At 37.5% G+C, this 469,104-nt stretch overlaps 1 protein-coding gene and 4 pseudogenes across 10 annotated transcripts; 1 reads left to right on the forward strand and 4 right to left on the reverse strand.

Moving 5' to 3' along the window:
- Window positions 1-1,168: 1,168 nt before the first annotated feature.
- Window positions 1,169-414,605, reverse strand: EDA (ectodysplasin A). Of its 10 annotated transcripts, XM_021680205.1 has the most exons (13): window positions 414,190-414,605; window positions 375,349-375,368; window positions 319,695-319,705; window positions 318,741-318,753; window positions 315,988-315,997; window positions 239,561-239,574; window positions 101,248-101,278; window positions 17,848-17,871; window positions 9,161-9,340; window positions 7,677-7,711; window positions 6,748-6,799; window positions 3,237-3,367; window positions 1,169-1,420 (listed from the first exon to the last, which is right to left on the reverse strand). In XM_021680205.1, exons 1-13 carry the CDS (start codon window positions 414,584-414,586, stop codon window positions 1,169-1,171), a joined length of 1,170 nt encoding a protein of 389 aa, XP_021535880.1. In that variant the 5' UTR covers window positions 414,587-414,605. The 10 variants fall into 10 exon arrangements, with proteins under 10 accessions (XP_021535880.1, XP_021535864.1, XP_021535854.1 ...); XM_021680189.1 differs by lacking the exons at window positions 101,248-101,278; window positions 239,561-239,574; window positions 318,741-318,753; window positions 319,695-319,705; window positions 375,349-375,368 and adding exons at window positions 125,327-125,382; window positions 221,421-221,430; window positions 337,276-337,289; window positions 361,532-361,544 and having other exon boundaries at window positions 3,243-3,358; window positions 414,194-414,605; XM_021680179.1 differs by lacking the exons at window positions 101,248-101,278; window positions 239,561-239,574; window positions 318,741-318,753; window positions 319,695-319,705; window positions 375,349-375,368 and adding exons at window positions 125,327-125,382; window positions 221,421-221,430; window positions 337,276-337,289; window positions 361,532-361,544 and having other exon boundaries at window positions 3,243-3,367; window positions 414,194-414,605.
- Window positions 90,022-91,288, reverse strand: LOC110571519 (annotated as a pseudogene).
- LOC110571511 lies at window positions 281,321-282,138 on the reverse strand (annotated as a pseudogene).
- Window positions 312,606-313,777, reverse strand: LOC110571504 (annotated as a pseudogene).
- A 46,000-nt stretch (window positions 414,606-460,605) lies between the features above and the next one.
- Window positions 460,606-461,520, forward strand: LOC110571589 (annotated as a pseudogene).
- Window positions 461,521-469,104: the final 7,584 nt, after the last annotated feature.

Consider the following 469,104-nt stretch of genomic DNA (forward strand, 5'->3'; position numbering starts at 1 on the left):
TTTGCCCTCTTGGGGTCAGGCAGAAAAGTTCTGCCTTGCTAATGCCCCGGGGGCAGGCTGGGGTTTGGGAATATTCGTAGGCTCTCCTGGAAGCTGCCTAAATATTCGAATTTGAAGGGACTCCCGGAGGTCATCCAGTCCAACCCTTTGCCCCCAGACACAACTCGACTAGATGAATATTTGTGTTGCTTAATAAACGGAAAAGTCTCTTTGCGCCCAGGTCATCGAACGAGTATCCCAGACTCACATAAGCACAGGTCCCAGGTAAGGCGCCTGTCTTAGACAGAGGTAGGCTCTGTGGCGAAAGAAGACAGGAGTTCTGGTCAGGCTGGGAAAGGGGGCAATTGGAAGGGGACCCAGAGATTCTTCTGAGTGTGGAACATGGCTGTAAACAAAGTGAAAGGCACATGGCCCCAAGTATGCCTTCAGGTTCTTGGGCAGGCGGAGGCGTGGCCATTCCCTGCCACTGCTCTGAGAAGGGCAAACCTCCTGTCCCCCAAAGCCCAGCAAGCTGCCGCGAGGTGGCTCTCAGCCCCAGGGGGAAGAGCACCCCCCGGCCCCGACCCTCCGGCAGGCTGCAGTGCAGGGCAGCAAGAAGCCTTCCACTACCGAGGATGCCTGCTTGGCAGGTTTCTCCCTGGGTCTCTGCCACCAGCACCCGCCTTTCCCCTCCCCGCCCCTCTGCGTAGGCTTCACCACTCCCCTGCCGCCCCACCCTTCCCCCCCAGCCCTACCCAAGAGAGGAACGGCAGCCCCTAAGGGTCAGAGGCTTGCCCCCATGGTCTGGAGTCCACCTTTGCTTTCTCTTGCCTGCTGCCCCGGAAACCCCACGTTAGTGCAAGAAACAATCACTCTGACAACAGGGACCTTGAGGTTGAAGAGCTGAGCCATAAGCCAGTCGACACACGGAGCCAAGGAAGAAGGTCCTGCTTCCTGCAAACTCTGGGGCTCCATCCAACGTCCTGTGAACTCAAGGTCATTCTGGAAAGTCAAGCGGGCCTCATCATCCTGGAGTCCCCGGGGAATAAATAGCCCTGGGGTATTGATCTCTGTGGCTGCGACACCCATAACACCTCACTCCACAGCAGCACTGAGAGGTTCTGGGAGTCCCGGCTCCCAACCCTGGGGCAGGGGCGCGGGCAGGGACAGAAACGGGGCGGGGGGGAATCTAGGATGCAGGGGCCTCGCCCAGCCTGATGGCCCCAAAGAAGGTGGTGTGCTTGCTCATATTGATAGAGATGTCGGCATGCACCATCTTCACGGCAATCTTCTGCCGGGCTTTGAGCAGGCAGACCCCCGCGGTGTAGCAAGTGTTGTAGTTGGTCTTGCCCGTCTCGATGCTGCGGGTACACTGCAGGAAGGGCTTCTCGTCCACCACCACCTCATAGCTGGCAAAGTCGGTGAAGTTGATGTAATAGACCTGGGGTGAGAGGCAACAAGAAGGGATTGGGGGAGAGAGGAAGGGGAGGGTGGGGCCCTTCCCTGCGGCAGACAGACAGGACCTTCTCAGACGAGCTGCCCGCACACCTTGTGAAGGGGGGCAGTGCCACCTGAGGGCGTGTGAGTTGGTCAACAGGAAAGGCAAGATGATGGGCTGATCCGCTGCGCTTCCCCCACTCCGTGGGGCTTAGGGGGCTGAGCAAATCTCTTTCCAATAGCACGCCAGTTGTCAGCTCTGTGAGGGCAGGAACCAGGCCTTTCTCCCTCTGGTAGCTCTCCCAGCCCCTCCCTTGCCTTCCGCCCCACTCGGCCCGGCCCCCCGCAAGAGGCATGGTGCTCTGCACACAGTAGGGGCTCAATCAGTGCTACAGACAAATGGATACTTCCCGTGCCATGCCCCAAGGACTATTTGTGGCTGACCTTGGAAGTTGCTGCTTCCCCAGAGAGGGCACAGTAACAACTTGCCATTTCTTCAGCTCTTTAGGGCTGGCCACTCAGCTTGCAGCTTGCCCTCCCCTGTGACTCAATTTCTCTCCCTGATTTTTACGGTGCCCCTTGGCCCTCTGATGATTAAGGAAACAGATCTGGAGAGACGGAGTGCTATCCACCAGAGATAAGCTAAAGAATTTGGAAGGACAAAACCCAGGCCCCTGACTTTGTGGCCAGAGGGAAGTGCCAACCCATATTCAGTGGCCTGGTTTCAAGGGGGATTTTCCCAGTTTTCACGGTGTTCAAGGCCTGAGGCCACTTCCAATCTATTCTGGGCCCAGAAAATACCCCACCCCAAGGTTTGATTCCCTACTCCCCCCTCCCCAAAAAAAGGACCTTAGGAGAAATGGTCTATAGGACAATGGGATTATACCCATGTCCCCCACCCCCCCATAGGTCATCCTAAATCACTTTATGAAAGGTTGCTCCTCCATAGGCTTTTCGGGAGGGAGTGGTGTATTCAGGTGCCATATGATTTCTTGCGTCAGGACCCAAGCTGTGCCAGGATGCCTGGTGGGCTGAGTGAATGCTTGTTAATCCACCTTCTCTGGCCACTCTCCCGTGAGACCCTTCTGTTGGCTACGCAGTCCTTCTGTCCATCTGCCTGCTTGCTGCCCACCCCACAGAAGCCCCAACCTCAGGGCTTGTCTAACCTCTAGCTCTGAGGAGCCACCCCAGTGGAGGCAAACAACAGGGGCGGGAGTGGATGGGCAGACCTGGGGAGCAGGCGCGGGGGCAGGACAAGGACAGAAACCCAGGGCCAAAAGGGCTGGGAGCATGGTGGCAGGATGGAGGAGGGAATGACAGAGACACAGAAAGGTGGACAAGCAAACAGGAGAAAGAGGAAGGAAAGACCGTCAAAAATGGTTTTGAGGTGGAGAGAAAGCCTGCAGGAGCACTATTTAGCGTGAAGCTAGCGGTGTGGGGGGAAGGGGTGCTCAGCAGCCCTGCAACCGACCCTCCAAGGATATATACTGACACAGAGATGGAGTTTGGCAGTAGAACCAAACAACTCATTGGGGAAACAGGGGCCTGGGGCCCAGCAGGAGGATATCAGATGGCAGGGTGTGGGAGGGGCCCCTTTGCCGTTTTTCAAGGATAACTGGCTGTGGGGGGGGGGACTCCAACCCAAATAGGCCCTTCTCTCTTTCCTCCTTTCAACTCCCTCCCAGCGTAGTGCCCCCACCCCAGTCCCCCTAGAAAGCGAGAAATTAGCAGGTCTTGGCTGGCTCCACAGTGCCCCTATGTGGCCTGCACCGGACCTGCATTCTGGATATAAGAAGAGTTAGGCCTGAGACCGTACTCACTTCTACCTGACTATAGATGAAGTAGGTGCCGTCCACCAGTACCTCCAGCTCCCCGCTGCGGGGATGTAGCTTAAACACCTTGGGGTTCATGGTGATGCGAGACCAGTCATTGAGCACTCCACCTGAAAGATCTCAGTATGAGAGAAGGGCAGTCACTCAGTACATGTCAGAATAATCTGGGCAATAGAAACAAGAGACATCGAGCAGCATCCCCTCCACCCCATCCCTATCCCAGTGCGAAGTGGAGAGCCCCAGAGGCCAAGCTTTAAGAACAGCATTTGGGAGCAGAGAAAGCGTTCTGTGTGTCGAGCAGTTGCCAGGCCTGCCTCAGGCCCCTGGGGTCCACTTGTCTGTCTCCCTCTCTCCTTTCCTGACCCCTCCATCTGGTAGGGTCTTTAACCAACACCTTCTAGCTGGAGTTGGGGGTGAGGGCAAGAAGAGAGTGGGCATGCTGCCCTATTTTCATTGTTGTTCTGGGGCTTGCGCAGGCATAATTCAGACACTGAGTGGCAGGCTAGGTCTTATTATTCCATTCTATCTCTCTAGCCATAGCTCTTGAATCCCTCCCCCGTGTCTCAGGTTCATGGGTTTTGTCCTTCTTCTTTCAAGATTCCTTTTTACAGTTCCTTCATGCCCACTCCTTTCTGGAAGGCTTCCCTGCCTCCCCCCCGTCCCCCTAGGAAACCACTCAGCCCAAGGAATCGTCTACCCGGAGAACCTTAGGGATCAGGGGTGAGTCAGACTTCACGGCAGCTGGAATGAGTGGCCACCAGGACTAAGGCCCCATAGGAGAGGGGGATCTTTACGAGAGTGAGGGATAGACCACCAAGCAGAACTGGAGCCAGCCCAGGGGCTGGCAAGGGTGTCTGGGGGCCGAGGCACCTCTGGTAAAGCACCTGTCAGCCCAACCCCATTGGGGGCACAGGGGGAGTCCTACCACCTTTGCTGGACAGTGAGAGCCAGTATGTGAAGGTGGAGGAAAAGCTTCCCTTTCAATCCTGCAGAAAGAGGGATATTCCTTCCTACCACTGGAGGAGAGAGTCCAAGCCCTGGGGGCCTTCTCCCCTCAAAACCCTCCATGCTCCACCCAAGAAATTATGTTGTGAATGTCCATCTTTGGCTAGTCTCAGGAGGCCTGCCTCTCGGAGGTGTGAGGAAACTGGCCTTCTGGAATAGGTGGTCATCATCCCTTGAGGTGATAGTGGGTGGGGACAGGAGTTAGGAAGAGATGCCCTGGCTCAGCCCCTCCAAGTGACTGCTCTGTCCCCCTCCCTTCTGTGTTTGGTGCAACTAAAGATCAGCATAAACTACTCTTGGAGATCGGTCCCGAGGGGTTGGAACCAGTCTTATTGTGTGGTAGTGGGAGCAAAATCCGTAGCTTCAAGCATAGACTAAGCATGGAGGCCACACGTCCATCCAGACAAATCTATTTCCTGCCTGTCTCACTGCTCCCTGGACAGAGGGTGATTATGGCCCATCCAGGGCCCCAGGGCCCAAGGCACCTGGTCCCAGCAGGACGCCTTGGGTTTTTTTCTACTATTCTGTTCTGACTTCTACTTTGGAGGCGATTACATTTCAGGCATCCAGGTGGCAGTCCAGGATGTGGCTAAGCTCAATCATTAGGGCAGCTCAGCACAGCCATTTCGGGACGGACTGGGCTCTTAGGAGCTGTCCCCATGCATCAGGTTTCTTAACCTTCATCTACTGTTTCTGCACTCAGACCCCCTCCCTTCCACTCCACGCTCCGTAAGTGTCTGGCATCTTGGCTGGCTTGCTGCTTCCCGAGGCTCCTGGGGGTTCAGGCGTTTTAGGCTGTGTGCACCCTGGGGACTGGACATTATTTCAAAGTGCTGTTCTTTAATGAATGTTCATGTCTCTTTAGGGGAGAAAATGAACCTAATCATTCAGTGGAGTGTACGCACATCACTGAAGTAGCCCAGTGCCGTGGAAAGAATCAGACAGACATAGCTTTGAATCCCAGCTCCTGCACTTTACTGAACTCTTGGGCCAGTTAATTTAACTTCTCTGAGCTTCAGTTTCTGTCTCTGCAAAAAGGAACTAATAGCTATATCATAGGGTTGTTGTGAGGATCACATGAAATGAAAGACAAGGGGTGCTTGGGTGGTTCAGTCGGTTAAGCGTCTGCCTTCGGCTCGGGTCATGATCCCAGGGTCCTGGGATCGAGTCCCGCATCGGGCTCCCTGCTCAGCAGAGAGCCTGCTTCTCCCTCTCCCTCTGCCCCTCCCCCCTGCTCATGCTCTCTCTCTCTCTCAAATAAATAAAATCTTTAAAAAAGAAAGACAGGGGGCGCCTGGGTGGCTCAGTTCGTTAAGCGTCTGCCTTCGGCTCAGGTCATGATCCCAGGGTCCTGGGATCGAGCCCCACATCGGGCTCCCTGCTCCACGGGAGGCCTGCTTCTCCCTCTCCCACTCCCCCTGCTTGTGTTCCCTCTCTCGCTGTGTCTTTCTCTGTCAAATAAATAAAATCTTTAAAAAAAAATAAAAAAAAATAAAAAAGAAAGACAAAAGAACGCATGTTGAAAACTCCAAAGGACAGTCCAAATATAAGGCAGTATGATTTCTTATGGTATTATCCATTCTTGCTGGGACTCTGGTTCCCCATCTTTTAAATGCAGGGATTACATTAAGTCAGTTTTCTTTTTAAAAAAATTTTTTTTATGGTTTTGTCTTGTTTCATTTATTCCTCTCTTCCCCTATGATCCTCTGCCTTGTTTCTCAAATTCCACATATCAGTGAGATCATATAATTGTCTTTCTCTAATTGTTAAGTCAGTTTTCTTAACCCCCTTAAACCTGTTTCCCCCTCCCTTTTTTTTAAAAAGATTTTATTTATTTGACAGAGAGAGACACAGCGAGAGAGGGAACACAAGCAGGGGGAGTGGGAGAGGGAGAAGCAGGCTTCCCTCGGAGCAGGGAGCCCGATGCGGGGCTCGATCCCAGGACCCTGGGATCATGACCTGAGCCGAAGGCAGATGCTTAACGACTGAGCCATCCAGGCGCCCCCCCTTCTTATAGATATTAGCATCTCATACTCCCTGGAGAGTCTGACATGCATCCTCCTCCTCCCCCCACCCCCGAAATGCTTCCTCCACCCGTTTATTGCGGAGACCCATCAGACAAGAATTTAATTTTCTGTAGTTTTACCTTCTCTAGCTTGTATTGTGAAATTGTTGATCAAACTACACATATCCCCTTGGTGACTCTGATACAACCTCCACCTGCCAAGAAATCCCTAATTCCATTATGTCTCAAGTCCTTTTTGGCTTCCTCATCAGTGATTCTACATGCAATTTGTGTGTAGCGACCGGTCTAGGTGCAAGCAATTACCCAGGACAGCCAGTAGAGGGCAGACGGCGCAGCGAATGGCCCCCTAGCGCCCATGGTACTCCAAGGGGCCTGGGAGGAGCTAGGCTGCTGATTCCATGAAGGCTGCCACCGGCAAGGAAGATGGAGAAGCTCCTCTTAGGGGAGAGAACCTACTTTGACTCTTACCATTCTTGACTTGAATTGCTGACCCTTGGCCCTGCAGATGCACCACAGCTGGCTGGGAGGATGAGAAGGATAGAGAGTAGTCACTGAGAGAAATGGCTGCCCGCTCAGCCACCAGTTACCATGTTCCCACCTCTGACTTCCAGTCTGCTTTCATTTCCCAATTCGGATCCCTTTCTCCTGTCCTGGGATGCCAGGGACCACGTCTCTGCAGGTGGCTAATGTGATTTACAGCTCCGCCACTTCCTGGCTACGTGACCTCAGCGGAGCTTCATTTCCCTGACTGTGAAATGGGGATTTTAAGAATCTCTGGCCATCTCTTACAGGGGTGTTTGAAGATCAAATGAGGTGATGGATGTAAAATTCCCTGCAAGCCATCGAGCACTGTGCAGCTGTGTAGATTTATGACTGTGGCCAAACAGCTGTAGTGAGGGAGGGAGGCTGAGATGAGAGAAGGCCAGGCCGCAGAACTTGCCAGATTAGGAGGCTCAAAGACAGGGAGGAGCCCATCAGGCTCTGAAGGCAGAAGCCCAGGCTGGGTTTGGCCTGGAGCTGGTTGGCTGATTTTCAAGCTCCTGATCCCAGGCGGTCTGAGTGCCGACAAGGTATCTGGTGTGGTTGCGAAGTCGGAGGCTCAGGTGGATAGGCCTGACTGGCAGCTCATTTCAGGGGACGACTGAGCTTGGATATGGTGACCTTCTGTTTTCCGTGCAATGGGGAAAAAATGGAAAAATGGCTGTGGCAAGACTGAGTTAAAGGCAGGCCCTGAGGCAAAGCTTTTCTATTCCTAGAGATGGGAGGGAGCAACTTTGGGACCTCTAGGGCACCCTCACAAAACAAAGCCTCAGCAAATTTAATCGGGAGCCACTAGAAGGTGGTTCTAGCCTTGTGGCCTTCCCTCCTCCCCAGGAAGAGAGCAATTCCCAGCCAACCTGGTTTTCTCGAGGTCCAGCTTTATCAGCAGCACCTGCAAAATAGGACAGGGCAATCAGAGGGCATGCTCCTTCTTCCCTTTCTCTCCTCACCTAGGCAGCGAGTGGCAGTGAGCCTGGCTCTGGGCAGCCAAGCCCTGGGAGGATGGGAGAGGATACTACTTCCCTTCTCTGACTCCTCCCTGTCCTGCCTCTTCAGTGGGCCCAGCGTCCAGCAGGGACAGTGGCCTCTCACTAACGCGGGCCCCAAGGCGAGCCTCACCGAGCCCCCCGTAGAGATAGAGGAGAGTGCGTTCCTGCCACTATGGGATCCTGAGACGGTGCTGTTTGCTTCTTTAGTCTTTCGCTCCCTTTCTTTCATGGTCTTCGTAGACAGCATTGCCATTTGTAAATATCTTGCTTCTTTGATCATCTCTCTCCTCCCCTGGGACACAAACTCCATGAGAACAGGGGCCACTTATCGATATACTCTTGCACACAGAAAGTGCTCAGTATCTGTGGAAAGATTGGGATACAAAAAAAAAAAAAAAAAAAAAAAAACAAAAAACCAAAAAAACCCACCCTCTAACTCCATCTCTTGTGCTCACAGTAATGCTGATTAGCCCCATTTGAACTATGAGTCAAAGGATCTGAGTCCAGCTACAGAATTTTTGGACCTAGAGAAATCAGCTGTGTAAAGAGTCCATTTCCTTGAAGCCCCAAGATCCAAGAAGGGAGCAGGAAGAGGAAATAACAACAGACCTAAGCTCTGGCAGGCTGACTCCTGTCAATTCCAATCAGGCAGGTTTGGATTGGCATCTGTACCTTTTGGATGCCCTCCTCGACCCAAGAGGAATGATGCAAACAGATTCAGCGCTATTTGAATGCGCAATGTGGTGGCATGAGGCACTTGACTCCTCAGTCTTAGCGACCGCATTTGCTTCTTCCCCAGTCCCGGTGACTTGTAAGTTTCCAACTCTCTGGTCACCAGCGACTATTTGTCTACCTCTACGGGAAAGGCACTTCAGAGTTCATGGGATGAGACTGTTCTAGGGCTTGTCATTTCTCCCAGTCCCCAGCCTTCCTCTCCACAGCCTGTTTCCAATCAGACATAAACATGCGGTGCTAGATGCTGGAAATCAGTGCAAACCAAATCCATCCCCCACTGGAAATCTAGTATAAACCCTCCGGGGCCTCTGGCTCTGGCTCATGGGAGTTTACTGGCTCACTACAGGGAGGCCTAGAGTCGGGCAGGGCTTTCTGATGGAAAGGTCAAGAGCAGGTGGCCTGTCCTTGACAGGTTGGTATACACAAGAAGTTAGAGTAGGTCAGGCCCTACTGGCTTGTTCAAGTTCTAGCTCTCCACTGAGCTAGGAGATCTGCTTTTCTTATTGCTCACCAAAGCCATGACCGCCATCGGAAACTGCTCTCAGGATCACCCACACCTGCTCTTGTCAAGTACTTGCAAGGAGCCTAGGGGCAGGTGGAGAGACAGAGGAACTCACCGGAAGGTCCCTGTAGGCCAGGGGGTCCCTGAGGACCAGGGGGACCTGGAGGGCCAGGTGGTCCCATCACAGTTGTTCCTGGAATTCCAGGAATTCCTGGAATCCCTGGGGGTCCCTGGGGTCCTGGGGGTCCTGGAGGTCCCGGAGGGCCGTTGGGCCCAGGAGGTCCTGCCTTCTTTCCTGAAAGACAAGATTCAGTGTTACATTTGTAGTCATTGACTGATAACATATTGTCAGGAGTTCTCCAGATTTCCAAGGACACCAAGTCAGCCCTTTGAGAGTTCCTGCTATTAAAGAGGTGAACGCCTTTATTATACAACACAAACACACACACACACAAACAAACACAAACACACACACTCTCCCTATCCCCTTTCATGAATAATTACTTCCAGAGCTGGTTTGAAGATATAGAAATAAATGACCCTCAAGGAGCTCAGTCTACTGGGGAAACAGACACAGTCACAGGAGAGTCTAAGTGCCATATGAGTAGTAGGGACAAAATGCTTAAGAGGTCAGAGAAGGTTTCAAAAAGGAGGTTACCTTTCAGCCAAGTCCAAAAAACTAGAATTACTGGAACTGTGGGTCACTTTTTTGAATTGAGCATTGGGCTATTGTTGAAGAGTGTGGCTTTCATGTTTACCACCCAGTTTGGAGGACTTGATGCAGATGAGAAGAGGGAGCTAGGAGGACAGCCTGACCTTGGGCATAATATCAACACCAGGAAGGTTTCCTATAGAAGTCAGGATGAGGGGCGCCTGGGTGGCTCAGTCGTTGAGCGTCTGCCTTCAGCTCAGGTCAAGATCCCAGGATCCTGGGATCGAGCCCCGCATCGGGCTCCCTGCTCGGCGGGAAGCCTGCTTCTCCCTCTCCCACTCCCCCTGCTTGTGTTCCCTCTCTTATTGTGCTCTCCGTGTGTCAAATAAATAAATAAAAAATAATTAAAAAAAAAAGAAGTCGGGATGTATAGGAACTAGGGGTTGGTATAGAGGTGGTGGTAGCCGGGAATGAAGAATGGAAGGAATTTGGGAGATGAGAGGTGGGGGGCATGGGGGGGGGAGAGGGAGGCAGGGAGGGGGAGAGAGAGAGGGAGAGAGATTGAAGGAAAGAAGGGGAGGTGGAGAGTAGAAAAAGCTGAGGAGGCAGTTGGCAGGTTTTTGCTTTCTCAGCTGACCTCTCTAAACCCTATTTTTAAAGATCTCTGGGAAAGGCAATTCTGTAAACTCCCTTGGTAACATGTTCCTGTGTTTATCACCCCCTCACTGTTAGGAAGATCTTCCGTATATTTAGCTGAAATCCCTCCTGTGGCAATTTAAGCTTCTATTCTATTCTTTGTGAAGCTAGAGAAGAATAGTTACCATCATACACATAATAACCCTCATATGCTCATAGACATTAAGTCACCTACCAACCTCCATTTTTTTTTTTTTTTTTTTTTTTTTTAAAGATTTTATTTATTTGACAGAGAGAGACACAGCGAGAGAGGGGAACACAAGCAGGGGGAGTGGGAGAGGGAGAAGCAGGCTCCTGGCCGAGCAGGGAGCCCGATGCGGGGCTCGATCCCAGGACCCTGGAATCATGACCTGAGCCGAAGGCAGACGCTTAACGACTGAGCCACCCAGGCGCCCCTCAACCTCCATTTTTATAGGCTGAATAATCCGGCTTCCCAGAATCTTTCCTCTGAGGCCCTATTCTTCAATGTATTATTAATTAAGCCCACCAACTCCTCCCCTTTTTTTGTTCACTATCCTTTCAGAACAATCCTGGCCCTTCTATTCCATATTCCAGTCCTTCCAACATTCTCACCAGGATGTAGCTATTTGACTGAGTCATAACTGTGGTCTTGTACCAAAACCCACAGCTCCTGCTTACTTCCTCTGCTCTGTGCAGCCCAATTCACGCACTGCAGGTGGCCACAGGGAGGCGGGTGTCTTCTTCCCTTCACTACTTTCTCACAATCTTTGGAAATCCCAGGTATAGAAGGCTTCGACCAGACTCCACGACAGTATCTCCACCCACGGTACTGTCTTAGTTTTACATGTAACCCTTTTAAGTCTCACTTAAATACCCCCTTAACAACTCTGACTCCTTGCTCCCCAGCCTCTTAGGCAGGAAAATCCTGACCTGATTTATCAGGCCCTCCTTTACAAATAATGCCTCATGTTCCAGAAACTCAATCCCCATGGCAATGTCATTCAAAAGGCCAGTTGTCCATGTCTAACCACATCTGTGTTTGGTATGAAACAGTGGGGTCATTGTGGGGCTCCTGCCCTGGGGATACTCCCTGTAGCCTTAAAGACCTAGAGGCAGGAAGGAACGTTAGCATTTTCCCTGTGCATAGCAGCAGCAAAAGATTGGATCTGCCCAGTTTCTAGATTAGCCAATTTCAAGATGCTGAACAGGAAAGCCATCTCCCTTCAGATTTGGGCAGCTTCCAAGTCAGGCTTATTCAGTGCCCAAGTTTCAATTCCAGCTAGAGCAGTGGAAAGAACACAAAATCTGTAGTCAGGAGATAAGGCTGTAAGCCCCAGCTCTGCCATGGATGCACTCTGGGCAAATCCCTTTCTCTCCCTGAGCCTTTGTTTCTCCATTGGTGAAATGAGGAGTTTGGCCTTGATGATTTCCCTGTTTCCTCCCAAGCTTGAGGTTCCATAAGGAAGACTGACTTACCCCTGGCAGTCAGGAAAATTCCCTAGGCTGGCTGTGAGTTTTGCTTCTCCCTCATCGTTCTCCCTCATTGTTCTCTATTCTCCCTCATCTTCCTCTGTGTCTACTGCCATAGACTGTTCTATGTCCCAGAATTTCCAGGCCTCACTGATTTTGAAGCTAGAGGGTGTTCCGTGGGTAGTACAAACTTCAGTGTCAAGACTGTGACTCTCTTGTGATTGCTAATGTAATTTTGGAAGAATTACAGCCAGAAACTCCTCTAGTCAAAGAGAATAATGGTTGCAGCGGAAACAGAGGATGTTCACTTACAAAAATGTTAGAAGGCATTTGGGAAAAAGCTCCTGCTGTGCTCTAGTTCTGCAGCTGGTCCTCTTTGCTCCTCTGTAACTAGGTTTAGGCCAAGTGTGCTTACAGAAAGTTGGCCCAGAGAGGAACATGTACAAAATAACCCCTGGACAAGAGGATGACTTTAGAGGATTGAATTCCTTCTCCAGATTTCCTTACTTTAACAGAACACTTCATGATACAAAAGCCCGGAGACTTCTCTGCTTAGAAAATTATCTGGTGCAGTCTTAGATGACAGAATGTTCACATTCTTTTCAAAGCTAAACTTTGTGAAAGGGGCATTTCCCTAACCTTTTAGTGAAGGCCAAACTCTTGGTAGAACAAATAAAAACAAGCGAATGAAAGTGGGGGCGGGGGGGATGGAGAGGGAGGGAGAGAGAGGGAGAGAGAGGGAATGAACATGAGCAAGTTAGTTGTAGGAGGGGAAAATTCTATTAAAGATGGAAATTAAATGAACAACTCAATTTACCTCTTCAGGCATGTGCCTATTCACTGTGTCCAAGGAAATCTGTATTAAATGGCTTCTAAATCACTTAGAGTCAAAGTAAATGTTTAAGGCCTATGTGCATCCTCCTTCTAATAATGGCTCATATACAAGGTAGCAGTGCTGGGCAGTGATCCGAGTCCCTGCCAGAGGCACTGGATTCTCTGAATTGTAATCATAGGGCTTCTAGCCTAGACCATTGTCTTCTATCATCACTAGCAAGTATGTTCTCTGTGCTCACTCATTGGATAACACTACAACTGGGTGCCATTCCCCACCACACAGATGACCCACACTTTGGTACATCACTAGCCTACTTGCTGTTCCCCCAAACAGGCCATGTTCTTTCATGCTTCTGAGGGATTTGAGTATGCTGTTCCCTTTGCTGGAATGTCCTTCCCCCTCCTTTCCCCCCTGCCCCCCCACCGCCCATCCTTCAAAGCCCAGGTTAAATACTGTGTTTTTCTTTTTTCCTCCTGAGATGAGGTTCCTCATTCCTCCAGGGAGAACTACTTGCTCTTTCTTTGTGCTCCCACAGCATGCTGTTCATGCTTCTGTGATAGCATTTTTGATGCTGTACTGTAATGATCTGTGTGTACTTCCATGATTCCAGCTACACTGGGATCATGGGAAAAAAAGATAAAGAAAAGTGGTGCTTTTCTTTATCTCGGTATCTCTATTCCTGACAAATATAAGATACTTATTCACTGTCTAGTGACTGAGTGAAAAAAAAAAAAAACTAGTCACTGTAATTAGAAAGTGTTCCCAAGTCTATCTATTAAGAAGGGAAGTCACCTGTGGACTTGTTTAGGAGCAGAGGGTGTCCTTGTCAAAGCCAGGTGAGCTTTCTAGGTTTATTACAATTTCCATTTTAAAGGGGATGTGATAAAAGTTAAAAATAACATGCTTGATAGAGTAATCAAAACAGGATGGTACCAGCACAAAAATAGACACATAGATCAATAGAACAGAATAGAAAACCCAGAAATGAATCCATAATTATATGGTCAACTAATCTTTGACAAAGCAGGAAAAAAATATCCAATCAGAAAAAGACAGTCTCTTCAACAAATGGTGTTGGGAAAACTGGACAGCTACATGCATAAGAATGAAACTGGACCACTTTCTTACACCATACACAAAAATAAATTAAAAATGGATTAAAGACTTAAATATGAGACCTGAAACCATAAAAATCCTAGAAGAGAACACAGGCAGTAACTTCCTTGACATTGGCCATAGCAACATCTCTCTAGATATGTCTCCTGAGGCAAGGGAAACAAAAAATACACTATTGGAACTACTTCATAATAAGAATCTTCTGCAAAGCAAAGGAAATTATCAACAAAACTAAAAGGCAACCTACAGAATGGGAGAAGATATTTGTAAATGACAAATCTGATAAAGGGTTAGTATCCAAAAATCTATAAAGAACTTTTCAATGACAATACCCTCAAAACAAATAGTCCAATTAAAAAATGGGCAGAAGATATGAATAGACACTTTTCCAAAGAAGACCTACAGATGGCCAACAGACACATGAAAAGATGTTCAACACCACTTATCATCAGGAAATGCAAATCAAAACAATGAGATATCACCTCACACCTGTCAGAATGGCTAACATCAACAACACAAGAAACAACAGGTATTGGCAAGAATGTGGAGAAAGGGGAACCCTCTTGCCCTGTTGGTGGGAATGCAAATTGGTACAGCCACTCTGCAAAACAGTACAGAGGTTCCTCAAAAAGTTAAAAATAGAACTGTCCTGCAATCCAGCAATTGTACTACTAGATATTTACTAAAGGATACAAAAATGCTAATTCAAAGGACTACATGCACCCTGATGTTTATAGCAGCAGTATCTACACTAGCCAAATTATGGAAATAGGCCACGTGGCCATTGGCTGATGAACTGAGAAATAAGATGTGGCATATATATACAATGGAATATTGCTCAGCCATAAAAATGCATCCATTGCAATGACATGGATGGAAGTAGAGAGTATTATGCTAAGTGAAATAAGTCAGTCAGAGAAAGACAAATACCATATGATTTCACTCATATGTGGAATTTAAGAAAAAAAAAAGTGAGCAAATGAGAAGAGAGGAGAGAGAGAGAGGGAGAGAGAGAGAGAGAGACCAAGAAACAGACTCTTAACTATAGTCAACGAACTGATGGTTACCAGAGGGGAGGAAATGGGAGGATGGGTGAAATAGGTGATGGGGATTAAGCAGTATACTTGTCATGATGAGCACTGGGTGATGTGTGGAATTATTTATTTTTTAAAAGATTTTATTTATTCTTCAGAGACAGAGAGAGAGAGAGAGAGAGAGAAAGAGAAGCAGAGGGAGAAGCAGGCTCCCCGCTGAGCAGGGAGCCCGATGCGGGACTCGATCCCAGGACCCTGGGATCGTGACCTGAGCCGAAGGCAGAGGCTTAACCATCTGAGCCACCCAGGCGCCCAGATGTGTGGAATTATTGAAGCACTATATTGTACATCTGAAACTAATATAACACTGTATGTTAACTGGAATTAAAATGCAAACTTAAAAAAAAGAAATGATCTATCAAGCCATGAAAAGACATGGAGGAACTTAAATGTCTATTACTCAGTGAAAGAAGCCAATCTCAAAAGGCTACATACTGACATTTGGGAAAAGGCAAAACTAAAAAGACAATAGGAAGATCAGTGGTGGGGGACACCTGGGTGGCTCAGCTTGTTAACTGGCTGCCTTCGGCTCAGGTCATGATCCTAAGGTCCTGGGATCGAGTCCTGCATCCGGCTCCTTGCTCAGTGAGGAGCTTGCTTCTCCCTCTGCTTGCCACTCCCCCTGCTTGTGTTCTCTCTCCTTTCTGTCTCTGATGAATAAATAAATTAAAAAAAAAATTTTTTTTAAAGAAAGATCAGTGGTGGGATGCCTGGGTGGCTCAGTCAGTTAAGTGTCTGTCTTCAGCTCAAGTGAAGATCCCAGGGTCCTGGGATTGAGTCCCACATCAGGCTCCTTGCTCAGTGAGGAGCTGATTCTCCTTCTGCTTGCCACTCCCCCTGCTTGTGCTCTCTTTCTCTCTCTGACAAATAAATAAAGTCTTAAAAAAGAGAAAGATCAGTGGTTGCCAGGGGCTAGGGGGAGGCAATAAGGAATAGGCAAAGTAGAGAGGATTTTTAGGGCAGTGAAACTATTTTGTAAATACTGTAATCTATGGGAATCTATGTCACTATACATTTGTCAAAACCCATAGACTGTACAGCACCAAGATGAAGCCTAATGTTAACTATGTACTTTGAGTGATAGTGATATATCAATGGAGGTTCATCAGTTGTAACAAATGTACTACTCTGGTTCGAGATGTTGATGGTGGGGGAAGCTGTCCATGTGTGGGGCAGGGAATATATGGGAACACTCTGTACTTTCCCCTCAATTTTGTTGTGAACCTAAAACTGCTCTAAAAAACAAACTATTAGAAAAAAACCGACATGCTTAAAAATCAAATTTACTTTCTTAAATACATAATATTTTGGTGAATGCCCAGGCCCAGTGGAGAAAGTTTTCCTCATTGACCCCAGCTTTCTGGCTGTTTTCCAACTTTGCTCAGATCAGGTCCCAGGGTGCCAGGCCATTCCTCAGCTTCTTTACAACAGGGACATAAGTTTTCCATGTGGGCCATGGTACTGCAAGCCACCAGACTACCCTAGTGCTCAGAGAAGTGGCAGGCCGCAGCTGAAGCCAGTCTCTTTGGTCTACCCTGGGATTGATAATCTACTCTATAAAGCTCCAGAAATCTTAACAGAATCATTTTACTTAAAGCATTTTATTTTTTAAAAGATTTTCTTTACTTATTTGAGAGAGAAAGAGAGAGAGAGAGAGAGAGAGAGAGCAGGAGCATGGGGGAGGGGCAGAGGGAGAGGAAGAAGCAGACTCCCTGATGAGCAGGGAGCCAGTTGCTGTGTTTGATCCCAGGACCCCAGGATCATGACCCAAGCTGGGGGCAGACACTTAACTGATGGAGCCCCCCAGGCACCCCTACTTAAAGCATTTTAATGAAAAATCATTAATTTCACTTTATTTTCTTTCTTTCTTTTTTTTTTTTTAAAGATTTTATTTATTTATTTGACAGAGAGAGACACAGCGAGAGAGGGAACACAAGCAGGGGGAGCGGGAGAGGGAGAAGCAGGCTTCCCGCCGAGCAGGGAGCTCGATGTGGGGCTCGATCCCAGGACCCTGGGATCATGACCTGAGCCGAAGGCAGATGCTTAACGACTGAGCCACCCAGGCGCCCCTCACTTTATTTTCTTTACAGGTCAGAGCACAGAAACAAATAGTTACTTAAACTGGTTTTGTAGTTGGCTTCTTTTTTTTAGTCCTATGGAGTGGACCATATTGCCTAATTCTGTCTTTTGGAACTTGTTCTAGTTTTGGGTTCTCCTCTTCAAGTATGCAAGTGCTTGTACAAGTTCTTGGGCCAGTCCTGTTGCAAGTATATCAAAAACATAATGACCCAACAATGGCACAATGGATCTGCTCAACCAGAAGCTTCTTTGAAAGGACCAAAAGATCAGGGTATTCCTTCAGCTTTCTTTTTCCATCACAGAGAAAATGATATTGCAACCCCAAAGTAAGAAATACCCTCCCTGACTAAGGCATAGGATAGGGATAGCTTTAAGGCCAAGAATAGGGTACTGACATCTCTCAGGAGGTAGTATACCTAGTCCCCACAAGCTGTCTTAGGACTTAATTTATACATGATCAGTGATTTGATAAAGGAGGGCAAAGAAAGGAAAAAGGAGAAGGACAGGGGAAAGAGTAAGGAAGGAAAGAGATGTAAAATTTTTTTTATTATGTTAATCACCATACATTACATCATTAGTTTTTGATGTAGTGTTCCATGATTCATTATTTGCAAAAAGAGATGTAAATTTAATTGTACAAAAGAGGGAGCAAGAAAGAAAAATAAAAACAACTTTCATATGCAGCTAGAGAAGCACTTTCATGGATCATCACTGAAAAACAAATCTCTATTTCTTGTTTCATGGAAGCTACCATACTCAAGGAGGTCACAGGCGATTGAATAAAACAATGGACAACCAACATTGAAAGAATATATAAAAATCCTACTCTCTTGGTTTTTTTCCTTCTAATTTTAGAAAAGACATGAGAACAATTTTATAAAATCAGGAGCTTAACTTACCTTTTTTCTTGTTTTTAACTGGACCTGTTAAAAAAGAAAAGGGAAAATTAAGTCACTGGAAATTAACAGAAAGTGTTTATTCTCCAAGACAGTCATAGGAGAAACTCCTAAGACACTGCAGGTTTTGAGGGAGGCCCACACCAAGGGTCAGGTCATTGGCAAGGTATCTCCCAACTATCAGACCTCTCCAGTCTGTTTCTATTTTTTGAGTGTTGTAACAAGAACGTCACAAGAAGGATGCTTCCTTAGAAAACTCTTTCAGTCTCAGTCTTTGCAGTGAGAGAATGGTTACTTCTTCATAGAGATGAAATGCCCATAAACGCAGAACTCAACAACCTTAGGACGGCATTCCATTAATTCTGCGAGTCCTGAGATTGAAGAGTCATGCATTCAGGTGAAGAACCGATATGAAGTCTCCTGCATTGAAGCTAAATGGAAAAGAGGGTCATTTTCATGGAAGGAGCAGAAGTAGCAGTAGGTGACTTTTTAGTCACTTACTGTGATTTAAATTGTTAGTTATTAAAACAGTGTGACCATAATACATTCATGTGGGTACCACATGCACTCCCATTGTAATTGACTATAAGTTAACAGACACTTTTAAAAGAAGTGCCAACAGTTTCACCGACAATGAAATCACAGGCATTTTCTTGGAAATTCCTTCTAAAAAAACCAATTCTAATCGATTGAGGACACTCAGAAAACCCAAGGCTTTTGTTATATGGTTAGGTGACAACCACTCCCCAGACACACACAATTTAGGTATCTCCCACGCATGTTTTCCCCTCCTGGAGACCCAATTCTCTTCATTCTGTAGGTGGATTTGATTTTCTTTAGATACAGGTGTTTAAAATCTGTTCCAAACTCCCACAAAGACACTATTGGACATTAAACCATTGTCAGTGTCCTCAGGAACTTAAGAACACCAAGCATTGTATATTGTTTTATAACCCATAAAACCTACTTATTTCCATTTATCATCTTGTTTTATCCTTACAACAAGCCTAGAATGATCTTTACCTATAAGAGCAGGCTCTATCTGAGGCAGGCTCAATCTGAAGTCAACAGCCTCTCACCTGGAGGACTGCCAGTGTGGCCGTCAGAGCTTGCATAGGTCCCTTGAAAATCAATGTCTGTGTAGACTTCCCTTGCAAAATAATTTCATTTTCATAATTTGCCTGCTAAATTTCATGGGTAACAGTAGGTATTATTATAGGCATGGGATGTTTTAGGTTGGGTTCAGCAACCTGCCACACTTAAGGTCATAAGTCCCCATTCTTTTATCCTCGTTTTCCATCCTTTTTCTTCCTCTCAGTCCTTTGTCTGCTTCCTTTGCTGCTTATCCTTTATGCTTTTAATGGCATTGAGAGTTCTTGATAATGTGCATGGAGGTTCTGGCAACGAAACACAGCTGCACAAATACTACAAAGAGGGAGCAACTCAACATGAGAAGGGCCACCTCTTTGACCAAAAAAAAAAAAAAAAAGCTATTTGAGGAAGGGTTTACCCAGAAAGGCCCAGGCCCATCAGCCAGCTACCAGCCAGCGAGTCAGCCACCTCTGCCTGGCAGAGCAGTGGGGTGGTAGCCGGTGCAGCAAGTTGTGCTAGCCCTCGGTAAGTTTCTGATCATTTCCGCTGCCTAAAGGGTTAGCACTGTTACAGCACACTTCACAGCAGGTTTTGAGGAAATGAGACCATCACAAGTAACCAGTCTTCACCAAACATGTCTATGGAAGGCAGCAAGGTAAATAATGAAACACAACTCTATCCTAAAAGAACTTGCCGTTGGATACAAAAATATGAAAGAGGGGAGACAAGGAATTATATTGGCTATTTGAGAAAAAGCAAACAAACCCAAACTTCCTGGAGAAAGCTTGACTTACATCAACAACTGAAAAGAGGGAAAGGGAAGTTAAAATTTTAACTTCTATTGTGTTTATACCAGGAACCAACTCATTGTACATATATAAATGCATGCATACATACATACATATATAAAAAGGGGAAGCAAAAAGGAAAAATTTAATTTTTTAAACAAAACTATTTTTATTTCATTCTTTTTTTTCAGTGATTCTTATTTTTAATTGAAGTGTAGTTGACACACAATGTTGTTACATTAGTTTCAGGTGTATAACATAGTGATTCAACAACTCTATGTCTATATTATGTGTACACAAGTGTAGTTACCATCTGTCTTCATACAATGCTATTACAATAACATTGACTATGTTCCCCATGCTGTATCTTTTACCCCCATGACTTATTCATTTCATAAAGGAGGCCTGTATCTCCCACTCCCCTTCATCCATACTGCCCATCTCCCTACCCCTTTCCCCTCTGGCAACTCTCACCTTGTTTTCTGTATTTATAGCTCTGATTCAGCTTTTTATTTGTTTATTCATTTGTTTTACTTTTAAGATTCCACATGTAAGTGAAATCATATGGTATTTATCTTTCTTTGTCTGACTTATTTCACTTAGCTTTTATAACTTCTAGGTCCATCAATGTTGTCACAAATTGCAGGATCTCATTTTTTTCCTGGCTGAGTAATAATATTCCATTGTGTGTGTGTATGTGTGTGTGTGTGTGTGTGTGTGTATATATATATATATATATATTCTTTACCCAATATTATTTATTGATGGACACTTGGGCTGCTTCCATATCTTGGCTACTGTAAATAATGCTGCAATAAACATAGGAGTTTTTGAATTTGTGTGTTCATTTACTTTGGGTAAATATCCAGTAATAGAATTACTGGATTATATGTTATTTCTATTTTTAATTTTCCGAGGAAACTCTTTACTGTTTTCCATAGTGGCTGCATCAATTTACATTCCCACCGACAGAGTATAGGTCTCTCACCTCTTTCCCAGCACCATTTGTTGAAGAGATTTTTCTTGCAGCTTAAAAATTTTTTTCTTTGTCACCATATTTTGCCATTTGAATTATAATATGTCTTGGGTAGATCTGCTTTTGTTGATTTTGTCGGGGTTCTCTGTGCCTCCTAGATCTGGATATCTGTTTACGTCCCCAGATTAGGGAAGTTTTCAGCTATTATCTCTTCAAATATATTTTCTGCCCTCCTTTCTCTCTCTTCTTCTGGGACTCCTATGATGCAAATGTTATTATGTTTGGTGGAGTCACTGAGTTCCTCAAGTCTATTCTTGTAATTCATAATTTTCTCTTTTTTTCAGCTTGATTACTTTCCATTACTCTGTCTTCTAGGTCATTAGTTCATTCCTCTGCTTCTTTGAGCCTGCTGTTCATTCCATCAAGTGTGTTTCTCATTTTGTTTATTGAGCCCTTTATCTCTGCTATGTTATCCCTTATCTCTGTGTTGGGAGTCTAACTCATGTCTTTCACTCTTTTCTCAAGTCCAGAGAGTATCCTTATATGTTCATTGCTTTAAATTCTCTATCAGGCATGTTACTTGTATCTGTTTCACTTAGATCTCTGGCCATGGCCTTGTCCTGTTCTTTCATTTGGGACAAATTCCTCTCTCTTCTCATTTTGTCTAAGTCTCTGTGCCTGCTTCTCTGTGTTAGGAAAGTCAGCTACTTTTCCTGTTGTTGACAGTAATGGCCTTATTAAGAAGAGGACTTGTACCCTGCAGTGTAGTGTCTCCTGTTCCCCAGGGCTTGGCACAACAGGGAGTGTCTCCAATATGTGCTTCGTGTGCTCAGCAGTTGTGCCTTGGCTGCTTTACCCTTCAGGGCAGTCATCTGCAGAGGATGTCCTTGCCTTTTGTGGGCAACGTTTGGTCCCTGGCCTGAATGTGGTGGGTCTTAACTAGGTAGGCTTGGTCTACTTGTGAAATGAGACCTGTCACTATTGCTGCTAGAACTGAGGTCCTGCAAAACTCCTGGGTCAGGAGACATGGTGTGGGCAGGGGTTTGGGCTGGTCTATCTGGCGGAGGGGGCTCTCCATGCTGGGACTGAGGCAAGCATGACTAAGAAGGGTGTTCCACCAGAGCACGAGGGTTGGGTCTTGGTGTAAGCAACTTAGGTAATGAGTGTCCATTCTGCCCTGGTTCCTGCAAGCAGGTCTGTGTTTATGCTGAGGGGTGTGGGAGGGAAATGGTGCCTGCCAGGTCCTTTGTTCCTGGAGGGGTATCTCCATTAATGCTACCTCTCTGGGACATGATCTGAGATGAGCAAATAACCTCCCCACTGTTTGCCCTAGGTATTTTTCAGATTGCTGTTTCCACACTGTATGTCTGCAGGCTGTTTGCTCTGCCTTCTCTCCAAGAGCAACTCCAATGCCTCTGGGCTCTCCCTCAGCAAGCCCAATGACCTTTAGAACTCCAGGCTTTAAGCCCCACTGGTTGCAAGAACTCACAAAATTTGGCCCCTCTCACTTCCCAAGCCAATTGTTATAGGGATTCATTTTCTCCTTGCATTCCCCTGTATGTTAGTTTGTCCCTTGCCATTCTTCGCAATTGTGACTCCCTCCCCACTGCAGCAGCCATGATCTGTTTCTCTCTTAAACCATGTCTCTGCACTTCCTACCTTCTTCAGTGTGGCCTCTTCTCTACCTTTAGTTGTGGAGTTTGTTCTTTCAGTCTTCAGGTTGATTTCTGGGGTATTTAGGATGATTTGATAGTTATCTAGCTGTATTCACAGGATGAAGTGAGCCTAGGGTCATCCTACTCTGCTGCCATCTTCTTGGACTCCCAAGTTGTAGATATTAATTCCTTATCGGATATGTAATTTGCAAATATCTTCACTAGGTTGCCTTTTTAAAATTTTATTTGCTATGCAAAATTTTTTATTTTCATGTAGTCATTTACTTTTGCTTTCATTTCCCTTGCCTGAGGAGACATAGCCATAAATATGTTGCTAAGGCTGATGTCCAAAAATGTACTGCTTACATTTTCCTTTAGGAGTTCTATGGTTTCCAGCTTCACATTTAGGTCTTTAATCCATTTTGAGTTTGTTTTTGTGTTTGGTGTAAGAAAGAGGTCCAGTTTCATTCTTTTGCATGCAGCTATCTAGTTTTTCCAACATCATTTATTGAAAAGACTGTCTTTCCTCCATTGTATATTCTTGCTTTCTTTATGTAGCATAGGTTTATTTCTGGGCTTTCTATCCTGTTCCATTGATCTGTGTATCTATTTTTGTGCCAGTACCATACTGTTTTGATTACTGTAGTTTTGTAATATATCTTGAAATCTGGGATTGTGATACCTCCAGTTTTGTTCTTCTTTCTCAAGATTGCTTTGGCTCTTTGAGGTCTTTTGTGGTTCCATAGAAGTTTTAGGATTTTTTTGTTCTATTTCTATGAAAAATGCTATTGGTATTTTGATAGGGATTGCATTAAATCTGTAGGTAGTTTGGGTAGTATTGACATTTTAACGATATTAATTCTTCCAATCCATGAGCATGCTGTATCTTTCCATTTGTTTGTGTTATCTTCAATTTCTTTCATCACTGTCTTAGAGTTTTCAGAATGTAGGTCTTTCACTTCCTTGGTTAAATGTATTCCTAGTAGCTGATTCTTTTTTGATGTAAATGTAAGTGTTTTCTTAATGTCTCTTTGTACTATTTCATTATTAGTGCATAGAAACACAACTGATTTCTGTATATTAATTTTGTATCCTGCAACTTTATGGAATTCACTTATTAGTTCTAACAGTTTTTTGGTGGAGTCTTTAGGACTCCATATAGTATCATTTCATCTGCAAATAGTGAAAGTTTTACTTCTTCCTTGCTGTTTTGGATACCTTTTATTTCTTTTCCTTTTCTGATTGCTGCAGCCAGTACTTCCAGTAGTATCTTGAATAAAACTGGTGAGAGTGGACATTCTTGTTTTTTTTCCTGATCTTAGAGAAAAAGCTTTCAGTTTTTCACCATTGAGTATGATGTTAGCTGTGCATCTTTTAATATATGGCTGCTATTATGTTTAAGTATGTTCCCTCTTAATCTATTTTGTTGAGAGTTTTTAATCATGAATGTCTATTGTATTTTGTCAAATGCTTTTACTACATCTACTGATGATCATATGGTTTGTATTCTTCTTTTTCTTAATGTGATTTATCACATTGATTGATTTGCAAATATTGGACCACTCTTTGTATCCTGGGAATAAATCCCACTTGAATGTGGTGGATGATTTTTTAAATGTACTGTTGAATTTGGTTTACTAATATTTTTTTGAGCATTTTTGCATCTGTGGTCATCAGAAATAATTGGCTTGTTGTTTTTTTCTTTTCTTTTTTTTTGTAATGTCTTTGTATGGTTTTGGTATCAGGGTAATGGTGGCTTAATAGAAGGAATTTTGAAGTTTTCCTTCTTTTTCTATTTTAAAATAGTTTGAGAAGAATAGGTATTAACTCTTCTTTAAATGTTTCATAGAATTCACCTGTGAATCCATCTGATCCTGGACTTTTGTTTGTTGGGAGTTTTTTGATTATTGATTCAATTTCATTACTAGTAGTCTGTTCAAATTTTCTATTTTTTCCTATTCAGTTTTGGAAGATTATATATTTTTAGGAATTTATCCATTCCTTCTAGGTTGTCCAAATTTTTGGCATATAACTTTTCATAATATTGTCTTATAATTCTTTCTATTTCTGTAGTGTTGGTTTTTATTTCTCTCCTTCATTTTTGATTTTATTTATTTGAATTCTCTTTTTTTCTTGATGAGTCTGACTAAAGGTATATCAATTTTATCTTTTCAAAGAACCAGCTCCTGGTTTCACTCTTCTTTTCTACTGTTTTAAGTCTTTATTCCATTTATTTCTGCTCTAATATTTATTTCCTTTTTTCTACTAGCTTTGGGTTTTGTTTGTTCTTCTTTTTCTAGTTCCTTTAGGTGTAAGGTTAGATTGTTTAACATTTTTCTTGTTTCTTGAGGTAGGCCTGTATTATAAAGTTCTCTTTTAGAACTCCTTTTGCTGTCTCCCAAGGATTCTAGACTGTTGTGTTGTGTTTTCATTTTCATTTGCTTCCAGGTGTTTTTTATTTCCTCTTTGATTTCTTCATTGACCCATTTGTTGTTTAGCCTCCATGTGTTTGTGTTTTTTTCTAGTAATTGATTTCTAGTTTTATACCATTGTGGTCTGAAAGGATGCTTGATGTGATTTCTGTCTCTTAAAGTTATTGAGACCTGTTTTGTGGGAAAACATGTGATTTATTCTAGAGAAAGTTCCATGTGCACTTGAGAAGAATTTGTATTCTACTGGTTTTGGATGGAATATTCTGCATATATCTGTTAGGTCCATCTGGTCTAATATGTCATTCAAAGCCACTATTTCCTTGTTGATTTCCTTTCTGGATGATCTATCCATTGATGTAAGTGTGTGTTAAAGTCCCCTACTATCATTGTATTGCTGTCAAATTCCTTTATGTCTGTTAATATTTGCTTTATGTATTTTAGAGGCTCCTATGTTTGGTGAATAGATATTCACAATTGTTATAGCCTCTTCAATCCTCTTGTTGGATTGATCCCTTTATCCTTATGTAGTGCCCTTCTTTGCCTCTTGCTACAGTCTTTGTTTTAAAGTCTATTTTGTCTGATGTAAGCATTGTTACCCTGGCTTTTTTTTTTTTTTGCTTCCATTTGCATGGTATTTTTTTCCCATCCATTCACTTCCAGTCTATATGTGTCTTTAGGTCTGAAGTGAGTCTCTTGTGGGCAGCATATAGTTGCATCTTGTTTGAAAAAACAGCTTATTAAACTACCCACAAATAACCAGTATTAATATTTTAATGCATATCTAGAAATTTTTAAGGCATATGTATATATATTTTTGCAAAATAGGATCAAATAAAAATGTTGTTTGGAAACTTTTTTCTATGTAACTAATATTTCTACATTATCATTTTTAATATGGATACATCAGCATTGTAAAGGTAATTCTTCATATTTTTCTAGTTATTTTATGGTTTTATTTTTATGTTTAAATCTTTAATTAATTTGGTATAGATTTTAGTATACAGTGGGAGATAAAGAGCTAATTAAAATTTTTATTTTCCAAAATGACCATGAGATAGAGTACTGAGAGCAACAGGGCTTAAAGCCAGTCCTTTCTCTACTTCAACTTGTGTCACAGAAGGGCTATCAGAGAGCTTCTACTCAGTGGACATTTGGCATATCCCTAGGAAAAAAATGAGGATGAAAAGTTATAGACAAGATTGTCACTAGACTATATTACATTTCTCACAAATGCTAGTGAGTACATCATCTTTCTTTCTTGTTCTAATATAGCTCACCACAGCTAGTAAATAATTCTTAAGAGTTTTAACATGGACCTCAAAGCCCTGGCTCTATAGCTACCATACCCATTTCTTTCACTTGAGACCATTGTAGTTTTCCAGCTTCTAGAGAGAAAATGCCAGGGAGCTAGAACTATCCTATGTTAGATATGGGCATCTTGACCCAGAACAAAAGCAGCAACTTCTGTTGAGTTCTATATCCTCTTAGATATATTGATTTATTTTCTCTATGTACTTCAGAACATTTTTCATACCTACTCAGAGCACTACCACTGTCACATGTCTGTTTCTGTGGTAACAGGCTATATTTCTATATCACTCCAATTCCCTCTATTTGTAACCATCATGCTTTTTCTAGGCAAAACCCACAAATGCATCAGAGTGGAACAGACAGCTGTCCAGTCCAAGAAGGCTTTGATAGGAGTAAAATTTGACAGGTTTTGATCAATGTGAACACAGAATTTGCTATCTGACATTAAGAAGAGGGGGTCTTGTAACAGCATCAGGGCCATGGAGGCCAGCAGCAGTCCTAGCCAGATTCTGATCCTGACTGAACCACAAACTGATGATAGGGCAAGTGACACTTTTCTTCTGATTCTTCATCTTCTAAGTTAGGGAACATTTTGTATACTTTGTCTTTATTCAAGGCCTAGGATTCTGATGAAGATAAATAATGTAATAACTACGACTAACATTTATTGAATATATATGAGCCTTGCACTGCGGTAGTTACTTTAGATATCTCATTTAGGTCTTACATAATCTAGCAAAGTAGTCTTTATTATTATTATTTTATAGATAAAGAGATGTATTAAATAAATTGCACAAGGTCACACAACCTGTAGATATTTTAAGATAAGCTGAAACTTCACAATGGTTCACATTATTCTAGATGTGTTTTGAAAACTTAAAAATAAATATATATTTCCCATTTCTGGTTTGACATGTCAATAGCTTGAAAGTCATCACTCCCATATTCCCAACAAGAAAAGAGCTGAACAAACTTAAAATCAACTCTTAGATCCATCAAAGAATTGAGGTCACAAGGCAAACTGCAGGTATGATGGGTACAGAAAATCACAGTTTATGAGGAGTAGAAGCCTGGAGCTGGAGCCAGTATCAGTAAGAACACTTTAAAACTGTAATTGACAGATTGCTACAGGATCAGTGTGAACTAGCTTAAAAGCTAAAAACCTCAAGGGAGTACAGTCTTAGGTGGGCCCCCACACTTTCATGAGTTTTACCTTCAAGAGACCTACCAGGTTCTCACTGTGAAGATTAGAGAAAATTTCCCTTGTGTTTATGGCAAGAGGAGAGGAAAAGTAGCCATTTAAAAATGTACCCAGATTTCTCTATTCTCCTTAACAAGGACTGCCCTGAAGGAAAATTATTGTACCAGAGCCTAACTGACTGGGTTTTATCAGAGCCTAACTGACCTGGGGAACAGGAAATACCAATCTCAGGCACATTAAAAGATTGGGACCTAATCATAGGACTACAGAATGCTTCCCCTCCACTTACATTTTACCACCACATCAAAAAGGCTTCTATATAGTAACAGCGGATTATAACTTAAAAACACTGCAAGTTTCAGACTGTACTTAAGGAGTTTCTAGGGACACCCAAAGACAACAAGAGGAGACTAAAACAAAAAAATAAAAGAGGAAATTTTAGCCTCTGACACCACAACTACAGCAAACAGTAAACACACCCTAACTCCTAGTCAGATAAACATTAAATATTACATTACAGGCCTATGTACCTCTATTACTTTTACCCAGTACATTATGTCTGGCTTTCAGTCAAAATTTAAAAGGCATACCAGAAGGTAAAAAATATAGTCTGAAGAGACAAACCAAGCATTAGAACCAGACTCAGATATGGCAGAGACTTTGGAATTATTGGACCTGGAATTTAAAATAACTATGATTAATGTGCTAAGGGTGTTAATGAAAAACTGGACAACATGCAAGAACAAATGGGTAATGTAAGCAGAGAGATGAAAACTCTAAGAAAAAGTAAAAAGGAAATGCTAACCCACATAAATGTAGTCAACCAATCTTTGACAAGGAACAAAGACAATATAGTAGGGTAAAGAAGTGTTTTCAATAAAATAGCTGGAACAACTGGACATTGACATACAAAAAAGTGAATATAGACACAGACCTTACACTATTCACAAAAATTAACTCAAAATGGATCACAGACGTAATTTAAAGTGCAAAACTATAAAACTCCTAGAAGATAATATAAGAGAAAATCTAGATGACCTTGGGTATTATGATGACTTTTTCAATACAGGACCATGATCCATGAAAGAAATAATTGATAAACTGGAATTAATTAAAATTAAAAACTTCTGCTCTCTGAAAGACAATGTCAAGAGAATGTCAAGAAGACAAGCCACAGGCTGGGAGAAAATATTTATGGAAGAAACACCTGGTAAAAGACTGTTATCCAAAATATACAAAGAGCTCTTAAGTCTCCACAATAAGAAAACAAACAACACAATATTTAAAAATGGGTCAAAGACCTTAAAAGACATCTCACCAAAGAAGATGTGCAGATGGCAAGAAAGCATATGAAAAGATACTTCACATCATTTGTCATTAGGGGAATACAAATTAAAACAACAATGAGATAAAACTACACACCTATTAGAATGGCCAAAATCTGGAACACTGACAATACCAAATGCTGCTGAGGATGTGGTGCAGCAAGAACCCTCACTAAGTGCTGGTGGGAATGAAAAATGGTGCAGCCACTTTGGAAGAGTTTGGTGGTTTCTTACAAAACTAAACATACTCTAACTATACAACATAGCAGTAGGGATCAGTGGTTTCTAGAAATTGCGGGTGAGGAATAAATAGGTGGAGCACAGGATCTTCAGGTCAGAATGATATTATAATGATGGATACATGTCATTATACATTTTCCCAAACTCATAGAATGTACAACAGGAGTGTAAACTATGAACTGGGTGATTATGATGTGTCAGTGTAGGTTCAGCAATTGTAACAAGTGTACCACTCTGGTGGAGGATTGTTGATAATGGGGGGAAGAAGGCTTCTCATGGGTGGGGGCAAGTATATATGGGAAATCTCTCTACTTTCCCTTCAATCTTGCTGTGAACATAAAACTGCTCTAAAAAAAGTAGACATAAGTAAGAAAAAAACATTAACAATAAGAAACACTGAAACTAAGAGCTGGTTCTTTGAAAAGATAAATTGACAAACCTTTAGCAAAACTCACCAAGAAGAGATAACTTAAATAAATAAAATCAGAAAAGAAAGGAGAATGTTACAACTGATACCACAGAAATACAAAGGATCATAAAATACTACTATGAACAATTATATGCCAACAATTTGGATAACCTAGGAGAAGTGGATAAATTCCTAAAAACATATAACTTACCAAGACTGAATCAGGATGAAATAGAAAATCTGAGCAGACTAATTACTAGTAAGGAGATTGAATCCATAATAAAAAACCTTCCAACAAACAAAAGTCCAGGATCAGATGGCTTCACTGGTGAATTCTACCAAATACTCAAAGAATTAATATCAATCCTCAAATTCTTCCAAAAAATAGAAGAGGAGGGAACTCTTCCAAACTTATTTTATGAAGTCAGTATTACCCTGATTCTAAAACCAGTCAAGGGTACCAAAGAAAAGAAAATTATGTGACAATATCCTTGATGAACATAGATGCAGAGATCTTCAACAAAATATAAGCAAACCAAATTCAACAATACATTAAAAGGATCATACAGCACAATCAAGTGGGATTTATTTCAGGGATGTAGGGATGGTTCAACATCTACAGATCAGTCAATGTGATACACCACATTAACAATGAAGGATGAAAATCATAAGATCATCTCAATAGATGCTGAAAAAACATTTGACAAAATTCAACATCGATTTATGATAAAAACTCTGAACAAATTGAATATAAAGGGAATGTACCTCAACATAATAAAGGCCATATATGACAAGTCCACAGTTGAAAGTTTTTCTTCTAAGATCAGGAACAATACAAAGATGCCCACTCTCACCACTTTTATTCAACAGAGTATTAGAAGCCCTAGTTAGAGCAATTATGCAAGAAAAAGAAAAAAAAGGCATCTAAATTGGGAAGAAAGAAGTAAAACTGTCACTATTTGCAGTTGAAATGATATTATATATGACAACCCTAAAAATTAAAAAAATTTAGAATTAATAAATTCAGTAAAGTTGCAGGATACAAAATCAATACACAAATCTGTTGCATTTGTATACACTAATTATGATTTATCTGAAAGAGAAATTAAGAAAACAATTTACAAGTGCACCAAAACCCATAAGATACCTAGGAATAAACCTAACCAAAGAGGTAAAAGACCTGTATATTGAAAGCTAGAAGACATTAATGAAAGAAATGGAAAAAGACACACACACAAAAAAGGAAAGATATCCCATGTTCATGTATTGGAAGAATTAATATTGTTAAAATGTTCATACTATCCAAGTAATATATAGTTTCAATGAAATCCTTATAAAAATTCCAATGGCATTTTACACAGAAATAGAACAAACAATCCTAAAATTTGTATGAAACCATAAAAGACCCTGAATAGCAAAAGCAATCTTGAGAAAGAAGAACAAAGCTTGAGGTATCACGTTCCCTGATTTCAAACTATATTACAAAGCTTTAGTAATTAAAATGGTATGATATCAGCATAAAGGAAGACATATAGATAAATGGAACAGAATAAAGAGCCAAGAAATAAATCCATGCATATATAGTCAAATAATTTACAACAAAAGAGTGAAGAATATACAATGGGGAAAGGACAGTTTCTTCAATAAATAAAATTTGGATATCCATATGCAAAAGAATGAAACTGGACCACTATCTTACACCATATTCAAAAACTAATTCAAAATGGATTAAAGACTTGAATGTAGACCTGAAACCAGAAAACTTCTAGAAGAAAAGATAGGTGGTAGTCTCCTTGAAAAAGGTCTTGGCAAAGATTTTTTGAATCTGACATCAAAAGCAAAAGCAAAAAAGTAACATATAAGTGGGACTACATCAAACTAAAAATCTGCACAACAAAGGAAACCACTGACAAAATGAAAAGGCAACCTATCGAATGGGTGAAAATATTTGCAAATCATTTATCTGATAAGGGGTTAATACTTAAAAAATATAAAGAACTTTTACAACTCAATAGCAAAAAAGGCCCCCAAAAAATCCAATTAAAAAATGGGCAGAAGATCTGAATAGACACTTTTCCAAAGACATACAGATGGCCAACAGACATACAGATGGCCAAGATGCAAAGCATCTTTACATCATTAATCATCAGTGAAATGCAAATCAAAATCAGAATGGGCTATTACCTCACACATGTTAAAATGGTCATTATCAAAAAGACAAAAAATTGGGAGTGCTTGGGTGGCTCCATTGGTTAAGCATCTGACTCTTGATTTTGGGTCAGGTCATGATCTCAGAGTCATGAGACTGAGCCCCGTGCTGGGCTCTGCACTGGGTGTGGAGCCTGCTTCAGATTCTCTCTTTCCCCTCTCCCGCTGGCCACCCCCCATGCTTGTGCTCTCTCTCTTAAAAAAAATTAGTAAGTATTGGCAAGAATATGGGGAAAAGGGAACCCTGGTGCATTGTTGGTGGGAATGTAAATTGATGTAATCCCTATGAAAAACAGTATGGAGGTTCCTCAAAAGTTTAAAAATAGGACTACCATGTGATCCAGCAATTCCACTCTTGGGTATTTATCTGAAGAAAATGAAAACATTGAATCAAAAAGATATATGCACCCCCATGTTCATTGAAGCATTATTTATTTACAATAGCCAAGATATGGAAACAACCTAAGTGTCCATTGATGAGTGAGTGGTTAAAGAAGATGTGGTGTGTGTGTGTGTGTGTGTGTGTGTGTGTATAAAATAGATTATTTGGTCATAAAAAATAATATATTGCCATTTGTGACAAGATGGATAGACTTCCAGGGTTTTGTGCTAAGTGAAATAAGCCAGAGAATGTCAAGTACCATATGATCTCTTTTATATGTGGAACCTAAAAAATAAAAAAAAAAAAACACCCTAAGCTCATAAATACAGACACAGATTGGTGGTTGCCAGAACGGGGGGGGGGGGGGTAGGGCAGGGGGAGAAGTGAATAAACTAATTTTTGTTTTTGTTTTCAGTTTAAAAAAGTAAATTAAAAAATAATTTTGGCTATCAAAAAATCATTATAAAATAATTCATTATAAAATAATTCATTTAATGGTAAAGAATCAGGGAACTTGAAGATATGTTAATAGGAACCTCCTAAATAAAATGCAAAGAGAAAGGAAGAATAAAAATGGTGGAACAGGATATCTAATGATTGTGGGATAATTACAAATGGTGTAACATATACATAATGGGAATACTAGGAGGAGAAAAAAGAGGAAGAAACAGAAGAATTATTTGATGTAATATTGAATGAAAATTTACTAAAAGTAATTATAGACACCAAATTTCAGATCCAGAAAGTTCAGAGAACAGCAAGTAGGATAAATACCAAAGGGCTGACCCCAGACATATCATATTCAAACTACAGAAAAACAAAGACAAAGAGACAATCTTCAGAGAAGTGAGGAGTAGTGGGGGACACCTTACCTATAAAAGAACAAAGATAAAAATTACTTTGGCTTCTCTTCAAAAACCATTTAAGCAAGAAGACAGCACAGTGAAATATTTAAATTGTTAAAAGAAAAACCTGCCAAGCTAGATTCTATACCCAGCAAAATTATCCTTCAAAAAATGAAGGAGATGGGGCGCCTGGGTGGCTCAGTCTGTTAAGCGGCTGCTTTCGGCTCAGGTCATGATCCTGGGGTCTTGGGATCGAGCCCCACATCCAGCTCCCTGCTCAGCGGAGAGCCTGTTTCTCCCTCTCCATCTGCCTGTCACTCTGCCTACTTGTGCTCTCTCTCTGTCAAATAAATAAATAAAATCTTTAAAAAAAAAACAAAAAAGAAGGAGAAATAAAGACTTTCTCAGACAAAAATTGATGGAAATTGTTGTTAGTAGGACTGCCTTGTAAGAAATGTGAAAAGAAGTTCTTTGGAGAAAGGAAATGAATAAGTCAGAAACTTGGATCTATGTAAAGACATGAAGAGTGTTAGAGAAGGAATAAATAAAAGTAAAATAAAATCTTATTTTACTTATTCTTAAATGATTTAACAGATAATAGTTTGCTCAAAATTATAATAGCAATAATGTAGTCAGTGATTATAATTTATGGATAAGTGAAACAAATGGCAGCAGTGTTATAAGGAATGGGGAGGAATTGGGAATAATCAGCTATAAGGTAGTTGCACTACCTGTAAAGTGGCATAGTGTTATTTGAATGTGGATTTGGATAAGTCATAAATGTATATTTCTTTTTTTTTAAAAGATTTATTTATTTACTTTAGGGAGAGAGTGAGTGAGAGTGGGGAGGAGGGGCAGAGGGAGAGGGAGAGAGAAACTCCAAGTAGACTCCATGCTGAGCATAGAGCCTGATGCAGGGCTTGATCTCATGACCCTGAGATCATGACCTGAGCTGAAACCAAGAGCTGGACACTTAACTGACTGTGCTGCCCCCAACGTGCCCTATAAATGTATATTTCAAACTTTAGGGCAACCACTAAATTTTTTTAAAAGAAGTATAACTGATATGCTAAAAGAGGAGAGAAAATGGAATCAATAAAATGCTTAATTAAAATCAGAAAAGTCAGTAAAGGAGAAGACAAAAAAAGAAACAAAGAAAAAGGGCAGTAGGAGTGGGGGGATAGATGGTGGAGGAGTAGGGGACCCTATTCCAACCGGTCCTGGAATTGAGCTGGATATCTACCAGACCACTCTGAACAACCATGAAATCAGCCTGAGATGTAAGAAGATAGATCTGGATCTCTACAAACAGAATATTGCAGGTGGTTGGTTTCGAGGTACAAAGTGGGGAGCCATGATTCTGCAGGCAGATATGGTAGGATAAATGGAAGGGGGAGGGAGCTGAGTTGTGGGGATCCTACACCGCCAGTGAGCAATACCCTCCCGTGCTGGGGACTGGGCAGACTCGCAGACCAGTAGCAACGGGGAAAGGACTTTAGGGCAACCCCTGGACTGAAACTGCGGCGGTGGGGCCATGCTTGTGAACTGGGGGCAGCTGGGGGTTTTAGAAACATAAAGGGCAGAGATGTGCCCCAACCTGTAGGCAAGGACTGGGAATGCTGCTGAGGGGCGCACAATCCAGGATGCTGCAGTTTATAGCAACACAGACAGAAACGGAGATAGTGTGGCCTGGAGAGCTCACTGAGGAACAGATTGTGATCTCTCTGCTCTGAGGCAGAGTGTTGGAAACGGTCTCTTCTGCTCTGACTCTCGGAAGAGATGTGGAAAGCCACCAGAGAACAAAAGCCCCCCAAAAACCTGTTTTCACTGAGTCCATCCCCCGCCACAGGGGGCAAGGCAACTCTGCCTGCACAGGGTTGCCTGAGTAACAGCACGGCAGGCAACTCCCCCAGAAGACAGGCAGGGAAAACAAGAGGCCAGCAACCCTAAGGTCCCTATAAAACAGGTGCATTTACCTTGGGTTGTGGTCAATAATTTGGACTTTATACATTCCCTCAACTACCCCTCAACAGAATGACTAGGAGGAGGAACCCCAAAATATGAAAGAATCAGAGACTTTGACTTATGCCACAGATGGATTCAGATATAACCAAGATGTCAGAGATGGAATTCAGGCTAACAATTGTGAAGACAATAGCTAGAATGGAGAAATTGATTAATGGCAACATAGAGTCTCTAAGGGCGGAAATGAAAGCTGAATTGGCAGACCTTAAAAATGCTATCAGTGAGATCCAATCTAATCTAGAAAATCTAACAGCAGAAGAATGAATTAGTGACCTAGAAGACCAATTAATATATAAAAAGGGAAAAAAGGAGGCCAGGGAAAAACAACTCAGAATCCAGGAAAATAGAATCAGAGAAATAACTGACACCATGAAACGTTCCAATGTCAGAATTATTGGAATCCCTGAGGGGGTGGAGAGAGAGAGAGGAGTAGAAGATATATTTGAGCAAATCATAGCTTAGAACTTCCCTAATCTGGGGAATGAAACAAACATTCGTGTCCTAGAGGCAGAGAGGACCCCTCCCAAGATCAAGGAAAACAGGCCAACACCCCGGCAGGTAATAGTAAAACTCACAGATCTTAGAACCAAGGAAACCATCTTAAGGGCAGTTAGGGGGAAGAGATTCCTTACTTACAGAGGGAGGAATATCAGAATAATGTCAGACCTATCCACAGAGACCTGGCAAGCCAGAAGGGGCTGGGAAGACATATTCAGGGTACTAAATGAGAAGAACATGCAGCCAAGAATACTTTATCCAGCAAGGCTGTCATTTAGAATGGATGGAGAGATGCAGAACATCCAAGACTGGCAGAAACTGAAAGAATATGTGACCACTAAACCGGCCCTGCAAGAATTATTAAGGGGGGTTCTATAAAAGGAGAAAGACCCCAAGAGTGATATAGAAAAGAAATTTACAGGGACAATCTATAAAAACAAGGTCTTCACAGGCAACATGATGACAATTAATTCATATCTTTCAATAATCACTCTCAACGTGAATGGCCTAAACGCTCCCATAAAACAGCACAGGGTTGCAGATTGGATAAAAAGACAGGACCCATCCATATGCTGTCTACAAGAGACTCATTTGGAACCTAAAGATACATCCAGACTGAAAGTGAAGGGATGGAGATCTATCTTCCATGCCAGCGGACCTCAAAAGAAAGCTGGGGTAGCAATTCTTATATCACACAAATTAGATTTTACACTAAAGTCTGTAATAAGAGACACAGAAGGACACTATATCATTCTTAAAGGGTCTATCCAACAAGAAGATCTACCAATTGTAAATATCTATGCCCCCAACATGGGAGCAGCCATCTACATAAGCCAACTGTTAACCAAAATAAAGAGTCATATTGATAACAATACGTTAATTGTAGGAGACCTCAATACTCCACTCTCAGCAATGGACAGATCATCTAAGTAGAAAATCAACAAGGAAACAACAGCTTTGAATGATACATTGGACCAGATGGACCTCATAGATATTTACAGAACATTCCACCCTAAAACAACAGAATACTCATTCTTCTCGAGCGCACATGGAACTTTCTCCAGAATAGACCATATACTGGGTCACAAATCAGGTCTCCACCGATACCAAAAGACTGAAATTATTCCCTGCATATTCTCAGACCACAATGCTCTAAAACTGGAACTCAATCACAAGAAAAAATTTGGCAGAAATTCAAACACTTGGAAGCTAAAGACCACTCTTCTCAAGAATGTTTGGGTCAACCAAGAAATCAAAGAAGAACTTAAACAATTCATGGAAACCAATGAGAATGAAAACACATCAGTCCAAAACCTATGGGATACTGCAAAGGCGGTCCTAAGGGGGAAATACACAGCCAGCCAAGCCTCACTCAAAAAAATAGAAAAATCCCGAATTCACCATCTAACTCTACACCTTAAAGAATTAGAGAAAAAGCAACAAACGATGCCTAAGCCATGCATTAGAAGAGAAATAATTAAGATTAGAGCATAGATCAATGAATTAGAAACCAGAAACACAGTAGATCAGATCACTGAAACTAGAAGCTGGTTCTTTGAAAGAATTAATAAGATCGATAAACCAGACTTATCCAAAAGGGAAAGGACCCAAATTAATAAAATTATGAATGAAAGGGGAGAGATCACGACTAACACCAAGGAAATAGAAACAATTATTAGAAATTATTATCAACAACTCTATGCCAATAAACTGAGCAACCTGGATGATATGGATGCCTTCCTGGAAACCTATAAACTGCCAAGACTGAAACAGGAAGAAATTGACAACCTGAATAGGCCAATAACCAGTAACGAGATTGAAGCAGTGATCAAAAACCTCCCAAAAAACAACAGTCCGGGGCCTGATGGATTCCCTGGGGAGTTCTAGCAAACATTCAAAGAAGAAATAATACCTATTCTCCTGAAGCTGTTCCAAAAAATAGAAACAGAAGGAAAGCTTCCAGACTCATTCTATGAGGCCAGCATTACCTTAATCCCCTAACCAGGCAAAGACCCCATCAGAAAGGAGAATTTCAGGCCAATATCCCTGATGAATATGGATTCCAAAATTCTCAACAAAATCCTAGCTAATAGGATCCAACAATACATTAAAAGGATCATCCACCACGACCAGTGGGATTTATCCCCAGATGCAAGGGTGGTTCAACATTCACAAATCAATCAATGTGATAGAACATATTAATAATGGAGAAAGAAGAATCATATGGTCCTCTCAATTGATGCAGAAAAAGCATTTGACAAAATACAGCATCCTTTCCTGATTAAAACTCTTCAGAGTATAGGAATAGAGGGAACATTCCTCAAGTTCATAAAATCCACCTATGAAAAACCCACAGTGAATATCATCCTCCATGGGGAAAAGCTGAGAGCCGTTCCCTTAAGATCAGGAACACATCAAGGATGCCCACTCTCTCCACAACATAGTACTAGAAGTCCTACAACAGCAATCAGACAACAAAAAGAAATAAAAGGTATTCAAATTGGCAAAGAAGAAGTCAAACTCTCTCTTTTTGCAGATGACATGATACTTTATGTGGAAAACCGAAAAGACTCCATCTCCAAATTATTAGAACTCATACAGTAATTCAGTAATGTGGCAGAATACAAAATCAATGCACAGAAATCAGTTGCTTTCTTATACACTAACAATGCAACTGTAGAAAGAGAAATTAGAGAAATGATTCCATTTACAATAACACCAAAAACCATAAGATACCTTGGAATAAACCTAACCAAAGAGGTAAAGGATCTATACTCTAGGAACTACAGAACACTCATGAAAGAAATTGAAGACACAAAAAGATGGAAAAACATTCCATGCTCATAGATCAGAAGAATAAACATTGTTAAAATGTCTATGCTACCCAGAGCAATCTATACCTTCAATGTCATCCCGATCAAAATTCCAATGACATTTTTCAATGTGCTGGAACAAACAATCTTAAAATTTGTATGGAATCAGAAAAGACCCCAAATTGCCAAGGAAATGTTGAAAAAGAAAAACAAAGCTGGGGGCATCACATTGCCCAATTTCAAGCTATATTACAAAGCAGTGATCACCAAGACAGCATGGTACTGGCACAAAAACAGACATATAGACCAATGGAACAGAAAGGAGAGTCCAGATGTGGACCCTCAACTCTATGGCCAAATAATCTTCAACAAAGCAGGAAACATATGCAATGGGAAAAAGACAGTCTTCAATACATGGTGCTGGGAAAATTGGACAGCTATATAAGGAAGAATGAAACTTGACCATTCTCTAACACCATACACAAAGATAAACTCAAAATGGATGAAAGACTTCACTGTGAGACAGGAATCCATCAAAATCCTAGAAGAGAACATAGGCAGTAACCTCTTCAACATCGGCCACAGCAACTTCTTTCAAGATACATCTCCAAAGGCTAGTGAAACAAAAGCGAAAATGAACTTTTGGGACTTCACCAAGATAAAAAGCTTCTGCACAGCAAAGGAAACAGTCACCAAAACAAAGAGGCAACCCACAGAATGGGAGAAGATATTTGCAAATGACACTACAGATAAAGGGCTGGTATCCAAGATCTATAAAGAACTTCTCAAACTCAACACCCAAAAAAACAATCAAGTCAAAAAATGGGCAGAAGACATGAACAGACATACAAATGGCTAACAGACATACAATGGCTAACAGACACATGAAAAAATGTTCATCATCATTAGCCACCAGGGAAATTCAAATCAAAACCACATTGAGATACCACCTTACACCAGTTAGAATGGCAAAAATTGACCAGGCAAGAAACAACAAATGTTGGAGAGGTTGTGGAGAAAGGGGAACCCTCTTACACTGTTGGTGGGAATGTAAGTTGGTACAGCCACTTTGGAAAACAGTGTGGAGGTTCCTCAAAAAATTAAAAATAGAGCTACCTTATGACCCGGCAATTGCACTACTGGGTATTTATCACCAAGACACAGATGTAGTGAAAAGAAGGGCCATATGAACCCCAATGTTCATAGCAGCAACATCCGCAATAGCCAAACTGTGGAAAGAGCTGAGATGCCCTTCAACAGATGAGTGGATAAAGATGTGGTCCATATATACAATGGAATATTACTCAGCCATCAGAAAGGATGAATACCCAACTTTTACATCAACACGGATGGGACTGGAGGAGATTATGCTAAGTGAAATAAGTCAAGCAGAGAAAGTCAATTATCATATGGTTTCACTTATTTGTGGAACATAAGGAGTAGCATGGAGGACATTAGGAGAAGGAAGGGAAAAATGAAGGGGGGGGAATCGGAAGGAGAGATGAACCATGAGAGACTATGGACTCTGAGAAACAAACTGAGGGTTTTAGAGGGGAGGGGGGTGGGGGTATGTTTTAGCCCAGTGATGGGTATTAAGGAGGCATGTACTGCATGGAACAGTGGGTGTTGTAGGAAAACAATGAATCGTGGATCACTGCATCGAAAACTGATGATGTATTGTATGGTGACTAACATAACATAGTAAAATAAAATAAAATAAAGAAAAAGGGCAGTGAATAGTAAACAAGTATAGTAGATATTTACAAATACAGTTACAAATGTAGAAATTAATTCAACTATATCAATAATCACTTTAAATGTGAATGTTCTAAACATACCAGTTAAAAGATAGAAACTGTCACAGTAGATAAAAAAGACCCCAAGAAACAACTACATGTCATTATAAGAAACACACTTTAAATATAAAGACTCAGGTAGATTAAAAGTAAAGGGATGGGGAAAGATATATCATGGTAATGATAATCGAAAGAAAGCTAAATATATATAAAAATAAATTTCAGACAAAGCTGACTTTAGAACAAGGAAAATGATCAGGGATAAAGAAGGGAATTACATAATGATAAAGGGACCAATTCTCCAAGAAGACATAGCAATCCTTAATGTGTATATCCCTAACAACAGAGTGTCAAAAATATGAGGCAAAAACTGATGAATCCACTATTATAGTAGACTTCAACATCCCTCAATTAATAATTGAAAATCCAACAGGCAGAAAATCAGTAAGGATACAGTTGAGCTGAACAGAACCATAATCAACGAGATCTCATTGACAGTTATAGAATACTTGATCCAACAATACACAGTCTTCTCAAGTTCAAATGGAACTTTCACTAAGATAAACACTCTGTGTCATAAAACACACCTTAAAAAATTTAAAAGCATAGATATCATAAAAACTATGTTCTCACATGACAATGGAATTAAACTAGAAATCAATAACAGAAAGATAGTTGGAAAATAATATATTAGAAAAAGAGAAAGAGCTAAATGGTTTTGGAGAATATCTAATCTAAGCTTCTACCTTGGGGAGCTAGAAAAAGAAGTGCAAATTAAATCCAAAGTAAGTTGAAGAAGAAATAATAAAAATAAGAGCAAAAATAAATGAAATTGAAAACAGGAAAGCAATAGAAAAAAATCAAAGAAACCAAAACATGGTTCTTTGTAAAGATCAATAAAATTGATAAACCTCTACCCAGGCTAACTATGAAAGGGAGAGATAAGACACAAATTACTAATATTAGAAATAATACTAATACTCTATGCCCACAAATTTTATAACTTAGATGAAATTGGCTAATTTAGTGTAAGACACAACCTATTAAAACTCACACAAAATATATAATTTGAATAGATAATAATATAGATAATGATTATCTATCTATCTATCTATCTATCTTATATAAAAGAAATTGCATCAACAATTAATAATGTTCTAAAACAGAAGGAACCAGGCTCAGATGGTTTCACTGGTGAATTTTACCAAAAAGTTAAGGGAAAAATTACATCAATTCTCTGCAACCTGCTCCAGAAAATAGAAGCAGATGGAATACTTCCTAACTCATTACATGAGGTTAGCATTACCCTAATACCAAAACCAAAGACATAACAAGAAAACATTACTGGGGAAAATATTTAAAATTTTTGAATAATAGTTCATGGTACGATTATACCACAATTTGTTTATCCATTCTCCTCTTTTTTAAAATTTAAATTCAAGTTAGTTAACATATAGTGTGGTATTGGTTTCAAGAGTAGAATTTAGTGATTCATCAAGTGCCCTCCTTAATGCCCATCACCCATTTAGCCTAGCCCCCCACTCACCTCCCCTCCAGTAACCCTTAGTTTGTTCTCTTAACTATAGAGTTTCTTATGGTTTGCCTCCCTCTCTGTTTTTATCTTAGTTTATTTTTCCTTCCCTTCCCCTATGTTCATCTGTTTTGTTTCTTAAATTCCCCATATGAGTGAAATCATATGATATTTGTCTTTCTCTGAATGACTTATTTTGCTTAGCATAATACAGTCTAGTTCCATCACAATGGAGTAACATCTCTTTTGAAAACAGATGTAAAATTCCACAACAAAATATTAGCAAGTCAGATCCAACAATGTATTAAAAGATTTATACACCACAACATGTCCCAACCAAATGGGATTTACTCCTGGTATGCAAGGCTGATTCAACATTCAAAAATGAATTAACTTAATCCATCACACATCAACAGGGTAAAGAAAATCAAATGATCATATCAACAGATGCAGAAAAATCATTTGACAAAATCCAACATCCATTCATGCTAAGAAGTTTCATCAAATTAGGAACAGAGGGAAACTTCTTTGACAAAGGAGCAAAGGCAATCCAATGGAAACTCACAAAACTGAACTCAAAATAGATCAGCAACTCTAAAGCTCCTAGAAGATAACATAGGAGAAAATCTAGGTGACATTGGGTTTGGCAATGGGTTTCTAGGTAGCACTCTAAAAACCCAAACCATGAAAGAAAAAAATGGATAAGTCAGATTAAAATTAAAAACTTCTGCATTGAGGACACTGTTAAGTGAATCAAAAGACAAGCCGCAGAATGGGAGAAAATATCTGCAAAACACATATCTGATAAAGGACTTGTATCAAAAATAAAGAACTCATAAAACTCAACAATCAGAAAACAAAAAAATCCAGTTAAGAAATGGGAAAAAGGGGGCACCTGGGTGGATCAGGTGGTTGAGCAGCTGACTCCTGATTTCAGCTCAGGTCTTTTTTTTAAAGATTTTATTTATTTATTTGACAGAGAGAGAGAGAGAGAGAGAGAGAGATATCACAGGTAGGCAGAGTGGCAGGCAGAGGGAGAGGGAGAAACAGGCTCCCCACTGAGGAAGGAGCCCAATGTGGGGCTTGATCCCAGGACCCTGGGATCATGACCTGAGCAGAAGGCAGATGCTAAACCAACTGAGCCAACCAGGCACCTCTCAGCTCAGGTCTTGATCTCAGGGTTGTGAGTTCAAGCCATGCATTAAGTAGGCTCCAACATGGAGATGGAAAAAAAAAAAGAAATGGGAAAAAGATCTAAACAGATACGTCAGCAAAGAACATATTTAGATTGTAAATAAGTACATGATGTTCAACATCATATGTCTTTAGGGAAATGCAAATTAAGACAATAAGATAACACTACATACCTATTAGAATGGCTAAAGTCCAAAATAGTGACAACATTAATTCTGACAAGAATGTGGAGTAGCAGGAATGCTCATTTATTGTTGGTGGGAATGCAAAATAGTACAGCCACTTTGGAAGACAGTTTCGCAGTTTCTTTTTTTTTAATTTAAATTCAATTAGCCAACATATAGTACATCATTAGTTTCAGATGTAGAGTTCAATAATTCATCAGTTGCATATAACACCCAGTGTTCATCATATCACGTGCCCTCCTTAATGCCCATCACCCAATTACCCTATCACCCCATCCACCTCTCCTCTAGCAACCCTCAGTTTGTTTCCTATAGTTAAGAGTCTCTCTTACCACACAACCCAGCAATTGCAGTCCTGGGTATTTACCCAAATTTGTTGAAAACTTATGCTCAAACAAAAACCAACATATGAAAGTTTATAGTAGCTTTATTCATAATTGCCAAAAATTGGAAGAAACTAAGTTATCATTCAATAGTAAATGCATAAACAAACTGTGGTTCATCCATACAATTGAATATTATTCAGTGATAAAAAGAAATGAGCTTGAGAGAGAGGGAAGATGGCAATGGAGTAGGAGGACCTTAGACTCATCTCACCCCACAAACACAACTAGATAACTGTCAGATCATCCTAAAAACCCCAGAAATCGACCTAAAGACTGACAGAACAAATTCCACAACTAAAGGGAGAGAAGAGGTTACATTGAAGAAGGTAGAAGTGTGGAGACATGGTTTAGGGGAGAAATGGATTGCAGGTAATGTAGAGGAAGGGAGCCATGATCATGGAGAAGGGCGATAGAGGAACACACAGGGGAATGCACAAGGAGAAGTTTTCCCCAAAGCTAATGGCTTGGAAAATGAGAGGGGCTCAATTTCACAGAATTCTTGCAACTAGCGGGGCTTAAGGACTAGAGTTTTAAAGGTCAGCAGGCTTGGCTGGGATAGAGCCTGGAGGTAACTACCCTGCTCCTGGAGAGAAGGCAAGCAAAAAATCCAGGGCCAAAAAGCATGGAAACAGTTATCTAAAAAATACCTGGGGCACACAGGCAGGAGATTATTTGCTCTTCTCAGAGCTCTTCCCTGAGAGGCAGCATTCATGGAGACACCTCTCCAGAAACAAAGGAGCTGGCGGGTACCATTTCCCTCCCCTGCCCCTCAGCATAAACCTGTGGGAAGCAGTGCAGTACTGACACTGGCTGCCTACCTTGCTTACACCAAGCCCCACCCCCTGTGCTCTGGTGGGTCTGCCCCTCTCAGTCAAGCTTGCCTCAGTCTCAGTACAGTGGGCCCTCCCCTAGAAGATGAGCACAAACCCCTGCCCACACCACGTCTCCTGACCAGAGAGGTCTGCAGGGCTTCAGTTCTTGTGGAAGTGATATTAAGTCTCATTTCACAAGCAGACCAGAGCACACCTAGTTAAAACTCACCACATTCAGGTCAGGGACCAAACACTGCCCACAGCAGACAATGAGAGCCTCTGCAGATGACTGGCCTGAAGGATAGAGCAGACAAAACACAACGGCAGACTGCAAGTATCACACACCAGTACACACCCAAAAATGCCAGACCCTGGACACTATATGACCTCTTCTTCATAAAGTCATTATTTTCAGGAGCAGGAAACATAACTGGCTTTTCTAAGACAGAAGATGAAGGCAGAGTAGACAAAATGCAATTTATCCCAAATGAAAGAACAAGATAAGTAAGACCATGGTCAGAGATCTAAGTGAAACAGATATAAATAATATGCCTGATGGAGAATTTAAAGCCACAATCATAAGGATACTCACCGGCCTTGAGAAAAGAATAGAAGACATCAGGCAGTCCCTTACCACCGAGATAAAAGAGTTAAAAAAAAAACAATCAGAGAGGAAGAATGCAATAAATGAGATTAGAAACAGACCTGATGCCGTGAACAGCAGGCTGGAAGAGGCAGAGGAACAAATTAGTGACATAGAAGAAAAAACAAAGGAAAATAATGAACCTGAACAAAAGAGAGAAAGAAGAATTATGCAGTGTGAGAATAGACTTAGGGAACTCAGTGACTCCATGAACCGTAATAACATTCATATTATAGGAGTCCCAGAAGAAGAATGAGAAAAGGGGGGCAGACAACTTTTTTAGAAAATAGTACCTGAAAACTTCCCTAATCTGGGGCAGGGAAGAGACATCCAGATCCAGGAGGCACAGAGACTCCAATCAAAATCAACAGAGCATGGGGCACCTGGATGGCTCAGTTGGTTAAGCATCTGACTCTTGATTTCTGTTCAAGTCATGCATGATCTCAGGGTTGTGAGACTGAGCCCCACAACGGGCTCTGCACTGGGTGTGGAGCCTACTTAAGATTCTCTCTCTCCCTCTGCCCCTCCCCCTCCCTCTCTAAAAAAATCAACAAAATCATGCCAACACCGAGACATATTGTAACTAAATTTGTAAAACATAGTGATAAAGGAAAAAATCTAAAAAGCAGCAAGACAAAAGAAGTCCTTAACTTACAAGGGAAGACCCATAAGGCTAGCAGGAAATTTCTCAACAGAAACTTGGCAAGCCAGATGGGAGTGGCATGATATATTCAAAGTGCTGAATGGGAACAGTCTGCAGCCAAGAATACTCTATCCAGCAAGGCTATCATTCAGAATAGAAGGAGAGATAAAGAGTTTCCCAAGAGTTTGCAACTAAACCAGCTCTACAAGAAATATTAAAGGGGACTCTTTGAGTGGAAAGGGTGAACCAAAAGTGACAAAAGATAAGAAAGGATCTGAGAAAATCTTCAGGAACAATGATAAAACAAGTAATAAAATGGCAATAAATACTTATCCATCAATAATTACTTTGAATGTAAATGGACTAAATGATCCAATCAAAACACATAGGATGTCAGAATGGATAAAAAAACCAAGACCCATCTATATGCTGCCTACAGTAGACTCATTTTAGACCTAAAGACACCTGTGGATTGGCAGTGAGGTGATGGAGAAATATTTTTCATGCAAGTGGATGTCAAAAGAAAGAGGGAGTAGCAATACTTATATTGGACAACCTAGACTTTAAAACAAAGACTGTAACAAGAGATAAAGAGGAACACAATATCATAATAAAGGGGACAATCCAACAAGAGATATAACATTGGAAGTATTTAGCACCCAACAAGGGAGCATGCATATATATATATAAAACAATTAATCACAAACATAAAGAAACTAATTGATAATCATACAATAATAGTAGGGGATTTTAACACTCCACTTACATCAATAGACAGATCATCTAAACAAAAAATCAACAAAGAAACAATGGTTTTGAATGACACACTGGACCAGATGGACTTAACAGATATATTCAGAACATTCCATCTTAAAACAGCAGAAGACACATTCTTTTCAAGGGCACATGGGACATTCCTAGGATGGATCATATATTAGGTCACAAATCAGGCCTCAAGAAATACAAAATGATTGAAATCATATCATGCACCTTCCCTGACCGCAACACTATGAAATTAGAAATCAACCACAAGAAACAATTTGGAAAGACCACAAATACAAGGAGGTTAAAAAACATGCTACTAAGGAATGAATGGGTCAACCAGGAAATCAAAGAAGAAATAAAAAATATATGGAAACAAATGAAAATGAAAACACAATGGTCCAAAACCTTTGGGATGCAGCAATAGCAGTCCAAAGAAAGAAGTATATAGCAATACAGGCCTACCTCAAGAAGCAAGAAAAATATCAAATAAACAACCTAAACTTATACCTAAAGGAGCTAGAAAAAGAACAACAAATGAAGCCAGCAGAAGGAGGGAAATCATAAACATCTGAGCAGAAATAAATGACATACAAACTAAAAAAAACAATGGAACAGATCAATGAAACCAGGAGCTGGTTCTCTGAAAATATTAAAAAATTGATAAGCCCCTAGCAGACTTACCACAAAGAAAAGAGAAAGGACCCAAATAAATAAAATCACAAATAAGAGAGGAGAAATAACCAACACCACAGAAATACAAACAATTCTAAGAGAATATTATGAAAAACTATATGCCAACAATTTGGACAACCTGGAAGGAATGGATAAATTCCTAGAAATATAAATTACCAAAACTGAAAATGGAAGAAATAGAAAACATGAACAGACTGATAACCAGCAAAGAAAAAAACAAAAATCCTCCCAACAAGCAGAAGTCCAGGACCAGATGGCAAATTCTACCAAACATTTAAGCAGAGTTGATACCTAAATTCTACCAAACATTTAAAGTAGAGTTGATACCTATTCTCAAACTATTCCAAAAAATAGTAGAGGAAGGAAAACTTTCAAATTCATTTTCTGAGGCCAGAATAATTACCCTGATAAAGACTCCACTAAAAAAGAGAACTACAGGACAATATCCTTGATGAACATGGATGCAAAAATTCTCAATAAAATACTAGAAAATTGAATCCATTAAAAAAAATCATTCATCTTGATCATGTGGAACTTATTTCTGGGTTGCAAGGTAGTTTAATATTCATAAATCAACCAAGGTGATACACCATATTAATAAAAGAAAGGATAAGAACCATATGATCATTTCAATAGATGCAGAAAAAGCATTTGACAAAGTACAGCATCCTTTCTTGATAAAAACCCTCAACAAAGTAGGTTTAGAGGGAACATACTTCAACATAATAAAGGACATACATGAAAAACCCACAGCTAATAGCATCCTCAGTGGGGAAAAACTGAGAGCTTTTCCTCTATGGTCAGGAACAAGACAAAGATATCCAATCTCACCACTTTTCTTCAACAAGGTACTGGAAGTCCTAGCCACAGCAATCAGATAACAAAAAGAAATAAAAGGCATCCAAATTGATAAGGAAGAAGTAAAACTTTCACTATTTGCAGATGACATGATACTCTCTATAGAAAACTTGAAAGACCACCAAAAAATTTGCTAGAACTGATAAAGAAATTCGGTAAAGTTGTGGGATACAAAATCAATGTACAGAAATCTGTTGCACTTCTATATACCAATAATGAAGCAGCAGACAGAGAAATTAAGGAATCAGTCCCATTTACAATTGCACCCCAAACAATAGATACCTAGAGATGAACTTAACCAAAGAGGTGAGAGTCCTGTACTCTGAAAACTATAAAACACTGATGAAAGAAATCGAAGAGGACATAAAGAAATGGAAATATATTCCATGCTCATGTATTGGAAGAAAAATATTGTTGAAATGTCTATATCACCCAAAGCAATCTACAGATCTAATGCAATCCCTATCAAAATACCACCAGCATTTTTCACAGAGCTAGAATAATCCTAAAATCGGTATGGAACCACTAAAGACCCTGAATAGCCAAAGTAAACTTGAAAAAGAAAAGCAAGCTGGAGGCATCACAGTTCCAGACTTCAAGGTATATTACAAAGCTGTAGTGATCAAAACAGGATGGTACTGGCACAAAAATAGACACACATATCAGTAGAACAGAATAGAAAACCCAGAAATGAACTATATGGTCATTTAATCTTTGACAAAGTAGGAAACAATGTCCAATGTGGGAAAAAAAAAAGTTTCTTTAACAAATGGTGTTGGGCAAACTGGACAGCAACTTACAAAAGAATGAAACTGGACCACTTTCTTACACCATACACAAAAATCAATTCGAAATGGATGGGAGACTGAAATGTAAGACACGAAATCATAAAAATTCTCAGGAAGAACACAGACAGTAACCTCTTTGACATCCACTGTAACAACTTCTTTCTAGATATGTCTCTGGGGGTAAGGGAAACTCAAACAAAAATAAACTGTTGGAAATTCATCAAAATAAAAAGCTTCTGCACAGTGAAGGAAATAATCAAAAAAAGTGAAAGGCAAACTTTGGAATGGGAGAAGATATTTGCAAATCTGATAAAGGCTTAGTATCTAAAATCTATAAAGAACTTATCAAACTCAACACCCCAAAAAACAAAAAATCCAGTTAAGAAATGGGCAGAAGACATGAATAAACATTTTTCCAAAGAAGACATATAGATGGCCAACAGACACATGAGATGATGTTCAACATCATTCATCATCAGGGAAATACAAATCAAAACTATGATGAGATATCACCTTACACCTGTCAGAATGGTTAAAATCAGCAACACAAGAAACAACAGGTGTTGGTGAGGATGTAGCAAAAGGGGAACCCACTTGTACTGTTGGTGGGAATGCCAACTGGTTTGGCCACTGTGGGAAACAGTATGGAGGTTTCTCAAAAAGTTAAAAATAGAACTGCCCTATAATCTAGCAATCCCAGTGGTATTTACCCAAAGGATACAAAAATACTAATTCAAAGTGATACATGCACCCCAAGGTTTATAGCAGCATTATCTACAATAACCACATTATGGAAGCAGCCCAAGTGTCCATTGACTGATGAATGGATAAAGAGGATGTGGTATATATACACAATAGAATATTACTCAGCCATAAAAAAGAACAAAATCTTGCCATTTGCAATGATATGTGTGGAGCTAGTATTATGCTAAGCAAAATCAGTCAGTCAGAAAAAGACAAATAGGGGCACCTGGGTGGTGGAGGTAGTTAAGTGTCTGCCTTCGGCTCAGGTCATGATCTCCAGGTCCTGGGATTGAGCCCCATGTCCAGCTCCCAGCTTAGCAGGGAGTCTGCTTCTCCCTTTCCCTCTGCCTCTCCCCCTGCTTGTGCTCTCTCTGTCTCTCTCAAATGAATAAATAAAATCTTTTAAAAAAATTAAAAAAGAGAAAGACAAATACCATACAATTTCACTCATATGTGGAAGTTAAGAAACAAAGCAAATGAGCAAAGGCGAAAGAGAGAGAGAGAGAGAGAGTGAGAGGCAAACCAAGAAAGAAACTCTTAACTATAGAAAACAAACTGATGGTTACCAGAGGGGACGGAGGTGGGGGGTTGGGTTAAATAGGTGATGGGGATTAAGGAGTGATGTATGTACATGATGAATCACTATATTGTACACCTGAAACTAATATTACACTGTACGTTAACTAACTGGAATTTAAATAAAAACTTAAAAAGAAAGAAATGAGCTATCGAACCACAAAAAGACATGGAGGAAAGTTAAATGCATGTAGCTAAAGAAGCCAGTCTGAAAGGCAACATACCGTATGATTCTAATCATATCTTATTCTGGAAAAGGCAAAACTATGGAGATAGTAAAAACATCAGTGGTTGCCAACAGTGGAGGGAGAGAGACTATATGGGAACTCCCTGTTTCTACTCAATTTTCTTATAAACCTAAAACTGCTCTAAAACATAGGCTATTAATTATGAAAATAAAGTCATAAAACATCCACTGGTTTAAAAACAACAATGAATGTCTGTAGTTGAACACAGACCTCTAAGCCCTGGCTCTATATCCACCACACTCCCCTTCCACACACCTCTTAGAGCCTTTGTTCCTTTCTTTATTCCATTCCCTTTGCCTGAAGTGCTCTTCTGTGCATCTTTCAAGGCCTACTTATCCTTTAAGACAGTTCAGGCTACAGTTTTCCCGTGTTCCCATAATAAACTGTTGCACTTATCAAATTGTAATTTTCTGATTAAGTGATTGCTCCATTTACTAGAATGTTAACTCCTTGAGGGCAAGGGCTTTGCTTTATTCATCTGTGTATCTCCAGCACCTAAAGCATTTAATTTATAATAGGTGCTCAATACAATTTTTGCTGAATGGATACATGAATGACTAAAGGAAGTGGTAAACTTAGAATATGAATGAAGATTGTGTTTTTTTTAGTGAGGGAGAGAGAATGAGAGAGAGGGGGTGGGGGAGGGTTAAGAGGAGGGGGGAAAGAATCTTAAGCAGATACCATGCCCAGCATGGAGCCTGATGGGGCACCCAGGCACCCCAGAATGAAGATTCTTCTGACGCCAAGTTCATTGTACCTTTTTAAAAATCATAGTCATGCTAAAAATACCAATAATAGCATCAAAAATTGTCAATTTGAAAAGTGAGCATAATTCTGTCACTTTATAGAGTTGTTTTGCAGTCTAAAGGAGTAAAAGTGATGTGCTTATAGTAGGTACTCAATTAATGTTTATTTAATTTCATTTGTTCTTTGATTATAAAGGTAGTAGCTCCCTGCTTTCATGCTTTCCTTCCTTGATATAGAGAGCTACACCAGAGAACTGGACATAGTCAACATTTCTTCAGGACCATAGTGAAGCAATAAGGAGGAAAATAGGGACAATGGCTGGCAGATGAGGAGATATAGGACTGGAATTTTTTATTTAAAAAAAAAAACCAATGAATCATGGCTCAATACATCAAAAACTAATGATGTATTGTATGATGACTAACATAACATAATAAAATAAAATAAAAAAAAGCAATCTTCACCATAGTCCGCATTTTCAAATCTTGTAACCTTGAGTTTATCTCATGTTCTGTCTCACACTGTTAGAATTGTAAACAGAACGCACAAATACATGTGGCATGTTCAATACATTTGAAGAAGATGGAAGCCATTAGTTTCAAAGAAGAGTGAGAATTTTGAATGAGAACCACATGGAATGCCCATATTCAGAGCCCAGATTACATTTCCAACATCTGCTCTAAGCATGACACAGAAAGGCAAGAAAAGGTAAGGCTGTGTATGTTGATTCCCACCCCACCCCACCCCACCCCATCCCATCCCATCCCAATCTCTGAAGTATTTCCAATATGAGAAGACTTGCCTCCTTCATCCAAGGATTTCTCTCTAGCCCTTGCAGCAGGGGCTCATGCCTGGGGCTTCAGGCTCCACAAGCGTGACTTAAAGTTATGATCAGGGGTGAAACTTTTCTGGCTCAGTTCTGGCTTGGTTTGGGAAAGACTCAAAAATATAAAAAGTCTTACTGTGATTCAGGCAACACTATAACAGTACCTCTAACTGCTGGCATTTCAGAAGCTTAATGATCTCTCAAAGTTCCATGAGGTATAGGTTTCTTCATGTTCCCAGAGATGTTCCCAAAGTGACAGGTATGTGTTTTTACTAAGGAAATATTTTGCAACACCGAGTCTTTGGTTACTTTAGTGGTTAGGATGAAAAAGCCAGGCCTAAGAGAAGCAATTTCAGAAGAAGATTAGAAAGATAAATGGAATGGATTGTGTGGTCTCCTGCAGTGTTTTTCATACCATGCTCCAGGAAACACTGAGGTCCTTTGTGATGTTAACAGTTGTTTTTAGGAAAAGGATTCCTTAGTCAAAAAGAGTTTGGAAACACAGGGTTAAGGAAAAATAAACAGATTTCTTCACTGAAGACTTCTCAGATCTTTTAATACACGAATGGGAAATGTGACTCTCCAAAATAGAACATGAAATGCAGCATTTCCTAGTCTGATTTGACCACAGAACCTTTTATGAGAAATACCTGTCTCTTGTTGAATTAATGCTCTGGATTATGCTGTTTGGAAAATACTGAGATTATGGAAAAAGCATGAGATTTGTTATTCTTTCAGAACTGGATTTGAATTCTAGATCTAACATTCAACAGCTATGTGACCTTGGGCAAGTTATTTCACTTCTCTAAATCAGTTTGTTCATTTATGAAAATTGGGACAATAATATCTATCTCAAAAGGGATGTCAGGAGGATTAAATGCGATAATTCACAGTACTCAGCCCAATGCCTGGTGCATATAGGTACTCAGTAAATACTAGCTATAATCATCACATTTATTTTTCATCACTATTATTATCAAGCCACATGCCTACCTGACAGGATTGCCAAAACAGCTTCAAAATAGGTCTAGCCTGAGGTCTCAAATGGCTATATTTCTCACTATGTTGGGAACTGAGTATAGGAAGAAGAGAACTGGACTAGTTGTTCAGAGATACAGCTCTATGACTTATTATTTGCTGTCTGACCTTGGACGAATCACTTCACTTGTCTGCATTTCTCTTTCCTTCTGCCAAATATAGGTATGGACTATGCGACTTCTTACTCTAAAATTTTATGAACCTCAGCTCTAAAATGCTATATAAGAGATTTATAAATTTATTGTTGAAGAAATCTGTGGTACAGGTTAAATCCAATCATAAAGGATGGTCCTGTATAACAAAGCTATTTTTATGATCCAGCAGATGGTTGGCAGAAACAGTGCTTTGCCAATCTGGTTACAATGAACTCTGTATAGTGAGTAGTTCTGTATAACAATAGCTTTCTCTGGTCCTTGACCCCATAATTGTCACTCTCTAATATTGCTCTAATCAACTAAAGAACTTGATTATGTGTTGTTTTCATTGTAGACACAGAATGAGGAGCTGAGTTAAGCTAAGCTATAGAATTTCTAGCTGAGACGTTTATGTCCAATTTCATTATTTTACAGCTGGGGAAACAGAAGAGGTTAAGTAACTTGTCAGAGGTCATACAGATAGTAAGTGACAGAGCTTTGAATGAGTGTGTGGATTAAATGGTTTGTCATCTATGAGCTTAGAGATTTCACTAGAAGCTCACACTTAGACCATATATAAAAATGTTAAATGAAACCAAAACCAGCTATTACAGAAACTCTACTGTTTATGCTTCCCAACCTAGCAAGATATACATTGATCACTACCCTTTATCCCCGCATTCAAGCCCTCTTCATATGATGCATGGTGACACAACTTAAAGCATAATAACCTTTGCTGCAGTACTTTAATGAAAGGTTTTTTTAGTGTCTAAATAAATCATACCCATTGATCCCTTTAGATACATGTAGTTTCTTCTACAAAGGCTTCTATTAGTCATTTTTTTAAAATTATGAAACATGTGGCTTTTTTTTAAAAAAAAGCTAGGTTATGGAGCACTGGGTGTTATGCACAAACAATGAATCATGGAACACTACATCTAAAACTAATGATGTAATGTATGGGGATTAACATAACAATAAAAAATTAAAAAAAAAAGCTAGGTTAACAGAAATCTTAACACTAGGAATATCAAAGGTTAGCCTTCAGGCCCTTCCTTTTCTCGATTTCTATATTTATCTCTATTTGCATACTCTCTCACAAGTATATTTCTTTCCAGGGCTTCAATCCTTGTGGAGAATCCCAGTCCCTAAATCACAACCAATGTCTCCAACTACTACGTGACATCACCACTTGAATGCATTCCTGTTACCTGGAAAACACAAACTTCAGATCGAACTCATCTTTTAAGTTAGTGGTTCTTAAATCTGGCTATCCATTGAAATTACGTGGGTAGCTTCAAAAACTTAATGCCTGGAGATTCTGATGCAATTGTTCTGGAGCTAGGCATGGACATGAGAATTTTTTAAAGCTCCCCAGGTGATTCTAATGTGTGGCCAAGGTTGAGAACTACTGTTCCAGGTCAATCTGTAAGTGCCAGTTCCTTCATTTCTGTTAATGGTTGCACCATTCTCCTCTTCCCTTGGGCTTGAAATCAGGGGTATTCAATATTTAGTTCTGGGGATCAATGAGATAACAGAAACAAAATCAAATTTTGGAAAGTGTGAAATTTTAGGAAAATGCAAGGAATTACTTTATGCACAAGAATTAAGTAGATTGCTTTAGTAGTTGAGATGTGTTAACTCATTAAACTAATGTTAAAGGTTACAGTGACAATTTTATCATCTTAACCTTTTTGTTGAGCAGAGGAGGAGTCAGAGAGAATCTACTTTTGGGATATGACATAAATCTTCAGAGATACACTATCCTTCTTTGGGCAGATCAACCCCATCATGGCATGCGGCACCCACAGGTGCCATGTGCTGTTCCCAGAAGCAATTCTGTCAGCCTTGCTAAAGGTGGGTAGGTGGTCCTCTGGCTCCCCTTTACTGGGGAGGAGTGCAGCCACAACAGCTGGCCAGCCAAAACACAAACAGCAGTTACATTGAGAACTACACATTTGCAACATGGCTCTAAGCTGGTTCCCAGAATAATGATAGTTTATATAATTCTCCAATAGTTATGACTTCTATTTCAGTTTCTTGCCTCATTGCATTGGCTAGAACTTCAAGAATAATGTTAAATATCAGCAATTATAATGGGCATCTTGGTCTTATTACTGGTTTTGACAGGAATGCCTCTGATATATTTATCATTAAGAACTATGCTACTTATTAGGCTAAGAAATTCTTATCATATTAAATAATATCCTTTTACTCCTGGTTTACTAAGAATTATCAGTAAAGGTGATTAAATTTTTATCAAACCTGAGCTGACCATATAACTCATAATCTTTGAGCTGATGATGTAATGTGATATTAAGAATTCCTATTATTGAACCATCTTTGCTTTCCTAGGACAAACCCTACTTGGTTATATACTTTAACTATTTTGCAGGGTTTGATTTGCTAGTAGTTTAGGATTTTTATGTGAGACATCTTTAGTTTCCTTTTTGATGCTGTTTTTGGAAGGGTTTGTTATCAGGTCATACCAATTTCATAAAATAAGCTGGGAAACATTCCTTCTCTTTCTATGCTTTGCAATGGTTACTAGAACATGGGAAATATTTGTTCTGTAATATCTTGATTTGGGCTTAACTCCTTTCTCTCTTAGGATATCATTGGGTGGTTTTTATTACTGATAGAAAAAAATGTACAGTAGCCTTCATTTAAAAAATTTACTGCTATTTCTAGTTTGTAGCACTTTCTTGAGGGACAATTGATATATGACCTCAGTTTTTTAAACAGTTTTCCCAGCCATGCTAACTTTTAAAAAAGTATATTTATCTCTTATCTGTTTCCTGTGTACTTTCATTTTAGGTACCAATGTCATTGTCTCCAGAGGAATCAGATGTAGAAGGGATGAAAATGAGGTGTGGAAGGAGAGGAGAGGATGGATGGCCTCAAGGAGCATGAGAAATGAAGTCTGGGATATTTGCTCTGGAAAGATTTGCTTTATGGTAGATTTGCTTAATGTACAAGATATTACAGAACAAATATTTCCCATGTTCTAGTAACCATTGCAAAGCATAGAAAGAGAAGGAATGTTTCCCAGCTTATTTTATGAAATTGGTATGACCTGATAACAAACCCTTCCAAAAACAGCATCAAAAAGGAAACTAAAGATGTCTCACATAAAAATCCTAAACTACTAGCAAATCAAACCCTGCAAAATAGTTAAAGTATATAACCAAGTAGGGTTTGTCCTAGGAAAGCAAAGATGGTTCAATAATAGGAATTCTTAATATCACATTACATCATCAGCTCAAAGATTATGAGTTATATGGTCAGCTCAGGCTTAAATTATTCTTTGAAGGATGACTAGTTGCCAGCTAAGGCAACTAATGAAGGAGTTGGAGAAGGAAATGTCATTTCAGTATTTATCACCATCAATTAATATTTACAGCATTAGTGACATTTCTTCATTTTTTAATGTACAATACTGTAATGGAAACAAATCTCTTATGGGAATGTAGTGTTTAAACCTACAAATTGCAGGTGCTGAGCTCAGATGGTAAGTACCTTATATTTCCTTGTGATGCTGTTTGTGGAAAGGTCTTTCCTTTTTTCTTTAGGAAATTAGCTCTTCGGACCTTTTCTTTCTTAGGGTGCTCACTTTCTGCATAGACACAAACAAAAGTGAGGAGCACACTAGGACATGTGGGCTGTGACTGAAAGGCCTGGTTATAGGATGTCAGAGAGTGCAGAAAGTCATAAATTTTGGCTATTCCTAATGATTTGAGAAGTTAGTGCTCAGGAACTGCCCTACATCTGGAACAGGAATAGCCATCTTCCTGAGCAAGTTTGGATGGGCTTCAAACTGCATCTTTCTAATCCGTCCACTCTTTCCCCCTATCTTTTCCTTCTCTAGCAATGTTCCCATTTGCCTAATTGCTGAGAGCATCTGGGTCAGTAACTTTCCTTGGGCACTTGAATTTATATCCGTTGAGCTCCAGGCCTGTTAGAAAATGCTTGTTGAAATCTAGGCTATGATTCAGTGGGGTCTGATATAGAGCCTAGATTTAGCATCTGGAAAATCCCAAGTTTTACCCTTTTATACCCAAATCTGTCACTCACTCTGTCTTTGACAAACAATTGGATGGAAGTGACTGTGCTCTGTGAGGATTCTGTTCCTTCTGGCCTAGTGGTTGCCCCTTCTGGAATTGAGAAGTGAGGTTAACAACAAAAAAAAAGCCACTAGATTTGCCTTTTAATAGAAATTTATAAAAAAGTTGAACAAATTATTTAAGAAAACTATTTTTAAACAAAGCCCTCCCCCCCGCCACCACATTACCCCAACAGTCTACTGCTGGCTCTTGCCATTCCAAGGAATGAGGTCATGCTTTATGGGAGACATCTGCTTCTGAGGATATTACTGCCCTGAGCACAGAACATGACTTCATTAGATGGAACAGTGGACCAGAGAGATTCAATAGGAGACTTGCATACGTGACAGCAAGAATAAAAAGAGATTCTTCTCAAGTCTCTAGCCTTTAGGATAGACCAAAGATCTGTTGATTTCATTCTCATATGACTTGTTTTTGCTTTAAAATCATGAACTATGTATGAAAACTTCCTGAAAACTGTAACTCATAGCAACACCACCTGTATTTGTAAATAGAGAAGTTGTCTTTTCTCAAGGGATTGGATGGATTATATTCTGGGAAGAGACCAGGTGTTTGAAACTTTGGGGTTGCTACTGAATGTACACCCACACAGAGTAAGCTCTGTTTCAAAGAAGCATTGTTTCAAACAGTGCTGCAGATGTATACGATGTCATTGTTCAGTTCTGAAAAGCAAATTCAGAACATTAGCAGGGATTCTGGCTTTCCAGGAAGATGATTTCCAGAGCAGTTTTTATAGGATTTTTAACATATGTTGTTTATAACCTTAATTTTTAAAATGAGCAAGTCCAATAAATCTGTTACCTACTAACCAAGCTCTGGTCTAGTTGCATCTGTTCCCATTTTATTTGATACTGTAAAGAATTTTCAATAGACAGCTAAATATTTTGGTGTTATTCATAGTCTTATGCTCCTATTGACTAAGACTTTTCAAAGAAAACCCTTAAAATCACTAGCATTTTAAAAGGCAATAATTGCTGGTTTAATTTACCAGGCTTTGCTTCTAAAGACCCATGATATAGCTGGAATCACAGAAGTGGAAGAGAATGTAAAGAGATCATGTAGCCAGATCCCCTTTGACCTGGGAAGGGTAGGAGTTTGGAACATGAAAGGCTGATTTGCAATCTCTTACTGTGACAGGCTTTAACCCTGAATCCCACCAAGTATCAAGAAATTCTTCCTAGTATATAATGGAAATTGCTCTTGTTACCATTTAAGTTCATTGCCTGTCGTTTAGTTTACTGCACAAATGGAGAAAAATTTGTTCGAGTCTTCAAAATAATCCACTGTGCTATAGAAAACAGCGATGAACTGTCCCCCATCTTTGGTCTCATATGCTCTAGCTCCTTTCTCCCCTCCTCTCAAGAACCAGCTTTCTATCCTTTTAGTCATATAGATTGCTCTTTTTCAGAATTTCCTTAATTTATCGACCATTTTCTGACTGTCTGCTATGTGTAAGGTATAGTGCTAAGTGTTTAAGGCAAAGTGTGTCCCATATCTGGCTGTGTTTAAAGAACTATCTGGAGATAATTTTTAAAATACAGATTTCTGGGTCTCATCTCATATCTGCTAAGTAAAATATGGGGGTCAATCCAGAGAATCTGTATTTCAAAAGCAAGCCCTAGGTGATTCTTATGTAGTCAGCCTGGTACCAGTTCAATGATTAGAGTTTTAAAACAAGGGTATTAGTGTTGGTGCACTAAGGTTATCTAGTAGGGTGCTGGTGGTACAGATAGATATGACAAAAACAGAAATGATTATAGAGAACAATAGATGAGTAAGAAAAGTGCCACCTCCCTTTGTATATCATTTCACAGAGTGAATTTACAATTATTTTAATTTAATTCTTACATTAGTTCTGTGGGTGGGTGGTAGTGTGTCAATTTTACAAGGAATAAAACTGAAGCTCAAGGAAGAGAAGATCACTTGTTTAGGATCTCTCAGCCAAAGGCAGAGTCTAGGCTCAAACTCAGGTTATTTGATGCCAAACCTCTCATTTTTTGCCACCTATTACATCTTTCTTCATAAGTCTCAGAAAGCAAGGGACATTGAGTTCAAAAAAGGGAAAAATGATAGGTCAATAAGAAACCAACATCCAGTAGTGGTAATATGATAAAATCATACAAGGGCTGATATAACATTAGCATTACATTAGGTACTTTTAGTATATGAAATCCATTCCTTTTCAAAATGTCTCTTGGTGCTACACTATGTGGCAAAAGATGAACCAGGCTCAAGGATTCCTCTACCTCCACAGAGTGGCAAAGACCTATATAGAGCCTGTGTTACTTGGCAGAAGGCAACCCAGTTAGGTGATTTCTTCCTCTGCAGGCACCAGTAGTGATGGAGCGGAGATCCTTCCAGCATTGGATGGCCAGAGAATAGGCAAGGGAAAATACTCTCTGTCCCATAGTTCTGGTATTCCTGACCTTCTACCTTATGACACTGGGTGGCCCATGGAAGCACCTTCTGCACCCACAGGTGGCACCAGCAGAGACTAAGCAGGAGCTCAAGTAGTGCTAGGGAATGAAACAGACCAGAGTAGCATTGTAAGGACTCAGAAAAGTAAATTGTCATTGGAATTCTGGCTTATAAAAGTAGGCCAGAACTTATAAACTACACCTAACCAGGCTTGCTGCTTGCTAAAGTAGAAGATTTAAATAGAATTAAGAATATCCTAATATAATATCCAAGGATACAGTAAAATAACTAATCATACCAAGAACCAGGAAAATCACAATGTGAATGAGAAAAGAAAATCAACTGATGCAATGCTGAGATAGATAAGATTGTTGTAACCATCTGACACAGGTTTTAAAGCAGCCACTATAAAGTTGCTTCAATAATTAATTACAAATTCCCTTGAAACAAATGAAAAAAATAGAAAACCTCAGAAAAGAAGTTATAAAAAATGAAATGGAAATTCTAGAACTAAAAATCAAAATAATTAAAATATAAAATTCTCTAAAGAGACTCAATAGTAGAGTAGAGATAACAGAAGATAGAAATAAGGAACTTGAGGACAGATGAATAGAGTTTATTCAATCTGAACAACAGATAAACAAATACTGGTAAGAGTGAAGAAGGAAACTTAGGGACCTGTGGAACAATAACAAGATAGTTAACATTAATATCACAGGAGGCCCAGACAGAAGAGAAAGAGTGGAACTAAAAACATACTCAAAGAATTAATGGCTGATAGCAAAAGACATAAACCTACTGATTCAATGAACTGAATGAACATCAAATAAGGTAAACCCAGGACACCCACACCAATAAACATCATAATTAAACCCTGAAAACTAAAGACATAGAAATGATCTTAATAGCAACTAGAGAGAAATGGTGTACTACCAATAAAAAAAATCAATTTGAATTGGAAGTTACAAGGAAGTGGCATAATATTATTCATATACTAAAAGAAAAAACTGTCAACCACAGGTTCTCTATCCAGCAAACCTATCATTCAGGAAGAAATTAAAGAGATTCTCAAGGTAAACTAGAGGAAAATCTTGCTAGCAGATATGTCCTTTAAAATAGCTAAGGGAAGCTCTCTACACAAAAAGGAAAGGATAACAAAAGGCTCAGAGTTCAGAAAGAAAAGAACAATGGAATGGGTAAAAATAAATAATATAATAAACTATCCTAATTCTCATGAATTTCCCAAATTATATTTGATGGTTGAAGTAAAAATTATAACATTGTTTGTTATAGTGCTCAATGTATGTAGAGAAAATACTTGACACAATTATATTTAAAAAGTAGGAAGTAAATGTTCCTAAATATAGCAAGATTTCAATACTTCAAAATGGTAAATTGTTGAGATGTATAGACTGTGATAAGTTATATATACACACAAACACAAATATCTAGAGCAACCACTAAGAAAATTATACTAAGTAATAGACTAAAAACTGTAATAATAGTGTGCAAGAAACCCATAGGAAGGCAAGCCAAAAAAAAAAAAAAAGGGAAACAAAAATAAATAAATAAATGGCATACATAAGCCCTAACATATCAATAATTACCTCAAACATAGTCTAAATATATCAATTAAAAGACAGAGATTGGCAGAGTATATTTAAAAAATATGATCCAGTTATATGCTGTTAACAAAAACTCACTGCAAACACAATAATATAGGTTAGAAACAGAAGGATGGAAAAAGATATATCACACTGTCAAAAAATGAAAATCATTATCATTATTATGAGTTAAGATTTTAGAGAAAAGAAAATTACCAGAGACAGATAGGGTCATCACAAAATGTTAAAAGGATAGATATACTGAGAAGACATAGCACTCTTAAATGTGTATTCACTAAACAACAGGGCTTCAAAATACATGAAACCAAAACCAAATCAAAAAGATAGATAGACAAATCCAAAATTATAGTTAGGGACTTTAACACCCCACTCACAGCAATTGATAGAGCTCCTAGACAGAAAATTAGACAAGATATAGAACAACTGAACACAACAATCATTCAAGAGGGCCTAATTTACATTTTTATAACACTCTCAACAACAGAAGAATACATTTTTTTCAAACACCCATGAAACATTCACCAAGACAGATTATATCCTGGGTCAAAAAACAAACTTCAACAAATTTAGAAGCATTGAAAGAATGCTCACAGAGTAAAAAGGAATCAGTGACACACAGAAAATAGGAAAACCTACAAACACTTGAAAACGTAAAAAACACACTTTACACAACCCATGAATCAAAGAGAAGTCTAAAAGGAAAAACACAGAACTTAATGAAAATAAAAACACAACATATCAAAATTTATGGATGCAACTAAAGCAGTGCTGACAGGGAAATTTATAGCACTAGATGCTTACATTTAGAAAAGGGGAAAGGCCTCAAAGAAATTTAAATTCCTACCTCAGGGAACTAAAAAAAGAAGAGCATAATATACCCAAAATAATCAGAAGGAAAAAATTAATAAAGACAAGAGAAGAAATAAATGAAATTGAAAACAGGAAGACAAAGAGAAAATCAGTGAAATAAAAATCTGGTTCTTTGGAAAAAATCAATAACATTGATAAATCTCTAACAAGACTGACAAAAGTAAAAAGTAGAATAGGCACAAATCACCAATATAAGGAATAAAACAGGGGATCACTATAGATCCTGTAGCCATTAAATGGATAATAAGTTTCCTGAAGTAAGCATACTCTTCCTTATTCCTCTCACTAAGTACAACAAAAAATTCTGGACATTATACAATAAAACAAATAGAAGAAGACTCAGAAAGGTGGAGAGAAGAAGGCAAACTGTCTAGGAAATTTGGAACCCAAGGATGACAGAATGATAAGTTTTCCAGATTTTCTTTGTGCTTCATATACCCCAAACTTGGAACTGAAGAAGACAGCAGCCCAGAAATACCAACAGGAGCAGACAAAAAAAAAAAAAAAAAAAAGCCCTAAAAAAATCCTCTTTGAGCTAAAGAACCAGAAAAGGAGTAATCTGGCATGAGAGAAAATTTTTAGACAATAACCACTCTACTCCAGGCAACACTACAGCAAAACACCTGTGGCTCCATCCCACCCATGCCAGCAAAGGCCAAATGTGAACCCTAAAATTCCACCCTCATGAAGTGATAACAAGGTGTCTCAACCCCTGCTGATGTGGTGTCAGAGAAGGCCAAATAAGGAGCTGGGACTTTCATCCCCACCAGCAAGTAACTAGACTCCCTCACCTGCAATGTCAGAAGAGACTGACCATGTGGTGAGTTGGAACTCTCACCCCTATGCAGCAGTAATGAGGAGCCCCTTCTCCCTCAGGTGTCAAAGAAGACCAAGTGTGGAATCTGTACTTCTATCTCTACCTGGCAATAATGAGGTGGCAAATCCCTCTTTCCTCTGGCAGAGCAGTGTCATGAAAAGCCAGTTAAAACAGAAGGTTTAAGTAAGATCCAGAGCCTTAAAATAAAATGTAAAATGTTGAGGTTTTGATAAAAAACCACTTGTCATACCAAGAACCAAGAATATCTCAAACTGAATGAAAAAAGATAAGAACCAGCAGTGAGATAATAGAGACAATAGGATTTTATGACAATGTTGCCATCATAAGAATGCTTCAATGAGTAATCATGAACACTCTTGAAATAAATTAAAAAAAAATTAAAGCCTCACAAAGAAATAGAAAGTCTCAGCAAAAAAATGGAAGATATAAAGAGGAACCAAATGGAAATATTAGAATTGAAAAAGAAAAACTGAAATAAAAAGCTTAGTTCATGGGCTCTAATAGCAGTCACATCAAATTAAACTTCTGAAAACTAAAGACAGAGAGAAAACCTTTGCAGCTGGAGAAAGTTGAAACTTTACCTTTTGGGGAAAAACAATTCAAATGGCAGTGAATTTCTTATAAGAAACCAGGAAGGCCAGAAGAAAGTGGCACATTTTTCAAATGCTGAAAGAAAAGAACTGTCAAACACTGAATCTTATACCCACTGAAAATATTGTTCAGGAATTAAAGGGAAATCAAGACATCTCAGATATTGGCAAACTAACAAAATTTGTCACCAGCAGACCTCACCTAAAATAATGGCTAAAGGAAGTTCTGGAAGAGAAAGGAAATTATAAAAGAAGGAATCTTGGAATATCAGGAAGAAAGAAAGCAAAAAAAGAGCAAAAATAAGGTTAATACACTAGACTTTCTTCTCTTGACTTTCTGAATTGCATTTGACAATTAAATCAAGTTATAACATTGTCTTAAGTGTTTCACAATATATGTGGAATAATATTTAAGACAATTATATTATAAATGGAGGAGGGGGAGAATAAAGGGACTTAAAGAGAGGTAAGTTTTCTAAATTTTACTCAAACTGGTTAAATGTCAATACCAGTAGACTGATAAATTATGTACACACAATGTAATACCAAAAGCAAACACTAAACAACACAAAGAGAAATATTCAAAAGTGCTACTAAAATGGAGTTCCTTTTTAAAAAGATTTTATTTATTATTTATTTGAGAGAGAGAGAGAGAGTGGGCACATGTGTGAGCAGGGGGAGGAACAGCGGGGGAGGGGAGGGAAGGGCAAAGAATCCAAACAGACTCCACGCTGAGTGTGGAGCCTGATGCAGGGGCTCAATCCCATGGCCCTGAGATCATGACATGACCAGAACGAAGAAGAGCTGGATTCCCAACTGACTAAGCCATCAAGGTGCCCCTAAATTCTTTTTTTTTTAAATGGAATTCTTAAAAACTGTTCAAGTACCTCACAGGAAAGCAGGAAAAGAAAAAAAAAGAATAAAGGAAAGAAAAAAAAAGAATAAAGGAAAGAAAAAATTTGGCGGATTAAAACCCTAACATATCAATAATTAGCTTAAATGTAAATGGTCTAAACAGTATTTCTTCTTTCTAATCAGTATGCAAAGCACTTCCAGGACTGTGTTGATTAAGAATGGTGAGAACAGGGGCACCTGGGTGGCTCAGTCAGTTAAGCATCTGCCTTCAGTTCAGGTCATGATCTCAGGGTCCTAGGATCGAGCCCCACACTGGGCTCCTTGCTCAGCGGGGAGCCTGCTTCTCTCTCTCCCTCTGCTGCCCCTGTACTTGTGCTCTCTATCTCTCTCTGTCAAATAAATAAGTAAGATCTTAAAAAAAAAGAATGGTGAGAACATATATTCTTGCCTTGTTTCAATCTTAGGAACAAAGTATTCAGCTTTTTACCATAGAGCATTATGTTAGATGTCATTGCTTGTAGATGCTTTTGATCAATTTGAGGAAGTTTATATTCCTAGTTTGCTGAAGGTTTGAATCATGAATGGGTGTTGGATTTTGTCAAGTGCTTTTTCAGCATTAATTGATATGATCATATAATTTTTCTTCTTTAGCCTACTGATATGTGGGGCTAAACTTATTAATTTCTTACATAAAGCCTGGAATAAATCCCACTTAGTCATGATATATAATTGTTTTATATATTGTGGCATTTGATTTGCTGATATTTTGAGGATTTTTGCATTTAATTTGATGAGAGATATTGGCCCTTAGATTTCCTTTTTAGTACCGTTTTGTCTCATTTTATCAGGGTGATACAAACTATAAGGAGCCCCTTCTCCCTTAGGTGTCAAAGAAGACCAAGTGTGGAATCTGTACTTCTATCTCATAAAAGGAGTTGGGAAATGTTCCCTTTCCTTCTACTCTCTGGAGCAGATGGTGTAAAATTGGTGCTACTTCTTAAAATATTTGGTAGAGTTATTCCATGAAATAATCTGGGCTTGGAGATTCCTTTTAAAGGAGATTTTAATTACATTCAGCTCTATGTATATTATAACTTGATTTGAGACTTCCTCTTAGACCCATGGATTATTTTGAGGAATGTTATTTAATTTCTAAGTCTTCAGAGATTTTCCTGTTGTTCTTCTCTTAATCCATTATGATCAGAGAACTTACTCTTTAATTACAATTCTCAAATTTGATGAGGTTTGTTCTAAAGCCCAGGATATATGTTTTACCTTGATAAATGAAAGTTCCATGGTGCTTAAAAAAAATGTGTAGTTTGGGGGCGCCTGGGTGGCTCAGTTGGTTAAGCGACTGCCTTCGGCTCAGGTCATGATCCTGGAGTCCCAGGATCGAGTCCTGCATCGGGCTCCCTGCTCGGCAGGGAGTCTGCTTCTCCCTTTGCCCCTCCCTCCTCTCATGTGCTCTCTCTCATTCTCTCTCTCTGAAATAAATAAATAAAATCTTTAAAAAAAATGTGTAGTTTGGTGTTGTTGGGAGTAGTGTTTTATGTTTGTCAATTAGATTTTGTGGGTTCATTGTGTTGTTCAGTTCTTCCCTATCTTTGTTGGTTTTATGTCCAGTAGTTCTATGAATTGTTATGTTGTTGATATCCCAATTATATTTGTGGATTTGTCTATTTTTGTTTTATGTATTTTGAGGATCTGTTGTTTGGTGTGTACACATTTATGACTGTTACATTATCCCAATGGATTGATCCTTTTATCATATTAATGTCTCTCTTGTCTCTTTTTCTTTGCTTGGAATTACACTTTATCATATTACACTTTATTCATATAACCACTCCTGCTTTTTTTCATTAATTTTTGCATGATATACCTTTTTCCCCCATTTTTACTTTCAATCTACCTATTTGGTTATATTCAAAATTATTTTATTTCATTTTATTATTTTTTAAAGATTTTATTTATTTATTTGACAGAGAGACACAGTGAGAGAGGGAACACAAGCAGGGGGAGTGGGAGAGAGAGAAGCAGGCTTCCCGCCAAGCAGGGAGCCCGATGCGGGGCTCGATCCCAGGACCCTGGGATCATGACCTGAGCCGAAGGCAGACACTTAATGACTGAGCCACCCAGGTGCCCCCCAAATTATTTTATTGTAGACAACATATAGTTGGGTAATATTTTATAATCCATTCTGCTAATCTCTGTCTTTTAATTAGTATGTTTAGATCATTTACATTTAATGTAATTATTGATCTGTTAGCACTTACATCTGCCATTTTATATTTTGTTTTCTGTTTGTTTCCTGTTTATAATTCCTGTTTTCTCTTTACTGCCTTCTTGTGGGTCATTTGAACATCTTTTTTTTTTAACATCTTTTAAGGATTGCATTTTTATTTATAATGTTTTTGAGTATTCCACTCAATATAGTTTTTGTGGTTGCTCTAGGTATTATGATACATACATAGCTTATGACAGTCTACTGGTATTGATGATTTAGTACTTCAGTGAAGCACAGAAACCTTACTCCTATTTAGGTCAATTTACACTCTGCATTTTAAATTTTTTAAAACATTTTTAAATTTAAATTCAATTAATTAACATATAATGTATTATTGGTTTCAGGGTACAGGCCTGTGATTCATCAGTCTTATATAATACCCAGTGCTCATTACATCACATGCCCTCTTTAATGTCCATCACCCAGTTACCCCATCCTTCCACCTCCCTCCCCTCCAGCAACCCTCAGTTTGTTTCCTATGCTTAAGAGTCTCTTATGGTTTGTCTCCCTCTCTGGTTTTGTCTTGTTTTATTCTTTGTGCATTTTCATTTTTGATAATAGCTCTAAGAAGATGCAATTGACACATACAATTCATCCTTTTAACATGTACAATTTAATGGTTTTCAGAGATGTGCAAACCTCACCACAATTAATAGAACATTTTTGTCATCCCCAAAAGAAACCCTATAACCCTTAGTAGTCACCCTCATTTCTGTCCAACTTCCCCCACCCCCAAGGAACCACTAATTTACCCTATGTTCGTATGGATTTGCCTCTTCTGGGCATTTCATATAAATGGAATCATAGACTATATTACTGGCTTCTTTCACTTAGTGTAATGTTTTCAAGATTCATCCATGTCATACCATACATCAGTATTGTTGTCAAATAATGTTCCATTGCATGAATATACCACAATTTATTTATCCATCTCTCAGTTGATGGATATTTGGGCTGTTTCTAGTTTCTGGCTATTATAAATAATGCTGCTATGAACACTGATGTATAAGTATTTGAATATCTGTTTCAATATTTGGTTATACTTGGGAATGGGTGTTGGATCATATGCTAACTGTATGTTTAGCATTTTGAGAAACTGCCACACTGTTCTTTCCAAAAGGGTTGCATCATTTTACATTCCCACCAGCAGTTTATGATAGTTCCAATTTCTCCATGTCCTTGCCAACTCTTGTTATAATATCTTTTTGATTATAGCCACCCTAGTGGGTATGAAGTTGTATCTCACTATGTTTCTGAGTTACATTTCCCTAATGGCTAATGATGTTGAGTACTCTCCTCACTTTTTCAATATAAATATATCTTAATTGTCTTAAGTATTTCCTCTACATACATTTGGCTACATCATATGGTATTATAATTTTTGCTTCAACCATCAGAAATGATTTAAGAAACTCAGAAGAACTAGCATAGTCTATTCTGTTTACTCCTATTTTCACCATTAAGGTGTACTTCTTTCTTTTCTGAAGTTCTGAGCCTTATTCTGTTAACATTTCTGTTGATAGAACTTCTTTTAGCCAATCTTTAAGTATAGGTTTGCTAGCAACAAATATTCTTCTTCATCTGAAAATTCCTTTATTTTCTCTTAATTCCTGAAGGGATTTTTCTTGATACAGATCTGTAGTTGACAGTTTTCTTTCAGCATTTGAAAAATATTGTACCATTTCCTTCTGGCCTCTATGCTTTTAAATAAAAAAATCTGTTGACAGGGATGCCAGAGTGGCTCAGTCAGTTAAGCGTCTGCCTTTGGCTCGGGTCATGATCCCAGGGTCCTGGGATCGAGTCCCGCATTGGGCTCCTTGCTCAGCGGGGAGCCTGCTTCTCCCTCTGCTTCTGCCTGCCCCTCCCCCTGCTTGTGCTTGCTTGCTCTCTGTCTCTCTCTCTGACAAATAAAAAAAAAAATCTGTTGACAGTCTAACTCATGTTCCCTTATAAGTAATGCATCATTTTTTTTTCCCCTGGCTGCTCTCAAAATTTAAAAAATATCATTAGTTTTCAGAAGTTTAATTATGATGTGTCTTAGCATGGATTTATTTGAGTTTATTATATTTGGATTTCATTTATCTTCTTGAATATGTATTTTGCCAATTTTAGGTTTTTAGCCATTATTACTTTTTAAAAAATTCTTTAAAAATTTAATTGTGATAAAATACACATAACATAAAATTTACCATCTTAACCATTTTAAGTGTATAGTTCAGTAGTGTTAATTACCTCCACACTGTTGTACACTCAATCTCCAAAACTCTTTTAATATTGCAAAACTAAAACCCTATGCCCATGAAATAACTCTTCACTCCCCTCTACCCCCAGGCCCTGTCAGTAATCATCCAATTCTCTCTGATTTTGACTACTCTGGGTACCTCATGAAATATTTGTCTTTTTGCGACTGGCTATTTTCATGTAGTATAATGTCCTTATGATTCATCCATGTTTTAGCATGTCAGAGTTTCTATCCTTTTTAAGTCACCCCTTTCTTCAAGTCCTCTCTCAGTACTTCTTTTTCTCTCCTCTCCTTTGGGACACTGATGATATGAATGCTGGATCTTTTGTTATTATCCCACAGATTCCCTGAGGCTTTGTTCATTTTTTTCCAGTCTAGTTTCTCTTTGTTGTTCAGACTGAGTAAATTCTACTGCTCTGACCTCAAGTCCACTGATTCTATCATCTGTTATCTCCACTCTACTATTGAGCCCATTCACTGAGTTCATTTCATTTATTTTTTTAGTTCTATATTTTTGGTTTGCTTCTTTTAAAAAAATAATTTCAATTTATTTGCTGAGATTTTGTATGTTTTTTTTTTTCAAAAAATTTGTAATAACTTATTGGATCATTTTTATTATGGATGCTTTATAATCCTTGTCAGATAAAATCTGTTTCAACTGGGTGTTGGTGCCTGTTCTCATTCATGAGTTATTTTTTTAAACTGGGAGGTTTTTGGATACTGTATTATTAGACAAATTTATATTTAATTTTCTTTTTAGGGAGGTGGTGTTGAGGTATAATGTGAAAGTTGAGTATGTGTGCATGTTCCCGCTGCATCTCACTGACATGACCTTGGCAAAAGTGGGGCACTGACTCATACTTCCTTGTTGCAAATGGGTGGAGTGAAAGTTCAGCTACCTCTTTGGCTCTGCTGGCACTATCCCAGTGAAAGTGGGGCACTGATCCACAGGGCTTCTGGGTTTTGTTATCTTTTTTTCTGGCTTTTGTTATCTTTGAATGGAAGTATAGGCTCAGCTCCCTAGTGGGACCTGCTGACACCAGGGGAAGGGAAAGAAAAGTCCCAACTAGTTCTACCTTTACCACCTCGTTAATGTAAGACTCATTGATGCTGACTGGGGATAAAGGCTCAGCTCTCCATTAGACCCCACTGAAATGGGGGTACAGTGGGGGATAGGAGTGCTGACTAACCCAGCTTCACACTGCTTCTTTCAGTCTCACTGCTGCCAGATGGGTGTACAGGTGCAGCTTCCCACTGGGTGTCCCTGACAACAGGGGTGGGGGAAAAGCAGTGTTTATTAGCCTTGATATGCATCCCTTTATTCAGTCTCTTTGATGCAAAGGGGGTAGAAGCTCAGCCTCCCCATTGGGCCCCACTAACATGGAGATGGTGTTGGAGTTCAGTGGTGACTAGCCCTGCTTTGCACCTAGTTGTTAACTCTTTTTGCTTCTGGGTGTGAATGAGGCAACTTAGCTTGACATTGGACTGGGATGACAATACTGGAATGAGAATAGGAGCACTATCTACTTCTGCCAAATAGGGGATTAGAAGGACTGTCTGCCCAATTCTGCCAACACCACCTCAACAGTGGGATAGGAGCATACTGCCTACCTTTTTTTTTTTTTAAGATTTTATTTATTTGACAGAGAGAGACACAGCAAGAGAGGGAACACAAGCAGGGGGAGTGGGGGAGGGAGAAAAGCAGGCTTCCCACTGAGCAGGGATCCCGACGTGGGACTCGATCCCAGGATCCTGAGATCATGACCTGAGCCGAAGGCAGACGCCCAATGACTGAGCCATCCAGGTGCCCTACTGCCTGCTTTTTTTGTGGGAAGGAGTGGAGTGAAATATTACTTCCTATTAGGCTCCATTGAAACAGGGGGGCAGTGGGGAGGGTGTGATTTTTCTGTTGGTGTTTGGCTACAATAGAGCTGGTATTGCCAAAAAGTTTTCTGTTATTAGGCAACCCTTTCCTCCTTTCCTTTAGATATGGGGATCAGGCTTTTCTTAGAGATGTCTTTGTCTGTGTCTGTTGGCAGTTGTGGACTGGAGGCTTCTGTAGTGACCTGTCTGGGATATATGGGAGGCAAAAAGGAAACCCAGGGAGTGTACCACTGTATTGTTTCTCAAGTTCTGAGTCAGTCTGCCTGATGTTTCCACTTTTCAGTCTTGTTTGTATGTCTTATGCCCAGGGGATGTTAGTGTAAGAGGGAAGACTTAGAAGGAATGAGGTTTCTTCATCTTGGCAGAGACATAAATCCTTCTATTTTCTTTTTAAGAAAAAAATCAGCAGAGCATAAAACATTCTCAAAAATGTATTTTTTTTTTTACATCTAAGGGGATTTCTGACAGTAATAATGATTTAAGGAATAAACCATAGTGAAAGAGTGTCTAGGAAAACTTAAAGAGATGGAAATTTACTAGGTTTATGAAAAGCAGTGCAAAATACCTTTCCTAATTTCAAGGGAAATTTGTGGAATGTTAAACTGATCACTCTTGGTGTGTCCCAAGTTCTCTTTCTATATAATGCTCCTTTGTGTGTTTATAAAGCTTTTTGTTTCTTGGGGGAAAGATGTAAGTGGCAGGGAAATTTTGGCTCCTTGTACATAAAACAAGATTTGACATTCACAGTTACTGTTGAGTAAAAGTAAGACTGGTGGAAGTAGGTTCTCCTGGGGGTTTGTCATAGCAGCTGCTTTAAGTCAAAAGCAATAGCAGAACATTTTCCCATACACACGTTCTCAACTCAAAGTAATAGTGACTTTTACTTGTTGGGATTCTTGGTGTAAACTATATAATTCAAATTCATTGTTTCAGGAAAGGACGATATCTTTACTTTACAACCCCTGTCTTAGATGCCATTTTCTGGTCCTTAAACTCTCTCCTCCTCCTCAAGCCAGTATGCTTCAGATTTTGCTGCATTACTAGTACCAGACTGATTATAGCACTGAATATTACAAGGAAAAAACAAGTGTCTGACCATGCTAAGTCATTTTGGAGTCAAAAAGACCTTGGATTAATTATTGAAACTAGTTGTGTGGCTTTGGGCAAATTACTTAATTTTTCTAAGCCAGGGTTTGCTCATCTGTAAAATGAGAACAATAATATTGACTTTACAGGATTGTTATGGGAATTCAATGACATAAAGCACATAAAGTAAGGGCCCAAATTTCGTGCTCAACAACTCTGAAAAAACTTCTATAGGACACGACTAACCTCTGACAGTTATGTCTATATTCATCCAGTATTTCTCCCACTTGACCATGTAATGACGGTTTCCTGCTTCTCCCATGCCTTAAATTCAATCTCTGTACTTATGCATGTTACAGCTTATGGGACAAAGAGCCCATCATTCATCTGGAACAGGAAACGATTGAAATACTCACTTTATCCTGATATTTATAATTAGTTACTACCCCCAGTCTTCAGAATAGAAGCCCAAGATGTTCAAAGAAAGGAAAAAACATTTAAAAATTTTTGCAATGCAACTGAAATATTTCTTGCTCAATTCTCTTATATTTTATAGTACAGGTTTGTTTCTGTAGTAAAAGATTGCTTTTATGGTGTAGAAATGGGGAAATTGAACCTAAATTTTGAGTTGTAATAGTGTATTAATGATACTGTATACCACTAGTAATAATGTCTAAGGCCTTATCCCATCATCTCTTTAATGGTAAAGAGAGATGAACATCACCAAGACAGTAGTTTGGAGATGGGTGTATGTCTTGTGGCTTTAGTAAGATTTTAAACTTTCATTCAAAAAATTCACTTTTATGATGTATGGAACTGTTGAATCACTATACTGTACACCTGAAACTAATATTACACTGTACATTAACTGGAATTTAAATAAAAACTTAAAAAATTCACTTTTAGCTTTTTCCACCTAGAGACACTAAAGCAAGTTCATGCCCTGCAACCCCATTGGAATGCTTATGGCTGGAAAAAGTTTCCAGTCAAAAATCTCTAAAAAAAAAGCCCAGGGTACCCAATACTCAGGCAAGAACAGGTCAACATGAACATTTTAAGGTTAAGATTAGGTCTGGAAGCATCAAAAGGCAAAATGAACACCTGCCAAGAGGAGCATACTAAGACAGGAAGACTTTATTTTTGTTCTTATCTTTTCTCACCACCTGCACCCTCTGCTCAAATTACTTAACATTTATGAGGTTGATATTCTGTTAGTATGTAAAGTAAGAATAACCTCCATTTAATGTGCAGGAATAATGTGAGGATTAGAATGCTTAGCACAATGTCCAGATCATAGTATGAATACAATAGATGAAAGTAATTTTGAGAACTGAGCCTGAGGTCTATATCACAGCACTTGGTTTATTTAGTCCATAATAAATGAATTAGATATGTTAAATAATTTTATGAAACAATTTTAAGTTGGCCAAAAATGAATATAATTTCATAGCTGAAAGAAACACTAGAGGTCATCTAAGGTTTTTGATTTAAATGTGTAAGAGTTTTGTTCTGGCAGAAATTTGATCTCATGTAGTAATCAGCTCAGACAAATTCTTTTGCTGACATATTCTATAAGTTATTCAGAAAAAACATGCGTTATTAGAGCCTAACAGTTAACATCATAGTTAAATGTTACAGCATACTTACTATAGTAGGTCTTTGTAGGCAAAATTCAATCAATTTAATAAAGAGACCAAGTATACTGGTTAGATGTTAAAATACAGATATATCAATATGATTATAATCACACTCCATTTCTGCCAACTGAAAGACAGGAAGGAACGGTCCTTACAAAAGGGTGAGGGAGAGGAAGTATTGACTTCCTGTTTCCCAGTTTAGGCCACTCAATTCTGTAGGGAAATTAATGTGGCAAAGATAGACTACCATTGTCAAAGAAACTATGGAGACCTGAAATCATAGTAAAATCAGAGCCATTTGAATTGTGACTGAACATCAAATCAGGTGGGGAGTAAAAAACATACCTTGGATTTTTCTTTTTTAAGTTATAATAGAAGCAATAAAAATAATGATGAACACAAGTGATAAAAGAAAAAATAGATACAGTGGATTTCATCAAAATTAAAAACTTATGTGCTGTAAATGATAACAATGAGAAAGTAAAAAGACTACCTACAGAATGGGAGGGAATATTTACAAATCATATATCTTACAAGAATTAAAATCAGAATATATATAGAACTCAAAAATAAAAAGATGGGGCACCTGGATGGTGCAGTCAGTTAAGTGTCAACTCTTGGTTTTAGCTCAGGTCATGATTTCAGGGTCATGAGATCAAGCCCTGCATCGGGCTCCACACTCAGTGTGGACTCTGCTTGAGGTTCGATCTCCCTTTTCCTTTGTCCCTCCCACTCATACTCTATCTCTCTCAAATAAATACATCATTAAAAAAAGGACTCAATAATAAAAAGAAAAATAATTCACTTGAAAAATGGGCAAAAGATCTGAATAGACATTTCTCTGAAGATTATATACAAAGAGACAATAAGCACATAAAAAGATGCTCAACATTATTAATCATCAGGGAAATCTAAAGCAAAACCACAGTGACAGACCACTTCACACCCACTAGATGGCTATAATAAAAAAGACAGATAATAACAAGTGTTGGTGAGGATATGGAGAAATTGTAATCCTCATACACTACTAGTGGGGTTGTAAAATGGTGTAGCCGCTTTGGAAAGCAGTCTGGAAGTTCCTCAAAAGATAGAACATAGAGTTACTATTTGATCCTGAAATTCTACTCCTGGATATATACCTAAGAGACATGAAAACATATTTTCATTAAAATGTATATATGGAAGTTCACAGTATTATTCATAACAGCCCAAAGTGGGAACAACTCAAACGTCCATCAACTAATGAATGGATAAAATATGGTATATCCCTACAATATTATTCATCCCTAAAAAGAATTAAGTACTGATACATACTTCAATATGTATGAACCTTACAACATAATGCTAATTAAAATAAGCCAGACACAAGGAGGAGCAAGATGGCGAAGGAGTAGGAGACCTGCATTTCATCTGGTCCCAGGAATTCAGCTGGATAGGGATCAAACCATTCTGAACACCTACAAACTCAACAGGAGATTGAAGAAAAGAATAGCAACAACTCTCTGAATAGAAAAGCGACCATTTTCTGGAAGTCGGGCCACTGCTCTTCCAGCAGGGACTCAACAAGCGGCAGATCCAGGGAGAACCCCCTTCTTCCCCCTGGGGAGGAGCAGTGTGGGAGTGCACCATAGGGATCTGCTGGGTTTGGAGATTCCACATGGGGTTGGCTGCCAGAGATAGAAATGCTCGATCACTGGCTGGGTGAGCACTGAGTGCGGCTGGAGACCCGGGAGATGGGAGTGACTGACTGCTTTTCTCTGGAGGCTCACTGAGGAGTGGGGCCCCTGAGTTCTTGGCTCCTCCAGGACGGAGATTGGGAGGCCACCATTTCACTGTTGTCCTCCAAAGCTATAGGGAAAGCTTGCAGGGAACAAAAGCTCCTGAGAGCAACCCGAGCCGATTACTTAGCCCAGACCCGGCAAGGGTGGAGGAATTCCGCCTCCAGCAAAGACATTTGGGAACCACGGCAACAGGCCCCTCCCCAGAAGATCAGCAAGAACAGCCAGCCAAGAGCAAGTTTACTGATCAATGAGAATGGCAGAACTCCAGCGCTAGGGGAATACTGTACATAGAATTCATGGCTTTTCCCCCATGATTCTTTAGTCTTTCAAAGTTAATTTTTTTTAAATTTTTAAAAAAATTTTTCTTTTTCCCTTTTTCAAACAACATCTTATCAATTCCTTTAAAAATTTTTTTTTATTTTTCATTTTTAGAGTCATATTCTATCCCTTCATAGTAGTTACCCATATTTTTTTGTATATATATATTTTTGTATATATATATATATATATATATATATATATATATATATATATATATACCCATATTTTTTGGTATATATATATTTTTGGTATATATATATGTTGTTCTCTCTTCAAAATTTTGGGATACAGTTTCTTCTAACAGATCAAAATATGCCCTAAATCTCTAGTGTATGGCTTTGTTCTAGTCTCCTGCCTGATCACATTCTCTCCCCCCGCCTTTTTTTTTAAATCCTTTTCTTTCTTTTTTCAACCAACTTCTTATCTTATCAATTCCTTTTATAAAATCTTTCCTAATTTTCATCTTTACAGTCATATTCCATATCTTCATCATATTAACCCTCATTTTTATACATATATAAGTTTTTGTTTCTTTAAAATTTTGGGAGGCACTTTCTTCTAACAGACCAAAATACGCCCAAAATCTAGTGAGTGGCACTGATCTATGCACCAGCCTGATCATATTTGATCATATTCTGTTTTGTTTTGGTTTGGTTTGTTTTTATCTTTTTCTTTTTTTTTTTCTTTCTTTCCCTTTCTTTCCCCCCAGTTTCAGGTCTCTTCTGATTTGTTTAGTGTATCTTTTCTGGGGGCATGGTTACCCTGTTAGCATTTTGTTCTCTCATTCATCCATTATCCTCTGGACAAAATGACCAGACAGAAAAAATCACCTAAACAAAAAGAAGAAGAGGCAGTACCGACTGCCAGGGACCTAATCAATACGGACATTAGTAAGATGTCAGAACTAGAGTTCAGAATGATGATTTTAAAGATACTAGCTGGGCTTGAAAAAAGTGTGAAAGTTATTAGAGAAACCCTTTCTGGAGAAATAAAAGAACTAAAATCTAACCAAGTTGAAATCAAAAAGGCTATTAATGAGGTGCAATCAAAAATGGAGGCTCTAACTGCTAGGATAAATGAGGCAGAACAGAGAATTAGTGATATAGAAGACCAAATGATGGAAAATAAAGAAGCTGAGAAAAAGAGAGATAAACAACTACTGGATGACAAGGGAAGAATTCGAGAGATAAGTGATACCATAAGACAAAACAATATTAGAATAATTGGGATCCCAGAAGAAGAAGAGAGAGAGAGGGGGGCAGAAGGTATATTGGAGCAAATTATAGCAGAGAACTTCCCTAATTTGGGGAAGGCAACAGGCATCAAAATCCAGGAGGCACAGAGAACCCCCGTCAAAATCGATAAAAATAGGTCAACACCCTGACATCTAATAGTAAAGCTTATGAGTCTCAGACACAAAGAGAAAATCCTGAAAGCAGCTCAGGACAAGAGATCTGTAACCTACAATGGTAGAAACATTAGATTGGCAACAGACCTATCCACAGAGACCTGGCAGGTCAGAAAGGACTGGCATGATATATTCAGAGCACTAAATGAGAAAAATATGCAGCCAAGAATACTATATCCTGCTAGGCTGTCATTGAAAATAGAAGGAGAGATAAAAAGCTTCCAGGACAAACAAAAACTAAAGGAATTTGCAAACACAAAACCAGCCCTACAAGAAATATTGAAAGGGGTCCTCTAAGCAAAGAGAGAGCCTAAAAGCAACATAGACCAGAAAGGAACACAGACAATATACAGTAACAGTCACCTTACAGGCAATACAATGGCACTAAATTCATAACGTTCAATAGTTACCCTGAATGTAAATGGGCCAAATGCCCCAATCAAAAGACACAGGGTATCAGATTAGATAAAAAAAAAAAAAACAAGACCCATTGATATGCTGTTTGCAAGAGACTCATTTTAGACCCAAAGACACCTCCAGATTGAAAGTGAGGGGGTGGAAAACCATTTACCATGCTAATGGACACCAAAAGAAAGCTGGGGTGGCAATCCTTATATCAGACAAATTAGATTTTAAACCAAAGACTGTAATAAGAGATGAGGAAGGACACTATATCTTACTTAAAGGGTCTATCCAACAAGAAGATCTAACAATTGTAAATATCTATGCCCCTAATGTGGGAGCAGCCAATTACATAAGCCAATTAATAACAAAAGCAAAGAAACACATTGACAGCAATACAATAATAGTGGGGGACTTTAACACCTCCCTCACTGAAATGGACAGATCATCTAAGCAAAAGATCAACAAGGAAATAAAGACTTTTAATGACACACTGGACCAAATGGACTTCACAGATATATTCAGAACATTCCATCCCAAAGCAACAGAATCCACATTCTTCTCTAGTGCCCATGGAACATTCTCCAGAATAGATCACATCCTAGGTCACAAATCAGGTCTCAACTGGTACCAAAAGATTGGGATCATTCCCTGCATATTTTCAGACCACTGTGCTTTGAAACTATAACTCAATCACAAGAGGAAAGTCAGAAAGAACTCAAATACATGGAGGCTAAAGAGCATCCTACTAAAGAATGAATGGGTCAACCAGGAAATCAAAGAAGAATTTAAAAAATCATGGAAACCAATGAAAATGAAAACACAACTTTTCAAAATCTTTGGGATGCAGCAAAGGCAGTCCTAAGAGGAAAGTATATAGCAATACAAGCCTTTCTCAAGAAACAAGGAAGTTCTAAAATACACAACCTAACCCTACACCTGAAGGAACTGGAGAAAGAACAGCAAATAAAGCCTAAACCCAGCAGGAGAAGAGAAATAAGAAAGATCAGAGCAGAAATCAATGAAATAGAAACCAAAAGAATAGTAGAACAGATCAACGAAACTAGGAGCTGGTTCTTTGAAAGAATTAACAAGATTGATAAACCCCTGGCCAGACTTATCAAAAAGAAAAGAGAAATGACCCAAATAAACAAAATCATGAATCAAAGAGGAGAGATCACAATCAACACCAAAGAAATACAAACAACTATAAGAACATATTATGAGCAAGTATATGCCAGCAAATTAGATAACCTGGAAGAAATGGATGCATTCCTAGAGATGTACCAACTACCAAAACTGAACCAGGAAGAAACAGAAAGCCTGAACAGACCTATAACCACTGAGGAAATTGAAGCAGTCATCAAAAATCTCCCAACAAACAAAAGCCCAGGGCCAGATGGCTTCCCAGGGAATTCTCCCAAACATTTAAGGAAGAATTAATACCTATTCTTCTGAAACTGTTCCAAAAAATACAAATGGAAGGAAAACTTCCAAACTCATTTTATGAGGCCACCATTACCTTGATCCCAAAACCAGACAAAGACTCCATCAAAAAGGAGAATTACAGACCAATATCCTTGATGAACATGGATGCAAAAATTCTCACCAAGATACTAGCCAATAGGATCCAACAGGACATTAAAAGGATTATTCACCACAAGCAAGTGGGATTTATCCCTGGGCTGCAAGGTTGGTTCAACATCTGCAAATCAATCATTGTGCTACAATACATTACTACAAGAAAGAACAAGACCATATGATCCTCTCAATAGATGCAGAAAAAGCATTTGACAAAGTACAGCATCCTTTCTTTTCTTTTCTTTTTTTTTAAAGATTTTCATTTATTTATTCATGAGAGACAGAGAGAGAGAGGCAGAGGGAGAAGCAGGCTCCCAAGGAGCAGAGAGCCCGATGCAGGACTTGATCCCAAGACCCTGGGATCATGACCCGAGCCGAAGGCAGACACCCAACCATCTGAGCCACCCAGGCGCCCACAGCATCCTTTCTTGATCAAAACTCTTCAGAGTATAGGCATAGAGGGTACATACCTCAATATCACAAAAGCCATCTATGAAAAACCCACAGCGAATATCATTCTCAATGGGGAAAAACAGAGCTTTCCCCCTAAGGTCAGGAACATAGCAGGGATGGCCACTATCACCGCTGCTATTCAACATAGTATTAGAAGTCCTAGCCACAGCAATTAGACAACAAAAAGAAATAAAAGGCATCCAAATTGGCAAAGAAGAAGTCAAACTCTCACTCTTTGCAGATGACATGATACTTTATGTGGAAAACCCAAAAGAGTCCACCCTAAAGCTGCTAGAACTCATACAGGAATTCAGTAAAGTGGCAGGATATAAAATCAATGCACAGAAATTAGTGGCATTCCTATACACCAACAACAAGACAGAAGAAAGAGAAATTAAGGAGTTGATCCCATTTATAACTGCACCCAAACCATAAGATACCCAGGAATAAATCTAACCAAAGAGGCCAAGAATCTGTGTTCAGAAAACTATAAAAGACTCATGAAAGAAACTGAGGAAGACGCAAAGAAATGAAAAAGTGTTCCATGCTCATGGATTGAAAGAACAAATATTGTGAAGATGTCAATGCTACCTAGAGCAATCTACACATTCAGTGCAATCCATATCAAAATACCATCAACTTTTTTCAAAGAAATGGAACAAATAATCCTAAAATTTGTATGGAACCAGAAAAGACCCCGAATAGCCAGAGGAATGTTGAAAAAGAAAAGCAAAGCTGGTGGCATCATAATTCCAGACTTCCAGCTCTATTACAAAGCGGTCATCATCAAGACGGTATGGTACTGGCACAAAAACAGACACATAGATCAATGGAACAGAATAGAGAGCCCAGAAATGGACCCTGAACTCTATGGTCAACTAATCTTCGACAAAGCAGGAAAGAATGTCCAATGGAAAAAAGACAGTCTCTTCAACAAATGGTGTTGGGAAAATTGGACAGCCACATGCAGAAGAATGAAACTGGACCCTTTCCTTACACCACACACAAAAATAGACTCAAAATGGTTGAAAGACTTAAATGTGAGACAGGAGTCCATCAACATCCTAAAGGAGAACATAGGCAGCAACCTCTTCGACCTCAGCCGCAGCAACTTCTTCCTAGAATCATCACCAAAGGCAAGGGAAGCAAGCGCAAAAATGAACTACTGGGACTTCATCAAGATAAAAAGCTTTTGCACAGCAAAAGAAACAGTCAACAAAACCAGAAGACAACTGACAGAATGGGAGAAGATATTTGCAAATGACATATCAGATAAAGGGCTAGTATCCAAAATCTATGAAGAACTTCTTAAACTCAACACCCAAAGAACAAATGATCCAATCAAGAGATGGGCAGAAGACATGAAGAGACATTTTTCCAAAGACATCCAAATGGGCAACAGACACATGAAAAAGTGCTCAACAGCGCTCAGCATCAGGGAAATCCAAATCAAAACCTCAATGAGATACCACCTCACACCAGTCAGAATGGCTAAAATTAACAAGTCAGGAAACGACAGATGTTGGTGGGGATGAGGAGATAGGGGAACCCTCTTACACTGTTGGTGGGAATGCAAGCTGGTGCAGCCACTCTGGGAAACAGTATGGAGGTTCCTCAAAAAGTTGAAAATAGAGCTACCATATGATCCAGCAATTGCACTCTTGGGTATTTACCCCAAAGATACAAATGTAGGGATCCAAAGGGGTACACGCAGCCCAATGTTTATAGTGGCAATGTCCACAATAGCCAAACTGTGGAAAGAGCCAAGATGTCCATCGACAGATGAATGGATAACGAAGATGTGGTATATATATACAATGGAATATTATGCAGCCATCAAATGAATGAAATCTTGCCATTTGCAATGACATAGTTGGAACTGGAGGGTATTATGCTGAGCGAAATAAGTCAATCAGAGAAAGACATGTATCATATGATCTCACTGATATGAGGAATTCTTAATCTCAGGAAACAAACTGAGGGTTGCTGGAGTGGTGGGGGGTGGGAGGGATGGGGTGGCTGGGTAATAGACATTGGGAAGGGTATGTGCTATGGTGAGCGCTGTGAATTGTGTAAGACTGTTGAATCACAGACCTGTACTTCTGAAACAAATAATACATTATATGTTAAAAAAAAAAAAAGAAGAAGAAGAAGGGGTGCCTGGTGGCTCAGTGGTTAAGTGTCTGCCTCCGGCTCAGGTCATGATCCTGGGGTCCTGGGACCGAGCCCTGCGTCAGACTCCCTGCTCTGCAGGAGGCCTGCTTCTCCCTCTCCCACTCACCCTGCTTGTGTTTCCTCTCTTGCTGTGTCTCTCTCTGTCAAATAAATAAAATCTTTAAAAAAAAAAAAAAGAGGAAGATAGCAGGAGGGGAAAATTGAAGGGGGGGAAATCAGAGGGGGAGACAAACCATGAGAGACAATGGACTCTGAAAAACAAACTGAGGGTTCTAAAGGGGAGGGGGTGGGGGGATGGATTAGCCTGGTGATGGGTATTAAAGAGGGCACATTCTGCATGGAGCACTGGGTGTTATACACAAACAATGAATCATGGAACACTACATCAAAAACTAATGAGGGGCGCCTGGGTGGCTCAGTTGTTAAGCGTCTGCCTTCGGCTCAGGTCATGGTCCCAGCGTCCTGGGATTGAGCCCCACATCGGGCTCCCTGCTCCGTGGGAAGCCTGCTTCTCCCTCTCCCACTCCCCCTGCTTGTGTTCCCTCTCTGTGTCTCTCTCTGTCAAATAAATAAAAAAATCTTTAAAACAAACAAACAAACAAACAAAAACTAATGATGTAATGTATGGTGATTAGCATAGCATAATAATAATAAAAAAAACTATAAAAAAATGAGCCAGACACAAAAGGACAAATATTGTATGATTTTACATTTATATGTATATATATATTCTATATACATATATATAGAATGTATATATATATTCTAGGTATCTTTATATGAGGTACCTAGAATAGGCAAAGTCATAGAGACAGAAATTAGAAGAGTGGTTACCAGTAGTTGGTGGGAGTGGGGAAAGGGGAGCTATAGTTTAATGGATAGAGAGTTTCTCTTTGGGAGGATAAAAAAGTTTTGGAAATGGAGAGTAGTGACAGTTGCAAAACACTGTGAATGTAATTCATACCACTGAATTGTATCCTTAAAAATGGTTAAATGGTGGGGTGCCTGGGTGGCTCAGTTGTTAAGCGTCTGCCTTCAGCTCAGGTCATGATCCCAGGGTCTTGGGAATGAGCCCCGCATTGGGCTCCCTGCTCGGCAGAAGCCTGCTTCTCCCTCTCCCACTCCCCCTGCTTGTGTTCCCTCTCTCGCTGTGTCTCTCTCTGTCAAATAAATAAATAAAATCTTTAAAAAAAATGGTTAAATGGTGAATTTTATGTTATATATATTTTACCACAAAAAAGGAACGAAATATCGATATATGGTACAAAATGGATGAACCTTGAAACCATTATGCTAAGAGAAAGAAGTCAGAAACAAAAGACCATTGTATGAGTCCATTAACATGAAATGTCCAGAATAGGCAAATCTATTGAGACAGAAAATGTATTAGTGTTTGCCTAGGGCTGGGGGAGAGAATGGAGGAGAGATGATCAGGTACTTTGTTGGAGATCAATACATTGAAACAGTGATTCTTAATTCTGGTTTTACAATATTCCATTGGCTCTCTGATTTTTTCCAGGAAAATTAGGAAATTCTTGAAAAATTAATTTCAGTTCACTTTAGCTTTTAGTATAAATATATGCCAAATGGCATTTCTTTTGGGGAGGAGAAGAGTCTTGGCCAGGGAAAGAAATCCAAAATCCAGCTAACATGGGAGGTAGGAATCACTGATTTAGTTCTTGCTTGGCACAAAACCAAGCTATGAACTTCCATTGCTTCTCTGGCACAGAGAATGCTTGAAAGGAGAGGGATAACTCATGCTCAGGTTCTAAAATCTTAAAAGCACACATACCTAGAAAGCTACTTAATTGTTAATAGTGGCTATGTCTGGAAACTGAGGTTGTGGTGTTACTTTCCTGTGTTAAATCAAATTTCTCTAATGCTTAACTTTTTTTTAAGAGGGAGCATGCATTGCTTTCCTATTTATTAAAACTTTCATTTGGGTGGCTCACTCGGTTAAGCATCTGACTCTTGGTTTTGGCTCAGGTCATGATCTCAGGATCTTGAGATTGAGCCCAGCATCGGGCTCCCTGCTCAGTGGGGATTCTGCTTCCCCTTTCCCTCTACTCCTTCCCCTGCTCATGCCCTCTCTCTCTCTCTAAAATAAATAAATATTTATTTATTTTTTTACTTAGGATGATTTTTATTTACAAAACAGGTTCTTCTGTTTTACAAAAATTACAAAAAATGACTCTGAAAAATAGAAATAGCATCTCAGACTCTTGGGAACTACTTTTAAGCAACCAAGGAGTTGGAACTCAGAAGGTTTTCTTCTTTCTAAGAGTTGTAATGGCAACATTAAAATAAATCTTTAAAAAAACCCTTTCAGTTGAGATTTCAGAAGCCAAAAATAAAATAAATTAGAATTATTAATCCTAAAAAGACAAACTAAATAGCTAGTCTGAAAACAGCTGGCTATAAATATAAAGACTAGTGCTGTAGAATTCTTACACCACCACTGTCAAACAGATATATAATGTAAGCCACAAGTTTGAGCCACACATGTAATTTTAAATTTTCTATTAGCCATATTAAAAAGTAAAAAAGTAAAATTAATTTTAATATTAAATTTTAGCTCAACATATCCAAAATATAATTTCAACATGTAATCAATGTAAATATATATTAACAAGATGTTTTACATTGCTCTTTGTGGTACAAAGTCTTTGAAATCTGGTATGTATTTTACACTTACAGCATATCTTAATTCACACTAGTTTATGTGTAATTCACTTTATTTATTTAGTTTTTTAATTAGTTTCAGAGGTAGGATGTAGTGATTCATCAGCTGCAAATAACACCCAGTGCTCATTATATCTAGTGTCCTCCTTAATTCCCATCATCCAATTATCCCTTCCCCTGACTCACCTCCCCTCTAGCAACCCTTAGTTTGTTTCCTAGAGTTCAGCATCTCTTATGGTTTGCCTTCCTCTCAATTTTCATCTTATTTTATTTTTCCTTTCCTTCCCCTATTTAGTTAGTTTTAAAAAACAGTGTAACAAGCACCTGGGAACGAATCACTCAAAACAAAAACTAGGACTTTATAAAAACTTACATTCAATCACGCAGTTCCTTCTCACTCTCATCTCCCTATCTCTCCCCCACCAAAGGTAAACTATCCTGAATCCAGTGGTCATCATTTTTTCAACTTCCTATTCATATAATTGTATCACATTTATATGTATTCCTAAAAAGCTTTTTTTTTTTAAAAAAAAAACTCTTAGTTGTTTGTAACTATATAATGGTTATTATGCTATATTTAATATTTTGGGAATTACTTTTTTCAGCATTCAAATAGGTTTTTCATTATGATAGGTCCAAGGTGATTTGTTTCTTAAATGCATTTAATACATACATATTGTTTTTATTTTATTTTTCTGGTTTTATTAAGATATAATTGACATATAACATTAGTTTATGGTGTACAAGATTACGATTTGATATATGTATATATTGTGACATGATTACCACAATAATTTTAGTTAATATCCATCACTACACATAGTTACAAATATTTTTTCTTATGATAAGAACTTTTAAGATCTATTCTCTTAGCAACTTTCAAATATACAATGCAGAATTGTTAATTATAGTTGCCAAGCTGTACATTGTATCCCCAGGACTTATTAATCTTATAACAGGGTATTTGTACCTCTAGACCATCTTCACCCATTTCCCCAATCTCTCACCCTCTGCCTCTGGCAACCAATATATTCTGTTTCTACCTGAGCTGAAGGTAGGCACTTAACCGACTGAGCCACTCAGATGCCCCTTATTTATTTATTTTAGAGAGAGAGAGAGTGGGAGTGGGCGTAGGGGCAGAGGGAAAGAGAGGGAGAGAAGCAGACTCCCCACTGAGCATGGAGCCTGCCGTGGAGCTTGATCTCAAGACCCTGAGTTCATGACCTGAGCCGAAATCAAGAGTGGGATGTTTAACCGACTGAGCCACCCAGGTGCCCCAAGTCTCTGTGATTTCAAATTTGAAATCAGGTATATGTGGCTTTAAATTCTATGTTTTTTCTTTACCTCAAGCTGTCTGAGAGAGAAATTAAGGGTTAGAAAGATTGCTTATTAATATCAACTGAATTTTTCTTTCTTGTAGGTATATTTTATCCATGCACTGGGAGCTTTACTGTACTAAATTTGGGCCTTATTTCTGATAGCTTCTGGATTTTTGCATACTATGCTAGGGGATGGGAATAAGATTAGATTCAAAATTCTGAACTGAAACTTGAAAACAACCTCTGAGTTAATATATTTGTATCACAAATATACCCTTCTCCTTTAAATAGGTTATAGTGTAAACCTATGTTTATAAAGAGCTTTGGAGATGACTTGTAAAGATAATGCACTATACAAACCAATGACTTTGTGACTCATGCAAGAAGTTTTTTTCTTTTGAACAAAACAGAGATTTAAATGTGTGACCTGAAATATAAAATTTCATTTTTGAAAGCATGCAAATCATACTTTAAAATTTGATCATTTCAATGTAGTTTATTTTTTAAAGAGATGAAATATATCTGAAATTTGAGGAGAGAATCAAATTGCTGTATTTACAATAACTGAACATCCTCTCAGGAGATACTGTGAAGCTATCATGAGAAACACATTCTTTTTCCATTTCCTTTTTAAGAAATCATATTTCTAAACAGATTAGGATCAAAATATAGTGATTTACCAAGTCAATCTTCTTCCCTCTCTTCTGGCACAATGTAAGATAATGATGCACTGAATTTCATCTATAAAGATGACACTACTAACTTTCTGGCAGCAGGCCAGGCCCATGAGTTTTTTTGCTATAGGGAGAAGAGATCTGCACAAAGCCACCTTCTATCTAGTTCACCATTTGCTAAATAGCATACATTGGTTAGAACCCTGGCCTGGAGTATATAGAACCTAAGTTAGGCTAGACTCTAAAGAACTGACCTAAAGTACCACAGTACTAGATTCATTCAAGGGGCTGTATACTGGAAGCAGTACTAAAATGCAGCTAAGACTCAAGTCTATAGCAAAACATCCTTGGCACTTAATTATTTCAAAAATAGCTCTCTCTACATTGTTAATGGCATAACGAACATGTTAATGGCATAGGATCTATGTCTTCTAAGTCAGCTTAGAGTCCTAAACAAGAAAGTAGGATCAATCATTGATTCTAAATTATATTGAGGTTCTAAATGTATTTTGCTACCTTGCACCAGAGATTCATAAATAGAGTATCAGGGAAATTAAAACTGCTACCAAAGTTAAAAACCGTTACACATGGCTTATATGTCTTGTATTTAGTAAAAAGCAAGAGTTGTGTTGGCCTTACTAATATTTCTTTCTCAAGTGTATGGAGGGTAGAAGAAAGATACAGTGAGGTGGGGAAGATGCCAAGATAATTTGGGATTAAAATGCCATTTATCATATGCCTAAGTGGGCATTTGAAACCTTCTCAAGCAGTTCTGGGCTCTTGTCTCATTTTCTCTGCCCAACAGTTGCAGCTTCCCTCAGTACTTCTCCAAACTCCTATGTTACATACCAGTTTTTTTTTTTTTTAAGCCATAAGGAGAGCCAACAAACCTAGGGGATTTGGTTAGCCTTTGCACTTACTGTTACCTTTGTCAGAAATGCACTTTCTACTTGTCTTCATCAAAGTCTTATTCATCCTCCAAAATCCAGTTCAAATGTCACCTTATCCATTCATGTATTCACACCTAGTATGTGCCAGCCATTATGCACTTCTTGGAGATGTATTTAATGTATTTGATTGACCATTCTGTGGCTCCCTCCTCTATGCTTCCACTACAATCTTACACCTGCATATAATTACTTATCACCTCTGGGAATTATTTATAAGATTCTCTTTTTTTATGAAGATCATGGGCTTCCAGAACTAAGGAACTTTATCTTACTCATTTTTGTATCCCTGCATGTAATGTAGCACAGTGCCTTGCACATAGTAGATGGTTAATAAATCTCTATTACTCTGTTGTCTCCCTCCCTTTCATTTATATTTGCTATTTTCTACTTATTCATCTAACTTGACTCTCAATCTTTCTGTCCCTATTACTCTACTAAAATTGCTCTCACCAATGTTGTCAACAATATCCTTCCTATTGATTTCAGTAGATGGGTGAAACACACTCTTTCCATTGGTTTTGCTAAGTTGGATAATTTTAAGCTAGAGCTGCTAGTAGCTATTTTTGCCACTTTATAGGGAGAACCTGCCTGAAGAATGAGGCTAATACAAAGGAAAGCAGAGCTGAGAGAGTCCTGATGACATCATTTGATCTCCAAGGTTCAGCTATATCGTAAGCCAGCTTCATCAAGGACTTTACAGTTAAATGAGCCAATAAATCCCATGCCCTCTTCTTTAAAAAAATTTAATCCAGGTTAGGCCAGCTGTTTCTTGCAACTGAGAGAGTCCTAACCTAGCTAATGATCTCCATTTCTATATTTCCAGCCCAGATATTTTTCCTGAGCTTCAGGTGCATATCCCCAACTGCTTACAAGATTTCTCGTCTTGAATTTCTCACAGGTACCTGAAACTCAAAACCTATTTAAAACCACACATCTTCCTTTTCTGATCATTATCTTTGTGAATAGTATAGCACTTTGCCAGAAACCTGGGTGGCTTCCTTTACTCCCCTTTTTCTCCCTTCAATCAAATCACCAAGTCCTAACTTTTTTTCTACCCGCTAAGTAAATCTGTCTACTTCTGATTCCATTGATGCTACTCTAATATTACACCATCATTTCTTATGTATATCATTACACCAGCCTCCCAACTGCCTTCTTTGTCTCCCTTATGCCCCTTCTAGTCTATTTTTCTCTCCATTTTCTCCACTTTTTCTTCACTATACTTTTAATAAATTATAGTAACATACTTATTGTAACAAATCAAACAGTACAGAACTATATAAAGAACCACTTAAGAGTTATCCCTTTCCCATCCAACCTCTTTCCACCTGATGTAATCAATAATTCAGAATTTGGTGCTTCTGCTTCCCACATCTGTTTCTATGTTTATATCCATATATCTATATTTATAAACATTTCTAGGGAGTTAAAATCTTTCTCTTTTAAAAATATTTTCTTTATTTATTTGAGAGAGAGAAAGAGAGTGAGCAAGCAGGGGGAGGGGCAAAGGGGGCGGGAGAGAGAATCCTGAGCAGACTTTGCCCAGAGTGCAGAGCACAGTGTGGGGCTTGACCTCAGGACCCTGAGATCATGACCTGAGCCAAAATCAAGAGTTGGATGCTTAACCGACTGCACCACCCAGGCACCCCCAAATCTTTCTTTTTTTTATAAATATGGGATTATATTTTACACATTACTCTGAAACTTAATTTTTATTACCTAGCAAAGGAATATGGCTATTCTTTAAGTCCATATATGAAACTGCAACATATTCATTTTAATAGCTGCATAGTATTCAATAGTATGGTTATGTCATAATTTATTCAACCATTTCCTTGTTTATAGATACTAGGGTTATCCCTCTTTTTGCCACTGAAACAGTCCTATAATAAATATCCTTGTATATATGACTTATGTGCCAGTGTTCTTATTTCTGTATGATAGATTCCCCAAACTGTAAATGCTGGATTATAAAGGTATCTGAATGTTTAATTTGACTAGAGAGTTATATTAATATCCAAAATGGGTGTAATAATTTATATTCTCAAATATGGTATACTACATTAACAGAATGAAGGATAAAAATCATATGATCATCTCAATAGATTCAGAAGAGCATTTGACAAAATTCAACATTCTTTCATGATAAAAACTCTTCACAGATTAGGTATAGAAGGAATGTATTTCAATATAAGAAAGGCTATATATGACAAGCCCACAGCTAACATCACACTTAACAGTAAAAAGCTGAAAGCTTTTCCTCTAAGATCAGGAAAAAGACAAGGATACCCATTCTTGCCACTTCTTTCAACATAGTACCTGAAATCCTTTAGCCAGAGCAATTAGGCAAGAAAAATAAATAAAAGGCATCCAAAATGGAAAGGAAAAAGTAAAATTGTCTCTGCTGATGATATATTTTCTATATTTCATATAGAAAACTCTAGGCTCCACAAAAAAATTGTTAGAAATAATAAATGAATTCAGTAAAGATACAGGATACAAAGTGAACATACAAAAATCAGTTTTGTTTCTATACAATAACAATGAACTATTAAAAAAAGAAATTAAGAAAAAGATCCCATTTACAATAGCATCAAAAAGAACAAAATAGTTAGGAATAAATTTAACCAAGGAAGTAAAAGATCACTACACTGTAAACTATAAAATGCTGATGACAGAAATTGAAAAAGATACACAAAAAAGTAGAAAGATACCCTGTGTTCTTGGACTGGAAAAATTGATATTGTTAAAATGTTCATATTACTCAAAGCCATCTATAGATTTCATGCTCTATCAAAATTCCAATGACTTTTTTTTTCACAGAAATAGAAAAAATGATCCTAAAATTCATATGGATCCACAAAAAGATCCCAGATAGTCCAAGCAACCTTAAGCAAAAAGAACAAAGCTGAAGGCATTACATTACCTGTTTTCTAAATATATTACAAAGATATGGTAATCAAAACAGTATGGTACTGGCATAAAAACAGTCATATAGATGAATGGAACAGAATAGAGAGCCCAGAAATAAATCTATGCATTTACAGGCTACCAATCTTCAACAAGGATGCCAAGAGCACACCATGGGGAGAGGATAGTCTTTTCAATAAATGGTGCTGGGAAAACTGGACATCCATATGCACAAAAATGAAACTGGATGAAATTGGACACTTATCTCACAACATATACAAAAATCAACTCAAAATGGATTAGAGTTAAACACAGACCTGAAATTGTAAAACTACTAGAAGAAAACATAGGGAAAAATTTTTTTTTGACCTCTGACTTTTTATTGGCCTCCTGCTCCCGAAAGAGTACAGGCTGCTTCAAAGCCTCAAAATTGATGTCATTGGTCTCAGACACCCCTTTGCCCTCCATAATCCTGTAGGTGGTGGTCTTTTGGATGGTTTGCATGGAGTTGTTGCTGTCTAGGGTGTCACCAAGATTGAAGCCCTCTCTCTGTCTTCCAGCAGGTAACAGTAGGTGGTGATTTCAGCCTCCAACTTGGCCTTGATCTCCAAGGACTGAGCCATATGTGTCAGTTCCATGAACATCATCTCAGCTGCTCCTATCTCATTGGTCTGTGAGGTTATCACTACGGTGCTTTCCTCAATCTGTTGAGGCCAGCCTGGTACTTGTTCAGCTCCTTTTAGTTCTTCTCAGCCAGCTTGTCATACTGGGCCTGGATGTCCACCATGATCTTGCTGAGGTTCTGAGACTGGGGGCATCCAACTCCATCGTCAACCTAGAGTTGGCAATCTCGGTCTGCAGACCCTTTACTTCTTCCTCATGGTTTTTTTTCATGAAGAACAGTTCCTCCTTGAGAGTCAATTTCCATCTCCAGCTGCAACTGAGTGACATTGACGTCTTCAATGACCTTGCAGAGCCCATGGATGTCACTGTCCACAGACTGGTGCATGGCCAGCTCTGTTTCATACTTGACTCTGAAGTCATCAGTAGCAAGAGAGGCATTGTCAATTTTCAGAACAATGCAGACACAGTCCACAGAACCTGCAAAGATCTGAGCTCTCAACTCCTTGATGGTCCTAAAGTAATGCCCCTGGTCTCTGACCTGTGGTCCCTTCTTTTCCAGGTGTTTTCAGATTTTGATCTCCAGTCTCTGATCATCAGCCTCCAGGCTCCTTACCCTCTCCAGGTAGGAGGATGGGTGGTCATTCAGGTCTTTCATGGTTTTCTTCTCACCCTCGATATCCCCTATGCCCACCAGACCCCCAGTCATCCCTGTGGTCAGGCACCCAGACCTCCAGCCACCCAGGAAGCTGGTGGAGCATGACAGAGAGATCCAGGAGCCTGAGCCCCTAGCTCCTGCATAAGTGTTAGCCACACTGCTGACAGGCCAGACCTGATGGCTGGGCGAATGCATAGAGCCCAGGGACCAATAGTTGGAGGAGAAGGTGGAGTGAGTAGTAAAGCTCATCTGTTCAGGGAGGAAGTCAAGAGGCCAGGGCTCAGGCTCAGGCTGCCAGGAAAAAGCCTCTTGACATTGGTCAGGGCAATAATTTTTTGGATATGATCTCAAAAGTACAGGTGGCAAAAGCAAAAAAAGACAAGCAGAATTGCATCAAACTAAAAAGCTTCTGCACAGCAAAGGAAATAATCAACAGACTGAAGAGACAACCTAAGAAATGGGGGAAATATACATCTGTTTAGGGGTTAGTATCCAAAATATGTAAGGAATTCAAACAACTCAATAGCAAATAATAATAATAAATAGCATAAATAATAATAACCTGATTTAAAAATGGGCAAAGGACCTGAATAGACAGTTTTCCAAAGAAGACATAAAATTGGCCAACAGATATATAAGAAGATGCTCAACATCACTCATCATCAGGGAAATGCAAATCAAAACCAAAATGAGATGTTACCTCACACCTGTTAGGATGACTATCATCAAAAAGATAAGAGACAACACGTGTTGGTTAGGATGTAGAGAAAAGGGAACCCTTGTGCACTGTTGGTAGGAATGTAAAGCAGTACAGCCATTATGGAAAAGAGGCTCCTCAAAAATTGAAAGTAGAAATACCACATGATTCAGCAACCTCACTTCTGGGTGTATATACAAAGAAAATGAAATCAGTATCTTGAAGAGATATCTGCATTCTTATGTTTGTTGTAGCATTAGTCATAACAGCCAAGATATGGAAACAACCTAAGTGTCAAATGAATGGAAAAAGAAAATTTGATCACACACACGTGATGAAATATTATTCAGATTAAAAAAAAGAGGGAAATCCTGCCATTTACAACAACACAGATAAACCTGGAAGACATTACCCTAAATGAGATAAGCTAGATACAGGAAGACAAATACTGCATGATATTGCTTATATGTAGAATATAAAAAAATTAAACTCATAGAAGCAGAGCAGAATGGTGGTTGCTAGGAGCTGGGTGTTAGGGGAAATGAGGAAGTATTGGTCAAAGGGTACAAAGTTTCAGTTATGCAAGATGAATAAGTTCTAGAGATCTAATGCATAGCATGGTGACTATGGTTACTATTACTGTGTTGTATGCTTGAAATTTGCTGAGAGTAAGTCTTAAGTGTTCTCACCACGAAAAAGAGGGAACTAGGTGAGGTGATGGAAATGTTAATTAGCTTGATTTTGGTAATCATTTCACAGTGTATATCAAAATATCACATTGTATACCTTAAATATATACAACTTTTGTCAGTTATACCTCAGTAAAGCTGGAAAAAATCCAATTTATATTCTTTCCACAAATATATGGGTTTTCCCACCTCCTAATTAACTTGGGATGTTATTATATTATAAAATTATTGTTAATATATCTGGGTGATGGGTAGAAAAATGACATATCATGCATATTTTATTTTAAAAATTAAATTTTCTTATTTTAAATTAGTAGTACATATATTTTAAAACTTCAAAAGATACAGAAATATGAAAATTAAGTTAACTCTCCCCCTACCACAACCTTAAACAGTTTTCTTCCCCCAAGCAACCAGTTACCATTATAGATTTATCATAATTTAATCATTTCCTAAATAATGGACATTTATGTTATTTCCAATATTCTGCTATTTCACATAGTACAGCAAAGAATATCACTGTTGATAAATGATTTCCTATATATGAGAATGTCTAGAAGTAAAAGTGGAATTGCTGGATCAGAGTATATGCATTTAGCATTTGAAAATATTTTCTATAAAATCTATTCTTGACATTGATCCTGTGCTTCCCCATTGCCTTTAGGATAATTTCTATGCTCTATAAAATGGATTCCAAGTCCCTATATGATTTGTCCCCTGCTAGTCAGCTCATTTATCACTTCCCCTTTAGGATTCTATATTAACCATACAAACTTGTTTCGGTTCCTCAAATAAATCAAGCTCCTCTTACTTTAAGCCTTCTAACATGTATGTTCTCTCTGCCTGGTTTACCCTTCCCTCAAATCTTCACATGGCTAACTCTTTAGCGTCTGTCAGGTTGCAGCTCAGGAGACTATTAGGAGACCTTCCCGAACCTCCCAGGTGTAGATCAGGTGCTGCTGTGTCCCATAGCACCCTGTGCTTACCTAATTATATCACTATAATGTGTTGAGACTATCCACCTGTGAGATTGATGAGGGTTGGGTCTTACCTTGTTCAACTCTGTGTCCCTAGTGGTGCAAACAGAGATCAATAAACATTTATTCAACAACTAGTTGGTACTTAATAAACATTTATTTGAATGAATGAATGGAAAAAAAAAGGAAACCCTAGTAGCTCTTCACGTGTGAGACAAAAGAGGACCTACAGGTTTAGGAGTAGAATCTAGAGTAAGGCAGGGTTGCATAAGTAATCCACTATAGATCCAATAGGAGCCATCTGCCTGCATATCTACATCTTCCTGTGGCATTTTGAGGAGCCATACAAAAGGGAGCTGACAGTTTACCACTTGGCCAACAGGTTAAACTTCTCATAGCCTTCACTTCTTAAAACCATATGCATGTTCTTAATCCTTACTGAGCCTCTTTATGGATGTTAATGAAAAGGCTCATTTGACCATCCAACCTGAAATCCTGAGTATTTAATCATCCAGACATCATCTAATTGGCTAAGACTACCCTAGCTATTATATTATAGAAATCAGGAACAGTTAGGAGAAAATTATAAGAGAATTAGAATGAAATAATTAGATCATCTATTCTAGTAGTTCAACATTTTTTTCTTACCCTTATATATCGGACGGATATGATATAATCTCATCAGTAAGAGTACTATCTCACTATAAATTTCTTAATGGGGCAGAGTGCTCAGAATTTCCAGGGGTGTGTATACCTTGAAAAAACCGCCTTATATGATTTTCAGTATCTTACACCAAAGTTGAGAGTCACTGATTCTAGTTTAACCTTTAGAAAAAACTAAGATCAGAGAAGTAAAGATTTACCCAAGATCCCAATGCTAGTGTAACTACTAATGGCAGAGCTGGGACTATAATCTGGGCCTCCTGGCTTAGAGCTCATCATTTTTCATAATATTTAGAAACAAATAACTAGAAGGAATTTAAGATGGTGAGACAGACGAGAAATACCTTCAGAGAACCTCAGGTCAAGTGGGCTTCTGACCTCTTTCAGGCAAGTAAGAGATTCCTCAAAGATATCTTACCTTTATAGCACTTTCTAATGGGAGGAAGGCATGTTCGTATTTTACCTTACATGATGCTGTATTGCTTATGTTTGTTATAATGAGTATGTATTATTTTTATAATTAAAAAATTACACAAATATTTTTAAGCAGCCTAATTTTAACTAACTTTTACACCCAGTTCACTTTAGGACTTAGGTACTGAGGACAGGAATTTGGTAGCTCTACCAACTGCAGAGCCTGGTACAATGTCTTACAAGTAGTTGGTATTCTAAAAATGTTTGTTAATCAAGCATCAGTGGTGAAAGCTTGTTGAAATCACCTACTGCAGAGCTAGTTCAATCAATGAAAATACAGCTTTAAAGGGCATTTTGGAGTATGAGCAAACTTAGACATTTTAGCTTACCTAATGTCTTATTTGATATAAAGACATTTTCCAGAGGGTTCTGCTGTGGGCACTTATGCTGTTGGCTTCCATGACCAGTAGACAACCTTGGGGACTCTACATCTGAATACAACAATCCTTTTCAAGTCTACACACATGGTAAACCCTCAAAAGCTTTAATTTAGTCTTATGAACAAACCCCTGTAAGCTCTCAAAATGATTTTAGTCTTTCTCATTTGATAATAGCACAGTGATGGCTCACTGAAAAGCAATCAATGTAAGAGCAATACTAGAATGAGGGCACTTATTAATTCTAGCTAACATGTGTATAGGTAGAAAGTCTGTTTCTTTGAGGCCATAGTCTTTCATGTTCATCTGTATCAACTTAATGGTAGCTATGCCCTATTTCATTATTATTTTTAAGAAACAAAGGACAAAGGGTATATTTCAATCTTGTTTCTCCACTTTACTCTTTTATAATAGCAAAAAAGAATACTTGTTTGATCTGTCCAAAAGTAAAGAAAACTACAAAGAGATACCGACAAAAAAGGGACACATATATACAGACAGACAGTAAACGAGTGACACAGAACTATACAGATGTGATAATTTGTTGTTATGAGGTAGGCCATAGTTTGAGGCTTGGAGTCTTCTTCCTATGGACTTGGATACTATCAGTGACCACAAAAAGGACAATCTGGTTGAAAGAGAGTATCTTTGCAAAAATTATAATGGGTTATCTATAAATTAATGAATATGAGTACCTAAAATGCCTGGGAGACCATGCTATTATATTTGTTTTCCAGAGAGAATACAGTCATAGCAGTTAATAATTTCTGAAACATTTTTGCATGCATTAACACTTTTGATCATTACAACAGCATGAGGTAAACAAGGCTAATTTCTCCCCATTTTAAAGCTAAGGAAACTGAAGCTCAGAGGGATGTCATTCCTCCAAGGTCACATGGCTGCTATGGTGGCAGAGACATCAGGATTGGGATCCAGAAATTGCAATTCAGTCTAGTACCCCATCTATTACACCATGCTGCACTTTAATTTTTATTCTTTTACAAGGACAGAAATATGGGATGAGGGCAGGTTTGGAGAGATATTAATAATCTGATTGATTCCTGAAAATGATCCATATACAGGAAGAGAACAGATGATTTTCAAATAATATTTATAAAATATAGAAAACACCTCCATGGGAATTGTGAATTCATATTATCTGATTCTAAGACCTCATGACAGTCTGAATGTACCCTACATTTCATTCCAATTAAAAAAATAAAGGTTTACAGATTTCTGGAGAACCCTGCAAAAGATGACGAAGCAAGTCACCTAGAGCTATTACTACTATTATCACTTCAGAAACACATCACAAGGATGGGTCTCAGCAGGAAATCCTGGCACAGATTTCTGGAACTGCTGTGACTCCAACACCTACAATGAAGGGATCATGCTTTCCTCACAAAACAACACAGCTAAAAGATCTCATAAAATTAGCAAAAATTAGCTGAAAACCTTTATCAAATGCTTCTGGCCAACTCAAAACAGGAGTAGTAAATTTAAGGTAGAGATGTAGTAAAGAAAAAGACCTCACTCATTTTCTGAGACTTGAAGATATATAGCACCAAGATTTACACACTGGAGGAGAACTAACCCTGTGTTGTTCTCCTCCAGTGACTGGAGGAGACTCCTGCTTCCTATTCAGTGCCTCCATTTATAGAATAATCCAAATGGAGAAACTGAGATGCATCCGAGAATTTCTTGAATGGTGGGTCAGAAAGATTGGATATGTGCTGGATATGGTCACTGACATTTTTAAAGGCAAGTTATACTATACCTATGTTATGCCTCTAATCAACTAGTTTAGTAGTCCAGTGAAAAGAAGGAAAAAGATTTCTGTAGCTTGATTTATTCTTGGTGAACTTATGCAGGCTCCTGAGGATCACTATATCCCTTTCTTTTCTTAAAATGTGAATGAACTATTTGTCAAATTTTTTTCTCCTACAGGGATTACTGAAGATCATCAAACTTAATTTCTATAGTTTCCAAATAGAAAATCTAGACTCCTTCCCTTCCCCATTTGCTTTTCGAGTCATTCATTTAACAAACGTTTGAGTGTCTTCTATGTACTGGTACTGTGTAAGGTAAACTCCAGGACCTGCTTCATTTTTACCTATTGCCTATAAATCTATATGCTTCCTCATTAAAGTGTAAGCTTTTCAGAGGGTCTTATTTATCTTTATACTCTTTCTGGTAGTGCCTGGAGGCTTGTTAAATAATAATAACATAAAGTTTTGGAATTTAACTCAAGTTAAAGGATAGTAACAGATCAAAAAATTTATAAAGGAACCAGAATGAATTTTCCTACTCTTTTTAAACTTAATCCCTATTTTTGACCTTTGAAAAATGTTTTCTTCTTGAAATCTGTCATATTATTAAATGTTCAAAGTAAATGACTTTTTTTGAAACTTGTGATGCAAACTTGAGCTGGATAGCTAATTTTTTTTAAAATTTCATTTTATTATGTTATGCTAGTCACCATACAATACATCATTAGTTTTTGATGTGGTGACCAATGATTCATTGTTTTTGTATAATACCCAGTGCTCCCCGCAGTATGTGCCCTCCTTAATACCCATCACTGGGCTAACCCATCCACCCAACCCTCTCCCCTCTAAAACCCTAGTTTGTTTCTCAGAGTCTATAGTCTCTCATGGTTCATCTCTCCCTCTGATTTCCCCCCCTTCATTTTTCCCTTCCTTCTCCTAATGTGCTCATGTTCCACAAATAAGTGAAACCATATGATAATTGACTTTCTCTGCTTGACTTATTTCACTTAGCATAATCTCCTCCAGTCCCATCCATGTTGATGTAAAAGTTGGGTATTCATCCTTTCTGATGGCTGAGTCATATTCCATTGTATATATGGACCACATCTTTTTTATCCACTCATCTGTTGAAGGGCATCTCGGCTCTTTCCACAGTTTGGCTATTGCGGATGTTGCTGCTATGAACATTGGGGTTCATATGACCCTTCTTTTCACTACATTTGTGTCTTGGAGATAAATACCCAGTAGTGCAATTGCTGGGTCATAGGGTAGCTCTATTTTTAATTTTTTGAGGCACCTCCACACTGTTTTCCAAAGTGGCTGTACCAACTTGCATTCCCACCAACAGTGTAAGAGGGTTCCCCTTTCTCCACAACCTCTCCAACATTTGTTGTTTCTTGCCTTGTCAATTTTTGCCATTCTAACTGGTGTAAGGTGGTATCTCAATGTGGTTTTAATTTGAATTTCCCTGATGGCTAATGATGATGAACATTTTTTCATGTGTCTATTAGCCATTTGTATGTCTTCTTTGGAGAAGTGTCTGTTCATGTCTTCTGCCCATTTTTTGACTCGATTATTTGTTTTTTGGGTGTTGAGCTTGAGAAGTTCTTTATAGATTTTGGATACCAGCCCTTTATCTGTAGTGTCATTTGAAAAATATCTCCTCCCATTCTGTGGGTTGCCTCTTTGTTTTCTTGACTGTTTCCTTTGCTGTGCAGAAGCTTTTTATCTTGATGAAGCCCCAAAAGTTCATTTTTCCTTTTGTTTCACTAGCTTCTGGAGATGTATCTTGAAAGAAGTTGCTGTGACTGATGTCAAAGAGGTTACTGCCTATGTTCTCCTCTAGGATTTTGATGGATTCCTGTCTCACATTGAGGTCTTTCATCCATTTTGAGTTTATCTTTGTGTATGGTGTTAGAGAATGGTCAATTCTTCTGCATGTGGCTGTCCAATTTTCCCAGCACCATTTATTGAGGAGACTTTTTTTCCATTGCATATTTTTTCCTGCTTTGTTGAAGATTATTTGACCATAGAGTTGAGGGTCCATATCTGGGCTCTCTAATCTGTTTCATTGGTCTATATGTCTGTTTTTGTGCCAGTACCATGCTGTCTTGGTGATCACTGCTTTGCAGTATAGCTTGAAATCGGGCAACATGATGCCCCCAGCTTTGTTTTTCTTTTTCAACATTTCCTTGGCGATTCGGGGTCTTTTCTGATTCCATACAAATTTTAGGATTGTTTGTTCCAGCACTAAATTTTTATTATATCAGTAACTTCTGGATTTAGAACCAACATCTGCTAGTTTTTTTTTTTTTGCATTAACAAAACCTCTCTGATTTACTTAACCCATCCTACCTCTTCCTCTGTTCAGATGGTATATAGATTCACTTTTTCAAAGAGAAGTTATTTATTTTTATAAAACCATCAGCTTATTGTCTGAGACATGGTGATATACAGTGTATACTTATATATACAGCTGCCTCCTTAACATATATACTTGGTTGTATAATACAAACCTCAAACATAGTATGCCTAACTGAAATTTTTTTTAGTTTCAAGTTTTATTTAAATTTCAGTTAACATTCAGTGTAATATTAGTTTCAGGTGTAGAATTTAGAGATTCATCACTTACATAAAACACCCAGTGCCCATCACAAGTGCCCTCCTTAATACCCATCATGCATTTAACCCATCCTACTACCCATCTCCCCTCCAGCAATCCTCAGTTTGTTCTCTTAATTAAGAATCTCTTTTCTTGTTAGCTTCTCCCTCCCCCCACCATGTTCATCTGTTTTGTTTCTTAAATTCCACAGATGAGTGCAATCATGTGGTATTTGTAGTTCTCTGACTTATTTCGCTTAGTATAATACACTCAAGGTCTATCCATGTCATTGCAAATGGCAAGATTTCATTCTTTTTTTAGGACTAATATTCCATTCTGTGTGTACATATATATACACACACGCCACAGCTTCTTTAACCATTCATCAGTTGATGGACATTTGGGCTCTTTCCATAATTTGGCTATTGTTGATAATGCTGCTATAAACATCAGGATGCATGTATCCCTTGGAATCATTATTTTTGTATTCTTTGGGTAAATACATAGTAGTGCAATTGTTGGATTGTAAGGTAGTTCTATTTTTAACTTTTTGAGGAACCTCTATACTGTTTTCCACAGTGGCTGGACCAGTTTGCATTCCCATCAACACTGTAAGAGGGTTCCCCTTTCTCTGTAACCTTGCCAACACCTGTTCTTTCCTGTGTTGTTAATTTTAGCCATTCTGACAGGTGTGAGTTTTGATTTGTATTTCCCTGATGATGAGTGATATTGAGCATCTTTTCATGCATTTGTTAGGTATCTGTATGTCTTCTTTGGAATAATGTCTATTCATGTCTTCTGCCCATTTCTTAACTGGATTATTTGTTTTCTGGATGTTAAGTTTGATAAGTGCTTTATAATTTTGGATACAAAACCTTTATCAAATATGTCATTTGCAAGTATCATCTCACATTCCGGAGGTTGTCTTTTAGTTTTGTTGATTGTTTCCTTTGTTGTGCAGAAGTTTTCTATTTTGATGAAATCCCAATAGTTCATTTTTGATTTTGGTTCTCTTGCCTCCAGAGATGTGTCCAATAAGAAGTTGTTACGGTTGATATCAAAGAGGTTACTGCCTGTGTTCTCTGCCAGCATTTTGATGGTTTCCTGTCTTACATTTAGGTCTTTCATCCATTTTGAATTTATTTTTGTATATGGTGTAAGAAAGTTGCCCAGTTTCATTCTTTGAGTTGCTGTCCAGTTTTCCCAACACAATTAGTTGAAGAGACTAGTTGGGCGTCCATTTTGGGGTTTCCTACTCTGTTCCATTGATGCACCTGTTTTTGTGCCAGTACCATCCTGTTTTGACAACTACAGCTTTGTAATATAACTTGAAATCTGGAATTGTGATGCCTCCATTTTTGCTTTTCTTTTCAAGATTGCTTTGCTATTTGGGGTCTTTTGTGGTTCCATACAAATTTTAGGATCATTTGTTCTAACTCTGTGAAAAATGTTGGTGGTATTTTGATAGGTATTGTATCAAATGTGTGGATTGCTTTGGGTAGTATAGAAATTTTAACAATATTTGTTCTTCCATTCCATGAACATGGAATGTTTTTCCACTTCTTTGTGTCATCTTCAATTTCTTTCATCACTGTTTTATAGTTTTCAGAGTACAGATCTTTTACCACTTTGGTTAGGTTGATTCCTAGGTATCCTACGGTTTTAGGTGCAATTGTAAATGGGATCAAATCCTTGATTTCTCTTTCTGGTGCTTCACTATCGGTGTAGAGAAATGCAACAAATTTCTGTACATTGATTTTGTATCTTGCGACATCACTGAATTTGTGTAACAATCTACGAATTTTTTAAAAAATTTTATTACGTTATATTAATCACCATACATTACATCATTAGTTTTTGATATAGTGTTCCATGATTCATTGTTTGCGTATAACACCCAGTGCTCCATTCAGTATGTGCCCTCTTTAATACCCATCACCAGGCTAATCCATCCCCCCACCCCCCTCCCCTTTAGAACCCTCAGTTTGTTTCTCAGAGTCCATAGTCTCTCATGGTTCTACCAATTTTTTGGTGGAGTCTTTTGGGTTTTTTACATAGAGTATCATAACATCTGCAAATAGTGAAAGTTTGACTTGTTCCTTGCTGATCTGGATGCCTTTTATTTCTTTTTGTTGTCTGATTGCTGAGACTAGGACTGCCAGTACTATGTGAAATAACAGTGGTAAGAGTGGACATCCCTGTCTTGTTCCTAACCTTAGAGGAAAAGTTTTCAGTTTTTCCCCATTGAAAATGATATTAGCTGTGGGTTTTTCATATATGACCTTTATTATGTTGAAGTAGGCTCTCTCTATCCCTATTTTTTTTTTTTATCAAGAATGGATGCTGTATTTTGTCAAATGCTCTTTCTGTATATATTGAGAGGATCATATGGTTCTTATCTTTTCTTTTATTAATGTGGTGTGTCATGTTGATTGACTTGTGAATATTGAATCACCATTGCAGCCCAGGAATAAATTTCACTTGATCATGGCAGATGATTCTTTTAATGTACTGATGGACTTCATTTGCTAGTATTTTGTTGAGAATTTTTGCATACATGTTTATCAGGGATATTGGCCTGTAGTAATGTTGTAGTGGGGTCTTTGTCTGGTTTTAGAATCAGGGTAATGGTGGTCTCATAGAATGAGTATGGAAGTTTTCATTCCATTTCTATTTTTTGGAGTAGTTTGAGAAGAATAGGTATTAAGTCTTCTTTAAATGTTTCGTTGACTTTGACAAGAGCAAGATGGAGGAGGAGTAGGAGACCTAAATTTCGTCTCCCAGGAATTCAGCTAGATAGGGATCAAACCTTTCTGAACAACTACCAACTCAACAGGAGATCAAAGAAAAGAATAGCAGCAACTCTCTGAACAGAAAAGTGACCAATTTCTGGAAGGTAGGACAGGCTGAGAAGTGAATCCGAGGTGATATTTGGGAAGATAGACGGTGGGGGAGGGGGCCTCCGTCAGCCACTACTGGCAAGTGATAGAACAGCAGAGCACAAAATTGGAACTTTTAGAAGTCCACTCCACTGAGGGACGTTGCTCCAATGGCTAAGTGGGGGGTGGAACCCTCCCTGGGACAGTGTGGCCTCAGGACCCTCAGGGTCACAGAAAGACGGGGGGTGCCTGAGTGTGGCAGAGCTCCCAGGTATCAGAGCAGGAAAGCTGGCTACAGAGACGGAGCTGAGGAGTGGGCTCTCAGCTCAGGGTTGCCATAAACCATGATCCGCAGCACAGTCGGGCCACTGCTCTTCCAGCAGGGACCCAACAAGCAGCAGATCTGGGGAGACTCCCCTTCCTCCCCCGGGAGGAGCAGTGCGTGAGTGCAATGCAGGAATCTGCTGGGTTTGGAGACTCCAAACAGGGTTCTGTGCCAGAGAGAGAAATGCTCGGTCACCGGCCGGGTGAAAAAGGAGTGTGGCTGGAGACCGGGGAGACGGGAGTGAGTGATGGCTTTTCTCTGGAGGCTCACTGAGGAGTGGGGCCCCGAGTTCTCGGCCCTCCAGGGCAGAGATTGGGAGGCTGCCATTTTCACTCTCATCCTCCAAAGCTGTACGGAAAGCTTGCAGGGAAGAAAAGCTCCCGAGAGCAAACCTGAGCAGATTACTTAGCCTGGCCCCCGCAAGGGCGGGGCAATTCCGCCTCCAGCAAAGACATTTGACAACCACTGCAACAGGCCCCTCCCCCAGAAGATCAGCAAGAACAGCCAGCCAAGATCAAGTTTAGCGATCAATGAGAATGGCAGAACTCCAGCGCTAGGAGAATACTGCACATAGAATTCATGGCTTTTTTGCCCATGATTCTTTAATCTTTCAAAGTTAATTTTTTTAATTTTCTTTTTCTTTTTTTTTTTTAAAATTTTTCTTTTTCCCTTTACAGCCAACATCTTATCAATCCCTTTTTTAAAAAATCTTTTTTATTTTTCATTTTTAGCGTCATACTCTATCCCTTCATAGTAGTTACTCTTATTTTTGAGATATATATATATAAGTTGTTCTTTCTTTAAAATTTTGGGATACAATTTCTTCTAACAGACCCAAATATACCCTAAATCTCTAGTGTATGGCTTTGTTCTAGTCTCCTGCCTGATCGCATTCTCTCTCTCTCTCTTTTTTAAATCCTCTTCTTTCTTTTTTCAACCAACTTCTTATCTTATCAATTCCTTTTATAAAATCCTTTCTACTTTTCATCTTTACAGTCATATTCCATATCTTCATCGATTTAACCCTTATTTTTGTACATATATAAGTTTTTCTTTCTTTAAAATTTTGGGAGGCACTTTCTTCTCACAGACCAAAATATGCCCCAAATCTAGTGAGTGGCACTGATCTATGCACCAGCCTGATCATCTTTGATCATATTCTTTTTTTTTAAATCGTTTTCTTTTTTATTTCTTTCCCTTTATTTTCCCCTGGTTTCAGGTCTCTTCTGATTTGTTTAGCGTATATTTTTCTGGGGTCATTGTTATGCTGTTAGCATTTTGTTCTCTCATTCATCTATTCTCCTGTGGACAAAATGACAAGACAGAAAAGATCACCTCAAAAGAAAGAACAAGAGGCAGTACTGACTGCCAGGGACCTAATCAATACGGACATTAGTAAGATGTTGGAACTGGAGTTCAGAATGACGATTTTAAAGATACAAGCTGGGCTTGAAAAAAGCATAGAATATATTAGAGAAACCCTTTCTAGAGAAATAAAAGAACTAAAATCTAACCAAGTTGAAATCAAAAAGGCTATTAATGAGATGCAATAAAAAATGGAGGCTCTAACTGCTAGGATAAATGAGGCAGAACAGAGAATTAGTGATATAGAAGACCAAATGATGGAAAATAAAGAAGCTGAGAAAAAGAGAGATAAACAACTACTGGATCACGAGGGCAGAATTTGAGAGATAAGTGATATGATAAGATGAAACAATATTAGAATAATTGGGATCCAGAAGAAGAAAGAGAGGGGCAGAAGGTATATTGGAGCAAATTATAGCACAGAACTTCCCTAATTTGGGGAAGGAAACAGGCATCAAAATCCAGGAGGCACAGAGAACCCCTCTCAAAATCAATAAAAATAGGTCAACACCCTGACATCTAATAGTAAAGCTTATGAGTCTCAGACACAAAGAGAAAATCCTGAAAGCAGCTTGGGACAAGAGATCTGTAACCTACAATGGTAGAAACATTAGATTGGCAACAGACCTATCCACAGAGACCTGGCAGGCCAGAAAGGACTGGCATGATATATTCAGAGCACTAAATGAGAAAAATATGAAGCCAAGAATAGTATATCCAGCTAGGCGGTCATTGAAAATAAAAGGAGAGATAAAAACCATCCAGGACAAACAAAAACTAAAGGAATTTGCAAACACAAAACCAGCCCTACAAGAAATATTGAAAGGGGTCCTCTAAGCAAAGAGAGAGCCTAAAAGCAACATAGACCAGAAAGGAACATAGACGATACAGAGTAACAGTCACCTTATAGGCAATACAATGGTACTAAATTCGTATCTTTCAATAGTTACCCTGAATGTAAAAGGGCTAAATGCCCCAATCAAAAGACACAGGGTATCAGATTGGATAAAAAAACAAGACCCATCAATATGCTGTTTGCAAGAGACTCATTTTAGACCCAAAGACACCTCCAGATTGAAAGTGAGGGGGTGGAAAACCATTTACCATGCTAATGGACACCAAAAGTAAGCTGGGGTGGCAATCCTTATATCAGACAAATTAGATTTTAAACCAAAGACTATAATAAGAGATGAGGAAGGACACTATATCCTACTTAAAGGGTCTATCCAACAAGATCTAACAATTGTAAATATCTATGCCCCTAACGTGGGAGCAGCCAATTATATAAGCCAGTTAATAACAAAAGCAAAGAAACACATTGACAGCAATACAGTAATAGTGGGGGACTTTAACACCTCCCTCACTGTAATGGACAGATCATCTAAGCAAAAGATCAACAAGGAAATAAAGACTTTTAATGACACACTGGACCAAATGGACTTCACAGATATATTCAGAACATTCCATCCCAAAGCAACAGAATCCACATTCTTCTCTAGTGCCCATGGAACATTCTCCAGAATAGATCACATCCTAGGTCACAAATCAGGTCTCAACCGGTACCAAAAGATTGGGATCATTCCCTGCATATTTTTAGACCACTGTGCTTTGAAACTATAACTCAATCACAAGAGGAAAGTCGGAAAGAACTCAAATACATGGAGGCTAAAGAGCATCCTACTAAAGAATGAATGGGTCAACCAGGAAATCAAAGAAGAATTTAAAAAATCATGGAAACCAATGAAAATGAAAACACAACTTTTCAAAATCTTTGGGATGCAGCAAAGGCAGTCCTAAAAGGAAAGTATATAGCAATACAAGCCTTTCTCAAGAAACAAGGAAGTTCTAAAATACACAACCTAACCCTACACCTGAAGGAACTGGAGAAAGAACAGCAAATAAAGCCTAAACCCAGCAGGAGAAGAGAAATAAGAAAGATCAGAGCAGAAATCAATGAAATAGAAACCAAAAGAATAGTAGAACAGATCAACGAAACTAGGAGCTGGTTCTTTGAAAGAATTAACAAGATTGATAAACCCCTGGCCAGACTTATCAAAAAGAAAAAGAGAAATGACCCAAATAAACAAAATCATAAATCAAAGAGGAGAGATCACAATCAACACCAAAGAAATACAAACAACTATAAGAACATATTATGAGCAAGTATATGCCAGCAAATTAGATAACCTGGAAGAAATGGATGCATTCCTAGAGATGTACCAACTACCAAAACTGAACCAGGAAGAAACAGAAAGCCTGAACAGACCTATAACCACTGAGGAAATTGAAGCAGTCATCAAAAATCTCCCAACAAACAAAAGCCCAGGGCCAGATGGCTTCCCAGGGAATTCTCCCAAACATTTAAAGAAGGATTAATATCTATTCTTCTGAAACTGTTCCAAAAAATAGAAATGGAAGGAAAATGGGGCACCTGGGTGGCTCAGTCATTAAGCATCTGCCTTCAGCTCAGGTCATGGTCCCAGGGTCCTGGGATCGAGCCCCACATCGGGCTCTGCTCCGTGGGAAGTCTGCTTCTCCCCCTCCCACTCTCCCTGCTTGTGTTCCTTCTCTCGCTGTATCTCTCTCTGTCAAATAAAAAAAACTTTAAAAAAAAAAAAAGAAATGGAAGGAAAACTTCCAAACTCATTTTATGAGGCCACCATTACCTTGATCCCAAAACCAGACAAAGACCCCATCAAAAAGGAGAATTACAGACCAATATCCTTGATGAACATGGATGCAAAAATTCTCACCAAGATACTAGCCAATAGGATCCAACAGGACATTAAAAGGATTATTCACCACGAGCAAGTGGGATTTATCCCTGGGCTGCAAGGTTGGTTCAACATCTGCAAATCAATCATTGTGCTACAATACATTACTACAAGAAAGAACAAGACCATATGATCCTCTCAATAGATGCAGAAAAAGCATTTGACAAAGTACAGCATCCTTTCTTTTCTTTTCTTTTTTTTTAAAGATTTTCATTTATTTATTCATGAGAGACAGAGAGAGAGAGGCAGAGGGAGAAGCAGGCTCCCAAGGAGCAGAGAGCCCGATGCAGGACTTGATCCCAAGACCCTGGGATCATGACCCGAGCCGAAGGCAGACACCCAACCATCTGAGCCACCCAGGCGCCCACAGCATCCTTTCTTGATCAAAACTCTTCAGAGTATAGGCATAGAGGGTACATACCTCAATATCACAAAAGCCATCTATGAAAAACCCACAGCGAATATCATTCTCAATGGGGAAAAACAGAGCTTTCCCCCTAAGGTCAGGAACATAGCAGGGATGGCCACTATCACCGCTGCTATTCAACATAGTATTAGAAGTCCTAGCCACAGCAATTAGACAACAAAAAGAAATAAAAGGCATCCAAATTGGCAAAGAAGAAGTCAAACTCTCACTCTTTGCAGATGACATGATACTTTATGTGGAAAACCCAAAAGAGTCCACCCTAAAGCTGCTAGAACTCATACAGGAATTCAGTAAAGTGGCAGGATATAAAATCAATGCACAGAAATTAGTGGCATTCCTATACACCAACAACAAGACAGAAGAAAGAGAAATTAAGGAGTTGATCCCATTTATAACTGCACCCAAACCATAAGATACCCAGGAATAAATCTAACCAAAGAGGCCAAGAATCTGTGTTCAGAAAACTATAAAAGACTCATGAAAGAAACTGAGGAAGACGCAAAGAAATGAAAAAGTGTTCCATGCTCATGGATTGAAAGAACAAATATTGTGAAGATGTCAATGCTACCTAGAGCAATCTACACATTCAGTGCAATCCATATCAAAATACCATCAACTTTTTTCAAAGAAATGGAACAAATAATCCTAAAATTTGTATGGAACCAGAAAAGACCCCGAATAGCCAGAGGAATGTTGAAAAAGAAAAGCAAAGCTGGTGGCATCATAATTCCAGACTTCCAGCTCTATTACAAAGCGGTCATCATCAAGACGGTATGGTACTGGCACAAAAACAGACACATAGATCAATGGAACAGAATAGAGAGCCCAGAAATGGACCCTGAACTCTATGGTCAACTAATCTTCGACAAAGCAGGAAAGAATGTCCAATGGAAAAAAGACAGTCTCTTCAACAAATGGTGCTGGGAAAATTGGACAGCCACATGCAGAAGAATGAAACTGGACCCTTTCCTTACACCACACACAAAAATAGACTCAAAATGGTTGAAAGACTTAAATGTGAGACAGGAGTCCATCAACATCCTAAAGGAGAACATAGGCAGCAACCTCTTCGACCTCAGCCGCAGCAACTTCTTCCTAGAAATATCGCCAAAGGCAAGGGAAGCAAGCACAAAAATGAACTACTGGGACTTCATCAAGATAAAAAGCTTTTGCACAGCAAAAGAAACAGTCAACAAAACCAGAAGACAACCGACAGAATGGGAGAAGATAATTGCAAATGACATATCAGATAAAGGGCTAGTATCCAAAATCTATGAAGAACTTCTTAAACTCAACACCCAAAGAACAAATGATCCAATCAAGAAATGGGCAGAAGACATGAACAGACATTTTTCCAAAGAAGACATCCAAATGGGCAACAGACACATGAAAAAGTGCTCAACATCGCTCGGCATCAGGGAAATCCAAATCAAAACCTCAATGAGATACCACCTCACACCAGTCAGAATGGCTAAAATCAACAAGTCAGGAAATGAGAGATGTTGGCAGGGATGTGGAGAAAGGGGAACCTTCCTACACTGTTGGTGGGAATGCAAGCTGGTGCAGCCACTCTGGGAAACAGTATGAAGGTTCCTCAAAAAGTTGAAAATAGAGCTACCATACGACCCAGCAATTGCACTCTTGGGTATTTACCCCTAAGATACAAATGTAGGGATCCGAAGGGGTACATGCACCCCGATGTTTATAGCAGCAATGTCCACAATAGCCAAACTATGGAAAGAGCCAAGACATCCATCGATAGATAAATGGATAAAGAAGATGTGGTATATATATATATAGGAATATTATGCAGCCATCAAAAGGAATGAAATCTTACCACTTGCAACAACGTGGATGGAACTGAAGGGTATTATGCTGAGTGAAATAAGTCAGAGAAAAACATGTATGATATGATCTCACTGATATGAGGAATTCTTAATTTCAGGAAACAAACTGAGGATTGCTGGAGTGGTGGGGGGTGAGAGGGATGGGGTGGCTGGGTGATAGACACTGGGGAGCGTGTGTGCTATGGCGAGTGCTATGAATTGTGTAAGAATGTTGAATCCCATTCCTGTACCTCTGAAAAAAACAATACATTATATGTTAAAGAAAAAAGAGAAGAAGAAGAAAGCAGGAGGGGAAAAATGAAGGGGGTGAAATTGGAGGGGGAGACAAACCATGAGAGACGACGGACTCTGAAAAACAAACTGAGGGTTCTAGAGGGGAGGGGGGTGGGAGGATGGGTTAGCCTGGTGATGGGTGTTAAAGAGGGCACGTACTGAATGGAGCACTGGGCGTTATATGCAAACAATGAATCATCAAAACTAATGATGTTTTGTATGGTGATTAACATAACATAATAAAAAAAAATGTTTGGTCGAATTCCCTGTGAAGCCATCTGGCCCTGGACTTCTGTTTCTTGGCAGTTTTCTGATTACTGATTCAATTTCTTTGCTCATTATCAGTCTATTCAAGTTTTCTATTTCTTCCTGTTTCACTTTTGGTGGTTTATGTGTTTCTAGGAATTTATCTATTTCTTCCAGCTTGCCCAATTTTTTGGCATATAATTTTTTATAATATTTTTTTAGAATTGTTTGTATTTCTGTGGTATTGGTTATGATTTCTCCTCTCTCACTCGTTATCTCATTTATTTGTGATCTTTCTCTTTTCTTTTTGATAAGTCTGGCTAGTGCTTCATCAACTTTATTATTTTTTTTCAACAAACTAGCTCCTGGTTTCATCTGCTCTACTGTTTTTTTTGTTGTTGTTGTTGCTGTTGTTTGTTTGTTTCCATATCATTTATTTCTGTTCTAATCTTTATTATTTTCCTTCTTCTGCTGGCTTTAGGCTTCATTTGTTATTCTTTTTCTAGCTCTATTAGGTGTAAGGTTAGGTTGTGTATTTGAGATTTTTCTTGCTTCTTGAGGTAGGCCTGTATTCTTATATACTTCCCTCTTATGAACACTTCTGCTGCAACCCAAACATTTTGGACCATCATGTTTTCATTTTCATTTGTTTCCATGTATTTTTATTTCTTCTTTAATTTATTGGTTGACACAGTCATTTTTAGTAGGATGTTCTTTAGTCTCCATGTATTTGTGGTCTTTCCAAATTTTTTTCTTGTGATTGACTTCAAGTGTCACAGTGTTGTGGTTGAAAATATGTATGGTATGATCTCAATCTTTTTGTACTTGTTGAGGCCTGATTTGTGACCTTGTATCTGATCTATTCTGGAGAATGTCCCATGTGCACTTGAAAAGAATGTGTATTCTGCTGCTTTAGGATGGAATGTTCTGAATATATCTGTTAAGTCCATCTGGTCCAATGTGCCATTTAAAGCCATTTTTTCCTTGTTGATTTTCTGCTTAGATGATCTGTTCTTTGCTGTAAGTGGGGTGTTAAAGTCCTCTATTATTATGTATTATGATTCATGAGTTTGTTATTGTTTTATATATTTGGGTGCTCTCAAGTTGGGGGTATAAATATTTACAATTGTTAGATCTTCTTGTTGGATAGAACCCTTTATTATGATATATTGCCCTTCTTCATCTATTGTTACAGCCTTTGGTTTATTTTATTTTTTTAAGATTTTATTTTTAAGTAATCTCTACACCCAACTTGGGGGTCAAACTCACAACACTGAGATGAAGAGTTGCATGCTCAACTGACTGAGGCACCCCTTCTTGGTTTAAAATATTGTTTGATATAAGTATTGCTATTCTGGCTGTCTTTTGATGTCCATTAGCATGGTAAATGTTTCTCCATCTCTTCACTTTCAATCTGCATATGTCTCTTTAGGTTTAAAATGAGTTTTTTGTTGGCAGCATATAGATGGGCCTTGTTTTTTTTTTTATCCATTTTGACACCCTATGTCTTCTGACTGAAGCATTTAGTCCATTTACATTCTCAGTGATTATTGATAGATATGAATTTAGTGCCATGTTATTACGTGTTTTGTCATTGTTTCTGGACATTTTCTCTGTTCCTTTCTAGTCTTTGTTGTATTTGGTCTTTGTTTCCCACTCAAAGAGTCCCTTTTAGAATTTCCTGAAGGGCTGGTTTAGTGGTCATGAATTCCTTTACTTTTTGTTTGTCTTGGAAATTTTTCTTAAGATTTTATTTATTTGAGAGAGAGAGAGCTGAGCCAGGGGGACAGAGAGAGAGGGTGAAGCAGACCCCCTGCTGAGCAGAGAGCCTGACATAGGGCTTAATCCCAGGTCCCTGAGATCATGACCTGAGCCCAAAGCAGCCACTTAACCAACTGAGCCACCCAGACACCAGTGTTTGTCTTGGAAATTCTTTATCTGTCCTTTTATTCTGAATGATGGCCTTGCTGGGTAGAATATTCTTGGGTACAGATTTTTCCTATTCTGCACATTGAATATATCATGCCACTCTCCTCTGGCCTGCCAGGTTTCTGTGTAAAGATTTGCTGCTAACCTTATTTGTTTTACCTTATAAGTTAGGGACTTCTTTTGTCTTGCTGCTTTTAGGATTTTTCTTTATCTCTATATTTTGCAAATTTAACTAACATGTCTTAGTGTTGGCCTGCTTTCGTCGATTTTGATGGGAGTTCTCTGTGCCTTCTGGATTTGGATATCTGTTTCCTTCCCCAGATTAGGAAAGTTTTCAGCTATAATTACCTCAAATAAATCTTCTGTCCCCTTTTCTCTCTCTTCTTCTAGGACTCCAAAGATACAAATGTTATTATGCTTTATGGATTCGCTGAGTTCACAAAATCTAACTCTCGTGGCTTCCCACAAAGAACACTTTGTGATCTAATATTTTTCTTTCTCTCTTCTTTTAAGCTTCACCATTTTCATAATTTTACCTTCCTTTTTAAGGATTTTATTTATTTATTAGAGAGACAGAGGGAGAGAGAGAGGTGGGGCAGCAGAGAGGAAGAGAGAATATCTTAAGCAGGCTCCACACCCAGTGTGGAGCCCATCGTATGCCTCAATCTCATGACCCTGAGGTCATGACCTGAGCTGAAAGCAAGAGTCGAATGCTTAACTGACTGAGCCATCCAGGCACCCCATAATTTTACCTTCTATATCACTTATTCATTCCCCTGATTCTTCCATCCTTGTGGTCATTACACCCAGTGGGTTTTGAATCTCAGTTATTACATTTTTCATTTTGGCCTGACTAGTTTTTAGGTCTTTTATCTCTGCAGTAAGGGACACCCTGCTGTATTCTATGCTTTCCTCAAGCCCAGTTAGTATCCTTATGATTGTTCCTTTAAATTCTAGCTCAGGCATATTACTTATATCTGTTTCAATTGGATCCCTGGCCATGACCTTTTCTGGTTATTTCTTTAGGGATGAATTCCTCCATCTTGGCACTTGGTCTAGGTCTATCTTCTTGTGTGTGTTAGGAAATCCTGTTATGTTTCCTGCTCCTGAGAATAATGGCTTTATAAAGAAGAAGTCATATACTGTATAGGGCCTGGTGCTTCAGAATGTGTCTGTGGTGTATGCAGTGTGCACTCTGCTGCTGTGTTTTGGCTACACTTCCCCTCAGGTAAGTCCTCTGCAGTGTTTCTCCTCGCCTTCAGTGGGAAGTGTTTGGACCTTGGCCAGAGTGTGGCAAGTTTTAACTAGGTGTGGTCTGGTTTGCTTGTTAAGAGACCTGATGCTATTTCCACTAGAACTGAAGCTTTGCAGAACTCTGTGGTCAGTAGATGTGGTGTGTGCATGGGGGTAGCTGTGCTGGTCTTCTGGGGGAGAGGCCTGCTGTGCAGGTTCTCAGGCACATTTGCGCCAGAAAAGCAGCACCAGCAGAGTGCAGGGGAGTGAAGCTTGGTGTAAGCAGTTTAGCCCATGAGTGTTAGCATTGTGCTGCTTGCTGAAGTTAGTTTATGCTGAATGGCAGGGGAGAGAAATGGGGCCAACCAGCTCCCTAGTCTCCAGAGAGGGAGTGTTTGCACACTCTGCTGTCCAGGAAGCCCTCCCAGAAGAGCAAAGAATCTCCCTTCCTGCGTCTCAGTCATCCCTCAGATTGCTGCCTTCACCCTAACTGTGTCCAGGCTGTCTGCCTGCCCAGCAGCACAGTATACCTTGGGCTCTATCCTAGGCAGGTAGTCTGAGTTTAAAAAATCCAAACTGTAGGGACCTGGCATGGCAGGTACCTGCACTGGTCCTCTGGGGGAGGGTCTTGCTGTCCTGGGACTGATGCAGGTTTATCCCAGAAGGGCAGTCACACCAAAGTGCAGAGGCATGGAGTTTGGAGTGAAGTGCAGCAAAGAGCCACTGTCCAGGTTAGCTGCCCTCAGGAGGTGTCTTTGTACCTATGCTGAGAGACAGGGGAGGGAAATGGTGCCTGCCGGCTCTTTTATCCCTGGAGAGGCAATGCCACCTCTCCCAGATGCACTCCAATATGGGGAAACTGCCTCCCACTATGTCCCAGAGGATCCTCAGACTGTGCCCTTTGCTCCCAGGCTATCTGCTCTCCTTCTCCACATGAGCACTGCAGTGCCCTCAGGGTTCCACATGGGCCACACTGCGACCTTCTAAAACTCTTGTCTTTGAGCCCAGGTCGTTGTAAAAACTCATGAAAATCAGCCCCTCTTGTTTTCCCAGTCAATGACTTTGGGGAAGTTTTCCTTTTGTGATCTCCTGTGTATTACTCTCTCTCTCTTTCATGAGCCTCTCTCTGAGACTAGGGGTCCCTCCCCTCTACAGCACCTGCGATCTCTTTCTCCTTCAAACCATGTCTCTCCACACCTCCTACCTTCAATGATGTGGCCTCATCTCTCCCTTTAGTTGTGCAGTTTGTTCTGTAGGTCCTCAGATTGATTTCTTGGGTATTAAGAATAATTTGATATTTATCTAGCTGTGTTCAAGGGATGAGGCAAGACTAGGGTCCTCTTAATACTCCATCTTCTGAATTCCTATTTTTATTCAAGTATAATTAATATATAGAGTTATAATAGTATAAGGTGTACAATATAATGTTTCAACAATTCTATACATTTCTCAGTGTTCATCAAGATAAGTGTACTCTTGGAGACAGGAAGATGGCGCTGAAGGAGGAGGACCCTAGGCTCACCCTGTCACATTAATACAACTAGATAATTACCAAACCATCAGAAATACCCCAGAAATCAACCTGAAGGCTGAAGGAACAAATTCCACAACTAAAGAGAAAGAAGAAGCCACATCAAAAAATGTAGGAAGTGCAGAGATGTGGTTTAAGGGAGAAACAGATCCTGGCTGCAGCAGAGGGGAGGGAGCCAGCGTTGTGGAGAAGGGTGAGAGAGAGAGGAGCATATAGGGGAATGAACAAAGAGAATGTTTCCCTAAAGCCACTGGCTTGGAAAACAAGAGGGGTTGAATTTTGTGAGTTCTTGCAACCAGTGGGGCTTAAAGCCTGGAGTTTTAAAGGTGAGCAGGCTATACTGGGATAGTGCCTGGAGGGCACTGCAATGCTCTTGGAGGAAGGCAGACAAACAACCCAGGTGCATACAGCATTGAAAGAGTGATCTGAAGAGTGCCTAGGACACAGTGGGGAGATTATTTTCTCTTCTCAGAGCAGTACCGTGAGAGGCAGCATTCATGGAGACACCACTCCAAATACAAATACAAAGGAAATGGCCAGCACCATTTCCCTCCTCCACCCCTTAGTATAAACACAGAACCACCTGTGGGAAGCAGCACAGTGTAGACACTGGCTGCCCAACTTGCTTACATTAAGCCTCCTCACCCCCCGGTGCTATGGTGGAAAGGCCCATCTCAGTCACATTTACCTCTGTCCCCATGTGGCAGACCCCTCCCCCAGAAGACCAGCACAGACCCCAGCCCATACCACATATCCCAACCAGAGAGTTTTTCAGGGCCCTAATTCTGGTGAAGGTGGTGACAGGTCTCATTTCAGAAGCAGACCAGAGCATATCTAATTAAAACTCACCACATTCAGGTGAGGGACCAAACACTGCCCACAGCAGGCAAGGAGAGCCTTTGCAGATGACTGGCCTGAAAGATAGAGCAACCAGAACACAACAGCAGAGAACACACAGCACACAGTGGAGACATTCCCGTAAATGCCAAGCCACAGGCACTACATGACCTCTTCTTCCTAAGGACATTACATTTAGGAGGTGGAGAGATAACTGGTTTTTCTAAAAAAAAAAAAAAAAAAGTAGCAGGCAGAGATGTAGAAAAAAATCAGAAGACAGAGGAATTCATCCCAAATGAAAGAATAAAGCCATGGCCAGAGATCTAAGTAAAACAGATATAAGCAACATGCCTGATAGAGAATTTAAAGCAATGATCATAAGGATACTCACTGGGCTTGAAAAAAGAACTGAAGACATTAGTGAGACACTTACCACAGAGATAAAAGAGTTAAAAAAGAATTAATCAGAGATGAAGTGTGTAATAAACAAGATTAGAAACATGCTTAATGCGATGAAAAACAGGCTGGAACAAGCAGAAGAATGAATCAATGACCTAGAAGACAATGTAATGGAGACAATGAAGCTGAAAAAAAGAAAGAAGAATTAAGTAAAATGAGAATAGACTTAGAAAACCCTGTTGACTCCATCAAATGTAATAACATATGTATTACAGGAGTCCCATAAGCAGGAGAGAGAGAAAAGGGGGCAGAAAATTTGAAGAAATAATAGGTGAAAACATCACTAATTTGGGGAAGGAAATAGACATCCAGATCCCAGAGGCAGAGAACTTTCAGCAAAATCAACAAAAGCAGACTCACACCAAAACATAATAATTAAATTTGCAAAACATAATGATAAAGAAAAAAATTTTAATGCAGCAAGACAAAAGAAGTAAGCAACTTACAAGGGGAAAACCATAAGGCTAGCAGATTTTTCAACAAAAACTTTGCATGTCAGAAGAGAGTGGCATGATTTATTCAAAGTTTTGAATGGGAAAAATGTGCAGCCAAGAATACTCTATCCAGCAAGGCTATCATTCAGAATAGAAGGAGACATAGATTCCCAGACAAAAACTAAGAGTTTTTGACCACTAACCCAGTCCTGCAAGAAATATTAAAGGGGACTCTGAGTGGAAAGAAGAGACCAAAAGTGAGAGTATGAAGGTAGGAAACACAAAAGTAGTAAAATGAGTATTTCTGTAAAAATCAATCAAGGAACTCACACACAAAAAAGGATATAAAATATAATAACATAAACCCAAAATGTGCAGATGAGAGAAGAAAAGAGTGGGTTCAAACATAAATGACCATCAACTTAATATAGACTGCTGTATGCAGAACAGGTTATATATAAACCTAATGGAAACCATATATCAAAAAACCACTAATAAACATGCAAATAATAAAGACAAAGAAATTCAAATATATCATAAAAGAAAATCAGCAAATCATGAGAGAAAGACAAGAAAAAATCAGAGAAAATCTCCTCAAACCACAAAACAAGTGATAAAATGACAATAAATATATATCTATCAATAATTACTGTGAATGTAAATGGACTAAATGCTCCAATCAAAAGACATAGGGTGTCAAAATGGATAAGAAAACAAGTCCCATCTGTATGCTGCCTACAAGAGACTCATTTTAGACCTAAAGACACCAGCAGATTGGAAGTGAGGGGATGGAGAAACATCTATCATGCAAATGGATGTCAAAAACAAACAAACCAACCAACCCAGAGTAGCAATACTTATATTGGACAAACTGACTTTCAAACAAAGACTGTAACAAGAGACAAAGAAGGGATCTATATAATAATAAAAGGGAAAATCCAATAAGAAGATATGTCAATTGTAAATATTTATTCACCCAACATGGGAGTACCCAAATACATAAAACAATAACAAACATAAAAGAACTAACTGATAATGACATAATAATAGTAGGGGACTTTAACACCCTACTTACAAGAATGGACAGATTATCTAAACAGAAGATCAACAAGGTAACAATGGCTTTGAATGACACACTGGACCAGATGGACTTAACAGATATATTCAGAACATTCCATCCTAAAACAGCACAATACACATTCTTTTCAAGTGCACATGGAACATTCTCCAGAATAGATCACATATTAGGGCACAAAACAGGCCTCAACAAATTCAAGAATGGAACTGCACCATGCACCTTTTCTGACCACAACACTATGAAACTAGAAATCAACCAGGAAAAAAAAAAATCTGGAATGACCACAAATACATGGAAGTTATATAACCTGCTACTAAACAATGAATGGGTCAACCAGAAATTAAAAGATACATGAAAAAGACACATACACAAAAAGAAAGTAAAAAATACATGAAAACAAATGAAAATGAAAACACTACAGTCCAAAACACTTGTGATGCAGCAAAAGTGGTTCTAAGAGGGAAGTTTATACCAATACAGGCCAACCTTAAGGAGCAAGAAAAAGCTCAAATAAACAACCTTCCACCTAAAGGAGCTAGAAAAAGAACAACACATAAAACCTAAAACCAACAGAATGAAGGAAATAATAATGATTATAGAAGAAATAAATGATATAGAAACTAAGAAATAATAGAACAGATAAAATGAAACCAGAAGCTGGTTCTTTGAAAAGATCAACATAGTTGATAAACCTCTAGCCAGAGTTATCAAAAAGAAAAGAAAAAGGACCCAAATAAATAAAATCACAAATGAGAGAGGAGAAATAATAATCAACACCACAGAAATATAAACAATTCTAAGAGAAAATTATGAAAAACTATACTCCAACAAATTGGACAACCTGGAAGAAATGGATAAATTCCTAGAAACATACAAATTACCAAACTGAAACAGGAAAAAATAGAAAATTTGAACAGACAGATTACCAGCAAAGAAGTGGAATCAGTAATCAAAATACCCCAACAAACAAAAGTCCAGGACCAGATGGCTTCACAGGCAAATTCTACCAAATATTAGAATTAATAGCTATTCCTCTTAAACTATTCCAAAAAATAGAAAAGGAAGGAAAACTTCCAAAATCATTGTATTAGCAAGCATTATCCTGATACCAAAACCAGATAAAGACCCTGGTAAAACAAACACACAAACAAACTACAATATGCCTGAACATAGATACAAAAATCCTCAGTAAATACTAGCTACCAAATCCAAAAATACACTAAAAAAACATTCTCCACAATCAAGTGGGGTTTTTTCCTGGGTTGCAAAGGTGGTTTAATATTCATGAATCAATCAATTTGATACATCACATTAAGAAAAGAAAGGAGAAGAGCCATATGATTCTTTCAATAGATGCAGAAAAACATTTTGGCAAAGTTACCACATCCATTCATGATAAAAACCCTCAACAAAGTAGCTTTACAGGGAACATACCTCAACATAATAAACACTGTATATGAAAAACCCACGGCTAGCATCATCCTTAATGGAGAAAACTGGAAAGCCTTTTCACTAAGCTCAGGAAAAAGACTAGGATATCCACTCTCACTGCCTTTAGTGAACATAGTGCTGGAAGTCCTAGCTACAGCAATCAGACAACAAAAAGAAATAAAAGGCATCCAAATCAGCAAGGAAGAAATAAAACTTTCACTATTTGCAGATGATATAATACTCTATATAGAAAACCTGAAAGACTTCACCAAAAAACTGTTAGAATTGATCAACAAACTCAATAATTCACAGGATACAAAAATCAACGTACAGAAATCAGTTGCATTTCTATACACCAATAATGAAGCACCAGAAAGAGAAATTAAGAAATCAATCCCATTTACAATTGCACCCAAAATTGTAAGAAACCTAGGAGTAAACCTAACGATAGAAGTGAAAGACCTGTACTCTGAAAGATATAAAACACTGATAAAAGATATTGAAGATGAGACAAAGAAATGGAAAGATATTTCATGTTCATGGATTGGAAGAACAAGTATTGTTAAAATGTCTATGGTACCCAAGGCAATCTACACATTTAAGGCCATACCTATCAAAATACCAACAGCATTTTTCACAGAGCTAGAACAAACAACCCTAAAATTTGTATGGAACCATGAAAAAACCCTGAATAGCCAAAGCAACCTTGAAAAAGTAAAGCAAAGCTGGAGGCATCACAATTCTGGATTTCAAGTTGTATGACAAAGCTGTAGCGATTAAAACAGGATGGTAGTGGCACAAAACTAGATACATAGATCAATAGAGCAGAATTGAAAATCCAGAAAGGAACCCACAACTCTGGTCAATTACTCTTTAACAAAGCAGGAAAGAATATCCAATGGGAAAAAAGTAAGTCTCTTCAAAAATGGTGTTAGGAAAACTGGACAGCTACATGCAAAGGAAAGAAACTGGACCACTTTCTTACACCATACACAAAAATAAACTCAAAATTGATGAAAGACCTAAATGTGAGTCATGAAACCATGAAAATCCTAGTAGAGAACACAGGCAGTAACCTCTTTGATATTGGCCATAGCAACTTTTTTCTAGTTATGTCTCCTGAGGGAAGGGTAACAAAAGCAAAAATGAACTATTGGGACTGCATCAAAATCGATAGCTTCTTGCACAGCAAAGGCAACAATCAATAAAACTAAAAGGCAACCTATGTAATGGGAGAAAGTATTTGCAAATAACATATCTAATGAAGGGTTAGTATCCAAGATATACAAACAACTTATAAAACTCAGCACCCAAAAAACAAATAATCCAGTTAAAAAATGGGCAGAAGACATGAATAGACATTTTCCCAAAGAAGACATACAGATGGCCAACAGACAGTTGCTCCTCATCACTGATTATCAGGGAAATTCACATCAAAACTAGAATGAGATATCACCTCTCATCTGTCAGAATAGCTAAAATCAACAAAAAGCAACAGGTGTTGGTGAGGATGTGGAGAAAGGGGAACCCTCTTGCACTGTTGCTGGGAATGCAAACTGATGCACCCACTCTGGAAAACAGTATGGAGGTTCCTCAAAAAAGTTAAAAATGAACTAAGCTATGATGCAGCAAACCCACTAATAGTTATTTGCTCAAAGAATACAAAAATCCTAATCCAAAGGGACACATGCACCCCAACGTTTATAGCAGCATTGTGTATAATAGCTAAATTATGGAAACAGCCCAAGTGTCCATTGACTGATGAATGGATAAAGAAGACAGGTGATACTGGGTGTTATATGCAACTGATGAATCACGAATTCTACCTCTGAAACTAATACCACACTACATGTTAATTAACTGAATTTAAATAATACAAAATTTTAAAAATTACTCAAAAAAAGAAGATAGGTGATACATAGGTGATAGGGATTAAGGAGTGAACTTGTTATGAACACCAGGTGATGTATGTTAAGTGTTGAATCACTATATTGTACACCTGAAACTAATATTACACTGTATGTTAACTAACTGGAATTCAAATAAAAATGTAAAAAAAGTTAAGTGTACTCTTAATCCCCTTTATCTGTTTCACCCATCCCCCAACCACCTCCCCTCCACCAACCACCTGTTTGCTCTCTATATTTAAGCATCTTTTTTTGTCTCTTTCCTTTGTACAGTTTTTTGTTTCTTAAATTCCACCTGGGTAAAATCATATGGTATTTGTCTTTCTCCGACTTATTTTGCTTAGTATTATACCCTCTAGATCCATCCATGTTGTTACAAAAGGCAAGATATCATTATTTTTGTGGCTGGGTAATATTCCACTGAGTGTGTGTGTGTGTATATATATACCACATCTTTTTATCTATTCATCTATTGATGGACACTTGGGCTGCTTCCATAATTTGGCTATTGTAAGTAATGCTGCAATAAACACAGGGGTGTATATATATTTTTGAATTAGGGTTTTCATTTGCTTTGGGTAAATACCCAGCAGTGGAATTACTGGATCATACTGTAATTCTAGTTTTAATTTTTTGAGGAATATACATACTATTTTCCACAATGGTTGCACCAATTTGCATTCCCTCCAACAGTGTAGAAGATTTCCTTTTTCTCCATATCCTTGGCAACACTTGTTATTTTTTTGTGTTTTTTATTTTAGCTATTCTGACAAGTATAAAATGATCTTTATTGTAGTTTTAATTTGCAATACCCTGATGATTAGTGATGTTGAGCATCTTTGCATGTGTGTTGGCCATCTGTATGTCTTCTTTGAAAAATGTTTAATCAGCTCCTCTGCTCATTTAAAATTGGATTATTTTTTGATGTTGAATTGTATAAGGTCTTCATACATTTTAGATATTAACCCTTTATTGGACATATTGTTTGCAAATATCTACTCTCATTCAGTACATTCCCTTTTTGTTTTGTTGATGGTTTCCTTCACTATGCAAAAGCTTTTAATTTTGGTATAGTCCTAATATTTTAATTTAGCTTTTGTTTCCCTTGTCAGAGGAGACATATCCAGAAAATGTTTCCATAGCAGAAAATGTTTCATTGGCAGAAATTACTGCCTATGTTTTCTTCTAGGAATTTTATAATTTCATGTCTCATATTTAGATCTTTAATCCATTTTCAGGGTTTTTTTTTGTGTGTGTGTATGGTATAGGAAAGTGGTCCAGTTTTATTCTTTTGCATTTAGCTGTCCAGTTTTCCCAACACAATTTGTTGAAGAAACTGCCTTTCCCCCACTGTATATTCTTGCCTCCTTTGTTGTAGAATAATAGACCAGAAAAGCTTGGGTTTATTTCTGGACTCTCTATTCTGTTTCACTGACTTGTGTGTCTATTTTTGTACCAGTACCATACTGTTTTGATTATTACAGCTATGTAGTATATCTTGAAATCTGGGATTGTGATATCTCCAGCTTTGTTCTTTTTTAAGACTGTTTCAGTTATTTGAGGTCTTTTGTGATTCCAGACAAATTTTAGGATTATTTGCTCTGGTTCTGTGAAAAATGTTGTTAGTATTTTGATAGGGATTGTACTGAATCTCTAGATAACTTTGGGCAGCATGGACATTTTAACAATTTTGTTCTTCCAATCCATGAGCATGGAATATATTTCCATTTGGGTCATCCTCAATTTTTTTCACCAATGTTTTATAGTTTTTGGAGTATAGGTTTTTCATCTCCTTGGTTAAGTTTATTCCTAGGTACTTTACTATTTTTGGTGCAATTACAAATGGGATTGTTTTCTTAATTTCTCTACTATTTCATTGTTAGTGTATAGAAATGCAACAGATTTCTGTACATTGATTTTGTACCCTGCAACTTCGCTGAGTTCACTTATCAGTTGTGGCAAGTTTTTGGTGGAGTCTTTCAGGTTTTCTATATATAGTATCATGTTATCCTCAAATAGCAAAAGTTTTACTTGGCTGATTTGGATACCTTTTATTTCTTTTTGTTGTCTGACTGCTGTGGCTAGGACTTCCAGTACTATGTTGAAGAAAAGTGGTGAGAGTGGACATACTTGTTTTCTTCCTAATCTTAGAGGAAAAGCTCAGTTTTTCCCCATTGAGAATGATATTAGCTGTGGGTTTTTATATGTGGCCTTCATTATGTTGAGGTATGTTCCCTCTAAACCTACTTTGTTGAGAGTTTTTAATCATGAATGGGTGTTGTACTTTGTCAAAAGCTTTTTCTGCATTGATTTTGATTTTTTCTTTTCTGTTGTTAATGTGATGTATCACGTTGATTGATTTAGGAATATTGAACCACACTTGCATCCCTGGAATAAATCCCATTTGATTATGATGGATGAGTTTTTGGATGTGTTATTTTATTTAATTTGCTAATATTTTGAAGATTTTTGTGTCTGTGTTCATCAGAGTATTGGTCTGTAGTTTTCTTTTTTTGTTGTGCCTTTTTCTGGTTTGGGTATCAGGATAATGCTGGCCTCATACAATTAATTTGGAAGCTATCCTTTCTCTTCTATTTTTTGGGAATAATTTAAGAAGGATAGGTACTAACTCTTCTTTAAATGTTTGGTAGAATTTACCTGTGAAACCCTTTGGTCCTGGACTTTTGTTTGTTGGGAGTTTTTTTTTTTTTTTAATTACTGACTCAATTTTGTTGCTAGTAATCAGTCTATCCAAATTTTGTAACTCTTCCTGTTTCAGTTTTTGAAGGTTATATGTTTCTAGGAATTTGTCCTAGAAATTTCTTCTAGGTTGTTCAATTTGTTGGCATATAATTTTTCATAATATTCTCTTATAATTGTTTGTATTGTTCTGGTGCTGGTTGTTATTTGTCCTTCATTTCTGATTTTATTTATTTAAGTCATTTCTCTCTCTTTGATTAGTTTGGCTAAAGGTTTATCAATTTTGTTTATCTTTTTTTTATTATATTCACTTAGCCAACATATAGTACACCATTAGTTTTTGATGCAGTGTTCAACAGTTCATTAGTTGCATATAACACCCAGTGCTCATCACAACACATGCCCTCCTTAATACCCATCATCTGGTTACCCATCCCCCCCATTCCCCTCCCTTCTGTAACCCGCAGTTTGTTTCCCGGAATCCAGAGTCTCTCATGGTTTGTCTCTCTCTCTGATTTCTTCCCATTCAGTTCTCCCTCCCTTTTCCTCTGTTCCTCCTGCTATTCCTTATGTTCCACATATGAATGAAACCATATAATAATTGTCTTTCTCTGATTGACTTATTTCACTTAGCATAAGCTCTTCCAGTTCCATGTTATCTTTTCGGAGAATGAGCTCCTAGTTTCAGTAATCTGTTCTATTATTTCTTCAGCCTCTATTTCATTTATTTCTGCTCTAATCTTTATTATTTCCATCCTTCTACTGACTTTGGGCTTTATTTGTTTTTATTTTTCTAGCTCCTTTAGGTTAAAGGTTAGGTTGTTTATTTGAGATTTTTCTTGCTTCTTGATGTAGGCCTGTATTCCTATAATCTTCCCTCTTAGAGTAGCTTTTGCTGCATCCCAACGATTTTGAATCATTGTTTTTTCATTTTCATATGTCTTTATGTGTTTTTGATTTCCTTTTTGATTTCTTGCTTAAAGAAATCATTCATTGTTTAGAAGCATGTTATTTAACCTCCATGTATTTGTGTTCTTTCTATATTTTTTTCTTATGATTGATTTCTGGTTTCATACCATTGTAGTCAAAAAAGATGCATGACATGATTTCAATATTTTAAAACTTATTGAGACTTGTTTTGTGGCCTAACATGTGATCTATTCTGGAGAATGTTCCATGTGCATTTGTAAAGAATGTGTATTCTGCTGTTTTAGGATGGGATGTTCTAAATATATTTGTTAGGTCCATTTGGTCCAGTGTGTCATTGAAAGCCACTGTTTCCTCATTGATTTTCTGTTTGGATGATCTATCCATAGTTGTAAGTGGGTGTTAAAGTCCTCTATTATTATTGTATTACTGTCAGTTTCTTTTTTTATATCTGTTAATAATTACCTTTGTATTCAGGTAGTCCTATATTGGGTCCATAAATATTTACAATTGTTATATCCTCTTGATGGATTGTTCCCTTTATCATTATGTAGTGTCCTTCATTTTTTTAACAAGGCTTTTCTTCTTTCTTTCCTTTCTTTCTTCTTTCTTTCTTGATTATTCCCTTTATCATTATGTAGTGTCCTTCTTTTTTTTAACAAGGCTTTTCTTTTCTTTTCTTTTTCCTTCCTTCCTTCCTTCCTCCCTCCCTCCCTGTCCTTTTCTCTCTTTCTCTCTTTCCCTTCCTTCCTTCCGAATTATTTATTTATTTGAGAGAGAGAGAGCGAGGGAGCACACAGAGATGTTAAGGGAGAAGCAGACTCCCCACCGAGCAGGCAGCCCAATGTAGGGCTCGATCCCAGGACCCTGGAATCATGACCTGAGCTGAAGGCAGATGCTTAAATGATTGAGCCACCCAGGTGCCCCATGTAGTGTCCTTCTATGTCTCTTGTTAAAATCTTGGTCTTTAAGTGATTTATCTGATAGAACTACTGCTACCTCAGTTTCCTTTTTGCTTCCATTTGCATGACAAATGTTTTTCCATCCCTCCACTTTCAATTTGCATGAGTCTTTAGGTCTGAAATTTGTCTCTTGTAGGCAGCATTGCTTTTTTATCCATTCAGTCACCTATGTCTTAAGATTGGAGCATTTAGTTCACTTACATTCAAAGTAATTATAAATAGGTATATACTTAGTACCATTTTGTTACTTGTTTTATGTGTTTTTTTTAGTTCTTTTATTTAATTAATTTATTTTTAAAAAAGATTTTATTTATTTATTTGAGAGACAGAGAGAGCAAAAGCAAGTGCAGGAGTGGGGGGAGGGGCAGAGGGACAAGCAGACTCCCCACTGAGCGGGGAGCCTGACATAGTGCTGGATCCCAGGACCCGGAGATCATGCCCTGAATAGAAGTAGATGCTTAACTGACTGTGCCACCCAGGTGCCCCTCTTCTTTAGTTCTTTTCTTTTCCTTTCTTCTCTTGCTCTCTTCCCTTGTGGTGTGATGGCTTTATTTAGTGATATGCTTGGATTCCTTTCTCTTTATTTTTTGTGTCTATTATAGGTTTTTGATTTGTGGTTACCAGTAGGTTCATATAAAATGTGTTATGCATATAGCAGTCTATATTCACTTGATAGTCACTTAAGTTTAGACCCATTCTGAACCTCCTGCTCTTCCATTTTCACCTGACTAAATTCTTCCTTCTTTCTCTGTACCACTTTACCCTGTACCTCCCCTGTTCTTTTCTTATCTCAGAAATGGCAATTCTACTAGTCTAGTACCTTAAGTCCAAAACTGTGAGGTTAGCCTTGGCTCTTCTCTGTCTTTCATACTACTTATCTAATCAATCTGACAATCCTGTCAGGTATTCTTTTGAAATCTATCCAGAATCTAATCACTATCTCACCACTCACATTGTCCCCACCCTGGTCTAAACCAACCTCATCTTTTCCCTGGATTATTTGTATACTCCCTTAATAGGTCATCCTGCTTCTGTTCTTTCTCCCTGCATCTATTTTCTCATTTATTTAATTTTTATTAATATTTTTATTTTAATTCCAGTATAGTTAACATACACTGTTCTATTAGTTTCAGGTATACAATATAGTGATCAGTAATTCCATACATCACCTGGTGCTTATCATGGCAAATGCCCTCCTTAATCCCCATTTCCTCAGGCACCTCCCCTCTGTTAACCATCACTTTGTTCTCTATAGTCTGTTTCTTGCTTTGTCTCTCTTATTTTTCCTTTGCTCATTTGTTTTGTTTCTTGAATTTCACATGAGTGAAATCATACAGCATTTTTCTTTCTCTGACTTATTTCACTTAGTATTATACTCTCTAGCTCCATCCATGTCATTGCAAATGGCAAAAGTTCATCATTTTTTATGTCTGAATAAAATTCCACTGTGTGTGTGTGTGTGTATCTCATATCTTTCTTTATCCATTCATCAACTGATGGACACTTGGGCTGCTGCCGTATCTTGGCTGTTGTGAATAATGCTGCTATAAACATAAGTGTTCTTGTATTTTTTTGAATTAGTGTGCTTGCATTCTTTGGGAAAATACCCAGTAGTGGGATTGCTGGATCATAGGGTAATTCTATTTTTAACTTTCTAAGGAATCTCCATACTGTTTTCCAGAGTGGCTACACGAGTTTGCATTCCCACCAACACTGCTTACAGCTATTTTCAATTCAGCAGAAAGAGGGATTCTGTTAAAACAGAGGCCAGATCATGTTGAATCTCTGCTCAAAATCCTCCAAATGGTCCCCATCTTACACAGTATAAATGTCAGAGTCCTTACCTTGTCCTACAAGGGTCTATATTTGACTTTGCCCACTGATCTCATCTCCTTCCCTCTCTTTCTTGCTCACTCTGTTCCTAGCCACACTGATCTTTCTAGAACATACCAAGAAATTTTCTGCTACAGAGCATCTTTATTTACTATTTCTTCTCTCTCTCCTCTTCCTCCCCAAAATATATGCAGGACCTATACCTTCATTTCATTCAGATCTCTTCTCAAATGTTCCCTTATTAGAGGGGCCTTCCCTGATAACTTTCCAGCGCACATCACTTTCTCTCCTTTTTTCCCTGTTATATTTCTTTCCACAACATTTATTGTCCATTTTTTTTTACAGTGTAAGTTAAGCTCGTTGAGGGCAGAAAGAAACATCTATTGAGGGTCTCCTATAAGCCAGGTCCTTTTCTAGGCCATGGGGATATAAAAGTGAACAAAACTGATAATACCACTATCCTTCTGGCATTTCCATTATAGAATTATAATAAGCTGCTATATTTTCTCAGTAAATATTTGATGAATGCATTGAATAAATATAGCATACACTGAATAGAGTAATAGAAATTGTTCAAATTTAAAGAATATTTGGATTGGCTCCTCACTCTTTAACTCACTGAATCTCCCACCCCATCTAAAAAATGGTTCTGTAGCTTCCCAGGTGAAAGGCTAGAAATTTATTTGAATCCCAGGACCTCTAGACATTCTATACTCCTACCTCTAAGGGCTCTTGGGTTCCTCCTAAGTATACTGTTTAAAGAAAAATATCTGAAAGGCATCCAGATGGGCAAGGAAGAAGTCAAACGTTCACTCTTTGCAGAAGACATGATACTCTATGTAGAAAACCCAAAAGACTCCACCAAAAATTTGATAGAAAGGGTTCATGCATTCAGCAAAGTGTCAGGATATAAAATCAACATACCAAAATCTGTTGCATTTCTATACACCAATAATGAAGCACCAGAACGAGGAATCAAGGAGTAGATCCCATTTACCATTGTATCTAAAATCATAAGACACCTTGGAATAAACCTAACCAAAGTGGTAAAAGATCTGTACTCTGAAAACCATAAAACACTGATGAAAGAAACCAAAGATGACACAAAGAAGTGGAACAACATTCCATGCTCATGGATTGGAAGAAAAAATATTGTTAAAATGTCTATACTACCCAAAGCAATCTACACATTCTGTGCCATCCCTATCAAAATACCACCAGCATTTTTCACAGAGCTAGAACAAACAATCCTAAACTTTGTATGGAACCACAAAAGATCCCAAATAGCCAAAGTAATGTTGAAAAAGAAAATCAAAGCTGGAGGCATCACAGTCCCAGACTTCAAGCTGTATTACAAAGCTGTAATCATCAACACAGTATGGTCCTGGCACAAAAATGGACACACAGATCAATGGAACAGAACAGAGGACCCACAACTATATGGTCAACTAATCTTCAACAAAGCAGGAAAGAATATCCAATGGAAAAAAGACAGTCTCTTCAACAAAGGGTGTTGGGAAAACTGGACAGCAACACACAGAAGAATGAAACTGGACCACTTTCTTTCACCCATACACAAAAATAAATTCAAAATGGATGAAAGACCTAAATGTAGGGCGCCTGGGTGGCTCAGTTGGTTGAGCGGCTGCCTTCGGCTCAGGTCATGATCCTGGAGTCCCTGGATCGAGTCCCGCATCGGGCTCCCTGCTCGGCGGGGAGTCTGCTTCTCCCTCTGACCCTCCCCCCTCTCATGTACTCCCTCTCTCTCATTCTCTCTCTCTCAAATAAAAATAAATAAAATCTTTAAAAAAAAAAAAAGAAAAGAAAGACCTAAATGTAAGACAGGGAACCACCAAAATCCTAGAGGAGAAAACAGGCAGCAAACCTTTGACCTTGGCCGCAGCAAATTCTTACTAGACACGTCTCTGGAGGCAAGAGAAACAAAAGCAAAAATGAACTATTGGGACCTCATCAAGATAAAATGCTTCTGCACAGCAAAGGAAACAATCAATAAAACTAAAAGGCAACCAATGGAATGGGAGAAGATATTTGCAAATGACATATCTGATAAGGGGCTAGTATCCAAAACCTATAAAGAACTTATCAAACTCAATACCCCCCAAAATAAGAAAATCCAGTCAAGAAATGGGCAGAAGACAGGAACAGACATTTCTCCAAAGAAGACATCCAGATAGCTAACAGACACATGAAAAGATGCTCAACATCACTCATCATCAGGGAAATACAAATCAAAACCACAATGAGATACCACCTCACACCTGTTCTGAGTGGCTAAAATTAACAGCATAGGAAACAACAGATGTTGATGAGGATGCAGAGAAAGGGGAACCCTTTTGCACAGTTTGTGGGAATGCAAACTGGTGCAGCCACTCTGGAAAACAGTATGGCGGTTCCTCAAAAAGTTAAAAATAGAACTACCCTACCACCCAGCAATTGTACTACTAGGTATTTATCCAAAGGATACAAAAGTGCTGATTCGAAGGGGCACATGCACCCTGTGCTTTAGCAGTGTTTATAGCAGCACTATCAACAATAGCCAGTTTATGGAAAGAGTCCAAATATCCATTGACTGATGAATGGATAAAGAAGATATGGTATATATATTCAATGAAATATTACTCAGCAATCAAAAAGAATGAAATCTTGCCATTTGCAACAATGTGGATGGAACTAGAGTGTATTATGCTGAGCGAAATAAGACAAATATCATATGATTGCACTCATATGTGGAATTTAAGAATCAAAACAGATGAACATAGGGGAAGGGAAGGAAAAATAAAATAAGATAAAAACAGAGAGGGAAGCAAACCACAAGAGACTCTTAACTATAGAGAACAGACTGAGGGTTGCTGGAGGGGAGGTCAGTGGGGGGAGGATGGGCTAAATGGGTGGTGGGCATTAAAGAGGGAACTTGTTGGGATGAACACTGGGTATTATATGTAAGTGATGAATCACTAAATTCTTCTCCTGAGACCAATATTACAGTATGTGTTAAAAATAATAATAATAATTAATGGCAAAGATGGCACATGCATATCATGAAATATAATGTAGCCATAAACATAAAGACAGATCTATTTGGACCATAGATAATATATTTTTGAATGAAGAAAACAAGCTATAAGCAGTATAAAACCAAATGAAAATAATCTCACTTATATAAAAAATATATGTATAGAAATATAATGGTGGTTATCTAGGAGAGATGAGATTTTTGTGATTTTTATTTTATTCATATTTTTATATTATTTAAAGTTTCACAATAAAAATAAAGCTAAGTTATGCTCCAAAAAATTAAATGTATTTGTACAGTGGAGAAGATGGGCTTAGGTTTTAGGCACACTGATTTCAGGTGAAGCTAGACTGTCTACAGAAAGCCAGTTTTTTTATGTTGGCTATGGTTGACTGGGGTCACTCTTTGACTCATCTGCTTTTTATTTTTATAGATGGCCCTTCTGAATTTCTTCTTCCCTGAAGAAAAATCATACTCTGAAGAGGAAAGTAGGCGTGTTCGCCGCAATAAAAGAAGCAAAAGCAGTGAAGGTGCGGATGGTAAGTCTGTTTGGGTGATCTTTTATCACATGTTATGATAAATGAGAAGTATCCTTTTGAGAACTGCCTTCTCAAGTATGCTTCACTATCTCACATATCATCCATAAACCAAAGGTCAGAGAAGTTTTTTTCCAGCCTAATCTATGAATCAGTCCATAAAGCTGATTATACAAGGATCCTCTCTCCTCCAACCCCAGATATTTTCATTCCTTGCACAGTATATCTGAGAGCAATGGTAGCATTTATATCTCTCATGATTACACTGCATGAGGACCTCATCTCTCCTGGGGACACCCCATATCTACTAAGGCCACCAAGAGGATTCAGTCCTATTCTTGGAATTGACAGTGTCATGGTGACACATGATGTGTTAATCCCAATGGTAATCATATCAATATTGGTATCAGCTACCATGCTCAAACATGAATTAGAGCTTTTAGAACTCATGTATAAGCTCCTTGAGGGTAGGGGATCATTTATCTTTATATAACTCTAGAATCTAGCCCAGTACCTGGCAAATTGTTGGTGTTTGTAATGTAAGTTGATGATGTTCATTTCCCCTTCAGCAAGGTTATGATGTGCCATTAAAGCCCTCCTTACTGAGGATGAGACAGTTTTGAGTTAACTAGCTATGCATTTTGTGGGGCATAACAAAATGTCACGCTAGCTCCTGGGCAGGGTCTTTGAATGCTGTTTCAACATCACTCTGTCAAATGACAGAATGTATGTCCTTGGCACAGGAATTTGTAGAATGCAGAGCTCTGGACTGCTGCAAAGCCATCTGGATTTAAAGACAGCATGTGTCTGGCTACATCTGCCTAAGATATATGTTGGGTGGGGGTTACAAAACAATATGACTATATAAAGATGAAAATCAGATTTTTAACCTGATATTTGTCAATAGGAGTAAGGGCCAGTGATGGAAGCAGTTCCAGAAGGCATGAGCTACTGAAGAAATGGAGCCAGGAATTTGTCAGTAGGAGCAAGAAGTAGAACTAAATGAAGTGTGAAAAGGGCTCACAACAAGGATTGTAATAAAAAAGGACAGTTAGAGAAATAAGATAAGTGGGATGTTCTAGTCTCTAGAGGTGGTGCATTATTGAGCCCTTGAATGGACAACTGGACCAGTGGGGCCATTCTTAAGAGCAGTCACTTTACATATAATTGGTGACCAAGTTCAAGCCTAGGAAATGTGGAAATGTGGTCCACGAAGTAAAAGGCACCCATTATTCATATACTGCTTGCAGCCAGTTCCCTGAAGTCTTCAGAAGGCTATGGTGAAGCTGAGAACTGAGAATCATTGTCCCTTTCTTCTCCTAATCATCTCACCCTTTGATACATATAGGTTTTCCTATCTTCAACTCTTCCCCTGAGGCTACTTCTAGAACCACCAAATCTTTCATATTCCCTGGTTGCTAAAGAGGAGAGGGGAGAGGTGCTAAGAGCAATATCACCTTCTGCTGTGGGCATGGTCTGCAGTGGGAAGTCTAATAGATTCTAAAGTTTACCACTTCATCTGGCCTCCCAAGTTTTCTCTTAAGGAACGAAGCTTCTTCCTCTCTCCCAAACCACTTTATCTGGATCTCTGCCACTGATCTTCTTTACAGTGTTTATTCTGTTTTGATATGAAGTATTTTTTCTTTCTGGACAAGGCAGAAGCTTCCCTTATTAATTTGTACCACTCCTTATCTCATTTCCTCCTGGGCTGATAGTCACTAGATTTCGTCACTATGTGTTCATCCCCAATTTCTAATGGAATACTAGATATTTTTCTTTTTGTTAATTTAAATTCAAGTTGGTTAACATATATTGTGGTATTGGTCTCAGGAGAAGAATTTAGTGATTCATCACTTACATATAATACCCAGTGTTCATCCCAATAAGTTCCCTCTTTAATGCCCACCACCCATTTAGCCCATCCTCCCCCCCACTGACCTCCCCTCCAGCAACCCTCAGTCTGTTCTCTATAGTTAAGAGTCTCTTGTGGTTTGCTTCCCTCTCTGTTTTTATCTTATTTTATTTTTCCTTCCCTTCCCCTATGTTCATCTGTTTTGATTCTTAAATTCCACATATGAGTGCAATCATATGATATTTGTCTTATTTCGCTCAGCATAATACACTCTAGTTCCATCCACATTGTTGCAAATGGCAAGATTTCATTCTTTTTGATTGCTGAGTAATATTTCATTGAATATATATACCATATCTTCTTTATCCATTCATCAGTCAATGGATATTTGGACTCTTTCCATAAACTGGCTATTGTTGATAGTGCTGCTATAAACACTGCTAAAGCACAGGGTGCATGTGCCCCTTCGAATCAGCACTTTTGTATCCTTTGGATAAATACCTAGTAGTACAATTGCTGGGTGGTAGGGTAGTTCTATTTTTAACTTTTTGAGGAACCGCCATACTGTTTTCCAGAGTGGCTGCACCAGTTTGCATTCCCACAAACTGTGCAAAAGGGTTCCCCTTTCTCTGCATCCTCATCAACATCTGTTGTTTCCTATGCTGTTAATTTTAGCCACTCAGAACAGGTGTGAGGTGGTATCTCATTGTGGTTTTGATTTGTATTTCCCTGATGATGAGTGATGTTGAGCATCTTTTCATGTGTCTGTTAGCTATCTGGATGTCTTCTTTGGAGAAATGTCTGTTCCTGTCTTCTGCCCATTTCTTGACTGGATTTTCTTATTTTGGGGGGTATTGAGTTTGATAAGTTCTTTATAGGTTTTGGATACTAGCCCCTTATCAGATATGTCATTTGCAAATATCTTCTCCCATTCCATTGGTTGCCTTTTAGTTTTATTGATTGTTTCCTTTGCTGTGCAGAAGCATTTTATCTTGATGAGGTCCCAATAGTTCATTTTTGCTTTTGTTTCTCTTGCCTCCAGAGACGTGTCTAGTAAGAATTTGCTGCGGCCAAGGTCAAAGGTTTGCTGCCTGTTTTCTCCTCTAGGATTTTGGTGGTTCCCTGTCTTACATTTAGGTCTTTCTTTTCTTTTTTTTTTTTTAAAGATTTTATTTATTTTTATTTGAGAGAGAGAGAATGAGAGAGAGGGAGTACATGAGAGGGGGGAGGGTCAGAGGGAGAAGCAGACTCCCCGCCGAGCAGGGAGCCCGATGCGGGACTCGATCCAGGGACTCCAGGATCATGACCTGAGCCGAAGGCAGCCGCTCAACCAACTGAGCCACCCAGGCGCCCTACATTTAGGTCTTTCATCCATTTTGAATTTATTTTTGTGTATGGGTGAAAGAAAGTGGTCCAGTTTCATTCTTCTGTGTGTTGCTGTCCAGTTTTCCCAACACCCTTTGTTGAAGAGACTGTCTTTTTTCCATTGGATATTCTTTCCTGCTTTGTTGAAGATTAGTTGACCATATAGTTGTGGGTCCTCTGTTCTGTTCCATTGATCTGTGTGTCCATTTTTGTGCCAGGACCATACTGTGTTGATGATTACAGCTTTGTAATACAGCTTGAAGTCTGGGACTGTGATGCCTCCAGCTTTGATTTTCTTTTTCAACATTACTTTGGCTATTTGGGATCTTTTGTGGTTCCATACAAAGTTTAGGATTGTTTGTTCTAGCTCTGTGAAAAATGCTGGTGGTATTTTGATAGGGATGGCACAGAATGTGTAGATTGCTTTGGGTAGTATAGACATTTTAACAATATTTTTTCTTCCAATCCATGAGCATGGAATGTTGTTCCACTTCTTTGTGTCATCTTTGGTTTCTTTCATCAGTGTTTTATGGTTTTCAGAGTACAGATCTTTTACCACTTTGGTTAGGTTTATTCCAAGGTGTCTTATGATTTTAGATACAATGGTAAATGGGATCTACTCCTTGATTCCTCGTTCTGGTGCTTCATTATTGGTGTATAGAAATGCAACAGATTTTGGTATGTTGATTTTATATCCTGACACTTTGCTGAATGCATGAACCCTTTCTATCAAATTTTTGGTGGAGTCTTTTGGGTTTTCTACATAGAGTATCATGTCTTCTGCAAAGAGTGAACGTTTGACTTCTTCCTTGCCCATTCGGATGCCTTTTATTTATTTTTGTTGTTGTTTTTTGATTGATGAGGCTAGGACTTCCAGTACTATGTTGAACAACAGTGATGGGAGTGGGCATCCCTGTTGTATTCTTCACCTTAGGGGAAAAGCTCTCAGTTTTTTCCCCATTGAGGATCAAATTAGCTGTAGGTCTTTCATATATGGTCTTTATTATGTTGAGTTATGTTCCGTCTATACCTACTTTCTTGAGGGATTTTATCAAGAAAGTATGCTGTACCTTGTCAAATGCTTTCTCTGCATCTATTGAGGGGATCATATAGTTCCTGTCCTTTATTAATGTAGTGCTTTGCATTGATTGATTTGTGGATATTCAACCACTGTTGAAGTCCAAGGATAGAACCCATTTGGTCATGGTGAATAATCCTTTTAATGTACTGTTGGATCCTATTGGCTAGTATCATGTTGAGAATTTTTGCATCCATGTTCATCAGGGATATTGGTCTGTAATCCTCCTTTTCAGTGGGGTCTTCATCTGGTTTTGGGACCAAGGTAATGCTGCCCTCCAAGAGTGAGTTTGGAAGTTTTCCTTCCCTTTCTATTTTTTGGAACAGTGTCAGAAAAATAGGTATCAATTAGTCTTTAAATATTTGGTAGAATTCCCCTGGGAAGCCATCTGGACTCTTGTTTTTTGGGAGATTTTTGATTACTGATTCAATTTCTTCACTACTTATGGGTCTGTTCAAATTTTCTATTTCTTCCTTTTTCAGTTTTGGTAGTTTATATGTTTCTAGGAATTTATCCATTTTTTCCAGATTGTCCAATTTGTTGGCATATATTTGCTCATAATATTCTCATAATTTTTTTGTATTTCTATGGTGTTTGTTCTGATCTCTCTTCTTTCATTTGTGATTTTATTCATGTGGGTCTTTTCTCTTTTTGATAATCTGGCTAGGGTGTTATCAATTTTGTTAATTCTTTCAAAGAACCAGCTCTTAGTTTCATTGATCTGTTCTGCTGGGGTTTTTTTAATTTCTAGATCATTTATTTCTGTTCTGATCTTAGTTATTTCCCTTCTTCTTCTGGTTTTGGGCTTTATTTGCTGTTCTTTTCCCAGCTCTTTTAGTTGTAAGGTTAGATTGTGTATTTGAGACTTTTTTTTGCTTCTTTAGGAAGGCTATATTGCTATATATTTCCCTCTTAGGACCACCTTTGCTGTATCCCAAAGGTTTGGGAGTGTTGTGTTTTCATATTCATTTGCTTCCATGTATTGTTTTATTTCTTCTTTAATTTCCTGGTTAGCCCATTCATTCTTTAGTAGAGTGTTCTTTAACCTCCATGTATTTATGGTCTTTCCAATTTTTTTGTGTGGTTGACTTCAAATTTCATAGTGGTGTGATCACAGTATTTTTGTACTGGGTGAGGCTTGATTTGTGACCCAGTATGTGATCTCTTCTGGAGAATGTCTTATGTGCACTTGAAAAGAATGTGTATTCTGCTGCTTCAGGATGGATTGTTCTGCATATAGCTGTTAAATCCATTTGGTCTAGTGTGCCATTCCAAGCCATTGTTTCCTTGTTGATTTTCTGCTTAGATGATCTCCCCAGTGATATAAGTGGGGTGTCAAAGTCCACTACTGTCATTGTATTATTATCAATGTGTTTCCTTAAGTTTGTTATTAACTGATTTAAATATTTGGGTTCTCCCAAGGTGGGGGTATAAATATTTAGAATCATTAGATCTTCTTGTTGGATAGACCCCTTTATTATGACATAGTGCCCATCCTCATTTATTACAGTCTTTGGTTTAAAATCTAGCTTGTCTGATCAAGTATGACTGCTCCAGCTTTCTTTTGATGTCCATTACCATGATAGATGATCCTTCACACCCTTACTTTCAATCTGGAGATGTCTTTGGCTCTAAAACTGGTCTCTTGTAGGCAACATATTGATGGGTGTTTTTTTTTTTTTATCCATTCTGATACCTATGTCTTTTGATTGGAGCATTTAGTCCATTTACAGAGTAATTATTGATAGATATGAATTTACTGCCATTGCATTACCTGTGAAGCCACTGTTCCTGTGGATTATCCCTGTTCCTTTCTAGTCTTTGTTGCTTTTGGTCTCTCTTTCCCACTCAAAGGGTCCCCTTTAATGTTTCTTGCAGAATTGGTTTAGTGTCCACAAACTCCCTTAGTTTTTGCTTGTCCTGGAAACTCTTTCTCTCTCCTTCTTTTCTTAATGACAGTCTTGCTGGATATAGTATTCTTGGCTGCATATTTTTCCCATTTAGCTCGTTGAATATATCATGCCACTTTCTTCTGGCCTGCCATGTTTCTGTGGAGAGGTCTGCTGCTAATCTTATGTGTCTATCCTTGTAGGCAAATTATCTTTTGTCCCTAGCTGCTTTCAGAATTCTCTCTTGCTCTCCCTCTTTTTTTTTTTTTGTATTTTGTAGGTTTCTGTATGATATATATCTTGGTGTTGACCTGTTTTTGTTGATTTTTGAGGGGAGTTCCCTGTGACTCTTGGACTTGAATGCCTGTTTCCTTCCCCAGATTAGGGAAGTTTTCAGCTATAATTTGTTCAAATAAGCCCTTCTGCTCCCTTTCCCCACCCTTCTTCTTCTGGGACTCCTATGATATGGATATTATTGTGCTTTGTGGAATCACTGCATTCCCTAAGTCTATATTCATGATCTAATAGTTTTCTTTCCCTCTTCTTTACAGCATCATTATTTTCCATAATTTTAACTTCTCTATCACCTATTCATTACTTCTTCCATCCTCATTGTGATTACATCCAGTTGGTTTTGCATTTTAGTTATAGCATTCTTTATTTTGGCCTGACTAGTTTTTAGGTCTTTTATCTCTTCACCCTGGCTTTCTCTGGTGTCTTCTATGCTTCTTTCAAGCCCAGCTAGTAGTCTCATGATGGTTGTTCTAAATTCTTGTTCAGATATATTGCTTATATCTGTTTTGAGCAAATCCTTGGCTGTGATTTCTTCTTGATCTGTCTTTTGAGAATTCCTCCATCTTGTCATTATATCTAGGTTTCTGTCTTCTGTGTGTTATGAAAGCTTGTTATGTTTCCTGCTCCTGAGAGCAATACTATATTAAGAAGGTGTCATACACTGTCTAGGGCCTGGCATTTCACGAAGTGTTTTTGGTGTATGCTGTGTACACTCTGCTGTTGTTTTGGCTACTCTTTTCTACAGTTCAGTCTTGTGCAGAGTTCCTCCTTGCAGTGGGTATTTGGACTTTTAACTAGGTGTCCTCTGATTTGTTTGTTAAGGTAAGTCTGATTTAAAAAAAAGCCTGATCCAAGAAAAAAGGAAAAGGAACAAAACAGCAAACAGACAAACAAAAAGCTCTAAGCTTGATTCCAAAGAAAAAGAAATAAGGAAAAAAGAAAAGAAAAGAAAAAAAGAAGCCTGATCTAAAAAAAGAGAAAAGGAAATGAACCAACAAATGAACAAAAAACTAGGAGCCTGATTCCAAAGAAGAAAGAAAAAAAGAAAAAGAAAAAAATAGAAAATTAAAAAAAAAAAAAGCCTGGTCCTATTTCTGCCAGAAGTAAAACTGACACTTTGGAGCACTCTATGATCAGTAGACTTGTACATGTGGGGGGCCTGTGTTGGTCTTCTGAGGGAGAGGCCCACTGTGCCACCTCATAGTCAGACCTGCCCTAGTAAAGATGCTCCTGTAGGGTGCAGGGGTCAGGGTTTGGTGTGAGTCCAGCCTCCACTGGAGGCGCTGTGTTTCTCTCTGTAGTCCAACTGTGCCAGTGGGTGGGGTGGGGGGTTGGGGGGGGTGGAAGATCACATCACCCCACCCTCTTTTCCCCAGGCAGGGGAACTCCCAGCCATTGCTGTTCAGGAGGCCCTCACAGAAAAGTGAACAATCTCGCCTCCAGTGTTCCAGGCTTTTGTCAGATCCCTGCATTCAACCTGTCTTTGCCTGGGCCATTGGCATGCCTAGCCACAGTTCTCCTATGTTTTATCTTTGGCCAGCAGCTGGTATTCAAAACTCCAACTCTTAAGGGACTGGGCAAGACGTGGACATGTTCCCCTCCCTTGGAGGAGAGACTCATAGCACTGTGCCAGGCACCGTTCTGTCCCAGAAAAGCAGTCATGTGGTCACCCAGGTGCCTGGAGTCTATGGTGAATCACAACAAAAAGCTACAACCAGGTTATCTGCCCTCAGTGCACCTCTGTCCCCTGCTGTTGAATGGCTGCTCAATGGCACCCACCTAGTGGGCCTTTTGTCCTTGCAGAGGCAATATACTCTCTTCTAAATGTACTCCAGGAAGGGGAAATATTCTCTCCCAGTGTGACCAAGGGGATCCCTGTACCATGGCATCTTGCATGAACCCTATGTGCTGCTCTCTCTCCTGCTGTCTTGCTCTCTCCTTGACTTCTCTCCATGAAAAGGACTCCCTCCCCTCCACAGCACCATGGCTTTTTTCTCCCCCAATTCACGTCTCCAAACCTTGCATCTGCCATGTTCTCTCCCTCCAGTTGTGCAGATTGTTTTCTTATCAGATCAATTTCCTAGTTGTTCAAAATGATTTGCTGTTGATCTAGCTATGTTTGAGGGTCGAGGCAAGCCCAGGGTCCCCCTACTACTCCACCATCTCAACTCCTCCTCTACCCCAAATCCTTTTACTTTTGATGCATTATTCCAATCATTCCGACCATGAAATTTTGGTTAATCTCTGAATCCCTTCTCTTCTGCTCCAAATATCTAATAAGTAATCCTTCAAATCCCATTTCTCCACATAGTTCTGGGGTTCAGAGAGCTCAGTCACAAATTTCTAACTTCCCTCACATACTGTACTGATGTCTGCCCAGAATTAGACTTCAGGTTGTTCCTCCCTCTGGGACTTCATTATTATACATCCACAACTTTTCCACATTCTTATTTGTGCTAAACTTTTGGTTTGTTCCCAGAATGCTATGCATCCAATTATGATTGGATAGTACCAGTCATGTCAACATTCTTCTGGGAGTTAGCCATGACAAAGCGCACAAGTATTCTCTTCCTTTCCTAGACTCCACAGAACTCCTACAGCACTCGTAGTCTGTAAGACTCATTTTGGTACTTAGTCCTCTACTGTCTTATGATGATCTCTCATAATAATACAATGTTTCATATGTGAATGGGCCTGGTTTCACTAATGATAATCATAGCTTAAATATATACTTGTTTAAGTCAATTGTAATCTTGCAGTATGAGTGCTTCTTTGTGGTTAAAAAAATATGCTTGAAGTAAACTGTGGACTGAATAGTAGGATTGAGAGTGATTCTAATCCTGACTCTGACACTTATAGCTGTGTAACCTTGGACAAGTTATTTAAATTTTAATTTTCTCATCTGTAAATAGGAATAATAATAGTACTTTGCTTATAAAGTAGTTGTAGGGTTAGTACAGTATCCAGCATTTAATATGCACTCAATAAATGGTAGTATTATTATTAAAATTAATCTCCAATTATACTAGTTAGATAGCTTGAGGGTTATAAAAGAAGAAATAAATCTGCATTTTCATCCTAGTGTTAGTTCAAAAAACAACTCCAGGGGCGCCTGGGTGGCTCAGTCATTAAGCGTCTGCCTTCAGTTCAGGTCATGATCCCGGGATCCTGGATCGAGTCCCGCATTGGGCTCCCTGATCAGCAGGAAGCCTGCTTCTCCCCCTCCTACTCCCCCTGCTTGTGTTCCCTCTCTCACTGTGTCTCTGTCAAATAAATAAATAAAATCTTAAAAAAAAAAAACCCTCCAGAATCCTTATGTCTGCTACATTTCTGATTAATTGGAAAAAAAAATGGGTGGGACTTAAGAAGGCCTTACCATTCTACACAAACTTTCTTCAAAATCCTGTGATTTACTGTTTACATAGAACAATCACACCCAAAGCCTTACTGTATATGATTAATGTCTTGCAGAATATATTCATGTATTAAATATAAAATGAATAAATGAATGTATAGATAATCTCCAACTTGCCATAGGGTTGTATTTAAAAAGATTTAGGTTGAACTATATGATTATTGTTTTGTGTCCAAAATCCTTGAATATCAATAATTTCACACAGTTCAATGGAGAAGTATTTTTAAATCACTTGATTGGAATTTAAAATGGTTTTTCCCATAGAATCAACTTAATAAAGTCTGATTGGGTTTCCAAATAAAGCCCCAAAACAGTTACTTAACTTACAATATAAATAAGTTATCATACTACTCATAATATAAACCCAAACCACTATTTACAATAAAATATCAATCATTTGCAACTCTAGAAGAACAAGTCACTCTGGATAGAAGAGTTTTCTTGATAATTTTGCTGAAACTTCAGCTATTTGGATAGAAACGTGTCTACAATCTACGATTTAATTGAGGGTTTACTGAATATGTAGGAGACTATTTGCTTGTACAGTAAATGGCCCCAGTCCACTATGGTTTTAAGTTTTTAAAAAATACAATTGTGTTACAGAGCAATACATGCTTTGTTAGAATTGTACAGTTCCCTGAGAGCAAGAGAAAAACATCTAATACACACTGGGAGTGGACAAGGCTTCTTGGAGGAGGTGCCACCTTTGAGTCCTGAAGGCTGTTGAGGATTCAGTGGTGAATGGGACGCCAAAAAGGAATTCTACAAAGAGAGCATCGTGTTTAGAGGTTCAGAGGAAAGAGAGTGGCAGTTTTTGAAAACACAAGTACCTTAGAATAAATGGTAGGAGGTGGGAAGTGATGGAAAAAAATGAGCCAAGAGACATTAAATAAGGGCCAGATTATGTTTAGAAATTTAGGCTTTATCCTGCAGGAGGGGGTATCCTCTGAATGTTTTTCTTTTGTAAATTTTTGTACCTTATGAAAATTTGAGTTATAATTTATAGACAGCAAAATGCACACATTTTAAGCATAGTTTGAGGAGTTTTAAAAACATACATGCCTTTGTAACCACCACCAAAATCAAGATACAGTACATTTCCATCACCCCAGAATTTTCCCTTGTGACCCTTCCAGTCATTTTTCAGCTCTATCCCCTAATCCAGGAAACCACTGTTCTGATTTCTATCACCATAGCTTAGTTTTTCTCATTCTAGAACTTCAAGTATATGGAATCATACAATATGATTGAATTTTTTTGTGTGTGTTGTTTGTTCCTTTCAACATAATATCTATGAAACCCATCCATGTTCTTTGGGGTATCAGTAGTTCCTTCCTTTTTATTGATGAATAGTATTTTATTATATGGATATACCACTATTTTTAATGCATTCACCTATTGAGGGACATTTGGGTTAATTCCAGTTTGGGGTTATTATGAATAAAGCTGATATGAGCATTAATGTATGAGTCTTTCTGGGGACATACGTTTTCATTTTTCATGGGTAAACACCTCAGGGTAGAACTTCTGGGTTATATGGTATGTGTTTGTTGTAACTGCTAAACTGTTTTCCAGAATAACTGTACCATTTTATACTCCCATCAGCAATGTATGAGAGTTCAAGTTCTGTGCATCTTTACTATACTTGACATTGTCAATATTTTAAGCATTCTTGTGGATGTAGTGTTTCACTGCGGTTGGTTTTTGAATTCTTAACTTTTAATTTATTTTGTTTTATTTTATTTTTTTTAAAGATTTTATTTATTTATTTGAGACAGAGAGAATGAGAGAGACAGAGAGCACATGAGAGGGGGGAGGGTCAGAGGGAGAAGCAGGCTCCCTGCCGAGCAGGGAGCCCGATGCAGGACTCGATCCAGGGACTCCAGGATCATGACCTGAGCCGAAGGCAGTCGCTTAACCAACTGAGCCACCCAGGTGCCCTGAATTCTTAACTTTTTAAAATGCTTTTTTTTTCTTTTGCTGTCAACTATCAGATTTCAGTTCACCTACCTATAACATCTTTTCCAGTCCCTTTAAATTTACTGCTTATAATCTGCTATAGGCTTGACATCTTGTTAAAACTAATTAGAATCATGTACAAACAGAATAAACAGGTGGTCAGTGCATTTTTGAATGGCTTTTCCAATAAGTAAGACGCATATTCTCTGGCAGCTTAGAGGCCATTTATTTACTGCTTGATTCCTGGTTGTGGTCTGGATAGGTGAATTTGTCAAGGTAACTGAGTTTTACAGAAGTATGTTATTACAGTATAATGCTATTTCTAGGGTAAATGTATTTTGAAGTCCAAATGGAGGCCTTCCTTGCCATCACCAACTATGGTTCCAGAATTTTTTTCATATTCTGCATTCCCTCATGGTCTCAGTTTCTATGGGTATTCTGGTAGGGCCTCTAGCACACTCTTGTGTCCTGGTGGCAATAGTAGGAGAACATGTTCATATAGTAATTGTTCCAAAGGGTCTGATGGGAGTGTGTGAGAACTCAAGCTCCCAGAGGTGGAGGGCTAAGGGAGAAACAAACTCCTTCAGATAGCAGAAACAACCCTAGCTCCTATGGGTAGTAGGAATAGCTTAAGTCCCTTAAGAGAGGCTGCTGCTGAGTATGGAACATTCATAAATCAAGTGTTTATTAGAAGGAGACTGCCTGTATATGAAAGTGTTTTAAATATAGTTTCTATTTTCTCAATAAAAAACAGATGAAAAACAACATGAAACACTACTTAAACTGAAAGAGGATCCTTATTCATAATGCCCTTATTTGAGTCTCAATTAGAGGTAGGATGAGAAACTATCCTCTGTTTAGTATAACGGCAAAGACAAAAATCAGTGGCTGCTCATACAAAAAGTCTAGAATTCTAGCTTGAGTTTTGCATTCATTAGCAAGGCCTCCAGAGGCAAGCTGCAGAATGTGAACAAAACAGCCTTCTCTCTTTGAATACTGCTTTCCTATTGCACAAGGGAGGAGGCATCAGGAATGTTGGCCACAGTCAGACATTTTGCTCAAGGGAAAAAAATCTAATTCTTTACACTTTATTAACTGATTACACCCTTGTTTCCTATGGTAAAATTACATGGTAAACAGCACCTACAGATTATAGGGATCTCAGCTGGAAACAATTCATTAACAGTGAGACATGAAGGATATACCCATTACTGCTAGTGACTTTCCAGATATTGCTACATATTTTTTTCTAATATCTAAACCAATAAAATTATTGGGTACTTTTGTCTCTTTTTGCCATGACATAGAATAAATTTAATTCATTTTATATTTTACATTTAATGTATTTGATTGTATAGATAATTCATAGAAAATTATTCATAAACTTCTTGAGAGTAGAGGCACATAGTAGGCCCCTAATAAATATCTATCTGTTGGAAGAATAATAGGACAATCAATAAACCATTCCTTAAAGCCAGAATTTTATTGGACCCTAATCGGACCTTATTTCTTAGGATTAACCACAGCGAGGTAGACTAAAAGCTCATTATCACTATTGGCAGTAATCAAATCAAAGGGATCTTGAGAGAGATTTGGTAGGTCAGTGACTCTCAAACTTCGTTGTGCATCAGAATCACTAGGTGTGAGTGTTAAAATGTAGAATCCTCAGGCTTTCCCTCCCCAAATTTAGTTTGAGTAGGCTGAGGTGAGACCCTAGAGTCTGATTTTTCAACTTGCTCACTATGGGATTTTGATGCAGGTGGTCCCTGAACCACATTTAGAGACAGTGCTATATTGTTCATTCCTTAACTGGTTCATAATCGGGAGACTGCAAAGTCTGTCTTCTTTTGCTACTGGTAAAATAGGGCTCTCACATAGATTATGGTTTTCACCTTTTATTGTCATTCCTAGAGTTAATGTGTTTATAGAAACTGGTACTTCATCTTTCAAGAGGAAGTGGGTACCTACCAGGATTTCTAAAATTGGCAAATCACTGATTTTTTCCAAAGATTTATCTTTCAGTGTTCTTAAATAAGTCTATTTTGCTTATTGCAACCACTGCCATCACTACCATCACCCATCAGCAATCACCAGGGACCTTCAAATAAATAAAATAAAAGCATTTATACCCTGAGGTGTTTAACAAAATCTCCACATGATTCTACCATGGCAAGTTGTGAGCATCCCAGTACCAATGAGTGAAGTAGGAGTGCCCAAACTGGTTTGATGAGTATGTCATGGATAGAAAATGAATAGAAAAGCTGGCACTGAACACACTTCCAATCTTGTAAGAACCCTTAACGTGCTCTGATTTTCAACAAAAGGTCTGGAGAGGGTCACTCAGGGTGTTGTTTGCTGAACAAGCACTGAGTCTTACCATATGGAGGATGGTGAATTAGATACTATCTTTAACATATACAGACAAATAAAACACAATCCCAAGTTGCTTTGTAGTGCAATAACTACACTACATAACAGGAGGTAGTAAAGTTCTAAAAGCAGTGTGACAAGAAGGGAAGCACAATATGTTCTGGTTGCTGAACCGAGTATGCCAGCTGCTGAGAGCAAGCAAACAAGAGCACTCAACATTGATCACAGCATTTCATGGGAGCTGCCCCCAGTAGGGAGGGGCTAGAGATGGCAGCAATCAGCCCAGATGCCAAAGGAAATTGGCACCTTGGACATCTCTGGTGTGAGTGCCAGGGATTGCCATCCCCTGTTGTAAATATGCCTGATGATGACTGAAATTATGTAGTAAAGCTAAACATGGAACCTAAACATAACTGTTTTCAATAGAGCTAAAAGCAGTCACTGAATTCTGCTTCCTAGATAGTTTGACATAAAAATCACTGTCCATCAATGCAAAGTGACTACAAAGTAGAAAGAATAAAAAAAAAAAAAACACAGTATCTTTGTTTGAGGACATTACCATAGTAAGAAATTATACTACAAACCGGTTCAATCTCTGGCTTTTCTTACCTCCCAGTTTTGGGCTTATGGATCACCTAACACTTGCCAAATAATGCCTTACATATCTTTAATATTATTTTCCCCCTCCATTGGTAATAAGCTCCTTAAAGGTAGCTATATTTGTAGGTTCAGAACCTGTGTGAACCTGTCCTCTGAACAAGGTGAAATCTGTGTAAGATGCACATCAAGGGGAAAGATGAGTTATTTCAAACACACAACTACTAATGCAAAGGGGGAAAATGGGCTCCTTCTCTAATCATCTGATTCTAGATTCAGTTCTATTCCTAACATCCAGAACAAAGCTGGAAGCATATAAGCTTACTGAACTGATTCTCATCAATGGACAATGTAAGTTGTGTCCAGCTTTTGCATGACTTTGAAATCCATAACCAACACAGATGTCACATCTACCTCATTGCACTGTTCTATTGTCAGATCAGAATCATGTTTAATGTGAAATAGTAAGAGAGGACTACCATTACTGAGACTCTGGATGTCAGTTGGTCTGTGAGTGTTAAAACAATGTTCACTGCTGACATTTGCAGATATGCAATGACAGAAGGATACCCAAGCATCTTTGGTATGGTGATATTTATGGCATAACCATAAGCAAGGGTGGCATAAGAAATACTCTAAGGGATGCACTAAAGCATAGCTTCAAATAACATGATATAGTTGTGGGATGCTTGGGAAAATAGCAGCAGAGACAAGCTTGGAATGCAATTATATGGAATTTGGAAGCTTTTTGAACAAAGGCTTTTTAGCTGACCACAATTTGAACACAGAAATACCAATGGTGACAGGCTCTACAAGTAGCAGCTGCAGTCACAAATCAAAAAGCAGTTTGTATGTATGTCATATAGAAAGGATTTCTGGTTGAAGATTTAGTCTTTGCTCCCTACAAGTGTGGGTAAAATCAGTGACATCTTTGAATAAGAAGGGCAGCAATATATACTGGATGTCATTGCCTTCCCCTGGGAGTGTCTGCTTAATTTGTAATTCCCCATACTTCTGAAGTTTAAGACACTTTGACATATAAGGAGAAAAAACATACACTTCCACGTATAATACTTGGAAATTACTAAAGACTAACATTTGTGAATAGAATCGGTTTATAAATTAGAATATACCTATAGAATTTATAGAAGCACCAGGATAAAACCATTCCAGTAATCCTGAGCTCTGGATTCAGAAAACATTAGCTCAAATACATCCTCTTAATTATGAATTCTTAAATGGCTTTTGACAATTTTTAAACAATGTTGCAGTTTACCTTTACAAAGCTGGACCAATAAAGGTTAGAGTAGGATTATGACCAAAATGAGATTGCCCATGGTATTCATTTAATTTAAACTAAGATTTTTCCCTTGTCCAAAATTTCACCATCATTAGCATTCTGCAAAATCCATTCTGGTTCCCAATGGGGACATAAATCACATAAACTACCTCTAAGCCATATTTGAACACAACATTCACGAGTAAGTATGGAGGAAGGGTAAAAGAGAAGTAGCTAGTGAAAAGAAAGTTGCAACAGTCAGAACTTGAGAGGGAGGGGAATGGGACACAGATAAGAAGCAAATTAAGAAACAGTTGCAAGAGGGTGAAAATGTTCTAAGCATTGTAGAAATATTAAGCAGTGGGAAGGATTTTAGGAAAGATGCATTATCAGTTTAAGTTGATGCTGAAATATGTTGTGGACAAAAGTTCCACTATTATCACTAGGACTCACATGATAAAAGAAAGGCTAGAAACAATGGTCCAAACATTCCCATGGGGTTGGTGGATAAGGATATGAACATAGATACATGGCTAGTGGACTATTAATCAAGGATTGGCTCACAGGAATGTGAGTATAGAAAGTGAATCTCAGAGATCAGTCCAGAGGGAAAGGTCAGTAAATTTAATTCAAAGGAGAGTCTAAGATGCAAGTATCTTAGAGGCAGGTAGGTTAATTAGTGGTGAAACACAAACCACTGTTGGGAAAAACAGTAAAGGGCTTGGAACACAAGTTCAGAACTTTAAACACTGTAAAACTAGAATCACCAAGGGGGAGAAAAGGACTGGCAAGAAAACTGAGAGGCCAGGAAAACCATTTCACTGTGAGATTAGATAAATCTAGAGTTGCAATGTTGTCCTTAGATAACTTGGCATTTTAGTGTCTCTTGTATCCAAGTGTGGCTAGGCCCTCCCTTGAGGTAAATACAAAGCAACTAGTTATGTGACGTAATGGCAGACCAATACTGTTTCAGTAGCTATAAAACAGAGAGAATAAAAATTTTTTCAATATGGCTGTTGATTAGAATCCATTAGAGTGTTTCTATGGAAATCTTTTCTCAGAGGAAAATTCCTGACTCTTTCTTATGACCATGACAGTGAGTGAAGAAAGCCCCATGCTGAGTATTGTCTTATAAATCTTTTCCATAGCATCTCAACAGAGCTACTCACTCAAAAAGAAATTAGGATAAAATATAAACAAATGAAATGAAGTATAGCAAAATACTCTACTCATTAGAGTCAATTTTATGCATATCCATTATTTGATTGTTGGTTTAGGGACTAAAGCCATCTTTCCATGGAGCAATGGAGAATTATATTTCGTTGTTGTCTACTAATCTCTTTCACAGAGCTTTAACCCTAATGAATCTTCTAATTTCTACTAATTGGTAAACAATGTAAGGTTTGTCCAGTTTATAGCTAATTACTCCTAATTACAATTACCCCCCCCAATTCAGAAAACACTTATGAACTTTAAAATTTGACAAGTATATAGACTTGTGGATCAAGGTGGCTGACTAACCAAACAATTTTATCTCCTCTCTCTGCCAAGATCCCATTAAACAAATAAAAAAAATGAAGAGAATAATAGAAGGAATTAGCAGAAAATAGATTTTAATATGTTTCTGAAAGACAGAAAGTAGATACGATGCTGACTGATAAAGGTTAGAGAAATGGCAGAGGGGGCTTACAGCCTGGGAAGATGCTGGTCTGCTCTGTAGGACCCTAGAGAAGTTTGACACTTGGAAATGCCAAGTAAGGGAGTCAGTGAGAATCAAACATGAAAAATTCATTGAAACCCTGTGTACTGAATTATCTCCTTCTCCTGTGCATAGAACCCCTAGTATTCAGGCATTTATTTCCAAGGCAGAAAAAAATTTCAGAAGGTTCTTCTTTAAAGAGATTGAGTAACCCACAACTATATGGTCAATTAATCTTCAACAAAGCAGGAAAGACTATCCAATGGGAAAAGGACAGCAAATGGTGTTGGGAAAACTGGACAGCAACATGCAGAAGAATGAAACTAGACCACTTTCTTATACCATACACCAAAATAAATTCAAAATGGATGAAAGAACTAAATGTGAGACCTGAAACCATAAAAATCCTAGAACACAGGCAGTAACCTCTTTGACACTGGCCATAGCAACTTTTTTCTAGATATGTCTCCTGAGGCAAGGGGAAAAAAAAGCAAAAATAAACTGTTGGGGCTGCACCAAAATAAAAAGCTTCTACACAGCAAAGGGAACAATCAACAAAACTAAAAGGCAACTATGGAATGGGAGAAGGTATTTGCAAATGATGTATCTGATAAAGGGTTAATATCCAAAATATATAAAGAAGTTCTACAACTCAACACCAAAAAAAAAACAAATGATCCAATTAAAAATGAGCAGAAGACATGAACACACATTTCTCCAAAGAAGACATACAGATGGCCAACAGACACATGAAAAGATGTTCATCATCATTTACCATCAGGGAAATGCAAATCAAAACTACAATGAGATATCACCTCACACCTGTCAGAATGGTTAAAATCAGCAACACAAGAAACAGCAGGTGTTGGCAAGGATGTGGAGAAAAAGGAACCCTCTTGCACTGTTGGTGGGAATGCAAACCGGTGTGGCCACTCTGGAAAACAGTATTGAGGTTCCTCAGGAAGCTAAAAATAAAACTACCCTATGATCCATCATTCACACTAGTGGGTATTTGCCCAAAGGATACAAAAAACACTAATTCCAAGGGATACATGCAGCTGTATATTTATAGCAGCATTATTTAAATAGCCAAGATATGAAAGCAGCCCAAGTGTCCATTGACTGATGAATGGATAAAGAAGTGGTATATATATACAATGGGGTATTATTTAGCCATAAAAAAGAGTGAAATCTTGCCATTTGCAATGACATGGATGGAACTAGAATATAATGCTAAGCAAAATAAATCAGAGAAAGACAAAAACAATATGATTTCACTCATATGTGGCATTTAAGAAACAAAACGAATGAGCAAAGTTAAGCAGAGAGATAAACCAAGAAACAGACTCTGAATTATAGAGAACAAACTGGTGGCTACCAGACAGGAGGTGGGTGGGGAGATGTGTTAAATAGGTGATGGGGATTAAGGAGTGCACTTGTAATGAGAACAAAGTGATGTAGGGAATTGCTGAATCACTATATTATACATCTGAAACTAATGTAATACTGTATGTTAACTAACTGGAATTAAAATAAAAGCTTAAATTTTTTTTAAACCCTTGATTAATACCTCATACTCTACAAAATATAACTCAAGTTGGATCATTGCTAAATGTAAATTCTAAAATTATGAGGCAAAGATTCTTTAGATATGACACCAAAAAGAGGATCCATAAAAGAAAAAAAGTGATAAACTGAACTTCATCAAAGTTAAGAACTCTGTTCTTGTTAAGACAATTGTAAGATATAGAAGAAAAATATTTGCAAATCACATATTCTATAAAGAATTTGTATCCAGAATATATAATGAACTCTGAACATTCAGTAATAAGAAACAACTCCCAGTTACCCCATTCCCCCACCCACCTCCCCTCCAGCAACCCTCAGTTTGTTTCCTGTAGTTAAGAGTCTCTTATGGTTTGTCTCCCTCTCTGATTTCATCTTATTTTATTTTTCCCTGCCTTCCCCTACGATCCTGTTTTGTTTCTTAAATTCCATATATGAGTGAAATTATATAATTGTCTTTCTCTGATTGACTTATTTCGCTTAGCATTATACCCTCTAGTTCCATCCATGTCATCACAAATGCCAAGATTTCATTTTTTTATGGCTAATATTCCATTGTGTGTGTGTGTATATATACACACTACATCTTTATTTATTCATCTGTCAATGGATATCTGGGCTCTTTCCATAGTTTGGCTACTGTGGACATGGCTGCTATAAACATTGGGGTGCCCCTTTGGATCACTACATTTGTATCCTTTGGGTAAATACCTAGTAGTGTTATATGCAGCTGATGAATAACTGAACTCTACCTCTGAAACTAATGATACACTATATGTTAATTGAATTTAAATAAAATTTTTTAAAAAGCTCAATTTTTAGAAATGAGTGAAAGATTTGAACAGATACTTCACCAAAGAAGATATGTGAAAAGATGCTCAATATCATTAGTCACTAAGAGAAAGCAACTTAAAACCACATAAAGACCACTACACACCTATTAGAGCAGCCTAACTTAAAAAGTTTGACCATACCAACTTTTGATGAGGATGTGAGAAATTGTAACTCTCATACAACATTGGTGGGAATGTAAAATGATACATTCACTTTAGAAAAGTTTGGCAGTTTCTTATAACATATTCTTACCATACAACCCAACAGTTAACACTCCTAAGTATGTTCTAAGAGAAATGAAAGCGTATGTCCACACAAACACTTGTACACCAATGTCTATAATAGTTTTATTTCTAGTAAGTAAAAGCTGGAAACAACCCATTATGTCCATCAACAGGTGAATGGATAAACTCTGTTACATCCATACAACAGAATAGTGCTTATTAATAAAAAGGAATGTACTGCTGATACATGTTATAACATGAATGAATCTCAAATAACTATCCTGGGTGAAAGAAACCAGACCAAAAATTGAGAAAACATTCTATGCTTCTATTTATATAAAACTCTAGAAAATAAAAACTAGACTATAGTGACAGATCTGTGGTTGCCTGGGAATGCAGAGGTCATTGGAGACTAGACTGAGTGGAAAGAGATTACAAAGGGGTATGAGGAAACATCTGGGGGTAATGGATATTTTGATTATGAGGCTGGTTTCACCAGTATACATATATGTACATACATATGTCAAAGCGTAACAAGTTTTATGCTTAAATATGTGTTTATTATATCCATATAAAGCTATAAAAAGTAATTTCTGTGGCTGAGAATGAAGCAGGTCATAATTAATCCATAGCTTGTGTTAAATTTCTGTCATAAGAGAAAGACCATGGGCTTTGGTGCAGGGGTTGGGGGAAAGAAACAGGTTGAGTAATAGAGTAATAGAGTCAGGAGCTTTGCTTAGACAGCCCCTTGCCAGCACTCTTTTTCAGGTGAGGATTTGTAGTGGCAAAAGATTTGTGTTTCAATGTCCTGATTGCTTTTGATGTAACCAAGTCATACACACACATGGTTTTAAAACATGAGGTATGTACATAAAGGCAGGTAATGTAAGCAACATTTCACTGTTCTAACCCTCCCTACCCCCAGTCCTAATCCTCTGAGATTATTATCTTTAACCCTCTTAACTGTTTCTGTTTAGGTCTTCTGGTGATTGCTTCCTCATATATTGCTATTATTTGATTTATCTACTTTAGATTTTGTCCATTAATTTTGCACTGGGATAAATGAGGCTTTACCTCAATTATTGTACCTCTCATCCCAATGTAGTTATTGTGATTTTTAGTTCCTCTATTCATTTGTTTGAGGGATATACTTAGACCTTTATTTCTTGTTTCAGAAACTACAGACAGTATCTCCTAACTCTTTTTTAGATAAGGCTATTAGTTCCCTGCTCTTCCCGTTATCTCCCATCTATTCTACCTATTAACTCTTGTCATTTGTACTTTTACTTTTCACATTGCCAAGAGGGATAAAATTTGTGTTTTGCTCTTTATCTATAATTAATTACGTCTATAATTAAGTATCCTGTACTTTTGTACATTGGTTATTTCTGAAAGTTGAAAATCAGTATGCAGTGTTTATATTGTTGTGGCTATCTAGAATTTTTCTTTCTTCTTTCAGGTGTTACTGTCTTCTAGATTTTCTAATTTCCTTTATTTTTTTCTTGCATTGTCTGCAACATCTACAGTTTCTCTAATTTCTTAAACGTGGATAAAATCCTGAGCCCCTGCTTCTCCTTTTTCACCTTTGGATGCTTCCTCCTGGAGCCCTCCTTTCTTCCAGTTGGAGAGAATGCTCCTTAGGCCTGTTGTGTAACTGTTGCCCTTGGAATCACTTTTATTAGTTTTTGGTATTAGGTCCACTGTTCCCAGAATCCATTGTATATATTTGTCTTTCTTTACTACCTGATTTTGCTGGAGTATATTCCTAAGTAACTTCTTTAGAAAAAGGTGAGAGGTGAACTAAGTCTTCAAAATCTAGAAATGTGCTTCTTTTACTATCAAGCTCAATTTATATTGGCTAGGAATAAAACTCTAGGCTGAAAATAATTTTCCCTAAGAACTTTGAAGGCATTTCTCCACTGTCTAATACCCAGTGCTGCTGATGAGATGACCAATCTATTCCAATTCTTGTTCCTATAATTGTTAATGTTTTACCTCTGTGGGAGCTCTTGGGATCTTCTTTTTATTGTTGATGTTCTGAAGTTTCATAACATGTCTGGGGATTGAGCAAAATGACTGGCTACCCCAAATATGAGGGCTGTAAGGCCCCCCCATGTAGAATAGAACCATTATGCCTGAGGACCTCCAAATTCCCCAACGTAAATCTTTGCTGTGGGGCACAAATGCCCACACTAGCTACTTCAGTTCTTCTTAGATGACTTAATCTTTTATTTTTTTAAGTTTTTAATTCCTGTTAACATACAGTGTTATATTAGTTTCAGGTGTACAATATAGTGATTCAACAATTACATACATCACCCAATGTTCATCACAAGTGCACTCCTTAATCACCATCACCTATCTCACATCCCCATAACCACCTCCCCTCTGGCAGCCATCGGTTCGTTCTCTGTATTTGAGTCTGCTTCTTTTTTTTTTTAGATTTCACATATAAGTGAAATCATATGGCATTTATCTTTCTCTAACTTTTTTCACTTAGCATTATACCATCTATGTCCATCCATATTGCTGTAAATGGCAAGATCTCATTCTTATTTATGGCTGAGTATACTATATATATATATACATATATATATAAAACATACATATAACTTATATATATATATGTATATATATATCACATTGTTTTTATCCATTCATCTATCAATGAACATCTGAGTTGCTTCCATATCTTGGCTGTTGTAAACAATGCTGCAATAAACATATAATAAACACATGATCCAGTAATTCTACTATGGGGTATTTACTCAAAGAAAATGAAAACACTAATTTGAAAAGATATACTATTTTTTTAAATTAAGAACACTATATCTTGATTATTGTTGCTTTCTAATAAGCCTTGAGATCAGGTAGTATAAGTCCTTCAAGTTTGTTCTTTTTCAAACTTGTTTTGGATATTTTAGGTCCTTTGCCTTTCCAGATAAATTTTAGTTCCCAGATAAATTTTAAAATTGGATTGTCAATTTCTACTAGAAAAATTAGGGTAGATCAAGTTGGGGAAAACTGACATGTTAATAGTATTTCATATTTGAGATGCCATCATGAAAGGTATTTTTAAAAATGTCAATTTCTGGGGCGCCTGGGTGGCTGTCATTAAGCGTCTGCCTTCGGCTCAGGTCATGATCCCAGAGTCCTGGGATCAGGCCCCATGTCAGGCTCCCTGCTCTGCGGGAAGCCTGCTTCTCCCTCTCCCACTCACCCTGCTTGTGTTCCATCTCTCACTGTGTTTCTGTCAAATAAATAAAATCTTTTAAAAAATAAAAATGTCAATTTCTGTTTATTGTTAGTGTATAGAAATAGAATTGAGTATTTAATAGTGATTTTGTGTCCTGTGAACTTATTCACTTATTAGTTCTAGTAGTTGTTTTGTAGATTTTTTGTAAGATTTTCTACAAAGATGATCACATTGTCTGCATATAAAGACTGTCTTATTTTCTTTCAAAACTTGTTGCCTCTTATTATTTTTCTTTCTTATTGTACTGGCTAGAACTCCCAGCACAATGTTGACTAGAAGTGATGAGAGCAGATATCCATACTTTGTTTCTAATCTTAGAAGGAAAGCCTTCAGTCTTTCACCATAAAGTATGCTGTTAGCTATAGGGTTTTTGATAAAGTTCCCTCTACTCCTAGTTTTCTGAGTTTTTTTTTTTTAATCATGAATTGGTGTTATATTTTGTCAAATGTTTTGTCTGAATTGATTGATATGATCATATGACTTTTTTTTCCTGAGCCTCGTAGTAAGGTGAATCACATTGATTTCCCCTCATTTAAAAAAAAAATTAAGGCATAACTGACACACAAGTTGAAACAACCCAGTGGGCATCTAGTTCTATATTCAGAGGCCTCAACTAGAATGTTAGGAGAGTTCAAAATCTTGTTCAAGTTAGTAGACCTTGAAAAATAGACATTTTTGTCTGTCTTCTCTATCATCCATCCATCCATCCACTGGGCACTTGCTCTGGTCAAATCCTGTGCAAGGAACTGGGGATATAAAGAACCTTGTAGACCTTGTGTTTTTGAGGCTCACACTCTATCTAGTGAGGAGAAAAACAGCTATTCACATTAGTGGGATGGATGCCATAGTAAGGTCATTGAGGAAAGTCAATGAAATCACAGAAGATGGAGATATTCTGCTCAGGGTGGGGAAGTTGGGGAAAATGATTTCTGAGTTGGCATTTAAAAAGTAAGCAGGAGACTTCTAGGTAGAGATGAGAGAGAAGTGCATTTCAGAAAAGAGGCCATAACTTACAGCAGTGTTTTAGAAGTTCTTCCACATTTCTCAATGTCCTCCCCACCCATTCAAAAATAATTTTACATTCTATTATAATAAATATTTGTTTAAATATAATGATTTTCTTTAACCCAGAGTAGAGTCTATGCTCCAGAAAGAAATATTCTGGACACTGGCAGACCATTCCTAGTTTGTGAAGCACAGCTCTGTGTGAAGGACCTGAGGGTCACTGGTAAACAGTCAGAAACTAGGAACAGCTTCTTTCTTGGGGTAGTTGTTTAATCTCAGAATTATGTCAATCAAGCATTAGGTATGCAATTAGAAATACTCTAGCTTCAAAGCTTGTATGTTTGCCTAAGGACCTAAATTATCACTTGCTCACTCTCTGATTACCCCAGCTCCATGATGAGCCAAGTTCTACCTAGCTCTGCCAAAAAAACAGCAAGAATGCTTTTAATAGTTTTAAATGAGTTTTCAAATTTCTTTGGCACATCAAGTTAACTGTACAGTATCTTGCTGAGGTCTTCAATTGACATTGAACTGGGACCATGTAGAGCCCAGTTTTAAGCAATATACAACATGAGGAATTATGTTAGTACTGAGATCCTTGATCACTCGCCAGTCACAATTTTCATTTTGACTCATACTAATGGTAACTGTTGAAATCATTATCAAGAGACCTCATCTCTCATCAGCTGATACCTAGTCGTGTGAAAAGTGCTGCCATATCCTGCTTGAGAATTGATTAGAAATGCTTTGCATTATTTCTTGCCAATAAATGTAAAATTCTGTTTAAACAAATACCTTTAACATATAATGGGAGATTTTGTAGAAGGAAGAAACTTCCAGGTGTAAGTTGGTGGCACTTTATTTCTAGCAATATTCAACACAATAGGGGCTCAAGGCAACCAAAGGATATGAATCACAAGGATTTGTTTTTGTAAAGGATATTAGGCTACCAAAACATTTATGAGTTCCTACTGTAGTGTTTTTGGAATATTTAAAAATTTAATCTATGCACTTTATTTTTTTAAAGACTTTATTCATTTATTTATTAGAGAGAAAGAGAGAGCAAGGTGGGGGAGGAGCAGAGGCAGCACCAGAGGGAGAGGGACAAGCAGACTCTGGAATGAGCACAGGGCCAAATGCAGGGCTCCACCTCATGGCCCTGAGATCATGACCTGAGCCAAAATTAAGTCAGACACTTAACTGAGCCACCCAGATGCCCCTAATCTATGCACTTTAATAAATGCTTACATATTATGCAGTCCCTCTTTTTAAAAACTTGAGTATGGTTGACACACAATGTTACATTAGTTTCAGGTGTATAATACAGTGATTTGACAAGTCTATATATTATATTATGCTCACCGTAAGTGTAAATACCATCTGTCTTCATACAATGGTATTACAATATCGTTGACTATATTCCTTATGCTATACCTTTTATTCCTGTGACTTATTCATTCCATAACTGGAAGTCTGTATCTCCCACTCTACTTCACCTATTTTGCCCATCCCCCAACCCCTCTTCCCTCTGGCAATCATCAGTTTGTTCTCTGTATTTATAGGTCTCATTCTGCTTTTTGTTTATTTATTTGTTTTGTTTTAGATTCCAATAAGTAAAATCATATGGTATTTGTCTTTCTCTGACTGATTTGTTTCACTTAGAATAATATCCTCTAGGTCCAAAAAACAAACAAACAAAAAAAATCGATTAAAAAAATGGGCAGAGGACCTGAATAGACATTTTTTCCTGAAGAAAACATACAGATGGCCAAAAAGCACATGAAAATATTCTCATCACTAATCACCAGGAAAATGCAAATCAAAACTACAATGAGATATCATCTTAAACCTGTCAGAATGGCTAGAATCAAAAAGACAAGAAATAACAAGTGTTGGTGAGGATGTGGAGAAATAGGAATACTTGTGCCCTGTTGGTAGTATAGCTACTGTGGAAAACAGTATGGAGATTCCTCAAAAAAATTAATAATAGAAATACCATATGATCCAATAATTCCAATACTGGGTATTTACCCAGGAAAACCAAAACATTAATTCAAAAAGATACGTGTACTCCTATATTTACTGCAACATTATTACAATAGCCAAAATATGAAAGCAACCCAAGCATTCATCAGTAGATGAATAGATAAAGAAGATGTGGCATATATATACACAATGGAATATTAGAAAGTCAGCCATAAGAAAGGATGAGAACATGCCATTTGTGACAATGTGCAGTCCCTCTTTCGGATGGCAACTCATTTACCAAGGAATGGTTTAAAATTATCTGCTGTGTATCAGCACCAGCTAAATAGACTTTATCAGACTTTACTTTTTTTCAGTTAAAAAGTTTTTAAATTCCAGTGTAGTTAACATACAGTGTTACATTAGTTTCAGGTGTACAATACAGTGAATCAACAATTCTATATGTTGCTCAGTGCTCATTAAGATCAGTGTCCTCTTAAATCCCCTTCAGCTATTTCACCCATCCCATCCCACCCCCTCTCTGGTAACCATCAGTTTGTTCTCTATAGTTGAGTCTGTTTGTTTGTTTTTTTTTTTTTTTGGTTTGTCTCTTTTTTGTCCTCCCTCTGTTCATTTGATTTGTTTCTTTCTTTATTTAAATTCAAGTTAGTTAACATACAGGGCAGCACTAGTTTCAGGAGCAGAATCGAGTGGTTCATCACCTATATACAACACCCAGTGCTCATCCCAAGTGCCCTCTTTAATGCCCATCACCTGTTTAGCCCATCCCCCCCACCTCCCTTCCAGCAACCCTCAGTTTGTACTCTATATTTGAGTCTCTTTTGACTTTACTTTTTGTAGCTTACATTATGAGGACAGTAGATAGTTTTTTTTTTGTTTCTAAAATAGAATAAAAATATGATAAGCATTCTCTTCATTCTAAAAATAATCACCTAAGTGTCTATATAGGTTCCATTCATAGTTATCATCACCTTCCTTTTTTTATTCAAATGTAATTAACATATAGTGTTCTATTAGCTTCAGGTGTACAAAGTAATGATTCATCAATTCTATACATTTCTCAGTGCTCATCAAGATAAGTGCTCTTAATTCCCTTTACCTATTTCTCCCATCCCCCCACCCACCTCCCCTCTGGCAGCTACATTTGTTCTATGTATTTAAGAGTCTTTTTTGTTTGTCTTTTATTTCATTTGTTTGTTCATTTCTTTCTATTGCTCCTTAAAGATCTAGCAGTTATCTGAATAAATTTACTCAAATGGTTGTAAATATACCAACCCAGTGCAACACACACACACAATATCTACCTTTCCATAAAACCCCAAATCATTAATTTAATAAATACTGACTGATAAAATGCTGTGGAATGCAAAAGATACTATGCAATTTAATTGGTATGCAAATATCAGTAAGATATGGCCCTGGTCAACATCATCATAGTTTAGCATGATGGCTCTTAACCAGGGGCAAGTATCAGAATTGCTTAGAAAATATCATATGATCTAGTAACTCCACTGTTGGGTTTTTACCCAGGGAAAACAAAAACACTAATACAAAAAGATATCTGCATCCCTCTGTTTATTGCAGCATTATTTATAATAGCTAAGACATGGAAGCAACCTAAGTGTCCACCAATAGATGAATGGGTAAGGAAAATGTGGTATATATACAATGGAATAATACACAGCCATAAAAAGGATGAGATCATGCCATGTGAGACAACATGGATGGACCTAACAAATACTCATAAATGGAATCTAAAAAAAATGAAAAAAAACAAACAAAAAGCAGAATCAGAACTATAAATACAGAGAACAAACTGATAGTTGCCAGAAGGTAGGGAGGTGGGGGGTTGGGCAAAATGGGTGAAGGGGAGAGGGAGATACAGGCCTCCAGTTATAGAATGAGTAAGTCATGGGAATAAAAAGCAGAGCATAAGGAATATATTCAATGATATTGCAATAGTGATGTAATGGGACAAATCGTGGGTATACTTACGGTGGACATAGCGTAATGTGTAAACTTGTCAGTTCACTAAGTTGTGTACCCGAGACTAATGTAACACTGTGTCTCAACTGTACTCAGATTAAAAAAAAGATATGCTAAGTGCTATAAAATGAGTAAATTCTGGGGATCTAATGTACAGTGTGGTGACTACACTTAGCAATACTGTATTACAGACGACTTGAAAGTTGCTAAGAGAGTAGATCTTAAATGTTCTTACTACAAACAAAATGGTAATTATGTGAGGTGATGGAGGTGTTAACTAACCTTGTTGTGGTTAATAATTTTGCAATACATACATGTATCAAATCATCACCTAGTACACCTTAAACTCACGCAATGTTATATCAACAAAAAAAGGCAGTGGCAGTAAACAAACAAAAGAATTACTTATAGAGTCTTTTCAAAATTTACGTATGCAGTGCTAAGACCACCACCCAAGGAAGTAATATATAAAGTGGCTTCTGAAGGTTTGGTAGCTTGATAGAGATAGAACTGAAGGGGTGTCCTAGGCAGAGGGAACAACATGTGCAAAAGTATTACGGCATGCTACTTAACTCTAAATTTTCTCACCTATAAAATGGGAAAAACAGTCACCTCACAGGGTCATTGTGAGAATAAAATGAGAACACATATGAAAGTACCTGGTGCATTGTAAATGTTCAGTGTTAGTGGCATTCTTTGCTCTAACATTTAAAATAAAGTTGACTTAACCAATCAGGTTTTTTTTCAGCTAGTATGACCCTGAAGGAATGGAACATAGAATGGATAAGGTACAATTGGGATTAAAGGGGAAAGACAAGTTTGCAGCCTGGAAGAGATAGGGGCAACATGGATATAGTCAGAAACTGAGAACCTAAGTTAGGGGTACAGGGCAATAAAAATCAGATGTAACTAATAGTTTTAGAAGAAATTATATATCTGCAAGTCATATTCTGATGGGAAAAGGAATTTAAGTCATTGGTTATCTGTTCCTAAAGCAAGAAGAAATCATGCTGTATATATTAGGTATGTATGGTGATGGTAGTGAGGGAGGGGAGAATAAAGGGAAGCTTTGCAAATATTCAGAAAAATAATTATCTTGGGGTGCCTGGGTGGCTCAGTTGTTGAGCGTCTGCCTTCGGCTCAGGTCATGATCCCAGGGTCCTGGGATCGAGCCCTACATCGGGCTCCCCGCGCGGCGGGAAGCCTGCTTCTCCCTCTCCCACTCCCCCTGCTTGTGTTCCTGCTCTTGCTGTCTCTCTGTCAAATAAATAAATAAAAAATCTTAAAAAAAAAAAAAAGAAAAAATAATTACCTTATAGGCATCTTTTTTTAAAGGTTTTTTGTTGTTGTTTAAGATTTTATTTATTCATTTGACAGAAAGATAGAGAGTGCAAGTAGGCAGAGCGGCAGGCAGAGGGAGAGGGAGAAAGAGGCTCTCGACTGAGCAAGGAGCCTGATGTGGGACTCGATCCCAGGACGCCGGGATCATGACCTGAGCTGAAGGCAGCTGCTCAACCAACTGAGCCACCCAGGTGTCCCTCTTATAGACATCTTCCTTACCAATAAAATTCCCTCTACTTTCTGCACAACAATCATATTGAATTGACTGTGCCACCAGTGACTTAGCATTTACATTAGCAGATGCTTCCTTTGCCTAGGTTGTAGCTAATTAATACACACTTATAAAAAGGTAGTAGCCTGAATTTTAAACAATTGTTTCCATATAAAGTCTAAAGTATAATGTTATACTTTATAATGTATGCTTCAATTCCAATAAAGGAAGAATTGGTAAATAAAAACAAAACTGTTGTTTAAAACACCTGTAGATTGCCAATCAAAAGTGAGCAAGGTTGTCATTAGTGAAATGCAAATTAAAACAATAATAAGATACTACTAAACACCCATTAGGAAGGTTAAAATAAAAAAAACTGACAATATCAATTCCTGGCAAAGATGCAGAGCAACAGGGAGCCTCATTCATTGCCAGTGAGAATGCAAAAATGGTACTGCTACTTTGGGAGACAGTTTAGCAGTTTCTTACAAAGCTAAACATAGTCTTTTTTTAAAAAAACAACAACATAGTCTCAACATACAACCCAGCAACTTCTCTCCTAAATATTTATGGAATTGATTTAAAACTTATTTCCACACAAAAAGTAGCATGTGAATGTTTATAGCAGCTTTATTCATAATCACTAAACACTAGAAGCAACCAAGGTGTCCTTCAATAGGTAAATGGGTAAAAAGCATGCACATACATATAATGAATTACTATTTAGTGAAAAAAGAGAATATGCTATCAAGTCACACAAAGATGTGGATAAATCTATAATATATGTTGCTAAGTGAGAAAGGCCATTTGGAAAGGCTACATACTGCATGATTCCATATATAACATTTGGAAAACACAAAACTATAGAGATTAGATAAACAGATGATTGGTGGTTGCCAGAGGTTTGAGGAGGAGGAGAAAAGATTGAATAGGTAAAGACCAGGGGATTTTTCGGGTGGTAAAACTATTTTGTATGATACTGTAATGGTGGATATATGACTCCACATTTTTCAAAACCCATAGAACCTTATAGCACAAAGAGTGAATCTCAATGAATGCAGAAATTTAAAAGTCAGGGCTTGATTTCAGGATGGAGTTGCAGAATGTGACATAAGAATCTAATCATATTACATATGTATGAAACAACCTAACTGGAGGTGGGGAGAAAAAGGGCTGACTTAAGTAACTTTGGAAATGAGTAGAGTTTCTCAGACTGAAGACAAAAGAAACTGTAAATAAGCATGTACTCTATTTGATAAAGTTGTCCCCACACAGGTATGGGTGACAATTCTGAAACTACTATACATGTGCATTGGAATTGGATGATTAAGTAAATGGATGGTGGATGGGAGTGGGATTCTTAATTCTAAATGATTCACACTGTAAAGGATTAGAGTTGGAGACATTAGTATGAACTCATATTTAGCTTAATATAGGTATAAATAGATACATTTAGAAATGTTTATAGATATGTATATAAATGCAGGCTAGGATACACTCATATATTTTCTTCTGTCAGCCGAGAAGGCTTAGAAGTAATAACACCGTAGCAGCAACAAGCACATCTAGCATTCAGATCTTGCTTTCTAATACCATTCTTCAATAGAAAGTGGAATCCATGGACAATTGCTTGATGATAGGACTGAATGGGGCAAGAAATATGAGCCTGTAGCATCTTGTAGTACCATCTTGTAGTGCCATAAAGTAAAGAAGTATTCAGTAAAAGTCCACATGGACAGTTGTATGTCAAAGGGACACAGGAACCAAATGAAAGAGCTCCCAATGGCCAAGGCTGGAACAATTTGAACAACAAGATAAAGTAGTACTGGATTATAATTCAAAGTATAAAATAAATATCCTTATGTCTATACTTAATATAAATAAATGATTTGGTAGGCAAACAAACAAGAACAGACAAACCAAAAATGCAGAAGAATCCCAAATAATTTATGTGGATACTTCACCCTCAGGAAGGTGGACATTAATTCTCCACTCCTTAAGCATGGGCTGCACATTGTGACTTACAAAGAATACAGCATGAAAAAGGGGAAACTAATAATTTTACAGTGGAAAACACTACCTCAGCCAGGTGATGAAGGTTAGCATCAAGAGTGATTAAGTCATGTTAATGGTATTTACCTTTGATATAATGTGTTGAAAATGATGTTTTACCTTTTTGGTCTTCCTCCCCCAAACCTATAAATAACCCTAGTCTAATAATGAGAAAAACATCAGCCAGATTCCATTCAATGGACATTCTACAAAATAGCTGACTAGTACTCCTCAAAACTGTTAAGGTCATTGAAAACAAGGAAAGTCTGAGAAATCGCCATAGTTATTAAGAGGAGACTAAGGAGACATGACGACTAAATGTACTATGGCATCCTACATGGGACCCTGCAAGAGAAAAGGGACATTAGGTAAAAATTAATGAAATGTGAATAAAATATGAATTTTAGTTAATAATATTATATCAGTATTAGTTCATTTGTTGTGACAAATGTACCATGCTAATGTAATAAATGATACTGGGATACTAGGGATGGAGTATATGAAAACTTTGTACTAGTTTTGCAACTTTTCTGTAAATCTAAAACTACTCTAAAATAAAAAGTTTAGGGGCGCCTGGGTGGCTCAGTCGTTAACCGGCTGCCTTCGGCTCAGGTCATGATCCCAGAGTCCTGGGATCGAGCCCTGCATCGGGCTCCCTGCTCAGCGGGAAGCCTGCTTCTCCCTCTCCCACTCCCCCTGCTTGTGTTCCCGCTCTCGCTCTCACTGTCCCTGTCAAATAAATAAATAAAATCTTTAAAATAAAATAAAGTTTATTTAAAATACTGCATTGAAATATTATTTACCTAGAAAAAAATTTCACAAGTATATAATCTAAGATAAAAACCAGAAGAACTTGTCAAAGCAATGGTGTAGAAAAAGATATTTCTCGAGTGGGATCACCCTAAGAAGATTCTCAACACAAAGGAAAAGGAGAAAAGTATGCATACAAAAGAAGCAGCTTTCACTGCAGTGACATGCAAAATCTTACCTGGCACGGTTAAATAGCAATGCTCTGGAATGTCATGATAGCACAATAGGAATTAGCCAAATAACAGCCTGCAGTTACCCACAGACTAATTTGTTTTCTGAAGAACAACATTCCAAAGTTTACACAAATCATGAAGCCTACAAAGATTTTTTTTAGTGCCTATTTTTTTCTTTGGATAATGCTAAAATTGAACTTTTTAGGACATAGAATACAATTTGAAACTTCATTAGTGGAGATTCCAAACACAAACACTATGACTTTTGATTTGTTTACAATCCCAAGTAGAATCCAAGATTTTTTCACCTCTAGTTTTTAATTCCTTATTTTCATGCTCTACAATGGAATTCACAGTAAGTCCAAAAGAAAGGGCTCTTCTATGGCCATTATTGGAATTAAACTTTGAAAGACTCACCGGCACCAATAAAGACAAAATTATGTAGACCTGTATGCTAGGCTGGACTTGAAATATGTCATAGTAATGTAAAAGGCAAGACCTTTGGAGAGGGTGGGGGGAGGAGGTAGATCAGTGGCATCAGATGATTATTTCACACTACATATACTTGTTGATTTGGATGAGACTAGGGTTATAAATGTCTGTAACTGACTCCTTGAGAAACAAGTTGGCGGTCTTATGGTTCTGAGTTTCCCTGAAATATTTATTCTGTTATTCCTTTGGGTAATTATAGCTTATTAGGCCTAGTTATATTCTCATGTTGCATAGTAAATTATTCTCCTCTCTCCTTGGTGTTTACACCCTTCAGACAGTTGTATCCCCACCCTCTTCCCCCTTAGTCATCACTTAGCTAAATTGTATAGACAAAATTCTTTTAATCTTTGCTCATAAATCAATCCCTCTGGCCCCATAATCATTTTTGTTACTCCTCTCTGAACTCTCTCCAATTAATCTATATCTCTTCAGTTAATGAGTTTGGAGAAGCTGAATAGTCCAGGTGTGATCCTAGTTATATTTGGTGTCTATGTGTTTGTAAATGCACCAAAGGGTCTTTTGTAATGGGGACAAAAAATGTAATAAATTAAGAGTGGCTTTTCTGCCCCATTTTATGGGACTCCAAATGCTTAATTACCCTTCAACCATGGGTTTTCATTATCAATGGCCATTTCTCAAGTTTCGATTCCTGCTAATTATAGGATCAATTATAGTTCCTGCTGTTAGCCAGTCACAAATACTTTAAGTATCTGTCAAAAATAAATCTATTTAGATTGAATCCAACCAGTTACTTTTAAAAGAACCCTATGTTTAATTCTTACAGACATTTTTTAAGACCAGTCTGTGTATACCAATACCACCAAAGTTGACTGCCTTCATTGGAGAAACTAAGATGAAGTTTAGAAATGGTTTTGAAAAAACTGAAAGGAAATTAACTCACTTGACTGCTAAAGGAGTGAACGTTCTTTTTGTAGGAAAAAAGATAATACATTTTTAGAGAACTGTCACTTCACAGTAAGGCAGATTATTTCAGAATAATGATTTCTTTCCAGAGAGTTCAACTTACCTTTCACTTTCAATAGGTATTCAGCTTCCTTTAGCAGAAATAATGGGTTAGTCTAGTCTTGATTTGGGGGAATAATTCAGTTTGGGGGTAATTCATTCCACAATTACTTACCATTATTAATTCCCTTTTATTTCCTTCCTCCTGATATTCCTCTGCCTTTTTCAGGGTAGTTACACCCACTAGAAGGTATGCAGTTAGTTAACATTGTGCAAAGTTTGTTAATTACCAGACATTACAGAATAGGCTACCCCAAACTGCATTTCATAATTATATAGGGGTTGGTGATCTTTTCAGGGTAGTAAAATACAAGGCAAATAAAAACCTGAGACTGACTTAAAACATATTACATTAAAAATGCTATTATTGAAAGATAGAAAACCTAAGTGGCAGGGGAATTAGGTGTAAAGGAGTGATTAGCATAAAATAGAGTTAATCTGGGATGACTTGGTGGAGAAAATAAAAAGTGAAATTAGTCAATTTTCCTCCTCTGGCATATAGTTTCTGATGAGAAAATGTGTTCAAACAATAGCTAAAAGGAAAGTTTGAGGGTTATCTGTGGATCATATTTATCCATGATATATTCTTTTGCCTATTGACACTAAGAGTTGGATTCTGAAATACTCTCTTAGGTTTGAGTTCAGACACCTTAATCTATATGAGATCAAACGTACAAATGGAAATATAACCTACTGTGGAAAAGGCAACACATTTTCTATAAATAGAAATCATGTCTTGGGGCAATTGGGTGGCTTAGTAAGTTGATTTGGCTCAGATCTCGGGGACATGGGATTGAGTCCCACATTGGGCTCTGTGCTCAGTGGGGAGTCTGCTGGAGATTCTCTCACCCTCTCCCTTCCCCCTGCTCTCTCTCTCAAATAAATAAATATTTTTTTTTAAAAAAAAGAAATCATGGCTTAATTCATTTATGAGTTCTTTGGGGAGGTAAATAAGGATATGGCCAACACAAAACCAATGGATGCAATTTACTTAGATTTTCAATAAGTTTTTTTTTTTCAAGATCGCATACCAAAGATTACTTAAAAATAAAAATGAGCTAACATAGGAGTTGTAAGACCAGGAGAAAAATTTTAAAGATAATAAACAAAGGAGATTGCTTTAGATGAAAAAATGTAAATGATGAACACTCAGCAGATCTGTGTTGATACGACTATCATTTATTGAGCTCCTGTTATGTACCAGGCATAGGTCTACCCTAGGTATTTTCACACAGTGCTTCTCAAATTTTTCTATGAAAGTAATACCCTGCACTCCCCCTCATGTCTATACTTAGTTTTTTCTATTATTGCTTATTTAGTTGTCTGACTTCTCTATTAGACTGTAAAAGCCCAAGGAGAGCAAGCATTATGTCTGCTTTGCTCATTATTGGATCTCTAGCACTCGGCAAAGTGATGTGTACAGAGTAGACATTCAGAAAATAGTTTTTTCATGAATGTATACCTGTTGTGATGCTCTTTTTATTCATTATACCAGAGTCGATTTTAAGATTTTTGCTTATGCTCTGGAAGAGTGTGGGTTTAAGATTGTAGATGAAACAAAGTTCTCTCCATATAAGATAATATAACAACAGGGAAACATTACAACAAGAAAGGTGTGATGAGACCCATGAGAAGGTAGAAAAGGTAAAATTTCCTATGAGGGTGAATATGGTAACATATTAAGGAGGAAAGAGAATAATTTGCATTATGTAAGATTATAATCTCAGAGCTTCTACTTTTAACACAGAAGTTATAACTATTCCATGAAAACATTGCTGGGGCATTATTCAGAAAGATCATTAGAAAGAAAGGCAAAAGCAAGTTTCTTCCTTTTATGCAGTGAAACCCATTGCAGGAATATGGTGGGAACCTACAGGAGATTAGCAGGAAGTTGGAAATGTTTAATGGACATTTACAAGAAAAATGAATTAAGGTGATGGGAGGAATAGGTATTACATGAGGAGAGACAATAGAGTCAGGACTCACCCATCTGGGAGAATAATGCTTGAGGAAGATTATTATCAATATTTAAAAGTAACATATAGAGATGCTCTGGATTTGGATCCAGAAAATCTACATTTAAGCTGTAGCTTTCTGAGTCTCAGTCTCCTCTTCTAAAATGTTTGAGTAGATACATTGCAAATTGGTTCCACTTCTAGTAATGGCCAAGTAAACTCCCATCAGACCAAACCCTCCTGCAGATAGGAATTGTACACTCTGGATAAAATAGGGAGGAAAAAAAAACTACCTGAAGGTACTGGAAAATAAACAAAAGCAGGCAGATGGCATTTATGGAGAGACCTGACATTTAAAAGGAGTGAAACTGAATTTCCCATTTTTAAAAATGGCTTTAAGCACCTCATGGGATGGCTTAAACTCAGATAGAGATCTGTAATCTCACTGGTTTGAAGAACTAGAGGACAGAGTTCAAGGGCAACCACAGGCATTGGAAAGTGAGAGGAAATCCTGGAATGGAGAAAACCAGAGGAGTATCCCAAATTATATGTACAAGTCCTTTCTGAATCTCTGGCTGACCCTTGATTTGTACATTGCAGGGTAGACTACAGGAAGCCCACCTACACCTAAAAGTACTGAAGTTAGAATTGAGCTGCCTCCTGCAGAGAAGATAGGATTTACAGTTTAAGGTTAGCAGAGTTAAATGCTTACTTAAAAAAAAAATAATACTCTTTGGAGGAAAATAACAGAATCCAGAGCATCCATAACATAATGTTCTATAATATCCAGTATACAATCTAAAATTATTTAACATATTAAAAAAACTAGAAAATGTGATCCATTCTCAAGACAAAAGACAATCAACAGAGGCCAACTCTGAAATAATACATGCATTTGAAATCAGACCAGATTTTTTTAATTTAGTGATTCATCACTTATATATAACACCCAGTGCTCATCATAACAAGTGCCCTCCTTAATACCTATCACCCATTTAACCTATCCCCCACCCAACTCACTTGATCAACCCTCAGTTTGTTCTCTATTGTTAAGAGTCTCATATGGTTTGCTTTCTTCTCTCTCTCTTTTTTCCCCTTCCCATATGTTCATCTGTTTCTTTTTCTTCCTTTCTTTCTTTCTTTCTTTCTTTCTTTCTTTCTTTCTTTCTTTCTTTCTTTCTTTCTTTGATTTTGTCAGAGAGAGAGAGAGCACAAGCAGGGAGAGAGGCAGTCAGAGGGAGAAGCAGGCTCTCTGCTGAGCGAGGAGCCCAATGCGGGACTCAATCCCAGGACCCTGGGATCATGACCTGAGCCAAAGGCAGATGCTTAACCGACTGAGCCACCTAGGCATCCCTGTTCATCTATTTTCTGTCTTAAATTCCACATAAGAGTGAAATCATATGCTATTTGTCTTTCACTGACTATTTTGCTTAGCATAATACACTCTAGCTTCATCCACATGGTGGCAAATGGCAAGATTTCATTCTTTTTGATGGCTGAGTAATATTTCATTGAATATATACCACAGCTTCTTTACCCATTCATCAGTTGATGGACATTTGGGCTCTTACCATAGTTTGGCTATTGTTGATAATCCTGCTATAAACATTGGGGTGCATGTATACCTTCAAATCTGTATTTCTGTATCTTTTGGGTAAATAACTAGTAGTGCAATTGCTGGGTCATAGGGTAGTTCTATTTTTTAACTTTTTAAGGAACTTCCATACTGCTTTCCAGAGTGGCCGTACCACTTTGCATTCCCACCAATGGTGTAAGAGGGTTCCCTTTCTCCACCTCCTCATCAACATCTGTTCTTTCCTGTGTTGTTAATTTTAGTCATTCTAACAGGCATGAGGTGGTATCTCATTGTGGTTTTGATTTGTGTTTCCCTGGTGATGAGTGATGTTGAGCATCTTTTCATGTGCCTGTTAGCCATCTGTATGTCTTCTTTAGAAAAATGGAAATCAGATAAGATTTTAAAGCAGCTATTGTAACTATGCTCTGGGATATAAAGGAAAATATAATTGTTATGAATGAAAATATAAGAAATATCAACAAAGAAATAGTAACTATAAAAAAAAACCAAATGAAAATTCCAAAACAGAAATAGCCAATATCTGAAATAAAAATTCACTCTCTGGACTTAACAGTAGCAATCCATGGAAATGACAAAATAGTCAGTGAACTTGATAATAGACTCACAGAAATGGTCTAATCTGAATAACACAGAGAAAAAAAAGATTGGAGAAAATAAGCAGAACCTCAGAGACCTGTGAGACATCAAACGGTCTAATATCTGTGTAATTAGAATCCTAGAAGGAAAGGAGAGCGAAAATGAGGCAGAAAAATATTTGAAGAAATGGTCAAAATTTCCCCAAATTTGGTCAAAGATACAAATTTATAGATTCACATATTAAGGAAGTACAGTAAACTCCTAGCAGGATTCACACATACACACACACACACACACACACACACACACACACACACACACACTACCTACTTAGGCACTTCACAGACAACGTGCTGAAAACCAAAGTTAAAGCCGGTGAGTAATGCCATCTACTTCACTTGTTATTTCTTATTTTTAAAAAATTTTTACTTAAATTCAATTTAATTAACATATAGTATATTATTAGTTTCAGGGGTAGAATTTAGTGATTCATCAGTTGCATATAACACCCAGTACTCAACCATCAAGTGCCTTCCTTAATGCCCGTCACCCAATTATCCCATCCCCCCATCCATCTCCCCTCAGTTTGTTTCCTATAGTTAAGAGTCTCTTATGGTTTGTCTTCCTGTTTCCATCTTATTTTATTTTTCCTTCCCTTCCCCTATGTTCATCAGTTTTTTTCTTATATTCCACATGAGTGAAATCATGTATTTGTCTTTCTCTGACTTATTTTGACAAGCATTTTTTAAAAGGAACAAATACAATGGTTATAAAAATGCCTAACACATACGTAGTAACTAGACTACAGCTCAATAATTGTTAAATTATTCACTTAAAAGAGATATACAACAATACTAAACATCTGTGCCAAAGAAAAGACATACTACTTTACCCAAGATTTGCGAATTCATTATCATTATACTAAGAAATTATCTAGACTAGAGATAGAAATGCTTAAGAAAAGGTTTAAGAGACGTTTATATACATTTGTAGGTAAGAGAGAAGCCCACAGTGGCTTAATAGGGGATACTGGAATGCTTGGACTATAGCCTTAATCTTTTCAGGTGACTTCCTAAGTTACAAAACAGTGCTTGATACATATATAAAACAGAACATTTTGCTGAATATATAGTGGAGACAGAGCCATATACTACTTCTACAAAATAATTGATTTAGTTCTTTAAAAATGTGGTTGTGAGAGTTTCTTTTTTCCTCAGACACATACAGGCATGCCTTGGAAATATTGTGGGTTTGGTTCCAGACCACTGCAATAAAGCAAGTATCACAATAAAGTGAGTCAAGTGAATTTTTGGTTTCCCAGTGTGTATAAAAGTTACGTTTATACTACACTGTAGTCTATTAAGTGTGCAATAGCATTACATCTAAAAAACAATGTATATACCATAATTTAAAAATACTTAATTGCTAAAAAATGCTAACCATCATATAGTCTTTTAACAAGTTGTAATCACTGATCACAGATCATCACAACTAATAATAATAACGTTTGGAATATTGTGAAAATTATCAAAATGTGAGACAAAGACATGAAGTGAGCAAATGCTATTGGAAAAATGGCACCAATAGACATGCTTGATGCAGGGTTGCCACAAACCTTCAGTTTGTAAAAAAAAATGCAGTATCTGTGAAGCATAATTAAGTGAAGTGCAATAAGACAAGGTATGCCTGTACATATAAAAGAACAAAAATATTTGTAGTTTATTCTGATGGCACAAATAGTCTTTTGTGGAAGTATAAACAAGTAGGGCTCTGATTATCACTATGGGTACATTAATAATAGAATATCTTTAAATGGGTACATGGGAAGTAAAGAAAGGAGGAAAGGTATAAGAAAAGGGAAAATAAACAGTTGGGAATTAAAGTTTTATAGATATCTGTGACGAGGCTTTCAGAATTACAAGTTTCTCCTTGAAAATTATTATAGAAACTATTGTTGACAAAGGAAACTGCCAATATAGACAGTATAATAGAATCTCAGAGTTGAAGGGACTTTAGAACTCATCTTGTCTAAATTTTCTTCCAATGAAAGAATTATCTTAATAGTCCAAAAGATGGTCATCTAGTTTCTGCTTGAATTCCTCTATTGATACAGAATTCACTACCTTACTACACAGACCACTGCAATATTAAACAGCTAAAATTGTTAGAAAATTTGTCGTGAACAAAGCAAAAATCTTCCTTCCTATATTTCCTCCACCTGGTCTAATTCTTCCCTCATCCTTCTAACTTCTCCTATATATGCCAGTTTTTCAAATATTTAAAGACCAGTATCATGTCCCACTAAAGTCTCTTATTCTCCAGGCTAAAAATTCCCTTTTGTCATTGGACATAGTTTCCAGACTCTAAATAAACCTTTCTCCAGATGCAATTATTCTTTTTATCTTGACAAGGCATAGTTCTATTTTAATGATTTATGTTAATGTTTTATTGTACAGTGGTTATGCCTTGAAGTACATTTAAATTTTTTTTATTTTATTGAAATTCAATTAGCTAACATATAATGCATCATTAGTTTTTGATGTAATGTTCAGTGGTTCATCAGTTGCATATAACACCCAGAGCTCATCATATCACATGCCCTCCTTAATGCCCATCACCCAGTTACTCCATCCCCCCATGCACCTCCCTTTCCACAACCCTGTTTCCCGGATTCAAGAGTCTCTCATGGTTTGTCTCCCTCTCTGATTTCTTCCCATTCAATTTTTCCTTTCCTGTCCCTATGATCCTCTGTGCTATTCCTTATATTTCACATATGAGTGAAACCATATAATTGTCTTTCTCTGATTGACTTATTTCACTGAGCATAATACCCTTGAGTTCCATCCATGTCAATGTAAATGGTAGGTATTCATCCTTTCTGATGGCTGAGTAATATTCCATAGTATATATGAACCATATCTTCTTTATCCATTCATCTTTATTTAAGATTTTTATTTATTTATTTGACAGAGAGAGAGAGCACAAGCAGGGGGAGTGGGAGAGGGAGAAGCAGGCTCCCTGCTGAGCAGGGAACCTGATGTGGGGTTCAATCCCAGGACCTTGGGATCATGACCTGAACTGAAGACAGATGCTTAAACAACTGAGCCACCCAGGTGCCCCTTTATCCATTCATCTGTTGAAGGACATCTCGGCTTCTTCCACAGTTTGGCTATATTCTTGAAGTACAGTACCCAGTCTTGGTTAGTACCAGACAAGCCAGCGAAAAAAATATGGCAACTTTGATTTTAATCTTGTTGACTATAATTCAAGCCTTTCTTAATCTTCTGAGTTTTGATTTTGTCATGCACATATTAGGTATTGTTTCTAGCTTTGTATGATTGAAAAATTTAATATATATATACCTTCAATATCTTTTCCAAGTTATTGATAAAAATGTTGAATAGGGTAGAGCTCCATGGTAAATCATTACATAATTTTGTCAAGGTTGAAATAAATATACAGAGTTCAATTAACTATAAATCCCCTTAATTGCTATCAAACTTCTCTTATTTCCTCTTTCACAACATATAGGGTTAATTGCCTATTAGATCCCAATTTTATGATATCTTTCCCTTAATGTCTAATTTAGTAATCCTATCAAAAATGACACATAAATATTCTTTTCTTAGTGACTCATTTTTAGAGAACCTTGGAGATCTTGATGACCATTATTTTCTTTTTTCTTTTTTTATTATGTTCAGTTAGCCAACATATAGTACATCATTAGTCTTTGATGTAGTGTTCAATGATTCATTAGTTGCGTATAACACCCAGCACCTTATTTTCTTTAAATGAATACCTATAAACTATTTTATTGAAAATTTATTTTAGAATTATGCCAGGAGTAATTGTTAAATTTACAGATCCATAGTCTTAGCAAATCATCCTCCCTGACACACACATTTTTAAGAAAATCAGGGCATTTGTTCATTTTTAGATATATGGAACCTGTGCTTTATGATGTCTCAAAAACTGGTAACAGTAGTTTTGTGATTACTTCTGCAGCTTTTTTTTCAGTGCTTTTAGATCCAATTCTCCTGGGCCTGTAGATTTAGGCTACCTAAAGGGAACAGATATGACTCCTCTAATTTTTTCGTCTCCCTTGAGCTTCAAATTCCTTCTTAACCATGTTCCATCCACCTTTTTTGTTTGAATGTTATTCCCACTGATGAAAAAGTCTGGGCAAATTGTTCTGTCAGCTGTCACTTTTAGTAACGTGACCAAGCAGGTTTAACTCTTCCTTGTTCTCGGTTCTAAATGGAACTATATGCACACATTTAATGGTCTTTAGCACTCTTTTTACAAGACTTTGGCCTTCATGACATGATTTTAAAAATTATGTCCTTCTCTGCAATGTGTGCTTGATTCTATGCTCTTCCAATTATCATGTCAAATCTGACTTATCAAAGAACTTCCTGTGCAGTGTCTCAGATCAGTGATACTGTCTGGGCTAGGGAAAGAGGAATGCTATTTTGGGTGGGGTTTCAAACTACACATTCTTCTCTACAAATTGTGATATGTTTTTTTGTAGTTTCTGAAGTGAGCACTATTACTAGCTATCTGTCATGTCCCTTCTGGTGTATGTCCCTTCTGGTGTGTTGGGGCATAAGAAAGGTTGAGTATGACTGTTTCAGATACTTCTTTCCCTTTTTTATCACTCAGAAATTAGGAGTATTTGATTATGAGAATCTCCCATCCTTTAGAAATGTACTGTGTCAGGACAAGTGGGTCATACTTACCTTTCATTTCCCTGATTTTTGAAATATGCTTTTCTAAAGCCTGTAATAGATGTGGATCATAAACAGCACACTTCCTTTCTTCATTACTACAAACTCTAAGATGACACACTCACCTTCCCCCAAGGTTCCTATCACCACTATCTCACCAAACAGCTCTTCTTTCCTGCTCAGAATTATGACCAAAGTAGCAATTCTTTGCTTGAATTTTTTACATCCTGAGAAATGAAACTGTCATCAAGGCAACAATTTAATCTTTGTCATATACTCACTGAATGTCTTCTAAGTTCCCAGCTCTGTGTGGCAATACAGGGAAGACAAGACATTATCTTTAGCTAAAAGTGTTTTTTTTTTCCTTTACATAAATAGTGTAGAGCTCATACTCTAACAATCTGTGGGTTGTTTTTTTTTTTTTGCCAATAAACCTGACTTTATGGTGCTGCTGTCAATTTGCACTGATGGTTAGGAATACAGACAACATCACTGTAATATATCCCATTATCCTGGCTCTCAGGAGGGAACAATAGAACGACATTCCAAAAGCCACAGTATTCTGTGTCACCACTCCCAATTCAAAAGCTTCACAAAATCCAATTCAAATGGCAGACATGTCAGTGTGATATCCAGAGGAGAGAAGAAGAAGGCAGACACTTGTAAATTTAACTTTAGGAAGTACTTTCACACCATCACCTCAATGTGATATTTTAGAAATTGCTTTAAAAAATGGAGTTACCCTGCTTCTTTGTGTCCTTGTGCTCAAAAGATCCTTCCCACTGTTTGTGACTTGGGGTAGCGCTTTTGGGGGGGGGGCTAGAAATAAGTTGGCCCTTATGCAAATAAAAGTATACATGTAAATTTGTTCTCTGTAGATCAAGCAGGAGACTGACTGCAAGGATGTTCACTGAATGAAATGTTTTGAAACCAGGTAATCTTGAAAAAAACAGTACGATAAATAAAGAATGAGTCAGAAATGAAAGAGGATGGTTAGGAGAGAAATCTGGTGTGAGAAGAGGGCACTTGAAAAGTTTCAATAGTGGGTGATCAGAAAAATATTGCCATTAGAAATAGGAAGGTAGTAGAGGGTTGCTGGAGTGTAGTCTATACTCAAAGATAAACAGAGAGCAATAGAGGTCCTTCACCAATAACCAGGTAGATTTTAGCCAGAGGACTCTAGGCTTGTGATAGAAGCAAATACAGGGGCTAGGATAAGACTACTGCCTGCTTAATTCAGCCAATAAATATTTATTGAGTACCTTCTATGTACAAAGGATTGTGTTAGGCATATGAGATATACAGATTTATTGCAGTGAATAAAACAACAGGGTAGTCTCCTCCCTCATGAAGTTTATAGTCCAGTGAAGTCTAGAGGAAAAAAACACTTGGGCTAAGGAGAGTTAGAATGGGTTAACACTGACAGAAAGAGGCAGACTCAGTAAAACTAATCAAGGCAAAAACAAGTTTTGACATTTGTATATATAATTTTCTAACTACCATAATTTATATTCTGGAATTCCTCACATGGTAGCAGTCTCCTAAATTTTCAATGACTAAATGTTATCTATTGAAAAGGGACTCTAAGAAAAAAAAATGGTCCAGAGTTACAATCATAAAGTCATAGCCCAAAAAAAAGGATGACCTTAAGCCTAGTGAACTGGCACAAGAAATGACAAGTAGAAAAATTTGGGAGCTTCATATGAAAGTTTCTAGTTCTAAGCACTTAAAAAAATGTATTTCAGAGGAGGAACCAGACAGCTGAACTCGTAATTGGCTCCATTTCCCAAAAAAGGTTGTTCATGGTATTGTGTAAGTATAGTCTTTTTTCTAGAGGGCGGGAGGGGCAGGAGGGGAGAGAGAGAATGTTAAGCAGGCTCTACCCCAGCATGGAGCTCAATCTCACGACCCTGAGATCATGACCTGAGCTGAAATCAAGAGTTGGACACTTAACCACTGAGCCACCCAGGCAACCCTTGTAAGTACAGTCTTAAGTCTTATATTCCTAGTATTTGGGAGAGAGAGTAAAAGCAGGAAAAGATAATGGGCAGCTGAAGAATATACCTGGTGCCTAAGCCCACTTCTCCCCAGCCATCCCAGCCAGTGTCCCCTTCATCAATCAGTTGGCTGGTCCTTTCATTTAACCTTTGATTGTCCTTGACAAGGCTAAAGAATGTCCTGCAAAAGGAAGCCTCTTCTGGCTGTTCTCCTTCAAAGCAGAAAAATAAATGTTTAGGAGATTTGTTTTCATCACCTCAAAATGTATGTGTGTTGGAGGTGGTAATGCTGAGGGAGGGAGTGTAAAGAAATTTCAGAAGAGAATATGTGAAAGTCAATATGTAGTATGTCGGTGCTATTGGTTTTAGCATGTGAGATACAAAACTCCAAGAACAATGTCATCTGAACCAAATTGCTTCAGATTGGTTTCTGTGTAAGCACTTAAACATTTTTTGATGGGAATAACTCAAAGGATATATAACAAAAGAGCAAAGATGTAAGCTCAACTGGCCCTCCCTTTATTAATAAATACAAGTTAAAGCATTTATAGGGGAATAGATTAGATGATCTCAGAGGACCTTTTAATCTCTAAAGAGCTTTGAATGTAAGTAGCTTTGTTCAGAGAATTTAAATGGCTAGTTCCACACATGTAAGTAGTATGCCAACAAATTACTCTATTTGGTCCTGGAAGAATACAAACAGACAAATAAAAATGAAGTAAGACCCTAAGAGATTAGAAGCTAAGTCTTTCTTGGTAGCACATCCTACAATTGTACATTTGTCTGAGTTAAGAGTGACTTAATCTCCCTCTGACCCTCCCCCCTCTCATGCTCTCTGTCTCCCATTCTCTCTCTCAGATAAATAAATAAAATCTTAAAAAAAAAATTTGAAGAGTGACTTAAAATTATTCTTTCACCCAGAATAGAATGACCTCAATCTCTTCCAAAGGAACACAGAAAGCTGATCTTGAAGGTGCAACACCTGCTTCAAACTGATTCAGAACAACAAATGATTGCTAGCTCCCAGGGAAGAGATGCCTCCTCAGGAAAAGGGAAATTGCCAAGTTTCTCAGCAGGGTCTTAAGTTACCAGCTCCAGTAATTACTGGATTTTACTCCAAGTTCCTACAGTGGTAACTTACTGGGCAAAGTGATGGCTAATATTGACATTCCTCCAGTGTAAAATAAAAATAAACCAGAAATGTAGATGAAATCCTTTAAAGAAGCAATTAAAACATCAACAGTTGTTAAACTGCCAGATCAAATAACTCTGAATATCAAACAGAATTTTTTTAATGTTATAGCTTTAGAGGAAAAGGAACTCTGCCTTTGCCCCAACATGTAATATTTAAAATTGAGAGCAGCTTGTTGTTTCATTACAGACTGTTCCCCTGTGGTTCAGCATGTGGCTTTGTCTCTAGCAGGAATGAATCAAGGAAGGGGTCAAACAGAACAAAAGCCAAGAGGAAGACAAAGAATCAATGGTCAAACTCTATACTACCTCTTCAGAACAAGCATGTTGTATGTTCCTGAGGGAAGCTATAAAGTCTGTATCAGCGAGAGCTTTGTCAATCAGGGAACCTCCAAAACTCCAAGTATAGAGTATTTGCTAATCTCATTTGGCCAGACCCTGCTCCAAGGTAGGGAGATAGAGAAAAAAGAGCTGAGTAAAACATGTCAAAACAAAACAATGGGGAGAAGAGAGTATGTCTATAACCAGACAAGGCATGCGTGGAGTCTCAATTCTCTATTTGTGATTTCCCAATTCTGAATTCAACTCTGGCAAATACCAGTATTATGTACCACATGGTGCTTCAGTGCACAGTTTTAGAGCTTTTTAATGCCCTGATCAAATAAAAAGCATATCTGATTTTATTTCAATATACACGGTGTTCTATACCTATTATGTGCTAAGTATTGATGGAAGCACTTCTGCCCTCCAAGAGGTAGTCCAGAAGGAGAGAGAAGACATATACAGAGAACTGCAGTATAGGGAGAATGGGTGAATACAAGTTAAAAAGATGCTGTGGTAGCATAGAAAACTCACTTTCTTTCTGCTGGGATCATGTATACAACCTGAGGTCCCATTCCCTTCTTTTATCATTCACTATGGTAAGTTTACTCTACTTAAGCAATCATATATTCTCACATAGATTCATATTTCCCCATTAAGTCATTCTTCCCCTTTCTCTCACCCAGTTACTCCAAGATAACCTTTCTTTCAGTCCCTTTGTTCTATTTGTGAACCCCAAATAACTATAATCATGGCTGACAGTTATAAGAGCACTGTTAGTGAGATACCTGTATATCAAGAAAAAGGAAAGCTGTCCTTTGTGAAGTGAAATTAGACATAAAACCTGTGCCATCAACTTCTAATGTCCACTGAAAGTAACCAGAAGTGCTCTTCAGAAACAATCTCCCAAAGCTTCCCTCTATCTCAACCTGTAATTAAATCTGCTATTTTCATGCTTTAGCATTCAAGGTGCTACTTCTTATTCAATTATATTTTTGCTTTAATTACTGGTACTGAGACAGCATTCTTGCACATGATTTATGAACTGCATGTATAGTATTTCAGTCCTATCACAGGTTAAATCCAATTTTGTGGGCTAGCCTGAGATCTTCCCCACCATAGTAACATTGTTTCTACAAGAAAACATACAATTGCCAAACAACCAACTTGCCAAACATGATATTTTGGAATGAAATCATCTCATAAACTGAGGGTTTGCCTGTGAAACTGTGCATAGAATTCCCTTTAGTGCCTAATGAATGAGATCTAAATGTTACTTCTAAAGTAACTGTTAAGTAAATCTCAATTGACTTATAATACTAGAAAAAAATTTCAAACTAGAAACATTTTTTGTTCCTAAATATAATGATATCACACAGTATAGGCCTACTCCACTATAGGCTGGAAACTATAGCATCACAGCATAAGCAGCGGAGAAAAAAGAGGATGACTGGGAAATTATTATTTCTTACTCTTGTTAAAATAGTTTTTCTAGGTTTCATAATTTCTTCTTTTTTAAAGATTTTATTTATTTATTTGAAAGAGAGAGACACAGCGAGAGAGGGAACACAAACAGGGGGAGTGGGAGAGGGAGAGCAGGCTTCCCGCCAAGTAGGGAGCCCGATGCAGGGCCTGATACCAGGACTCTGGGGCCATGACCTGAGCCGAAGGCAGACGCTTAATGACTGAGCCACCCAGGCGCCCCTCTAGGTTTCATAATTTCACTTGGAAGACTACTCAGCAATAGAACCAGATCTCCAGTGAATGCTTATTTAACCACACCACAGTGATTGACCAAAAATAGCTTTTATATGACAAATACATTCCTACTGAAGAACTACCATGACAACCAAACCACTGGCTTGTGTGATTAGACTATAGAGGACTGATGAATTACATATGCCATATACAATACACAACTGCCATAGTTCATGGGTTTGAATTTGCAGCCAAGATGTTAGGAATAAGGCAAGTGGGAGTTCTCTGCATCGAGCATTGGGCTAAGCATGTTACATGGATTAACTCATTAACAGTCATGACAAATTTTCTTGTGTGACTAGCATTTTATATATGAGGAAACAGAAGTACATAGTACCAAAGTAACTTGCCCAAGGTCACACAACTAGTCAGTGATGGAGTCTGGATTTGAATCCAGGCAGTCTGCATTCAATGACTGAAATCTTAAGTACCATGTTATATGATAATGCTGCTGCTGATTATGACAAGGATAATAATAAAAGTAATAATGACGACAAACACTAATATAACATTGACTATTCAAGGCACTGCTCTAAGTACCTTCCATATGACAACTCATTTAATCCTCACCACGACCCTATGAGGTAGATATTATTATTCCCATTTTCAAATGTGGAAATTTTGGCACAGAGAGGCTTAATAAGTTGTGGTCACACCACTAGGAATGAAACGATCTGTGATTCAAATCCAGGTAGTCTGGCTCCATTATAACACAATGCCTCTGTAACAAAGGTAAGTGGTTGTAACAGGCAAAAGCAGTAGGCTAGGAGTTCAGAAAAACAATTCAGGCCCAACTATTTCCTAGCTCTGAAATCTTGCAAGATATTACCTCTCTCTTTTTTTCTTCAGAGTTATTTTTTTATTTTTAAATTTGAGTATAGTTGACACGTTACATTAGTTTCGGGTGTACAACTTAGTGATTTGACAAACTTATACATTATGCTATGTTCACCACAACATAGCATTTGTCCCATTACATCACTATTGCAATATCATTGACTGCACTCCTTATGCTGTGCCTTTGATTCCTATGACTTATTCATTTCATAACTGGAAGCCTGTATTTCCCTCTCCCCTTTACCCATTTTGCTCAACCCTTCACCCTTCTCCCCTCTGGCAACCATCAGTTTGTTTTCTGTATTTATAGGCCTGATTCTGCTTTTTGTTTGTTTATTCATTTTTTTAAAGATTCTACTTATGAGCAGATTCTATGGTATTTGTCTTTCTCAGTCTGACATTTCATTTAGCATAATTCCCTTTAGGTCCATCCATGTTGTCTCAAAAGGCATGGTCTCATCCTTTTTATGGCTGTATAATATTCCATATTATATATACACACCACATTTTCCTTCTCATTCATCTGTTGATGGACACTTAGGTTGCTTCCATATCTTGGCCACTGTAAATAATGCTGCAATAAACATAGGGGTGCATCTATCCTTTCGAATTAGTGTTTTCATTTTCTTTGGGTAAATACCCACTAGTGGAAATATTAGGATTTATATTTCTATTTTTAATTTTTTGAGGAACCTCCATACTGTTTTCCACAGTGGCTGCACCAATTTACATTCCCACCAATGATATGTTATCTCTCTTAGACTCACTTACTTTATCTATAAAATAGACAGCAATTTTAAACTCATAAGGATAAGTGTAAGGATTGAACAGCAGTATATGTGAAAGTACTTTGGATAATGTAAAGTGCTACATAATTATAAGGAATTAATGAAGAGAGTGGGTAAAAACAGTTAAGAAATTTTATGTGTAATAATTGGAATATACAGTACTCAGGAATTATGACCTCCCTCCTATTTGCAACATGGCCTTTTAGAATTTAGATTATGCTAATAGGAATAATGTATTTCTGATAATGTCTCAGGTCTTCTAGCAGACCTGAGGTCTGCAGTTAGGCTAAGTACAGTTTGTTACTAAACCATCAAAGACTGCTGCAAATGGCAACCTGTAGCAATGGTAAAGCAATTACTGGTTGCTATGATTAACATGGACCATTTGATAAAGCATTGCAGCAAATCTAGCCCACTATATGTACTTGCATTGTGTGTCTCTCACAGAACTAGTTCTATCGCTTGTGATGAGCAGTAGTCCTGGAAACAGAAGTGGTTCTCAAATGTCTCCCTTCAGTACATTCTTCTGTGGCTTATTGGATGGCATGATCTCATAAAAGAACCATCCACTAGAACCACAGCTCTTTAGGACTGTACTTTATAATAGAGGAAAACACTTAAAAATCACAGTAAGAGTGGCAGCCACCAAATTAAAGGGGTGCAAATGTCTGTTGAAAGCCTTAGTAACTGCAAAAGAAGAAATCAGTAGAACTCTGTCTCTACTGGGGCGCCTGGGTGGCTCAGTTGGTTAAGCGACTGCCCTCAGCTCGGGTCATGATCCTGGGGTCCTGGGATTGAGTCCCGCATCGGGCTCCCTGCTCAGTGGGGAGTCTGCTTCTCCCTCTGACCCTCCCCCCTCTCATGTGCTCTCTCTCTCGTTCTCTCTCTTGCAAATAAATAAAATCTTTAAAAAAAAAAAAAAAGAACTCTGTCTCTACTATAGCCTGGCTCCAGATACATCCCACCACATAGTGGCACTTGCTATTCTGACTTCTGAGAACAAGAATGAGGAAAAGCTGATGGCTCACATGAATCATCACTATGTGAAGGAAAATTAGTCAGTGGGTACAGCAACCAGAGCAGTTCTAATTTGATTCTTTTCAGTAAAAAATATTTAAGGATATAATAATACTTATTTATATTTTATATATTCAAGAATTTTTAAATAAATATAATCACAAATCAGGAAGAAATTCTTTCATAGTATGTTAGAACATTTTTTAGAAGGTGGGAAATTTTTGTTCAAATGAAATATTAAACAGGGCGCCTGGGTGGCTCAGTTGGTTAAGGGTCTGCCTTCAGCTCAGGTCATGATCCCAGAGTCCTGGGTTCAAGCCCCGCATTGGGCTCCCTGCTCAGTGGGGAGCCTGCCTCTCCTCATGCTCTCTCTCTCTAATAAATAAATAAATCTTTTTAAAAAGAGAAATATTAAACAGAACTGAAATTTTTAAAACATAAAAAGTAGAACTTTACATGTTTTTTTGTTTTTGTTTTTTTAATTTAAATTCAATTAACCAACATATAGTACGTCATTAGTTTTTGATGTAGTGTTCAATGATTCATTAGTTGCGTATAACACCCAGTGCTCACGTTTTAAAATTTTATGTACACACATATATGAACTATATATATAGCTCACATTTTAAAATTATATATATATGTATATATATATATATATGTATGAACTATAATAATATATTGGAACTTCCAGTTGAAACAACTTGAATAGGGGGAGAACTACAGCCATGTAGCCAAACCTCACCTACCGAATCAGGAATTTCTAGAATACAGTTTGAAAAAGAAATCACTGCTTTATTATCTCATGTTGTCCATACGGTTTATTAAATAATATGATCCTATACTTATGTTCACCTTCATATTCTCATCTAGTCTGAGATCACGCCAGTCAAATTCAATCTATGTCCCTATCTCCTGGAGAGTCAACATCATTAAGACTGTGGTACCATACAGATCTGCTTGACAAATATGGATTTAATTGCCTTTTATACTTCATTGGCAAATGCACCTATAATATTTTAGTTATTCCCAATGTTTTGGTCTGTACTAAATTAAGTGGGCAACAGGATGAACCTCTGCAATTGCACTAGAGGCAGTATGGAAAGAATCCCTGCCCCTCTCATGTCTCCACAGAACATGACTTAACCATATGGATCCCTTATTAATCAGGATGGTAAGAGAGGGGCAGCATGGGAGCTATGTTACCCAAATAGGCTCATTTGAAGAATGATTTATTGTCATTAAACACCTATCTCTCAAGAAGCAAATGACTGGAGAGTTAGAGAAAGTGTTCCCTGGTCTACTGAGGTAGCTAGCTAGACTGTTGAGAACAAATAGCTTCCGCCAGCAGTTTAAGCAAAACCCTCAAGGATTAAATGGAAGAGTACACCTAAGTTTAATAAATCTTTTAAATGTTCAGTTCCTGCACTTTATAATTCAAAATTTCTTCTATTTTTCTTGTGATATTTCACTCTAAAAAGGCAGAGTGATGATTTACAAGTGAAGAAAATGTACATTTGCATTCAGAATTTTCTTTCCTTTCAGGTTCCAAGGTTTGAGCTTAAATACCTCTGGCTAAAGAAGAACAATCAGGCAGTTTTTACAATACCAGTTCAATATTGGTATTTATGATCTTGGGATGAGTGGATGGGAGAGTGGATGGAGAAGACAGGTGTATATCAAGGTTTCTAGAAGGCTTGACTTCCTACTGTAAAGAAAGATGGGCAAAAAGAAGGGGAGAAGCATAGGTTTGTGCTAAATTTCTTTCTCCACATCAGATCCCAAGAAGGTAAAAAAAGGCTGAGGTTCCTTTGATTTTAGTCCTTTGTCTATCCAGGCAAGGACAAGTTCATTTACCTTAGAAAAAATCCTGTTGTTTTAAAGCAAGAATGAAAAATGTATGTGTAAAATGGAAAGTGATAAGAAATTAAGCAAAAGTCCCTTAATTTTTTTTCAAAGTGTGACTTGTAGAGAGGAATAGATATAGGAAAATAAAAACATATATAGTTTTAAACATAGCTTTTTTTTTTTTCCTGCCAAATCTATCTTGAATAGTCGGAGGGGGGTGGGGAGAGAGAAAGAGAGATTGATTGATTAAAGGTATGAATAAATCAAATAAACAAAAATAGCAACATGGTATGGTGGAAAGGGCATGGAACTTGGAGCCAGAAGACCTGATTTCTAATCTTGTTTCTGCCACTAACTGCACGTGGCTTGCCTTAGGCAAGTGTCTTAACCTCCCTCTGCTTGTCTCTAACCCTTGAAAAATGAGGGGATTGTACTAGTTTCTAAAGTTCCTTCTAACTCTAATATTTCAAAATGTGTGAAATAATATGGTACATGTTTTTTTTTTTCCCCCCCCCCCCCCCCGAATTCATATGTTGAAGCCTTAATACCCAGTACCCTGGAATGTGACTCTATTTGGGGATAGAGACTTTCAAGAGGTAATTCAGTTAAAATGAGGTCATAATTCAATATGACAGCTCTCCTTATAAAAAGAGGAGATTCTTTTTTTAATCTTTTTTAAGGATTTTATTTATTTATTTGACAGACAGAGACACAGCGAGAGAGGGAACACAAGCAGGGGGAGTGGGAGAGGGAGTCCCGCTGAGCAGGGAGCCCGATGCGGGGCTCGATCCCAGGACCCTGGGATCATGACCTGAGCCGAAGGCAGCCACTTAACGACTGAGCCACCCAGGCACCCCAAAAAGAGGAGATTAAAACACAGAGAGAGATACCTGGAATACATGCACACAGAGAAAGGACTGTGTGAAATGGCAGGAAGAAGAGGCCATCTCTAAGCCAAGGCAAGAGATCTCAAAGAAAACAAACCCAACCAATACTTTGATCTTATACTTCTAGCCTCTAAAACTATGAGAAAAGAAATCTGTTGTTTAAGCAACCCAGTTTGTTGTACCTTGTAGGCAGCCATAGCAAACTAATACAGTGCCTCATTTGAGTGAAAACTCAAATAATTTATTCCAAAGGGTATAAGTTTTTACATCTAAACTAGTAAATTGTACTGAGAGTGACTTTGCTGAAGATTCAAATTTCCTGGCTCCTAATTTCAGAACTTGTAGGCTTCCCAAACTAGCCACAGAACAAATGATTAATTGCCACTGTGGAAAGTTGTAGCCTATAAAATTGTCAAGGGAGTTGAAACCTTAGAACACCATAAAGAGAAACCAGGGTGAGAACAGTTTATCAGAACAAAATTTATATAAGGTAAGATCTTTTATTTTTATTCTACCTAATTTATAATCAAAATGGCTTAGTTTTTGGTTTCAGGATGGTGTTAATGTGTCTAAAATCAGGGTTTGATATCTTCATCTGTCAGTTGGCTTGTTCTTCAATGGCTGTAGACTGGAACAGGAAGATGATAATAGGGTGTGTGAATCAGTGTGTATTGTTTAGGTCAGGGAAGGCTACAAAGAAAGGGTGGAGGGAGGATGGCTATGCAGAGTTCAGTATAAATCCATCCTCACCATTGAAAACTAAACGTTAAAGTAGACCCAACAAAATAGGGGTGGTAGTGGAATAGGTGTTCTCTGTTGGAAGCTATTTTTACTGACAAAAATTTTTACTGACTGCTTATCTGGACAATTGGATCTCAAAGTGGTTGACTAACCACATCCAGAATAATTCTACAAAAACAGAATCCCACAAAGTTGAAGCTAAAGGGGACCTTAAAAGTCATCTGGTCCATTTTCCTTATTTTACAATGACAAATTCAAGCCTAGGGAGAAGAGAACAGCTCAAGATCATATAACAAGTTAGTAGCAGAGCTGGAATTTGAACCTAAAAAAATATTTTCTTCAGACAGCATTAAATTAACATGTAACTGGTTTCCTTCTTTTCTCCTTCTTCTTTTTCTTTACTGATTTTTACTGTTTTTATATAAAGTAACAGAAACTTCCAAAGGGACTATGACTTTTAAAGGTCTCCATCAGCCAAAATAACATAAAAAATTGCAAAGCAATAGAGCTGGAGGCAACTTATTATTTCTGTTTATTCTTTATTTTGTTTGGAACATAAACTGATCAGAAGTAAAAAAGCTGTGTAAGATGGTGCTTTGAAAGGAGACTCATTTGGGGGTCAGAAGACTAGGTTCTTGAATCGATTCTGTGTCACAAACTAGTTGTATGATTTTGGACAAGTAACCTAATCTATCCTGGATTCAGTTTTCCTACCTGTGAAACAAGGGTGTGGTGGTTTGAATAGTGGCCACCAAAAAGGCATACCCAAGTCTTAACCCCTGGAACAAGTGAATGTGGTCTTATTTGGAAAAAGGGTCTTTACAGATGATCTTGGATTTAGGGTGGGCCTCAAATCCAATGACAGATATCCTTCAAGAAAAAGGTGGAGAGAGTTTTGAGACAGACACAAATAAGAAGGGGACATGAATGCAGAGGTAGCAACTCGATTGTTGGATCTATAAACCAAAGAATGTCAAGAATTGCCTACATCAAATAGAAGCTAGGAGAAAGGCATGGAACTCAGAGCTTTCAGAAGGAACTAAATCTTCCAACATCTTGATTTCAGACTTCTGGCTTCCTAAAGTATGAGAGAATAAACTTTTGTTGTTTTAAGTAACCAAAATTGTGGTAATTTGTAATAACAGTCTTAAAAAACTAACACAGTGAGTGAGTATGGGATCAGGTATGCGGGTCCCAGCAGGTAACATAAATGAATGAAATGGGTTGCTACATGAAACACAAGTGTAAGGGCAATGCTTAATAAAAATGTAAGAAGTATCTTGGTGTCAGAGAGAAAATAAAGCAAATGAACTCTTCAGTTCCAGCCTATCATCAACTTGTGGAAATGTAGGCCTAGTACTGCCAGACATTCTGGATTTCAAGAAAAGTTTAAAGTTCATTCTTTTCTTTGAAATTTCTCCATTTAAAAATGAGGAAAAGTAATTTTAATTTTTAAAACACCGTGTGTCAAAAAAACTAAGTTTGAGGACTAAATATTAGATAATCTCTAATATTCTTACTGTTCTAGTTGTCTATGTTTCAATTGGTTCATCCTAGCATTGTAATATGTTATTAGAACTGGAAGATTATTTTTATGGTCCCTAGCATTGTGGGGACAATATTAGCAGTGGTCACAGCATAAGTGCGACATTTTTTTTTAGTTCATGTCTAAAGAAGAAGCATGGCAAACACTTCTTTTCTAGGATTATTTAAAATTGAGCGGTCAGAAACTTTTCCTATTAAAATAAATCCCAGGAAGTGTGGTCTCTATCTGCATCATTTCCATTTATTGGGTGTGGAAAAAAACTGAAAGACAATATAGTATTAGTTCACAACTGGCAAAAGACATTTACACTTGAACCTATCCTGTTTAGCAGAAAAGGCATTCAAAAACTCAGTTAACTTTCTTTATATTATTATTTGCAAGTATTTATCCAAGAAGCATATATGTGGCTTATATTTGCAAGTGGTGAAGTTAAACACTTTCTGAAAATGTTATATGTACCCTCCAATACTTTGTAGTAAAACAGTATCCTACTAAGTTCATTATCATGTTATAGTCATTAGAGATACGAAGATTTAACAAACTTAAAGCTGAGCTTCTAAAGACCACCACATAAGAATTTTTCTCCCCTGTTCTTTTCTAACAACCCATACACCTTGTGCATGCACTTTGAATTAAAAAAAAGTGAAGAGGATGCCAAGACAAGTCAATGAGAAAATGATAGTCTTTTCAACAAAAGGTACTGGGACAACTGAATATCCACATGCAAAAGAATGAAGTAGGACTGCTGTGTCATACCATAAACAAAAAGTAACTCAAAGAAGATCATAGAGACCTAAATGAAAAAGCTAAAGTATAAAACTGCTAGCAGAAAACAGAAATAAATCTTCATACCCTTGGGCTAGGCAATGGATTTTTAGATACAATACCAAAAGCACAGGCAGCAACAACAAAGATAAATTCAACTTCATCAGAAGGAAATTTTTGTCTTTAAAAACACCATAAGATGGGGCGCCTGGGTGGCTCAGTCATTAAGCATTGGCCTTCAGCTCAAGTCATGATCCCGGGGTCCTGGGATCAAGCCCCGCATCGGGCTCCCTGCTCAGCGGAGAGCCTGCTTCTCCCTCTCCCACTCCCCTTGCTTGTGTTCCCTCTCTCGCTCTGTCTCTGTCAAATAAATAAATAAAATCTTAAAAAAAAACACCATAAGAAAGTAAAATGAATACCCACAGAATGGGAAAAAAATATTTATAGTCATATGTTTGAAAAGAGACTTGTTTCCAGAATACATAAATAATTCTTACAAATCAATAATAAAAATACAAAAATTAAAAATTGGGCAAAGGATTTGAGTAGATGTTTCCCTAAGGAATATATATAAACAGCCAATAAAAGCACATGAAAAGATGTTGAACATCACTAATCACTAGATAAATGCAAATGAAAACTACAATGAGATTCCACTTTACACCCATCAGGATGACTATTATTAAAACGAAACAAGACAAAAAATAAATGTTGATAAAGATGTGGAGAAATTGGAACCCTTGCGTATTGCTGGTGGGGATGTAAAATAGTGTAGCTTCTGTGGAAAATGGTATATATAGAATTATATGATCCTGCAATCCCACTTCCGGGTATAAGTCCAAAAATACTGAAAGCAGAAACTTGATCAGATGTTACTGCACTCATGTTTATATAAATACTATTCATAATAGCCAAAAGGTAAAAGCAACCCAAGTGGGTAAACAAAATGTGATATGCACATACAATGGAATATTATTCAGCCTTAAGATGGAAGGATATTCTGATACATGCTACAGTGATGAACCTTAAAGACATTATGCTAAGTAAAACAAGCCAGTCACAAAAGGACAAATATTGTAAGGTTCCATTTACATGAGAAACCAAGAGAGAATGTAGAATGGTGATTGCCAAGGGCTGAGGGGAAAGGGGAAAGGGAGTTAGTGTTTAGTGGGTACACAGTTTTAGTTTGGGAAGGTGAAAAAGTTCTGGAGATGGATAATGGTGATAGTTGCAAAACAATGTGAATGTACTTACTGTACTTAATACCACAGAACTGTATACTATAAAATGATTAAAATGATAAATTTTGTTATATGTATTTTACCACAATAAAAAGGACAAGTAACCCAATTAAAAATTGGGCAAAGGATTTAAACAGATATTTCTCCAAAGAAGATATACAAGTAGTCAAAAAACACATGCAAAGATGTTAACATCATTAGTCATTAGGAAAATGTGATTCAAAATCACAAAGAGATACCACTTCACACACACTAGAATAGCTGTAATAGAAAAAAAGGTGGACAATAATAAATATTGGTGATGATGGGGGTGCCTGGGGAGCTCAGTCATTTAAGAGTCTGCCTTTAGCTCAGGTCATGATCTCAGGGCCCTGGGATCCAGCTCCACATCAGGCTCTCTGCTCGGGGGGGGGGGGGGGGGGGGGCGGGGGTTGTTTTTTCCTCTCCCTCTGCCACTCCACCCCTGCCCCCACTCATGAACGCATGTGCGCTCTCTCTCTAATAAATAAAATCTGTTTAAAAAATCTTGGTGATGATGGAGCAACTGGAATCCTCAGACATTGCTGGCGGGAAAGAAAATGTTGCAGTCACTTTGGAAAACAGTTGACAGTTCCCCAAAAAGTTAAACGTAGAGTAACCATATAACCCAGAAATTCCACTGCTAGATATCTACTGAAGAGAAATGAAAACAGGTATTCAAACAAAAACTTTTATACAAACATTCATAGCAGCACTATTCAAATAGTTAAATGAATGAATGAAATACAGATACATGGTATGACCTGGAGAAACTTTGAAAATATGGTAAGTGAAAGAAGCCAGTCACAAAAGACATCATTTTATATGATTCCACTTATATAAAAGATCCAGAATAGACAAATTTATAAAGATAAAAAGTAGATTAACAGTTGCCTAGGGCTGGAGGGAGGAAGACGAGGGAATGTGGAATGAGGGCTAATAGACATGGAGTTTCTTGTTGGGGAAATGAAAATGTTTTAAATTAAATTGTGGTGATGGTTGCATAACTGAACAAATATACTAAAACCCAGAGAACTGCACACTTTAAATTACATGATAGGTGAATTACGTCACAATTCTAAAAGAGCAAAGAAGAGAAAGTAGGAATGTTTCATGTATGTGTCTCTTAACTTAGTATTTTCTTACTTGTTTTGTTTCACATATTAAGTAAAACAGCTAAGGCCGAGCAACTATCCCAGCAAAGATGTCACTTTGCATTAGTTACTCCTCACTATAGCTACCATTATCTTTACCATCATATCTAAAAGATTTAATATGATGCTGTAAGTTGTGGTCAACTTACATTGATGTAAAATGAATATGAAAAGGTCATAATTATTTAAGATTAGCCAAGCAGAGCACAGAAATACCATATTTCAATAGAAGTAGTTCTGTATAATTTAACAATACCTGTACAAAAGTTTAAATCATTGATTGCTAACTGCACAGTGAACAAAGAGATAATTGTCCCCTTTTAAGATGATGATTGTTTATGTCAATCTTTATTGTTCTATACATGAGATACCTAAAACTAAAAATAAATAAATAAAAGGCACTGGTCCAGACACTAAAAAAAAAAAAAAATAGAGAGAGAGACACCTGCAATCAAACATTATGAGGTACACACACGGAAGAAAACAATTCATTGTCAAGTGACAAATCAATTAAAAGAATCAAGCTCAGATGTGGGAAATTATAGAGAATTTAAAACAACTATGATTAATAAGTTAAAGACTTTACTAGAAAAGATAGCATGCAAAGACACATGGGTAATTTTGGCAGAGATGGAAACTGTTATAACAAAGAATAAAATGAATATGTTGTTAAAAACACAGTATTATATGTCCTTTGTTGTGTTGAGGTAAATTCCTTCTAAAACCACTCTGTTGAGAGTTTTTGTCATGAAAGCGTTGAATTTTGTCAAATACTTTTTCTGCATCTATTGAGATGATCATTGATTTTTATCCCTCGTTCTGTTAGTGTGGGGTGTCTTCTTAATTGATGTAGGTATACTGAATCATCTTGTCATTCAAATGATAAATCTTCCATTAAGATAGAGTATGATTCTCTTAATGGGCTATCAAACTGGGCTTAAAGATATAATTTTAATTCTAATTTCAGGGTAGTTAACATACAGTGTTATATTAGTTTCAAGTGTATACTATAGTGATTCAACAGCTCTATATATTATTTAGTGCTCATCAAGATAAGTGTACTCTTAACCACATTCACCTATTTATTTCACCCATCACCCCACCCACCTCCCCACTGGTAACTGTTCTCTATAGTTAACAGTCGGCTTTTGGTTTCTCTCTCTTTTTTTCCCCTTGTTCATTTGTTTTGTTTCTTAAATTCCACAGATGAATCAAATCATATGGTACTTACCTTTCTCTGACTGGCTTATTTCCCTTAGCATTATACTCTCTAGATCAACCCATGTTGTTGCAAATGTAAAGATTTCATTCATTTTAATGGCTGAATAATATTCCATTGCATACATATACCACTTCTTCTTTTTCCATTCCTCCATCAATAGACATGTAGACTGCTTCCATATTTTGGCTATTGTAAATAATGCTTCTATAAACATAGGGGTGTATATACCCTTTTGAAATAGTGTTTTCATATTTTTTGGTAAATACCTAGTACTGTTATTCTTGGAATGTATGGTAGTTTTATTTTTCAGATTTTCAGGAAACTCCATACTGTCCGTCTGCCACAGTGGCTGTACCAGGTCCCATTCCCAACAGTGCACGAAGGTTCCTATTTCACCACACCCTTACCAACACTTGTTTCTTGAATTTTTTATTTTTGTCATTCTGACAGGTGTAAGATATCTCATTTTAGTTTTGATTTGCACTGCCCTCATAATGAGTAATGTTGAGCATCTTTTCATGTATCTGTTAGCCATCTGTATGCCTTCTTTGGAGAAATGTCTGTTCATGTCCTCTGTCCCTGTTTTTACATTGGATTATTTCATGTGCTTATTTTCTTTTTTTGTGCTGAGTTGTATAAGTTCTTTATATATTTTGGATACTAACCCATTTTTGGATATGTCATTTGCAAATATCTTCTCCCATTCAGTAGCTTGTCTTTTAGTTTTGTTGTTTCCTTTGCTGTGCAGGAACTTTTTATTTTGACATAATACCAATACTGCTTTTGTTTTTCTTGCTTCAGGAAACATATCTAGATGTTGTTATGACCGATGTCAAAGAAATTACTGCCTATGCTCTCTCCTAGGATTCTTATAGTTTCAGGTCCCACATTTAGGTTCTTAATCTATTTTGAGTTTATTTTTGTGCATGGTGTAAGAAATTGTTCCAGATTCATTCTTCTGCATTTAGCTGACCCATTTTCCCAATACTATTGAATACACTGTCGCTTTCTCATTGCATATTCTTTCCTGCTTTGTCAAAGATTAATTGACCATATAGTTGTGTGTTCATTTCTGGATTTTGTACTCTGCTCCATTGATCTCTGTGTCTATTTTTGCACCAGTACCCTACTGCTTTGATCACTGCAGCTTTGTAATGTACCTTGAAGTCTGGAATTGTGATGCCTCCAGCTGTGTTCTTCTTTTTCAAAATTGCTTTGGATATACAGGGTCTTTGGGGCTCCAAACAAATTTCAGGGTTTTTTTCTAGATCTTTAAAAATCCTATTGTATTTTGATATGGATTGCATTAAATCTGTACATTGCTTGCATAGTATAGATATTTTAACAATATTTATTCTTCCAACTCATGAGGATGGAATGTCTTTCCATTTCTTTGTGTGGTATTCCTATGTGGTGTCTCCTATGTGTGTTGCACGTGTCCTGCTGTTGTGTCCTGGCTGTCTTTTCCTTCAGTCCAGTCATCTACAGAGGCTCTTTTTGCCCCTCGTGGGCAGTGTTTGGTCCTTGGCCAGGGTGGGGTGTGCGATTTTAACAAGGTGCATGCCAGTCTACTTGTGAAACAAGACCTGCAGCTGCTGCCATGGGGACCAGAGCTGTGTGGGTGGGGTGTGCAATTTTAACAAGGTGCCCCCCGGGCTTCCACAGGGCCTGCTGTTGCCACCACCACCACCACCACCACCACCACCAGGACCAAGGCCCCACAAAGCACTCTGGTCAGGAGATGCAGTGTTGGCAAGCTTTGCACTGGTCTTCTGGGGGAGGGGACCCACAGCACTGGGATTGAGGCAAGTATGACTGGAAAGGGTGGGTCCGCTGAAGCATGGGGTGGGGGGCTTGGTGTAAGCAAGTTAGGTAGCGCATGGTAGGGTGGAACTTGTTCCCGCAGGTGGCCATGTGTTTATGCTGAGGGGCAGGGGAAGGAAATGGCACCTGACAGTCCTTTGTTCCTAGAGGTGTCTTCCTGTGATCCTGCCTCTCTGGGACACCTCTTGAGATGAGTAAATAGCTCTCCCTCCTGTGTGCCCCAGGCATTTTTCGAACTGCTGCTTCTATGCTGTATCTCTGGGGGCTGTTTGTTGTGCTGTCTCCCTAAGGTGGGGGGCGGGAAGGGGGGAAACACTCCATTTCCTAATGCCCTCTTCCAGGCTTTCCCAGAGCAGAGCTTGCTGAGTTTTAAAATTCTAGGGTTTGTATAAGTGATGAATCACTGAATTCTACTCCTGAAACCAACATTGCACTGTATGTTAACTAACTAGAATTTCAATAAAAATTTGAAAAGAAAAAAATTAAAAAAATAAAATCCTAGGCTTTAAGTCCCTCTGGTTGTAACAACTCATGTAATTCGGCCCCTCCTGCTTTCAAAGCCAAATGTTATGCAGATTTGTCTGTCCAGTGTGATAGACTGTTTCTCACCCTTTCTCCATGCCCCCAGCTCCCTCCCCCACCTCAGACAGCTGTGGTCCATTTTGCTGCCCACTGCATCTCCCCTCTTCCTACCCTCTTCGATGTGGCTTCTTCTCCACCGTTGGTTGTGGAGTTTGTTCTGCCAGTCTTTGGGTCATTTTCTGGATTATTCATGCTGATGTGAGTGTTATCTAGTTGTATTTGTGGGATGAGGTGAGCTTAGGGTCCTCTTACTCTGCCATCTTCCCAGACTCCCCAAATGGACTTTTGATTAGCCCTTTTTATAAAAGTGGTAGAAAATAGAGGAGCTTTTACTAAGGCTGTTATTGTGGTAATCTGTAGTAGAAACCAAGGTGTTTGAATTTCTGCTGCAGAATTATGCTTCCAAGCATTGAGTTTTCCCTGTTTTGGCAGAGCCACCCAGTACACTTAAATGTTGTGTGCCTATCTCTTATACTTCTGCTTTGAGATGCATTGGAAAAAAATGTATCTGTCTACCAAATTATCACAAGCGTTAGTCCTCTTAGATAACAGAACCAATTCTGTAATGCAGGTCTCCATCTCTCAGGATTATAGGTTGGATCTTTGTAAACTTTGGCCACCACTTGCATATGTTTTCCCTCTGCAGACATTTGTTAAAACACTTAACATCTGCTTTTGCCTCCATAGTCCCACAAGTACAATGCATTCAATCCTATATAAAAATGGCATGAAATGAGGATGATGGAACCTGCTGTAATGATGACCATTGAGTTCTTTTACATTCTTTCCTGACATAATTGGCATCATCTACAGTCTAGTTCTACTCATTGTTTCCTAGCAGTGACCTCAGCATAAGTACATTTCTCTTCATCAGGCTTAAATTTGTTTCTAGTGTAATGTGTAATTAAAGTCTTGATGAGTTGAGAAGAAGGAAATGAGGGAAAGGAAAATAAGTAATTATCACCAGTTGGTAACCTCATAAAGTTGGCTTTTCATGGGACTCATAAAATAGCATGCAGAGTGTATTCAACCATAGTTATTCTCCTACAAACTCTAGACATATTCAAGCATGTTCATATATTAGGGTAGCTCTAGTTCAAACAGTTGAACAGGAAAAAACATTTTCAGTTTACATCTTTAATTTGAAACAGAGACTTTGCTTGTATGGTAGTTTAACTGTGGATAAGCTTTTACATACACTTTTGTTGCAGTTGGTTTTCATAGTTATCCTTTTAATACAGTGATCTGATTCTTGGATATATTTTTCATACATTTGACTAACTAGAAAAGCAGTAAAATTGGTCTCTGTTCATTTGTGGATTTTCAGGATACTTATTCTTCATTTTTCTCTTTGATGTGCTGTTGTCTCTATTGCCTAATTATAGCTTCAGACTTACCTGTACAAGACTTTATCTGTCAAATACTTGACATCCTAATGAGAACGAACAATTATCAACCTTAGGTATCATTTCTGTGTTAGCCTTCTTTTGCCAGGGATAATTGGTTAGCCTTTGGCCTTGATCAAATCTATTAGCTTGAGAAGTTATGAAACTCTTTCCTTGATCTGGAGTAGTGATAGCCAATCTCCAAGAAGTTCCCTATTTGTCCCTATATCCTGGCATTCTAATGGCTTTGTTCTTGCTCCTTCCCACAATGAGTAGGGCTGATCTGTGTAGGTCATTGTGGAAATGATGGAGTCTGACTTTCAAGGTAGGTCATTAAAAAATTGAGACTTCCACCTTGCTCCTTCTTGGACACTTGTTCTGGAAGAAGCTAATACCATGTCATGAGGGTACTCAAGCTTTCTATGGAAAGCCTAAAATTGAGGCCTCCTATGAATAGTCAGCAGCAGCTGAGGTTCTGAGACCTTCTACCAGTAGCCATGTGAGTGCACCATCTTAGAAGACTCCTCCAGCCCCAGTTAAGTCTTCAGATGACTGCAGCCCCAGCTGTCATCTTGATTACCATCTTATGAGAGACCCTAAGGTCCGAACTATTTAACTAAGCTGCTTCTAAATTTCTGACCCCAGAAACTATGAGATAATAAATGTTTACTGTTTTAGGACACTTAAATTTTGGGGTCTTTGATTAAGTAGCAGTAGGTAACTAAGGCAGGAGTCAAAGCTTGTGAAATTCAAACATGGTCCAGTTTACTAATGGCCAGGTTCAATGAAGAGGTTTTCCAAACATTTTTTTTTTTAAGGTTATTGAAAACAGAGGACTAAAGGGAAATTTAGTTCATGAAAGTTTTACTTTTTCTTCTTGTTATTGTTTGTGTTTATTCCATCAGTCACCAAAATAGGAAAAAAAGAGTTGAGAAGATACTACCTGTGTTAGATGATAACAACAAAACTATAGCCCTCCCTTCCCCCACTTGACTTGATAGTATTGAGAAGAAGGAATATAGGTTTGTTCCCATAATACCAAATATGACTCTCAGAAATATTTGGGAGATTCTGGGCACCTGGGAAGTCTTAAGAAACATTTGTCTAATTAACTCCTTGGATATACCAAAAGGAAATCTTGGTCTCTTCAGATTCCAGGGGAAGAAAGTGCTTTGGAACTCATTGATACCAGCCTCAAACTTTAATACTCTCTCACTCTTACTGAATAATCTTCACTGCAAATTTGAAGGAAGAGAGCCGAAAATTTTGAGTATGTGAAAGTGGTAGAGACTAAAGTAGCTTGTTATGATGTTGATGAGAGTAGAAGACTAGGTATTTTGAAGAATTGATTGATAGGTGGATTGCCCTGTGGAATAATTTATGTGCATGGAATTTGGAAGAATAAAGTAGAACCTAGGGTTGTAATATGAATTATTTGGGTGCTTACTGAGAGATACAAGACAGAACTGATCTAAGTACCCTTCTAGTACCAATGAGCAAGGTTCCTAAGTACATCTGGCCCTCAGTGGCTGTGGCTAGACATACCAGACATTTGAACAAGTATGATTTCCAAAATATTAAGGGAACTGACAAATGAATGCTTATTACTATTTAGTTTTTTAAATAACATACAGTAAAATTTACTTGTTTGAGGGGGGGAGTTTTACCATTCAATGAGTTTTAATACATGTATAGGTTCACTTAACTACTGCCACAATCAGGGTACACAAAAGTTCCATCAATCAAAAAAAAAACTCTTTTGTATTACCTCTTTGCAGTCATAACCTCCTCTCTCCACTTATCCCTTGCAGTTACTGACCTGTTCCATCACTATACTTTTGTCTTTTCAAGAATATTGCATAAATATAAATAAATCCATAAAAATGGCATGTAGCCTTTTGAGACTGGCTCTTTCATTCAGCATAATGCCTTTGAGATTCATCTAACTTTTTGCTTGTAACAAAAGCTCATTCCATTTTTGCTGAGTAGTATTCCTTGGTCTGATGTGCAAATTTGTTTATCTCTTCACACACTAAAGGACATTTCAGCTGTTTCCAGTTTTTGATGATTATGACTAGATCTAATAAACATTCATGTATAAGTTTTTGTGTGAACATAAGTTTTCATTTTTCTGGGGTAAATACCCAGGAGTACAGCTGTTGGGTTGTGTGGTAAGTTTATGTTTTCATTTATAAGAAACTGCCAAACTGTTTTCCACTTTGGCCATGTTATTTTGCATTCCCCCAGTAATGTAGGAGAGTACTGCTTTGTCCACATGCTTGCCACCACTTGGTATTTTCACTTTTTAAACAATTTTAGCCATTCTAATAGGTATGTAATTGTATATTCATAGTGACTTTAATTTTACATTTCCCTAATGGCTAATGATGTTGAACATATTTTCATATGATGCTCCTACTTTCTATTTTGCAAAGGACATTTAATAAATATAAAAGAATATTTTAGCACAAGAAAAGTAAATGTAGCTTCACAAAGGCTCACTACACTGTCTCAATACTTTTCATTTTACCTCAGATCAGTTGAGATGTGATTATGATTATGCATTGGTCTACTGATAAGCATTTGGGAGCCCTATAGTCCAAGACTCATTATTTTGGCATTGGCATTATTGTGAGAATGCATGGATCCATTGTAGTCAATTTCCCTTACTGAGAAGTCCTACTAGATAAATCTTCACTGGCTCTATACCATTTACTGGGTCACATGTAACTGGCATGACAGTTGAGATACTTTATAATTTTTCTTCCCAGTTCCTTTTTCAGCTTTATCTTCTACCGTTCCCTCTACTACTTTGCTTCCAGCAACCTTACTTATCTGTCTCCCATGGAATCACAACTTCATCCTTCAATGAATGTCCAAAAAGCCTGTTCAAATCCTATTTGTTCTTCAGGCTTTTTTTTTTAACTTCAGTGTTTTTATATCATGAAATACAAGTACAAAACACTGTATGAGTATATGTTTTACTACATGGAGATAGGATAATAAATTTGTGTTTTTATCAGAATCTGTATCACCCAATGGCAGCCACTATACCAATGGCTTTCCACAGGGATTTTTCTACTATTCCTATGAGGTTTTATCTTTTACTTAGTGTTTCACAATGTGTGTTCTGAGGAACATCTGCACTGAAATAATCTGGAATTGCTCTGAACATGCAGACTTTTGGGTCCTGCTCTGGCCTTACTGAATTAAACTTTCTGGTGATGGACCCCAGGAATCTACATTCTAACAAATGCTCCATATATGATCCTTAGTCACAACTAAGTATGACAACACCTGAATCTAGATTTAGAAACTAGTTGCTGAGGTCCTACTTCAGTAAAGCTATCCTATCTGATTCCCAGTCCACAGTGATTTTGCCTTCTTTTGAAGGACGGTTGAACTCTTTTCCTATTTCAATTTGTCAACACTCATTTGGGCATTTCTTCTGTTATATTATTTTGTGATTTTAATAATAAGTATGATTCATTTTATAATCCACTGAAGGATAGGGATTATTTTCATGCCCTCTTTAACCTCTAGCATAATATAGCATGATATAATGCACACAAAATCTTAATATATATATTTACTGAATTGAGCTTAAAAAAGTAAATAAAAGAATGTGAGTAAGAAAAAAAAGCAGTGAAAGAGAAAACAAAGCCCAAGCATGTGCACACATGCATACACACACACATTTCCTGTCTGTATAATGAAATCTTATATACCCTTTTTCCTCTTCCATTACTCATTTCTTGAATTTGCCTTTTTTCTGGGACCTCTTGGTCCCTTTTAAAAATAAGCACAACTCATATGTATATATACACAGTAGCTAGAAAGGTCATTTTATTATGTACAGTAAGTGAAACTATTACATCCTTCTGGGAAAGGTGGCCACACACCTTGTCTTGCATCTAAGTACTTTAAATGTGTTAGGACCTTGGTGAAATATGAAGATACACTAACCTTCCCTTATAGACACCTAAATTTGGACATATCATTTCTATCCTTTCTGTATTGGAGTTCTAAGATTCAAAGAGATCAACAATTGTTTCTAATCATTTTTTCAAAGGCATAGTTGCTCTGTGAACAATGATGATGTAAAGCTTTGGGAATCTTGCCTTTGATTTGAGATATTGTCTACTCATAGTGCTAAGTTGATTTAATCCTTTGAACATCCTATTGACACTTTCAAATATCTTAAATATTTTTGATATGAAGGAGTAGCAATGTCTCATTGCATTTTTAGTGTCTTGACTAGCCAAGCGTGATTGTCCCTGAAATTTACCGTGATTTTTTCCACTTGCTCCCCAGTACTTTATTTACACCATCAAAATTTTGTATGCTATCTTCCCCTCCTACCCAAATCTTTCCCATTATTCAAGTCCCACAGCAGTTTCCACCTCCCCCAAAACTTACTATTACCACTCAAGCCCATGAGAACTTCTCCCTCCTGTGAACTCCTAGTACTTCCTGTCTATAGCTCTCATTTGATACTTAATATATAGATTGCGTGGTAGCATACTGTTGTTTTGCTCTGTAACTCTTACATTGTTTAGCTTTCCACAGGTGAGTGTCTTGTTTTGTGAGCTAGAAAAGGTCCCTTGATTTAGGACCTTTATTTTGATACTTTTCTAGCATTGAAGAAATGAATGAATGGAGAATTAAGTAGTTGTAGCAATACAGTGATCCTTGTAAACACAACTGTTCATGAAAACTGGTAGAGAATGCCACAAAGCTAGTTTCTTAAGGAGGAAACAAGTGCAAAAATAAATATTATATATAAGCACATCTACTTGGACATGACACACAACTTTAGTGTGCATTTTTCATTCCTTGCTTATAAATGTTTCCATAATTTGCAGTGGATAATGACTAATGATGCAAGGATATGATTGAGGCCATATCTATACTTGACCTGCATACTCATCTGTGAGAAGCATGCCCAAACTACTCATTTTTGCCATCTTTATAATCAATATTAATTACTGTGGCTGAATCCATCATATGATGAGTCTCACTGGTTGTTAAGACAATCCTAGAAAACAGATGGCCAGTGCCTTGGTCTGTTGGTTCCATACACATGGATGTGGCCTTATATTTCAAAGGTCAGATAAAAGTAAACAACACTGCTATGGCTTGTTAGTAGAGTTGTTCTGCTTCAAAGGATACCTGGGATACTGAACTTGTTGCCCTTTTACAAGGTTCAAAGGAGTAGAAAATGCCTGAGCCCCTGTCATCTTCTGAAATTCTCTTTGGTTCAGAGGCTGCTTACCCAACCTACAAACCTAAGAGTCACCCTTAACTATTTCCTTACTCTGATTCATTTAATCCAATTAGGAACCAAGTCCTATATGGTCTAGCCTTATAATATATCTTGAGTCCATGTTGTACTCCCATTCTTACTGCTTTTGCAATATTTCAGTTTCCTATTTCATCAGGATTCACTTTTTCCCTGCCTACACTCTCATCTGCCTCTCTAATACATCTTACACACTGTCTTGTGGGGGAATCATGTTATTCCTGCTTAAAATGCTTCCATGACTCACTGCTTAAATGTTAAAATCTAGTCTTTAGGATGGTACCCACAGCCTTCAGTTATCTGGTCCCTTCTTAAACTTCCAGACTCATCTAAGGACAGTTGCATTTGTATTCTCTAGCCACACTGAATTACAGTTTCCTAGATGAAACCATGCTGTTTCATACATCCATGGCTTTCACATACTGGCTCTTTGTAAATTGGAATGCCCTTCCCCAGTTTGCCATCCTACCGCATAAAGGCTCTGAACAAGTACTGTTTCTCAATTGAAGCATTTCCTGACCACTCCTCTGTCATCTCTGTCTCCATTACTCCCTATACATACTTAGCACCTGTAAAATATTTATTAAATTATTTGTTTACATTTACATTTTTTGGTACAAAAGTGAATATTTTTTTAGAATGAGAAAAGAAATGACAAAACATAAACTTTCAGAAGCTGACACCAAAACATCACAAAATCTGTAGCAGATATAGATAAAATCTACCTTACATGTACATATGCACATATATAATACATATATACCCATATACATTACATATATGTATATATGCCAATATGTGTATATGTACATATGTATATATATTTATATGTGTGCTTATATGTATGTAATGTGTGTATATGTATATGCATATGTATATATATATATACATTTTTTAAGAGTAATTTTTTTTCAAAGACTTATTTATTTTAGAGATAGTATGAGCAGGGGAGGGGAGGGAGAGGATCTCAAGCAGACTCCCTGCTGAATGTGGAACCGGACATAGGGTAAGATTATGACCTGAGTTGAAATCAAGAGTCAGATGCTTAACCAACTGAGCCACCCAGGTGCCCCTATATGTATACATATTATATATATATATATATATATATATATATATATATATATGTACATGTTATATATATATATATATATATATATATATATAATTAACTGTTCAACACACTTCTATAATACTTTTTAACTATGTATTTTTGGCTATCTATTTTTTTAATTGTGGTTAAGAACACTTAATATGAGATCTATCTTCTTAATAAATTTTTAATTGTATAATACAGTATTATTTATAGATACCTGGTTTCAAAATATCTCTAGAACTTAATCATCTTACATAACTGACACTTTATACCCATTGAAAAGAAACTCATTTCCTCCTTCCCCCAGAACCTGACAACCACCATCCTACTTTCTGCTTCCATTTGTTACTATTTTAGATACCTCATATAAGGGGAATTGTGTAATATTTGTCAATTTGTAACTGGCTTAGTTTACTTAGCATAATGTTCTCCAGGGTCACCCATGCTATAACATATAGCAGGGTTACTTCTTTTTTTAAAGCTGAATAATATTTTATTGTAAGTATATGCTACATTTGCATTATCCATTCATCTGTTGAAGGACATTTAGGTTGTTTTCCACATCTTGGCTATTGTGAATACTGCAATAAACATAGGAATGAAGACCTCTTCAATATCCTGATTTCAATTATTTTGGATATATACCCAGTAAGATTGCTGGATCATGTGGAAGTTTTATTTTTAGTTTTTTGAGGTACCTCCCTACTGTTTTGTATAGCAACTGCACCATTTTACAGGCCCACTAACAATGTACAGGGTTATAATTTCTTCACATCCTTGCCAACACTTGTTATCTCTTCTTCTTCTTTTTTTTTTTAATAGCCATCCTAACAGGTGTGCAGTGACATTATTGTGATTTTGATTTGCATTTCCCTGATAATTAGTAATGTTGAACATCTTTTCATACACCTGTTGGCTATTTGTATGTGTTCTTTGGAGAAATGTCCATTCAAGTCCTTTGCTATTTTAAAATCAAATTATTTGTGTTTTTGCTGTTGAATTCCAGGAATTCCTTATATATTTTGAGTATTAATCTCTTACAAAATATATAGTTGCAAATACTCTCTCCCATTCCTTAACTTGCTTTTCACTCTACTGATCGCTTCCATTGCTGTGCAGAAGCCATTTAGGTTGATGTAGCCCCACTTATCTATTTTTCCTTTTAATGCTTGTGTTTTTGGTGTCATGTCTGAAAAAGCATTGCCTAGAACAACATCATGAAGCAGTTTCCTTATGTTTTCTCTTAGGAGTTTTACAGTTTCAGATCTTATGTTTAAGTCTTTAATCCATTTTGAGTGATTTCTGTGTATGGTGTAATATAGGAGTCCAATTTCATTCTTGTGCATGTGGATATTCAGTTTTCCCAGCACAGTTTGTTGAAGAGACTGTCCTTTCCCTGATCTGTATTCTTGGCACCCCTGTCAAGAATGAGTTGACCAGGGCGCCTGGGTGGCTCAGTTGGTTAAGCGACTGCCTTCGGCTCAGGTCATGATCCTGGAGTCCCGGGATCGAGTCCCGCATCGGGCTCCCTGCTCAGCAGGGAGCCTGCTTCTGCCTCTGACCCTCCCCCCTCTCATGTGCTCTCTCTCTCTCTCTCATTCTCTCTGTCTCAAATAAATAAATAAAATCTTAAAAAAAAAAAAAAAGAATGAGTTGACCATATAAGTGGTTCATTTCTAGGCTGTCTACTGTGTTCAGTTGGTCTATATGTCTGTTTTTATGTCTGTACCATACTGTTTTATTATAGCTTTGTAGTGAATTTGAAAACAGGAAATGTGATGCCTTCATCCTGGTTTTTCTTTCTCAAGATTGTTTTGGCTGTTTGGGGTCCTTTGAGGTTCCATTCAAATTATGGGATTTTTTTTCTATTTCTGTAAAAATGCCATTGGGATTTGGATAGGGATTGCATTGAATATAGATTGCGTTGGGTAAGATGGACATTGTAATAATATTAAGTCCTCCAATCTATGAACATGAAATGTCTTTACATTTATGTGTACCTTAAGTTTTTCATCAATGATTTGTAGTTTTAGCATACAAGTCTTCTATGTCATTGGTTAAGATTATTCCTATGAATTTTCTACTGTTGATGATACTGTAAATGGAATTGTTTTTATAATTTCCTTTTCAAATAGCTCATGGTGGGTCTACAGAAATGCCCTGGATATTTGTTCATTTTGTATTTTGCACTTTACTGAATTAATTTATTATATCTAACAGACTTTTCATGGAATCTTTAGGGTTTTCTACATATAAGATCATTTCATATGAAAACAGAGATAACGTTTCTTCTTCCATTCCCATTTGCATACCTTTTATTTCTGTTTCTTGCCCAATCACTTTGTCTAGGACTTCAAGTATTGTGTGAAATAGAAGTGGTGCCTTGTTCTTGCCTTAAAGGGAAAGCTTTAGTTTTTTCACCACTGAGTATAATGTTAGATGTGGGCTTCTCATATATGCTTTTAATATATCATCTTGGGACAAACAAAAATGACAACACAATGTATGAAAATTTATGGGATACAGCAAATGCAGTACGAAGATAGAAGTTTATCATGATAAATTCGTACATTAAGAAAGAAGATCTTAAATAAAGAAGACAATGTTACACCTCAAGCAAATACATAAAGAACTAAGCCAAAAGTTAGCAAAAAGAAGGAAATAATAAAGATTAGAGCAGAAATAAACTATTACAAACTAGAAAAACATCAACAAAACTATGAGTTGGTTTATGGAAAAGGTAAACTAACAAAACCTTTGCTAGTCTAAATAAGAAAAAAAAGAGAAAGAAAACACAAAATCAGAATTAAAAGAAGACACATTACAAATGATGCCAAAGAAAAAACAAAGGATCGTAAGAGACTACTATGAATGGTTTTATATGAACAAATTGGATAACTTACAAGAAACAGATAAACTCAGAGATATCAAAACTAAATTATGAAGAAATAAATTAGAACAAACCAATAATGAGTAAGGAAATTGAGTCAGCAGTCACAACCCCCCCCCCGCCCCCACAAAAAGCCCAGTACCAGATTACTTCAATGGTGAATTATTAAAAACATTTAAAGAAGAGTTTATTCCAATCAATCACAAACCCTTCCACAAAAAACTGAAAAACAGCAACATTTTCAAATTCTTTATTAGGACAGCATTATCCTGACATCAGAGCCAGACAAAGACACTAAAATAAAAGGAAATTACAGGTCAATATATCTAATGAATATAAAAGTAAACACCCTCAAAATTTTTGCAGAGTCTGGGAAGATGGCAGAGTAAGAGGACCCTAAGCTCACCTCATCCCACAAATACAACTAGATAACACTCACATCAGCATGAATAATCCAGAAAATGACCCAAAGACTGGCAGAACAAACTCCACAACCAACGGTGGAGAAGAAGCCACATCGAAGAGGGTAGGAAGAGGGGAGATGCAGTGGGCAGCAAAATGGACCACAGCTGTCTGAGGTGGGGGAGGGAGCTGGGGGCATGGAGAAAGGGTGAGAAACAGTCTATCACACTGGACAGACAAATCTGCATAACATTTGGCTTTGAAAGCAGGAGGGGCCGAATTACATGAGTTGTTACAACCAGAGGGACTTAAAGCCTAGGATTTTATTTTTTTAATTTTTTTCTTTTCAAATTTTTATTGAAATTCTAGTTAGTTAACATACAGTGCAATGTTGGTTTCAGGAGTAGAATTCAGTGATTCATCACTTATACAAACCCTAGAATTTTAAAACTCAGCAAGCTCTGCTCTGGGAAAGCCTGGAAGAGGGCATTAGGAAATGGAGTGTTTCCCCCCTTCCCGCCCCCCACCTTAGGGAGACAGCACAACAAACAGCCCCCAGAGATACAGCATAGAAGCAGCAGTTCGAAAAATGCCTGGGGCACACAGGAGGGAGAGCTATTTACTCATCTCAAGAGGTGTCCCAGAGAGGCAGGATCACAGGAAGACACCTCTAGGAACAAAGGACTGTCAGGTGCCATTTCCTTCCCCTGCCCCTCAGCATAAACACATGGCCACCTGCGGGAACAAGTTCCACCCTACCATGCGCTACCTAACTTGCTTACACCAAGCCCCCCACCCCATGCTTCAGCGGACCCACCCTTTCCAGTCATACTTGCCTCAATCCCAGTGCTGTGGGTCCCCTCCCCCAGAAGACCAGTGCAAAGCTTGCCAACACTGCATCTCCTGACCAGAGTGCTTTGTGGGGCCTTGGTCCTGGTGGTGGTGGTGGTGGTGGTGGTGGTGGCAACAGCAGGCCCTGTGGAAGCCCGGGGGGCACCTTGTTAAAATTGCACACCCCACCCACACAGCTCTGGTCCCCATGGCAGCAGCTGCAGGTCTTGTTTCACAAGTAGACTGGCATGCACCTTGTTAAAATCGCACACCCCACCCCGGCCAAGGACCAAACACTGCCCACGAGGGGCAAAAAGAGCCTCTGTAGATGACTGGACTGAAGGAAAAGACAGCCAGGACACAACAGCAGGACACGTGCAACACACATAGGAGACACCCCTTGAAAGGCCAGGTTCTGGGGAACAGGGAACACTGACTGCAGGGCACTACAGGACCTCTTCTTCATGAAGCCATTACCTGCAAGAGCAGGAGACATAGCTGACTTCCCTAACACACAGAAACAGACACAGAGAGTTAGACAAAAATGAGGAGACAGAGGAATATGTCCTAAATGAAAGACCACGACAAAACCATAGCAAGAGACCTAAGCAAAACAGACATAAATAATATGCCTGATAGAGAATTTTAAATAATGATCATAAAGATACTCATTGGACTTGAGAAAAGAGTGGAGGACATCAGTGAGACCCTTAACAAAGAGATTTAAAAAAAAAAGAACCAGTAAGAGATGAAGAACACAGTAACCTACCAAAACTGAAGCAGGAAGAAATAGAAAAATTGAACAGACTGATTACCAGCAAGAAAACTGAATCAGTACTCAATAAACTCCCAGCAAACAGAAGTCCAGGATCAGATGGCTTCATGGGTGAATTCTACCAAACATTTAAAGAAGAGTTAATAGCTATTCTTCTCAAACTATTCCAAAAACTAGAAGAGGAAGGAAAACTTCCAAATTCATCCTATGAGGCCAGCATCACCCCAATACCAAAACCAGATAAAGATGCCACAGAGAGAGAGAGAGAGGACACTACAGGCCAATATCTCTGATGAACATAGGTGCAAAAATCCTCAACAAAATATTCGCAAACTAAATCCAAGAATACATTAAAAAAATCATTCACCATGATCCAGTGGGATTTATTCCTGGGATGCAAGGGTGGTTCAGTATTCACAAATCAATCAGTGTGGTACATCACATCAATAAGAGAAAGGATAAAAACCATGTGATCATTTCAATAGATGCAGGAAAAGCATTTGACCAAGTACAACATACATTCATGATAAAAGCTCTCAACAAAGTAGGTTTAGAAGTAGCATATCTCAATGTAATGAAGGCCATCTATGAAAAACCCACAGCTAACATCACACTCAAGGGGAAAAACTGAGAGCTTTCCCCCTAAGGACAGGAACAAGACAAGGATGTCCACTCACCACTTTTCCTCAACATAGTACTGGAAGTCCTAGCTGCATTAATCAGACGACAAAGAGAAATAAACGGCTTCCAAATTGGTAAGGAAGTACAACTTTCACTGTTTGCAGATGACATGACACTATATATAGAGAACTCGGAAGTCTCCTCCAAAAAACTAGTAGAACTGATAAATGAATTCAGTAAAGTTGCAGGATACAAAATCAATGTATAGAAATCTATTGCATTTCTATACACCAATAATGAAGCAGCAAAAAGAGAAATTAAGAAAACAATCCCATTTACAATTGCACTCAAAATAATAAGATACCTAGGAATAAACCTAACCAAATAGGTGAAAGACCTGTACTCTGAAAATTATAAAATTCTGTTTAGAGAAATGGAAGATGATATAAAGAAATGGAAAGATATTCCATACTCATATATTGTAAGAATAAATATTTTTTAAATGCCTATAGTACCCAAAGCAATCTACACATTTAATGCAATCTCTATCAAAATAGGTGTAGGGGATTAAGAGTACACTTATCTTGATGAGCACTGAGTAATATGTGTTAGGGTTTAATTAATATAGTGTACACCTGAAACTAATATAACAGTGTTTGTTAACTACCCTGGAATATTTTTTAAAAGTCCATTTGTTTTTTTCATAGGATAGAAAATAGTGGTACCAAAAAATAAGATTTTTCAGAGTCTATCTTTCACGGAAATGAGAATATATGACGTTTTCTCATCGTCTCTTAAAGTTTTCCACCTCAACTGGGTCAAAATTGGGCCAGAAATATGTTCTTGATGCCTAAGAACTATAAAAGGCTAGGTTGAAATTTATTACAAACTACATTTCTTTCTCATATTTTATTTCCCCCCTCCTCTTTTTAAGGGTGTCGTCTCATTTATACTGTTCCATTTCAGTGAAGGTTTTATAATCTCATTCCATATATGTTATACTTTAAGGTTTACAAAGTATTTATATGAGGTAAGCAAGGCAAGTCTTAACATCCCCATTTTATAGGTAAGGCAACTGATTTAGCTAATGCAGCACAAAGTCAGTATGATCTCTTAACTCTAAATCTAGTGTTCTTTCCACTGTATTGCACTGAGAAGTATTTTATATAATAAAATGAGATAGTCATATCTTTCAAAGGGGAAGTGGTCAAATAGAAGAGAGTAAAGACAACCTGTGAAAATTCACATCTCTGTAAAAGAGTAAAATTAGCAAATCTGCACTGTCAAAGGATTGCTGTGATGGTTTGGGGAGGTTACATCTTAATTTTTAGAGGAAATTATATTCCATTGTTTATTTATTCTTATCAAAGGTAGTTTACAATTCATAAGTGCCTTTCAGGCACTTTCCTCATTATACATACATTTGTATTCCTCACCTTACAGTCTCAAGCCCTGAACAAGACAGATGCTTAGTGAAAAAGTTGTCCAAAGAAATGAATTCATTCTATACAGTGGATAGTAAAAATATTTGTCTTCTCAAAGTGAGAGAAGCACAATGAGAAGATTGAAAGAATCTCATGGAAAACCTATCTTTCCATTTCCTTTCAGTGGGAGTATATTCAACCCAGTCCAGACTAAAAAACAGCCATCTAGATTCCTTGTTATTAACTCCTTTGTAGATGTCACAAGCCCCTTTTTCCACAAATTCACTGATTTTAAGATACTAATCTCCAAAGTTTATTTCTATAATTCTATAATTTACTATAATTTATATCCCTTACTTCTTATTAGCTTTCAATAGGAACTATAAAGTAGAATTATTCTGCCTGAAGAAGAAAATGAATTTCTTTAGTGTTTCTCCATTAATTCTGTATCCTGACTCTCCTAAACCTCTCCAAGTTCTACATATCCTTTAAGACAAAATTTGAAGCACAGATCTTGGCACTCACAAGGATTTTGAAGCTACTGTTGTTGTTTCTAGCACTATTCTCCATAATAACAAGGCCAATCCACTGACATTTCTTTTGCTAATTAGATTCCTAGATACATTGTTTTTCTTATGAAAACAATACAAACACTTTAAAATTCAGGAAAAAATAGTTGAGCCCACCAACCCCACACAAACTTCCTTTGTGCGTATATATCTATTTCACCGTAGCATACAGACTATACTGTATTCTTCATTTTTCACTTATCCTAACAAAGATATTTAAGTATAATATTCCAGCTATTTATAATAACAGAAAATTATTATTTTGAATCTAATAAAACAATTTAATTATTTTCTAATTTTTGGACATTTACGTTATTCACTACATTCTTTCTGACATTTTACTCATGCATTCATTCATTCATTCAACAAGTATTGACTGGGCTCCTACCATAAGCCAGGCATTATTCTATGTTCTACAGACACAAAGGTAAACAAAATAAACAAGGACCCTGCTTTCATTCTAGGAGGGGAAGACTGAGAGACAATAAACAAGAAAATTAATTAAACATGATAATTTCTATAAAAGAAATACACAGAGAAGAATAGGTTGGAGACCCCTCTGAGGAGGTAAGCATGTGAGCCCAAACATGAAAGAGGAGTGATTCCTCTTGCCAGCCATGCATTAGCTTGGCAGAGTTTTCTGGGCAGAAGAAAGGGCAGGTGCAAAGCCTGAATTAGCTAAGAACAAGCTTGGGGATTTTGAGGAAAAGAAAGTTTGAGGCTGGAGCATAGTTGAATTCAGAGAAGCATAGGACCAGATGAGATTCTAGAAGGAGGGAGGAACTTATAGTTGATGTTAGAGAGGTTGGAAATTAACTGCAGAGAGTAGCTATTGAAGAGTTTTAGGCAAGGGAGCTATAAGTAAATGCAGCAGGTTAAATGTCACATCTCCCTTCTTTTTATTTATTTTTATAACACTTGTTAACATACTGCAGCAGAGTTTGAGAAACATTGGTATAGTCAGTCCATTTCTAAATCTGAAACAATTTTGGTCTTATATTCAGTTTGATCACATGTTGCTCCCCAACTGTAGCTGATAATGCCATTCTTTGGCTAATTCACCAACAGACTGATCATGTCTTCTTGATGCCAGAGTTGGCTTCCTCTCCTCACCCTCACCCTCCATCACATATAGTTTTGTCAGTCGCAAACATTTGTGAGATACTCTCTAAAAAGTAAGGGAAGAATTTAAATAGATTGTCATGAAGGGCATATAGATAACTGAGTATTGAACAGAATCTTTTCAAAAGGAAATAACATATTATTCCTTTCACTAGGCAAAGGAATGAGTGCATATTGTGATATGACAAATTAAGGCCCAGTAGCCTCGTAGTTTTAGACTGAAGTATGCAAAACGTACACCAACTTTCTCTCAGTTAGTTAGCTAATGCCATGTGACCAAATGAGCATGTGGAGATTTCAAGAACTTTCTGAATGAATGAAGGGAAGAGGCTAGGGTGTTTAGGGTAGGAAGTTCCAAGCCTAAGTTCTAGTTTTTGGAAAGGTTCAACTGTGGGTGTAGGTTAAAAAGATGAAGGGGTTAGATAAATCCACTTTGCTGAGAAGGGAGGGATAGATGATGAATATGAGCAAAAGAAATTATCATGTCTGAAGTGGTCTGGTGAATGGCTTTGAAGCCTTTTGGACCTACTCTCTCTCTAAACAAAAAAGTAACTTTCAGCCTACTTATTACCATACTACTGAAAACAGCTGGAGAGAAATTCAACAATTCAACAAAATTGATATAGTCTGACTTAAAATATAGGCTAGAATGTATCTCATTTAAAATGTTGATTAATTGGATTCACAAATTTACAGTTTCTATATCTAACATGAGTGGGAGGAAGTTTCTAAATATTGGATTTAATTTTGTTATTGTAACTTTAATTAAGAACTCTAAGAAAATGCCATTTTGAAAATGGACAAATAGATTGGCAAAAACTAAAAGCAAATGAGAATTTTGAGAATCTGAAAGTCAGTCTAAAATTAATAATCGCTTAAGGGCCAAACATGAGAGAGAGGCAGTTTTGAGGGCAAATGAAAGAGATATATGATGAGAAGATCATTTGGTAGTTGATTAGAAAGGTGGTATAGCACGTTCTTTCAAGGGCAACTGCCACCAAACCCCCATAAGGAAAGTTTGATCATCCAGTGCAAGGCAGCATCCTCTACCAGAGTAGATGAAACAGAATTCCATTAAGAGGCTATATGCCTACTGAAAGGGAGAGGCTATTCTTTGCCATAAAGTAGACTGAAGTTCAACATGAGGAAGTATGTGGCTATCAAAAGTAAGAGATCCCCCTTACTGTATTGAAACACTAGGATAGAGAAAGCACAGTAATTTTATTTATTTTTTTATTATTTTTTAAAGATTTTATTTATTTGAGAGAGAGAATGAGAGAGAGAGAGCATGAGAGGGGGGAGGGTCAGAGGGAGAAGCAGACTCCCTGCTGAGCAGGGAGCCCGATGTGGGACTCGATCCTGGGACTCCAGGGTCATGACCTGAGCTGAAGGCAGTCGCTTAACCAACTGAGCCACCCAGGCGCCCGAGAAAGCACAGTAATTTTAAAGAAAAGCCCCAAAGAAATCTAATATCTGGATAATGTCTGAAATGTGTCACCATTGTCAAGCTCTGAAATGGAAAGGCCAGCTTAAAGATGGAATGGTAAGATGATATTGGGATCAGTCCTGAGTTACCAGGTCCCCCTGAGAGCTTAATTCAAGGAACGACATATGGAATTCAGCACTAAGTCCTACAACAGCAGATTTCAACAAGATATGGTAAAGGGGACAATTAATTCTGCAGACACCACTAATTCCCTTAGATGACCCATTTGCTTTCAAAGATACGCATTTCCCGGTGAGTGGGTATTTCCATGATTATTCATAAGTCACAGTGGCAGGCACTTTAAATTGTAGGTATTGATTTTCAATTGAGCTATTTGTACATAGACAACTTTATGTAGCATGTTATAGAATGAACAGAAACAGGATTAGAACAGAAAGAGAAACATGATCTTTAGAAAAAGCTGTGTTGGGGGCACCTGGATGGCTCAGTGGGTTAAGCGTCTGCCTTTGGCTTAGGTCATAATCCCAGGATCCTGAAATTGAGCCCTGCATCATGCTTCCTGCTCAGCAAGGGAGTCTGCTTCTCCCTCTGCCCCTGTTCGTGTGCTCTCTCTCTTTCACTTACTCTCTCTCAACTAAATAAATAAAATCTTAAAAAAAAGAAAAAGAAAAAGCTGTGTTACAATTATGGTTGACCCTTGAACAATGCAGGGGTTAGGTGCCGAAGCCCCACCCCTGTAGAAAATGTGCAAATAACTCTGACTCTCCAAAAACGTAACTACTAATAGCCTAATGTTACTGGAAGACTTACCGATAACATAAACAGTCGATTAACACATGTTTTTTATGTTACATGTATTATATACTTATATACTGTATTCTTACAATAAAGTAAGCTAAAGAAAATGTTATTAAGAAAATTATAGGAAAATACATTTACAGTACTATAAAAAATCCATGTATAAGTGGACCTGCAGAGTTCAAAGTCACGTTCAAGGGCTAACTATATAGAAAAATAATTACAACTCCATTTTTTATAGTTTCTATGAACCCTCATTTAACTTTGGCTTATGAGTCTCTTAAGCAGTGTCAGGTAATTCAGTTTATCTTTAATACAATGAAAAGTTTCAACAAAAGAATCCAAAATAAAAGTCAGGTGTTGTGGCAGTGGGACAGGGTTGTGTGGCAACATCATGGACTGACTATAGAAATAAGGAACAGAGAACTGGACTGGGCCATAACTCTGACTGTAGCCTTTGATTCAACTATATATTCATCTTTAGACTGTTATCTAGACTTTATTCTTCCAGTTTGCTAATGAGGTACTTCAGAAACATTCTCATATGTGCTAAAGAAAAGATATGGCAAGTTCCCAAATAGAGCATTAAGAGAATGGCTTATCCAGCTAGTAAATTTTGGAAGGTATTCTAAAACAGAATTTTCCAAACTGTGCTCTGAGGAAAACTAGGGTCTTATAATTTATTTATAGTTGACCCATTATAAAAGGGATTTCTCAAGTAAGTTTGGAAGCAATGGATAAAATAAAGGCAAACAACAGGTATTTTTTACGGCTTTTAATATGTTAATGTGTATTATAAGGATCCAAGGGGAAAATACAGTATGTAGTGTTCCCCAAACTTCTTTGGCTATAAAATCCTCTATTTCTCTCAAAGGTTCACTAGGGTTCTGAAGAACCAAGTTTGATAAAATCTCTTCTATAAACATATACATTCAAGGCCTCAGAATATTCCACCAGAGGCTGCCATTTGGGAAACATTCTATTTCACCAAATATCTAGTTAGCCACCTGATTTCTGAAAGCTTACTTCATATTAAAAACTGTCCTACTCATAATTTCAAGAAAAATTTCCATGGGATACCCAAAAGATACACTATCAGTTATCGTACTTTTTATTTTTTGAGTGATTAAATGTCACTTATGTTATACAAATATTACCTTTCCTTGAATTCCTTCCTTCCTTCCTTCGTTTTTGATTTTCTTTTTTTTTTTTTAAAGATTTTATTTATTTGTTTGACAGAGAGAGAGAACACAAGTAGGCAGAGCAGTGGGCAGAGAGAGAGGGAGAAGCAGGCTCTCCGCTGAGCAGGGAGCCCGATGCGGGGCTCGATCCCAGGACCCTGGGATCATGACCTGAGCCGAAGGCAGACGTTTAACTGACTGAGCCACCCAGGTGCCCCTCGTTTTTGATTTTCAAAGTTCATCCATGTTGTAGCATAGTTAAGTATTTCATTTCTTTTTTTATACTAATCTCTATACCCAATGTGGGGCTTGAACTTACCATCCCAAGATTAAGAGTCACATGCTCTTTCAACTGAACCAGCCAGGAGGTGTTTTTGATTTTCAAAGGCAATTTACATGACATCTATGCAAATAATGTTTATGAAAGTTTAATATTTTGAGGTTTATGCAGAATTTTTTTTTCAGCTTCCAGGATTTCTCATACTTGGAGCTTTAACAGCCATAATAATAACATATACAACATGTGGCTAAGTTGCCTAATAAATCATTACCTCATCAGCAGCCAGTATTCTGGCATTTAGAAAAAAAAATTTTGCTGAACACTACTTTGTGGCTTTCAAGAGATCAAGAATCCAAGGCTCAGATAAAAAAGTGTGGACACAAACAGCTTTTTGTCTTTGGGAGGAAACAGGACAACATTCTGGCTCTGAATGACTCAGTTAAAATTTGCAGTAAATTCAAGAAAGCACTTATTGATAGAAAGTATTTTGTCAATGGCAATTAATGTTATATCACACAAGAAAAATATTTTTTAAGTTTATTTATTTAAGTAATCTCTATACCCAACATGGGGCTTGAACTCATGATCGCAAGATCAAGAGTTGCACATTCCTCTGATCCAGCCACATACCCCAAGAAAAATATTTTTAAGATAAATAGAAAAAATGTATTAGGAAGAAACAAAAGGAAAACATAGGAAAAAAGAATATAGAGGTAAAGGAGTTGGAAAACTAAGACTAATGAAAATACTTGCCCATTATTGTCAGTAAAAACCTGATCAAAAAGCCTGCTCAAAATACATTAGGCAATTCTATCAAATATAGAAAATAAAGTAATAGCAAACTGTAACATGGGTCATTGCAAACTAAGAGGATAAAAAATTTGCTTTTAGAGAAATGTAGTTTGATGTTAATAGTACCCACATTTTACTGATGAAATTATCTTTAAAAATCATTAAAGTTAGGAGGAGGGGAAAAAAACACAAAAGAAACATGACTACTGATCACTGAAGTAGAGGCAAACATACGGAGGTGGTTAGCTTCCCCAGGCCATGGGAGAAAATGTCATAAAGATCACTTTCATAGTGGTATCTGAAGCAGGTGCTACTATAATGTCTCAGGTGTTTCTGATTCCAACAGTTAAGTAATTAAGTTATAATTATAACAAATCACTGGATGAAGCCTAAGTAAGCAAGCACTTGTATCTTTGAAAACAACCATTTCACATGGCCATCATTTATTCTTAAATAAAACACAATTTTAAATGCAATATCATTTTGCCCATGAATTCTCTAGTTCTTGTCTTTATATTTTAGAAAACCTATCATTATTAAAAGCAGTGTCAAAAAATGGGCCATTCTTTGACATATAATAAAAATCGAAAAATTATCAACCTTGAACATCCAAATACTTAAATTTGGGTGGTGGAAAAGTGCAAAATGTCTGTGAGCAAGGATCTTCCAGCCCCAAATGGCTTTAACATAACACAAAACCCAACCTGTGAGAGAGAGTCTTCATATATTTATATAACAAATATTTACCACGTTCCTATTTTATGTAAGGCACTGTGCTGGAAACTAGGGATTTACTTATGAATAAGACAGACATGGTTTATACCTTCATGGGGCTTATATTTGAGCAATGAAATATGGAAAAAAAACAAATAAGAAAATCACAGAGTATAATTATTTATCTGAAAGAAATAAAGTTAAATGATAGAGAGTAATGGGGAATGATGATGGGGGTGCTATTTTAAATTGGATGGTGAGGGAAGGCCTTTTTGAAGTGATGGCATTTGACGAGGTATGGGTGATAAAAAATGGCACTGTTATTTGAAGCTCTATCTAGGAGAAGAATACTATGGGCAGAGCAAACAGAAAAAGGCAAAGAGTACACTGGCTGTCACTGAATAAGATAATGTAACAATGTAAAAAAAGTGAAGAAAACTGTTTCACTGATGGGCTAATAAAAATATATCAGGAAACATGACTACCACTCAATGCCTTTCCAACTTTAAGAGAATCATAGAAGGATGTTAAAACTCATTTAGTCTAATCTCCCACACAATGTATTCCACATAGATAGTCATTGTTCTACTGCTTAAACACCTTCAGTGTTTAAAGCATCCCACTCAATTGTGAGGCATCTCAGATACTAGAAAGCTTTTCTTAATCTGAGTTGAAATCGGTATGTTGCCAGTCTCCCTTATTGACTCTAGTTCTTCCTCTTCAAATATTCAAAGGCAAGTATTATATTGCCCCTCAGTGCTCTGCTCTAGGACCCACATCGTCAACCTTTGGCTAGAGAGGGCCCCAATTCTCAATGACAGAGTGTGGTATACTCACTAAACATCCTCAACAGTCATGTGATGATCACTTGATATGCATGATGTTAGGTGCTAGGAAGATTTAAAATTGAATTAAAAATGGCCTGTCTCTCAAGAAACTTGCACTCTGGTGGAAGCAAGAGTCATAGACTTAAGTGTTCTATAACAGGTATAGATACAACATAATGGGCACCCAGGAGAAAAAATGTGTTGTAATGGGCACCACTGTCATTCTACCTCATTTTATTAACCACATGCTAACATATCAGACTTCCATCTGTATGCTAACTCTTTATACACACACACACACACGTCAGAATCATGGCACTAGAATTTGAATTGCTGTCAATCCTGTGCTAATATTAAAATTAAGCTAATGAAGAGTAATTACCAAATTCATGTTTCTCTTAAATGATTACTGAGACTAATCATTTAAGCTCTTAAATGATTACTGAAACTAATCATATAAGATTTATATATATATATATAGAGAGAGAGAGAGAGAGACAGGTGGGAGGGGCAGAGGAAGAGGGAGAATCTTAAGCAGGCTCCACGCAGGGCGTGATATGGGGCTCAACCTCACAACCCTGAGATCATGACCTAAGTGGAAATCAAGAGTCTGACATTTAACCAACTGAGCCACCCAGGTGCCCCTATATTTTATTCCTTGATAACAGAAGATAACATAAATGATATTAGATGAATTTGGATCACACTTGTGAAATCTGAGATATATGGTATTTGAACATAGTTTTGGAAATTCAAACGCCATCATTATTGATAGCCACTCAGTTTTATTAAAGGCAGAACACTTGGAATAAACAGTGTGTGTGTGTGTGTGTGTGTGTGTAATGCTAATCATGATAACTAATAAGATGTTTTTCAGAATTAGTCTGTACAAGTTTAGAGGAGGCTTATCAAGGAGAGTTAAATATAGCTAGATAGCACTGCAGGCATTTTGACACAGAAAATAAGGTCTTTTATACTCCATTTACTCCAAGTATTTTTTATGGAAATACTCTCTGAGGTATTTCCAAATCAGAGAAATAAAGAAAAGGATGTTTGGACTTCATTTTGTTTGAAGAGAAATTTCTGTGTAGTATAGGTTGTTGCCTAACAGCATAAATGAGTGGGTACACATGCACATACTCCTCTGCATTAATCACCTAATTTTACTGTGATGTTTTCCTACAAAAGCAATCTTTATGGGCAAATGTAGCAAAATGTGAATACATGTTTTTACCTTCATTGTGGTACACAAGCGAAAAGAAACTTCATAATTTAGAGGGACAAATTGTATACATTATCATGTCAAAGTGGGACAATGCAAGGCATATTTGTAGAATACTAATCACCACCATGCTGGAAAACTCCTTTAGTACAGAGCTTCTATTCTCAAGTAGCCAGATGTTTTTATCCAGGCCCGAAAGCACAGATGGTATACAGCTGTCAGACAGATGTCTTTGTTAAAGTTCCTAAAAAAAAACCTTTTCAGCATCTATTAAATGGAAAGAAATTTTCCTAAAGGTTGAGAGAGAAAGGAAACAGGGATATACCATTGAAAATTAACTTAAAAGTTTGAAAGTAATTTAAAAAGTGGTTTTGTGTTCTCAAAGAAGCTGTATACTTCTAATATTTATGTTGCTTTCTTCCCTTTCCTCCCTCAGAAAGTATTTGTGCCAGGCACTATAATAGGAGCTGGGTATTCAAAAATAAATGAGATAGTACCTGCTCCCTAGGACTTTGCAGTTTATTAGAGGAGATAGTTGTAAAACTAAACAAGTGCAATAGAGTATAATACAGTCTATAGTACGCAGAAAATACTCTGTCTAGTGGTGGTGCAAGGGATGGAGTCACCAGGTATGCTTGGGTTGTCAAAGAAGGCCTCGCAGAGTTGAGATAGTGGAGCTGAGTCTTGACAAAAGCAGAAGTTAAGTTTGGTGTTAGCAGTAGATTCCAGGCAAAGGTGCAAAGGTACGGATACCTAAAACAACATGGGCCACTCAATAGTTAGATAGGGATAGAGCAAAACTGTGTCTTAGAGAATGGGGAGGTAAGATTGATGAGGCTAGCAGGGGTTATATCAAAGAGAATGCATGGAACAGTGGTCATGGGAAAGGTAATAAAGTTTGCAATGGCAGCCACTGCTAAGAGGAGAGGGGAATAATTAGGGATACATACAAGAATTGCTAAATGGTGTCCTAAGAATTGCTAAATGGTATGCTAAAGGCCCAGTTGAGGTCTTTAGAAACCATAATTTTATAGTGTTATACTCTGCACAGTTGTGTCATTTGCTGCAGCAGCGTTCAGCCTTTATGCTAAGAGGAACACACAAGTTCCATAATCTGGAGAATGTCACACTGGAAACTAAAATTGAATCTTAATTAGAAATACATTAAATACTGCCCCAAAGTAATTCTAATTCCAAAAATACATTTTAAGAGTACCAAAATCTCTAAGTACTTAAGCTCAAACTGAATAAATTAGATGAAAGGATGCAGGGTATTTGTTTATACTTGTGTTTAGCTTTATACATCCCAAAGTATTTTAATATGGTTGCTCTCAGTTTATTCCCCTTCTGGTGAGGAGGATAGTAAAGATTATTATCCTTATAATTATTATTCCTAGCACCACGTGAATACTTCTAATATGGCAATTATCATACCATACTGCAATTGCAGACATATATGTCCCCCATCAGACTGTGAGCTCTTTGAGAGAAGGGACCATGCCTTATTCAGCTTTGTACTCTTAGCACCTCATTCAACATCTATCTAATAGATTAAAAACATTTTGTTGGATGGATCAATTTATAGAAGAAAATATGAAACACAGAATAAAAAGCACACAATACTGTACTATACTATACTATACTATACTATACTATACTATACTATACTATACTATACTATACTATACTATACTAGTTTGTAGTATAGAAGACATTCCATGCAGACCAGAGGTCTTGGCTTCTTTGAGGCAATATTTGGCTTTATTTTAAGATAGATACGAAATATTTACAAATGAAAACATGTGTTTTCAAGATAAAACATGATATTAATGCAACATAGGACCCCTAAAAAGAGAATTACATAGTGGAAGGTAAATAAGTATCACCACTGCATTTTAATTTTCAGCATAACGGCAAAAAAGGTGAATGAATTTAATAAAAAATCTGAGATTCTTAGTATCAGTACATTAAAACACTAGTTTTTTAAAAAACTGATATTTTAACTTAACTTTTTTTTAAGATTTTATTTAAATTCCAGTTAGTTAACATACAGTACTGACTAATATTAGTTTCAGGTGTATAACACAGTGATTCAACACTTCATACAACACCTGGTATTCATCACAACAAGTGCACTCCTTATTCCCAACACCTATTTTACCCATCCCCCCACCCACCTGCATTCTGGTAAACGTCAGTTTGTTCTCTATAGTGAAGAGTCTGTTTCTTGGTTTGCCCCTCCCTTTTGTTCCCCTTTGCTCATTTGTTTTGTTTCTTAAATTCTACATATGAGTGAAATATACACCTCATCTTCTTTCTTGATTCATCAGTCAATGGACACTTGGGCTGTTTCCATAATTTGTCTATTATGGATAATGCTGATATGAACATCAGGGTGCCTGTATCCCTTTGAATTAGCATTTTTGTATTCTTTGGATAAATACCTAGTAGTGCAATTGTTGGATCATAGAGTAGTTCTATTTTTAACGTTTTGAGGAAACTCCATATTGTTTTCCAGAGTAGCTGAACCAGTTTGCATTCCCATCAACAGTGCAACAGGATTCCTTGTCCTCTACATCCTCACCAACACCTGGTGTTTTTGTGTTGTTGATTTTACCATTCTGACAGGTGTAAGATGATATTTCATTGTAGCTTTGATTTGTTATTTCCCTGATGATCAGTGGTTGAGCACCTTTCAAGTGTGTGTTGCCCTTTGGTATGTCTTCTTTGTAAAAATGTTTATTCATATCTTCTACCCATTTTTTAATTGAATTATTCATATTTTCAGTGTTGAGTTTTATAAATTCTTTATATATTTTGGATACTAACCCTTTATCAGATGTTATTTGCAAATATCTGCCCCCATTCCAGAGGTTGCCTTTTAGTTTTGTTGATTGTTTCCTTTGCTGTGCAGATACCTAGGAATAAACCTAACAAAGAGTTGGGAGAACCGTATCCGAAAACTATAAAATGCTGATGAAAGAAATTGAAGAGGACACAAACAAATGGAAAGACATTCCATGCTCATGGATTAGAAGAACAAATATTGTTAAAATGTCTATACTGTCCAAAGAAATCTACACATTTCATGAAGTCCCTATCAAAATACCAACAGCATTTTTAACAGAGCTACAACAAACAATCCTAAAATTTGTATGGAACCATAAAAGACCCTGAATAGCCAAAGCAATCTTGAACAAGAAATGCAGAGCTGGTGGCATCATAATTCCAGATTTCAAGTTATATTACAAAGCTGTAGTAATCTAAATAGTATGGTACTGGCACAAAAAAAGACACATAGATCAATGGAAAAGAATAGAAAACCTGGAAATGAACCCACAACTATATGGTCAATTAATTTTCAACAAAGCAGGAAAGAATATCCAATGGGAAAAAGACAGTATCTTCAAAAATGGTGCTGGGAAAACTGAACAGCTACATGCAAAAGAATAAAACTGGACCACTTTCTTATACTATACATAAACATAAATTCAAAACGGATTAAGAACCTAAATGTGAGACCTGAAACCATAAAAAATCCTAGAAGATAACACAAGCAGTAACTTCTTTGACATTGGCCATAGCACCTTCATTCTAGATTTGTATCCTGAGGCAAGGGTAACAAAAGCAAAAATAAACTATTGGGACTTAAAAATAAAAAATAAAAAGCTTCTGCACATGTTTTCCTTTTCATTCTAGGCTTTTTGTTTAGCTTGCAAGCTTCAACTTTGCCTTCTACTAGTAGTGCTGGGATTTATTTTTAGGGATGGAAATTATAATAGAGTCTGACATCATTTTTGATGTATTACCAATGGTAGTTTTTGAGCTCCATCCCTCCTTCTTTTTCCTTTTTTTGCCCCACATCAGGGCAAACTATTAAGAAAGGCCAGGGCAGTCCTTCTCATGGTGCTGACAGGGAAGTTCAAACCATGCAAATCATAGCACAATAAACCCCATCTCAGGCTTATCACCTAACCACCATCAAAACCAAAGCCACTTGCCTTTCCCTTTACTCAAGCCATTTCAGACTGGCTTGGGACTCAGTCTTGCTCTCCCCAGAAAACCTCATTATATGAGTTATAAACCTTTTCATAACCTTTTAGTGTAAATGTGGCAGGGAAACTACAAGACAACTGGTACTGTGAGTAGGCTGCTGAGGCAATTACCATCACCACCTGGGGGGGTCTATATTCTCTTGCTTTTGGCTTGCTGTCTGCTGGCCAGGGTACACTTTGAGCCTTGCTACGACCTGCTGTCCAACTTGTGCTATGTGTGATGCTGTGCTATACTGTGTTTGCCAAGTCCTACTGAGCCTGTTACAGATCTAACCAACCTAAAGCAGAAGTTTCAGTAAGTGACATTTAAGGATAGGAGTATGGGTTTGGGACCCTCCTTAAAGTAGCTCTGGGTTGTGTCTATCAGCCAGGGTCTATCTGTGTATTTAATATTGAATCATATGTTTTGATTCTAGCATAAGGCATGGCTAGTGCTAGGCTCAGGGAAATGACTTTTACCCTATGACCATTGATTGTATGTCTTAATGAGGATTGGCCCTCATTTTATAGAGTGTTTAGAAGAAAAACTAGATGCTGTACAATATGTGGGCCCGTTAGGTGGTTGGTAATGCGAAGAAGAGTAGTCAGCATGTGGCATGCTGAAGTCCACACTCTGAAAATCAGATGGCTCACTAGGACCCTACTGAATGCCTTTGCTACTGCTTCTGCTGCTACGTCACCAAAGAACATCTTGATCCTCATGGTTATAGAGGAACACTGTAGCACACAGTAGCACAGGCCCTTATGAAAATCAGCTGTGGATGCTTTATTTCAACCTTTTTAAAAGGTCCAGGGAGCCTGGGTGGCTCAGATGGTTAAGCGTCTGCCTTCGGCTCAGGTCATGATCTCAGGGTCCTGGGATCGAGTCCCACATTGGGCTCCCTGCTCCTTGGGAGCCTGCTTCTCCCTCTGCCTTTCTCTCTCGCTCTCTCATGAATAAAAAAAAAAAAAAATCTTAAAAAAAAAAAAAGGTCCAGCAGACACCATTATCCTATTGGACAAATGCAAAGGGGAACAACAAAGACTGGTTCAGTTGAGGACCATGGCTTGTCAATATACCAAGAGCTTAATTCAAACGTGACTTAAGCCCAAGGTCTTTAAATCGAGTAAATCAATAATCACCATGGGAGGGGCCCTTAACCCTGGTGTCACTGAATTGAGACTCTCTGGAGGAATAAACTTATAAATACAAGCAGGGCAGACAGAACCTTCTTCCCCTCAAAGTATGTCCAATAATGGCAAAAAATAAACAAACAAACAAACAAAAACCTTGATAAAGGGAAAGAAAACAGAAACTAAAATGGAGGTCCATGGTTTTACCACAGTTAGAAATCTAAAATTTGCTAAAAACAATTTATGCAATAGAAAGGTAAACAGGGTATCAATTGGCCTTTGCTTTACAACTTAGGTTCTAAATTAATTTTAACATCTATCAAGATGTACCACTTGGCAAATCTTCATAGACTTAATCAATACTGGGTCTCTAGTTATAATTATACCTGAAGATCCCACGAAATAGAAACAAAGTACCCCTGAGGGGAATTACCAAACATAAAATAGAGGACAAACAGGTATGCCTCACTTTAACCACTGTAACTCTTAACTTGCCTAAATTCCTCATGGTCATAGTGCTCCCTGGCCTAAAATATCCCATAGTGGACATTGATGCTCTGACTTAAAAGAGTAACAGACTGAGGGCGCCTGAGTGGCTCAGTGGGTTAAGCTGCCTATGGCTCAGGTCATGATACCTTCCTAGGATCAAGTCCCGCATCAGGCTCCCTGCTCAGCGGGGAGTCTGCTTCTCCCTCTCCCTCTGCCCCTCTCCCCCTACTTCTGCTCTCTCTCACACAAATAAATAAGATCTTAAAAAAAAATAGTAGACTGAAATAGAATTATTTGGCACTTACAATAAGCTTGACAAATCATACACAAAGGACCATCCACCCATAGTTAAAATAGTTAATATGGCCCAATATGATTAAAAAGTGGCCTATAGGAATTAAGACCCATTATACAAGGCCTACTGAATAAAGAGGCCATTATTCCTATTGTCTTCCCCTTCAATAGCCCAATTTGGTCAATGCCTATACCTGATAAAAATAAATGACATTTAACAGTGGATTACGACCAACCTGCTGACATAGTACTCCTAATTAAGGTTCCCCAACACAATATTAAAATTACTGACTCCAAGAACTGGAAAATATTTTGTTTTCATAGATTTGGTTAATATTCAGTGCCACTTTCAATATCCTCTCAACTGCAGTTTGCCTTCACCTTCAAAGGGATAAAATACACCTGGCTACCCATAGGGTATGTCAATAGCCCTGTTGTAAGATCTTTGTCAGCAAGACCTTAAATGCATCCAATTTTTTCAAGGAGTGCAGATATATTACATACCTGAGAATCTTAGAATGGGGGCTGGCCATGCTAGAAAGACAAGCCATATCACTTAGGATGGAGGCTTTGGGTCATGTAGTATCAGATGACCCAAAGACTGAGTTCAGTCACATGGGCAATCAATCAATCAAGTCTATGTAATGAAGACCCAGTAAGAAGTCTGGACATGGAAGCTTAGGTGAGATTTCCTGGGTTGTCAATATTTAGTGTTGATACGTATTGATGCAAGGAGGGTAACTCATACTGAGGACAATGAAAGCTTTATGTTTGGAGTCATCCTTGACACTGCTGTATGGGTCTTTTCCTTTGGTTGAAATTTGTATACTATCCCTCTAATAAATGACGTACAAAAAATATACAATATATAAATAATAAAAATAACAAAATTAAAATAGGGAAAATAAAAGAAGAGGAAGCCAAAATACAACTCTAAGGTCAATACAGTTGCTGTCATTGGTTATACAATTTGGATTGGTGTATCCTGTCATGACAAGAATTTATATTTGCATAAGGTCTCAGAATTTACAAAATATTTTTTTACTATAAAAACTCTAAGTTATAATTTTACTTACCCCTTATACCCATTTGTAGAAGTATTATTCTTATTCCCATTTTTATACTGGAAGGAATTTTAAAAATATTTTATTTTAAAAAAATTTTAATTTCAGTGAACAATGTTAATCTAGTTACAGGTATACAATACATTGATCCAACAGTTCCATACATTACTCAATGATCATAAAGATAAGTGTACTCCTATTCTCCTTCACCTATTTCACCTATACCCACACCCACCTCCCGTCTGATAACCATCTGTTTGCTCTCTATAGTTAAGAGTCTGTTTTTTGGTTTATCTCTTTCTTTTCCCCTTTGTTTTCTTTCTTACAATCCCACATATAAGTGAAATCATATGGTACTTGTCTTTCTCTGACTGGCTTATTTCACTTAGCATTATACTCTCCAGAACCATCCATGTTGTTGCAAATGCCAATATTTTGCTCTTTTTTTATGACTGAATAATATTGCATTGTATATATATACCACATCTTCTTTACCCATTCATCTATCAATGGACACCTGGGCTGCTTCCATAGTTTGGCTATTGTAAATAATGCTGCAATAAACATAGGGGTGCATGATCATCAGGGAAATACAAATCAAAACTACAATGAGATACCACCTCACACCTGTCAGAATGGCTAAAATTAACAACAAAAGAAATGACAGGTGTTGGCAATGATGCAGAGAAAGGGGAACCCTCTTGCACAGTTGGTAGGAATGTAAACTGGTGCAGCCACTCTGGAGAATGGTTTGGAAGTTCCTCAAAAAGTTAAAAATAGAACTACCCTAAGATCCAGCAATTGTACTACTAGGTATTTACCCAAAGGATACAAAAATACAGATTCAAGGGGCACATGCACCCTGATGTTTATGGCAGCACTGTAAACAGCCAAACTATGGAAAGAGCCCAAATGTCCATTGAATGATGAATGTATAAAGAAGATGTGGTCTACATACACGTATATATATATAATGGAATATCATTCAGCCATCAAAAAGAATGAAATCTTGTCCACAGACCTGTACCCCTGAAACAAATAATACATTATAGGTTGATAAAAAAAAAAAAGAATGAAATCTTGTCATTTGCAACGACATGGATGGAGCTAGAATGTATGCTAAGTGAAATAAGTCAGTCAGAGAAAGACAAATACTATATGATTTCATTCATATGTGGAATTTTGGACAGAAAACAAATGAACATATGGGAAGGGGAAAAGAAAGAAAGGAGATTGGGATACAAACCATAAGGTAATCTTAATGATAGAGAACAACCTGAGGGCTGATGTAGGAGGGTGGGTGGGAGATGGGTTGGATGGGAAATGGGTATTGAAGAGGGTCCTTGTTGGGATGAGCAATGGGTGTTGCATGTAAGTGATGAATCACTGAATTCTATTCCACAAACCAATATTGTACTGTATGCTAAGTAAAATTTAAAAAATAAATAACATAGGGATGCATATATCCCTTTGGTTTAGTATTTTCACATTCTTTAGTAAATACCCAGTAGTGCAATTCCTGGATCATAAGACAGTTCTATTTTTAATTTTTTTGAGGAACCTTCATACTGTTTTCCAGAGTGGCTGCACCAGTTTGCATTCCCACAAACAGTGCAAGAGGGTGTTCCTTTTTCTCTGCATCCTCGCCAACATCTGTTGTTTCCTGTGTTAATTTTAACCATTCTGACAGGTGTGAGGTGGTATTTTATGGTAGTTTCGATTTGTATTTCACTGATGATGACTAGTGTTGAGCATCCTTTCATGTGTCTGTTGGTCATCTGTATGTCTTTGGAGAAATGTCTGTTCATGTTTTCTGCCATTTTTAATCAGATTATTTGTTTCTTGGGTGTTGGGTATTTTAAGTTCTTTTTAAATTTTTTTTTAAAGATTTTTATTTATTTATTTGAGAGAGAAAGAGAGAGCACATGAGAGGGAGGAGGGTCAGAGGGAGGAGCAGACTCCCCGCAGAGCGGGGAGCCCGATGCGGGACTCGATCCCGGGACTCCAGGATCATGACCTGAGCTGAAGGCAGTCGCTTAACCAACTGAGCCACCCAGGCGCCCCTTAAGTTCTTTATACATTTTGGACGATAATGCTTTACTGGATCTATCACTTGCAAATATCTTCTCTCAGTCAGAAGCTTCTCTTTAGATTTGTTTGTTATTTCCTTTGCTGTGCAGAGGCTTTTTATTTTGCTGTAGTGCCAATACTGCTTTTGTTTCCCTTGCCTCCAAAGACATTTCTAGAAAGATGCTGCTACAACCGGTATCAGAGAAATTACTGACTGGGCTCTCTTCTAAGATTTTTATGTTTTCAGGTCTCACATTTAGGTCCTTATCCATTTTTTTTCTTTGAGAGAGAGTGGGGGAGGGGCATGGGGAGAGGGGAGGGAGGGGGAAGAGAAAGAGAGAGAGAGAGAGACTCTTAACGGAGACTCCAGGCACAGTGCAGAGCCCCATGCAGGGTTTAATCCCACAACCCCAAGATCATGACCTGAGCTAAAGAGTCGGATGCTCAACTGACTGAGACACCCAGGCACTCCAGGTCCTTAATCCATTTTGTGTTTATTTTTGTGTATGGTGTAAGAAAGTGGTCCAATTTCATTCTTTTGAAAATAGATGTCTAGTTTTCCCTACACCATTTTTGAAGAGACTGTCTTTCCCATCGGATATTCTTGCCTCCTTTGTTGAAGATTAATTGACCATATAGTTGTAGGTTTATTTCTGGGCTTTCTATTCTGTTCTATTGATCTATGTGTCTATTTATGTGCCAGTACCATACTGTTTTACCATACCATACCATTACAGCTTTGTAATATAACTTGAAGTCTGGAATTGTGACACCTCCAATTTTGTTTTTCAAGACTGCTTTGGCTATTTGGGATGTTTGTCATTCCATATAAATTTTAGGATTGTCTATTTTAGCCCTGTGAAAAATGATGTTGGCATTCTGATAGGGATTGCATGAAAAGTGTAGATTGCTTTGGATAGTATAGACATTTTTAACAATATTTGTTCTTTCAATCCATGAGCATGGAATGTCTTTCCATTTCTTTGTGTCATCTTCAGTATCCTCCATCAGTGTTTTATAGTTTTCAGAATACAGGTCCTTCACCTCTTTGGTTAGGTTTATTCATATGTAACCTAATTATGTTTGTTGCAAATGTAAATGGGATTGTTAAATTTCTCTTTCTGCTGCTTCATTATTAATGTACAGAAATGCAACAGATTTCTATACATTCATTTTTTATCCTGAATTCATTTATCAGTTCTAGTAGTTTTTTGGTGGAGTCTTCAGGGTTTTCTATATAAAGTATCATGTCATCTGCTAGTAGTGAAAATTTTACTTCTTAATTACCAATTTGGATGCCTTTTTTTCTTTTTGTTGTCTGATTGCTGTGGCTAGGACTTCCAGTACTATGTTGAATGAAAGTGATGAGGGTGGACATCCTTGTCTTGTTCCTGACCTTAGGGGAAAAGCTCTCCATTTTTCCCCACTGATGATGATGTTATCTGTGGGTTTTTCATATAAGGCCTTTATTATGTTGAGGTCTGCTCCCTCTAAATCTACTTTGGTTTCATGGTATGATGAATGGATGTTGTACTTTGTCAAATGCTTTTTCTGCATCTATTGAAACGATCATATGGTTTTTATCCTTTCCCTTATTGATTTCCCATTGAGTGATTTGCAAATATTAAACCACCCTTGCAACTGAGGAATAGATTCCACTTGATCATGGTGAATGATGTTTTTTTAATGTACTGTTGGAGTCAGTCTGCTGATATGTTATCGAGGATTTTTGCTTCTATGTTCATCAGAGGTATTGGCCTGTATTTCTTTTCTTTCTTTCTTTTTTTTTTTTTTGTGGTGTGTTTATCTGGTTTTTGTAACAGGATAATGCTGGCCTCATAGAATGAATTTGGAAGTTTTCCTTCCTTTTCTATTTTTTTTGGAATAGTTTGAGAAGAATAGGTATTAACTCATCTTTTATTTGGTGGAATTCACCTGTGAATATGTCTGGTCCTGGTCTTTTGTTTTTTGAGTATTTTTTGATTACTGATGCAGTTTCCTTGCTGGAAATTGGTCTGTACAAATTTTCCATTTCTTCCTGCTTCACTTTTGGTAGGTTATATGTTTCTAGGAATTTATTCATGTCTTCTAGGTTGTCCAATTTGTTGGCATATAATTTTTCATAACATTCTCTTAAAAGTTTTTGTATTTCTGTGGTATTAGTTGTTATTTCTCCTCTTTCATTTGTAATTTTATTTAAGTCTTCCCTCTCTCTCTCTCTCTTTTGATTTGAGTCTGGCTAGAGGTTTATCGATTTTGTTGATCTTTTAGAGAACAAGCTCCCGGTTTCACTGATTTGTTCTATTGGTTTTTTTTAGGTTCTACATCATTTATTTCTTCTCTAATCTTTATTATTTCCTTCCTTTTGCTGGTTTGGAATTTTGATTGTTCTTCTTTTTCTAGTTCCTTTAGGCATAAGTTTAGGTTGTTTGAAATTTTATCAAATAAAATATACTTGAAGTAAATTAAGTTCAGAGATATTATGTGACCTATTCAAGGGTCTTTGGCAATATCAGGATTGGGAAGCCAGGTCTTCTGATTTCAAAGTTCACATTCTTTATACTGATACATTCAGATGTTCTCGTGCTACCAATTCTCTAAGTGGTATTCCCTGTTAGTGATCAGATGGGTGGACACTGGTTGCTCTGATCCAATGCATTTCAGGAGCCTGTTTCTCAGTCTATTCATTTAAGGAAGTAGACCATATGGTCTCGAAGGAACTTCCATACTTTGAAAGTGTTTGGCATTAGAACTGGTTGATAGGGAGACATACAGAAGTTCTAGTCTAGGAAATAACTCCTCAACTGTCATTAGATTATTTACCCTGGATGGGAGAATTGTGGTAGCAGAGGTAAAGGCTAAGAAATCACGTGCTTCCCTTCTATGCTCCAAAATCTGAATTTATTATTTGTGTTTTTGAAACATGGTAGAGGTGTCCTTTTCCAGTAATCTATATCCTACCCAGGATTCAGGGATGAATTCAAGTTGAATCATCTTGATAATGTTTTCCCAGACTATGCTAGCCCACAGCCATTTCTTCTCTCTCCTGCTTGCATCAGCACTTACCTGTCCCAGTCACTTTAGCTCTTACTCATATACAGTATTATTTTTCTTATTTAACAGTATCTTGTACAACAGTTGTTCAAAACATACGTATTATATTTTAAATTTTGCCTACTTAGTGGACTGAATCCTCTTAAGATACTAAATGTCAGGGATTTTAATTCCCCTTATTGAAATAGAATTTTCTTACTAGTTCCCATTTACAACTGTATGTCATTCATTACTCAGTCACATTTCCAACTACTGTTTACTCTTAATTGTTTGAGGTGTGGAGGGCATATAACCACATAATTTCTCTGTAAAACCACTGGGTAAACATAAGTATACAATATAAAATTGCATCATTTCTTTTTCATAAAGTCCAAAGCAAATTGGATTTAAATGGAATTTAACCTCATTCTTAACATGGCCTATGAGTCTTGGCATGGTTTAGTCTCTACCTAAACTTAAAACCTCCTCTTGCTTCACTCTCTCCCTCTTCCTCTCTCTACTCCAGCTATACTTAAATCCTTTCATTTGTCCAAATTCACCATGCTCCCTCCTACCACAGGACCTTGCACATGTCATTCCCTGTGCTTGGAACTATCTTACCTATCCCCCTCCCTGTCTGTTAACTCTTACTCTTCCTTCAGATGTTAGTCGTATCACTTCCTCAGGAAAGTCTTGATCATTGTCATGACTGAATCAAGGCATGCTATCATATGGTTTCATGGCATTATATTCTCTCTTTTGAAGCATGTAACACAGTTGTAAATTTTACATTTATTGGTGATTTCTGATGTTTCTCTCTCCCCCTAAATTGTTGTAAGCTCAGTGAAGGTGGGATTGTCTTTTTTATCTCCACACCATTCCAGCATTTAGCACAGTGCCTTGCATATTCTAAGTACTCAACCAATATTTGTTAGATGAATAAACGTGCACTTCCAACAAAATACAAAAAGGCCTTAGTTATGTTGATAATCCCACTAATACATACTCTCTCTTCTTCATAGAACAAGTTAAGACTATTCATTTAGGAAATACTGCCACCACAAGCATGCCTTAACATTGACAATAATTGATCTTTTCCATTATATAAATGGAAAAGCTGAAGTCTAGTGTGATCAGGTGACTTCTTCAAGGCAGAATAAGTTCTGAAATTCAGATATTTTGATTATATTTCCAGTGTTCCCTCTACTACATCACACAAGGTAGATGGTACAATAGAAAAATCATACATTATCAAATCAGGTAACCTGGCCTAGAATTCTGTTTTATTTACAATGTGGCAAATGGCAAAATACTTAACTTCTCCTAAATAATTTCTCTGTATATTGAGAATAATGCCTATCATACAAGGTTTATGTGAGAGTTAGAAAACTAACACACAGATCCTCCAGCATATTACCTAGCACATGGTAGGTAGGGAGTCAATAAATGATAGATATGCTGTAAACTAAACCTTGATTGTTCATCTTAAAATTCAGATTTTTGTATTTTGGGCTTTCCTATATTAGAGCACATTATATACCAAGTCAAACAAATGTGTGTAAATAATTTAGGATACCTATTTGTTATTTGTAAAGCTTTGATTACTTTTCAGATATAGCATGTCCTGATCAGGAATGTTTGGGTTAGAGTTTAAGCAGGGACCACAGCTGCTTAACTTCAACCAGCATCCTGAGCTCGTGCTTGCTTAATTAAAGCATTTTGTGTTGGTGATTTTAACAGCACGTGCTGTTAATTATTGCAGTGAGTTTGGCTTTACCATAAAGGCAAACCAATATGGAAGCTCTTACCTGGGAAAAAGTAAAATGGTTTTTAGTTTAGTTTACCTTTGTTTCACTTTTATAAGAAGAGAGGGTAAAAAATAAATAAAAATGATTTATCTTGGCAAGGCATTTTGGAAAACAAGAGAATGTACCCACTTCAAAAACAGTGAGTGGCCCAGTGCCACAATACATATCAGATTGATAATTAAAAGGTTAATTTCATTCGTATATTCACTCATTCAACAGATACTTGAGTACCTTCTCTGTGCCAAGCACTGTAGATTCAATAGTGAGAAAAAGCAGATATGGTTCCTTTGAGTGTAGTGGGGGAGACTGACTATACATAACTACACAGGCCCTTCCAGAGGCAAAGAAAGCTGGAGTGTTTTTTAATTTCTAGGTTGCTGAAGCTCTTCCTACACTTCTTGTAGCTCTGATACAGATCAGAATTTGACATTAAATTGGTCCAGGACATTTCTCAGGGGAATTAGTTAGGATGTTTCAGAATGTCCTTGTTAAAAGAAATCCTCACCTCCAAGCATTTGCAGGACAGAAAGCCCAGGGTCAGTAGGACAATAAGACCGAAAGCTCTAAATTTTTAGAGTAAAAATGGAGGTAGGTTGTAGTCTTGTGCCACTTTATGACCTTAGGCAAGTTATTTCACCTCTGTTCCTTAGTTTCCTCATCTATTAGAATGATGTTACAACTTAAAAATAACAACACCAATAACAAAGATCCTATGACAACATTATAATAAGGCTTCAGGGTATTCTAGATTTCTATGAGAATTTGGTAAACACTTACTGTAAATTTATTAAACTGTTCTACCCGGTATTAAAAACTACATATTTAGTTTGGTAACAGTTTTTAATTAAATTATTTTTACAGAATCCAAAGTTTGGAAGGAGTCTCTAGAGACGCTTTAGTTACATGAACATCATCCCACTACTCAATCATGTTAGATGATTGCCTATTCTATTTCATAAGGTTTTTTTCAGGAGTGAGATTCAGCTATCTCCCTTGGTTGACTGATCAAGTATTTAATACACCTTGTTATTGAGCATTTCTTCCTTACATGTAACTTAACACTTTCAATACAATTTAGGCCTGTTTTAACACTCCCAATATACTTTAAGCCTGTTTCTTTTAGCTTTGTCCACATGAGAGAAAGAGAACCGGTGGTTGGCATCCATTTATAATATTTCACAGATGTGGAGACAAAAATTAAATCACAACCTCATCCTTCTCAGCAGAGTAAACTGTGTTTTTAACTCTGATTTCTATGATCCTTTGAGTTATATATCTCAAAAGAAATAAGAAATCTTATCTACTTTATATCAAAGAAATATTAGTGAAGCACATCCTTTATAACATATAAGATAGGATTATTAGGATAGTGATGATTACAGGCAATATAACTCACTGATGTAGTTATCAAGCACGGTATGAGAACCATTTTTCTAACACAACTTTTAAAAAAATAATCTTTGAATTTATCTTTTTGAAATGCTAAAAAGATAAAAATCATTTAATTCAGAGAATGTTCACAGAAGCACTGGTATGAATGCATCTCAGAAATCTTAGTATCTGTATCAGCTTTACATAATTATTTCAGCCACTCAAAAAATCTTAAAAGGAAAAAAAAAGAAATTACTGAATCTTTGATCACTTAGGTTTCCTAGTTTCATATATTTATTTATTTAAAGTTTTAATTTTACTTCAAGTTAGTTAAAATAGTGTTATATTCATTTCAGGTGTACAAAATAGTGAGTCAACAATTCCATATATCACCTGGTGCTCATCACAACAAGTGCATTCCTTACTCCCTATCACCTATTTGACCCAACACCCCTTACTCTCCCCTCTGGTAACCATCTGTTTCTTCTCTATAATTATCTGTTTCTCGGTTGTCTCTCTGACTGAATTACTTCGGTTACTATTATACTCTCTAGCTTCATCCATGCCGTTGCAAATGGTAATATTTCCTTCATTTTATGGCTAAATAATATTCCATTATACATACATACACATACACACACTTCTTTATCCATTCATCAATCAATGGCTACTTGGGCTGTTTCTAGATCTTCGCTATTGTAAATAATGCTGCAATAAACATAAAGGTGCATATATCCCTTCTGTTTAGTGTTTTCATATTCTTTGGTAAATACCCACTAGTGGAAGTCATGGATCATAGGATAGTTCTATTTTTAATTTTTTGAAGAACCTCCATACTGTTTTCCAGAGTGGCTGTGCCAGTTTACATTCCAACCAGCAGTGCAAGAGAGTTCGTTTTTGCCACATCACCAATACCTGTTCTTTCTTGTGTTGTTGGTTTTAGCCATTCTGACAGATGTGAGATGATATATCATTGTAGTTTTGATTTGTATGGTAAGTGATGATGAATATCTTTTCATGTGTCTGTTGGCCATCTGAATGTCTTCTTTGGAGCCTATTCAAGTCTTCTGCCCATTTTTTAATTGGATTATTTGTTTCTTGGGTGTTGAGTATTGTAAGTTCTTTATATATTTTGGATACTAACCCATTATCAGATATGTCACTTGAAAATATCTTCTCCCATTCCATAGATTGCCTTTTAGTTTTGTTGATTGTTTTCTTCACTGTGCAGAAGCTTCATTTTGATGTAGCCCTAATAGTTTTTCACTTTTGTTTCCCTTGCCTCAGGAGACATATCTAGAAAAAAAGTTGCTATGGCTGATGTTGAAGAGGTTACTGCATGGGTTCTCTTATAGGCTTTTTATGATTTCAGGTCTCACATTTAAGTCTTTAATCCATTTTGAATTTTTGTGTATAGTGTAAGAAAGTGGTCCAGTTTTCCCAACACCGTTTGTTGAAGAAACTGTCCTTTTCCCATTGGATATTCTTTCCTGCTTTAGTGAAGGTTAATTGACCATATATTTGTGGGTTCATTTCTGGGTTTTCTATTCTGTTCCATTGATCTATGTTCTGTTTTTGTGTCAGTGCCATACTATTTTGATCACTCCACCTTTGCAATATAACTTGAAGTCTGGAGTTGTAATACCTCCAGCTTTGCATTTCTTTTTTAAGATTGCTTTGGCTATTTGGGGTCTTTTGTGGTTCCATACAAATTTTAGAATTGTTTGTTCTAGTTCTGTGAGAAATCCTGTTGGTATTTTGATAGGGATCGCATTAAATGTATAGATTGCTTTGGGTAGTATAGACATTTTAACAATATTTGTTCTTCCAATCTATGAGCATGGAATGTCTTTCCTTTGCTTGTGTGGCCTTCAATTTCTATTATCAATGTTTTATAGTTTTCAGAGTACAGGTCTTTTACCTCTCTGATTAGGTTTATTCCTGGGTATCTTATGATGTTTGCTGAAATTGTAAATGAGATTGATTTCTTAATTTCTCTTTCTACTGCTTCATTATTGGTGTATAGAAATGCAACTGATTTCTGTACATTGGTTTTTGTATCCTGCCACTTTACTGATTTTATCAATTCTAGCAGTTTTTGAGTGGAGTCTCAGGTTTTCTATATAGAGTATCATGTCATGTGCAAATAGTGAACATTTACTTCTTCCTTCTTGATTTTGATGTCTTTTATTTCTTTTTGTTATCAGATTGCTGTGGCTAGGACTTGCAGTACTATGTTAAATAGAAGTGGTGAGAATGGACATCCTTGTCTGGTTCCTGATCTTTGGGGAGATCTTAGTTTTTTCCTATGATGATGTTAGTTGTGGGTTTTTCATATATGGCCATTATTATATTGAGGGATGTTCCCTCTAAACCTGCTTTGCTGAGGGTTTTTATCATAAATGGATGTTGTACATTGTCAAATGTTTTCTGTGTCTATTGAAATGTTTCTTATATTTTTTATTGATGCGATGTATTATGTTGATTGATTTGTGAATACTGAACCACGCTTGCAATCGAGGAGTAAATCCCAATTGATTGTGGTGAATGATTTTTCTAATGTATTGTTGAATTCAGCCTGCTAGTATTTTTTTTTAAGATTTTATTTATTTATTTGAGAGACAGAGAATGAGAGAGAACACATGAGAGGGGATAGGGTCAGAGGGCAAAGCAGACTCCCTGCTGAGCAGGGAGCCTGATGTGGGACTCGATCCAGGGACTCCAGGATCATGACCTGAGCCGAAGGCAGTTGCTTAACCAACTGAGCCACCCAGGCGCCCCAGCCTGCTAGTATTTTATTGAGGATTTTTGCATCTATGTTCATCAGGGATATTGGCCTGTAGTTCTCTTTTTTAGCGGTGCTTTACCTGGTTTCAGTGTCAGGATAATGCTGGCCTCATAGAATGAATTTAGAAGTTTTCCTTCCTTTTCTATTTTTTGGAATAGTTTGAGAAGAACAGGTATTAGCTCTTCTTTAAATGTTTGGTAGAACTCACCTGTGAAGACATCTGGTCTTGGACTTTTTTTTTATTGGGAGTTATACTGATTCAATTTCTTTGCTGTTAATTGGTCTGTTCAAATTTTTCATTTCTTCCTTGCATTTTGGTAGTTAATGCAATTCTAGGAATTCATCCATTTCTTCTAGGCTGTCCAATGTGTTGTCATATGCTTTTTCATAATATTTTTTTAAATTGTATTTCTGTGGCATTGGTTGTTATTTTTCCTCTCTCATTTGTGATTTTACTCCTTTCTATTTTTTTTCCTGACAAGTGTGGCTAGAGGTTTATCAATTTTGTTAATCTTTTCACAGAACCAGCTCCTGGTTTCATTGATCTGTTTAATGTATTTTAGGTTCTATATCATTTATTTCTGCTCTAATGTTATTTCCTTACTGCTGCTGGTTTTAGGTTTTGTTTGTGTTTCTTTTTCTAGGTCCTTTAGGTGTAAGATTAGGTTCTTTATTTGAGATTTCTCTTGCTTCTTGAGGTAGGCCTGAATTACTATAAACCTCCCTGTTAGAACCACTTTTGTGGCATCCCAAATATTTTGGACTGTTGTGTTTTGTGATTTGTTTCCATGTACTTTTTTAGTATCTTCTTTTATTTCCTGGTTGATTCACTCATTATTTAGTAGCATGTTATTTAACCTCCATATATCTGTGGTCATTCCAGATTTTTTCTTGCAGTTGACTTCTAGTTTCACAGTGTTGTGGTCAGAAAAGATGCAAGGTATGACTTTGATCTTCTTGAATTTGTTGAGGCTTGTTTTGTGACTTAATATGTGATCTATTCTGGGGAATGTTCCATGTGCACATATAAGGAATGTGTATTCTGCTGTTTTAGGATGGAATGTTCTGAATATATCTGTTAAATACATGTGGTGCAGTGTGTCATTCAAAATCATTGATTCTTTGTTGATTTTCTGTTTAGATGATCTGTCCATTAATGTGAGTGGGGTATTAACATCCCCATTATTGTATTTTTATCAATTAGTTCCTTCGTTTGTTATTAACTGTTTTATATATTTTGGTGCTCCCATGTGCAGTGCATAAATATTTACAATTGTTGTATCTTTTTGTTGCATTGTTCCCTTTATTATTATATAGCAGTTCTGTCTCTTGTTATACTCTTTGTTTCAAAATCTACTCTGGCTTTCTTTTGACATGCATTTGCATGATAGATGTTTCTCCATCCCTTTGCTTTCAATCTGCAGGTGTCTTTAGGTCTAAAATGAGTCTCCATATCACTTGCCATCAGGTAAGTGCAAATCAAAACCACAATGAAATACCACCTTACACCAATTAGAATGGCAAAAATTAAAAAAACAGGAAACAACAAATGTTGGTGAGGATGTAGAGAAAGAGGAACTCTCTTACACTGTTGGTGGGAATGCAAGCTGGTACAGCCACTCAGGAAAACAGTATGGAGGATCCTGAAGACATTAAAAATAGAGCTATCCTATGGCCCAGCAATTGCACTACTGGGTATTTACCCCAAAGATACAGATGTAGTGAAAAGAAGGGGCACCTGCACCCCAATGTTCATAGCAGCAATAGCCACAATAGCCAAATGGTGGAAGGAGCCGAGATCTCCTTCAACAGATGAATGGATAAAGAAGATGTGGTTCATATATACAATAGCATATTACTCAGCCATCAGAAATATGAATACCTACCATTTGCATTGACATGGATGGAACTGGAGGATATCATGCTAGGTGAAATAAGTCAAGCAGAGAAAGACAATTATCATATGGTCTCACTAATATGTGAAATATAAGGAATATTGCAGAGGACCATAGGGGAAGAGATGGAAAACTGGGAAAAAATCAGAGAGGGAGATAAACCATGAGAGACTCTGGACTCTGGGAAACAAATTGAGGGTTGCAGAAGGGAGGTGGGTGGGGGGATGGGGTAACTGGGTGATGGGCATTAAGGAGGGCATGTGATCTGATGAGCACTGGGTGTTATATGCAACTAATGAGTCATTGAACACTACATCAAAAACTAATGATGTACTATATGTTGGCAAATTGAATTTATTAAAAAATAAAATAAAATGAGTCTCTTGTAGGCAGCATATATATGGGTCTTGTTTTTTTTATCCATTCTGTCACCCTATGTCTTTTTATTGGAACATTTAGGCCATTTACATTCAAATAATTACTGATAGATATGAATTTATTACCATTTTATTACTTGTTTTGTGTTTGTTTTTGAAGATATTCTTGGATCCTTTCTTGTATTTCTCTTTCATGGTTTGCTGGTTTTCTTTAGTTATATATTTGGATTTCTCTTTATTCTTTGCATATTTATTACTGGGTTTTGATATATGGTTACCATTACATTTGTATGTAACATCTTCTGCATATAGCAGTCTATATTAAGTTGATAGTTGTTTATGTTTGAACCACTTCTTTTCTCCTCTCATCCCCGTTTTAGGTATATATGGTGTCATATACCTTTCTTTTGTAACTTCCTTGACTGATTTTTTTTTTTACAAAAATATTCCTTTTTACTGCTTTTGTGTTTCCTACATTTTACCGTCACTTTTGGTCTCTCCTTTCCACTCAGAGTCCCCTTAATATTTCTTGCAGTGCTGGTTTAGTGGTCATGAACTCCTTTACTTTTTGTTTGTCTGGGAAACTATCTCTCCTCCTACTCTGAATGATAGCCTTGCTGGATAGCATATTCCTGGCTGCAGATTTTTCCATTTTGCACTTTATCATGTCACTCCCTTCTGTCTTGCAAAGTTTGTGTTGAAAAATCTCTTGGTATTCTGATAGGTTTTCCCTTATAAGTTATTGACTTCTTTTGCTCCTTTTAAGATTTTTTTGTTTGTTTGTTTATCACTGTGTTTTGCCAATTTAGTTACAATATGTGTTCTTGTAGGCCTGCTTTTGTTGATTTTAATGGGAGTTCTCTGTGACTTTTGGTTCTGGATGTCTCTTTCATTCCCCAGATTAGGGAAATTTTCTATTATTTCTTCAAATAAATTTCCTGTTCCTTTTTCTGTCCCTCCTTTTTCTGGGACTCCTATAATATGATTTATTATGTTTGATGGAGTCACTGAGTTCCCTAAGTCTATTCTCATATTGCTTATTTCTTTTTTTCTTGGTTTTGTTCAGCTTGATTACTTTCCATTACTCTGTCTTCTAGGTCATTATTTTGTTTCTCTGCTTCTTCCATCCTGCTGTTCATTCCATCAAGTGTGTTTCTCATTTTGTTAATTGAGCCCTTTATCTCTGCTATGTTATCCCTTATCTCTGTGTTAAGAGTCTAACTCATGTCTTCCACTCTTTTCTCAAGTCCAGAGTATCCTTATGTTCACTGCTTTAAATTCTCTATCAGACATGTTACTTATATCTGTTTTGCCTTGGTCTCTGGCCATGGCCTTGTTCTGTTCTTTCATTTGGGTAAATTTCTCTGTCTCCTCATTTTGTCTGCCTGTGTCTGTTTCTGTGTATTATGAAAGTCACCTATGTCTTCTGCTTTTGAAAGTAGTGACTTTATAAAGAAGAGGTCTTAGAGTGCCCTGCTGTGCAGTATTCCCTGTTCACCAGAACTTGGCACTTCAGGAGAGCATCCTATGTGTGTTGCTTATGCCCTGTTGTTGTGTCTGAGTCATTTTTCCTTTCAGTGCAGTTGTGGAACTCATACAGGCCAGCTCTGAGGATGTCTGCCTGCCTTGGAACTTGGGAGTGGGCTGGGGGTGTTAGCAAAATTTATGCTGGGCCACTAGTCCTATCCCAGATTTCCCAAAGCACTGAGGTGGCTATGGGCTGCATGTCAGGGCAGCTAGGGGGTGCAAAGATGGGCACAGTGTGTGGTGATGGCTGGGTGCAGCTGGGTCCAGTGTGCAGTGGTGGGTGGTGGTGTGTGGCTAGGCATGGTGCAAAGTGGCAGCTGTGCATCTGGTGGCTGGGTACAGTGTGTGGTGGTGGCTGGGCACTTGGCAACTGGGCAGGGTGCATGTGCTATCAACATTTTCCCTGAACCCTGGGCCAAGGCTAGTAGGCCTGGAGTGGACAAGTCCTCAGGAAAATTCATGGGCATGGCACACTGCTAGCTGGTTAGGTAGCAAGTGTCTGTGCAATGCCGCATCCTGCAGGTAGCTCTGTGCTTATGCTGGGCAGTGGGGGAGGAAAATGGTGCCTGCCAGCTCCCTCCTTTTTGGGGAAGTCCCCAAACATGTTCCAAATTCAGCATGAACAGATATATCTCCCATTTGCTCCTAGCATTGTGTAAAACTGGCATTTTTATGTTGCCTCTCCTTGCAGGCTGCTCTTTCTTTAAGGGTGAGGACTCAGCTACCACTTGCCCTCTGGGCTCACCCAGTGCTGAGTCAGTTGACCTTTAAAGGTCCAGACTCCAAGTCCAACTGATTATACAAACCCCTCTGGTTTTCAAAGCCAAACATTATGGGGATCAATCTTCCCCATGTGAACTCCCTGGTGTTAGGGCCCATTTCTCTGCCCTCTCCATGTGTGCAGCTTCTTCCCTCCTGCAGGCATCCTCCCCCCAACTTTCTGACCTTCCTAACTTTTCAGATGCAGATTTTTCTCCATATGTAGTTGTGGAGTTTGTTGTTAGTCTTTGGATCACTCTCTGCTTTATTTATTTTAATGCAGATGATATCTACTTGTAAACGTGTAATGGGGAGAGCTCAGGGTCCTCCTACTCCACCATCTTCCCAAGCTCCCACAGTCTCAGTTCCTTCCTGTTATTAACCAGCCTCTAGCCTCTCTCAGAATACTGAATTTTGTCCCATGCCTGACTACCTACTGACTCCACAGATAGCACCACAAACTTTTTTGACTTGTTATGACATCTCTTGTTGCTTAGAAACAATATTACAGTCTACCAGAAGTTCTCAATACCTTCCCACATCATGTACTCTAGCTTAAGAACTGCTAATGAGGTATCATTTTGTTTTTAATGATTTAGAGAAAGGTATTTAAAAATGTACATATTCTTTGGCCTAGAAATTGCACTTCTGAAAATTTATCCTGAGGAAATAATTAAGGATATACACAAAGATTTAGCTACAATTATGTTTACTGTACCACTGTTTATAGGAAGAAAAACTTGGAAACAATTCTGATATCTAATAAGATAGGGTTAGTAAGTATGTCATGGTACATTCATACTACAGAATACTACATAGCCCCTCTTTCAAGCTTCAGACTTTCACATCCAACTTCCTACTCAACAGTTCTGTCTATTTAAGGGTGAGCTTCTAACCTTCCCCCCACAAATCTAGTTCTTATTTCAGTGAATTGCACCACCTTCTATCCAGTTCTCCAATCCAGAAACCTGGATGTTATCCTTAACTTCCCCCCCCCTCAACATCCCATAAAATGAATCACCTAGTCTTGTTTATTTTACCTCCTAAATATCTAGTGAATCTAATTTTCAGCATCTTCACTGCCAACACCCTATTTTGAGGTAACATCATCTCACCTCATCAATTTCAATAGCCTCTTCACCGGCCTCCCCACATACACTCTAGTCCTTCAAAGCATTCTCTGCACTGCAGCCAGAAGGATCTCTCAAACACTTATAACTGAAATACAAAAAAGGTCTGTATTTTAGTTATTAGTATTACATCAGTGTTAGTTTCCTGGTTTTGAAAATTGTGCTGTGGTTATTTCAGATCTTATCACTGGGGTAATATGGGTAAAGGGTATATTGAAAGTCCTTGTACTATTTTTGAAACTTATGACTCTAAATTATTCACAAATAAAAAGTTAAAAAATTTTTAATGTGAAGCTGATCACAGTATCCCTTACTTAAAGCCTTTCAATAGCTTCCTATCACTATTAGGCTAAAGGTTAAAACCCTCACTATAGCTTACAACACCCTGCAGTCTGATCTCTGCCTATATAACAAACTAGTTCTTTAAAAAAAAATAACTCTTCCCTTTGTTCTCTGTGCTTGCCACACCAGTCTTCTTTCAGTCCCTTGACTATACCATGCTTTTTTATGCTATTGAGTCTTGGCACAGGTGTTTCTTCTGTCCAGAATCTCTCCTAGTCACTCCTTTGTTTGCTTAGTTAACTCCTATTCATCCTTCAGATTTCAACTCAAACATTTCTGAGTGAAAAGCAGTCAATAAATATTTGTTAAGTGAAAAAATACAAGAGGGACAGGTGTAAATAGTGAGCCCCTTACCAAGATATATGTAAAGAGAAAAAAAAATAAAGATACTTTATTTTGTTAAGGCCACTTGAAGTGGATTTTCTGTTTCTTGCAGCCAAAAGGACCTAAACTGATAAAGATGATACAACATGATAGAATGCAGACTACAAAAATAAAACTCATACCAGAGGGCCTCTGCCATCTTAATTGGGTTCCCTTTCAATCCACAGGTATGCCTTTATTTTGTGAACCAGATGGAGCCCTAAAAAGTTGAGTTAATCAAATTTTTATAAAATTAGAAATTGCCTATTGGCATACATTATAATTTCATACAATTCAGCCTTCATATCTGACTGGCCTTCAATTGGATATCACATTTATTTTCTCTGTATTCTCCCTTTTGTGGTAGAGAACATAGATTTTGAGCCAGGTTTCCTGAGATCAAACCCAAATTCTGTCACAAATGGGGTAACTTAGACACATTATCTGTGCCTCAGATGATTTTTTACCTGTAAAATTATTATAATGTCCATGAAATGGGGTTTTGTGAGAATTAAGTATCTAATATAAGTAAAGTATTTAAAAAGGACTTGGCACCAATAGGTAAATATTTGTTATTATTTTTATTAATCTTATCTCTAGAACTTCCCAATTATCTCTAAATTCTATCAAGTTCCTAGATGTAAATAGAGAATCCATAATTAATTTTCCAATTTTGTAAATTCAAATTTTGTTTTAAAAAATGATCATGGGTTGATACTTGTTGAAGCTATATGATGTATATACACACATGGGGTGGCCATTGTACTATTATGTGTACATGTTTGAATTTTCCAGAACAAAAAAGTGAAAAAGCTTAAAGGAAGCATATCTTCCCTGTCATAAATTAAGTACAAACATATATGCCCTTCAAAGGGCAATATTTTATTCAAATGAAAAGTAAAGCACTATAATTCACTCATCAGATACTGTTTCATTTGCTGGTTTTGGGGGTATATGTGTAAAAAGATTACACAATTTTAGAGCATTTGCTGACTAAACCAAAAATAAGTAACAAGAAAATTACTGGCTGCCAAATTTTCAATTCATCCAAGAAATTCTATGAGGCACTTTGGACTAAAAGTGAACACCTGGCACTAGTGGTATATTTAAATATTATAGTGTGGAGCAAACCATCTAGAAGTTTTGCTCCACTTACCTCAAGAAGACAGTCAGACACTGGTTCATGTTAAATGTATAATTCTGTAATATAATACAAAGTTGAGAGCAACAACAACAAAAGTTGGTTGCCAGGTGACTCATCCTTTGTTCTGCTATACTTGTGAGCCTAAATAGTCTTACTAAACATAGAAGGCATGCTACATATATTAAGGGACCCCTGGCAGCAGGCTATTTCAGTCACTGAGTTGCTCTCACACTGAATATTCTTTCTTGATTAATGTGCTATCAACTGAACCAGGATTAAATAAATTATATAGCTAAGCAAACTTAATGGGCAAAAGTAGAATCTGAACTCTCTCTCTCTTTCTCTCTCTCTCACACACACACACACACACAGAGATCTTGACAAAAGAAGACATACAATGCTTTCTCATGGTGCAGGTGCTATTGACTTACTAGGCTTCCTTTATATTTTTCATTTACCAAATTCATTTGAATACTCACTAATCAGAACTATTAGGATGTATTAAGGATTAGATTATTTAGTTAAGCAGCCACCACATTGATAAGCAAAAAATGCTCAGGATGCTCAAAATGTGCTGATAGAATAAACCTAGAAAAACATCTTCTAAATGGCTCTAAAACAGGCCTGGGTATCAGAAACATATTCAAGTTAGACCCAACATTAATATATTATTTTAACACTTACCGAATTACAAAGCACTTATTTGACTTGATTTCTCCCTCTTCATTTAGGAAAGCTGTTCCATCAGCTGCTTGGTATGTTTAACTATGGTAACAAATCACCTGTATACTTTCTGAAGTTATGACAAAGACTATATAACTGCAACCTGAAAGGTGGATGGCCTTACAAGAGAATGAATACAGAAAAGGAGGGAAAAGGAGATAAGGAGGGATACAGAAGAAATATTTCTTTAAAGCAGAAGGAAAGCTCAGTTGGCACAAGTATCACCAGGACAATAGTTTTGAGAACTTGCGTCAAATATGGCAAAGAGATCATGAAACAAGGACTGAGTAAAGGCTAATGGGTTTCAGAATTCAGCCTGAAATTACATTGACACTGGTTGTAATAGAATGGTGACAGTGGATGTATTATATACTGTAAAGTATCAAGGAATAAGGGTAGCGAGGAAATAGAGACAGCTAGTCTAGAGCATTCATTTGAAAAATTTGCCCCCAAGGAATCGGAGATGACTTTTTCATACTATCTTTGTTAATTTCATAAATCCTTCTGTTTAGTCATTCTGCTGCTACATCTGGTTCTGCTAAGAAACAAGATTAGACTGTGTGCACCACAATCTCTTCTGAAATTCAGAATGTTCTAAATTTTCAGCTTCTCCAGAAACCATCCTTATTTAATCCAATGAGAACTATTTCAATGCTTTTCTTAAACTTTTAACTCCAATGACAGTAGCGTGCTCAACCCCAACCCCACTGTTTAACTGAAGTTATTTCTGACATATACTGATGTTAATTCCTTATTCTATAATTCTTTATTGATCTATAGGTACATTTATACTTCATGCCTATCGAAGCAAGACTTAAATTCTGAAGAATATAACAATTTCTGTGACCTGGTGAATGATCCACAGAAAATAATTTGTTGATGTGGCCTTATTTCATTCTATACAAGAAATAATTCTGCAGTACAAGTAAGGGAAGTAAAAAATAACCCATATCAGTCACTCAAACCTTTTTTCATTTTGAGTATGTATATACATGTTGTTTTGCTCCAGTAATAGTTTGAGAGTTCAGACAGGTTATATTTTAGATATGTTGTCAAGCTCTCCCAGTCCTGGGTTGGCTTCAAAGGTCTTTTCACTGGTTAATTGACAACAGAGAAGCCAGGTTTCATGTGCTTTATTGGCTTGCTCCCTAGACCTGCGGTTTCTTACAATATATTTGAACTCTATCACTGGGACACCTCAATTAACAAATCCTCCAGGAATATAGCTCCTGTACAATGATATTGCCTCTGTTTAAAACAAGGACCTCTTGGGCGCCTGGGTGGCTCAGTCATTGGGCGTCTGCCTTCGGCTCAGGTCATGATCCTGGGGTCCTGGGATCAAGTCCCGCATCGGGCTCCCTGCTCGGCAGGAAGCCTGCCTCTCCCTCTCCCACTCCCCCTGCTTGTGTTCCTGCTCTAGCTATCTCTCTGTCAAATAAATGAATAAAATCTTAAAAAAAAAAAAAAAAAAAAGGACCTCTTTGTAATCACACAAAGCACCGCTAGTGTGCCTCACAGTTGAACAGAGTTGTTAAGCTACACATTTGTGTGTGGCTACAGAAGAACAAAATAACTTGTGGGCAAGGCTTCTTAACCTCTCCCTCTCCCTTCAGTCCAAGTCTCCTTAATGGCTGTATGATGTTTTCTAACAAATTTAATGTTATTTGTCTACACACAATTGAAAGTGAACAAAACTGTTCAGGACCCAGAAATCAAGTTTTCTGTGTGACTGATTCACCTTTCTACTTTTTCCCCCATCCACACTCTTCTCCATCTTGGTGGTACTCCTAATTTATAGTCTTTTCCCTTATCAAAAAAAACCCGAATGATCTAGACAGCACCTTTCCAAATCTCTAGCAACCCCGGTCTTTATTTGGCTCCCTGAATGGAAAACAAGGCAGGGGTAACTTGGCTGTAGCTGTTTCTGGGAACAAGTGAGGGGTGAAGATTTTTCAGATTCAGCACCTGCCTTATCCTTAAAAGTCTAACATGTCTTTTCCCTGAAAATTCTTTCCCCAAACCATTCCTGCTTTAAAAACTTAATCTTGCCCTCCCGATTCTATGATATTCCAAGATACATATTTTACATGTTCTGGGATATCATGTTTACTGCCATTTAATATTTTGATACTATACTTATATTTTCTGGTATTTTTACCATTTATCATGAAGCTTTTTATAATAAACTATGAATTATCTTTTTGAATAATTTTCTAATAGATATAATTGGGTATCTTAGATACTTGTTATACAGGTATACTTTAAGCAACTATAGATTTCTGTAGACCACGTGAGAATCACAAAAAGAATGTACTAGAGAATTCCTCCAATTAGCAAATGTCACTAACATATTCAAAACTGGATTAACTTCAACTTTGTAAGAATACCTCCACAGCAGCAGCTGGCAACTCAACTCTGCCACTGTACTTTGAAAGTATTCATAGACAATATATAAATGACTAGGTGTGGTGGTGTTCCAATAACACTTTATTTACAGACAGTAATTAAAAGCGTTGGTAAGGGTGTGGACAAACCAACCGGAACCCTAGTAAACTGCTGATGGTAGTGTAAAATGGTGCAGCCCCCTTGGAAAACAATCTGACAGTTCCTCAAATGGTTAAACACAGAGTTAACATATACTCCAATCATTCTACTTCCAGTTATTTATGTAACAGAAATGAATACATAAGTGTACACAAGAACTTGCTTATAAATTTTCCCAGAAGTGTTATGAGTAATAGCCAAAAGATGAAAACAACCCAAATGTTCATGAACTGATGAGTGGATAAATAAAATGTGGTACTTTCATACAATGAATTATTCTTTAGCCATAAAAAAAATTAGGTACTGATATATGCTACAACATGGGTGAACCTTGTAAACACTATGCTAAGTGAAAGAAATCAGTCACAGAGGACCACATGTTGTATGACCGCAGTTACATGAAAGGCCCATCACTGACAAATCCATAGTAATAAAGCAAAATAGTGCTTGCCAGGGGATGGGGGTACTAGAGGGAAATGGGGAGTGACTGCTAATGGGTTTCTTGTTGGGGTGATGCAATGTTCTAAAAATTGATTGTGGTAACAATTACACAACTCTGCAAAAATACTAAAAATCACTGATTTGTGCAATTTAAATCGGTAAACTATATAATATATGAACTATATCTCAATTATATCTCAATAAAGTTGCTATTTATTTTTTATGGTCAAATGCTCTTCTTTTTTATAGAGCATGTTTTTATTGAGGTATAATTGACATGTAACATTATCTTAGTTTCAGGTGTACATCATAATAATTCAATATTTGTATATATTGCAAAATGATCATTACAAGTCTACTTAACATCTGTCACCATGCATAGTTGCAAAACATTTTTCTTATAATTTTTAAGATGTACCTCCTAGCAACATTCAATAATGCAATACAATATTATTAAGTATAGTCACCATGTTGTACATTATATACTCATAAGTTATTTATTTTATAGTGGGAAATTTTTACCTTTTGACTCCCTTCACCAATTTCACCCACTCCCCACCCCCTATCTCTGGCAACTACCAATTTATTATTATTTATTTACCTATATCTATGTGCTTGGTTTTTTCTTTCTTTTTTGTTTTTTTGAGTTCCACATATAAATGAGATCATACTATATTTGTCTTTTTCTGTTTGTTTCACTTAGCATAATGCCCTCAAGGTCCATATATGTTGTTACAAATGGCAGGATTTCATTCCTTCTCACGGTTAATAATATTTCATAGTATATATACCACAACTTCTTTATCCACTCATCTGTCAATGGACAACTTAGGTTGTTTCTATGTCTTGGCTATTGTAAATAATGAATAAAGCTGCTACATAAAAATTATTTACAAAAATAAGGCAGTAGGTTGGATATGGCCTGAGAGCCATAGTTTGCCAACTCCTACTCTATAGGATAAAGTTTTAAGAACTCTTATATATATATATATACACATATACAACATTTATGTAGATACAGGATTTCACCTGTATATGTTCTACTAATGTTTGTGTCTTCCATTATAAATGTTATAGGAGCTAAGGGTCAGGTATAGAATTTCTGAACATTTACACACAAACACACACACACATATACATACATAGGTAGCTTAATAAATATTTTTGATTAAGACCCGAAACCATGAGTTTTGTTTCTGTCTTTAAATAACAAATACTAAAGTGACTCACAAAGTCCTCAGAAAAAAAATGTGGTGTTATATACTTCAGCAATTCGTGGTAGTCAAGTTGCACCATGGCCATAAAAGCCTCTTCTACTACTTTACAACATATTCTCAAGTAACAAAAATGACATCAGAGAAGAAGGTAATTCACAAAGATAGAAAGTGGAAGGAAATTATGCATTAGGTAGAGCAGGGGTCAGCAAACTATAGCTAATCAGTGTCACTGCCCCTTCTGTATTTTTATTGAGGTGACATTCATATAAAATTAACCATTTTAAAGTACACAATTCAGTGGCTTTTAGTACATTCACAGTGTTATATAACAATCACTGTTAACTAGTTCCAAAACATTTTCATCATTCCCAAAGGAGACCCCATACCCATAAGCAGTCATCCCCCATTCTTGCCTTCACACAGCTCCTAACAAGCACTAATTTGCTTTCTGCCTTTATGAATTTATCTGTTCGGATACTGCATATAAATTGAATCATACAATATATGACCTTTTGTGTCTGGTTTCTTTCACTTGGCAGAATACTATTAAGGTTAATTCCTTTTTATGGCTGAATAACATTCCTTTATATGGATATACAATTATTTAATTATCCATTCATCTACTGATGGACATTTGGGTCATTTCTACATATTGACTATTGTGAACAGTCATTCTATGAACGCTTGTGTACAAGTATTTGAATATCTGTTTTCAATTCTTTGGGGCACATACCAAGGAGTAGAATTGCTGGGTCATATGGTAATCCCATGTTTAACTTTTTGAGGAACCACTAAACTGTTTTCTACAGAGGCTGAACCATTTTACATTCCAACCAGCAATATAAAAGGATTCTAATTTCTCCAAGTACTCACCAACATTTATTATTTTCCACTTATCTAAAATTACATACATCCTAGTAGGATACAAAGTGATGGTGATGTTCATTTCCCTAATGAGTAATAGTGTTGAACATCTTTTCATGTACTTGTTGGACATTTGTATATACTCTTTGGAGAAATGTTGCTGCTTGTTTTTGTAAATACAGCTTTATTGGAACACAGCTATGCTCATTTATTTATGTACTATCTATGGCTCTATATGTACTAGAAGAGAGTTGAGGAGTTGTGACAGAGACCTTATGCTCACAAAGCTCAAAATGTTTACTATCTGGTCCTTTAGAGAAAATATTTGCTGACCCCTGAGGTAGAAGTTTGGGTCAGAAAATCATAGGAAGCATTTTTACTGCACTATTCTAAAGGTTCATGGGTTAATTACTGGTTTGCTCAATTTCATCACTAAGAAAACTTGGAGTAGCAAGATGCAGCCTCAAACAGGAGGTTGCCTTAACTGCCTTAACTGCAATTCAAAAGTATAGGAAAATAGATAGCCAGACATCTTACACTTTGTATGAACTAATGATTATTGTACTTAACAGCCAGCATAAAAATCCAATGAACCCTTCAATTGTCGAAACCATAGGATGTAATCATGGTTTACCACAAGAAGTTTTAGAAGGTTTACTTAGCAAGCTATTCAAGAAAGGAAATGAAGGGACCACACAAGCCAGAACTGTTTAAATAGATCATGGAGGAGACATTTAACAAGTACTTCATGGCATTCAGACTCTTAAATCTTTAGTGGTATGAGTTTCAGATCACTATTTATCACTGTTTAGTAAGCTGACTGACCTCCTGCCTCCAGTTATTTTTTCCTCAATCAATAATATTATGGATTAATAATAAAAACATACTTCCTTTCATTTCTCTGTAGCTATAAAAATTCTTGCTTTGGCTCACCAGATTGAATTCAAATGTTTAACGGAAATCTCAACTATATTTAGGGAAGCTAAATAATATTGTCAGCATTTCTAAAATCTCTTCATATTCACCTTGACTTTTGTATTACACTGCTATAAACACTTGATCTTAGCCAAAAGGCCGAGAAGCGATACACTGCTATAAACAAATCTAAATGCCACTGGGAAAAACTTACACATTCAAGATTATACAAAAGGTTTGTATTAAAAGATAAACCTCAGAAAATCAACTAAATATGGTCATTATATGGATTGGACAAGAAAAGGAATTCAAACTTTGTTACAAAACACCACCAGTGTCTCTTATGACAGGAGTTGTAAATCACATACAGAGGAATATAGCTACAAAAATGCTTATTTATTGGAGGCCCAAGTAAAAAATCATTCCCTAAATAAGAAAAGGTGTAAGCTTTTTTCATATGCTGCACATTCAACTTTGACATGAATTTTTGCAAAAATTTTCTAAAATGTTAATTGATCTTCTTTTTAAAAGTGTTTACTTAAATTCCAATTAGTTAACATACAGAGTAATATTAGTTTCAGGAGTATCGTATAGTGACTCAACACTTGCAAACAACACCCAGTGCTCAGCAGAGCAAGTACACGCCTCAATCGCCATCACTTAGTTTACCCATTCCCACCCCCATCCCTCTGGTAACCATCAGTTGGTTCTCCATAGTTAAGAGCCTGTTTCTTTGTTTGCCTCCCTCTTTTTTTCCTTTACCCTTTTTACATTTGTTTTCATTCTTAAATTACACATATAAGTGAAATCATATGGTATTTGTCTTTCTCTGATTTATTTTGCTTAGCATAATACACTAGCTCCATCCATGTCATCGCAAATGGCAAGATTTCATTCTTTTTAAATGGCTAAGTAATATGCCATTGTAAATACATACCCCCTCTTTTTTATCAATTCACCAATCAATGCACACTTGGGCTGGCTCAATGATTTGGCTATTGTAGATATTGCTGCTATAAACACCAGGGTGCATGTATCCCTTTGAATTACTACTTTTGTATTCTTTGGGTAAATACCTAGTAGTACAATTGATGGGTCATAGGGTAGTTCTATTTTTAACTTTTTGAGGAAACTCCATACTATTTTCCACTGTGGCTATACAAGTCTGCATTCCCACCAATAGTGTGTGATGGTTCCTTTTTCTCCACTTCCTCACCAAAACCTGTTGTCTCTTATGTTGTTGATTTTAGTCATTCTGACAGGTGTGAGATGATAGCATATTATAATTTTGATTTCCATTTCCCTGATGATCAGCTGTTGGCCATCTCTAGGTCTTCTTTGGAGAAATGTCTTCTGCCTATTTTTAAATCAGATTATTTGGTTTGTGGGTGTTGAGTTTTACAAGTTCTTCATACACTTTGGATACTAACCCATTATCAGATATGTCATTTGCAAATATCTTCCCACATCCCATAGGTTGCCTTTTAGTTCTGTTGAATGTTCCCTTGGCTGTGCAGAAGCTTTTCATCTTGATGAAGTCCCAAATGTTTATTTTTGCTTTTGCTTCCCTTGCCTCAGGAGGCATATCGAATAAGAAGTTACCATGGCCAATGTCAAAGAGGTTTCTGCCTGTGTACTCCTCTAGGATCTTGATGGTTTCCTGTCTCACATTTAGGTCGTTAATACATTTTGAATTTATGTTTGTGTATGGTATAAGAAAGTGCTCCGGTTTCATTCTTTTTCATGTTGCTGTCCAGTTTTACCAACACCATTTATTGAAGACACTATCGTTTTCTCATTAGATATTCTTTCTTGCTTTCTCAAAGATTAATTGACCATATAGTTGTGAGTTCATTTTTAGATCTTCTATTCTGTTCCATTGATCTATGTGTATAATTTTATGCCAGGACCATCCTGTTTTGATTACTATAGCTTTGTAATATAACTTGAAGTCTGGAATTGTGATGCCTTCAGCTTTTTCTTTTTCAAGATTCTTTTGGTTAATCAGGATCTTTTGTGGTTCCATACAAATTTTGGTATTATTTGTTCTAGTTCTGTGAGAAATTCTGTTAGTTTGATAGAGATTGCATTTATGTGTAGATTGCATTAGGTTGTACAAACATTTTAATAATATTTGTTCTTCCAATTGGTAAGTATGGAATGTCTTTCTCAATTTCTTTCATCAGTGTTCTATAGTTTTCAGAGTACAGGTCTTTTATCTCTTTGGTTAGGTTTATTCCTAGATATTTTATTGTTTTTGGTGCTACTGTAAATGGGATTGATTCCTTAAAATCTCTTTCTGCTGCTTCATTATTAGCGTATAGAAATACAACAGATTTCTGTAGGTTGATTGTATATTCTGTGATGTTACTGAATTCATTTATCAGTTCCAGCAATTTTTTGGTGGAGTTTTTTGAATTTTCTATATAAAGTATGTCATTTGCAAATAGTTAAGGTTTTACTTCTTCCTTGCTAATTTGGATGCCTTTTATTTCTTTTTGTTTTCTGATTCCTGTGGCTAGGTCTTCCAGTACGATAAATGACAGTGGTGAGAATGGACATCTCTGCCTTGTTCCTGACCATAGAGGAAAAGCACTCAGTTTTCCCCATTGAGAATGATATTAGTTGTGGGTTTTTCCTATATAGTCTTTATTATATTGAGGTATGTTCCCTCTAAAACTACTTTGTTAAGGGTTTTTATCATGAACAGATGTGGTACTTGTCAAAAGCTTTTTCTGCATCTATTGAAATGATCATATGGTTATCTTTCTTTTATTAGTGTAGTTTATTACATTGATTGATTTGTGAATAATGAACCACCTTTGCAGCCTAGGAATCAATCCTTTTTGATCGTTGAGGTTTTTTTTAATGTATTGTTGCATTTGGTGTGTAAGTATTTTATTGAGAATTTTTGCATCCATGTTCATCAGGGATACTGGCCTGTGGTTCTCTTTTTTAGTGAATTCTTTATCTGGTTTTGGTATCAGGGTAATGTTGGCCTCATAAAATGAACTTGGAAGTTTTCCTTCCTTTTCTATTTTTTCTAACAGTTTGAAAAGAACAGGTATTAACTCTTCTTTAAATGTTTCATAGAAATCACATGTGAAGCCATCTGATCCTGGACTTTTGTTTGTTGGGAGTTTTTTGATTACCAATTCAATTTCCTTACTGGTAATTGCTCTGTTCAAATTTTCCATTTCTTCCTGCTTTAGATTTGATAGGTTATATGTCTCTAGAAATTTATGCATTTCTTCTAGGTTGCCCAATTTGTTGGCATATAATTTTTTTTATTATGTTCAGTTAGCCACTGAATAATACATTAGTTTTTCATGTAGTGTTCAATGATTCATTAGTTATGTATAACACCCAGTGTTCATCACGACACGTGCCCTTCTTAATACCTATCACCCTGTTACCCCCTCCCCCCACCTGCCTCCCCTCTGAAACACTCAGTTTGTTTCCTGGGGTCCACAGTCTCTCATGGTTCATCTCCCTCTCTGATTTCTCCCCCTTCAGACTTCCATCCCTTCCCCTATGGTCCTTTGTGTTATTTTTTATGTTCCACATATGAGTAAAACCATATGATAATTGTATTTCTTTGTTTGACTTATTTCACTTAGCATAATCCCCTCCAGTTCCATCCATGTCAATGCAAATGGTGAGTATTCACTGTTTCTGATGGCTAAGTAATATTCCATTGTATATATATACCACATCTTCTTTATCCATTCAGGCATCTTGGCTCCTTCCACAGTTTGGCTATTGTGGACATTGCTGCTATGAAAATGGGGGTGCAGGTGCCCCTTCTTTTCACTACATCTGTATCTTTGGGGTAAATACCCAAGAGTGCAATTGCTGGGTCATAGGGTAGCTCTCTTTTTAACATCTTGAGGAACCTCCCTACTGCTTTCCAGAGTGGCTGTACCAGCTTGCATTCCCACCAACAGTGTAAGAGGGTTCCCCTTTCTCCACAATCTCGCCAACATTTGTTGTTTCTTGCCTTGTCAATTTTTGCCATTCTAACTGGTGTAAGGTGGTATCTCAATGTGGTTTTGATCTGAATTTCCCTGATGGCTAATGATGGTGAACATTTTTTCATGTGTCTGTTACCATTTGTATGTCTTCTTTGGAGAAATGTCTGTTCATGTCTTCTGCCAAATTTTTGACTGGGTTGTTTTTTGAGTGTTGAATTTGATAAGTTCTTTACAGATCTTGGATATCAGCCCTTTACCTGTAATGTCATTTGCAAATATCTTTGCCCATTCTTGGTGTATAATTTTTTCATAATATTTTCTTACAATTGTTATAGTTCTCTGGTGTCAGTTGGTATTTCTCCTCTTTCATTTGTGATTTTGTTTATTTAAGTCCTCTCTCTCTAGTGAATATGACTGGAGATTTATCACTTTTATTCAATTTTTCAAAGAACCAGCTCCTGGTTTCATTGAATTGTTCTATTATTTTGTTTACTTAGACCACTGTGTTATCATTTGTTTCCAGGTATTTTTAAATTTCTTCTTTGATTTCCTAGTTGACCCATTCATTGTTTAGTAGCATGTTGTTTAAAATAAATAAATAAATAAATAAATAAATAAATAAATAAATAAAGGTTTTATTTATTTATTTGAGAGAGAGAATGAGAAAGAGAGAGCATGAGAGGGGGGAGGGTCAGAGGGAGAAGCAGACTCCCTGCCAAGCAGGGAGCCCGATGCGGGACTCGATCCCGGGACTCCAGGATCATGACCTGAGCTGAAGGCAGTCGCTTAACCAACTGAGCCACCCAGGCGCCCAGTAGCATGTTGTTTAACCTCCGTATATTTGTGGTCTTTCCAAATTATTTCTTGTGGCTGACTTCTTGTTTCATAGCATTGTGGTCAGAAAAGGTGTATGTTATGATTTCGATCTTTTTGTACTTTTTGAGGCCTGTTTTGTGACCTAATATGTGATCTATTCTGGAGAATGTTCTATGTGTACTTGAAAAGAATGTGCATTCTGTTTTAGGGATGGAATGTTCTGAATACATTTGTTAAATCCATCTGTTCCAGTGTGTCATTCAAAGCCATTGTTTCCTTGTTGATTTCTGTTTAGATGATCTGTCCACTGATGTAAGTGGAGAATTAAAATCCCCTACTATTATTGTGTTATTATCAATTAGTGCCTTTATATTTATTATTGTTTTATATCACTGGGTGCTCCCTTGTTGGGTGCATAAATATTTACAATATCTTCCTATTGGATTGTCTTCTTTATTATTATATAAAACCCTTCTATGTCTCTTTTTACAGTCTTCGTTTTGAAGTCTATGTTTGTCCAATATAAGTAATGATACTCCAGCTTGCTTTTGACATCCATTTATGTGATAAAATTTTCTCCACCCCCTCACTTTCAATTTGCAAGTGTCTTTAGGTCTAAAATATGTCTATTGTAGGCAGCATACTGATGGGTCTTATCTTTTTTTTATCCATTCTGACACCCTATGTCTGTTGATTGGAGCATTTAGTCCATTTACATTCAAAGTAATTACTGATAGATATGCATTTAGTGCCATGTTATCACTTGTTTTCTTGTTTCTGGAGATTTTCTCTGATCCTTTCTTGTCTTTGTCACTTTTGGTCTACCCTTTCCACTCAACGAGTCCCCTTTAATATTTCTTGTGGACTGGTTTAGTGGTCATAAACTCCTTTAGTTTCTGTTTGTCTGGGAAACTCTTATATCTCTCCTATTCTGAATGATAGCCTGGCTGGGTAGACTACTCTTGGCTGCAGATTTTTCCCATTCAGACACTGAGTATATCATGCTACTCCCTTCTGGCTTGCAAAGTTTCTGTTGAAAAATCTCCTGCTAGCCTTATGCGTTTTCCCTTGTAAGTTAGGGACTTCTTTTGTCTTGCTGGTTTTTTTTTTTTTTAAGATTTTATTTATTTATTTGACAAAGAGAGAGAGAGGGCGAGCACAAGTAGGCAGAGAGGCAAGCAGAGCAGGGAGCCCGACGCGGAGCTCAATCCCAGGACCCCGGGATCATGACCCGAGCTGAAGGCAGACACGTAACGACTGAGCCACCCAGGAGACCCCTGTCTTGCTGGTTTTAAGATTTGTTCCTTTGTAAATTGTCTTACAGTATGTTTTGGTGTTAGCCTACTTTTGTTGATTTTGATGGGAGTTTTCTGTGCCTCCTTGTTCTGGACGACTCTTTCCTTCCCCACATTAGGGAAGTTTTGTGCAATTATTCCTTAAAATTAATTTTTCTTCCCCCTTTTTTCTCTCTTCTTTTTCTGGGACTCCTATACTACGAATGTTATTATAATTCATGGAGTCATTGAGTTCCTAAGTCTATTGTCATGTTCCATCATTCTTCTTTCTTTTTGTTCAGCTTCATTAGTTTCCATTATTTTGTCTTCTATGTCACTGATCTTTTCCTCTGCTTCTTCCAGTCTGCTGTTCATTGCCTCAGCCTATTTAATCTTGTTTATTGTATTCTTCATCTTGTTTGATTCTTATTTAACTCTTCTATCTCTGTGGTACAGGTCTCACTGATGTCTTCTATTCTTTTCTCAAGCCCAGTGAGTATCCTTATTATTGTTGCTTTAAATTCTCCATCAAGCATGTTACTAATATGTTTCACTTAGACATCTGGCTGTGGCCTTGTTTTTTCATTCAGGATAAGTTCCTCCATCTTGGCATTTTGTCTAAGTCTCTGCCTTCTCCTCTGTGTTATGTCTCTTGTTCCTAAAAGTGATGGCCTTATGGAGAAGAGGTCCTGTAATACCCAGGGCCTGGTGCTTCAGGAAGTGTCTCTGGTGTGTGCTGTGTGTGCTCTGATATTCAGATGCTCAGTCCCTCAAGCCAGTCATCTGCAGAGGCTTTCCTTGCCTGCTGTGGGCAATGTTTGGTCCCTGGCCTGAATCTGATTAAGTTTTACCTAGGTGTGCTCTGGTCTGCTTGTGAAATGAGACCTGACACCAACTCCACCAGAATTCTCTGGCTGGGAGATGCTGGTGTGGCCAGAGTTTTGTGCTGGTTTTCTGGGGGAGGGGCCCACCACACTGGACTGAGGCAACCTTGACTTAGAAGGGTATTCCCGCCAGAGCACAGGGTGGTGGGGCTTGGTGTAATCAAGTTAGGTAGCAAGTGTCTGAGCTGAGCTGTTTCCCTCAGGTGGCTCTGTGTTTATGCTGAGGGGCAGGCCAGGGAAATGGCACTATCAGCTCCTTTGTTTCTGGAGAGGTATCCCTGTAAATTCTGTCTTTCAAGGAAGTGTTCTAGAATAGGGAATAATCTCCCCTTTGTATGCCCCAGGCATTTTCCAGATCACTGTTTCCATTTTCTCTGCCTCTGTTGTTGTTGTTTTTTGCCTGACTTCTCTCCAGGAATAACACAGTGCCCTCCTGGCTCTATCCCAGTCAAGCCTGCTGATCTTTAAAACTCCAGACTTTAAAGAGGTGCTGTGGACTGGTAGGGGTTTGTGCTAATCTTCTGTGGAAGGGGCCTGCTTAAGATCACTAAGGCAAGCTTGACTGAGAAGGACAATTCCACAGGAGTGCCGGGGGATGGGGCTTGGTGTAATCAACTTAAGCAGCCAGTGTCAGTGTTATTCTTCTTCCTTTAGGTAGCTATGTGTGTATGCTGTGTGTGTATGCTGTATGGAAGTAGCTTATGCTTAATTTGGGGGCAATTTCACAAAACTTCTCTTTTTCCACTTATAGCATTACAAGTAAAATAACATGGTCTATCCTGGTTCATGGATGTGGTCATACCACATGACATACAAGAAAGTGACAGGTCCACTTGAAGATCACAGTGAAAAGGATACAGACATAGATTTAAAAAAAAGGACTATCAGAGAGATTAAACAAAAAATCTGAGTCAATACTTAGAGAATATTAGTCTTTTATTCCCAAATTGGCTCATGAAACACACATGTCAGATGTACTAAATTCACTGATGGTATCTCCTAACGCCCAAATGACAAACTATATATAAATAGTTAAAATAATTGGGGTCTCATTCACCCAAGATTTTTAAAGAAACACAGGTGAGAAATCAAAATTACCATTTATAAAAGTGCAGCTTGCTATGATTTATGGGCATCATACCAAATGGCTGAGGAACTGTCAACAAAATACCTACCCACCCATCCCCAACATTCATTAGAGATCTCTACAGAACCACAAACTAGCAAGTTTAACCTCCATATTGGCCAAGTTTCTAAAACCTGCCTTAAAAAATGAAACAGAATCAATAGAAACCATTGCCATATGCTATTAGAGAAAAGGCTCATAGTTTTTGTAAAGAAAAATAATCCCTGACTAGAAACATTTGAATTTATTGAGAAGAAATAATAAAAATAAGTTAGACAAAGGATAATAATAAATATTTAGATGTTGAGTGGTTTTAAAACTGTATTCACCAAAACTCTAGGATACAGAGTTGCTTCACAGGTTCTGTCAATACTTTATTTGAAAATCATTTAAAACTATTTTTAGCTATTTTAAAATCTATAATAAAAATCATGAACTATCAACACAAATACCTGATTAGGTTTTATACCAAATATATAATATTGAGGACAACCTAATTATTAACTTGTTTGTTCAAACCTCAGAATAAATCTTGTCCGGCCATTTCTGTGCAATTATTTAAATTCTTCTGAGTAGGTCTGATTTGGAAGACCAGTTTCCGTCTTATACAGGGCTATGCATTTCTGCTCACATAAAATTTTAAAGCAAGTACGGTACTATGGTATATATATCTAAGACTTGTCTGGCATCACATTGAGCCTGTGCACATCTGTTCAACATATGCTTTTGTCATGTTACAAGAATCAGTTGTAAAATAACAAGTAAAGATGCTAATACACATTATCATTAATGTACTTATTTGTGAGTTTTGGATATTTTTCTTATATTTTTGATAAAGAATATGAGCACTTGTAAGATAGTTAATGGTTCAACTTCAAATGGTTCCTAGTACTCTCCTTTTAGGCTTCATGATTAGTTAATTAAATGATAATCTATGATTGTAAGATGAGATTAAAATTTGTTGGAATTTATTTATCTGTATGGGTTAAGAGTTTCTCCATACTAAACATCAAAAACAAAATAAAGAAATATAATAGGTGTTGAGATAGATACAGTAGTAACTATCATCTATATCTCCTTATTTCAAAGTTTGGTGTTTATTAAAGCAAAGTTATCCTAATTTGTTGACTTTATAGCAAATGATAAAAATTGAGCATATAAAATAAATTATACCAATTAGATGAGTTTTATAAAGATAATGGAATGAACTTGGTAAATATAAATAACTTACAACGTGATGTGCTTGGAGTTAGTTGTATAAGCCAAAAAAAAAGTAGGAATATTTCCAGAAGATATCAAATCTATGTGATGTCAAATTTACGTGATGTCTTAAAAACTTTAAGAAGTTTAAAAAAAAAATAGCGGGAGTTTGAGGGTTCTAGAGGGGAGGGGTGGGGGGAAGTGTTAGCCTGGTGATGGGTATTAAAGAGGGCACGTACTGAATGGAGCACTGGGTGTTATATGCAAACAGTGAATCATGGAACACTACATCAAAAACTAATGATGTAATGTATGGTGATTAACATAACATAATAAAATGAAAAATATATATATAATAAAAAAATAAAAATAGCGGGAGTTTTCAAGAAAGGGAAAAAGTGGCATATTATTCTTCTCTGTCATACTATGATACAAATATTTTAGATATAATATACAATATTATAATGTAGCTCTAGGAACTTTTTCTTAAGATAGAGTAGAAACAGAGAAACAATTGAAGGGATTAGTGTGAGGACAGAAAGGAAGGTAACTATGTGGTAATAATAGATTAAAAAGATGAACGAGGTCTCTTCAGTTTTAAAAAGATGATGACCGAAATGGGATATTATCATAGTTAGACCATAACATGAACAGCATGGAGGAGATGAACTCAAATATGTCTGTCAAAAATACTAGAAGAACATAGTTCTGTTTGAAATTTTAGGGGTTTGAATTTAGGAAACACTAAGAAAATCAGAAGGAATACTTCCCATGGTGGGCAGTAAACTCAAGAGACTCTCAAAAGATGGTTCAGAATATAAATATAAATAAAGTATTTTAAAGGTTTCAGTTCATAAATAATGGAGCCATAATATTTTACTGGGGGAACTAGGAGGCATGGAGCTTATTTTAAACATGGGAGGTTGGGGACAGCAGGAGCAATCATGCCTTTCAACGACACATTCCACATACTTCTATTCAACATACAATAATAAATATTACTCAACATAGAATAATAATTTGGGAGGGTACCTTGCAAATAGACAAATGTTTCCAGTTAATTGAGCAGGCAGGGTTGGAAAATGAACAAAGAGAACAATCAAGATGATTAGGTTGATCTCCCTATTACATCTGTATGTTTGACCTTTCAAATATAATATGTCTAAAGAACTTGAGGCTGTGTAAGTTTAGGAAAGTTTCTGGAGTCAGAGATTTCTTGGAGCTACAAGTAAAAATTCAGAATTTAAAACAATATGACAGCTTCACTTCTGGTCAAGATGGAGTAACAGCCTGTGACAACCAAAGCAAAGTAATAGATTTTTAAAAAGACAATATATATAAAACAAAGGATTTCAAGACCATGGGCATCAGACAACAAAGGAGAATAATCCCTGTGAGACTGGAAACAAATGAAGTAAGCCCACTGATTGCCCCAGCTTAGTGTTATGAAAGAGTTTCCAGACTGCAGTGCAGGAAGAACCCAGCTACAGGTTGGAAGACTCTGAAATTGAGGAGACAGAACTGAGAGGATGAGAAGACCAAGGTATCTTGCTATTATTCACAGGTTGGAGTACCAGAAAGGAGAAAGAGCAGCACAGGAAGAAAATCCTGGATATCTTAAACGTTCCCACTTGAGTATCCAGCAGATATCACTGCCAGTGCACAAATGTGAGAAAACTACCCAAGACCAGGGGGGAAAACATCCAAAAGGATTAGAGGGAACTGCACCCAGTGATCACACAGGGCCCAGGAATAATGCCTGCTTCTGCCAGCTAGAATAGAAAAAGTCATTAATTCATAAGGCACTGAATAGAATAATAATATGGCATTACCTAAAGAGTAGTGAATAATTAGTACTAGACTGAGCTCAGTCTTTACCCATCTAACTAATCTTAAAAGCAGTACTTGAAAGGATCAGTTTCCTAGAAATTTAACTATAGCCCAGAACAGAGCTACAGAATATATAATGGAATACAGAAATATCTAGCACTCAGAAAACTATATCCAAAATATATAAAGCATTCCTACAACTCAACACATCAAAAGCAAACAATTCAATTCAAAGTCAGCAAAAGACTTGAATAGATATTTCTCCAAAGACATATAGTCAATAAACACATGAAGATGCTCAACATTACTAATCATTAGAGAAATGCAAATCAGAACACAGTGAGATACCACTTCACACACATTAGGATGGCTATTAAACAGCAACAACAACAACAACAACTATATGCTCAACTAATCTCTGACAAAGCAGGAAAGAATATCCAATGAAAAAAAGACAGTCTCTTCAACAAATGGTGTTGGGAAAACTGGACACAACATGCAGAAGAATGAAACTGACCACTTTCTTACACCATACACAAAAATAAATTCAAAATGGATGAAAGACCTAAATGTGAGACAGGAAACCATCAAAATTCTAGAGGAGAACACAGGCAGAAACCTCTTTTACCTCAGTTGTAGCAACTTCTTACTAGACACATCTCTGGAGGCAAAGGAAACAAAAGCAAAACTGAACTACTGGGACTTCATCAAGATAAAAATCTTCTGCATAGGGAACGAAACAATCAATAAAACTAAAAGTCAACCAATGGAATGGGAGAAGATATTTGCAAATGACATATCTAATAAAGGGTTAGTATCCAAAATCTATAAAGAACTTATCAAACTCAACACCCAAAAAACAAATAATCCAGTTAAGAAATGGGCAGAAGACATGAAGAGACACTTTTCCAAAAAAGACATCCAGATGGCTAGCAGACACATGGAAAGATGCTCAACATCACCCATCATCAGGGAAATACAAATGAAAACCACGATGAGTTACCACCTCACACCTATCAGAATGGCTAAAATTAACAACACAAGAAACAATGGGTGTTGGTGGTGAGGATGTGGAGAAAGGGGAACCCTCTTACACAATTGGTGGGAATGTAAACTGTTGCAGCCACTCTGGAGAACAGTATAGAGGTTCCTCAAAAATTTAAAAAGTAGAACTACCCTAGGATCCAGTCATTGCACTACTAGGTATTTACCCAAAGGATACAAAAATGCAGATTCAAAGGAGTACGTGTACCCCAATGTTTATAGCAGCATTATCAACAATAGCCAAATTATGGAAAGAGCCTCAATGTCCATTGACTGATGAATGGATAAAGAAGATGTGGTATATATATACAATGGAATATTACTCAGCTATCAAAAAAAATGAAAACTTGCCATTTGCAATGACATGTATGGAACTAGAGTGCATTATGCTAAGTGAAATAAATCAGTCAGAGAAGGACAAATCCCATATGATCTCACTCATATGTGGAATTTAAGGCAGAAAACAGATGAACATATGGGAAAGGGGAAAAGAAAAAAAGGAAAGAGGGAAACCAACCATAAAAGACTCTTTTTTTTAAAGATTTTATTTATTTCACAGAGAGAGACACAGCGAGAGAGGGAACACAAGCAGAGGGAGTGGGAGAGGGAGAAGCAGGCTTCCCGCAGAGCAGGGAGCCCAATGTGGGACTCAATCCCAGGACCCTGGGATCATGACCAGAGCCGAAGGCAGACACTCAATGACTGAGCCACCCAGGCACCCCTAAACCATAAGACACTCTTAATGATAGAGAACAAACTAAGGGTTGATGGAGGGAGGTGTGTGGGGGATGGGCTAGATGGATGATGGGTATTAAAGAGGGCACTTGCTGTGAGGAGCACTGGGTGTTATATGTAAGTGATGAATCACTGAATTCTACTCCAGAAACCAATATTGCACTGTATGTTAACTAAAATTTAAATTAAAAAAAATAACCCAGAAAATAAAAAGTTTTGGTTAAGATATAGAGAAACTGGAACCACTGTGCACTGATGGTGGGAATATAACAGTCACTGTGGAAAAGTCTGGCAGTTCCCCAACAAGTTAAACACAAAACTACCATATGATTCAGCAATTTCACTCCTAGATATATAACCAAAAGAAGTGAAAGCAGGGACTCAAATAGACACTTGGACATGAATGTTCACAGCTGTATTATTATTCACATATGCCAAATGGTGGAAAAACCTAGATGTCCTTTAACAAATAAATGGACAAATAAAATGTGACATTCTTAAAAAGATTTATTTGAGAGAGAGCTTGAGTGAGTGGGGGGAGGGGCAGAAGGAGAGGGAGAGAATCTCAGGCAGACTCCCCGCTGAGTATGGAGCCCCATGTGGGGCTTAATCCCAGGACCTGAGATCATGACCCCCTGAGTCAAAATCAAGAGTTGGCCACTTAACTGACTGAGCCACCCCAGTACCCCAAAATGTGGTATTTTGACACAATGGAATACTATTCAGTCTTAGAAAGAAATGAAATTCTGATACATGCTACAACATGGATGAACCTTGAAAACATTATGCTAAGTGAAAGAAACCAGTCACAAAAAGACAATGTATTGTATGATTCCATTTACATGAAATGTCCAAATTTATAGATATAGGAAATACATTAGTGGTTGCCTGGGGCTGGGGGAAGGAGGAAATTGGGAGTGACTTTTTAATGGCTACCATGTTTATTTGCGGGGTGATGAAAGTGTTTGGAATTAGATAGTAGTGATGTTTGCACAACACTGTGAATGTATGAAAAGCCACTAATTGTACCTTTTAACATGGCTACAATGGTGAGTTTTATGTTGTATGAAGTTTACCTCAATAAAGATATTAACAAATTGGAGCTAACATTGTATAAAATAAATTATACACCAGGCCTTATTCCATGTGTGCAAGACTGGTTCAACATTTGAAAACCGATTAATATGCTGATTATATTATTAATATGGTAATCTACCATATCAACAGATAAATATGAAAAAACTCAGCAATTAGGAATAGAGAGGATGTTCCTCAGCTTGATAAAGAACATCTACAAAATACCTACTGATAACATCATACTGTGTGACATTGGCAGAACAATACATGCACAGATCAATACAACAGAATAGAAAACCCCATGTGGACCCACAAAAATATGCCTAATTATTTTATTTTTTATGACACCTTTATTGAGATATTATTCACACACCACAAAATTCACCCCTTTTAGCTATACAATCCAGTGGTATTGAATATATTCACAGAGTTGTGCACTCATCACCAGTACCTAATTTTAGAACATTTCGATTACTCCAAAAAGAAATCTTATGCCCTAATATGGTCACGTCTCACACTTCCCCCCATTTTCCACTGCAAGTACTAATCTACTTTCTGTCTTTATAGATTTTCCTATTCTGGACATTTCACATAAATTGAATACTATATGAATTCACATAAATTGAATACGATATGTGGCCTTTTGCATCTAGCTTCTTTTACTTAGCATGTTTCCAAGATTAATGCAAGTTTATCTATAAATGTATAAATATTTTATTAATTGTTATGGTACAACTGATTTTTGATAAAGAAGCAAAAGCAGTTTAATGGGGCAAGTATATAGTCTTTCAACAAATGATGCTGGAGCAATTGAACATCCATAGATTTAAAAAAATATCAGTCTTGAACTTTACTTCACCCTTACACAAACTTATGTCAATATGGACTATGAATGTAAGTGTAACTTGTAAAATAATCACTATGTTGTACTCCTGAAACTAATATAACATTGTATGGCAACTAAACTTCAATTAAAAAAAACTGTAGGAGACAAAAATTACAAGAGATTAGCAAAAAAACATAAAAGAAAGCAAATCTTCAGAATTTAGGAATAGGCAATAGTTCTTAGAGTTGGCACCAAAAGCATAATCCATTAAAAAAAAAAGTGGTAAATTGGACTTCATCCTTATTAAATCTTTTGTTCTTCAAAGGACCTAAGAGGATGAAAAGATAAGCTACAGAATGGGAGAAAATATTTGCAAACTACATATCCAACAAAAGACTAGTATGTTGAATATATAAAGAGCTCTCAAAATGCAATGGTTTAAAAAAATCCAATTAGAAAACTTTAAAAAAAGACACGAAGAGAGACATTTCACTGAAGAGGATATATAGATGGCAAATAAGCACATCAAAAGATGTTTCACCTCATTAGTCATTGGAAAAATACAACCTCAAACCACAATGAGATATCACTACACACCTACTCAAATGGCTAAAATAAAAATCAGTGATAACACCAAATACTAGAAAGGATGTGGAAAAACTAGATCACTTATACATTGCTGGTGGGAATGCAAAATGATACAGCTAGCCTGGATAACAATTTAATAGTTTCTTATAAAACTAAACCAGGCAACCAGCACTTGCACTTGAGCAATAGTCCCAGAGGCATAAAAATTTATGTCCACGTAAACCTGTAAACAAATGTTCAAAACAGTTTAATTCATTATAGCCCCAAACTGGAAACAGACCAGATGTTCTTCAACATGTGAATGGTTAAACTGCAGCAATAAAAGGAACAAATAATCTATACACACATCAAAATGAAACTTCGGAATGGATAGAGCCAATTTCAGAAGGACATATATTATATGATTCCTTTTATATAACATTCTAGAAATGAGAAAATTATAGAGATGGAGAATAGATTAGTGATTGCCATGAGTTAAACATAAAGGTTTCATGGGTGTGGATAATAAAAGGACAACCAACAGGATCATTATGGTAATGGAAGTTTTCTGTATCTTTAGTGCATAAATTCAACATCCTGTTTTTTAATACTGTATTAGAGTTTTGTAAGATGTTACTATTGGAGGACACTGGGTGAAGGGTACACATGATCTCTATTATTTCTTATGTGTGCAATCTACTATTATTTCAAAATAAAAAGTTCATTTCAATTTAAAAGACTTTCTCAGAGATATAAAAGCTAAAAGAATTCATCACCAGCATACCCAAAGTATAAAAAATGTTACAGTGCATCCTTCAGGAGAAAGTCAAATAACAGCAGACAGAAATATGGATCTCTACAAAGAAATATAGAGCATCAGAAATAGTAATTACAAAAGATTGTTTTCTTATTGTGTGTACTATAAACCCTAAAGTAACCACTAAAGTAATAAAAAAGAATTATAGCTAATAACCCATGCAATAGAATCATAACAATACTCATTTGATCCAAAAGAACGAAGAAGAGGGAAAGGGGGACAAAGAACAGATGGGGGAAACAGAATACAAAATGACAAGATGACAGACTTAAACCTAACCATATCCACAATCACATTAAATGTAAATATTCTAAAATCCCCAATTAAAAGGCAGAGACTTTCAGACTGGATTTAAAAAAGCAAGACTCAACTATAGGCTACCTAAAAAAATATACTTTAAAATAAAGACACAAGAGGCTAAAAGTAAAAGGATAAAAAAAGATATAACATACTAACACTAATTAAAATAAATCTGGAGTATGTATATTAATCATATAAAGTAGATTTTAGAGCAAAGAATATAACTGGGAACAAAGAAGTTCATTTCATAGTGATAGAGGTCAATTCATAAAATGGACAATTCTAAATACTTATGCACCTAATAACAGAGCTTCACAATACATAAATGAAAAACTGACAGAACTGTAAGGAGAAATAGACAAATGCACATTTATACAGAGAGATTCCAATACTCTTTCCTCAATAACGGATAGAGTTAAGTAGACAGAAAATCAGTAAGGAAACAGAAGACTGCAAACACTATCATCCAAGTTGAACTAACTGATATGTAAAGAACACTCCACTAAGCATTTGAAGAGTACACATTCTTTTTCACCAGCACGTGAAATTTACCAAGATAGACCATATTCTGGGCCAAAAAAAGGCTCAATAAATTTAAAAGGATTTTAAGTCACACGAAGTAACTGTCTTATCACAATGGAATTAAAATAGAAATCAAGAACAGAAATACATATGGAAAATAATCCAGTACTTGGAAATTAGGTAACATACTTCTAGCTAATCCATGGGTCAAGGAAAAAATCAAAAGGGAAAGTAGAAAAAGACTTTGATCTGAATGATGATGAATATATAATATATCAGAATTAAAAATTCAGGGGAAATTTATAGCACTTAAATGCCTATATTAGAAAAGAAAAAAAAGGGGGGGGTGCCTGGGTAGCTCAGCTGGTTAAATGGCTGACTCTTGATTTTGGCTCCAGTCATGATCTCGGGTCCTAGGACTGAGCCCTGCATCAGGCTCCTTGCTCAGTGGGGAGTCTGCTTGAGGATACTCTGTCCTTCTCCCTCTGCCCCTCCCTCCACTCGTGCTCTCTCTCTCTCACTACAATAAATCTTAAAAAAAGAAAAACAAAGTTCTCAAATCAATGACCTCAGCATTCTAAATTAAGTAGTAAAATAAGAACAAATTAAATCCACATAAAAGGAAATGTCTGCAGAAATTAACAATTTGATCCTAAAATTTATAAAGAAATGTAAAGCACCTAAAATAGTCGAAAGAGTTTTGAAAAAGAACAATGCTAGGGCATCTAGGTGGCTCAGTCGGTTAAGCCTCTGACTCTTGGTTTCTGCTCAGGTTATGATCTCAGGATCTTGGGATCGAGTCCTGCATTGGGCTCCATGCTCAGTGGTGAGTCTGCTTCTCTGCCTCTCTCTCCTCCCTCTCCCCTCCCCCCACTTACACACACTCTAAAATAAATAAATCTTTAAAAAAAAAGAAAAGAAAAAGAACAATGCTGAAGGACTTACACTACTTTGCTCAGGACAGTATAAAGCTACAGTAAGCAAGACAGTATGTTATTGTGCAAAGATAGAGAAAACAATATTGACATTTGATTTTTATTATATTGTCAGTTATGCCTTTATATTGTCAATTGATTTCCAACACAGGTATGAAAGCAATAGGGAAAGAACTGTTCAATAAATGGTGCAGAAACAAATGGATATCTATATGCAAATAAACAAACAAACCTTGGCTCTTATCATATACTATATACAAAATTAAGTCAATATGAATCATTGACCTAAATGTAAGAGTTAAAACTATAAAACTTCTAGACAAAAACATAAGAGAAAATCTCAGTGTCCTTGAGTTTGCCAAAGATTTCTTAAATATGACATAAACCCACAAATTATAAAAGGGAAAAAAAGTCAACAAATCAGATTTCATCAACATTAAAAATGTTTACCCTTCAGAAGACACCACTGTAAAAATGTAAAAGCAAGCCACAGACCATGAAAACATGTATTTGCAAAATATGTATCTGACAAAGGACTTGTATCTAGAGTATATAAGGAACTCTTATAACTCAATAAGATGATAATGAACTTAGTAAAAATAGGCAAAATACTTAAACAGACACTTCACCAAAGAATATATTTGGATGGTATATAAGCACATGAAAAGATGTTTGATATTATTAGCCATCAGAGAAATGCAAATTAAAGCCACTATGAGATAATACTATACAACCACTAAAATGCCTACAATTAAAAAGCTCACTATACCAAGTCTTTGCAAGGATGTAGAACAACTGGAACTCTCAAACATTGTTAGTGGTAGTGTAAAATTTAGAAGTTTGGCAGTTTTTAAAAAGGTAAATATACACCTTCCATATGTCCCAGACATCCCACTGTCCATTCATCTAAGAGAAATAAATGCATATATACACAGAAACTCTTGTACACAAATGTTCATAGCAGCTTTATGTATAATAGCTAAAAGTAAAAATAAGTCAAATAGCTATCAATAGTTGGAAGGGAAAATAGATTGTCATATATCTGTATAATGTAATACTACTCAACAGTAGAAGAGGAATGAACTATGCATACACACAACATAGATGAATATAAAAATAGTTACGCTGAGTGGAAGAAGCAAGATAAAGAGTTCATACTGAATGAATCCATTTATAGAAAATTCTACAATCTGTAAATTATAGTGACAAGAAGTAGATCAGTAGTTGTCTGGAAGGAAAGGAAGTGATGGGGAAGGGAATGGAGGAAATACAAAAAGGCACCAGAAAATTTTGGGGGGTGATGGATATTCATTATCTTGAGTGTGGTGATGTGTGTATACATCAGATTGTATACTTTAAATGTGCTTTATTGTATGTCAATTATACCTCAATAAATGTGTTAAAAACTATAAGGAAAAATATGGCATAGTTAACACAATCACAATGTTATTCATAATTATTTTATTGCTTTTAAAGATTTCTAAGTGTTTAACATCAAGCCCCAAGAAAAGCCAGGTCTTTCTAGCCAAAGGACCAGGAAAATGGCAGACTAGCAAGACAGAAAACTTGTAGACAATCAGCTCCTTACTCTATCCAAACACCACAGATAAAACTGTGGCCCTACCTACATCACCTTCAGTAAAGGCCAAGTGGGAAACTTGGATATCAACTCTAGCCTAGCTGTAAGGAGGTGCCCTTCTTACCTCCCCATTGGGGAGATGTCAGAGAAGACTGAGTAGAGAGCTAGGACCTTCATCCTTGCCTGGCCATAACAAGGTTTCCCCACTCCTTGGTGTCAGTAGAAACCATTTGGTAAGTCTGGGCTTCCACTTCCACCTAATGGTAAGAAGGTGCTCCTCCCTGCAAGGGTGGTATCAGTGGAGGCCTCATGGGGAGCCTGAACTTCCACCTCTGTCTAGCAGTAACAAGACATCCTCTTCCTGACAAGAAAGGTTGTCAAGAAAGGTTGAATAGGGGGCGCCTGGGTGGCTCAGTCGGTTAAGCGACTGCCTTCAGCTCAGGTCATGATCCTGGAGTCCCGGGATTGAGTCCCACATCGGGCTCCCTGCTCGGCGGGGAGTCTGCTTCTCCCTCTCCCCCTCCCCCTGCTTGTGTTCCCTCTCTCGCTATGTCTCTCTCTGTCAAATAAATAAATAAAATCTTTAAAAAAAAAAAAAAGAAAGGTTGAATAGGGAACCTAGATATCCATGCCCACCTGGCATGAACCAGGCAGTGCCTACCTTCCCTCACAGGTGTAATGTCAGAGGATGCCTGCTAAAACTGATATAAATAAGATCCAGAACTTATAGCAAAATACTCAAAATGTCCAGGATTCAATTAAGAATCACTTATTAGAGCACCAGATATAGTATGGAAGTGCTGAATCACTAAATTGTACACCTAAAACTAATATTACACTGTATTTTAACTAACCAGAGTTTAAATAAAAACTTAAAAAAAATCACTCATCATACTAAGATCCAGGAAGACCTCAACCTAAAGAGAAAATAAAATCAACAGAAACCAATACTGAGATGACAAGAGATTAGAATTATCTGAATAGGATTTTATTTTATTTTATTTTAAAGATTTTATTTATTTATTCATAAGAGACAGAGAGAGAGAGAGGCAGGCTCCCCACTGAGCAGGGAGCCCGATGCGGGACTCGATCCCAGAACCCTGGGATCATGACCTGAGCCCGAAGGCAGATGCTTAACCATCTGAGCCACCCAGGCACCCCTGAATAGGATTTTAAACAGTGATCATAATAAGCTTCTTCAAGGAGCAATTATGAATACAACAGAAACAAATGGAAAAAAATAGGAAGTCTCAGTAAAGGAAGAGAAGTTATAAAGAAGAACCAAATGGAAATTTTAGAACTGAAAAATACAATAGCCAAATTAAAAACTCAATGGATGGGCTCAACAGCAGAAGGAATTGAACGGAGGAAAGAATCAGAAAACTTGAAAATAGAACAATAAAATAGGCATAAGATTAAGCAAACTATAGTACATCCATACCAGAGAATATTACTCAACAATAAAAAGGAAAATCTATTGATACAGGCAACAAACTGGATGTCTTTCAAAAGTATCATGCTCAGTGAACAAAAGTCAATCTCAAAAGGTTACATACTGTATTTTCTTTATATAATACTAAAGAAATGACAAAGTTTTACAGATGGAAATATAGTGGTTGCCAGAAGTTAGGGATAAGTGATGGATGGGAGGGGTTGGGGCTTATTCCAAAGGGGTAGGAGGCAAGTGGAAGACCTTTGTGGTGATGGAATAGTGTTGTCTCTTGGTTGGTTATACATATCTTCACATGTGATAAAATGACATAGAACTATATACATACAGAGTATCAATGTCATTTTTCTGGTTTGATATAGCACTCTAGTTAAGTAAACTGTAACCACTGGAGGAAATTGGATAAAGGGTACGAGAGATTTTCTGTACTATTTTTGTAACTTCCTGTGAATTTTTAAAAATAAAAGCTTATTTTAAAATATTCTAATATTTTATATTCAAATATATATTAAATTTTATATTAATTAAAATGTTATGTATGTTTTATATTAAATTATATTACAATAAATATTTTAACATAAAATGTTAAAAAAGAAAAAATAAAATCAAGACATTGGAAATAACTAGAAGCACAATTTAACAAATATGAATGATGGTTATGAGTGATAGATAAGATTCTGCAGGCTAGAGAGACATCCTAGAGTTGGAAAACAAAAGCATTATACTTTTGTATCCAAAGGACATAGTACCGAATCACTGACTACCAAAGAGAAATGAAATTGAGGGTTTACTCTAATTCAAGCATAGGTTACACACCACTAGAGAATAGTTATTTTCAAACTTGGGAACATTATCTTTTGGATAACAAGGTAGAGAACGATGATGGTATATAGTAGGCTATCAATATATATTTGTTGAATGAATGAATGGGTAAGCCAGTTTCCTTCTTATCTATGTCATTATTGTTACATTCTCTCAGCCTTTAAAAACTTTTTTGGGGAGAGAGGGATGGTTAGGGGAGACCAGAATTTTGGCTCTTTGGTATAAATGATTCTTTTTTTTTTTCCCCTTAGGGTGGAGTGTTAATAGAATTTTGTTTCCTTCAGAAGTAAAATAGTTTAAAAACCATTGTTCCAAAGCACCAATTTCTAATTGTTAGGCAGTGCTAGGCCTATGACCATTTGATTTGGGGATCTTATCTAAATCATTTTAAGTTAAAGTGACTTTGAATTAATTTTGGTTGGAGAATTTCACAGTAACCATTAATAAGATTGTTAATACTCTGGGATACCACCCTAGATGACAAGATGTCGGAACGATCAAGATGCCATAGAGAGAATGTTGCTCCTTAGGTAAATACAATGATCTCAGCTCCAGCCATTTATAATAAAGTCACTTTATAAAAATATGGGAGATGAGATTATCTAATAAAGGTTTATCTGGGTAGCATTAATAAAGAAAGATGCAAGGGTAAAAGTAGGAAGGATTTTCCAAGAATACACAAAAAAAAGGGGGGGGGAACTAACAGTTTTCTTTGGTGTCTTTCTCTTATTAGGTAATACATTAATAGGGAATTTCCACTAAGACAGAAGGTCTCAAGAGCAAGGAATGAATGGGGGTGGTAGTGGTGGAAGAAAACAAAAATAAGGAAAGATAAGAAGAGATCTTGCAGGTAAGGTTCCGTACTAGACCAAGGTAGTGGCAAAAAGGAAGGACAAAGAGGAGTACAAATTTTCTTTTGGTCTAATCTCATTATCCTCTTCTCAGCTCAAAAAATGTCCATTATGCTCACCTCTCCCTTTCTGGCTAGCTCATTGCTTGTCCCTATTATATCTACTGATACCTAATCAAGATTTATTATAGCTGAGCCTCCCCATAGACTCTGGCAGGTCAATGTTAGTCTGGTTTTCAAAAGGAAAGTTCAATGCAGTTGACAGATGAAATGCAATTAAGGTCTAGAGCCTCAAATCTCATTGGTTTAAATCTTATGCCTGATAATCACCCATCATCATATCCTTTTTAGTCAGAGGGCACTAAAGCTAACTGATGCATCACACAGAGAACTCTAAACCATGCTGCTCTGGGGAAATGTGCATAATGTACCTCAAATATCAAGGGCTGGCTTCAGTGCTCACAAGCACTATAACCAGTGAAGCCTCTCTAGTGCTAGGTCTAAATTTAACACATCAAGCCACTAATTGTTTTCATTTAGTGAAGCTCTTTAAACATTTAATAATTTACTTTCATTATACTGCCAAAGTCGAGGTCACATAAGGGAGCAGTTGCAGCATTCTGTAGGCATAATTCATAGCTTTCCATTCAATCTAGATACTTCAGTTGCATTGTCATATTTTCGAACTGATAAATCTGATTATCTTTAGAGAGCATACCACTTGCTCCCCTCAGAAAACATTTTTCATTCACCAATAAACATCTCATCAGAGACATTTGATTGTCCACCAAATGTATGTTCCTGTAATAGATACTTAAGACACAAGAACAAAAAAAAATGGAAAGCAAATTTCTCTCCTGAACGGTCAGTCAAAAATGGATATAATGAGGGGCACCTGGGTGGCTCAGTCGTTAAGCGTCTGCCTTCGGCTGGGGTCATGATCCCAGGGTCCTGGGATCGAGCCCCGCATCGGGCTCCCTGCTCAGTAGGAAGCCTGCTTCTCCCTCTCCCACTCCCCCTGCTTGTGTTCCCTCTCTCGCTGTGTCTCTCTGTGTCATGTAAATAAAATCTTTAAAAAAAAATGGATATAATGACATGGTTGCTTGCAAAGCAGGACAACCACTAAAGCCCAAAGGCTTCTAGAAAATCTCCTTCACTCTCAGGAAAGTTGGTATGCCCTGACTATTTCCAGAAAATACTTTCATGGCTTAAATGCATTTATGTAAGGGCATCAGGAATTGTATTCTACCAATCATCTTTGTAAAGCTCATCCGTGGTTATAGATTCCAAAGACCATCAATCCAGAAACTCTCTACCAAAGCCCAATTTCAAGCCATAAGATGCTAGTAGCAGAGCTGTATTTTCCATAGGCCACAGCAAACCCAAAATCATTCCCATTTTTCTGGGCACAAGGTGATATGCAGGTATTTCCAGCTAACAATAAAAGTAGCTTCTTTGTCCCATAGTACCTATGCAAAGAAATAAACTTTCCCTTCCTAACACCATGAAGAATACAATCTTACCTATCAACATCTGAAAGGCCAAGAGTTTTAGTTATTAACCTTGCTGAGTTCTAAGGATAACAACTTTTATTAATTTCATCCTTCAGAATATAAAGGGAAATCACCTTTCCTCTTCGTTCTCTATTATTTCCATCCAGTTCAGTTTGCTTAATGAATGTACTGATTAGTTACTGACTGTCCATCATCTTTAAAATGAATTTTAGGGGTGCCTGGGTGGCTCAGGGGTTTAAGTGTCTGCGTTCGGCTCAGGTCATGATCCCGGGGTCCTGGAATCAAGCCCCATGTCAGACTCTCTATTCGGTGGGAAGCCTGCTTCTCTCTTTCCCTCTGCCTGCTGCTCTGCCTGCTTGTGCTCTCTCTCTCTCTGTGTAAAATAATACAATTAAAAAAAAATAAAATTAATTTGAAAAGTAGATTTGGAAAAAACATCATTTGTGTTTGGAGGTAGACTGGGCACTCATAAAGCCCAGGCTGTCCACAGTCCACACATCTGAGTTATGCACACACTGTACCCAGTGTCACAAAATGCTTTATTCAGCCAGCTGGAGACACAGATTTCACACTGAGGAGTGCAGTGCTTCCTATAGGAACAATGCCCCTGTGGGTAGTCAATAAATCTTTATTAAAAGCTTCCTCACAGAGAGAAAAAGGGAGAACCAGGGGAGGGCTAGTTGGAAGCTTCTGTAGCTGTTTCAGGAGGAAACACTTATTGGAAACAAAAGGGAATGTCTGTAACCTTTCTAGCAGACGGCATTGGGGACTGAGAGAAGTGGCCACATATCATTCTGGAACAAAGGGGATTGGGTAGTCATTTCAAACCTTTGGCAACTAGACTGCTATGCACCAAAAATACACAACCTCCCGTGTGTAAAGCATTGCTACATTTCCCTATTGCCACCAATAGCATCTGCTTTTGAAAAGTAATGCTCAGGGGTTATACAGTAAATATATATACCTTTCTAGGTAACTTATCCAGTACCTTCAACTATCCAGAATTAGCCAATAACCTAGAAGACAGACAATAATATACATTCTAATGACCAAGCATTAAGATGTATATTTGCTCATAAAAATATAGCAAAATATAACATTAGGGTTAGGTTATCATAATAGGATTGCTTATGTCTTCAATGTATAGTCACTGGTAAAATTGTGTCTAAAAATAACAAGCATATTTATCTGGTTCCAGGGGCACAACTGATTAGGAATGGGGAGCTTCCAAATACATCAAGTAGTAACAGCTGACAGCAGTGGAAGAGATTAAAGAACTATAAAAAGCAGATATGAAATTTAAAAAGCATAGCAGTCTGGAGACATTTAGTGTAGGGGCAAACAGTTCTATTCATATCAAGTGTCCCCAGTGGAACAGTTATAGTAGAGGAAAGCAAAAACTTGAGTCATAATGTTGGCAAAACTCTAACCTTGTCCTGATTTGGTCATCTAGCATCACACGAATAGCTCCAAGCAGAAGGCCTTCTTGAGGTGGTGTCAGACAGTGGGGGGAGGCGGGGGAACAAGGCACTTACTAGTCATATAGCTTCAGATGCATCAGTTAATCATTAAGTCTCAGATTTTTTTTATCTGTAAAATGTGGATACTTACTACTTCTCTTACAGGACTGTCATAATGACAAGATACTGTACATAAAAGCACTTAGTAAAACATAAACTGTTAAAAGATGGTAGCTTTCCGGGCGCCTGGGTGGCTCAGTCGTTAAGCGTCTGCCTTCGGCTCAGGTCATGATCCCAGGGTCCTGGGATCGAGTCCCACGTTGGGCTCCCTGCTCAGCAGGAAGCCTGCTTCTCCCTCTCCCACTCCCCCTGCTTGTGTTCCTGCTCTCGCTATCTCTCTCTCTGTCAAAAAAAAAAAAAAATCTTAAAAAAAGATGGTAGCTTTCCATTTATTTCGTTCTGCTTACTCCAAAATGGGACTATAAGAATCCATAGTGGTTATCTTACTTTTTTCAAAACTTTCTGTGCTCTCTCATTTAACATAATGCTCCTTCTCTTATATTTGCCAGGCATTATGATGACATCTCTAGGTAGAACTGAACCCTATAGGCATCCTTGATTCCTTCCTTTCCATTCATATCTAAGCAGTGACCCTGGCGATCTTTTTAACCCTTCCTATAACTTTCCATTCCTTCTGATACATCCTCGTCCAGACCCTTAGAGCTCATCTCCAACTGGTTTTCTTATATCTAGTTTCCCCCAACTCATTTGAACTTTCCTTTATCTGCTGTAAAGACAGCTTTGTGTATGTCATCCCCTAGACCAAAAGCTTTCACTGTCTTCCCAGTGCCTTCAGGATAAAATCCAAACTCACCAAATTGGCATTCATAAAAACCCATGGGAGGAATTTATCACCGGTCTCAAGAAAATCTGTGCTTGCTTCTTCTGAGAAATTGGTTCATTTTTACCTCATGGACCCCTGCAAATCTTATAGCTAATATTTCCCTCTTTGATCTGTCTGCTAAGACACTCAGCCAAACTTAGGGTACAGCTATAAAATCCCTAATTCTGTGTACTCAGTCTAAACCTTACCATGGCCTCATTTCAGTTTCTTACATTTATTTTCCCTTCACACTCATTTCTCTGTCAATTTGTTCATCCTGTTATTATTGTATTAGTTTCTCAATAAACCAACTCAAATCCTGTTAGAATGAGGTAGAGTATAAAATGATATGTGAGACTAAAAAAAAAATACATGACCATATGAACAGAGGTGGAAAAAAAAAGACTGGGTAGCAAGAGAGGGAGCAAGAATGAAGATGAAAACGATCCTCACCGATATAAAAATAAATATTAGTTCAACTGTAAGGAAAGTAGAGAGAACTCTTTGAGGAACATTTACTATGAGCATTTGTAATAATCTAACAGGGAAATAAATGAAGCATTTACAATAACAAATCTGTTCTTGACAACATCTCTGAAAACAGGAAGTTCTACTGCTAACCTTTATGTCTTAAAATATATTACCAAACAAAAATTTAATGAAGTCAAAGCTAAGCAGAATTATGATGATGACTTACATTTGTACTGCTTTGCTGCTTACAAAGCCCTTTCACATACAGTATCTCAATGGAACCATTCCGGACTATTCTGTTGTAGAAGCCATTCACATTGGCAAGAAGCTGTTGCAAGCAGCATTCTCCATATCTGGGTCTTTAAAGATGTGGTATTTGCTGTAATAGAAAGTCGTATGGTATGTTGTTTGTCCCCTCTCTAAATCCTCCTCTACTGGCATTTCATCTTGTTCTTTAAATCACCAAATTCTACCATGCCAATGTTAGTCTGATCTCTTTACCTGTTCTTATATTGAGCCTCTTTTCAGACACTCGATCCAACCCTCCCTTCCTTCCCCTCACCTCCCAGCCCCCAAAGAACAGCTTTCCACTTCTTTGCACGCCCGGACCACTCCCTCTCAAACCTCTACCTTTCCAAGAAGGCATTTATTTTTGAAGCATTTCAGCTATGAAGACCACCCACTATGGAGCTCACTTATTGTTCTCATTCTATATTGCACTGTACCAACTTGTATCTTTAGATTGTAAGCTCCTCAGAGAAAGGATTTTCTTCTTTGTTTAGTGCAATCAACCTATTGTAAAGTACTGTGTATACTTACAGACTATCACTAATGCGGTTCTTCCTGGGTTTCACTGGAATTATCTTAGTCATGTGATTTTACTTGGACATCATTTTTCTTTCCCTGAATTATTTGGGGCCCTCTTCCAGATTTTTTTAAAAGTAAAAAATTAGCACTTTCTGCTTTTAAGAATGCCATCAGCTACACATTTGAACATACATGCTTCATCCTGCTTTATTCTATTTCTTACAGATAACAATATCAAATTAATTACCTTCCAAGAGTCTGCTACAAAGGTAAAACACAAAGCCATTTTCCTTCTGGCTAATCTACAGTTAATCTTATTCACTCCTGCTGTACAGAAAAATGACACTGGTCCACTTGGAATTGAATATATTCCAGCTATCACTAGTTATAATGCTATATCAGGGTGGAACAATGCTGGCTAAAAAAAAAAAATAAACTCATTGATTTCCCTAAAACAAACAGAGGAGAAAGAAACTTTAAGATACAGTTACTGAATAATAAATTCCATTTTTCAATTAATGCAGATATTTAATGACTTGAAGTAAACTTTAAAAATAAAAATGCATTAGAGAATAAACAGATCAGATAGTATATAAATTGTGTGGAACCAGGAGTCAGACATAATCCCAAATCCCCTTCAGCAATTGGTTTCATAAATATTAACATGGAGAAAAAATTATGTCTTTTTTTTTTTTGACAAACTTGTCTCAAACTTCTGCTCAAAAAAATATTTGCTGAATATAAGTGCTGTTCCTAGGTTTAAGTAACAGTTAAAAAAAAAAAAAAAAAAAAAGCCCAAATGTGGGAAATGGAAGAGGGAGAAGCAAGCATACTAGAATAATCCATAAACTGCGACTGTCAAACTATTTCTAAAAACATAGAGGTAACACTTTGACACTAAATCTTATTTCTCTAGGAAAATCTAGTCCATGTCATTGGAGCACTTCATATAAGGTTCCTATTTCATCCAAGTCATGGGCTATAGTCTTACTCTCCATCCCACTGGACTTTTGGCTTATGCTCAATTATCTGGATGAATCACAATGCCCAATCCTTACTTACTCTTTGTTATACAGATGGAGATGGATGCCTTCTAAACACTGTACCTGACATTTGCAAGTAGTCTTAAAGTTACAAAGAAGAGCATATGGTAATAGAACTAGAGGGATACAAACATGAATTATTTTAGCATCTAAAGTACATTTAAGTATACTACTTCAGAGTGATACACAATAAAAATGCAAACAAATTGCTTGAGAAGGATGACTCCATAGCCAAGAGATGCTATTAAGTTCATATCTGTAGCCACAAAAAGAGTTTGTTCCATAGAGAGACTGAGCCCATATGGCGATCTTTGCACAAAGATCCATCAAATCCTGGCAGTGCAAACATATCAGGACAGGTGTAGTTTCTATCACCAATGCCCCTTAGTGAGCATTTCAGAGGTGTGTGGCTAATAGAAAATAAAATATGATGTGGCAGGTGAAGATGATTAAAATTTGGATTATTAAAACGGCATCTTGACACCGTATCTACAATGGCTTTATTATGAAATTTCAGCTTTCTGTTCATGCTTTGCAGTGCCCCCCCAAGCAGAATTAAATGTGTAAGATTTTCTTCCTTATGGACATGTTTCTGTTAAGCAGCTCACATAGTATCTGCTGAGATGAAGTTAGAATATCTTTTCAGTTATAAGGAAAGGAGTATGGTACTAAAATAAGTCAAGTGTATACCAGATGATAACGTTTTACCTCCTAAAAGAGATATATTGGATTAACATGATTTAATCTTGATCATGGATCAAGATTATCAGGATAATACAATCAATACTATTCAAAAAAGAGAGGTTTCATGCTCAACCTTGGAATTAAGCTGGCTAAGTAAATGTTAACTGTGAGTTACCACACTTGACCAGCCAAGTTTGGTCAGCACCCTCTTTAATTACTAAATTATTTGCAGCACACCCTTTAATTACTAAGGGGACTTAGCTTAACTAGTTTCTTCTGAGTTCAGTAGGATCTACCAGGACTTTCTCCTAGGCTACATTCAGAAAAATTAGAAAATCAAAAGGACCTGGAGACTAACAAACACTGGGAAAGAGAAAGGGGATTCATGTTAAATACAAGTCAGAGTTCGCCACTAATTGTCCTCCCCTCAACTAACACTCACATTTCTTTGGTTTGAGTAGAATTTTTAAAAAATAATTGGTGTATTGCTAGAAATCACATAGGACCAGAAAACAAGAGAGCTCACTTCATGCTGCTAATGACAAATTAGCATGTGATCACAACCTAGTAGTAACAAGGAAAGGTTATGAAAGCAAACCTTTCACACCTTCTCTAGAGTTTTATCCTCTTCTTCCCCACACAAAGCAGACATAAAACCATACATTTGTATTATAAACAAGTTGCTACTAAATCAGAGCCCCCAAAAAGCATTTTCTTGTATAGGTTTATTTGTAGTAATGTAGTCCACAGTCAATGCAAAGAAGCACCATTACTATAGAGCCTCCAAGAGGGTATGGGAATACCTTTGTCTTTGTAATGGGATTTTACTTGAGTAAAAGGAAAGATGTCCTGACAGTCAAAGTCCTAAACACAGAAATGGCTTAGAAGGAGGTTACAAATTTCGTTCCCAAGGGCCCTTCATTTATTTTAAAGGAATATAAAACTATCTATTGGGGCACCTAGGTGGCTCAGTCAGTTAAGTGTCTGACTCTTGATCTCATTTCAGGTCTTGATCTCAGGATCCTGAGTTTAAGCCCCACACTGGGCTCCAGGCTGGGCATGGAGACTGAGTAAACAAAACAAAACAAAACAAAAAAACTCCAAAAAACTATTGACCACTGTTTACCATTATTTACAATAAAGTAAACAATATACAGTTGGATAACATTCTGATTACTACAAAGTTATTGCTTTTCCTGGTTTCTGCTGAACTAGTAACTCAAATACTGAGAAGACTGAGGCTACATCTAAGGTATGAGTTGGAGTAAAGAAAAAGATGCAAGTCAAAGAATTTAGAATACAGAAGTTTGTTAACCCATTTATTCCAGTAGGTCCTAAATTGTCAACATCTCTAACCATCTGATTATGATTAGGTTTCTGTGAACAAAGTCTTAGACATTCCAAAAGGAATGGTTCACTAGAAGGAACCTTTAAAGTTTAAGTAAGTTTTGCTTACCTAATTAAAATGCACCAGGACTTGTCTAGTTTTCTCATTTGGGTGGGGAGGTTGTTGGTAGTGATAAAATTTTCCATTCGGTGATCTTGCAAATAAACTTGCATTTATATGACTGTAGATAGGGATATGGATTCTGATACAGCTGCTTTTAAATTGTCCAATATATTATATATATATATATTTAAATATAATGTAAACATTATATTTAAATTGCCCAATTAGTTGCAAAATTTGAAAGACTAAGACTTCAGGAAAAATTTCTATTTAACTTCAAGTGATTTCTTAGGTTGCTGAAAATGACAGCCTCCCAGAAACACAGGCTTATCCATGATTATAAATGCTATTTTTGTTTTGGTGAATGTTAAAAAAAAAAAAAAGAAAACCATTTACATATGTATTTTTATGTATACAAACACAAAAAAAAACTCCAAACAAAAAACCCAGAATGGTCCTCAGGCATATGGAAGTTAAACAAAATTCTGATAGAGTAATGATTATGAAGATTTCCCTCAACATTTAGAAAAGGTGTTCTCTAATGCAGGAGAATAATATACCATGATCTCAAATATTCTTTTCTGATAAAGGAAAGCTTTTATTTGTTCAAGCTAACCGTGCTCTAGATGCAAAAAACATCCCAACAACTCCTCCAATACTACTTCAAAATGAACACATCAAACTTGACTTTCATTAGAATGTTATTTCTTCACACTAATAAATCCAAAAACCAAGACCTAGATTTTACATATAATATATATAAAAACAACACAATTATTGAGTTTCATCTTCTGGACAATGCCAAGTTAGTCTCTCTTCATAAAAAGCAATTACAATTTGAGGACACTTCATATTTGCCTCTTTTGCCAGCACCAAGTCTGCCTCATCTGAATCTTTCCATTTCATGAGAAACATTAATTTTCCACTGATGTCTGTGGCATCAATTATTCCTTCAGGATCAAGACCTCTGGCAAAACCTCTTGTCTATCAGCAGCATCTCTTCTCTTCTCTGATTTGCTGTCATCTGATTCACTGCCAGATACAGGTTTTCTTTTTGTACCATATTTTTCTTTACCAGCTTTTTGAGAATTAAGAAGTGCTTCAATTAACTCTGGACAATGAAAATTTTCTTCAGGTTCCCAAGTACTGTCAGCATCTGTAAATCCCTTCCACTTCAGGAAATACTCCACCTTCCCGTTCACTACATGTCCACCACAATGTTTTCAGGATCTGCCTCTTCTATTTTTTGTACTCTCTCCAATCTGTTTCTTTCCCATTTTTTTGCAATGTAGTTTTATTGGACTTGAAGACTTGAAGTCTTTTTTATTTCAGACTTGAAGAGCTATTATTCACCTCCTTGGAGCAGTTCTGGGTCCTGGGTCTGCAGTGTCTCCCCCTTTATTTATTAATGGAGATTTTGCCCTGCAAACCCTTAAAATTTTAAAAGTAATTAAATGTATCAATCTTTTATTGGATCTTCATTTTGAAATACAATTGGAAAAGTTTTTCCCCTTATGCTGGTTATAGGATTTACCCATATTTTCTTCGAATACTTGTGTTGTTTCAGGTTTGCATTTAAATCTCTGACCCATCTGGAGTCTATGGTATCTTTTCCCAAATGGCTGTTCTGGTTATCTATTGATGTATAACAAACTACCCCCAAACCTAGTGGCTTAAAATAAAATTTGTTTTATTAGATTTGATAGCTCTGTGTGTAGATTTGACTCAGCTGGGCAGTTCTGCTAATCTTTCTCAAGTTCTCTTGTACAGTTGCAGTACTTGATGGCTGGGGCTGGAGTTATTTAAAGGCTTGATTTTAATGCTGGGAAGGCAGGACGTCTCTCCTTCCACATGTAGTTCCAGGGCTGCTTCTCTCCATGTGCCCTCTCCATTTAGTCTTTTTCAGTAGGGTAGCTGGACTGCTTCTTACTCTTCTCTTCCTTTTTCTTTTCATTTTTAAACAGTTTTTATTGTGATAGATTTCATATACCATAAAATTCACCTATTTATGGTATACAGTTTAGTGGTTTTCAGTACAGAGTTGTACAACCATCACCACAATGTAACTTGAAAGTATTTTTAACATCCCAGAAAGAAACCCTGTACTCATTAGCAGTCATCCCTCACTCCTGCTGCAGCCCTCATCCCTGTTCTAGCCTCAGTCACTGATCTATTTTTCCAGAATGTATGAATTTGTACATTCTGGATATTTCATAAAAAGGGAATAATATAATATATAGTCTTTTTGACCAGTTTTTTACTTAGCATGTTTCAAGGTTTATCCATCTTGTAGCATATATCAGAACTTCCTTTCTTTTTTAACACAAATAATAATCCATTGTACAGTGACATCACAATTTGTTTACCCAAATATCTGTTGGTGGACATTTAGGTTGTCTCCTCTTTTTGGCTGTTATGAATAATGCTTCCTTGAACATCTTTGTACAAATTTTTGTGTGGACATATGTTTTGATTCCTCAAGTATATACCTAATAGTGGAATTACTGGGTCATCAGTTTAGAATTTTTTTTTAAACACCATTAAAATTTTTTTTCATCATGATTAAATGTACTCTTTAATCCTCATACCCTATTACCCCTATTTCCCCACTGCCATCACCTCTGGTAACCATCAGTTTGTTCCCTACAGTTAAGAGTCTATTTCTTGGTTTGTCTCTCTTTTTCCCCTTTGCTCGTTTATTTCTTAAATTCTACATATGAATGAGATCATATTGTATATTCTTTGACTTACTTCACTTGGCATTATACTCTCTACCTCTATCCATATTGTTGCAAATGTTAATATTTCATTCTTTTGCATTGCTGAATTATACACACACACACACATACACACAGACACATATCACTTCTTTATCCATTCATCAATGGACATTTGGACTGCTTCCATACTTCGGCTATTGTAAATAATGCTGCAATAAGCATAAGGACATAAAGGTGCATGTATCCCTTTGAAATAGTGTTTTTGTATTTTTTGGGTAAATACCCAGTATTGCTGGCTCATAGGGTAGTTCTATTTTTAACTTCTTGAGAAATCTCCATACTGTTTTCCACAGTGGCTGCACCAGTTCGCATTCCCACAGTGCAAAAGGGTTCCTTTTTCACCACATTTTTGTTTCTTGTGTTTTTCATTTTAGCCTTCTGCCAGGTGTGAGGTGATATCTCATTGTAGTTTTGATTTCTTTTTCACTGCTGATGAATGATGTTGAGCATCTTTTCATCTGTCTGTTGGCCATCTATAGGTCTTCTTTGGAGAAACATCTGTTCTTGTCTTCTGCCCATATTGTAATTGGATTATTTGTTTTTTGGATGTTGAGTTGTATCAGTTCTTTATATATTTTGGATACTAACCCTTTATTAGATGTGTGGTTTGCAAATATCTTCTCCCATTCAGTAGCTTTCCTTTTAATTTTGTTCACTGTTTCCTTCACTGTGCAGAAACTTTTTTTTATTTTGATGTAGTCCACAATAGTTTATTTTTGCTTTTGTTTCCCTTGCCCCAGGAGACCCATCTAGAAAAATGTTGCTACCACCAATGTCTGAGAGATTACTGCCTGTGCTCTCTGAAAGGACTTTTATGGTTTCAGGTCTCACATTGAGTCCTTAATCCATTTTGAGTTTATTTTTGTGTATGGTGAAAATGGTCCAGCTTCATTCTTTTGAATGTGGCTGTCCAGTTTTCCCAATACCATTTGTTTAAGAGACTGTCTTTTCCGCATTGGATATTCATTCTTCCTTTCTTGAAGATTAATCGGCCATATAGTTGTGGGTTCATTTCTGAGTTTTCTATTCTGTTCCATTGATCTATGTGTCTATTTTTGTGCCAGTGTCATACTGTTTTGATCACTGCAGCTTTGTAATATAACTTGAAGTCTGGAATTGTGATGCCTCCAACTTTGCTTTTTTCAATGTTACTTTGGGTATTCAGGGTCTTTTGTGGTTCCATACAAATTTTAAGATTGATTGTTCTAGCTCTGTGAAAAATGAGAGCTCGGGTTTTTTTTTTTTTGTATTTTGTTATTTTATAGGGATTGCCGTAAATGTGTGATTGTTTTGGGTATTATAGACATTTTAATGATATCTGTTCTTCCAGTCCATGAGCATGGAATGTCGTTCCCATTTCTTTGTGTCATCTTCAATTTCTTTCATCAGTGTTTTATAGTTTTCAGAGTACAGGTCTTTCACCTCTTTGGTTAGGTTTATTCCTAGATATTTTATTGTTTTTGGTGCAACTATAAATGGGGTTGCTTTATTTCTCTTTTTGCTGTTTCATTATTAGTGTACAGAAATGCAGATTTCTGTATATTGATTTTATATCCTGCAACTTTACTGAATTCATTTATCAGTTCTAGCAGTTTTTGGTAGAGTCTTTTGGGTTTTCTATATACAATATCATGTCATATGCATAAAGTCAGAGTTTTGCTTCTTCCTTTGCATGCCTTTTATTTCTTTATGTTGTCTAATTGCTGTGGCTAGGACTTCCAGTACTATGCTGAAGGAAAGTGGTGAGAGAGGACATCCTTATCTTGTTCCTGACCTTAGGGGAAACCCTCTTCAGTTTTCCCCCATTGAATATGATGTTGTCTGTGGGTTTTTCATATAGGACCTTTATTATATTAAAGTATATTCCCTCTAGACCTACTTTGCAGAGAGTCTTAAACATGAATGGATGTTATACTTTGTCAAATGCTTTTTCTGCATCTATTGAAATGATATGATTTTTATTCTTTCTTCTATTGATGTGACATATTACGTTGAGTTTTGTGAATATCGAAGCACCCTTGCATCCTGGGAATAAATCCCATTTGATCGTCATGTATGATTTTTTAAATATACTGTTGGATTTGGTGCTAATATTTTGTTGAGGATTTTTGCATCTATATTGATGACATAAAGGACTTGGAAGGAGGTTACAAAATTTCATTCCCAAGGGCCCTGTAAAAATAAGAGATTCGTCTTTCTAGAAAGGTTTAGGTAGAGTTGAGCCTAGAGGGAGGAAGATGGATGAGACCCCTCCAAATCTGTGCAGCCCTATAACTCTAAAAAGGGTCTTAACTCTGTGTATTCTACAGATGGAATAAGATAAATGTGCCACTTATAATTACTATCATGATCCATCCACAGATGCTGACTTTTGCCATTTGATGTTCATAAAGCACTACTCAGTATAATATATAAAGAATGTAATTATATGTCTTTTGGATAGGAATACTTGGGATAAAATGGGAGGGAGGAGGAACTGTCTTGGTTAGTAGGAAAAAATATGTATAGCAATAAAATATTTAAAGTCACTTCAAGAGGAAAATAAACTATAATTTTTTTTTTTTACTTCATCCCTTCTCCTGACAGAAATGATAGCTACCTCCCTCTCCTCCAAAAAAGAAAGAAAGAAGAGAGAGAGAGAGAAGGAAAGAAAAGAAGAAAAGAAAGAAAGAAAGAAAGAAAGAAAGAAAGAAAGAAAGAAAGAAAGAAAGAAAGAAAGAAAGAAACCTCAGTGAGGTTTCTAAAAGGACATCATTTCTAAAAGGACACAGGAGTTACATTTAGCTTTGGAAAAACAGTGGTTTTCAGGGACTAATATTCTATTAGATCTAATGTCAGCATGGCATTATTTCTATTATTTGTATATAATTCAGTGTTCTTAGAGAATCTAGAGATTCTTCACCTATCTCTGGGCCTCAAGAGGTCTATATCAGCTCCTGTCTTGTAGCCAGGAAAAGACTAATCAAGTTGTGACAGGCACTCCCAGTCCTACTTCAGAACCACTCTAAACCTGTGTCTTAACTTCCAGTCAATTGCTTTTTCTGTCCTGCCTACTCAACCCAATGACCCAGTATTTTGGGCCAGTCTTACATTTTTTGATTAGCCTGCTATCCAAGTACTTGTTTATTTTATGTTATTTAACAAACACTAATATGGATAGTGTTTTAAACACTTCATAAATATCAACACATCTAATCAACAACACAACCTTATAAGGGAAGTTACATTATCCTCATTTTATAGATGATAAAAACTCAGGCTTAGAGAAGATTAACTGACCCAAAGATCATGCTTCAAGTAAGTGGTGGAGTACAGATTAGATACCCAGGCATCGCAAGAGTCCATGCTTTTAGCTACTATACTGTGCTGTCTTCACAAAGGAGACAGTCAAATGATGGTTATTGGTTTACCAATTATCCTAAAGATCCTCTGCTTTTTCTTTTCTTTAAATGTAATAATATTAAAGCAATAATTCTTTAAAGGCAACCAGCATCACCAATCCTAACACTGTTTACATGATGCACACTTAAAACATATCACATGACAGGTCTTTTTAGCACAGTCCTTAGTAATAGAGCTTTGCACATTCCTGGAGATGGGCAGAAGCAGAACTTGCAAATCATCTAATTTCTCATCCCTTTACCTAATCAACTCCCTTTTATAAATAGAAGAGTGTATTTTTCATTTCCAAAGATTTTTCTATTACAGGTTTCACAGGTGTTTATATGGATCCTAGTAACCTGAAGGCTAAAATTAAGATATCTGGATCACAATGAAGGCAACCAAGAGACATCAAACTCCACCGCCCCCAACCCCCCCCACCCCAAATCCTGAATCTCCAAGTTTTCCCATTCTCTCCTGGGCCAGGCAGGATCTCTTAAGTACCTGCTAACTGCTCCCCCCACCACAGGAGTGGGCTAAGCAGCTTTCTATTGTCAGTCTCCTCTCCAAGGGGCTACTTTCATCCTCCTGCATTTGCCCTAATTACTGGCATTGGCAGCTGTTGAACTGACTGCTGTTAGTCTGTCAATTCCTGGGCTCTGCCAGTCTTATTTGGGCTTCTACTTTTCCAGATGACGGTCTCACCAGCTAATCCTGACCACCAACTTTCCAACACTCTATTTTGAGCTTTCCAAATACTAAAACTAGAGAGAGGATAGTCTTAATTTTTTCCTTTTCTCTAGCTCTATGTCCAATCCATCAGCAAGCCATGTTGACTGTATCTTTAAATTATAACCCAAATCCTCCCACTTCTCTCATTCTCCATCATTACCATCCTAATCTAAGACCACATTATCTCTCCCTAGGACAAAAGTAGTTGCATCCTAACTAGTGTCCCTGCTTCCACTCTTGACCTCCTACAATCCAATGTCTACTCTGCAAACAGTAATCTTGTTAAAGCACAATCTGACCAATTGCACTCCTCCTTAAAATTTTCCAGCGGACTTCCACTAAACTCAGAACAAATCCAAATTGCTTACCATGGCCTATAAATCCCATCTGAATAATCTGGATTTTGCTGATGTCTCATACCACTCATTATTTTCCCTTGGGTTCTAAGAAAGGCCAAACTCTTCCTAATCTGAGGGCTTTTGAACTCACCTTTTCCTTTACCTGTAACACTCTTTCTTTCCTGACTCTGTGTGGCTAGATTCATCTTATCTATAAGGCTCAGCTTAAATGTTATGACCTCAAACAGGCCTTCTAAGCATCATATCATAACTATGCTTCTCATCATTATTATATTTTACTATGCTGATTCTCCTTCATATTGATTACCATCTGACATTTTTCTTAACTATTTTTGAAATTTGTGGCCTGTACCACCTCCAACAGTAGGCCTGTAAGTTCTAGGAAGTAGGGGCTATGTCCACTCATAGCTGTATCTCCAGTGCCTAAATTCTCAAAACATATTTTTGGAAGTGAGGAAACAATTGCCTATTGCAGTACATGGAGGAAACCTCTGTTGGTGTTAGACACCTCTTACAGAAGTTTGGGCCTTCCTGAGGTTGCCCCTCTCTATGGCTGTATTGGACATCAAATCCATTCCCACTTGGGACTAAAGCAGTACCAAGTATTTCTCATTCCATTTGTACAGGTCAGGAAAATATGGCTCACCTCTTTTCCCATCATTCAGAAGCTGGTGCCTCTCTTCAGTTTCTTTCTTTCTTTCTTTCTTTCTTTTTTTTTTTGCTGGTACCAAAAGAGGGGAAAGGAACCCCTTTTGCTAGCAAAAACCTTCATCTTTTTCTATCTGCCCCTCCTTGCCAGAGTTAAGACACCTCTCTCTTCACTCCAAACATTTTTGCCACTCCAAGCCAGGCTTTGTATGCCCAAGACTCCAATTTGTACCCTCTTTTCTGCTCTGAAAAAGAACATACTGGAAGTCACAAAAGATGTTTTGTGGGCTAAAAAAATTAAATCATAATAGATGTCTGAAGAAATCCACCCTTTCCCTTAATAAAATTATACCCAAATCTCCAAGAAGAGAAGAAACTATATGCAGGAGGACGGAAATTCAGGTGGAGGGGTAGCTAAACTTCAGAGTCCTGAGCTGTAATTTCTATGTAGGAAACTGTCCCTAAATTACCAACCTTAGAGGATCTGGGTAATTTCACTAATGGAACAGGCCAGTTTCTTTAAAAGGCCTACTTGCAACATTTCCATGGCAACATACTACTTGAAGCAAACATACTACTTGCTTAGTGTTTGCATAAAGGAGAGGCAGCTATAATACAAATAATGGGGGGGGGGAGAAAGAGAGAGTGAGAGAGAACAAGGGAAAGAGAGAGAGAATGAGAGGGGAGACAGAGATGAGAGAGAAAAAATGAAAGAGAACAAAGGAGAAAGAGAATGAAAGGAAAAAATGAGAGAATGAGAGGGGGAGTGGGAAAGGAAGGGAGGAGGAAGGGGGGAGTAGAAGATCTTGGTTTTCATAATTTAGCTTTTATGACTAAATATTTCTGGGGCACTCAATGTTTTGGAACACTGGTAAGTCAATTCCATTAGTGAGGCTTTTAGTATTTTAATTGGGGTGGGGGGGTCTCTTCCTACTTAATGAGCAAAGAAAAGGCCACTTTGATGCTCCAGAGCACAGGAGAGGCAAAGTCAAAAGATTTTGGAGCTCAAAGCCATGTATTTGGTCTTTTTCTTTTGATAGCTCTGATTAAAAATGAGTTAATGCAAGACAGGAAGTAGAACCATTAGCTAGCAAGATCACCAATCTCAAATAGCATTAACCACAAGAACTGCTGATCTATTAGTGCAGTGGCTTCTAAACCTTTCCATCAATTTTTTAAAATTCTATTCCTCCTGCAAAGGACTCCATTTCTGAAAGGTCTAACCTCCTAGACAAATGGTATTTATTAATAATTCTTTAGATTTTATCAATTGAAAACATATAGCCACCCATCAGAACTTGTGATCAGTATTATCACAAGTTGACACAATTCCAAGGTAAAGCATAGAGACTGGACATGTTAATCAGTATGTTAAAACTGCTCAAAGATCCCTATGCCTGCCCTTCATAGAGTCCAGATGAATTAAGTGTGATCTAAAGAATTCCACATAGCTCTCCAGAGAAAAAAAAATTAAGTGATGGGAAAACACATCTTTCTACGCATTGAAAAAGAGTCCAGAAGTCCCAAGCAGAGAGAAAGGGGAGCTACTCACAGGATTGGTGCTCTGTGGATGCCACTTTAGGCAGAGTAAGAGAGAGAAAAAAACATGGACTGTAGAGTGGGCAGACCTGGGGGATGACAGCCACATTCTATAATAAGAATATACCAGCTTGTGCTCTTAAGCAAGTTATTAAGTTTCAAGTACTTTACCTGAAAATGGGGTGATATCACCTACTTTAAAGCACTATTATGCAGTTCATAAGTATATAAAGCACCTAGCAGCACTATCCTCCCATCCCCACAATCACAATGACCACGAAGCCTTTTTGCTTAGCCTCTTAGAATCCTCTTTTTTGGAAGGTCACCTGCTGGGTGGTAAAACCAATGGGTAGATACCATTCAGGGGTTCAGTTCATAGTATTTCTTTAGTTTCTTGCATTCTTTCACCAAAATTTTATCTAACATGCAACCTTTAATTACTTGTTTCTTCTGTTAACCTTTGAGGGTACAAATATATGCTGGAGTATCTTTATAACATTGCCTTTACGAGTTCATGCAGTAGAGCCATGCATTAGATAGCTGTGTTATGACCAAAGATCACAGTAATAATTCCAAGTCTTGTGGGAGGCACAGAATTTCAGAGTAAGACACGCAGGGTCAGAATTCCATATCTACCCCTGGCTTGCTATGTAGTCTTGGAAAAGATACTTCATCTTTTTGAGCCTCAGTTTCCTCCTCTGTAAAACTAGAATATAATACCCACTTCCAAATGTTTCTGTAAGGAGGAAATGAGATAAGGCATGTAAAGGGTATAGCACAATGCCTGACAATAACAGATTGTCAGTTTTATTATAATACCACCTTGATATGGTGAAGAGCATTACAGTAAAGCATCAAATGCACTGTTCTCCTGACACAGTACATCATTCATACATGGAAGGTTTGAGGGCTCAAAGCAGGGTATCCAAGTCAATAGGAGGCATCCACATGCTTTCTTCATCAGATAGTATGGATACCCCATTATCTGTGCCCAGATAAGTAATTAACTTCAAACACAAAAAGAAGATTCTGGGAACATTATATAACAGTCTCTAAAACTGGTGTCTCATAAAATATCTCTACCTCAAAGCAAACTGACGCAGCCACTCTGGAAAACGGTATGGAGGTTCCTCAAAAAATTAAAAATAGAACTAATCTAGGATCTAGCAACTGCACTACTAGGTATTTACCCAAAGAATATAAAAATACCAATTCGAAGGGATACATGCACCCTGATGTTTATAGCAGCATTATCTACAATAGCCAAATTATGGAAACTGCCCAACTGTCCATTGACTGATGAATGGGTAAAGAAGAGTTGGTATATATATATATACAATGGAATATTACTCAGCCATAAAATAATGAAATCTTATTATTTGCAATGACGTGGATGGGGCTAGAGAGTATAAGTCAGGGAAAGACAAATAACATATGATTTCATTCATATGTGGAATTTAGGAAACAAACCAAATGAGCAAAGGGGAAAAAAGAGAGAGCAAAACCAAGAATAGACTCATATCTATAGAGAAGAAACTGATGGTTACCAGAGGGGAGGTGGGTGGGGGGATGGGTTAAATAGGTGATGGAGATCAAGGACTGCACTTACTGTGATGAGCACTGGATGTTGTATGGAAGTGTTGAATCACTATGTTGTACACCTGAAACTAATATTACACTGTATGTTAACTAACTGGAATTTAAATAAAAACTTAAAAAAATAAGATGTCTCCATCTCATGTAGCATAAAGTTCAAGTTCACTGATTCAGACCAGATGGAAATGCAACACATTTCCAAAATTAGCCACCTTAACTATTTCCAGATCTTCATAAAATAGAAACAGGACATGGATATTCTGCTAACGCCTGGGTATTGAACATATTCACCTACCCCTAGGGTGAATTACCCAAAGACTTCATGTAGGCAATTAACATTATCTAATACATCAATTTTTTAAATCACATAATTTTAAAGATTTACTAGCACCATTTTCACTTGGATTGTGGTGAGGACAGCAGGAGGCATAGAAAAGACAAGTAATATAATGGTGTGACACCAAAAGCATTTAATGCAAGTCAGAGACTGACTTATTATATAATCTTAGCCCAGGGAATCAGATCTACAGGCTTAACGTTGCTCCTGTGCAAAGTAAGTGACTCGATATATGTGATCTCTTACATCTCTAAGAGTCTACCATCTTAAATTTGTACATTAATACAAATAAATGAGAGTTCATACAAAAATCCAGCTGCTATATAGTGTAATATTTAGCAATAACCACTAGATATTTTGATCTAGTCCTCTTCTATATCCCTTCCACAAGTAATGCCTTAGGCAATTTCCCCAATGATATACTGGAAATAAAGATAGTAGTAATAGCAATAGTGGTGGTGGTGAAATTTATTTCAACTTCCTATTGGACATAGCCTGTTATAAACACCTAATAAGCATTAACTCACTTAATCCTCATAATACTAGAAGGAAGGTACTCGTATTATCTCCACTTTGTAGAAGAGGAAGATGAGGCACAGAAAAGTGAAGTGACTTGCCTGAACCACTAGAAAGTCAGAAATCAAACCTAGAATTTTGGTTCTTAATCACTATGCAGAAAGTAAGTAGCTGAAGAGCACTGGAAGGGGAATTCCACTTCCAGCCAAGGAATAAAAGGGGCCAGATTTACTCTACATCCTTAAGTGACTAGAAAACCAGGGGGAAAAAAAAGATGTAAAACAACCTTTTCTCAAATATCAGACAAGTAACACAGGGCTGTGATCCCCCTCAAAAGGGAAATAAACAAGGTAAGTGCAATATTTTCCCAGCTTACTGTGTGGAGGCAGTTTCCAGGCTACAGTGCAAGGAGAGGGAATTGAAACAGAGCTCATGGAGTTGAAGAGACAGAGACTGGAGTTCAGAGGGTCCAATGTGGTTTGAAATTGTAGAGGAGAGTATAGGAGATGAGAGTTGTACAGAGAGTGTGAGCTCCAGAGATACTACTAAGAGGTCTCCTTGAGTCTTTGGATGATTACTGAATCTGCATATACGCATGAGGGGAAGCTACTTAAAAGCTGGGGATAAAACCATGAGAAAGGAATAGGGGAATGATTTATAGAATAGTGGCATGAAGAGCTTGACAGACTTTCAACCCAGTAAAGAACCATAATTGGTGAAAATTATAAAAAAGTAACAACAACTGGGGTGCGTGGGTGACTCAGTCAATTAAGCGTCTGCCTTCGGCTCAGGACATGGTCCCAGGGTCCTGGGATTGAGCCCCACATGGGGCTCCCTGTTCAGCGAGAAGCCTGCTTCTCCCTCTCCCACTCCCCCTGCTTGTGTTCCCTCTCTCGCTATGTCTCTATCTGTCAAATAAATAAATAAAATCTTTAAAAAAAAAAGTAACAACCACTAAAACTCTCTGGAAATTGTCCTAAGGACACAGAGCAAACCAAGAAACATTTCTTCAAGAAAATCTAAATTTTGGTAAGAACAGTGACAGTTTGTGGCTTTTAAAACATTATTCATCCTCTGCCCCTACCCCCCAGTTCCCCAACTCAGTGTTGACAGAAGCTACTCTAACAGTTGTAGGCAACAACAGAGGGCAGTTTTCCCCCAACTCAAAACCTAGGATTACAGTGTCACATGGGGTGTGGCAGGATGCCCACCTTAATCATCATTCCCCAACCCTGTTTTCAGAAGCTCTAATCTGAGTGGGCATGGCCGAAAGGTCTGAGATCCCTTTCTCCACTCAGCTACTACTCATAGGCCAGAAACTCTACCCCAGGCATGGCAGATCAAGAATGCCCTCACCTCAGCTTGCTTATAAGATGAGGTTCCAGAGAGGAACGCCAAGAAGTCCAGAAGCTACCACCTGAACCCAGAACACCATGAATAAAGCAGGGATATAACTGAGAAGCAGGCCAGTTAAGACTGTTTTTAGTGGTTGCACTACATTGTTCTTACTACAACATCCCTTAAAGTAATATTACACTATTTTACATACAGTGTAAGAACCATATACCTTATTTTGCCTTTTCTATCCTTTGTGCTATTGTTGCTATATATATTTTACTTTTACACATACTATAAACCCCACAATACATTGTTATTATTTTTACTTTAAACAGTCATTTATCTTTTAAGGAGATTTTTAAAATGACAAAAGGTCTTATATTCAGCATTTATGGCACCCTGTATTCCTTTATTTGACAGTCTTAACCTCCACCTCTGGAGGAATGGTATAGATGTTTTCCCAGCAGAATAGGAAGGTGATAAAAATAGAGAACTCCAGAACTCTCCCCAAGAGAACTGACTATTTTGAACAGAGTATGAGGAAGTTCAAACTTCAGACCACTACAGAAAACAATGGAGATTTCAGTGGTGAGCCCTTAAGTAGGGGCTGGTTCCTCCATGGTAAAAAAAAAAAAAAAAACATGCATCAGCTAGAAGCTGGAGAGAGAGAACCAGGGAAAGATATAGCTAAGAAGAAGCTTCCTGGGGTCAGAGTAAATCTTAAAATACTGGTCTCAAAACTACCCCTGCAGAGGTGCCTGGATGTCACAGTTGGTTAGGCATCTGACTCTTGGTTTTGGCTCAGGTTGTGATCTCAGGATCCCAGCCCCTGCATTGGGCTCCATGCTCAGTGTGGAGTCTGCTTGAGATTCTCTCTCCCTCTCCCTGTACCCCTCCCTCTCCTGGTCTCTCTCTCTAAAATAAATAAGGGGTATCTGGGTGGCCCAGTTAAACGTCTGACTTTGGCTCAGCTCATAATCTCAGGGTCCTGAGATTGAGCCCCACACTGGGCTCCCTGCTCAGCTGGGAGTCTGCCTCTCTCCCTCTCTCTCTCTCTCTGTCCCTCTCCCTGCTCTCTCATTTAAATGAATAAAATCTTTATAAATAAATAAATATCCTTAAAAAACTAGCCCTGCAAAAGGGCCTAAATTTAATTGGATTAGATGGAATAAATTATGCCCCAGGAAATTATCAAAAACAATAAAACAGTTAGATAGCAATTAATGGTGGTAATAGATGATTGTACCAATAGAGACAGACAACAGAGGACCAGAGAAAGAGACAGTCAAATAGGTTCTGCTAAAACCACTGTCATACCAAGGTGATTATGCACACACCAAACCTGCACCCTCTGAGGTGATATCAGAGGCTTGATGCAGTGAGGGAAATAGATTTTAATGACTAGTACAGCCAAGTTATAAAACAAATCAACAAAAGACAACAAGAGGCAGCCTGGGAACGGGGTGGGCTGTAATCTGCATTCATTTATCTACAATAAATCATCTAAAAAGTCCAGTTTTCAGCAACAGCAAAAAAATACAAGATGTGCAAAGAAACAGGAAAGTATGACTCGGGCGGGTGGGGGGAAGTAAGCAATAGAAACAGTCTTTAAGAGGGCTCAGATATTGGACTTAGCAAATAAAATTTTCAAAGCAGATAGTATGAGTATGTTTAAAAACTAAATGAAACCATTGTTAAAGAAATAAAGGAAGCTATCATAACAATGCCATATCATGGGGGATGGGCTAGGTGATGGGTATCAAAGAGGGCACTTGTTGTGATGAGCACTGGGTGTTGTATATAGGTGATGAACCACTGAATTCCATCCCAGAAAACAATATTGTACTGTATGTTCACTAACTAAAATTTAAATTGAAAAAAAAAAACACAAAAAAATGGCACATCAAATACAGAATCTAAATAAATAGAATTTTTAAAACCCAAATGGAAATTCTTGAGTTTAAAATTATAATAATAGAAGTGAAAAATTCACTAGAGGAATTATATATAGATTTTACCAGCAGAAGAAAGAATCAGTGAACTTGAAGAAAGACTGGTAAATTGTGCAATCTAAAGAACAGAGAAAATGAACCCAAATGAACAGAACATCAGAGCAATGCAGGACTCCATTAAATAAGCCAATATATATGTAAGAGAGTAATAGAATGAGTTAGAAAAAGGCAGAAAAATATTAGAAATAATAATAGCTGAAAACCTCCCCAAATTTGGTGAAAAACATTAACCTACACATACAAAAAGTTCAATAAACTCTAAGTAAAATAAAGGTAAAGAGATCCACACCCACACAAATAATCGCAAAAATGTTGAAACACAGAAAGTTAAAATCCTGAAAGCAGCATGAGATAAACAACTCACCACACACAAGGGAAGCCAATAAGTTTAGCAGCTGAAGTACTATCAAAGACAACAGTGGCTGAAAAGCAGTAGGATGATATTTTTTAAATATTGAAAGAAAATAAAAAAATGTTAATCAAGAATCTTCTATCCAGAAAAACCATCTTTCAAAAATGAAGGTAAAATAAAGACATTCCCAGAAAAACAAAGACTGAGAGAATTTGTTGCTAGCAAAATCTGCCTGACAAGAAATGCTAAAAGAAGTTATTCAGGCTGAAATAAAGTGACCCTGATGATAATTTGATCCCACAATAAAAAACACAGAGTACTGGTAAAGGTAATTCTATAATTATAAAAGATACTCAAATGTATATTTTTCTCATTTTAATTTATTTGTATGAAAATATATGTATCTTATGAAATTGTTGGGCATATAACATATAGAAATATAGTAAGTTTGGCAATAGCAGCACCAGGGAGGTGGGCGAGAACAAGCTGTACTGAAGTAAGGTAATGAAACCTGATGGTAACTTGAATCTATAGAAGAAACTGAAGCAAATCAGAACAGTAATAGAAAGATTAATATGATAACCTCTATAAAGATATACTTCCTTGCCATTATTCTCTCAGCTTCTTTAAAAATATAAATTATAAGATAATAAATATAACATGTTGGGTTTGTAACATATAGATGTATAACAAATAATAATAGCACAAAAAGGGGAGGCAGTATAGAGTTATACATGGGTAAGATGTCCACCTCTCACACAAATTAAGTTGGTAAAAATATGAACTAGATTATGATAAACTAAGATGTAATGGTAAGCTCCAGAGCAACAAGCAGGAAAGTAACTAAAAATATACTGGAAAAAATCATAAAATTAAAATAACATGCTAGAAAATATTATTTTAATCAAAAGAAAGCATCAAAACAAAAAGAGGGGAAAAAAGACACAAAACATAGAAAACCAAACGTGACAGATATAAATTCAACTACATCAATAAGAACATTAAATATGATTTAAACAATCCAATAAAAAATAAGAGACTGTCATACTATATTAAAAAATAAGATTCAGGGGCGCCTGGGTGGCTCAGTCGTTAAGCGTCTGCCTTCAGCTCAGGACATGGTCCCAGGGTCCTGGGATTGAACCCCACATCGGGCTCCCTGCTCAGCAGGAAGCCTGCTTCTCCCTCTCCCACTCCCCCTACTTGTGTTCCCTCTCTCGCTGTGTCTCTCTCTGTCAAATAAATAAATAAAATCTTAAAAAAAATAAGATTCAATTATATGCTGTCTATTGGACATACGTTATTTTTAAATTTTATTTAAAAAATTTTTAATTTAAATTCAATTTAATACACTGCGTTATTAGTTTCAGAGATAGAATTTAGTCATTGATCAGTTGCATAAAATACCCAGTGCTCATTACTTCTAGTGCCCTCCTTAATACCCATCACCTAATTACCCTATTCCCCTACCCACCTCCCCTCTAGCAACCCTCAGTTTGTTTCCTAGTCTTTTATGGTTTGCCTCCCTCTCTGTTTTCATCTTACCTTATTTTTCCTTCCCTTCCCCTATGTTCATCTGTTTTGTTTCTTAAATTCCATGTGAGTGAAATCATATGAGAGTTGTCTTCCTCTGACTGACTCATTTCACTTAGCATAATACCATCTAGTTCCATCCATGTTGTTGCAAATGGCAAGATTTCATTCTTTTTGATGGCTGAGTAACATTCCATTGTGTATCTATACTATATCTTTATCCATTCATCTGTCGATGGACATCTGGGCTCTTTCCATAGTTTGGCTATTGTGGATGTTGCTTCTATAAACATTGGGGTGCATGTGCCCCTTTGAATCACTATGTTTGTATTCTTTTGATAAATACTTAGTAGTGCAATTGCTGGGTCATAGGGTGGCCCTAGTTTTAACTTTTTGAGGAATCTCCATACTATTTTCCAGAATGGCTGTACCAGTTTGCATTCCCACCAACAGTGTAAGAGGGTTCCCCTTTCTCCGCATCCTCACAAACATCTGTTGTTTCCTGAGTTGTTAATTTTAGCCATTCTGACTGGTGTGAGGTGGTATCTCATTGTGGTTTTGATTTGTATTTCCCTGATGACAAGTGATAGTGAGAATTTTTTCATGTGTCTGTTGGCCATTTGTACGTCTTCCTTGGAGAAATGTTTGTTCATGTCTTCTGCCCATTTCTTGACCGGATTTTTTGGATTTTTGGGGGTTGAGTTTGACATATAGTTTAGATTCAAGACATAAATTGGTTGAAAGTAGAAGAATGGGAAAAGATATATCATGTAAACAGCAAGTACAAGAAAGTTGGAGTGGCTATAATATTAAATGAAATAGATTTAAGAACAAAAAATTCACTAAAGATAAACAGGGATATTATATAATGTTAAAAGGTCAACCCATCACAAAAACATAGCAATCATAAACCATGTATATACCTAAAAACAGAGCTCCAAAATACATGAAGCAAAATCTGACAGAACTGAAGGGGGAAACAGGCGATTCAACAATAATAGTCAATGCCTTCAATATCCTACTTTCAGCAAGGACTAAAACAACTAGGTAGAAGATCAACAAAGATACAGAATTTTGAACAAAACTATAAACCAAATAGACATAATAGACATGAATAGAATACTCCATCCCAAAATAGAATATAAACTCTTGTCAAATATACATAGAACATCTCCAGGTTAGGTCACATCGTAGGCCATAAAACAAGTATCAGTAAATTTAAAGACATAAATCATGCAAATAATCTCTGAATACAGTGGAATGAAATTAGAAATCAGTAACAGAACTAAATTTGGGAAATTCACAAATATGTGGAAATTAAAGAACATATTATTAAATGATCCATAGGTCAATGGAGAGATCACAGTGGAAATCAGAAAATATTTTGAGATGTATGAAAATGAAGACATGACATATCAAATTTATGGAATGTAGCTAAAATAATACTTAAGAAATTTATAGGTGGGTCTATATTTAAAAAAGATCTCAAATCAATAACCTGGCTTAAGACACTGGAAAAAGAAGAGCAAACCAAACTCAAAGCAAGCAGAAGAAAGGAAATAATAAAGATTAGAATGGAGATTACTCAAATATGAATAGAAAAATAATAGGGAAAATCAATAAAACCAAAAGTTGATTATTTGAAAAGATCTAAAAAATTGAGAAACTTTTAGCTAGACTGACAAATCAAAACAGAGAGAATAAGCAAATTAGTAGAATCAGGAAAGAAATAGGGGACATCACTACTGACTTTACAGAAATAAAAAATAGAATGTCTAAAGATTAAAAATATGATATCTATAATGAAAAGAATACTGACTGGGATTAACAATAGATTAGATACTGAAGAAAAAGATCAGTAAACTTGAAGACTAAGCAACAGAAATTATCCCAAATGAAGCACCAAGAGCAAAATGACTAAAAATTTTAAAAATGAATAGATAATTGGACTCCTAATAAGATACAAGAAAAAAATAATAGCCAAAATTTGTCAATTTATTAAAAATGATAAGCCTGGGGCGCCTGGGTGGCTCAGTTGGTTAAGCGACTGCCTTCGGCTCAGGTCATGATCCTGGAGTCCCGGGATCGAGTCCCGCATCAGGCTCCCTGCTTGGCAGGGGGTCTGCTTCTCCCTCTGCCCTCTTCCCTCTTGTGCTCTCTGTCTCTCATTCTCTCTCTCTCAAATAAATAAATAAATAAATAAATCTTAAAAAAAAAAAAAAAAAATGATAAGCCTGAAAATTCAAGGTCAACAAATCTCAAGCAAGATAAACACAAAGAGAACCACACAAAGGTGTCCATAGTCTGATTACATTAAACTAGTCATAAAGAGAAAAATGCTAAAAGCATTCAAATTAAAGGCATATTATATAGAGGAACAAAGGTAAGAATGATCACAGACATCTCATCAGAAACTATGCTATTTAGAAGGCAGTGGAGTGACATCTCTAAAGTGATGAAAGAGCAATCTGTCAACCTGGAATTTTGTACCCAGTGAAGTTGTCTTTCAAAATTGAGCACTAAATACTTTTTCAGGCAAACAAAAGCTGAGAGATTTAATCAGCAGCAGATGTACACGATAAAAAAATATAAATGAAGCTCTTCAGGTAGAAGAAAAATTATTCCAGAAGCAAACTTTGATTTATAGAAAGGAATACAGGGTGCCATAAATGCTAAATATAGACCTTTTGTCATTTAAAAAATCTCCTTAAAAGATAAATGGCTGTTTAAAGTAAAAATAATAAGAAAGCATTGTGGGGTTTATAGTATGTGCAAAAGTAAAACGTATATATGGCAACAATAGTACAAAGGATAGAAAAGATAAAATAGAGGTATATGGTTCTTACACTGTGTGTCAAATAGTGTAATATTACTTTAAGGGAGGTTGTAATAAGGGCATCCTACTATAACCACTAAAAACAAAGGTGTATAGCTAACAAGCCAATAGTGGAGATAAAGTGAAATCATTAAAAAAATTCAGTTACTCCAAATGAAGGCAAGAATAGAGAGGGGGAAAAAACCTGAAGAGCAAATAGAACAAATAGAATCCATATACCAAAATGGTAGATTCAAACCCAAATATATCCATAATTACATTAAATGAAAATCATCTAAACATACAAATTGAAAGCCATATATTGTCAGATTGGATTTAAAAAAAAGCACAAGCAAACTATTTATTGTCCATAAGAAACCTACTTAAAATATAAATATACAGATACTTTATAAGTGAAAGGACAAATTCCAGTTCTGGCCAAAATAGAATAAGCCAGCTATAGCCTATCTCTTCTGATAAACAACTAAAAATGATGGACAAAATTAAAAAATCAAGTACCTGAAGACTGAAAAGTAATCAAAGCAGGTAAATTGTGAAAGAGAGTTAAAACTTAGTGAAGGGGTCTGCAACAAGGTGGATGCTGCATATATTTTTTCTCTTGAACATTTTTTTTTGAGGGTAGATCCCAGTTGCAGAGCTACACAGTAGCATAGTGACATGATTGGTGAAAATTTGAATAAAAACCCCATATTACTAGGCAGAGTAACCATAATAGGGACTATTATGAGCCAAAGAGGGGGATGTAATTCTGTTGAATTTTGTTTTGTTTTCTCTAGCAGCTTTGCACAGTCATGGAGTGGTTTGGCAGTGATGGCTGTATAAGCAACCAAATATCCAAGGGATACACTGTCTTTCTGGCCAGAGGAACCACAAAAGGGGGCACCATGGCCTCAAGAGTGGGCTCGTGAAGGAAATTCTGTATAGAAGAGAGCTAGAGAAAATGATCTCCTAATTCTGTGAATGAACCCACACAAGTCCTGTGCTCATCCCTAAGCTGTACAGGTGCATGAAAGACACAAAAGAGCATAACAAAGGGCATGAGGAATGAACTAAGATTTAAACTACCACCCAGGGCAGCTGAGTGGCTCGGTCAGTTGAGCATCTCACTCTTGGTTTTGGCTCAGGTCATGATCTCAGGGTCGTGAGATCAAGCCCTGCATCAGGCTCCACACTCAGCAGGGAGTCTGCTTGAGATTCTCTCTCTCTCCCTCTCCTTCTGCTCTTCCCCCTGCTCATGCACTCTGTCTCTAAAATAAATAAATAAATCTTTAAAAAGTAAACTATTTGGAGTCTATTTTTGTGTGTGGTGTAAGGAAATGGTCCAGTTTCATTCTTCTGCATGTGGCTATCCAATTTTCCCAACACCATTTGTTGAAGAGACTATCTTTGTTCCGTTGGACATTCTTTCCTGCTTTGTCAAAGATGAGTTGACCATAGAGTTGAGGGTCCATTTCTGGGCTCTCTATTCTGTTCCATTGATCTATGTGTCTGTTTTTGTGCCAGTACCATGCTGTCTTGATGATGACAGCTTTGTAATAGAGCTGGAAGTCCGGGATTGTGATGCCACCAGCTTTGCTTTTCTTTTTCAACATTCCTCTGGCTATTTGGGGTCTTTTCTGGTTCCATACAAATTTTAGGATTATTTGTTCCATTTCTTTGAAAAAAGTGGATGGTATTTTGATGGAGATTGCATTAAATGTGTAGATTGCTCTAGGTAGCATTCACATCTTCACAATATTTGTTCTTCCAATCCATGAGCATGGAACGTTTTTCCATTTCTTTGTGTCTTCCTCAATTTCTTGCATGAGTATTTTATAGTTTTCTGAGTACAGATCCTTTGTCTCTTTGGTTAGATTTATTCCTAGGTATCTTATGGTTTTGGGTGCAATTGTAAATGGGATCGACTCCTTAATTGCTCTTTCTTCTGTCTTGTTGTTGGTGTATAGGAATGCCACTGACTTCTGTGCATTGATTTTATATCCTGCCACTTTACTGAATTCCTGTATGAGTTCTAGCAGTTTTGGGGTGGAGTCTTTTGGGTTTTCCACATAAAGTATCATATCATCTGCAAAGAGTGAGAGTTTGACTTCTTCTTTGCCAATTTGGATGCCTTTGATTTCTTTTTGTTGTCTGATTGCTGTGGCTAGGACTTCCAATACTATGTTGAATAGCAGTGGTGATAGTGGACATCCCTGCCACGTCCCTGACTTTAGGGGGAAAGCTCTCAGTTTTTTCCCCATTGAGAATGATATTCGCTGTAGGTTTTTCATAGATGGCTTTTATGATATTGAGGTATGTACCCTCTATCCCTATACTCTGAAGAGTTTTGAGCCAAACTGTGGAAAGAGCCAAGATGTCCATTGACAGATGAATGGATAAAGAAGATGTGGTATATATATACAATGGAATATTATGCAGCCATCAAAAGGAATGAGATCTTGCCATTTGCAACGACGTGGATGGAACTGGAGGGTATTATGTTGAGTGAAATAAGTCAAACAGAGAAAGACATGTATCATATGATCTCACTGATATGAGGAATTCTTAATTGCAGGAAACAAACTGAGGGTTGCTGGAGTGGGGGGGTGGGGTGGGAGGGATGGGGTGACTGGGTGATAGACACTGGGGAGGGTATGTGCTCTGGTAAGCGCTGTGAATTGTGCAAGACTGTTGAATCTCAGATCTGTACCTCTGAAACAAATAATGCAATATATGTTAAGGAAAAAAAAAGAAGAAGAAGGTAGCAGGAGGGGAAGAATGAAGCGGGGGAAATCAGAGGGGTAGACGAACCATGAGAGACGATGGACTCTGAAAAACAAACTGAGCGTTCTAGAGGGGAAGGGGGTGGGAGGATGGGTTAGCCTGGTGGTGGGTATTGAGGAGGGCACATTCTGCATGAAGCACTGGGTGTTATGCACAAACAATAAATCACGGAACGCTACATCTAAAACTAATGATGTAATGTATGGGGATTAACATAAGAATAAAAAAAAATAAATTAAAAAAAAAAAAGTAAACTACTACCCAATGGTCAAACACTTGGGTGGCACATGCACAGAGCAGAAATAAAACAGCAAACTAATGACTTGGAATTGAACTGAAATTAGAATCACCACCCACAGAAGGCAGGATTAAATTTGTGGTCTGACCCTAACTTGGTTGAGTACCTTCTAAAAAAATTCTCTAGAGGATTATAGTGTGACGCATGGTTTACATGACATAACCTTCACAATGTCCAGGATACAATCCAAAATTACTCAACATACACAGAACCAGGAAAATGTGACCAATTCTCAAGGGAAAACCAATCAACAGATGCCATACCCTATATGATCTAGATGTTGGAATTATCAAAGGCTCGAAAGCAGCTTGTGACAAATAGATCCTAAGAAGATGTCCAAATGATTTCTTGCTTCCTGGCAGCCACAGCTTTATGTAATCCTCCCCACCTTGAGTGCAGGCAGGATCTGTGACTTGCAATATACTATAACAAAGGTGATGGGATATCACGCCCCTGATTAGATTACATTACATGATAAAGGTGATGAGCTATCACTTCAGAGGTTATGTCATGTTATATAAGACTGTCTTAGCAGACTACAAAGAGAGATTCTTTGCTGGCCTTGTAGATGCAAGATGCTATAATGTAAGCTACCTATGGAGAGGGTCATGTGGGAGGGCTACAAGCTCCAAGGAACTGAATTCTGCCAACAATCATGTAAGCTAGGAAGAAGACCCCAAGCTCCAGATGAGAATTTAGCTCAGGTGACACTTTGATTACAGCCTTGTGAGATGGAGCAACTAGGCCATGCCCAGACTCCTGACCCCCAAAGACTAAGAGATAACAAATGTGTGTTGTTTTAGGCTGCTAAGCACATGACGATTTGTTATGCAGCAATAGAAAATAAATACACAGCTATTAAAATTATGCTCCATGCAGTAAGGTAAACATGTTAAATGAATGAAAAGATAGTAGTTTCAGCAGAAAAAATGAAACTATAAAAAAATGTAAATTTTAGAAATATATACAAAATCTCAAATTATTTTAAAAACATGACTTTGGGGCACCTGGGTGGCTCAGTTGTTAAGTGTCTGCCTTCGGCTCAGGTCATGATCCCAGGGTCCTGGGATTGAGCCCTGCATCGGGCTCCCTGCTCCGTGGGAAGCCTGCTTCTCCCTCTCCCACTCCCCCTGCTTCTGTTCCCTCTCTCGCTGTGTCTCTCTCTGTCAAACAAATAAAATCTTTTAAAAAATAAAATAAAATAAAAAACATGACTTGATGGGCTCATAGTATAATGTAAATGACATAACAGAGTCAGTAAGATTTAAGAGAGGTCAACAGAAATTATCAAGTAAGAGTAACAGAGGAAAAATATTGAAAAAAATATTAACAAATGCTCAGGTACTTGTGAAAGAACATAAAAAATTCTAACATTCTTGTCATTGGTATCCCAGGAGAAAGAAATGGGCATATAAAATATATTTGAAGAAAAAATGATTAAAAACTCAAATTTGGCAAAAGCCATGCTTATAAGATTCAAGAGGTTCAGGTGACTCCAAACATAATAAACTCAAAACCATGCCTAGGTACATCATAACTGAAGTGCTGAAAACCAAAGATCTTTTTAATATTGAAATCAGGTTTGTTAAACATTGTATATAAGAGAACAAAGATTCAAAGAACCATGGATTTCTCAAACAAAACAGAAAAACCATGGGGGCCAGAAAAACAGTAGAAAAGCAAATTTAAAGTGCTAAACAAATAGAACTATAAACCAAGACTTCTATATATAGTGAAATAATCTTCAGAAATAAAGGTGAAATAAAGACATTTTCAGATGAAGGAAAACTATGAGAATTCACTGCCAGCTGATCTTCTCTAAAGGAAATTCTTCTAGGGAAAATGAGATCGCAGGAGAATGATAGAAGAGTGACAGAAATAGTATATATCTGGTAAATACTAAAAATTATACTCAAGTTCTGTAAAATCTGTATGACTCTTAGAAGCAAAACTCATGATGTGGTATGTGGAATTTTCAATGTATGTAGGTGTAATACACGTATCAATGATATAAGAGTAGGGTAAACAGATCCATACAATTGTAAGGTGTCTGTATTTTGCTTGATGTATTACAATATTAACTCAAAGTAGAAATGCAGGGTACCTGGGTGGCTCAGCTGGTTAAATGTCTGCTTCAGCTCAGGTCATGATCCTAGGATCCCTAGGGTGCTGGGATCGAGTCCCGCATCAGGCTCCTTGCTCAGTTGGGAGCCAACTTCTCCCTCGGCCTGCTGCCTGCTTCTCCCTCTGCCTGCCACTCCCTCTGCTTGTGCTCTGACAAATAAATAAAATTTTTTTTAAAAAGTAGACAATGCAATATTATGTGACTCGTCATCCATAGAGCAAGTACCAACACACAAATGAGATATAGCAAAACAGCAATAGATAAATAAAAATGGACTATGAAAACACTAATATTCCAAAAGAAAGCAAGAATGGAAAACAAAAGAAGAATAAGAAGACAATCAGAAAACAAATAATAAAGTGGTAGTATATAATCCAGCCATACCGATAATTACACTGAATGTAAATTGTCAAAATATACCTAAGACAGAGATTGTCACACTGGTTTAAAAGAACCCTACATGTTGTCTACAAGAAACCCACTTTAAATATAAAGACATATAATTCAAATAAAGCTGAAGTAGCTATATTAAAAAAGGACAAAGTAGACTTCAGAACAAGGAATATTACCAGGGATAAATAGGGACATTACACAGGGATAAAAGGATCAATTCACAAAAAAGTCATAATAATCCTGAATATGCATGCTGTTAGCAACAGAGTTTCAGGGTACATGAAGCAAAAAGTGATAAAACTGAAAAGGAGAAATAGGAAAATCGATAACTATAGTTGGGGAATTTAACACTTTTTTCTTGGCAATCAATAAAACAAGTAGACAGAAAATCAGTACGGATATTGAACAGCACAACTCTATTAACCAACTCTACCTAATTGACATTTATAGAACACTCCACTCAGCAAGAGCAAAATACATAGTCTTTACAAGTGCACAAGGAATATTCACCAAGTTAGACCATATTCTGGTTCATAAAACAAACCTCAAAAAGGTTTTTAAATTGTGGTTAAAAAAAAAAAAACCCCACATAGGAATGGGACCTAGAACGCTTCACAGTCAGCTGATCATGCTGTGCTGGAAATCGCAGGTCAGTACGGATGAAGTTCTATAGCGAGGGGTATGCAGTCAAAATGAAGGTGACAGGAGATCACATTTGAAGAAAGGGTGACCACTCAGACTTGATTTCCTTTAAATTTTTTTCTCATGTTCATATAAATGTGTATCAAAGACATGAACAAGCATTCTCCTTACAGTTGAGGATTTTTCATTTTGAATGCTGTCTTTTTGCTTAGTAGTAAATATTTGCTTCCCTAAATGGCTCCCAAATTGTGGGGAAGTCTCTACACATTTTTTCTTAAGTTTTTATTTAAATTCCAGCTAGTTAACATAAAGCATAATATTAGTTTCAGGTGTACAACAGAGTGACTCAACACTTACATACAACACCCAGTGCTCATCAAGACAAGTGCCTCCTGAAACAAATAATGCAATATATGTTGGAGGAGCAGGAGGAGGAGGAGGAGGAGGAGGAGGTGGTGGTGGTGGTGGTGGTGGTGGTGGTGGTGGTAGCAGGAGGGGAAGAATGAAGCGGGGGAAATCAGAGGGGTAGACGAACCATGAGAGACGATGGACTCTGAAAAACAAACTGAGGGTTCTAGAGGGGAGGGGGGTGGGAGGATGGGTTAGCCTGGTGGTGGGTATTGAGGAGGGCACATTCTGCATGGAGCACTGGGTGTTATGCACAAACAATGAATCATGGAACGCTACATCTAAAACTAATGATGTAATGTATGGGGATTAACATAAGAATAAAAAAAAAGACAAGTGCCTCCTTAATATCCATCACCTATTTAACCAATTCCCCTTCACCTCCCCTCTGTAACCATCAGGTTTTTTTTCTCTGTAGTTAAGAGTATGTTTCTTGGTTTGGCTCTTTTTTTCCCTATGATCATTTGTTTTGTTTCTTAAATTCCACAGATGAATGAAATTATATGGTATTTCTCTTTCTCTAACTGACTTATTTCACTTAGCATAATACTCTCTAGTTCCATCAACGTCATTGTAAATGACAAGATTTCATTCTTTTCTGTGGCTGAGTAAATAGTCCATTGCATATATATAACACACATTCTTTATCCATAACTCTATGTCCATCAGTTTGACAATTTAGACAAAATGGACCAATTCCTAAAAAACAAAAACAAACAAAACCCCCAGCAACTATTAAAGCTCAATAAATAAGAAATATATTACCCAAATAGTCGCACATCTATTAAAAATTTTTTGCCTGGGTGGCTCAGTCATGAGCATCTGTTTTTGGCTCAGGTCATGATCCCAGAATCCTGGGATTGAGCCCACATCAGGCTCCCTACAGGGAGCCTGCTCCAACCCCACTTGGGCTCTCTCTCCCTATCTCTCTCTCATTCAAATAAATAAAGTCTTAAAAAAATCTTTGTTGTTGTTGTTTAAAACCTTTTAACAAGAAAAACTCTAAGCCCAGATGGCTTCATTGGTGAATTCTAACAAACATTTTTTTAAAAGATTTTATTTCTTTATTTGACAGAGAGAGACACAGCAAGAGAGGGATCAGAAGCAGGGGGAGTGGGAGAGGGAGAAGCAGGCTTCCCACCAAGCAGGGAGCCCAATGTGGGGCTCGATCCCAGGACCCTGGGATCATGACCTGAGCTGAAGGTAGATGCTTAATGACTGAGCCACCCAGGTGCCCCAAATTCTAACAAACATTTAAAGAAGAAATCATACCAATTTCACACAAATATCCAGGAAATAAAAGGGAAAATGACCCAACTTATTTTATATGAGGCTAATATTATCTTGATACCAAAGCCAAACAAAACATTACAAGAAAGTAAACTATAGACCAATATCACCTATGAACATAGATGCAAAAACTTCAATATTCAAAAATTAATCAATGCAATTCACCATATAAACAGAATAAAGAAGGAAAAGCAGATGATCCTCCATAGGTACAAAAAAAAAAAGCATTTGATAAATTTCAGCACCTATTTTTGATAAAAACTTAAGCAAACTAGTGTTAAAAGGAGACAGCAGGCCCCAGTGGAGTCACTTATGCTAAACCCCACCAAGACTTAATACCTAACCTAATTGCAGCTTCAGCTTCTCCCAGATATATGACCTTTGACCATCCAACCTGGAATTTCCTGGTCAGCACTAAGAGGTAGTCCACTGATTGGATTCTCCTTAGGGAGAGTGACCTTGTCTGAGACAATGCATTCTTTGCTAATAGTTTCTTTTCTTTTATTCCCTCTCTGCCTTTAAAAAACTTTCCTTTTCTGCAACTTGATGGAGCTCCTTTATATTTGCTAGATGTGATGCTGTCCAATCAATGAATTGTTGAATGGAACCAATTTGATCTTTAAATTTACTCAGTTGAATTTTTGTTATTTACCAATAAGAAAAAAATTTCTTCAATCTGATAAAGAGCATCTACTAAAAATCTAGAGCTAACAAGATAAATTTTTAAAAGATTTATTTATTTGTTTGAGAGAGAAAGAGAGAATGAATGGGAGGGGCAGAGCGAGAGGGAGAGAGAATCTCAAGCAGATTCTGTGCTGAGTGTGGAGCCTGATGCAGGGCTTGATCTCACAACCCTGAGATCACAACCTGCGCTGAAACCAAGAGTTGGATGCCTAGCCTGCACCACCCAGGTGCCCCGAGAGCTAACAAGATACTTAATGGTGAGAGATTTAATAAATCCCTCCTAAGATCAAGAAAAAAACAAGGATGTACATTCTTATAACTCCTATTCAACAACTACAGCAGTGCTTAGGGGAAATTTATGGCATTAAATGCTTACATTAGAAAACACAAAAGGTCTCAATTGAATAGTCTAAGCATCCAACTTAATAAAACTAGACAAAAAATAGCAAATGAAGTTCAAAGTAAGCAAAATGAAATAATCAGAAATCAATAAAATTTTTAAAATTTTAGTTGACACACAATATTACGTTACTTTCAAGTGTATACAACATAGTGATTTCACAAGTCTATACATCATGCTATGCTCATCAAAAGGATAGCTACCATCTGTCACTCTACAACACTATTACAATGCCATTGACTATTTTCCCTATGCTCTACCTTTTATCCCCATGACTTATTCATTCCATAACTTGAAGCCTGTATCTCCCACTCCCCTTCAACCATTTTCCCCTGTTCTGGTCTCCTCTCCTCTGGCAACCATCAACTTGTTTTCTGTATTTATGGGTCTATTTCTGCTTTTTGTTTCTTTGTTTTATTTTTTACATTCCACATATAAGTGAAATCATATAGCATTTGTCTTTCTCTGTCTGACTTATTTCACTTAGCACAATATCCTCTAGGTCCATTCACGTTGTTGCAAATGGCAAGATCTCATTCATTTTTATGGTTGAATAATATTCCATTGTATACATATATCACATCTTCTTTTTTTCCCACTTATTATTATATTTGGACCTTTAAGAAACATATACCATCAGAGGTGCCGGGGTGGCTCAGTTGGTTGAGCATCCAACTCTTGGTTTCAACTCAGGTTATGATCTCATGGGTTGTGGGATCAAGCCCTGTGTCAATCTCAGTGGTTGGTGGGGGATCTGCTTGAGATTCTCTCCCTCTGCCCCTCTCCCCACTCACATGCTCTCTTTCTCTCTAAAATAAAAATAAATAAATCTTTTTTTAAAAAAGAAACATATACCATCAGATATACCACTATTCTAGTGGAAAAATCTATTCTAGTTTTGGGGAAGCATACGTGTCACAAACTATTTTGCTTCTAGTCTCCAAGACTTTACTAAGAGTTTATCAAAAAGTGGGCTCTGTGGGTTGCCTGTGTGGCTCAGTTAAGTGTCTGCCTTCAGCTCAGGTCATGATCCCAGGGTCCTGGGATTGAGCCCCACATTGTGCTCCCTGCTCTGCCGGGGGACCTGCTTCTCCCTCTCCCTCTGCCTGCCACTCCCCCTGGTTGTTCTCTCTCTCCCTCTGTCAAATAGATAAATAAAATCTTTTAAAAAAAAAGTAGGCTCTGATCTATGGTATCCTGAGCCTTGAGGTTTTGAATGTTTTGATTACTGTAGAACAATTTCAAGGGGATGAACTTAATTCCCAGCTGTTTTCCTTCTGGAATGGGCTAATTGTTTTGAAGTTACACAGTCCACTGCAAGAATATTCAATTTTTTAAGCTTTGTGATCTAGTTAGTCTTTAGAAAACGTGGTAAAAAAGTAATTTTCTGTGCAATACGGATGAACTTATCAGAACATACCAAATATTAATTATAACAAAAAGCAGTATACATAATGTCTATGTCCAATGTTCACTTTAATGACTACTTCATAGGCTAGTAACTATTCTTAACTATAGAGACTATTTCTGGATCAATACAACCCAAGCATAGCTGCAGTCAACTCCTTAACACAACTCTTGGTATCTGACATTGATTAAAAAATAAAAAAGGGTAAGTGAACAAATACTCATATATGATGTTTTCAAGAAGCTACTCTTTGTGGAAGTATATAAGAAAAGGGACTTTCAGTAAGCTATTGATGGGAACTGGGAGGTTTATGGCTATGGCTTTGGAAAGCACCCCAGGGAGTAGTAGGAAGGCATCTATAAGAGTAGATTACACAGCATCAAAGGATAACTATCTAAAAGAGGTGGGCATTTTCTCAATTAACTTAAATTCTGAGACTTTCAGTGGTTGAGGAATAGAAATAAGACCCAAAGAAAAGAACCATCTTCATAATGGCTTAAAAGGTGACTATGCCATTTGGCTTATGATGCTAAACGTTCCAAAAGCCTTTGGTGGTGTGATATGGACAAGAAAAGTATTAATAAACCAACCACGTAACACCATTAAAACTCAAAAACACTTATTTTTTTGAAGTTTTATTTAAATTCCATTAGTTAACATATGGCATAACACTAGTTTCAGGTGTACAGTACAGTGTTTCAATACTCATATACAACACTCAGCGCACATCACAACAAGTGCAGTACTTAATCCCCATCACCTATTTAACCCATCACCCCCACCCCTCTCCCCTCTTGTAACCATCAGTTTTCTTCTCTATATTTAAGAGTCTGTCTCTTGGTTTTCCTCTCTTTTATTCCCCCTATGTTCATTTGTTTTATTCTTAAATTCCACATGAGTGAAATCAGGGTATTTGTCATTCTCTGACTTATTTTGCTTAGCATAATACATTCTAGCTCCATCCATGTCATTGCAAATGGCAAGATCTCTTTCTTTTTATGGCTGAGTAATATTCCATTGTATATGTATGTGTGTATATATGTGTGTGTGTGTGTGTGTGTGTATAAAACTGCTAGAACTGATAAACAAATTCAGTAAAGCAGCAGGATACAAAATCAACATACAGAAATATGTTGCATTTCAATACACCAGTAATGAAGCAGCAAAAAGAGAAATCAAGGAATTAATGCCATTTACAATTGCACCAAAAACCATAAATACCTAGGACTAAACCTAACCAAAGAGGTGAAAGATCTATACTCTGAAAACTATAGAACACTGATGAAAGAAACTGAAGATGACACAAAGAAATGGAAAAACATTCTGTGCTTATTGACTAGAACAAATATTGTTAAAATGTCTATATTACCAAATGCAATCTACACATCTAATGCAATTCCTATCAAAATACCAACAGCATTTTTCACAGAGCTAGAACAAACAATCATAAAATTTGTATGGAATTTTTTTCATTTAAAAATTATTATTTTTTAATATTTTATTTATTTATTTGACAGAGAGACATAGCGAGAGAGGGAACACAAGCAGGGGGAGCGGGAGAGGGAGAAGCAGACTCCCTGCTGAGCAGGGAGCCCAATGTGGGGCTCGATCCCAGGACCCTGGGATCATGACCTGAGCTGAAGGCAGACACTTAATGACTGAGCCACCCAGGTGCCCCTCATTTAAAAATTATTGAGAACACATAAAACGAGGCAACATTTCTTTTGTCTTGTCTTCCACTGTGGGGTCTGTTGGTGGTTCCTCCATTGTTGCACTGTTGCTCTCTGAGCCAGTGTTACTATCACTGGTCCTTTCCTCAGCCATACTGTCCACCCCCTCCTGCCTGCTCTACTTGTCCTCAGGAGTAGACGTGCCTTCTTCACCATTCTGTTGGCTTTCTGTCGCTGCCTCAAAGTTTGTCTCCTCTGTCTCTAATGGGATGCTCTAGTTGTCTTTCTTCTCCTTGGCCTTACTAGCAGCTTGCTTTTCCTCAAGAACCATGCAGCTCTGACTGCATTCAGGTTGCTGTGCTGCCTATTTCTTCCTTTCCTCCTGTCTTTTGTGAACTTGCTCCTCTGCCGGGGCAATTTCGGTGGCAATTTTTTTTTCCATATCCACTTCTACTTTCAAACCACATAAACTTTTAAGTTCATTATTAAATGAATCTGTGGTTTTCACGAATTTCCTCTTCTTTTCCTGGTGTTGTTCCTCTATTTGAAGAAGTTCTGCTTATAGTTTATACTGATGAACCATTAAGGACTGGACCTGTCCTTTGAGGACCTGCGTTCTAGCTGTTGTGACAACTGACTGAACATCTGGCACCACACTCTGACTAAGGATTTCAATGATGAGGTGGTGGTTTCTCTGGAAACGGGTGGTGACAAGTCTGTCTCTGGAGACTTTCTTCCTCTAGAGCAGCTTCTGCATGACTTTTTGCATTTATCTAAGCAAGGTATGTAGGGGAATTATGATAGGCCTTCATAGATTAATTCTTTTCTGCTTCATGTTTATTTAAATATTCTTGTTTTTCTTCATCAGTGAGATCTTGACACATGCTATCAATAATCTTGCCAATCTCCCATAAGCTTAGGTCAGGATTGGAAGCTTTTACTTAGTCCCAGACCTTTCTGCTGTACCTCATGTAGGGCATTAATGGCTTATCTGGTGGCTTTGGGCGTTTTTGAATCATAATAACAGAGGATGCCATGACCTGGCTGTTGGTGCCTGGGTTACCTCCCAACCTGTAGTTGTAAGCAAGACGACTGTATGGATTGTATCCCACAGACCCCGGTGTGCTGAGCATTTGTGTTGCAGGAGCTGGATTGGGAAGTGGGGCATGCATAAGATGGTCTTTTTGACATTTTGGAAGATTAAGTTCTCAGTTCCTTAAGAATGAATCTGAGACATCTTGGGCAGAAAAAGTGTCCACTGCTCTGGCCTTATTTCCCCAACATCTTTATCCATTCATCTATCCAAGGACACTTGAGTTGTTTCATATCCTATTATAAATAATGCTGCAATAAATAGAGGGGTGTATACACCTTTTTGAATTAGTATTTTCATTTTCTTTGGGCAAATACCTAGTAATGGAATTACTGGATTATATGGTAATTTTATTTTTAATTTTTTGAAGAAACTCCATACTGGTTTTCACAATAGCTGCACCAATTTGCATTTCTACCATCAATGCATGAGGGTTCCTTTTTCTCCACATCCTTGCCAAAACTTGTTATTTCTTGTCTTTTTGATACTAGCCATTTTGACAGGTGATATCTTATGATTTTGATTTGCGTTTCCCTGATGATTAGTGATGCTGAACATCTTTTCTTGTGTCTGTTTGCCAGCTCCATGACTTCTTTAGAAAAATATCTATTCAGGTCCTCTGCCCATTTTTAATCAGATTATTTGGGTTTTGTTGTTTTTTGTTTTGTTTTGTTTTTGGTGTTGAGTTATATAAGCTCTTCATATACTTTGGATATTAATGTCTTACCATTTGCAGATACCTTTTTCCATCAATAGGTTTCCTTTTCACTTTGTTGATGGCTTCCTTTGCTGTGCAAAACCTTTTTATTTTAATGTTGTCCCAATAGTTTATTTTTGCTTTGGTTTCCCCTGCTTAAGAATACATGTCTAGAAAAATGTTGCTAGGGCTGATGTCAAAGAAGTTTTTGCCTCTGTTTTCTTCTAGAAGTTTTACAGTTTCAGGTCTCACATTTAGGTCCTTAATCCATTTTAAATTTCATTTTTTTGAATGTAGCTGTCCAGTTTTCCCAGCACCATTTATTGAAGAGACTGTCTTTTTCCCATTGGTTATTCTTGCCTCCTTTGTTGTATAGTAATTGACCATATAAGCATGGGTTTATTTCTGAGCTCTCAATTCTGTTCCATTGAGAAATCAGTGATTTAAAAAAAAAAAAAAGTTTGGTTTTTTTTGGTTTTTTTTTTTTTAGAGAGAGAACAAGTGGGAAGGGCAGAGGGAGAGGGAGAATCTCAAGCAGACTCTGCACTGAGCACAGAGCAGACTCGATAACATGACCCTGAGATCACAACCTCAGCCGAAACCAAGAGTCGGATGCTTAATGGCCTGTGCCACCCAGGTGCCCCAGTGATTTTTTTTAATTCAGAAAAGTTGATGAAATGAAAAGTTGGCTCTTTGAAAGGATGAATATAATTGATAAACCTCTGGCTATACAAACCAAGGGGGAAAAAAGGAAGAAACAAATTGCCAATATGAAAAATGAAAGTGGGACTAACACAACAACCCTGCAGACATTAAAAAGACAGAAAGGGGAAACATGAACAACTCTATGCCCATAAATTTGACACGGAGTTGGATTAGACCAATTCTCTGATTCAAAATAACAAAAGCCATTCAAGAAGAAATAGGTAACTTGAACAGTTCTATATCTACTAAATTTAATTTATAGTTATAAACCTTCCAACAAAACAGCAGGTTGGCATGGTTTTACTGGAAAATTCTATTAAATATTTAAAGAAGAATTAAAGTATAATAATCACAACCAATTTAAATGAACAATTTGATGAAGTTTGACATATATGACTATCTTCCCAGAGTAAAAGCAGAAAATTTATATATGGGAATTAATACATGTTCAGTAGCACTACCTTACATAAAGCAATAAAGTGGGTATGTTAAGTGTCATAAATATTTTTCATTATGGTCCACTGATCAAAAGTCACAAAACGTAGACCATTTCTTTTACTAAAGTACTCGCAACACTGGGCAATTTCCCTTTCCAACATTACACACACACATTTTGAGCATCTGTCAAGTACACAGGACTTAACTAACGTTCTTGCCTCCAAATAACTAACAGTATAGTTACGAAAGTAAAACTTGGTAGTGTCAAATGAGGCCTGGGAGAGGTATGGTTTAAGGGTTTGAAGACTGGATAGGATTTAAAAAGCAAGAAGATAATGCTAACTACATCCATTCACATCTTAACAGCCATTTCATAGTAGTAAGACAATATGCTTGCTATCCCCCAAACCTCAAGAGCTCATTCTTACAGTCTTTTCTTGGTAAATGACACTGCCTCTGTCTGGAAACGCCTTTCATCCTCTTTTTCACCAAGTCATATCCCTTCAAGCTTTGAAAATGTTCAAGACTCTTCTACTTCAGGGTTGATTCACTAATTAATTCATTTGCTCATTGAGAAATATTTATCAAGCACCTAATACATCTAGGTACTGTGGATACAGCAGCAAACAACAAAATCCCCTCTCAAAGAACTATGTCATTTTAAGGGGAGAACATGCAATAAACAAATAAATGAAAAAAAATGTAAAGTAATGGATAAATGATATGAAGAAAAATAAAGCAAGAAAGGACATTAAACAAGGATAGTGTGCAGGAGATTTTTGTGTGCTGTAAAAGGTGGTCTGGAAGGATATTTGTGACTTGAGAAAAGACCCAAAAGAAGCGAGGAAGAAAACCATATGGTGCCTATCTGTGGAGGTGGAGAAAGATATTCCACACAGAGGGATCAGAAAGTACAGAGACTCCAAGGCATACTTGGCATGTTTGGTACTAAGAGTAAGGGGTGGTGTGGTAGAAAATGTGGTCAAAAAGTAGCATTATGTAAGCCATATTGAGGACTGTTTACATAAGAAGCCAGGGGGAGCAGAAGAGCAACATGATTTGATATGTTTTAAAAGGATCCTATGGTTGTTGTGTAGAGATTAGAATAAAATAGGATGCAAGGATGGAAGCAGAAATATCAGTTATGAGGGTACTGAAATAATGTAGTTCAGAGATAACAGTGGTTTATATCAGGATGGTAGTACTACTGGAGAGGATGAGGAGCAGCGTGGATATATTTAAAATTCAGAGCAGATAGAATTGCTAAGGGATTGGCTGTGGGGTGTGAGAGGAAAAAGGAGACCTAGGGTATAAATGCTGGAGGAATGTCCTTTTGTAGGCAAGAGATGATGGAATCTAGTGCATAAGTGTATGGGTTGACTTTAGATAAAAGCATGTACAGTTTATAGTAACAGGAGAGAAGATAGAGAAAATAGGCACAGATGCAAGTAGGTGAGTAGGTGTGGGAGGAGGAACTTTTGGAGGTTCACAACTGATTGTTTTATTTTTTCTCAGTGAAAGGAGAAATGTGGAACTGAGAGTAAAGAGGAAAGATGTGATGAAGATTTAATGAGAGAAAAGAGGCCAGGAAATAGTCATCCAAGGAGATATCCTGACCAAACTGACCCAGATCCAGTTACTCACTTTACCAAATCCTAGCACCTCCACATCAATTTCCACCCAGCAAGATTCATTTTTACTTGGTAGATGTTCAACTGTGCTATTTGCTCTGATTCCTTCAATAAATCCTCACCCAATGGGGGTACTCTATGGTTTACTAGAAAGAGAATAATAATTAGGGGCAAACTATCTACTCCATTGTGAGGAGAAACCTCACAACTCTTAAATCTGGGCTCTTCTCTCCATCTCCACTGTCACCTCCCTAGTTCAGGCCTTCATCATTTCTCACTTGGGCTTTTGCAGCACCAGCCTCCTAACTTATCTCTTGACCTTTCCCCTCACCTCTCTCCAATCCATCGTCCACACCACCGCTGATATATAAATTTATTCAACTCCCCTGCTTAAACCCTTCATTATTATCCCTCTCCTTTTTCTCTTTAACGACTTGCAAAATTTTCCAGCTGTATCTATCACTCCATCTCCTTCTCTTGCCTCACATCCTACACCCTAGCCATGCCAAATTACATTTGATCCTTGAATACATCAAATCCTTCAATTCCCCTGTGCCCCTGTACATCCTGTTTCCTCTACCTGAAATGCGCATCTGCCCTTTCTCAACAAGGTATTTTTACTAATCATTAGAGACATAACTCAAAGGTCAACTTCTCAGTGGCACCACACGCAGAGGTGACCTCTTTTCTGTGCTTACATGCCTCCCCCATAGCACTCATCTCACTATATCAAAAGTATTTACGTATCTAACTTCCCCACTAGATATATTATTCATCTTTTATCACAAGCACTTAGCACAGTGCCTGGCACATAGTACATCAACAAATGTTCATTGAATGAGTTGATTGTAGAATTGAGATTAGAAATAGCAATAAAACAAAAATATAAGTTGACAGATGAAATACAAATAAAAATTCTTTAACATACCCAAACAAGATATATTTCTATAAAATGTCTTAGGAATAGGGAAAAAAAAAAGAGAAAATCTCAGCAATCTTAAAGAAGCAGATTTAACTTTTGACAAAGATGACAAAACGAGACCTGACAGAATAATACATAGCACAGCAAATACTCCTCTTTTTTCACCAAGTATGCCCAACAACAGATGGAATAAGTTTTTATTCTGAAGTGTTTTTAAGGCAGATATTGACTCTAGAAAACAAGTTGTCTATAAACTTCTGCTCAGAATAGTAGGAATTTCCCAAGGTTTTATGTATTATGCACAATAAAGAACAAATGTTGTCATATGTGTGGCCCTGCAGTTTACAAAGCACTTTCACATGTATTGCCTCATTTAATTCTCACAACAATCCTGTCAGGTAGGTTTTATTGTCCTCCTTTTACAGATGAAGAAACTGTGGTTCAGAGAATCCCTAATCCAACATCACATAGTAAGAGTTAGAGGTAGAGCTAGGATTCTAACCCACATCTGTCTGTAAATCTATTATTCACTATACAGGCTGAGTTGATATTTTCATGGCTTCCCAACAAGTACACCAAAGTGAAGCCAATGAATTGTTGATGTGTTTTTTTGTACTTTCTTTTTTCCCTCTTGATTCTTCTTAGTATTTTCTACTGACCTAGAAAACCTCAGAATATGACCTTATTTGGAGATAGAATCTTTACAGAAGTAATTACATTAAAGTGAGGTCACTAGGGTGGGCCCTAATCCAATATGACTGGTATTCTTATAAAAAGGAATAAATTTGGACAAAGAGATACACATAGAAGGGAGACAGTATGAAGAGACATAGGATAAAGATGACCATCTACAAGCCATGAGAGACACCTGGAATAGATCCTTCACTGATGGTCCCCAGAAGGAGTCAACCTTGCCAATACCTTGATTTCTGACTTCTAGCATCCAAAAACTAGGAGACAATAAACTTCTGTTGTTTAAGCCACCCAGTCTGTAGTACTTTGTTATGGCAGTCCTAGCAAACTCATACTGGTAAGCCTAGTAATTTTTGATTGAATGCCAGACATTGCATATTAAACGTTGGAGGAGCTCTGAATGATATTATCTTCCTTCAGAGATTTACTTTTGTTCCTGCCAGGTGATGAAGGACAGATCACCTTAATCCTGCCTGAGATTGAGCTGATTCAAAGCTGTGTTTTACTCTTTGTGAGGAATGGCATTTTTATAGTTTATCCTTTCTCCTGAAGTTTAGCCCTTTGGGGATCCCAAATGAAAACCTGAAGTAATTACCAGTGTCCCTCCTCTTTGGCAGGCTCTAAACTCCAATTTCTGACACTCCAGCATTGTGAAATTTGCTGAAAGCTCTGCTTAGCTACTCAGATTTGTATCTGCCACTTTCTGCTTAATTTCTCAATTTCTTTGCCCTGTACCACTTAGAAATCAGCAAATGACACAAGGGAAAGGTAGTGTAAAATATTGGACTAAATTTCTTGCAATTTCTTTCTCTAGCATCTTAGACCCTCAAGTCCTGATTATCATGATAGCCCTGAACTCCAATTTTTGTCTCTACAGCTCTGTGAGATGCTAAAACCTCTGCTCAGGCTTTTTGCCTCTTAATTACTACCTCTGCTCAGGCTTTTTGCCTCTTAATTACTACTTTCAGATTGCCTTTTCAGTCCCTCTACCTATACCACTTATATTGGCAAATGCCTTGAAAGGAAACATCACTCAGAATGTTGTGCTCACCTCAATATATCTCTCCTCTCTGGGATTTAGACCTCTAGTTGCTTTGGTAGCTTTCTGATGTTTTCAAACAAGTATTTTATAATTTTATCCAACTTTTCTAGTTCTTTCTGAGGGATATTTGGTCTGACACAATTTAGTCTCTCAAAGCCAGAAGCACAAGTCCCCATATCCATGGTTTCTAATTCCATTGATATGCCTGTCCTTGGTTCATCCATTCATTCATTCCTACACGTATTAAGCACATGGTAGGTGTCAATAACTCTGCAAGACTCTGGGAAAACAAAAAGTCCTATCTTTAAGAAACTCACAGTAAAATCAGTGGCGGTGAGACTACAAACATAAATAGTGAAAATACAATGCTGAAGTATTTAAAACTAGAGGTGTATAGAAGATGCTATAAAGAAGAAGTGAAAGTATCTTCTTCTGGTGCAGGAATCAAAAAGTTATCACTGAAGAGAAGATATTTGAGGTAGGTCAAGAATATGCCAGGTGAATAAGGAGTGGGAACGAGAGAACAAAGGCACTTCAAGAGGAGATAACATTATATGAGTAAAGGTATGGCAATAAGCATGGGAAATTATAGTGAGTTTGGTACTATTGGAACCAGATGAGTGATAGGGTGTGGTAGAACATAAAGGAGGAAATACAGACAGAGTTATGATTGTGGAGGGCTCTGTCTCTGCCCTAAAAGTTATTATTTAGATAGTTTATGGATAATGACATTCCCAGAGGTAGAAATCTACCACATGTTCAGTCAGATTCATGGAGAATTCAACAACAGAAATTTAAGACTTCTCCAGTCAATGGCTTATAAATTTAAAGTCAGTATTATCATGCTTAAGCAACGTAGTAGGATTACTAAGCAATAAAGTCAAGTCTTTGAGTCACCTGACTAGTTTATAAGGAAAAAAAATCTAAAACAGTGTAGTAAATATTATGTGGCCAAGAATTGAAATGAATCAAGTTTTATTTCCTAAGCATATAGGCTCAGTTACCTATTTGAAAGTTCAACAAGCAACAACAAGAGTTCTAATTTTTCGGAGGCTATTTGTCAACATTTGCCCTTAATGACATTGCCATCAAACAGCAATCTATTAAATGCCTACTTACCGTGAGGCTGAATACCCAGTAAGTCTGCTAAGAGTTTTCCCTTGGATTTAAAAATCTAAGATGCCAGACAACACAGATAACTATCCCACAAAGATGCAAAGGCAGCAGTATAAAAACACTGAACATCTAAATAAACTGACAAGAAGAAGTGTTTACATGATTTTTGCCTCAGGGCGCTGTCACTTCTGTGACGCTCAGGTCAACAGAGTTTAATGAAGAAGATGTGATTTCTAGCTTTTGCAACGCAACAGCAGAGAAAGGGTTTGGCAAACGAAGGAGAGGGTATTTTTCCAGAACATGGTATAATGTGGAAACAGTCTAAGCAAGAGGATCTTGCACAAAGAAGAAGCCGGATTATGTTTCTCTAAGAAAAGCAAAGTCATGGATTGGGCTAAGGGAAGAGATGAGGAAAGAGAAGTGGGCCATGAAAACACAGAGAGGGCTCATCCTCATTTCAGGCCCAAGGGCTCAATCTATATTTTTGCTGGCAAGTTACAATTCTGTAACTTAACATAAAGCATACCCAACCACTACTAATCAATCCTTTACACCCCACCCAAAAGGCCTCGACAACACTCTACAAACATTTAAAGAAATCACATCTAGCAATTAATTCACTAGTGAAACATCATTGAGAAAGCATAGTACCTAGCCACTGCATACCACCATTTCATGATAGCAAGAAGGAAAATACTAGATCTTGTGCCATTTCAATTAGATTTCTGATATCAGAATCTAAATACCCAAGTCAGAATTTGGCCATAATATCAGTGCTGGCCCTCAAAAACAATCTAAAACATTCAAAGGTTAGAGTTAGCAAGACCATAGTTCCAAACATCTCCAAAAGACTGACAACAATTTGGATTCCTATTCTTGCCAGGGGAGGGAGAGGGGAGCTAAAAATATAGGTGGAAGAAAGCAGGAAAGGTTGAATCCCTGAAGAAAACTCACATCCTTAAGATTACATAATACCGCTCCGAAGTAACTGAGCTGCAGCAGAAAAATTTCAAACACATTCCAACATGCCTCTAATTAAGATAGTTTTGGGAGATTCCAGAATTATAGCTATCAAACGTGAAACCTAAAGAATTTACCAAGATTAAAAAGATTACAAACTTTAACTCAGGAAAAATCACACTGGAAAAAACAGGTTAGTTGGAATATACTCAGAATAATGTTAATTTGTTGACCTTTATACAATTGCTATATCATTTCAGATACAATTGTTAGTGATAAACACCTGGATTACAATAGGGTAGACCCTGTACAAAATATAAAATTAGATATGATTCTTGCTCAGAGAGTTCAAATTCAGTGTCTGATAAACTTTGTATTTCACCAGAGAAGTATGCAAATATACTATAACCATAAACTTATTTTAAAATAGAGCAAGAAATACAGGTAGGACATATGATAATGTGAAATGTCTAACAAGCAAGAATTTTTGTAGCATGTAGAAGCAAGCTGAGTACTCACATGAGGTATGTATTTTGAAATGTTTATGGATGGCTAACCAGAAAGGCTAATTTAACACCTACACATCAATTGCATGGAGACAGAGCTGTGAAATATTTGCATTTACTACTCAGTAAGAGGACCATCACAACACTGGCATAAGAATGCCAGTTGTAATTAAATTAGATGAAATTTCACAATTTAAAAGATATGCAATCTCATTGCCTGAGAACTTTAATTTACATAGGCTGACTGGAAGGCTCTCAAAAATGAAACCCTGACTATAAAACTGCAAAGAAGGAGAAAAACAGTATCAAATGAGATAGCTGTCAAAAGTTTTTTTTATAATCTTGGATTTTAAAAATGTATAACAATAGCAATAACATTTATTATTTACTGTGTCAGGAACTGTGCTACATGTTAATGTGTATTATCTCATTTAATCCTCAGAACAATCCTATAAAGTTGTTCCTATTAGTAGTAGTATTACTTTATAGATGAGGATATGAAAGTTCAAAGGCTAAATAACCAATCTCAAATCACACATCTAGAAAAAAATAGAGGTGAGATTCAAACACAAATCTCAAGTTGGCAAAACACTAAAAAAGCTAAAGTTGAGAATACCCTGAGTCTTAGAAAGAGATATATTCTGAGCATATGAAAATGGGATTTCAAATTGCCATCAGAAATAAAAAGAAATCTAATGTTAGGTGACACAGAGAAAGAAAAAAAAAAACAAAATTCCTACTTATCTCCATGTATCCTCTGTTAAGAAACTTGGAAGACCAAGAAAGGGTACAACAAATATTAGTAGAAAAAAAAATGAAAACAGAGACACAAGAAGAGATTAAGAAGCAGTTGTCTTAGAATTTACATTCCAGGATACCAGAAAGACCTTGGGCTAAGATTTTCAAACTGCTGTGTAGACAGAATTGTGCATAATGAGAGAGGGACAGAATTCTGGAGAGAAGCAAATGTAGTCTTGATTTTAAAAAAAAAAAAAGTCATGTTTGCAAGCTGGTGAATCTAATCTCAATTCTAAGCAAGTTGAATGGAACACATTATTACAGAGAAAGACTTCTGGTATGAGTAGAATGGTATTTGTCCCTATTTCTGCTAGCTAAACATAAGTATAAAACCTGGAAATGGTACAAAAGACAACCAAAGGAGAACTCTGAAGGGTGGTAAAAAGAAACTGAATGGTTTGGGGACACCAAAACTAGAGAACAGTACACCAGGATGTCTTGCATACCTTCACCCAAAAGAGAAAGACCCAAAGTTCCATATCCTCCACCCTAGCAAGAGATCAGTCCAGGTAGACTCATTCCTTCCCAGAATCAAACAGGAGTATGCCTGAAAACATCACCACTATACAGAATCAGTTGGGAGCTAAAGGGGTTCTGGACCCAATTCCAACATGTGGGAAGGGAGGTTGTTTTTATACCAGCAATTCTCTAACACCAGGAGGGTGTCTAAGAATTCAACTTAATTCTGATACTATCTACCCAGAGATAGCATTAGATCCCACAGGTTAAGGGTTCGGTCTTACAAGACTGACCCTTCCCTCACTTCAGATGCCAATCGCCAAGTTCAGGTTGTCACTTGTGCTTCTAACCAACTGGCTATAGGCCAGAGGTTCTAGTGATCCTCTCCTTGGGTTTGATTAATTTGCTAGAGCAGTTCACAGAACTCAGAGAAGTATTTTACTTACTAGATTACTGTTTTATTATAAAAGGATAAAACCCAGGAATAGCCAGATGGAACAGATGCATAGGGCAAGGTATGGGGAAAGGGTGAAGAGCTTCCATGTCCTCTCTGAGCATGCTATTCTCCCCACATCTCTATGTGTTCACCATCCTAAAAGCTCTATGAACCCTTTCCTTTTGGGTTTTTTTTTTAGTTTTTCTATTTTTGTTTATTTGAGAGAGACAGAGAAAGAGGGAGAGAGCATGAGATGGGGGGAGGGACAGAGGGAGAGGGAGAAGCAGACTCCCTGCTGAGCAGGGAGCCCAATGCAGGGCTGATCGCAGGACCCTAGGGTAATGGCCTGAGCTGAAGGCAGATGCTAAACTGAGCCACCCAGGCACCCCTCCTTTTGGGTTTTATGGAAGCTTCTTTATATAGGCATGATTGATTAAATCACCGTCCATAGGTAACTGACTCAACCCCTCCAGCCTTTCTCCCCTCCCTAGAAATCAAGGGGTAGGATTGAAAGTTCCAACCCTCTAATCATGGTTGTTTCCCCTGGCAACCAGCTCCAACCAGCTTTCCAAAAATTACCTCATTAACTTAAACCCAGTTGTGGTGGAAAGGGCCTTGTTATAAATAACAAGATACCCATTTCACCTTTATGGCTCTGAAGAAACTTCAGGAACTGAAGACAAGAAACTATTATGACAAAAGATGCTCCCAATGATTGCTTTTGTCACTCAGGAAATTCCAAGGGTTTGGGGAGCTGTGAGCCAGGAACCATATATGAGAAATATATTTTATTCATCTGGGTGACCAAATATATATTTCTTACAAATCACAATATTACAGGATCCTCACCAGAAATAAGTAGCCAGAAGAGGTACTCTCTGCACCAAGCCTGAGACTCTCCTTACCTATGCAGAAATACTGAGGCTGGCAGGCAGAGCATACAAGAAAGACCCAGCTATAGCAGGCAGCCTGGTCTGGGAAGCCTCTTTGTCCCTACAGGCCCAAAACTGTGTACCCTTACCAAAAGACACTGGGAGGGAAGACAAAACCAGACATAGGACTCAGGTCACAAGAAACATCCCAGTTCCAGGAAGCTTCTGTGTCTCACAGACCTAATACTCCCCTCCCCTTCCCAGAGACATTGGACCAGTGTGAGGGTAGGGGACATTGGTAGAGGAACCCACTGTGCCCATTCTTCACTCAGAGACATCCAGTGATAGGCCTGGGGAAACCCCTTCTTTCCCATCAGGCATCACCAGCAGGGACCAGTAGAGAGCCCAGCAGCACCAGATAAACCAAACAAACCAAAATTATACCACAAAGTCTATGAAAATCAAACTACCACTGGAATCCACAAAAGTAGGCCAAGACTCTCATGCTAAACCTAAACAATGTGGCTGTCTGCTGAAATAAAAGAATTAAATAGGACCCAGAGTCTCCTGATATGATACACATTTATGTATAATACAGTAAAAAAATCACTCATCCTACCAAGAAACAAGAAAATAACAACTTGAAGGAGAAAAGACAATCAATTGAGGCCTACACTGGGCTGAATCAGATGTTGGAATTATTTGACAAGATTTTAAAGCAGCCATCAAAAAATGCTTTAAAAATCATATACAAATTTTATTGAAACAAATGAAAAAATAGAAAACCTCAACATAGAAACAGAAATTATAAGAAAAGAACCAAATGGAAACTACAGGGCTGAAAAATATAATGAGAGGGAAAAAAAGACTGCTGGAGGGCTCAATAGAATAATGGAGATGATAAGGGATAGAATCAGTGAACTTGATGGCAGAACAGAATTTACCCAATCTGAACAACAAAGAAAACACAGACTGGAAAAACATGAACAGGGCCTCAGGTACCTGTGGAAAATAACAACAGATCCAAAATTTGTATCATTGAAGTCCCAGAAAGACAGGTGAAAGGATGTGGGGCTGAAAGAATAAGTGAAGAAATAATGGTAGAGCTACCCTATGACCCAGCAATTGCACTCCTGGGTATTTACCCCAAAGACACAGATGTAGTGCAAAGGGCCATATGCACCCCAATGTTCATAGCAGCAATGTCCGCAATAGCCAAACTATGGAAAGAGCCGAGATGCCCTTCAACAGATGAATGGATAAAGAAGATGTGGTCCATCTATATAATGTAATATTACTCAGCCATCAGAAAGGATAAATACCCAACTTTTACATCAACATGGATGGGACTGGAGGAGATTATGCTAAGTGAAATAAGTCAAGCAGAGAAAGTCAATTATCATATGGTTTCACTTATTTGTGAAACATAAGGAATAGCATGGAGGACATTCGGAGAAGGAAGGGAAAAGTGAAGGGAGGAAAATTGGAGGGAGAGATGAACCATGAGAGACTATGGACTCTGAGAAACAAACAGGGTTTTAGAGGGGAGGGGAGTGGGGGGATGGGTTAGCCCGGTGATGGGTATTAAGGAGGGCACATATTGCACGGAGCACTGGGTGTTATATGAAAACAATGGATTGTGGATCACTACATCAAAAACTAATGATGTATTGTATGGTGACTAACATAATAAAATTAAGAAAAAAGAAACTTCCAAAATTTGGTAAAATACACACATCCAGGAAACTAAGTGAACTCTAAATAGGATAAACTCAAGAAAAAAAAAAATCCACGCCAGGACACATTGTAATTAAAACTTTGATAACTAAAGGCAGGAAAAAAATCTTGAAAGCAGAAAGAAAGAAAGGACACAGTACCTATAGGGAAACATCAATCCAAAGACCAAGGGTTTCTATTCTGAAACCACAGAAGCCAGGAGAAAGTGTCACAATATTTTTCAAGTTCTGAAAGAAAACAACTGTCATCCATGAATTCTATATCTGATGAAACTATCATTCAGGAGTGAAAGGGAAATAAACACATTTCCGGATGAAGAAAAACTGAAAGAATTTATTGCTAGCAGACCTACCCTAAAAGACTGGCCAAAAGAAGTTCTTCTTTCGTTCCAAAAGAAGTTCTTTCCTTTGCAAAGAAAATGATAAAAGAAGGAACCTTGGAACATTAGGAAGGAAAAAGGAACAAATGGAAAGAGCAGAAATATAGGTAACACAGTAGACTATCCTTGTTCTCATGAGTTTTCTGGTAATTGAAACAAAAATTATAATACCATCTGACACTAGACAATGATATTTAACTATGGGGAAGGTAAAGAGACCTAAATGTAAATGAGGTTCCTAAGCTTCACTTGAAGTGGTAAAATGTTACCAGTAGACTTTTAATCACATATGGGTATTGTAATACCCAGAGCAACCACTATAAAAATTATATAAAGAGAGGCACTCAAAGACACTATAAATTAAGCTAAAAGTGTTCAAGTAACCCATAAGAAGACAAGGAAAACAGAAGAATGAGAATCAGAGAAAACAGACAAAATGGATAATAAAATGGCTGACTTTCTCTACTGACTTAGTTCATAGCTCCATCCATGTGGAGTGCACTTTTAGTGATGAGCACCAGGTGATGTACAGAATTGTTGAATCACTATGTTGTACACCTGAAACTACTACAACATTGTCTGTTAACTGGAATTTAAATAAAAATTTAAATTAAAAAAAATTAAAAATGGCAGACTTAGGCACCATTAATATATATATTATCTTAGAGGAGGCACCATTAATATATATGTATTACCTTAGTGGCAAATGGTCTAAATATACTAATCAAAAAACAGAGACTTACACAGTGGTTAAAAATACATGACCTAAAGATACATTCTTTACAAGAAACTCACTTCAGATTCAATAACATAAGTAAGTTGAAAGTAAAATGGTTGAAAAAGATATACCATACAAATATTACTTTATTTTTTAAAAAAGCAAGAATGACTATATTAATATCAAATAAAGTAGATTTCAGAGCAAAGTTACTACAAACAGGGATATTACATAATAATAAAGGACCAATCCACCAGGAAGATGTAGCAATTCTAAATGTGTGTATAACAAACAAGAGAACTTCAAAATACATGAAAAAAATAGAAATGGAGAAATAGAAAAATCCAGGTTATAGTTAAGGACTTATACACCCCACCTTCAGCAAGTGATAGAACTACAAAAGTGAAAATTAACAAGGATATAGAAGATTGGAAAAATACAACCATTAGAATCTAATTTCTGTATATAGAACTCTTGACTTAAAAGCGGAATATACATCTTTTTCAAGTGCTCATGAAACAGACCATATCCTGACCCATAAAACAAACTTCTACAAATTTAAAGGAATTAAAATCATACAGTATATTATCTAATGGAATGAAACTAGAAATCAATAATAGACAATGGGAAATTTTGATTTTGATTTTCTTTGATATTTCTTCTTGGATTATATAGAAGTATGTTTTATAATTTCCAGTTTTTTTCAACAGAAAAATTCAATTTGTAATTTAAAAGTTCCTGACAAAGAAAGCTTTGGGCTCAGCTGGATTTGCTTGAGAAATCTGCCAAACATTTAAAGGAGAATTTCAATTAAAAGTAAAAGAGCAGGTAACACTACCCAACTCATTTCACGAAACCAATATTATCTTGATAAAAAATTGGACAAAAGACAATAAAAAAAAGAAAATTTGCTAATATTATGAACTTAGATGTAAAACTCATCAAAATATCAACAAATTGGGGCGCCTGGGTGGCTCAGTTGGTTAAGCGACTGCCTTCGGCTCAGGTCATGATCCCGGGGTCCTGGGATCGAGTCCCACATCGGGCTCCCTGCTCTGCGGGAAGCCTGCTTCTCCCTCTCCCACTCCCCCTGCTTGTGTTCTCTCTCTCGCTGTGTCTCTCTCTGTCAAATAAATAAATAAAAAATCTTTTAAAAAAATCAACAAATTGAATCCAATAATATATAAAAAGAATTATACACCATGACCAAGTGGGGTTTATTCCAACTATCCAAGGCTGATCCAGTGTTCAAAAATCAATCAACATAATCAACCATAATCAACATACTGAGGAAGAAAATCATATGATCATATCAATTGATGCAGAAAAGGTATTTGATAAAATTCAACACTCACTCATGAAAAAAGAAAACCTTCTTAGCAATTTGCAATAGAAGGGACTTACATCAATTTGATAAAAATATCTACTGAAATCCTACAGCTAACATCAAACTTAATGATGAAAGACTGAATAAGATTAAAACAAGGCAAGGATAGCTGCTCTTAATACTGTTATTTAACATAGTACTGGAAGGTGAAAAAAAGTGTATAGAAGAAAATTATCTCTATGTGCTGATACCATGTGTATATAGAAAGTCCCAATGAAAGTACAGAAACACTCCTAAAACCAATAAGTGAGTTCACCAAGGTCACAGTATAGAAGATCAACACACAAATATTCAATTGCTTTTCTATATACTAACAATGAACATGCAGAAACCAAAATTAAAAACACAATACCACCCGTGACTTATTTTATAACTGGAAGTTCATACCTCTTAATCCCCTTTACCTATTCCACCTATCTCCCCAATCCCCTCGCCTCTGCAGAGATGAAAAGTATAGCATAGGGAATATAGTCAATAATACTGTAATAACATTTTACGGTGACAGATGGTGACAACACATTGTGGTAAGCCTTGAGTAATGTACAGAACTGTCAAATCAATAATACTGTATACCTGAAACCAATAAAACATTCTATGTCAACTATACTTAAATAATAAACACAATACCACTTACAATTGCTCTGAAGAAAATGGAATTACTTAGATATATACTTAAAGCATGTACAAGATGAAAATTACAAAATGCTGATTACAGAAATCAAATACCTAAATAGATGGAGAGATATACCGTGTTTATGGATTAGAAGAGGATATAGTAAAGATGTCAATTCTCCCCATATTGATCCACAGGTTTATTATAATTCCTATCAAAATCCCAGAAGGGATTTTTGTAGACAGGCAAACTTACCCAAAAATTATTTGAAAAGGCAAAGGCCCTAGAATAGCTAGAACAACCTTGGAAAAGAACAAAAAAAGTGGGATGAATTATTCCACCACATATTAAGGCTTACTATATAGCTCTTTTAATCAAAACAGTGTGGTATTGTTGGAGAAGTAAACACATAGATCTATGTAACAGAATAGAGAAACCAGATTTTTGACAAAGGTTCAAAATCAATTCAATGGAGAAAGCATAATCTTTTCAACAAGTGGTGCTGGAACAATGAATATCCATAAGCAAAGAAACTAACCTTGACCTAATCTTCATTCCTTATATAAAAATTAACTCAAAATAAATCATAGACTTAAGTATAAAAGTAAAATTATAAAAAGTTTAGGAAAAAAACATATTAAAATCTTTGGGACTTAGGGTTAGGCAAAGAGTTCTTAGACGTGACACCAAAAGCATGATCCATAAAAGGAAAAATTGATAAAATGAATCTCACTAAAATTAAAAACTTTTGCTCTGTGAAAGCCTATGTAAACAGATAAAAAGACAAGGTTACAGACTGGGAGAAAATATTTGCAAACCACATATTTGACAAAGGACATATTTAGACTATATGAAGAATTCTTAAAATTCAACAATAAAAAAACAATCCTCCTAGGTAATGAAAAAAGACATGACACTTAAAAGACACTTAACCAAAGAGGATGTAAAGGTGACAGAGAAGTACATGAAAAAGATGTTCAATATAATTAGCCATCAGGGAAACGAAAATTAAAACCACAATAAGATTATCATTATATACCTCTGCAAATAGTGAAACAAAAAATAGTGGTAACACCAAATGCTGGCAAGTATGTGGATAAACAGGACAACTTACACATTGTTGATGGGAATGTAAAATGGTTCAACCACTCTAGAAAACAGTTTGGCAGTTTCTTTAAAAAAAAAAAAAAAGTAACTAAACATACAACTACCAGAGCACCTAGCAAATATACTTCTGCGGCCTTTATCTCAGGAAAATGTCATATAAAAACCTGTTCATGAATGTTCGTTGCAGCCTTATTTGTAATTGCCAAAAACTGGAATCAGCTTTGATCTCCTTCAACAGGTAAACAGTTACACAAACTATGGTACAACCATATCATGGAATACTAGCCAGAGACAGATATAGGTTTTGTTGGACTTGAAGTATATACAAATTACAAGATCTTCTTTAAGAAAAATAATACAAAATTATAACTACAAAGTTAGCTATAGGACCTTGGAAGGGGCACCTGCAAGTGAGGGGCCTTAGAACTTAAGCTTTATTAGCTTCATCATAAATCTACCTCTAATCACTGTTGTAGTGCCAGTTCCTAGCACAGCTCCTCATGCATAGTGGGTATTCAATAAAAATTTATTGAATGAACAATATGTAGTAGCTTAAAAAAGGCCCATATCAGCTGAAGCTATAATAACAGACATATATCCAGATGAAGAATGTGATCATCAGGCCTGGTCAGATCACATCGAAAATATTTTTCCTATAAAACATTTTATAGGAAAATAGAATATTTTCCAAAAAAACACAAAAACACAAAAAAACAAAAACCAAAAGCCTTCTCTGACCCCAAAAAGCCTTGGTTGGAAGCCATGTGCTGTGTCCTTTTTGTCTTGTAGCCTTATCACCTTATTTTGTACTGCTCATTTCCTTGTCTATATTTCATAAGAGATTTTAAGATCCAGGAAGTCAGGGACTATGTCTGTCTCTTTCAGTTACATTCCTAAATGTGGGCACAGTGGCATTCAATATTTGTTTAATGAAGGATAAACCAGAGAACACCCAAACAAAAGTAGCCTAGAAGGGATTTAATACCATGTTTGTCTCATTCAAATACTTGTTATATATCACACACATTCAAATATAAGATATGGTCCATGCCCCCATGGAGCTCACCACTCAGAGGATGTGTGAAAATACAGCTTTAAAATTATGACAATACACTGTGGGAAGTGCGACAAAGTAACAAAGGAACAGTTGGAAGATGTTTAGCCTAGAGCAGATGGGAGATAATTGGGAGGTATATGGTGATTTCTGTTTTCTATCTGAATGGCTATCAAGTGGAAGAGAGTTTGTGAGTTTGTCGAGTGGAGGCACAGGGTAGCTGACTGCAGTATTAATTAAATAAGGAAGACTTTTAATAACAATTAGATTAGCCTGCAAATAACATAGGCTATTTCTGGTGAGGGCACAGTCTTCATTACTGACACACTTCAAGCCGAGGATGACCACTTGGTAGAGATGTTGTAGAGGTGATTTACAGAGGAGATGAGGACTTATGCTGGATGATCTTTATGTCCATTCTAACACGGAGATTCTGATACTTTTGGTCTCTGTTTTAGATAAAGGAGGGGAAAAAAATCAATCTTTTCCAATAAGTCCTATAATAAATATCTCTGTCCAGCTCTGTCTTAAGTAAAAGAATAGAAATTATGTCTCTCCATGTAGTACATTAGACTTTAATCTCATACCCCAAATTCCTTGTTTTGTGATAGTTCGAAATATTGTTATTTACTACAACATATACAAGATGAAGTGAACAGTTTCTTTTGAAGTCATATCTGCCTCACAGTAAAGCTAATGACAAGCCTCCCACTTTTTCTGGATGTGAGTAGGAAGAGGTTCTTCTGTTCCCCATTGGAATCTGCCATATTTGAGATAGCACTTACATTCTCAGATGTCTTCAGAAAACCTATACATTCTCTCCTCCCTTGTTCCCACCCTAATTATGGAACAGTAAACCTGAGGCTGATTTATTACTTTAAAACCAGTTATTGTTTTCCCAAAACAGATTTAACATATTTGTTCCACCTGCTCAATTATGCTCCTGATTACTTTCTTGTGGTTTCATTGAAGTTTTAAATCCAAGCCTCAAAGACCATATTCCACACATAAACTCTGAAACATTGCTCCATTTAAGTGCTGCTCAAAAGAGTAAAGGCTGTGTGTGTGTGTCACAAAAATGAGAGCAAGAGAAAAGGTAAATGTGTTTGTTACATTTTCTGGTAAGCAAATTGACTAAAGTCAGCCCCCTTCTAATCACAGGTATTAGGGCAATGAGTAAGGGGCAATGGGGGAGGGGGGAGAAGGTGACAGGTTTGACAATCACTACTCTTTTCTCTGACTATTAAACCATCCTGGCTAATAACAGCTTTTCCACACATGCCAAAATCAATCAGGTCTCTAGAGGGTTGGAGTAGGTTAAAGTGAAGTGTGGGCCAAATGACTTAATGTACTGGAAAACACTTTATAAATTAAGCACTAAATATATATTATCAACAATAATAATTACATATTATAATTAATTATTATTACTATTCCACCTAGTTCTTCCCAGTCAAACTTCATTCTATGTCACCCAGCTCTCTCACATAGTATCTCTGGTCATACCTCCTACTTTATTATACCTTTTCATTTTCCCACTGTAAATAAACTTCATGAAGACACAACCAGCAACAATTGATGCTTATTAAATGCATAACACAATTACACTGAGACACACACTTCCTTATCTGATCTTTACAGCAATCCTCTGTAGTAGATGCTATAAAATTCATTTTACATAAGTGGAAACTGAATGTAAATAAAATTAAGTAATTCGGCTAAGTTCATACAGCTAAGTGGCAAAGCCAGGCTGTTTGGTTCCAAAGCACTTGCTTTCCTTGGATTTCTCCATACTCAGATCACTCGAGAAATATTACTAATTAACTATTAGAGATAAAAAGGACTATGACTTGAGTGTTCTCTCACATTGGTGATTCACATCTCACTGCCCCATCTCTTCTAATTTTGCTCCTCTCCAACACTGTTACCATGCCTAATCAAGTTGATTTTCACTTATCACTAAGAGTAATGTCACTTAGCCCTCTCCCTCAGACTTCTTAAAATAGTCATTGATGCTTTTCTGCTTAAAATTTAAATCATACACATTTTTTGTTCCTTGTGTGCTTCCTAACTTGGTTCTTTTCTTACGTCAAGTATACTTATTTTGTTCTTCTTTTCCTTTTTTTTCTACTTGTTTCTTGTTCATGCTGCTCCATATGCCTAAATAAACTCCTGCTGTTCTTTATAAGATGAGAGAGGAGTGCTTGGGTGGCTCAGTTGGTTAAGCGGCCAATTCTTGATTTCGGCTCAGGTCATGATCTCAGGGTGCTAAGATCGAGCCCCAACTTGGGCTTCTCACTCAGGAAGGAGTCTGCTTGAGGATTCTCTCTCCCTCTGCCCTTTCCCCCCACTCTGTCTCTCTCCCCCTCTCTCTAAAATAAATAAATAAATCTTTAAAAAAAAAAGATGAGACCAAAATTGTGATTTAAAGAAGGCAACTAAAATGATTATAAGAAATATTTAAGTGCATTGAATATATAAGCACTAAACCAGAAACTACGAAGGTCAAAAAAGATGAAAACTCAACTCACTCCTGTCCTGAAGACGACTGTAATTTAGTAGGAGATATAGAACAGATATACATGTAACCACAATTTATACAATCTATATGTGAGCTCCTAGGAGTAGTTTAAAGCAGTAGAAAAGTTAAGTGGAAAGACAGAGGAATTTCTGTATGGGGTGACTGGGAAGCTAAGGAGCAAGTATTATTATCCTCATTTTATAAATAAGGAAATTGAGGTACAGGAAGTGTAGTCTTGGGAGCTAAGGTTTTTCAAAGGCAAAAATCCTTAAATATTTGCAAGTGACCGCTCTATATACTACAATGAGTAAACATATATGTGTTAAAACATTAATGTAACAAAATAATTTTTAAAAATTTTTTATTCACTTGTTTGAGAGAGAGAGCACAACAGCACAAACGGGGAGAGGGGCAGAAGGAGAGGGAGAAAAAGAATCCCAAGCAGACTCGGTGCTGAGCGCAGAGCCCAACATGGGGCTCAATCTCAGGACCCCGAGATCATGACCTGAGCAGAAATCAAGAGTCAGACACTTAACCGACTGAGCCACCCAGGTGCCCTGTAACAAAATAATTTTGATATCATCTAAAGTGGGGTAAAACGAGGTTCAATCCTTAGTGCTTCCCTCCTGTTCTTCAAGATTTCCTTTAAAAATCCATCCTGAATAATCCAAGGACTAGTAAAGGTGTAATCAAAACTGATCCTGTCTGTGTTCTACAATTTCTTTTTCTTTTAATGATATTGTCCAGTTAAGAATTAGCTTCACAATTACATCTGAAGTCCATGGTCTATAAGCTAGTCCATCTAGATGAGATTTGAACGCAAATGTGGAAAATGTTGGTGCATATAATCAATCAAGTGTATGTATATAGGTATAAAAATATCTAATACATAATTACAAATGCCATTTCATTTTCCAGTAAATCAGTCTGTTGACAAATAGATTACTGATGAAACTAGCATGCAGATATATTCAGTGCTGAAAAAAATCAGTCCTGAATTAGAGGTTCAGAACTATGATTTCAGAAATGTCTCTTGCCTCAGAAATGTTTCCTTTGATCTGGCCACAATTCATAAAATAGCTGCTGAAAAGAAAAGTCTACAGTAATCTTAGTCTATACTAATAGAAATCTAATGACTGAATTAAAGGAAGGCATAATTCCACTGTACTCTGGACTGGACAAATAATCTCTAAAGTATGAGGTTCAGTTTTGTGTGCCCCATTTTAAAGGAGGAAATAAACAACTGAGGGTAGGTTCCAAGTAGGGTTTCTAGAATAATACAAATCCTGCAAATCATTCATACAAAGAAGGGATGAAAAAAACTGGGGATGTTTGGCATAAAGGTAAAATTAAGAGAAATCATAAAAGCTATCTCAAACACTAAAAGTACTGATCTGAAGAACATAGAACAGAGTTACTCTGTCAGGCTCCAGGGAACAAAATTTCTGGAAGTCCTGTGAGATCTTGTCCACCTGCCTTCATTAGGTTGAAATTTCTCATCTGTAAAATGAAGAGAATGAGTAAGACAACCTCCCAGTCCCTCCTACTCTAACAGTCCATGATTTCATTTTTACAAAGAATCAGATTTTAGCTCAACATTTTTCCCACTAGCCACTAAATTTGTCAAATAATGGAGAAAGAGCTGCCTCAGGAGAATAGTAAACTGACCATCCTTGAAGATATTCAAGCAGAATACAGAATAATCTTGCAGGAATACTCTAGAGGGGATACTTGCAGTACAGGAGAGTCACTATATAATGTATTGAGGAATGCAGCTCTAGAATCAGACTCTGAAACCTGATCTTGATTCTTAACTATGTGAAATGTAAACCTAGGCAAGTTAACCTCTGACTGTATTTCCTCATTTATAAAAATTCAGATAGCAATAGTATCCTATTGCTATTACTATCCAGAATAGTATTCTGCAGGTTATTGTGAGAATTAAATGAAATGATGCAGGTCATTATCACTGTGCCTGGCATACAATAAAAACTCAATATATGTCTGATATCATTATTGAATGGGACCAAATAATCCTCAAAGTATCTTCTAATTATAAGAACCTATGGGGTCCATAAACATACTCTGGTAATAACACCAAAGTAGATGTAAGTCTCCTGCCTTTTCTAATGCAAGAATCTCTTCATCTACTGAGATTCATTTCCTGCTACCACAAAAATGTTCCAGCCAACAGGATCTACTTTTACTGGTAAGATACCATGTGGCCTGGATGAGATGGGGGCCTGATCCATCCCAGATAAGTAAGTAGCACTAGCTGGGACACAGCAGGATTATAAAAGCTGGTGGCAGTATATAAATTAGCATAGCCATGGGTTGGACAGAAACCAAAATAAAAGACCATCAATGGCAGGGTTAGTTGCAATAACAGGACAGGGTAAACAAGCATGGTTTGTTACTGGTAGTAAATTAGCTTGCACAAATCTATAAAAATTTTAAACAAGATTTAAGATCAAATAGTCTAAAATCCAAAATTTTAAATGTAGTCAGAGAAAGCTTTAATAATGAGCCTGTTACCACACCCAGGTGGGACATAGAAGTTACTTTGACAAAGACTCCTACAAATAACTGGGTACTATGTTAAGTACTTTACACACATCTTATTAAAATTTCACAACCACCCTGTTATCACCACCTGCACTTTATACCTTTGAAAATTGAAGCTCAGAGAAGTTGAATACTTTGCCTAAGATCACATTGCTAGTAAAGTACATGAGTTGTCTAAAAGGGAGGTCTCTTAGGAATGAATTCTTACCCATTCAAGAGTCTTCACCATCTATATCCCACAGGAAAAAAAAAGTCTTATGGCTGGAGTTGGGGATCTATTGAGATGAGTAGTTGCTCCTGGGAACTCTACTGATAAAGGCCCTGAGGGGTTGGAGTGCTTTCCTAGCATCAGTCTTAGAATCATGATTATTTTGTGATCTACGTGTGTCAGGGTGGGCCACAGAGATCCTATCATAACTTAACCATAACCCTACTCTGCAATTCAATTTTTCCAGCTATGCTGGTCATTCACAGGGTAAAGCCAGTGATAGGGCTCGTGAGATACATATTACCACAGCTAGCCAGACACATGTGAAGTGAGGCATTATCAAATCTTCCTCATTTCAGAAGAATGTAAAATATCTGAGCCAAACACTGAGTTCATACTTGTGACAATAACATTCAATTCTTATTTCTAAAGAGGAGTCATTACTCATTGACTCTAAATTTATAAGAAAAATGTTGTTTCCCCAAATTATTACCAAGCAATGAGAGTATGAACCTATGGAGGAGATTAGGCCAAAGGATACTCAGGAAAGAGAAAATGCAAATTCTACTAACAGGATGTAGAAATTTTTAATAAAAAGTAAAATTGGATCAGAGGTACCTTTCTCCCCGCCAGCCCACCACAGAGCTCCCTCTCTTTACTTAAATTGTATACCACAATTTGAAAGCAGTTTTGATAACTTTTATAACAGTACTAAATTATCATAAAGTTCATTAAAAGGTCATAATTGTCTCTCAAAAATGTTAAAGTTATCTTAGAGATGGTGCTCCCCTTCAAGAAGAGAGAAATTATCTCTATGGATATTTGATAGGACAATGAAATAACTACTGAAATGAGAAAAAAGATGAAAATAATACAGATTATAATAATTTATTATATAGGATCTCAGCTGTGCTTTTAGAATCATCTAGATTAATATTAAACTATCATTGTTTCACCTGATTACATTCAGAAATTGATGTGTCCCTAAGTCTTAATGAAAATGAACATCAACTTGGTTTTATGACAGGCAGAAAATGCAGAAAAATATATTTTTAGATTTTAGGAGAAAAAGTAATTTCTAATGTTTATTTCATTAGACTGGCAACCAAAGAATAATACAGTTAAAATGGGGTCAGCATAATGATATAGAAAAAAAGGGTATGAGCAATTATTGAAAGTCTACCATGAATAGGTAATGTGCTCGAGAATTTACATGTTATTTCATCTAATCTTAGAATCATATCTGTGAGGCAAGCCTCATTGCCCCATTTTATAAATGAAGCAACTTAGGCTCCAAGATGTTAAGAAATAGTCAAGAACACATTGCCAGTGAGACCACTATACAGTGGTTACTTAGCTGCCTTCTAATTTTTAATTTGCTGCTTCCTTTCTCAAAAGGCTATTTGTATTCTTTGAAAAGATCAACAAAACTGACAAACATTAGGCTGATGAAGCAAAAAAATAAAGAAGGATCAAATTACTAAAATTGGGAATGAGAATGGGGACCTTACTAGTGACTGTACAGATATAAAAATACTATGAACAACTGTATGTATACAAATTAGACAACTTAGCTGAAATGGCCAAATCCTTAGAAAGACAAAAACATCCAAAAGTGACTGAAGAAGAAATTGAAAATCTGAATAAAAAGATATAAAAACATGTTGATGAATCTATGAAATTAGGCAATAAAAGAAATAAAAGGCATCCTGATCGGAAAAGAAGTAAAACTATCTCTGCCTACAGATGACATAATAGTATATAAAGAAAATGCTAAGGAATCCACAAAAACTACTAGAACTAATAAATGAGTTTGGCAAGTCGGGGAGCCTTGGTGGCATAGTCAGTTAAGCATCCGACTCTTGGTTTCGGCTCAGGTCATGATCTCAGGGTCCCGGGACCGAGCCCTGCATCAGGCTCCATGCTCAGCACGGAGTCTGCTTGAGAATCTCTCCCTCTGCCCCTCCCGCTCATGCTGTCTTTTAATAAAATAAATAATCTTTAAAAAAATGAATTTGGAAAGTTTACAAGATGTGAGATGAATATAAAAAATTAAAATTAGTTGCCTGTCTATACTTGTAATGAACAATTGGAAATTAAATTTAAAAAATCATTCCATTTACAATAGCATCAAAACCAAAATATAAATAATTAAAAAATGGGCAAATGACCTAAATACATTCTTTCAAAGAAGATATACAAATGGCCAAGAGATACATGGAAAGGTGCTCAATATCATTAATCATCAGGGAAATGCAAATCAAAACCACAATGAGATGTTACGTCATACCTATTAGAATGACTATTATCAAAAAGATAACAGGTAACAGGAGCTGGTGAGGATGTAGAGAAAAAGGAAGCCCTTGTGCACCGTTGTTGGAAATGTAAGTTACTATAGCCACCGTTAAAAACAATATAGAAATTCCTCAAGAAATTAAAAATAGAACTACCATGTGAGAAAGAACAAATATTGTTAAAATGTCTATACTACACAAAGCAATCTACACATTCAATGCAATCCCTACCAAAATACCAACAGCATTTTTAATTTTTATTTTTTTATTTCTTTAAAGATTTATTTAGTTGAGAGATAAATAGTGTGAGCAGTGGGGAGGGGCAGAGGGAGAATCCTCAAGCAGATTCCACACCGACCGATGCAGGGCTCGATCCCAGGACCCTGAGATCATGACCTGAGCCGAAATCAAGAGTTGGCCACCCAACTCATGGAGCCACCCAAGCACCCCCAAAAGCACTTTTTAAAGCACTGGAAGAAACAATCCTAAAATTTGTATAGAACCACAAAAGACCTTGAATAGCCAAAGCAATCTTGAAAAAGAAAAGCAAAGCTGGAGGCTTCCCAATTCCGGACTTCAAGTTATATTACAAAGCTGTAGTAATCAAAGCAGTATAGTACTGGCACAAAAATAGACAGATAGATCAGCAGAACAGAAAACCCAGAAATAAACCCACAATTAATTGTTCAATTAATCTTTGACAAAGCAGGAAAGAATATCCAGTGGGAAAAAGACAGCCTCTTCAACAAATGGTGTTGGGAAAACTGGACAACAACATGCAAAAGAATGAAACTGAACCTCTTTCTTCTATCATACAAAAAATAAATTCAAAATGGATTAAAGACCTAAATGTGAGACCTGAAACCATAAAAATCCTAGAAGGGTAACTTTTCTGATATTGGCTGTAGCAACTTTTTTTCTAGATATGTCTCCTGAGGCAAGGGAAACAAAAGCAAAAATAAATTATTACATCAAAATAAAGAGCTTCTACACAGCGAAGGAAACAATCAACAAAACTAAAAGGCAAGCTACTGAATGGGAGAAAATATTTGCAAATGACATATCCAATAAAAGGTTAGTATCCAAAATCTATAAAGGACTTCTACAACTCAATACCCCAAAATAAAAATAATCCAATTAAAAAATGGGCAGAAGACATGAACAGAGATTTTTCCAGAGAAGACACCCAAATGACCAAGAGACACAAGAAAAGATATCCATCATCACTTATCATCAGGGAAATGCAAATCAAACCTACAATGAGGTATCACTTCACACCTGTCAGAATGGCTACAATCAACAACACAAGAAACACCAGATGTTGGCAAGGATGTGGAGAAAGGGGAACCCTCTTGCAGTGCTGCTGGGAGCGCAACCTGGTGCAGCCACTCTGGAAAACAGAATGGAGGTTCCTCAAAAAGTTAAAAATGGAACTACCCTAAATCCAGCAATTGCACTACTGGTTCTTTTCCCAAAGAATACAAAAATACAAATTCAAAGGGATACACGCAGCCCTATGTTTATAGCAGCATTATTTACAATAGCCAAGATATGGAAGCAGCCCATGTGTCCACTGACTGATGACTGGATAAAGAAGATGTGGTACATATATACAATAGAATACTACTCAGCCATCAAAAAAATGAAATCTTGCCATTTGCAACAACATGGATGGAGCTAAAGAGGATAATGCCAAGTGAAATCAGTCAGTCAGAGAAAGACAAATAGCATATGATTTCACTGATATGTGGAATTTAAGAAACAAAACAAACGAGCAAAGGGAAAAAAGAGAAAGATCAAGAAACAGAAACTCTTAACTATAGAGAACAAATTGATGGTTACCAGAGGGGAGGTGGGTGGGGGGATGGGTGAAATAGGTGATGGGGATTAAGGAGGGCACTTGTGATGAGCACTGGGGTATGGAATTGTTGAATCACTATCATACACCTGAAAGTAATATAATACTGTATGTTAACCAGCTGGCATTAAGAAGTAAAAAAAAAAAAAAAAAAAAGGAAGGACCATGTGATTCAGCAATCCCACTCTGAGAATATATTTAGAGGAAATTAACTCACCATCTCGAAGAGATGTGCAACCCCCAAATTCACAGCAGCATCATTTACAATAGCCAAGACATAAAAACAACCTAAATGTCCTTCAATGGATGAATGATTAAAGAAGATGTGATGTGTGTATGTGTATAATATTATGTAGAATATAGAATATTCTATACATATAATAGAATGTTGTTATTCAGTCATGAAAAAAGGAAATCCTGCCATTAGTGACAACATGGATGAACCTGAAGGGCATTATGCTAAATGAAATAAGTCAGAGAAAGATAAATACTGTATGATCGCACTTATATGTGGAATCTAAAAAAAACCTGATCTTATAGAAAAAGAAAGTATATCAGTGGTGGCCAGGGCAAGGGGAGTGGGGGAGGGGTGAGGAATACAAACTTCCAGTTATAAGATGAATAAGTTCTGGAGACTGAATGCAGGATGGTGACTATAGTTAACAATACTGTATTGTATACTTGAAAGTTGCTAAGAGAGTCGATCTTTTTTTTTTTAAAGATTTTATTTATTTATTTGACAGAGAGATAGAGAGCACAAATAGGCAGAGAGGCAGGGAGAGGGAGAAGCAGGATCTCTGTTGAGCAGGGAGCCCGATGCGGGGCTCGATCCCAGAACCCCGGGTTCATGACCTGAGCCAAAGGCAGCCACTTAACCGACTGAGCCACCCAGGCACCCCAAGAGAGTAAATCTTTTAAGTTCTCACCACATACACCGAAAAAATGGTAACTATGTAAGGTGACATATGTGTTAACTAACCTTACTGTGGTAATTATTTTGAAATATATGTATATAAAATCATCAGTTGGACACCTAAAATTTACATAATTTTATATGTCAATTATATTGTAATGAAGCTGGAAATAACCTAGAAATAAATTTGACAAAGGAAGGGTAAAACTTATACCAAAAACTACAAAATACTGTTGAAAGAAAGTAAAGAAGATCTAAATAAATGGAAAGACATTTCATGTTCAAGACTGGAAGACTTAATATTGTTAAGATGGTAATATTTCCCAAATTGATCTATAGATTCAACATAATCCCTATCAAAATCCCAGTCAGAATCTTCATAGAAATTGACAGGTTGATCTTAAAATTCATATGGAAATCCAAGAGGCACAGCAATTTTAAAAAATAACAAAGTTAGAGAACTCACACTTCCTGGTTTAAAAACCGACTACAAAGCTAGAAATTAATCAATATAGTGTGGTGCTGGCATAAGGATAGACATATTTATCAATGGGACTGGCCTAAGGATAGACAACAGATTACTGGAGTAGAGTTGAGAGCCCAGAAATAAGCCCTCACATTTACAATCAATTGATTTTTCACAAACCTGCCAAGACAATTCAATTCAATGAGGGAAAATAAGAGTCTTTAACAATGGTGCAGGGACAAGCATATACCCACATGCAAATGAATGAAATTGGATCCCTTCTTCATACTATACAAGAATATTAACTGAAAATGGATCACAGACTTCAATGTAAGAGCTAAAACTATAAAACCCTTAGAAAACACTAGAGTAAAAATCCTTGTGAACTTGGGTTAGGCAATGGTTTCTTAGAAATGACACCTAAAGCACAAGCAACAAAAGAAAAAAGTGAATAAATTGGACATTATCAAAATTGAAACCTCTTGTGCTACAAAGGACACCATCAAGAAAGTGAAAGAAACAACCCACAGAATCGGAGACAGTATTGATATATATATGATAAGGGACTCGTACCCAGACTATATACAGAACTCTTACAACTCAACAGTAAAAAGATGAATGCTCAACTTAAAAATAGGCAAAGGATTGGCACAGACATTTCTCCAAAGGAGATATACAATTAGCCAATAAGCACATAAAAAGATGGTTAATATCATTAGCCTTTAGGGAAATGGAAATCAAAATCACAAATGAAATACCACTTCAGATTCATTGGGATGGACATAATAAAAAAGACAGATAAGTGATGGTGAAAATGTGGGGGGAAAAATTGGAACACTTATATGTTCCTTGTGGGAATGTAAAATGCTGCAGTCACTTTGGAAAACAGTCTAGCAGCTCCTCCAAAAGTTAAACATAGAGTTAGCATATGACCCAGAAATTCCACTCCTAGGTATATACTCAAAAGAACTGAAAACAAATGTCCACACAAAAACATGTACACAAATGTTCATAGCAGCATTATTTATAATAGCCCAAAGTGGAAACAACTCAAAAACATCCACCCACTCATGAATGGATAAACAAAATATAGAATCCATGGAATAGAATATTCTTTCACCACAAAAATAAAATACTGATTCATGCTACAACACGGATGAACCTTGAAAATATTATGCTAAGTGAGAAAGACAATACAAAACCACACATTATATGATTTCCATTTATATGAAATGTCCAGAATAGTCTGATCTATAGAGACAGAAAGTAGATTAATGGTTTTGGGGGGTTGGAGGGGAAGATTAGAGGGAAATGGGGAGTGATTAGTTATAGATTTGGGACTTTTTTGTCTCTAAAATTGATTTTGATGATGACTGCAGAATTCTGTGAATATAGTAAAAACCAATGTACACTTTAAATGGGTGAAGTGTATGGTATGTGAATTATTTAAGAAAACTGTTGCTGAAAATAAAAGCAGTGATGCTATTTTATAAAAGCATCCAGCTCCCTGCTCTGTGGAGAGCTTGCTTCTCCCTCTCCCTCTGCTTGTCGCTCCCCTAGCTTGCACTCTCTCTCTCAAATAAATAAATAAAATCTTTTAAAAAAAATACATCCTTCTGAACTGGCTTCAGTTTGGTTGTGTAGCCTGTAAAAGTTAAAAACTCTTGACCTGCAATGGCAACAATTAAAAATCCTCTTCTGCCTTTCTCAAGAGGGTGAAATATACACAAAAATATTTGGGTGGGAGTGTTAGAAACCTATTTATCTTGTTCTTAAAAATAAAGTTATTTCCAAAATACACTGCTTAATGGAGCGCCTGGGTGGCTCAGTCAGTTGAGCATCTGACTCATGATTTCAGCTAAGGTCATGATCTCAGGGTGGGGAGATGGAGCCCTGCATGGGGCGCTATGCTCAGCAGGAGGTCTGCTTGAGATTCTCTCCCTCTGCCCCCCCAGTCTCCTGTACCCTCTCTCTCTAAAATAAATAAGTCTTTAAAAAAAATAAAATAAAATACATTGCTTAAGGTCTTAATTTTTAAAATCTGTTTCACTGTATCTTGAATTGTACAATACGTTGCAAGATGGTCTAAAATCCTAGTTCTAGATGTCATAGTTAATCCAAGTTTTGAAATGACTCTTCCAAATTATCTAGGTCCTAAATCTATTCATTCAAATATTTATTGTACTTGTTTCTATAACACAAAGGCCCAGATATTACCAGCTAATAAAATACAACATTTGAATAAATGTTCCCATGAAATAATTTACTATAATCTTGCTACAACACAAAAGATATTTGCTAACTGGCTCCAAGGGAGAATAAAAAATTAGTTGAATAATTCATTTCAAATATAAGAGCTGTTTAGTATTGAAGTACTTTTAAAATTAAATTTTAGTTTTCTCCATTATTCAGAAACACATTAGTTGTAAATGGTTCCATTTCAGGAAATTTTCTTGGTTCTCTCTCTCTCTGGGTAGTTACTAAAAAGGAAAATGCAAGTTTTCAGAAAAAAGTTAAAGTAATGAATATTGCCAAACTATTAGTCATTTATGTGTTCCAGTACTGATATATAAATCAAACAAAACCAAGAGGTTTAAAATTGAAAACTTTCCAAATTAAAGACTTCTTTCCATTTTCATTTCCCAAACTAAAGAATTCCAAGTTCTTACCAATCTCATTCAAGCTCCAACTCTCTCAGCATTCTGGTGGGTACAGCTACACAGAATCTAATAAAATTCCAGGCCACAGTCACTGAATAAATGAGCAAAGCTAAACAAATGGCATTCCTTATCAAATAAACACTAACATGATTGAGCATACAGCATTTCAATCAGTCAACATCTGCTCTATAATCGTATTTCCTATGTTATAAATGTAGGGTAAATGAACAATTCATTTTTATGGATTTACTGCCTCATGCTGCCTCCTCACTGTATTTCAATTCTAGTTAGAGGAACCTGAACAAGAAAGTATATATTAAATGCAGGAAAACCTTTATTATAACCTCTCAGGAATGAATTATCCACATTGTCCAGCTAGTTAAAGGCTTATTACCTTATAAACAAACCATTTTTAATTTAATCTGATGGATAAGAATGTAACACAATACTCGCTGCTTATTTTCATAAATAGAATATGGTGATCAGAATTTAATCGTTTTTTGATGAATTTGGGTCATTATTATGAACATCAATTACTGTACTAAATTATAACACAGTGATGCCCTCAAGGCCTATTTAAGCAATATAGGGTTATTAGTCCCACACTGCTGAGTCCTTGGCCTGTTTTTTTGGGTTTTTTTTCAGTCTTGTTCCTTATAGTCAGCTGTCCCTCCCTCCCATCTTCTATGAGCCTTTCTAACATTTCTAAATTGCCTCTCCACAGCTGTTGGCTGGGAAATCCGATAATCATGACTTAAGCATAATGATGAGTAAATAAATTATGAGTGAGGATTTGAGGAGCTTACCCTATAAAGTGCATGAGCTTAAGTGCATGGATTTTGTGACACATACTTTATCTTCACAAAGCCTTTTTTCTTCATCCTAGTTCTTAGGGGAAGTTACTAGACCACTGAATTCCAGCTCTATGATACCATATTTGATAAACCCTCCCTTTACCATTAGAACAATTTATGATCTGGCACAAAATCCTTAGGCAATTAAAACAAGGTTTGATTAAGACAAATGTACTTCTTCTGCAACTGAACATAAAAAGTATAGTCTTTCTAAAAACTTGAACACTTAAGATACCTAAGAAATAAATTACATAGAGATTTAATACTTTGAAGCATGACTTAGAAACCTGAAAATTCATATAAAATGAAGTATATAAATAGGAGGACAAATTCAATTCAATTCAATCAGCATATGTTTATTGAGCACGTAGTATGTTCAAGGCATTACACTAGACACTACAAGGGATATAAAAATGAGTAGTACAGTCCGTGCTTTAAGAACTTACTATCTAGTACACAAGATTAGATACAAATGACTAAGATAAAAGACAAAGAAAGGTAAAGGATGTAAGAAATGCATAAACAAGATATAATGGGAGTTCAAAGAAATGAGAGATTAAATTTAGTTTGGGGAGAAGGATCAGAAAATAACAAGACGTTCCATGGAATAAATGGCATTCATGACGAGCCTTACAGGTTGGATGGGTTTTTAAGAGAAGAGAGTAGGAGGAAGAGGCAACAGTAGTAGGCATCTCAGGCTGAGGAAACTACAGTCATTCATCCACAAATATTTACTGAGTGTTTTTTATGTGTCACTACTGTAGTTACTAGGGATAGAACAGTGAACACAACAAAAATTCCTGCTTTCATGGAGCTGATATTATGGAGGTGGGGGTGAGGAGAGAGTGAGAGGGGAGAATGAGAATAAACAAAAATACTAATAGTAATAACCATAATAACAGCTAACACATTAGAGCACTTTGTCAGGCACTGTTTTAAGTACTTTACATATAAAATCTTTTCATCCTCAAAACATCTCTATGAAGATTACTATTACCCCTATTTTACAGATAGAAAACTGACACAGAGGTTAAATAAACTACACACAATGAGAAATGGAACCACAGTTCAAACCTGGGGTGTCCATGCTATAGATTCTGTGATCTTAACCATTATGTTATACCATATAAGCATGATCTATAACATGTTAGATGTCAATTTAGACACAATATTCAAGGAGCAGTAAGCCAATTTACTTAGAATATGTAAGGGAATAATAAAGGACAGAGCTAAAGAAATAGGTTAGGCTCATACTATGGAGGGCCTTGAATGCAAGACAGAGGAGTCTTCCTGCTGATTTAAGTGCAATTGGAAGTCATCAAAGATGGTCATATGATTAGAGCCTCACTTTATAAAGGATGAACTGGAGTGAGGAAAAAGGCTAGGAGAGGGGATCAGATTTACGACTGAATATTTATTAAGACTATTGACATAGCCCAGGTGAAAAGTAATTAAGGAATATAATGTAAAGTAACAGGTAACATAATGATTTATAGGAGTTCCAAGAACAAGGGATAAAACACACACACACACACTGAAGTTGTTGAAAACCACTGTCTTCCAGTTCAGACCAAAACCTTGGAGCCATTTTTGATTCCTGTTTCCTCTCACATCCCACATCCATTCAAAAGCAAATCCAGAATCCAACAATTTTTCACCACTTTCACTACCACTATCCATATCCAAGCCACCATCAATTCTCTCCTGGATTAATGCAATAGTCTCTTTACTTAGTCCCTGTTTCTACACTTGCCCCACTACAGTTTAGTCCCAACCCAGCAGCCAGAGCTTTCCTACTAATAAAAAAGTCAAATCAGGCTGCTCCTTTTCTCAAAACTCTCCAATGGCTTCCCATTTCACTTATGGTAAAAAAGCCAAAGTCCCTACAATGGCCTACAAAGCCCTACCAGATCTGGTCCTCTCCCCTCACCTTCTTTGACCACACCTCTTACGACTCTGTTTTATTCACTCTGCTTCATCACACTGCCACTTTGCTATTTCCGGAACTCTTATATTCTCCATCTCAAGGCCTTTCACTTGCTAATCCTTCTGCCTGGAATGTTCCATTTGTGCGTTCCCATATCTGGCCCTTTCATGACCTCCTTCAAATCTCTGCTTAAATGTCACCTTCTCAGTTAGCTTTCTTGGAGTATACCATTTCAAATTGTGCACACATACACACTCTGTCCCAATCTTTCCCTATCCAACTTCCCTAATTTTTCTCTGTATAACTTTCATTATCTGACATTCTATATATTTTATTTATCTGCTTGTGTGTCTTCCTCCACTAGAATATCAGCTTCATGATGGCCAACATTTTTGTCTGTTGTGTTCACTGCTTATTCCTTGGTGCCTTAAACAGTACTGGGCATATGACAGTTCTCAGTATTTGTTGAATGAATGAATGAATGAATTCAGGAAAAACAAAGTGAAAGAAACAAGGGACACAGCAGATTTAGAATTTATATCACAGGGCAACTGATGTAATGGATTGAGCAAGGAAGGAAAAATGATCAAAAGGTCTCCATGGTGCCCAGACTCCAGGGATGGCGGTAGCATTATCAGAGATAAAATAGGGGAAACTGATTGGAGAGGGAAAATTGATTCATTGTTAAGATATGATGTCATATGATATAGGGGCATTAATGAGAGTCAAGCAATGCAAGACTAGAGCTTAAGAAAGAGGTCAATGCTAAAGATACAGATTTGGGGGTTATTAATATAGAGACAATAGTGTTTAAGCAGATAGAACAGAAGCTTGGCAAGGGCTACATTTAGGAGGTTCAAAGCAAAAAATCAGTCAGGGAGGAAGAAAGAGAACCAAAATAATGCCATGTCATCAAGCCAAGAATGAAGAGAGTTTCAAGAAAGTGATGGTAAATTAGTATTAAATATTGCAAGAGAGGTCAAGAGGGTTCTTAGAACAGGTAAGTTGATTTGGCAGTTAGGAAGCCATTAGTGACCTTTAAGAAGTGGTGTTTCATTGAAGTGGCAAGGGTAGAAGCCAAATTCTAAAGCATTTAAGAAATGTACAATTCTTTTAGTAAGCTTAATAGAATAAAAATGCTCATACTCTCTTGCCTAATAATCCCACTCTTTGGAATTTATCTCAAAAAATGGTTCAACAAAAGAATAGTAAACAAATACATGAACACAAGAAGATATACATTTCTTTGTTGTCAGTCATAATAAAAAATTATAAACTACTTGAAATATCCAACTATAGGAAAATAGTAATTTATGATATATTAAATCAATAAAATACTTGTTAAATATTATAAAGGATATGAAGAAAAACAGGAAATGTTTGATACGTTAAATAGAAAAAATCAAAATATAAATTTAAAGTATACACCATTTATCTCTTTGACATTTAATTATGGAGCTCTTCCTAATATTTTAGGCACATACTAGCATACTAGATATACAGTGGCAGATAAAACAGGTCTTCTACCCTCATAAGACTTAATAGTCTCTGATCAAAACTGAACAAATGGGGTACCTGGGTGGCTCAGTTGGTTGAGCATTGGACTGTTGATTTCGGCTCAGGTCCTGATCTCAGTTGGAATTGTGAGACTGAGCCCTGCATCTGGCTCTGTGCTCAGTGGGGAGTCTGCTGGAGAGTCTCTCTCCCCCTTTGCCCCCCACCCCCACTTGCTCACTTGTGCATGCACACACTCTCTCTAAAATAAATAAATCTTTTAAAAAACCTGAAAAATATATATATACAACAGAGAAAAGTATACCCTCAAATAACAAATGCTGTATGTTATGATGGCAGGATTACAGCTCTTTTCTCTCCAGTATGTTTCAAGAAAAATAGCTATTTCCAATAAAGAGGAAAGTAAATATTTATAGCAATGAAAAGAAGAAGAGTGTTGAGAGGGTAGCTTGAGGGGGAAGCAGGGTTTGAGGAAATGTTTTTTAGAAGAGGAAACTTGAGCATGTGCCAAGACAAAGGAAATAGCAGAGAGGCAGAGACTGAAAATCCACACATCTTTCTTACAGCAACAGCTAATTTAACATACCCATTCTGAGAGCTCTTCAAATTCCTTGGAGAATAGACTTTGAATAGCCTAGAATAGCTGTCCTAGGGCTGACATTTAAATGTGTCTCTTGTGAACACTAATAAAGATCCCATCCTCCACCTTAAAAAAAAAAGCTTGATTCAGATAATAAATTTCATAGTAAAACTACCAAAGAGAAAATAGTTACTGAACATTATTAGCTCTCATGAATTGCCTCAGACTACAGAATGTATTCACCCCACTTCACAAACTTTACCTCTAAATTATTTTTTTGAATAGATTAAAATTTTGCTGGGTGTGGGGTGTATTTTCATTATCATTTAAAAGGAAGATAATTTAAGGAAAGTGCGACATAGCACATCTAACACACTGAGACTTCTTAGTTCTTTAACCTCCTCATCTCCAATGACTTTCTCTTCCATTCCATGTCAGCCACCCACGCCCCACACCTTGGAAATTATTATCACCCTTTACCATTCCATCTCCAAAATCACTAATTCAGACGTGACATTCTCTGACCACAACCTTCAAGGTTGCTGGTTCAACTACTCCCACTATCACCATTTTTTTTCAACTCATTAAGATCTCCAGTTCACTGACCCTTCTTCCTCCTCTATTTTCTCCCTCTTCATAAGAATTTTCTTCACTTCCTTCCTTATCCAGCTTAGGTTCCATAGTGCATCACTTCAGTAACACTGTTGCCAAAACCACAAATTTCTTGCCTCATTTTGATGTTGTTGTTGATGAGAATGATGACATTTCTGTACTCATATAGCCAATGTCCAACCACTGAGCATTCCTACTATCCACTTTCTTTGCACCAGTATCTAGTAGCTAATTACGGGACAAAGACACACAATAGGCAAATGGGTTTCAATATATAAAACCAAAGTCATGACCTACATCGGGGCCCTGAACACTGCTCACCAATCTTGCTGTGTTTCTCTCGTCAATATATCATTTTCCACTTTCTAGCATAGCTTTTTCATATTTTCTCCACTCTCCTCAAACCTCCAGAACACTAACCCCCTACTCTATCCCTTTTTTGAAAATGACCTTGCCTTTTACTTCCTAAAAGAAACAGACCGTTAGCTCCTTAAGGGTGGCACATAGCAAGTACTAAAATACATGATAAATGGGGGAAAAGGATAAAAACAAGAAAAGAAGAAAAACTGGGCCATGATAACCTTAAACAAAGCACTGCTTAGAGAAAAGTTTTCTCGTCTTAAAAAAAGAGGTAGGTACATAACATAATCTAAGTGTCCCCCAGCTCTAAATGCTATGGTAATAAAATTTAGGTTGACATGTCAGGACCTATGAATGCAACATGTCCAGGAAAAGATTTTCTTAAAAGTGTACAAACAGGAGCCAGGAAATACCATCTGATGGTTGTCTTCCCAATTGGGGGAGGTGCTATAACTCACTGTTCAATAAATATTTACTGAGTTTCTTCTGTGTGTTAGGATTTATGGGGGAGAATAAAGGCTATATGAAGACCTGGTCTTTGCCTTCATGGAACTTTCAATCTACTAAGGGAAAAAAGATTTTAAACAAATATCTCTAATAGGTGACAAGTGCAACTCCTTAAAAAGACTACTGATTAATGACCTAGCAATTCTTACTGCATCCCAATCAACTGTGAAGAACTCTAATGGCTGTCAATAAAACTGTCACCTCCCTAAAATACGATTTAAGGCACATGTTTCTTATAAGCCCTGAGACTTTTCAAAGCTACAGATAGAAGTGGGTGAGCAGAGAATTGTGGAGTTAGTCCTGATTTATTAAAACATCTTTCAAATTTCAAGACACTCTACTTTTAAAATGTTTTTCAATGGAAGAAACACCTTGGAAACATTACTAAACATATTACCTGTACAAATTTTATGGTCAGTGGAATGATCCTGAATGTTATCAGCTTACTGGAAAAAGAAAAGGGAGGAGAAAAGAAAAATTGGTGCTGACATATCCATGCCTAGGGTTCTTAACTTGACCATGCATTAGAATCACCTAGGGAATTTTAAAAAGCAAATAATGAATCATGGAACACTACATCAAAAACTAATGATGTAATGTATGGTGATTAACATAATAAAATAAAAATTAAAAAAAATAAATAAAAACACATGTTCTTTTTCCCGCCCCACCCCCAGGCCTACTCAAACTCTTTGGGTTCAGGCCCAGAAATCTGCCTCTTTAAAACTCCTCAGGTGATTCTGATGTACGATCCTATTTGAAAACCAAAGTTAAATCATTTAGATGGGTCATTTCCCACAACCCCCCGCCCAAATTTATATATTACACGATAGCAAAAGAAATTATTGATTTACTGCCAAAAATAGATTTCTCAAGACTAACAGTTTATTTTTAATAAAATTAACTATACAATAGAGTTGTATTCTAAGAGCTTTATGCACACTTTATAATCCATCAGTGTCCCTTGCATGACTGCATATACTACATTTATGTCCATTTTATAGGACTTGGACCATAATTTTTAAGTACTTGAAATGATTAGAGATCTATAGTTCCTATATCTTTCCCTTTATGCCACATTGTCAATTATAGCTATGATTTATTTGACGCTGAGTCTTTGGTCAGGAACACAACCTCTCAATTATAATATTGTTCCTGTGGGAAAATATGACCATTTCATGACACTATTTGCAGGGACACCACAGTGGTGAAAATCAGAGCCAGCCTGTAACAATTTAGCTCACTTTTCATAAAAGGTATGTTCCTGAAAAGTGGTACAAACTGAATTTCTATAAGTCAAGTCATTTAAAATCTACGAAGGACCCGCTTAACATAAAAGGAATGCTTTTAGTAAAGGAAGAAATACTTTTAGAAAAATAAAACTCATTTATATTGTATTCTGAAGTTTTCAACTTAATACATGGAGACATATTAAAACAGGGCACACTAATATTTAAGTAGGAGCTAGTCTAGGTTACAGTGCGAATGGTACTTTTCTTGAATATTAAACTGCAGATCTTATACTTTGGAGCCAAACACAATAATCACTGAATCTCCAGTCCAAGGTGGTTATCTTTTGTAGTGCTGTGCATTAATCTGGCAAAGAATGTGGATGGCAAGTCTGTTTCTTTGCACTCTAAGATTTAAAAGGATCAGAGTACAGACAAATGTTCACGCAATGTTCCTGTGAGTGAAAAACGCAGGTATGAGGATCCTCCTTTTTCAGAATGGAAAATGCAGGCAGAGGTTGATCTGTGCAGCTTAAATGGTGAGGATTTCCGAAATGTAGCTAGGTAAACTAAATACTGGAACCCTCTGAATGACCAAGAGTCATTGGCTCTAAAGAAGAATGCTGCTCAAAATAGCCATTTCATAGGATAAAAGAGGAAGAGATTAAACCAGAAAAGGCATGCAAAAGTGCGTTGTAAACTTTTAAGTACTATGCAAATGTAGGAAGATAAGTTCTCAGTTGAGAGTGAGGATGCGGGCAGTGGTGTTGGGGATTTGAGAAGAGAGAAAGTATGAAAAAGGTCTAGAAACGGTAGGAAATGGACTGGGAGGGCAGCATTAAGAGTCTAACTTGAGTTCCGTGGTGGTCATGAATTGAAAGTGAGGCCAGGCAGTGCGGTCATATGTTTTTTTCCAGCCTCTTTCAGTACATAGGTACAAGCACCAAGTAGACAGAAAATTACCAGGACTGTAATTTTGCCAAGTGAATAAAAGTAAGTGAGAGGAGGCAAGGGGGTTAAGGGCATATGTATGTCAGGGGCCTGAATTAGAGTGGTGGCAGTAGAAATAAAAAAAAAAAGGATAAGACTGAGATTCTCTGAAGATCAGATTGGTAGGATTTAGCTAAGGTGCATGCATTAAAGGCTCAAAAATGCCTCAACATAGGTATCAGACAATAGCATGTGAACACTTGTTGCACACAAAATACTGCACAGGTGGGATTTTAGAGGTCAGCTGTAGTCCTAGATTTCCTCAAGCAGGGCTGAGCCACCTGAAATGTGCAGACAAGGCAAAATATCCAGCAAATACCTGGCAAATAGCTAAGGAAATAGAAGAGGAAGGCAAAGGTCGTTTTGCCTGAATTGGCAATAGATTTGTTGGTGGACAAAGTCAGTGGACAATGGAGTAGATTATCACCTAAGTGATAGTGAGGTGGAGAGGCCGACAGGCTCCTAGAACAGGATTAATAATGAAGAATGGACAAATGGGACAGGGGAACAAGTATTTTGTTGTACATGATTAGGTCTATCCCTCCCTTACCTTTTGTAACATAATTTAAATCACAAAGTACAATATATATTCTAATGATGTAAATAATGGTGGGGAAACTTCTTAAGATGTCCTGCATGCACATACACACAACTAGAATGAATTCAGACCCATGGGGAAAATAATGTGGTTAAAATCCTTCAAATTTACCCAAAAGCAATCACTAATGGTAGATAATAAGGAAATGATGCAGAACAGAAGAGAGACAAAACTGGGGGGTCTGAAGACCTGGCTTCTAGTACAAGTTGAGTAATCTGAGCTTCACTTTCATTATCTGTAAAAGAAAGAAATGACACCCCTCCTACATAATCATAAGGTCTGTGCATAGGAATATAAGATTGCTGAGGGCAAGGACCTTCACTGTCCTGTTAGCTAATGTATCTCTAGCACTTAGCCTGGCAAATAGCAGGACCTTATGAATATTTAGGTGATTGAGTACAGGAAAGTTCTTTTATATCCAAGAATGCTACACAAATATCAAGTGTGGACTTTTCTTTAATTCATATAAGGGCGCCTGGGTGGCTCAGTCGTTGGGCATCTGCCTTCGGCTTGGGTCATGATCCCAGGGTCCTGGGATCGAGCCCTGCGTTGGGCTCCCCGCTCAGCGGGGAGCCTGCTTCTCCCTCTCCCACTTCCCCTGCTTGTGTTCCCTCTCTCGCTGTGTCTCTGTCAAATAAATAAATAAAATCTTTAAAAAATAATAGTAATTCATACAAATGAAAGCTGATTCTATGATTATAGCAACATAAAATTTTCTAACATGTTGATACATATCTTTAAGTACTATCTCTTATTTCTTTCTTAGGAGATAGTTATGGATTGGCAGTAGCTCAATAGGACAGTTGGAGAGTTTAAGTGTTAATTCTAAGGTTATTTCCTGGACTAACTTCATGGAAGTCAGAGGCAAAAGGTCAAAGACAGGAATGATGAACTTTTTGAATAGTGAAGCTACTTCCTATTGGTAATATTTAAGTTGGAAGCCTGCTAAAAAAAAGGCACGATAAAGGATTATGTAGTCACATATGAAATATGCTGAGAAGTTTAAAATCTTATTCTTTGGCTGCACCAAAAACATGTTCCTCCTGTCCCTAATGATCCCTTTACCTCTTCTACTTGCCTCTTACCCCAGTCAATACTATGGATTATAATTTCTGTCTTCTCTGGGTCATTAATCTTTTATATTTATTGTCATATGTCTTATTTTTATATTTAATTTAAATAATTTTTTGTTGTTGTTTATTTGGCTTTATTTTCACAGTGACAGCTGGTTTTCTGTTGGGTCTGCTATGGGTTTTTCCCCTAATTATTGTGGTAAAACACATACAGTAAAAAATTGCTATTTTAACTATTTTTCCATTTTATTTAAATTTTATTTTTTTATTATGTTATGTTAGTGACCATACAGTACATCATTAGTTTTTGATGTAGTTTGTGATGTAGTAATGTAGTTGTATTTGCGTATAACACCCAGTGCTCATTGCAGCATGTGCCCTCCTTAATACCCATCACCGGGCTAACCAATCCCCCCACCCCCCTCCCCTCTAAAACCCTCAGTTTGTTTCTCAGAGTCCATAGTCTCTCATGGTTCATCTCCCACTCTGATTTCCCTCCCTTCAGTTTTCCCTTCCTTCCCCTAATGTCCTCAGTGCTATTCCTTATGTTCCATACATGAGTGAAACCAAATGATAATTGTCTTTCTCTGTTTGACTTATTTCACTTAGCGTAATCTCCTCCAGTTCCATCCATGTCGATGCAAATGATGGGTATTCATCATTTCTGATGGCTGAGTAATATTCCATTGTATATATGAACCACATCTTCTTTATCCATTCATCTGTTGAAGGACATCTTCCACAGTTTGGCTATTGTGGACATTTCTGTTTTGAACATTGGGGTGCAGGTGCCCCTTCTTTTCACTCCATCTGTATCTTTGGGGTAAACACCCAGTAGTGCAATTGCTGGGTCATAGGGTAGCTCTATTTTTAACTTTTTGAGAAACCTCCATACTGTTTTCCAGAGTGGCTGCACCAGCTTGCATTCCCACCAACAGTGTAAGAGGGTTCCCCTTTCTCCACATCCTCATTTGTTGTTTCCTGCCTTGTTAACTTTTGCCATTCTAACTGGTGTGAGGTGGTATCTCAGTGTGGTTTTGATTTGTATTTCCCTGATGGCTAATGATGTTGAACATTTTTTCATGTGTTGGCCATTTTAATATTTTTTCTTTTTTATATTTTTACTGTATATATTAACACTTCAAATTCTTTGATGAATGAATAGACTTCATTAAGATTACAATATATTAAGCATGCCAGTTTCTCACTTCTTCCTGTCTTCTCCCTCTTTATCTAGCATATTCAATGGCCTACCATTATTACCACTTCCTCAATGTCCTTGCCACTCTCTCTGTCAGTAAACTAGTTTGGCAAATCCTTGATCCTGGATAAATCCAACCATTTACTTGCTCTTAATTTGCATCTGAACAGCTGAATGTTCCTAGAGAAAATCCCACAGTCTTGCTCAGAGGTTGCACTTAAATTCATGATCACAGACATCAAACAAGTACTAAATGCTGCCTGTTTGAAATCTACTCCTTTTCTCTATTAACTTTTTGTTTCAAGACTATTAGTTTTTTTCTCTTCTCAAACCTCTCCCTCACTCTTCTCTGCCCTCTACCCTGATGATCTTGCCCCAAACTTCATTGAGAAGGGTACCATCAGAAGTGGGCACTCCCTTCTTCTCACCCCCAAATCTGTCATCTGATCTCCATCCACACACATTTTTCTCCTTTTCTATTACAGTAGATGAACTTCTCTTCTCCCTCTCAAAGGTCAAACCTTCCACTTGTACTGTGTATCCCATTTCTCTCCCTGTGATGAGCTGAGAACAAAGCACAAGCTGACACCCTGCAACCCCTACCCCAATCCCAGGTGGAATATGTGACATTCTCAGGCACTCCTGGCTGCCCTAAAGCTAAAGGAAGGAAAAACAAATGGTTAACTTCTAGAGGTTACAGTCCTGCAGGACTTGAGTCTCCCTCAGTTTACAAATGTCTTAGTGATTTACAAGAAAAAAACATTCTTATCAACAACCTAACTTCCAGAAGGAAACTTCCAACTATCTTAATGTTAATGCTTGGCTAGAGGGAAAAACCACCTTAGCCTGATAATAGCAAGGCCTCCACTATCCCTAGGGTTTTCTTTAGCATATGAAAGTCCTTTTGGACACCTCCCTTTTTCCTTACCTCCCCCAACTCCCAAGTATACAATCAGCCATTCCTCACAACTCCAGTGCAGCAGCTCTTTCTGCCCACGGGTCCTGTCTCCATGCTTTAATAAAAGCACCTTTTTGCCCCAAAGACAGCTCACGAATTCTTTCTTGGCCATCAGTTCTGGACCTCACCAACATTCAGAAACCATCACCTGTACCACCTTTCCAAGACTTTGCCTCTTTGGTTTTCGTGCATCATCAATCTCTCCTCTATAGCTTATTCTCAGGCATTTACATAAAAAATCCAAACTCCTTGTCCCCACCAAACTCCCACTCACACTAGGCTCTAATCACACTGGCATCCTCTTGTACTTCGAACATGCCAAACTCTTTCCTATTTCAGGACTTTACAGTTAGAATAGAATCCAAACTCTGCTGCTAACTATTGCTAGGAAGATACGGATCCTCTTGACTTTACAACCTCATCTTGCATAACTTTCTACCTAACTCACTATTTCCCAGTCACACTGCTCTTTTTTCAGTTCTCTCAGCATTCCAAGATCTTCCTTGCTTCACAATCTCCACACAAGCTTTCTCATTACTTGATATGGGACACACCACCCCCCCATCCTCTTCTCATAATGTCTCAGTATCAGTGCTCTCTCCTTAGCAAGGCCTTCTCTGTTCATTCTAATTAAAGCAAGCTCTCCCTTGTTATTCTCTCACAGCACACTCCAGAGCCCTCTGTAAACACATATTTACTTATATATTGGGTATGTCTGTCATTAGACATAACTTACGTCAGGGCTAGGACACTATCTGTTTTGTTTACTGCCAAATGCATCTAATACATAATACTTTACATAAACGAAATAATATCCTTGGAAGGAATATATGAACAAACATCTATCATTTCCTTTTGATTTTCCCAATATCCTATGATATAAGCAAGATGTTATTGATGGGATTTTGGAATATAGTTGAGGTTCGGTGGGGTGGGGTCCGGAGCTGATGACCAAGAAAGAATTCTTGAGACATCTTTGGTGCAAAATGGTGGTTTATTAAAGCACAGGGACAGGACCCGTGGGCAGAAAGAGCTGCTGCACAGGGGTTGTGAGGGCTGGCTGATTATATACTTGGGAGTTGGGGGAGGTAAGGAAAAGAAAGGTTTCAAAAGGATTTTCATGTGCTAAAGCGGACCTACAAAAATACCTGAGGCCTGGGGTGCCTGGGTGGCTCAGTTGGTTAAGTGACTGCTTTCGGCTCAGGTCACGATCCTGGAGTCCCTGGATCGAGTCCCGCATCGGGCTCCCTGCTCGGCAGGGAGCCTGCGTCTCCCTCTGACCCTCCCCCATCTCATGTGCTCTCTCTCATTCTCTCTGTCTCAAATAAATAAAATCTTTAAAAAAAAAAAAATACCTGAGGCCTTGCCCTTGTCAGGTTCTCTCTAGTAAAGCATTAACATTAAGACAGTTGGGAGCTTCCTGGAAGAATCACACATATCCCACCCAGGAGTTGGTGGCGGGGAAAGGTTGCAGGGTATCAGCTTATGCTTTGTCTTCAGCTAGCCTTCTGTTCCCTCATCATTATTATCCCATATCATAGGTAGAGAGTCACACAGTAAGTAGTAGAACTAAAGTCATCTAACACCAAAACCAATGCTCTTGTTTAAAAAAAAAAAATGCTCTTGTTTTATTCTACCTTACCAAACAGTAATGTTCTTTGTTGTATGAACACAAAAACTATAATAAACTCATTGAGTTACATTTCCCATAAAGATGTGGTAACCTCAACTCCAGTTCTTTGGCTTGAAGAATTTCTCTAAGTACTACCTCTTTCCTCACCCTCAAAAAAAAAAAAAGGACTATACTTCACATATTACAAGGAAACAAAGGAAATATGTTTGGGTATTCACTTTGCTTATTTTGTAGCATGTAATATGAATCTACTGGGGAGCTTGCTATAAGCTAATAAAAGTGAAGAAATAATAGCCCTACCCCTTAAATCTGTCAATGAGTAGGTTCCCAATATCTAGTCCCTAGATAGACACCACAATTGCATTGTTTATACAAGTTAATAGAGTTACCATTTTCCTACTGACCCTGACAATTGAACTAAATAGACCAGGCTATAATTTATCAAGCTTCACATTTATATGCACTCAAAATTCACTGAAACTGTTTCAGGAACTATCATATGCATCATCTAACATTCTATTTCATAAGAGTTCAAAATTTAACTAGCTCTTTGTATTGTTATGTGTTTTGATGTATTTTATACATAAAAGTAATAGCTTGTCATTTGCAGTCAAATGCTCTACCCCTGAGCTATACCCCCAATAGCTTGTCATTTGTTAAGAGCCTACTATGTATGTACTAGGCATTATTCTAGAAGGAGAAAGACATTTATTAAGGGTATCTACAGGATCTACAATTCTGAAACCATTTCCAGTATGCAGGTTCTTTCCCCATACCAAGCAGTTTTTTGATAGGAGCTGGATGTTCTAGAGTTGGGTTAACCCAACTCTGACACTATCTAACTAGAGGAAGAATCAGACCCCATGGGTTAGCGTTCAATCCTATAAGACAGTCCCCCCACTTCAGAAGCCAATTGCAAATCCAGGCTGTCACCAGTGTTTCTGACCTACCAGCTATAAACTAGAGATTCCAAAGACCTCCTCCTTGGGTTTGATTAATTTCCTATAGTGGCTCACAAAACTGAGAAACATTTTTCTTAGCAGATTACCATTTTGTTTTTTTTAATAAAAGGATATAACTCAGGAACAGCCAGATAGAAGAGATGCAGAGGGTATAGAGTTTCCATGCCCTCTGAGTTACTCTCCCAGAATATCCATGGGTTTACCAACCCCAAAGCTCTCTGAACCCCATCCTTTTGGGGTTTTATGGAGGTGTTATTACCTAGACATGATTGATTAAATCACTGACCACTGGTAACTGAACTCAATCTCCAGACCCTCTCCCCTCCCAGGAGGTCTGGGGGTGGGACTGCAAGTTCCAATCCCCCAATCCCTTGTTTGGTTCCACTGGCAATCATCCTCCATCCTTAGGTTACCTAGGGGATTTGCAAAAGTAACCCCATTAACATAACAAAAGACATTTGGATGGCTCTCAACATTTAGGAAATTCCAAAGGTTTTAGGAGCTTTGTGCTAGGAACTGGGATGAAGACCAAATATATATTTCTTATTATAAATCACAATATCAAACTATCTTCAATAATTCTATATATGTCCAACTTCTACTCCATCTTTTACAGTATTTTCTTAATATCTTTTCACATCCCATTATCATCTTCCAATTTCAGTTACAAGAAGAGGCTTTGGAATTGGGACTAGATTCCAGTCTTGGCTATGTCAGTGGTTTTGTGGTCATAGGCAAGTTAACCTCTCTTAACTTCAGTTCCTTCTTCTGTGAGGTCTTCACACTGCAGCTACAGTATGATTTCAAAAACTCAAATTTGATCAAGTTCCTGTTCGACCTTAAAATGAAGACCAAAATCCTCCTCAAGGCTGCATGGTCTCCTGTCTGCCTACCTTCTCTAATCCAGCCATTCTGATCTTTCAGTCTCTTAAATTAGGGTTACCAGATTTAGCAAATATAGAATGCTCAGCTAAATCTGAACTTCCCATAAACAAGTATTTTTAATAGAAGCATGTCCCAAATATTATATGAGACATAATTCCACTTAAAAATTATGCAAATTTAACTGAGCACTCAGTATTTCATCTGCAATTCTACTTAAATGTGCCATCTCCTGCACCAGGGCCTTCACACATGTTGTTCTCATTCCCTGAGATGCTCTTTCCTCACCATCCTGTTGACAGAACTGTTGCAAGGAATACATGAAGATTTATAAAGTGTATATCATAGTACTTAGTACAAAGAAAATACTCAACAAATAGTATAATAATAATAACTCAATGTTTTGTATGCTTACTTTATCTTTTATATGGTACTAATTGCAGCAGCATCAATGCTTTGTTATTTTAAATATCATTCCCAGTGCTCTTGGGTTCTTTATAAGAAAACTAGTTAATAGTAAAATACACATATAACATATAGTATTTCCCTTACCAAGTACATTTATATATATAATTTCAATTTGGTCTTCACAATACTGTAACATAAACATTAATAGTATGATTTTATTCATTTACAAATTAAAGAATAGAAAAGTTCTAAGTAAAAGCAGTAATCAAACCTAAGCCTTCCAGCCTCAAAAGCTAAAATTTTGTGGCTATATGGTATTATTTCCTCAACCATTATCAGTCTGTGACATATCTATATTACTACTACTACTACTACTACCACCACCACCAATAGTAATAGTAATCAACAATAACAACCATAACAGCTAACACTTATTGAATACTTAGTGTGAGCCAGGAAATTTTCTAAGTGCTTTGCATGCACAGTTGACCCCTGAACTATGTGGGAGTTAAGGGCACCAACACCTCACACAATTGATAACCTATGTATAACTTTTGGCTCCACTAAAACTTAAATATTAACACTCGACCATTGACTGGAAGCCTTACTGATAATATAAAGAATTCATTAACACATATTTTGTATGTTATATGTATTATATACTGTATTCTTACAATAAAGTAAGCTAGAGAAAAGAAAATGTTTTTAAGAAAATCATAAGGAAGAGAAACTACCTTTACAGTGCTGTACTGTATTTATTAAAAAAAAAACCCACATATAAGTGGACCTTTGCAGTTCAAACCCATGTTGTTCAAGGGTCAACTGGATTATTTTATTCTGATAACCACCCTATGGGGTAGACAGCCTGTTATTATTCCCACTTTTCACATAAACTTTGAGTCTCAGTTTCCTTAAGTAACTGTTCAAGGTCTCAAGGCTAGTGTCAGAACAAGGATTCAAAGCCATGAAGTTCAGCTCTGAAGTCTGAGCTCTTGTCCTTCTTACAGTCCAGATGGATGGCACTCATTGAAGTCCTGGCATAACTCCTGTGATAACATTATATATACACATGCATACATCCAAGCCTCTCCTTCTATGGAAGATGGCACTAATTGCCCAGAAACTTATCCCTTCCTGTCAACTTATGGCAAAGGTAATGACTTTCTGATGAACCATCCACAGTTTCTGCCCTTATTACCTTGTAAACAATAGTATAAGTTTATAAAAATGATTGGTCTGGCTCGGAAGCAGAGTGAAACAAACTGGTCCAAGACTTAGGACCAGGATGACATGACAATTATAATTATGATTATTCATAAAATTATTTATAATTATTTATGATGTACCACCACAAATTAAAATTTTTAAATGCACAGGCTTATAATTTAGAAAATTTTACATTTCTCAGAAAAACTATTTGTTAGCTTTGCAACCTCCAACTTTCCAGTTAAAACAACAGACCAGCACATGGGGATAATCCAAAAGCTAAAGCAGTTATGTATCAGAAAAACAACAACGAAATAATACATTACATGAGTCCAAAAATTTGTATTAGCTGTTCCCACCCTTACCAGAAGGGCTGGAATTTGAAAATGAAACTAAACAAAATCTACGTTGCTTCAGATCAGAGGCCTTGGAGTCAAAATAGATGTGGGTTTAAACCCCAGTTCTGCTATTTACCATTACTTAATCTCTCAGAGCTTGCTTCCTCATCTGGAAAATAGGGATAATAACTAATTTGCAGAAAAATTGTGGAGAATACATTAGAATAACTATAAATCTCTTAATCCAGTGGTTGGCACGTAGCACATAGTAGACCCTTAATGATCCAAATCCCTCTAATCCCCCTGCCAGGACTGGTGTTAGTGCAAAATGATTACAGAATGATGGTGATACTAATTTTGGTCCTTTCAGACCTAAAGAGCTGCTGGTTTTCATCCCTGCACTTTACCGTAAAGTCCTCATTTTCTCTTTTGGCATCCGAGAAGCAGTGTTCATCTAGCCTTTGTCTCTAGTACCAGAAATAAGGGAGTCAGTATCAGCAATTTAGAAGGGAGAGATGGTTGTGGTGAGTTCTTGTGTGCCTACCAACTGAGGGCCACTCAAGTCAAAGTAACTCCACACCCACACCAACCTGTGCCTTATATCTGAAGAGAAACCCACCAAATTATAGATCTGTTTACTATTAGTCATTTAATCCACAGGACTTATATAATTGATATGAATATTTTAGATAACTATCATTTCTTACACACTTTTTGTCAGGAAGTATGCTGAATGTTTTACATACATTATTTCATTTAATTCTTACAACAGCCTTCTTTTTTAAAAATTAATTTTAAGTTCAATTAACATATAGTGTATCATTAGTTTCGGAGGTAGAGTTCAGTTCATTCATCAGTTGCATATAACACCCAGTACTCATTACACGTGCCCTCCTTAATGCCCATCATCCAATTACCCCTCCCCCACCCTACTTCCCTCCAGCAACCCTGTTTCCTATAGTTAAGGGTTTCTTATGGTTTGTGTACCTCTCTGATTTCATCTTGTTTTATTCTTCCCTTTCCCTATGGTACCTTGTTTTGTTTTTTTAATTCCACATATGAATGAAATCATATGACAATTGTCTTTCTCTGATTGACTTATTTCACTTAGTATAATACCCTCTAGTTCCATCCATTACAACAGCCTTCTGAGGGAGGTTACTGTTCATTCATTTAACAACAAAATTTTTGTTTGTAATTAATTGATTATTCTAAATACTACTAATAGTAAACAAAAGAGATAAAAATTTCTACCCTCTTTGTATCCAAGATATATAAAGAACTTATAAAATTCAACACCCAAAATCCAAATAATCCAGTTAAAAAACGGGCAGAAGACATGAATAGACATTTTTCCAAAGAAGACATACAGATGGCTGGGGCGCCTGGCTGGCTGTCATTAGAGCATACAACTCTTGATCTTGGGGTTGTGATTTTAAGCCCCATGTTGGGTGTAGAGATTACTTAAAAATAAAATCTTAAAAAAAACAAGACATCCAGATGGATGACACATGAAAAAGTGCTTAATATCACTCATCATCATCAGGAAAATACAAATCAGAACTACAATGAGTTATCACCTCACACCTGTCAGAATGGCTAAAATTAACAACACAAGAACAACAGGTGTTAGCAAGGATGAGGAGAAAAGGGGACCCTCTCATGCTTTTCGTGGGAATGAAAACTGGTGCAGCCACTTTGAAAAACGGCATGGAGGTTCCTCAAAAAGTTAAAAATAGAACTACCCTATGATCCGCAATTGCACTACTAGGTATTTACCTAAAGGATACAAAATACACATTTGAAGGGATACATACACCCTGATGTATGTAGCAGCATTATCAACAAAAGCCAAATTATGGAAAGAGCCCAAATGTCCATTCATATATATATACACAATGGAATATTACACACACACAACACATACACACACACACACACACACACACAATGGAATATTACTCAGCCACAAAAAAGGATGAAATCTTGCCATTTGCAATGATGTGGATAGAGCTAGATAGTACTACGCTAAGCTAAATGAGTCAGAGAAAGACAAATACCATATGATTTCACTCATTTGTGGAATTTAAGAAACAAAACAAATGAACATGGGGGGGAAAAAGAGAGGAAAACCAAGACACAGACTCTTAACCATAGAGAACAAACTGATGGTTACTGGAGGGGAGATGGGGGAGTGGGCTAAACAGGTGATGGGTATTAAGGAGGGCACTTATGATGAGCAGCGGGTGTTGTATATGTGATGAATCACTAAATTCTACACCTGAAACTAATATTGCACTGTATGTTAACTAGATGGAGTTTAAAAAGTTGGGGAAAAAATTTCTGCCCTCATGGAGTTTACTTTCTACCACAGGGAGATATCAGAGAGGTCGAGTAACCCCTAGATCATCGCCCTGTAAGTAACAAAGCCAAGGTTTTATTCTGTGAATAAAACAGAAAGCCCCAAAATAAATCCTCACATACAGAGTTATTTTTTTAGATTTATTTTAGAGAGAGAGAGAGAGAGCAAGCATAGGAGTGAGTGGGGGGTGGGGCAGAGGGAGAGACTCTCAAGCAGACTCCCCACTGAGCATGGAGCCTGAAATGGGGCTGATGTAGGGCCCGATCCCACGACCCAGGAAATTATGACCTGAGCCGAAATCACAAGTTGGTCACTTAACCGACTGAGTCACCCAGGCACTCCACACAGGCAATTAATTTTTGACAACAGTCAAAATGTAATGGAATATTATTCAGCCTTACAAAGGAATGAAATTTTGATGCAAGTTACAACATGGATGAACCTTGAGGACAATATGCTAAGTGAAATAAGCAGTCACAAAAGGATAAACACTGTATGATTCTACTAAAATGGTTATCTAATACAGTCAAACTCATAGAAACAGAAAGTATAATGGTGGTTGCCAGGGGCTGGGGGCAATGGAAAATGGGGTCTTATTGTTTAATGGGCACAGAGTTTCAATTTGGAAGGATGAAAACATTCTGGAAAGGGATAGTGGTTAATGGTTGTACAACATTGTGAAATGTATTTAATGCCATTGAATTATATACCTAAAAATGGTTAAAATGATAAATTTTATGTTATGTATATTTTACCACAGTAAAAAAATAAACAACAAAAAAGCAGGTCTGTGACTCTTCAGCCTATACTCTTACCTCCTATTGTACAGTGTCTAGTAGTTGTTGCTTAGACTAGCCCAGAGAAAGCTTGGTTCAGCACATTCGGGTTCAAATGTAAAATTGTGGTGAAGCCATAAAAAGCACACGGAGCACTTGGCATCATCACAATGCTGTTTGAGAAAACCATTTATGCAGTTATCAAGCCCCAAATGCATTACTGAAAACCAATTTCAAATGAGCCAGGCTGAATAAAAATGCGTACTACAAATAGGAAAATAGCTAACTTGACTGTAAATGATTATCAGGAAGTTGTTTTTAAAATGACTCTAACAGGGGTGAGATGGGGGTATGGGGGTGTGGGGGAGTGGGAGGGGTGTAAAACCTGTTACATGAGTTTTCCCAGTTTAGCAGTCAGATTCCAAATACTGAACTATTCATGAACTTCTCTTGCTTTTAAGTCACAGACCCATCAGATGAAAACACTGGCTGCTTCTGGTACAACATGACTGTTTCTTTTAGTCTTTTCCCCCTTTTTTGTTTAATTCATTGGCAAAGTGTCAATTTGGAGGGGAAGTACAGTATTTAGGTTAAGAAAGAGAATGTAAAATAGTTTCCAGTTATTTTTTTGGTTTGTATTGATTTTTGAAAGGAGAGGCAGAGCCTAAAGTATTAAGACAGTGGATGTTTTTTTTTTTTTATGGCACATCCCATGTAATAGCTGTAACCCACATGTAATGGGCAAATCTTGTCTAACATTGGAAATGTGATAGAATCCAGGTACTCATGAGAAGATTCTCTAGGCATTTGCATTATTGGTGTAATAGTGTACTTTTTCTTTGCCACCATCACCAGCACTACCATTATGAAATAACTAAGAATTTCATTTACTTAAGACTGACCAAGATTTTTCCTCTTTGCTTCTTCAGTACAGCACAATAATTAAAATACTCCAACTGCTGCTGTTACTACTATGACTAGCTAACATTTAGTGAGCACTTATTACATACCAAGCACTATACTCTAAGGTTCATATGCATTTCCTCTTTGATTTTCATAACAACTTTAGAGTAGATATTTTATTATTTTTATTTTATAGATGAAGAAATGGAGAAGGCTAGTAGGAAATTAGTAGTAAATGGCAGAGCTTAGATTCAAATCCTGACTTCAGGCCGCCAAGTCCATGTATCTAAATGCCATGTGGACTACCTCTCCACAATCCTCCACTTAGAATGCAAAGTCTTCTTTTTTAAAGATTTTATTTATTTGAGAGAGAGAGAGAGAGAGACAGGGAGAGAGAAAGAGCAAGAGAGAGCACGTGCAGGTGGAAGAGGCAGAGGGAGAGGGAGAAGCAGACTGCCCACTGAGCTGGGAGCCCGATGTGGTACTTGATCCCAGGACCCTGAGAACATGACCTGAGCCAAAGGCAGACACTTAACTGACTGAGCCACCCAAGCACCCCGAATGCAAAGTCTTTTTACAACACTATGTTCCAACCTCAGTCTTCAGACATTTTTTTTTTACTATATTCCCTATGCTGTACCTTTTATTCCTGTGACTCATTTGTTCTATAACTGGAAGCCTGTATCTCTTCCTCCTCTTCATCTATTTTGCCCATCCCCCCACTGTCCTCCCCTCTGGCAACCATCAGTTTGTTCTCTGTATTTATGTCTGTTTTTTGTTTATTCATTTGTTTTTTAGATCCCACATATAAGTGAAGTCACATGATATTAGTCTATGTCTGTCTGACTTATTCCACTTAGCATAATACCTTGTAGGTCCATCCCTGTTGTCACAAATGGCAGGATCTCAACTTTTTTATGGCTGAGTAATATTCCATTGTATATATTTATATATACCACATCTTCTTCATCCATTCATCTCTCAATGGACATTTGGGTTGCTTCTATATCTTGGCTATTGTAAATAATGCTGCAATAAACATAGGGCTGCATATATCTTTTTAAACTAGTCCTCAGATTTTATATCCAAGGGTCAGTTAGAGAATTCAATCTTATTAATTAAGCAGCCCCAAGCAGTGTAACTCATGTATCTGATGAGTCTTTCCCAAGGCAGCTATCACTCCCTTAGCCCAGATCCTAGAAGCAACTTGAGTCTGTCTTTGCTCTCTAATTTCTTTGACTCTAACACAGAAAAAGTGCTCAGTTCTCCGAGGAATGAAACCTCCCATGTGTTAATGAGAAGCAATGAGAAAACAGGGTTCTATATATAAAGCTGCACTTTAGTCATTTCCTAATTCATCTCTTCTCTGTATTGAAGTACAACTGTAGACTACTTGGCATACCTATTTTTTGCACTTTTCTATGCATTCTTTATACTTTTTCATCCTATTTACATTGGATATTATTGAGTGACCATTTGTCACAAATGCTTTAGAATTCACCTCCTTGAAGGTAGAGGTCCTGGACAAGACAGCCTCTTCAAATTCTCTTCAGTTCTACTACTGTGTGATCTTCCAGGGCAATGCTTTAAAAAATGCTGATTGAGAAGTTTGTTTGTCTTGCCTTTCCTCCAATCCATTGTCCCACTCGTAACAGTGCCACAACCTTACAACACTCCACTGCAGCAAGATGGAAAAAGTCAGATGGCGGGGCACCTGGGTGGCTCAGTTGGTTAAGCGACTGTCTTCAGCTCAGGTCATGATCTCAAGGTCCTGGGATCAAGCCCCGCATCGGGCTCCCAGCTTGGCGGGAAGCCTGCTTCTCCCTCTCCCACTCCCCCTGCTTGTGTTCCCTCTCTCACTGTCTCTCTCTACGTCAAATAAATAAATAAAATCTTAAAAAAAAAAAAGTCAGATGGCATGTCTGACAGACATTTTTTCACTTCACACAAGTTGAGGCCCCACCAAGAACAGAATCCTCTCAATAAATAAACAGCTATGATAAGAAAAAAAGTTTCCCTGAACACTATTTTTCCTAGGGATGAATGTGATTTTGCTTAGGAATTCATAATAAAGTATCACACTCTCATTCCTTCCTTCAAAGTTTTGAACAACAAAAACAAAAGTTTGTGCACCTACTATGTGTACAACATTATTCAAGGCACTGAAGGAATAAAGTCACATAAGACAGGTCTTAGTAGGGAAGAACTTCAGTAGAGAAAACAGATTAAAAAACATTCACAGACTATGGTATATTACAGTTAAGTATAGTAAGAGGAGTATGCCTAGAATTCTATGGGAACACAAAGGAGCATCTATTTTAGATTTGGCAGAGAGCAATCAGGGAAAAATTTTTGGAGTAGGTGACATCTGAGCTTTGGGGGTAAAAACTAAAAGTTAAACTAAACTGGGTGAGAGTGGCATTTGAGGTAGTAAGAAATGAGAAGAGAGACAGAAGAAATATTTAAAAAGTAGACTCCATATAGGACTTAGAATTTAGTTGGGAAAGGAGTAGAAAGGAGGAATCTGGAACAACTCCAACATTTCTGGCTTAGATAAGTAAATGGACAGTAGTGCTACTCACTGAGATAGTAAACAGGAAAGGAGAAGCAGGTTTGGGGTAGAAAAGATAATATGTTTAGGATAAATTGATTTTAAACTGTGTATGGGACATTCAAGAGATTTCCAATAGAAACTGTACTGGAGCTCAGTGGGTAGGAGTAAAGGAAAGCATAAAAGAAGTCATGCTGGGAAAATGTATAGAGTAACAAGAGAAAAGAGCCAAGTATGTCAAAGGATATATTGACTTGTAAAAGATGAGCAGAAGAGGATCTTCTAAAAATACCTGAGAAGTAACAGAGAGGTAGGAAAACAAACAGGAAGGCCCATTGTCACAGAAACCAAAAGAGGAGAGAGTTTAAATAATAAAGGACTACCACAAACAGAATGGGGGGGAATATTTGCAAATCATTTCTCTGATAAGAATTTAATATCCAAAAAACATTAGAAACTCCTACAACTCAACATTAAAAAGACACATAATGCAATTTGAAATAGGCAAGGAATTTAAATAAACATTTTTCCAAAGAATATATATAAATTACCAATAAGCACATAGCAAGATGCTCAGTACCCTTAGTCTCTAAGGAAATGCAAATTAAAATAATTAAATACCACTTCATACACATTAAGATGGATAGAATTTTAAAAAGACAAATAATGACAAGTGTTGGCAAGGATTTGGAGAAATTGGAACTCTCACATACTACTAGTACAGCACCTGTGGAAAACCGTTTGGCAGTTCCTCAATAAGCTAAACACAGAATTACCATATGACCCAGCAATTCCACTCCTGGGTATATATTCAAAAGAAGTGAAAACAGGTGTTCAAACAAAAACTTATACAATATTGTTCACAGTAGCATTATTCATAATACCAAAAGGTGGAAACAATCCAAATGTCCATCAGTAGGTAAATGGATAAATAAAAGTGGTATGGTCATACAATAGAATATTATTCAGCCATAAAAAGGAAAGAAATACTGATACATGCTACAATTAAGAATGAACCTTGAGGGGCGCCTGGGTGGCTCAGTCGTTGGGTGTCTGCCTTCGGCTCAGCTCATGATCCTGGGGTCCTGGGATCGAGCCCCGCGTCAGGTTCCCTGCTCAGCGGGGAGCCTGCTTCTCCCTCTCCCACTCCCCCTGCTTGTATTCCCTCTCTTGCTGTCTCCCTCTCTGTCAAATAAATAAAATCTTAAAAAATAAGAATGAACCTTGAAAATATTATGTTAAGTGAAAGAGGCCAGACACATGCTATTACATTTATATGAAATATCCAGAATGGGCAAATCTGGAGAGACAGAAAGTAGACTAGTGGTTGATAGGGCCAGGAGAAAATGAGAAATTGAGGAGTGACTGCTAATGGATACATATTTGGGGGGGCAATAAAAATATTCTGGAACTAGATAGTGGCAATGGTTGCACAGCTCTGTGAATATACTAAACCACCACTTTAAAAGGATGAATTTTATGGTATGTGAATTAGATCTCAACAAATTTTATTTTTATGATTTTTTAAAAGATTTTTTTATTTATTTGACAGAGTGAGAGAGAAAGAGCAAGTGCACAAGCCAGGGGAGTGGGAAAAGGAGAAGCAGTCTCCCCACTGAGCAGGGAGCCTGATGTGGGGATTGATCCCAGGACTCTGGGATCATGACCTGAGCTGAAGGCAGATGCTTAACCAACTAAGCCACCCAGGCATCCCTCAACAAATTTTAAAACAAAACATAATTTAAGCTTTACATTCAATATATTCACTGAGGAGCATTAATAATTGAAATAACTCTATTCTGTTACCAGTAAATTCATAACATTAAGCGGCTTTCTCTACTTGTTATCAATTTCTTAAAAAAGCAACTGAAAAATAAAGGATTGGGCAATATCAAACATGGCAGAAAAGCAAAATATGATTATAACAAAGGAATTCCATTAAATTTTGCAATATGAAGGTCACTAGAGACCTTAGGAAGAAAAGATTCAGTGGTGAGGGGAGCACAGAAACCTAACCACAGGAAGAATCAATGAGTTGTTAAACTATAGACAGCAAGCTTATTCCATTCTGTTCAGAAGTTTGACTACTAAGATAAATGGGAAATAGGGTAGTTTTAGGAAGATATTGGATCAAAGAAAGTTAAGAGATTATTTAAAAAAATAAATACAACAGCAATGGATGTTCACTGAGGAAACTAAATATATACAGGCATATTTCTTCAGAGATTACTTAAAAAATACAAGAGCAATGGGTCAAAGAAAGTTCCCCCAACAAGATGAGATATAAACATGATTACATGCTAAGAAGAAAAAAACATTTGAGAGAGGTCAAAGATACAAGAAAAAAAGAAAATGACTGACAGAGAAAGGACCATGAAAAAGTATGAGGGGAGATTATCCAAAGCCCAGGTGAAAGGACTGGTCTTGGACCAAAGAAACACACTTCCTCTGTGGAGACAGGAGCATGGGAATGTGTGCAAGTGGAGTTCAATTTGTAGGTATTCCAGTGAGTGAGGGGAATGAAACAACTACAGTTTTGCGAGTTCTGTTAAGGCGGGGAGAACTGAAAATAAGGAGTCAAGAGGCTTGAGAGTAATTGCAAGAGGGTAATTGGAGTAATGAGTAAAAGGATCTAGACTGGTAGGATAAAAATTCAAGCCAGTTTCAAAAGAGAGTGTAAGCTAGTTGATCTTACATCACATGGCCACCACTGTAGTTTTGTTGAGGTAGTAAAAAGAAAGACCTGATCCCTTTGGCTTCTCTTGTAGGGTACAGGCACCAAGATTAATCATGCCATCAAAACTATCCAATAATGGGGAGGGACTACTCCAAAAGGAAAATGGAGTGCTATTAAAAGGATGGAAGCTGGGTGACCAATAAATGACAAATGAACCATAATTTTTATTTTTAAGTTTGTATTTTAATTCCAGTTAGTTAACATACAGTGCTATATTTGAACCATAATTTTATATTATATGGTAGCACAATACCACAAGAACTGTTGTAAGATAATATATAGACCAAATAAGTAAGGTCCATGGGCTCTAATAAGCCTTTATCCTCTACTCTACTGTCTCTAAGTCTTCACTCATGTTATTCCCTCTGCTCAGAATGCTCATTCACAATTTCAGCCTGTCTCTAATGTCAAGGACTTTTAAAATCTTTCTATGTCTTACAATGCCAAGTAGAGTGGCTGACATGTCATAAATACTGATTTGAGTTCAGATGAAATAGAAAAAAAAAATCACTAAGGGCTAAGTAATCAGAAAGGGCTTCACAGGGAAGTGTGAAATTTAAGCTTGTCCTTAAAAGATGATAAGTATTCTACTGCCAAAAAGATGATTTTAATAGGAGGGATGAAACAAGTGACAATGAGGGTAGGAATATTCAGTAAGAAAACTGGGGATTCCTAATATGAACAGTAGATAATGCTGGCAAACCAGCATTGACATGGGTCTTGAATTGCCAGCGAAAATATTTGGACTATATTTATTAGGCCAATGATTTTCAAGGGGGTAAGAAAATTTGGGGGAAAAAATCAATGGGGCTTTTATTTAGCTATGGTGATAAAACTGCTAGCATTATGCGACCTTATCGGTCATCAACTTCAATTTCCAACACTTTACAAATGAGGAAATTGAGAACGAGAAAGGTGAAGTGACCTTCCTAAATTGACCCAACTTAACTAGGGGAGAATAACTAGACTCATATTTGGGACCAATACCCCTCTCCTAATTTTCAATTTAGTTTTTCTTCTACCATACATGGAAAGAAAGTATGACATGGCCTCACTGAAAGAATTTGTAAATATAAAAAGGAAGTACACATAAAGGCATTTAACTTAAAGAATTGCAATACCATGAATTCCTGTGAATTTATGACAACAGGACAACTATATGGAATATATAAAGGAACAATCAGAATAAAAATTTTATACAACTGAAAGAGACACGTTAATAAGTCCTTTAAGAAATAACTACAGCTTTAAATTTTTCCCATATATTTGTATTTGACCCTCAGAAAAACACTGTGAAGGAGACAGAGAAAGTATTACCTTTCTGATTTTGCGAAGGACATTAAAATATGCTAATTGGCTATGTGAAGAGCCAGAACTCATTCCAGTACTCTTTCCACAACTTCCAGGACAATGCAAATCTCCAAAATACAACAAAACAAGCATGAGGTACTTTGGTTTAGCAGATGGAAGCACGGCTTTGTGACTGAGTAAAGAAAGGGGCTGAGGAGAAAATAGGTTAATTGGAAGGGTGAGAAGGTAGTTTATGAGATAGCAATACTACTTGGTGTTATTTTTAACATGAATCACATCTCTCCTAGAAATTCTTGGTACATAGTAGGTACAGAGTAATTATTTGTTTAATTTAATAATTTAATGGCACAAATTTCAATCTACATACCCCTTGTCTATGGTTGGTAAATATAACCTTATAATGTCATTATCCTCAGTCATAAACCATATGCTTTGAGTCCTACTAGAAATGAAGAAAACACCGAAATTGCTCTTGCTGGGATGATGTCAAAAGGCAAAATTAAATTACCTACACAGCTGTGATATATAATACATCTCCCAATGGACAGAATTCCAGTGTTTAATGCTTAAATGCATACACAGTCTCTTCTCATTTATTCTCTCTCTCTCTCTCTCTCTCACACACACACACACACACACACACACACCCCTAACCACAACCCTGATTTTTCCTAGGCCTTTATTATTTGGAACACTGGCATATTTTGTGTTATACTAGATATAGAGGCCTTTCCTTAAGTGTTTACCCAGTTACACATTAAATGAGATATTGTTAAAAATACAAAAAAGATTAAATCTTTAAAAAAGGGGGGGCTGGGTGGCTCAGTTGGTTGAGCAGCTGCCTTTGGCTCAGGTCATGATCCCAGGGTCTTGGGATCGAGCCCCGCATCCAGCTCCCTGCTCAGGGGTGAATCTACTTCTCCTTCTCCCTCTGCTGCTCTCCTTGCTTCTGCCATCTCGATTGCATGCTATCTCTCTCAAATAAAATTTTTTTTATTATTATGTTAGTCACCATAGGGTACATCATTAGTTTTTGATGTAGTGTTCCATGATTCATTGTTTGTGTATAACACCCAGTGCTCCATGCAATACATGCCCTCCTTAATACCCATCACCAGGCTAACCCATCCCCCCACCCTCCCTCCCCTCTAAAACCCTCAGTTTGTTTCTCAGAGTCCATAGTCTCTCATGGTTTGTCTCCCACTCTGATTTCCCTCCCTTCAGTTTTCCCTTCCTTCCCCTAATGTCCTCAGTGTTATTCCTTATGTTCCACATATGAGTGAAACCATATGATAATTGTCTTTCTCTGCTTGACTTATTTCACTTAGCATAATCTCCTCCAGTCCCATCCATGTGGATGTAAAAGTTGGGTATTCATCCTTTCTGATGGCTGAGTAATATTCCATTGTATATATGGAATAAAATCTTTAAAAAAAATTACAAAAAAGAAGTTTAGGAACTCTGATGCATGATGAGGAAGGGTTTTCAACTTTAAAGGAAACTTGGGTATGGAGTCTCCAGTGACCTGACAAATCAGTTAGAATACAAAGATCAAGAAATTGAGGTAACTTTACTAGTCTATGGGGGAAATTACAAAAGAATTGTAAAGGCAAGGACTTGCTAGGTTGAGGGAATCAAGAAGTACACAGAAGGTCAAAGTGGAATATGAATGCTATGTGAGAGGCTTTTAAAGATTTGAAGGATGAAAAAAATTGAGGGTAGAGGCTATAGAGTCCAATATGCTTTTTGTGAGGGTGTTTGACCTTAAGCAGGGCTCTAAAAGGAAAGAAGCCTTAGTGACAGACGCCATTAAAAATCACCATATCCTAAGGTAGCATGATATTCCCCTCAATAAATGTGTACAACTGTGTTTTAGAGTCCAATATTAAGGAGAATGTTTTAATATCAAGATTTACTTTCTTTCCTTAAAGATTTTATTTATTTGAGAGAGAGAGAGAGATAATGAGCAGGGGGGAGGGGTAGAGGCAGCAGACTCCCCGATAAGCAGGGAGCCTGATGCGGGACTCAGTGCCAGGACCCTGGGATCATGACCTGAGCAGAAGGTAGCTGCTTAACCGACTGAGCCACCCAGGTGCCCATCGAGATTTACTTTCAATTTTAACTAAAGAGTACAGATCAGTATAGTTGTAGGAGCTACAAAGTCTAAGACCCACTCTCTGCCTTCAAAACTTTTCCTCTAGTTGAGGAAGTGTGCTAATTACCTAAGTGAAGATAGCCCACGACACAACACAGTGCCAAATAAGGCATGTAGCAAAGTGTTGAGATGGATGGACAAGGAAGAATTTACTGAAGTAGTAAGGTTTAAGTCGAGCTGTGAAGGACCTTAAGGAATTCAAGAGGTAGGTTGGAGGGAAGGACATTCTACTTTGAGGAATGGGTAAACCAAGTCCAGAATGTGAGAGGTCTGTGAATGAACCAATCTGGATGGAACAGGGTTCAGATGGAGAGTAGCAAGAAGAGTGGCAGAGCATCTGAGGCCTGATTACAGACAGGCTTGAAATGCCAGTTTAAAAAGTTTGAACAGTGGCAGTGAGAGACATAAAAGATTAAGAAGGGGGTGACATGACAAAGTGACACTTGGAAAAAAAAATCTCATTGAGGTATGCATATGGAGTAGAGAACAAAGCAACTCTCAACTGGATAACCACTGCAGGAGTGAGGTAACAAGGAACTAAGGTAGAATCACAGATTTTCTTGGTTGGGAGAAACCTTGAAGATCACCTAAGCCAAACACAACCAGAGTAGTAGCAGTGAGACTGAAAAGAAAGGGAGTGATGTAAGAGACATCATGAATAGTATAAATCAACTCCACAAAGTATGAATCAACTTAGCAATTGACTGCTAAATTTAAAAAAAACCTCCAAGGCTTTATGCCTGAGTGAATGAGAGAATGAAACTAGGGTTTAATTTTGTAAAATTCAGTGTGTGTGGTGGGAGGTGGGAAGAACGGAGATGAGTTCAGTTTAATTTATTGAATTTGAGATGTCAGCTGGAAATCCAAGCAGAAACAAACTGCACCAAAAGGATTTGTCCAACATTAAAAACAAAGGAGGTTTGCATTCCTTGGTTGAATCTTTCTTAGCTAAATCAGTTTTGAGGAATAGAATCCCCACTATCAATGTGTCCTGTACATAATATGGACTCAGTGAAGTGATGGTTGAGTCAAGAGAACCCCTGAACTCTGCTCCTCTTCCTTCTCCGAGTCTGACTCTGACAAGTGTTAAGAATCTTCCTTCCATAATAAACCTCAAAAGTTTCTCAAGCCCAAGCAAAAAGTGCTTTAGAAGCATGCAGTACTTCTAGGCACAGAGCCCTGTGAATTGATCCAAAACCCTAATGTTCAATATTTTGTTGCCCTTGTAGGCCATTGGTATTGCAGGATAAAACAAGAATGATCCACAAAACACTAAATAAAATTCAGAAGTAATCTCCTTTTGACAATCAATTTCATTGTGGCTGTTTAGTTTCAACCCTTGCTGTATGCCATCACTCCAATAAAAATTACTCTTCATCTCTGAAATGCAGGCCCAGTGACAGATGGATATGCATAGAGAAGATTACTCAACAGTCTATTATTTTAAAATGGTTTCAGCAGCTAGCAGCAGGGAAATCTCCATAAAGCCACAGGATACAGGGAACCACCTTCATCCCTTGGCTATTCCAAGCACACAGGACTATCATCTAGCTTAGAAACTAGAGATTGAAACCCCTCTCTCGCCAAATACACAGAGTTTATAAGTTTATTTCCCAAATGGTATTCCATAGAGATGTTCATTAAGCATCCACTACCACCCTTGCTTATGGTCCAGTGGTCTTCAAAAGTAGTCCCAGTATCACAGATGATAAAGACCAAATAAGCCATAACAGGGGAGCTGAAGTTAGGCATAGGAAAACAATTGTTATCTCATTTATACTCTTGCTTTATTCCTTCCTTTAGAGCATTAGTTCTCAAATGGAATGAGCATCAGCATCAATGAGGAAGCCTTTTCTTTTCCCAAACAATATATGCTCATGTTTCCACTCTAAAGGCTCTGATGATGTATGTCTGAGTGTGGCCAGGGACACGTGCATTTGAAAAAGTTCCCTAATGCATCCTGCGGATTAAGAACCTGTGGTTAAGAATCACTGCAATTGACAATCTGTATAATATATTTTAACCCTACAATTCTGGTAAAAAAAATCTAAGTAGGATCTAGGAATATTTCTATCAGAAAGAATGAGATGGAGAGAGAGATCATTTTGGGCCAAGATCCTTGCTTCCTGTATGCCCATTCTAGTGCAAAAAGCCATTGGACACCACATGAACTCTAGGTTCTAACCATACCAAGCCATTCACAATTCCATAAATCACAGATTCTTACCCAAGTGTGCACACCAGAATCACCCATAGAGCTTTCAAAAAATTATACACGACTAAATGTCCACCCCTAGAGCTTCTGAATTGAATCTATGGTGGGATCCTGGGCACACTGATTAATGAGAGATAAGTCTGAGGGTCATTGAGATGAACAGTCTTGAAGATTCTCTTCCTCTAAAGATAGGTATCATTCAGAAACAACTACCTTCTACACGTTTATTGACCATATTCCATGTGCCACTTTTTAAAATAACAGATTTAGATAAAATTTGCATATCATAGAATTCATCCATTTTAAGTGTACAAGTCAATGATTTATAGTAACTTTACCAAATTCTATAACCATGATATCTCTTGCATTATTTCTTTTCTTCTAGTTCCACTGCCACCACCCTAACTGTACTAAATCAGTTTTAAATATTTTAATCCCTCCAACAGGTTCCCTCAGTAAACTCCCTCATGCCCATATTCACTTAATTCCCATTCCATCCAGCTGGCCCAGGTATCCACTGATCTAATTTTTGTCTCTACATATTTGTTTGTCCCAAACCCAGGGGATTATTTCCATTTGAGACACAGAAACCAAACTGGGCACCAGGTCTTCCTATTCTAGATATTACATATAAATGGAATCATACATTATGTGTTTTGTGACTGGTTTCTTTCACTTGGTATATTTTTGAAGTTCATCTACATTGTAACATGTATCTGTACTTCCTTCATTCCTTTTTATAAGTGAATAATGTTCCATTGTAGAAAATATTATCCCACATTATATTTATCCATTAGACATTTGGGTTGATTACACTTTTGGGCTATCATAATGCGGCTATAAACATTTCTTTAGAGGTTTTTGTGTGAACATATATGCTCTCATTTATCTTGGGTATATACCTAGGATAACAATCGCTGGATCATACGGTCACTCTATGTTAACTTACTGAGGAAGTGCCAAACTGTTATTTAAACAGTTACATCATTTTACATTCCCACCAGCAACTTATGAGGGTTTTCATTTCTCTACATCTCCATGTGTTATTGTCTTTTTCACTATAGCCACTGTAGTGAATGTGAAATGGATTCACTATTGTGGTTTTAAAACAATGTTTATTATTTTTATTGAGGTATAATTGACATAAAACATTACTTTCAGCTGTACATAATGATTTGATATTTTTATATACTGTGAAATGATCACCACAAGTCTAGTTAACATCTGTCACCATAGTTACAGAAATTTCTTTTTGTGATGAGAACTTTTAAGATCTATTCTTTTAGCAACATTCAAATATGAAATACAGTATTATTAAATATAGTCACCATGCTGTACATTACATCCCCATGACTCATTTATTTTATAACTGGATGATTGTACCTTTTGGCTTCCTTCACCCATTACGCCCACCCTCCACCCTCCACCTCTGGCAACCACCAATCTGTTCTTATATCTATGAGCTTGGGTTTTGTTGTTGTTGTTGGATTCCTCATATAAGTGAGATCATGTGGTAATTTTCTCCATTGTGGTTTTAATTTGCATTTCCCTGATGGATAATGATGTCAAATATCTTTTGGTGTATTTATTTAGCAATTTGAATATCTTCTGAGCTGAAATATTTGTTTATATCTTTTGACTGTTTTGTGTTTGGTTTATCTTACTGTGTTCCAAGAGTCCTTTGTAAAATTCTGGATAAAATTCTCTATTGAATGTGTGTTTTACAAATATTTTCTCCTCATCTGCTACATTTATTTCATTTTTAAATTTTTTAAAACAAAAGTTTTTATATTTTAATGAGTTCCAGTGTATCAATTTTACTATTTTTTGCACTGTTTTGGTGTTTTATTTAACAAATCCTTGTCCAGCCCAGTCTTGAAGATTTTCTACTATATTTTCTTCTAAAAGTTTTATTGTTTTTACACTTACATTTTAAACTATTGTACATTTTGAGGGGTGCCTGGGTGGCTCAGTTGGGTAAGCATCTGCCTTCAGCTCAGGTCATGATCCGGGGTCCTGGATGGAGCCCAGCATCTGGCTCCCTGCTCAGCAGGGAGTCTGCTTCTCCCTCTCCCGCTGTTCCTCCCCCCAACTCGTGCTCTCTCTCTCTCGCTCTCTCTCAAATGAAATAAAATCTTAAAAAAAAATAAAACTATTGTATATTTTTTTAAAGATTTTATTTATTTATTTGAGAGAGAGAGAGAGTGAGAGCACGAGGAAGAGGCAGAAGAAGAAGCAGACTCTTTGCTGAGCAGGGAGCCTGATGCGGGGCTCTACCCCAGGACCCTGAGATCACGACCTGAGCTGAAGGTAGCCGCTTAACCGACTGAACCACCCAGGCACTCCTGTACATTTTTTTAAAGAGTAGTTTTTAAAGTATTTTACTTATTTGACACAGAGAGAGAGAGCACAAGCAGGGGGAGTGGCAGGCAAAGGGACAGAGAGAAGCAAGCTGAAGGCAGACTCTTAACTGACTGCACCACCCAGGTGCCCCACTATTGTACATTTTGAGTTAATTTGGGGGTATAGTGTACAGCAAGGGTCAAAGTTGATTTTTCTGCACTTCGATATCCCAATGTACCAGCACCATTTGTTGAACAGAGTATTTTTTCTCCCAATCAATTGTGTTGGTATATTTGTAAAAAATCAGTCAACCATAAATGTGAGGGTTGTTTCTGAACAATCAATTTTGTTCCATTGATTTATATATGCCTATCCTTGTGCTAGTACCACACTGTCTTGACAACTGTAGTCTCATGGAAACTGAGTTTTTGGGGCACCTGGGTGGCTCAGTCAGTTAAGCATCTGCCTTTGGCTCAGGTCATGATCCCAAGGTCCTGGGATTGAGGCCCGCATTGGGCTCCTAGCTCAGCGTGAAGCCTGCTTCTCCTTCTCCCACTCCCCCTGCTTGTGCTTCTGCTCTCACTGTCTCAATCTCTCTGTCAAATAAATAAAATCTTTACAAAAAAAAAAACAACAACAACAACTGAGTTTTCAGTTCCCTAAATATGGCAAGTTCTCTCTCACTTCCAGGTCTTTGCACAGGCTATTTCTTCTGCCTAAAACAGTCCTGTCCTAGAAAATTCTTACTTATTTTTCAGATCTAAGCTCAGAAGATGCTTTGTCCAAAAACTGCTCATTGATTTCAAAAGCCTGTGTCAGGTATTCCTACTTAGTGCTCCAGATAATCCTATGATTAACCTTAACATTGCATTATCACATTGTATTATATTTGCCTGTTCATGTGACTGTAAGCTCCATGATGGCAAAAATCCTTTCTAACCAGTTCAATAGTTCTATCTCCACTGCTTTGTATAGTGCCTGATAGATATGAGATGATCAATAAATGCTTCTTCAAGAAGTGATAAAATGATTCTGCTTCTAATAATGGAAGATGAAGTAATTCAGACAAAATTTCCTGCTGAAAACAACAACAACAAAAAACTGGATACAATATAAATAGTATATATCTGAAGTCATCCAAGATCTAACAGGGCAATGAAGTATTATGGAGCCAAGATGAAAAACAAACAAACAAACAAAAAAACCTCAAAAAGACTATTTCTCTCCTCAGCTCATTGGCTGATCACAGGAGTCAGCTGAGAGACAGCAGAGCTTTTAACAGGCTCATGGAGCTAAAATAACAAGAGTTAGAATACAGGCCCTAACACTGAGGCAAACTGTAGAAAACCCCTCAGATGTTGGGTTCTAACTGAGAAAGGACAGATACTGAAAGGAAGGGTAAATCAGCCTTCACATGGCCAGCTTCAAATTATCTCAATCTCAGATTGGACTAAGGAGGTGACGTGGATTGCTAGTATCCCTAACCACCTACCAGATGTGAACACAAATCCTTTCTGCATGAGGATTAAAAAAAAAAAAAACCTGACACTTCAAACCACCTCTAATATAGTTTATCATATACACTGCCACTCAAACAAAACTAATCAGGCATATAAGCAAAGTAATAGAAAATTAAGAGAAACAGTAGACAATAGAAACATACCTTAAAGGATTGAGATAATTGAGTTGCCAGATGAAGAATTTCAAGTAATTGTGGCTAATATGTTCAAAAAAAGAGAAAAGACTGATTGTAAAATTTGGCAAAGATCTGAACACTATTTTTATTTATTTTTTTAAGATTTTATTTATTTATTTGATGGAGAGAAAGAGAGAGAACAAGCAGGGGGAGTGGCAGGCAGAGGGAGAAGCAGACGTCCCACTGAGCAGGGAGCCCAATGCGGGGCTCGATCCCAGGACCCTGGGATTATGACCTGAGCCAAAGGCAGACGCTTAACCAACTGAGCCACCCAGGTGCCCCTGAACACTATTTTTAAAAAGAACAAAATGGTAGGGGCACCTGGGCGGTTCAGTCAGTTAATTATCCACCTCTTGGTTTGGGCTCCAGTCATAATCTCAGGGTTGTGGGATTGAGGCCCACATTGGGCTCCGAGCCTGCTTGGGATTCTTTCCCTCTCCCTCTCCCTCTCTCTCCCCCTCTGCCCCACCCCCTGCTCCCACATGCACTCTCTCTCTTTCTCAAATAAATAAAATCTTTTAGAAAAAGAAAATGAAAATTCTAGAAATCAGAGAAAGTCAGAGAAAGACAAATACCATATGACTTTACTCATATGTGGGATTTAAGAAACAAAACAGATGAACATAGGGAAAGGCAAGGAAAAATAAAATAAGACAAAAATAGAGATGCAAATCATAAGAGACTCTTAACTATAGGAAACAAACTGACGGTTCCTGGAGGGAGGTGGGTGGGGAGATGGGGAAATTGGGTGATGGGCATTATGGAGGGCAGTTGAAATAATGAGCACTGGGTGTTGTATGCAACTGATGGATCACTAAATTCTACCTCTGGAACTAATAATACAGTATATGTTTATTAAATTGAATTTAAATTTAAAAAATATATAGTGGGTGAATTTAATAGATTAGACAAATCTAAAGAGAGAATCAATGAATTGGATGATAGGTCAGAAGAAAATAACCAGGATGTGACACAGAGAGAAAAAGGACAAAATATAAGTGCGTAAGAGATACAAAGGATACACTGTAACTGAATTTTAGAGTAGAGAGATAATAAAGCAGGAATAACATTTAGAGAGATAATAGCTGGGAATATTTCAAAATGACAAAAAAACATCAAGCCACAGATTCAACCCCAGTGAAGATAAATATAAAGAAAACCACACCTAAACATATCATGGAAAAATGACCAAAGGCAAAAATAAAGATTTTCATTTGGAAAATTAGCAGCAGAAACGAAAGACCCTAGGGTCATCTTGTCTGATGATTACCACTGGGTAACTATCAAATAATCCTAAATACCCCAGAAACTGAAGACTGGCAAAACAAATTCCACAACTAAAGGTAGAGAAGAGACCACATTGAAGAAGGTAGAAAGTGTGGAGATGTGGTTTGAGAGACACATAGTGCCCACTGTGATAGGGAGGGAGCTGTAATCATGGAAAAGGGTGAGAAACAGACTAGCACACAGGAGAGCACATGGGGAAAATCCCCAAAGCAATTGGCTTGGAAAGTAAGAGGGGCTGAATTTTGTGAGTTCTTGCAACCAGCAGGGCTTAAAGCCTGGAGATTTAAGTCAGGAAGCTTGGCTGGGATAGAGCCTGGAGGGCATCACACTACTCTTGGAGAGAAGGCAAGCAAATGACCCACAGACATACAGTGTGAAAAATGCGAACTTAAGAGTGCCTGGGGTATATAGTGGGGAGGTTATTCACGCATCTGAGTGTGTTCCAGAGAGGCAGCATTCATGGAGAGACCTCTCTGGGAACTAAGTAACTGGCAGGTGCCATTTCACTACCCCACCTCTCAGCATAAGCACAGGGCCATCTGCAGGAACCAATGCAGTGCCAACACTTGTTACTTAACTTGTGGACACCAAGCCCCTGCTCCTCATGCTCCAGTGGAATCACTCCTTCCAGTCACACTTACCTCAGTGCCAGCGTGGCAGGCCCCCTCCCCCAGAAGACTGGCCCAAACCCCTTCCCACAACAAGTCTCCTGATACAGGAGTTTTTCAGAGTCTTGGTTCCAGTGGCACTGGCAACAGGTCTCATTTCAAAAATTGACCAGAGCACACCTAGTTAAAATGCACCACATTCAGCCCAGGGACAAAACACTGCTCATAACATGCAAAGAGAGCCTTGAGACAACTGGCCTGAAGGATAAAGTGGCCAGGAAAAAAGAGCAGAGCACACACAGCACACATTGTAGACACTCTAAGAAGCACCAGGCCCTGTGGAAGAGGGGACATTCTATGGCAGTGCACCACAGGACCCATTCTTCAAAAGGCCATTACCTGCAAAATCAGGAAAAATAGCTGATGTTCCTAAAACATAAAAAAGGCAGAGAGAATTAAACAAAATGAGAAGACAGAGTGATTTGTCCCAAATGAAAGAACAGGACAAGGCATGGCCAGAGATCTAAGAAAACAGATATAAGTAACATTCCTGACAGAGAATTTAAAATAATGATCATAAGGATACTCCACTTGACAGAAGAGTGGAAGACATGAATGAGACCCTTAACACAGAGATAAGACCCTTAACATACTTCAATAAATGAAATTAGAAACACGCTTCTCAGAATGAACAGCAGGCTGGAAGAAGTAGAGAAACAAATTAATGACCTAAAAGACAAAGTAATGGAAAGTATTCAAGCTGACCAAAAGAGAAAAAAACAATTATGAAAAACAAGAATAGACTTAGAGAACTCAGTGACTCCATCAAACGTAGTAACATTCATATTATAGGAGTCCCAGAAGAAGACGACAGAGAAAAGGAGGTGGACATTTATTTTAAGAAATAAAGGCTGAAAACTTCCCTAATCTGGGGAAGGAACCTCATATCCAGATCCAAGAGGCACAGAGAACAACCATCAAAATAAACAAAACCAGATCCACACCAAGACACGCTGTAATTAAATTAGCAAAACATAGTGATAAGGCAAAACATTTTAAAGCAGCAAGACAAATGAAGGCAGTAACATACCAGGGAGACCCCATAAGGCTAGCAGGGGACTTTTCAGCAGAAGCTTTATAAGCTAGAAGGGAGTGGCATGACATATTCAAAGTACTGAATGAGAAAAATTTGCAGGCAAGAATACTCTATCCAGCAAGCCTAGCATTCAGAATACAAGGAGAGATAAAGAGTTTCCCAGACCAAAAAAACCTAAAGGAGCTCATGACCACTAAACCAGACCTGTAAGAAATATTAAATTTTAAAAATTAAATAATAAAGGGGACTCTGAGTGCAAATACCAAAAGTGACAGTACAAAAGTAGAAAACATAAAAGCAGTAAAAATGAATATTTCTGTAAAAAAAAAAAACAGTTAAGGATCTCTCAAAATAAAGAATTTAAACATGACCACATACACCTAAGTGTGGGGAGGAGAAGAGTAAAGAATGGGTTCAAACTTAAATGACCATGAACTTAATAGTTTCTATATGCAGAAAAGGTTATATAAAAACCTAATGGTAACATATATTAAAAAAACACTAATAAATATGCAAGTAATAAAAAGAAGGAAATGTATATATTATCACTAAAGAATACTGGCAAACCATGAAAAAGACAAGAAAGGACCAAAGAAAACCTTCAGAAACAACAAAACAAATAATAAAAATGCCAATAAATATATATCTATCAATTATTTTAAATGTAAATGACCTAAATGTTCCAGTCAAAACATATAGGGTGACAGAATGAATGAAAAAAAGACATATCTATATGCTGCCAACAAGAGACTAATTTTAGACCTAAAGACACCTACAGATTGAAAGTGAGGGGACAAAATCTTTCACGCCTACGGATGTCAAAAGAAACCCAGTGTAGCAATACTTTTTTTCCCCGACAAAATAAACTTTAAAACAAAGACTGAAACAAGAATCAAAGAAGGGCACTATATAGTAATAAAGGGGACAATCAGACAAGAAGATACAACAATTGGAAATATTTATGCACCCAACATAGGAGCACCCAAATGCATAAAACAGTTAATAATAAAAATAAAAAAACTAAATGATAATAATACAATAATAATAGGGGACTTTTAACACCCCTCTGATATCAATGGACAGATCAACAACACAGAAAATAAACAAGGAAACAGTGGCTTTGAATGATACACCGGACCAGGTGGATTTAACACATATATTCAGAACATTCCATCCTAAAACAGGATACACCTTCTTTTCAAGTGCACATGGAACAGTCCCCAGAATAGATCACATATTAGGTCACAGAACAACCCTCAACAAATTCAAGAAGATGCATATCTTCTGACCACAGTGTTATGATATTAGAAGTCAAACACAAAAAAAAATCTGAAATGCCCACAAATAAATGGAGGTTAGATAACATGCTACTAAAAAATGAATGGGTCAACCAGGAAATTAAAAAAAAATTAATACAGTACATAGAGGGGCGCCTGGGTGGCTCAGTCAATTAAGCAACCAACTCTTGATTTCAGCTCAGGTCATGATCTCAGGGCTGTGAGATCAAGCCCCATGTTGGGCTCTGTTCTGGGCATGGAGCCCACTTAGGATTCTCTTTTTCCCTCTCCCTCTGCCCCTGTCCCCTCAACTCATGCTCTCTCTCTCAAAAAAAAAAAAAAAATACATAGAAACAAATGAAAATTAAAACAAAATGGTCCAAAAACCTTTGGGATGCAGTGAAAGTGGTTAGGAGAGCTAAGTTTGTAGCAATACAGGCCTACCTCAAGAAGCTAGAAAAATCTCAAACAACCTAATTTTACACCTGAAGGAGCTAGAAAAACAACAAATGAAGCCTAAAGCCAGCAGAAGGAAGAAAACAATAAAGACTAGAGCAGAAATAAATGTGGAAACTGAAAAAACAAAAACAAAAAGAACAGATCAATAACACCAGGAGTTGGTTCGTTGAAAAAAAATTTAAAAATTGGTAAACTTCTAGACAGACTTATCAAGAAAAAAAAGAGAAATGAGATAAACATAAAACAAAAGAGAAATAACAACCAACACCAAAGAAATACAATTATAAGAGTATATTACGAAAAACTATATGCCAACAAATTGGACAAAATAGAAGAAATGCATAAATTCCTAGAAACATATACCCTACCAAAGCTGAAGTAGGAAGAAAAAGGAAATTTGAGCAGAGTGATAACCAGCAAAGAAATTGAATCAGTAATCAAAAAACACCCAGCAAATAAAACTCCAGGACCAGATGTCAAATAAATAAGTAACATCTTAAAAAAAAGAAAACCCAGAAATAAATCCACAATTATATGGTCAATTAATCTTTGACAAAGTAGGAAAGAATATCCAATGGGAAAAAGACAGTCTCGTCAACAAATAGTGTTGGGAAAACTGGACAGCAACACGCAAAAGAATGAAACTGGACCACTTTCTTATACCATACACAAAAATAGATTCAAAATGGATTAAAGACCTAAATGTGAGACCTAAAACCATAAAAATCCTAGAAGAGAACAGAGGCAGTAACTTCTTTGACACTGGCCGTAGGAACTCCTTTGTAGATATGTCTCCTGAGGCAAGGGAAACAAAAGCAAAAATAAACCATTGGGACTACATCAAAATAAAAAGCTTCTGCACAGTGAAGAAAACAATCAGCCAAACTAAAAGGCAACCTATGGAATGGAAGAAGATATTTGCAAATAACATATCTGGTGAAGAGACAGTATCAAAAATATGTAAAGAACTTATACAATTCAACACCAAAAAAAAAAAAAAAAAAACCCTAAGGATCCAATTAAAAAATGGGCAGAAGACGTGAACAAACATTTCCTCAAAGAAGAAATACAGATGACCAACAGAGAAATGAACAACTGTTCATCATTACTTACAATCAGGGTAATGCAAATCAAAACTACAATAAGGTATTACCTCACACCTATCAGAATGGCTAAAATCAACAACACAAGAAACAAGAGGTGTTGGTGAGGCTGTGGAGAAATAGGAACATTCATGCACTGTTGGTGGGAATGCAAACTGGTGTAGCCACTCTGAAAACACTATGGAGGTTCCTCAACAACTTAAAAGTAGAACTACCCTACAATCCAGCAATCACACAATTTGGCATTTATCCAAAGACTAAAAAACTAATTCAAAGGGATACATGTGTCGTTATGTTTATCACAACATTATTTACAACAGCAAATTATGAAAGCAGCCCAAATGTCCACTGATTGATGAATGGATAAAGGAGAAGTGATGTGTGTGTATGTGTATACATAATGGAATATATATGTATATACATGTATATATGTGTGTATATATATATATATAAAATATATATAATATGTATATATACAATATATAATGGAGTATTATTCAGCCATAAAAAAGAGTGACATCTTGCCATTTGCAATGACATGGATGGAGTTACAGAGTATAATCCTAAGTGACATAAGTCAGTCAAAGACAAATACCATATGATTTCACTCATATGTGGAATTTAAAAGGCAAAACAAGCAAAGGAAAAAAGACAAATCAAGAAACAGACTCTTACGTATAGAGAAGAAACTGATAGTTACCTGGTGATGATGGTGGGGGAGATGGGTTAAATAGGTGATGGGGATCAAGGAGTGCACTGTAGTGCACTGTAGTGATGAGCACTGGGTATTGTATGGAACTGTGGAATCACTATATTTTACACCTGAAACTAATATAACATTGTATGTTACCTAATTGGAATTAAAATTAAAATTTTAAAAGCCAAAAACAAAACCCAAAGATAAAGAGAAACCTCAAAATTAGCAAGTCAAAAAGACACATTACCTTCAGAAAAGCAAATACAAAAATTTTCCAACAGAAATAATGGAGAGCTTTAATCATTGATATAGTATCTTTAGCATTTTGAAAGAAAAATAACTAAGCTATAATTACATATCCAGTAAAAAATGTCCTTCAAAAATAAAGGTGAGGGGTGCTTGGGTGGCTCAGTCAGTTGGGCATCTAATTCTGGATTATGGCTCAGGTCATGATCCTAGGATCATGAGATCAAGCCCCATGTCAGGCTCTGTACTCAGTGGAGATTATGCTTCTTTCTTTTCTTTTTTTTTCTTTCTTTTCTTTTCTTTTCTTTCTTTCTCTCTCTCTCTCCCTCCCTCCTTTCCGCCCTACCTTCCACCCTCCTTCCCTCCCTCCCTCTCCCTCTGCCCCATCCTCTGCTCACACACTCTCTCTCTAAAAATAAATATATCTTTAAAAAAAAAGGTGAAATGACAAAAGTGAAAATATGAAAGACATTTTCAGACAAAAACTAAAAAAAATTAGCAGCAGCAGATAGACAAAAAGGGAATGTTAAAGGGTGTTATTAGAGTAAAAGGAAATTATCCCAAACTGAAGCTTGGGAAGGAAAGAAAGAAATGATGAATAAAGGGTAAAAATAGAATACAAAGAGTATGAGGGTATATTTAGAGCCAAATATATAATTACATTAATTTAAAATTGATTAAATGTGCCAGTTCCACAGACTAAATTAAAAAAGAAAACTTTGTGAAAAGTGTATTTAAAACATATGGAAAGCTTAAAGTTTTAAAAGATGGAAGACATATCATGCAAAAGGTATCCACATAAAGTAGTGCCATTAATATCAAACAATGTAGATGTTAAGGTAAAAAGCATTACTATAAAGAGGGACATTTCATAATAAAAGCTTCCTTCTATTCAAAAGGAAGATATAACTGTACTAAATGTGTATTCACCAAATAACATAATCTCAAAATATGTGAATCAAAAACTATCAGAACTAAAAGAAGACATGAATAAACCAAAGACCCCACCAAAAAGGAGAATTACAAACCAATATTCCTAATGAACATGGATGCCAAAATGCTCACCAAGATACTAGCCAATCGGATCCAACAGTACATTAAAAGGATTATTCACCACGACCAAGTGGGATTTATTCCTGGGATGCAAGGGTGGTTCAACATTCGCAAATCCATCGACATGATAGATCATATTAATAAAAAAAAGACAAGAACCATATGATCCTCTCAATTGATGCAGAAAAGCATTTGACAAAATACAGCAACTTTTTTTGATTAAAACTCTTCAAAGTATAGGGATTGAGGGAATGTAACTCAATATCATAAAAGCCATCTAAGAAAAGCCCACAGCGAATATCATTCTCAATGGGGAAAAATTGAGAGTTTTTCCCTTAAGGTCAGGAACACGACAGGGATGCCCACTCTCACCACTATTTTTCAACATACTACTAGAACTCTCAGCCTCAGCAATCAGACAACAAAAAGAAATAAAAGGCATTCAAACTGGCAAAGAAGAAGTCAAACTCTCACTCTTCACAAATGACATGATACTTTATGTGGAAAACCCAAAAGACTCCACCCTAAAATTGCTAGAACTCATACAGCAATTCAGCAATGTGGCAGGATACAAAATCAATGCACAGAAATCAGTTGCATTTCTATATACTAACAATGTGACTGAAGAAAGAAATTAAGGAATCGATCCCATTTACAATTACACCAAAAACCCAAAGATAACTAGGAATAAGCTTAACCAAAGAGGTAAAGGATCTCTACCCTAAAAACTATAGAACAATTATGAAAAAAAAAATGAGGAAGACATAAAGAGATGGAAAAACATTCCATGCTCATGGATTGGAAGAATAGACATTTTAACAATAGTCTATGCTGTCGAGAGTAATCTACACATTCAATGCAATCCCTATCAAAATACCATTGACATTTTTCACAGAGCTGGAACAAACAATCCTAAAATTTGTATGGAACCAGAAAAGCCCCCGAATTGCCAGGGGAATGTTAAAGGAAAAAAAAAAAAAAAACAAAGATGGAGGCATCACAGTGCCTGACTTCAAGCTATACTGCAAAGCTGTGATGATCATCAAGACAGCAAGGTACTGGCACAAAAACACACACACAAATCAATGGAACAGAATAGAGAACCCAGAAATGAACCCACAACTCTATGGTCAACTAATCTTCAACAAAGCAGGAAAGAATATCCAATGGAAAAAAGACAGTCTCTTCAATAAATGGTGCTGGGAGAACTGGACAGCCACATGGAGAAGAAAGAAAGTGGACCATTCTCTTATACCATACACAAAGATAAACTCAAAATGTATAAAAGACCTAAATGTAAGACAGGAATCAATCAAAATCCTAGAGGAGAACACAGGCAGTAACCTCTTCGACCTCGGCTGCGGCAACTTCTTGCAAGACACATCTCTAAAGGTAAGGGAAACAAAAGCAAAAATGAACTATTGGAACTTCATCAGGATAAAAAGCTTCTGCACAGCAAAGGAAACAGCCAACAAAACTAAAAGGCAACTTACAGAATGGGAGAAGATATTTGCAAATGACATTTACACATAAGGGGCTGGTATCCAAGATCTATAAAGAACTTCTCAAACTCAACACCCAAAAAACAAATAATCAAGTCAAAAAATGGGCAGAAGACATGAACAGACACTTCTCCAAAGAAGACATACAAATGGCCAACAGACACATGAAAAACTGCTCCACATCACTTGTCATCAGGCAAATACGAATCAAAACCACAATGAGATACTACCTTACACCAGGCAGAATGGCCAAAATTAACGAGACAGAGAACAACAAAAGTTGGCGAGGATGTAGAGACAGGGGAACCCCCTTACACTGTTGGTGGGAATGCAAGCTGGTACAGCCACTCTAGAAAACAGTATGGAAGTTCCTCAAGAAGTTAAAAAGAGAGCTATCCAATGACCTAGCAATTGCACCACTGGGTGTTTACCCCAAAGATACAGATATAGTATCCGAAGGGGCACCTGCAACCCAATGTTCATAGCAGCAATGTCCACAATAGCTGAACTGTGGAAGGAGCCGAGATGTTCTTCAAAAGATGAATGGATAAAGAAGATGTGGTTCATATATACAATGGAATATTACTCAGCCATCAGAAAGGATAAATAACTACCATTTACATCAACACAGATGGAACTGGAGGATATTATGCTAAGTGAAATAAGTCAATCAGAGAAAGACAATTATCATATGGTTTCACTCATATGTGGAATATAAGAAATAGTGCAGAGGATCATAGGGGAAGGGAGGGAAAACTGGGAAGAAATCAGAGAGGGAGACAAATCATGAGAGACTCTTGACTCTGGGAAACAAACTGAGGGTTGCAGAAGGGGTGGTGGGTGGGGGAATGGGGTAACCGGGTGATAGGCATTGAGGAGGGCACATGTTGTGATGAGCACTGGGTGTTATACGCAACTGATGAATCACTGAACACAATGTCTAAAACTATGTTGGCTAATTGAATTTAAATTTAAAAAATAAAAAAAAATAAAAGAAGACATGGATAAATACATAATTATGAGATTTTTCACACAAATATCTCAGCAACTGATAGAATGAGTAAACAAAATCAGAAAGAGCAAAAATTATTTGAAGAAACACAATTTCACCTGTTTGGTAAGTAAATAGCACTACACTACAGGCATATATTCCTTCAAGTACACACGGAGCATTTATAAAAACTGACTACATGCTGGGCCATAAAGTCACCATTAATAAGAAATACTTCAAATCACACAAAGATGTTCTCTAACCACAGTGGAATTAAGCTGAAAATCAGTAACAAAAAGGTAACCAGAAAATTATGTTTGGAAATCAATACATACACTTAAAATGACTAGAGAAGAAACTACAATGGAAAACCAAAAATATTCTTTATATTGAATGATAAAACTACAGCATATCAAAACGTATGTGACATGCAAGAACTGCACCTAGAGGGAAATTTGTACTCTTAAGTGCACATATTAAAAAAGAAGAATGAGGGTGCCTGGGTGGCTCAGTCATTAAGTGTTTGCCTTCGGCTCAGGTCATGATCCCAGGGTCCTGGGATCAAGCCCCGCATCAGGCTCCCTGCTCAGTGGGAAGCCTGCTTCTCCCTCTCCCACTCCCCTGCTTGTGTTCCCTCTCCCGCTCCCCCTGCTTGTGTTCCCTCTCTTGCTGTGTCTCTCTGCGTCAAATAAATAAATAAAATCTTTAAAAAAGAAGAATGAGGGGCACCTGGGTGGCTCAGTCAGTTAAGCGTCTGCCTTCAGCTCAGGTCATGATCTCAGGGTCCCGGGATCAAGCCCCACATTGGGCTACCTGCTCAGCAGGGAGTCTGCTTCTCCCTCTGACCTTCCCCCTTCTCATGTTCTGTCTCTCTCTCTCAAATAAATAAATAAAATCTTTTAAAAAAATAAAGACTGACTGGAGCACCTGGGTGGGTCAGTCCGTTAAGGGTCTGCCTTTGGCTCAGGTCATAATCTCAGGGTCCTTGGATCCAGCCCCACGTAGGGCTCCCTGCTCAGTGGGGAGTCTGCCTCTCCTTCTTTCTCTGCCCCTCCCTCCATTTGTGTACGTACTCTTTCTCGCTTTCACTCAAATAAATAAATAAAATCTTTCTAAAAATTTTTAAAAATTAAAAAAAGTGATTAAGTATCTTCTCAACAAACTATATATTTTTAAATAAGCAAATTAAAGCCAACAAAGGTAGAAATAAGAAAATTTAAAAGAGCAGAAATTAATGAAATAGAAAAACAATCCACAATGTAGATCAACTAATAAAACTGATAAATCTCTGGTAAGACTAACCAAGAACAAGAGTGCACACCAATAGTATTGAAATGAAAAGGGGACAAAACTACAGATCATACAGATTAGAAGCCAATGATTAAAACACACTATAGTACACAAACTGCTAATACATGTAAAAAGTTGTGTGAATCTCAACAGCATTATACTAAGTGGAAAAAAGGCTATCTCAAAATGTTACACACTGTATGATTCCATGTATATATTTTCAAAATGACAAAATTGTAGAGATGATGGAGAAAAGATTTATTGCTAGTGTAAGAAATGATGGGGAGTGAGAAGATAGGTGAATATAAGGGGTAGCACAAGGGATATTTTTGTGGTGATTAAATAGTTCTGTATGTTGACGGCAATGGTGGTTACAAAAAATCTGCATGACATAAAATGATAAAATCATACACATACTTTATTACTATGTAAATTACCTGGGTTTTATATTGTACTAAAGTCACGTAAGATGTAACTAATGGAGGAAAGTGGCTTAAGAGTCCACATGGCCTCTTTGTACCAACATTGTAAGATCCTCTAAATCTGTAATTATTTTATTTAATTTTTTTAAAGATTTTTTATTTATTTATTTGAGACAGAGAGAATGAGAGACAGAGAGCATGAGAGGGAGGAGGGTCAGAGGGAGAAGCAGACTCCCTGCCGAGCAGGGAGCCCGATGCGGGACTCGATCCAGGGACTCCGGGATCATGACCTGAGCCGAAGGCAGTCGCTTAACCAACTGAGCCACCCAGGCGCCCCAATCTGTAATTATTTTAAAACAAAGTTTTTATTTCCAAATAAGACATACAGATGGCCAACAGACACATGAAAATGTGCTTAACCTCACTGATAATCAGGGAAATACAACTCAAAACTACAATGAGATACCACATCACACCTGTCAGAATGGCTAAAATTAACAACACAGGAAACAACAGGTGTTGGTGAGGATGAGGAGAAAATGGAACACTCTTACATTGTTGGTGGGAATGCAAACTGGTACAACCACTTTGGACAATAGTATGGAGGTTCCTCAAAAAGTTAAAACTAAAACTACCCTACGATCCAGCAACTGCATTACTAGATATTTACCCAAAGAGTACAAAAATACTAATTCAGAGGGATACATGCACCCCGACATTTATAGCAGCATTATCAACAATAGCCAAATTAAGGAAAGCACCCAAATGTCCATTAACTGATGAATGGATAAAGAAGTGGTATATATATATACAATGGAATATTACTCAGCCATAATAAAAAAAGAATGAAATTTTGCCGTTTGCAATGATGTCCATAGAACTAGAGAGTATTATGCTAAGCAAAATAAGTCTGTCAGAGAAAGACAAATACCATATGATTTCATTCATCTGTGGAATTAAAAAACAAAATAAATGAACATAGCGGGGAGAAAAAGGAAAACCAAGAAACAGACCCTTAACTACAGAGAACAAACTAATGGTTACCAGAGGGGAGGTGGGTGGGGGGTGGGTTAAATAGGTAAGTGGATTAAGGCGTGCACTTGTGATGAGCACCAAGTGTTCTATGAAAGTGATGGATCACTAAATTCTACACCTGAAACTAATATTATACTGTTAACTAACTGGAATTTAAATAAAAACTTTTGAAAAGTTTTTAAAACTTTAAAACAAAGTTTTAAAAACTGGCAATAACAACCACAATGAGAAAAGACTTCATACACGTTAGGATAGTTATTTTAAAAAAAATAGAAAATAACAAGCGTTGGTGACAAATAGAGAAATTGGAACCCTTGTGCATTGCTGGTAACTATGTAAAATGGTGCAGTCACTGTGGAAAACAGTTTGGCAGTTCTTAATTAATTAGAACTATCATATGATGCAGCAATTCCACATGAAAGAATTAAAAACAGAGACTACAACAGATACTTGTAGACCAATATTCAAAGCAACATTATTCATACTAGCCAAAAAGTACAAACCACCCAAGTGTCCATCACAAATGAATTGATAAACAAAATATTGTACATACACAGAGAAATATTATTCAGCCATAAAAAGAGTAAAATTCTGATACATGTGACATCAATGAACCCTAAAAACCTTATGCTAAGTGAAATAAGAGACAAAAAATAAAAAATATTGTATGATTTCACTTACATGAGGTACCTAGAATAGGCAAATTCAAGAGAAAAAAGTAGAATAGAGCTTCCAAGGGACCAGGGGCAGGGGAATAGGGAGTTATTGTTTAATGGGTACAGAATCTCTGTTTGGGAGGATGAAAGAGTTCTGAAAATAGTGGTGATGGGTACACAATGTTGTGAATGTACTTCATACCACTGAACTGTACAGTTAAAATCGTTATAATGGTAAGCTATGTTATATAGTGAGGATATCATGAAATTCTTCATGTAAATAAACTTAAAATTTTTTACTGAAGTAAACAAATTCTCAGAACATAAAACTTATTTAAACTGACATAAGTAAAAACAAAATCTGAAAACCTTATATCTATTAAGTTATCAAATCCAGAGTTCTTTCTTCCTTCTTTCCCTCTCAAAATTCCAGGCCCAGGTGTTTCACCAATTCTACCAAACATTTAAGGAAGAAATATTATTAATATTACATATACTCTTACAGACAAAAAATTTTTTAAAAACATTTTCAACTAATTTTTATAAGAACATTATAGCCTTGCCCAAACCTGATACAAAAGGGAAATTACATGCTAATCTTGCTCATGTATATAGATGCAAGGACCCTCAATGAAATATTAACAAACCAAACCTAGCAATATATAAAATGAACAATACATTGAGACAAAGTATGGTTTACTCCACAAGTGCAAGGTAAGTTTAATACTACGTTAAGTGAATAAAGGGGGGAAATCCTATGAGTATCTCAATAAATGCAGGAAAGCCACTGATTGAGTAATATGTCCATTTATGATTAAAAATAACTCTTAGTAAACTAGGACTAAAAAAGAACTTTTAAATTTATAAAGGCTATCTTAAAAAAAAACAACAAACATCAAACCTAACAGTAAAATGTTAAAAGCTTTTCCCTCTGAGATTGGGAATAGGATAAGGATGCCTACCATCACTAATTCTATTCGATGTTGTTCTGAAGGCTCAAACTAGTACAATAAGGTAAGAAAAATTTTTAAAGTACAAATATTGGAAAAGAAAGAAATGAAATTTGTCATTTGTCACAAATAATTTAATAGTGTATGCAGAAAATCCAAAAGAACCTAACAGATAATTTATTAGGATTAATGAGTTCAGCAAGATGCTGGATACCAAGTCAACATATAAAAATAAAATAGGTTTCTAAGCATCAGCCAGAAGCGATTTAAAAATGAGATTTTAAAATAATATGGTCCCAGGTTGGTTTTCCTGCGAAGCAGACTGGGAGACATAAATTACTATGCAGGACTTTCATTTCCTAATTTTTGGGAGGTTCAACATGTGCAAGAGAAAGGAAAAAAGCAATCCCCAAATGGCTATAGGCAAAATCACAGGGAGCTCTGGAGCTGGTATGGTCCTTCAAAGTTTTCTGGATTTAGGGGGAGGGGCAAGCCTTTATACCTCCTAATTGATCAGTCATTGGATGTGGGATGCCCTGAAAGGTGGCATCTCAATGGGTGAGCCAGTTTTCTTCAACCAAGACAAATTCAAAAGGGGCCTGTCAGCTGAGAGGTCTTCTAGCAGCACTCTCAGCAGTTGATGGAGTAAGTCTTTCTTTCCCAAAGGGGGACTTTGGTGATAGATATGGCATTAACTGTAGATATCATCTAAAATGGCTTCAAAAAATACCAAATACCTTGGAATAAATCTAATGAAAACTGTGTAAGAGTTCCACACAGAAAACTATAAAATATTGTGAAGAAAAATTAAGGACCTAAATAAATGGAGGTATATTTCATATTTATGTATTAGAAGACTCAATATTGTAAAAATATGTTTCCCCAAACAGATTTTTAGATTCAATGTAATCAAAATTAAAATCTCAGGAGGGGTTTTTTCCTTAATTTTACTTTATTGTAGTAAGAACACTTAACATAAGATCTACCCTCTTAATGAAATTTTAAGCATACCAAACATTGTTGATTATAGATAAAATGTTGTACAGAAGATATCTAGAACATATCTTGCTTAAATGAAACTTAATGCCTGTTGATTAGTAACTCCACATTTACCCCCACCCAGGGGCAACCATCATTCCACTCCTTGATTCTATAATTTTTTTTTACCACATAAAAGTGGAATCATGCAGTATTTGTCTTTATGTAACTGGCTTATTTCACTTAACATATTCCTGAAGGTTCATTCATGTTGTCACATATTGCAGATTCTCCCTCTTTAAGGCTGAATTGTATTCTATCATACACACACACACACACACACATTTTCTTTATCCACTCATGTACTGATGGATAGACTGTTTCCACATCGTGACTACTGTAAATAGTGCTGCAATGAACATGGTAGTACAAATGTCCCTTCAAGATCCTGATTTCAATTCTTTTGGATAAAAACCCAGAATTTGGATCATGTGGTAGGTAGTTCTATTTTTAATTTTTTGAGAAACTTCCATCCTGTTTTCCATAGAGGCTGCACCATTTTACATGCTCACCAACACTGTACAAAGGTTCCAATTTTTCCCTATCTTTTTGATAATAACCATTCTGGCAGGTATGAGGTAGTATCCCATTGTGGTTTTGATTGCATTTCCCAGATAATTGTTGATACTGACCATTTACATGTCTTTTGAGAAATGTCCATTCAAGTCAGCCCATTTTTTAATTCTGTAATTTGTTTTTTGCTATTGAGTTGTAGGAGTTTCTTATTTATTTGGAGATTGATCCCTTATCAGATAGTTTGCAAATATTTTCTCCCATTCTATAGATTGCCTTTTTACTCTGTTAACTGTTTTCTTCACTGTGCAGAAGCTTTGTAGTTTGACATAGTCCCACTTATTTTTTTGTTCTTATGCTTTTGGCGTCATACCCATAAAACCATAGCGAAGATTAATTTCATGAAGCTATTTCCTATGTGTTCTTCTAGTAGTATTACAGCTTTGGGTCTTACACTTTATTTTTTAATCCATTTTCAGTTGATTTTTGTGTATAAGGGTCCAATTTCATTGTTTTGCATGTGAACATCCAGTTTTCCCAACACTATTTGTTGAAGAGACTATCCTTTCCCCATGGTGTATTCATGGCACCCTCTTCAAAGATTACTTGACTCTATATACATGGATTTATTTCTGGGATATCTATTCTGTATGATTGGCCTATATGCCTGTCTTTAGGCCAACACCATACTTTTTTTTTTTTTTTAATTACAGTATAGTTAACAGTGTTATTAGTTTCTGGTATACTGTGATTCAGTAATTTTATACATTATTAAAGACTCATCATAAGTGTACTCTTGATCTCCTTCACCTATTTCACTCATTCCCCCTCCCATCTCCCCTCTGGTAACCATCAGTTTATTCTCTACAGTTAGGAGTCTGTTTTTTGTTTTGTCTCTTTGTTCATTTGTTCCGTTTCTTAAATTCCACGTATGAGTGAGATATGATTGACTTATTTCACTTAGCATTATAACCTCTAGATCCATCCATGTTGTTGCAAATGGAAAGATTTCATTAGTTTTTATGGCTGAGTAATATTCTGTGTGTGTGTGTACTGCATCTTCTTTATCTGTTCATCTATCAATGGACATTTGGGTTGCTTCCATCTTTTGGCTACTGTAATTAATGCTGCAATAAATATAGGGGTGCATATATCTTTTTGAATTAGTGTTTCTGTATTCTTTGGGTAAATACCCAGTGGTGGAATTACTGGATCATATGGTAATTCTATTTTTTTATGTTTTTAAATTCCAGTTAGTTAACATACAGTGTAATAATAGTTTCAAGTGTACAATCTAGTGAGTGATTCAACACTTCTATACAACACCTGGTGCTCATCACAAGTACACTCTTCAATCCCATCACCTATTTAACCCATCTTCCCACCCACCTCCCTTCTAGTACCCTTCAGTTTGTTCTCTATAGTTAGAGTCTGTTTCTTGGTTTGTCTCTCTCTCTTTGACCCTTTGCTCATTTTTTTTATTTTTGACAAATTTTTGTTAGTATGCATACAAGTAGTGTATGTTTCTTTGCATTGGATTTCCTTTGAATGTGGTGAACCCTCTCAATTTTCATGCTTTTATATTTTGTTGGTTTGTTGTATTCGGAGATGTTTTCTTCAATTATAACTACAATTATAACTTCAATTATAAATACAATTTACATGTATCTTTGTAACTGGTATATTCTGAGGGTGGTGTTCTGGTCTCTAGTTCCTGTAACTATCAGCATTTTCTTTTCACTTGCCTTCCATTTCTTTGTTCATTTACTCTGGATTAAAAGGCAACTTTTGACACGTGTTCTTCACCTTCATGTCATCTATTCTGTTTTCTCTACTGTCAGTGTGAATTTCATTTGAGTAAGTACAATTTTTCCCCCTGCAATTCATTTTATTAACCATTTTCCTTTACACTTCATCCAAAACCTGAACAGACCTATAACCACTAAGGAAATTGAAGCAGTAGTCAAAAATCTCCCAACAAACAAAAGCCCAGGGCCAGATGGCTTCCCAGGGGAATTCTACCAAACATTTAAAGAAGAATTAATACCTATTCTTCTGAAACTGTTCCAAAAAATAGAAATGGAAGGAAAACTTCCAAACTCGTTTTATGAGGCCACCATTACCTTGATCCCAAAACCAGACAAAGACCCCACCAAAAAGGAGAATTACAGATCAATATCCTTGATGAACATGGATGCAAAAATTCTCACCAAGATACTAGCCAAGAGGATCCAACAGTACATTAAAAGGATTATTCACCACGACCAAGTGGGATTTATCCCTGGGCTGCAAGATTGGCTCAACATCTGCAAATCAATGTGATACAATACATTAATAAAAGAAAGAACAAGAACCGTATGATCCTCTCAATAGATGCAGAAAAAGCATTTGACAAAGTACAGCATCCTTTCTTGATCAAAACTCTTCAGAGTATAAGGATAGAGGGTACATACTTCAATATCATAAAAGCCATCTATGAAAAACCCACAGCGAATATCATTCTCAATGGGGAAAAAACTGAGAGCTTTCCCCCTAAGGTCAGGAACACAGCAGGGATGTCCACTATCACCACTGCTCTTCAACATAGTATTAGAAGTCCTAGCCACAGCAATCAGACAACAAAAAGAAATAAAAGGCATCCAAATCGGCAAAGAAGAAGTCAAACTCTCACTCTTTGCAGATGATATGATACTTTCTGTGGAAAACCCAAAAGACTCCACCCCAAAACTGCTAGAACTCATACAGGAATTCAGTAAAGTGGCAGGATATAAAATCAATGCACAGAAATCAGTGGCTCTGAGAAACAAACTGAGGGTTCTAGAAGGAAGGGGGGGGATGGGTTAGCCTGGTGATGGGTATTAAAGAGGGCACGTACTGAATGGAGCACTGGGTGTTATACGCAAACAATGAATCATGGAACACTACATCAAAAACTAATGATGTAATGTATGGTGATTAACATAACATTATAAAATTAAAAAAAATAAAATGGTTTCTCACTAGCACACACTACTCTCTCAACTTACTAATAAAATAACGATAACGGATAAAATGTCACACAATAACTCAATAATAACAACTTAGTAAAACAGCAAATGTGCCACTTTTTTACAAATATTTTTGGAACTGGTACCTAGAGCCTAAGAAGATAAGAGCCAGAAGTGCTCATTTGTTTCTTAAATTCCATATGAGTGAAATCTTATGGTATTTGTCTTTCTTTGACTGAATTAGCTTAGTATAATACTCTCTAGCTCCATCCATGTCATTGCAAGTGGAAAGATTGCATTCCTTCTTATGGCTGAGTAATATTCCATTATATATATATACATATAAATAAATACTTCATCTTGTTTATCCATTCATCAGTCAATGGATATTTGAGCTCTTTCCATAATTTGACTATTGTAGATAATGTTGCTATAAATTGGGGTGCATGTATCCCTCTGAATTAGTATTTTTGTATTCTTTGGGTAAATACCCAGTAGTGTAATTGCTAGATTATAGTTCTATTTTTAATTTTTGGAGGAACCTCCATACTATTTTCCAGAGTGGCTACACCAGTTTGCATTCCCACCAACAGGGCACACATGTTCCTTTTTCTCCACATTCTCACCAACACTTGTGTTTTAACACCATACTGTTTTGGTAACTAGAGTTTTGTAATATAGTTTGATAACAGGAAGTGTGAGCCTCCAGTTTTGTTCTTCTTCCTTAAATTGGATATTTGGGGTCTTTTGTTCTGCACATATTTTAGGTTTGCTCTAGTTCTGGGAAAAATGCCATTAGAATTTTAATAGGGATTTCACTGAATCAGTAGATTGCTTTTTGTGGTATGGACATTTAAATAATACTTAGTTTTCCAATCCAAAAACATAGGATGTCTTTCCATTTTTTGTGTTTCTTTTTAAATTTCTTTTATCAATTCCTTGTAGTTTTCAGTATAGATATCTTTTGCCTCCTTAGTTTATTCCTAAATGTTGTATTCTTTCCAGTGCTATTGTAAATGGGACTGTTTTCTTAATGCCTTTTCAGATAGTTCATTTGAGTGTATAGAAATGCAACTGAGGGATGCCTGGGTGGCTCAGTTGGTAAAACATCTGTCTTCAGCTCAGGTCATGATCCCAGAGTCCTGGGATCAAATCCCACATTGGGCTCCCTGCTCACTGGGGAGCCTGCTTCTCCCTTTGCCTGCCACTCCCCCCTGCTTGTGCATGCTCTGACAAATAAAATCTTTTTTTAAAAAAAGAAATGCAACTGATTTTTGTATGTTGATTTGGTATCCTGCAACTTTATTGAATTTGTTTATTCATGACATCCACAAACAAGGATAATTTTACTTCTTCCTTTCTAATTGGATGGCTTTTTTTTCTGGCCTAATTGCTCTAGCTAGGACTCCTAGTACTATGTTGAATAGAAATGGTGAGAGTGAACATCCTTGCCTTGTTCCAAATCTTAGAGGAAAAGCTTTCAGTTTTTCACCATTGAGTATGATGTCAGATGTGGGCTTTTCATATATTGTCTTAATTATTTTGAAGTATTTTACTCATATTTCTAGTTTGTTGAGAGTTTTTATAATAAAAGTGTAAATTTTGTTAAATGATTTTTTTTTTTATTTTGACAGAGAGACAGACAGCGAGAGAGGGAACACAAGCAGGGGGAGTGGGAGAGGGAGAAGCAGGCCTCCCGCTGAGCAGAGAGCCCAACGTGGGGCTCGATCCCAGGACCCCGAGATCATGACCCGAGCCGAAGGCAGACGCTTAATGACTGAGCCACCCAGGCGCCCCTGTTAAATGATTTTTATACATCTATTGAGATAATGTGATTTGTATCTTTTATTCTGTTAATGTAGGTATCACATTAATTGGTTTTTATATGTTGAATCATCCCCACATCCCAGGAATAAATCCCATTTGGTCATGGTGTATGGTCCTTTTTTTTTTTTTAAGATTTTATTTATTTATTTGTCAGAGAGAACAAGCGAGAGAGTACAAGCAGGGGGAGCAGCAAGCAGAGGTAGAAGCAGAGTCCCTGCTGAGCAGGGAGCCTGATGTGGGACTTGATCCCAGGACCCTGGGATCATGAGTTGGGCCCAAAACAGACACTTAATCGACTGAGCCACCAAGGTGTCCCGTGTATGATCCTTTTAATGTGCTGTTGGATGCAGTTTGCTAGTATTTTGTTGAAGATTTTTGCATCTTAAATTCATTAGGGATATTGGTCTATAGTTTTCTTTCCTTTTGTTGTCTTTGTCTTGCTTTGGTATTAGGGTAATGCTAATCTCATAAAATAACTTTGGAAGTGATCCTCCCCTTCAATTTTTTAGAGGAGTTTGAGAAAGCCTGGTATTATTTCTTTAAATGTTTGGTAGAATTCATAAGTGTAGCCATCTGGTCCTGGTCTTTTCCTTGTTGTGACCTTTTTGATTACTGATTCATTCTCCATAGTAGGTATAGGTGTGTTCAAACTTTCTAATTCTTCCTGAGTTAGTCTTGGTAGGTTGTACGTTTCTAGGAATTTGTCATTTCTTCTAGATAACCCAGTTTGTTGACATATAATTGTTCATAGTAGTCTCTTATGATCCTTTTTTATTTCTGTGCCATTAGATGTAATGTCTCTTCTTTCATTTCTGATTTTGAGTCTTTTTTTTTTTTTTTTTTGCATCTAGTCTAGCTAGGGGTTGTCCTTTACCTTTTGAAAAATCTCTTAAGTTTGTCAATTTTTCTATCTTCGATTTTGTTTATTTCTGTTCTAATCCTTATTTCCTTCTTTCTTCCAATTTTGGATTCAGTTTGTTCTTTTTCTAGCTCCCTAAAGTTATGTCATTTCAGATCTTTCTTCTTTTTTAATGTAGGCATTTATTGCTATTAACTTCCCTCTTCATACTACTTTTGCTGCATCCCTTAAGTTTTGGTAGGTTAGGTTTTTTTCTTGAGGTATTTTCTAATTTCTTTTGATTTATTCTTTGACCCAATGGTTAAGAGTGTGCTGTTTAATTTCCACATATTTGTGAATATTCCAGTTTTCTTTCTGCTACTGATTTCTAGCTTCATTCTATTCTGTTCAGAATAGATACATGTCATGATTTCAATCTTCTTTTTTTTTTTATTTTTTTTTTAAAGATTTTTTTTTTAAGATTTTATTTATTTATTTGAGACAGAGAGAATGAGAGAGACAGAGAGCACATGAGAGGGGGAAGGGTCAGAGGGAGAAGCAGGCTCCCTGCTGAGCAAGGAGCCCGATGCGGGACTCGATCCCGGGACTCCAGGATCATGACCTGAGCCGAAGGCACTCGCCTAACCAACTGAGCCACCCAGGCGCCCATGATTTCAATCTTCTTAAATTTGTTAAGACTTGCTTTGTGACCTAACATGTTATCTTTTCTGGGGAAAGATATGTGTGCTTGTGAAGAATATGTATTATGCTGCTGTTGCATAGAATGTTCTGCATGTTTGTTAGGTCCATTTGGTCTATACTGTTGTTGAAGTCCTCTGTTTCCTTATTGTTCTTCTGTCTAGATGTTCTATCCATTATTGAAACCGAAGCATTGATGTTTTCTACTATTATTGTATTGCTGTCTATTCCTCCCTTTGATTCTGTCAATGTTTGTGTTTTAGGTTTAGGTTTTCTGATGCTGGTGCATATATAACTGTTATATCATCCTGTTGAATGGACCATTTTATCATTATATAATGCCTCTTCTGATAGTTTTTGACTTAAAGTTTATTTTGTCTGAAGTATAGCCAATTCTGCTCTCTTCTGTTTATCACTTGCATGGACTATCTTTTGCTATTCTTTAAGTTTTTATTTAAATTCCAGTTAGTTAACATACAGAGTAATTAATATTAATTTAAGGTATACAATATAGGGTTTCAACAATTCCATACATCATCCAGTGCTCATCACAAGTGCACTCCTTAATCCCCATTACCTATTTAACCCACCCACACCTACCTCCCTTCTGCTAGCCATCAGTTTGTTCTCTATAATTTAGAGTTTGTTTCTTGGTTTACTTCCTTTTTTTTCCCTTTGTTCATTTGCTTTGTTTCTTAAATTCCACATGAGTGAAATCATTTACTATAAGGATGGAGCTAGAGAGTATTATACTAAGTGAAATAAGTCGGTCAGAGAAAGACAAATATCATATGATTTTCCTATCCTTTTATGTCCAGTCTATGTGTGTCCTTGAATCTAAAGTGAGTTTTTTGTAAAAAAACATATTACTGGGTCTTGGTTTTATCCATTTGGCCATTATAGGGCTTTGGAGGAGTTTTGTCTATTTACATTTGAAGTAAGTATTGATAGGGAAGGATTTATTACTGCCATTTTGTTAGTTTTCTGTTAGTCTTGAGATTCTTTAGTCTTTATTTCTTCTCGTTATCTTCCTGTGTTTTGTTTTTTGTATCGATATGCTGATTTTTCTTTTTATAAGTCTATTTTAAGCTGATAACTTAAGTTCGATTGCATACAAAAATTCTACACGCTCACATTTCTCATACACAACTTATTATTTTTGTCACATTCTATATCTATCCATATTGTACATCTGTTTTTTTCATATTGTGTATTTTTAAGTTATTTTTAATACTTTTGCCATTTAGCTTTTATACTAGAAATAAAAATGACTTATCTTCACCATTACAGTAATACAGTATTCTGTATGTGTCTATATATTTAGTTCTACCAATAAGTTTCATACTTTCTCATGCTATCACATAGCTCTTTAGTATCCTTTCAAGTTAATAAACTCCCTGTAGCATTTCGTGTAAGTCGGGTCTAAGTGATGATGAATTTCCTCAGCTTTTATTTGTCTAGGAGTGTCTGTATCTGTTCTTATTAAGAACAGTTTTGACAGGTATTGTATTCTTGGTTGGCAGGGTTTTTTTTTTTTTTCTTTCCCTTCAGCACTTTGAATATATTATCCCACTCCCTTCTGGTCTGTAAGATTTTTGCTCAAATGTTTGCTGATAGCCTTAGGGGGAGTTCCCTTGTTTATGATAAATTGGTTTTCTTTTGAGGCTTTCAAAATTCTGTTTTTGATTTTTGACAATTTGAGTATAATGTGTCTTGGTGTGGATTTCTCTGGGTTTATTTATTTAGTAATCTCTGGGCTTCTTGAATTTGGTTGTCAATTTTCTTCCCCAGATTTGGAAGGTTTTCAGCTATTATTTCTTTGAATAAGCTTTCTGGTCTTTTGTCTCTCTCCTTTTTCTGGGACTCCCCTAATGCCTATAATGATCTTCTTGATGGTGTCCCATAGTCTCCTAAGCTTTTTCACTTTTTAAAATTTTTGCTCCACTGACTGAATTATTTCCAAAGACCAATCTTAGTGCACTGATCTGTCTGCTTTACCTAATCTGCTGCTGAATCCTGCTTATGATTTCTTCAGTTTAATTATTGGGTTCTATAGCTCCATAATTTTTGTTTGGTTCTATTTTCTCTTTGTTAGAATTCTCTATTTATGCACTGTTCTCTTGAGATTGAGGTGAGCATCTTTATAACAGTCATTTTTAATTCTCTGTCAAATAAATCTCATAACTCTTTCATTAGGGTCATTATCTGGACATATAATGTATTCCTTTGTGTGGAACATCTTTGCTGATTTTTCATTTTCACTGACTCTCTGTGTTGGTGTCTACACATTACACAAAGAAAGCACCTCTCCCAAGCTCTATGGATTGGTCTTGTACATAAGACCTTCACAAATCAACCCAATCAGAGATTCTGGGGGCTTCTATCAATTATTTCCCTCCCCAAAGAGAAGCAAGTGGCTGTGGCTTTTTTCTACTTACTCTGTACAGAGTGGAGTAGCTATGCATTTACCAGTCCAAACTGCCATCTCCGTTTTCCCCCAGATAGCTAGACTATGCCAGACCCATCAGAGATCCAAGACTGGCAATACAGATGCCAGTTCTTTGGGCAACCCTGGAGAAGTTGTGGCACTGAATCCACAAATCATCTCTTCCATCTCCAGGAGTAAGCTGAAAGCTGAAATGTTTCCTCTATCCACTCTGTGATGAGCAGGGTGGGAGGATCTATGGCATCTATCAGTCCTAGCCATCATTTCTGTTCACGTCCAAAACTAGACTGTGCCAGATCCTTGCACTCCTAGACTGGCAAGTCAGATGCCAGTTCTTTGGGCAGCCCTGGAGAAGTTGGAGCACCAGATGCACAGATAAACTTTTCTTCCCCAAGGAAATATTGAGAGCTGGGATTTTTTTGTCTTTTTGCTCTGTGCTCAGCAAGAGGGATGATCTATGATATCTACCAGCCCAAGACACTGTCACTGTTTTCTCCTAGGCAGGCCCTTCAGAGTTTTAAGACGAGAAAGACAGAAGTCAGTCCTCTGAAAACTTGTGAGTGCTGGACATGTGAACCAACCCCTTCCCTCCCCTGGGAGAATCTGGAAGCTAGGGGGTCTCTCTTCCTTATCATATGGTGCTGAGCTGGTAGCAGGTATGCTGGTGAGAGGGTATCCCAAATCTCCCTGCTGGGGTCGGTGAGTCTGGTTTCATATTCACCCCAGGTATAGGAGCCTTTCAATTAGTCCCTTAATTTCTCACAAAGGGAATTTTTCCTTGAATCATTGCTAAATGAGTGTGTTGGGGGTGGGGAGGAGAGTTCAGGACTTCCTAATCTACCATCTTGCTGACATCATTCCCTTTAAAATTATTCTTTTTTTGTGGAATATGATGAGCTGGTTCTAAAATATATAGAGAAATGCCAAGGGCCAAGAACATCCAGGATACTTTTAAAGAAGAGAAACAAGGTGGAAGGACTTGCTTTACCAGATATCAAGAGCTTATTATAAAGTCCAGTAATTAAGGCTATGGTATTGTTACAATGACAAATAGACTAATAGAACAGAACAAACAGTTCAGAAACAATCTCGCACATATGCAGACAATTTATGACAAAGGTGACACTGTAAAGAAGTGAAGAAAAAGACATTCCTTATAATAAATGGCCAGGGTCAGTTGAATGTCTATATGGAAAACAAAACTTGGCCCCTAATATCTCACTATACACATAAATCAATTCCAGATGGACTGTAGATCTAAATGTGAATGGCAAAAACATAAAGCTCCTAGAAGATAACATGGAAGAATATCTACATGATCTCAAGGGAGGAAAATACTACTTAAATGAAACACAAAAAAACACTAGTCATAAAGGAAAATACTGAAAAACTAGACACATTAAAATTTAAAATGTCTGTTCCTCAAAGAATGCTATAAAGAGATTTGGGAAGGGCTTGCAACATAAAAAGTACAAAAATGGTTCATAGCCAAAGTATTTAAAGGATTCCTACAAATCTATAGGAAAAGGACAAATAACCCAATTTTTAAAAATGAGCAAAATACTTGTACAGGTACTTCATAGAAGCAGCTATCCAAATAGATAATAATCATATGAAAAAGAGTACAACTTCATTAGTCAGATTCTGAGAAATGGCAATTAAAATTACAATGAGATAGTATTACAAACCCATCCACCAGAATAGCTATAATTTAAAAGAGTGATAATAACAAGTGTTAACAAGAATGTGGAACAACTAGAATTTTCATATACTGCTAATGGAATGTAAATTGGTATAATCACTTTGAAAAACTATCATTATCAATAAATTTGAAAATATGTATTCCCTACAACCCAAAAATTCTAATCCTAGGTATATACCCACCAGAAATTCAAGTACATATAAGCAAAAGATATGTATGATAATAGTCATATTATTTATAATAACCCAAACAGAAACAATCCAAACAATCAGTAAAATGAATAAGCTGTAGTATATTCAAACAAGGAAATAATATACAAAAATACAAATAAAAAACTATAGCTTTGTGCAACATGATGGCTATCACATAGTGTTGAGAAAATAGACTCCCTACAAAATATATATTGTTTGATTTACATCAAGTTAAAAATACGTAAAACTAATCTATGATGTTAGAAGTTGAGAAAGTCATTAACTTTGTTGGAGGAAGGTACAGTGATAGGAATGGAGCATAATGCGGGAGTTGTGAAATGCTAGTTCTATTTCTTGACTTGGGTTCTGGTAACATCACTGTGTTCACTGTGTAGTAATTCATCAAATTGTACAAGCATGATTTGTCACCTTTTCTGTATGTATGCAATACTTCAATAGAAAAGTGGGGGGGGGGGAAGAGCCAAGTACAATAGATAAAGTTGGTCTTCTATGAGGGCCACCCTAAAAGGCAAGGCAAATGGTTTTCTTGGTAATGTTCTTCTGGATTAAATGGCTTCAGAAGCTCTCTATTATAAAGAAATCTTCCCTATAAGGTATTTACAGATAGATTATAGATTATTTTTTCATAAAATCTAAGAAAGAGGTGAGACTTAAAAACAAACAAAATAAAACATCAAACGATGTACAGAAAGCTTTTTGAACCACTTTAAAGGTAATGTGGTTAGGGCTTCTCTCCATTTCACTTTCTAATAATTCTAGAAACCAATGAAACATTGCCAGTAGAACAATTTGACTCACCTAAGCAAAGCTGATACAGGCTTAGCAAGACCTGAGGAAAACAGGCTTGTTACATACAGAGAAAATGTCTTTGTTTCCCATGATGATCTCCAAAGGCCCAAAATAATATTTAACTCAACAAGTATTAAAGTACCTTAACTATAACTAGCATTGAGTCAGGTACTGTGAAAAAGACAAAAAAAGGAGGCAGATTTCTGAAGAGTTCTATATAAAGACATAAGAGTTATTAAACCAAAAACAACCATAACAACTAGAGAATGATCCCAAGACAGGATATGGTGGGTGGGTTGCAGGAGTAGAATTATTGAGGGAGAAAATGGGAGAGGTATAATGGAGTCAGTTGATCAAAAACCTTGAATGTCACACTAAAAACTCTAGAGTTAAACCTATAGGGAAAAAAAAAAAACCCTATAGAAAGTTATTTTATCTGGATCCCATTCCACTAAAAAAATTCTTGGATTTAATGACTCCTAGTCATTTTCTTGATCAACCAGCCTTAATAAGTAATGTAAAATCTGTATACACTAATGTTCTATCTAGTTAAACCAAGAGATGTTTTGTGGAAAGATAAAGTTGATTTCTATGTCATCATCTCAAATAATTAGGAACATTTTCCAAATATCCCCAACAGTCCCAAATAAATCCTCATTAATCTACTCATATTTATTTTTCTAAACACTTCCTAAATCTTAGAGTTCCAGTTTAGATTATCTCTTAGGGCAATCATTTGAATGAGATACTACTTTACTTGCCTCTCCTCCATGTCTGGCTGACAGCAGGCTATTTATTGAGCTAAATTGTTAAATTATACCAATATATTAACCTTATTCATCTCTCTCATGGTTTTGTAGACTTTGATCATATCCCTCCCTCAACCTCTCTCTCTCTCCTGACTGGGGAAAAAAAAAAACAACTAGAAAATCCCTCTGTCCTTTTGATCAATTTAATTGGGTTTCTAGGGACTTTTATCAGCTGTTAGGTTTTTCTTGAGAAGCAGCCATCAGAATTTCCTACATGATTATGGATGCAAATCCACTTTTGATCTTTTACGTGGAAAAGATAAGGGTTTTGTTTTGTCATTGTTTTCAACATCCTTCCTGCTGATGTCTACCATATTATTGGCTTTGAGGACCATAATCACAACTGGGCCAACTTCTTCACAGAATGATCAACAGTGATTTTTTATTTTTTTACTGTAACAATCATATTGTGTACTGTCTGACTCAGAAGTTGGTGAGATGTACCTAGCTCTTTAGATCATCTTCAGTGAGTAGCCGGATAAATTTACAGGTACTCCTCAGCTACTCCAGCTGAAGGAGACAGTTATGATTCCAAAAGGTCTGAGGTGACCCTCTCACTTTTTATCATTAGCAGTGTCCCCACTGGGGAGGCTTTTCTAACAAATCCCCCAGAGAACTTTGCTGATCTTTCTGCTATGTATCCCGACTGCCCTAATTTCCTTCCGTATCTTGTTTTAAACGTTTTTAAATTGAGATACAAATGAACCTCTTCAGTGATCTCTAGATCCCTTTCTTGAGTCATAACTGAGCCCATCATCTCATAAACATGGGTAGGTTTGTATGACCTTATACAATGAAGTGCCTCTGTTTTGCCTACTTGGTCTCATGAGATCTTTCCGCAATTTAGACTCATCAGTTTGTCTTTACTCCTTGCAAATAAACTGGTGAGAAACCTGAATGTTCTGCCCATTGAAGGGTGTAATATTTTTATCTTTCTTCCTCTCCATCTAAGAGTTGCTGTAAGAGCAGCTGTTTGTGTTGAAAAACTAAAATATAAAAATGTGACCTACGTGGCCAAATCCCACAAGGCTGTTTACTTCCTTGTTTATGAATCAGAATCTGTCAGCACAACTTAGAATCTTGACTGTCAGCAGATACTGCAATTAAATGTCCCTGCAAAGCCAGCAGAGGGTGCACCAGGGCACTAGAAATTTTACCCAAGACGTAGCAGTATCAATTTAACTCTAATAGCCAACTTTTCCCTTTTTGGGGGGTGGGGGGAGTACTAAAACTAATATCCTCAAGAGAAAATAATTTGAATCTGGGCTAAAATTCCTTTAAAGTATATTTCAATTCTCCCGAAAGTAATGTTCAGGAAGAGTAAGGAATACATGTTAAACTTAGTCTGGCCAAAATACAGGTGGAGTAAAAGAAATTGATGCAAATCTGAGCCCTCTACATTGCAAGAATTGTACTATGGAGCTCCATTCCACTTTTCCCAAAAAGGTTCCGGTAGTTGTATGCTATTGGGGAACAAACGAACTTTCTTGAACTGGGAGTCAAGAGACCAACTTCCCTTCTACTGTTGACCATAGTTGCATGACCTTGGACAAATCATTCCCCCCTCCCTCAGGGCCTCTGTGCTATCCAAGGGGATCAAACAAAATGGACTCATACGGCCCCTCACAATTCTAAAAATCCCTGACTCCAATTGACGCCAGCAATGTAAAGAGCCAGTATGCTTGTTGCTACTCCTCAAAAAGATTAAAACAGAAGGACAGAAAATAGGGAGCTGTATTTAAACCTAGACAGAACTATTCGAAGTGCTAAGCAAACAACAGGCGACTAAATGCCATTGTAGACCTGTGAGAGTCACACACCATCACAGACGCCCTAGAGTGCAGCTGTCCTGCTAATCCTCGGTATATAAACATAGGTCTGTCCATCCTAAATACCAAAAAGCTTTGGCTACCATTTGACTAAGGAAGTTCAATTACTTCATCTTTTCACAGAGTATCAATGTTCAGTGGCTAAGTATTTCTACTGGGCATTGTGGGGGCGGGGGTGGATAGATAAAGGGAGCCAGAATCCTAGTTAATTATCATTTAGCTACAGTGTTTAAAGTTTCAAGTATGAGAAGCATGTCTACTGATTCTCTTCTTTGATAAGCTGTTATATAAGTTGGAGTGTGCTAGCAAGACGTTTTTCGGCTCAGGGTAACTTTACAATGCACAATGTAGAATATATGTCAGTCCCAACATTACAGTTTCGTCATGAATGAGATGCCAGCTTTGGATAGGTGGTCAAAGAGCACAAATAATGTTTAGCTTATGACAATGACTCTGGATGTGGTAGTAAATATAGAAATTCTGGGCCCCTCATTTCAAGAAACTTATTTACACAACTTGCCCTCTTCCCCAAAAGGAACAAATTCACTATTATTCTCTAGCCACCTCAAAAGGATTCTTGGATGCTTGCTTCTCTTAAATTTCACATGACAAAATATGGCACTTAAGAGAATACTTATTTTAAGTGCACCAAATTTAGTTGAAGACAACTACCAAAGCTACCATAAAGATTGCAAAACAAAACAAAACTGCTCTTGAAAGATTACTCTTGAGTAATTATTCCATCAGTAGATTCCTGTTCTCAAACTAGCAGTAGTGAATAGACTTCACACTCACCCTACCTACCCCCCCCCCAAAAGAGTCAGAACCGGCATGCAAAGGGTGAGTTTTATTTCCATAGATTTTTTTAATTGCTGTTCAGAAGTTGTCTAGCAAGACGGCATATTTCTACCAGAATTCCACAGGGGCGCTGATCCTCACTAGAACACTGAGGACAACCAGTCTCAAATTGCAGGTAAGTGTGAACAAGCCCACGTTCTGGTCAGCGCACAAGGACCCGCGCTGAAAATACGATTAAAAGTTGTTTCAACTGTGGAGCAGTTATTACAGCTGTTTACAGCTCCAACTCCAAAGGAGAGCCTGCTCGTGCTGGCGTCAGCTCTGGACACGAAAAAACAAGCACCGCGGGCAGGGAATCTCACCAGGAGCAGAAGGGCCAAGCTGCTGCCGTTAGTCCGCCAGAGGGGCAGCACCCGCACCTCCGCGGCCGGGAGAGCCGCCAACTTTCCCCAAGGCAGCCGGTAGCTGGGGGGCGGCGGGCGCCGGCCAGAGTTCCCAAGTCCAGGGGTCCGGAGAGAGTCTGGGTGAGCTAGACCAGGACCCAGGACAACCTGCCCCGGGGCAACCTCTCCCCGGCTCGCCTGCCCCCTCCCTGGTCCGGCCCTGCAACTTGGCTGGAGGTGGCAGAGTCCTCCCCAGGGCCCTGTGGGGGAGGGCCCCCGCCCTGCCCACAAGGGGAGGGGGCCTCCGACGCCGCCGCCCCTCCTAGGTGACTCACCTGGTGCCCGTCCTGGGAGTGTGGGGGGAGTGTGGTTTCTCCCGGTTCCAGCGGCTGCTGCTGAGGTGATGGCTGCCCGAAGTGGCGGGTGATGGGACCGTCAGGGTCGAGGCCACCGGGGCTGCTCAGGGTGCCAGAGGTGCCAGGGGTGCTGGGGCCAAGGCGGGACTCGGCTCCCCGTTCCCGCCGCAACTCGGAGCGCAACTCTAGGTAGCAGCACAACGTCAGCAGGTGGAGGGCCAGCGAGAGGCCAAAGAAACCCAGGAAGAGCCGGCAGCTGTTCCCTTCGCCCGCCCGGGCAGGGGCCCCGCGACAGCCGCAGCCCTGGCTCCCCCGCTCCCGCGGCGCTGCCGTGGGCAGAGGTTCCCTGCGCTCTACCTCGGGGTAGCCCATGGCCTCCGGAGACACCCACTCTCTGAGGCCCTGGAGCCGCCGCGCCTGCCTCAGCCGTTCAGGACCCCTGACAGGCGGCTACTGCCCTGCCATCGGCTGGGGGCTGCAGGCACCCGTTCCAGAGCAACGGAGGCTGGGCGGAACGGAGCAGGGAGCTGCCGCATGTGCAGCTCCACTCCGAGGGGTGGGAAAGGGAGGAGGAGGGGCGGGAGAGAGGGGCGGCTCGGCCCGCGGGGAGAATGAGGGAGGCGGCCCAGGCCGACCCCGCCCCATCCCCCAAGCGGCTGCCTGGACGCCCAACCACCGGCCCGCCAAGCCTTGGCGCCCCGCCCCCTGCCATTCCACCCTGGGCCTCCAGCCACAGGGCGGGGCCTTGGGGGCGTGTGGGTTCCCCCTCTGCCTGACTGCCCCACCCAGTTCTTCCCGCTTGCGCCTGTCCCAGTTGGTGACCGCCGCTGTCATTCATCCCTGGACTCCGCCCCAATTTAACCCTATAGCGCCTGTACGGGGGCAGGAGAAGGCAAGGAGGGGGAGGCCGAGAAGAATTGGGGAACCTTGGGAAGAAAGTGGAGCAAAGAAAAGGAAACAGAAACTAGAATTAATAGAAATGTTTGCAATTAACTGCAATTGTTAATAACATCATCCAGTACTTATCTGTTGCTTTCAATCTTCAAAGCGTTTAACAGACGTTAAACTAATTAAAACAGTTCTTGGTTTGGAATGAAACCATGCCTGCTGTGTTTGCAATCCTGTGGCGCGCCAAAAGAAAAAGGAGACCCAGGAGCCTGGGAGCCAAAGGGAGTGAGATTGGGGTGGGACCGAGGCAGCCCCACTCCTAGAGTGAATCTGGAGCCTCAATCTAAGTGGCCAAGAAGTGCACCTATGCCAGGTGGAACTGAAGTGACATTGCCCCACGCAGGTTCGAACAGTCCCCTGAAATTTCTTGATAGATTAATTAATTCAACAAATATGTGTGGGTCCCTTTACAACGCAGCAAGTGCTGTTTGAGATAATCCACAGCCTGTGGAGTTTCTCTTCTGCCTCAGCAACAGGAGTTTAGAGTGAAGAATATCTGCCTTCAATGAGCAAACGGGGAAATTGAGGGCCAGGTGGGGTGCGTTTTTACAAGGGTGGTCCACAGAATGGCCAGGCTACATTGGCATCTCTATTTGCAGGCAACTGTTCTGGCCTCTCAACCCCTCCCCTCCGCTCCCTGGAGTAGTCCCTGGGGGAAGTTCAACAAGTCAGCCAAATGTTCCAGATGAACACTGCTGCAACTGCAGCATCTTCAACAACTGAACCAATGAGAAAAGGGTTCAGAGCAAAAACCAAAAAAAAAAAAAAAAAGGCAAATGTCGGAACAATAGACCCTGAAATGAAGGATGGAAAGGATTAGTTGAGTTGCAATCGACAAGAGTTACTAGTCTGAGATTATAGAGAGCCGAATGACCGTAGCAGGGGAAATATGTATGCTTCTTGGTCACTATGTCCTCCTATTCCCATGTTATGAATAATTAGCAGTTTTATTGACTTGTCAAGGGTAGGCCTGAGACCTAGGCTGATGGGAAAGAAGAAAAATAGAGAGATCTAGAAAAGAAGACAAAAGCTGAGAAACAAGGGCGCCTGGGTGGCTCAGTGGTTAAGCGTCTGCCTTTGGCTCAGGTCATGATCCCAGGGTCCTGGGATCGAGCCCCGCATCCGGCTCCCTGCTCTGCCAGAAGCCTGCTTCTCCTTCCCCCACTCCCCCTGCTTGTGTTCCCTCTCTCGCTGTGTCTCTCTCTGTCAAACAAATAAATAAATTTTTTTTTAAAAAGCTGAGAAACAATTAAACAAAAGCAAAGCATACAGTGGAAGGGTCAGTCCAAAAAGCAGAGGTCATGAACCTTAAATATATTAGCCACAGCCAACTTTTCCTCCAGACACTTTGTGAATGATCTCAGTGCTTCACAAAGATCTATTTGTCCCCTCATTGGCCCTTTCCTTACCCATGAAGTATAAAGTTTGCGAAGAATATCATCATCATGCAGATAAGAAAATGTAAAAGAGCACTTACAAGTTAAGCTAATCTCAAGTCCTGCTTGTTCCATCTAGGAATTCTAGGTGCTTAACCGACTGAGCCACCCAGGCACCCTAGGAATTCTAGGTGCTAGGGGAACTACAGAGCCAACTTATCTTCATTATCACAGCCTAGGATTTTTTTTAAAGATTTTATTTATTCACTTGAGACCAAAAGATACAGAGAGAGAGAAAGCATGAGCAGGGGGAGAGGCAGGGGGAGAGGCCAACCGAGAGAGAGAAGCAGACTCCCCGTGGAGCCAGGAGCTGTTACCCGAAGGCAAAAGCCTAACCATCTGAGCCACCCAGGCGCCCCTCACAGACTAGGATTATTAGAAAGAATGCTAAACTAGGAGTCAGTAGACCTGACCTTGCCACTGGTTTGCTGGGTCACTCTGATTAAGTCACTGTGCCTTTTGGCCAGTGACTTTTTGGCCAGAAACATTAGTTTCTCCAACTGTAAAATGAGGAATTTGCACTTTAACAGCTATGACATTGTGTTTTATCTGTGTTATCACTGGCTATGTTGGTTTGGTTGTATACACAGTTCAAAGAGACTGCCCCTGGTTTCCTTAAAGTGAAAAGGAAACAAGTAACAGCCATTTCCTGGTAGTGGTGCTCGAGGGCCTTACTGGTCTCAGCTTACCCTCTTCTACCAAGCTTTTTTAACAGCCTGACTGAGACCCTGGGTTGCACCATTGCCCTCAGAAGACTTGCAAGTTGCATTTGACCTAGAACCTCTCTTTGGTTCCCCAGAGGAAGAACATATGTCTTCATATGCAATAGGTATGTTGAAATGGAGCAATCCAGTGAGGAATGTACATTGTTATTTTTTTTTAATTTTATCTGTTTATTTGAGAGAGAGAGACTTTCTCTGCAGGGAGTCTGCTTCTCTCTCTGCCCCTCACCTGCTCGTGCTCTCTCTCTCTCTCAACATAACATAATAAAAAAAAATTTTTTTTAAATAAATAAAATGTAGATCCAGTTGAGATTTGAAAATTCATCATTAACACTTTTAGAAAGCATGTTAACTATTGATATTGATGATTTACAAATAACTATGAAAGTAGAGAATGAAAATAATTTTGAAATAAAAAAATAAAAGTGTTTTGAAGTGTTACTTCAGATAGCTTCTATGCTTCCTTAAATCCCCAACCCCCTACAGCATGGGTCTCAAAATGACAGCCTACAGGCTACATCCAGCAAACAGATGTGTTGTATTTGGTGCAGAGTTGGCTAAAACTTTGAGTTAAAAAAAATTAATTACCAGCATTTAGAAATCAGGACATTTCACATAAAAAAAATCAGATTTCCTGCTTCTCTCCCTAAAATTAAATCAGAAAACCTGCTAACACTGGATCCATATTCCCATATGGCTACAGTCAGCTATAACTAACCCCTTAGAACAATCAAGTTCCACACAGTCATCCCTACGTCCTTCTTCTAGTCTCCATTACTGCCCTTATCACTCATTTACCTTACCTGTCTGGCCCCATGTATTCTAGGAGACAAAATATCAGCTCCTTATCATGACCCATAATCTGCCTTTCCAACCTCATCTCCCACTATCCTACAAGGAACCCATACTCCCACAAAATTAAATTCACTGACAATTCTCACACATCGGTGTCTTTGCACAAACTGGTTTCTTTGCCTGGAATGCTCCCACCTTGGACATCTGATAACTTCCTCAAGAATCGAATCACATATTCCCTCTGGTACAGACCCACAACTCACTCCAAACAGATTGTCCTTTATACTTTCACGGTACCCTGAGCATGTCAATGATATCACTAACCACATTGTATTTTTCTTTTTTCACACGCTTTCTCATCACTAAACTATGAGCTCCCTGATGGTAAGAACCACACCCTTTCCACTTTGGTAGTCCCAGTGACTAGCATAGCACCCACCACATAGTAGGCACCAGTATTGTTTGTCAAATTAACAGGGCATGAATTCTGCTATGGTAACCTAGATTACCTAGAATTCCAAAAAAGGAAGTGGGCCAAGGGATGCCTGCCAGTACCACTTATGAAGCACCTACTGTGTAACACATTATGGAAAGATATAAAGGAAATTGAACCAAATGACAATTGTGTAATTATCCTCTTTTTTGTACTACTGTTGGAGTTGTGGACAACCTAGAAAAGTAAATAACCCATGAATTCAACTATAATTGGTTTGCAGTACTTCACTGGCTTTTTGTCCCTTCAAGTTTACCTTCCTAATTTTGTTTTGTTTGGGCCTAATAGTAAAATAATATAGCTGTCAATGCCTGAATAATAAACATTCAAAACAAGTTGACAACCTCTGGCAGAATATAATAAGGAGTTGGCCAAGGGCTGGTTTTAAATACCTCTTTGCTCTGGTTAATCCACAGAGGGGCACCTGGGTGGCTCAGTCGGTTAAGCGTCTGCCTTCCGTCTGCCTTCAGCTCTGGTCATGATCCTGGAGTCCTGGGATCCAGTCCAGCGTCAGGCTCCCTGCTCCACGGGAAGACTGCTTCTCCCTCTCCCACTCCCCCTGCTTGTGTTCCCTCTCTCACCATGTCTCTCAAATAAATAAATAAAATCTTTTTAAAAAAAATCTACAGAACAAATCATTGACATAGAAATCACAGAGTTGACTCTCTGACCCACCTGGTGATAAGCAGATACATAGCTGGGGGGGACATGGGCTTAGGACTTGGATCCTGGTTTAAATCTCAGTATATTCATTTACCAGCTGTGTGACTTAGGACAGATAATTTTTGCCTGTCTTGCAGAGCCTCAGTTTTCTCATCTGTAAAATGGAGATGACAACATGTGTTTTGTGATACAGCTGTGCTTAAATGGGATGCTATATGTCAAAGTGTTTGGCACATAATAAACGTGGTAAATGTTAGTCCCTGTTATATAAGAGACTTCCACCAAAAGGAGATGAGAGGAAAACTACATAACAGTACTCAAGAACATGTAAAAATGCAGAAAAGCATCCACATGCTTTGCCCTTGCCAAATGCCTGCCCCCTTCTTTTTGCATTCTTCAAGTTGAGATAGGACCCTTATGTTCCCATCACCCTCTCCTGAACTCTTGATTCATGTATCATGTATCCCAACTTCCTCCTCTCCATTTTCACTTGGATATCTAATAGACATCTTAAACTCAACATAACCAAACCCAAAGCTTTTCTCCCCTAAAATGTACTTATCCCTTGGTCTTGTGCATCTCAGCAAATGGCAAGTCCATCCTCCCACTGCTCAAGACAAACACTGTAAAGTTATCCTTGAATCGCCCCCTCTCTTTTTTTTTTTTTACAGAGAGATAGAGTGGGGGGGAAGGGCAGAGAGAGAGAGAGAAAATCCCAAGCAGGCTCCACACCTAGTGTGGAGCCTGACAGGGGGCTTTATCTCACGACCCTGAGATCAGGACCTGAGCCGAAATCAAGAGTTGGATGCTTAACCAACTGAGCTACCCAGGCGCCCCTTGAATCCTCTCTTCTTTGAACACCTCACATCCAATCTGTCAGCAAATGCTGTCAGTTCTGCCTTCAAAATATACCTAGGGCGTGCCTGGCTGGCTCATTCAGTAGAGCATGTGACTCTTGATCTTGGGGTCATGAGTTGAGCCCCACATTGGGGGTAGAGGTTACTTCAACAACAACAACAACTAAAACAAAATATACATAGAACCTGACCATTTCTCACTACCTCCCCATCACCACCGTCGTCCAAGCTCCCATGCTCTCTCACTGGATTACTACTTTAGCTCTCTCCCAGGTCTCCATGCTTTTTGCTTTTTCCTTGCCACCCTATACTCTATTCTCTACACTGTAGTCAGAGGCTTTCTGTTAAAATGTTAAGTCAGAGCCTATCAATCCTCTGTTCCAAATCCTCCAATGGCTCCCCATCTCCCTCAGAGTCCCTGCCTTGGCCCTATATGATGTGATTGATGGCCACCTACTGGGTTCCTCTCCTGCTACTCTTCTTGCATTCTGCTCCAGACACATTGATCTTTTTGCTGTTCCTTGAACTTGCAAAGCATGCTCCCACGTAAGGGTCTGTTTACTTGTCTTTCCTTCTGCCTAGAATGTTATTCTCCCAGATAGCTACATGACTTCTCCCTTACTTCTTCCAGGTCTCTTCTTAGGTGTCACCTTATCAGAGAACCTTTCCTTGACTGATTTCCCAACACTCTCTGTCTCCTTCCTTTGTTATGTTTTCCTTCCTAGCACTTATCACCCTCTGACATATTATATATGTATTTGCTTATTGTGTGACTCCCCTGAAGTCACAGCTAGGCTTTGCCCATGAGGGCAAAGAATTTTGTCTGTTTTTGTTCACTGTTTTATTAAGCCAAGAACAGTACCAAACACATAATAGAAGCTCAGTAAATGTTGATGGAATGACTTCATCCCCTAGTGGAGTAAGAGAAAGGAGACAGGAGGAATGGTCAGATGTGTTACTGCATAGGCAAGGACTTTTCTTCCAGCATAGTAAAGCAGAAAGAATAGTTCTCTCATTGTATATGAGGCAACCTCCCCCAGAGAAAGATGCAAAAGGCCACACAACTAACTGGGGGGGGGGGTGGTAAAGAAGGAAAGGAACATTGATTGAATATTTATCTCCTATGTGCTAGCCTTGCTCATTAACTTCTGTGGGAAGTTAGTATTACGAACATTTCACAGATGAGGAAACTGAGGCATTTAAGAGACAGGTTAGATGACTGGCCCAAATTCATATAGCCACTACGTGATAGTCTGAATTTGAAATCCAAGTCTGACTGGCTCAAAAATTCCACATTCTGTTCTCAAACTTATCTCCCAACTACCAACAGATCCAAAATTCAGCCTCATAGAGCTAGACATGCAGACACTGTGAGATTCCTGGAGTGGCAGAGTGATAAACCAGCTGGAAGTCAGTTTCTTCTCCTCCCAGCCTGGCTGCTGCTGACACCATCCTTTTGCCCCAACTCTAGGGCTACTGTGTATACTATGATTAGATGAATGTGCTTAAATGTGGGCCTATCAGGTCATTTTTCTGTACAGTAACCCTTAATAATTTCCCCTTGACTATTTAACAGTAACCTAACTTCTTATCCTAACATCCAAGGCCCTCCAATCTGGCTAGATTGAAACTACCATTTCAGCCATGCTGTTGCTAGGCCTTGACAAAATATGACCTCTGCATAACTGTAGCTCTCATTGTCCAGGAACAAAAGCCTATGTTCCTGCCATTTTACATTTTGCTGACATTACTCCCCTTCTTCTTTCCAATATCATGTCCCTTCCCCTATTTAAAATCAGCACGTTCCTCAAAGCCCAGCTCAAGTTTCCCCACCTCATCCTGCCTGCCCACAGTGCTCTCAACCAGGACACTTTCCCTATACAACTCTGGCACTTAGAATATGCCACTCACAACTACAAATCCTTCTGCCATTCTGTGTGAATGTCTCATTTCTCCCAAATTATACACAAGGCTCTTCAAAGGGTGGGAACTTGTCTTAGCCCCCACATGGCCTACCTCGAGTAAGTGCTTCTTAAATCTTTATTAATGGCTAAAGACTCTGCAGAGATTAATTTAAGCAGGGGTTTGAAGGCAGAAGGGTTTGATGAAGAGAAGACGACTGTTCTAGATGGAAAATAGAGTAAAATAGAATGCTGAGCACATTTCATATTGAAAAAAAAGTAAAACACACAGCAAAGAAGGGGGAAGAGCAGCAGACCTCTAACTTGCTGGAGCCATGGCTGACATAGGAATGTTTGCAGAAATCCATGAAGCAATGATAAGGAGATAAAAATTCTTCTTGCTGGAATATTCATTTTTGCAATAAAGTCTTTGGCTACTCATGGGTGGCTGAGCATATGGGGAGGCTCTCACTTCATGAGAGGAATATTTCATTCAAAAATAGAAAACCTTGTTGCTGGCAGAAAGTCATTTGCATTCATCCCCTGCAATGTGTGTCAGTCCCACCATTCAGGCCACCAAGTAGCCTGGAAACAGGCTGCATCTTACACAGAGCTATTGCTACATGTTACATCAGGATTATAGTGAGATCTCAGATTTAGTTTTTGGCAGAGTAGGGCTTTAAGAGAATCTTTGGCAGTGAGTGTCTTTACAGGTTTTCACATCCTCCAAACAAGTATGTGTGGTATATAGAGTGGCCATTTGCCTTCATTTAAAAAGAGAGGAAACTGAAGCCCACAGAGATAGGATGACTTGTCCAAGGTCACACAGTCAGGGTACCTGACTCAGCCTAGGGTTCTTTTTCATACAAAACTCTCATATTTGTCCACCACACTTATGTTTGCTAGTTGATCTGGCCAAAGAGTTTATTGACTGTGCTCATAATATGCATTTCCTCATCATGAGGGTTAGAGAACGGATTAAGGGATCTGAGCCTGAGAGAGTCAGGGACCTTTGGGATACAATACTGTCACTGTGATAAGCAACCTGAGACAGGACTTGGAAGACTTTGAGTTATAATAAGTTTCCCAATCTTCCACCAGCTTCCCCCACCCACTAGGTTATATTGAAGGAGTACTGTTGGATTTGTGTGGTTTAAGTATTACATTCATTCAACAAATATTCATAGAGTGCCTGCTGTATGCCACATGCTAGGGATTCCAAATGCTAGGGATTCCAATGGACAAAAAAAAAAAAAAAAGAATTCATACAATTTATAATTGAAAAATAAGAACTCTGTTTTTCACAAGTACAATTTAATAGCAAGGTGCCTTTAAATGGCCTTATCCCTCCTCCCACTGCACCTCTGAGCTGGGCCAGACTCTTAGGCACACTCCTAGGGTTTGGGAAGTGCCATATCCTAATAGTTTCAGGATCTCCAAACGTTGAGCAAAAGGTATAAATCATCCCAATTCAAAGGCTTTCCTCTAAATAAGTCAGGAAAACTAGCAAATGCAGCTCTGGTTTAAGAAATACTAAGTAAATAGCCTATTAGAATGTAAACACCCCTCTTTTTTTTTCTAAAATAGAATTTTATTTATTTTTTTAAATTTTATTATGTTATGTTAGTCACAATACATTACATCATTAGTTTTTGATGTACTGTTCCATGATTCATTGTTTGCATATAACATCCAGTGCTCCATTCAGTATGTGCCCTCTTTAATACCCATCACCAGGCTAACCCATCGCCCAACCCCCCTCCCCTCTAGAACTCTCACCCCTCTTATCTGCTTAGTGCTTGCTAAGTAAAAACCCAGGAAAGGAACTTACAGAGTAACTGGATCCTGGAAGGATGGGAAACATGGGAGCCTAGGTCTAAGGTCAACAGTCAGTGCCTGAAAATAAACTTGAGTTGAACTCGAGTCTTAGGGCGTCAATATCTAATAAGAGACTTGTTTGTGTGTGTATGTGTGTATGATGAGTAAAAGAAGGTATGGGAGGATGCTTTGTAAAATAGAAAGTGCTACACAGATTAAGATTTTAAAATAATAGCTACCTTGGAGCACCTGAGTGGCTCAGTCAGTTAAGCATCCAACTCTTGGTTTCGGCTCAGGTCATGATCTCATGGGTCATGAAATTGAGCCCCTGCCACGGGGTTCTGTGCTCAGCAGGGAGTCAGCTTGAGGATTTGCTCTCTGCCCCTTCCCCCACTCATGCATGCAATGCACTCTCTTTCTCTCTCTCAAATAAATAAATAAATCTTTATTTATCATGCAAACCTTGCATGAGTCCCTAGTGTGTGCCAGATACTATGCTAGGCAAAGTTACATGTGTTTATCTCATTTAACCTTCAGGAACAACTTTTTGAGATAAATTGTTTATTTTCCTACATGTTTAAAAAAATGAGCCTAAAGAGAAGTGAGGTGGGGCGCCTGAGTGGCTCAATCCTTAAGTGGCTGCCTTCGGCTCAGGTCATGATCCCAGGGTCCCAGGATCGAGCCCAGCATTGGGCTCCTTGCTCTGCAGGAGGCCTTGTTCTCACCTTCCACTCCCCCTGCTTGTGTTCCCCTTCTCACTGTGTCTCTCTCTGTAAAATAAATAAAAATAAAATCTTTAAAAAAATAATAAAAATAAAGACAAGTGAAGTAACATGCCTAACATCCCCCAACTAGTAAACAGTAGTATTAGGATTAAAATCCAGGTCTGTCCTAATTAAAAGCCCATATTTTTTTCCATTATGCCATAATAAACAATATATTTTGCACACTCAGAAACCCAAGAAATAAGGGGTTTTGAGAAATTTTCAAGCTGTAATCTATTAGATAATAGATGGTTGTACTATTTCTTTTTTATTATTTAAATTCAATTAGCCAGCATATAGTACATCATTAGTTTTTGATTTAGTGTTCAATGATTCATTAGTTGCGTATAACACCCAGTGCTCATCACATTACATGCCCTCCTTAATGCCCATCACCTTGTTACCCCATCCTCCCACCTCCCTTTCCACAACCCTCGTTTGTTTCCCAGAGTCAAGAGTCACTCATGGTTTGTTTCCCTCTCTGATTTCTTCCCATTCAGTTTTCCCTCCCTTCCCCTATGATCCTCTGCACTATTCCTTATATTCCACATATAAGTGAAACCATATGATAATTGTCTTTCTCTGCTTGACTTATTTCACTTGGCATAATACCCTCCAGTTCCATCCATGTCGATGCAAATGGTAGGTATTTATCCTTTCTGATGGCTGAGTAATATTCCATAGTATATGCGAACCACATCTTTATCCATTCATCTGTTGAAGTGTATCTCGGCTCCTTCCACAGTTTGGCTATTGTGGACATTGCTGCAATGAACATTGGGGTGCATGTGCCCCTTCTTTTCACTACTGGGTAGTGAAAAGTGCAATTGCTGGGTCATAGGGTAGCTCTATTTTTAACTTCTTGAGGAACCTCCATACTGTTTTCCAGAGTGGCTGTACCAGCTTGCATTTGGTGGTACCATTTCTTCATCCCAATATAATCTTACAGTCTAGTGGGAAGATTACAATACTGCAGCCAAATCAAACTGATCTTGAAAATAACAAAACCAAATAAGAAAACTCTTGCAGCAGAAAATAGAGACTCAGGAGATTAGATAAGATAGCACCAAGGAGAAATGGCAGTGTGTCTGGTGGCAGAAGGGGTCTGCAAAGTATTACCGCAAATAGTCATAGTGAAAACTTCCCAGAAGGCGTTGTATTGATTCTTTCATTTGTATATTTGTAACTTCATTCATTTACCTTTCCACCTTTCAAAGAGGTATTGAGCACCGGCTGTAGGCACTCACAGCTCACAGAACTTCTGTGAACTTTGTGAACAAATGAATGAATACTCAGGAGGCCCAAGTCAGCCAATCATAGGTCTGTGGCAGTGCTGACCACCATCTTAACCCTTCTTTCCATACAAGTTCAGTTCAACTCCATCCACTTAGGGATTTTGTTTTTTCCTGTGAAAACCTATCTCTAACTCTAGGAATACAGGTTTTGCTTGACTGAAATTTGCTTCATGGCAATAACCACTGAAGAATAAGCTTCTACAAACTGAGTCTGGGGGAGGAGTCTGGAAGTTGAGCTTTACCTAGCAACAGAAAGTTTGGGACACCAAGCTATGCCTGAGGGAAAGAAGCTGCCCTTAGGAATATGCCAAACTGCTTGACAAAGGATACTGGCCTCTGACAGGGAAGACGGTGGCATCCCAGAGAAGTTAGATGACCTAAGTGTCACTATTATCCACCCTTGGGCCCAAAGGTCTTAGCCCCACAAGACCGGATGTGACATCCCTAGTTTAGCAGAACTTCACTTTGTTTAACCTCCAGAGTTCCAAAAATCATAACCATTTTCTTTTCTCAGCCTCTACAGCTGACTTAAGAGGTCAGAACTAGAAGGTCCTTTGGAGACTACCTAGTCCAACCCATTCATTTTTTGGAAGAGGAAACTGAAGCCCAGAAAGATCAACAGTCATGCCCATCAAGTTAATGAATTAACTAGACTAGAACCAATTGCTCCTCCCTGCTTTTCCCCTAAACCACTAGCTTATGTATCTATATCTGACAATCTTAAAGCATTCTCAAAGCACATGAATTACTTTTGTTTAACTTCTGCTGAATTCAAAGTATGAAACAAGAAATTGACTAGAAATCACTGTTTTTGCTTCTGACTTCTAGTCCCATTCTCTACCAAGCCTCAATAATTTGCCTAGTTTGTATTTTGCCTTGAGGTAGTCCTCCATTTTACCCAGTCTTATTCTTGTATTCAACCAGCTGAATGCAAATCCTAATCTTACCTTGACTGTTTCAGAATCCCCCCACCAAAAATGATTGTGCAACTGATCTTAATTCTTTAATTAGTAACATTTATTTTTGAAGAAGCAGTTGCTACACTGCCTTTTAAATGCACTCTTAACATTTTTAAATTTGAGGAAGAAATGAAAAGTTTCTACTACAAATGGTTTCTACATAAAACTTCTCTTTTGGAAAGGTCCCCACTGGCAAACTACCACTTGACTTATTATAAGAAGCCCCAACCTCCAAGGGGGTGATCAGACCTATTCCGGACAAGTCTGCAGAATCTGATGAGGCCAAAAACTTGATGTCAAAGTAATTTGCTTCTTCCAAATATGTCTTTTGGGAAAGCTAGAGAACAGAATTCTGAGAAGAGCTGGCTGAAGGAAGCATTGGTTGAAGTTATAGCTAACATGGTTGTTTTTTTGAATTCTTCTTTTAAAAAAAGTTAAATTGAGAATATCATAGTGAACAGAGCTGAATGCTTCCAGTGCAGACAAACAGGCAAAAGGAGAAGCTTATTTGGGCTTATAGAAAGGTAAACTAGTGTTAAAGGATAATTTTTTAAAGGTAAAATCATGATTCTCATGCAAATATAAAAGGAACACATGTCAAACATTTTATTTAACTCATTAATTAATGAGGGAAGCTGTAAGATGTACAACCAGTTCAAAGGAGAATTCAAAGGACATAGATTCCCATAGGTAATTATGAATGCTAGAATGAATTTTCAAATAGATGCAAAACTGGTCAATATCCATGGGACAATAACCAATTGCATTACACCAGACAAAATTCATTTGCATTTCTATGGATAAGAATATTTTGCATTACTATTGGTTTTCTACAATTTATAGAGTTGTTGAATAGCTCAAAGCCAACAAAAAGCACATAACACAGAAGAGTGCACAAGTCAGGAAATCCGGTAATCTTTTTTGTCCATTCAGTCTTTCACAAATTTCCTTGACACTAGAAAGAACTGTTGCAATCAGACTGCTTTAAGGTCAGCAGGCCCCATAACCCTTGGGGCCCTGATCAGGAGGCAGACAGGAGGATGGCCTAAGAAAACTGTTGGGAGTGTAATTTGACACTTATAAGAGAATTAGCAATGACTAAATGATTAAAGATGCCAAGGGTGGCTTTTCCAAAGCCTCAGGAGCTAGAAAATCTGACAAGTGGAGAGATCTACCCGTGAGACTGAAAGCAGCTGGTGATGGCCTGAGAAGGTCTGTTTAAAGGAAAACACATGTCTCTCTTTGCTACTCTATCTTGCAGGGCCCAACTCAGGACATCTGGTTGAAATACAACACCTTGATTCTTGCCTAGCAACAAAGTACAAGTAAATACAATCCCCATGAGCAGGCCCACTGGGAAACTTCAGGAACACATTAGGGAGGATTGTGAAGAATTCTGCCAATTTTTCTAGCACTTCATGTATTGTGTAACTGATTTTCTATTAAGTGCCCCTTTTGGTTTTATGTATGCCTAAAAACCAGTAGAGGTCTTGAAGTCCAAAGCAAACTGGAGTTTTTCATTGGCAGTTTTATCCATTTTTTGGCAATACTCATCAACTTGCCTTTTTTCTTGTTCCTTCACTGACCAGCTTGGAGATACCTGGCATCCTGGCATCTCTTAGATAGTATGGAAGAACAACATATGGCATGGGGTAACATGAACACTTTTGTAGTTACCCCTTTCCCCCCTCCCCTCTCCATCAACAACCTACTCCATTAGACAACTGTAAAAGGCGTGAAACAAATAATTTACACACACACAGGAAAAAAAAAAAACACTTGATTATAGTTCAGAAGCTACCCGGATCTAATCCCAGATTTAGATCTAATCTAAAATTCCTGTGGTTCTTAGATGATGTGATTTAACACATTCAACCACACTGGTACGAAAGAACAGTAACCATTTTGTACTTATTAAAGTAGAAAATATTATCAAACATGATGTTGGTTTGGTTTGGAGGGAGAGGATGGAAAGAGATCTACATGTATTCCAGCAGTAGGATAAATTAGGACAATTCTTTTGAAGGGCAATTTGACAATACATATAAAAAGTCATAAAAAAAATTCATGCCCTTTCACACAGTAATTCCACTCCTGGAAATTTGTCAGTAAGGTCAAAAGAAAGATAAAACTAGGGCGCCTGGGTGGCTCAGTTGGTTAAGCAACTGCCTTCCGTTCAGGTCATGATCCTGGAGTCCCAGGATCGGGTCCTGCATCAGGCTCCCTGCTCAGTGGGGAGTCTGCTTCTCCCTCTGACCCTCCCCCTTCTCATGCACTCTCTCTTTCTCTCTGTCATTTCTCTCTCTCTCAAATAAATAAACTCTTAAAAAAAAGAAAGACAAAACTATACATATAAAACACACTTTATATGCCATTATGAATAATCTCAAAAAACCGGTAATAGCCAAATATCCAACAAAATCAGAGTAATTAAGACACATATTGAATGGAATATTATGTAGGCAATAAAAATCATAATTCTGAGGACTGCAATAAACATAGAAAAGCCTAAATACAGTAACATTAAGAGGTTAAGAAGCAAAAATAAAACATAAAACTGTATAAACATTTTCATTGTAATTCTATAAAACATATGAGACTGATGCGCTGCCCACTGTGCCAAGAGGGCCATTGTAATTCTATAAAACATATCTCCAGAAACAATTGTGTTTGGTAGTGGGATTACAGATAAAAATGATTTCTTTCTTTTTCTTTTATGGAGTACAGTTTAAAAAATAAGTTTAAAATAAATTTAAAGCAAATAAATAAATGAAACTGTGCTGGCCTAACACCTAGGAGCCTAATACTAGAATCTCTTCTCTCCCTGGGCTGCCCTTCCAGATCTACCAGCTCCTGCCATCTGCTTCTAATCCTGCAGGAAGGAAAGGGAGAAAAAAGGAGTGTTGCTAAATGAGAGGAACCCAAGAAAATATGCCTGTGACAGCCAGAAGACTTATTACTGCTGAATGCCTCAGTTTACTATGCTGAAGAAGTTGAGCATTACAGTGGAATAGGTTCTCCTCTGTGCCTCCATTTAAATTTATTTAACAATAAAATACATTTATTTTCAACAACTGTAAAAATAAGTACTTCTTTTGCAGAGGACATAATAGTTGCTTTTTATTTATTAAATGTTTATTTGAATAGAAGTTATAAGAATAAAGAACATTTAAAAATCATAACATTTATAATTCCATCACATAAACAATTTTCCCTTTCTGAATGTTACCTGCAATGAGCATATGATTTGTACGTATTACAATTATGGTACACATCCTATTTTGAATCCTGTTTTCTCTTACCATTATATCATAAGCATGTTTTCATTTCTATAATCTTCATAGTTATCATTTTAAAGTTGGGTTTTTTTTTGAGAGAGAAAGTGTGTGTGCTGGTGGGGGAGGGGCAGAGGGAGAGGGAGAGAGAGAATCTCAAGCAGGCTCCACACTCAGCTTGGAGCCCAACGTGGGGCTAGATCTCATGATGCTGAGATCATGACCTGAGCCAAAATCAAGAGTCTGATGCTTAACTGACTGAGTCACCCAGGCATCCTATAGTTATCACTTTTTTAAAAGATTTTTTAATTTATTTATTTGTCAGAGAGAGAGAGAGAGCACACAAGCCGGGGGAGGGGCAGGCAGAGGAAGAATTAGACTCCCCACTGAGCAGGGAGCCTGATGTGGACCTTGATCCCAGGACCCCAGGATCATGACCCAAGCCAAAGGCAGACGCTTAACTGACTGAGCCACCCAGGCATCCCTATGGTTATCATTTTAATGACTATCATTTAAATTACATTGTATTTCCTACTGTTGGTGGATAATTATTTATTAAACCATGTCCCTAGTGTTGGTCATCCTGGGTTGTTTCCAATTTTTTGCTAGTCTCTATTTCATTCTGATGAAGAGGAAAGAAGCTCTTTTTTTAAAAAAAAAATTATTTATTTGAGAGAGAGTGAGAGAGAGAGAGCACAAGCAGGGGGAGAGGCAGGCAGAGGGAGAGGGAGAAGCAGACTCCCCGCTGAGCAGGGAGCCTGATGTGGGACTAGATCCCAGGACCCTGGGATCATGACCTGGGCCAAAAGCTGATGCTTAACCAACTGAACCACCCAGGTGCCCCAGAAAGAAGCTCTTTTGAGAAGCATTATCTAACTTATTAAGGTAAAAAGACTTCCAACCCCCCCCTTTTTTGAAAGCCTATACTTGGCTTTCTAATATTCTAGAACAGAGATTGTCCACTAAGATGATTCTTACAAAGAAAGCAGCCAATATATAAATTTTGGAGAGTACTGACAGCGGGAATAAAACTGCTGCTGGGTTTTGCCCTATTCTGTCTGACTAGATGGGGGAATGTCCCTCCTATGGGATAGATCAGAAAGAAAGCATTAAGCTTGTTTTCCTGGACTGGACAGGGGTTTATGTAGACCTAGGTTCACATTCCAGCTCTACCTCTTGCTAGCTGTGTAACTGGCTCACCTCTCTTAAACTGGGCCTCAACCCCTCATCTATAAATGAGGAACTACACTAGATGATGTTAGTCTCTTCTTTCCTATGTGAGAGAAAAAAATTTGTCTCACTCCCTGCTTTTAATCCCAACCCCTCCTACTTCTGTAGAGGCTGTGACCATTAATTATATCCTGTCAACAACATTCTTAATTTCTCCCTGTCTTCTGCTTCCTTCTGCTGTCTACAAACATACTCAGATATTTCTCATTTTAAAAACCCTCCCTAGATCCAGTCACCACTTCAAAATTTTGTTCTTTTCTTTCCTTTTGCCACCAAACTAAACATTGGTCATCTATGTGTACCATAATTGTAATATTAAGGAAATACACGCATCTGTATTTCCTCTACAAGGTCACCAGTAAAAGTCTAATGCCAGTTATTCTTTTAAGTTATTCTCCTTTGCTAACTACTTCTTCTGTTGGCTTTGCTGGGACCTCTTCTTCCACTTCCAATAATAGGTTGTTCTGAAACTGTTAGTGAGGAAATAGGATATGAGATTACGTGCACACTAATTAAAAGATGTATATGAGAAGCCTACAAGGAAGAAATACTTCCAAATGATAAAGTGGTTGATTTAGGTGGTTTGATTTTTGTAGATTTTTTTTTCTTTTTTCTTTTTTCTACTTTCCAAATTCCTATCATATGGTTATATTATTTTGTGATTAAAAGTAGTTTTTATGAGGGGCGCCTGGGTGGCTCAGTTGGTTGAGCGTCTGCCTTTGGCTCAGGTCGTGATTCCAGGGTCCTTGGATGGAGTCCTGCATCAGGCTCTCTGCTCAGCGGGGAGCCTGCTTCTCCCTCTCCCTTTGCCTGCCGCTCCCCCTGTTTGTGTTCTCTCTTCTCTCTCTCTGTCAAATAAATAAAAAAAATCTTTAAAAAAAGTAGTTTTTACTAGAAAAATAAAATGTATCTGGGTGTTATCCCCAATTCTACCCTTTGTCTTCTTTATTCTCTCTTGCCTCTCTTCTCCTTTGGTGATGTCATCTATTCCATGCATTCGATCATACTCTTAATGACAATGACTCCCATATCTATATCTTTAGTCTCTGCTGATCTCTTGGATTTCTAGCCACCTGTTGGAAAGTACCATCTGGAGGTACTGCTACTATTTCACATCCAACACCACCTTTTCTACTAGCAAGAAACCTTAATATATCCATAATATTGGCCATTTCCTCATTCCCCAAAGCTAACAGTTAAGTCCTTTTCAACCTAGGCAAAACTACCATCCCTTAACTTCAGCATCCTTTTAATAGGCCTTTCCACTTTCTTCTTTATTCTGTGCATATACCAGCCTGTATGATCTGCTTAAAATATGAAGCAGATCATGTTATTCACCACCTTAACACTCTCTATGGATTTCCATCTCAATCAGAATAAAATCCAGAGTCCTTACTACTATTGTCTATAGGGTACTACATGATCTTGACCTTAGCTATATCTCTGAGCTCATCTCCTCTCCTTGATATCCTCTGCTTCAACTGTCTTCTTTCTGTACCCCTTCCCCCCAACTCTATAGAACTTCTCTTGTTTCAGGGTTGTTGCACTTGCTCTTCCCTCTGCCTTGACTTCCCTTTAGTCTCCTGCACTTCTCTACCCCTATCTGTCTATATGAGAGAGTATTGCTTCTTCCTTCTCATCCTTCAGCTCTCAGACTCAATATTGTCCCCTTTAGAGGCCTCCCAAGATCACCCTGTCAAAAGGATGTCCACCCATGTTGTTCTCTATTACAGCACCCTGTCCATTTCTTTCAGAGCATGTCTCAAAATTTGCAATTTCAATGATATATATATATATTTTTTTGCTTTTGGATTTATTTTTGGTCTCATTCCCTGGACTGTAAGTTCTGTGAGGGTGGATACCATTTTAATTTTCTTCATTGCTGTATAACCCAGAGCCTGGAACAGTCCTTGACATGTAGTATACCCTCAATAAATATATGCTAAATAATTGATTGGATTATTTGTTATGATTATGATTTTTTCCTGAATATTTGCTAAGTATGTAAAATGTGCTAGACACTTTTACATAACTTTTATCATTTAATATTTTGGAGATGTTTTAAGCAGAGATCTTTTTAAAATTAAAATTTTAATTTTGAGACAATTGTAGATTCACATGCAATTGTAAAAATAATACAGAGATCCCATTTACCCTTCACCCAGTTTCCCCCAATGGTAGCATCTTGAAATACTATAGTACACTATCACAACCTTGATATTAACATTGATACACTCCACCAAATGTATTCTAATATCCTAACTTTACTTGGACTCAGTTGTGTGTCCATTTACTTCTATGCAATTTTATCACATGTGTAGGTTCTTGTATCTGCCACTGAAGTCAAGATACAGAACAGTTCAATCACTGCAAGAATTTCTCATCTTAACCCTTTAAAATCACACACACCATCTTTCCACACACACCCTCCCTCATCCAGTTCCAAACTCCTAGCAGCCATAATTCTATTCTTTGCCTTAACAGTTTTGTCATTTCAAGAATATTACATAAACAGAATCAGACAGCATATAACTTCGTGGGGTTAGCTTTTCACTCAGGATAATTACCTGGAGATTTGTCCAAGTTGTTGTGTGTATCAATGGTTCATTCCTTTTTATTTCTGAGTAGTATTTCATTTTGCAATATATAAAAATATCAAATCATGTACACCTAAAACTGATACAATGTTATATGTCAATTACATCTCAATTTTTAAAAAATCTGTACATGAGTGTTCATAGCAGCTTTATTCATAACAGTGAAAACCTGGAAATGGCTTAGATAGCTTTCACCAACCTAGATAGCATTTAGGTGAATTATTAAACAAATTGTGGTAATCCATATCATCGAATAAGTTAATTCTGTATAAGGTGTCTGTGATCCATTTTGAGTTAATTTTGTATAGGTGTGAGGTTTAGATATAGGTTCATTTTTCTGTCTAGGATGTCAATTGTTCCCACACCGTTTGTTGAAAAGTCTATGCTTCCTCAGTTGAATTGGATTTGCACCTCTGTCAAAATTCAGTTGGGCATATTCACGTGGTTCTCTATTCATTTCTACAATCTATGTGCCTATCTTTCTTCCAATATCACACTGTTTTGATTACTGTGACTATATAGTAGGCCTTAATATTGGGTAGAGTGATTCTTCGCACTTTATTCTTTTTCAAGATTGCTTTAGTTAATCTAGGTCTTTTGTGTTTCCATATAAATTTTAGAATAAGTTTGTCTATGTCTAGAAGAGCCTTTGCTGGGATCATTTAATTTAGCAGCTTTGTTAAGATTTAACTGGCATACAATAAAACTGCACATAAAGTATACAATTTAGCATCTATATCCATAGAAAAAGACTGAAAGTATAACCATGACAATAGCAGACTTATAGGAGACCTCTGTTTTCTTCTTTATACTTTTCTCTATTTTTCACATTTTCTAAAATGTGTATTTCATTTACAATTTAATATAATTTTTAGGTAGTAACATAAATAAAGCATACAATTTAATAAGGTTTGACATATGTACACACCACTGCAATTAAGATTTATTTTTTAAAGATATTGAACATATCTATCACCCTCCAAAGTTTCTTCATGCTCCTTTGTAATCCCTCCCCATTCAGCCTTGTCTCAAGGCAACTACTGATCTGATTTCTATCATCATACATTAATTTGCATTTGTAAGAGTTTCACATAAATGGAATCACATGGAATAATTTATTCCTTTTTGATGCCAAGTGGTATTGTATTGTATGGTCATATCACAGTTTGTTTATTTGTTCCCCAACTGTGGGACATTTGAGTTGTTTCCAGTTTTTGGCCAGTACAAATAAAGCTGCTATGAACATTCATGTACAAGTATTTATTTTGACACATGCTTTAACTTATTTTGGGTAAAAACCTAAGAATAATATGGCTGGCTCATGTGGCAAATATATGTTTAACATTTTAAAAACCTGACAAATTGCTTTCCAAAAATGGTTGTACCGTTTTCACTTCCATCAGCAGTGTAAGAGAGTTCCAGTTCCTCCTCATCCTTGCCAACTCCTAATATGACAAAAATTTTAATTTTAGCCATTCTAATAGTCTGTATCTCACTGCAATTATATTAACATTTCCCCAATGACTAATGATTTTTGAGCTTCTCTTCATATGCTTGCTTGCCATCCATATATCTTCTTTGATGAAATGTCTGTTCATACCTTTTGCCCATTTTTTAATTGGGTTGTTTGTTTTCTTAGTGATAAGTTTCAACAGTTTTTTATATACTTTGCATGCAAAATATGTAAAGTCTTTTATCAGATATACGCTTTGCACATATATTCTCTCATTCTGTGGATTGTCTTTCTATTTCTTCACCTTGTCTTTTGAAGAACAGACGTTCCTCATTTTTATGAAGTATAATTTATCAATTTTTATGGATTCTATTTTCGTGTCAAATCTAAGAAATTATTGCCTAACCCAAGTTCAAAGACATTTTTCCTATTTTCTTGTAGAAGTTTTATATTTAGGTTTATGATCTATTTAGAAGTATTATATTTAGGTCTATAATCCATTTTGAGTTGATTTTTTTATATGTGCAAGGTATGGATACAAGTTCTTTCTTTTTTCTCATACAGATATCCATGCAATTGTTCTAACATCATTGATTGAAAAGATGATTCTTTCTCCACTGAATTGCCTACTCACCTTTGTCAAAAATTAGTTGTCCATATATGTGTAAGTCTGTATCTATACTTCTTATTTTGTTCCATTAATCTATTTCTCTATTTTGCACCAATATCAGGCTGTCTATATTACCATAGCTTTAAAAGAAGTCTTGAAATCAGGTAATATTAGTCTTTTTTGTTCTTCTTTAGAGTTGTTTTAGTTATTCTATGTCCTTTGCATTCCCATATAAAACTTAGAATCAGCTTATTAATTTCTACAAGAGCCTGAAAAGATTTTGATTGGGATTGCATTTGAATCTATAGGTCAACTTAGGGAGAGTTGACACCTTAATAAAGCTGAGTCTTCTGAACTATAAACATAATATATCTTTCCACTTATTTGGTTCTTCTTTGATTTCTCCCAGCAATATTCTGTGGTTTTCAATGCTCAGATTTTCACATTTTTGTCAGATTCATCCCTACAAATTTTGGATTAGTTATAAGATTAGTTATCACTAAATGTTTGGTGCTATTGTAAATAGCATTGTTTTCTTAATTTTGATTATTAATTTTCCATTGCTAGTATATGGGAACACAATTTTATGTATTGATCTTGTATTCTGCAATCTTGATAAATGCATTCACTTAATGATTTAAAAACATTTTCTGAAAATTCCATCAGATTTTCTACATAGATGATTATGTCTGTGAATGAAGGCAATTTTACGTCTTCCCTTCTAATTTGATGTCTTTTATTTCTTTGTTCTGCCTGATTGTACTCTCTAGAATGTCTAATATAATGTTGGATAGAAGGGTAAAAGTGGATATTCCTTTTCCTATTCCTGATCTTTCACCAATAAATGTGACTCTAGCTGTAGGGTTTTTGTAGATGGTTTTCATCAGGTTTAGGGAAGTTCCCTTCTCTTCTCGCATTGCTAATCATTTACATAAGAAATGGTTATTGAATTTTGTCAAGTGCTTTTTCTGTGTTTGTTAAGATGATCATGTGGTTTGTCATTTTTAGTTTGGTAATATAGTGAATTCCACTGACGAATTTTCAAGTGTTAAACCATCTCCACATTCCTGGTATAAACCCCACTTCATCATGATGTATTACTATTCTTTGTATATACTGTTGGATTCAATTTGATGACATTTTGTTTAGAAAACTTTTGTATCAAGATAGGGCTGGCCTTATAGAAAACATTTTATTGGTTGTTATGAGCTGGGAAATATTTCCTTCTCATCAATTTTCTGGAACAGGTAGTGTAGAGTTGGTACTGTCTCTTCTTGAAATTTTTGGTAAAATTTACCAGTGAAGTCATTTGGGGCCTGCATTTTTGTGTGTGTGTGGAAAGGTTCTTCCTTTTTGCTTATTTTTTTAGAATCTTTTCTTCTTTTCTTAAAATTAACTTTTTAAAACATTTTCTTTTGTGGGAAGTTTTTTGTTTGTTTTGTTTTTGTTGTTGTTTGTGTGGGTTAATGTTGTTTTTATTCTGAATTATAGTAAAGTGGGGATGATGAGACACCATAATTTTGTCCTGGATTTGAAGACAACTAATGGAAGGTCTTTTTTTAACATTTTTAAATTTAAATTCAATTAATTAACATATAATATATTATTGGCTTCAGAGGAACAGGCTTGTGATTCATCAGTCTTATATAATACCCAGTGCTCAATATATTACATGCCTTCCTTAATGGCCATCACCCAGTTACCCCATCCCTCCACCTCCCTCCCCTCCAGCAACCCTCAGTTTGTTTCCTATAGTTAAGAGTCTCTTATGGTTTGTCTCCCTCTCTGGTTTCATCTTGTTTTATTTTTTCCTCTCTTCCCCTATGATCCTCTGTTTTGTTTTTTAAATTCCACATATGAGTGAGATCATATGATAATTGTCTTTCTCTGATTGACTTATTTTGCTTAACATAATATCCTCTAGTTCCATCCACATCATTGCAAATGGCAAGATTTCAATTTTTGATGGCTGTGTAATATTCCATTATAGATATATACCACATCTTCTTTATCCATTCATCTGTCAATGGACATCTGGGCTCTTTCCATAGTTTGGCTATTGTGGTTATTGCTGCTATAAACTTTGGGGTGCATGTGCCCCTTTGGATCACTACACTTGTATCTTTGGGGTAAATACCCAGTAGTGCAATTGCTAAGTCGTAGGGTAGCTCTATTTTCAACTTTTGGAGGAACCTCCATACTGTTTTCCAGAGTGGCTGCACCAGCTTGCATTCCCACCAACAGTGTAGGAGGGTTCCCCTTTCTCCACATCCTCACGAACATCTGTCATTTCCTGACTTGTTAATTTTAGTCATTCTGACTGGTGTTAGATGGTATCACATTGTGGTTTTGATTTGTATTTCCCTGATGCCGAGTGAAGTTGAGCATTTTTTCATGTGTCTGTTGGCCATTTGTATGTCTTCTCTGGAAAGTTTTTAACTACCAATTCAATTTCACTAATATAGGGCTATTTAGGTTATCTAATTTTCCTTATGTGAAATTTAGTAGGTTTTTTTTTTCAAAGAATTTGTCCATTTTATCTAAATTGTCAAATTTATAGGCATATAGTTGTTAATAATATTCTATTATCATTTTAACTTTTCATGGACATGTAGTGATGTCCATTTCTTGTTTCTGCTATTAGTAATGCATGTCTTCTCTGTTTTCTTGGTCAGTTTGACTAGAGGTTTATCAATTTTACTGGTAATTATTATTATTTCCTTTTTCTGTTTATTTTGTTTTTGATTTGCTTTTCTTTTTCTAGTTTCTTAAGGCTAAACCTAAATTCATTGACTTTAGACCTTTCGTTCTTTTCTAATATAGCTATTTTAGTACTACAAATTTCCTCCTCTTTCCTGCTTTAGCAGCATTCCACAAATTTTGATGTGTTCTATTTTCATTTTCTTTTTTTAGTATCTATTTTTTATTATTATCAACATATAATGTATTATTTGTTTCAGGGGTACAGGTCTGTGATTCATCAGTCTTACACAATACATAGCACTCACCACAACACACCCTCCCCAATGTCCATCACCCAGTCACCCCATCCCTCCACCCCCCTCCAGTCCAACAACTCTCAGTTTGTTTCCTGAGATTAAGTCTCTTATGATTTGTCTCCCTCTCGTTTCTTCTTGTTTCCTTTTTTTCTCTCTTCCCCTATGATCCTCTGCCTTGTTTCTCAAATTCCACATATCAGTGAGATCATATGATAATTGTCTTTCTCTGATTGACTTATTTTGCTTAACATAATATCCTCTAGTTCCATCCACATTGTTGCAAATGGCAGGATTTCATTTTTTTGATGGCTGCATAATATTACATTGTATATATATACCAAATCTTCTTTATCCATTCATCTGTCAATGGACATCTGGGCTCTTCCCATAGTTTGGCTATTGTGGATATTGCTGCTATAAACATTGGGTGCAGGTGCCCTTTCAGATTACTACCTTTGTATCTTTGGGGTAAATACCCAGTAGTGCAATTGCTGGGTCGTAGGGTAGCTCTATTTTCAACTTTTGGAGGAACCTCCATACTGCTTTCCAGAGTGGCTGCACCAGCTGGCATTCCCACCAACAGTGTAGGAGGGTTCCCCTTGCCAACATCTATTGTTTCCTGATGTTAGTTTTAGCCATTCTGACTGGTGTGAGGTGGTATCTCATTGTGTATTTTCATTTTCATTAAGATTAAAATATGTTCTAATTACCTTTTTTTCAAAAACCATACACTATTTTATTAGTTTCAGGTGTACAATATGGTGATTCAACAACTCCATGCCTCATCCGGTGCTCATCATGATAAGTACACTCCTTAATCCCCATCACCTATTTCACCCATGCCCCCACCTACTGCTCTTCTGATAACCATCAGTTTTTTCTCTATAATTAAGAGTATTTTGGGATGCCTGGGTGGCTCAGTTGTTTAAGTATCTGCCTTCGGCTCAGGTCATGATACCAGGCTCCTGGAATTGAGTCCCACATCAGGCTCCTTTCTCAGCGGGGAGTTTGCTTCTCCCTCTGCCTGCCACTCCCTTTGCTTGTGTGCGCACTCTCTCTCTCTCTCTCTCTCTGACAAATAAATAAATAAAATCTTGGGGAAAAAAGGGTGTTTCTTGGTTTGTCTCTCTCTTCCCCTCCTCTCTTTTTCATCTTTGCTCATTTGTTTTGTTTCTTAAATCCCACATGACTCATGGGTTATTTTTAAAGGTATCGTTTTCAAATATTTGGAGATCTGCCAGGTATCTGGCAAATTTTCTTAAGTTTTCTTTTATTGCCTTGAATATGGTCTATTTGATGAATGTTCCATGTACACTTGAAAAGAATGAGATTTTTCTGTCATCTGGTGGAGCGTTCCATAAATGTCAATTAGGTCAAATTGGTTGATAGTGTTGCACAACTCTTCTGTATCCTAACTGATTTTCTACTATCCAAGTGTTGTACGAGGGGTATTGAAATCTCCAGTCAAAATCATGGATTTGTCTATTTCTCCTTGTAGTTTTATCAGTTTTTGCTTCATGTATTTTGAAGTTCTTTTATTAGATGCATAAATGTTCAGGAATGTTATTTCTTCCTGATGAATTGAAGCTTTATAATTATGAAACAACATTCTTTTCTTTTTTTAAGATTTTATTTATTTATTTGAGAGATAGAGAGTGCATGTATGCACAAGAGAGAGAATGAGCAGGGGGAGGGGCAAAGGGAGGGGGAGAAGCAGAGTCCCACTGAGCAGGGAGCCCAGTGTGGGGCTCAATCCCAGGACCCTGGGATCATGACCTGACCCAAAGACAGACACTCAACTGACTGAGCCACCCAGGTGCCCCATGAAACAACCTTCTTAATCCTAGTAATATCTTTTGCTCTGAAATCTGTTTTCTCTTATATTAATAGCCACACCAGATTCCTTTTGACCAGAGTTACCACAGTATATTTTCCCCACTCTTTTGCTTTTAACCAACCTATTGTAGCTTTTTATTTAAAGTGTTTTTCTTACCGAGAGCAAATATAGTTGAGTATTGATTTTTTATGCAATTTAACAATCTTTGCTTTTTCACTGAAATGTTGAGGTCATTTTCATTTAATGTAATTTTATATGTGCTTAGATTTAAATCTATCATCTTGCTATTTGTTTTCTATTTGTTCCATCTGTATTTTGTTTACTCTTTCCTCTTTCTCTGCCTTCTTTTGGATTATTTAAATAATTTTTATTATTCCATTTTGTCTTCTTTTAGATTCTTGGCTATAACTCTTTGTTTTGCTATTTTAATGGGTGCTGGCTCTTCAGACATTATAAGTATAATAAAGAAATACTACAGGGGCGCCTGGGTGGCTCAGTCATTAAGCGTCTGCCTTCTGCTCAGGTCATGATCTCAGGGTCCTAATATTGAGTCCCACATCAGGCTCCCTGCTTGGCGGGAAGCCTCCTTCTCCCTCTCTCACTCCCCCTTCTTGTGTTCTTTCTCTTGCTGTGTCTTTCTCTGTCAAATAAGTAAATAAAATCTTTAAAAAAATACTACAAACAACTTTATGTCCATAAATTTGACAGCTTAGATGAAATGGATCAATTCCTTTATAGTACAAATTATCAAAACTCACTCAAAAAGAAAAAGATAGCCTGAATTTTCTCATATCTGTTAAGGAAATTTAATTTGTAGTTAAAGAGCTTCCAGGCCCAGATGGTTTCTCTCACAAATTCTACTAAACATTTGAGAAAGAAATAATATCATCATACACAATCTTTTCCAAAAATTAAAAGAGGAGGGAGAATTTCCCAACTTATAATATGAAGCCAGTGTTACCCTTGGTAATACCAAGGCCAAGCAAAGACACTACATGGAAAGAAAACTGCAGATCAATATTCCTCATGAACATAAAATAAGACCAGTCAGCATGGCTGTGAGTTGTTCCAAATTCAATTATGTAAGTGCATAATAGGTGGAGAGTTGGATCTAACCAAACTTGAGGTTTGGCCATTTAATAAGTGAAAGAGGAGCATAGGAATTGTGAGTACAGGTAGAGACATTAATGTAATGATTGACCACAGAATTTATGTTGAGTAAGGAAGGCAGTGAGGATGTGGAGTGAAAGTAGTAGATTCAATGAGTGGGGCTGAAATTCTGTTAGAGTGGAGGAATGATAAGGAATGAGTTAGAACGAAGAAGGTGATAGTTGAAGAATGGGATGTTTGAAATTGAGAAAGGAGAGGAATAATTTTGTTTTGTTTTTAGTAATTATAAGGTCAATGGTTTGGCCATGTGGGTTAGTGGGTAAATGGATAGAGTAGGGTGGAGGACAAGACATTTAGGGGAGAAGAGGTCAAGGAACAGAGAGGCCAGAATATCATAAAAATCATCTATATGGATACTGAAATAACCAAGAATTATGACAGGAATAGTATTACAAGGAGTAACAGTGAATCAGGTGCTAAAATCTTCAAAGAATAAGTGAGTGATCCAAGGGTCAGTGATCACCCTGAGGACAGATACTGAATTGTATAATCTGGGGACATGATATTCAAAGCTGGGTGTTGTTATTGAGGAGAAAGGAGGATGTCCTGGAAGTGACAACAAGGAGGACACCTTTTCCACCTCCAGGTCTTGTGGTGCTAGAGGTATGGGAGAGAAGCAAACACCATTTAAGAGGGTTTCAGGGACCCCAAGGAACTTAGAAGAGTGGTTGATTTCAGTTAAGTAAGAAGATGAAGAAATATACAGAGAAGCAGTTGCAGATATAGGGGAATTTGGTGATGATTGTCCACAAGTTCCACAAAACATAGTGGAAGATTTCAAAAGTTGGAGAGAAAGAAGATGGAGTCATAAATGATATGCAGCTTTCTGACTACACTCAAATTGAAGGATGACTTGGGAATCTTAGGGTGACTGACATCAGAAAGCAGTACCAGTAGGGTGTGTGTGTGTGTGTGTGAGAGAGAGAGAGAGAGAAAGAGAGAGAGAGGGATTTGTTACAAGGAATTGGCTCACACAACTATGAAGTTATGTGAGGAGTGGCTAAGCAGATCCAAAATCCATAGAAGAGGCAGTCAGAAAAGGAAGATTGCAGGCACAGGCTGAAACAATTGTCTTTAGGCAGTCAAGAAGAGAAGATCATAAGCACAATGGAACCCTTTGGTCATACCAGCCAAAGCTGTGATCCACAAGTAGAAATTTTCTATCCCAGGAAAATACCAGCTCTGCTTTTATGGCCTTCCAATGGATTCAGTTAAGTTTACCCACATAATTCAGGGGGAAAATGTCCCTTACTTAGAGTCAACTGATTAGAGGCTTTAGTTTTACCTGCAAAATATCTTCACAGCAAGAGTGTTTGACTAAGTAACTGGGAACTGTAGCCTAACCAAATTGACACATCAAAAAAGGTATCATATTATTAACTTTTCCAGACCATAAACATGAGATATCTTTCCATCTACTTTTGTTTTCTTCAATTTTTTTCATCAATATCTTATGGTTTTCAGTATACAGATTTTTTATCTCCTTGGTTAAATTTATTCACAAGTACTTTATTCTTTTTGATGCTATTATAAATAGAATTGTTTTTCCTTTTTAATTAAAAAACATTTGTACTTTTGAAATCTTTACATAAGGACATTAATTTAGATCATATTTGACATTATTAGAATATTTTCTTTTTTTAAAAGATTTTATTTATTTATTTATTTGTCAGAGGGAGAGAGAGAGAGAGTACAAGCAGAGGGAGAAGCAGGCTCCCCACTGAGCAAGGAGCCCGATGTGGGACACCATCGCAGGACCCTGGGATCATGACCTGAGCCGAAGGAAGACACTTAACCGACTGAACCTCCCAGGCGCACCTAGAATATTTTCATGTTGATCTTTTTAACCACTCTTGTCATTCTCCCTTTTATACTAAGGGAGATTTGTAATGGGCCTTCTTGCAAATAAAGGGAGAAAGGGAATTCTAAGTCCCTTTTCTCTTTTGCCACATCCTTGAGCTCCCAATATGACATTGTTTCTGAACTCATATTCAGCTGCAGCTGAATTGAGAAGGGAGGGCCTATAAGTTTGGGTGTCTGGGTCCTTCTGAGAAATAAAGTGTTCCCTGGTGACCATCTCTTCCTAAGGACACAAGTACCCAAAAGCAATGATATCAATGCTCATGCCAGCCACCCAACTGATGTGAGTATGGGAAGCTCTATGGAGCCCTCACAGAGAGAAGGGATGTTCACATCTCCTTTCCTCTCCTTTCTTATCCTCCAAAGCAAGACCCAGGTCTACCCCTGTCCTGGAAAGTACCACCCCATCTCCACTGGGCATCTCCAAGGACAATGGATTAAATGAAGCCTCCTATTCAGTGATATTATTTTCTTTTATAGATAGTTCTTTGCTAGTGTATAGAAATGCAACTGATTTTTGCAGGTTGATTTTGTATCCTGTAACTTTATTGAATTTGTTCATTCTAACAGTTTTGTTTTGCTGGAGGATTTAGAGTTTTCTATATATAAGGTCATGTCATCTGCAAACAATTTAACTTCTTCTTTTCTGATTTGGATGCTTTCAGATTCAGTGCAATCACTATTAAAATTCCAATTTTGCACAGAAATAGAAAAAAAAATCCAAAAGTTTGGATGAAAACACAAAAGACTGTGGAGGCATCACACTTCTGATTTCAAACTATACTACAAACTATAGTAATCAAAACAGTATGGTACTAGCATAAAAACAAAGTTGTAGACCAATGGAACAGAATTGAGAGCCCAGAAATAAACACACACATACATGGTCAACTAAACATTGGCAAGGGTGCCATGAATGCATAATGGGGAAAGGACAGCCTCTTCAATAAATGGTGTTGGAAAAACTGGACAGCTAAGTTCACTCAAGATGGATTAAAAACCTATATGTAAGACTGAAACCATAAAACTCCTAGAAAAAAATCATAGGGAAAAAAGCTCCTTGACTTTGGTCTTGGTGATGAATTTCTAGTAATGACATCAAAAGCACAGACAAAAAAAAAAAAAAGGAAAAATAAACAAGTTGGACTGCATCAAACTAAAAAGATTCTATGCATCAAAAGAAACAAAATTAAATGGCAACTTAGAGTATAAGAGAAAATATTTGCGAAACATATATCAGATAAGGGGTTAATATCCAAAACATATAAGGAACTCTCACAAATATATATATATATGAGATATGGGGTCTGCCCCCAGGTTGTTTGCCTGCCTTCTCGTCAGGAGCAGCACAGTGCCCTCTGGGCTCTATCACAACCAAGCCCATGGACCTTCATATATATATATATCTGATGCAATGATATATATATATATGATTTAAAAATGGTTTCAAAGGAAGGAGAAGAGAGGAAGATGGCAGCAGAGTAGGAGAACCATAGGCTCCTCTCATCCCATTAAAACAACTAGATAACTATCAAATCATCCTAAATATCCCAGAAATCAGCCTGAAGATGGACAGAACAAACCCCACAACAAAAGGGGGAGAAGAGGCCACATCTAAGGAGGTGGAAAGTGCAGAGACATGGTTTGGAGGAGAATGGATTACAAGTGCTGCAGAGGGGAGGGAGACATGGTTTAGGAGAAGGGCAAGAGAGAGAAGACCACACAGGAGAACACATAGAAGATTTCCCCAAAGCCATTGGCTTAGAAAAGACGGGATGAATTTTGTGAGTTTTTGCAACCAGCGGGGTTTAAAGACTGGAGTTTTAAAGGTCCATGGGCTTGGCTGTGATAGAGCTCAGAGGGCACTGTGTTGCTCCTGATGAGAAGGCAGGCAAACAACCTGGGGGCAGACCCCATGGAAATAGCTATCTGAAGAACACCTGGGGCACATGGTGAGGAGATTATTCACTCTTCTTGAGCACATCCCAGAGAGGCAGGCTTCACGGAGACAGCTCTCTGGGAACAAAGAAGCTGGCTGACACCATTTTTCTCCGTTGCCCTCAGCATAAACAGAGAGCCACCTGCAGAAGGAAGTGCGTACTCACACTGGCTGCCTAACTTGCTTACACCAAGCCCCACACCCCTGTGACCTGGCAAGACCACCCTTCTCAGTCAAGGTTGCCTCAGTCCCAGTGCAGCAGGGCCCTCCCCCAGAAGACTAGCACAAACCCCTGCCAACACCATGTCACCCAACCAGAGTTCTTTAGGGCATCAGTTCCTGTGGAGGTGGAGTCAGGTCTCATTTCACAAGCAGACCAGAACATACCTAGGTAAAACTCACCAGATTCAAGCTGGGGACCAAACACTGCCTGCAGCACACAAGGAGAGCCTCTGCAGACAACTGGCTGGAAGGATAGAGCAGCCACAACACATCAGGAGAGTACATATACCACACACTGCAGACACTCCTTGAAGAGCCAGGCCCTGGGCACTATGCAGTTCTTCTCCATAAGGCCATTACTTTTATTATTATTATTTTTTAAAATTTAAAATCAGTTAATTAACATATACTGTATTATTAGTTTCAGAGGTAGAGTTTAGTGATTCATCAGTTGCATATAACACACAGTGCTCATTATATCAAGTGCCCTCCTTAATGCCCATCACCCAATTATCCCATCCCCCCACCCATCTCCCCTCCAGGCAGGAACCCTCAGTTTGTTTCCTAGAGTTAAGAGTCTCTTATGGTTTGTCTCTCTCTCTGATATCATCTTATTTTATTTTTCCTTCCCTTCCCCTAGGTTCATATGTTTTGTTTCTTAAATTCCACATATGAGTGAAATCATATGATAATTGTCTTTCTCTGATTGGCTTATTTTGCTTAGCATAATACCCTCTACTTCCATATATATATATATATACCACATCTTCTTTATCCATTCATCTGTCAAGGCCATTACTTTTAGGAGCAGGAGACGTAACCATCTTTTCAAACACAGAGAAGAAGGCAGAGACTTAAACAAAAGCCAAGAAGGAGTAATTTATCCCAAATAAAATAACAAGATAAGGCCATGACCAGAAATCTAAGTGAAACAGATATAAGTAACATGCCTGATGAAGAATTTAAAGCAACAATCATAAGGATACTCACTGGGCTTGAGAAAATAAAAGACATCAGTGAGAACCTTAACACAGAGATAAAAGAGTTAAAGAACTCAGAGATGAAGAATGCAATAAACGAGAATGGAAAAAGGCTTGATGCAATGAACAGAATACTGGAAGAAGCAGAGGAACAAATTAGTGACCTAGAAGACAAAACAATGGAAAATAATGAAGCTGAACAAAAGAAAGAAGAATTATGCATAAGGAGAATAGACATAGGGAACTCAGTGACTCCATAAAACATAATAACATTCATATTATAGGAGTCCCAGAAGAAGAGAGCAAAAGGGGGCACAAAATTTATTCGAAGATATAATAGCTGAAAACATCCCTAACCTGGGGAAGGAAAGAAACATCCAGATCCAGGAGGCACAGAGAACTCCCATCAAAATCAACAAAAGCAGACCAACACCAAGACATATTGTAAGTAAATTTACAAAATGTAGTGATGAAGAAGAAATCTTAAAAGCACCAAGACAAAGGAAGTCTTTAACTTACAAGGGAAAACCTTGTCTTGGTGGCACATGCTTCATTAGGAATTGCCTGCTTGCTTCTCCTGTTCAATCATTTCTTTTGAAATCAACAACAGAAGAAACAACAGATAGTGAGGATATGCAGAAAAAGGAACCCTCTTGCACTATTGGTGGGAATGCAAACTGGTGCAGTCACTCTGGAAAACAGCATGGAGGTTCCTCAAAAAGTTAAAAATAGAACTACCTTATGACCCAGCAATGGCACTACTGGATAATTTCCCAAAGAATACAAAAACACTAGTTTAAAGCAACACATGCAGCCCTATGTTTATAACAGTATTATTTATAATAAGCAAGATATGGAAGTGGTCCATGTCCATTAATTGATGAATGGATAAAGAATAAGTGAGATATATATATATATATATATATATATATATATAGTGAGCAATCTCACTCCTTGATATATACACACACACACACAGACACAGATATATCTATATCTATATAGGAATCATCTATCTATCTATAGGAATACTATTTGGCCATAAAGAAGAATGAAATCTTGCCATTTGCAATGACATGGATGAGCTAGAGAGTATGCTAAGTGAAATAGGTCAGTCAGAAAAAGATAAATACTGTATGATTTCACTCATATGTGGAATTTAATAAACAAATGAGCAAAGGGAAAAGAGAGAGAAATAGAGAAATGCAAACCATCAAACAGACTCTTAACTATAGAGAACAAACTGATGGTTACCAGAGGAGAGGTGGGTGGGGGGATGAGTTAAATAGGTGATGGTGATTAAGCAGTGCACTTGTGAAGAGCAACTGGGTTTTGTGTGGAAGTGTTGGAACTGGGAAATATATGGAAGTGTTGAATCACTATATTGTACACCTGAATCTAATATTAAACTGTACGTTAACTAAGTAGAATCTAAATAAATAATTAAAAATAAAAAATATAAATGGGCCAAGTTCCTGAATAAACATTTTTGTAAAGATGTGATATGAATGGACAAAAGATATATGAAAAGGTGCTCAAGATTACTAATCAGGGAAATACAAATTAAAATCTTAAGCAGATACTACCTTACACCAGTTAGCATGGCTAGCTATTATCAAGAAAACAAGAAAACAAGTGTTGGCAAGTGTGAGGATGGAAGAGAGCCCTTGTACACTTTTGGTTGGAATGTAAATTGGTACAGTCATTATGGAAAACAGTATGGGGGCTCCTTAAGAAATTAAAACAGAACTAGTATATGATCCAGTAATCTCACTCCTTGATATATATACAAAGGAAAGTAATTTGGTACAATTATTTTGGAGAGGAATTTGACAATATAGGTCCAGATTATAAATTGTGCATACCTATGACCCAATATTTTCACATCTAGGAATTTATCCAACACAAATACTATGACTTCTACCAAAATATGTGTACCAAGATGTTTATAGTAAATTCATTGTAATAAAAGTAATTCAAACAAATAAAGGATCATCAGTAGGGGGCTGTACATCCATACAATAGAATACTATGGAACCATTAACAATGTGATAGATACTTGCTGATAGAGAAAATGCTCAATAAATAGAAAGCAAAAAGTCAAATAGGATAATATGTACTGTAGTTATCCTACTTGTGAAATAAAACAAGAAAAACATATATGTTTATATATATACAGAAAATTATTAGAACACAAGAAAAAATATTACTTATATGTGAGAATTGAAATTGAGAGGTGAGTCCTTTTTTTCCCACTATATGCTTCTCTGTGCTATTTTAGCTTTTGGTCATGTGTTTTCATGACTTCTATACATTTTAAAAGTTATTTAATAATACCAGGTATTTGGACTCCAAATATAAGTGCCCTTTCCTACCCATCATATATTTCCATTTTTATAACTACCACCAAGGTCCAACACACTGCCTTACATATGATAAGCACTGAAATAATTATTGGAAAGCATTCAGAAAGAGAAAGGATTTGTTTCCTTTAAGAAAAGGCTAATTGGTGCCAAAAAGCTGGTTGTAAAAATGGGTGAGAAAGTTGTCTCGTGAAACAAAACTCATTCAATTGTAATCGGAATTGATAAGAGAGGGATTAGAGTAGGTTAGAAATGAGAAGTCTGGTTTCCACAGCAACCTCTTCCTGATTGGAAGGAACACTTCACTAGAGAGGAGCTGCTGATGCAGGCGCTGCTGCCTCCATCATCTTTGTTTTCATTTGGCTTTGATCATCAGGCAATGAGCAAGCAAACTAGAAGCAGTTCTGGGAGTCAGTGTCATAACCACAGCAACAGGAATGGGCATAGGCACAGCAAAAGGGACCTTGACAGGGGGAGGACAGAGCAGACTGGCAAGCAGTGATGGGGAGAAGGAAACCTCTACGGTATAGGGCCCAACCTGAATAAGGGAGATGAACAAAAGTCCAAATCACAGGGTCGAAGGGGATGGGGCTAATTCAAGTCTTAGTTGCACTGGTTTTGAGAGCCAATTTGGAGTCTGGGGACCAGAACAGTAGTATTTGCATATTGGTAATAACCACAGAAATTTGGGTGGAGGTTTCTAAATTCCAGGGGTTAATCTGAGTTGAAAAAGATTCAAACTCACAGTTGGAGAACCATGACAGGATCAAGTTCTCCTCTTAACCTAAGGATAGAGACAAGGCAAGATCTATGCTGGTGGGGTAGGGTAGGATTTAAACCAGCAATTGCAATAGAAACTTCTAGAAGCCCTGTGAGAGTTGGAGTCTCTCTTATACACTGACTGATATATCCCCAGTGCCTAGAATAATTTTTGACACAGATATATATATATATATATATATATACACCATAAATATGTATCAAATAAATGAAGCCCAGTTCTTCAGATTAAGACCTTCCTCGGGGCACCTGGGTGGCTCAGTCGTTAGGCATCTGCCTTCGACTCAGGTCATGATCCCAGGGTCCTGGGATGGAGCCCCACATCGGACTCCCTGCTCAGCGGGGAGCCTGCTTCTCCCTCTCCCACTCCCCCTGCTTGTGTTCCTGCTCTCGCTATCTCTCTCTGTCAAACAAATAAATAAAATCTTAAAAAAAAAAAGACTTTCCTCAAACACACCAGATATGTCTTTAGGGCAGCAGGCTAATTCTTTTTTTCCAAATGTAAAATTTATTTATTTATTTACTGTCATATGTCTTTTACTTTTTTATTATTATTATTATTTTTTAAAGATTTTATTTATTTATTATTTGACAGAGAAAGACACAGCAAGAGAGGGAACACAAACGGGGAGTGGGAGAGGGAGAAGCAGACTCCCTGCCGAGCAGGGAGCCCGATGCGGGACTCGATCCCAGGACTCCAGGATCATGACCTGAGCCGAAAGCAATCGCTTAACCAACTGAGCCACCCAGGCGCCCTATTATTATTATTTTTTTAAACACACAGTGTTTTACTTGTTTCAGGTGTATGATATAGCGACTCAACACTTCCATGTATCACCCAGGGCTCATCACAAGTGCATTTCTTACTCCCCTTCACCTATTAAACCCCTCCCCCCACGCACCTCCCCTCTGGTAACCATCAGTTTGTTCTCTATAATTAAGAGTCTGTTTCTTGATTTGTCACTCCTTTTTTTTCTTTACTCCTTTGTTTTGTTTTTTTTTAAATTCCACATATGAGTGAAATCATATGGTATTTCTTTCTCTGACTGAATTATTTCCCTTAACATTATACTCTCTAGCTCTATCCATGTTGCAAATGGCAAGATTTCATACTTTTTTATGGCTGAATAATATTCCATTATATATATATATTATATATATATGGATACTAGGATAAAAATGGATATAGATATAGGGGCACCTGGGTGGCTCAGTCAGTTAAGCATCTGCCTTTGGCTCAGGTCATGATCCTAGGGTCCTGGGATCGAGCTGAGCTTTCTGCTCAGTGGGGAGCCTGCTTCTCTCTCTCCCTCTGCTACTCCCCCTGCTTGTATTCTCTCTCTCTCTCTCTCTGTGTCAAATAAATAAATAAAATCTTAAAAAAATAAAATGGATATAGAAATAGATTTAAAAAGGTGGTATATCTTTATCCATTCATCAATTGATGGACACTTGGTTTGCTTCCATATCTTGACTATTGTAAATAATGCTGCTATAAACAGAAGGCTGCATGTATCCCTTTAAACTAGTGTTTTTGTATTCTTTGGGAAATTATCCAGAAGTGCCATTGCTGGGTCATAGGGTAGTTCTATTTTTAACTTTTTGAGGAAACTCCATGCTGTTTTCCAGAGTGACTGCACCAGTTTGCATTCCCACCAACAGTGTAAGAGGGTTCCTTTTTCTGCATATCCTCACTATCTGTTGTTTCTTTTGCTGTTGATTTTAGCCATTCTGACAGGTGTGAGGTGATATCTCATTGTAGTTTTGATTTGCATTTCCATGATGGTAAGTGATGATTCACATCTTTCCATGTGTCTGTTGACCATCTGTATGTCTTCTTTGGAGAAATATCTCTTCATGTCTCCTGCCCATTTTTAATTGGAGTATTTGTTTATGGGGTGTTTAGTTGTATAAGTTCTTTATATATTTTGGATACTAACCCTTTATTGGATACATCATTTACAAATATCTTCTCCTATTCTGTAGGTTGCCTTTTAGTTTTGTTGTTTCCTTCACTGTGCAGAAGCTTTTTATTTTGATGTAGTCCCAATAGTTTATTTTTGCTTTTGTTTCCCTTGCCTCAGGACACATATTGAGAAAAAAATTGCTAGGGCAATGTCAAAGAGGGTGCTACCTGTGTTCTCTTCTAGGATTTGTATGATTTCAGGTCTCACATTTAGGTCTTTAATCCATTTTGAATCTATTTTTGTGTATGCTGTAAGAAAGTGGCCCAGTTTCCCCAACATCATTTGTTGAAGACACTGACTTTTTCCCATTGGATATTCTTTCCAGCTTTGTCAAAGATTAATTGACCATATAGTTGTGGGTTTCTTCCTGGGTTGTCTATTCTGTTCTATTGATCTATGTGTCTATTTTTGTGCCAGTACCATACTGCTTTGATTACTATGGCTTTGTAATATAACTTGAAGTCTGGAATTGTGATACCTCTAGCTTTGTTTTTCTTTTTCAAGATTGCTTTGGCTACTTGGGGTCTTTTGTGTTTCCATACAAATTTTAGGATTGTTTGTTCTAGTTCTGTGAAAAATTCTGTTGGTATTTTGATAGGGATTGCATTAAATGTATAGATCGCTTTGGGTAGTATAGATATTTTACCAATATTTGTTCTTCCAATCCATAAGCATGGAATGTCTTTTCATTTCTTTGTGTTGTCTTGAATTTCTTTCACTGTTTTTTTTACACTTTTCAGAGTACAGGTCTCTCACCTCTGGTTAGGTTTATTCCTAAGTATCTTAATATTGTTGGTATAATTGTAAATGGTATTGTTTTCCTAATTTCTCTTTCTGCTGCTTTGTTATTGATGTATAGAAATGCAACAGATTTCTGTACATTGATGTTGCATCCTGCAACTTTACTGATTTCATTTATCAGTTCTAGCAGTTTTTTTTCTGGAGTCTTTCAGGTTTTCTATATATAGTATCATGTCATCTGCAAATAGAGAAACTTTACTTCTTCCTTGCTCATTTGGATTCCTTTTACTTCTTTTTGTTTTCTGATTGCTGTGGCTAGGACTTCCAGTACTATGTAAAATAACAGTGGTGAGAGTGGACACCCCTGTCTTATTCCTAAATATAGAGGAAAATTTTTCAGTTTTTCCCCATTGAAGATGGTATTAGATGTGGGCTTCTCATAGATAGTCTTTATTATGTAGAGGTATGTTCCCTCTAAGCCTACTTTATTGAGGGTTTTTATCACGAATGGATGTTGTCAAATACTTTTTCTGCCTCTATTGAAATGTCCATGTGGTTCTTTTCCTTTCTGTTATTGATGTGGTGTATCATGTTGATCAATTTACAAATACTGAATCACCCTTGCAACCTAGGAATAATCCCACTTGATTGTGGTGAACGATTTTTTTAATGTATTGTTGGGTATTTTTTGCTAGTCTTTTGCTGATGATTCTCATCTATGTTCATCAGGGATATTGGCCTGTAGTTCTCTTTTTTAATGGTATCTTTACCTGGTTTCTGTAACAGTGTAATGCCGGCCTCATAGAATGAATTTGGAAGTTTTCCTTCCTTTTCTATTTGTTGGAATAGTTTGAGAAGAATAGGTATTAACTTTTCATTAAATGTTTGGTAGAATTGGCCTGTGAGGTCATCTGGTCCTGGAATTTTGTCTGTTGGGAGTTTTTTTTTTTTTTTTTTACTGATTCAGTATTTTTGCTGGTTATCAGTCTGTTCTAGTTTTCTTTTTCTTCCCATTTCAGTTTTGGTAGTTTATGTTTCTAGGGATTTATCCATTTCCTCCATGTTGTCCAATTTGTTGGCATATAGTTTTTAATAATATTCTCTTATAATGGTTTGTTATCTTTGGTGTTGGTTGTTTTTCTTTTTTCTCATTTGTGACTTTATTTATTAGGGTCCTTTCTATTATCTTTTTGATAAGTCTGGCTAGAGGTTTATCAATTTTATTGGTTGTTTTCAATGAAACAACTCCTGGTATCATTGATCTGTTCTACAGGTTTTTTTGTTTGTTTTTTAGTTTCTATATGATTTATTTCTGCTCTAATCTATTATATCCTTCCTTCTGCTGGCTTTAGTCTTCATTTGTTGTTCATTTTCTAGCTCCTTTAAGTGTAGGGTTAGGTTATTTATTTGAGCTTTTCCTTGCTTCTTGAGGTAGGCCTGTATTGCGATATAATTCCCTCTTGAGACCACTTTTGCTGCATCCCAAAGGTTTTGGATCATTGTGTTTTCATTTTCATTTGTTTCCACGTAATTTTTTAATTTCTTCTTTGATTTCCTGGTTGACCTATTCATTGTTTAGTAGCATGTTATTTAACTTCCATGTATCTGTGGTCTTTCCAAATTTTTTTTCATGGTTGATGTCTAGTTTCATAGCATTGTGGTCAGAAAAGGTGCAGAGTATGATTTCAATCTTTTTGTATTTATTGAGGCCTGTTTTGTGACCTCATATGTGATCTATCTTGCAGAATGTTCCATATGCAATTGAAAAGAATGTGCATTCTGCTCTTTTAGGATTGAATGTTTTGAATAGATCTGTTAAGTCCATCTGTTCCAGTGTGTCATTCAAAGCCATTGTTTTGAGTGGGGTGTTAGAGTCCCCTATTATTATCGTGTTATTATTGAATACTTCCTTTATGTTTGTTATTAATTGTTTTATGCATTTGGCAACTCTGATATTGAGTTCATAAATATCTACAGTTGTTGTATCTTCTTGTTGGATTTTCCCCTTTATTATTATATAGTGTCCTTCTTCATCTCTTGTTACAGTGTTTGTTTGTTTGGTTTTTTTTTAAAGATTTTATTTATTTATTTGACAGAGACAGAGACAACGAGAGCAGGAACACAAGCAGGGGGAGTGGGAGAGGGAGAAGCAGGCTTCCTGCTGAGCCGGGAGCCCAATGCGGGACTCGATCCCAGGACTCTGGGATCATGACCTGAGCCGAAGGCAGTTGCTTAACCAACTGAGCCGCCCAGGCGCCCACAGTATTTGTTTTAAAGTTTATTTTGTTGTATATAAGTATTGCTAAACTAGGTTTCTTTTGACATCCATTTGCATGATAAATGCTTTTCTAATCCCCTTAGTTTCACTTTTCATTTGTTTTTAGGTCTAAAATGAGTCTCTTGAAGGCAGCATGTAGATGGGTCTAATTTTTTTTAAATCCATTCTGACACCCTTATATCTTTTCACATTTAGCCATTTACATTCAAAGTAATTATTGATATATGTTTATTGCCATTTTGTTACTTGTGTTGTGATTGTTTCTGAAGACTTTCTTTGTCTTGTCTTTCAGGTTTTGCTGATTTTCTTTAGTGATATATTTGGATTTCTTTTTTTGTGTTTTTTTATTATTATGTTATGTTAATCACGATATATTACATCATTAGTTTTTGATGTAGTGTTCCATGATTCATTGTTTGCATATAACACCCAGTGCTCCATGCAGAACATACCCTCTTTAATACCCACCACCCGGCTAACCCATCCCCCCACCACCTTCCTGTCTAGAACCCTCAGTTTGTTTCTCAGAGTCCACAGTTTCTCATGGTTCGTCTCCCCCTCCGATTCCCCCCCCTTCATTCTTCCCCTCCTGCTATCTTCTTCTTCTTCTTCTTTTTTTTTAACATATAATGTATTATTTGTTTCAGAGGTACAGGTCTGTGATTCAACAGTCTTACACAATTCACAGCGCTCACCATAGCACATACCCTTCCCAATGTCTATCACCCAGCCACCCCATCCCTCCCATTCCTCACCACTCCAGCAACCCTCAGTTTGTTTCCTGAGATTAAGAATTCCTCATATCAGTGAGGTTGTATGATACATGTCTTTCTCTGATTGACTTATTTCGCTCAGCATGGTACCCTCCAGTTCCATCCATGTTGTTGCAAATGGCAAAATTTCATTCCTTTTGATGGCTGCATAGTATTCCATTGTATATATATATCACTTCTTTATCCATTCATCTGTCAATGGACATCTTGGCTCTTTCCACAGTTTGGCTATTGTGGACATTGCCACTATAAACATCAGGCTGCGTGTACCCCTTCGGATCCCTACATTTGTATCTTTGGGGTAAATACCCAGTAGTGCAATTGCTCTATTTTCAACTTTTTGAGGAACCTCCATACTGTTTTCCAGAGTGGTTACACCAGCTTGCATTCCCACCAACAGTGTAGGAGGGTTCCCCTTTCTCCGCATCCCCACCAACATCTGTCATTTCCTGACTTGTTAATTTTAGCCATTCTGACTGGTGTGAGGTGGTATCTCATTGAGGTTTTGATTTGGATTTCCCTGATGCCGAGTGATGTTGAACACTTTTTCATGTGTCTGTTGGCCATTTGGATGTCTTCTTTGGAAAAATGTCTGTTCATGTCTTCTGCCCATTTCTTGATTGGATCATTTGTTCTTTGGGTGTTGAGTTTGATAAGTTCTTTATAGATTTTGGATACTAGCCCTCTATGTGATATGTCATTTGTAAATATCTTCTCCCATTCTGTCAGTTGTCTTTTGGTTTTGTTGGCTGTTTCTTTGATATATTTGGATTTCTTTCTCTTTATTCTTTGCATATTTATTAGGTTTTGATATTTGGTTAGCATTAGGTTTGTATATAACCTCTTCTGCTATATTAAGCTGATGGTTAAGTTTGAGCCCATTCTTTTCTCCTCTCCTCCCCACATTTTAGGTATATGTTATATTTTATATCCTTTTTTTTTTCTGAGTTCCTTGATTGACTTTTTATAGAAATATTATTTTTTACTGCTTTTGTGTTTTCTACCTTTATACTGTCAATTTTGGTCTCTCCCTTCCACTCAAAGTGTTCCCTTTAATTTTTCTTGCAGGGCTACTTTAGTGGTCATGAACTCCTTCAGTTTTTATTTATCTAAGAAAATCTTTATTTCTCCTTGTATTCTGAATGATAGCCTTGCCAGACAGAGTGCTCTTGGCTGCAGGTTTATATCTATTTATATGCATGAATATATCATGCCACTCCCTCTGACTTGGAAAGTTTCGGCTGAACAATCCACTGCTAGCCTTATGGGGTTTCCCTTGTATGTTACTGTCTTTTTTTTTCTTGCTTCTTTTAAAATTTTTTCTTTATCACTATATTTTGCTAATTTAATTACAATATGATTGGTGTGTATCAGCTTTTGTTGATATTGATGGGAGTTTTCTGTGCTGCCTGTACCTGGATGTCTCTTTCCTTCCCTACTTTAGAGACATTTTCATCTATTATTTCTTGAAATAAATTTTCTGCCCCCCCTTTCTCTCTCTTCTTCTTCTGGGACTTCTATAATACAAATGTTTGATGGAGCCACTGATTTCCCTAAGTCTATTCTCATGTTGCTTAATTCTTCTTTCTTTCTTTTGTTTAGCTTGATTACTTTCCATTATTTTGTCTTGTAGGTCATTAATTCATTTCTTGCTTCTTCCAACCCACAGTTCCTTCCATCAAGTGTGTTTCTCATTTCATTTATTGAGCCCTATATCTCTACAATGTTATTCCTCATCTCTGTATTAAGGGTCTCACTCATGTCTTCCACTCTTCTCAAGTCCAGTATCGTTATAATCATTGTTTTAAATATTCCATCAGGCATGTTACTTATATCTGTTTCATTTAGATCTCGGGCCATGGCCTTGTCCTATTTTTTCATTTGGGATAATTTTCTCTGTCTTCTCATTTTATCTAAGTCTCTGTGCCTATTTTCTCTGTGTTAGGAACATCAAATACACTTCTAGATGGGGTACTTGAGTGTAATGACCTTATGAAGAACAGGTCTTGTAATGCCCTGCCATTTAGTGTCTCCTTTTCTTCAAAGCCTGCTGCTTCCAGAGTGTCTTCAGTGTGCTGAGTGTGCTCTGGTATTTTGTCCTGGCTGTTTTATCCTTCAGACCAGTTGTCTGCAGAGGCTTTCTTTGCCTGTTGTGGGCAGTGTTTGGTCCCTAGCTTAAATGTGGCACATTTTAACTAGGTATGCTATGGTCTGTTTGTGAAATGAGACCTGTTGCTACCACCACTGGAAATGAGGCTCCACAAAACTCCCATGTCAGGAGACCAGTGTGAGCAGGGCTTTGGGCCAGTCTTCTGGGGGAGGGAGCCTGTCATGCTGGGACTGAGGCAAGCATGATTAGGAAGGGTGGTTCCATTGGAGTGTGGGGGTAGGTGGGTCTTGGTGTAAGCAAGTTAGGTAGCAGGGGTCAGTGCTGCACAAGTTAGGTGGCTCTGTGCTTATGCTGAGGGGTGGGGGAGGGAAATGGCACCTGCTAGTTTCTTTGTTCCCAGAGGGGTTTCTCTGTGAACTTTGCCTCTCTGGGATGTGCTTGAAATGAGCATATAACCTCCCTACTTTGTGCCCTAGGCACTCTTCAGATCACCGTTTCCACACTGTATGTCTGCAGTTGTTTGCCTGCCTTCTTTCCAAGAGCAGTGCAATGTCCTCTAGGCTTTATTCCAGCGAAGGTCTCTGACCTTTAAAACTCTAGGCTTTAAGCCTTGCTGGCTGCCCGAAGTCATGAAATTTGGCCCCTCTCAATTTCCATCCCCCATTGCTATGGGGATGAGTTTTCACGGTGCAGTCTCACATATGAGCTAGTCTGCCTCTTGCCTTTCTCCATGACTATGGCTCCCTCCCCACTATAGCGACCATGATCCACTTCCATCCAAAACCACATCTCCTAACTTCTTCCATGTGGTCTCTTCTCTACCTTTAGTTGTGGAGTTTGTTTTGCCAGTCTTTAGGTCAATTTCTGGGGTATTTAGGATGATTCAGTATTTATCTAGTTGTACTCGTGGGACTAGGTGAGCCTAGGGTCTTTCTACTTTGCTGCCATCTTCAATCCCTCAGGCAGCAGGCTAATTTTGAACTTCAGCCACCAGGAGAAGTTCCTGATATGTATTTGGGCTTGGCAAGAGGTGGGTGAGGCTGTGTTAAGAAAACCTCATGAAGGCTGGGGCGCCTGGGTGGCTCAGTTGGTTAAGCGACGGCCTTCGGCTCAGGTCATGATCCTGGAGTCCTGGGATCGAGTCCCACATTGGGCTCCCTGCTCAGCAGGGAGTCTGCTTCTCCCTCTGACCCTCCCCCTTCTCATGCTCTCTCTATCTCATTCTCTCTCGCAAATAAATAAATAAAATTAAAAAAAAAGAAAACCTCATGAAGGCTAAAGAGCTTCACTTCCTACAAATGGGTAATTCTCTAGTAGGCAGAGAATGACAGCTAGAGCTACATGTCTCCTTTAATTAGATTTCAGTTGAAATGTCACCTCTTCAGAAAGACCTTCTCTGACGACTGTAGCTAAAATGTCCCTCAACACTCACCAATGACTCACCAAGTCATTCTTTATCCTATTACTCTGTTTTAGTTTCTTCATCATCTGAAAATATATGAGGTATTTGTCTATGGGATCAGTTTCTGTTGCCTCATTCATCACTATATTTTTGACTTCTAGAACAGTGCTCAACACATAATAGGTGTTCGGTAAATATTTTTTGAAAGTCAGGCTGAAGTAACTAGTCTAACAAAGAGTTAAGTATGAAGAACCACTTCCCACTTTTTCTCAGAGGAGAAAGAAAAACCCAAGTTCAATTTTGACAGTGATTGAGCAATTGAGTTAAGTGATGAAGGTACAAGTTTATACAAGCATTTCTATTTCTTTCTATTTTACTCTAACCAGTACATAACTTTCTCTTATATATTGCTTATAGTGAGCAAACATTTTCTATCTTAACAGTTTCTTTGAACCAGAACAATTGCCAAAGGAGCTCATGTGTTAATCTATGATTACCTCTACGTATGCAAGAAGAAAGTGTTGTCTTCTGTCTATAGTCAAATCTGTAGACTATAGATTCGCATAATCCTGAAAATAATGTTTCTCAAGAGAGGTCTAAGGATCTCCAACATTAGAATCACTTATCTAAAATGCATATTTCTAAGCCTCATTCTGGAAATATCAAATCATAACTGGGGGAGAACCAAGAACCTGCATTTTAAACAAGTTCTCCTGGTGATCCTTGTCAAGAACTGTGAGATTTTACTCTACTTGTAAGTTAATAAGTTAGCCTATCATGTTTTCTTTTTTTTTTTAAGATTTTATTTATTTATTTGACAGAGAGAGACACAGCAAGAGAGGGAACACAAGCAGGGGAAGTGAGAGAGGGAGAAGCAGGCTTCCCATGGAGCAGGGATCCCCATGCGGGGCTCCATCCCAGGACCCCGGGATCACGACCTGAGCCGAAGGCAGACACTTAACGACTGAGCCACCCAGGGCCCCTAGCCTATCAAGTTTTCATGGATGCTGACAGAACACATGAAATTCCTGGGTCAGAGACAGGAGTTTATTATTGTTATTGTTATTATTATGTAATTATTATTATTACTCAGCAATACCTGCAGCCAGAGTATCAGCATGTGTGTCAGTTCCCCATGCCTTAATTCTCACAGGATGGCACGAGGAGGGCTAAGTGATGTAGGAACATGCAGTGAGTTGTGTTACAAAAGAAGAACACCAAGCTTAGGGAACCTAATTTTTTTATAATCGGTGATAAGTATGTCTGATCTTTATTCTAGAAGAAAAGATTATCTTTATTATATGTGACAGAAATAAACCTGTCCTTCGTTCTGGAAGGGGATACAATCTATCTTCCAAGGCTGTTCACTGTGTAAACACCTTAGTCTGGAGCACAGGCAATCAGTGCCTCTGTTCACAAGACATACAGAGATCTATGGAGAATTATTTTATAATAATTCTAATGGCCACTCAAGTTTGGAAATCATTGCCCCCAGAAAGACTCTGCCATACCTACAGAGCTACCTGCATACACCCAATCTTATTAGGTCCTGTCAAATAGTCTACCCTTCTCTGTTCCTCCCAGCTTGACCCAGCCTCTTTCCTCTAGCCCTGTTTCCTTAGGTTATGCTGTTCTCTTCAAGGTCACTCTTTGCTCTGAAAAATAAACCCACAAGCTGGCTCTGAGGCACTAGGGGCTCCCACTAAAGGATTTGTTTGAAGAAGTAGGAAAGTACCTGGAAGGAAAACACATAACAGTGAAAAAAGAGCATAAACATTTATTTGTTAAGTAAACAGCTATTTCTTGAGCACCTACTGTGTCCTAGAACTGTGCTAGACACTGGGAATATTAAGATTCATTCATGACTTGGCAGTGGCCACTGCACAAACCAGGCATCACTAGTTCACCGGCCTTGCTCTGCTTCCTTGGCAACCATGTCTGACAAACCCAATATGGCTGAGATTGAGAAATTCGGTAAGTTGAAATTGAAGAAGACAGAAACACAAGAGAAAAATCCACTGTCTTCAAAAGAAACGATTGAACGGGAGAAGAAAGCAGGCGAATCTTAATGAGGCATGCACCGCCAATATGCACTGTACATTCCACAAACATTGCCTTCTTATTTTACTTCTTTAGCTGTTTAACTTTGCAAGATTCAAAGAGGTTGTATCAAGTTTAAATGGCTGTGCTGCCCCTTTTCACATTGAAGGATAGAGAACTACTGATAATGAAGGCCATGCTTTCCTCTCCCATATGGCTGTCTGGCTGGCAGAGAAGGAAAAGAACTTGCATGTTGGTGAAGGAAGAAGCTAGGTGGGATGACAGTGAAATTTAGAGTAAAAGTCAAGATGGTTCAAGGTGTTCTGCAGACTGTAAAATGCAGTTTAATCAGAGTGCCATTTTTTTTGTTCAAATGACTTTAATTATTGGAATGCACGATTTTTTAAATATGCAAATAAAAAGTTTGAAAACCTGCAAAAAAAGACTTGTTCATTCAACACATATTTTGGGAGTGACTATTACGTGCCAGGTACAAGTTAGAATAAACTTTAAAGATATAAAAATATTGCCATTCTCCTCAATAAAGTTAGTAAGGGAGACTGCTATGTAAAAAATAATTGTGCAGGGGCGCCTGGGTGGCTCAGTTGGTTAAGCCACTGCCTTCGGCTCAGGTCGTGATCCTGGAGTCCCGGGATCGAGTCCCGCATCGGGCTCCCTGCTCGGCAGGGAGTCTGCTTCTCCCTCTGACCTTCCTCCCTCTCATGCTCTCTCTGTCTCTCATTCTCTCTCTCTCAAATAAATAAATAAAATCTTTAAAAAAAAAAAAAAAAAAAAAAAAAAAAATAATTGTGCAATGGTGTGATAAATGCTACAATAGAAGTAATATACGGGTGCGTGGGTGGCACTGAGAAGAGAATAGCCAATTCTGCTTAAAGAAAGTAAAGGAGGGCATGCATGGCAGGGAAGGGAAGGCTTCACTGCAGAGAGGATGATTGTAGTGAGTCTTGAGGCACATGTAGGAGTCTTTCAGGTGGACCGGGGATTCCAGCGAGAAGGAAGAACATGGACAAGAACAGAATGGTGTGGTTAGGAAAGTTGAAGTGGTTTGGTATAGGTGGAGTTTGAGGTATGAAAGGAAAAGTGAAAAGATGACAGTTGTGTGGTAGACAGGGCCTGAATCTTGCAGAGCCTTATCTACTGCACTGAGAAAGCTGCGTGTATCCTAGAGGGAATGAGTCCTTACTGAAGGGCCAACCAAGTCTGCAAAATTAGATTTGTACTTTGGCAAAAACAGCAGAAGAAAAAAAATTATAAATGGGAGTTTACCAAGTAGATTTGGTAGGGTATAGTGAGAGTGGTCCATGGAGAGAACAGCATGTGAAAAGGGACAGAGATGTGAAAGAATATGGTGTGTTCAGGGAACAGCATGTAGCTTGATGTGTTCAGGATGTTCATGTATGGGTGATAATGAGAGTGATAAGGTTACAAAGATCATTAAGATGGCAGACAATGAAGGGCATTGTAGGGGGGCAATGTAGGTGGTTTAAGAGCATGGACTCTGGAGCCACGTTGCTAGCGTTTGAGTCCCATTTCTTCAGCTTACTAGCAGTGTGAACTTAGGAAAATTATGGGACCTCCCTTACCTCAGTTTTCTCATATGTAAAATGAGGATAATAGCTACCTCAAAGGTTTGAAGATGAAATTATTCAATATGTAAAAATCAATTAGAATGTTCTCAGCATTAAGGAAAAATATAAATGTTAGCTGCTTTTAGACCATATTAATAAGTTTGAACTTATTTTTCTGGCAACTGGGAAGTCTCTGATGGCCTTTGAATGGAGAGGGTATACTCAAAGTGGTGTTTTAGGAACACTGACTCAGTGGCAGTGTGGGGAGGATAGCCTGCATGGGGAAGAAATTAGAGGCATGAAGCCCTGTTAGGATAATGTTGCAGAATCCAGGAGAAACATGAGGCCTGACTAAAAGATGACAGTAAGATGGAGAGGAAGGGACACACATGAGAAGAATATTGAGGCAAAATGACAGAACTTGGAAAGAGTTGGGTAAGGAGAGTGAAGAAGAAGGTTCATATTCAGTTAGGGGGTTCCAGGTTAGTTCCATGTTTGAGTGTGCCATGCCAACTTTTCACAAATTATGTTCTTCCTTCCTGGTCCTGGTTGCAGTGACTGCCCAACTCTGTTATACTTCCTTGTTTTCTTAAAAGTGTTGTTCTTCTCCAGACTCAGGCCCTCTAGCACAAAAGAGGGGTTAAAATAAACACGATCTGAGATTTCCTGGGAAAGCTGATAGAATAATGCTGGCCTACAGACTCTTACTCAATCTCTTACCACTGCTGCCAAATACCTAACAAAATGAACAAAGATAAATCATAATTTTAAAAAACACTAACAATTTCAACAGCAATAAACAAACAAGGAAAGGAGTAAAACTTCAATATGTAAATTTCCAAAAGTGGCAGCCATGGAAGAAAACTGAAGACCTTGGGACAGTGCTAAAGTGTTCCTACCTGGTCCAACCCCCAGAAACAGCACTTAGGGGAAAAGGCAAGTCAACAAAATCCTATAAACCCCACCAATTTGGAGAGTAGTCAACAGGAGTTTGGAATGGGTAGGGGAAAGGGTTGAGGAACACAGTATTTGAGGAAGGGTCCAGAACATACCTTCAAGCGGAGAAGCCCCAACATATTACTATAGGATCTCAGCTATCAGCGTTTGCCATTTTCCAGAGGTTCCCTCCATCCTTATATCTTAAGACTATTGAACCAAAGCTTTGGGAGTGGAATATACTCCTGGCAGGTTTAAATGGCCCACATATTGACATTTAATAAAACATCAGAAGACAGGGCGCCTGGGTGGCTCAGTTGGTTGAGCGACTGCTTTCGGCTCAGGTCATGATCCTGGAGTCCCTGGATCCAGTCCCGCATGGGGCTCCCTGCTCGGCAGGGAGCCTGCTTCTCCCTCTGACCCTCCCCCCTCTCACGTGCTCTCTCTCTTTCATTCTCTCTGTCTCAAATAAATAAATAAAATCTTAAAAAAAAAAAAACATCAGAAGACAGAAATCAGAGTCTAGGTTCCTCAGCAAGAGAGGCACAACTTTGGCTGAGTTTCCCTTCCCATAATTTACCTGAAGGCTACAGAATAATGAACAGAACATTCTGCTTTCAAAGGAGACCTTGGAAGGGTATATGAAAAGATTCTAGATACACTGGGATGGTTGTCATGGAGGATTCAACCAAATTATATCAAAGCAAATAGAAGCCCTGGCAAGCTCATATTAAGCACAAGCAAGGGGAAAAGAAATGACATGGCTACCATGCCAACATACTATTATAACCAAAGAAGAAAAGGGAAGAAACATAGCATGCAAACAAGAGATTAAATCCATGTGGAGCAGCAACTGCAGTCTTGGGCATTTATCCCAGAGAAATGAAAACATATTCACACAAAGACCTGTGCACGAATGTTCCATAGTAGCTTTCCTCATAATAGCTCCAAAGTAGGAATAACCCATATGTACTTGAATGGGCAAATGGTTAAACAAACTGTGGTACACCCATACCATGGAATACTATTTAGCAATAAAAGGAACAAACTGTTGGTATACACTATAACTTGGATAGATCTCCAGGCAATTATGCTGAGTGAAAAAAGCCAATCCTTAAAGGTCACATATTATATAATTCCATTTATAAAACATTCTCAAAATGACAGTTACAGAAATGGAGAATAAATTAGTGGTTGCCAGAAGTTAGGGATAGTGAAGGTCAGGAGGAAGGGTGTGGTTATAAAAAGGCAACACAAGGGATCCTTGTGATGTTGGAACTGTTCTACATCCTGACTATGGTGGTGGATACACAAACTAACACATGCAATAAATTACATAAAGGTACATACACACAAATGAATATAAGTAAAACTGGGGAAATCTGAATATCAATGTCAATATCCTGGTTGTGATTTGTACCGTAAGATACAAAATGTTACCTCTGGGAGAAACTGGTTAAAGAGGATCTGCCTGTATTATTTCTTACAAGTGCATGTGAAGCTACAATGATCTTCATAAAAAGTTCAATTAAAATAAAAACACATGAAAGAAAACATAACCCAAGAAACACACACAAAAATTCTGAGCACTTTGCATGTTACAACTCAATAAAACAGAGGCTCTGAGCTCAGTGGGGAGTCTGCTTGAGATTCTCTCCTCTCCCTCTGCCCCTTCCCCTTCTTGTTCACTCTCTCTCTCTCTCAAATAAATAAATAAATCTTTAAAAAAGAAACATAGTAAGAGAGAAAACAATACTATTTTAGAACTAATAAATTAAGTAGACACAGCATGGCTCAAAATAGCCATGCCTAAAAATAGAATCACTGATATGAAAGGAAGTATTGTGATAATCATAGTGAATCAAAGCTAAAGGACAAAGGGATTAATTCACTCATAGGATAATAGTCATGGAAAATGAAGACAGTCTAACTAGGCTGGCTAGGATTCCTAACGTCTATGGTGAATTCAAAAAATTGTGCAGAAAAGGTATTTAGGAATGTAATAAAGAAAAATTTCCCTGAAATAAAAGAAGAACCAAATCTGTAGACAGAAAAGACACACTGTGCTCCAGAAAAAAAAAGAAGGAAGGAAGGAAGGAAGGAAGGAAGGAAGGAAGGAAGGAAGGAAGAAAAGCATGGTTGAACATCAAGGATAAAGAAATAATTTTTCAGGTGTATAGACAGAAAAAAGCAAGATATTTATATGAAGGAAAAATCAGCCTGGTGTCAGACTTCACGGTGATATTCAATACCAAAAGACAACTGAGTAGGCCTATAAAATGTTGAAAGAAAGTTTAAGTGAGACTCGAAGATATCATACCCAGCCAACTACTTTTTCAATACAAATGCAACATGTAGAACTCAGGGAATACAGCATTCATAAAACCTTTTACAAAGTCCATCCAACCAAGAGGAAAAAATCAAATTAAAAAGTCTGGGAACAGATAAACCATGATAGAAGAACACAGGTGGAGCACTGAATTCATTTAAGTAAATATTCATACTACATATACACCCCCTAAATAATGGAGGTAATGCTGGTAGCAAAGCAGCATGTAACAGTTAATAACATTGACAGAGTAATGATATAACTAATAAAAATCTGGAGGTTGGGGGAGAGGAGATGAGAGGAGGTATAATAGTGATAATCTTATCTTCCCTAGTGTGAAGTCAATATCTCTTGAGGTGAAATAATATTTATCCAAAGGTTAGCAATTCCTTTGGTTTCATTTTAGTCTTCTATTAAATTCAAGTAAAATTAGATTGAATATTTTTCATAAAACTGGCCTGCACTCTATGATCCTATTTTCATAAAATCATTTTTATCTAGCCATCCATCCATCTCTTTTCTGAATATGCACATAGAGAGATGTCTGAAATAATGTTCACAAAATATTAACACTGATTATTTATGGATGGTAGAATTTTGGGTGATCTGTTGCTTTTTTATTTTTATAAAAACAATAACATCATTTTCTTTCTCTTTTCTCAGAAGAAAGAAAACTGTATTTGTTCTTTAGTTGTATTGGAATCAAATTTTATCTGATATGGCATGACATTAATGGGCCATATCAGAACCTTGTATATCTTAAATTCATACAGAAATGTTCTTTATGATGTGGAATGACATCTGCCTATTGTGAGACAATACGCATAGGTCAACTAAATATGCAATTAGCACCCACTATAGGTCTGACCCTGTGCTAGACCTTATAGGAGAAACATGGCTTCCAATCTTGAAAGAACTTTTTAAAAATTTTTTATTTATTTATTTATCAGAGAGAGAGAGCACGAGGGGGGGAGCGGCAGGCAGAGGGAGAAGCCAGCTCCCCACTGAGCAAGGAGACTGATGTGGGACTCGATCCCAGGACCCTGGGATCATGACCTGAGCCAAAGGCAGACCCTTAGAAGACTGAGCCACCCAGGCATCCCTTGAAAGAGATTTCAATTCAGCTGAAAAAACAAAATGCATATTAAGGACAAGTTTCTCACCAAAGGTAGATATGTCAGAGTAAGTGAAAACGGCTCAACTGGTTTAAAAAAAAAAAAAAAGCAATGAATGGGTGCCTATTCTAGGTATGGGAGATACAAAGATGCATGAGGCACATTCTCTGTACTTGAGGAATTTATAATTCAGTTGAGGAGAGAAAGTATAAATATATAATTTTATCATAATATGATAATTGCTAAGATACAAGTATGCCAGTAGTACAATGTGAACAAAAAAGTGAATAAAATAATGAATCAGTAGAGACAGAAATAGTTGAGTTGGCTATGGCTCATGTTAAACTTTGCGATGGTTTTGTGCGAGCTTCCACTTTCTGTTTACCATGTTTTACACCATGTCATTGTAATTGATTCTTTAATATCATCCTCCAGTGAGACCATGGTTCTTTGACAGTTCAACTTGGTAAATATTCGAGGTACACTGTGTGCCAAGCTCTATGTTGGAGACCCAGAAATAAATATATAATGGACGGTTCCTTCCTCAAAGAAGGGGGAAAAGGAGGCAACTAACATTTGTAAAAGGCCCATTAGTGCCAAGAAGTTTGCAGAAGATTTCTCATATTATCTTCTTTATCTTTGCAACAACCCTATGAGATAAATAATGCTAATCTTTTACAGAAGGAAACACTGAAGCTCAGAGAAATTAAGTAACTAGCTGGAAGTCACACAACTGATAAGCGGAAGGGTAGGTATTTGAATCTGTATCTGTACTACAGGTAGTGCCCATCTAATGGGAAGAGCAGGCATTTATAACATACAGTGTTATTCAAGAGTACCTGCCATAAAAGGTATTAACAGAGTACTCTGAGTGCTAGGAGGGATCCAAAAAGACTTCTCCATTGTGACTCATCTTTGAGGGATAAGGGCAAAACTGGGGCTGAGGGGCATTCTAGAAGACAGAAGAGAATTGAATTTCTAAGGAAAAAAAGCTACCATAATGTCCTTAAAATAATGATCTGAAAAATTTTAACTTCTCCACCAGGAATCTGAGCCGGAAAAAAGTAAACGTAATTTTATTAGCTGTATTAAATTCACTAAAATATTTTGAAAATATAATTAACTACAATTATTATAAAGTTCTAGCTATTTTCTTACCTCTCCACATCTCTCCTTTACACAGTAACATCAAAGCTTGTCACATTTTTTCCCCAAAGTAAGGTCTTGAAATTCTTATTGATACCTTGACCTCCTCTGAGGATGTTGCCAGGGGATAATAATGCCAGTGACTGGCAAAGCAGAATGAGGACATTCTGTGCCAAGTCATCCTGATACCCATCACCCTAGCTGGGAATTTCCTTCAGTGGCCAATCTTTCCCCACTTCTGGGTCTATAGAAAACTCCAGATCAATCTCAGACAAGTGGCCAAAGGAGAGTGTTAGTACCTTAGACTCCTGGAAGGCTGTTCCTGCCCTCCCAGCTCTCTGCTGTAGACCTTTCTTGAGTGTCCTGAGATCTCTAGGTGTCTCTTTTCCTTTCTTCAGATTCTGATATGTTCCCCAAACAAGCATATCCATTCACCCACCCAGCCACCTATTCATTCATCCAAGTCCACATCCATCCACCAACCTACCCACCTATACT

The sequence above is a fragment of the Neomonachus schauinslandi genome, chromosome X (assembly GCF_002201575.2).
Source record: "Neomonachus schauinslandi chromosome X, ASM220157v2, whole genome shotgun sequence".
In the NCBI taxonomy this organism is placed as follows: domain Eukaryota; kingdom Metazoa; phylum Chordata; class Mammalia; order Carnivora; family Phocidae; genus Neomonachus; species Neomonachus schauinslandi.

Coding starts and splice junctions, on each gene's coding strand:
- EDA (XM_021680154.1), bottom strand. CDS start 414,586: ATGGGCTACCCCGAGGTAGAGCGCAGGGAACCTCTGCCCACGGCAGCG. Junction 9,341..17,847: donor AGTTAAAAACAAGAAAAAAG/GTAAGTTAAGCT, acceptor CTTGTCTTTCAG/GAAAGAAGGCAGGACCTCCT. Junction 1,421..3,236: donor TCATCTATAGTCAGGTAGAA/GTGAGTACGGTC, acceptor CTCTCACCCCAG/GTCTATTACATCAACTTCAC.